Source organism: Hoplias malabaricus, chromosome 5, assembly GCF_029633855.1.
Source record: "Hoplias malabaricus isolate fHopMal1 chromosome 5, fHopMal1.hap1, whole genome shotgun sequence".
Lineage (NCBI taxonomy): Eukaryota > Metazoa > Chordata > Actinopteri > Characiformes > Erythrinidae > Hoplias > Hoplias malabaricus.
Window position 1 is genome coordinate 29,510,061 of NC_089804.1, and position 576,716 is coordinate 30,086,776.

The 576,716-nt window shown below is 38.0% G+C and overlaps 14 protein-coding genes and 1 long non-coding RNA gene across 33 annotated transcripts in view; 7 read left to right on the forward strand and 8 right to left on the reverse strand.

Moving 5' to 3' along the window:
• Positions 1 to 3,463: 3,463 nt before the first annotated feature.
• On the forward strand, positions 3,464 to 22,296 carry acad9 (acyl-CoA dehydrogenase family, member 9). Its single transcript, XM_066672792.1, has 18 exons — positions 3,464 to 3,671; positions 7,972 to 8,065; positions 8,709 to 8,810; positions 9,855 to 9,961; positions 10,958 to 11,058; positions 11,142 to 11,220; positions 11,584 to 11,758; positions 12,074 to 12,147; positions 13,186 to 13,261; positions 13,373 to 13,443; positions 13,806 to 13,925; positions 14,139 to 14,267; positions 14,646 to 14,725; positions 14,812 to 14,938; positions 15,994 to 16,071; positions 18,174 to 18,302; positions 20,689 to 20,761; positions 21,239 to 22,296. The coding sequence occupies exons 1-18, from the start codon at positions 3,519 to 3,521 to the stop codon at positions 21,337 to 21,339; spliced, it is 1,869 nt and encodes a 622-aa protein (XP_066528889.1). The 5' UTR covers positions 3,464 to 3,518; the 3' UTR covers positions 21,340 to 22,296.
• A 10,265-nt stretch (positions 22,297 to 32,561) lies between these two features.
• LOC136697357 (uncharacterized) lies at positions 32,562 to 44,160 on the forward strand. Of its 2 annotated transcripts, none has more exons than XR_010802692.1 (4): positions 32,562 to 32,727; positions 33,396 to 39,795; positions 39,924 to 39,990; positions 42,084 to 44,160. It is a non-coding gene; the product is annotated as an uncharacterized lncRNA (long non-coding RNA). The 2 variants fall into 2 exon arrangements; XR_010802691.1 differs by lacking the exon at positions 32,562 to 32,727 and adding an exon at positions 33,125 to 33,224.
• Positions 44,161 to 46,939: 2,779 nt separating this feature from the next.
• Positions 46,940 to 63,507, reverse strand: cfap92 (cilia and flagella associated protein 92 (putative)). The gene is made up of 15 exons (XM_066672326.1): positions 63,261 to 63,507; positions 62,381 to 62,586; positions 60,536 to 60,764; positions 58,795 to 58,929; positions 58,219 to 58,327; positions 57,009 to 57,142; positions 56,642 to 56,779; positions 53,911 to 54,095; positions 52,417 to 53,300; positions 51,339 to 51,533; positions 49,902 to 50,181; positions 49,636 to 49,800; positions 48,253 to 48,465; positions 47,761 to 47,914; positions 46,940 to 47,378 (listed from the first exon to the last, which is right to left on the reverse strand). Exons 1-15 carry the CDS (start codon positions 63,505 to 63,507, stop codon positions 47,152 to 47,154), a joined length of 3,501 nt encoding a protein of 1,166 aa, XP_066528423.1. The 3' UTR covers positions 46,940 to 47,151.
• A 1,775-nt stretch (positions 63,508 to 65,282) lies between these two features.
• On the forward strand, positions 65,283 to 102,229 carry efcc1 (EF-hand and coiled-coil domain containing 1). 2 transcript variants are annotated; one of them, XM_066672561.1, is made up of 9 exons: positions 65,283 to 66,077; positions 69,475 to 69,884; positions 92,361 to 92,500; positions 93,180 to 93,227; positions 93,922 to 94,057; positions 97,437 to 97,602; positions 99,011 to 99,169; positions 100,609 to 100,678; positions 101,182 to 102,229. In XM_066672561.1, exons 1-9 carry the CDS (start codon positions 65,427 to 65,429, stop codon positions 101,316 to 101,318), a joined length of 1,917 nt encoding a protein of 638 aa, XP_066528658.1. In that variant the 5' UTR covers positions 65,283 to 65,426; the 3' UTR covers positions 101,319 to 102,229. The 2 variants fall into 2 exon arrangements, with proteins under 2 accessions (XP_066528658.1, XP_066528659.1); XM_066672562.1 differs by lacking the exon at positions 93,180 to 93,227.
• Positions 102,230 to 107,359: 5,130 nt separating this feature from the next.
• map1lc3a (microtubule-associated protein 1 light chain 3 alpha) lies at positions 107,360 to 115,743 on the reverse strand. Its single transcript, XM_066672691.1, has 4 exons — positions 115,607 to 115,743; positions 113,378 to 113,433; positions 113,116 to 113,222; positions 107,360 to 109,962 (listed from the first exon to the last, which is right to left on the reverse strand). Exons 1-4 carry the CDS (start codon positions 115,644 to 115,646, stop codon positions 109,800 to 109,802), a joined length of 366 nt encoding a protein of 121 aa, XP_066528788.1. The 5' UTR covers positions 115,647 to 115,743; the 3' UTR covers positions 107,360 to 109,799.
• Positions 115,744 to 117,912: 2,169 nt separating this feature from the next.
• On the reverse strand, positions 117,913 to 125,283 carry dynlrb1 (dynein, light chain, roadblock-type 1). The gene is made up of 4 exons (XM_066671582.1): positions 125,149 to 125,283; positions 124,234 to 124,305; positions 123,285 to 123,452; positions 117,913 to 118,304 (listed from the first exon to the last, which is right to left on the reverse strand). Exons 1-4 carry the CDS (start codon positions 125,153 to 125,155, stop codon positions 118,261 to 118,263), a joined length of 291 nt encoding a protein of 96 aa, XP_066527679.1. The 5' UTR covers positions 125,156 to 125,283; the 3' UTR covers positions 117,913 to 118,260.
• A 28,848-nt stretch (positions 125,284 to 154,131) lies between these two features.
• st3gal8 (ST3 beta-galactoside alpha-2,3-sialyltransferase 8) lies at positions 154,132 to 176,823 on the forward strand. Of its 5 annotated transcripts, XM_066671330.1 has the most exons (9): positions 154,225 to 154,250; positions 154,436 to 154,664; positions 156,219 to 156,387; positions 162,298 to 163,049; positions 166,603 to 166,793; positions 167,864 to 168,043; positions 170,330 to 170,375; positions 172,957 to 173,076; positions 174,020 to 176,823. In XM_066671330.1, the coding sequence occupies exons 4-9, from the start codon at positions 162,726 to 162,728 to the stop codon at positions 174,221 to 174,223; spliced, it is 1,065 nt and encodes a 354-aa protein (XP_066527427.1). In that variant the 5' UTR covers positions 154,225 to 154,250; positions 154,436 to 154,664; positions 156,219 to 156,387; positions 162,298 to 162,725; the 3' UTR covers positions 174,224 to 176,823. The 5 variants fall into 5 exon arrangements, with proteins under 5 accessions (XP_066527429.1, XP_066527431.1, XP_066527427.1 ...); XM_066671332.1 differs by lacking the exons at positions 154,436 to 154,664; positions 156,219 to 156,387 and having other exon boundaries at positions 154,132 to 154,246; XM_066671334.1 differs by lacking the exons at positions 154,436 to 154,664; positions 156,219 to 156,387 and having other exon boundaries at positions 154,193 to 154,250.
• A 459-nt stretch (positions 176,824 to 177,282) lies between these two features.
• unm_sa1614 (un-named sa1614) lies at positions 177,283 to 247,310 on the reverse strand. Of its 6 annotated transcripts, none has more exons than XR_010802634.1 (29): positions 244,483 to 244,776; positions 229,585 to 229,657; positions 227,526 to 227,671; positions 226,692 to 226,766; positions 225,242 to 225,291; positions 222,391 to 222,520; positions 221,469 to 221,554; positions 220,340 to 220,415; positions 214,696 to 214,782; positions 211,764 to 211,864; positions 210,664 to 210,733; positions 205,712 to 205,799; positions 202,806 to 202,854; positions 199,324 to 199,487; positions 196,770 to 196,903; positions 196,452 to 196,543; positions 194,575 to 194,761; positions 193,807 to 193,892; positions 191,458 to 191,573; positions 190,913 to 190,980; positions 189,973 to 190,080; positions 188,947 to 189,178; positions 188,212 to 188,391; positions 187,904 to 187,967; positions 187,731 to 187,792; positions 187,099 to 187,283; positions 184,444 to 184,566; positions 177,711 to 181,365; positions 177,283 to 177,404 (listed from the first exon to the last, which is right to left on the reverse strand). XR_010802634.1 is itself a non-coding variant. In XM_066671326.1 (29 exons), the coding sequence occupies exons 1-28, from the start codon at positions 244,606 to 244,608 to the stop codon at positions 181,291 to 181,293; spliced, it is 3,033 nt and encodes a 1,010-aa protein (XP_066527423.1). In that variant the 5' UTR covers positions 244,609 to 244,776; the 3' UTR covers positions 177,398 to 177,856; positions 181,277 to 181,290. The 6 variants fall into 6 exon arrangements, 5 of the variants coding, with proteins under 5 accessions (XP_066527423.1, XP_066527425.1, XP_066527424.1 ...); XM_066671326.1 differs by having other exon boundaries at positions 177,398 to 177,856; positions 181,277 to 181,365; XM_066671328.1 differs by lacking the exon at positions 244,483 to 244,776 and adding an exon at positions 247,223 to 247,310 and having other exon boundaries at positions 177,398 to 181,365.
• A 3,016-nt stretch (positions 247,311 to 250,326) lies between these two features.
• LOC136696721 (fer-1-like protein 4) lies at positions 250,327 to 314,681 on the reverse strand. The gene is made up of 46 exons (XM_066671365.1): positions 314,603 to 314,681; positions 313,420 to 313,475; positions 308,183 to 308,271; positions 306,229 to 306,328; positions 305,307 to 305,401; positions 305,043 to 305,084; positions 304,750 to 304,911; positions 304,403 to 304,463; positions 303,682 to 303,813; positions 302,851 to 302,913; positions 302,668 to 302,752; positions 302,081 to 302,243; positions 300,338 to 300,521; positions 296,995 to 297,181; positions 295,520 to 295,792; positions 294,786 to 294,883; positions 293,522 to 293,630; positions 290,231 to 290,417; positions 289,966 to 290,086; positions 287,640 to 287,740; positions 287,453 to 287,540; positions 286,557 to 286,673; positions 284,511 to 284,663; positions 283,815 to 283,998; positions 282,844 to 282,968; positions 281,962 to 282,096; positions 278,135 to 278,308; positions 277,129 to 277,242; positions 271,246 to 271,407; positions 270,226 to 270,394; positions 268,634 to 268,746; positions 267,459 to 267,575; positions 265,413 to 265,452; positions 264,490 to 264,593; positions 263,962 to 264,096; positions 262,978 to 263,094; positions 262,395 to 262,522; positions 261,904 to 262,074; positions 259,062 to 259,216; positions 258,117 to 258,298; positions 257,337 to 257,422; positions 256,897 to 256,995; positions 256,090 to 256,331; positions 254,903 to 255,204; positions 252,358 to 252,458; positions 250,327 to 250,977 (listed from the first exon to the last, which is right to left on the reverse strand). Exons 1-46 carry the CDS (start codon positions 314,679 to 314,681, stop codon positions 250,797 to 250,799), a joined length of 6,081 nt encoding a protein of 2,026 aa, XP_066527462.1. The 3' UTR covers positions 250,327 to 250,796.
• A 2,533-nt stretch (positions 314,682 to 317,214) lies between these two features.
• On the reverse strand, positions 317,215 to 340,500 carry cpne1 (copine I). Of its 5 annotated transcripts, XM_066672507.1 has the most exons (17): positions 340,369 to 340,420; positions 338,341 to 338,424; positions 327,639 to 327,770; positions 326,987 to 327,166; positions 326,582 to 326,656; positions 325,612 to 325,683; positions 325,372 to 325,455; positions 325,180 to 325,269; positions 324,400 to 324,498; positions 324,208 to 324,294; positions 323,700 to 323,759; positions 321,810 to 321,943; positions 320,103 to 320,157; positions 319,963 to 320,014; positions 319,673 to 319,806; positions 319,156 to 319,392; positions 317,215 to 318,931 (listed from the first exon to the last, which is right to left on the reverse strand). In XM_066672507.1, the coding sequence occupies exons 3-17, from the start codon at positions 327,768 to 327,770 to the stop codon at positions 318,818 to 318,820; spliced, it is 1,605 nt and encodes a 534-aa protein (XP_066528604.1). In that variant the 5' UTR covers positions 338,341 to 338,424; positions 340,369 to 340,420; the 3' UTR covers positions 317,215 to 318,817. The 5 variants fall into 5 exon arrangements, with proteins under 5 accessions (XP_066528604.1, XP_066528602.1, XP_066528601.1 ...); XM_066672505.1 differs by lacking the exon at positions 338,341 to 338,424 and having other exon boundaries at positions 340,369 to 340,500; XM_066672504.1 differs by lacking the exons at positions 324,400 to 324,498; positions 340,369 to 340,420 and adding an exon at positions 324,564 to 324,659.
• rbm12 (RNA binding motif protein 12) lies at positions 332,070 to 339,660 on the reverse strand. The gene is made up of 3 exons (XM_066672502.1): positions 339,644 to 339,660; positions 338,341 to 338,424; positions 332,070 to 337,020 (listed from the first exon to the last, which is right to left on the reverse strand). The coding sequence occupies exon 3, from the start codon at positions 336,995 to 336,997 to the stop codon at positions 334,313 to 334,315; it is 2,685 nt and encodes an 894-aa protein (XP_066528599.1). The 5' UTR covers positions 336,998 to 337,020; positions 338,341 to 338,424; positions 339,644 to 339,660; the 3' UTR covers positions 332,070 to 334,312.
• A 3,911-nt stretch (positions 340,501 to 344,411) lies between the features above and the next one.
• utp3 (UTP3 small subunit processome component) lies at positions 344,412 to 360,748 on the forward strand. Of its 2 annotated transcripts, none has more exons than XM_066672057.1 (16): positions 344,412 to 344,572; positions 345,861 to 345,948; positions 346,070 to 346,126; positions 347,508 to 347,564; positions 349,268 to 349,397; positions 349,496 to 349,564; positions 350,435 to 350,556; positions 352,136 to 352,297; positions 353,803 to 353,874; positions 354,026 to 354,066; positions 354,159 to 354,255; positions 355,575 to 355,700; positions 357,236 to 357,366; positions 358,532 to 358,607; positions 359,510 to 359,617; positions 360,212 to 360,748. In XM_066672057.1, exons 1-16 carry the CDS (start codon positions 344,556 to 344,558, stop codon positions 360,299 to 360,301), a joined length of 1,443 nt encoding a protein of 480 aa, XP_066528154.1. In that variant the 5' UTR covers positions 344,412 to 344,555; the 3' UTR covers positions 360,302 to 360,748. The 2 variants fall into 2 exon arrangements, with proteins under 2 accessions (XP_066528154.1, XP_066528153.1); XM_066672056.1 differs by having other exon boundaries at positions 344,413 to 344,572; positions 349,268 to 349,400.
• Positions 360,749 to 360,847: 99 nt separating this feature from the next.
• ppcs (phosphopantothenoylcysteine synthetase) lies at positions 360,848 to 365,227 on the reverse strand. Of its 3 annotated transcripts, none has more exons than XM_066672107.1 (4): positions 365,090 to 365,227; positions 363,727 to 364,270; positions 362,317 to 362,420; positions 360,848 to 362,175 (listed from the first exon to the last, which is right to left on the reverse strand). In XM_066672107.1, exons 2-4 carry the CDS (start codon positions 364,259 to 364,261, stop codon positions 361,858 to 361,860), a joined length of 957 nt encoding a protein of 318 aa, XP_066528204.1. In that variant the 5' UTR covers positions 364,262 to 364,270; positions 365,090 to 365,227; the 3' UTR covers positions 360,848 to 361,857. The 3 variants fall into 3 exon arrangements, with proteins under 3 accessions (XP_066528204.1, XP_066528203.1, XP_066528205.1); XM_066672106.1 differs by having other exon boundaries at positions 364,947 to 365,210; XM_066672108.1 differs by lacking the exon at positions 365,090 to 365,227 and adding an exon at positions 364,386 to 364,476.
• A 14,163-nt stretch (positions 365,228 to 379,390) lies between these two features.
• Positions 379,391 to 532,746, forward strand: foxj3 (forkhead box J3). The gene is made up of 12 exons (XM_066672262.1): positions 379,391 to 379,633; positions 425,604 to 426,019; positions 472,073 to 472,147; positions 483,342 to 483,425; positions 498,984 to 499,085; positions 509,302 to 509,430; positions 514,230 to 514,404; positions 517,290 to 517,718; positions 520,814 to 520,915; positions 523,042 to 523,233; positions 526,324 to 526,425; positions 527,511 to 532,746. The coding sequence occupies exons 2-12, from the start codon at positions 425,699 to 425,701 to the stop codon at positions 527,621 to 527,623; spliced, it is 1,824 nt and encodes a 607-aa protein (XP_066528359.1). The 5' UTR covers positions 379,391 to 379,633; positions 425,604 to 425,698; the 3' UTR covers positions 527,624 to 532,746.
• A 34,424-nt stretch (positions 532,747 to 567,170) lies between these two features.
• prdm2b (PR domain containing 2, with ZNF domain b) overlaps positions 567,171 to 576,716 on the forward strand; it is a 38,518-nt gene continuing 28,972 nt past the window's right edge. Inside the window, exons 1-2 of the mRNA XM_066671961.1 lie at positions 567,171 to 567,266; positions 576,170 to 576,290. Of these exons, the coding sequence (XP_066528058.1) occupies positions 576,176 to 576,290 (115 nt within the window). The 5' untranslated portion in view covers positions 567,171 to 567,266; positions 576,170 to 576,175. The remainder of the gene's footprint in view (positions 567,267 to 576,169; positions 576,291 to 576,716) is intronic.

The following is a 576,716-nucleotide window of genomic DNA, read 5'->3' on the forward strand; positions in this document are numbered from 1 at the left end:
ACAACTCCTGAGTTTTGGGGTCTTTGGTTCAGTTCAGTTCAGTTCAACTCTGCTCACTGTGAGGATTCTCCCTGTGTTTGCATTGGTTTCCTCTGGGTGCTCCTGTTTCCTCTCACTGTCCAAAAACACTGGAAGATCAATTGTTAATGTGAATGTGTGAGTGGGTGATGCCCTTTTAAAAGACAACTATTTAATTAGCGGGGGTGGGGATGGGTTCCTCCTCATGGGCTAACCTACAGATAAAATCAAATCAAATCAAATTTTTTTATATAGCGCCATTTACAACCGATGTTGTCACAAAGCAGCTTCGCATAGTTTCAGAACAGAACATTTAAATCAAAGCCCAATGTGAGTAAGCCGAAGGCGACAGCGGCAAGGAAAAAACTCCCTCGAGGCTGGAGGAAGAAACCTTGGAAGGAACCAAGACTCACAAAGGGGATCCATCCTCCTCTGATCAAACTATAAGTTGCAGAGTTATTCACCTTTACAACACTCTCCTGAAACCAATTGGAGGGTTCAATGGCGGATTGTGGTTTTCCTATCCACCTCCAAAATTTACATAGTGCAGTTTCTGCAGTGCTGAACCCAGAAAAACAAATACAGGGACAATATTCTCCCTATTACAGCTGAGTGAAGAATGATTTTGAAGCTGAAATTGTAAGGTAAAAATACTACATAGTGTTCCTTTGTGTCCTGTTCAGGGTGTATTCCTGCCTTGCACCCAATGATTCCAGGTAGGCTCTGGACCCACCGCGGCCCTGAACTGGAAAAGCGGTTACAGATAATGAATTAATTAATTAATTAACATTTAGGAATGTGTTCTCCCCATGTGCACATGGGTTTCCTCCAGGTGCTCCAGTTTCCTTCCACGGTCCAAAAACACATGTTGGTAGGTGGATTGGCCACTGAAAAGTATCCATAGATGTGAGTGAATGTGTGTGTGTTGCCCTGTGAAGGACTGACGCCCCATCCAGTGTGTGTTCCTGCTTTGCGCTAAGTGATTCCCGGGTGGGCCCTGGACCCACCGCGACCCTGACCTAGACAAGTGTTTAAAAACCATGGATGAATGAATATTTTAGGAAACTTCTCTGTATAGAACGTTTACAGATATTAGCTATAGAATCAGCATGGTCTCCAAATGTGGTACAAATACCACAAGCTGTACGTGATGTTACGACCCAGTCTAGGGTTGAGCCGTAACAGAGTTGTGTGCTGGGATTAATGTATGGGAAAGGAAAAACTGGAACAGAGATGTGAATGTGGACAAAATGGACACAAACGGAAATACAGAATGAATAATGAATAGTATATATATTGTATACGTAGGGTGACCAGATCTGAGATGGTGAGGGGGGGGTGATGAGCTCTCGCCCCTCGCTGCCGTTGTATGCTTAGCTGAACCTACGTGTGCTTTTAGGTCCTTTACAGCTTTATTTGCTACACAAAACATGGGAATATCTTTTTTAATTCATCCGAGAACTTACATTTACGTTTCGGCATAGCTGCTCGAGATGAGGGTAGGTACAAGAGCTTTGCCTGACGTGAACAAGGACTACTGACGTGCAGACTGACCAATTAAATGTTTACAGAGAAGGTTTTAGGCTACTTCAACACGCCCCCTTCTCACTCAAGCGAACCAATCGGAGTGGGGGAGGGCGGGACTAGTTTGTGAACGAAATGCTTCTCGAAATTCTGTGTAAGCTCTAGAAAAACAAAATCCCGGACGTTTGTGACATTTTTTTAAGTCTAAAAATATGCCATGTCCGGGTAAAAGAGGACGTCTGGTCACCCTATGTATACGTGAAATTTACAATGACACAAACACCAGTGAACTTCAGGATGGACTTATGCCGACAAAAATAACAAACGCCCCACCTAACTGGCACACAGACAACTCTAACTTACCTAAATGGATAATAAAAGGAAAGAAAATACAAAATCTAACCTCACTCCCTAGGTTACCGGCTCACTGCAGCTTTCCCCTGAGGAGCGGAACTGCGGTTAAGCCAGCCGTTATTGTTATTGTTATTGTTATTTTGAATGTCATTTACTCAAAAAGTATACTGTAAAATCACTTCATATTTCATAGACACGTAGTATAGTAAACACAGATCTGATATCTGTTGGTTGTATGGACTACTTATTCAAAATTACAATTTTATAAAACATCAAACTTGAGTTAACATTAAAAACAATGGACAATTATAGGGATTTTGAATGTCATTTACATAAAAACTATACAGTAAAATCACTTCATACTTCATAGATACATAGTGTAGTAAACCCTGAACTGATATCTGTTGATTGTTTGGACTACTTACTAGAAATGGCCAATATATAAACCGGTTAAATGCTGTTACTTTCTTTAAAATGAAGGGCATAAGCTCAGGTCTTCACGCGCATTCAGTATTACCGGTTTGTCACTAGTATACGCGCACTGAATTCTGACGTGCGGCTAGTTTAACCGTGTTTTCTCAAACGGCGGCTGGCTTAACCGCAGTGGAGCGGACGCCATCGCCGCTCCACTGGGAAACTAAAGTGTGGCTGTGGAACTACGCACTCTAGAGTTTATAGCTCTTTTACTGCGACAGTTACCAAATGTTGTCTAAAAGAGCTCACTATACAGGACTTCGTCACTGAAGTCAATGTTTTACACTGAATATTGCATATAACGCGAGTGTTCAGCGGTAGTTCTCATTGTCAACACAGAGAGATGTCCGCCTTCATTGCTATGCTGTCTGTCGTTAGACCACGCCCCTCTCCGCCGATGCCCCGCCTCCCATGCGAGAAAAGGGTCAGAAGTCTGAAACCGAAAAACAAGGATCTGAAACTGAAAAAAAGATCTGAAAGTGAAAATAAGATCTGTGACCGAAAAAAAGATGGAAAAAAAAATACTATTTGAATCTGAAAATATAAAATCTGAAATTGAAAAATATAAGACTTTGATATTAAAATATCAAAATATACATAAAGGTGAACATTGAAAATAAATTATTTATTAAAATAAAATAAAATAATTAAATCAAAATTCTATTTACATTGAAAATAATCACGTTTTTAAACTTTGAATGCACTGTTGTGCAAGATTTGAACTGTCAGTTGAAGATTTTTTTTTTTTTCAAATGAACAAAACATTTGACCCTGATATAGCTCAGCCCTTTTACTAAAATGGTAGGTGGTACGTGCCTTTGTATGCCTATTGTATACAGTTTTTTTCTAATTTTCGGCCGTGTGTCTGTGTGTGTGTTTGTAATACGTCTCGTATTTGTTACTTTGAGGTTTTGGTGTAAAGATTTGAGAACAGCTAGAAAATCACTGGGTAATGTTCAGGAGAATGTGAGCGCTGTATGTGGGGGATTTTTGTCTCAGTGCTGCACTCTAGTGGCTGTGATTGCGAACTGCAGTCAGATCAGATTTGTGTTGTCATATGAGTGCGACAAAAACGGGTGAAGGGTGAGGGTTCTGTTGAAAGGTGACGCGGGATCCTGCTCTGCTCCAGCCACAGGATTTTCAGCAAAATGTCAGTGTTGTTGAGGTCTGCGAAGCTCGGGAAATGTCTGCTGTGTTGTGCAGCGCGACGCTCTGCTCCTCTCCAGACTCAGCGCTGTGTGAGCGTCACTGCGAGGAGTTTAGCTTACGCTAAAGATCTGTTTCTGGGCCAAGTCAATAAGGTAAACTCTGCTCAACTCTGTTCTTACAACCAGAGGTGGACTGTAGCTATTGACATTTAATCGAGTGCGTATTTCTGCTGGTTTTCAACTTGTAGTCAAGTTATTTTCTATATATCCACACTCACTACAGACGTTATTTCACCGACTCAACAGCACTTTCTCTAACCATCTCTGGTGTTACATAAGAAGTTTAGGAACTACTGGGTTATGCGTTTATATTGATACTTTATCATGTATATCGTAAATTTATGTATATTGCGTTTTCGAGCCAATTCACTCTCATTCTTGAAACACTTGCAACTCTAATTCAAGTTTGAGTTCATTTAAACTCTTTAGTTTCGGAAGTGTTAAGTTTTTGTATTAGTGTTTCTCTGTTTCCTAGAATTAGCGATTATATTATATATATATATTATATATTATAAATAGCGATTCGTTCATTCATTCATTGTCTGTAACCGCTTATCCAGCTCAGAGTGGAGGTGGGTCCGGAGCCTACCTGGAATCATTGGGCGCAAGGCAGGAACACACCCTGGAGGGGGCGCCAATCCTTCACAGGGCAACACACACACACCTATGGACACTTTTTAGTAGCCAATAGTAGAGCAGTGTTAATTTTCACAGCTGATTTTGATTTAGTCTTAGTCTTTTTTTTTTTACTACAATGTGCGTATATATATTAGGGCTGCAAAACTAATCGATTAAATCGATTAAAATCGAGTGTTAAATAGTTTGCAACTAATTTAATAATCGATTAGTTGGGTCTAAGTTATTATACACTTGGGTACAGTTGCTATACATGACGAACTCTGGAAGAAGGGTTTGAAAAATGGCGGAGGCGGTCACAGCAGAGAGAAAAATGTACGACCCAAGTCATCAAAAGTATGGGAACACTTTACATTAACGCCTTCAAGGAACAGCGTTAGGTGCAAAATGTGAACAGCTGATTTCACATGGCACAGCAGCACATCATCACTGCATGAGCATCTGAAAATGAAGCCTGTTGGAGCTATGTGTGAAAGAGATTAAGTATAGTAAGTTCATTCTACTTTTTCTCTCACTCAATGTTACTAGAGCCTGCTAGAGTAGTTAAACAACATTTCTTTTTCTTAGTATATTGATTTTACACTCGAGTTTAGCGAACAAGCCTTAGCATCCCCCCAATTTTTGTCTTCCACCTTAAACGTGTCAGCTCGACCAGCAGTTCCCAAACAAACTGTACTTTTAGTCGAGCTAGCGTTAGCGACGTTAGGTTGTGTGTTCCTTATACAATTACAACATTATTTCTCTAAAATCTTAAATATCTTAACAATATCTGATCATATGTGTTAGTTGAATTTCCCTTTTATTCTCAGCACATGGCAGCATCACCCAATATCCAGTAATGTAATTTCAAGTTGCCTGCATTGTTGTCTGCATTTTAGATCAGTAGTTATTAACTTAAAAAAGATGTATGTTCATATCTACACTTTCTCTCTCACCTCAGATAAAAACAGCACAGCATTGCTGACTATGTTTTGAAGATCTGCAGTAACAGACAGGAAACCAAATTTGGCTTGTCTTCCTTTTTATCCAATTAATAATCGATTAATCGGAAAAATAATCGACAGATTAATCGATTATCAAAATAATCATTAGTTGCAGCCCTAATATATATATATATATATATATATTATGAAAACACTATTTAAAAGATTCTACTCTAGTAAAAGATACTCTGGACTATTCTTCTCTGGAAGCTGCTTTGGGGGGATTGTAAGCAGCTTCTTTCATCTCTGCAGGTATTTGGACAGGCGTCACAAAATCAGTTTCTGGGTCAAGGTAGTAGAGGAGGAGGATCAGTAAGAAAAAGCAGTAACTTTCACCGCCAGGTGCTCGAAAAGTTGATTCTTTGAGAGTCCTTGACTCTTCACTATTCCACTGTTCTCTTTGCTCTGATGGCAAATAGATGAGCATTTAATTTCCTTGCAAATTTCTGTTGCAAAACATAAACATCAGGGCATTTATCAGTCTTTCACATTTTTGTTTAGTTTTAAGTTGCTGATGAAAAAGCACAATGTTTAAAGGAACCGATAGTCAAAAGGGGACCCCTCCTCATCAGGATGACACCAAAGAGCAGTATGAATAATGTATTAAGGACTAGTTACAGTAGTCTGCACTACAGTAAAGGATGTGTTAAGAGCTGTGTTAAGAATGTAGGTAAGGTTAGAGCTAATACTCATCAGTCAGTCAGTGGACCTGCAGGTGAAACCATCTCGAATACGCAGACAGTTCCATGTGGTCAGGAATCCCCGATCTTAAGCCTTGTTCTGAAGCTTGGCGGGTGGTTTAGGTGATGTCTTGAAGTCAAAGCTTTTTAAGCAGATGGGGTACCCTTAGCTGTATGGTCTTTACCCAGCATCATCTCTAATAATTTGTTTGTTGTAGCTCCTGCAAGCATCATTAGAACAGTTTGACTGAAAAGGGAGCACCAGAAAGGTATCACAGACATGAGGGTTTCCTGAGATATCACCTTGGGTGCTTTGTATGAAAGGGCTCTTGTAGTAGATGTAATCATTTTAATCAAAAACAGGCATCCAGTACCTTGTGATCCAAATAGGCGTGATGGTTCATAGCACAAAATGAGTTCACTCAAGTACTGAATAAGGTGTTTAAAGCTTTTGTAATCTGTTCTGGATTAGATCGGACACTCGTGCTGATATTCTTTGACAGTATTCTGAGCTACAATGTAGTTGTCATTCCACTCTTCAATCTTGTTAAAGCACCAAAATATTCCAGAGAGGTCTCCACACTCATGTGTGATTATTTAATTCAGCAACATCAAAGGTCAAAATTAAATCTTGAGTGTGTTTGCAGTAACTTTTTTAAAATTATTTTTATTTTGTCTTTGCGCAAAATGTGCCTCTGAAATTAACCCATACATGGTAACAACACACACAATAGTCAACTAGGGACAGTGAACAAACAAACACTCACAGTAGTGCACTAGGGGCAGCGAACACACAAACACTCACAGTAGTGCACTAGGGGCAGTGAACAAACAAACACTCACAGTAGTGCACTAGGGGCAGCGAACACACAAACACTCACAGTAGTGCACTAGGGGCAGCGAACACAAACACTCACAGTAGTGCACTAGGGGCAGCGAACACACAAACACTTACAGTAGTGCATTAGGGGCAGCGAAAACACAAACTCACAGTAGTGCACTAGGGGCAGCAAACTCACAAACACGCACAGTAGTGCAATAGGAGCAGTGAACTCACAAACACTCACAGTAGTGCACTAGGGGCAGCGAACTTACAAACACCCACAGTAGTGCACTAGGAGCAGCGAACTCACAAACACTCACAGTAGTGCACTAGGAGCAGCGAACTCACAAACACGCACAGTAGTGCAATAGGAGCAGTGAACTCACAAACACTCACAGTAGTGCACTAGGGGCAGCGAACACACAAACACTCACAGTAGTGCACTAGGGGCAGCGAACACACAAACACTCACAGTAGTGCACTAGGGGCAGCGAACACACAAACACTTACAGTAGTGCATTAGGGGCAGCGAAAACACAAACTCACAGTAGTGCACTAGGGGCAACGAACTCACAAACATGCACAGTAGTGCAATAGGAGCAGTGAACTCACAAACACTCACAGTAGTGCACTAGGGGCAGCGAACTTACAAACACTCACAGTAGTGCACTAGGGGCATCGAACACAGAAACATTCATAGTAGTGCACTAGGGGCAGCGAACACACAAACACTCACAGTAGTGCACTAGGGGCAGCGAACACACAAACACTCACAGTAGTGCACTAGGGGCAGCGAAAACACAAACACTTACAGTAGTGCACTAGAAGCAGCAATATCACAAACACTCACAGTAGTGCACTAGGAGCAGCGAACACAGAAACACTCACAGTAGTGCACTAGGGGCAGCGAACACACAAACACTCACAGTAGAGCACTAGGGGAAGTGTTAAAGGAAGAGAATGCTGTTGTTCACTCCCTCCACCCTCAATTTGTCCTTATCGGTCTTTCTTTTCCTTTCTTTTCTTTTCTTTCTTACTTGTGTTAAATATAGAACTGATGTGTAGTAGTAAATATAGCAGTGTTTCACATGTTACCGCAAACATTGGCTTAATTGTATTGGAGCTGAGAGAATGGACAGTGAATGTAGAAACAAGGATGTGGTCATAATATTTTGGCTGATCTGCGTATCTGTTCTGTTTTTTTACATATATACACAGATATTATGTTTATTATATAAATGTTTTACTTCAATACTTCACTTTTTCTGTAGAATGAGGTCTTTCCGTACCCAGAAATTAGTAAAGAAGAGTTAGAAGAGATCAATCAATTTGTTCCCCCAGTGGAGAAGTTTTTCAATGAAGACGGTGAGTGAAATGCCAGTGCTGATACTGATCCTTTTCTGACACCATTTCATCATTGTGTTTTATTCCAGGGTTTCTCAGATATTAATCTTAGACGTCCACTTATTTTCACAGAGTCATCCAAGCTGTTTCCACACTTGCCTTCTCTTTTAATTCTACAAAGCAGTTTTAACAATGCTGTTGGCCTATATAAGCCTATAACAATGCTGTTTGTGATATAAGCCTATGTTTGCCACGTTACAATATTACTAGTGATGGCATATAGCTAAATTTAGATGCTAGCAGTGGGTCGATACTGCCAGAAAATGCTGGATTATATAGGATGAAAAAATAATAATGAATCCACTTCTTTCCTAAAACAAATTTAGCCTGAGACTGCACACACTGAAACAGTATAATGTTATATGTTGTTAGATGTGTATTTCTTCCATTGGGGTATTCAACTGCTTGAGTGTTTGATGGCCTATTTTTAGAGTATCTCAAGTGCAGAGCTTAGCTACATTTAACACCTTCTGTAATAGTATTTTAAAGAAAAATGATTAAGTATTTGTATTAACTAATTAGATTTATTAGAATAATTTTTAAATACATTTTAAAAGGGAAAAGCGATGTCATGTCATTTCTAAATATTGCGTAATATTCCTAGTTGATTCAAAGAAAATTGATGAAGAAGCGCGTATCCCCCCTGAAACTCTGGATGGACTTAAGGCACTTGGGTTGTTTGGGATCCAAATACCTGAGGAGTATGGTAAGACCAGACTAAAAATATTAGGATAATGACACTATTCTACTCTTCCTATTAGGGGAATTGTAGAGAAGTCTGCTACGCCCTTGCTTGTGCAGTTCTGTGTTAGAGTTGTAAACTAAGGGCAGCTGTGAAGGAGTAATCAGAAGTAGAAGAAAGGACTAGTCAGTCGTTGTGGATAAGGAGAGCACTAGTTGGGGAAATGCACTGTAAATATGGAATTGCTGTGGTGTGTGGTTTATTTTTAGGTACATGAAAGACAACCTTTCTTGCCATGAATGTGGCAGATATGGTGTTAAATACAAACTAACTAACTAACATGAAGGTCAGTGCAGGTCAGTAGGATGCTGTGTTATTGTGATTGCTTATGATGTATCACACAAAGCTCATATGGGACTGGTGGCACTGAGCATGCGTTAACGGTGCCAGTGGGGCTTAGGGACAGGAAGTCTAGTGTGGATTTACTTTTGTTGTTAGTGCATGCAGTATTTTGTTTGTAAATTCCACTTTGAACTGTTGATACTGAGCATGCACTAACGGTGTCAGTGGAGCTAAGGACAGCTTTAGTGACCAGGGAGGCCAAGGTGGCTCTACATATGGGGCTGTAAAGTTAGCTAGAATTTAAATGTTCAGTGATAGATGATAACAGGGATGTGTTGGTTGCAGGTAGGAAGAGAGTGAGCTGGGCCATATGTGAAGCCCAATAAATTGGCATAGGATAATTGATCTTGCCCTGTGTATAATTACATTTCTGAATGAAGTCAGATATGATCTCATACCTCCAAATGCAGTGGGCAAAGAGTAAAATGCACATTATGACAACAATTCCCAGTAAATATATTCATAAGTAGTGTCCGTGATTGACCCTATGGGGTTCACTGTTAGCTAACAAACTTTCGTTCGGAAAACGCCTCTGTTTATCAAAGTAGCTATAAATAAAATCAAATAAAATTTATTATGATCCATTTGTTGAATACCCTTTAGCTTTAGATCCTCTGAAGTTATTAGCAAAAGTTGTAAGATCTAAAGTTGTGATGATGTCTGTAGGTGGCCTTGGTCTGTCAAACACAATGTATGCCAGATTGGGAGAGATTACATCCAAGGATGGAGCCATTGCTGTTACACTTGCAGCACATCAAGCCATTGGTTTGAAGGTAAGAATTAGATTTTTAACTTTGTAATGAAGTAGGATAATATATCTTGTCTGTAAAAGGTTTAAAGTGATTATTGTATTTTGCCTTTGACACAATACCAGGTTTTGCACTTGATGCACTTGATCTGATCAAAAGGGGACAACGAGATTTACAGGGGTTTATATCTGGCATTTGCTTGTATCTTATGCAAAAGACCTTTCAGTCTCTCACAGTATCAGAAGGAGGTTTTAGTAAATACAGTGCATCTCTGTGATATGTTTGACCGTGAGTACACCTGTGTCTGACACTGTCAAATTGTAATCAGATCACTCAAGATCCATGTTAATTCCATTTGTAAACAGGGTGCAAATCCAATAAATTATCCAAGATGTATCAGACATTTACTGTTATTTTTTCATAGTTTTGAATAGAGGCTATGAGGCTTAGTAGCTTAAGCTCAATTTATACTTCTCCGTTGAACCTACCTAGCCTACAACATAACCTGACACGCCCTTCTCCAGAAATATAACAACACGGCACTTGGACGCGGACCGCAGACTGTGATTCATTGGTAGTCAGACAGACATTTTTGAAGTTGAAATGATGTAGTACAAGAACGTGAACTCTTCTCCTCTTCACAAAGAGATGCAGACAGCAGTTAATTCACGGTGAGAGATTTCCTCAGACATGATGTGGACATCAGGGAAAAACTTGAAGAAAGGCGATACCATGCAGGAGAAACATGGCAGTGTATTTGTTTCTTTTCTGGAACCTCTGCTCTGTCCCAAATGACACCCTACTCCCTAAATAGTGCATTTTAAAGATTTATAAAATAATTGTACTACACCACTACATTGTGTACTACATAGTGGATACATTCAGCCCTAGAGGTGTGAGGGTGTAACGGCAGAGTGTTGCAGACACCAACACAGAAGAATAACGGCGTAGGCTCTTTGTCGAATCAGTGCAGAAGTATAAATCAGCCTTTACCTTTTCTTTGCAATTTATTTGCTTTAGGGTATCCTGATGGCTGGAACCGAGGAACAGAAAGCTAAGTATTTGCCCCGACTGGCATCAGGAGAACATATAGCAGCTTTCTGTCTGACCGAGCCTGGGAGGTAGCTGACCATTACTATTAATTTTGTACATACTGGGGATTCTTGAAGATTGTGAGTGGTATAACATGTCTTTGTTGTTTTAGTGGAAGTGATGCCGCATCTATTCAAACCCGAGCTAAGCTGACAGACGATGGAAAACATTTCTTGCTGAATGGATCTAAGGTGGGTGTCATATTATTTTTAATAATTTGTAGTGATGAGTAAAGCGAACAATTGATTTGCTGGCCATTTTATTAGAAATTCCTCCCTTTGTAGCAGGCTTGCTGGAGAACAGTCTGAGACTGTAGTTTATTTATTGTTTGTAATGTTCATATATTAAATACTGATAAACAGATGCTCCACAGTTTGTAATTCTACACTATAATGGATGAATAGTGCAGATAGTTTGTTCTCATAAAGTAAAAAATGAAATACAAGATGAAATGAGCTGAGAAATAATAGAGAAATAGAATGATTACAAATGTAAACTCAGTTGGAAAGCTTCAGTGTTTATTCTTTCATTATCATTTTTGTTTTGCTTAAAAGATATGGATTTCCAATGGTGGATTGGCAGATATCATGACAGTGTTTGCCAGAACAGATGTGGTAGACAAGGATGGGCAGAAGAAAGACAAAATTACAGCCTTCATTGTGGAAAAAGCATTTGGTGGCGTGACCTCTGGCAAACCAGAAGACAAACTGGGCATCAGAGGCTCCAACAGTGAGTTTTACACATCATGATTTTTAGTTTACTACAGCATTTAAACACAGCAATGGTCCTTTACACTGTGTGTCAATTTAATGACAAATTGACCAATAGAAATGCTCCAAAATTACTTGGAATTAATTATTATTGACATTGACATCCATTGAAAGTTGAGAAACTTTTTTCCTTCTCCTGTAAAATTCTTATTTTGGAGTTACACCTTTTTGTTTGGACAATACATTATATTCTGATTCACTTGACTGACTTTTCTACTGATACTGTATTTTGACAGCTACCTTATTTTTGCTTTTATTTTCTGTGTTATTTTAGCCTGTGAAGTGACATTTGAAGACACAAAGGTGCCAATAGAGAATATGATTGGTGAAGTTGGTGGTGGATTTAAGGTATATCCGTTAAAGAGCATCTGTTTTACTAATTGAACCAGTTAACTTTTCATGTTTTAAAGTAGGGATATTAAAAATGATGTTCAGTTCATTCTAGGTAGTTTTTCTTTTTGTCAAAATATAGCATTATAAATTTGATCAATTATTTTTCTTCTGGCGTCTGTAAAGTTGTCAGGTTTACAGCACTATTCTGAAATCAAGGAGGAGAAGGTTTCCTACCTTCTACTGCAGAACATAGAGTAACAATGACAGAGGAACAATTCTTCCTATTACAGCTATAATATTAAGGTAAATACTAGTGTTACTTTAACAGATAGTTCACCAAATTTGGCAGTTTTTTAGCTTATGTTCTTAGATAGCTATGTTTATAGTTAAAATAGCATGGCTGGAGAAAGACATCACTGCCCCTACTTATGTTCAAATATCAGTGTGGCTGCAGATTTTTATTAAATCAGATATCTTGAAATCTAATTCAGCTTGTTATTATTTGTCCAGTGTACACAACAGTTGATTAGTTTGAGATTGTCTGCATTTTTGCTCTGGTGGAGTTTGGGGTTTAGGTGCCTTGCTCATAAGGACTTAAGCCATGAATTAATTTTCTCTTGCCGGTCCCGGGATTTGAACCGGCGACCCTCCGACCTCAAGCTCGCTTCTCTAACCTCACAGCTGCCCCCAAGAAGCGAGCCAGCTAGTAGTCGAACCTACAGTCTGATCTGTAGTCAGATGCATTATCTGTTGCGCAACTGTCCATTCCAACATGTATGTTTATCGTGAAAGGCAGGTTGATATTATGCAAAAACGTCTCCAACAGATTATTCCTAAAAATACAAACATTCATAAATATTTTTTGCCATTAATAACAATGCAATTGTCAGTGTCTGGGCAAACAAATATTGTATTGCAGATATTGATTAGATTAATTGGTATACTTGCTCAACTTTGCAACAGTTGGGATGAAAGAAAACATTTTTGGAACAAGCCTTACAAGCTAAAATAAATTGTGTTCATGTATGTGTGTGAATCTGTGTGTCTTTGCAGATTGCAGTGAACATCCTGAATAGTGGAAGGTTCAGTATGGGAAGTGCAATGTCTGGCATGATCAAGACACTGATTGGTATGTGGACAGGGAAAAGAAAATAAATAGTTCTTATATAAAGAAACTAGCTCTCAAAAACAGCTGTTGTACGATCTGGTTCTTGGGAATAATATTTATTTTGTTTTTCAGAGATGACTGCAGAATATGCAGGCACAAGGAAACAATTTAATAAGAAACTTTCTGAATTTGGAATGATTCAGGTAAACATTTATGCCATCAATGTGGGCAAAGAAGAAGAGATTCATTATTATGCAAGGACTGGGCATAGTTATGCACTTTTTTAATGAAAATTTCACTTGAAATTTTATGATAATTTCAATCAATTTTACAAATAAAAAAATGCGTGATGTTTTTTGTCTTTATTTTTCTCCAATTTTTTATATTACTCTGAATTGTACCATAAATAAATAAATAAATAAATAAATATTTATCAACATATAAACAGTAACGTATTATGATGTATCCTAAAAAAATTGTTTTAAAATGAATTGTAAAGTATGCGATATATTCCCAGTGTATAATATTAGTTAATATTAAATATTGTTTTATTGTTTTGGTCTAGGATAAGTTTGCCCTCATGGCTCTGAATGTCTTTGTGATGGAGAGCATGGCGTATCTGACTGCGGGGATGATGGATCGACCTGGAATTCCTGACTGCTCTATAGAGGCAGCTATGGTGAAGGTAGCATCACTTTGGCATGTGTTAATTCTTAAACTATAATTGTTTCATTATAATTATATACTAATACCAGAGTATAATTGTATAATTGTTAAAGGAGAAAAATGTGATTCCATTTGTTATTCGGTGTGAATAAACAGAAAGAATGACCTTTTAATCTCTGTGTTTGTGTCTGTCTCTGTCTTTGTCTCTTTCTGTGTGTCTCTCTCTCTGTAGGTGTTCAGCTCTGAGGCTGGCTGGGTGTGTGTGAGTGAGGCACTACAGGTGTTGGGAGGAGTAGGATACACCAAAAATTACCCATTCGAGCGCTACCTCAGAGACTGCAGGATCATGCAGATATTTGAGGTACTTTTCTTTGTTATATTATGATAGCTGACATATGATCTGATCTTGTGTTTTTAATTTATCATTTCATTAATTAATCTGTTTGTTCATTTTAGTTTTAGCTCAACATTAAAATACCTCCTGACTTATTTTTTTGGTGAACATTTGTGAATTGGAACAATAAATATCTTGTTAAGATTCTTTTTCTGTTAAAACTAAGAATGATTATTCCTTTCCTGATGCAAATAGATGAAAAGAAATACACATTTGTGTGTCAATTTAATTTTATTACGAAGGTTTAATTTTAGCTTTGCAACTGTTGAACCATTTGACCAGTAGAGGGCGTAACACACATCAGAAATGTGGTTATTTAGATTTGTGGTGATTTTCTGCTTTTAGGGAACAAATGAGATCCTGAAGATGTACATTGCTCTCACAGGAATGCAATATGCTGGCAAAATACTAACAGGAAAAATAAAGTATGTATAAACTGCAAATAAAGGTGTTTTTTTTACGGTTAAAGAATGCTGTGAGATAAATGAGTTTGTGCTGTTTTCCGCTTTAGAGAGATGAAGAAGGGAAATGCCGGTGTGGTGTTTGAAATGTTGGGGAAGAGGATGAAGGGCTCTCTGGGGATGAACACTGACCTTGGCTTGACCGGCAAAGATGGAGTGGTGCACCCCAGTTTAACTGTACGGAACCTCACTTTCCCACTCCTGCTTTTACTTTATCAGCCTAAGTCAAATTTATCTTACCTTTCAGTTTTTGAAACATAATTTGATCAGAAATGAAACGTTATCTTTAGTTGATCCAACAAGGTTTGTAATTTTTATTTTTCTCCTGAGCTACAAGGGCCCACCCTGGCTGTTGTGTTAACAGCCTTTCTAAAACAACACACAGTTAAGAAATAATGTTTTGAGGATTAATGTACACATCATGTCTAGTCAGATTAATTTCATTTTGATAGTATAGGGGCCCTATATAATTTGACCAGAGGAGGATAGGTCCCACCTTGTGAGCCTTGGTTACTCCCTGAGGGAGTTTATTCTTGCCACTGTCACCTCAGACTTGTTCACCTGGGGATTTTAAATTTAATAAAATCAAATCTAATTTATTTTATTAAGAGATTAAGCTGATACTTCTTTTCCTTGCCAGAATATGAATTATGTTCAAGTTTATCTTTCAAAAAAACTTTTAAATATGTTCAGCCAGTTCAGATCGTGATTATTATTCAGTCAGTCAAATGTGATTCAGTATCTTGCTGCAATGCATAAGGCCTACATGTATTATTAGTCAGACTGTTTCTAATAGGGTTCCAGATTGCATTATGCAAATACAGTCTATGTTCAACAGAGCTCAGTTACATTTAGGAAGCTTATGACAAATCGCATAAACATAAATATATAGAAGTGTGTGTCTTATCATGCTGCTCCCAGTTCATATACCAAAAAGTGCCCCACTTTTGCTTGTAGTTTGTAGCGTGTGTATGGTTAATGTTACTGTATGATTTATGCTCTAAGGGAAACCACTGACCCTGAAATGATTACAGTCATGTACATTGTGGTAATAATCCAGTAACAGCCATGTGAGGCCTACAGTGTCTATTAAAGTGGGGCTCTGCCTTTTTCTATGAGCGACACTTCATTATAGTGACGTTTCTTTAAAGCCTGTGTGGTCTGGTTACATTGACCATCTCACATTGGAAGAAATGCTGAGGATAATAATGATGTCACTGTGTCTCCTACAGGAAAGTGCCAAAATGTTTGAGCAGAACGTGGTTCTCTTCGGCTCCACTGTGGAAAGCCTACTGTACAGATATGGAAAGGTAAACTTCTCTTAAAAGTTCTTGAAATGTAACAAATATTTATTTATGAAAACTTGCGTGTAAGAGACCGATGTCAACTTATAATAAAACTGTAATATCAGATAGCTGGCAAGCTAAGCTTAAATAAGCGAGCTAACAGGTTAAAAACCGCAACACGGGCTGTGTTCCAGCTAACTGAGGCTCAGATCACACGTTTAGAGGATAAAGTCTCATGTCTGTAAATGTTTATGTCATTTGTTTATATTTTCAGTGGTTTTTGTTGGATATCACCTGAACCCGACATTGAACTCACAGCCATGGTGGACTTCCGGGCTTGTTTTTTTTTCTGCACTGCACACAAATGCATAGGATTTTGCCATTTACTAGTCAAACACACAGAACAGGATGCTGACACAAGACACATCATAATTTTGAGATACCGTCCACAATTTATAATAATACACTATGCCGTTTTAGTGATATACCACTCAACCATAGATGGGAACGATGGGTGGATGGATAACATGACAGATGGAAAGATGAGATGGATATTCAGAGGGTTAAATGAATAGATGGAAAGATGGTCAGGTTAAAGAAGAGATTGATATATGGAGAGATGCTTAGGCTTCAAGGTGGACAGACAGGAACTGATGGAGGACTGGATAGACAGACAGGAAAATATCGATATAGCACGTAGATTTACATGTCCATTAGGTGCAAACTGATGAAAAGAAGGATTGGAATAAATAGGTGGATGGAGAAATACTTAAAGATTTATGGATGAAAGATGAACATACAGACATGTGGATGGATGAAGAGCTGGATGATATATAAAATATAGATGCATGGATGATGAACATATGAAGACTTGAGACTGAGACATGGACAGACAAAGAGGCAGACAGGTAGATTATAAGTGGAGTGGAAAGAGATTGACAAGGATTCTAGACAGACGGATGAATGGATGGATGACTTACAAGAGAAGAATAGATAGATAGGCCGATAGAAAAGAAAGGAAAACATTCCAATATTGCAAAGCAAGCTAGCACCCACTTCTGGAACAATACTTGTATTAGTATTAGCATTTGTTAGAGATTGACAGTTGAAAAAAATGAATTAGCACACCAATTTAAATATAAAATCACATGAGTATGTGGGAAGTAGCACATCCTAACCATGATTGAGAAGGGTCTATTGCAAAATAGCCATAGAGTCGTCATTTTACACCAACTAATTCAGCTAGCATTTTCAGGCCAGTGGAATTGAGCACATGTTTGTACTGTGTAGACAGTGACTGCACAGGTTGCATTAGTCGCCATGCATCTTTCAATTGAGGAAGCGATGTCTTTGGAAAAATGGAGCACAAAACACTTACGTATATTAGAAGGAGATATAACATTCTTAAATAATTACCATAGTCTCTTACATTAGTCTTTAACAACAGTGTAGGTTTAAACTGCATTCATAGAGATGGTCCTGCCAAAACCAACTGCTCTTTCTCTCTTTGCTGGGAAATAAATCCTGATTTGATCATTTCCTCTGTACATTTTTGGAATGTCTTTGGAAAAAGCATGCTGTGTATTTAATGTCCCAGAGTGTGTTGCTGCTTGCTGTAGAGAGGTGCAGGGAAATTAGCGTGGGCTTGTAGAGTGCTGGAGGGACCCAGCAAGTCCCTTCTTTCCTGTTACACTGAGGTAATGCGCAGCCTCATGTGTGAGACAGCTGTTCCCTGTCCTGTTTCTCTTTCATTCTTTCTTACTCTTTTTCTTCAAAAAAAAAAAAAATGAAGCCCATGCTATCATAATCAGGAGTTGTAATAAGCCCTGGAAAGACTTCAGATTTCCAAACATGTTTTTCCCCCTCTTCTGAAACTTTGCCACATTTCATCTCCATTTTCATGGGAAGGAAACATTTAAAATGAAATAAATCTTCTTGCCACACCACTTGCATCTGCACTCTGAATGGAATATAGCAAGTTCAAAGAGAGTCACAGAAAATGTGCATGGTTTATGAACTCTTGACCTGTTTTATGTGAAAGGGAAGTGGAAAAAAACACACTAGCTTTCACAATATTTTTTTTATTATTTTATTGTTTATTGTCTTTGTGCTATTTTGTCTTTCAGACTATTGTGGATGAGCAGCTGGTGTTGAAGAGGGTTGCTGATACAATGATAAACCTGTATGCCATGACAGCTGTCCTGTCCAGAGCCAGTCGCTCTATTAGCATCGGTCTTCGAAACCACGATCATGAAGTAAGAAAACAAACAAACCACGATTTACCCTGCTGATAATCAACCAAGGGTTTCCTTCAAATATCTAAACAGTTGACCTCACTGCACAGCTCAAACCTAGAAAATATGAATCAAGATTAACCCCAAACCAGATAATTTCAATATTAATAAATCTAAAACAAGCCTAATGTTGAGAGCTTGATTTCACTCTCAGAGCTACAGCAATTTGTCTCCTTAGTTCCCAAATGTTTACAGAGTGTTGTTCAAAGAATAGCTGGTGCATCACAGTGATAAACATGCCCCTGCACCAACTGTTTTGTAATGTTTTGCTGGCTTCCTCATCAAAATGGGCAAATATTTTTCAAAAAGCAAACTTCCTGTTTTTTAATCATTTGCAGTCATATTTTCAAAGGTAACACAAATAGAAATTTATGAAACAATCCATGGTTTCAGCAACTGGCCAATGTTCATATATAACTTTCAGAAATAGGTGTTGATATATGCCCCAAGCTTAACAAAAAGTAAAGAGTCTGTCCATTGTGTTACAGTGAGGGGCTGCAGCTTTAGCCAGGTGATAATTTTCGTAGCAATCAAAAGAATAGTTCTCAGTAAAAGTATCTTATTATTGTCTACTACCTCTTCTAGTAATACCCCCAAAACAAAATATGATGGTTCTAATGGCAGTTCTATATCAAGATATTTTCTAATTTAATTTTTTTAATTTAATGTAAGATGTGTTGTATTTATTTTCATTTTGCCCATCATCTGAACCTTTCCAGAAATGGGTTTTGTATTTCAACCCCAAAAAAACTATACCACCCTTTTCAGCCAAGGAATTTTCCTGCTTAGCTGTGGCTAACTTTATGAGGTCATAAGGTTAGCTACACTAGCTAATAACAAAAGACACAAAACCAAGAACTCTGTCATTCTTCACCACTATGAGCCTTTTGTTTAGAAACATCTAGTGGGGGAAGTCCAGAGAGAGTGGCCTTTCTGCGAAACAGATGAATAGATTAATGAATAAAGAAAGGAAGCAGGGGATGGAAGTTGAACACACAAAGGAAGGAAAGGAAGTAGACAGTAGGATGCACACTTAGTGATAGAATAAATAAAGTCTGTTTGAATTGTACATGAGATGAAGGTCTGTTTCTGTGAATACTGCTGTATGTGGAAACAGTAAGATGTTTCTTCACAAAAGAAAATCGTAATGTCCCCATATTGAGCTATTGGAGCTTCAGGAAGTGTGTTGAGTTTGGACAGATATCAGACGTGCCATATTCCCTCATGTAAGACTCTTTCAGTTTTGCTTGAGGAATATCAGGGACTTCCAAGTGGTTTGTCATGCTGTGAGTTTTCATAAAACAGATTTCAGTTTATTAGATTAGTTTGTCTGCGCTAAATTTGAAGCCTTTGTGAAATATTCATACACATCTATGACTGTACACATCAGCTGAAAATTTTCTCTATTAAAAACCGTTTATCTGAGCATGGAATAATCTTTAAACATCATGAAGGCTGACTTGGCCTGGGTTTGGCTGAAGAATTTTTCATAGCAAAAGTTCATTGTATTTTTGCAGGCTACATAAGTGGGAAACTACATTTAAAAAAGCAAATTTAAAGGTATAGTTCACGATTGTAATCAAAAAACACTTTTTATAAAATACAGAAGATGTTTCCTCACTATTTGCTGCTCTCCAGTCTGTTTTCGTGCTGGAAACCAGTATGATGTGTTTAAGAATCCCCAGTGTCAGTAAATGAGTGATAAGAAAAAACTGGCTTGGTCCACTTTTGGTCTCTCTCGCCCTGTCTCCCTCTCCGAATAGCAGAGGCATCTGGAGTTTTTTAGACAACTGAGAGAGCTCATAATGTTGAAAATCATGTGTTACAAATGTGATTCTGTGGTAATTCAAACGACTGTCAGTTTTCTCCTCAAACACATCGTTCCACCTTAAAAGAAGCTTAGCTTCTGGCTGTAAACAACCAGAAGCAACTGCGATTGCCCGAATCGTAGACATCCCCTTTTAAATTACCAGGAGTTTTAAATTGCCAGCAGACTTCAGAAGAACAATCCCTCTTCACCCCAAACAGCAAGGCAGTGGTTTACAATCATTTTTTCTTAATATTTACACAGGATTCCTGCTGAAAAACCTGGTTATTTACGTCTAGTTTTCCAGTTATGTAAGCCATCAGAAAACTAAGAAATGTATGATTAAATGTCTGTTTTCCAGGTAATTTATGGGTCCTCCCCTTTTGAAATGATAAAAAATATCCTGGCATATATTGTATAAACTAATGCAAGAGCTTAAATCTTAACATCTACTCAGACCTGTTTGGTGCACTGCTTCCTTGTTCAAATGAATGGTTTTAATTAATCTCATGGAAATCCTGTTGTTCTTTGGTGGTGTAGGTGCTGCTCGCAAACACTTTTTGCAAGGATGCATACTTCAAAAACAACTACTGGATGACTCAGCTGCAAAAAAGTAGGTACAGCACCAAAACACTAATTGGTGCCAGTCTTGGTGTTTTTATAGCGCTTGCAAAACAAAAGTATCAGCATGTGGAGTAGAGCTTTTTACTTGATTCTACAAATCATAAATCACTCAACAAACACTTGCATTCTCTGATCATACTGATCCACTTATCCTGAACCTAACCACTTTGACCACACAAATTCTGGATCAGAGAATCCTGAATATTTTTGTCACTTTTATCTGTCAAAATGCATGTGTCAGGATGGTGATGAATTATGAAGTGCAGTCTGAACATGGCTATTTGACCACATCAGTTGTGTTAGAATCTATGATGTAACTTATATTTATTTAAAATAAATAAGTGCTTTTATTTTATGCTATTTATTAAAGGTTTGTAATACATACATTGTATTTTTCCATTAAGAACTGTATTTGCACCAAACAAATGAGGTCAGATTTATAATAATGTACTTTTATTTGTTCCAGATTCCCCAGAAAACAATGATGATAGTATAAAGAAGATTGCCCATTTGGTCCTGGAAAAGCGGGCCTATACCTGCTCGCATCCTCTTGATAGAACATACTAAGCTGCCTCCTTTTGGCTGTGTGTAAATGTGTGCTGGTTCTTGCATTCTGAATGGATGTTAGGATCCAGGCCTTGTTCCATATTAGTGGGGTAAAATCTGCACAGACAGATGAAGACCTGTGCACGCATTTATCTATCCATGACAGTACACTTTAGCATCAGTTTTATAGGAAAACTCCAGAGTTTTCAACCTGACCTCTGCCCCCTATTGCACTTACAGTATGATTAGCACAGTCATTTAACACTAGACTTCCAAATTTGAAAATCAATTACTGCTTCATAGACAACTTTTAAAACAGTTTCTCTGTCTGTTCAAAGCTATATGAGGTATAATTTGAAATTAATATTTTGTCATGTTTAAAATGGAAAAAATTAATTTGTATTTATGCCTAATTTACCATCTTAAAACAAAGACAAAAATGTAAAGATATATTTGTATATTAGAGTATTTGGTTAATCATTAATGCTGCTTAAAATACCACCAAAGTGCTGCTTAATGTTTTTCAGCCCAGTCTAGTTTGGAACAACATTGTGAATCTGTCTGGTGGGCTCAGTTGAAAAACACTGCCTTTACACACAGTCACTTTTTATAGCAGTGAATTTAATTTTATAAAACAGCCTTTTTAGCTTATATGTACATGTACTTTGCGACTGTTGTTGGTTCTCATTTCTACAATGCTACTCCTAGGCTGAGAGTAGGCCAGAGCTGTCTTGGTGGTTTGAAGTGATTGCTGGAACATATGCAGTTTTTTCTCTTCATCTGTAAGAGGCAGGGCAGCTCGCTTGTACTGAAAGCAGTGAGGTCTCCAGTAGTGTCTGTAAAAAGTAGATTGTTCTTTATCATTTTAATGACCAGTCAAAATGACCATTAAATACATGTTTTGTCAGACAAAAAAAAAACATAAAACTAATTTAATAGAAAATGCCTGGACAAAAATATATTATACCTTATTTTCAACCTTTTTTGTTGCTTCTTCCTTTATTTCATCAGACTAAACACATCAAAACTCTTTCTTTTGAAAGAATGCTTGCAATTATAAATTTCGAATTGTCCATCCATAATTTTTACTACATTTTTAATCCTTCAAAGATGAGAACTTGAAGTACAGTTTTGATTGTCTCTCATGTGTTGCATCATTGTTAGGATTTACTTTATTTTTTTGTATATTTTAATATAAGTTTCTCCCACATAGTGTTTCATTTTGCCTGACCCTTAAAAAGGAATAGCACTTGTTTTGATTGGAAAGTAAAGGGATTTAAATAAACATAATCAAATGTCTGAAGTCATACTTCTTAAATATAAGATTCCTTCAAGAACCCCCTCCTTTTTAACTCACCCAAAGTTGGACATGCTTTCTTGAACCATGTGTGTATGGCTGAACTTTGTGTCCAAATAGGAACTGTGTTTCCAGAAGTGTCCAGCAGACATGAACCTTTTTTCTCTTTCAGCTCTGGATGTATCAGTTTGTCGAGCCACTTGAAACACTGACGTTGGCTAAAACACACACACACACACACACACATTGTTTTTCTAATATAGGCAGTTCAAAGAATCGGGTACATTAAAGTATTGATAATTATTAAATTACTTTTTCTCATTGTCCTTTATTGAGTGCTTCAGGTTAAAGGAAAAAATTTGGAGTTCAGACCAAATCCCCCATCTTACCACAAAAACGTCTTGTCAGCCAAGACATTTCTTTAGTTTTGCCCTAAAGTTGAGTGATGGATTACAAAATCCCACAAATCAGCTGAGCAAACTGCAGGTGTAAATCATCATATATTTGCTGCCAAGTTCTAAATGAACATGCTTATGTGGTTTTAGTGTTATGTGATGCCATGGCTATACCATTATTACTGTTTTACGCTGTATAACCATGCATTCATTCTTCGCTTTGTCAGGTAATTAAAGGTAACGTTCACGATTATTCTGAGGATGTTTCCTCACCATTTGCTGGTCTTCAGTCTGTTTGTGAGCTCAAAACCGGTCTAATGCCCAGCTGGCCACCAACGTCAAAAGAAGTTGATATGTGGTTGAATGTTGGTCGTGACGTCGGATGACCAAAATTTTACGTCAGGGTAACGTCTAATACCAATGTTAAACTGACGTAAGAAACTGACGACATATGACACTGATATTTTGTTAGTTTTAAGTCATGATATTATGTAACCACAATCCAACGTCTAATAAACGTCATATCCTCATGTCACATAGACGTAAAATACCAACATTTAGTTGTAAGGTTTGGTGACCAAATACCAACGTCTGATAAACGTCTGGATTTTAACGTCAGTTCAACCTGCCATTCTAACATCAATAGACGTTGATAATTTGTTGGTTTTAAGTAGTGATGTTATGCAACCAAAATCCAACATCTTCCAAACGTCACATCCTGATGTCTAATTTACATAAATTACCAACATTAAGCTGTAAGGTATGGTGACCAAATCCCAACGTCTGATTAACGTCTGAATTTTAACGTCAGTTCAACTTGCCATTCTAACATCAATAGATGTTGATAATTTATTGGTTTTAAGTAGTGATGTTATGTAACCAAAATCCAACATCTTCCAAACATCACATCCTGATGTCAAATTGACGTAAATTACCAACATTAAGCTGTAAGGTATGGTGACCAAATCCCAACGTCTGATAAACGTCTGAATTTTAACGTCAGTTCAACCTGCCATTCTAACATCAATAGACGTTGGTAATTTGTTGGTTTTAAGTAGTGATGTTATGCAACCAAAATCCAACATCTTCCAAACGTCACATCCTGATGTCAAATTTACATAAATTACCAACATTAAGCTGTAAGGTATGGTGAGCAAATCCCAACGTCTGATAAACGTCTGGATTTTAACGTCAGTTCAACCTGCCATTCTAACATCAGTAGATGTTGATAATTTATTGGTTTTAAGTAGTGATGTTATGTAACCAAAATCCAACATCGTCCAAACATCACATCCTGATGTCAAATTGACGTAAATTACCAACATTAAGCTGTAAGGTATGGTGACCAAATCCCAACGTCTGAATTTTAACGTCAGTTCAACTTGCCATTTTAACATCAATAGACGTTGATAATTTGTTGGTTTTAAGTAGTGATGTTATGCAACCAAAATCCAACATCTTCCAAACATCACATCCTGATGTCAAATTGACGTAAATTACCAACATTAAGCTGTAAGGTATGGTGACCAAATCCCAACGTCTGAATTTTAACGTCAGTTCAACCTGCCATTCTAACATCAATAGACGTTGATAATTTATTGGTTTTAAGTAGTGATGTTATGTAACCAAAATCCAACATCTTCCAAACGTCACATCCTGATGTCAAATTGACGTAAATTACCAACATTAAGCTGTAAGGTATGGTGACCAAATCCCAACGTCTGATAAACGTCTGAATTTTAACGTCAGTTCAACTTGCCATTCTAACATCAATAGACGTTGATAATTTGTTGGTTTTAAGTAGTGATGTTATGTAACCAAAATCCAACATCTTCCAAACATCACATCCTGATGTCAAATTGACGTAAATTACCAACATTAAGCTGTAAGGTATGGTGACCAAATCCCAACGTCTGAATTTTAACGTCAGTTCAACTTGCCATTCTAACATCAATAGACATTGATAATTTGTTGGTTTTAAGTAGTAATGTTATGTAACCAAAATCCAACATCTTCCAAACGTCACATCCTGATGTCAAATTGACGTAAATTACCAACATTAAGCTGTAAGGTATGGTGACCAAATCCCAACGTCTGATTAACGTCTGAATTTTAACGTCAGTTCAACTTGCCATTCTAACATCAATAGACGTTGATAATTTGTTGGTTTTAAGTAGTGATGTTATGTAACCAAAATCCAACATCTTCCAAACATCACATCCTGATGTCAAATTGACGTAAATTACCAACATTAAGCTGTAAGGTATGGTGACCAAATCCCAACGTCTGAATTTTAACGTCAGTTCAACTTGCCATTTTAACATCAATAGACGTTGATAATTTGTTGCTTTTAAGTAGTGATGTTATGCAACCAAAATCCAACATCTTCCAAACATCACATCCTGATGTCAAATTGACGTAAATTACCAACATTAAGCTGTAAGGTATGGTGACCAAATCCCAACGTCTGAATTTTAACGTCAGTTCAACCTGCCATTCTAACATCAATAGACGTTGATAATTTATTGGTTTTAAGTAGTGATGTTATGTAACCAAAATCCAACATCTTCCAAACGTCACATCCTGATGTCAAATTGACGTAAATTACCAACATTAAGCTGTAAGGTATGGTGACCAAATCCCAACGTCTGATAAACGTCTGAATTTTAACGTCAGTTCAACTTGCCATTCTAACATCAATAGACGTTGATAATTTGTTGGTTTTAAGTAGTGATGTTATGTAACCAAAATCCAACATCTTCCAAACATCACATCCTGATGTCAAATTGACGTAAATTACCAACATTAAGCTGTAAGGTATGGTGAGCAAATCCCAACGTCTGAATTTTAACGTCAGTTCAACCTGCCATTCTAACATCAATAGACGTTGATAATTTGTTGGTTTTAAGTAGTGATGTTATGTAACCAAAATCCAACATCTTCCAAACGTCACATCCTGATGTCAAATTGACGTAAATTACCAACATTAAGCTGTAAGGTATTGTGACCAAATCCCAACGTCTGATTAACGTCTGAATTTTAACGTCAGTTCAACTTGCCATTCTAACATCAATAGACGTTGATAATTTGTTGGTTTTAAGTAGTGATGTTATGTAACCAAAATCCAACATCGTCCAAACATCACATCCTGATGTCAAATTGACGTAAATTACCAACATTAAGCTGTAAGGTATGGTGACCAAATCCCAACGTCTGAATTTTAACGTCAGTTCAACTTGCCATTTTAACATCAATAGACGTTGATAATTTGTTGGTTTTAAGTAGTGATGTTATGCAACCAAAATCCAACATCTTCCAAACATCACATCCTGATGTCAAATTGACGTAAATTACCAACATTAAGCTGTAAGGTATGGTGACCAAATCCCAACGTCTGAATTTTAACGTCAGTTCAACCTGCCATTCTAACATCAATAGACGTTGATAATTTATTGGTTTTAAGTAGTGATGTTATGTAACCAAAATCCAACATCTTCCAAACGTCACATCCTGATGTCAAATTGACGTAAATTACCAACATTAAGCTGTAAGGTATGGTGACCAAATCCCAACGTCTGATAAACGTCTGAATTTTAACGTCAGTTCAACTTGCCATTCTAACATCAATAGACGTTGATAATTTGTTGGTTTTAAGTAGTGATGTTATGTAACCAAAATCCAACATCTTCCAAACATCACATCCTGATGTCAAATTGACGTAAATTACCAACATTAAGCTGTAAGGTATGGTGACCAAATCCCAACGTCTGAATTTTAACGTCAGTTCAACTTGCCATTCTAACATCAATAGACATTGATAATTTGTTGGTTTTAAGTAGTAATGTTATGTAACCAAAATCCAACATCTTCCAAACGTCACATCCTGATGTCAAATTGACGTAAATTACCAACATTAAGCTGTAAGGTATGGTGACCAAATCCCAACGTCTGATTAACGTCTGAATTTTAACGTCAGTTCAACTTGCCATTCTAACATCAATAGACGTTGATAATTTGTTGGTTTTAAGTAGTGATGTTATGTAACCAAAATCCAACATCTTCCAAACATCACATCCTGATGTCAAATTGACGTAAATTACCAACATTAAGCTGTAAGGTATGGTGACCAAATCCCAACGTCTGAATTTTAACGTCAGTTCAACTTGCCATTTTAACATCAATAGACGTTGATAATTTGTTGCTTTTAAGTAGTGATGTTATGCAACCAAAATCCAACATCTTCCAAACATCACATCCTGATGTCAAATTGACGTAAATTACCAACATTAAGCTGTAAGGTATGGTGACCAAATCCCAACGTCTGAATTTTAACGTCAGTTCAACCTGCCATTCTAACATCAATAGACGTTGATAATTTATTGGTTTTAAGTAGTGATGTTATGTAACCAAAATCCAACATCTTCCAAACGTCACATCCTGATGTCAAATTGACGTAAATTACCAACATTAAGCTGTAAGGTATGGTGACCAAATCCCAACGTCTGATAAACGTCTGAATTTTAACGTCAGTTCAACTTGCCATTCTAACATCAATAGACGTTGATAATTTGTTGGTTTTAAGTAGTGATGTTATGTAACCAAAATCCAACATCTTCCAAACATCACATCCTGATGTCAAATTGACGTAAATTACCAACATTAAGCTGTAAGGTATGGTGAGCAAATCCCAACGTCTGAATTTTAACGTCAGTTCAACCTGCCATTCTAACATCAATAGACGTTGATAATTTGTTGGTTTTAAGTAGTGATGTTATGTAACCAAAATCCAACATCTTCCAAACGTCACATCCTGATGTCAAATTGACGTAAATTACCAACATTAAGCTGTAAGGTATTGTGACCAAATCCCAACGTCTGATTAACGTCTGAATTTTAACGTCAGTTCAACTTGCCATTCTAACATCAATAGACGTTGATAATTTGTTGGTTTTAAGTAGTGATGTTATGTAACCAAAATCCAACATCTTCCAAACATCACATCCTGATGTCAAATTGACGTAAATTACCAACATTAAGCTGTAAGGTATGGTGACCAAATCCCAACGTCTGAATTTTAACGTCAGTTCAACTTGCCATTTTAACATCAATAGACGTTGATAATTTGTTGGTTTTAAGTAGTGATGTTATGCAACCAAAATCCAACATCTTCCAAACATCACATCCTGATGTCAAATTGACGTAAATTACCAACATTAAGCTGTAAGGTATGGTGACCAAATCCCAACGTCTGAATTTTAACGTCAGTTCAACCTGCCATTCTAACATCAATAGACGTTGATAATTTATTGGTTTTAAGTAGTGATGTTATGTAACCAAAATCCAACATCTTCCAAACGTCACATCCTGATGTCAAATTGACGTAAATTACCAACATTAAGCTGTAAGGTATGGTGACCAAATCCCAACGTCTGATAAACGTCTGAATTTTAACGTCAGTTCAACTTGCCATTCTAACATCAATAGACGTTGATAATTTGTTGGTTTTAAGTAGTGATGTTATGTAACCAAAATCCAACATCTTCCAAACATCACATCCTGATGTCAAATTGACGTAAATTACCAACATTAAGCTGTAAGGTATGGTGACCAAATCCCAACGTCTGAATTTTAACGTCAGTTCAACCTGCCATTCTAACATCAATAGACGTTGATAATTTGTTGGTTTTAAGTAGTGATGTTATGTAACCAAAATCCAACATCTTCCAAACGTCACATCCTGATGTCAAATTGACATAAATTACCAACATTAAGCTGTAAGGTATGGTGACCAAATCCCAACGTCTGAATTTTAACGTCAGTTCAACTTGCCATTCTAACATCAATAGACGTTGATAATTTGTTGGTTTTAAGTAGTGATGTTATGTAACCAAAATCCAACATCTTCCAAACATCACATCCTGATGTCAAATTGACGTAAATTACCAACATTAAGCTGTAAGGTATGGTGACCAAATCCCAACGTCTGAATTTTAACGTCAGTTCAACTTGCCATTTTAACATCAATAGACGTTGATAATTTGTTGGTTTTAAGTAGTGATGTTATGCAACCAAAATCCAACATCTTCCAAACATCACATCCTGATGTCAAATTGACGTAAATTACCAACATTAAGCTGTAAGGTATGGTGACCAAATCCCAACGTCTCATAAACGTCTGAATTTTAACGTCAGTTCAACCTGCCATTCTAACATCAATAGACGTTGATAATTTGTTGGTTTTAAGTAGTGATGTTATGCAACCAAAATCCAACATCTTCCAAACGTCACATCCTGATGTCAAATTGACGTAAATTACCAACATTAAGCTGTAAGGTATGGTGACCAAATCCCAACGTCTGATTAACGTATGAATTTTAACGTCAATTCAACTTGCCATTCTAACATCAATAGACGTTGATAATTTGTTGGTTTTAAGTAGTGATGTTATGTAACCAAAATCCAACATCTTCCAAACGTCACATCCTGATGTCAAATTGACGTAAATTACCAACATTAAGCTGTAAGGTATGGTGACCAAATCCCAACGTCTGATAAACGTCTGAATTTTAACGTCAGTTCAACCTGCCATTCTAACATCAATAGACGTTGATAATTTGTTGGTTTTAAGTAGTGATGTTATGTAACCAAAATCCAACATCTTCCAAACATCACATCCTGATGTCAAATTGACGTAAATTACCAACATTAAGCTGTAAGGTATGGTGACCAAATCCCAACGTCTGATAAACGTCTGAATTTTAACGTCAGTTCAACTTGCCATTCTAACATCAATAGACGTTGATAATTTATTGGTTTTAAGTAGTGATGTTATGTAACCAAAATCCAACATCGTCCAAACATCACATCCTGATGTCAAATTGATGTAAATTACCAACATTAAGCTGTAAGGTATGGTGACCAAATCCCAACGTCTGATAAACATCTGAATTTTAACATCAGTTCAACCTGCCATTCTAACATCAATATACGTTGATAATTTGTTGGTTTTAAGTAGTGATGTTATGTAACCAAAATCCAACATCTTCCAAACATCACATCCTGATGTCAAATTGACGTAAATTACCAACATTAAGCTGTAAGGTATGGTGACCAAATCCCAACGTCTGATAAACGTCTGGATTTTAACGTCAGTTCAACCTGCCATTCTAACATCAATAGACGTTGATAATTTGTTGGTTTTAAGTAGTGATGTTATGCAACCAAAATCCAACATCTTCCAAACGTCACATCCTGATGTCAAATTGACGTAAATTACCAACATTAAGCTGTAAGGTATGGTGACCAAATCCCAACGTCTGATAAACGTCTGGATTTTAACGTCAGTTCAACCTGCCATTCTAACATCAATAGACGTTGATAATTTGTTGGTTTTAAGTAGTGATGTTATGCAACCAAAATCCAACATCTTCCAAACGTCACATCCTGATGTCAAATTTACATAAATTACCAACGTTAAGCTGTAAGGTATGGTGACCAAATCCCAACGTCTGATTAACGTCTGAATTTTAACGTCAGTTCAACTTGCCATTCTAACATCAATAGACGTTGATAATTTATTGGTTTTAAGTAGTGATGTTATGTAACCAAAATCCAACATCGTCCAAACATCACATCCTGATGTCAAATTGACGTAAATTACCAACATTAAGCTGTAAGGTATGGTGACCAAATCCCAACGTCTGATAAATGTCTGAATTTTAACGTCAGTTCAACCTGCCATTCTAACATCAATAGACGTTGATAATTTGTTGGTTTTAAGTAGTGATGTTATGTAACCAAAATCCAACATCTTCCAAACATCACATCCTGATGTCAAATTGACATAAATTACCAACATTAAGCTGTAAGTTATGGAGACCAAATCCCAACGTTTGATAAACGTCTGAATTTTAACGTCAGTTCAACCTGCCATTCTAACATCAATAGACGTTGAAAATTTGTTGGTTTTAATTTGTGATGTTATGTAACCAAAATCCAACATCTTCCAAACGTCACATCCTGATGTCCAATTGACGTAAATTACCAACATTAAGTTGTAAGGTATGGTGACCAAATCCCAACGTCTGATAAACGTCTGAATTTTAACGTCAGTTCAACCTGCCATTCTAACATCAATAGACGTTGAAAATTTGTTGGTTTTAATTTGTGATGTTATGTAACCAAAATCCAACATTTTCCAAACGTCACATCCTGATGTCAAGTTGATATAAAAAAATGCCAACTTTAAGTTATAATATAGGGTGACCAAAACCCAACGCCTGGTAAACATTAGACTAACATCAATAGACATTGATATTTTGTTGGTTTTAGGTCGTGGGGTTTAGTACTTCAAATTTAACGTCATCTTGATGTAAAATACCTACATTTATTTGTTAGGTATTGGTAATCAAAACCCAGTGTATGATAAACATCATAATCTAAATGTCAACTCAATGTGACATTCTAACAATATTGGATATACTTAGTTGGTTTAAGATGCAACATTCGTTCATTCATTTATTAAATGTAACTGCTTATCCACTTTAGGGTTGCAGTGGGTCCGGAGCCTACCTGGAATCAGTGGGGCACTTTTCCTTCACAGTGCGACACACACTCACACACTCATTCACACACTTATACCTATGGACAGTTTTGAGTAGCCAACTGAGCTACCAACATGTGTTTTTGGACCATGGGAGTAAATTGGAACACCCGGAGAAAACCCACATGAACACAGGGAAAACACACCCAACTAATCACAGACAGTCATGCGGAGCAGGGTTCGAACCTACAGCTGCAGCACCCTAGATTTGTGTGACAGCAACACTACCTGTTGCAGTCCCAAGTTGAATTTTACAAAAAATTCCAAACATCATTCTGATACTCTACCATACTGAAATTAATTAATTAATTAATTCATTGTCTGTAACCGCTAATCCAGTGGGTCCTGAGCCTACTCAGAATCACTGGGAGCAAGGCAGGAACACACCCTGGAGGGGTCGCCAGTCCTTCGCAGGGTGACACACACTCATGCATTCACACCTATGGACACTTTTGAGTCACCAATCCACCTAACAACATGTGTTTTTGGACCTTGGAAGGAAACCTGAACACCTGGAGGAAACCCCCGTGGACACAGGAAAAACACACCAAACTACTCACAGTCACCTGCCGCTCCAGGACCCTAGAGCTGTGTGACAGCGACAGTACCTGCAGCATCATCGTGCTGCCCCAAGCTGCAATGTTAAGAAACCAAAATGCAGTGTGTTCAAAACATTATTCTGATGCCATATTGACATAACATAACAAAATTCAGTTGTGAGATACCATGACCAAAATGTAAAATTATAGAATAAGAAATCATCAAAATCATTTAAAATTAGTTTTAAGAGATCAAAAACTACTGAGATGTTCTTAAGTGGGCAATAATCTGAGCGGTCCAATGGTGGACCAGCAGTGGCCTACCATCAGTGGGTTACCAACATTTTCAAGCCATTTGACAGGTATATGCTTGCCGTCTTAAGAATACAAAACACACTATAAATAAATGCTGTAGCGAGTTTGCTACTGTATTGTAATGTATTTTTGAATACAGTATTTTACTGTGTATTGTAATGTATCTTGGGTAACAGACTGGAAGCAGCAATGAAGCTAGCTTTACAGTATTTCACTGTATTGTGAGCTGGGGAGGCTGAGGACTGCAAATGGCATCTAAAGGTGAGTAACTTATTTACACCATTTATTTATCACTTATTTTATTGTTTTGACAACGTAAATATAGCTTAGTTCCAAAATTACATTCGTAATTACATTAGTTCCAAAATACCCCCCCCCCCCCCTTGGGCAATGGTACAATTTATTTTTGTAACGTCAGTTTTAGGCCTCACTACAAAACAAAACCAGAACAGGACAAGTGAATACTTTTCGTCCAAATGCAAAAAGAGAAAGAATTGTGTTTTTTCATTTCGTTACACCGCTACCCTGAAATGGACAAGCTTAAAAGATGATGATGATAATGATGATGATTTGTGTTAATATTGTTTTATTTTATTTAAATTATTTTGTTGAGGGTGGGGCGGTTAGCGAGAACGGGCTAACGGTTCCCTGGGGGCGGGGTGACGAGAACAGAGACGGAGAGAAAGAGACTAAACGTATTCAGAGGCTGCAAGCGTCGTCGTACTTTAGGGATTTTGGAACAAAAGTAATGAGTAAATGTATGTTTTAATCATACAGCTCTAAACGTTTCCAACCACATTGTCTTGGTACTGCTTTTTAGCAAGATAGATGGTGCTAGTTATGATAGCCGCGAACATTTAACCAGATAACTCCTGTGGAATTTGCACACTTGTTTGCTCCCAAAAAATGTTAATGTTTTATCGTCGCAGATATCGTCAACTGGCGTTTCCCCCCCTCAAATTAGTCCGTTGGAGGGGATTGAAGCCGGAGACATCACCAGTTTTGTGACGGCTTACAAGCAGGAGGCTGAGGGAAAGGTAGGAGAGAAGAGGCGGGAAGAAAAGAAAGAGGGTTCTGCTCCATTGAAACAGGCTGCCGGTGAAAGGACTGGTCAGTCGTAGCATTATTTATTTATATTTAGCGTAGTAGAGAACGATAATTTGACTGTACAAACAATTGTAAACTCAAAGTCCAGTTTTGGGCTTCTTGCGGGTACTATTCGAGTTTTAGTTAGCTAGCAGAGTAATGCTTTTTAAAGAAGAGAACGGAGGGAAATATAAACATAGAGATGGACAGGGATTCTGGTCATTGATATTGGTCAGTTTGGTAAAATTAGCTACGTTCATTATAACAGAGAATTGTAAACGTAGATGTTGTAGACATTGTAAACATGTAATGTTAGCTACAGACAAACTCCATTCCAGATTATTAGCTAATATATATTTGGAGTGTCAGGTGTGAATGAGGTGCAAGATGGGGGGAGTGAAATAGATTTTACTTTGTGCTGTGTTGAGAATTATAGGCTACTGTATTTTGCTGCAGAATTTTGAGCTCCATTCTACGGAGCCCCTAAAGGGACTGGGGGAAAAAAAGACTATTGATTTTGCGTTCCCTCGCAAATACATTGCGCTCCTTTGCAAATGTTTTATGATACACAATTGTCTTTGTGGCTCAGTCAACACATCAGGACACTGCAGTTTCCAGTGAAATCCAGCCACTTGAAACAGATATATTTGTATTTATTTATCTCTACTAACACACAGTTTCGTTGCCAGTGCGACGTCTGTAAGGAATACATCTGTATACATCTGTAAGGAACTGCCTAACATCAGAAGTTGTCAGCAACAGGTTTATATATGTTATGTAGCATCCTGAAAGTTCTAGTCAGAACGCCGTATTTCCATAGTAACAGTTGTATGAGACGTAGGCTGCTTCATGAAAGAAAGAAAAAGTGTGGAAGGCTGTGTTTTTTTTTATTGTTATTGACTGGGGTAGGGGTCAAGCTAAGAATGTTAATTAAAAACCTTAACAAGCAAAGACTCTTAAAAATCCAGTCATTCAATAACAAGATGGAGGGTGTAAGGCGCAACACACAGAGATCTCAGGGCACACTGCGGGCTAATTTTTACAGAGGCTCAGCGCGCTGACTCCAGACACGGCTGTGGAGCTAGAGCCGGTCGCTACACCATGCATTTCGTTTTATCTGGAAAATGTTGTTTTTTTTTTTAAATAAAGCTGCAGTAAAAACAGGATACCCTTTTCTGACTGACCTTTACACACATTACTCCAGTACACTACCAATAGCTACACATTTATTTAGGTGTTCATTCTCCTTTCTCTCCCACTGATTGGAAACTGTTATTATTATTATTATTATTATTATTATTATTGTTACACTTATATAGCGCCTTTCTAGACACCCAAGGACGCTTTACAATCTACACTGCTCAGAACGCTCAATTCACACACACACAGGCGAGAAGCGGCAGCCAAACGCGCACAGCATACTCTCAACCAGAAACGACCGTCCACCTGGAGGACTGCATCGGGCACTAGGGTTTAACCCAGGACAGAGCGCCAATCCATATCTGGGCTCACACATACAGACATTCATTCACACACACACCAGGACAGTTATTAGAGAAGCCAATTCACCTACCCTCCATGTTTTTGGACTGTGGGAGGAAACCAGGGCCCCCGGAGGAAACCCACGCAGACACGGGGAGAACATGGAAACTCCACCCAGATGGGACTTGAACCCAAGATCCCAGCGCTGGGAGGCGAACGTGCTAACCACCAAGCCACCATGCCGCCCACAAAACTGTGTTCATTGTCTGTATCTCTATACTGTTCACGTAACCTTTGTTAATTAACAACACAGCATCAAACGTTTCAGTTGGCACTCCCCAATAACATATCCATGTTCTTTGTTGAGAAGAAATGCTATGTCTTTATATTTCAGTCCAAGATCAAAGTAAATTTCAACGAGCTGCTCCATAGTTCACCTGACACGCACAGCAAGCACATAATCAACAGCAAACACAGTACTACGGAGCCCACAAAGTATTTGCGAGGTAACGCAATTGTGTTTGCGAAGGAACGCCAAAGTCTTTTTTTCCCCAGTCCCTTTAGGGGCTCCGTAACAAAGACAATTGTGTATCATAAAACATTTGCAAAGGAGCGCAATGTATTTGCGAGGGAATGCAATAATGTTTGCAAGGGAACACAAAATCAATAGTCTTTTTTTAATTTTTCCCCCAGTCCCTTTAGGGGCTCCATACCATTCCAAATCTGATTTGAGACTCCCATTTTTGTTATTTAGTTTATATAGAGTGTACATTTTAATTGTTTATCAGAGTTTAAGAGTATTGCATTTAAAGTGTCTAAATACTAAATGTTGGCTACCAGTTCTGTGATCACAAATGTAGTGTGTTGGTTTTTGTAATGCATATGAAATGACATCTTATATCTCTGTACATTTTTCAGCATTGAGACTGTGTCTGTTCCCCGCAAAGCTTGTTATCACAAACGCCCAAAAATCAGTTTTAACAACCTAATTAGAATTAACACCAAGGCACTGCAGCGAACGCAATATTTCAGCACTTCCAGCATTAAATTAGGGCTTTTAAATATACGATCTCTAACATCCAAAGCACTCACTGTCTGTGATATCATTACTGATAACAAACTCAATGCATTATGTCTCTGTGAAACATGGGCTAAAGCCAATGAATACATTGCCCTAAATGAGTCCACTCCCCCTGGCTTCAGCTATTACAGTTGCCCACGAACATCTGGTCGTGGTGGTGGTGTAGCCACAATCTATGACCCTACCATTGACACAACACAAAAATCTAGTTATGATACTAAATCCTTTGAAGTACTTACTCTTAAAGTCACTGCATCAAAAAGGCAGCACTCATTTATGCTCATCACAATCTATCGTCCTCCTGGCCCTTATACAGAATTTCTTTGTGAATTTGCTGATTTTCTCTCAAGTGTAGTTATCGTATCAGAAAAGGCCTTAATTGTTGGTGATTTCAATATTCACTTTGAGAAGGACCATGATCCACTTAAAATTGCATTTGAATCAATTTTGGATGCACTAGGGTTCACTCAGAATGTTACTGGGCCCACTCATCAATGCAAACACACATTGGACCTAGTGTTTACACGGGGCATTGAGATAAAGAATCTATCCAATCTCTCGCTACATGAGACCATCTCTGATCACCATCTAATCACATATGAAATAGCGTTAAACTTTGATATTTGTCCACAACCACGCTATATTAGAAAGCGCACTATAACATCCTCAACAGTTAGTGATTTTATCAACAACCTTCCAGACCTTACCACCATTTCTTCTCCAACTCACCCAAATGACCTTGAGCTCATTACAAACAACCTACAACACTTATTGTGTACAAACCTAGATAGTGTTGCACCAGTCAAGACCAAACAATTTAGAGAGAAAAGGTTTGCTCCATGGTACAGTGACAGCACGCGTGCATTAAAACTGGCTGCCCGTAACCATGAACGTAAATGGAGACACACAAAACTAGAATGTTTCCGAATTGCATGGCAGCACAGCCTCACCGACTACAAACATGCCTTATCTAAAGCCAAATCACAGTACATCTCTTCCCTTATAGAAAACAACAAAGACAACCCTAGATTCCTTTTTAGCACTGTATCAAATCTAATTGGAAACAAAAAGGAAATCAACCCCATTGTTCCCTCTGATTTCTGTAGCAATGACTTTATGATGTTTTTTAATGATAAAATTGATTGCATTCGCCTCAAAATCCAAAATCAGTCCAAAGTCACATCGGCTCTCGTAGATGAACCACCCGCCAGCTCTGAGGTGCACTTAGACTACTTGAATTCTGTCGATGAAAATGACTTGCTTAGTTTAATTAGCTCATCTAAATCAACTACATGCTTACTGGATCCTGTACCAACACAATTATTTAAACAAATTTTACCTAAAGTCATTAGACCATTGCTCACAATAATAAACTCATCCCTCAACATTGGATATGTACCAAAACCTCTGAAACTAGCGGTAATCAAACCAATTATTAAAAAACCCAATCTTGACCCTCTCGTACTCGCAAACTACAGGCCAATTTCAAACCTCCCTTTTATTGCTAAGATTCTAGAAAAAGTCGTGTCACAGCAGTTGTGCTCTTATCTACAAAACAATGACATTCATGACATTTTTCAGTCTGGATTTAGACCAAATCACAGCACAGAAACGGCTCTAACAAGAGTAACTAATGACTTACTCCTTTCACATGATAAGGGCTATATATCTATTCTGGTGCTGCTTGACCTTAGTGCAGCATTTGATACCATAGATCATGTGATGCTTCTTGATAGGCTGGAAAATCTGGTAGGAATAAAAGGATCTGCCCTCTCTTGGTTCAGATCTTATTTATCCGATCGTTACCAATTTGTTTATCTGAATAATAAATCCTCTAATCATACTTTAGTTAAATATGGTGTTCCACAAGGATCAGTGCTCGGCCCTGTATTGTTCACACTCTACATGCTGCCACTGGGTCGACTAATCCGTAAGCATGGGATTCAATTCCACTGTTATGCTGATGACACACAACTGTATATATCAGCCAAACCCAATGATGTTGCTTGTCTACGTAAAATAACAGAATGTCTAACTGAAATTAAAGACTGGATGATGCAAAACTTTCTCATGTTAAATTCTGATAAAACTGAGGTCTTGTTACTAGGTAAAGATACTCAGATACATTCACTCAGAAATGCTGCTATTGATAATTCAACAGTAAAACACAATGCCATCATTAAAAACTTAGGGGTAGCCTTTGATTCGACTCTCACATTTGATACCCACATATCCAATACAGTCAAAACCGCCTTCTTCCACCTACGCAATATTGCCAAAATTCGGCATATTTTATCATTAAAAGATGCAGAGAAACTAGTGCATGCTTTTATAACTTCACGTCTAGACTACTGCAATGCGCTCCTGGCAGGGAGCTCGTGCAAAGCGTTACACAAGCTTCAGTTAGTTCAAAATGCAGCAGCCAGGGTGCTCACTAGAGCTAGAAAATTCGAACATATCACCCCAGTTCTCTCGTCCCTACACTGGCTACCTGTAAAATTTCGCATTGACTATAAAATACTCCTCTTAGCTTATAAATCTCTAAATGGTTTAGGCCCGCAGTATCTTACTGAACTTCTCATACCTTATCGCCCGTCACGTACACTTCGTTCACAGGATGCCCATCTACTCTTTGTTCCTCGCATTAAGAAAAACACAGCAGGAGGAAGAGCCTTTTCTCACAAAGCTCCTCAACTCTGGAATAGCCTTCCGGTTACTGTTCGGGGCTCAGACACACTCTCAATCTTTAAATCTAGATTAAAAACCTACCTTTTTAAACAAGCTTTTGGTTAATCACTCACCTTCAGGTTACTCCTTCTATATTGGTGTTCGGGCTGGTTTTCATATTATCACTGTTCTGTGTTAACCCTGTCATATCACCATAGCTACAGCATTCTTAGTTAGCTGTGTAGTAACCGCCAACACGCTGTCTGTCGCTGGGTTCTCTTGCCTGACCAGTGGAAGCTTTTTTCGCAGGACAAATTTCCCCGTTCTTTACCATGACCCTACTAACCTCTGTGTTTTTATTTGTTCCCTTTGTCTGGCTTTCTTTCTCCTGTCTCTCTCTCATGCTTTGAGATGTCCTGCTGCTCTCCAGGTGTTGCCCTGATCCAGCCCCTGTGTGTCCTGTACAAGATCCTGTCCTTGTCTCATCTACACTATCATGCTTGGCCATGCTGTTTTATTTCAGATTAACTCTGCACCTAATTTTAACTCACACTGAATCCCTGATCACCTCCTCCTTCATCAGACTCATACATCACTAATATCATCATCCTCACCATTTTCATTTCTGCTTCTCCATCATCACTAATATACTACATTTATATTACTATAACCCCTTCATCGGTCATTTCACTTTTACTTCTGTTCTCTGTTGTGTCTCCGGTGTCGACCCGAGGAGGATGGGTTCCCCGTATGAGTCTTGGTTCCTTCCAAGGTTTCTTCCTCGTGTGCTGAGGGAGTTTTTCCTTGCCACTGTTGCCCCTGGCTTGCTCATAGGAGGCTTGGACCCGGATCTCTGTAAAGCTGCTTTGTGACGACTTTTTGTTGTGAAAAGCGCTATATAAATAAAATTTGATTGATTGATTGATTGATTGTACTAAATGTTTTAAATGTGGAGAGTCTCGTCGTGCCATGACTTTCAGGAAGTTGGCTGCATTTAAGGCTCACATTTACAGGTATCATTAAAACAGGAAAACTGAAACTAGACCTAGGCTATATCATATAGGTTTTAATTTGACATGTCATTGAAAACTGCAATGGTAAATGTTGAAGACTTAAAATAATTTATATTCTCATCATTTAGGCAAGTGCCACAGTTGCTGATTTTGAAACCCTTAACCTGCTTGTGATTCCTCAGATATTTATTCTGGGTATGTATATATAATTGCAAGATACTCCAGAATGACAAAAGTTTAACATTTGAATTAATTACAGTGGAATTTTTGACCAATGCAAGATATTTGCTGACAGTGGAAGGACAAGTGACCTATGTTTGCTCAAGCCTCCATTAATTTCTGGAAAGGCAGCCCTATTCACCTTGTACTAAAATTTCAATTTCCAATATCGACAGGAAATTTCTTTCTTTCTCTCTCTCTACTTGTTTACTTCCTTCTCTGAATTAAACTAGCCTCTATTTAATGTTATCTTACCTGTAATTAAAAGTATTATATATAAAAACCTTGAAATATGATAACTTTACTGATGCAGAAACCCCATGTATGAAAATGGATTAAAAAATTCTAAAATTATCTGAAGGTAATTGCTTTTTAATATTTTGACCCGTTTCTGTTGGATAATTCTTTATGAAATTATTATGAAGGGCAGTTACTGTTTACTGTCATTCATTCATCTGTTGCAACCATTTAATTCTAATCAGGGTCATTGTGGGAATTATTTGATGCAGTTGAAATTTGTGCTTTTGATATGTGAAATTAAAAGTCAAATACAGGATTTTCTGATTACTATGATACATTGAAATATTGCATAGCATATCAGTATACATGACTTTTAGATCAGGTATCAAATTGAAATTGCAGTACTTTTGAAAAAAATGGTTTTGTTGAGTTCATATTAATATCTATCCTCAGTCTTCACTACAAAAAGTGTGAGCAAGCGACAACTAGGGCTGGGCGATATGACCAAAAATTCATATCTCGATATGCCTAAAAGAAATGGAGATATATGATACGAAATGACACTATGAAAGCCATAACAAAATACAATGTCAAAGTATTAGTGTTTATGTTTAGCACCAAATAGGACATGCTGCATTATCTAACTGTAATTATTAATGTAATTCACCCTTTACCTCACTCATTTGCTCTGATTACTTGCAGAAAAATAAAAATAAACATAGCACAAAAAGTAAGAAAATTTTTGTCTGGTTGATTATTTCTTTGTTGTAACAGTGCTTCTTGCCAATAAACCTTATACCATTACTGTCAGTTTCTCTTTTAAATGGTGCTACATTTGTAAGAAACATGCTTTTGTGAGATGAGCAGTAGAGCTGAGTATGTGGATTGCACCAGTGAAAAATTTGTCAAATACTCACTGCCAGTGCCAAACAGCTTATTTTGTGTGATGGTGTGATGTGGCATCTCCTTCACTTGAAAAATGAGGTTTATCGTCATTGCAAGCAATCTCAATGCAGAAAAAGATATTGAGATGAAATTCTACAACCAGTGGCAATCCCATATCTCCACAGTCTGGGACCAAACTCTAACCTCCAAAATGACAACACTTGCCCCCACAGAGCGGTGTTTATCAGAGACTACCTCCAGAATTTGGTAGTGGAGAGGATGGAATGGCCTGCTAGCTCCTGACCTCAACCCCAATGAACACTTGTGGGATCAGCTTGGGAGTGCTGTTCATGCCACAGTGACCAACACAACCACATGTGTGACCAGCAATGTGTAACCAGGATGGTGACCATCATGAAGAGAAAGTCCTGGGCTGTTTTGGCTGTTTATGGTTCTTCCACACGCTACTGAAGCTCCTATTTGTTAAAAGAATACATTGTTAAATTGCCAATATGTCTTGTTTCTTCAAACTTCAGTCAGCCAGTCACAACTCACCAAACGAGTCAATGGCAGAATAAGCTCTTTGGCATTGGCAGAGAGGATTGGGCTAATGTTTCATTGGCACAACCCACATACTCATTTCTACTGCTCATCCCACAAATGCATGTTCCTTATAAATGTGGCACCATTTCAAAGGGAAATTAACATGATTCCAACAGTATAAGATTTATTGCCAAGAAACATTGTTACAACAAAGATATAATATACCAAACAAAAATATCCTTATTTTTGTGCTATGTTTAGTTTTAAAAATGGTCTTGCCCATGATGTCATCTGATCTTCCCCTTACTGTATCCTCTTGTGTACAAAATTTTTATTGCAACTTTTTTGTACCTTTATTTCCACATGCTATGTTACTAACTGTGGAATTTTTATTTTTATAGACGCCTCATTGGTACAAATCCCCAGGGGTGGTCAACGTAGAGAGCAACCAAGAAGTCCTGGACCATGCATCCATGTGTATCCTTGCTTTAAAGAAACTGATGGACTTTGAATTAAATTTTATTTACAAACCGGATTCCAAAAAAGTTGGGACACTAAACAAATTGTGAATAAAAACTGAATGCAATGATGTGGAGATGGCAAATGTCAATATTTTATTTTTAATAGAACATAGATGACAGATCAAAAGTTTAATCTGAGTAAATGTAACAATTAAAAAAAAATATATGTTCATTCAAAATTTCACAGTGTCAACAAATCCCAACAAAGTTGGGACAAGTAGCAATAAGTGGCAAAAAGGAGGAAATAGCATATAACGAACAGCTGGAAGACCAATTAACAATAATTAGGTCAATTGACAACCTGATTGGGTATAAAAAGAGCTTCTCAGGGTGTCAGTGTCTCTCTGAAGCCAAGATGGTAAGAGGATCACCAATTCCACCATTGTTGCGCAGAAAGATGTTTGTTGTGCAGCGATACCAGAATGGTGTTACCCAGCGTAAAAAAGCAGAGATTTTTAAGTTATCATCAACCGTGCATAACATCATCAAAAGATTCAGAGAATCTGGAACAATTGCTGTGCATAAGGGTCAAGGCCATAAAACTCTACTGGATGCTTGTGATCTCCGGGCCCTTAAACATCACTGCACCTTGAACAGGAATGCCACTGTCAAGGAAATAAAAGAATGGGCTCAGAAATACTTCCAGAGAGCATTGTCAGTGAACGCCATACGCCGTTGCCAGCTGAAACTCTACAGTGCAAAGAGGAAGCCATTTCTAAGCAAGCTCCACAAGCTCAGACATTTGCACTGGGCCAGGGGTCTTTTAAAATGGAGTGTGGCAAAATGGAAGACTGTTCTGTGGTCAGATGAGTCACGATTTGAAGTTCTTTATGGAACACTGGGACGCCATGTCATCCGGACCAGAGAGGACAGGATAACCCAAGTTGTTATCAACGCTCCGTTCAGAAGCCTGCATCACTGATGGTATGGGGTTGCATGAGTGCTTGTGGCATGGACAGCTTGCGTGTCTGAAAAGGCACCATTAATGCAGAGAACTATGTTCAGGTTCAAAACATATGTTCAAAACATATGCTCAAAACATATGCTCCCATCTAGACGTCATCTCTTTCAGGGAAGACCCTGCATTTTTCAACAAGATAACGCCAGACCACATTCTGCAGCAATCACATCATCATGGCTACGTAGGAGAAGGATCCGGGTACTGAAATGGCCAGCCTGCAGTCCAGATCTTTCACCTATAGAGAGCATTTGGCGCATCATAAAGAGGAAGGTGTGACAAAGAAGGCCCAAGAGGCCTGTATTAGACATGAATGGGAGAGCATTCCTATTTCTAAACTTGAGAAACTGGTCTCCTCTGTCCCCAGACATCTTTTGAGTGTTGTAAGAAGAAGAGGGGATGCCACACAGTGGTAAAAAATGGCCTTGTCCCAACTTTTTTGGGATTTGTTGATGCCATGAAAATTTGAAACAACATATTTTTCCCTTAAAATGATACATTATCTCAGTTTAAACTTTTGATCTGTGATTTGTGTTATATTCTGAATAAAATATTAGATGTTGGCACCTCCACATCATTGCATTCAGTTTTTATTCACAATTTGTTTAGTGTCCCAACTTTTTTGGAATCCGGTTTGTATTTAAAGGGTCATGTTCAACACAAAACTGACTCTAAGTCAGTAACATGTTGGGTTCATTGATGATATTTGAAATACAACGTTTTAGCAATCCAGATTACATATTTTTTATTACATTTTTCATGATGTTTTACGGTCACTATTTGTGTTGTCTGGTAAGATCAAAAGTCATGTGATATAACGTAATGTTTTACTATAAAGATTTGGGCACCTTTCTTGTAATTCATCAAGGCAATAATGTAATTGGATATTGTGAAGTATTTTTGGTTAGGAAAAAAAAAGCAAATATCATAAGGGGCAAAAATATTAAGTTCAAGTAAAAAAATAAATGATTTGAACATGTTATATAGTACTTGAAATTTGTCCACATTTTGTATATATTCAGTTTTAATAAAGCGTGTTACTGATTTTAATTCTGAATGTAGATTTGGACTTCTTTTGTGTATGTTATGGTTATAGTACTTTTAAAGTATTCATGCTTGGCAGACTTGATTTTTTTTTATTTAATAGTAACACTATCTTAATACAAAAATATTACATGCTGGTATTGTTCAGTATATATAAAGAATTGAATGTAATTTAGAAACTGTTTGTAATTAGTGTTCCTCTGTAAAAAGGTATTGTTTCTGAAAAAAGGCAGTAAATGGCTGGCAATTCTGCTGAAAATATTACTGTACATTTAAATATTTAGAGTAAAACATTGTATTATGCAATTACAGTAGTATTCTGTAAATTTTAAATACAATCTTGTTCCTGTACAAATGCAGTAATTGGCTGGAAACTCTGTTGCCAGGTATTTATTGTAAATCCCAATATTTACAGTTAAGTTTTATTCATTTACAGTAGTATTTTGTAAAGTTGTAATACATTAATATTCCTGTAAAAATACAGTAATTGTCTGGGAGCTCAGCTGACAGTTATTTACTGTAAATCAGTTTTTGCAGTAAAGTATTGTATTATTTAATTACAGTAGTATGCTGTAAATGTGAAATACGGTAGTGTTGAGGCTCTATGTCACACCAGTGTTGGGTTTAGACGTCGACTCGATTTTTCATTAAAACTAAAACAACATTGGAGCTTGACGTCACCCAAATGTTAATTTTTGAGTAATATCTGACTTTGATTACTAACCATAATTCAATGTCTAAACTACATTAAGTCTTGATTGTCACACCAATGTTGGGATTTGACGTCAACCCGAATTTTCATTTCCAACTAAAATTCAACATCTATACAACATTGGAGCATGACATCATCCTGACGTTAAATTTTGAGTAATATCTGACTTTGATTATTAAACATACTTCAACGTCTAACCAATGTTGGTTCTTGATGTCACATCAATGTTGGGTTTAGATGTCAACCCGATTTTCATTTCCAACTAAAAATCAACATCTACACAACGTTGGAGTTTGACGTCATCCTGACGTAAATTTTTGAGTAATATCTGACTTTGATTACTAACCATATTTCAACGTCTAACCAACGTTGAGTCTTGACGTCACATCAATGTTGGGTTTAGACGTCAACCCGATTTTCATTTCCAACTAAAAATCAACATCTACACAACGTTGGAGTTTGACGTCATCCTGACGTAAATTTTTGAGTAATATCTGACTTTGATTACTAACCATATTTCAAAGTCTAACCAACGTTGAGTCTTGACGTCACATTAATGTTGGGTTTAGACGTCAACCCGATTTTCATTTCCAACTAAAGATCAACATCTACACAACGTTGGAGTTTGACGTCATCCTGACGTAAATTTTTGAGTAATATCTGACTTAGATTACTAACCATATTTCAACGTCTAACCAACGTTGAGTCTTGACGTCACATCAATGTTGGGTTTAGACGTCAACCCGATTTTCATTTCCAACTAAAGATCAACATCTACACAACGTTGGAGTTTGACGTCATCCTGACGTAAATTTTTGAGTAATATCTGACTTTGATTACTAACCATATTTCAACGTCTAACCAACGTTGAGTCTTGATGTCACATCAATGTTGGGTTTAGACGTCAACCCGATTTTCATTTCCAACTAAAAATCAACATCTACACAACGTTGGAGTTTGACGTCATCCTGACGTAAATTTTTGAGTAATATCTGACTTTGATTACTAACCATATTTCAAAGTCTAACCAATGTTGAGTCTTGACGTCACATCAATGTTGGGTTTAGACGTCAACCCGATTTTCATTTCCAACTAAAAATCAACATCTACACAACGTTGGAGTTTGACGTCATCCTGACGTAAATTTTTGAGTAATATCTGACTTTGATTACTAACCATATTTCAACGTCTAACCAATGTTGAGTCTTGACATCACATCAATGTTGGGTTTAGACGTCAACCCGATTTTCATTTCCAACTAAAAATCAACATCTACATAACGTTGGAGTTTGACGTCATCCTGACGTTAATTTTTGAGTAATATCTGACTTTGATTACTAACCATATTTCAACGTCTAACCAACGTTGAGTCTTGACATCACATCAATGTTGGGTTCAACCCGATTTTCATTTCCAACTAAAAATCAATGTCTGTCCAACGTTGAAAATTATTGTCAAGGCAACATCGGGCTATGATGTCAACCCGATTTCATTTCCAACAAAAATTCAACGTCTGTCCAACGTTGAAGCTTGTTGTCAAGGCAACGTTGGGTTTAGACGTCAACCCGATTTTCATTTCCAACTAAAACTCAACGTCTGTCCAACGTTAGAGACCAACACCTTTCTGACGTCAAATTGACGTCCTGTGCCTGCTGGGTGTATTTACAAAGCCCACGTGTCTGTAAATTGTTTAAGTAGAAAAAAAAGGGGATCTCATTCCAGTATTCTAGGCTTTCTATCTGTTAATGAGCAAAGAAACTGTATTTTTGGAGGTTTAGACCACGGGTGGACCTCTAAATGTTGAAAAGCATGGACCAAGATAAGGATATTGCTGTATTCCTGCTCCATAGGTGAGTAAAAAATAATTGTATTTATTTATTTTAGATGGATCTGACTCTAAATTCAGGAGAACACTAACTGTGTGAAAATAAACACAGACTGAAAATTAAATCTCGAGTAACAAATGACTCTGTGGTCATTCAAGGAGTGAATAAAAACGTACATACAAGTTAACCATCTGCCATGTACAGTTGTCTTTTTCTGTAAAACATACCATTCCACCTTAAAGACACAGAGATTCTGAACGTAAACAAACCAAAGACAAGGGTGTTCAGTCGAGACGTTGCTTTTAAGTAGTGACAGGTTTGGCCAATGAATTAATTTTTTTAAATATGTAGAAAATGTATCACATTTCTTAGGTAGATAATTAGGTCATTAGATTTCACTGAAGATGATCAAACCATCTTTACTCTTGTTCCTTTCTGTGGTCTCTTCAGAGAGAGCTTCATAGGCTTGTCCTTCAGCAGGTCCTGTAGTTTATCCAAACCAGCTCTTCTCATATGGCACTTGAATTCTGGGACTCGTCCGCTGCCTGCTGAGCATTTATCAGGTAAGATCTTCCTGAGCCATCTGCTGTACTGAGCACTCGCATACTGAAGCTGCTCCTGCCTCAAAGACTCTCCTGAGGAAAAAAAAAAAAAAGAAAAAACACACAGCACTGGATATATCTAGACTGAGTACTTGATTTTCCCGTCTCTTCAACTACAGGCCAGTTTTGGTGGAATACCGAGTCTTGTACTGTTGTAAGGATCCACTTTTTCTCATCTAATCTTTTAATTATTCTTTGACATTATGGAGACTCCTGCATCATTCATTTAAACCAAATATTGCCAGATTACTACATCTTATTTTTTTAAATATCCGTGTATAAATAAAACTGCTTAAGTGGTTTCTGATACTGCATGACATTCTTCACAGATAAAAGCAGTAGCAGCTTGAATTTTGCCTACTCAGTGTAAGTTTCTTACACTAGATACCCCTGTGTTAAAGTATTGTGTGTTTACCTGCTAGGTAAATAGAGATTGGAGTCTCCGGACTGAAAAAAGGTGCTGGTTTCTTGTAAAGTTTAAAGTCTTCATGGTGTTGACTCCATGGCCAACTGGATCTGTTCAGGGTTGGGCTCAGTATATTCCTGTGGAGTATGTTCTCTCTCCAGGGCTAGAAATGGAGCATAACCTTAGTGAAAAGTTGGTGAATTTAGTAGAAAACAGAGGCAGTTTTAGGCTTTAAAATGACTTCTCCTGTTTCTTAGGTATGGTAGGTAGGACTATTAGGTATGGTTTATGCTTGATGCTAACTGGAGTATGCTACAGGAGCTGGTTCATTACTTGTTAGCTGCATTAGCCGCAGAACTCCAGTGTTAATATAAAGAAGCAAACTTCAGACAGCAGTTATATCTTAGCTGTTGAATTTGCAGAAGGAAATAACTGTGAAGATGTGATTAATCAAGAAACTATTCCTAAACAATAGAAAATCCAAAAAAAATAAAAGAGCACCTTTCTGAGCTCCTCCACCCGAGCTTGGTCTGGACATTTGGAGTGTCTGTTAGACTCAATGCTGCTCTTGAACCCAGGATATATAAAGCCATTGTAGGTTCGCCAAGCAGCTCGAGCCTTGACTTTAGACTCCTTTTGCTCAGCCTCAGTATCAACAGGATCCAGAGTAAGAGAGTGGTAGTTCTGGCTGTATGTGAACCTATAATTTGGCATCTAGAAAAAATATTCAACTAGTTATTTTTAGGGGGTGGCACGGTGGTGCAGTAGGTAGTGACGCAGTCACACAGCTCCAGGGACCTGGAGGTTGTGGGTTTGATTCCCGCTCCGGGTGACTGTCTGTGAGGAGTTTGATGTGTTCTCACCCTGTCCACGTGGGTTTCCTCCGGGTGCTCCGGTTTCCTCCCATAGTCCAAAAACACACGTTGGTAGGTGGATTTGTGACTCAAAAAGTGTCCGTATGTGTGAGTGTGTGTTGCCCTGTGAAGGACTGGCGCCCCCTCCAGGGTGTATTCCTGCCTTGTGCCCAATGATTCCAGGTAGGCTCTGGACCCACCGCGACCCTGAACTGGATAAGTGGTTACAGATAATGAATGAATGAATGAAAAAGTTATTTTTTGGACCAAACATCTTTGCAGTATTCCAATTTAAAGTATTTTCATCATTAATATAATTTGGTTTAATACTAAAATCTCAGTATTCATTTATCTAATATTAAGGAAAATACAACAATTATTCTCTGACATAAGTGAATTGAAGATAAAATTCTTGGGGGTGGCCATTGTGTTTTTTATGAAAATTTTATGACTTTTGGCCTCACCTGAAACAGACAATACATAATGATTTCTAGTTCGCATTAAATTCAAAGACTCAAACATTCCATTTATATCATATAGTGGAAAATGGTCATGTTAAATTGCAGTTGCTTTTTGGTGCATAAAACCACACAAATATTAAAGAAAAATGTTAATTAATTCATTGTAAGTGTTTATCCAGTTCAGCGTTGCTGTGGGTTACCCAAAATCACTGGGTGCAAGGTGGGGACACACACTGGAGGGGGTGCCTGTTATTTGTAGGGCGACACACACTCACACCTATGGACACTTTCCTTTCCACCTATGGTCCTCAATCCACCTACCAATGTGTGTTTTTGGACTATGGGAAGAAATGGGAGCACATGGAGGAAACCCAAAGGGACACTTGGAGAACACACTCCTCAGTCAGTCACCTGAAGCAGGGCTCAAACCCACAACCCCAGGACCCAGGAGCTGTGTGACAGGGACACTACCTGCTGCACCACTGTGCCGCCCAAATAAAAATATACATTTAAAAAAAAACATATTTTTCTGTCTTATATATTGTTGTATTTCATTTAGTCTTGCTGACCTGTGCCATCTCTTTACGCATTAGCTCAAGGGCCAGAGTAGTGCTGTTCACTTTCTGAATGCTATAGTTATGGGCAGACTGACCATCTTCCACTTTAGCCACAAACAGCTTTGGTTTTGGCTTCTGTAAATCACTGCTTTGTTTGTGGACCTCCTCAATGTTGGCCTGAAACAGATGATATAGCAGCAAAATCCAGTAGTAGCCAATTCTGTTTTATTGAAACATCTGTTCTCATGCTTTTACTTTTTCAAAATGGTTTTTAATACCGGAACAAAGTCTTTTGTGTATAGCCCTTGATCTGCTTGAGACTGTTTCCACTTCAGGTAATCTTTATTGAAGTTGTCAAGAGGAGTGCGTATCCTCCTTTGGGAGACATGGTGATCTAAATTGTCCTGTAAATCTTTGGTATCCACCTTTAAACTTTCCATACTGCTACTAGAATCTATTCCAAACTCTTGCTTCAAGCTGAGAACCATCTTGGCTGATGGGAATAAGTCATACTGCACCACTTCATCAAGCCTCTTCACTTGGAATAAACGCTTTATTCTAAACCAGAAAGAATACAAACACAACACAGAATTCATCTTTAGATCCTCAGCAGATATTGAAAGTATAAATGTAAATTAATAACTCACAAACTCTCTATTACCAGAATTATCCTTCTTAATGAAAGGAGGACAATATTTTAAACAATTATCAGCCAATACTTAAGTGATGCCAATATCATTGTACATCCAGTACTATGCAGTTCTAATTAATATGTATTTCTTTATTATTAATATTATACATTAAGCTATGGAAATTCAAATAACCATTAAAAAACTTTCAATAGTCCTTTGCCTGTTTAAATTGCTCTTAAGGTTTTTTTTAACTGTGTACTATTTTTTGGGAATTTTTTGGCCAGTACTCTTCACAAGCATGAGTATAACTCACGAACGGTTTGACGAAAATACTCAAATTGGTACCTTTTTGATGGAGAGAACCTTAGGTAAATGCTGGTATGCTTCAGTGATCTGTTTGGAATATCTTTTTCTTTCTGCTATAATTCTTTATTCATAATGGCTTATACCCTCGTGTTCCTGAGAGTCTGCTCATTTGATTGATGTATAATATGTAAACATTGACTCAAATATGGCGCCATGAAAAATCAGAAATATTTGTATTGTCACAAATATTTTTTCATAACTTTCCTGACAAGGTATATTTTGACCAGAAATACATATTTATAGAGTGGGATGTAAAATGGCTAGATCAGTGAAAACCAGGGTTAATTTGGTACCTTGACTTTAGATCTGTAATACCTGACATACTGATGTATATAAACGATGAGTGTTTTTATCGCTTATCCAGTTCAGGTGGGTCTGGAGCCTACCCAGAATCATTGGGTGCCAGTCCTTCACAGAGCGACACACACACACACCTATGGAAACTTGTGTCGCCAATCCACCTACCAACATGTGTTTTTGGACTGTCGGAGGAAACCAGAGCACACGGAGGAAATAAACGGGAACACACCAAACTCCTCACAGACAGTCACCCTGAGCTGGACTTGAACCCACAACCTCCAGGTCCCTGGAGCTATGTGACAGCAATATTCCCTGTTGCGCCACCCCTATTTAAGCATGTTCTCTGATGTAATTTATAAAACATCATATAGAACTCTACGTTGAAAAGCTTTCACATTGTGAGGTGTCTAGTCGTACCGTAACAGGGCTTGGAGGCAGGTGTATGGAAGTGCATCTCTGATATACAAAAGTGGCTCTTTCAGGATGGTGTCCAGAGGCTGGCAGAGATGCACCGGACTCAGCCCCACGTCCAGAGAGTCATAAAGCCTCTTTGAGAAGCTCAGGGCAGAGTTATAAAGAACAGTGAACTGTGTTTCCCTGCCATCTTCCAGCCTGCAAAATACAACATATATAAGACTTCTCAGATTGCTGTTCCCTCACAAATTCTCCTCTGGAAAGCACTGCATCATATTGTGATAAACAAGTGTTATGAACTGGAAAACCAGTTATGAACCTAATTGGAATTACTTTCCTACGTCTTATTATATATAAGTACTGTTGATCAATTAAAGGTCCTGTTCTTCCCCTTTAATAATCAGCCCAAAGTTACACCCTTATTTACTAGCATGTCCACTTTGAAGTCTCATGAACTCTAAGGAAAGTTTTCATCTGTCAGCAATTAAATAACAAGCATTTGAAAAATAAAGAAAAAGCCAGAAACCTTTAACTAATGTCATTAATGAATGCACTTTTCTCAGATTTGTGATTATAAAAAACTCCACTGTGTTTCAGGTATTTCTTCGACTATTCAAAATAAATTAGCAAAATAACCCCCCGCCCCTATTTAGTATCAATTTGCAGTGTCCAAAAAAACAAACAAACAAAAAAAAGGTACTGTACAGGTACAATTTCATTAAGGATTCCAACAGTGATTAATGTATCTGTACATTAATCACTGTAAATTAAAAGGATATCTGTATTCTTTCATTATATAACTGTGTAAAACAAAAGTATTCCTGGAGATGAAACGGGGCTAATAAATCAATACAACCTTAAAATCAACAATTAATATACAATAAATTATGTTCCCTATCTGAAGGTACTGAGACAGCAAAAAGGTACCACTGCAGTGACAGTTTTTCTGACAGTTTATAATCTAAGAAATAATTTGTACAAAGACTAAAGAAAATGTGCAAACCAAGCCAATGTACAAACTCTCCAGTACCGTTAGGCCATATAATAAAACATTTCCTACATCCAGGTAATGGTTTCTTACTTCATAGGAACTGTTTCCCAGATTTGTCTGATGGCTTGTTCTTTCAGTCCCTCTAGAACAAAAAGGTGCAGGGATTTGTCCGTCACATAAAACCCTGTTAGAACATTTAGATTTTCATCTTCTGCATTTTTGGCGTTCATTCTGTAGCCACACAGGACTTTTTGTGCCGCTTCTTCACTGGGAGCATCCAGACAGAAGGCTGCTGAATTTACTTGTACAATCTGTGATTTCAGTTTGGTCAGAATAGAAGCATTATTGCAGTCAAATGCATACACAATACGACCAAAGGGACAGCAGCCTTTGCTTTGGTGTGGGTCAAGAGACAGTGGTCTTGCTATTTCCACCAGCACTCTGAGCTGGGAATTAGCGTCAATGTAGTCACCCACAGGCATAGGTTTCTCCTGAGAATTGTCCAGAATATCTGCTTTCCTAAGCATCTTTACTTCCCAGTCATTATTCTCAATGTCCATCCATTGCCCTCTCTGGGAACGCCTTATTGGTAGAGTGAGGTTTAAACATCTGTGTCCTCTAAGAAGATCAGAAAGATTCAGCTTGGCAATTCCATACACATTGTACAGTTCATTGCTGTGGGCAGTGCGCCTAGTAGTGACTAAACCTGCACTGGCTAACTTGTCATCATCAGGGTCTGTGCCGAAAATGGCTGGAATTGTAAATGGCTTTTCAGCTCTTCTGTCACGGTCATGTACTTCAATCTCTATCGCTGGGCCCCTGAGGACCTCCTGCAGTACTTCAGTGTTCAGCAGGCCAGTCAGGATTACATGAACATCTCTGAAATAAATATTAGGACCATGATGACGTCCTTTGGTTCTGTGCACTGGCATGCTGGGGAATTTATACTGGCAGTACACAGGTACACAATTTTTCTGCAAACAATAAAAACAACAACAGCCTTTAGAATTTTTTGCCACAACTTTGTAATTGTTTCTAACATCAAACCTAAATAATGTAAACGGTCAGTGCAGAATGTATATTAAATGATAATAAATGTGAATTATATAATAAATGATGTCTTTTGAGGTATAGCAAATTATGAACAGCAAATTGACACTAGTCTTTGAAGGGTTAAATGTCAATAAAATGATTTGATAAAAAATTACACTCAATTATATTTATTTGCAACCAATAATTTGTACTAAATCACTAATATGTAATTTAAATCACTTAACAATCAGACCATGTCAAAATAATCACTAATAAAAATTATGCAGCAGCACAAAATATACCAATATATAGTATTACAAATGACAAGAATTTGACTTGTACAGCACTAAGCATATAAATATATTTAAAGTTTACTTACATAGTTCCAGAAATAACATATGACTAGTACACTCAGTATATATTAAGTGTGACTTATTGTAATTTAAGTTACATATCAGTAATTATTTAGTACAAATTACTGGTTCCAAAATAGTACATTTTTAAATACACTCTCTGTTTGCACAAGGGAAAATTCTGCATTAAGCAGATTACCCGAAGCTCATTAAAAGGAACAGGAGATGAAGGCAGTGAAGAAGCAGACAGGATGGTGATGATCAGTGGATTGAGCTCAGCCTTTAGCTGCTCGGACATAAGTGGCTGGTCCAGAGTGATGCTGCTGAAACCTTCACACACACTTCCAGAGCGTGTCAGAAAACAGCCTGTCAGTGACCTCTCTCCTGAGACAGACATCAATACTTAATTAAAAATAAAACACACACACATTAAATCTTAGAAGTGATTAATAACAAAATGCTGAATAGTGTTATATTTATAAGTAGTAGTCATTGTAATCTCTTTTTTACTTATTATGTATTGCATTATGGCAGAGACTTATTCCACCTCCCATGAATTAGTGTTTTTATTCCCATTGTTCTAACACTCTGTAATACATGGCATAAGACTTAATGTTACGTTAAATTGCATAACACACTAAGGTTTGGAATACTACATTAGTTTCAAATACATGCAAAAAGCATAACTTGTGCAATTTAAAAAGGTCAGTCAGAAGCTATAAGGCTTAACAAAACAGTAGATGTAAAAACTGAAAATTCAAAATCATTTTTAAATAACTTTATCTTATTCAAATAACAAGAGATTTCATATTCTGAACATAAACAAACCCATGCATTAAAAACATGATTATGAAAGATCAGTCATGGCTATCTCAGTCAGTATGCCATTAATACGTCCAAGAAATTTTTGTTAGGTTGTTTTTTTTATTTATTTATTTTTTCTCATCCAGATGTTAGTTCAGTGTAGGGCTGGGCAATTAATCGAAAATGAATTAAAGTCAACATTCAGAACTTCTAATCGACATGATCTGGTCTATATCGATTATATTGATTATTTTTATTCTGTTGTGTCCCCATTGGAAGCAACCTAAATGCCAAGGCCAACCGAGCGACTCGAGCAGCTGGTACCAAAGAAAATAACAGCGTCTGGTTTGGACGTGCTGTGTTTTGACTATAATTAATATGACACTGAACAAAAAGAAGTCTAATGTAAACACTAAGAAACTAAGAACAGTTTCATCGACCAAAGCACAATCAAACACCAGTGCTCAAAAAACAAGAGAGGAATAAGCTCCCAGCAACATCAGAAAAAATATCCCAGTTTTAATACTGGAGCAGTATTAATACTGGCCTCGTGACTGAACTATGAGTGTCAAAATTACAAAAACAAAATAATCGTTCATTAATCGTAATCGTAGTAAAATGTACACTTAATTGTGATATTGATTTGCACTCATATCGCCTAGCACTAGTTGTTATTTTGTAAAATGTGAACTCTAAATAACATATTTTCTGTGTTGATCTATTATTAATATTCATTCATTCATTATCTGTAACCACTTGTCCAGATCAGGGTCCCTGGTGGGTCCGGAGCCTACCCAGAATCATTGGATGCAAGACAGGAACACACCCTGGAGGGGGCGCCACTCTTTCACAGGGCAATAAACGCATTCACTCACACAAATGGACACTTGAGTCTATTATTAATATGATTGTATAAATAATAATTGTAACTATTGTATTTTGTGACAGCCTATGTTGAAAGAAGCTGTGTGGGATTTATCTATCTCCACTTTATGTAGTGAGGCAGAAATATTTCCCAAAAATGAAAGCTTTCAGAAGCTCCCAGTGTAGCCCAGAGTGGGACACATCAAAAGAGCACATACATACAAACACACAATCTCGCCAACTCAGACTGGGGCCATTCCTCAGTCAGTTAGAAGCCTCAGAAAATTGTGCCTGCGGGGGCACAACAGCAGCTCCCAATATACTCTCACCCCCTCACACTACGTATAAACATTCCCCTGTCTGACAGGAAACACATGGGAGAGCAGAGTGGGGATGAATTCAGCTGACTGGTGTTGGTGTATGAAAGGCAGCTGTTAATTATCAAATTTGCCCAATATTGCATAGGAAACTGTGAGTATACTATATATTATACACTATACAATACTGTGCAAAAGTCAGAGACCAGCTTTTATTTATTTAATTGCCAGTCATTTTTCTGGAGACATATTTGAAGACACCATGGATATTGTACAGAAATACGTATTTAAATCTTGCATGCTTCCTCTCTGTTTCCATATAGATATTGAGAAGTCTGTCCTGATACTTGATTCCAATCAGCCACCACACCATTGGTGAGGCCAGCACTGATGTGTTTGTTGAATCATAAATTTATTCATTCATTGTCTGCCAGTCCCTCGCAGGGAAACACACAGTCACACATTCACTTAAACACACACCTATGGACACTTTTGAGTCACCAATCCACCTACAAACATGTGTTTTTGGAACATGGAAGGAAACCGGAGCACCTGGAGAAGACCCAAACAAACACGGGGAGTCAAACACAAGATGTTTGTTGAAGCATAATCACACATACCAAATCCCAAGGTGTTTAATGTAGCATCATTACTCCAGTTCAATGGGAGCTTGCTTAGTACAGTGAGAGCTAAACCACCTGAACATTTGGCTTTAGATGTGTGGTGGTCTTTGGCTTTTGACTGCTTCCAAGCATTCTATTCTACTTCCAGTGCTTTTTTTTTTTTGGTGTGGAGTGATGAGCTTAAAACCATCTCAATCTATTAATTATGAGGGGTATGCAGACATTTTGGGGCATATTTGTAGTTAATAAAAAAAAAAAAAAATTGTAATTAAATATGGCACCCTATACATATTTGATTTACAAGCAGCTGTGGAATGAGTACCTGCAAGTAGATATGTGGAACTGAGCTCCACCGATGCAACTCCATTTTTGCATATCTCTTCTGCATCTTCTGTGGTCAGTTCAGGGGATTTAAATGCAGGTTTCTTCTTACTTGTCTCCAAGCTTTTATCTTTTAAATCTGAGCAGGAAAAAGAAGGTTCAATACTTCAGGCTCTTCAGCAGACATGTGTTTAAACTACATGTGTATTATTTAATAATTATCCTATAATAAAAATATTTAATTATTAAGACATATTCAGTAATTACCACAAATATAAAATGCAAATAATGTGTGACTTATGTGATGCTATGGATCACGAAGGCTCTTTTTTAGATAAATTATTATTTATTAAAGTCCATAAACGTACACAGTGTTGAAGTGCTCGTTTGGCCTTTAGTGCAGTCATCTAATGATTGTTTGGGTGTTAACCTAAATGTTGCCATCCTTCTGTCTTGATCTATAATGGCTTCATTAAAACTCTTCAGTCCACACTGCTCTCCTCTGTATCAGAACAAATACAAAACAATTTGTATTCAGACAGATATTATGGCTTTAGTATAATACTGGCTCTTTATATATAATACACACACACACACACACACACACACTGTGCTGTGACAGATGAGCTACTGTCCCTGTTTTTACATCTACAAGGTGAATCAAGGTGGAGTTAGGAGTGTCTAAAAGTGTGGACAGTGAGTGTAAAAATGGCAGATATTTTTGCTTCTTTTAAGCATCATTTTATGTTTTTTCTTGAATTAAGAAATTATCTGCCAATGGAATAAGACACTTTCTGTTGATAAAATTATTTAAAACAAGTAGCAATAAGTTAGAAATATGTTGAATAATCTTATTATATTCTTACAACAATTTCCAAATGAGTAATACTAGATATTTAGACTAGATTTAAGCAAATTTTACTTGCTTAGATTTCATTTTTTACAGTGCATATAGAACCCTGAACACTCTAAGAACCTTTTGGATGATTAAATGATTCTTTGCTTCATGAAAGTGTTCTTCAGATTGATGGAGAACGTGCTATTGATGGTTCTACACAGCAGCTTTTAGAGAAGGGTTCTATATGGCACCAAAAACGGTTCCTCTTAAGATGTCAAGCTTGTTACAAGAGAGGGGCCATTTTTGGTTCCATATAGATTCCTTTGTTAAAAGGTTCTGTAGAGAAAAATCTATAGCACATTCTCTGTGAAGAACCCTTTGATGATGCAAAAGAACCATTTTCTTTACTAAAGAACCCACAAAGAAACATCATTTGTGTAGTGGTAAAGGTACAACAGAGGTTTTAAAGCCCAGTTGTGTTCCAGTTTACAGTTGTGTAATCTTTCATTACAGAACTATGTAAAATAAAAATTATAAGAATATAACTCCTGGAGATGAAATGGGGTATTTGAAATCAACACAACTTTAAAATATATGATTCATATAGAATAAGGTACAGTTATTTACCCTATCTAAAGGTACTGAGACACTAAAAGGTACCACCACAGTGACAGTTTTTCTGATAGTGTGGGCAGATGTTATAATTTCATTGGGTCAGTGTAGGCTATTTCATGAAGAACCTTTGGTTGAATCGTTCCTCCATTTCTTGTCTCTTTGATCCATCAGCATTCAGACCCTCAGGTGAGGGAGACTTATCATTGGCTTCCAGAGTTGACAGTTTGGCACCAACTGTAAACATTTATATTATAGAACAGATTATGAATGGCTACACTACCATATTGTATTACAATGCTTCAGTTACACACTGGCCACTTTTAAAACACTTTTCCCTTATATATAGCCCTTGTGCTTACTGCTGTTGCACAGTTTCTTTTAGTCAATGATCAGTTTCAATCACTCACGGCTCTATTCTTTTAGTCACTACCATGCCTGTGTCACTGCTGGGCTGAGAAGAGTCTGCACAGTTGTGTTGTGGTCAGAACCTAACCAATAATTAATAGGCAGAGTGTGGCTTACAAATTGTCCAGCAAATTGTGGGCTAGAGTATATTATTGGACACCTAGAAATGAACCCATAAGGTAGGAGGGCCTAAAAATGTGGTTTGGGAGTGGAAATATAAGGTAGAAGGTTCTGGTAAATTAGATGGTAAGAGTAACATGCTGTGAAAATATCTTCCTCTAGTATTATGTTAATACCTGTGACACAGTGGAGTGGAGGCCATCCATGGTCCATTAATTTGCTTTTTCTCTGGAACTTGACTGACGTTCTGGTTCTTGGGTTTTCTTTCTCATACATAGTTCTCAGCTTATGCACCAAGCTTTTAATGCCACCTAGAGAGACATGTAGTAAATGTTACTACCAGGATGTATGTATCTGAATAGTTTTTAATAAGAGATAAATTTAAAGGTATGATTTTATAGTCGATAGTTACACTTGCTTTTCTATATACCCAAAACTTATTTTAAATTATTTGGATCATTATGGGGTGGCATGGTGGTGCAGCAGGTAGTGTGGCAGTCACTCAGCTCCAGGAACCTTGAGATTGTGGGTTCAAGTCCTCTATGGATGACTATCTGTGAGGAGTTTGGTGTTAGGTAGTTTGGCTACTAAAGAGTGTCCACAGGTGTGTGGGTGTGTGTGTGTTGCCCTGTGAAGGACTAGCGCTCCCTCTAGGGTGTGATCCCACCTTGCGTCCAGTGATTCCGGGTGGGCTATGGACCCAAAGCACCCTGAACTGAAGAAGTGGTTACAGACAATGAATGAATGAATGATCATTAGGGTGTCACCTCAACCACAACCTCCCACATTGTGCAGCGTCCTGCAGGATGATGCAAAGGCAGCCAATCTACACTAGTACACTCACCACACATCAGTAACTGAGAGCTGATTGGAATGATTGGAAAAATATCCTACTGAACAATAACTTTAATTATTATCATTTTAATTGTATTATTATCAGTTTAATTTGTCGTGTGGAAACATGTACTCCATTGTAAAATGAAAAATATTTATTCATTGTCTGTAACCACTTATCCAGTTCAGGGTCATGGTGGGTCTGGAGCGTACCCAAAATCACTGGGTGCAAGGCGGGAATACACCCTGGAGGGGGCGCCAGTCCTTCACAGGGCAACACACACACACATTCACTCACGCCTACGGACACTTTTGAGTCGCCAATCCACCTACCAACGTGTGTTTTTGGACTGTGGGAGGAAACCGGAGCACCCGGAGGAAACCCACATGGACACGGGGAGAACACACCAACTCCTCACAGACAGTCACCCAGAGTGGGAATCAAACCCACAACCTCCAGGTCCCTGGAGCTGTGTGACTGCGACACTACCTGCTGCGCCACCGTGCCGCCCCTGGCTGAGATATAATCAAAGAAATTCACCCTTTCCTCCTGCATCTGAATAGAAAAAAATTAAATGAGCCATTTGCTTCCCAGCTACCATGTATTTCACTATCATCACTGTGTTACACTCTACTTTGCCCGAAATAGACTCCTGTAGGCTGAATTAACGATCATGTAAATATATTGAGGGTTGTTTAATGGCATATATTACAAATGAAAGCTTTTGTGTCTGGTTTCCTCTGACATATGGATGATTGGTATTGAAAGGAGGTCTACACATATCAAACAGTGTTTGTTTCATCGTTTGAAATTATCCTTGTCCCTGTCCTTACATATAATAATGTTATTTCTTAAGACTGCTGTCAGATTCAGGGCACTACAAATGTACTTATACAGCATAAACATGGCCAGGTTTTGTATTTTTTCCAACACATTAAAACTATTAACAAGCTGTTTATTAACATTTGGATGTAATGTTCCTAACACACTCAGGAAATCCTGTTTAGAAACTCTGACAAGATATACAATCATTCTTAGACACTTTTCTAAACATGTGTTCATATTAGGAGCTGTGAGAGAACCTGTTTGGTCTGGGGCCTCCTTGCTTCTGTCCATTGGCTTGCTCCATTGGCTGAAGGATTTGAGTCGGTCATACTTTACTTTGGGGGACACTCTGTCCTTGGTGTCCCACACCCTGAAGATTATTTTATGAAAAGGCATTTTTACCAGCAGCTCTCTGCTGAGATTTAGCTTCACAGTCTGAGACCAGGCCAGCCACACCTGATCTCCATCCAACCACTGCTTCAACACCTGCAGAGACCAGAGGTGTTTACAGCTATTATAATTATGGTATAAGACTAATAATTACCCAAAAATAAGTAACACATACCTTCAGAGTTTGAAGACACTTGGATTTCAGTAAGAAGGTACATGTTCTACCCTTTCCCACATTTTAAAACAGTTCCCGGGGGTGTTCATTAAATATCTGTGACATGTTTCTTCAAAATACCACAAGGATCAAACAACACAGCACCTGGGATGATGCTCAGATACATAATCCTAATGCACCTGCACTTGACTTATAACATATAACTTGAATTATAGTAAACTGAGACGCTGGTGCTGTCATCCCGCCTTTTGCACGCGATCACTCAGGTTTGTTGACAATGGAGTTATTTTACTACGATTTGGAACAAACATATAATTTACATTTTTAAGGACACCATAGAAACCTTATAAACTGTTTTGAACTCTTAATTATCATTATAATTTGTTCTGTCAATACCTCGGATTTTTGCACATGGTTTTACGACCTGTCCTTTAATTCCACAGTTTTGTTAAGAAATCTCTTTAGACTTAATTGTGGAATTATATGATTCAAATTCATGCCATTGTCTATCAATTATACACTGATACTAATACAACTACTGCATTCCTAGTCATTCTTTATGCTCTGGAAAACTGCTTTCCGTAAAACAGCAAATTTAGAATGTTAAACACATGGATTGCTGTTGCTGTTACCAATTTTTATTTTGCTTTTGTATAGCACTTCATAGTCAAGGACTGTAATTGTGTCCAATTGTCCATAGATAAAATCAAAAAGGTATAACTTCATGTGAAATAAATTTAAGTGCAAGTGGCTTCATTGTGTTTTAGAAAGTAATCCATGAGTGATCTTACAGAGCAGTAAGGCAATTAATTGTTATTCTAAACCTCTTTATCTTTCTGGGTCAGTGACATTATACCTCATGCATAATTCATGTATGTTGAGTGCAAAAACAAAAGCAGAACTGCATGCTGCAATGGCTTTAGTTATTGTAAGGTGCATGAAGTATGTTTACTCAGAAAGTGAAGATTCTGCTGATAATAATAGTGACCCTAAATCTTGCACTCTATGTTGAATGGAATTTAGCTGGATTTTTACATTAAAGCACATTTTTATTCAAATGGAATAAATTACTCCAAAAAATACAAAAAGTTTTATCATAGTACATTTTATATTTAAAAAAATATGAGATGGAATTTTTTCTTTTGAAAGAAAAAAATCATACTTTTTCAGAGAAGTCAAACAAAGCCAAAAATTTAGATTTAAGTACTATAGTCACATTTTTATATGAGTTATATTTATTCAGGTTTCTGCATTTATTAAATTACTTATTCATGTTCCAACCATAATTGCATTTCAGTACATAATGTTGCATTAGCAGGAGTTTGAGAAAATGCTGCCCACCATTTTTTGTGGTGTTATTTTATTCCTTGGGTAACTGAGATAACATAAGCATGTGAAATGTCTTCAATTATTATTCCCGTGTGCAAAATGTCTTTAATTATGCCTCAACATTACAGTCCATGTAGTGTAGCATTTTAAGTGGAACTTTTTGTGACTTCTTTGTAGCAACTCTCAACAAAAGTTACTTGACAATTACCTTTGTCTCATTCTCCATGTAGACCTTCGCGACAAGACCAAACATCACCAGGTCTACTTTAATTGGTTCATTGTTGTCAGGCAGTAACCTGTACTCAATGTGGTAATATCTATGAGGTTTGGGCACCTCCAGGAAACCACTGGACAAAACTTTCTTCAAATTTTTATGTCCTTTGTCCTCAGTGGTAACAAGATCATCATCCACCCCTTGAAAGAAGAAAATAACAACATTATCAGATTCTCTGGTTGCCAGACACTGGATAGGTATTGCATACTAATGAGCAAGTATTTCAGTGTTTTTTAACTGGTTTAAAGAGGAGAAATTTAAGCGCCTGTAAATTAGCCAGTTAGACGTAAACATAAGTAATACTTTATTTACAACAAAACCAAAACCAAACACAACAAAAACAAACAAACAAGGGAAGCACATAGAAAACACAAACTACAGTAGAATAAAATAAGTAAATGGACAGAAACAAACACTTACATACAAGGCCAGACAAAGAAACTCTGAAATCAAGGGACTATATACACACAGGACTTTAGACCAGGAACTCCTGGGAAGAGCAGAGCAGGACCACATAGGAGTCACAAGTGGAAACTCTGATGATAAAGGTGGGGGCTAGGGCAGAGACAAGGGAGGAAGACAGACCAGACCAGAACAAAACAAAACAGAGCCATGTGCTAAGAGCTAAGAGACACGGAAACAAGGGAAATCCACAAAAACAGAGCAGGAAAACACGAAACAGGACAAAAGCATGACAATCACAAGTACAAAGCTACAAAAAGTAAATAAGCAGTGCAATAAGTGATGCAACCCTGTATAACACCCTTAGCTGTAGCAAATGCAAATGAAATGAAAGGAGACAACTTCTCAATACCTCTGGGTAGAGCCATTGCAATGCTGACGGTGCAGGTGACTGTATAACTGTGGTGACCCACCGGCAGATTGGAGTCTGATCCCTTGTGCTCATTAATGACTGCCTCTTCACTTTCAGGAATGTGACTGGTACTAATGTCCTTATCATTCTCACCATCCTCAGTGAGCTGGCATCTGAGAAGGAAGCCATTTTCATCACCTTCACTTCTTATGAACTCTGATGAAGTGATGGGTACTGATGACTCCATCTGTTTTTCTTTGGTGATGTTAGAAAAGGGAAATATTATTGTTTTAAAGCAGCTGTATGTAAAGTTTGGTAACTACAAATCATATTACATTCATTATCTGTAACCACTTATCCAGTTCAGGGTCACAGTTGGTCCGGAGCCTACCCGGAATCACTGGGCACAAGGCAGGAACACACCCTGGAGGGGGCACCAGTCCTTCACAGGGCAACATACACTCACACATATGGACACTTTTGAGTCACCAATCCACCTACCAACATGTGTTTTTGGACCATGGGGGGAAACCGGAGGAAACCCTGGAGGGGTGCCAGTGATTCACAGGGCAGCACACACTCATATGTGGGAGGAAACCCACGCGTACACAGGGAGAACACACCAAACTCTTCACAGCAGTTCCCCTGAGCGGGACCCACAACCTCAGGACCCTGGAGCTGCGCCATCTATGCACCTAATTGATCACACACTATTAGTACTACCTGTCTAATACTGTTCTTGCTGAATGCAGAAGAATAGTATAATATAATAGTATAATAGTTCCTAGAATAGTATAAGCGCTTACTGTAGCAAACAGTGACAAAAACCAAAACATGATTTCAGCAAAAATATTGGTATCCACGAGATTTCCTCCACACACTCACATATTGAATCAAAATACTCTCCTTCACCAAAAAGTGGAAACAACAGAAATGCGAATGAAAATGTGAAAATTAAAGTATTTACCTCACACCAGTGTATTTACCTCACACACTTCTTCACTCCTTCTCCTCAGTTATTATGAACCGACCATGTTATTTAATGTGTTTAAGCTCGTGCTCAGATGCGCTGTGGGCGTTGAGCGCGTCCTCGCGTCGCCTAGGAAACCGGTCTTGCGCGTGAAGCCATGTCAACGTTCTACCAAAACACAACAGATTGGGTCAAAAAGGTGTTTGAGAGAACAAAAGGAGCGACAGTACAGTGTTGTTCTGTTTTTACATTTTATTTCTATTTTTCAAATATTATTTTAATGTATTTGACTGGTTAACATTATTCGCAACGACACTTTTAAGCTAGGAGCACTAATGAATGGCTGTACCCACATTTACATATTGTGTGTGTAGATACAATACAAAATGAAATACATGAAATTGCAGAAATAATACTTGTTCCTTTCCCACTTCATTTGTGTAGAACATCTGAAACAATTAAACTGAAATCTGGAAAACAAATATGATCAAATGCACAAACTCTTCACGTGGCTCTACGTTGCTCAAACGTAGTGAGTTAATTGCATAAAAATGTCAAAGAAAAAAAAAACAGCAGAAGAAAGATTTTAAGCTCCTCTCTCCAAAATTATTTCTCTTTTGAAGACTCCTCAACTGTATTCAGACAGTGCTTTGTGCTTTCATATGTTTTAGGGGAAATTCTTTTGTTTGGCTATTTTCTTATAACTAGCTTAAACACCTTGGTATTGTGTGAATCTTTTTTAATTACACTGATTAAGAAATAAAAATACTGATTAGAGGTGACGTCATTGAAATGTAATTTTTTTAAATGCTTGACTGCAACAAGTATGGTTAACACTTTCTGTTTGGATTAATATGTGTGAACTGAGACGTGTGTAGGAGTTACAAGCAAATGGTTAACTGCCTTCTTTTCAAAAGTTTTTTTCCCCTTCTCCAACAGTTAGAGTTTCAGTAACGCCCCCCTCACTCCAGAGCAGTAAAGTCAACTTGTGCAGGAGCAGAGGGGAACCGCAGAGACGGTGGAAACCGAGCAGAGGGAGGGAGAGAGAGGAGAACATGCTCAGAGAGGGACGGAGTGTGTGCAGATGTGTGCTTGTTGCATGTGTGTTGATGTGCATCTGCCGAAGCCATTAATTCGTTTAAACCACTTTAAATGTTGTTCATATGAAGGGGTGGGGGTAAAAGAAAAGTAAGAATATGGAAATCTCAGACGCGTGCGATCCGTACAGGCGCCCCGCGCGCAGGACACAATGGATCGTGAGCACGCTGGCGTACCACTACGGACTGGACCGCGGAGTGGAGAACGAGATCATCGTCCTCGCCACTGGTCTGGATCAGTATTTACAGGAGATTTTCCACCATTTGGACTACCAGGGCGAGGGCAAAATCCCCGCCGAGGATTTTCGGATTCTCTGTGAGGTTTTGGGGCTGGAAGCCGAGGCGGAGGAGTGCTCGGAAATCCTGGACTCACTGCCTGTGGAGTTCACTTTCCGCCAGTTCCACGCTAAACTCTGCGGCTACTTCAGCACCAAGGCCGGGCGATGCTACGAGGACGGGCGGCTGCTGGTCGGAGGAGACAGCGAACATATCGAGACTCAGATACGCCTCAGGAGCCCCCTCAGGCGGCGCGGGAAGCTGCTGAGCGCCGCGGGGTCCGCAGTTAACCCCGCAGCCTCTGTCTGTAAAACTGGGTCCTGCACCAGAGAGTGCTACGAGGAGATTGTGGCTTTGGAGGAGGCGGAGGACAGAATGGCCAAACTGGAGGAGGAAAACGCCAGCTTGAGGGAGCTGGTGGAGGACATGAGGGCTGCGTTACAAAGCAGTGATGCTAGGGCTCTAGCACTGCAGGTGAATTAGTAGTTTTAGTACTGATACTTGATTCATTCATTCATTCATTATCTGTAACCGCTTATCCAATTCAGGGTCGCGGGGGGTCCAGAGCCTACCTGGAATCATTGGGCGCAAGGCGGGAATACACCCTGGAGGGGGCGCCAGTCCTTCACAGGGCAACACAGACACACATTCACTCACACACACACCTACGGACACATTTGAGTTGCCAATCCACCTACCAACGTGTTTTTTGGACTGTGGGAGGAAACCGGAGCACTCGGAGGAAACCCACGCGGACACGGGGAGAACACACTTAACTTATATAAAATAGATTGGATTGAAGCCTAAGCACTACATAGAGTAATTAAAATGAAAGAAACATTATCAATTAAGGTGGCACGGTGGCGCAGCAGGTAGTGTCACAGTCATCGGGTTCGATTCCCGCTCCGGGTGACTGTCTGTGAGGAGTTGGTGTGTTCTCCCCGTGTCCGCGTGGGTTTCCTCTGGGTGCTCCGGTTTCCTCCCACAGTCCAAAAACACACGTTGGTAGGTGGATTGGTGACTCAAAAGTGTCCGTAGGTGTGAGTGAATGTGTGTGTGTGTCTGTGTTGCCATGTAAAGGACTGGCGTCCCCTCCAGGGTGTATTCCTGCCTTGCGCCCAATGATTCCAGGTTGGCTCTGGACCCACCGCGACCCTGAATTGGATAAGCGGTTACGGATAATGAATGAATGAACGAATTATCAAGTAAATTAATTGACGTTTGGAAAACTATTGTAGAGGGAAAGATGTAAGTGGTTGCTTTTCATAGATTAGATGTGATTCCAGGTGGTTGCTAGGATTTTGCTAAATGGTTGCTATGGTATCATATGTGGTTGCTGGGCAGTTGATACCTCTGGTGGTTGCTGGGGTGTTACTATACGGTTGCTATGGTATTGAAGCCATTTGCTAAGATGTTATGTGGTTTCTATTGCATTCCAGGTAGTTGCTAGGTGGTTGCTGGGTGTTACATGGTGTGGTATTGGAGGTGGTTGCTAAGATGTTTTTAGGTTGTTTCTGTGGTATTCCACGTGGTTTTTAATTGGTTTAATTTTTTTTCTCATGATCACTAAAATTTGATGTTGATACTATTCCAGATGGTTGCTATGGTGTTTTATATAGATGCTTACAAGTGTTTACATTTGTTTAAAGTCTAGGGTCAGTTAGAGAGGTGTTTAGAAGTGACACTTAGATAGGAATTTTCTTAATACTTTCAATATTTAAAACATCACTATACAAAACCTGTTAATCCAGTTTGTTCAAAATAACAAGCTCAAAATATGAGTATAAACTCTTCAGTCTTGTCATGTTTGGTGGTTCTAGTTAAACGTACATTAAGTTAAAGGGCACTAAAGAAATAAATCCCTAAAGTACTCCTGTAAGACTGGGTTACATTAGTACTATAAAAGACTGAAATTAAACAGAAAGATTTCTCATATCATAACTATAGACCTTTTTTGCAAGTGTTGCATTACAGTTTTCTTTTTTCTGTGCAGAGGTACTGGACTTCAGAGGATGGTTTTGAATTATTTATCTGGGCAGTACAAATACATTACTACTAAAAAAAAAAACTCATACAACAGTGGAATAAATATAAATTTGTGGTGTTACAGTAATCCATTAATAGCAAGTTTTCTCTCTAGGAAAATTCACCAGTGTGGTTCTTTTCCTTGATTCAGCTTCAACAATTCCATGGATTTATTTAACCCACCTGCAGCACACCTGATCTAGGTATTGGATGGGCAGCTCAAATACTGGGCTGTGCCTGAATTCACATACTTTATGACTTTATAAATGACTTTATAACTTATTTGACCTAAAACTTAGAATTGTATATCATCAGTTACCTTTTTAAATGTGGTCTGAGGTTCTTGATCTCATTGTGAACACTCTGTGGCCACAACAGTGCCTACTCTAGGATGGAAATACCTTAGCATGTTCTGCACCACATTATTTTTACATGAAGTGATTTGATCCAGATGGATCATCTGAGGTTCATCAGCCTTTGCTCTTTGTTGTAGATGATGCTGCGTTTTATGGTGAAGGATTTAGAAGTTAGCTTTTTCATTTGAATATCTCTGCTGAGCCCAGATGCATGAACATCGTAAGACTCCAGCTGCACTGCTGTGTCTGATCCACTCATACCAGCACAAGTAGCGATGTACCTAATTGTATCATGAGCAATAATATCACAAAGTATTTTTAAAGGCTAAAAAAATTAATATTGTGGTTATTGTGATATTCTGACTTGTTTATGTAAAGCATCATGGCAGTTATACGTAATTTGGCATACATTCTTTACGTCATTTAAGCATAGCGACAGGTAAGGTGAAAATTTTCTCTGCTTTCAAAAATTTGCTTCCAAAGAGGAGTGACATCAGTCGTATGGAGGTGGTTTGGATATAAAATATCAATATTCTAAATTATTTTTATACAGTGTCAGAATCTTGAGAAGTTACAGTTGTTTACAAAATAAGCAAATGTTTACACAATTATTTGTTGTTTCTTCTGAATGTTTGAAAATAATATTTAGCTAAATATAATTTAAATATGAAATATATTATTAATTTAATAGTTAATATTAATATAACATTTATTTTGATTAAATAATGTGTTCTTGAAATGAATACAAATACTTTTAGTGTTTTTTCCCCCACATATCATGATATTATTTTAGGGCCATAATCGCCCACCCCTAAGCACAGAACACACTAACACACCACCACCACGTAAGTGTCACTGCAGTGCTGAGAATGATCCATCAACCACATAATACCTGCCCTCTGGGGGTCCATTGAAGGACAGGGGGACAAAATGTTTGTAGACAACCCTTATAATTACTGAATTTATCTACTTTAAGGTGCATCACTTTTGGACACAGATATTCAACTATGCACTGACAACTTGTACAATCTCCACAGAAAAGCATGTGCTGTTCCATCAGTACATAAGCCTAAATGAACCATGGCCAGTGCCAAGTGTAGGCTAGAGGGGTATAAAGGTCTTTAATTTGGAGCTCTCTAGAGGATGTGTTTTTGTGTCTGTTTATCTAGTTTAAATAAATGGATAGAGTCTTATTTCAAAATGGTTGCATGAGCAGGTATCTATAGTTGTTTGAATACACTGTAAACACTGTTTGCCATATAGTGTACATTTAGTATACTTTTTTCTAAACGTAAACTGTACATTCTAATTATTGCCAGCACAGAGTTTAGTAGCTCCACTAATACATAAAACACATGTTTTTTTATAGAAACATAATAAATATTACAGCCAGTATTTAATTGATACAGATCACTAACAACATACAAAATATAGCTATATTGAAGATGCACTTGTAATGAATGCAAATCCTTCATTTCTGCATGTCTTAGGTTGGACTGTGGAAAAGCCATGCGAAACACAGGCCGGACAGTGGCTGCTTTATTGCTCATCATAAACGGGTCATTCAGAAGTCCAACTGCCAAGGAAAGCTACGGAGTGTCCAGGGTTTACTGCGTGAGATGGAGATGGCTCAGGTGGGACAGGTGGAGGAGGTGCTGTTGCTAAAGCAGAAGAAGATGGAGCAGGAGCTGAGGAGGTCCCGGGATGCCTCGCTTGTGCTGGAGGAGTGTAATCGGACCCTAAAGAAGGAGCACATGGAGATGAGGAAGAAAGTTGAGGAAGCGAGACAGGCTTTGTTGAGTGGCCTGTCCAAGGTGAAGGAGCTGGAGACCAAAGCCAGTCAGATCCCTGCACTTCAGAGACACATACAACAATTGGAGATGGAGCTTCTGTATTACAGGTATTACGACTTGAAACATTAGCTTGAATTATTTGATGAATGTTGTTTTCGCAATGGGTGGCATGGTGGTGCAGCAGTCATTGTCTCTGTCACACGGCTCTAGGGTCCTGGGGTTGTGGGTTCAATCCTCCTCCACGTGACTGTATGTGAGGAGTTGTGAGATGTGTCTGTGTGGGTTTCCTCTGGGTGCTCCAGTTTCCTCCCATGGTCCAAAAACAGGGTGGGTTGGCGACACAAGTGTCCGTAGGTGTGAGTGTGTGAGTGAATGTGAGAGAGTGTGCTGCCCTGTGAAGGACTGGCACCCCCCTCCAGGGTGTGTTCCCATCTTCCACCCAGGTATTCTGGGAAGGCTCTGGACCAGAGGCAATTGCTCTAAGACTGCAAGGGAAGCTCAGCTTCCCCCAAAATGTCAAAAAATTAGTGATCAAATATATTCTGTTGTGTGTACATGTCAGTGAATAAACATGCACTACAACGCGCTCAACTTTTGTTCAGAATCAGCTTCTTATCACTGGTAAAGATGCGTCTTTCCCGCAGCTTCACGGTCCTTTAAACAGTGAGGACGCTGAGCGTCCGCAGTGTTCAATAGCGAAGCAGCGAAGTGCAGCGAAACGAGACGAGTCATTGGATAAATGCTGGGCTTTGTCCCACCCATCGGACGCTCAGCGTCTCTGGGGATCTATGGGGAAGTGGGCTGGCCTCGGCTGGCCCGGACGCTCAGCTTCTGCATGATGATTGGATGATCTGTTTGAGGCTGAATCCCTTTTTGATGGACAGCGAAATGAGCGAGTCAGCGATCCTTTGGTGTAAAGATTCGTGGGAGCATTAAATTTTCATTCTGTTCTGTGTTGAACCAGACTTTCTTAATCCTCTTAGCGGCATTTTCATTGTTAAAAACGACTAGTGACAAAATCAAGCTTTTACTTCTGGTGGGGTTTTTTTTGTAGCTGCTTGTGTTTGGAGACTGACTTCTATCACGCTTTCTGACTTCTATCGCAGTTTCTGTCCAGCGGGTGCTGCTGAGCCCCTCCACCGTCACAAAGCACTCACAGGCAGACACACTTCACATGGGCCAAGGCCATTTAAGCAGCCTAGCTCTGCTGGCCATTGAGAGGTTACTAGTCAAGTCCCTGGAAAAGACGCCTTGTTGGTACGACAGGGTCACAGATCATTTTCTTGAAAAGGAACGGAGGGTAGAATTCACGTATAAATAAACTGACACATTTTATGATGTAGGCCGAAATTGAGCTTCCCCTCCTTGAAAGACCAGCATCCGCCACTGCTCTGGACCCACCATGACCCTCAACTGGACAAGGGGTTACAGACAATGAATGAATGAATGAATGTTCTCACAGTGTTAAATGACATCTTCAGCATATTGTGAAAATTGTCGCTACATTTAAGACACTACACACCACAAACAAATTATAATACAAACGTACAGAAGAATTATATAGAGCATATAAACAGAACTGCACATGCTGCATACACTGCATAGTTAAAAGCATCTCATTAGATATCTTATTTATTCATTGTCTGCAACCGCTTATCCAATTCAGGGTCGCGGTGTGTCCGGAGACTACCCGGATTCACTGAGTGTAAGGCCCATCTTATTTTATATTCTTAATTTTGTCTACTGTTTGATTTTAATTCTGTTCTACTCAAATTTTTTATTTCTGCAAACACCAAATTGCAAAAAGTATGATGAATATTATTTTTTTAAACAAGGCACACCTTTTTAGGTGGTTCATTTTGTCCTTTATAATGTGTTTGCAAAAAACATACACTGAACAATCACTGGATTAGAACACATACCTTGTCCATTTTGTCAGCTCCACTGACCACATAGGAGCACTTTGTAGTCCTACAATTACAGACTGTAGTCCACTGGTTTCTCTGCATACTTTTTTATCCCAATTTCACCCTGCTCTTCAATGGTCAGGACCCCCACAGAGCAGGTATTCTTTGGATGTTGGATCATTCTCAGCGTTGCAGTGACACTGACGTGGTCCTGGTGTTGATAGTGTGTGTTTTGCTGGAGATGAGAATATATGCAGAGAGACGTGTGGACTAACGTCTGAAATTGTAGAGCTACTAGAACTACAGTGTTCCTGTGTGGTCAGTGGAGCTGACAAAATGGACAATGAATATAGATACAATTTAGGTGTTCCTAATCCAGTGATCCTTCAGTGTATAGAGGTGTGAGGATGGGAGTAAAATAATGGTGGATATTTAATGTAGTCAAACAGGTACAACTACAGACAGATATGTTAGTATTGATGTGTTAATACTGAACATCAAGTAGATTTCATATTTGCTGTCATGATTACATTTATCACATTGCATTGCTGATATTATCAAAAGGTGCAGAGCTTTTTTCTTGGACTTATTTTGGACAGATTCTTGTTTTCATTACATAATTCTGTTTTGTCTGATCTAAAATGGTACATCACAATTCCACAGAGTAGAATGGCTCCCACAGAATCCTCTGGCTTTGGTCCTGAACAAGTGTGGCAGCATACATGCTATTTAAACCGCCTTGATGTGGTTCCTTCTCTGGAGTGCAGACCTTGTTTTGTTTGGGTTCATTTAGCAGGCAACGTGTGTGGCAAGTGGGCTGCCGTTTTGGTTTACTGAAACTGCACCCAGCTTCAGCTGGACGCTTCTCGTTTCTGAGGAATTTGGGTTTTATACCTAGCCTATCATTGAACCTTCAGAGTGCACGAGCATTTAATTAATGTTTACCATCTGTCAAGCTGCTTTGTCTCCTTCAGTTTCATCAATGCTTGCAGAATTTTACAACCGTACAGAGGGGTGAAATTTATGGAAATGTTTGCAAATGTAAAATATTTGTTTTGTGGAAGTGAATATATGCTTCTTTCAATCTGATTTATATACAGCATGGGGGAGAAATGTAAAAGCTGAGCACAGTTTTCATTCAATAGTTTTGACATTGAATAATATTATTTCATATAGAGTAATCATTAGAGATATATCATCCTGAATGATGCAGGTTCTAAATATTTTTTTAGAACCTGTTTTCTCTATCAGATTATGTTTCAATTAATTTAGGAACATTATGAAATATGACACTTTCCTTAAACTGGTTTCATCCAGAGGATCTTTCAATAAATTAAGTGTCCAGTGCTCTGGAAAACTCTTTTAGAAAGCCCAGATTGGAGACTGGGAGACAAAATGCAGGAATACTAAGAGAAAGCAATAAATAAATCTGCTGTAGAAAAATATTCTGAGCTCTAATTAGAGATAAAAGGCATGGCATTCAAAGTCCCTCTTAGTAGTCATTCACTTGATCAGTTTTTTAACATAGTTTAAAAACTACATTAACTACGTTTCTGCATAGTTTGGGGAAAAAAAGAAGGAATAAGTCATGTGTTATGGTATAGTGTGTTTTTGATCAGGTTTGTGATGTAGAAATGTAGAGGATGTGGCAACATAAGCAGCAGATGTTAGAGCTATTTGAATGGGATTCATTGTATAGAGGGAGGTGGGATAATGTATTTCTACAGCAGGATGTCTGTAATGTTTATAACCGATTCGCACACGAGATTTTGTGGTATATATTTCAGAGATTGGAATGACTACTCCACTCTTGTCACGTCAAGTCAAGAGTCATTATATCGTCATTTCTCAATATAACTTGTATACATTGGAGGGAAATGTTTTTTAGGCACAATGCACAACAGCTGTGTATTACACACATAAAAGGCAGATACAAGGCATTGTTCAGATGGGCATATACAGGTGTTAAAGCAGCATGTGAATACAGCAACATGTGCAAACAAGAGCGAAATACTAGGATAGTATTTCCAAAGGAGATGTGGCCTATTAGCAGCACTCAGTTTATGAACTATTCGTTTCATTTCAAAGTACCTTAAAAATGCTTGGAGTACATCAGATGTGGCAGAACATTACTTACAGCTTGAGAAATGTGTTTTTCTAAAAGTAAATATTACCTTAAAGGATGTTCCCAAAACTCCAAGTTACATCCTTAGAGGTCAGAGGCCTTAGTGACTGCTACATGTAAACATTCATCATAAACATTCTCATTCATACTTTTAGATCCATGCTATGTAAGCTGTTTAAAGTTTCTGGGACCATGCTGGGAGGCCAGCCCCGCCCCCATTCATGCTCTAAAGCCCAATAATTAATTCGGGATCACAATGGGGCCAACGCATTGGGAGAGGGTACCATTCACTCAGGAAAGGGCCGATCTAAACAGACTGAAAGTTCCCATCAATCTTCAAACGGCTCCCCTGCGAATCAGTCTTTTCTTGAATAATAGAGGAACACTCCCTGCCTGAAACCTAGCAACTGTTCCCCACTGAACCCTCACACTAGGGACTACCCTGCATACCATCAGGGCTTATTTTACAAACTGTATCATGTTATAGGCCCATATCATTAGTAGACATTACATTTATATATTATTTCTTTCGTATACAACCCTGTTTCGAAAGAAGAAAAAAAAAATAACAATGCAAAATGCAATGATATGAAAATTGTTTAAATTCTTTATTTAATTGTACACTGGCAATATAGAGAATTTTGAAACTGAGACATTTTATTTTTGTAAAATTAAGAAAACTTAAAACATGGATTAAAAAAAAGACTGGTCAAATTTAAAATAAACACCTGGTAGAACATCTCACAAATAATTACAAATAATTCCAGAGAGGGAGTGTGTTTCAGAAGTAAAGATGTGAAAGAGTGTACAATACTGTGGGCAAATAATGCACTAATTACAGAATAACATTTCTCAACAAAGAACATCTACAAGACAAACTATCATTACAAGATTTAGAAAATCCAGAGAAATCTCTGTAGGCAGAAAACATATTGGAAGTCTGAGATTTCGAGTCCTCATGTGGCACTTCAATAGAAGCAGGCACAATTCTATAGTGGAAATCTAGAGATCTGTAGTGCACAGGCTCAGGAACCCTTCTAAAAAACATTGTTTGTGAACACAATTTGTCACTGTATCCACAAAGGTAAATTAAAATGCTGCAAAGTAGAGAAGAAAACAACATTAAGAAGTACTGCCACATTCTCTGTGCTCTAAAGAATCCAATGTTTTATTTATCCAATATTTATTTAGTTGCTCCTGTTTCCTCCCACGGTTCAAAAACACACGTTGATAGGTGGATTGGCGACTCAAAAGTGTAGTTAGGTGTAAGTGATTGTGTGAGTGTGTTCCTGCCTTGCACCTAGTGATTCCAGGTAGGCTCCGGACCCACCATGATCCTGAACAGGATAAGGGTTACTGACAATGAATGAATGAATTCTGTAAATGTAAAATACTGGATGCCCTAAACACACTCCAACAAACTTGGGACAGATGCAAAATAAGAATTAAATATTTATAGAATATTCCAAATATATTGGAATTGAAACATTCCATTATAAGCAAGTGAATTGGTAACATATGAGGGTATCATGAATAGGTACAAAGGAGTCTTTCACCATTGCAAAATTTTAAGTTAGTGTCCTCACTTGCCAAATGATTAAACAGTGTAATTAAAAGGAAAGGGGATGTAACACAGTGGTAAATTTGCCTTGTTATCAACTTTTTTTGGTGTTTGTGCCAGACATCAAATTCTGAAATTTTTATAATAACTTCATTAGTGAAATCACTGAAATTAATTTATTTGTTTATTTTATTTTTTTGGGTGATTTGTCTGGTAAATGAAGGTTCAAGTGTATTAACCGATTTCAGATCAGATTTAATGACATTTTCAAAAAGACTCTCTACTTTTCTGGAAATGAGGTTTGTAAATGTTTCTAATTTAAATCCTTGTGATGACTTTGTGTTAAAAAACATAGCATAAAATGTGACATTATGTTTCATGAAACATTTCATGTGACCCTGCATAATAAAGAGTACAAGGCTTTATCTCAGACTCTCAAAATGTAGACCATAGATTTAAATGGACAGACAGAAAATATATGATAATATGATAAGTTGTGAAATACCTTTTTTTTTTTTTTACATTTTATTGGAACTGGAGTAGATGCATAGGCTGTAATCAGTGAGTTTTTTTAACCTTCTTTTTTTCTTTTTCAATTTTACTAGCTCAATGCAAAGACATTTTTCAAAACCAATTAAAATTCACAATGTACAAGCTCCGGGTTGAAGAGTAAACCTCATTATGCAAGCGCCATGAAAATCCATGAAGTGATTAAAACTACTCTGTGCTCTAACCCTGGTGTGATTACACTATCCCTAAACCCATTACACCATCCCCCACATGCACACGCTGGTCAGATATCCTTTTTGAGCTTGCATGTATTGGGGTGTTTCACGTAATTCACTCACTCAGTGAGGCTTAAAAGGTAAAAGCCAACTGTGTGGATGCATGCTAGTGTTTCCAGACGTTCCAGGTGCTGAACATGTAAAAAATTGTATAATTTAAATAATTTTAAATTGAACCTGTGTGTTTCTGTCCTTCAGTTTATTTTTTTATATTTAAGCAGAATATAACCCAATGGTCAGCAAATGAGCAAAGTTAATTTTGTGCCACAAAGCAGCACATTTCGAAAAAGTATTGAAACAACCTTATCATAGCAAATATTGAAGTATTAAATGTTTTTATGTATTTTATGTGGGATACAAATATATATTTCTGTTATTTGCCATAAAGGCGGTAAAAGGTGTAGTGGAGGAGTCAGACACATAGAGCAGTCAGTTGTCATTAAGCCATTAAATTTAAACCAGTGATGAACCCGTTTTTACACAGGGCCTGGGGTCTCCAGGGCCCCAAACAGTACAGGAGGGTAAAAGTGCAGTGCATTTCATCTTGTGGTGTTCTTGCCTTTAGAGTTTTCCATAAGAAACGGCATAACTGCATTCCTAGGTTACGTCCCTTGAGCTTAAAATGGCTAAAATAAGCAAAGGGCAGAGTTTGTGTTAGAAACCTGGTTGCAGTTTTGGTATCATAGGCATCTATTTTAAAGCCCAGAGTATTAGCTTGTTACAGAACTGGACCCCAAAATTCCCACTAGCCCCCACGCCCTAAAGAACAATGAAACCAAATGTTTCAGCAAACTGAAACAGAGAAACTAAATACCGTACCCTGCATAGCATCAAAGTTACCAGGCAGCATTAGAATGGCTCTTTGCTGCACTGAAGCCTTTCAGGAGTTTCTTTAGAATAGACAAATGATTCACTCAAATCAAATGAAAAAGAGCAGTAAAGCTGCCTTCTTTGCTTTCCTGCCACAGTAGTAATGTCAACAGCTAAATTTACAGCCCAGGACAAAATAAAGGTTGCTCTCACTATAAACTTTTACTCCTTCTGAGTTTTTTTTCTCTGTTGCTTTTTGAGTCTCCACTCCCTTCCGTGAAAATTTGCTGTTAATGACAAAGTCCTGTCTCTCACCTGAGTGGCTAAAACCAGTGTTTGATAAATCTGTTGAAGGTCCACTGGAAAACTCTGTTAAAAGCTCTTGATTGAAATGAATAGATGTGACCACGTAATCTTGCTACAGGTTTAGATCTGTTTAGGGTCTGAAATTTGCTTCTATATTTATTTTATTTTATTTATTTTTTATTTTTTGTAATGAAGCAGGGAGTGTAATTTAAATAACGAGTAATTCACAGAATGTGCTTCTATAAAGTAAGTACATATACATTGTAATTTTGTTAACCTTCTTCACCAGTCTTTTGTGGTCAGTAATACACTATATGTCAAACAGAGATATCCCTACAAAAGCTTGAAATGAAATGGGACACCCTGGAGCAGATGCACATGAGCCTAGGGTCATCATTCTCACTGCCAGGTGTTGGTTAGAGGGTTACAAACTTACCAGCATTGAGCTGTGATGCAGTGAAAGTGTGTTCTCTGGAGAATTTGCTTGACATCTATACCACTACACATAATATAGATCCCCCAACAGGAGTGCAAATGATACCTCAGGCAATGGGCTTCTTTTGGGCAGCTGTCTGTGGGAGCAGATGATAATGTCATGCACCACAGGTCAACAAATGACCCTTTCACCCTCAAATCACTGCACTTTAATCGTCTCAAGAGGTATCTCTGCTCACCATTTTTCTTCTCCCCTTTGTCCTGATCTGTGCATGCTCCATTTATTTGCTCGTCTGCCTTCACTTGCCTCTTTTTTACATGGAAATAATCAGCGGTTTTGTATTCCTGTTCATAAAAATGCTCTCTGTGTTCAGTTAGATGTGTCCTTTCTGAGTGAAGTGTTAGGATGAATCCTATTACTTCATTTAACCCCTTGCTTTTGAATGTTAACTTGCCTCTTGGAACTGAGTTACAAAGTGTAGTGGATAAAATTGTCCCATACACAATGGAACAACCCTTCAAGATCTTGTTACATCATCAGAAGGCGGTGCTCTAAATCCTGTGTGCAGCGATTGGAGAACTTCTTGATTTGAACTTAGTTAAATTTAGGGTATCATGGCTTCCAAAGCCTTCCACAATCATGTATTATTAACCACTCCCAACTCTCTGTGACATGAAGCTGTTTTGTTGATTTTCTGTGTGAACTTAACAGTAAAATCTGTTTTAAAACAACCAAAACATTATAAATCATTAGATAATGATTATTACAGTTTTTCATCATTCAGATATCTGTGATGATGTGTGGTTACTGCACCTTTGCATTTGCAAGCTGTCAAAAAACTGATCCTGAAACCAGATTTATTTTTGCATTGTTGTGTAAGACCCTCTGATGGTTGGGCCATAAGCTTAAGCACTTTCTTCAAACCCTTAGTGGAGGAGTTTTACTGGAGGTCCTGTGGAGGAGTCTCTGGGAACCGAACATGTCTGCTGACTTAATTTCCATGAAAAACAGGAGATCTAACCATGTGTATCTTAAAAAGCTGGAGGCGTTCTCTCTCGCCTCCCAAAAACTGCAGAGGGCCAGACCTGCAGGGACAATGGAGGCTGGAGGAGGAACAAAAGAAAAGGGGGGGGTGCACCATCTGGAGGAAGATGCAAACACTTAGCTGTTTGTTCACTGTCACTTCTCAGAGGAGAGATTGAAGCTTACAGAAGAAGAAAGGCTCCTTCCATCTTTCTCTGATTATAACTCTGGTCATAGAACGCTTGAATGCAACTGGTGAAAACATGTTAGTTTGTCATTTGGGCTTTACTATTTCTTCTGGTGTTGTTAACACCATAGCAACCCGATTTGCAGCTGTTCCAACTCACAGAAGATCAAAATAATCAATTGTATCCCTAAGAAGTGTAATTTCAGGTGCACTGCGGTAGGTTTTTGTAAAGCTTGTCTTTTATAAATGTTGTATTCAGACCATAATGATAGGCCCAAAAATGTACAAACCAATTGTCCTTCCCTATGTTATGTCTGGAGCCAAACCCAGGAAGACCTCACAAGGATGAATGGTGTTACATAAAGCAATGCAAGTAGGGTTTGAGCAATGTATTGAATATGATTGGATGAATTCAAAGATTTGTGATTCATTTGGACATAAAAAAATCATTTCAAACATTTTTACACAATCAAAAAAATAGATTTATGCTATTGAGTCATGTGACTTTGTCAAACGTATAGGCATTTAAATCATCAGGAATAGTATGGCTGCATCCTAATTGTGTTCTACACACTACTATAGGCACCGTGACCCTGAAATGGATTAAGCAGCAAAGAAGATGATGATGGTGATAATGACACTGCTACAGAGTACAATGTATTAATCTTAAAAGTGAGTTTGACAGGCTATTACACAAAATATTAACATACTACACCGTTTTTTACAGAATGTGATCAACTATTGCTATGACAATGCACATCATACCAAGCTGCAGCTTCAATGCTGTCTGCCATTTTTTGCAAAGGCACAACCTCCACACTGCATAGTGCACATTGTAGGTCATAAATTAATGGTTTCTGCAATAACATCGTATGCCAGATATTAAAACCATTTATAAGTAGATTGTTCACAATTGTCTAACAATAAGTGGACTGTCTGGGTGTAGTAGTAGTAGTAGTATTACATTTACAATCTGCAAAGTGCTCTATGTATGGAGTAGGGCACTATATGGAACAGAACAAAAATTATTGTACATTTCTTGTTGGACTGTGAGACAATAATGTCCATTATTACCATACTCAAAAACTGACTGGTTCCATGTATGCACTGTGGATTTTTTTTAGTATTCTCAACATTGACATTTGTAATTATACTACATACTCAAACACTAATTAGAATTAAAATTAAGTGGACAGTTTCATAATTTTGCATTTGTGTCCGATTATGGACACTGATATTCACTTGTACATACACAGCATTTATAATCTCAGAGTAGGATTAAATGAATTGGGACACTTTGAAGAAGCTTTAAAGGAACAAGATGTCACCCTCCTCAATATTAAGAGGGGCATAAAATAACCAGAAGTGGGTTTGCAAAGAAGTAGAACCTTTGTTCGTAGAGTAATGTAGAACCATTAAAATCCTTTAAGATGAGTTGGAGTATTTTGTTTCCCCAAAAAAATCATCCAACATAATTACCTGACCTTACTGATGTCCTTGTTTACATTTACATTTATGCATTTGGCAGACGCTTTTATACAAAGCGACTTACAAAAGAGGATCTAACATTCGAACTACAGCACAAATTATACAAAATACCTTACATTAAGTGCAATGTGCCAGGAAGTAATAAGTGCATTAAAGAAAGACATTCAGTGCAAAAGATACTCTCAGAAGAGCTGGGTTTTCAATGATTTCTTGAATGCAGAGAGGGTTTCTGTTGCTCTGATAGTGCTTGGAAGCTCGTTCCACCAGCGTGGTACCAGAGATGAGAATAGCCTCAACTGACCTGTACGGGGGGTTGGTCGTGTTAGTTGGGCTTGTGGCTGTGGCCTGTGGCTACTACAGCTGACTACATGGTAGAAAAAAGATTGCTAAAACCTCACTGACTTAGCCCTTTAGCTAAATGGGATAGCATTAGCATGTTTTGCACTGGTGCTATTGTTGTTTATTTATGGCTCACTGGAATAAAAATTAAGAAAGAATTCAAAATGTAGAAAAATTCTGAATTTCTAATGTATGTAAGTCCTGAGTAGTGTGAGTTACTGGTTTGGACGGTGAGGACGTCTGGACCAGCTAATATTTACAATACTGTAGTCTTTGTCAGGACTTCAAACAATGTCTCATTTTCCTCTTGGATCATTGTCACTCTTCTCTTCATTTCTACACATGAGTACACCTCAGCTTTGCTAAACACACTGCTTAAAGACCTCAGAAGTTTTTCCCTTCATCAGAAATATCGTTGATCAACACCATGTTTTAGATACAGCAAAAATGCTAGTGTAGCTTTTTGTAATTAAATGATGTTCATACTCTGCTATTGAACACTGGGTAAAACATATACCAAAACAATAAATATTAGAATAAAATGGAAATAACTACACAACAAATTTAGACTTCAAGATGGCTGCCACTGTTTTTAGAAATGTTATGTACTTGTATCTGTTTTTTGGATGACAGTGTGCCATAAAGTGTAAGAAAACACTTAAGCAAATCTATATGATGTCTTGCAAGTTTGATGATGGCTTGAGGCAAGTTTTGTGTCATTAGGTATGTAGTTAATTAGTTGCTAATTGCAGGGCTATAAGTTTCCATTACTTTAACTCTGCATTAACCCCTGGTTTTTGGTGAATTATTGCTTTCATTTCTGCCTTGAGAAACTAAACTTTTTAATGAGCTCTTCTGTGTCCTGCACTTTCAGCACATGAGGCATTCTGTTTCCATTTTCTCCCATTCCACACACCATTTTGCTTAAGTCTGTACATTCTTCCACTAGTTGCCATGTTAGCGTCTTGTTGCGACTCTCAACTGTGTGCGTGTTTCCTCTGAAATGGTGTTTACAGGGGGCCGACCTTGTAATAACAAAGAGCAAATGCAGCAGTGGGTTCTGATTAATCACCGTTTGCTTTCCGTCTCACCCCCTTCCACCAAACTCATAGGGCATTTCCCAGATTTTTACTTACAATACATGAACGCACATACTTATCACAATCTTTTTATTATTAATTTATTCATATTTTTTTCAGCACTCAACTTCAAGATCCTCTGCCTTGGTGTTAAGTTTTTTCCCACAAACTATTGCTAAAAGCTCAGCGGTTGTTTAATACCTTAAAGGTATTAAACACATCCTGTTACAGTGTTAAGTTTCCTGATTGTTGATTTATCCATAAATATTCCAGTAGTACTAGGCTGATCACGTTTTTCCCTGGACAGTCCCATTTATATAGTCCATGTCCCAGCGTCTCGACTTATTTTTCAAATAGGCAAAAATAAATTGCAGAAAGATCAACAGAAAAGAATCAGAAATTAATTTCATGCCTGCAAATATTTTGAGAGAGAGAGAGAAACCTGCACATAGTGATGAAACCACAAAAGCATTGCTAATCGCATAACACCATGTAGTTACACACTACAGCAGGTTTTGGGGAAACACCCGCTGGCAGAAACGAGAATCACAGCTTTTAAATGCAGGAGCTTGACCCTTAGGGTTAAAAGCAGGGTGGCGATAGTTTGTTACAATGATCAAGCGACTGGCACTTTGTGCTTCTTGTGTTAAATGTCATCCATTTCATCAAATTTTTCTGCTTGGTTAACATCTTTTCACAATAAAAACGTTATGTGATTGGACTGAAATACATAATATTTTTTTGTAAATGATTTTTCTGGCCCTAATTCAGTGTTTTCAGTGTCAGCAAATATATTTTAGATATAATACCACACTTGATTTTCTCATGTGACGTTATGCTTTCTAGTTACAAACAGCATGAGGCAGAAGGCTGAAAACTTCTGTTCTACAACAAACATGCTACATAGATATAAACTGATTTAGCATCTATTTAAATAACAGAGCATACGTTTTTAACATCCACATTTCATTCATTCATTCATTGTTTGTAACCGGGTCTAGGTAACTACCAGCTTTGAAAAAGTAAATTATGTTTATGCATGGAACCAACTGTGTGTAGAACATGAGCTAATGTATTTTAACAGCTGCAGCATGGTACCTTTTTATGTAGCCTACATCTCCAACCCACCCCCACTAAAGTGCCTACTGTATTATACATTATAACCCATTTATAAGCTGTATTCGAACACAATGACTAAAGTCACAGTGTGCAACATTCAACAAATGTATAAATTCATTAATTTTGACAGACCTAATATGTATTTTATGAATGTATGTATGTGTATGAATGTAGCTGTAGGGTTTCCAAGCAATTTAATATTTCCAAGCAATTCAACAATAAAGTTGTAAAGTTGTTAGTACAGTTTATGCAGTTTGGGAGTTAGTGTTAGGGTTAAGGTTAAAATTCTAATCCCAATAATATCATATATCAGTAAGACCACAGCAGAACATTTTTTCTAACTGGTTATGATATATGTTTAACTCTGCTCTTTTGTTGATATGAAACAATGTCTTCTTTCATTGATCTATATGCATGAACAGGCAGGTAGTCAAATCTTGATTTCAGTTTGGGAGCGGGACATTGGAGGCACATTTCTAAAACTGTGCAGCTCCAGCTTGTGTGAGGACTGCCTCTGTTCAAACTAATCTCTATTGTGGTAAATGTTGTAAATGTGAAGCACTAACTGGTCAAGATTGATGTTTGGACACACTATATTTGCTAAATGTCTGCTCTGGAGCATTTCTTACTGATGCTAGGAGACAGTTTACAGGTTGAAATCTTAATGTCTTCTATCATTTAATGGAAAATACCACTTCTTTTTAAAACTTTCTACCGAATTTAGACTGAGTAAACAGATGTCATTCAAAAGAGTTTGGATCTCTTTACAGTGGTGGTGATAGGAACCAGGGTTAGTTCATGTCTTTAATACAAATACAGCCATTTTATATACTGTCCAAAACCACAAGTGTCTTTTGAGATTTTTCTGTGTTTTAGGTATGGAGAAAACACTAAATTAAATTTGAAAATGAAATCATGTTTAAATGCATCTAAATAACTTGTTTCAAACTACTCATCCCACAGGATACATTTCCCCCACCACTTTTGAGGCATGGTGCCACCCCTGCCTCAAACATTTCATCTGAAATGAAGGATATTAATAACTAGTCTTTTTCTTTTGCTGAAGAAACAGCTACTGTTTCTCTGGAAAGGACATTCACCAGATGTTGGAACATTTCAGCTGATCCCAAATGGACAGAGCTTCATCACTCTTAAGAATGCAGATCCACCCCCTACAGAACAATATTGAGTTGCTATACCCCCCTCTAGCCATCTCTTGGTATTGGGCCTTGTTACTTTAGGTTCATGTATGGCTGCTCAAGAGTGTTCTATGTACTTTCAAGCTTTTATACACTTGTATATGCTGTGTATATTATTATTTACAACTAGATATTACATATAAACCAATATATTTAGTAGTAGGTGGATTACTATATTAACTGCTGTTGTAATACCTAAATCAACTGATGTTTGTGTAGGCCATTCCTTTAAAACCCTGTAATGGAGTGATGTAAAGAAACACAGAGAGTGAGAATGAGAGAGAGAAAGAGAGGTGAAACAGAGGCTACTGTCCGGGTGCAACTTCAGATCTTTGCTTTAATAAATACAGGAAGCGCCCTGGTGTCTTCACTCTTAAACCACAAGCAGCTGCACTCATCCGGCCTCAGAACATCACAAATACAGGACACTTCGTAACCCTAGAACATCAGCTATATCCAGCATTTAGTTTTGTGTTACCTAATCCTGTGGGAAGCCCCTTGACAAAGGTTTTCTACTGATGTAGTTGGCAGGAGGTAATCTATAGATAATGTATAGACTATGGTACCTACCTTCATGGTACCTACTCGACTTGACTCTGCTTGTTTTTTTTCTGTTTCTATTAGGCAGATTTTATACCTGGTCCCTGCAGCAGGTCACTTTTTTACTACCTGCTCACTTCGGTTCCAAGCGAGCTGAGTAGAGACTAAATGTGACGTGAAACCTTGCAGAGCTCTGACTGATCAGAGAGACTTGCCAATCATGACAAAATACAGACATCAGGCACAAATTAGGTGGTTACATGTTCTCCAAGCTACAGACTCACAATGAAGGCCTGTGGTCTTTTGAGGTTTAAACGTTCCCTGGAGTTGTGGCCAATGAAAGACCCCAGCAGGAGCCGGACAGTGCAACAAGGAATGGAAAAAAAACTCTCTCTCTCTCTTTCTCTCTGTAACCCCCCCCCACACTCAATCTTTGTCACTAGAAATGAATTGTGATATTAATATAATTTCAGTATCAAAAGATATTTGATTACAAATTTGGATTTTGACAGATGATTTAGACTGAATTTTGATTTTTGTATTCTGGAATAGCAGAATATTTAGGTGAAACTACATCTTTCATTTGATTTGTAACCCTACAGAAAATCTTACAAAACATATTGCTTAATTCTTTATAATGGTAATACAGATGGATGTAGTCCTGATTTATACATTTTATGAAATGTTTCATTATTAATGTAGAGAGATATGTACTAAAAATTAAATAATATATATTAGATTGGCACACAGTTTGTGCATCTATTATAATGACAGTGTTGGAAAATCAGACAATTAGGACACAAGGATACAGTATAGCACACAGTGAATAGTTTGCAGTTTGAGTTTTAATAGTGGGAGGACTTTTATTTTGTCTCTTTATGAGCACATTTAGTGCAAATGCAGCCATTCTTCCACATATTGCAGCCAGAAATTATCTGTGTATTTGGGAAGTTGCAGCAAAAATAATAATGATGTTTATAAACTGTATGATTTATTTCCAGCCATAGGCCAGTAAAGATTAATCAAGATTGCCTTCCTTGTATTGGAAGTAATATAAGAATTTTCCATATTCTCTTCTGCAGGAGTTTCATTTTTGTTCTGTTCTTCATTCTGCTTTTTCCCGAGAGCAGCTAAATCTTCCTGCGAAGGAACTGAGCCTAATGGGAAATGAAGCAAAATAATGAAAAGCATCTTGGCTTTTTCAAGGCCTTTGTAAAGTACATTCAAAGAAAAACATGTACCTCCAAAATATAACGTAAAGAAGAAGGAAACAAACTTCTTAACTTTCAATGGAAGTCATTGTAAAAGTAATTTTGGAGGATTTCTATTGGTCCATTCATCATGAATTTTTAACCTTATGCGAAGGACAGCAGCTTTGTTCAAATGATGTAGTATACATGGTTATAAGTTTTTCTTTGGACAGCGTCAATATATATTACACTTTCTTCCACAATGTAATCAATTAAAATATGTTGTAATTTGATTTTTGAATGAACCACCTTTCTAAAAAAACTGTAGTTACATAACAGTGCTTCAGATTGACTGTGGAAGTCCCTGCTGTGGGCCAAGTGGACAGATACTATTACATGCAGTACAGACGCTTCAGGAAATGTCCCCATGACTCTCATCCTTCGCTTTTCCCCTTAAAGGCAGCAGGGATAATAAATATTCCTTTATGTACCAGTGCCAATTCTTCTCTGTTTCCAGTAAGCGTTGATTATAAAACCTTCTGCTTTATTCAAATAAAGCTGCATCAGCGTCCCCATTACAGCAAAGGCACATCATCTCCAATATCAGCCCGTTCTAGAGAAGTAACAAAAGATTGCACATTATGCAGACTTCATCACACAGTTCTACTAACACTGGAAAATCATTTTAACCAGAGCAGCAAGCACTACTTTGTGTCCTTTGAGGCCCCTTCCACACCGATTCAGATATGATTAAGAATTGAGTTGTTGTTTTTTTGTCTGCGTTTTGGTCTCCCATCCACACAAATCTAAGTTTTAGGTCATTGAAAATGGAGTTTTTTTTGCAACGTAGTCAGTGTTGTTGTGTTCACAGGCAAAACTTTTCGAAAAAACCCTGACATCACATGCATGCCTGTCTCTTTAAGAAATTCAAATAGCTCTTTATTTCTTATATAGTGAATTACATATCTCTTAAAACTACAATGTATGCATTCAAAGAGCACCAGATTTCAGATTATATATAAATGATTCTGTATTAGAAATATATAATGCCCTGTTAAGATCTAGATTCAGTAATATCAAGGCATGCATAGTGTGTGATGCCCTGCAAAAGACTGGCTACCTCTCCAGGGTGTGTTCCTTCCTTGCACTCAGTGATTCTGGGTAGGCTCCAGACCCACTGCAATCCTGAACTGGATAAGCAGTTACAGACAACAAATGAATGAATTACACACAGAGAAAAATATGTATACCTAATATCTAATGTTTGAACATTGTTACCATTAAAAGTAACTTGCTATATGAAAATGTAACCACCATAAAATCCTCAATGACAAAAACAATTAAAATAATGTGTTAAGTTACTAGTAAGTACAAAACAAAAGAAAGAAATTATCTTATCCATTACTTCGTTATTGTAGGTCAAACTACATTCTTACACTTTTATCCCCAATGCTCCATACACAATCACATTTAAAGATGTTTGCATGAACAGCCAAAATATGTAATGAATACTTGGAAGACAATTGTACAATAAGTAAATGTATGGCACATATGATATTAGTTATTGTTAATGTCTGTTAATTAGTTGGGTTTTTCCATGTACAAAAAACAAAGCCCAGACCATGAATCAGTTCATGCCTGGCGTAGCAGTTTCTTTGGAAATTCGTTTCAAGCCCCTTGTTACAAGGTAGAAGGTCCCATGAAATGCAATCAAAAGGAATTAACAATGACGGGTTAGGGCTAACGGATGCCAGATGGCTGTTCTGCTGGCTCTGTGTCCCATGCATGGTGTAATTCAGACATTTCTTCTGTTCCCACTGTCTCTCCGAGTCATGGAGATAGACCCCACCAAAAACGACATTTAAATTCTCAATATGCAAAGCTATGTTAATATTATACTTTGGCATTTTATTAGCAATACGCATTGACTTGCAGAATAAAAGGTTCTTCATTGCTTAACATTTCAATATCAGCAATATTAGTGCAGCTGACTTGACGAAATTAATTTCTTTCCTATCCCCAGGTTAAGTTTGTGATGGGCAGGATAAGGATATTCACCTTATTTAATTTTTATTTCATAACCCCTTGGCCCTGACGCAGCTTTTCCATTCGGCCCCAGACTGGGCTCAGATTGCAGTGTGTTTGGAAGAGGCAAAGCTGAGCGTCGGCTGGATCTAACAGTGGAACTTCTCTCAGACAGTTGGACTCCATTCAGGTGTCTGGGAAGCTGGTTTAACTTCCCATGGTTTGTCTGATCCTACAGCTGTTATCAGACTTTCACCACTACTCTCAGTAGTGAACATCTGGCATCCTGATAGGATAAGGTGTACCTGGGAGTTTGTATCCTCTCCAACATTTTTAAATGTTCATAATTTAAATATATTTTTCAAACTTCCAAGTATTTTTTAATGTCTCAACAGCATTATTCCTTCTCGATACTCGATACAAATCATAGTCTATAAGCCTCATTTGGTTACTTTAAAAATGACTAATCCACATAGTATGGGTTGAATGCTTTGCAGCTGACAATAAAAAACTTGGTGCATATACAGCATATGTGTCCAAAAGTGTTCAGACACACCTTTTAAACCTTCTTCTGAATTCAGCTTGGCCACATATGAGCTTAAGTTCACTATACCCTATGCCAATTGTGGCCTAGAGGGTTATAAACACCTCACACACTGGACTGTGGAGCCATGTAATTTCCTTCTTTACCTTCAGCATGAATTTAAGTGGTGTTTATCATCCAGAAAAATCATCCAGCATTAGCACTTGTCCTTACTATTGTCCTCATGACTCAACTGAAAATCTTACTAAACTGAAATGGCCAGTTCGTGTTCTCCTCTAAGAGTGTTGACCTCTGTAATGTGTAGTGTTCATAGCAGTTTGAAAATATATAGTGGTAATTTGTGATTTGGTGGAAGTTCATGGTACATTTCACATTCCCAACTTGGTAGTATCATGTGATGGGAACCTAGTGAGAGCAGTCTGAAATGATTACAAACAGAACAAAATATAATATTAAGCACAGAAATAATTTATTTAATTTAGCTCAGGGTAGCATGGTGGCGCAGCAGGTAGTGTCACAGTCACACAGCTCCAGGGGCCTGGAGGATGTGGGTTCACGTCCCGCTCCAGGTGACAGGCTGTGAGGTGTTTGGTGTGTTCTCCCAGTGTCCGCGTGAGTTTCCTCCCAGTCCAAAAACATATTGGTAGGTGGATTGGCGACTCAAAAGTGTCCATAGGTGTGAGTGAATTTGTGAGTGTGTCACCATACGAAGGACTGCCTTGCGCCCAGTGATTCCGTGTAGGCTCTGGACCCACCGCAACAATGAACTGGATAAGCAGTTACTGATAATAAATGAATAATTTAGCTCATTCTTTTTAAATTGTTTTATATATAACAATTCTCATTTATTAACCAAAATGGAAAAGGCTTTTATGTATAGGCTCAAATCTCTGTAGAATGTGTCAAAAGTATGTGCATTTCATTGCATACCTTCAGGTGTAATATGTAATAAACTCTTAACAGTGCATCAAAACTGAATTAATTAACTGAAATAATATTAACAAGCTGAGGCAGCAGCTTATGAAGCTGTTTGAGACCTGCGTTGCTTGTTTTAGAGCAGAATAAACACTAAAATTTTCAGTGCTTTGACCCTTCTGCCCTAAAGCAGTTCAATCCTACATCCTGTTCACCTGCAGGTCACCAACATGCAACAGCACCTGCCTTCAGCATGAGTCTTAAGTTACCAAAGATGGAAAAAGTACAGAGAAAAGATTCTATATTTACTACTACATAGTAGAAAAGTAATTAGATTTGATGATATGTTTTGTAGATGCTTGCCTTATGTTTTTCCACTGGTTTGTTTTCTCTTTTTAATAGAATTAATTATGCATATGACATTGCCTTTTAGTTTGTATTTACCAGCACAGGGACTACAGAAAAATATTAGCTTATTAGCTAACTAATGGCACATTAACCTAACCCTTGAACCTTTACATTGACGTGGAAACTGAAATGTTGATTAATGTGTAGATAACTACGTAAAGAAATATAGTCCAGCCTCCTGTTTAATTGTGTATTTATAACTCTGATTCATAACAAAACGACTTGGCAATGTGGGTTCAAACCCTGCCAGGGCTGAGGACTTTGGTGTGTTCTCTCCATGTCTGCATGGGTTTCCTCCATCCTCCCTCACATTGGTAGGTGGAATGGCTACAGAATGTTACAGAATGAAAAATTAATGGATGAATGAATGAATGAATGATAAACCAAATTATTTGCTGAAGAACTGGAATCAAATTGAATCATTTCCAGTCATTCTATACCACAGCATGCAGTGTGTGCCTTTTTCTGTCCAGCATTCAGTCTTCTGAAAATGAATAAATGCATTGCTTGAGCACTTTCCTTTTTTCTCTCCTCTGGCAAGTCACTGTCATCTGGAAGCACTTAGAGTGCGATTCATGAAGGCCCCCTATCGGATTTCCCCTTACACAAAAGAGCAGAGCCACTGCTGTATTCAAAGTTAAAAAAAAGTTTGCACTTTATTACAGCTGCCTTCTACCTGAACATGACCTGTGTTTAAAATGTCTCATAACTCCAGTGTAAAGGACTCTTTTATTTTTTATTTTTTCATGGCATAAAATTGCACTATAACATAACCAGCTGGCTGGTTTAGGAGAGCCACATATTAATTCTAGTGTGTATTGCAATATTAAAGAATATTACATATATATAGTCCTCTTTGTCTGTAAAGGTATTGATGTTTCTTGTTGGATCTGTGTATATGGCCCAGCTATACAGTCTCTGAAGTCTGCCTTACTTTAGGCCTGGCTTCAATTACCCACAGCACACACTGCACATACTGCTATATCACAAGTGCCAATGAAATGATTACAGTGCTTATGAAAGTGAATTATTGCAGATTGGATTGAGTTACAGGGCCACTCTTTGATGTTATATAAAGGACTGGGTTGATATTGTACATTTAGAAACAGCTCATATTCCCCAGCCTCTATGCAGAGGAACACAGCCACTATCAGCTGCAGCTCAAGGGAATTCAGCCGTTTTAATGGAAAATGGTTTATTCTGTATTTTAGTTTTTTCTCTTTCAGAGTTTATCAGTTAAGGCAAAAACATGTGTTTTTTTATTGATTAATTAATTCATTAATTTATTAATTTTATGTAACCATTACTATACAGGGTTGCAGTGGGTCCAGAGCCTACGTGGAATCCTTGTGCACACTCATACAAGGCATACTTTCAACACTCTCACCAATCCATTACAGGACATCAACCCAAGGCGTCTGGAACAACGGGGTGAATGGGCATTTGACCCACCACTTTTACAATCACTGGGGTGAGATCCCACCACTTTTTGGTTACATTTAAGTGGGTCATTAGGAAAAGAAACAGTCCCTTGCACCACTCCAGAGCCGCGTCTAGCACTGATCCACAGGCACAAAACTGGCCTATAATCTGCCTCAGAGGCTTAATCAATTTAAATCTTAATTTCATTATGGGGTCTAAAGCAGCTGCCACTTCAGACCATTGCTGCTCAGACTAATCTTCATTCGGGTAAAAAGCATTAATGGTCATGATTTTCGTTAAGACACTAATCTAATGCTAAATGTCTGGTCTGGAGCATTTCTTATTGCTGCTAGGAAACCTGAATTGCTGAAGGCTTCTACCATTTTAAGGGAAATGTCACTGAATAAACAGATGTGTAATTCAAAATGGTTTGTTATAAATGATTCATTGTAGAAAGTCAGATGTCTTTACGATGGGAGTGATAGGAACCAAGGGTCATCATGCTACAACATAAATACATACAGCCATTTTATTTATTGTCCAAAACTGTCAGTGTCTTTTCAGATTTTCTTGTGGTTTAGATATGGAGAAAGAACATGATTCCATATTTCAGTAGCATACATTTTGTCCCATTACTTTTGGAGGTGTGGTGTCATCCCTGCATCCACTTACGCACTCAGTCACTCACACCCTCACACATATGGACACATTTGAACAGTTGCTTGACCTAGAGCACCTAGAGGAAACCCATGTGGACCACAGAGAGAACAGACCCAATTCAGGAGTTGAATCCAAGACCCTAGGAACCTATGATAGCAGCAACACTACCTGTAGAACCACCGTCCTGCTCTGTTTCTGATTCATTTAAAATTAGAGAATTTCTGTGGAGGTTTAAGGGCAATCTGGAAAATATAAAGCATCCAAATACTTCAAAGCATTTTAAGAGTGCATGATAAAATCTATGTCCAAAGTAATATTAAGTTAAGTAAGACTAAAATGGGACAGACTTGGGCAGCTACACCTCTCGAGACTGAATGTGAATGAAGAGAGTGTGGACACCAAAGGAGGAAAGCAGCAAGTTTTTATGTTTCCTCTAAATAGCAATAATTTGCGATTTTTGTTGTTATCAATATATCAATATCAATATCAATGCTTGTTTGTGTATTTTGATGCAGGTCGGAGGTGTCTAAAGTGTCTGTGGTGTTCAGCAGTGTGGAGGAGTTGCGGTACGGCCGGCAGAACTGGCGCTGCTGTCTAGATACACAGAGAGACCGTGACTCTCCCACGGGACGTGCAGAAAACTCTCATGAGAATGGTAAACCACGCCTAGCATAGTCACACATAAGCATAAAGTCACTATACTGTAAGCTAAGCACTGGGTAGAGGTGTATAAAGCCTTCAGCACTGAGCTATGGAGTAGTGTAACTGTGTTCTCTCGGATGGAGGTTTTAGTATTAGTATTTTTACAATTAGTATTGTTTAAAGATATTTTCTCAATTCTTAATTTACAAGAGTCTTACACTTGTCTTAGAGTTAAGTATGAGTTCAGCTAAACCTCTAAAATGATTTAAAGTTCTGAATTTTCTATCAGTTATATAACTAATTTAACAAACTGAAATTGGATTTTTTTCTAAAAAAGGAAATTGTTCATAAGGTACTGTCAATTTGTGCACAAGCAAAATAATGGCAAATTTGATTATGGTTTGTCCCCCACCCTCACTTCTAATTCTCAATAACTTAAATTTTACATTTTTATCCATTTTGCAATCAGTTGAATGGATGTAACAGAACACTGGTAATAATGCTTAATTATTTTTTAATATGTGGCTCACTGCATTTATACACTAAAATAAAATAAAAGCCTTAAGAAAACAATTCATCTATCATAAGGCAATATTTGGGAACTTAAGATTTATTTTGTAAAATTGCATTTAAGAACATTATTATCAATTTCTTAGCATTTAACTTAGGATCGTTTGTACTTTTTTCCTCAGGAAACCTTAGTGAATCCGACCCCAGAACTAATCATCCACTAAGCTCAGGTATTGATTAGTTATGTATGACAAAAGCCACCCCAACTCATCCCAACGGGCAGTCCCATTTCATTTCAGTCAAATACAGAGATTATATATGCTGTGTGTTTACAACTGAATGTCTGTGTACATAATGGATGTACCTTAAAGTAACACATAAAATGTTCACAATATTAACCTTGTAGCTCCAGTGTAAAAATAAAGAAGCAAACTTCAAATTCATCTTGGGGCAAAGTAGAAAATTGTATATGCTGTTTGTTTATCAAACCATTGCTTTAAATTGGATATTGCTGAACATTTACAAAGGGCGGCAAAGTGGCACTGCAGGTAGTGTCGCAGTCACACAGCTCCAGGGACCTGGAGGTTGTGGGTTCAAGTCCCAGTCCAGTTGACTGTCTGTGAGGAGTTTGGTGTGTTCCGGTTTCCTCCCACAATCCAAAAACTCACATTGTTAGGTGGATTGACGACTCAAAAGTATCTGTAGGTTTGAGTGTGTTGCCTTGCAAAGGACTGGCGCCCCCTCCAGGGAGTGTTCCTGCCTTGCGCACAGTGATTCCGGGTAGGCTCCGGATGCATCGCAAACCTGAAATGGATAAGTGGTTACAGACAATGAATGAATGAAAACTTACATAATGCATTATTAAATATGTGCAGAATTTAATTTGTATTTAATAATAATGTGTGTCTGTTGGTCTGTCCTCAGTTGAGGAGCAGCTATTCCGCTCTGTTGAGGGCCAGGCAGCATCAGATGAAGAGGAGGAGCGCTGGACAGGTGAGCAGCAGAGGCAGGTGGACGAGGTGAAAAGGATACTGACCAGACTGTCCTGTTGTGGAGACAGGTATAGCACAGTTTTTTCATTCTTATAAAGATAAAAAGATTTACAAATATTAAAGATTTCACAATTTTACAGTTTACTTACAGGCATTAAGCAACATGGAATGCTCTGTAGCACCTGCATATTAGCCTAAGGTCAGCAGGTGGTGCATAAAGCCCACAAGCTGACTAACTGTGTTCTGTGAAGTTGTGACAAGTTCTAGGGCGAGTGCTAGATAAGTGTGAAGCCCACCAGTATGGAGCTGTGGACAACTTGTATTTTTCTCTAAAGCAGGGGTGCACTGCTTTAGGCCTGGAGGCCCGCTCTGCAGCATGGTGTGATTCATTTTCTGCTCACACACACACCTGAATCAACTCATCTGTGTTTTATCAGGAGAATCACCAAATGTTTCTGGACACAGGCTCTCCACTCCTGGTCTAGAGTAATGGAGCATACTGAGTGACATGAATTTCGCTGACAAAACGTTCTATCAGTGCTTGACTTCACCAAAAATTGAAGATAGAACATATGTCCAGTGAGTCTTCAAGTCTTAATGAGAGCCAATAAAAAATAGGGTGTTTCTGTTGGAGTGGTCTTGTTTACTGCCCCATTGGCATTAAGGGAACACAAGGTACGATATGATATTTTGGCTCCTGGCCTCCCCCTATATTTGCAGAGTGTAGTGTACTTTTACAGCACTGTACTCAAATCAAGGGGGAGGGGTGAGGGGAGCTGGATTCCTACTATGCTCCAAAAGTAACATAGTGGAGTTTTTGCCATTCTGAGCACAAAGTACCAATGATAGAAGCTCTGTTCTCTTTATTACAGGACAGTGAAGCATAATGTAATTTAAAATACTACCTAGTTTTCCTTTAAGTAGATAGATATGTAGAAAAAAATTGATCATATTATTGTTTTCATATACTGTAATCATTTTTAAATAGGGTAACATTTCCAATATTGTGGTATACCGTATTTCAGTCATATCAGTCCTAGTTCCAGTATTTAATCTAAACATTGGCTGTTAGTCCAGCAAAAATGGGGAAAATTATATATTTACCCTTGGATGAACAGGTGTTCACAATTTTTGTGAACATATATTTACATGCTTATTTCCATTAAGGCTTGTCAATGTTTCCTGACTCAGGTTTCACAGAGGTGTGAACAGAAAACACTGCTATGCCATAACCTTAAATTGTTCCAAGTTTTTTATGAGGTGTCTTGATACCAACGGAAAAGCACACCACTGCTTATTAGAGGGGAATGTTGTACACAGGTCAGTGTATATTTTATACCCTTTGGCTTAGATTTAGGCTTACACCCAAGTGCATTTATGGGCACCCCACAGTTTCTTGAAGTTACAGTATTCCTGTAGAGAAAATTCCTAAGAAGCCTTTGTGCAGGGTTACCATGTATTTGGATGCATGTTAATACTGTAGCAGCAGACTTAGTCTTTACCCTCCTGGGAAGACTTTGATCTCAGTGGAACATTACTATGAGTGTTTGATTCAACCACAAAAGCATTAGTTAGGTCAGGTACAGAGACTACAAGATTAGTTTTGAATACCAAGCACCACTCTGAACAAACCACTGTGTCCATCAACCTATGATGCCCCCTTGTTTTATAACCCTATAGCCCACGCTTGAAACAGAGCCTGGCATCCCATTGTACTGTTTAATGCTCATGTATGGACATTGTACAAGCTCTGTATGCACAATTGAATACCAGTGTCAGGGACCAGGGTGTACTACAGCATAAGCCCTATTCAGAGGGAATTAGTTTTACATGGCGAGCTGGGGTAATGTTATTTTTACAACAGATGTCAGTAATGTTTATGGATTTGAGCTGGATAAGACGTCTTGGTGAAAATAACAGAGATGGGAGCGGCTGTGTGCCGCTGGGAGCGGCACAGTGTAGATCATACACAGAACTACTGCAGGTTTTGACTGTTACTGCTGTTCTGAGAACAGTCCTCCCACCAAAAACATCCAGCCCTCAGCAATCATATCTTCTTTCCTGCTGCTGTTAGACTTTACAATCAACACTGCTCCCAGTAAACCTGCTCTTGTAACTGCACCGACAATTTATTACAATAAGAATACAGAATGTAATTTTTTTTGGATGAGATATATAATATAATATGCAATATTTAAAACCTTCAAAATAGATGGCAAAAACTATACTAATCCTACACAGTTATTATAAATGATACTCCAGTAATAATTACTTCACCCCATCTCCATAGATAAAACGAATCCTATCTGAATAGGGGGATAGAGTAGCAGAATCCCCTAATTTCAAGATGTGTCTGAAAAACTTTGCACAGATAGTATACGATATAAAGCTGTACTTGAACAAGAGGATTACAGATTTGGATTCACACTAACAACACATGAGCAGCCAGCTTCATGGAGTCAAATACGAGTGGATCAGACACAGCAGTGCTGCTGGAATTTTTAAAGACTTTGTCCACTCACTCTCCACTCTGTTAGACACTCCTACCTTGTTGGTCCACCTTGTAGATGTTAAAATCATAGACAATATCTCATCTGTTGCTGCACAGTTTGTGTTGGTTGTCCTCTAGTCTTTCATCAATTGACATTTGGCTGGCTATCAAATGGCTGTTGGCTGGATGTTTTTGGATGGGGGGCTATTCTCAGTATTCTCAAAATTGCCATATTTGAATGATTATTACTTTCTAAATACTTGGAATAAATGAAAATAGTTGTATTTTGTATAAAGGACACTTTAAAGTAGAAAAATATGTGTTTTTTGATCCTAATATAATTTACATATGCTCCCAATTAACTCCTAAATGCCAAAAAATGTTGATGCTCACAGTTTTTTTTTTCTCCATAAATGACTCTAGAGACATCAACAGTGATCCACATATGTTGATTTATTTATAGAACTTTACCAGAAAAGGTTGTGAGTGTTCCCAATATATTTATTTTGATATTTATAAATAGAGGATCACATTTAGTTTACATTTCATAGTATTTATTTTGGGAATCGAAATTAGTTTTTTCATATTTTGTTTTGTTTCATGAATTACTTCAAATATACATTGCATGGTTTATGTTTGGGCTATGAAAAGCCATTTTGGGAATTATTAGGTTCTAAACAAGCAAAAATGGACTTATTAGGAATGTATATATTAGTCCTTTTTGAAAAATTGTGGTAATAAATATCCAAAGTGTCAAAAATGGTGTCAAACAGTGCTCAATCACCTTGAATAACACGTTAAATTAATGCTTAGGGTGCCCTACACTCTGTAATTGTAGAACTACAAGGTGCTCCTGTGTTGTCAATGGAGCTGAGTGTACAAACAACAATGTGGTCATAAAGTTAAGGCTGACAGGAGTATATACTGTGTTGCTGCAGTTTGTTTGCTCTGCTCAGGTGTGATGAGAGGGCTGTAAAGAGGCTGCTATCCCACTGTGGAGAGGCCAGAGCAGAGGAAAGTTACACTGCTGTTCTGGAGCTGCTGGACAGAGTGACCCGCCTACACAAACAGCTGGAGATCAGAGAGAACCAGGCCAGGAGAGACCAGCCGGATGCTGAACAGGTACACTACAGCCCCATGCTCACACACACACACAAACACAAACCTTCAAAAATTTTGATTGAACTGCAATATAAAATGTTCATTGTTATTTTGTATAACAACACTGAGGCCCTGTTCACACCTATTTTTAAAAACAGGTTTTTCTCTGTGTTTTGGCCTTCAGTCCACAAGAATATGGCATTTTAGGTAACTGAAAACTGAGGTTTTCAAAAACACTGAGATTTTCTTTGTTTTTGAAAACACTATTGTCACTGTTCTTGTATGGATGAGGAAAACTTTTTGAAAAAGCTGATGTAGTACAGCCTTCCTGGCTCAGGTCATACATGCAGACAGCACTAGATTTCAATTCCCTACATATGAGTAAATATAAATGATGCTGTATTAGATATATATAATGCACTGTTAAATAGGGTGACCAGACGTTCTCTTTTACCTGGACATGTCCTCTTTTTTAGACTTAAAAATTGTCCCGGCGTTTACAAACTAGTCCCGCCCTCCCCTACTCCATTTGGTTCGCTTCAGTGAAAAGGGGGCGTGGTGAAATAACCTAAAATCTTCTGGTTGCACGGTCTGACTGTAGAGCTACCGTAAAAGAAACTCCCATGTTTTGTGTAGCAAATAAAGGTGTGAAGGACCCAAAAGCAAACATAAGTTCAGCTAAGCATACAACGGCAGCGAGGGGCGAGAGCTCATCACCCCCCCCCCCCCTCTTTTTCACCATTACCGATCTGGTCACCCTACTGTTAAAATCTAGATTCAGTAATTTTGTGAGTTGTATAGTGCACTACATAGGTAGTATGGAGTGATTTGGAATTAAACCTGTTTTTTCTCTCATGCTTCCTGGTGTTTGGGTATTTCTCATTGAGCAGTACTATGGCCCCCTACTGGACTGGCATGATAATTCTACCATTTTCATAATTGTCTGGACGGGAATATTTTTCTTGTTTGTACGGGACTTGAGATGTTTAAAAACTCCAGTAGCTTCCACACATTCAAGTGGTTTATGTGTAGACAGCATCTTATGATGCTGACCACCTATTCCAAAAGATACAGAAATGTAACAAATAAGCATCAAGTGTCCTAAATTAAATTCTGATGACAAATTGACACTATGAAGGACTCTGATCTGACCTGTTGATCAGTTGTCAGGACAATTGCAGGTATTCAGAACATGTAGAGTCCTCCTTTAATGGAGTTATCAAAAAAAGTTTGGGAGAAGGACAACGCCCAAACTACTCTCTATCACCACACACCCTATAAAACAGCTCCCTCACTTTGGCATGATGAAAATATGCATCCAATCACCACCCCAATGCTCACCCGTTTGCTTGGCAGGGGGGGCCCAACTTTGATTTAACCAACAGAAGCTGCCCAGAAATTATATTTGCATTGGTGTTTATGTCTGCAGATAAAGGACTCCCTGCTACAGGAGCTCCAACAGAAGGCTGAAGAAACTGAGCTGCTCCACAGGGAGCTGCAGATGCTTGAGACTGAACGAGTACGACTCTCTCTGGTCGAGGAGAAACTCATGGATGTCCTTCAGCTCCTCCAACAGTTCAGAGAACTGGTCAGTCTTAAACCTACACTATATTGCCAAAAGTATTCATCATATTCTTCCAAATAATAGAATTCCGGTGTTCCAATCACTTCCATAACCACAGGTGTATACAACCAAGCACCTAAGCATGCAGACTGCTTTTGCAAACATTTGTGAAAAAATGAGTTCAGTGAATTCTAGCATGGTACCATGATAGGATTCGGTTGAAGTGACTGGGAACGACATCCCGATGACGATATGTTCAAGTATCAAGAGATATATTAGTATATCTCTATAAAGTATATTTACGTATCAAGAGATTTTGGACAATTTAATGCTCCCAACTTTGACTGCGCACCAGTGCACAAACAAGGTCCATAAAGACATGGATGAACGAGTTTGGTGTGGAAGAATTTGACTGGCCTGCCCTGAGCTCAAGCAGACAGAACATCTTTGGGGTGAATTAGAGCAGAGACTGCGAGCCAGGCCTCATCCAACATCAGTGTCTGAGCTTCTGGAAGAATGGTCAAAAATTCCCATAAACACACTCCTAAACCTTGTGGAAAGCCTTGAATTTGTTATAGCTGCAAAGGGCCAGCCGACATCATATTAAACCCTATGGATTAAGAAAGGGATATCACTGAAGTTCATGTGTGTGAGAAGGCAGACGAGCAAATGCTTTTGGCAAATAGTGTATATTCCATAGTTGTAGGGTTCATTGAGGACTGAAGTGTTATGCCCCATATTTGTCCCCATCAACCCTTCAAAATGATCTATGTGTTGTGATGGAAAAAGACTCTGTGCAGACTAATAAAAATCCAACTACACCACTCGTAATTTGATTTGTGAGCTACATGGTCTACTTCCATTTCCATTGTCATAAAACACATTTTCATTTCCACTATATTCATTTCCATAGTTAGGCGCACCCACAACATCCATTCCCTTAGCTACACTCCATCCACTTGCTACATCCATTTCTGTAGTTAAGCTCCATGAATTTCCATAGTTATGTTTTAGTAAGATGTAACACATTACTTGCTGAAAGTTATTACAGTGAAAGAGACTAATAAATTGGTTTGAAATATTTTATACTACCTAGTTCAGGTAAGAGGGTCCCGTTTCAAAATTTTACTTAGGGCCCCAGGGAATTCTGGACTGGCTCTGCTCATACGCCCATGACCTGTGCTGCAGAATCTGGCAGTTAAACTTTTTGGCTCATCTCTCACAAACACCAGTGCATTCAGTACTAGAGAAAGCCAAGTTTAATTTAGGTGCAAGTCTTTGACTTTCATTTAAATATACACACAATCTGACCACAGACTAAACTATTAGACACAGAGACTTCCTTTTTTACTTATATTTTGCACAATTTTGCAAAGATTTGTATATTGTTACTGTAAGTTAGACATTAGAAAGTAATTTAAGATATTTTACGCAGAGAATCACTGGTTTTAATGTACTTTCAGAACGTCTCAAGGAGGTCACTGGGGAAGATTTTACTGAGCACGCTGGAATCCTGTAGCGATCCCCAACATGGTAGGACTCTTGTCCTGTTCTACTCTCTTCACTGAAGGTTTAAAAAACTTTATATTCCTCTGCAATATTTGGACAAAATCTGGTGCAATTTGTTTTAAGCTCTATTTGACCTTGGGTAGATGAAAGAAAAATATAAATAGCGTCCTGACAGATCCAAACAATGTATTTATTTACATGAGTATTAGTTTTTTTTTAACTTGACAAGCAGTTTTATTTGCTGTGAAAAATCAGAGCCATTGGGAATAGAACAAAACGTGATATAATGCTTTGGCCTTTCATTAAAGCAGGTCTTGTTGTTATAAAAAAACCTCACAACCTGATAAGCTTTCTATTAAAATTATTACTACAAAATGACAAGGGAAGCATACTCATTTGTATTAAAAACAGTTTAAAAAGTGTCTCTAAACCTTCAATAGGCCATGTAGATCTTAACAACACAACATGCCTTAATTCAACATCAAGCACAATGCACATAATCCTCATTTGTCATTTTCCGTCCATAGGGAAGGCTCATATTCTGGAGGTGCTGAATGCTCTCTGCCATGAACTGGCAGTGTGTGAGATCCTGTCCAGCAGTTCCACACTGGAAAAAGCCCAGAGTCATCAGTCCCTCACCAACTCTCTCCTCATCTCCTGTTGAGCAATGGGGACCTCTGCTGGCCATTAAGGATTTTTATAAAGGACCATTTCAGACACTTGTTGCTCTCAGTGGAAATGGAAACGAGTAGCCACCATTTGTCACTATGCAAATAACATCATATTAACTGATCAGTTGCCTCCAGTCTGTGTGAGTCACCTTAAGTTCAGCTGAGCTCATTGTTTAAGATCAGCACTTCCATTCTAATACTGCATCAGAGCTGAGCGCTCACTCGTTCAAGTCATTTATTTATGTCTGAGTCATGTTTGATTTCTCGCTGTCTGTGATGAGACTAGGTTCATAATGTTAGATAAATAAGTCAAGCCAAAACTGAAGAAGAATGGAAACTAAAAAGTGCTGATATGTGTTTTCAACCTAATCTCCATCCCCTGCATCGGTATGGAATCCTCAACACAAGTCCCTGCATTTCCATTTATAAAGAACCAAAATATGTGATGGTGCATCATTTTCACAGAATGCAGCTTGTCTGCTCTAATAATCAAGTGCTTGGGGGTTTTTATACACCTCTGGCCCACATTTGGCATTGGGCACACTGACTTTAGACTCATGTGCAGCTGCTACAGAATGTTCCAGATGAAAATTAAGGTGGAGAATTCAGTAGTATTCCTTTAAGATCAGTGTTTTCTTTGGCACTTCTCAGCATTAGTGCTGACTTAGTCAGGTTGTAATCAATTGTGTATATTTCTGTGTTATGTTTGTCTTCTCTTTTTCTAAGAAATGATTAAGAAGGGGTTGAAAGTGAGACTTCCTGTAGCCAGACGAGTCCGGCCATGTGTTCCAATTCTCAATAAGTCAATTCTGGTTTTAACATACCCTCGCCTACTTCACCTTGCCACTTCCCTTCAGGGAATCCCCGGGTGTCATCTTAAGAGCTGTTCCATTACTGTTATAAAAATGACATTTGTGATTTTAATTGAAATCACGATTTTAACACGTTTTATAAATTTAGGAGGATGTTTCCTCACCATTTGCTGATCTCCAGTCTGTTTGGGTGCTCAAAACCTGTCTAATGTCTTTACGAATCTCCAGTGTCAGTAAATATAAAAAAAAATAATAAGTAAATATCTTGGTCCAGGGAGAGAGCCTTTCTCTCTCCCTGCTCACGGCAGAGAAACAGTATCTGGATTATTTTAGACAACAGAGAGAATTCCAAATATTGAAAAGCACAAACCGAGATGAGGATATTTGTTGGATATCTGTTTCTGCTCCATAGGTGGGTTGCAGTTTCAGATTACTTAAGGTGGAAATGTCTCCAATTTCAAGAGACAGCTAACTGCATTACTGCAAAGTGCTACAAAAAATTAAAACAGTAAATAAAAACGTACAGACAAGTCTTTCCTTGAACATACCATTCCACCTTAAAGGATGCAGAGCTTCAGAAAACAGACAGAAACAAACTAGAAAAAACAGTGTTTCCCCACAATCGTAGTCATCCCCTTTAACTGAAGTGAAGTGTGTTAAATGTGTTAAGTGTGTTTCTTTGAGGGGTGAAGGGAATGAGTCAATCCTGATGTCCACTTCAGAAGCAGAACTTGCCCAGAACTCATTGCAACGTGATGCATTTTACATAGCAACAGCAAAAACAACATTACAGTTTATAAGTGTAAACAGAAACAAAAAAAATCACAATGCTTTATATATATACAGGGGTTGGACAATGAAACTGAAACATCTGGTTTTAGACCACAATAATTTATTAGTATGACGTAGGGCCTCCTTTTGTGGCCAAAAACAGACGGCTCCTCCAAAACACCCCAAAGTGGCTCAATAATATTTAGATCTGGTGACTGTGCAGGCCATGGGAGATGTTCAAATTCACTTTCATGTTCATCAAACCAATCTTTCAGTCTTGCTGTTTGAATTGGTGCATTGTCATCCTGATACACGGCACTGCCTTCAGGATACAATGTTTGAACCATTGGATGCACATGGTCCTCCAGAATGGTCCGGTAGTCCTTGGCAGTGACGCACCCATCTAGCAAGGGCCAAGGGAATGCCATGATATGGCAGCCCAAACCATCACTGATCTACCACCATGCTTCACTCTAGGCATGCAACAGTCTGGGTGGTACGCTTCTTTGGGGCTTCTCCACACTGTAACTTTCCCGGATGTGGGAAAACAGTAAAGGACTCATCAATACATGTTTCACATTATCCACAGCCCAAGATTTGCGCTCCTTGCACCATTGATACCTATGTATGGCATTGGCAGGAGTGACCAAAGGTTTGGCTATAGCCACCACACCACATATTGCGTCCACAGTTAATCCTGTTGGATGTGTTTTGTCTTTCTTGGTGGTATGCTGACATTACCCTGGATACCGTGGCTTTTGATACATCACAAAGACTGTCTTGGTCACAGATGCGCCAGCAAGACGTGCACCAATAATTTGTTCTCTTTTGAACTCTGGTATGTCACCCATAATGTTTTGTGCATTGCAATATTTTGAGCAAAACTGTGCTCTTACCCTCTGCTAATTGAACCTTCACATTCTGCTCTTACTGGTGCAATGTGCAATTAATGAATATTGGCCACAATGACAGGTGTTTCAGTTTCATTGTCCAACCCCTGTATGTATATATATCTATATATTTGTGTTCAGCTCAATGTTCAGCTCTTGTGATCACATGCAAATCACAAAAGGAATCTGTTAAGCGAGACGCTGTCTGTTTTTGTTCTTGTGTGCTTCAATTTCTTACATGGTCAGTTGAAGTATGCAAGGGCATGTGGAAATCTGAATTGAAACTCAGCTATGATTGTTCAGTAGAAGATACGAAAGCATAAGGACAGTGCTGACCTTTCTTAAAATGCTCATATAATTGAAAATGGAAATATTCCTGCTTTTGAAATACATTTGATCTATTTGGTATGCAAGTACGTAAGGTTTAAGATAAGGATACGTTGATACTGCAGGCAGTCCTTAGCAGAGTTATTGAAGTAAATGTTCTAAACATTTGCTCAGACTACATTTTAGAATCAGTAAATATATTACACATATATCAGTCTTAAAGGCATTGTAACAATAGCAATTTTTTTACATGCTGATGTATACAGAGATGGTGGTTATTTACAAAAGAGCTATAACTGTTTTGTTGTTTTGAACTTCAGGGGGAAAGTAAATATGGGCCCTTTAAGTAATGTAGATAACTGGAAAATCCAGGTTTGTAAAATACCACAAAGTTTTTGCATTTAATGTGTGTTAGATAAAGCTAGTTTCAGTTGTTACAGAATCCATAGGTTCATGTCTCAGTGCCTGAGGTGTATGTACATTGGTGACGAGGTGTTAGGTGACCAAAATTGAAGCTGTTGTTCAGAAATCACTCAGGTAGTTTATGTTGATGCGCAGAGGTAATGTATTTACAATATTTCCCTTCTTATGGATATTACAAATTAAACAGAAAAAACACAATAGCAGCTTTGTCAAAATAAGCACACGTATGCTTTATGTCTGTATACATTTTTGTAATTTAGCCTTGAATATACATTTAGCACTTCTTATTTTCTTTTTATTTCTAGCTGCTCTGGTGTAAAATGCTCTGGTATGTCAGTTTTTCTGGGTGGGTACTGGATATTAATTTTAAAATGATACACTACCATTACATGATACATTGCCTGGCCAATATAAAACGGTTGGCCAGTAAATTCTACGAGCTGATTTTGTAGACAAAATTATTTTGTAATAAATACATTTACATTAAATAAACAATTGAAACTCAGTTTTATATGAGGCACTGAAGACCTGCATTTTGGTTTCATTAATCTTCACATAAAATGTGTTATAACATTATTCTGGTGCTAAATTAGAGGTTTGGAAACATTTTTACATTTCCCCTCCATTTTTATAGGCTCAACTGTAATTGGAAAAACAATTAAAATATATGTATTATTTTATAAAACTGGATGCAAAAGCACTGCAGACACTTCCTTCAACTTCTTTGTGTTTGTGGGTCGTCTTGCCCTAAGTAAGTGAAAATGATGCTAAATTGGTTTGAGGTCAGGTGACTGATCTGACCATTGAAAAATATTCACATACAATTCAGATCATTGATTTGTTAATTCTCTGAGAATCATTCGGCTACTAGCTTATATATAGCTTTACAAGCAGTTTCTAGAAGTTTTCTTACATTCATGAAGGCATCCCTTGATTGTAGGCTTTGACACTGATACAACCCCTGGCCTCAAGTACTCTTGCCTCGGCTATATGTTTAGAAGTTCTTACCAAGAAATAATTCTGTGGTCGTGTAGGTTAGTTGTCTTTCAGGCCCTTTGCTTTTTTTTTTTTTATCTTTGTCATGAAATAACAAGGGAACATGCCTAGCCATGAAATTTCTCAGTCAATTGTACATTGCCCAAAAAGGCTGTAATTAATAAATAGTTAATGCAGTATTTTTGTTATAACTGTTCATAAAGCAGAAAGATTTAAGCTTGAATTAAAGCTGAATGTCTACACTTAAGTTACACCTTGTTTCAAAAGTTTTGTGGTGGTGTAAAATTAAGAAAACTGTCAATGTCCAAATCTGAACCTGACTGTCTTTCAGGAGATGAATCGTACTGTGAAATGTCAATTATTAATCAAATAATAACATGTAAAATCTACTAAATTTACATGTAATAAATGACCATTCCTAGTATCAACAGATTATTTTTCCAGTTTTTCAGTTGCTAAATATGTACAACCTACTGTTTTTACCCATTGAACACTAGCTGGTTACTTCACATATGCTCGCTAAAAGCAGCTTAGACTGATAATTATTATTTATAAAGTAGAAATAAAGAGCTGTGCATGCAGGAGGAACCTTGCAAATTTGAAACAGCTTTAACAATCCACCCTGAGTAGGCATGGCTGGAATTTAGCTATATCTAACCCAGCACTTTTTAATCTATACTGATCTTAATTATTTTTGTTTCATGAAATCATTCATGATTTTTGCATGATTGAATTTAATGGAATCATCAATCAAATCAGTTAAACACAAATTCAACTGCTCTAGTTTGTCAGAACTGACACTTGCAGTAGGACATTTCATTGAATTCTAGTGTATGTAAATTAACTTGTTTTCCATATATTTCACATTCACAATTTTCTATGTAAAAATATGAAAGTTTTCCCCCTACATTACACTTATAAATTATAGTCCTTCAAGTGTTCTTTAGTAAAGAAAATTATTTTATATAGAACCCTGAACATTTGAAGAACCTTTTGTATGATTAAAGGGTTGTTTACATAGTGAAAGTGTTCTTTAGATTAACTGAAAATATGCTATAGATGGTTTTATTTAGTGCCAGTTTGAAATGGGTTCTGTTTGGCACCAAAAATGGTTGTTCTAATGCAACAAGCTTTGGTAGAGAGTGAAATGTAGAACCATTTAGCACATATTCCATGAATGTGAAGAAGGTTCTCACAATCCAAAGAACCGTTTAATCATGCAAGGGGCTCTTCAAATTTTCATGGTTCTATGTAGAATCACTTGCTTTACTAAAGAAGCTTTGAAGAACCATCATTTTTAAGAATGATGTTTTCAAAAGGTGTAGTGTCACTGCTAGACAGCTCCAGGGTCCTGGGGTTGTGGGTTTGAGCACTGGCTCAGGTTACTGTCCATGTGGGATTTGGTGTGTTCTCCCTGAGCCTCTGGGGGTTTCCTCTGGGTTCTCAGATCCAAAGAAAGGTTGGTAGGTGGATTGACTACTTGTAAGTGTCATTACGTGTGAGTGTGTGTCACCTCGCAAAGGACTGGCACCCCCTCCAGGGTCTGGACCCACTGCAACCCTAAACTTGATAAACTGTTATAGGCAATTAATGAATTAATTAATGTTTTAAACAGCCCTTGTAAGAGAGGACCATGCTAATAGGTCCAAGGGTACATCACAATCTTAGGAAGAGGTTTTCCTCTAACGTTTGTGTAATCTCAGTTTAGATTACAGATGATGCCTTTACCAATAATAAATAAATTGTCGATACTGGCCAGTGTTACCAGCCAACCAATATATCAACCAGTTTTAATTTTCTGATCTTTTTAGATGATGTTGTACAGTGTACATATTAAAGGACTCTGGTCAGCCTAATGTGGCTAGAGCTGCAAATATACATACGTTACACTCTAATCAGAATGGAGTGCTTATATGAACAAATGAACCAATGAACAAAAGAGTATTTTATGACTGTAACAAAATAAGCACCCTTAAATACTTCTGATACATTCCCACAAAAAAAAAAAAACAAAACAAGAAAAAAAGAACACAAACCGCAGACCCTGAGTTAATTATGTGATGATTTATACACACGTTTCAAACATACACATACATATTTATTTTATTTTTTCTTTCTTTTTTTTGGTTTGAAAACATCTAAAAAGATTTTTTTTTCTGTGTTAAATAAGATTGAAAATTAACAAATCTATAGCATAAATCAATATATAAAAAAAATAACATGCAAGATACTGTAGTGCATCATAAAACCTTCAATGAAGTCTTGGGACAGAAAGCAATCATGTCAGAGAGTTACAGAAAGAAAAGAAGCCAGAAATAGAATACAATTATGTGCTAGAATTATTTACGTTCTAAATTTAGAGTTTATCCTCGCAGCTGTTTTTTTTTTTTCGTTTGTGCAAAAGAAGCATATTCATTTCTATTTATTAAGAGTTACAGTAAGCCAAAAGAAACTTCACCTGCCACCTACTTAGTGCTGTAGTGTTCCTCCAGCCCATTTACAGTACACACTGCTGTTTCAATGGAATTAAGCACACACACAGGCCACATTCTTACACCAACATTTTAGGCTTGTAAATGTAACCAATCATGCTGGTGTAAATAATATGGGCTAAAATAGGTTTGCAAACCTAATGAGAACACGAGACTAAAACAGCATTAGATATATCAGCTTAACATCCACAATGTATTACCCCATTCTTAGCTTTAAAAGAAGTAGTTGACCAGGAATTAGATTTACTCAATTCCTTTTTAAGCTATATTGAGGCAACCACTAAAATGATGTCAAGTATCTGAATTTGGCTTCTTTAGCTTTGCACTGCAGATTATTAAGCTAAATATTCATGGAAAACTGACTCACCACCGAGTTTTGAAAATATGTACATTATTAAATCATTAATTTAGCTAGAGCCGTTTGATGTGAAATGCTTCACTGTGGAGACTTTAAATGAAACATTTACAAGGACAGTAACAGGAACCAGACATCTAAATCCATCTAAAAACTCCCTCTCAGAAAGCCATTACATTATAGTGTTTCAAACATTTTGACCAATGCTTGAGGCTTTGCTTTGCTTCTATAACTGTTTTTTTTAATATACATTCATGGCAGAGACATATATATACGGTGCAGATATTAAATTTATTTTTATGGATTAATCATTTATCGATTATTAGATAAATATTATTGCACCATTATTAACATTGCACATGCATGTGAGGGGACTGTTTTGGATAATAAATAAATTGGCTGTATTTTTGCTGTAGACATCATGACATCACTTCTGGTTCTTATCACCACTATTGTAATGAGTGTTTGATTCTCCCAGTCACTGAATTATGGAGACATTTTCCCATTTTGGAAAAAATGTCCTGCATATTCTTAATCTGACATGCTTATGTGGTTTCTGACACTGTTTGAAATGTGTTGGCTACAAATCCTCATTGCACCTTGATTTCTAACTATCATTTTTAATCATGTCTGTTTTGCCTACAAAAGAAACTGATACAGGAAGGGCTAACGAGGTCTACATGTATCCCATCTACATGTACTGCAGGTATCACAAGCCAAAGCTATCTATGTGTAGTGGGGTATTTTTCAATATTTTTGTCTCTGAAAATTTGGAGGTCCTTTCTCTATTTTTTAAAAGACCAGAAAACTTTGTGCACTGATCCTACTTAAGCAGCTAATAAGCGCAAATGTGACAGTGTCTACATGTTCACCTTTGAAGAAAGATTTCAAAATCTCACCCCAGCGTCAGAAACTATTACTACAAGTAAAGAAGAAAGTGAAATAATACCTACGCTACAGATTAACTTAAAAAAATAGGAATAACAGATACATTTACAGATGACAGGAAGTGTTGTTAATTATTTTACACACCTGTCCTAATAAAATTAATACAAATTTGAGAACATAAAAACAAAAAAACAAAAAGGGCTGTGAAAATTAAAAGGGTTTGAAAATTAAAAACGGCTCCTTTACATACACCCAGACTTGAAACAAGTGACTAGGGGCAATTAAAAACAGCAAAATGTCAACGGGGTCAAACTAGCAGGTACAGTAGTGCTGTCGTATGTACGCTCGTGTCAAAGAGACACAACAATGGTAGTGTTAGTTTTGAAGATGGCAGGAAGAAAGCTAGGTTTTTGAAACAGAGAGCGAGAGAGACAGAGAAAGACTCATGAAAGTTTAGCTGGAGCCTGTTTTCTCTGGCTTCTCCTGGCTCTCTTGATCATACCGGGACTAGGATCAACGCTTAGAAGCCAAAAGTCTCCTGCGAGGCATAGACCATGTAGAGGAAACCATCTTCATCACGCTCTTGCTCATAGATCTCAGAGATAGGAGTGGACACGCTGACCATGCTGTGCTGATTGACAAGCAGGAAGAAGGCTTGTGTGGGGTTCAGCTGCAGTCGACGCCTGAAGGCCAGACCCCAGAAAAAGGAAAAAAAGAAAAAAAAAACACAATTATTAATCTGTGTGGCCAAATCATGGAATGGAACTCATGCAATTTTTTTTCTACAATGCAATGAACATTTACAACATTCCAACCACAATGATCTTGATCTGAGTATTACTATAAATTGCAGTTGGTTATAATAGGATTAACTAAATTTTTGTAAAAGCTTATATGTTGACCAAATGTAAATGATGCATAGAGTTTGAAATAAATTATACATTTACTATTCACTCTTTTAAGATTATGTAGTTACATTAACTATATTTCATTTAATTTATATTTATTTTCTTTAATTTCCAAATTAAAGGGAAAATACATCCTCTACAAAGAAGCAACACAAGTAAATGAAAATTGTAATGATATATCAAGACAAAAGTAAAGCTCATTTAGTCATAGAGGCTTCTGTATCATTTTCTGTTAAATAAATTTTAGTTTTTCTGCCGATTTTGTTAGTGTCTGACTTTTACACAGTCCTACTGTCCACAGTCTTATTTTTCTGTGTACATGTTCTTGGTAGGTGTTGGTAGGGATGTCACAATTATAACTTGCACAGTTGCCAGGAATTCTTAGTATAAGCCTGGCCTGTGGGCTTTAACTGAGGTTCAAATATATTTGCACAACTCTTCACAGAATCTGTGGAGTTTTGGAAACCCAAAGATAAGAGAATATTTTACAACCACATTGCTGCCAAAAAAGCGTGTTAAAAATGGTGTATATACAGCTGAGGTTCCAAAGCGATCAGCTTTCACTTGGAGTTCATTAACAGATAACATTCCGGGGTAAAGTTGTTAGTTATAAACAATGTCTCATTTCAATGTTCCATACCAAAAAGATAATAATAAAAACCTAACTGCAAATTCAGATGCTCAACAAGTGATCCTGAGCAGTTTGGCATTGAAGAGTATATTGCACATCATCTCTTTACAGTAGTGTAAATATAACTATATATATATATATATATATATATATATATATATATATATATATACAGAAATTGTATTAACTATCCAAAATGGATAATAATCCTTCATGCCTTCTCAGTTTATAAGGGCTTTTAATAATGGTGAAAAAGGAAATCAACTGGATTTATAATTACGAGCACTTTGGCCATTTTAGACCAAAATCAACTAAAAATATCTGAAAAATAGTTTTATAAGATCAGGAAGTTCTGTATATAAGATCTGTACCTATTTCATAGATGACTGTGCGGCATTGAGGCAGCGGCTCAGAAAAATAAATAAATAAATAAATAAATAAAAGTTCATAACTCATTACTTAACAAAAATTTTACTGGGATTACTTTACTCATTACATCCTGGAAAATGTCATTTCAAACCTCATTACTTTACTTTTAAGTTACATTCTAAAACCCACACAAAAATATTAGAATAAAGTCAACAAATAAATCAGGAAAATACATAAATAAGACAATAGTTCTATCCATATATTTTTTGAAACAACATGTAGTTGTAGCAGTAACATTAAACCTGTCACTACATTTGATGTTACTATTTTCTCTGGTAAAGCCCAAATGTATTTAAGCAACAGAAAAATACAGTCCAATAAAACTTTCTTCTGTGGTCAAAAAAACATACCAATATTCATTTTTTTAAAAAAACCTTCACAAATTTAAAGTACAAAATTTTCAAGGGGCTCCTTTTTAAACTTACAAATTTAAACTTGACATGCTGTCAGCTGTGACGAGGCGTTAGTGCAGACAGAAATTACAGAGAAGACAACTTAGGACATGTCTTATTTGTCTTAGTTATTAAAATGATATTTTACAGGAATACATGAGAAACAAAAGTAGAATAGTTTTTAAGTTAGTAACAGTAATGTGATTCAAATTATTCATTTTTTTTAAAGTGTTAGCTTATTTACATAAGAACTAAAAGTATTTACAAAATATTGAACACTAGATTTAATAATCCATGGAATACTCTTAGCATTGGCTGCATTTTCCAGTGAATCAAGAATCATCATCAGACGAAGATAAATATATTCTTACATATTAATAAGCTTGCTAAACACATTCAGCAATGCTGAGCTGTGATTAGGAAACAAGCTGAGCAGCCACTCACAAAAGTTGGAGAAATGGCATCTGAGTTTAGGTCAAATGATCTGGCGGATGGTGAAATATTCTGAGAGCTAGTCCAAAGTATCCTAATCCGCTACTCATAGAAAGATCCCTGTGCCATTTTCTACTAATGTCCCTCAAGGGAGATTCAAAAAACCTGAAATTAACATGAAAAAAAAGTGACTAGGTTCCAATGATAGCAAAGCTAATTTTAGAGATGGAAAGTTGAAAAGCGTTAGCAGCAGTCCCCTGAGGACAGCAGGGTCAGCAGCAGCTCTAAATCTCTGGCACATGCTACACCCCCACCCCCCTCCATCTAAACACAAACCAGAGCAGTAAACAAACAAGCCCAGGCTACAGTGCACACAAAAAGAACCTTTTACAAATTCCTTTTTTTACTTCCTTACTTTTTAGTTGCCTGTTTTAGACATGGTTTGCCATTTCTAATTTTCTGTTGTAGGCATTATTTCATAAAACAGGACTTTAACTTTATATTGCTCTATAAAGAACACTGATACACTCCTGTTGGATCAACAAAACATGTCCAAGTTTTCTTTCCTGTAGCTTGTTGACACAAGAAAAAAATACAGTCAAAACAATGGAAAGGATAAGCAGGATGCTTAAATGTTGATTTTCAATGGCTAAACACATGTAGAAAGCTGAATATATATTAAAAGACTGACAGTTTAACTATAAACACTATCATTTAAATAAGAAACACAGAAGCAGAGCCTCAAACTGCACCAGTGACCTTCTGAAACACTGCTGAATTTCCTGTTTTGTGTCATTTAGTTTTGTTTAAAGTAAAATCATAAATTCAATATCACTCCTACTCAAATAATCAATTTCTTCTTCCTTTAACACTGTCTTCCCACGATTTCAGAGCGTTGAGACAAAAACACGTCAGACGCTATGTGACGGTTACACTAATTTAAAAATCACATCTGTTTTTATCGTGCAAAAAAAAAATTGTACTTTGCGTGAACAGACCTTAATGTTGGCTGTGTACTTTTGTTTGACCAAATCAAATTCTCACCTGATAATCTTTACCAATTCACTCATGTTGACATGATCAGGTACAAGAAACTTAGTCTTGTCCAAAACTGGAAGCTGCTTCTCTCCCTTATATCGTTCGATGATGACCTACAACCAAAAATTTCAGACAAAACACACACATGCACATAACATTACACTTCAAATCATCCAAAGCACTCCTCATTTTCCCCTGTTGTAATGTAAAATGTAAAATGTATTTAATTCTCATTAAATTATTTGTTAAAATTCAGACAGTTCCTTACCGGAATTTTATTAGGATGCTGTTCACGTATTTGCTGCACCTCCTTACAACGATCAGCTGGGGAAAAGAAATTACAAATAAATATCACCACAGTGATAGACACTAGCTTACCTAAACTAAACAAAAAGTAACTATAAAACTGACAAAACAAAACATGGTGAGACCACCAAATATATTTATGTTTTTGAATATTTACTGAAATTGTACTGATAGGTATACTGAAAAAAATAGCTGATACTTAACTGGGCAATTTATCCCCACCCACATTTTGGAACTATAATAGCTTTCACTTTTCTGGGAAGGCTTTCTGCAAGATTTTGAGGTGGGTGTGTTGGAATTTTTGCACATTCAAATGGTGGGTGGGGGATATGGTTTCCTAACCTCCTCCAGAGGTTACAAAGTGTAGTTTCTTCAGTGCTGAGCCAAGAATAGCAACAGCTTATTGCTCTCCTATTACAGGTAAGTGAAGCATCACAATGATTTTGAAGCTGTAGTTTTGAGGTACAAACACTACATAGTGCACCTTTAAATAGTAAGAAAAATTCAGTTTAATGTAATATGGGCCCTTTAATTTAAATAACAAAGTAAAAAGAAGATAAGTAAACTTCCAAGGTAATATGACCAATTGTACACTGTATGTCTATTTTTCGATTTATTTTAATTTTATTTAAATGTAAAAACTAGCATCTCATCATGACAGACCAACTGTTACAAAGAAAATTGTAAAAAAATAATAAAACTGTGGCTCAGTCAGTATTTATATACATGGATATAGAATACCAATATCTATTTAACTGACAGAAGTCTATTTATTTTTAAAATATGATGATGAGTTTGCATTACATACATTTTCCTTTGTATTATGATTATTAGGTTGGAATGGGTACAAGTCTAACAGGACCTAAACTTTGAACAGTGGTTTTTGGATCTGCTTGTGCTGCATTATATCAGTTTTTACTAGCCAGAGCCTATTTGAGCTGTCCCTGTTCCATTGTCACAGCTGGATACCCTTATGCCTGGAATTAAAATGTCCCTGATATAAGCAAATGCAGCACAAGGCACAAATCTTGCAGACTGCAAGCTACACAGATTATGCAATGGGGGTTTTACACCCCTCCCACCATACACCCGGTCCTATGTGAGGAATATGGGAGAGATCAAGTTACAACTTCATTTCTCAACACGTGAAGAAAGCCATTACAACGAGCTGCTATTGGCACTTGCACAGACTATTAAATTCATTCATGTGTCATTCTGATGAACAAAGTTTCATGGATAAGCTTCAGAAGTTTAACAGGTGAACAGAGGGGGGTTTTATATCAGAAGTAAATAAATAAATAAATGAATAAATAACACAGTCTTAATTTTGGAGTTTCCAGTCCTTTTTGGCCAATAATAGAGTTCAATCTATTATGAAATTTTGTAGTAAAGTGAAGCGTAATTAACAGCTGTATTTTACAAAAATTAAGAGAAAAAAAAATATGTCTGGTCTTGAAGTTTGCATCTGACTAGCGTCATCTTAAAGGTGCTCTAGGCAATTTCATGAGAATGTTTCTTTGTTATTGTAGCTCACCCATCTACCCAATAGTAGTCACACATCCCAAACCCTACCCACTGCATTAGTGCATTAGTCAAGGCGCCCTCCAGCAGTCAAGTGGGCAAACAACAACAACAAAGTCAGCAATTCTAGTCTCGAATGCCATTTATAAAACAGGTTGTCTCAGGCCCACAAAGCACAGGTGCTGATTCCATTATTCATATATTACAGTATTATCCATATTTTTCACTTAATCTGAACTAGTGAAAACAGTAAATAAAACTGCATAGTGCAACTTTAACTTTGTGAATGGGGAAATCTGTATTCAGATAATGAAGTTATTACAATATTTAATTTGTCTTTCGCTGAACAGACCACATTCAGATCCTCCGATAAAAACAACTCAGATGTGTGTGACGGGACTGGGGCTAAAGGGACGAGGACTAAATTACAGAGACTCCATTTTAGACAAAAACAATCATGTTACGTAAAAAATGCGAATACTATGAAACTGATAATGTTAAACCTGTTGTTGAGTAGCATTATTAAAGCCTTACCTTTAGTGTCATGAGACAGCAACTGCCCTAAGTCTGAGTAAATACTGTTAATAACTATTGTGTCGGTTAAGAGCTGTAAACAACAGCAGTGCGATACACTGTTAAACGTGATAAAGCTGTCCATATCTACACTTACCGAAAGTGCGTCGCTGTTTAAAAGGCCTGTCTGAAGGCATAACTGTAGTTTAATGTGGACAAATTGAGATGCTGTAGTTTAATTCCTCCTTGTTTTGCTTGCACTGATCCTCCGCCAGCGGCGAGAAAAACATGCGCACAACGTCACAGAGTTTTAAAGGGCGACTTACCACTGCTGCTGTTTTTGTTCAGCGCCAGGCAAAATAAAAGTTTCAGAGGTACAAGTTAAAAAAGAAATAAAAAAAAGATAAAATGGGTAACGTCGCTGTCCATAGAAAATAATTTATCCCTGAAATAGTTATTTTATAGCAGGAATAAAAAAAAAGTCCTTACTTTGTATAGAAGACAATGTAAAATGATTTCATTGGAGAATTATAGCAAGGTTTCTAAAATGTCTACATTTTCACAAAATGTGAAGGTCAACTAACGTATTCAAATGGTGTAGTAAACTAAAAATCTTTTTCTGTTTTTTAGACAGCGACGATTACTTTTTATATATTTTTTAATCATTCCCCAGATTGTGCGTACATTAAATAAAATTCTATGTATGTGGAACAAACACACTCCTCCGTATGTGTATATTTAAATAAATGTATGAAATTCATTCATTCATTCACATTCTGTAACCACTTTTATCTGTTCACGGTCAATGTGGGTCTGGAACATACCCTGACACATTGGGCGCAAGGCTGGAACACACACTGAATGGGGCACCAGGCCATCACAGAGCACCACACACACACTGACAGTGGGAGGAAACCAGAGGAAAGCCAAGCAGACACAGGAAGAACACACCAAACTCCTCACAGAGGCAGGGTTTGAACTCCCAACCCTAGAACCGTGCAACGGCGACACTGCTGCACCAACATTTTACAGGTTTATTTATTTATATGATAAAATTAACTTATCTCTGTCCTAAAAGATTAAGCAAATTACGTTTTAAAAATTAGATCACTGTCATATTACCATGTTCTATAACTAATATGAAAATTAATAAATAAATTAAGAACACTGGCCATTAACTGTAAAGTTTTCTGGCCAAACTAATTTACAAAGGAGAAAACAAACAAAACAAAAACACAACTAAATGGTGAATAATAAAAAGGTAAAACTAACAGCAAAAGAGAATGTGTAAAATAACAAATTGAATTTCACATAGTAGCAAGAGATGGTCAAACAAAAAAAAAAGTAATATAAACTAATAAAATGAGAACAATAATTTGTGCCTCAAAGCAAGACACCAAAAAACCAAAACACAAAATCCAAAACAAATAAACAAGCAAAAAAAAAAAAAAAAAAAAACACTGACAAAAATTGTTAACACATTTAAAGACGCTGTATAAGAATCTAGTGAATGACTGCTGATCTGAACTGAACAGTAAAAAGAAAACATCCATGCATGTGTATTGCCAAGGTAATGATACTGGGCTTATGGACCTCAGAGATCCCTTTTACAAAAAGGTTAGGATGCAGCCTAAATTAAGACAAAATGCAATGATAGGCAAATTATTTAAAGCCTACATTTAATTAGATGTATTTAAATAGTACAAAGACATTTTAAAAAATAGTATCTGGGAAACTATATATTTTTGAAAAATATATGCCAATCAGCACAATATAATCCATGCAGAATAGGTTGGGCCTTGTCAAGCAAGGACTTCTCAGAAAAAGACTTTGTCTAGATGATAGAATATTGCTCCAAAACCTCTATGTATCATTCAGCATTAACTTCACAGATGTGCAATCACCCAAGCCATGGACACTAACGCACCCCTGTAACATAATAGACGTTGGCTTTTGAACTGTGTGCTTATACCAAACCAGATGGCCATATAACATTATCCATAAAAAAGAAAAGAATTTCAAATTTTGATTTGAGGGACCACTGGACATTTTTCCACTTCACCTCAGTCCATCTTAGATGTAACTGGGGCCCAGAGAGGGTAGCAGCATATATGGATCCTGTTTATAGATGGTTTATTCTGTGCATGAAAAAGTTTGACAGTTTGCATTTGGAGACACAGTTAGGAACTATGTTAACAGAAAAATTGTTTTGGGAAGTGTTGCTGAGCCCATGCAGTGATTTCCACTAGAGAATGGTGTCAGTTTTTAATCAATTTCCTCCAAACTGGTATTAAACAGGTATTAACTAAAGCAAAAGGTCTATATATATATATATATATATATATATATATATATATATATATATATATATTGGTCTGACCACACTTCCTTCTGTGTGTGTGTGTGTGTGTCTGAAACAACACCTTTATACATTATGTACAAATAAACAACCTAAAAGGAGATTCATGTTGGTTTTATTTTTGTTCATGACAAACACAAGCAAATACAGAACTTCCTAAAATAAGCTGATTTTGAGGGAGCAACTCTTGCTAGCATCAAAGCTTAATAAAGAAGTAATAAATTAAAAAAGCTGGTTAAACACTTGAGAAAACAGTGGAATGATGAGGGCAAATAGAAACCGCATCTTGCACCTCCCTTTTCACAAATTACTCATGGAGATCGTATTGACCATTAGTGTCTGTGTGACAGCACTTATATATAATAACTATGTAAACAAACTTCATTTTTCTGCAAAATATAAAAAAGATTGGCCTTTAAATAAAATGCTAATGTGAAAATAACAATGACAAGTTACTCTGTGGGGTTCTGAATCACGATCAGGAAATAGTCCTTATCTGTGGAAAGAAAAGAAGAAAAAAAATATATAAGGAATGTGTAATAAGTTGGCTTTGACATATTAATCTACTAAATCAGTGTACTATTAGTGGCTTCCAAACCATTAACTACAACAGACATATATTTAATTTAAATATGAAACTGTATTATTTACTATGCCACTTGTTTCTATGGTAAATGGCCATTCATGTCTTTTCTGTAATCTCTTTATCCTGCTTAGGGTCGATGTGGGTTCAGAGCACACACAGAATCACTGGGTGCAAGGCAGGAACACACACTGTTGGCACCAGTCCATCACAGATTATAACACACTCATTGGTATGAACACATTTAAGTAGCCAATCCACCTACCATCATGTGTTTTTGGACAGTTGAAACCAGAGCACCTGGAGGAAACCCATGCAGGCACAGGGAGAACACAACACACACTCAGAACATGATCTGAGGCAGGGGTGTTGTGACACCCATGTCATTATCTTTTTTTTTTAATAATAATTTTTATTGATAATACTTCTTTCCTAGGCAATAAGAAGTGAGATATTTATTTTAATGCTATTTTCACTTGAGGGTGATTTATAGATAATGAATACACACTGATATTTCATAATAAGTCTTCACATATTTGCACTCATAATTGTCCTTTTAAAAATGATATTTGAAGCATTTTTATTGATTATGAGCTTTTTCAACCTGCCACATTTGTACATAAGGTATTTTTTCACTTGCTAATGTGTGAAGCATTAATCTCATAGAGAAGTAAATAGTTTCTTTTTAAGCAATTACAGCTAAGTTCTAAAGGCTTCTGCAGAAAAATGTGTTAATCAAATACTTAAGCATTCAAATTATTCAAGCCAGTGCCATAAATAATTTCACCCCTCTATTCTACCACTTATGCTTAAAAGAATCTTGAAGGTCTTCACTGATATTTTATTTCACGAAAAAATACAATGTATGCACTGAAAATATGTTTTCAATTCATTTGTAATTCAGGGGTTATTTTCAAGCGCAACAGCAACAGAACTAAATCTGTAAGCATCTCACAGAAGCTATAGAATATTAGCAGTATTCTAATGAGGATAAAAATATTTCTTGTAAATACATATAGCAATTAATTGCAATCCTGGGCCTGAGAAACTTTGAAATTGTAAAATGTTATCCCTGCTTTTACACTCCCATTTTCTGGCTTGTCTGGTTCTGGGGTCCTTTAGGTATGAAAGCAAGAATGTTTCTACTGAGGAGATTTCCTTTTAGCCATGGATTGATTGGCCTTTTATACAAACCGGATTCCAAAAAAGTTGGGACACTAAACAAATTGTGAATAAAAACTGAATGCAATGACGTGGAGGTGCCAACATCTAATATTTTATTCAGAATAGAACACAAATCACAGATCAAAAGTTTAAACTGAGAGAATGTATCATTTTAAGGGAAAAATATGTTGTTTCAAAATTTCATGGCGTCCCAAAAAAGTTGGGACAAGCCCATTTTTTACCACGGTGTGGCATCCCCCCTTCTTCTTACAACACTCAACAGATGTCTGGGGACAGAGGAGACCAGTTTCTCAAGTTTAAAAATAGGAATGCTCTCCCATTCATGTCTAATACAGGCCTCTAACTGTTCAATCGTCTTGGGCCTTCTTTGTCGCACCTTCCTCTTTATGATGCGCCAAATGTTCTCTATAGGTGAAAGATCTGGACTGCAGGCTGGCCATTATAGTACCCGGATCCTTCTCCTACGTAGCCATGATGTTGTGATTGCTGCAGAATGTGGTCTGGCATTATCTTGTTGAAAAATGCAGGGTCTTCCCTGAAAGAGATGACGTCTAGATCAGTGGCAGATGCTGGTCTTTCAAGGAGGGGAAGCTCAATTTCGGTCTACATCATAAAATGTGTTGGTTTATTTATACGTAAATTCTACCCTCTGTTTCATTTCAAGAAAATGATCTGTGACCCTGTCGTACCAACAAGCCGTCTTTTCCAGGGACTTGACTAGTGTCCTCTCAATGGCCAGCAGAGATAGGCTGCTTAAACGGCCCTGACCCATGTGAAGTGTGTCCACCTGTGAGTGCTTTGTGACGGTGGAGGGGCTCAGCAGCACCCGCTGGACAGAAACTGCGACAGAAGTCAGAAAGAGTGATAGAAGTCAGTCTCCAAACACAAGCAGCTACAAAAAACCCCACCAGAAATAGAAGCTTGAATTGTCGCTAGTTGTTTTTAACAAAGAAAATGCCGCTAAGACAACTTAGAAAGTCTCTGGTTCAACTCAGAATGAAAACATTATAAAGAATGAAAATGTAATGCTCTCACAGATCTTTACACCAAAGGATCGCTGATTTGCTCATTTCGCTGTCAATCAAAAAGGGATTCAGCCTCAGACAGATCATCCAATCATCATGCAGAAGCTGATCGTCCGGGCCAGCCGAGGCCAGCCCACTGCCCCATAGACCCCCAGAGACGCTGAGCGTCCGATGGGCGGGACAAAGCCCAGCATTTATCCAATGACTCGTCTCGTTTCGCTGCACTTCGCTGCTTCGCAATTGAACTCTGTGGACGCTCAGCGTCCTCACTGTTTAAAGCACCGTGAAGGGAATGATTGAGAGGAAAGCCACGTCTTTACCAGTGATAAGAAGCTGAATCTGAACAAAAGTTGAGTGCGTTGTACTGCACATTTATTCAATGACATGTACACACAACAGTATATATTTGATCACTTATTTTTTGACATTTTAGGGGAAGCTGAGCTTCCCTTGCAGTCTTAGAGCAATCGCCTCTGGTCTAGATGGAAGCATACCTTGTTCTAGAACCTGAACATAGTTCTCTGCATTAATGGTTTAATGGACTGCAGGCTGGCCATTTCAGTACCCGTATCCTTCTCCTACGTAGCCATGATGTTATGATTGCTGCAGAATGTGGTCTGACATTATCTTGTTCAAAAATTCAGGTTCAGGGTCTTCCCTGAAAGAGATGACGTCTAGGTGGGAGCATATGTTGTTCTAGAACCTGAACATAGTTCTCTGCATTAATGGTGCCTTTCCAGACATGCAAGCTGCCCATGCCACAAGCACTCATGCAACCCCATACCATCAGTGATGCAGGCTTCTGAACGGAGCGTCAAAAACAACTTGGGTTATCCTTGTCCTCTCTGGTCCGGATGACATGGCGTCCCAGTGTTCCATAAAGAACTTCAAATCGTGACTCATCTGACCACAGAACAGTTTTCCATTTTGCCACACTCCATTTTAAAAGACCCCTGGCCCAGTGCAAACGTCTGAGCTTGTGGAGCTTGCTTAGAAATGGCTTCTTCTTTACACTGTAGAGTTTCAGCTGGCAACGGCGGATGGCACGGTGGAATGTGTTCACTGACAATGCTTTCTGGAAGTATTCCTGAGCCCATTCTGTTATTTCCTTGACAGTGGCATTCCTGTTTGAGGTGCAGTGACGTTTAAGGGCCCAGAGATCACGAGCATCCAGTAGAGTTTTACGGCCTTGTCCCTTACGCACAGTAATTGTTCCAGATTCTCGGAATCTTTTGATGATGTTATGCACGGTTGATGATGATAACTTCAAAGTCTCTGCTATTTTACGCTGGGTAACACCATTCTGGTATTGCTGCACTATCTTTCTGCGCAACAATGGTGGAATTGGTGATCCTCTTACCATCTTGGCTTCAGAGAGACACTGACACTGTTCGTTATATGCTCAATTTCCTTTTTCCAGCCACTTATTGCTACTTGTCCTAACTTTTTTGGGATTTGTTGACACTGTGAAATTTTGAATCAACATATTTTTCCTTTAAAATGTTACATTTACTCAGATTAAACTTTTGATCTGTCATCTATGTTCTGTTACGAAAAAAACATTGACATTTGCCATCTCCACATCATTGCATTCAGTTTTTATTCACAATTTGTTTAGTGTCCAAAATTATTGGAATCCGGTTTGTACATTAGAACTGAGCTCAACGTGATTTTTTTATGAATTAAAATCCTGAGGCCGGTTAAGATTTTCCTTAAAGTCCAAGTTAACGTTTCTTTAAAATTAAATCAGTTGCACAAAACTTTTCCTTAAGGTTTCCTTAAAATGTTCACTTATGTATTTAAGGTTTTCTCCTTATTGTTGTCTTATCTCTTAAGGAATCCCTTAAAGGGAAAGATAAATAAACGTATCTGGAGGAGAGTGTTCCATGACCGGTAGAACCCACTGGAACCCACAGCTCATAATGATTAACATTTAATTTTAAATTATAGATTTGATCGATAATCAATCAATGAGTTGTTTAATCGTCTTGAGGTGGACCACGCTCCTTTCCGCAGCTATGCTCCTCCTGCTGCAATGCAGTTAATGATTGCTCTCCGATTTTATACTACAGGATCATTCCAGTCAGTAACAGGCGAGGTATTTAATGTCAATAAGTCAGCACTGTATTGCATCATTCACCGAGTTTCATTTACCCTCGCCCGTCTGCTTTTATTGTATTCCTCCAGAAGTATTATCTTTTCCTCCTCTGACCAATTTGGTTTTCTTGTTTTCTTATCTTCCATTTGTTCTGAAATGTTGGCGAGCTGGTACAAGAGAGGCGATAATGGGTATTACAGCAATTGCACGTAAACAATGGTTTCCATGGAAACAATAGAATTTTACTCCTGTAAAAAAATCTGTTATCTGCAGTAATCTGTTAGTGTTAAGGTCTTTAAAACATTTACATAAGGAAATCTTTTAGGGGATACTGTGCGACACCCTTTCAGCTAAGGAGAAATTAAGCCTGCTTAAGGGGGAAACGTTTTGCGCAATCGGCCCCAGTCCTTTTACTTATTAAGATAGGCAAATTGCACTTTTTAATTTCTAATTTCAATATAAAAATACATTATTGTTTTCCCAACCCTAGTAGTAGACAGTATACTAGCTAAACTATGGAGAGAGAGAGAGAGAGAGAGAGAGAGAGAGAGAGAGACTCAATACAAAACAGAAGCCTCTCTTTACCTGGAGCGATCATAATCTCATTCTTCTTTGAGCGGACCCTGAGGAAGGTGAGGTCATTCTGGGGATCAAGGTCTCTCACAGTACTCCGAGCTTTCATCATCAGCTGGTGGATGAGGCCTGCATACTGCACTGTACTCGAGTTATCCATTGTAGTTTTAATAGGAATACCTTTAGAGCCAGAGCAAGAGAAAGTGAGTTTGAGGACCAGAGAGAGAATGCTACAGACATTGTAATTCAGCTACAACCCAACACTGAACATTTTGCTAAGAAGCTAAGACCACAAACAAGAAAACACTGGTAGCTTTGTTTCAGTATTGCTCAATTTTATCACATGATACATCTGCTGCACAACAACAAGTTTTCATCAGGATTCCTGTCATCTTTCAACTATTTCTATAGCAACATTATCAATACCCAGATGTGATAAATATGTATAGCCATGTCCCTGTAAGTCACATATATCTGTTCCTTGTCAAATGCCTCTTTAGTGAAAATGTATGATTGAATTTTGCAAGGTTATCCTGCACATTTACTGCTGTAGTCTCTCACTGTCAATAATATGTGGTGTATATGTATCCCTGTCCAAATCTAAAGATAGTTTGAGTGACCACATGCCAGTGACTGACTGGAGTGTTTAGATCACAAATAGTTTTCAAGCCTCTGTGGACCCTGTTTACCCTTGTACATTTCAGAATGAATCAAACAAAATATGTTTTAATGCATAGGTGTCAGTCCATATAACTAATCCATATAAAATATGCTGCTGTTAAAATATACAATAAACAAACAAAACAATGAGGCACATCTGTGGGTCTCTGAGGTCCAGTTTGAGAACAACTGCTCTGGATGTTCACATTTTCAGTAGATGGCAGGTGTAAACAGGGCATATATTTTTCAAGATGGACACCTGACTATTAATAAACATATTTTTATATGGTGTACTAGTTACCTTCAGCATTGACAATGATAATTCCTTGAACTCCTTTCTGACTCTGGATCCTCTTCAGTGTTTCTTCGACCTCTGCCTACACACACACACAAATATATTTTACATACACGCCAAAGAGTCATAACATTAAAATACCCTTCTTATTTCTACACATTTTATGTACAAAAACAGACTGGAAATGTTGGCTGGATAATTTTGCTAAGTGGACTTTTCTCATTCCAGCAGTGACACTGCTGTGTCTGATCCTCTCATAGCAGTGCAACACACACAAACACCAACACTGTAGCACTGAGAGAGGTCCACCACCCAAAAAAATGGGCTACCGGTTTGTTGTGGTCCAGAAGGGGTCCTTACATTTAAAAAAATGGTGAAAGGGCTTTAACTACAGTTTGTATTTGAAGTGCATCAGTATGGTCAATGGTGCTGATAAAATGGTCAGTAAATGCAGAAACAAAGTGTCAGTTTATAAAAAATGCAAGCTATACATACGTACACAGAGGTTAGTTATTAATGCATATTTACAGAACATTTTACAAGTAGTTATGGTTTGAACAAAGAACACAAGACACAAATAACGATGGCAGAGATTTATAATGTGATCAAAGTGAATAATTAAACTCCGCTAAATCTGACGCTTCCCCGTGTAAACTGTCACACTAGCCTTAAATAGATTCAGATTAATTATATGTAACCTTAGTCAAAGAGACAATGTTTTGAACCTTAAACAATGTGTTGGACGGGGTTTTGGAAAAAGACACCACTGACTATCAGAAATTAGTAGTCAGTCAGCTTAGCAACACAAACCCATTACATGACAACGCCCAACAAAAATAGCTTCTAATTATGATTAGAGGTGTAGTTAATTCACCCTTATAACATTAATTCATATATTCAGGATATGTAACAAATTGTTACTTGCCATTGTCGATAAAATGTGAAGTTTATTTGCTTGCTCCTTTCAGTTTAAATTTCAGCGATAAAAGTAGCTAGCGAGCATCACTGTGTACTGTGGATATTTAGAGGCAGCGCCGCGCCGCCTGCCGGATTGGAGCAGCGTCGAAACAACAAAGAGTCCCAATTTTCGTTTTAAGCTCTAGGGCCCTTGCTGAAGTGCACACTTACGTGAGGTCGTCGAAGAGACAAGTGCCTAAGCGTGACCAAAATCACACAGAGGGGACGAAGCTGCAAAGAATAGAAATGTGACAAGACTAAATGTTCACTACTCTCTATTTAAGTGCATTGTGTGGGTTTTAAAATAGAATTTTTCCACTAGAAACGACAATCTTCTTTGTCCATTATGCGCCCAGTACACAATTATGCACACAGAGATTAATCACAAATGGATTTAATGTATTATTTATATCTGAGATTCAGAAAAAGACCCTAATATTCATTTTCAGCTTTTTCTGCCTAACACTTCTGGAGGCAAATGTCTGAATTACAGTTTCATCTTGTTTCATTTCTTTTTCTGTTTTAAAAAAAATCTATATAAATCAACATTATCATCCCAAAAATAATTCAGTGTTTTAATATATACTGATACATCTAATATACATCTAATTCAGAATATCGGAACAAATGTTCATGTCTACAATACAATTTAAAATTAATATATATATATATATATACACATTGGTTTTACGTTTTATAATTATTTATTTGAGAAAAATTCATTGAATAACGTGCTGTGAGACAGTGTTTGATATCTGGTTCCTATAATAAACAAGGTTTATCAGTCTAACTGTTAAGAATGTAAAGACCTGTACTAATCCGGTCTTAAACATGGCCAACCCCATGTAAAAAAGGGCTCTAAGGAGCATGATATTTTTTTTCCAGGGACTACAAAGCAATTGGATTTAATGGGATTTTTCCACTTTTGTAGGCCTAAATTGCACTTGATATTAAAATTGCAAAATAATAAATAATCATATTTATAAATATTGCTTCATTTTAGAATTGAAACTTACTGAATGCTCAGGAAGCATATTCTTTCCATGGAAATGCACAAGAAAATTTGTGTTTGTAGCTGTTTCACTGTGGTGGAGAATAGTCCAAACATGCTTGAATTTGAGAAGCCTTATATTGTTTCATTTTTGTTTCCCTTTCCTTTTTATTTTTGTGAATAAGCCTTTTTTTTAAATAAGCTTTTAAATGCATCCAGATTTATGGCTCAAATTTGGAAGGTATGTGGATGAGAAAAGCCCAGATACATTAACAAACCTCAGAAAACAGTGTAACGTAGATCTTTGGGAGTTAAGCCATTTTTCCTTTAAGAGGAAAAAAAAAAAATCAGTTAAGGGCAGATTTTCATTGTGGGTTTGTTTTCCAACCCTCTCCCCTTCTTGCTCAGTGCTTGTCTCCTCCTAGGCTTTTTTTTTTGTCATATTAATGATGTGTAAGTGATATTTTCTCAGGGAGGAGCAGGACACTGGGGCATTTACATTCTTTTGTGAGATTAGAGAGAAATGTGCTGCTAGAAAATAAAAAAAGTTGTAACATAATATCACTGTCAGTTTTAGTTTTTTGTACAAGCATCCTAGCATGCCAGTTGCTATATCTGTGTAAGCTGAATTCTCAAATGAACAATTAACATTTTACTAGCAAGCAACATATCTTGACCGACCGACATTTGGGAGAATGCTCATTCTGCTGATTCCTTTAATTGTAGTGAAATAAATATTTATGGATTTTTTTTTGGCCTGAGGGTTTGGGCAGCTTCAGTCTTGCTACATTCTTGTTGCAGATTTGAAGTTAATCTGGCTTGTCATACACATGCACTCATAACATTTTTCTCATTCCTCTTATAAGAAACACTGCCTCTAGCACTGCCACATTAGCAGTTAGCAATCTGTGTAAACTCTTATATCGTCAGTTTTAAATAATCTATCTTTCTATCTAAATAATTTGTATTTTTGCTTCAACCAGGTGTTATGAAATTTACTCTTTGTATCATAGAAGACTCTTTATAAACATGGAGCAAAAACTGTTACTCTGATCGGCATGAGAATAAAAGAATGAATAAATGATCTCTGGATTTAGCATATGCTTGTCTATGGGTTTCAGGGTTGGTAAGGGCTGAAAGATTGTCCACTACATTTATGTTCCAGCTAACTGGAGAAGGAGAAACAAACATGTTTAGTGTGTGTGTGTGTGTGTGTGTGTCCTGATTGTTCATTAAAGTCACCAAAAAAAATTAACACATAAAATATTAAACTGAGATCAAACACGGGCAAATAAAATGAATAAAAAAAATTATAATAAAAATAAAAAACCTGCTATCCGCTAATAACACTGGAAAATATCACTGGAAATAACACTGATAGTGTGATGAGATAACAAGATTACTCATTGCTCATTGAATCACTACTATTTAGTAGTAATCACTAGTATTTAGTAGTAATTAGTAGTAATCACTGATGACTAGTAAAGGTCTTTGTTTTATATAAATGTCGTTACCACGACGTGTTAATCTTATATTTAGTCTAAATTATAATACTTAAAAGAATAAGCTCAAATAAAAGTTACCAGTTCTTTTTAAAAATACTTGAAAGATGAAGACGACTTCTTGGAAGATCAGCAGGCTCTTTATTTTCTTAAAGCATTGGAGAGCAGTCTCAGAAGCTTCCTGCAGACTCACTTCCAATGAGACTTTAACTTCCAACCCCTATTAAAATGATACCCTCATCTTCTAGGTATGCAGTATATCATAGGAGCCCAATTAAAAAGGTATCCTTATCTTCTAAGGATGTCTTATCTTGCTGTACCAAACACTCTCATGCTACCATTTGCCTTTTTTTTCCCACAGAGTTCAGGCCTTAGTTTTAACTCAAGTAGCCCCTTAACCATTTTAATAGTCATTGCCATAAAACTAATTTGTTTAAAATAATTCTCATGTCTTTATATTATTTGTTTATTACAGTCACATGTTTTCTATATTTTTTGTTTATTGCAGTCACATGTCTGTATATTTTTGCCTCTGGGGAAATGTCCCATGCCTGATCTATGAATAAGTGAATTCTCCATCATAAAGATGAGCTGTTTTATGAAATGTATGTTGCATTATTCTGTCTTTAGACTGTTTCACTAACATTTGTAGAAAAGGAATGTGACGGGAGTACATGGGAGTGCAGCTTGAAAGAGTTACACTCCTGCATCCAAGGTATCAAGGACGTTTTTAAAGGTTACTCAAAGACTACTTTCAGTCTCATTTCTTATTAGTTGATACTTTCCATGACAAGTGTTTGAGCAACTTAAACTACCAGTCTGCTGATTATAATTTGTTTAGTATTTATTGACGGAGCGCATAGCTATTGCAGGGGGGTGTTGCAAGGCAAAAGATCACTTCTAGCAAAAGATTTACAAGTTTGTGAGAGCTAAACATGCAGCAGATGATGAGTTTTCTTAAGCCACAACTTTCAAAAACAAAAACAAAAAAATATAATGAGGCATATTTCAAAGCAAGCTCATGCCAGTCACTGAAGAGATGTTAGTTAGTCAGTCACTGAAGAGATGTTAGTTAGTTATCGTTACACTTATATAGCGCCTTTCTAGATACCCAAGGACGCTTTACAATCTACACTGCTCAGAACACTCAATCCACACACTGGCGAGAAGCGGCAGCCAAACGCGCACAGCGTACTCTCAACCAGAAACGACCGTCCACCTGGAGGACTGCATCGGGCACTAGGATTTCACCCAGGACAGAGCGCCAATCCATATCTGGGCACACACACATTCACATACACACTCATTAACTCACAAACCAGGACAGTTATTACAGAAGCCAATTCACCTACCCTCCATGTTTTTGGACTGTGGGAGGAAACCGGAGACCCCAGAGGAAACCCACGGAGACACGGGGAGAACATGGAAACTCCACCATGGGACTTGAACCCAAGATCCCAGTGCTGGGAGGCGAACGTGCTAACCACCAAGCCACCATGCCGCCGATGTGGGTTTTAAATATGAAAATGTGCAGGTTTTAGGCTTTTTCTCTCAGGAAGCTTTTTTTAAAAAAAATAAATTATTTGTGCAGGGTAGACATTAGGAGCACAATCAATTTATTTTATTTTGTCTAGACGTAGAATTTTGTATTAATAATAATAATAATAATAATAATAAATGGGCGGCACGGTGGCGCAGCAGGTAGCATCGCAGTCACACAGCTCCAAAGACCTGGAGGTTGTGGGTACGATTCCCGTTCCAGGTGACTGTCTGTGAGGAGTTGGTGTGTTCTCCCCGTGTCTGCATGGGTTTCCTCCGGGTGCTCCGGTTTCCTCCCACAGTCCAAAAACACACGTTGGTAGGTGGATTGGCGACTCAAATGTGTCCGTAGGTGTGAGTGAATGTGTGGGTGTGTCTGTGTTGCCCTGTGAAGGACTGGCGCCCCCTCCAGAGTGTATTCCCGCCTTGCGCCCAATGATTCCAGGTAGGCTCTGGACCCACCACGACCCTGAATTGGATAAGCGGTTACAGAGAATGAATGAATGAATGAATGAATGATAATAATAAATGGAATTCTTAGAGCGTTTTTCAGGAACCCAAAGACGCTGTTTACAATCAGATGAACACATAAATACAATCACATCCACAATCAAACAAAACAAGATTAACAAATAATACTACATAACACACAATGTCACAAAACAGGAACAAGTGTAAAACAACAAGGGCTAGTCAAGAAACAGAGAGATTAAATACAGCCGCAAACAGTTGTGTTTTAAGATTGGATTTGAATAGCGATAAAGATGTTGACTGTTGAATTTCTGGAGGGAGGGAGTTCCAGAGGTGAGGGGCATGTCTGGAGAAGGCTCGGTCTCCAAGACTACGCAGCTTAGAAGGGGGAATGGTGAGTAAACCAGCTGAGGAAGATCTGAGAATTCGATTAGGTGTGTATGGTTGAAGAAGGTCCGATAAGTAAGAGGAAGCTTGGTAATTGAGAGCTTTGTAGGTGAGAAGGAGGATTTTGAACTGAGTACGATCTTTAACAGGAAGCCAGTGGAGGTTATGAAGAACTGGGGTGATGTGGTGGTGGGACCGGGTGTGGGTGAGGAGACAGGCAGCAGAATTCTGGGCCATTTGGAGTTTATGTAGTAGTGAGAAGCTAATGCCAGAAAGAAGAGAGTTACAATAGTCAAGATAATTAATAAATTAAAATAAATTTTATACATTCATGCTATGTATGAATTGTATACATGGTATCAATGGGGTGGGGGTATTCTCATCTGCAAAAGGGGGACATGGGAGAAAATTTTTGGGAACCACTGTATTAGCTGTTAAGTTAACTCTCTACAGATTGTGTCTTGATGCACTGATAATGGTTTTCTGAAACTGAAAAATATGTACAGGAATACCATTAAAATAATGTTACCCCACCTGAAAACATCTTAGCAACTCATACCTATACCATATCAACCACTTAACAACCACCTAACAACACCTTAGCAACTGGCAGTTATAGAATAGCCATCACCTAGCAATACATTAGCAACATAGCAACCACCTAGCAACCATTTTACTGTTATAGAACACTGGTGTTATAGAGCAAGTAATGTAAGAAAAAAGCATTAAAAATTATGGGTTCTATCTGAGAAGTAAGCAAGAAACCCTGAGAAGAACTAAGTTTTAAAAAGAGAACACATCCTCTTCTGGGTGATATTGAAGTAAAGCAAGCAGACAAATATAATTTCACATGTGCAAAGCCACTAGTCAAAATGGCTCAGGAGGCAGCGCTACTTTCTATGCCGAAGGAAAGTAATCAGTAACCAGCAGGTATGAATGTGATTGGTAAAACAGAATGGGGTGGAGATTTTCAAATAATGCACCATAAATCAGTAAAGCTCTGCTTTTAATTTTGGCACTGTTTTGGACCAAGAAGTTGAACTTCTGGTTTGTTTGAGATGAGCAGAAGGAAGTTATCCCGAAAGTTATATATATATCAGTGGCGGATGCTGGTCTTTCAAGGAGGGGAAGCTCAATTTCGGCCTACATCATAAAATGTGTCGGTTTATTTATACGTAAATTCTACCCCCCGTTCCTTTTAAAGAAAATGATCTGTGACCCTGTCGTACCAACAAGTCGTCTTTTCCAGGGACTTGACTAGTGTCCTCTCAATGGCCAGCAGAGCTAGGCTGCTTAAATGGCCTTGGCCCATGTGAAGTGTGTCCGCCCGTGAGTGCTTTGTGACGGTGGAGGGGCTCAGCAGCACCCGCTGGACAGAAACTGCAATAGAAGTCAGAAAGAGTGATAAAAGTCAGTCTCCAAACACAAGCAGCTACAAAAAAACCCCACCAGAAATAGAAGCTCGATGTGTCGCTAGTCGTTTTTAAGAAAGAAAATGCCGCTAAGTCTCCGGTTCAACTCAGAACAGAATGAAAATGTAATGCTCCCACGGATCTTTACACCAAAGGATCGCTGATTCGCTCATTTCGCTGTCAATCAAAAAGGGATTCAGCCTCAGACAGATCATCCAATCATCATGCAGAAGCTGAGCGTCCGGGCCAGCCGAGGCCAGCCCACTGCCCCATAGACCCCCAGAGACGCTGAGCGTCCGATGGGCGGGACAAAGCCCAGCATTTATCCAATGACTCGTCTCGTTTCGCTGCACTTCGCTGCTTCGCTGTTGAACTCTAAAGGACCGTGAAGCGAGAATGATTGAGAGGAAAGCCTCGTCTTTACCCGTGATAAGAAGCTGATTCTGAACAAAAGTTGAGCGCGTTGTACTGCATATTTATTCAATGACATGTACACACAACAGTATATATTTGATCACTTATTTTTTGACATTTTAGGGGAAGCTGAGCTTCCCTTGCAGTCTTAGAGCAATCGCCACTGATATATATATATATGCTCAGTAAGCATGGTATTGGCTTGTATAATGTTATATACAGTCACAGTAAATACAAAAATATAATTATATAAAACAAATAAGAATTATAAGATTTTTTCTATAAAGTAGTTGGTGTGAGTGAGTTTGAAGAAAAATGTTTTGTTCAGATTCCCCTTGATTGAATGAATTTGTTAAATCAAAAGCATGCATTATTTAAAATCATTATTTATTAACCGCTAAAACTAGGTATTAGATGATAACCTCAAATAATACAGACTCCACAAGGAGAGATTTTGAAATAGTTAAACCAACACATTCACACACACAGAATATCCCACTTACTGGAATAATGTTATTTGGTTTTACTCTAATGTTGGGCGCTGGTCATGAAATTAGAATGTCATGAAAAAGTTGATTTATTTCAGTAATTCCATTCAAAAAGTGAAACTTGTATATTATACTCATTCATTACACACAGACTGACATATTTCAAATGTTGCTTATAATTTGATGATTATAACTGACAACTAATGAAAACCCCAAATTAAGTATCTCAGAAAATTAGAATATAACTTAAAGCCAATAAAAAAATAAAGATTTTTAGGAATTCTGGCCAACTGAAAAGTATGGACATGCAAAGTATGAGCATGTACAGCACTCAATACTTAGTTGGGGCTGCTTTTGCCTGAATTACTGCAGCAATGTGGTGTGGCATGGAGTCGATCAGTCTGTGTCACTGCTCAGGTATTATGATAGCCCAGGTTGTTCTGATAGTTCAGCTCTTCTACATTGTTGGGTCTGGTGTATATCTTCCTCTTCACAATATCCCATAGTTTTTCGATATGGTTAAGGTCAGGCGAGTTTGCTGGCCAATTAAGAACAGGGATACTATGGCCCTTAAACCAGGTACTGGTACAAACCGGATTCCAAAAAAGTTGGGACACTAAACAAATTGTGAATAAAAACTAAATGCAATGATGTGGAGATGGCAAATGTCAATATTTTATTCGTAATAGAACATAGATGACAGATCAAAAGTTTAATCTGAGTAAATGTAACATTTTAAAGGAAAAATATGTTGATTCAAAATTTCATTACATCAACAAATCCCCAAAAAGTTGGGACAAGCCCATTTTTTACCACGGTGTGGCATCCCCCCTTCTTCGTACAACACTCAACAGACGTCTAGGGACAGAGGAGACCAGTTTCTCAAGTTTAAAAATAGGAATGCTCTCCCATTCATGTCTAATACAGGCCTCTAACTGTTCAATCGTCTTGGGCCTTCTTTGTCGCACCTTCCTCTTTATGATGCGCCAAATGTTCTCTATAGGTGAAAGATCTGGACTGCAGGCTGGCCATTTCAGTACCCGGATCCTTCTCCTACGTAGCCATGATGTTGTGATTGCTGCAGAATGTGGTCTGGCATTATCTTGTTGAAAAATGCAACAAGATGACATCTAAGTGGGAGCCTATGTTGCTCTAGAACCTGAACATAGTTCTCTGCATTAATGGTGCCTTTCCATACATGCAAGCTGCCCATGCCACAAGCACTTATGCAACCCCATACCATCAGTGATGCAGGCTTCTGAACGGAGCTTTGATAACAACTTGGGTTATCCTTGTCCTCTCTGGTCCGGATGACATGGCGTCCCAGTGTTCCATAAAGAACTTCAAATCGTGACTCATCTCACCACAGAACAGTCTTCCATTTTGCCACACTCCATTTTAAAAGACCCCTGGCCCAGTGCAAACGTCTGAGCTTGTGGAGCTTCCTTCCCGCTACCCGCTACCCGCTAATACCCGTGTGATGAGATAACAAGATTACTAAGTTGTTGTTTTTTTTACTCATTTTACTGAGTGTAGGTGGAATGCCTGCCTATGCCTCTGTAATCTATAATGAAGAGCCAAAATGAGTGTGTGAAGGGAAACTTTAAAAGTGTGTGTTTCTTTTACAAACATGTGCTCATTGAATCACTACTATTTAGTAGTAATCACTAGTATTTAGTAGTAATCACTAGTTTTTAGTAGTAATTAGTAGTAATCACTGATGATTAGTAAAGGTCTTTGTTTTATATAAAGATGAGCTGTTTTATGAAATGTATGTTGCATTATTCTGTCTTTAGACTGTTTCACTAACATTTGTAGAAAAGGAATGTGACGGGAGTACATGGGAGTGCAGCTTGAAAGAGTTACACTCCTGCATCCAAGGTATCAAGGACGTTTTTTCCTGTTTTGACGAGCACGAGATGTAACTGGTTCATAACTTTGTTTCTCTATGAAACTGTTATCTTATTCTCCCTGATAGGTGGCTCAGCTATGAAAGAAGGTTTGTTTTGTTCTCTGTCTCAGAGCAGAGTATAGTAGAGGGTTGGTGCATGCTTTTAGATGCTCTCAATAAAGGTTACTCAAAGACTACTTTCAGTCTAATTTCTTATTAGTTGATACTTTCCATGACAAGTGTTTGAGCAACTTAAACTACCAGTCTGCTTTGTTTTTGTTTAGTGTCCCAACTTTTTTGGAATCTGGTAGTTTTGGCACTATGTGCAGGTGCCAAGTCCTGTTGGAAAATGAAATCTGCATCTCCATAAATTTGGTTAGCAGCAGTAAGCATGAAGTGCTCTAAAACTTTCTGGTAGACAGCTGCATTGACCTTGGACCTCAGAAAACACAGTGGACCAACACCAGCAGATGACATGGCATCCCAAACCATCACTGACTGTGGAAATTTTACACTGGACCTCAATTAACATGGATTGTGTGCCTCTCCTCTCTTTCTCCAGACTCTGGGACCTTGATTTCCAAATGAAATGCAAAATTTACTTTCATCAGAGAAAATAACTTTGGACCACTCTGTGGCAATCCAGTCCTTTTTGGAAGAAAGACGCTTTTGACACTGTCTCTTGTTCAAGAGTGGCTTGACACAAGGAATGCGACAGCTGAAACCCATGTCTTGCATATGTCTGAGCATGGTGGTTCTTGAAGCACTGACTCCAACTGCAGTCCAGTCTTTGTGAATCTCCCACATTTTTGAATGGGTTTTGTTTCACAATCCTCTCCAGTGTGCAGTTATCCCTATTGCTTGTACAATTTTTTTCTACCACATCTTTTCCTTCCCTTTGCCTTTCTAATAATGTGCTTGGACACTTGGAGCTCTGAACAGCCAGCATCTTTAGCAGTGACCTTTTGTGTCTTGCCCTGCTTGTGTAAGGTGTCAATGGTTGTCTTTTGGACAAATGTCAAGTCAGCAGTCTTCCCCATGATTGTGTAGCCTACAGAACTAGACTGAGAGCCAATTTAAAGGCCTTTGCAGGTGTTTTGAGTTAATTAGCTGAATAGAGTGTGGCAGCAGGTGTCTTCAATATTGAACCTTTTCACGATATTCTAATTTTCTGAGATACTTAATTTGGGGTTATATGTGAGATATAAACATCAAATTAAAAGAAATAAACACTTGAAATATATCAATCTGTGTGTAATGAATGAGTATAATATACATGATTTTGAATGGAATTACCATAATAAATAAACTTTTTCATGACATTCTAATTTTATGACCAGCACCTGTATTTGCCTTCTGAGAATGAAGGTTCTATCCCGACAACAACAAAGAGAAGAGTCCATCGCTGGGATGACCAAGGTCTTTCACAGTCTTTCTCCCGGTCTTGGTCCAGCACCACATGTGCTATATAGGTGTTCTGCAGGTCAATAAGCTTGTTCCAAATGATGCACTCAGCTGAATGCACCACCCTCTGGAGAGCATATCTGTCTATGAGGTGGTAGAGACTCTGACAGGCCTTTGCCAGGTAAGGCAAGGCAAGTTTACTTATAGAGCATCTTTCGTACAAAACTGTAATAAGTGCCTTACAGTACAGAAATATTAAAGCAGTGAAACAAATAAAACAGTAAAAGTAAAGTAAAAAAAAAATAAAATAAAATAAAACAGTAAAACAATAAAATGAAAAATGTTATACATAATTAAAGGAGCAATATGTAATACTGACAGCAATCCTTAAAATGCAATCCAAATTAAAAAAAACTAGACAGAGTTTTCTGCCCCTGGAAAATATGATGATGATGATGATGATGATGACATTTGTTTCTTAGACACATTTCATTTTTCTTAGTTTTGAATATAGATATATTCTTGAGATAATTAAAAGGCAGATTTTGTTATTACCTTTATTTGGCTGTTGATGTTTGGGTCTTAGTCTTATACCAAGATTTCTAACTTGGTTTTAAAGCAGATACCTCTGTTTTATCTTTGTTTATTTAAAAGAAACTCATCCAATTATTTACTGACTCTAGGCAATGACACAGGTTGTCAGTGGGACTGTAATTACCTGGTGACAGAACTAAATATCATGTCGTCTGCATAGCTATGAAAAGCTATTTAATTATTTTTACGGATTTCACGAAGTGGTACCATGTAGAGATTAAACAGTAGAGGCCACGAGTTAGCAATAATCATTTTGATTTATAGGTACTGAGCTGATGCAAAAAAACATTCTCAATTATTTCTTTCTCAAAAATTATAATTTTTCATAGGGGTTTAATCACTGAACTATTTTGTGCTTGAGGGAAGATTCCTGAAAGCAGCAACCCATTACAACGAGTTCTCTGAGGGGCAGCAGAAGCCCTTCCTTCAATAAGCTGGTAGGCAGCACAGGCATGTAGATGATTTTAGCAGCAGGACTGTTACTTGTAGCATTTAGAGACATGTTAGTGATAGCTGGAATATTCAGATTTTTATTATTAAAGAAAACTGGAAATTCATTAAATTTTTGCACAAATTGTAGTTCTGGGTTTACCTGTGGTGGTGGATTTCTTAGGCTATCAAAAATCATAAATAAGATACAGGTTTTTTGATACCTTACTGATGATCTCAGAGAAGTAGGATTGTGTGGGGTTTTTTATATATAGTTATAGTTACTATTATAGTTAAAAGTTAGAGTTACTGAGTATCCCTTTATACATTTCTTAATGAATCTTAATGAAAGTTTAGTGTGCATTCGTTTATGCTCACTGTTATTTGTTTGTTGGTTGCCCCCTCCAGAGTGTGTTCCTGCCTTGCACCCGGTGATTCCGGACCCACCACCATTCTGAACTGGATAAGCATTTACAGACAATGATGAATTAAGGTTTGTTTGTTTGTAATTTATTTTAGCTTCTGCTTGTAAGACACATTAGTTTTCATATGTGACAATACATCAGTAACATTCACAGCTTTGATGTTAAAGTTTTCAAAAGCACTAAAATATTTTATACTATGCTTTTGACACACCCTCTAAAAATAGGCACTTAATGTTCTCAGGAAGCATTTTCTTTACACAGACAGACTTAGTTTGAATAGCTGGAGGGGTTTCAATATGAAAAAGACTCAGAAATGGTCAAAGATCCCCAGATTGTTCACAGTGACAGCTAAAATTTCCAGTCTTTTGGTAATGACCAAGTCCAGTGTGTGCTCAAGGTTGTGGGTAAGTCTTTTCACGTGCTGGAACACACCAAAGACATCAAATCAAGAGTAAATTAATCAGTAAATTGTATGGAGTGTTTTGAGTGGTCATTAAATAGTGAGCTTTAATACTTAATCTGAAGTGCACATTTGAAAACAGTCCTTAGGTATTCAAAATGTGGCATGCTTGTGTTTAAATACTATTAAGCAGGGAGATTCTGTTTTTAAAAATATATATAATCCATTTGAAATGATAACAGCAATCAATCAAATTTTATTTATATAGCGCCTATTACAGCAGAAATCTTCACAAAGCATCTTTACAGATCCAGGTCTCCAAACCTCTTTTGGGCAATCCAAGGGCAACAGTCGAAAGGAAGACCTCCCTCAGCACTAGAGGAAGGACCCTGGGAATGAACCAAGACTCAGATAAGTGGGGAACTATCCTCCTCTGGTCGACACTGGTGAGCACAACAAATAACAAACAAAAGTAAAAGTGAACTCAAAGAGATAAATGTGTTATAGTAATATGAAGCTAAAATGTTAGTGATAAAGATATGAGGAAGCAGGAGGTGGTCAGTGATTCTGTGGGAGAGTAAAAGAAAGTGCAGAGTTAATTTGAGCTGAAAAAGTATCCTTGCATGGCCAAGCATTATTCTGTAGGTGAAGGCCAAAGTCTTTTACAGGATACATTGGGGCGGGGCTCGATCAGGGCAACACCAGGGAGAGCAGCAGGAACAGTGCATGAGAGGGAGATGCAAGATGCAACATGGCTGACCAAAGGAAAACTTGTGTGCAAAATTACTACTCAAAATGGTTCTGGAGGCAGCGCTGCCTTTGAGGTAGGAAAAATGTAATTGGTTACTAGCCCACAGGCAGGGATGAACATGACTGGCTAACACACACTGGGCGGTGATTTTCAAACCCTATGCCATAAACCAGTAAAGCTCTGCCTAGACCAGTGGTCGACAACCAGTTAATCCCGATCGACAGGTTGATCTTCAAGAACATGCAGGTCAGTTGCAATAAATCATATGGCTGCTTCACACTGGGTTTGTGTTTGCAAATTTTAACATTGAACTTTGCTGTTACTCTGTACCGCCTCTGCTATGTATGAGCCAACACAGCTTTTTTCAAACGGGAGATAAGCGACATAGCGAGAGTCACACTATAACCCAGTATCCTGTCGCAATGTGCTACCATAGTGTACATACAGTACATCAAGCTAAATAAAACTGTAAGTAGGACATTAGGCTAAAAGGAGTATATCAGAAAGTGCTTCAAACAGAGGTATAAGCAGGAGATTTGCACAGCCTAATCCATATGAGGGGAAAGATGAGTTAATTATGGTGAAAATAAATTATTTTACACTTTTCTTTCCCATATTTGATTCAGCATGTGCAGTTTTGCAACTCTGTAACAAAGTTTTGGAACAAAGTAAAAAACAATAATCTCAGATGTTTCACTATCACCACAGCCCACACTAAGCTTTACATTAATGAAGTAAACAGTATAATGTTATGTTATTGGAGGCAATGGGGACATACACAGATTTATTAGGTTATTTTAAGCAGCCTAAGCCTGGCATTTACGCTGGTAGACCTTTCATTTGTTCAGATTTCAAAAGGTGATCTTAAGTTTAAAAAGGTTGGTGACCTCTTTCCTAGAACCTCATGGTTTGCCTGCACTGACTGTCAGAACTGACTTTTGAAAAAATACACGTGTACTGTAATACTGTACAATAAATGTGTAATATGTTCTATTTCATAACTTGTTAGAACTGTTGCAAAAATACCAGTATTTTGTTTTGTTTGGATGAAAGATGATGTAACTCAGTGCCTCTGAAGCAGATTCTGAAGAATTACATTTGTTATAATTCCTGCAAGAAATTATCAACCAGAACTAAGTCTATAGTAACAAAAAAAGAAGGATATAGTCAAAAAGTAATTTCTGTCAGTATGTTCACGCAAACACAAGGGCATAGGTTGAGCTTTACAATCCCTGTCCAATGAGTTTTAACCAAACTTGCCTCCAGAACCAATATGAGTAGTGATAATGCACCCGAGCCTCAGATTTGACTGGCACATGGAGTGACCAAGATTTGTTCTATAGACAATCAGAACAGGAATGTGAAAAAATTTTAGCTACTTCAAGCTTATACTTGTTTATGAATTTATGGCTTTAGCTCAGACTTATCAGCATATTTCTCAGTGCCAATGCAGGAATCTGTGTTGTTTCTAGAACAGTCTGTGCTGTTTACAGTTGCAAAACATAACATGTGGGTCTATTGATGTGGCACCGGTCAAAGAATCCTGAAAAATGCACAATGAAGGGGGGTGAGCTGGTGGGTACCACATTTTTAATGTGAACAGGGGGCTAGAAGTTGTTGCGTGGGAGAATCTTGTTCCAGAACACACCATGTCCTCAAGTCCATAAGAGGCAATGTGGGTGAAAGTGGTGTGGTTTAAGGAGTGTTGGGCAGCAGCTCTGATGAATCACAACTTTTATCTGAAGGTGGGAGTCGGGGCTGCTCTGTGTATTGTTTCTCATCATCTGGAAAAGTGCCATGGGGCTAAAGGTTGTTTTGCTGATAGCCTGTGTGTAAAGGAGATTCCAGTCTGAAGCTGTCTCCTTCCATATGGATGAATAGTGGCTGTTTGAGGGATAATGGGTTGTCGACTACGATCCTGACTCCAGATCTGTTCATAAGATAGGAGTCTGGGTTAAACGGACCTCTCTAAAAGCAAGATCTATGAAGCCATGTATTCAGTCCATGCAGCCATGAAAACATTTGTGCCTCCTCCTGGAAATGGTGCACTGACATCCACCAATAAATCATAACCTTATGACAAACTCCTTTCTCTCAGCTCCACTGTTCACAGGAGCACTTTCTGGTTCTATAATTACAGACTGGAGTCCATCTGTTGCTCTGTAAACCTTGTTTGCCATGTTTCCCCCTGTTTTTCAATGGTCCATCACAGAGCAAGTATGATTTGGAAAAAAACAATAACTTGGAACTGTGCTTTTTTTATTATTATTTTTTTTTACCTTAACGCAAGTTAAGATTCATGGTTGGTCTGATGATCTGCCAGTATTTGGGTCATAGGTTCATTAATATCAGAAAGCGTAGCTCTAGAGAAACAACACATTAACACATTTACTTTTCTGACAGTGGAATCTCTCTTCACTCCTGTTGGCTTCTGGTTGATCAGTGGTTTATGTAGTGTACAGAGCTGCCCTTTGATTCATGATGCACATGCCTGCATCTGATGTCCTAATCTATATGTCTGGCATTATGGAGCTGCTGGCACTGAGTTGGATCTACTGTAGTGGTGTAAGATGCCTCCTTGTGAAAGTTATACTTGTTCCTCAGGTGAATATTTGGAGCAGCTCACTGGGAAGGAGGTTAGTTGCCCTTTTCTTTCCTGTTATTCCTTCTCTGGGCAACCATCCACGACTCAGTAATTGCTGCTTCGGGAGTGGATGCTGTCCTTGGCTTCACTCCCAGCTTTTGCCAGTATGCCAAGAGAGATCCTGTTGCATCAGTCCTCTGGGCAGATGGAATCAACAGGGAGACCAGAAACTGTTCATTCTGGACTCTCTCAGGGAGATGATTTGGCATGACCATGACAGACGCTGTGAGATGCAAACTCCAAAGCACTATCCACACTTTACACCACTGCTTCGTTGATATACAGGGGGTGGTGGTTCCTCTACTGGTTCTTACTGTAGTCCACTATCAAGCAAACTTGCCAAGGGTGGTAGAGCTGGAAGTGGCCACACAGCAGTAGGTGTTTTTGTAAAGTTGATATATCCAGTGTTTTAACAAATAGCAGCAAACAACTCATTTGTATGTCAGATATATCACATTAAACAAATATGTACCTGAAGTTGTATTCCTCGCTGAGAGGAGTCAGATGTGTTCTTCCCACACCAAATTTCCCGTTTCCTCCCATAATCCCAAAACACTATGTTTGGCTCTGCGAAATTGTCCACAGGTGTGAGCCCTTACTTCATAATGTTGTAAATGGGCAATTACAAACATACGCTTATTACACAGACTCAGTATGTTTGAATTTCAAGGTTACTAAGGTCTGCAATTAAACCTCCAGTATACAAGAGTAAATGAAAGGCACATGTTTTCATTAAATTGATGTGCCATAAGCTGGAGAAGTGCACCTATGTTTATTTGTGAGTGGTAATGACACAATGATAAAACCACAGTTAAACATTTTGAAAGCAGATGCACAGAGCAAGAAGAAAAACATATTTTTTGTTGTTGTGTATCAATATTACCACAGTTTCTTAGAGATTTCTTGTTTGGTTAAAAGTGACACTTAAATGGGACACTAAATTCGAACACACCTCCTAATCACTGAATTTAGGTTTTTCATTTAATTTCATTGTCACAGGTATAAAATCAAGTATCTAGCCATGCCGTCTGCATTTACAAACATTTTTGAAACAACGGAACGGTCTAAAGAGCTTGCTGAATTTCAACATTGTACTCTAATAAGATGCCACAATTGCAACTGGTCCGTTTGTGAAATGTCTTCCCTTCTAGATATTCCATGATCAGCTAACCAAGATTATTGAATTATCCCCATCAATAATTTGATCCCCTCCAAAAAAAAAACCCTGATCTGTCAATGTCTCATTAGCCTAGAGGTGCAGAGAGGGTTAAATCATGTTCTCTACTCTAGTCCTACCTCCCTGTAACACATTTCCAGTGTGACTGGCTGTGCCTTTCCCTCTGTCATGTGAGACTCTATAGCTATCTTTGGTTGTTAACAGCGCCAAAACTGGAAGGAAACTTTCCAGTCATAAATGAGTATTATTGTGCAAGACTCAGGTGCAATGTGGGTGACACATGGGTGTCAACATTAATGGCAATGCTAGGCTTTGGCGCACAGCATCCAGCAGGCTAAAATCGACCTGTAACTATGAACAACATGGTTCGGAAAATAACTGCACAACCAACACCCAAATATCAGTTCTCTTACACAGCCTCCTTAAATTCACATGCTTTAACCTGTTACATTGAATAAATAAGTAATTGTAATTCTTAAAATCAACAAAATGTTCTTGTCTTCTTTGTCGTTTGGTGGTAGATTATCTAGTATTGTTATTTATTATGAACAAAACTTTGTGCTCCTTTTTACATTTCTGCATTTATTTGTCCTGCCAACAAAAACAACACAATCAAATAATAAAAATTTAAAAACTTATTTTAAAGTCGTACCAAATATTTCACAACTTTTGATTGTGCAAAGTTTAGTGTAGCATTATGAAATTGTCTTGCGACATTCTTGGAACATTAATCAAATTTTTTTCCACTATATCCAGGCTGTACACTCAGTTAGTCATGCAGTAGTCACCTCAGCGTTCAGATCACATCGCAGTATCACAGTGCAATATTGTTCATTCATTCATTGTCTGTAACCGTTTATCCTGTTCAGGGTCATGGTAGGCCCGGAGCCTACCTGGAAACAATGGGTGCAAGGCAGGAACACATTTTGGAGGGGGCTTCAGTCCTTCACAGGGTGACATACACTCACACCTTCACTCACACACTCACACTTTTGGACATTTTTGAGTCACCAATCCACCTACCAACATGGGTTTTTGGACCGTGGGAAGAAACCAAACAACCAGCAGGAAACCCATGCGGACACAGGGAGAACACACAAGACTCCTCAAAGACAGTCGCCCGGAGCGGGATTTGAACCCACAACCCTAGGACCCTGGAGATGCGTGACCGAGACACTACCTGCTAACTTTACTTTACTTAAAAAGGAAATATTGTACCCTTTCCCGTAGACTAGCACAGTTCTGTTGTTTTTATGAAACATCCTTGAAATTAATTCATTTCATTCATTATCTGTAACCGCTTATTCCAGTTCAGGGTCATGGTGTGTCCAGAGCCTACCTAGAATCAATAGGTGCAAGGCAGGAATACACCCTGGAGGGAGCACCAGTCCTTCACAGGGCAAACAAACAGTCACTCACACCTACTGACACTTTTGAGTCGCCAATCCACCTACTAATGTGGGTTTTTGGACCGTGGGAGGAAACCAGAGCACCCAGAGAAACCCACGCGGACACAGCGAGAACTCACCAAACTCCTCACAGACAGTCACCTGGAGAGGGACTCAAATTCACAACCTCCAGGTCCCTGGAGCTGTGTGACTACCTGCTGCACCACCATGCCGCCTCCTCAATAGTCCTGTGGTCTTTATGAAACATCCTAGAAATGCTTTGGTCAAAATACCACAAGGATCAAATACCACAGCACCATTCTTGCCTGTTTTTTTCCCTCTTGTTTTGGCTATGTTTTTCTTAATGTCTAAGCTCTGGTGGTGCCTGCTTTACACAGTGTAGCCTCACCTTCGCTCATAGGTCTGGTGCTGTGATTGGAGCTGGGGGCAGTATAATGGGCACAGGTGGGGATTAATGTGATTGGGTAGAGATTTTCTAGACCCTCGTGGTTTGCCTGCTCTGACTGCCAGAGAATAAATGTGTAATTATAATGCTTATGTGCTTGCAGTTGTATGAAGCAACACAAAATCTAAAGAGTTCAATTTATCACGTTTTTCATTTTTTATCTGGATATTTAGAAAAAAAACTGGTTTATGTTTGGGTTTTGGCCTCCCGTTCAAACAAAAACAGCATTTTAGCATACTGAAAACTGAGGTTCTGAAAACACTCTCTAATGTTGAGAGTTTTGAAAACTCTTTTTTTAAAGTTTTCATGAGCTTATGCATGTTGCTATTCACATTAGCACAGTGTGTTCAAAATGCACCAGCAATATGGCTGGCAACTTGGCTAGTTCTGCTGTCTCTGCAATTTGTGGATTGATTACATGTTTACAGCTAAATTTAGCTTTAATCCTACATTACACTGTGCAGTGGAGTCGTCAGAATGTACTGTTGTCAGCCCTTTTCAATCCATCTCTCTGAAGGTACAGAACTTACAGTGAATGGTGATTTTGTACCAGACCTGGTTCAACTTGCAGCTGCTGGGACAGTTTTAAAAAAGATGTTCCTCAAGAGTGGTGGGAATATTTGAATCACTTTTGTTGTTAAGTGAATTGAACATTTAATTTATTATTTATTTTGCCAAAACAGACAAAAAACATAGTTAATTAAATATCTGGATATGGACAGGACAAGGCCTTAGGCAGCCCATAAAAACCTGCCTGGGTTGTTTATTTTCACAGTTTTTGGGTAAGAAGGGACTCCAGATTCACATGTTAATGTGCAAATGCACAAAAAGACACCTTAAATGGACACTACTTAATATTTTTGACCTTAAATTTACAGCTTCTAAATCACTGTAATGCTTCAAAGACCTATAACAGAGAGAACAGATCATCTGCCATTTCTGCTCTAGTACTACAGAAACTGCTATATGTAAGTTTTGGAGGATAGTAGGAAACCACAGACCCAACCTCTTCCTCTTCCCCACTGATTTAAGTACATTCATTAATTCTGTAATCGCTTATACAGTTCAGGGTCGTGGTGGGTCAGGAACCTATCCGGAATAAATGGGTGCACGGCAGGAACACACCCTGGAGGGGGCACCAGTCCTTCACAGGGCGACACAAACTCACACACTCACATCTATGGACACAGGGAGATCACACCAAACTCCTCCCAGACAATCACTACTTTTGTCATTTAAATAATATTAAATTACACATAAAATATACTGAAAATTTTAGTCATATGCTACTTTCACCACATGAAGTGTATTTCTATAAGCTGCATGATTAATCTTTAAAAACATATTAAAAATTGACTTAAATTACTAATAAAATATAAAATATTAAGCAAATGAAAAAGAGACAGTGGCATAAACGTAATAAATAAAATAAAGCAGTAGCAAAACTGAGTTGTGAACAACTGTTAACTCATTAAATACAGGTACTTGTAAAATATAGTCATAACATCAGGAAAGGACATAAACATCAATTCAGTCTGCGTTAAATACTGCAGTGTTTAATGCATGAACATTTTAAATTTGATTAATTAAAGATTTACCGGCATTCAAATACTGTTTTTTCTTTATTTTTGTCTTGAAATTACACTCGCCATCAGGAAACTCACTGCACCTTCTCCCAGCATACACTGTTTACGTATTATGTCAAGAAAGCAATACAGCCTGATAGCCAATGGCGTCAAAGGGACATGCAGTAACAGCAGCAGCACCCAGAGGCCCTAGTGCGCCCAAGTTTAATTACATTGTTAATATGGAGACAGAGAGAAACGTTAAAAATGAAAGGAATATTTTAATAGATAATTGTATTAGAAAAGTGTCCCATTACTTAATATAGTTATTTTAAATTGTATATTAATTTAAACTACATATTAGTAGTGATTTGGGACAAATTACTGCTTCCAAAATAACATTAAAATTGTGCAGTTCATATTTTACAAAAAATTACAAAATGTTCTCAAAAACTGTAATTACTTCCCACCTCTATTTAACTGCATGTGATTCAAATGAGTTCAATGCTGAGACTGAATCTTAATGTGAGAACCTCTATAAATAATAGTATGCAGTATTAGTCGTTTTAATGTTGCTGTCTCATTTGTGTTGGCTTATCAGCTACTGCCACACACACAGGCCTAACATTCTAGCTGTGGCTCTTCTCCATTCTGCTTATCTTGCTGCCCTTCACTAACCCCCTTTTTATCCCCCAAAACAAGCAAACAAAAAAATAATAATGGTCACATCGCTGTCGATCATTAACAAAAAAAGCACAAGGACAGTGCTCTCAGTGCTAATTTAAGAAACTGGTACATACCATTAGTTTGGGATCATAATTGTACTAAATTTCTTTATAAAGATGAGCAAATGTCATTGTGACACATTGGTATAAATAAATAAATAAATAAATAAATATTGTATGGACATTTTATAAAGATTGAAAACCTTGTATAATCTCCACAGAGATTAACAACATGATGCCCAGTGCCTAGTGTGGTGTGTGTTTGGCACTGGAACAGTACAATTCTGTGTCTCTAGCAGTTGAGTTGGTTAGTAATGCACTACATTTACTCCGTTACATTTATTTGAGTAACTTTTTGGATAAATTGTACTTATAAGAGTAGTTTTAATGCAACATATTTTTTACTTTTACTTGAGTATATCTGTGAAGACGAAGCGGTACTTTTACTCTGTTACACTGAGCTAATTTCTGCTCGCTACGCTCTACTTATTTTTATAGATCCACCAATGCACCATCTCTTTGTTTTATCTCATTTTGTTTTGTCGAGATTCCCAACAGGGGCTGTCACATGACTGCGTCTCACCAATCAAACGTAGCCACTAGCCAAGTTTGACTTCGTTTCACCAAACAGAGCTTGAGAGCCAGCTGCTGTTAAAGCTGAACTGTCACTGAACTTGAAAACATACACACACACACACAGAGAGAGAGAGAGAGAGAGAGAGAGAGAGAGAGAGAGAGAGTTTCTGGTTTATGTGCAGACTGCATTTTTCTTCTTAGACTGCCTTTTTCTTTTTAGTTGTTTAAGAGATATTCTCCTGCTCGTTCACTGCTGTTTTATATTTTTGTTCATTCAAGGTTATTCAGCAGTTACTCAGTACTTGAGTAGTTTTTTACTTGGTACTTTTTAGACTTACTCAAGTAATTAATTGTGTGACTACTTTTTACTTTTACTTGAGTCTTATTATTCTAAATTAACAATACTCTTACTTGAGTACAGTTTTTGGCTACTCTACCCACCTTTAGTCTCTAGGCATCAAATATAAAAATAAACATATTTTACAATAATATATAATCTGGTAAATCTGTATTCACCAGACAACGAGGCTCTTGAGCAAAGACTTGGATGAAAAATCAAGTTTAAACCTTAAGCCTATGGATGGGGTCAGGACGAAGATGTACTGAGGATCAACCCTGCTTTAAACAGTGAAAGGTCAGTGAGAGATCTCCAGACAAGGAGTCTGCACAGTGGAGGAGAGAACGTGACATAAGTGTTGTCTCCACATTATTCTCCCACACTGAGACTAGATTGGTCTTTTTATGGGGTCATTGCCCGACATCCATGTGTCCTCATGAGCATGAGCATATGGGCATATGTTTCTCTATTAGTAGGATTTTTTTAACCTTTGTTTGACATTGTTTTGCTTTTCTGTTTATATAATAAAATTAAGAAATACCATAAATAAACCTAAAACAAAAGCAAAAATGTTGTTATTTTTTAGGTTTCAGTTTTATTTCCCATTTAAAGCAAACCCATTTAATTTGATTTTAGTCAAAAAATGTACTTTTATGCACTGGTGAATATGCAGTGCTAATTTAAGAAACTGGTGTTGGAACCGGTATACAGATGCATGCCCTCATTCCCAGAGTCAGTCCATTGGAAGATCTACAAGTGTATGTCTAAATTACTGCTACTACTGATGTTTTTGGTTAAATATAACAGCAGGGCATTGGATGAACAGATAAACAAAGAAGGATATATTGTATAAACAGATGTATGAGGACCTTTATATGTATACAAACATACACATTGAGAAATTTAAACAGTGCTGCCTGATACTACCATCATGACTCACACTTTATTTTCACTGTATAGAAAACTTAAAAAACACACATATTGTGGAATAAAAGAAAATAATCTGTATTTAATTTCTCTCTTAGGTCCACATGGGGCTTTATAAGCCAAAAAGCCAAAATTAATTTTGACATGACCCTTTCCAAACATCTTTTTTTTTTTACTGTGTATTTGTTACTGATCTATAAACCATAATGGTTGCTGTTCTGTATAATGCCTTATTCAAAATAGTCTGAGCTGAACATTCCTTGGGCCACACATTTGCGTTGCAGGTAGTGTCTCTGTCACACAGCTTCAGGGTCCTAAGGTTGTGGGTTCAAGCATGGGTTTCATCTGTGTGGTCCGAAAAAACACGTTAGTAGGTGGATTGGCCACTCAAAAGTGTCCATAGGTGTGAGGGTGTATGTGAATGTGTGAGTGTGTCTCGCCCTGTGAAGGGTGTGTTCCCACCTTGCGCACAGTGATTCCAGGTAAACTTCGGACCCCCCTGAACTGAACTGGATAAGGGTTACAGACAATAAATGAATAAATTAATAAACATTGTTTGCAACTTTATTGTGAATAGACAGTGCTAATTCTGTGTGGAATTCTGTGAAAGTATTTGTGACAACATCAGTTGTAAAAAGCGCTATACAAATAAATTTGATTTGATTTGCTAGGCTATCCTGTCCTTTTGTCAGAAAAGCATTGGGATTTTAATGGTATTTAATGTACAGTTTTAGAAGGTGCACATGTATGCTTAACACAGCCATTCTTCAACAATATTATGTTATTCTGTAAAGGAAACAAAACACAAGAGCAAAGTGAAACTAGGTAAGCCTAGTTTAGCCAGACTGCCATTAGCCATATAACCTTTGTCACAGAGGTTTTTCTGGCATTTCAAAAACAGGAAACCCCAAAATGCATTCCCTTGTCATTGGAAGGTCTGGAGAAGCTTTTACATGTTTACATGTTGTTTTTATTATGTGATTGTGTTGTACAGAAAATGTGGAGGGCAGGACTAATAAATGCAGAAATGAAAAAATTTAAAAGAACAGTTACCGCCTGTGACAGTGGAATTTGTAGTTATAGATCAGTAAATTTGAAGTCACAGGGAAAACCCCTTCCACAAATACAATTTCACAAATCCTTTGGTGCAGGTGCACAAATACAATTCTACACACACAAGTACAAAATATCATATGCTCACAGTTTTGCTACAGATGCAGCGGTGAATATGGTACAAAACACATTCACACACTTGTACAAAACATGCACAAAACTTGCAAATTCGTAAACCAACATTTCAGTTGGTGCAATGTGAGTTACACACCTGTATTAATTTATTTATTATTTCATGTGTGAGTGCCTTTTTCACTCACACATGACAAAACTTCTGCACGCTATCACTTTTGCACTAAATATCTCAGTCAGTGTGGTGCAAAACTAATTTGTGCATCTGTAGAGCCAGGGCTGGGCACATTACAGACCAACCCTCCTGACCAATCAGAGGGCTCATTAGGCACATATAGAATGCTATTGGCTGAGGTCTCCTGGTTCTGTGACTGAGCGCCTCCTATGAAAAGCCTTTTCCAGAAAACAAACATGGAGGACAGAGGGTCCATGTAGAAAATGCAATGGAAAATGGTAAATTACTCTTTTTTAATTTGCCCTGTTTTATGGAAACCGTTCTTTATCAGCTGGTGCTTTTTCTCTAACTAATTAAAATATATTAACACAAAATGGAAGTGTATTCAGTGCAATATCATTGAACAGCTCAGCACACTTGAAAGAGAGTCTATCTGCCCGACCCATGCTGTCTAACAGATGTTCTTGGCTATACCATCATGCTAAATGATGAGAGGGAGAACCAGGGTTATTCTACACACCCAGAGAGTGTGATTCAATTTATGCTTTCTTGGATTCCAAGCTATGGATGACAACGTCATGTGTAGCTAATGCTTAGAGAGTTGTACATTGGAGCATGTGCCCTGCAACAGTATAACTTTGTAACACATAGATTGTTATATTGTTAATGACATGTTAGGGTAACTATTACAGGGTGTCTCAACAATAAGGGAAAAAAGTACAGAAACAGACTTATTAAAGTCTGTGTTCCAATTTAAGGCACAAGCTGTGGGGGAAGGTAGGCATCATGGCCTAAAATATTTCACTGTTTCCTCATGGCTTGTGCCTGAAATAGGATCACCATCTGATATGTAGATGTTTCCTTATTTTTAACATTCTGTATACCTATTTTATTAATATTAAAAACTCTGATAAAAATATTAAAATATTTCAATGATCCACCAGTTCAATGTAAAAAAATCTTAATTGTTAATACAAACAGGGTATAAATAGTAGACTTTGTGTTGTTGATGTGAGGTGAAAGTAAGAGGTGATAAATCAGTTAAGCATATTTCTATTTTTTTACTTTAAACTCACCAAACAAATTCCATTGAAAGAGCACAATTCTTTAACTTCCACACTCCTGCAAGTAGGAGGAAGAAGAAAGAGAACAGCTCAGTCAATGAGCTCTCCAAAGTCATGTTGCAGTTTTGTGAAGTAGTGGAACTGATATTTTACAATATGACAAAGGTATCTTTAATTTACAGTCAGCAATATATTCATACATGGCATTACAGCTAAAAATGAAAGCATTGCTCAAGTGCCTTGACAGGAAGCATTTTGACTGCCACTCTTAAAAGGAAACAGGCGACCTCCATCCGAGACCGGAAACACATGACCTCCATGCTCAGAAGAATGAATGAACTGGCTGTAAACTTTGCAAATTCATCTCTCAGAATAATGAAGAATCAATAAAGTAGACAAGAACATTTATTCAAATAGTTTTTAGTGTATGCTGAAAAATTCTATTTGTATGTAATTAATTATTTTATTGTTGTTTTTACCCCCCCTTTATGCCAACTAACATGCCAAGACTGAGACATATATGGATGTCCACATATGACTAGCTTTCCTCTCTAGCTCTTGATCCAGGAGCCAACAATCATTAAAGATTGCTGCTAAATGGGCTGGTCAGGAATCAGGCACTCCTCTGTGTGAGCATAACCATGCCAAGTGTCCATGAATGAATAGGACTGCCAAAAGGCCCTAAAGGATGTGCTGCAAGGAGAAGACTAGAAATCAATGGGCCTCTTCCCTTTTTATATTCCAATGCAATGATTTTATGGGCATGTGCTGACCAGCTGCAACGTGTCACTGCCTTGTTCACACGATGAAAGTATGGACAATTGGTGTTCTTTTTAAACCATTATAGTTATTGACCTGAGAAATAGCTATAAATAATATGAATAATTCTACAGGGTGAGTCAAAGGTCACAGGACACCCTTTTATTTCTTAGATATACTACATGACCACCTTCTCATTGGAAAAATTTGCCCTTGATCCAGTACGGCCATGTTTCGGACATCACCTAAATGATAGGCCCATCACCCATAACTTGCTGGGGTATTCAGATAAAATGGTGTCCTGCAACTTTTGACTTACCCTGTATTAAATGTTTAATTATAATTTAATTATATTTTCTGAACCTATGTGCCACTAACATTTAACAATTATACCACATGTAACTAGTATATATAAAAGTATTAATAACTTTAAATAAAACTGTATCCTTGCTTGTACTTACAGTTATTTTTAAAGTAAAAGCTTTTTTAAGCCATTTCATTGTGGCTTATAACCATGAGGTATGAATATTTGTAATGCAAAATGGTGTAAAATATATGAAAACTCATGATGGTGGTGAGTTAATTTTTTAATAATATAGAGATAATGAATAACTTCCAATAAAATTATCATAACCATAAAAAAAAGAATATTTATTACTACTGTAATGAATCAGGTAAAATACGCTCACTGAAAACATTTATATTAGTATACAAATTATTATTTTAAATATATATATGTTATATATATATATTCTCCATTTCTTCATGTTATAAACCAGCCATTATCCTGACACCAGGATTTATCATACTAATCTATGCTTATTTTGAGCATGGCAACTGCCATGTGATGAACCCACTCTATGGAATATAAACTGGCAAATTCTGCAACTAAAAAGCAATTTGATCTTTCATATCTTGTGAATTGCACTCTATGACAACAACAACAACAACAACAATAATAATAATAATACATACTCACATCCATAAACATTGTTTGCATTGTTTGGTAGTCTTTATGCTCTTTTATACTCCTATAAATAATCATTTCAGTTGAATCACAGCCTTGGCTGAACCCATGCCTGTTTTCTGGCTTGTTTTTTTTTGATTAGAGGAAGAAGCTGAACTGATTTGATAACATGACCAGCCTACTGTGCTGACCAATCACACAAAGAGCTAGCCTCTTCTATCCTCTCAATTAATGTCAGGGTAATTCATTTTGAGTAAACCCTGCACTTCAGAATGACTCTGGGTTTGTCTTCCTTTGATCTGAATGAAGACATCCATCTGCACACTTACATAAAGCAGACACAGGAAGGAAGTGTATCATTAAGAATTCTGCCATTTGGTTTAAAGCAGTCAGAGAGTCTCTACCCATAACCCCGTAAGTAGGCCTTCATAACAAAAAAGACACAACATTATGTCAAGACTGTGGAACAGGAAATGAGTGCATGTCTTGCTGTGTGTTTTACGATCTCTTCCAAGCAGCACAAAAATTTGTTTAATTGCTTACACTAGATTCTAAATATTACTGTAAAAATATAGCTTTTTCTATTACAATTTCGTAGGTATCACACAGCAAATTCTCCAGTGTTAAATCAACACTATCAGTGTTAACTTAACACTGAGAGTGTTAAATGATTTCACTAACAGTGTTAATTTAACAGTTGATTTAACACGGGTGAATATGCTGTGCAGTTCTTAACAGGACTGGATTTCAGCCCATGACTGACAATTAATTCTATAATTAACATTGTTTTAAAACAATAATTTACTAGTTTTGAATTTGTAAATTAATTTTTTACAAATAATTTAATTCATGTATATTCATTTGTTAAAATAAGTATATCTATTGGCAAAATGTGAGGCAAAATTAGAATCCAGCTTTTGGTCTTGGTCAATGGTCTTTTGGATTGATATCACATCACAAAAGATTTCTATTATCTACTTTTAAATATATGAATGTCCCATTCCTGGTGACTGTGAGGTGTCTGGTGTGTTCTCCCTGTGTCCAGGTGCTTCGGTTTCCTCCCATAGTCCACAAACACACACTGGTAGGTGGATGGGCATGTTCCTAGGTTTGAGTGTGTCACCCTGCTGCCTTGCGCCCTGTGATTCTGGATAGGCTCCAGACCCACCGCGACCCTGAACATGTTAAGCAGTTACAGACGTAAACACTATCAAAGTAGTGCAATAAAAAATCGATGAATAAAAATTATTCATATATATATATATATATATATATAAAGGAAGATTAACACATAAGATTAACTGTCTGTGAGGAGTGTGGTGTGTTCTCTCTGTGTCCGCGTGGGTTTCCTCCAGGTGACTGTGACTGTTAGCGTGGCCTTTTCCTGTCGACCTCCACCATTCCTACCATTCTCTGGTTACTGGTAAGGTTTTCTTGCGGGTTTTTTTCCCCCCTCAATTATTCGTCAACCATGTTTGAATATTTTCATGTATGTAAGCACGCCTATGTTCCACTGATTGTGGGAACGTTAAAATGGACTTAAATTCACTTCTGGGAGCATTAGGCCTTGTCCAACTCTAACCCTTCACTGTCCCTAAACCTAAATCTAACACTACTTTACCCCAAGCTTAAAATATTTTAAATAATATTAAATGTAATGATTTACTAGGTGGGGACTAGCTTGTGATATCTTTGCAAGGCCCTAAAATGAAAGTACGTACAGATTTTGTCCCCACAAATTCTGAAACCTAGTATACACACACACACACACACACAGAGCACACACACACACAGAGAGAGAGAGAGAGAGAGAGAGAGAGAGAGAGAGAGAGAGAGAGAGAGACGAACACGCGCAAATACGCACGCGCAGGCGCTGGATACTCAGTCTTTAGGGCTCGACATCATTTCTTTCCGCTGCAGAAGGGGAGAGAGAAGAGAGAGAGAGAGAGAGAAAGAGAGAGAGAGAGAGAGAGAGAGAGGCAACACGGAGGAGAGGAGATCGCAGAGTGGTGAGTAAGTAAACTAAACTAACCCTAAACTATTTTCTTAAAATTAACTAACCACGCGTTTCTCAAAATGGACAGAAACGTTGTAGAAAGCGTCTTTTTTTCAGTGGGCGATGCTGAAACTGAAACTGAGCGCAGGGTTGAGCTTTGTTGAAGCTTTTTCCTAAACTCTTTTTGTCTTCACTACCTTAGGTTGTGACTAAACACATTGGTGTCCATTCGGGTCCTTAAAAGACACGTTAATATCCAGCAAAGTGACGCCACGAGACGGAAACAACTACAGCACATTTCGGTGTCTGGAGAAAGCATTACATTATTCAGCACACGTTTCTGAGGAAAAAGTTAACGGACATTTGCTTATTCATGCCCGCATAGCGTTAATACTGATAAGCCAAAGCCCGGAGGAAAAGAGAGACAAAAGGTAAACGCTTGAAGAAAGTCAATATAACGTTTATTAGTAACTTTTTCTGTGTTTATAAAGTCATATCTCAGGCTGGTTGGGAAAAGCTGAGTGTTAGCTATTTTGTTAGTTCTTCGTGACAAAATATCGATTTCTCAAACTAGCGATATGTCCTGGCTTTGCTATTTGCCTTCACTCTAGTTCGGAGAGTGTGCTGGTGAATTAAACTGCATTAAGCTGACATTACAGTCCGAACATGAGTTTCCCAGAGGGGGAAAAGAAAATTAGCCTATTATAAGAACCATGGTATATGCATTTTAATTTTTAATATTATCAATACAGGTTTTAGCAAGAGAGCACTAAAGTAAAATAAGCCAGATAATAAATTATACCGAGCTTTCTGAAACGGGCAAATTAAGAGATTTGGGATAAGTGCATGAACATATTTCCTGACAAGAATTTCACAATGCACCAGCAGCCGGGTTTCTGACCTCCTCTATGTATTATTCACTTGTTTCAAAACAGACACAAGTACAGGCAACATTAAGACTTATAGGTAATCGCTTATGTTTTGCATCATTTAGATTTGTCTCTTCTGTTTAAGGGATTTTTTAACTTTGTTTATTCGTTTAGTTTTTGCCAAACTATCTCTTTAAATGCATTTGTTCTGGGAACTCCTCATGTATGTCCAGTGAACTTTAGCGTGGTAGACATTGTTACCAGGATAGTAGAGCACAGAAAGCCAGCTGTTTTAAATTCCTCAAGATATCTAAGCTCAAGGGTGGTTTTAAACAGGCTATGGGCTCATGTTCAGTCAGATATAGTGAGGGAAGGATTGGGGGGCACAGCATGACGTGTTTTCCTGCTTTTATTGGGGGTTTGGGCTGTGTTTGAGTTTATGCCAAGAAACATGAGCCATTACACAAGCCCACCCAGTCCCCTTCTGAGAGCAGCCAGGCAGATAACAGTTCTCTCCACTTTAAATTCGTACTTTAGCTTAGTGCTGACATGGTGATACCATTTAACACTCCCCAGGACAAACCTTTAACCTTTCCAAAAGCATTTGAGTGGCTGTGATCCAAGACAAATCTTTAAAAGGGCAGTTTTAACTGGTGGTTTTGTTTATCAAGAGAGTTGATTCATAATATAGGGTGCAAATAGACGGTAGATTGATTTTAATAAGGACAGAGTTCAGGGACACATTGTTCAGTGGACAAACTGGTTCACAATGTAAAAAATCATTCTCTGAATTGAATTTAAACTGCCTCTGAGGGTGGATTAATGTGGTTAGAGAAGTCCAGCAGTTGCAGTTATATCCTGGAGAGGGATTTTGCTTTTAATTTTGACATTTGTTAGCTCTGAATATAGATAAATAATTATGTTGGAAGTGAGTATGCTAACTTTTCAGTAAGAACAAACAAAATCTGTATTAACTTTGTTTTTGGAGACTGAATATGATCAATTTTCTTATTAGTAACTTTGAGAATAACAGAACCACTCATTTAAATAATTATTCTTTGCTGTTTGGTATAATGAATTTTTACTTAGCTTGCACAAAACCATTTTGTTATTTAGGTTTTGTATTTCAGTTGGGCTTGTCAACAAAGCCAGGTGAATGGACGCTCTGACAAAAGAATTTTAAAAGTTCTCTTTAAATGACGTCATTGAGGAACCATGGAAATGCAGAAGTAAAGATTGGAAGTTGTGGCATTGGTGCTTAATTCCCATGAACTCTAAATCAGAGGTAAATTACCCTCAGTAAAGTTTTAGCTTTATTACAGTAAGTAGGTTCCAGAGCATGTTGAACCAATGAGTTTAACCTGATTCCTGTGTTGCTTAGAATGTATTGCTTATTTTACTTATATATTTTGATTTAATATTAATACCTAAAATTTGCAGATGTGGTAGATTTTTTAATATCTGTGATTAACATCTTTTTATTTAACTCAGGTTTGGATAATAAAGTTATGTTTAAACTTGAAGGCCACATAATACACCACTTTTTCACAAGTTAACTAAGTTGTGGTTTTAATGGTACATCTGTATACCACATTATACCACAAACCAAACAACACAGTGCCATTTTTACCCTGTCTGAACAGCCAATTTCCGAACAACTGGCAGAGTGACTGTTTTTTGTTTTGTTTTTTTTGGAAATGAACGTTTGTTCTCCCAAAACTGAGTGAATACCAGTGAGTATGGTTGCAGATATGTGCTGGTTTAGTCATTTTGTTTCATATTTGACAACAAATAAGACGTCTAATAGATAAATAAATACAGATTTACAAACTTATTGCTCAAGTCCCCCTTAAATGGTGCAGTTGCCCTGTGTTCTGTTCCATATTAAATGGCACTGTAATTATATTTGAATGTTTTTTTCGCCCACCTTAGATTGTGAGGACTTACTGAGTTTCTTTCCATTTTACATGATGCTCTGCAAAATTCTCTGCCGCTTTCCACCTTAAATGGCTACATTCAAACACATTTTCATTTTTGCTGTTTGAGCTATACATGCCTCTTAAAAGGGAACTCAATTTTGTCTATGTAGCAAATGTGATTCCACAAAAACAAAAGTAGACGTTTATACAATGAAGTGATTACTTAACTTTAAACAAATTATTAATAACTTAATGTCACATTATGACATTAATATCTTTATATAAGGCAAAAAACATTCTTCAGAGCGTGTTAATTTAGGTCTGATTTTGTTTGAACAATTTTATTTTCAGCTCATTTGATTTCAGTGTTTTTACACAGCACTCTTTTTTTCTTTGGGTCTGCTGTGACCCTTAAATGGATCAATGCATCAAGTGGATCAGAAGAGGAGATGAGATCAGTTGTACCTGTTTTAATGGCTTTTAAGCTTCTCTTCGCACACTTATATAAACATGGGTTAAGGACTGTGCAAGAAGGTTCCCAGATGAAGGGGTGAGACAACGCTAAAGTCATTTCTCTTCACATCAAGGAGAGCAAAATCAGAACAACTGAGCTTATCCCATGTTTTCTGACTTAAGCAAGCCACAACAAACTCACTGGTTGTGTTTGTGTGTTTGTAAGCACTCAATATCCCTAAATTAATTTGCAAATGCACTGTAATAATATTTCATCATTATTCTATGTGCACATTAAGGCACAATGCTTATGACAAACAATAAATCACATTGAAAGAGTAGAATTGCTGATTGTTCAAAAAGATCAAATATTACGGCATATATTTACAACAATTAAAACGTGTCATTATGTTTGTGGTTCTAATAATAATTGTGAAATTCTTGATATTTATGTAGTTTGACTAAATACATCTCACCCATTATGAGGACCAGATAAATCTAGGATGGAATGCAGCAAAAGTTGACATAGATGTAGCCCATTCATTATATTCAAACAGAAATTCCAGGTTTATGTCTTTAGAGAAGATAAAAAATATGATTGAATATAGTTTAATTTTAATGGGGAAATTCCGAGAAAAACCAAAATGGTTGTACCTAGGGCTTGAATTTGTTAAATTTCACAACTTGGGGTAAGATATCTATCTCTTGGTCAGAAAAGGCTGGGAACAGTATGCTTTTGCTGAGAAAAGGTCACACCTCAATGTGCAATCAAATCTGAATAGATTGCCTAGCGATGGTGAGCCTGTGGTTTCTGCAATAGAAAAGTAAAAGACTCCTCTATTCACTGGCCCCATTTTGTCATATTGGTATGCTAATGAACTTGCTCAGATTGGTGTATCCTGGATGATGTAGAAAAGCAAAAGAAAGACTGTGGTAACTACTCCAGTACTTGACTAAACATACTTTTAGGGTTTTAGAGGGGTTCTGGGGAACAGAGTTGTGCTTTTTCAGTGGAAAAGGCTAAAACAGCCTTCTCTCCTTTCCTTGTAAAATAAGTTTAAAAAAAAAAGGTAGCATGTCACATTACTTTTGGAGGGGTTTTCAACATCAGAATCACTTCATTCCTTATATAAGAAATTTTCCTATTGATCTTTTATTCAAAATATTAACAGAAATGTAGGCCAACTTTGTGACTAATTAAATGGTTAGCCACGACTTTCTGTTTTATTGGGGTGTAATTAAATATGAGCTGTCACACAGGCCAATCAAAGCAGTAATTTTGAAGTTCAAGAATCTTCTCACAGAGAAGTGGGTGGTGCATATCTTTAGAACTGTAGATGTTTATACACCACCTATGTAACCACACATGTTTGGTAGGGTTTCAGACAATACTGTGACTTATGGGGCAACAGAGCTAAGGGCTTTTTGGCAACAAACACCAGGGGTTGGTTTAATGTAGACCAAAATATAAGCACTCAGATATATCCCTTCCTCTCTGTGGTAGATCTGTAATGTAAGGCCCTGGACAACTTTTTTTCTGGATACATTGTAACATTGAAATCTATCAATTGAGCCGGTTTTGTAATGTAAATTATATGTGCCAGAATTTGTGGAGAGCCATGTATATACTATGTATACTACATGTATATGATAATATATAGAAGCAGATCCTCTGCTGTGTTTCCAGAACTTCTTTACTATTCAGTTTATGCAGCTTTGCTGTAATCAAAAATACTAGAGGGAAGTATTCCTAGAGGGAAACGCAGTTGCAGGATGAGCTTCCTGTTAGCAGTCAGTGACGCTTATGTGGTTGTGGAATGCAAGGGTTTGTTGTTCTGGTATGTGTGGATCAGGCACAGCAGTGCTGTTGGATTTTTTATACATTATACCCACTCACTGGCTAAAGTATTAAACACATCTACATTGTTTGTCCATCTTGTTGATGCAAAGTCAGAGACAGTAGCTCATCTGTTGCTGTACACATTGAGTTAGTCATCCTCTAGACTTTTTGTGGTCTGATGTTTTTGGTTTGTGAATTATTCTCAGTCCAGCAGTGACAGAGGTTTTTAAAAGCTCCAGCAGGTGTGCTGTAGCTGATCCATGAGTATCAACACAACACACACACCACCACCACCACTATATCAGTATTACCTCAATGCTAATGATCCACCAGCCAAATAATACGTATTGTCTTAATATAATATTATACTTAATATAATAAACAATTACCTCTGGTTGTATTTTGGGTGTCCCGACCATTAAAAAAGAGTAAAAGGGGTAAACAGATATCCCAACAACATATTACACTCTGTAATTGTTGAACTACAAATTACCTATATGGTAATTGCAGCTGGTAATTAAATGTAGTGAATGTAGAAACGAGGTCATATTAAATTTTTTGCAGATTTTTTTACAGTCTCTTTAAATAAAGTGATAATGTGTCAAAACTTGAAAAACAGTTTTTATTACAGTTTTCTTTTATGTTAGATGTCACTCGTAAAATGTTTATTAAACTAATGATTTCCTCAACTAAAGAAGCACATGTTAGACATCAAACATGTCTAGGTCAAAGCAAGCAAGTTAAAACTTTGTATTAAATGTGTCAAACATAAGTACACCCTCCATACTGGAAACATTTTAACTTTGTGTTTTTGAAAGACTGAGTCACTGTGATTCATACTCAACTTATAAACTTGTGTAAACCCTTTTTTTCCATTATCATCTTGAACCTTCAGCTTTTAGGCAGAAACATGAAAGTATAGCTTAAAAATAAACATTTTTTATGAGTAGTCTGCCCACTGCTAAGATCTCAAGCTACACATTATGAACTGTTTGGCTTTCTAGCTCATCTCCCTCCATCTACTTTAGCCCTGTTATTTAAGGTTCCTGCTTTTTTTCCTGAATAGTGATAGGAAGTGCCAGCCTGCCACTTTGCTGACTTGGTATGTTTTGCTGCTGTTGGCCGGAGATGCAGTGTTTGGTCTGTTAGCAGACAGCCGTCTGGCAACCAGCGTCTCTCCCCACCAATCAGCTGAGCATCAGCTGATCCCACAAAATCCCCCTCCTCCCTACATCTCGCTAGTAACTATAGCTACATCAGTACAGAAACATTAGTACATATGAGCTTGATTTGTTAAATGCAGTTTTCCCATTAAAATATATCTAACAAGTAATTACAGTATTTTATTTGTAAAATAGAATTTCTTTTTGATTATGTAAAACATGGTAAACATTATTCCTTCACTATTTGCCACTCTCCCTCTCTGTCACAAATGCAGTACTGTAGTTAATTTCCATTTACTGAAAAAGGACTTTCTCCTTTTTCATTTTTACATGTGGAAGAAATTCTACTCAAATTGGGAAAGTGGTCTTAGTTTGAATCAAAAAGGAAAGACAGTACTTTCACCCAGCCCTACTTGATAGACAAAGCGTTACATAGTCTAACCCAGCACAGCGGCTTTCTAAATTTAAGTGATGTGTCCCCAGCTGTCTACTAAAGAGGGCAGGGCACTTATATTCTAAGTCAGCCAGATGATAGCCCTGAGGGACTGCTTATTGATTCAAGCTCAGCGTGGGTGCTCCGGAAGTAGCTGTGTTTTACACACATCAATTCATGCTTTCAGCAGGCCTGAACAAAATCATCCCAGGCATTTTTTATATGATGCATCTAGTTCTAGATTGATGGAACCACAATAAGTGGCATCAGTTTTATTAGTCTTTTTTGGCTAATTTAAACACCATTGTATTGCTTAACAGGTAGTGTTGCTGTCACACAGCTTCAGGGTCCTGGGGTTGTGGGTTCGAGTCCCACTCCGGGTGACCATCTGTCAGGAGTTTGATGTGTTCTCCCCGTGACCGTGTTTCCTCCATGGTGGATTGGCGACTCAAACTTCCATAACTTGTCCATAACTGTGAGTGTGTGTTTCCTTGTGAAGGACTGGCATCCCCTCCAGGGTGTGTTACTGCCTTTCGCCCAGTAATTCCAGGTAGGCTTTGGACCCACCGCAACCCTGAACTGGATAAGTGCTTATAGTCAGTGAATGAATGAATGACTTTCAATTAGGTGTTTTTAATTTCCTTTATACGTGTGTTTAGGGGATTGCAATTTCGGTGGATTTTAATGTTGATTTTAATGTTGATAGTGATAGTTGATAGATTGTGCCATGGTTTCCAACTACCATCATATGACAATTGTTTGAGAGCCAACTAATTGTCCAATAGGAAAGCTAGGACTGTTCCAAACAAAGCTCAGATTTGTTACGGCACAGGGTGGTTTCTGTGTTGGTGCATTGGCATTTAAACTGTCCTCTCTGTTTAACTATGGCCACATATATTTTAGGTTGAAAGGGAATATCTGAGTAAAGCTGATTTCAGACTGAATGCAGTTATACAGCCACTGTGTTTTGAAACTCATTGTTTTCAATTGGATGTGTAATGTAGATTTTTGCAAGCTGAGTCTGCCATGGAATCAAACTTGATATTTGATCTTAACCAGTCATAGCTTCTCTATTGTTCCCTGTGAGTTTGCCATCAATCTTTTTGCATACCATATATATTAGTTGTATGTATTTTTTTTAAAACAAACCTGCAAATTTCTGTGCATTTGTAAATATTGTTTACAAAGATCTTTTTGACCCATTCTGACTAAAACTTATCACTGCAGAATCACTGGTATTATCTAATCATGTTCTGTAGGATAGTTAATAATCTTCTTGCCAAAGGTTTGTTGTCCTGTCACAGTCTTCAAACTCAATGCAGACTAGATGTATGAAAATATGCACATTATTAATATAGGCTGCAATGGTGTGTTCTGTGTGTTTCAGGAAAAAGGAACCAACAGTTTGACTAACTAGAAGATGGAGATTAGGCTACAGTCATCTTCACTAGAAGAAGGGTATCAAAAATAGAAGCCCTCAACTGGCTAAATAGGAAAAACCTTCAGTCCAATGTTGTGAAAATATACCAAATAGCCTCTCTGCTTCTGTATCAAGGGCAAGTTATCATATTTGTCCAGCAAAAGTTATCTTGAGATACGTTTCAATGCATATAAACAACAATTTGAAGGAGTATTCCTCTCACTTTAAACATCAAACACCACTTTGTTTTTGGATATTTTCAGCACAGAAGAAAAATAGATGATTGGACTAAACTACTGTATCCATTATGTCATAGACACATAAGTGGCCTAGCACTCCTAGTATTGAGGAATTTAGCTTTTTTACCACTTACATTGCAGAAATCTGCCTTGGCCATGCTGCTAAAGAAGAAACTGTGCATTGTTGCCTTGTTTTGTGGTATCCTGTTTTTTATGTTTGCCACACACGCGATTCAGAAAAACAATATCTTGTCCATTTCTGTGGAGGCCCCATACACTACTGCTGGACTTGTTACAAAGAATCATACAGTCTCACAGCTCGTGGTCAAGTCAGTGCTGCAAGGCTCTTGTGGCTGCCCCACATGTGTTGCAGACCGGGGCATCTCAGAGTGGTTTGACCAACGATATGACCATAAACAGCAACCCTACCTCACGAAAGATGGAAATGAAATTGATCGTCTTGCTTTAAAGTGGTGGCTGGTAAGTGTTTGATGCAAATGCTGCATGTCAGCACATCTGTATTGTCTGTTACAAATTGAATATGTTCAAATACCTGTGTGATATGCTAGTGTGTGGTATACTTTATGATTAGGAAATCAAAAGTTTGCCTAGACTCACTTGAACATGCAAAAGATTAAAAAGATTCACAAAGTGAGGAACTGTCAGAGCCATCTAAGCCTTACAGAATTGCAAATAATTTTTAGTAATGATTTAGTCTAATTTCTTAGTTCATTATAACTTAATTGAATTTAGATACAACACATATGATGATAAGAATTGCAGTTGAATTCTTTTATAATTTATAAACATTTTATGTTGGACACAAGTATTAAAACCTGTGATATCTAGGTGGCCTATCCAGTGATTAGGCTTTAAGGAGCTTTACATAATGTCTTATGTTATATCATCTTCCAACAAGTATTCATCCTATAAAATTGTCATTGACAAAGTGTGGAACAAATTTTGGGCAGAACAGGCAGTGATGCTGCTACAAATCTCTGTGTTGAGCTCTGGATTGTGTGAGGATTTTTTCCCCAAATTTCCTTTTATTTTATTTGATTTAATTTTGGGTTTTTTTACAGGTTTGTATATTTAATATATATTTAAGTTTTCTTTAAGAACTAAAAAGTAGCAAACTAACATGTTTGTTTTTAGTGAACGTGCTGTTATAAAAAAGGTTTGTATTTGTATTAACCAAAATTATGTTAGCCAAACATTGTCTATAACAGGTGTTCTAACATCAAATACTTCTACCAGAGGTCCTTGTACATGCACACATTAAGATTCTGATAAGCTTTTAATGTTGATTCAGTATTTATTCAAGTATAAAACATATTTTATTTACCTTATTGTTATTTTCTAGAGTTGTGAAAGTGTGCCTGGTGAATCAAAATTGCAATACAGGAGGTCCTCGGGTTACATCAGTCCAGAGTTACGATGTTTCGTGGTTACGACACATCTCCCATTTACTGTATAAAGCCTTGTTTCGACTTAAGTGGTTTTGCGTCGTAAACAAATACATAAACTTTGTATTTGGTGTGCGTGGCGGAAGAATACACGGTTACGCGGCTCAGGACCAAGGTGTTTTTTGATAATTACTGTGTTAGGATAGGTGTTAGGATAGGATAAGTGCTTACAGTATGTTATTTAGGAACAGATCAACATCGTAAATCAAGGACCCACTGTACATAATTCTGATAGAGGGTTTAGCCTACATATAATTTTTTATAGCTCTACATATATTTTTAATATTGTAAGATTTCATGTGTTCATTTAAGTACTTATGTAATTATGCAATCATGTAATTTGCAACAATTGTAATACCAACATCCGCTACCTTGTGCCTAGTGCACGTTGCTGCACTAATGCAGAAAATCCAAAATTTTGGCGAACCCAAGCAAAGCGGACTGTATGAGCAGTGAGTATAGCGCGCTGTTTTGACTGTCCTCAATGCTCCCAATAAATAAACACTCCCAAGTGCAGAACCTCCCAGCTGTTAAAGTATAACAGAAACTGTCTTAACAAAGATGCACAACACATGTGCATATCACACAACAAATATCAAGAGCTTGTTGCAGCTCAAGTTACTAATTTATAGAAAGATAAATACTTGATCCCAGAGGGAAATTGGTGATGTAATGTGGGGAAAAGGCTAAATAAAAATGGGCCGTTTCAGAAATATAGTACAATTTCAGTACAATATATATATATATATATCTATATATATGTACACACACACACACATACACAGAGTTTGGTGTGTTCTCACTGTGTCTATGTGGATTTCCTTTGCCTGCTCCAGTTTCCTCCCACGGTCCAAAAACCTGAAATACCTGAAAAAATAAATTGCCATTTTGATTGAAGATATTTAACATGTATTGTTACAGATCAGTTCTAATTGAAACTATATATATTTTCTGCAAATAGAAAAGTTAACTATACAGTGAATCCTTGACTTACAAGTGAATCATTCATTCATTCATTTTCTGTAACCGCTTATCCAATTCAGGGTCACGGTGGGTCCAGAGCCTACCTGGAATCATTGGGCGCAAGGCAGGAATACACCCTGGAGGGGGCACCAGTCCTTCACAGGGCAACACAGACACACACACACACACACTCACATCTACAGACACTTTGGAGTCGCCAATCCACCTATCAACATGTGTTTTTGGACTGTGGGAGGAAACCGGAGTACCCGGAGGAAACCCACGGGGGGAACACACCTCACAGACAGTCACCCGGAGCAGGAATCGAACCCACAACCTCCAGGCCCTCCAGCCCACTACCTGCTGCTCCACTGTGCTGCCCACAAGTGAATCAACTTACAAATTTTCTGAGATACAAGCCGTTGCTCCGTAAAATATTTGCTTTATAATACGAGCCGAGATCTGAGTTGCGAGCGAGCTTACACCACCCGCCATTAGGTAGCCCAGAGAGCGTTCAGTTCACTTGGTTATCTTGCCGTGCAAGCATCTCTGTCATATCACTGTTTTTTTATAGCATTGTAGCATTAAGTGTGTAGCGAGTAAATGAAGCGATAGAGCATGAAAAGAAAAATTCCCCCAACCTCTTCCGCCAATCTCCACCAGCATCTTTGTTTGATCATCATGGTAAATACACTTAATAGAACCAGTTTATATTTTACATTCTCTTTTAGTGTGTATTATTTTTTTCTATACATTGTTATTTATAAAGTACATTTTCTTATTTAAAAACAAGTAACAAATTGGTGTGGTTCTCTGGGGGGCTGGAATGTATTAATAGCATTTCATTTCATTTTAATGGGGAAATGTAATTTGATATACGAGTAAATTGAGGTACAAGCTCCGTCACCGAACAAATTCAAGTTGTAAGTCAACGTATTACTCTATTTGGTTTCTCATACGGCATTGATTTTTGTTCCTTTGAGCACAGTATATTTTTTGTTTTTTTCATGCATCCTGCAAGCATCAGGGAAGCTGCTGATATCACTTTGCCACACTGACCCAGAGCACAGAGTCGTCCAAATCTGTTAGAACCATCATTTGTTTAACAAATATCTTTACAATCCACTGAGGAGAGCTTCCAGATTTTGAGATTACTTAACCAGAAACCTACACAGAGGAAGGTCCTGTTCGAATAAGCTAGTCTCCAGCCCAACCGTGTTTTTCAGTAAGGTTTAATTTAACATAATTAAAGGCTTTCTAGCTACAGACAGTGGCAGAGGCTGAACTCTTGGCTTGGCACTGACTCAGGTGCTGTGGTTTCCTGTCTACAATGGCATACATATACATACGCATCAGGCTACCTTGCTGGGCTTTTATTGAGAAAGTTTAAATGCTGTAATAAAATAAGTTTGTTAGTCTGGGTAGGTCATAATTGAGGGATAGTCAAGCACACAGCCAAATGAAAGACAAGCTTTATTTCAGTGCTTTCAAAATTAGAGGCTTCTCAGGATGCTTATTTCAAAGAACTTGAGCAAGAGTTCCTGGAAGAATGAAAGATTTTGGATTGTCTGGAGTTCTAACGATACTTGTTAATACCCATGCAGGGTCTTCAGCGGTCTGTTGATGGGACGCTTGAAGAAGTAATGAAGAAAATGTTCACTGTGATTTCTCCTCCCCCCGTGGAAGAATTGCATCAGCCGAAACTCTGTCGGACATGTGCTGTGGTCGGAAACTCTGGAAATCTGCTCCAGTCCAAGTATGGAGCTGTGATAGACTCCCATTCCATGGTCTTTCGGTATGTTCCACTGTGCCAGGTCACCATTTATGAGTTCAGACTTTTTAAATCATCCTACCCATGCTCTGTCAACAAATGCTGTTACTGCTGACAAAATTATTACAAATTCCATCCAAAATTATGACAAATTGAAATTAAACACATACAACCTAGTTTTCATCAAAACATAAATCAGAAATTAATTATAAATGAAGTTATTTTATTTTGCATGAGCATCATGATTTTATTTAAATCAAGGTTTTTAGGGATAAATATGATGAATTGCCATTTTGACAAATAGCCATTTTAGCATTGTTGGCTACAACTGGGAGTTTTAACATGGTAAAATTACTCCAAAAGGATTTACCAGCAATATTTTGCAACAAAAGTTGCAAAATCTGGTGAATCTTCAGTTCTGGCTATCACTGAGGTGTTTGTGATTAAAGCCCTGAATAAACCAGTCACTACAATCAAGCTATCCTAACAGTGCCTATTTAACACCAAGTCTTTAATTATTTGGAAATTTTTGCATTCATTTTTGACATAAAATTGAACAAAGCCACAATGGGCTCTATTTTCAATTAGGCTGAATGGAATTCTGGCTTATCCTACCCCACAACAGCAGCTGTGAATGACATTGGTGGGCAAAGCATGAACAGTATATCCATTTTGAAAGAAAAAAAAGTATATAAACGGTGTTCTTATTGTCAAATTCCAGACATTAGACATTCTCCAAGTGCTTTACTAGATTTGTCATATAAGCCAGCAAGACTTATTCACTGCTGTATGTGTAGAGGAGAAAGATAAATTGCACAACTGTAGTTGTAAGAAGGCATTGCCTAACCTAATTTGATTTCAGGTTATGCTTGTCTGTTGCAGGAACATTGTTGATGGCATCTATATTCAGTTTATCACTAGCTTTACATTCATAAAGCAGATAAGTGAATTTTCTTAGGAATAAGTTGCTAAATTATGTATCACTTTATGAAACTACAGTATAAGTTTATAATTCAGTGTAGGATGGGTAAGATGACTCTAATGTAGTCAAGAAAGTACAGCAGCTGACATATGTTTAATGGATTTGCCAACAGGATGAATAAAGCCACAACTCTAGGATTCGAGCAATATGTGGGGAATAAAACCACTCACCACTTCATGTACCCAGAGAGTGCAGTGGATCTGAACCCTGGTGTCCATCTTGTCCTGCTGCCCTTTAAACTCAAGGACCTTCAGTGGGTGACCAGCGCACTTTCTACAGGAGAAATTAAAACGTATGTTCCACATCCAGCAAAACTGTAATGGTGTGTGGCTTATCAGGATTCAGTTTAAGCTAGTCAAGTCAACCACCACGGGTTTGAAAGATAGGATTCAGGTGTTAAGTAAAAGGATAGCTTTTATAAAATAAGAAAGAAAAAAAGAGAGAGAAACAAAGATCATTGGAAAACCAAAAAAACTAACCATATTGGTTTAGGCAGGAAATAGGTCACCCAAGGAAAGGCTGGCATCACAAAAATGGTAAAACAAAGAAATTAATTACTTTCACAAAAGGAAGAAGGTAAGTGCCTTTCCTTGGATCAGAACTTAAATAATAAACAGCACAAAAAGTAAGGAAATTTGTGTTTGGTAGATTATTTCTTTGTTGTAACAATGCTTCTTGGCAATACATCTTATACCGTTGGAAAGCCTGTTATTGTCCCTTTTAAATGGTGCCAAATTTATAAGGAGCATGCATTTGTGGGATAAGCAGTAGAGCTTAGTATGTGAGATGAGCTCATGAAAAATTTGCCAGATCCTCTCTGCTGATGCCAAACAGCTTATTCTGCCATTGACTCATTTGGTGTTTGGTGAATTGGATGATTTATGTTTGAAGAAACAAGACATATTGTCAATTTAACAATTTATTCATTTAACAGACAGGAGCCTCAGTAGCGTGTGGACAAACCATACACAGCCACAACAGCCTGGCACCTCCTCCTCATGCTGGTCACACACTGCTGTGGGAAGGCATCCCATTCTTCAACCAGCATTTGTTGCAAGTCAGTCAACTTGGTTGTGTTGGTCACTCTGGCACGAACAGCACTCCCAAGCTGATCCCACAAGTGTTCAATGGGATTGAGGTCAGGACTGCTGACAGGTCATTCCATCCTCTCCACTCCTAAATTCTGGAGGTAGTCTCTGATAAATCGTGCTCTGTGGGGGTGAGTGTTGTCATATTGGAGGATAGAGTTCGGTCCCAGACTGTGAAGATATGGGATTGCCACTGGTTGCAAAATTTCATCTCGATGTCTTTCTGCATTGAGATTCCCTCCAGTGATAACAAGCCTCGTTTTCCAGTGAGGGAGATGATGCCCAACACCATCACACAAAGTAAGCTGTTTGTCATTGGCAGAGAGGATCTGGCAAATTTTTCATGGGCGCAACCCACATACTCAGCTCGTCCTTACAAATGTGGCCGTGTTTAAATGGGAAATTAATAGGCTTTCCAACAGTATAAGATTTATTGCCAAGAAGCATTCTTAAAACAAAGAAATAATCTACCAAACATAAATTCCCTTACTTTTTTGTTTCATGGTAATATATATTCTATATATAGAAATCTATTGGGATGAGAAAAAGAAGAGAAACATGGGGAGTGCAAATGCTCTCCAATGCTCTCCAATATTAACGGCTGTATCGTATGACCCACAGTTGAGACAAAGACGCAACTTGTTTCTCCATCTGAGCTCTTATAAACGTTTATAAACCTCTTTATAAACCCGGGAAATGCATGCCATCTCCCTCTGCTGGCTGGAGACACCCCAGTTATGTGCTCATCCCATACAAAAACAAAAAACCCACAAGCGTGTCCATATTTCATTTACATAACAAGTTCTGAAATTACTGAGGGCTGTGTGAAAACAACCTCTGAAACAGTCACACCCTTAAAGTTTTTAATTTCTCCCTTGAGTTTTCACCTCCCAGCCCCCTCTTTACTACAGTACCAGTTAATATTTGTTCCCTCTCAGCTGAATTTTTTAAATGATTTTAGACAGATGCAAATTTATGTCTATGTAGAAACTGATTTCCAGAACAGGAAATGTTAAAATGTGTTTCTATTCTGTTTTGTGCCTAGCACATGTGTATCTTTAGGCCTGTTGGAAAATTATCTCAGGTGACTTCTCATTGACAGAAGACAAATATTTTCTGTTGTTCTAAAATATGGATAATAGAAGAACCACCTGTTCATGAGAATGTGTGTCTAAATTACTGACTAACTACAGTATGCTTTATTTTACTTTTGTGTGTAAAACAGAAAGATAGTGTAGATTAAAGGTGTTGCATAGTAGTTTCCCTATGTTGTTTAATAAAATCCTTATTTGCCTGACATCATTCTCCATTTTGTGTAAAATTGCCAATTCACTGAAATCCACTTGTTTGAATAATTATGGTTCATTTTATTTGCTTTTTTCGAAATGTTAATTTTTCATCTAAGTTGTTTTGAGAGTTTTTGCCAAGTGGTCAGTAAATGAGTAAAATGTGTTTTGTTCATAGATATGTTTTTTTTCTCCCAACCTCAGGACATATGTGAGGGTGAAAGAACGTGTTCAAGCAGATAAAGATAAGGTGAGTGACAGAAACCAGATAAATCAGTGATTTGTAAACATTTTTAATGTTTTCAGATTTAGCCAAAGCCTGTTACCACATTACAGTCTCTGAATAACATTAAGTGTGATACTAGTTACGTGCAACATTTCCCTTTGATTCACACTGAAAAATAATATTATGGCCAAAAATAGGTGCATACTTTTTATCTTTCTATCAAAAATTGAGGGTTTACCTTACTGGAAAGAATAATAACAATTAAATAAAGTAGATTCTAAACTTTTAAAATCAACACAGCTGAATTACCACTAGGGTTGCAAAGGGGAGGAACATTTCTGATACATTTCCAGTAAATTACTTTCCACAGGAACTTTAGGTTGGCAACTTCATTGTTTTTTTTTTGTTTTTTTTTTTTAAATATTCATTCATTTTGAATTTGATGCCTGCAACACATTCCAAAAAAGTTGGGATGGGCATGTTTACCACTGTGTTACATCACCTTTCCTTTTAACAACACTCAATAAGCATTTGGGAACTGAGGACACTTGTTGAAGCTTTGTAGGTAGAATTTTTTCCCATATTCTTGCTTGATGTACAATTTCAGTTGCTCAACAGTCCGGGGTCTCCGTTATCGTATTTTGCGCTATACATTTTCAACGGGAGACAGGTCTGGACTGCAGGCAGGCCAGTATAGTACCCACACTCTTTTACTATGAAGCCACGCTGTTGTAACACATGCAGAATGTAGCATGGCATTGTCTTGCTGAAATAAGCAGCGAAGTCCCTGAAAAAGCATATGTTGCTCCAAAACCTGCATGTACCTTTCAGCTGGGGGCGTTTCTTGGTGTTGTTGATATATGGCTTTCGCTTTGCATGGTAGAGTTTAACTTGCACTTGTAGATGGAGTGACAAACTGTGTTCACTGACAAGGGTTTTCTAAAGTGTTCCTGAGCCCATGTGGTAATATCCGTTACAGAACGATGTTGTACGCTGAGAAATGTTCTTAAACTGTGGGACGATTTGCTCATGCAGTTGTTCACAAAGTGTTGAATCTTGCCCCATTCTTGCTTGTGAACGACTAAGACCTTCAGGGGTACTCCCTTCATTCCTTACCCAATCATAACACTCACCTGTTTCCAATTATCCTGTTCACCTGTGGAATGTTCCAAACAGGTGTTTTTGAGCATTCCTCAACTTTCCCTGTCTTTTGTTGCCCCTGTCCCAACTCTTTTTTTCAGCATGTTCCATGCCTCAAATTCAAAATGAGTGAATATTTGCAAAAAAAACAATAAAGATTGAACATTAAATATCTTGTGTTTGTAGCGTATTTAATTAAATATAGGTTGAAAAGGATTTGCAAATCATTGTGTTCTGTTTTTATTTATGTTTTACACCACGTCCCAACTTCACTAGAATTGGGGTTGTAATAGTTGCTTATATGTTTCAATGTTATTACTGTCAATAAATATATGAACCCCGTCAGTACTTACCTGACTTCAGGTAGTCCTTTGGTCCAAATGTGGGCTTTCAGTAGTGGTGAGTGTCAGGTTTCTAGAAATCATCTAGGCATATATTGTACATGTGATGGAGATATGAACAGTGCATGCAGCGGGTGTGGTCTCAGTAGCCAGTGTGCCTGGAGCAGCTTTTCTATTCAGCTGTTTTGGTGTCATGCTTCAGTGTGTTTTTACAAACAATATGTTTGTTACCTTTAGCTTTGAATATTCCTATTATATTCCCATTAATTGTAGTCAGATACCACAAATTGAATCATTAATTACCACAAAATAATAATTTATTTTCCCTAAATTTAACATATCAGTGATTTTTCCCCTTGTATGTTTCTATATGCCTGGATTTGTGTAACATTTTACCTGTAATTATTTGTTACATTACCTTTACAAAGTTATTGTGTCTGAAACGAACCCACTACTTACCTTGTAACTAATATAAATAAGGGGATCTGTTGGAGCTACATTTGCAAATCAGAATAACATTAAAAACCAGTAAATCTATACTTTTATATTCGCATATTGAAATTTGTTACCTGCATTATGGCTGCAATCAATGCATTAATAACCGTTTACACAAAATGTATTCTGTCAACGCCTAATGGTAACCTATACATCATTGGTTATCTTTTTAATATGCTGTATCAAAAATATTATGTTCCATAGTTGGAATATACAAGCCATTCATACACCAGCAAAAAGAACTAAAATTATTTATCACAGCGCCTGTTTCCATGTTTGAAACAAGCTGCACTGTAACTTATTTTCTTCTTTAAATCATCTGTGTCTGATGCTGTTAATTTACTAATATAAATAAAATTCCATTGTGTTGATCTTACATTGATTCTTTTATTTACATTGAAATATACATTTATAAATGTCAGAAGGAACAATGCAATTAATCACATTTAAGAAAATTGCGATTAATTTTTTAGTCGATGAACAGCACTGTTTTATTTATTTTGCTTGTCTTCCTTTGTGTCGTGTCCTGAATGTCTGCTGTCATTATTTTTGTCTTGCTTGTATTATTTTTCATCACTTTTTTACCTTGTGTACTGCCTGATTTATTGTGTGTTTATGTTTGTTTGCAGGTGATTGTGGTGAATCCAAGTTTTTTTAAGTACACTCATGATCACTGGACCGAGCACCATGGAAGATACCCATCCACCGGCATGCTGGCCATTGTGTTCGCTCTCCACCTCTGTGACGAGGTACAACTACATACATATTCATGATGGAAGATGGCTGCTATTTGTATTTTTAGCTAGAACATATATTTTATAGGTAACACGACAAATAGACACCAAATGTGTTAAACTATTTTAAAGGATTGATTACACCGATCACACATATCATTAAAGCCACCTGCTTGTTTCTAGTCTTTTCCATTTTATGAGCTCCAATTACCATAGATGCACACTGTATATCTACAGTTACAGATTGAATAACAGACTGTTGCCTTGCATGCTTTGTTAGTCCCCCTTTACCTGTTCCTCAGCAGCTATATTACAGTTACATGAGTTTCTATTCCAGTGTATTTTATGGACAGCAGTGGATTCTGGCGTTGCCCTACACAAAGTCAGAATCCACTGGCTTCCCTGAACCTTTCACAGTGTTAAGTACAATAGATGATATAGACTTAATTTCTTGCAAACCATCAAATGAACTGCTGGGCATTTTGCTCATGAAGTTTGTGGCAAAGTGGTGAGGCACAAACCTGGTTGATGCTACTTTTGTACCATTTATTTTCACCTGCTAATAGTCAAAGGTTTTAAAATAGTTCACCCCATCCCAACATTTTGGAAATTAAAAGGATCCAAGTTCTACATTTTTTATTTAAAAAATAAAATCAAGTTGGACAATGAAGACATTGGAAAAATTTATTTTTATTTTTCAGTTAAATAAAGATTCAAGATAAATGACAAATCACAGATTCTTATTTTTTATTGCGTTAAGTAACTTATTTTTATATTTTTTAAAATTGATTTGGAAAAAAAAAGCTATATGGAAAGTGAAACTTATTGATTGGAAAATGTAAACTTAGATACAGGCCTACTTTCACATTAAATTATTCTCCATTTAAACAGATTACATAAATTTTATTTTGTTGGAAATGTTCACATAATCTTCATGTTACTGTGGTTTACTCTCCAGGTGTCTGTTTTCGGCTATGGTGCAGATTCACAGGGAAACTGGCACCATTACTGGGAAGAAAACAAGTATGCTGGGGCATTCAGAAAAACAGGTGTTCACAATGCTGACTTTGAGAGAGAAATCATCCATAAATTGTATACAGAAGGCAAAATTAAACTTTATCCCAAGGTGGAAAAGCAGGCCAATCTGAAGCTGAAGATTTGAATCAAGGCCATGGGACCACACAACGTGTCGGAGCAGAATAGATGCCAAAGAGGAAAAAAGACACATACACACACCTGTGATCCACCCTCTTAAATGACCACTGTGAGCAATGCTGAACCAAACCCACTGACAGCAAGCTGTGCTTCAGACCAAATAAAACTTTTTAAATTTTTTTCGATTCTTATAAATGAGCATTTATGTTGGTCGTCACGTGTTTGACACCGAACCACAGGCTGGAGTAAATCCAGTGAGAACAAAACTCTCCTTGAAGATGCAGAGGGCAAAAAAAAAAGAAGAAGCTGTATATGGAAGGAATTTAAAAGACATTTGTCAGTGAAAAATCAAGTTTACACATTTATACTCCACATTTCATATTACCCCAAATGTAGTCTATCAGCTGAGAGCTGTCTGGTGCCTTAAGTTTGTTATGTTGTTTGCACTGATGATTATCTTTGATATCAACATTTTAAAGTCATCAGTTAAACCCCTAAAAACTCCTACAAATAAAAGACATATTCAGAAGGTATTTTCAAACTACCTAATGCCTTATAAGTGGCTTAGATATACTTGTAACTTCCCTTTCATTCAGTACGTGCAGATCTGTGAAATGCCATTATTCCCTGCTTCTATGTTCACCCACCCCTTTGCTGCTTGCCTGCAGCTCAAAAGCTGAAAGCCAGGCAAGTTGACAGGATTGGTTTCTTAGATTTATGACGTATAATACCCTGGCTGGAACCAGCCTTTTTGAGTCTTTGCAACAATACTGTTTCAAACAAAAATGCTCAGCAATGGCATTGACTGTTTTTTTGTGCAAAATGTCTTCTAGTGTACATTTTCAAATGATTGTACACACAAAAGCCAATGATTTGCGGAGTTTAAAATTTTTCCATTATGTTAAATTTTAGTAGAATATAACATCAAAATATGGTGTCCAAAACTTAGCACGGCTATATTTACCTGGCAAGAAATGGAAGCTTACACGTCACTATGAGGTCATTAGCATTCTCAAATTGTGTGCCTAAATCATCAGATTTGCTACTGTCTTGTAATCTCAGACGAATTCCAGTGGTTTGAAGTGGATTTTACATGTAGACCTGAAATTTGCACAGTGCTAGTTTGTAAAGCTTGTATGGTCCTTAGTTGAATTAACCTTTCAGTGTCAGACAAAAGAAAATGTGTAAATTTGATTTTTGCTGGACTACTTTTATTTATATGTTATGCTGCACCCACTAGCCTTAGTGTAGACTGTTTCTGTCAACTTCAAAGAGGAAATTAATGATACATGCCTTCATCACTGGCGAAGATGTCACAGCTCACTTCTCTTTTAAGTCAAACAAGCACTTTTAACTACAACTGAAAACAGACTGCAAATGCAATTTGTGCAACTATTATTAACAGCTGTCTTCAAGAAGCATGACTGTTTTAGTTTGTTTTTTGTGGTATGGATCATTGAAGCTTTCAATATCTGTCTTCAAAATGTGATGTTATTTTACTCACATCATATTTTTTATGTTATTTTAAATTATATATATATAAGATCATGTTTCCATTGTTTTACTAAGACCCCATCCGTCCTTATAGGTTTGGAATCTGTGCCTTTGTGTGGTTGCACTGATTACAAATTTCATTATTTGATATTTGTTCCAGTTGCCTTAAACACATTTCTGATTCAACCTGTTAACTGCAGAAATAATGTTTTTTGGATAATTATAAATAATGATGGTGTAGTCAGTGACAGTGTAGTTTTGTAGTTTTTGGTTTGTTTTTTATATCCGGAATTCTTGTTGCAGGACTGTGAAAATGCTGAAACTTGACTTTTAATTTTATTGCTCATGGTACATGTGTTATGTCTGTGGTTAACTTTGGAATTTTATGTTTTGAATGTATTATGCTTTTCTCCCACATGGCCCTGTGTCAGCTAATTATTATTTGTATTACTGTGGTCTAATGTACTCAATGAGGTCATGTTGAGGTATAGATTCACATATATCTGAACAATATAGACATCCCAACAAGATTGAGGAAAATATTTTTTTATACACACTTTAATAAGTGTTTAATACCAAACTCATTCATAAGTCATGAAAATAGAGCAGGGGACATAAACGTTTGCTTTCTATTAATTTCCTATTCAAAAAGTAGAACCAAATAAAAAAAAAAACAATACAATAAAAAAATAAAAAGTCACATTTGAAGTGATCAGGAATCATAAATACAATTTTAAAAGGAAGAAGCTAAAAACAAGTACATAGCAATGCTATTACATTTTTTGAAGATGCACTACATATTGCATAATAAAAAAAAAATCTACTTCATCATCACAGACTAAACAAAACAGTGAAGAGAAACAACATTAATACAATGTATTTATATTACAAGCATCAGAAACAAGCAACCATTCCCCTACCTACAATAAGGTTTCTGAATGTGCAAGTTGGTAGAAAAATAAAGAAATAACTCACAGGTTAATTTTAGGGAATTATTTACAGGATGATCGGATATGAGAATATTTCAAGTATTACTTTCAAAGTGGAGATTTGTTCTAAATACGCTGCATTCAGCACAGGTTATGTGATTACACACAGTGTATTGTCCAGATCCTGACTTGCCTTGGCCCTGATGACTAAGCATTTAAGTTGATTTCCATCTTTCAATGCACTTTAAATAGAAAAACAAAAATGTTCCATGTGTTCAAAATGTCTAACCTGAATGTGACAATGTGCCATCTCAGTGCCAAGTTTTGCCTTGAATAAAGCCTTGTATATAATAACTATCACCTGTACAGGGTCTCATTTAAACAGAAAACAAGACAGCAAAAAAGGAATAATTTGCTTTTATAACTGATTTTGCGTACTCTTCTTTTGATGGCCCTAATTTTCATCCTGCAACAAACTTAAAGACACAAGTCCACACATTTACTGTAGTCACAGCTTGATACACACAAAATTAGACTTATAGGTCATTAACATTGAAGTTCGGTTTCCTTAATTATGCTATTAAGGCAACTCAAATGACAGTGATGCCATCTTATATCCTCACACTATTGAGTGTAAATTACACCTATGGATTATCTCTTGTCAGTCACTACCATGATACTGGCCAATTACATTAAAGAGGCTGATATTACAAAAGGTCCCAGATGAGTTCTCCTGTGGGAGTGTTTGCGAAACATGTTCATAACCTAAGAAAGGTAAATTAATTTGGTTTAAATTTTGCAGGTCAATCATTAACTTTACAAGATTTACAAATGATAGATGTAGCACTTAGCATTTTGTCCCTATTACAGCCCTAATGTACACCCTAATGTAAAATACAAAGATTCCTAGTTCGACTTGTATATATGGCTCTATGAGTCACTGACTTTAATTTGTAGAGAACCTTACATTATGTAGAAGTCCTTTAATAATTCCTAAATAGGTTCTTCAGTTAGGCACAGAAGAAAAATTATCAACTGAAAAGTCCTTTTTGTCAGGGGTGCCAGTCTTACCTGCAAAAGGCTGGTGTGGTGGATCAGGAACACAACTGAGCTGCCTCCCTAAGCTGAAATGAGCTGCATTCCTCAAGTTACTTCACTAAAAGACCTTTCCTGTGATGCCACCAAGCAGCTTGTTTACACCGTTTCATTGAAGAGACCTGTCAGCTGTTAAGGAAGTGTCTTCAGAGGATAAACTTATAGGAAAAAATGAGCTTCTATAATATGAAACTGTAAAAAGAAAATTACCACTCATTTGTCAAAATTATGTTAGGAAAAATAGATATCTAATAATTAAATATGGGGCCCCTGAGTTGCATTACAATCTAAAGATTGGCCTCAAACCCCTTTACCAATAAATCAGAGATACAGAGATAATATATATATTAATTGTTTTTCAAAGCCCCTTTCACACATGCATGGTAAACCAGAAATTTTCTAGACTTGGAGGATCTACATGTGTGAACAGAGAAGTCCCTATTATTTGTTCCGGATATTACCTGGACTTTTTCCTGGCAGCCCCATAGTACAAAGTCCAGGTAATGTGTGTGGTCTATGATTGTGTGCGTCTATGATTCTGGGGAAATGCTTTGTTAACGTTCAGAATCTGCACATCATTTAAAGTGGAGTGGTATGTCTGAGGAAAAAATAATGTTTGTATCTGTATGAACTTGTTTGTAATTCAGTCTGTGTTTACTTTCATACGGTTAACAGTCTTCCTAATTTAGAGTCTGTTCCATCTACAGCAAATAATCAATATTACATACCTATGGAGCAGAAAGAGTAATATCCTCATCTCCTCATGCTTTTCAAAGTTTGGAACTCTCTTCATTGTCTAAACAACTCCAGATACTGTTTCTTTGCTGTGAGCAGAGAGAGATACCCTAGCATTCCGGGAAGAGACCCTGTTTTTTGTTGTTTTGTTGACATCGGGGTTTCGTAAAAACACAATAGAACCGTTTTGAGAATGCAAAGAAACTGCAAAGCAGCAAATTGTGAGAAAACATCTTCAGATTTCTACAAAAGGTGTTTTTTTTTTTATTAAAATGAATATTGCCTTTAATGTTCTGAAGAATTGTGCCTAAAGCATGCAGAACATTAGCTGGGAGAACATGTTTGATGCTAAAAATTTTTGCCTGTACCTCACATGTGTAAAAGGACAACTCTGAAATATGTGTGGATATAGCTCTAATGTGTTGAGGCGTGACACTGTTAGCAGCAGCTTGTAATGAAGCGGTGGCTGACTTCACACATCTCAGAGGAAGCCTGTATTAGCCTTCACACTCCCAGCTTGGTAGAATCATGTGATTGGGGGAGTGCTAACTAAGATATTTTCTGTTCCATCTACCAGCTGCTAAAACTATTTACAAAGACAGTTGATATTGGGACCCATTGTAGCCCTGTAGCTCAATGCTGCTTACTGGCCTCTTGTTCACACTCTTGTTTGATTTATTTTTTATTTTATTTTATTTTTTTTGGTGTGTGTGTGTGTGTGTTGTACCTTTTGTATTGCTCTATGTCTGTTTGTCTTTTGATGTTTTTGTTCTGCATCATAATATTGTAAGTGCTTTGGGTTATTGAAAAGCGCTTTATAAATAAAATATATTATTATTATTATCATCATAAAAAATTAAACCACCTTGGCTAATACCCATCAGCCAAGCTGGTCCTTTTTGGACAAGATTTGAGACCCCTGTTTTATGACACAGCTCTAAAGAATGTTTTTGGATAAATAATTTTCCTCCAGAATCCGAGGGACCTAAACAACTTCTGTCACAGACACTGTTGTATTGCACTGTAAAGATGCCAGTACATTGTCCTGTGATGCTGATTCATGAATCATAATGTGACCATAATTCCAAATTCACCAGTGTTAAATGAACAGTATTAGTGTTATATTTTAAAGGCAACATCGAACTGTTGTTCTCTGGTTTGTTTACATTGAGAAGCGTCTTTTAAGCTGGAACGGTGTGATTGAGGAGAAAAATGACTTGTTTGTACGTGGCTGAAGTGTAACTTGTCTGTAAATATATATTCACTGTTTGAGTTACCACAGAAACTCATTTGTATCTTGAGTTGTTTAGTTTTGTAGCTTTTGTTCCATGTTTACTTTCATGCAGTTAGCGCTCTCCTGAATTTAGAGTCTGATACACCTTAATTAATCTAAAAGAGCAAAAATATCCTCAATATCCTCATCCTCTGTTCGTGCTTTATCAGAGTTTGGAGTTCTCTCCGTTGCCTAAACAACTCTAGATGGTGTTTTTATGCCATGAGCAGAGAGGGAGAGCATACAAGACCTAGACCCTTTGTTTTTTAGCCATTTGGGGTGTGTTCAGATTTGTCAGTTTGTTCTGGTGCGGCTCGTTTCAAGTGTGGACGCAATATGAATCAAAAGCTTTGAAATGAACCAAACACACGAAATGAAGTCCCAATATATAACAATTATTGTGCCGCAAGGGAACGTGTATTAAAAACAAACAATGAAAAGAGGACAGACTCCTAATGTCTTCTCTCTGTGAAAGAGACCTTCTCTGGTTCCTGCAGTGGAGGAATTTCTGGCGCTGCTTTGACTCCTTTATCCATTTTACCAGCTCTCACTGAGTTTCCAGTCTGGTAAACTACCTCCAGGTAAACACACAACCCTGATGATATGTGCATTAAGCCCAGCTGACGACTCTGATGACTCTCCAAAATAAAAATCTGTGTGCCTTGTCACTTTTTATTTTTACTTGCTTTGGTTCGATTGTAAACCAGGACTGAAATGTAACAATGTTTCTCTTTTTTGGTCTGGACCAAGGGAACCCAACCATTACTGTGTGTGAACACCAAAAGCCGGAAGTCATTCAATTTCAGTGAGAGTCAGCAACACTGGGCGACAATGAGCGACAGGATGTTTTGTTGTTTATTACAACTGAAAGTGTAATTAATATTTGCTTTGAATATTTAAGTAGAGCTAGTTTTGTGGTGAATTACATTATGCCCAAATTACAGCTGAGATTTGAGTTAGCTAAAAATAATGTTCACTGATTGTTACAAAAACAATATAAACACAGCTGTAGGTTTGCAATTTTAAAGGTTTTTTTTTTATTATAAAATGAGGTTTGTGACAAAAAAAGTCATGTCAGGGTTGTGATCCTTCTTTGAATAAATAAAGCCTGCTCTTACACTGATTTCTGTTGCTGTAAAAACGTGGATTGCTGGTGATGCAATTCAATCCAGTGCTGCCCGTCTGCGTATTTCTGGACACACCCACCAGCGACATATTTCCCGCTGCATGGGCGACGCCAAGCGATGTTATCACTTTTGTTGTGCACGCACAGTTTGTCTGAACACACCCTTTCTAACACCCTAAACACATTACAACAGTTTCCAGCATGTAAACAGACTGGAGAGCAGCAAATGGTGAGGAAACATCATCTGAATTTTATAAGAAGTGTTTTATAATTAAAACCGTAAACTTGGCCTTTAATTTAATTCTCTTTAACACGCTCACTGTTCATTTTTAACACCGATAGTGCTGATTAAGCACTCCTACTACTTCCAATGTCTCCCTCTGTCTCCTTCTACTTCCACTTGGATACTACTTCATCCATCTTCACTGGGACAGTACTGAGACGAAAGAGGCAGGAAACAGGCCTGTCTTGTCCGGCTGTCCTTCGATGTAGCCGTGCTGAAGGAAATGACATTGGTGTTGATAAAAAGCCCTCACAGGAACACCATACAGTTCAATTTTAAAGAGGAAGCAGGTAATAAAAACATGGCCTGAGGAAAATAATCCTAGAAAAGCCTCTACTCAAAACAGAAGGAATACCTTGATTTCATAATATCCTTGGCTCAACATTTCACATTATAATGTGCCCTCCTCTCTGTTCTCCCACTCATTCTTTCCTCTAGCTCACATTTTTGCTTTCCTCCTCAACTGTCAAACACACAGACACAGACACATGCACACACACTTCCTTTTTTCTTCGTCTCTCAATTTTTTTTTCTCATGTCTCACTCTGTGACCTTTGTCTCCCTTCCTGTTAAAGGAGCAATTTGTAATATAGTTATTCTACAAAAAACATACTGAGATGAAGCACTGGCATCGCTGACAGTAGTGCTGCAGACAGTATGTCCTTCTCTGAAAAGTGTCATTTCTGGAGAGGAACTCTAAATCTGTTTTGGCCTGTGATCACCCACTGTCCAATCTCCAGTCCTGGCTCCACACCCCAGGTTGCCAGGTATAAAACATAATAACAGCCAAACACAGCGGCAATCATGGAATAGAGCGAGTGAACAGAGATAACGTTAGATTCTTCCAGACCTAAAAACCTCAGCATCCTGCTAAGAATCTGTACGACTAGAGATGGAGTAAAATTAAAAGAAATACTTGTGATTTGTGTTTGAAAGATGAACACAACTTAGAGCCCAGTAAAACTTTCACAGGAGCACATTACAGCACGTCATTTCCAAAAACTTTAGAAGTAGAGAGGCATATGTACACTCTCAGAAAAAGGGAATATACAGGTAAATATTTGTCACTAAAAGTACAAATTTGTAAATGTGCCTTTAAAGGTACAACAGAGGTGTTAAAGTCCAGTTGTGTCCCCTAAAATTTCATTACATTCTCTTCTCCAGGAGGAGAGGTCAAGGTTCGTAAGATTCTTCATAGAACTGTGTGGAAAAAAAAAATACTCCTGGAGATGAAATGGGGTATATGAAATCAACACAAATTTAAAATTTTTAAATATTATTGCAAATGGAACTATTATGTTCCCAAACTAAAGGTACTGTATATGTATCCTTGAGGGTACCGTCACAGTGACAGTTTTTAGTAGTGTATAGATTAAAGGTGTAAACACTTACAAAGGTTTATGATATCAAAGTGTACACAGTATTTTTTTTTTTAACTTTTATGTTTGTGTGTGTGTGTGTGTGTGTGTGTGTGTGTGTGTGTGTGTGTGTGTGTGTGTGTGTGTGTGTGTGTGTGTGTGTGTGTGTGTGTGTGTGTGTGTGTGTGTGTGTGTGTGTGGACTTTAACTCTGTGAAAGTAAGGAATCGGAGCAGTTTCAAATAACATCTGCAGCCTTCCATAATCACTTATGTCAGAACATAAAATTCAAAAACGAAGCTGAGAACTTTCCCACTTCAGGTGGAAAAAAAGGTTTGAATACAAACACTGAGAATAAGAAGCAAATGTCTGAATCTTAAAATTATATTTAAGGTGGCAGAAAAACTAATTAGGAAGCTAACCTCAGCTTTGCCTAGGAAAACATTTAATGTAGAAATGGAAAGTCACATATGAAGCTAGTAAACGGCAGAGGCTTATTCACATTTTGCCTTTCACGAGCATGGGTCGAAGTTTTAGTGAAATTATGATCATTTGTCAGTCTAAACAGGTTGATTATGGGATATATTTTTAACTATGAAGGTCCAGAGTTACTGAACATGTCTTGTGTACGTTCATGTAGGTCCAGTTTTCTTCAACCTGGCAACCCAACTGAGGACGGGAGGAAGTGAGGACAGGGGCGACAACTCTCTCCAGTGTTTTGAATGTGGACTGCTGAACCCACTTTAAACACTTGCTGTCAGCATTACAGATTGCTCCTTTAACTCTATTTCTCATTTTCTCAGTAGATCTTGTACTCTAACTGAACTCTTACTTTGCTTTCTCTCAGAATTCTCAAGACACGTGAACTCTCTCACTCAATTTTCTCCTTCCACTCATCTCTCACAAACACTCATCCATTTTTTCCCTCAACTCAACAACAGGGTGAGATAATACATCTGTAAAAACAACATGACTCTATTAGACACCAACAAGAACTTCACTGTTAAACATAAAACAAGCTTCTACAAGAATAAAGAGCTGAGTGTCACTTGAAGTTGGCAGGAAATAGAAAAAAAATTGACCAAGGCTTAAATTATTATCATATAATTTACAAGCCATAAAAATACGCCTGGGCATCATATCCTCGGCACTTTCTCTAAAGCATGATTATCATTATCCAGGCAAAACAAAAAGTTGCCAAGTTGCCCAGCTGCATCACTGGAGTCTATTACAGTCTTCGATTTAACCCTTAGAAAGTCTTGTTAATTATCTGAGGTAAATACTATATCAGCAATGCTAGCTAGAATGCTGCTATATTTGATAGATGTCTGGTGCAGCACTCCAGAATTTTCTATGCAGAAACAGTACAGAAGTCTGAATGTAAAATCGAAACCAATAAACAACTGTAAAAAGCAGCATTTTAAGAATTCAAACCCTGACCTTGTAAAGAGACCTATAGCCTCATGTGGCAGCAAGGCAGGTGTATGCTGTTGAATATTTTTCACATTAAATATGGTGCTTAAATTTAGACAACATAAAGTTTACTTAAGCAATATACAAATAATAAAGACTTTTGTAGATGGTATTATCACAAGAAACGCAGGGTAAACAGAAACCGCTTTTGCTTTGACGATGAGACTTCCAAAGTGAAATAAGCTTTGCAGAAAGGCTGTCACTCCTTGCACGTTGTGCTGCCTCTGAAGAGAAGTCAGCTCAAAAGAGTATTTCATTACTGGGCCTTGTTCAGGCAGCACAAACAGTACATTCAAGAAATGTTTGGTTTCAAATATGTTTTTCATAAGACTGAATTTCCTGTGGCTTCGAGGTTTACTGAATGATTAGTCTGATCACAACCCAGACATCAGCCATTTTAACAGAAATAAGTGTGAATCATTAGATTTATGTAAGTGAATGAAGCCATAATGTGTTACTCACCCACCAATCAGCATCTTCTTCTGCCAAAACTACTAGTACCTCTCCCTCACTGAACGTGAGCTCGTCATGGTGATCTGCCACACAGTCGTACATCGCCTTAACCCGCTTCAGCTTTGGCTTCATCTGTAAATCAAATACACACACAAACCTCAGGACACACCTCTCATTTCCATTGCCACTTTTGTATTTGGTTTTCGCTGTAAGAAAGCACACGCTAAAAGAAGCACGTCTGTACACGCTCACTTACGTTCCTGGAGATGGATCATACTACATTCTTGCATAGTTAGCTGAAAGTTATTAGAACAGATGTTATGTGAATTTGAGAGTTCCCTCATTATTCTGCACCACATTCCAGTATTTATGATTCACAGAAATGTGCAAGAAAACACGACGGCCCTTCATTTATTTTATTTCTAGTGTGTTTGGCAATAAATGTAAAATGATTTACAGTGTCAAATGTTACAGCTTTGGAAAAATATCAGAATATATAACATCAGCAATGTCATATAACAACCATTTTCAATATTTAGTTTGTTCATACTGATACTGATTTTTTTTTTTTTTTTTTTTGCAGACTTGCTTTCAAAAGTTCCAAAACAATTCAACATTCAAAAACATTTTTCTATACCTCCAAAGTTCAGTATTAGAGGTTGCATTTTCTTCTTCTCACAATTCAAGTAATCCTAAACACACTCAGAGACATTTAGGTCTTGTCTCTTGAGGTGTCAGTCAATTTTACTTTAAAGTCAGCTTCACTGTTTTATCAGCAAGTCCTGTTCTTTTTTTTTTCCTTGTACTAAATTTTTTCAGATATGAGAAAGAGGGATTTTCTGCTGTCTCTCAGAGACGAAAGTTTAAATGTTGTGTTTCTGATGGGGGCAGTTATGGTGCGCTGTTAATTAGGAGTGCCATGTTCTCTAGAGCTTTTAAAGCTTTTAAAGCTTTTAATTTTTTTAAACTCCAGTTTTGGAAACTATTGTTGACCTTTGACTTTTCACTAAATAATGACAGTCCATTAACTTACATTTCAGAAATATCTCTTGAAAAACTGTCATCTCTTCAAAAATATCTCCTGTATCAAACGGCAAAAAATGAGCATGACCTCTTGATTTTGCCATAATATAGTTTCATCTCATGTTTCATATTATCCTTTTTAGTTTTATTATTCTAATTGGCTTTCTTTTTTAACTCAATTTACATGATGTTGCTTGTGATATATTTATAACTTAATAAAGTATGCCTCCAGACTATTTAGACTATATTACCAGTTCTGGAGCTTTGTGTGCGCTATTCTGCTACTTTTCTTGATGTTTAAAAAATAAGGACAATGATGTTTTGGTGTTTCTTGGGGGTTTTCTTGTATTCACTGAGACCCTGAGCAACTGTGTGCAGACATTCATTCATCGTCTGTAGATGCTTATCTAATTCAGAATAACAATATGTCCCAAGCCTACCCAGAATCACTTTGCAAGGCAGGAGCCCACACAGTACAAGGCTGTGTGCACACATTTACAAGAGAATTCGAATCACCAGGGACTTATAATTGAAAACCCTGTCTCTCCAAACTTGGAATTTTCAAAAATGGAATAAAATGTTCATCCATTCATTCATTGTCTGTAACCACATTTAGTTCATGGTCACGGTGGGTCCGGAGCCTACATGGAATTATTGGGCACAATGCAGGAACACACCCTTGAGGGGGCGCCAGTCCTTCGCAGGGTGACACACACTCACATATTCACTCACATGGACACCTTTGAGTCGCCAATCCAGCTACAAAGGTGTATTTTTGGACTGTGGGAGGAAATCAGAGCACCCACAGGAAACCCACATGAACACGAGGAGAACACACCAAACTCCTCACTGACTGGAGCAGGGCTCTAGGGTTAAAGAGTCACTTTATTTTAATGACTGGTGAGCACTTGCTCTTGTTTGAGATTGAATGTGACTCTTAATTCTGAATTACACTTAAGAAATAAAGAATAAAATTTTGAGCACAACCACATCCCCAGTGATGATTATGTGCATATGTTTTGACAGTGGAAAGGACAGTTAGTATTCTGACAGTTATCACAATGCAAATTGAACAATGCTTCTGCCTCACAGACCTGGAGCAGGGCTCGAACCCACAACCCCAGGACCCTAGAGCTGTGTGACAGAGAAACTACCTGTTGTGCAAAAATTAGTATCCTCATTTCCCAAATGATTAAAAGTGTAATTAAAAGTAACAGTAATGTAATACGGTGGTAAACATGCCTCTGTGACATTTTTTGAGTGTGTTGTAGGCATCAAATTCTAAATGGTTACATTAACAATTTACAATCAAAATGGTCAATCAAAATACTGCACATTTTTATCAATTATTATTCTGAGTTAAATAAAGGGTAAAACTAAGTGCTTGTGACACTTGCACTTTTAAATAAATGTTGGGAGGAAACAAAAGTTTGACATTTTATTAAATCCACTTTCACAGCTTTGTTTTTATTGACATCTCTAACACCAAAGTGCTTTGTAGTGCATGAATGAAACACATTCATCTTTATCGAATGTGTCCCATAATTGGGTTGTCTATGTTTTTGTTAAATTTATGAATGTCTATAAAGAGTACTTGACTTGGCTTAAAGTGAAGTAAAATACTCTGACCCAGGTTCTCACCAGAGTGCGTCTGGGAAGTGGATGTGGGCCGCTAGGAAAGGAAGCTGTTGAACTGCCATTAGAATCCAGGCTGAATGATTGGGGGGAGGTAGGTGTCAGCACATGGGTGTGACGGCCTGAACTGCTGGTCTGTGGCGTCTGATACAGGAAGTGACTACTACTACTTTCCACATCTGCTCGAAAACCTGCAGAAACAGAGGAACTGCATCGTCACATCCTTCCTATGTTTGTGCTCACATTCAGTGTTTAGACTTTCACTTGTGACGGCCAAACTTTTTGCAACTTCAACCCTTAACTGACCTACTTGACAGAATTGAAAAACTTACTACAGACTCTTTTATTCAGTGTTTCATTAAGTTGAACTAAAGCATCCATAAACAATGTTTATGGACACACACACACACACAGAGATATTGGTCATGGTGATATTACATTAACACATTAACATGGTCAGCTGCTAAAACACCTCTCATTCCATGTATTATGATCACTAGTGTCACTATATATAAGGGGTGACTACAGTATTTCTGGCCATATGATATTTCAGCTACACTCACAATCAAAGAAACAAAGAACAGAAAAGAACACAAAAAGCATAAAAACAATAAGGATTGTAATATTAGGGATCTTACCTTGCTCAGGGAGCTCAGACAGAGAGTTGAGGGCAGTCATTGTGTACTTGGGAGACCCTGAGCTGAAAAAATCTTATTATTAGCCGTAACATTCTTAAAGACGGATTTACCAAAACATTAAGTGCATGCCACATTCTCCCACTAGAGGTCAGAAAAGACTTCAAGGGACTTACACACACTTTTGAACGGATGAATCGAGACAGCCAAAGGCTCGTGGACTTGCTGGGACTCCGTAATCTACACATTTAGACATTAGCTGTGTTAGAAACACTAAAATACAAAGAACACAGACACAGTACCACTGATGCTCACAGTCAGTCACAGTGGGGACAAAACCCCTTATCTCCAAAAGTGTACAGTTTACAAAAGAACAAAAATATACTTACATTTGAATGGATGCTAATAGAACAGAACTGTTTTCAAAGTAACTTCAACCATTTCTACTTGTCATGTAGGTGTGTATGTGTTTGTGTGCGTATACCCGCATATACTGGACGTGATCCTCCATGTGGGCTGAGAGGAATCTGTGGAGATGGTTCTGAATACGTTCGTTTATGGCGGATCACCAGAGGAGGAGGAGGAGTTCTCTTCTTACTGAAACTGGCCTCTGTCCAGCCATCCGGTGGACTGACAGGAGGTGGAGGAGGAGGAACATTTGGAGCTGAGGAGGAGAGGAGAGGAGAGAGAAGAGAAAAAAGAGAGGAGAGGAAAGAGGAGAGGAGAGGGGAGAAAGAAGAGAGGAGAGAGGAAAGGAGAGGGGAGGAGAGAAAGGAGAGAGGAGAGGAAAGAAGAGAGGGGAGGCGAGAAAGAAGAGAGGAGGGGAGGAGAGAAAGGAGAGAGGAGAGGAGAGGAGAGAAAGGAGAGATGAAAAGGAGAGAAAGGAGAGAGGAGAGGAGAGGATTTTATCACCATTTTTATCTATGTTTATTTTAGTTAAGAAAAAAACTTCTCGTGTAAAGTGACTATTTTGTAGCCACATTTTCTTTGGCAATAACATGTAGCATAATAAAATCACATGTAATAGAAAAGCAGTCAAAATAAAGAAATAATAATAATTTAAAAAGAAATAAAATAATAACAAAAACAAAGACCATCTGGTTAAATTAAAACATACAATATTTTAATTTTTTTTTAATCTGTTGTTAGAGCTGCAGATATTCTACAAGACCTCCTGGCAATTTAAGACAAACAGATGGTGTTAGGAGTTGTGTCTTACCCCGGACTCTAGGGGGCAGTGGAGGAGCAGGTGATGATGGTGGTGGAGGTGGTGGACTGTCCAGGCTTCGTGTTTGAGGGCTGGGGCTACAGTACGCTTCTCGTTTGTGTTCCCCTCGTCCCAGAGTAAGCCGCCGGCCCACACCGAATAAACCCCCTGACCCTCTGTCCTGAGAGCCGCTGTGATACAAACTGAAAGGCCGACTTGACCGCTCCTTTTTCACCGGACCTGACTGTGCATACAACCATACAGATTACAGAAACAAATCAGCACATAATGTAGTAAAGTGAAATAAGAATTCCATATCAGACACACACACACACACACATTATATATATATATATATATATATATATATATATATATATATATATATATATATATATATATATATATATATATATATTCAAACAGATATACTATATTCATCCATATATTTAATATTTAATACTTAATTTAATATCCAGATATTGTTTTATTACATTACAGAGCTGTTTAAGCATAGCATGAAGAGTAAATACTCACTTTTTGTACATGCATGGCAGGAATGAAATCTTATTATTATAAGCATTTTATTTATATATTTAGGCTATAAAAGTCCTTTCATGACAATTGACATACCTATTTAGACATATGTAAGGCTTATTTTAACAAATTATGTGGCAGTACATGTACATTGGCACGGAAATTGACAATTCATACTAGTGGGAATAAGACTTATTAAATATTTATGTACAAACTGCATTTCCATAAAAGCTGGGACACTGAGATTTTGTAAATAAATACAGAATTAAAGATATGACAATATCTAAAAAAATGACAATCATTTAACCCTATGTTTATTTGAAAATTGTACACAGAAAAAAAGCTAGCAACTTGTTCCAACAAAAATTGGAAAACAGACAAAAAAAGACTAAAAGAATACAACTTTGGGCATTTTCCAATCAGGTTTTTCTTTGGGAATTTTGGGAATGTAAAATCTAAATTTTCAGCATATTATAAGTTTATGGGTGTGACGTTACTAACCTTGTCTTCCAGGTCATCATCACTCTCATATAAATCATCCTGCCGTAGCCTCCACTCATATTCCACATGGATGTGCATGTTGAACTGATTGTTCTGAGACTGCTGGATCTGAACAGTCCAGAAAATAATTAATAACACTTCATAACAGCTAAAAGATGATAGCCTTTGTTTTAGGAGACAGGCATCGCTGGTCAAGTGAGGATAATACACTGGTCTACAGTGTCAAAAAAATATTAGATGCACCTGATAAAATTTGCAATTAATTAATTAATTAATTCATTCATTCATTCATTCATTATCTGTAACCGCTTATCCAGTTCAGGGTCGCGGTGGGTCCAGAGCCTACCTGGAATCATTGGGCGCAAGGCGGGAATACACCCTGGAGGGGGCGCCAGTCCTTCACATGGCGACACAGACACTCACACATTCACTCACAGACACACTCACACCTACGGACACTTTCGAGTCGCCAATCCACCTACCAACATGTGTTTTTGGACTGTGGGAGGAAACCGGAGCACCCAGAGGAAACCCACGCAGACACGGGGAGAACACACCAACTCCTCACAGACAGTCACCCGGAGCGGGAATCGAACCCACAACCTCCAGGCCCCTGGACTGACTGCGACACTACCTGCTGTGCCACCATGCCACCTCAAAATTTGCAATTCATTAATTTAAACATTTTAATTAGTCTTATGCCTAAAGGTTGTTTTCTTCTGAAATTATGATTGTCGGAATATCGTAATTATCTTAATTACAGTGCCTGCCTTGCAATGTGTGTATTTGAACTAATCAGCTGCATTGTGTGGTAGAATGGGTCTGAATAACTATATGCCATTAAATGTGAATATTTCTAAATTGTGGGAAAAAAAGCGAATTATAGCAAAACATATTACCATACGTCATAACAAAAAAAAATGAGTTATGTGCGGCTTACCAGCTCTTCACAGTGAGTGTGCTTCAGTCTTCGGGCAATGTCCAGACCGGTCTCTCCATTTTCATTCTCTATGAAGTCAGAATCATCACCATCAGTCTGAGCTAACAGCTTAACTGGATGTAGTGCTGTGCAATATGTGTAAAATACTAAATAAATAAATAAGTGCTCAACAATATTTAAAAAAGGGACTCTGCTGAGGCATTGCTCCCGTTTCAATACTGTAAATCTCATATTAACATTCAAATTATATTTTTCTTTAGAATTCTAAATGAAATACTCAATTGTCCTGAATTCAAGACATTAATCATAGCTAATAAAACACAATATTTGCATTCATGTACTAAATGTATATGTAATAAACTTACAGTTAACAGTTAAGGAATGAACAATTAATAATAGGCAGCAAGAAACTAAGCAACAAGCAGCAGTTTTACACCAAGTGGCTACAGAATAAACACAAATTTTTCTATATCACCCAAAAGACAAGTGTGAAATGTAATGTAGTTTATTGAATTAATAGTTGATATGAAGGTGTTTTTACTCACTGATATGTGTGTTGGCCTTGGCCCTCAGCAGGAGCTTAAGGCACTCTGTTTTATTGTGTAGGCAGGAGTAATGCAATGCAGTGTTGCCTCGCATTGTCTGTGCATCCAGATTATTACTGAAACAAACATAGTAAAGTCATTACTAAATCAAAAATTCTAAACATTCATTGTCTGTAAGTGCTTATGCAGTTCAGGGTGGTGGTGAGTCGGAAGCCTAGTCGGACTCACAGGGAACAATATGGGAACAAACCCTGGAGGGTGTGCCAGTCCTTCACAGGGAGACACACACTCAGACATTCATTCACACACCCACACCTATGGACAATTTTGAGTCGCCAATCCACCTACCAACGTGTGTTTTTGGACCATGGGAGGAAACGGAGCACCTGGAGGAAACCCACGCAGACACAGGGAGAACACACCAAACTCCTCACAGTCACCCACCCACGGTGGGGCTTGAACTCACAACCCCAGGACCCTGGAGCTGTGTGACAGAGACACTACCTGCAGCTCCACTGTGCTGCTCGATTTTAAACATACCATTTTAAAATGACTGATTCTCTGTGTAATTTTAATTGTTTAGGCAATATTAGTGATGTTAGCTAAAAAGGATACCTATGTTCATACACATTATACTCTGAACGAATGTACATGGACAACTCCTCCCTGTTGTCATTCATCTTTCCCTCCTAGCAGCAAGAAATTATGAGGAACAGCAAGATGAACTGACATAAAAATCTAGTCAAAGTCAAAAATCAGGAATTCCAATCTGCGTGATACTGCCACAGATGGAATTTGGATACACAACAGCAACCAAATGTGAATGAGCATGGGAAAAACTGCCATTTGTGGTGCAATTCCTAACCAAGAGTGAATGAGTATGTATGTGAGTACATATGTAAGTAAGTGAGTTCCAAGTCAGGTCCATGTAGTGCTTCACATCTAAAAAGATATGCCTAAATTGTGTGTATAGTTTATTTTGAATTTTCCTTGCCCTGACCTTAAACTATTAATCGTTCATTAACTTGTCATTAACACTTACAGACACATAAATATCATAATTAGTTTCAAAACAAATACCTATTCTCAATTACCCATTATTTCTCTCTAGCCTTAAAGACATTTGCAAAGAGTATTGAGAAGGAATGTAGGAGACTGATTCATACAGGAATTATAGGAGTATCCTTCAAAAGCAAGGACTGTTTTATTTTTTCTTCTGATTTTGTTCAGGTTTTCCCTTGTTTCTCATTTCTTATTTCATTTTTCCCTCTTTTCCTTTATATTTTCTCTCTTTTGTCCTGTTTTCTCTGCATTTTTCCTTTTTCTTTCCAGTCATTTGTATTGTTGTTATCTTCTGCCATTCTATTTCCAGTTATCTGTTTTTCATTTTGCTTCCCATTTCTATTTGTCATTCTCATTCTCTCTTTTTTCTTTTCCCCCCACTTGCTGTTCTGTCAGAAGCTGTTCTGTCCGGGTTCAGACAGAAGTTCACCCATAATTGACCGTTTCAGAGGAGCATAAGCCTCCACTTTCATATCTACTGATTCTGCTACATTTCTAGATGGTCTTCCACTTCCTCTGTCAGACTCCTAATGTTTAGAAATGGCTGATTTTACTTTAATCAAAATGACTTTGTAAATAAGCACTTTCAGGAGAGACTAAATGGCAAAGCATTTGGCTCAGAGGAACATGAATTAAATATATGAGACAAGTTAAAAAATATCAGATCAACAAAGTAGGTCTGTAGCTAGGGCAATATGTTGTTTGTAATCATAATCACAACATTAGCTTTTGCAATACTGATAATGTATGTGTGTATTATGATAAATATGAAATTAATTTTTCACATGAATTTGGTTTAAATAACCAAGATAGCTGTCTAATCACTAGCATTATAAACAGGAAATTGTGAATTCAGTCCGTCAACCTTCAAAGATGAGTTTATTCTGGGAGAGCATTACTGGACCCTCTTTCTATGGGTAGGTATGACAACTCTATGTTTCCACAAATACTTAGTGTTATAACTAATTCAGGTATCTGTTAACTAATAAATGGCCAAATAGTGATCTTCTCAAAAATAAGTGTTCAGTTCGGTGTTCAGTGACATTATTTTTGAAAAAAATGTTTAAAAAATACAGGCACTGCAACACTAAAAATGTGTCAGGGGAAGCATGCAAGCTTTCACCTTCTGAACACTGTGGCATTGGGTGATGGGGAAAAATGAGCTTGAAGGTACATCTGGCCACAATTTATGCAACATATTTAAATAAAAAGTAATACAACTACTACTAAAATTACTACTACTACTAAATGCACTAATTATTTAAGCTGACAGATTAATCATCTCACCAGTTGTGTACCAGGAAGTCCACCATATGCAATGAAGTCCGGTCAGACAGTAAAACAGCAAGGTGCAGAGCTGTCTCTCTCTTTTCCTTTAAGCAGAAAAGACAAACAACTATTATTCACAGGTAAAAACAAACAGTGTGGCACTTACTCTTAAACCATGTTTCCCACTAAATAAATACAGCATTACATAAAGACAAACCTTTATATAATATATGGAAATATATTAGTTCACTGTGTAAATGCAGGAAAACAAAAACATTAATCCTTTTCTTTAAATACTTTATAAATCATGTTCAGGGTTGAGGTAGGTCCAGAAAAGGGCAGAAACACACCCTAGACAGGTTCAATCATAACAGGTTATGGAAATAGCCTTCTTATTAGGAGACGGCATGTATTCCATCCCTGTTGAAATTGGAATTATTGAATCTCTAAATTAACAAGTTATCCTGTAAATGTGCTTAAATTTGTTTAAATTCCCTTTCCATTTTTTTTGTCATAAAATACTACGAAAATACAGAGCACTGTTCATTCATTCATTCATTCCTTCACTTATTGTCTGTAAGTGCTTATCCAGTTCAGGATTGCAGTGGGTCCTGAGCCTACCCGGAATCACTGGGTGCAAGGCATTTTTTGAATTTTTGTTAATTTAAAGAACACTACTAAGTGACAAGATATGTTTAAGTGTATTGTAAAAATATCTGAGATATGATATTTTGAACATATTACCCACTATATTAGAGTGATAGAAAAATGTGTTTGTGTGTATACCTGCAGTGGACTGGGCAGTGGGAGGCTGAGGTCCAGTTTCTCAGCGTAAAGCTGTAGCAAACTAAAGATATCTCGGCTGTACACAGCTTCCTGTAGACGCCGCCGCAGTGTGTCTGTAGAACCACCACTACGCTTAGCAAACTGACACTCCAGATATTTTGCCAAAATGAAATCTTTACGTACCACCCTGCATACAAACAAAAACATGCACACAGGAGTGTACAATTCTGATTCAGTTTACAACTCCTTTATACCAGTCCACTACATTATGCAACCTTTGGATTTCATGATAGTTTGGTTTGATTTTGGTGCAGTTACAGTTATTTAGATATGTATGAAAGCCCCGAAGGGCACAATGAAAATAAATGTTTAAAGTATGTTCCTGAGACTAAGTTCCAAATTTTATGTTATACACACTAAAACACTTCCAAAAATATATTTCTAGTATCACTTATACAAAATTAGCCAAACATCCTTTTTCCTACTATTGGGGTGATCCAGTAGGATAAAACAAATTGGAATGTCTAAAACTTAGCATGTTATACCAGTTTTGACCAACAGGTAGACTTTTTGTCGGTTACCCCTCACGAATTTATTAAAAAAGGAGAAAAAAATTCTGAGGAACTAGGTGCTAAAAATTAGCATGAAGTTCCAGTTTTAACCACAAGGGAGCAGCCCAACTTAGATTTTTCATGGCACTCAGGCAAATTGTCCATCATAAAGCCACCTGAGAGACAAATTGTTCAGCTTTTCATAATTATTCATAATTTATATATTTACAATTAAGAAAAGCAAAGCAAATTGTCCCACCTCTGGCTGTATAACTATGTTTGTGGTGCTAAAAATATTACATTTTTAAATACTTATTTATTTCTCATTGTGCCCTTCAGGGCTTCTATAGTGATGAAAAACACAGCAATTAAAAACATTATATTAATACTACAGCCAAAAATATGTACTTAACCAGTTTTCCCCATTTGCGGCAGTGAAAGCTTCTACTGTTCTGGGAAATTATTTACACTAGATTTTGGAACACTTGTGAATTTGATGACAAAGATTACCAAAGTCAGATACTGGTGCTGACTAATAAGTTCTGAATTACAAACCTCACTCCAAATCCACCATGTTCAGTGCCCAAAGGGTTGATGAATATGAAATCTCCTAGCTTCGGGCGGGGGAAAGTGGGACAGTTCTCTTTGATTAGATGAAGTGACAGTGATCCAGACGTAACAGCTAAGTAATTTTGTCATTGCTGCATGCAATCAAATCAACAATGATCCAGCATCTAATATAAAGAACTCCTTGAAGTGTAGAAACTGTTACTGCTGTATAAAGACTACATATTCCCTATTAATACATTCTATATTAGAAGAAACTTTGGATGGGCTGGACTCTAAATGTTCCTAAAACTGATTTAATCAAATGAACACCTCAGTAATACAGCAAAATGTGAAATAAATAAATAAATAAATAAATAATACAAAATACTGATCACTAATGCACTACAAACTTATTTAAAGGGGCCATACACTGAAAAACTGAATTGTCTTCTAAACTATACAAAGTATACTACACTACTGAAAAACTCAGGTGTTGAACCTTATTAAAATCAAAACCCAGTTTAGGCCAGCAGTTGAGAATATAGAATGATTTAGTCTTTAATCTCATTTGATTTTAATTCTGATTCTAGTCTGACTCTTATCTGATTTGACACATTCTAATTCTATTTTGACTCTTTTTACTGGGGCAGTGAGAATGCTGGCCTGTAATGGCTTTGGTGTATTATATTTGAGAGATGGATCCTGTGAGATTCAAACAGCTGAAAGAGATTTCTTTTGTGCTGTTGGAGGAGCAATTCCAGTCTGTCCATCACTCACATGTCACTTTCTGCAGATGGCTTCAGAGATGGACAAGGGAGGATGGCCTCAACTATTTCATTAAACCCCGAGTTCCCTACATTCCTTGCCAACTAGAGAGAAAAAAATGAGAAAAAAGACATGAATAGAAATTATAAATCTCTCTAAAAGAATAGTTTAATAGTTACAATAAAAGTTAAACCATCTGAAGCCATCTATATTAACCAAAAAAGGAAACCAGACATGACATTATTCATATAAAGGTAAAGTAATTACACCAGTTAAATTTGTGTTGTATTTTTACATTCAATTTTTTATATTTTTCTATGGTCAGTTTACCAGCAGTTCAGAAGTGCCCAGCTTGTCCAGAGAGAGGGACTGTATGCGTGAGTGATGGACACCCATTTCCCGATGGATCCCTGAACACTCGATACATGTCAGTATGCCCAGATTAGTGGAGATCCATGTAGGATCTGGAAACAACAAAAATAGTGAGTGTGTACTGTCATGGTTGCAAGATTTTATGAACAGCTTGTATCTCCTAGGTATTTTTATAATCCACTCAACATGTGTGGAGAGCACTAAATGCCTATTATTGCTCTATTACACACCTGTGATAATGGACATGTCCATTCTACACATTCATAGAGACTGAAGCTGTGTTTTATTAGACCATGACTGTCCGCAATATCTTTTGGGATCAAGCTTACAGTCCTCCAATAACAGGACCCAAGCTTCTAAATGTGCTACTCATGAGCCCCAGAAGTATTTAAATTATATTGAAATATAGTAGTCTCCTCTCTGCCAAATAGCTGATGACTGGTGAGCATACAGACATGGATTGGCTGCCATCGCATCAAACAAGTGAATGCTGCATATTGTTGGTTGGTAAGGCAACTCTCTAATGCTCCAAAGAATGTAAAGCAGATTGGATCATCACTTTGGATGACAGAAAGACACAAAAAAATTATGCCATTTTGTTAAACACTGTGCGTTTGAGCCAATTTCCTTGTGAGGGCTGATAATAGAATATTTGGTGTTCAATGTTTGTCCAAAATAAATAAGGGGTTGTAGATTATTTGTTATTTGGGAGTACTGTGCCTTCAAGACAGCTTCAGGCTTGGGCTTGTTCAGAGCTTGGTTGAAGGTGGGTGGGGATCCTTTGTGTGAGAAGCTACATCATTTTCTTACCGTATTGAATAGTAAATAGGGAAGAACTTAATTTTGGAATTACTTCAGTGAGAGAGATCCTCCACATTCCTTTTGTTTTATCTCACACGGAGTACATTGGAAGTTATTCCTTTGAAGAAGCGCATACTACACATACTACGACACCCTAGAACAGAGGTCCCCAAACTTTTTCATTGTAGGGTCAGTCAGCTTTCTGGGAAGGGGGGGGGGGGGGGGGGGGAGTTGTGGTGGAGGGGGATGGACGACTGCAGCCAGAGAAGAAAACATGTAGAGAAATAAAAAAATATATATATACACCATGTCATGAAGTTAAAACAGTGGGCCGTAGTTTGAAGACCCCTGCCCTGGAAATATTCTTTGTCCCCAAAATAGTTTTCCTGTCTCAAGATCTTGTAGAATGTAATTTAATGTAATTAAAGAAAGTTAACATGAATTCCTAAGCCCTGGCACCAGCATTCCTGGCTGCCTGCTGTCTCGTCAGCCTTAATTAAAATTTCAATTTATCACATTGTATAAAGACAGGCAGCGTGAAAACTGTGATGAAGAGGCCAATCTGCAGTCAGTTAGCTCATGACTATTTACAGTTTCCTGCTGATATGTGTCATTGGAGGTTAAGCAATACAAAACAGCCAGTATTCTTCCGTAGCAGCACAGCCACAGAACATTTCAATTACCAACAATAGGCTTATCTAGTAAGATAATGTAGAATGTGAATACCATACATATGAAATATTCACATATTCTTTGTGTTTTGCATATTGTCAGTATCCAAAGAAAAATATTTACCTCAATTTTTTGTCAATTTTATTTTACCACATGATTTGAATACAGCAGCTGTCTTTCACATTGTGTGCAAATTTCATGATGAACGAACCAATAGAAGTGCTGCAAAAGTACTTGGAATTAAATCTTTTTACACTGGCTTAACCAGAGCTCCAAGACATCATATTTTTTATTTTTTTAAACCTTTGCTATGGTCACAACCACATTGTCACAGCCAAAAATAATCCTTGCTTTGACAGAGAAAACTTTTTTGGACAGAACAATAGCATTAATGTATCACATGAGAATGGGATAAACCATTCCATAATTGCAAAACACATTCATCAAGAAATGCCAGCTTATAATGAGATGTTTTATGCCCCATTGGGGTTCTGTTTTAAATCACAGTGTCTAACATTTTGCTTAGTTATAACTGACAGCTATCCTTTGAGGGGGCGGACATGAGGGATGCCCCTGATGTGCAAAATGCTAGTTACAGCAAGATGTGCAAAAATAACTTCTAAAAAAACTCAATGTTCGCCAGTGAAAGATGTTTGGATTAAATAAATAACAGGCTCATATTCTACTCCTAATTCAAACAATTGCATGCTCTGCACAGTTTTCACTGATCCACACACATTACAAAGTCAACAAGGGGCTTATTTATAAAGAACTGAATCCAGGCGCTTGTTAATAATGTGTTGAACCAGTTTGTTTGATGAGATGAGGCACAAGAAATCCACAGTCAAATATATTACTGCATTTGTGTTTGAATTCATAAGCGTTTGCCCCTTGAGTTTGTATGGCTTCACTGAGGTTGGTTGATTACGTCATAAAAAAGTGTGTGTGTGTGGGGGGGGTGCTCTTTTCGCAAATTGCATATGATTCAGTTAAACAATTCAGTGATTCAAATGAGCCACTATTCAACTGTTTCTCTTACCTGGAGCTCCACAGTCACAGCAGACATTATTTCCGGGCATGCGGAGAATGTCCTCAGTGATGGAGCGTGTTAAATCCTCCACACTGCTCTCACCCCCCGTCTTCCTCTCATCCAGAGCCACATTCAGAGCCTCCTGTTTACTGTTAGTCAGCACCGAGATCCAACTGGAACACACACACATACGCACAACACTATAAGGTTAAAAAGCTTGTAGACAGCTACTCATTTACTGTTTTAGAAATGAAGGGTATTAATAGGGATTTTCCTCCCGTTTGCTTCTATAATTGCCTCTACTATGTTGTATGATTAGCTCTGGATCACAAAACAACTCCAACTCTTCCCAAAGCGCTTGCTTGGCATTGAGCATGGTGACCTTGGGCCCATTTTATTTTGCCTCTATAAAGCAAAATAAAAAAGCAATTTTGTCTCTATATAGAGCCTCTTTCATTGATACTCTGGGCTCTATGACATATACATAGTGTTTCTTCATAAAACACTATGTAAGTATTTTATGAAGATAGGGGAACAAGCACCCCCCCCCCCCTCCCAAACCCCCACCCCTCGATTTCAGTACAATGTTATAAAAGTGAATTGCAGTATGCAACTGCATCCAACAGCTGTTTTTCTATTACTTTTGAAAGAAGCAGCTTGGCTATCAGAAGCCCTTTCATTCCTGGTTCTCAGCCCTTGGCATTTAGACACAGACAAACAGACAGAAGCACTTCAAACACAACACAGAGAAAAATCATCTGAGGAAGGGATATCACATATTCAAAGCCTTCCTTTACTGTGAGAGCAAGATGCACACTCCACAAAACTCAGAAAGGGTACATTGTGAAATAATTGAGTGGGGGTTGAGTGTAGGCCAAATACACATAACACTTCTCAGTTTAAACACTCCAGAGAGGCTTTACATTAACCTTGTCAACACATTAATTTACTGAACGTTATAGAAATGTTTCTTGTCTGAAGTTTAATTCTTTTGTTGGGCACAGGAGCTTCAAGACCAATGCAGCTCAAACATGTAAAATTATGCCCAGCAATTAGCATACTGCACACAATGTCATATTCCATATTCCATAACCTACAAAGAGTTGTTAAATAAACTTACTTTGTCTTAAATAAGGTAGTATGTGGATGTTATATTCTTAACATGATATAGTTTTTATTGTGTTACAATATAGAAAGGTCAACATAACCTTATGACCACCTCATAGTAGTTGCTTCTACACTCAGTGTCCACACCGGAGCACTCTGTACTTCTACAATTACAGACGATAATCCATCTGTTGTTTTTTATACTTTATTTGCCAGCTTTCACCCTGTTGTTTAAATGATCAGGACCCTCATAGGACCCTCTCAGAGCAGGTATGATTTGGGCGGTGGATCATTCTGAGCACTGCAGTGACACTGACGTGGTAGTGGTGTGTTAGTGTGTGTTGTGCTGGTACGAGTGGATCAGACACAGCAGTGCTGCAGGAGCTTTTAAACACTGTGTCCATTCTCTGCCAACTCTGTTAGACACTCCTACCTCATTGGTCCACCTTGTAGATGTAAAGTCAGAGAGAGTAGTTCATCTGTCCCTGCACATTTTGCGTTGATTGTCCTCTAGTCCTTCATTAGTAGACACAGGGTGCCACCCACCGGACGCTGTGCTGTGGATGTTTTTGGTTGTGGTTTTATTATCAGTCCAGCCGTGACACTGAGGTCTTTATCATACCTGCACTGTGGTGGACCATTGAAGAACAGTGTGAAATGGGGCAGAGGAACAGATGGACTCCTGTCTGTAACTGTAGATGTACAGAGTGATCCTGTGTGAACAGTTCAGCTGAGAGAATGGACAATGAATTTAGAAACAAGGAGGTGGTCATAATGGTATGGTTGACCAGCGTATACTTTGCTGAACGATGACTGAATGCATGTTTCATTACAAAGAGAGCGAAATTTGTTTTGTTCCATTATTTTTAGTGCAGTACATCATATGGAATAATGACAATAATGTTTACTCAGTCTGAATTTATAAAATATATACAATATTATGATCACATGCTTACTAGTTTTTATATATTTGATGACATTACATTGTTTATATTTTACAGGAGTATGTCACACATAATAAATCAAAAGTAACCATCTTACAGCTTGAATTTGGTCTACATTTTGTCCTGTTTTAAAGACAGCAGTGTCAGTAGCTAATGCTACACAGTTATAAGGAGTGGTGGACAATGTACAGAAAACATATACAGACACTCAGTGTAAAGTATTATGCCAGTAAAAGTCCTTGCTTAAGGTCTCCACTTGAGCAAAATTACAAAAGTATTTACTTTCAAATGTACTTGTAAGTAAAAGTACCATGACGTATGGTACTAATGTCCTATTATGATTTTAGTAACAACTCATGTTTAACACAGTGTGGGTGAAAAGGCCCTAGTGTCACTTGTGATTCCCAAGTCTTTTAATAGATTGTAATTAATTAGTCTGACACCAACGCACAAGTATAAACTGTCACAATGGCATAGGACACTTGTGCAGGATACAGCATAGGCTCTGCATTGAGTCAACACAGAAGCATAAATGTTCTCTGCACCAGAACAGTTTTTTATTCATTTAAGAACACTAAATATATTTTGGGGTTTATTTTATTTAACTTTTACAGCACTGTACTGAAATTGGTAGGGAGGTGGAGAGAAGGGGTGGTTTCCTACCCTCCTCCAAATGTTACATAGTGCAGTAGCAACAACAGAGGCTCTATTGGAGGCTCACAATGATTTTGAAGTAGTATTTTTAAGTTAAATATATTACATAGCATTCTTCTAAACTCTCTGTTTTGTCTACATAGCTGCAGGGTATAGTTTGAGCTATTTCTGTTTCTTAAACAGGCTACGCTTTTGTTTTTCTGACTTTTTGCTTGATACTCATTTTTGCCTTTTGGGCTTGTTTATCTCTCTGTACTGATTTATTTAAATTTTTTTGAATATTTCTTCTGGTTTTGACCTAACTTCTTGTATTGTGTTTAATAAACCTCCAACAGACTCTCACCATCGGTGAGTGATTCGTGACATCTACGGGTCCATAAACCGTGTATATGAATGAATAGTAGTTACTGATGGCTCAAATACAGCCAAATACTAAACGGTACAAATCATTTTGTTAATTTCTAATGGTTCAAAGAACTGAAAGAGATTACTTACAGTCCCAATTTCGCATAACAGTTGATAAAAAAGTAAGCCTTTGGTATTATTGGTTTTAAGCAGAGAAGCATTTTAATTTTTAATAGTTTTTGCATGGCAACTGTGTTCGATCGTCTCCTAGCAGCGGTGCCGCAGTGTGTTGCATGGAGAGCTGTGTGGAGTGGTGAGATTTATTCAGGGCAAAACTGTGTCTGCACTGAGCTTAATGGTATAAAACAAACGAAGCATATTCACTCCCAGTAGTAGTGAAATTACTTAAAAAATGAAGAAAAAAAAAAAAAAAAGGCTCACGCCACACAGTCAGGCTCGTCCTCAGCCAGAAAGTGATAAGTGCGGTTATCTGTGAAGAAGAAAACACAGCAGAAAGAAAACACTCATTAAACACTGGTGAGCATAGTCATACATAATTAATAAACATTAGTTGCTGAAACAGGTTTTTCTGTACTAAGAGTAAGCAAACATGTCACACCCAGAAAGATCATATTATATTTTTTATGGCTTCCCTGGTCTAAGATTAATACCTGAGATTACACAGTTGGAATAATACCACAATACAAAATTGCAATATTTTAATTCTTCCTTCAAACAATAGTTGTACATTTACACTGTTTGTACCTTTAGTGAACAATAAATTACTGGTGCCATACCTTTTTTCTGACAGTGTAGCAGCTACATTTCTGGTAAGGCTTTACACTAGATGTTGGAACATTGCGGTGTATTTAATTACATTCAACAGCAAAAGCATTATGTAGGTCATGTATTGTAGGTCATGTTGGTCCATTATTTTGGAAGTCACCCCAACATGTGAATGAAGCTCTATCACTACAAAGAGTTTAACAGTTTGACATAATGCAGCCACATCATAACATGTTTGCTCCGCGTTTCTCACATGAACAGCTGATACCATTTTTATTATTTTTATTTCTTTATTTACTGAGAGCTGAAAGTAAGAGGTGGAATAAGGATCTTTTCAAAGGGTCAGGTATTATAATCATAATACCTGATGCCATTGTTAAAAGAAGTCCCTCAGTAACAAGCCACTGGGAAATTACTGCTAAATCAACCTCATTTTAGAAGATCAAATTACAAAAAAAAAAAAAAAAAAGAAAAAGAAAAATCCCATGCTATTATATTTACTCAAACATTAGTAAATTATGTGGAATTCAGTAGTAGACAAAAAAGTAGAATGAAAAAACCTTGATATGACCCAGGAATACCCAAAATATATGACTTTGTAATCAGCCACAATGTTGGACAAGGGGTGAGGAGGAGGATGTAGGTGCAAGTGATTATTTCTTTACAAAATAAAAACAAAAGCAACATACAGGCTGAAAATAAACATGAACAGGTAACAGAATACACAATCTTAACAAGCCTTTCCAAATAGGACAAAAACAAACATAAATCAACAATAGACAGATCTGTAAAAGCACAAACACTCATGCACACCAACAGGCAAAGGAACACTGAAACCAAAGGACTGTATATACACTGGAGCACTTGGGTCCATAACAAGAGGGCAGGACCACAAAAGAGACACAGGTGGGAACACAAGGCGAGGCAAAGGCAGGACTAAGGCTGAGACAAGAACAAAACAAAACAGAGCCATGTGCTATATAACACAGAAAAGACACAAAGACAGACCAGAAACAAAACACAAAACACAGAAAAAGTGTGGCATCCAGTCCTCCTGTAATGTATATGTATATAGGAAAGAGGTGCATGTTGTGTTTTTTTTCATGCACATGGTAATTTAGGCTCATATGCCTATGTTTTGTTCATAACACGGGCAGAAGGAGCCTGGTTTCTACCTGAAACCAAAGACACACCTGGCTCATTATCTCTTCTTGCACTTTTGTTTCCGTATTGTTCACTATTTATTGTGGATATTCGTAGTTACTGAGTCCAAATACACCCACTCTGTTGTGTGGCAATAAAGAATCACACATCTATTAATGGCGGCCTTTTTTCAGAACCAGTCTGACTGTTATATAACTAGAGCAGAACGTTAGTGCCTGAGGGCAATGCAAGCACCATTACACCGTTACATTCAGCCCAACAAAACTGCAGTCTGCATAATTTGGCCTTACAAATATCACATTTCAGGAACGTCTGATGTACACTATTCCTTTCCATTTAGCCCTGTAATGACACTGCTTATACATGGTCCTGAGTCCACAATAAAAAGCATTATGATATATCTTGTAGATTCTTGCATAAAAACATACTCGTAATAGATTAATAAAGTAATAGATTTAAAAAGTGCTAGATTAATTTAACACCTAATTAAGCAGAAACCATGTATTAGCAAATTATTAAAGCACCATTTTTAGCATATGTTTTGTGCCATCTCTTCTGTATAACTGCAGGCTGAAGTCCACCTGCATTTGTGTTGTATGTGAATTATGACTTTTTTTTTAAACTGCATTTCAATAGCTTTTATATTTTTACTCATTTTATGACTCACTGCCAATTAGACTGTCTCCTCCAACACACATAATACACAGTTCTACAAAGACCCTTTTTCAACCGTTGCAAATACAACATCATTGGACAGCTCAACATTCTGGATCTGTTCAAAAACCTAGTGAGCTGTCTAACTAGAGAGCATTTTTCGTCATTGTGTGCGCAACACATAGGCTGTCCCAATTCTTAGATACCTCATTATGCTGCCCTACTGAGATACCTTAATCTGGCCAATAGGTAGCATCACTCTGTTCCTTAGGCACAAAGGCAATCCCATGATGCAACACAAGCATGCCTCCTGTCTATTTCACTGTTCTCCCAGAGCAAAAATAATGAAAATGGTGATAAAAACAGGAAGAGCAGAATCCTTCACTTTGAAACACAGAAGCGACGCTAGCCGCGGAGGGAAGTAAACACTGGTTGCATGCTACGGGCAGGAACAAGCCGTGACATAATCGCTCTCTAACAACAGCGTCTCAATAATCCGCCTCATGAGGACAGACAACTGATAGAACGCTGCCGACTTAAACAGCTGTCCATGGAGTCAGTGCCTACTTCAGTGCATCTCAATGGGTTTTGGGACAGACTTAGGAGGAAAATATTAACTCACTGTCATTTTAGCTCACAAATGTCCACACTGTCTAGCATGACTAGGTAATAGGAAAAAGGCAGGGCCATCATGACATTCCAGTTTGTCACAATTCATTATTGTAATTCTAGTGATAACTTACGTGAGATGAGGTCAAAGCATTTTTTGTCTTCCACACTGGGTTTGACCTGGCAGGTGAGGAGGTTCAGTTTAGCTGGCGGTTTATTAGGCTAAGAGAAAAGAGAGAGGGTATGTCATGTATTGGAAGAGACAATGAGGCAGAAACATGTGCAGAAGTTGCTAACAGTTTAACAAATACAAATTATATGCAGGTATAAACTATAAACAAAACCTTACAGACAACAAAGACTTAAATACATTAACTCAGATACTAACATGAACTCAAATACAGACACATTAACAAATATAGGAAAACAAGCACAGGGCTTATGAGGGCTAAAAAGTGATGTCACTGTGCTCACATGTGCAGGGCATGGATAAGAACACAGACAAGGGCTGATTCTCAGTACCAAGAACACAAAGTACACTGTAAAATCTAATTAGTTAACCTTACTTAAAAAAAGCATGCAAACCGATTGCCTTAAAAAAACTAAGTAAATTGGAATAGGGACTGTATCTTGTATTAACAAATGCTTATTTAGTATAGTTTACTTACACTTTGGCTTAATTAACTTAAAAAAACTGTATATACTACTTAATAATATGTTTCATATGTTCTTCAGATTTAGTATAGCCTACTCAGAATTACTATTTCAAACAGCTAAATAACTTCAATTAAAATGTACTATGTGTATATTCAAAATAACTCATTAATCAAAGTTGGGCTAACTACAGTGACATTTTCTGCAACTTAGAATTTGTCAGTTGTGTTTACTTGAACAGCAATCTGAATTACTTATTAAAACCATGCAAACCAATTGCCTTAAAAAGACCAAATAAGTATTACTTGTGTAACTTAAGTACTTTACACATCCATAAAACATGAATGAAAAGCAGATTCCGTACACTTTAAAATAAGCCCATTTACACAATAAATCAAGGTACTGAGATTTTAAAGTTCAATTATACGTGTTTTTATTTATTTTTGTTTTTTTTAGAATAAGAACAAAGGCTTAAAATAGGATTGGCATTGTTTTACAAGATGACAAGATGTGTACATACATGCCAGCAATTCAATAAATAAAATAAAACTACAAAATTAACATATACAGACATAAACATAAAGTTCTGGTAAACCCAGGGCTGTTTATTTGAAAGGAGAGCCTTAACTTAGTTTAAACATTAGAAACGACATTAGAAAAAAAAAAGAATCCACTTAAGTGAGCTGTCCTAGACTCACACTTGATTAGCCATTTAACTCAAGAGGAGATTTTTAAGAGTTTGCAGCTTAGGTGGAAGTTTGTCCTCTCCCAAGCCAAGCATCACTCTTTGAATGAAATTGAACGTGTTTTTCATGGCTTTAGGGTAATTTAAGTGCAAAGCATATGCCAACCCAAACAAGAGGCACATGGCTTGAGGCAGATTCTGTAAATTGTCCATTACAATATATCCCTCAACAATGATGGCAGTAGACACTGAGTCAAGGTGGAGATGATTTGGAGAGGGAGGCATATATTCACTGATGACAGTCAGCACCCCAGCAGACACTTGTGCCCAGGCCTCATCACTGTCAGAATCCTGTATAAAAAAAACAAACAAAAAATAACATTACATCAGGGAAATGTTGATAGGCATAGCCATTTCTCAAAATATACACTGCCCTGCCTATACAGCCTTCCAGCCTTTCCCATGAAGTTGTCATAAGCAACAAAAAAACAAATGTGGAAAGTATACCTGGTCATTTGTTTATTAAAGAAATTGATCCAATATATATTTAACATAAAGTGGCAACTGTATTTGAGCATTTATTTTCAGTGGTATGACCCCCTTGTGCAAATCTGATGGTAGTTTAGGTGAAATTTTTGTCCGGAAATTCTAAAAGGTTCAATCTTACCTTCAGTGTGATATGGCCAACTTCAAACCAGCTTTTCAGTGAATAGCTCACCAACAACTGCCACATCCACTTCTGAGAAGGACAGAAAATGTTTTGGTTAAAACACACCACTTGTAGTGTTGTAATTTGTAGATTAGTAGAAATTAGTAGAAACATTCCTTGATATGTGCATGTTTTAAAAGTGCTAGTGAAAAATAAATGTTTTGATATGAATGTATATATTTTTAAAATATCTATTCAAGGTCATAAAAAAAATTTAAAGTAGCATTTCACTTGTTTCACCAGTACACAAAAGTAACAGTTCAGGGAAAAAAGCAACATAAAAGTTCAAAATTAAACTTTTTATTTACATTTCAGATGCTAATTACGACCTTGCGACGCAGGTCGTAGATTACAGGAGAACTTTGGAAGTGCGGCTAACCAGTTTTAAGGTGGAACCCCCGTACAGTGAATATTCGGGACGAATACACGTTGCGTTGTGAATAACTCTGAATACGTTGTGAAAAAACATTGCACCTCCCCATGGAAAACTCATTGAGCTTAAGCCTTACAGGTCTTCTCAGTCTATTTCCCTTGGCATATCTATAAGACCTGCTGTTGAAACTAAATTTAATACTGAAACTAAAATGTTTTTCATAGCTAAACGTACTCTAATCAGTGGCGGAGGGCGGCGGGTAAACAAGTTATAGGCGCCTAACGTTTAGTGAATGTACTATCACTAAGTCGCATATGTGACAGCTTAAATTGTTTCGCTTTATAATGTACAATATTCAATAATTTCCTAAAATATAGTAGATCTTATGTGAATAAGCGGATGCTGGAATCTAGTCTGTAAAGAATTAAAACAGTTAAAAAAATGACCAACTTCACACAGTCTGGGGGAAGTTTTCCTTTAAATTTGGCTAAATGTATTCTCCGACTTGACTCCAGCATCTTCTTATTCACAGGCAATCTACTATACTTAACTTTAAAATGTGTATTTTTCGTTTTATATTCTACAGTGCGACGATATGATAGCTAAACCCGTTTATGCTAGCTAACACATCCACGACTAGCTAGATAGAGCTATGAGAGTATTCAGAAATAAAGTCACACAATTTTATTTCGTTAAATAAATGAAAATAAAATACATTTAAATTCGTTGCTTGCTTGACAACTTACCTTACTTCAAAAGACAAAAGCAGGCTCCACCGAAGTCATCCACCGGTCATTAAACCAGTTCTTGGCGGGAGACGTTGAGTCCTGCGCATGCTCACATCGCAGACTTTATTACTACTTGATTGTTTTAAGCTGTCTGCACTCAAGACAATAAGTTAATTGTTTTTTTGTCTCTACAATTAACGGTAACTTACAAAGACTAAAATAAAAACTACAGAAAGTGCATTATCTTCATAACCAAGTAAAGTTAACTAATTAATTTAAGTCATCACAGTGTATGGACTTGTGTGCTATAGAAGCAAATTCCAGTGCCCGGCTGCATAAAACAATTTAAGTGAAAATGTACCTTAAGATTTCCTTTAAACATCCCTTAAAGTAAAAGTGTGTTGCAGAAAAGCACACCTTAAGTAGTACCTAAGGACTTATATCCTCTAGGCCATCTGAGTGATGAACAGTTAATAAGAGAGTACAGATTTAAATAATTTATCATTATTAATCCTAATAATAAAAAACTAGAAGTTTTATATAAACTCTTGTTTTATTTAGACTTCTTCATTAAATAAATGGCCACTTCAAATAATCCTTAAAACCTACCAATAAATCTTGACTGCCACATTAAAAATAATAATAATAAAAAAAAGAAATCCTTTATTTCTAGACATATTTTTTGCTTTTTCCTGCAGTCACTGTTGGATTGAATTTGCGCTTTAAAATTTCCTTTCATTTATTGTATTCTTTGAAGAGAATACACTTTTCCTCTTCAGTCCAGTTTGATTTTGGTTTCTTGTTTTTTCCATTATTAGCCATTTTGGTTATTAAAAAAATATATCTGCAAAGGCAACTCTCAGACAACGGTGTTCAATTAATGTTGGTGTATTTGTTTATACGTTATTGTCATGGAAACAGTGCAACTTTACTGCAACAAAACCTCAGTCACTGCAGTAAATCCCTTACTGTTCTCCCATAATTAAGTAAAACGTCTGAGGGGTTTTATGCTACACAATTAAGTGTTTCCTCTGGCTAAGAGAAAACCTTCACTTAAGATTTATATTTTTAAGGGAAAAATCTAAGGTGTTTTATGCACCCTGTCACTGACCCCAAAATGTTTCAGGTCATTTACAATGGCAAGACATGAAGCATGAACACAGAGCTCTGCATAAACATGGACAGGTCCTGATAGGACACATCACATAAATAAATTTTTATTACATGCTAAATATTTAAATCACACTTATTGCCGGCAAGTGGAGAAATTCAGTTCAAATTGCAGATTCCTAAATATTCAACATCTCATTTGCATTTTGATTTAAAGTTGAGATGAATAATCAAAATGAGCGCACTAAAACCTGAGGATTTTACACATTTTATGCGAGAATGAAAACCATAATTTTCATTATAATTATGGGTACACTACACTTATAAAATTTTATAAATTAAAACAATGTTTAATACATAGTTATTAATTACGTTAATGAGATCTTATTTGTCTAGTAGTGAAAGTTACAAAACTTGAAAATGTCGAGATTAAGCATAAGCTCAGACTTGAGAATGTAGTCATTCCTCATGTTAAGGTGCACCATATTATCATCAATATAAAACAAAAAATACTATCTGTGTTATAAATGACTATTTATGAGTTTTAATGCATTTACAAACTAATTATTAGCATTAATAAATAGAGTGTAAACCATTAATAAACCTTTATAAGTGTAGTTTTATTCTAAAACGGTACCTAATAAGGAAATTAAGCAATTACATCTTAGTGGCAGAATACAAACTCTATGAGTTGTACTATGAGATAACAGAAGTTGATAATGATTGGTTAATTATAGCTTAACAGAATAAACAATGCTAACTCAATGGACTGCAGAGTTACACATAAATAAAGTAGCCATTAAAAATAGTGTCATTTGGGTTCTTACAGTTCCATGAGCAATGGTGAGATAGCAGTTATGAACACTGCACTTCCTCTTCTGCCACATCTTTCTTAACCTGTTATAAAAATAAACATCAGTACATTCTAATGACTGTAACATTAATAGGATTTAACACAAACTATACAGTTCAATTATAGTAGCTACTGTACACCCTGCTTGGGTGGCATGGTGGCGCAACAGTGTCAGTCACACAGCTCCAGGGTCCTGGGGTTGTGGCTGATTGCCTAGCATCAAGCTGAGAGATAGAGTTGGTGCAAGGCCCATCCTTGGACCCCAGCCTTGAGCAGCATTACTGCGACTCAAATTTGCAATCTCCTGATGATAAGGACAAAACTAAATATGACCCAACATATTAATTTTGATGAAAATATTTTTATGAATTGAGGCTGTGAAAGGTTTAATGTGTTCATAAATAGTAAGCCAGTTTGTTCCTGGGGAACAGAGAACAATGTTAAATTGTTGCATCACTGGAGGGCCTCTCCTACATCTCTTTTTTTTTTTTTTTAATGAAATGCATGTGTTTAACATTCAATCAAGTATGGCCCATATCCACGATAATGTAATAAAGTTTACTCTGACACTATTTATTACAATAAAAAATAAAATACTATAATGTTGCACATACTTACTATAAGAAGCAAATGAAGACACATGAAGCAAACTGACTTTATGCTTTTTGAAGGAGTCAGAATGACTATTTACAGCTGTAGGAAACTGGTTGCAGTAAGAAAACTAGTGGGACAGTTTTGAAGTTGAAAAGCATTTTAGGTTTAATGAACTCAGGCCATGTTCACTGCTAACACACTGTGTTTTTATGAACTGCAATAATCTCTCTCTCTCTCTCTCTCTCTCAATGTCTATTATTAACATTTGAATAAGCTCATTTGTATTTATATAATAAATATATATATTTTTAATATTTTATACAGTAAATTTTGTTGGTGCAATGATCCTAGTGTGAAATGTATCTCACACCATCTATTTATCTGTCTATATAAACTAAACTTTTCTTTTTAATTTGTTTTCTATTTATTGCTTACTTTCTTTTTGCTCTCTCTCTCACCCACAAAAAAAAAAAAACATACCCATCACTCTTCTTGTAGAGGTAGCCAGATTTCTCAGTACCGTATTGCTTGTTGCCTTGAAGTTGGTGCATGCTATATACGGTCTGTCTGCTTAAAGAATCCTGCAGACAACATTAATACACACACAAACACACACACACACACAAGGTCACCCTGGACTGAGAGTGTCAAGAAAACTGCATCTTAATCTTTTGTTTTTAACAATCTTAATCTTTAATCTTTTTGTTTTATGCAACCCACTTCACTTTTAAAGATAACAATGTGTGACACAGTGTAAGAACTAAAGACTATTTAAGACTACTTAAAAATTTGGCATGGTCTGAAGCAAGTGGATGTTTACTTAATAACTCAGGGAAGTTTGCATAAACATATTAGCCTTGTAGCTCCAGTGCAACACTAGCAACAATTTCTGATACTGAATATATCATGACGAATCAACTAAAGAAAATTTTGTCAATTTTACTGAACTGACACATTAACATTTGGTCATATAATTGTCTGTTAAGTGAATAAAGAAAAAAGAATATTTAGAATTACATATAGTACACTGCAAAGGCTTTAGGCCAAGGGCATTTTTCAAAATTATTCCTTTGGGCTGTTAGGAGTTTCCAATTCACAAGAAGATGTTGTTTGATATAAAAGCATAGATATATTTTGCTTTCATTATTATCCACAGCATAATAGTTTTAAATCTGAATTTGGCAAACTTGTTGTCCTTTGGTCAACAGTGTCTGGATTAGGAAACAGTAAATTTGTAGGTTATATTCTGCACAATTTTATAAAATTTTCCATTATGCTGTAAATGTTTCAGCACAAACATTTCTAATGCCTGGGCACCAGAATGTAACTGCTGCATCATTAAAGTGGAATGGAGGGTTAATTAACATAGCTCATGTACTAGAATTTATTTTGAGTGTTTGTTTACACTCAGCTTCTTAGGCCCTTAATTTCAGTTTCAGTTAAGATATTTTCTCTGAAGACAGCCACTGAACAAAAAAAAAGGTGACAGACAAGTGATTCTACTTTTAGTGATTTTTCTGAACAAATAAGAGCTCAATGGTCTGATTAACAGGTTTAAATTTCCTGTAATGGCCTAGTAAATTACAGTAAAAAGTCTTTCATAGGCAGTGGTCAAAACAGCCACATCATTTAGATTTATGCGTGCACTTTGCACTATGAAAACAGAAGTGTTGCTTCACACTCAAGCTGTGGATGAGCACACATTCGAACACAGGGGGGTGGGGGGGGGGGGGTGGGGGGGGCTGGAACATAACTGTCAAAACACTTCAAAACAAGCTTCTACACTGATCAGATATAATATTAAAGCCACCCTTTAAGTGGCAACATTTAAGCCACAGCTGCATTCACCATATAGGTACACTTTGTCATCTTATAATTACACATTTATTATTATTATTATTATTATTATTATTATTATTATTACACAATTTTATAATTACACATGTTGTATTATGCAGTGCCTCTGCATACTTTGTTAGCCATCTTTCTCCCTGTATTTCAATAGTCAGGACCCCCACAGGAAAATTAAAGAGCAGGTATTTGTTATTTATTTTCAATGCTGCACTAACACCAATGTGGAGTTTGTGTGTTAGTGTGAGGGTTACACTTATTTGAGTGGGTCAGTGGAGACCATTTTAACTTTATGGCTGATTGTTGTATACGTTTTTACTTAGGGCATGTGCCAAGGGCCTAGAATAAGCATAGACAGAGGTTACGTGTCCCCACCAATATCCAGCAATTATTGAATTAATGAATCCTCACCAATAATTTGAATCCTCAAAAAAAAAAAAAACTGTTAATGTCTCATTAACCTAGAGGCCTAGAGGTGCAGAAAGGGTTAAATCGTGTTCTCTGCTCTAGTCCTACCTAAAGTTTGTTCCTGGGAAAGCTATATATATTTTCTTTAGTGTGGTTTATTGCTCATCAAGGAACATGCATAAGCCTTACCTGATTCAGATAACACACTCAACAACATATCATTTTATAATATGATACAACTAAAGACCCAGACTTTATACCTCTAGCATCTTAGTAAAAGTTCTTGGTCAAATCTGAGTGAGCACACGTGTGAACAGAGTCACTAATGTCCCAGAGTATCTCCTGCATGTGCTGCACAGACACTGCCCCATGCCTAGAGCATGCAGAACTCTCCTGTTGTGAGAACATCTGTCACAGAAAATCTCCTGCTGTGCACTGCATATGTAAAAGAACAACACTGGGAATTCTCTGGACCTGATACGCTGGAGTTTCTCTATAGATTCTCCAGAGTTAATATGTGAAATGAACTTTTGTGCATAATAGCTATTTAGCATGACAACCTAGGAGGCAAAATAATAAAATAAGCAAAAAGACAGATATTAATTGGTATTTTTTTCTTTAAAAATAAAAGCATAAAACTGATAGCACTACTAACAACAATAATGGCAGCAAAAAGGCAAACAAACACTGTAAAACAGCAACCAAATAATGCAGACATTGTAAAATCAGACCTATATTATTGCATGCAGCCACAGATAAGGACTCAAGGAGCACAAACAATATACTGCATGCACATCCAATAAATGTCAACTTACTCTCCTAGACTGGTTGCATTAAAAAAAGACATTAGGTTAATTAAAAATAAATTCTAGATTATATACACTATTTCCAGAAGACACTCCTCCTAACTGGTGAAAACAGCTACTTCAAGGTGGGCTCATTGCTGATACAGGGATTGAATTTTATGCCTGCTTTAACCTGAACACCATGAACCAATCAGATGTCACCATACACAAACTACCCAAAAGCATCCTGATACAAGTTGGCACTAAGCAGGTTTGCTTGATATATTTTACTACAGTATGAAAGTCTTGTGATCTTGAAGATGAAGGCCCAACATCACCCCAAAACTCTTTTCAAAAAAGATGATTACCTCTTTAAGCTCAGGCTGTAGGGCTGGTTTCAGCTGATCTCTCAAAGAACACAGCTGCCTTTTCTCTTCATCCTGCCTGTGCTTAATCTACACACAAATAAACACATACATACACACACACACACACAGAGTGCACACAAACATTCTGGTAAACATGCTAGATATTAATGACCTGTAAAAACTTACAAATTTTTATTAGCAAATTTGCCTTTTTTGTTAATCTTTTGGCTATATCTAACTTTAACAATAACTGAGGAGCAAGTTGGTTTTCCTTGCAAACTATTATTAAAAGCACATCTTGCCAGCCAACATAGAAACATGCTCACTTGTAGTTAAAAAAACTGAAAAGAAAACAGCACCGTTCATATGTCGCTGGCCCCACTTATCCAAAAAGTTGCTAAGTTCAAGTATTTCATATTCATAAGCATTAAAAAAGCAGGAATCTTGCACTCTTAAAACCCGGTGCCACAAATGATTCTATGACACAGAAGAACAAATTCTGGTTTCTTTAAAAACATGATGTAATGCTTCAAGAGTGCACAAATCTTCAAAATATTAACGTTTAATGTTACATTGTAATTAATGTACAATATTCTCTAAACAAATATTGAAACATTTTTAAAGAATCAAAAGCAATTATTATTCAGTATTTAACACGTGGATCTATTTTCTTTTTATTTTGGCTTTTAATTTAACTGTTTCTTTTTTCTGTAAAGCACTTAGAATTGCTTCTGTATGAAATGTGCTCTATAAATAAACTTGCCTTGCCTTTTCTAACAGCTTCCATTATTTTCAGGAGACTTGCTTTCACTTTCTCAAATTTTCCACACTTCCCAGGTGAGTTAGACATTGGTTGCAATACATGTTTAATTATGTATTAATTACATGTTTCACAATTTAAGTAATCAAAATCACAGGCAGCCCATTCATTCTCCTAGCACTTAAAGATGAAAGGTTTGTTTTTCTAATTGTGATAGATTTGGGGTGAATCCCATTTCACCCCTTAGCCCTACTTAGGGTAGGGCCAAGGGGTAGTGCAATATAACCCTTAATACTGAGGTCAGGGGCACACTTCAAGCAAGAGCTATGAATGCCTTGTGAATCACCGGCAAACAAACAAACATCAGTATATTCTCCTTTATAAATTATGCTTCTTGTTGTATTAAATTAATTTAATATAATTTCAATGTATTACTACTGCAGCATTTAAGGTGGGACTGTATGTTTCAAACAAAAACCCAAATAAGCTTTGTGTCACAGAGAGTTAGGAGTGGGTGATAATATAGGATTGTTGAACACTTCTGAAGGCATATGATACAATAAACTGAACTATATTTAAAGTCCAGCAGCAATTCTTTGATATCACTACACACTAGCAGCAGAGTACAATGGAAAGGCTGCTCTTTTTTATATTCTGTTGATGTATCAGGCACTTGAAAGTTCGTCCCATTGTGTAGGGGATGATTTAACCTCTACAACTTGTAATTCAGTTCCAAGGGTCAAGTAATCGAGTAATTTCGAACTGTAATTTGGAAACTCCTGATTATTCCTCCATTTAATATCACAAAACTTTATTTCATTGCCTAGAAATTAAATAAATAAATAAAGTTATCTGGGTTTTCTACTGCACTGCAGGTGTCTCTTATTACAGAGTATCTATATTTCTTTGTGCAAATGCCAGCTGGGATCATGCATTACCTTTAATTGTGTCTGATTCTTAACATTAATGCTGCCTGAAACAAACAACAAGCTCAAATGTGGCATCCTCCTTCAGCCTCGTTTGTAGCTTGCTGTGAAAAACAGAGCATTGATTTTTTTCCCTAGTAGTGTCTGAGAGAGTGAGAGAGTGAGAGTGGGAGTGGAACCCGCTAAACTTGACACTTCGTGATATGAACGACAAAAGAATCTCAGACAAAAAGTCGTGTTGGCCTCAGCTACATCTTGGAAATCAGTACAGAAGAAAAGCATTGAGTCAGTGAGACTGTGTAACCTTGACCATGTTTTATATATCTCCACTGTCATAGAAAACCCATTGTCCTTAAAAAATAAACTTTACAACTGGAAAAAGGTTTGAAGTTATAATTCTTTTTAAATGTATTTATTTAAAATTCATTATACAATGTATGGCCAAATATTAGTGGTCACCTTGTTTATTAAACATTCTAAAATTTGGCTGTATATAAGCTTCCTTCCATGGATATCAATAGTCTGTTATATTGTGTCTTTAGTGAGCCTTTCAGATTTCTAAGACACTTTGAAAATAAAGAGATAATACCTGTGGAAGGAAGCTAAACGTGTAGTTTTTCCACGGTATGGAAGTTGTGTTTGTATTTCGCCATCTAGCAGTGACAGAATGCAACTAGTGCAGCATTTAGGGTGAAACAGAAAATCCGAATTTGAGCAACTGAATTTTTTTAAGCTTGATTTTTTTTTATCTGAATTTATTAACCTTGAATAATAACAGTGAAAACGTGTTCTTGAAAATTCACGAGTACAGTTCAAGAGCAATTATATTCAGAGGCATAATTGCGAAGCAAAATATTCAGAGGTGGAAATCTGAAGACTTAAATTCAAAAGCAACAAAATTCAGATGCATAATTTCAATACAAAAAAAAATTCAGTGCTACAAATTCAAAGGTGGTAATATTTCAAAGTCTGATGAGACAGATTTGCTTCAATATAAGAGTGCAAACACAAAGTTAAACAGAGCAAAACAAACTCAATGATTCTAAAGAAATCAGTGTACTGATTAAATATGGAGAAAAACAAAAGGTAGAAGAAAGATATCTAAGTGAAAATAGAGTGAAAAACAGAGCTCGACACTCCATGGCTCTTATGCTGAAAGCTGTGGCTCATTTTCAATAAAAGGAACTAGTGCATTCAACCAGAATGCACAACCAGACATTCTAAACAGGGTTGTTTTGACAAGGTAATTAATATGCTGTGTTGTTTCATCCTTGTGGTATTTTGACCAAGTCATGTCACAGATATTTAATTTAACTGTGTTCACTTGTGAAAAAGGGTATACTACATCCCCTTTAGGCTCATGATTATGCAATACAGAACACTTTAAAGGGTGTCTACTTACTTTATATAGTATTCACTGTACTTGGCAAATATACATGATTCTCACAGCTTTCATCACATGAAGCATGCAGGGTTTATTTTGTGATAAAATCCACTATGTCATATAAAGTGAAGAAGTTCACTGTGATCTTTAAGCTTCATGACACTGTATTAAGCCAGTAGAATAGCTGGATAATTTTTAGCCATGGATCGGTGACTGACCTGAAGCCATCTATCCACTAATGCACATGAATAAATGTGAAGTAGTCTGTCAAACCATCAAGTTGATTATTTTCACTTCAACTTTTTTTTTTCTAGTGAACAATGCAGGGAGAGTTTCTACTCAATGCCTTACACACTGTCCCCATTATTTAAGTTGTATTGTTTTTTCTATGACCCTCTTTCTCCATGTGCCCTTTCCTGTCTCTTTTGTGAATCCTTGTGAAATGAAAACCCAGTTTTATAAAATGGTGGGGATGGGACATGGAGGGAGTTAAATGACTGGATCTACAGGCTCAATTTGAGCTTCATTGCTAGTGGCAGCTGCAAGATGAGACGTGCTCAGAGTACTGATTACTGCCACACACGCACACACACGCACCTGATGCTGTTTATATGAATGGAGGTGCCATGTACAATGCAGCTGATGCTCATCCATTGTATCATGTGACAGATGAGGTGCATGTTATTGCTTTGAATTATTTATGGTATGCTTCATATAAATTTAAAGCTTTGTTTCAAATTTTATAAATACACAAAGGGAAAACAGCAATAAACAGGAGCAAGTTAATGTCATAATGTCAGTGTTATCAGTAAGCTGTATTTGGTCATCCACATAAAAACATTTTTTAAAATATAAAGGGAAAAGTCTGGGAGGGATTTTCAATAAATATTAGTTTTCAATTACATAAAGCAACATTTTCATATTTGCGACAAAGACCGTACCCAAAATATTAGATAACTATAAACTGATTCGTATGTAGATAAGGCAGTAAAATACTGCTAAAATGCAGCTAATGATGTGGAACAGCATTTGGTTACAATTAATGTTAGAGAGTGAGGCTGTGTCCCAAACAACACTGTGGTACTGTGGATCGAGTGGTCTGGAGAGCGTCTAGTTGGTGGAAAGAGGTACTACAAAGTCAGGAATAGCGTTTCTCCGACAGTGAGTGATTTATTTTGAGGACCAGAACACCACAGAAACAAACATGCAAAAATAAAGGACAAATGCTATTTACAAAATATATATACACTAATTACATTCTTACAGGAAGGAAAGCTAATTGTAGTGGATCTGGCTACCACTAGTTACACTGGACTAATATTTCACCCAAGTAAGTTCCAGTTATGTGGAAACCAAGCAAACAAAGTGCTTACCTTCCTCCCTCCTTTTAGGTTTCCCACCCCTTTATATACCCCATTAGCCCCGCCTTGGACTAGACCAAAATGAATATATAGCACTTGTTGTGTACTCCTAAGAACATTAAAATATAAACACATTTAAGTTTCAAGATAACTGGTTAGATCTTGATGCATGCATACTATCCCAGATGTTATAAGTAAATATAGTCATAATTATTAACCATGTTGTTCCCATTTACCGGTTCACTGGATCCCCCTGCACCAGCTATTTACCCTACTCCACTTAGGACTATAAAAGCTGGGTGACCCGAGTGCTGCCACTCCTAAAAGGACACGGGTAAGTACCCGTTTTCTATATTGTTGAAATTGTTCTTTTCAAGTCTTTTCAAAGGAAGTGTATTTGGTATGTTGTTTTAGAGAGATGGTGATGTGTTGTACATCATCACAAACACACTATGGAACTTTACATACTACACTACAGAAAGCACTGCTAAGGTTGGTATATATATATATATATTCATTCTATTCAGTGCAGCAATATGCAGTTTGGGACACAGTCAGAGAATGACATTAACTTGTTTCATATTTTTTCACAACCTGAACACAGCTAATATTAACGTTGACTAACTCTCAGATCCTCCTCTGTTCCACTACAGTTATATACAAGCCACTTTCATAACTATAATTAGCCGTCATTGTTATCTGTTATGTTCTCATTACTGACCTCAAGCCCAGAGCTGGTAAAAACTTTATAAACCAGACACTGATGGTGAATAGGAGGCCAGTGAAGCCGATGTTTGGAGCAGCTTTATAATTGAACAGGCGCCTTAACGAAGGCTGAAAGAAGACCCACCTTGTCTGATTTGCTGCCAAAACATGTTAATCTCGGTGGTGCATTTTCAAAATAAGTTTGCAAAAAAAATTAAAAATTCCTTGCACCCCACCTGCAATAATGTCCCACACTTTCAGAAACGCTAGCGTAAGGTCTGTGTTGTTGTTTATTAACACTGGATATAAGCTGTCAGCACCTGAGCTTAAAGATGGTCAGGAATTACCATTCATAACAAAAATATAAATGTAAATGTCTTATCGCCCTTGCTCCTACTGGTTTGCCTCTGATAGCTGGTCCTGTGTACAGTGGCTAATTCTGATTTGAGCCCCTGCTGCAGGTGCTTGACTGTAGAGAGATTTTCACCAGTGTAAAGAAAACACTCACAGTGCTGAGTCCTCCGGTTAGAGCATCAATGTACTGCTTCAGCTTCTCAGTGGCAGCCAGGCACTCCTGAAAGAAACTAAAAAAAAAGAAACTATTTAAAGCAGTACATAACCCAAAAGCAAAAAAAATTACACAATGACCATCAGTCAAGATGGGTTTACTTCTTTGGTTTTGGACTGGAGCTATGAGTCTTGTTTTACTGTTTGTACAAAGAATTTATCACTGTTTATTGTCAAATCTCAAGTAATTCTCCACTACAGATTTAATACCACCCCAAACATACAACTTTCCACTGTGTACTCACAACACAGTAAAATATCACAAGCAGATATTCCCAGATCTACACGTTACAATGTTGACAAAAAAAAACAAATCCTTATGCCCCCTTTCACAAGGTTCTTTAATGGTTAGGATCCCCTAAGGACTCCCACAGAGCAGGTATGATTCAGGGAGTGGATCATTCTCAGCGCTGCAGTGACACTGATGCCAGTGGTGGTGTGTTATTGTGTGTTGCACTGGTACAAGTGAATCAGACACAGCTATGCTGCTGGGTTTTTAAACACTATGTCAACTCACTGTCCACTCTGTTAGACACTCCTACCATGTTGGTCCACCTTGTATATGTAAAGCTAGAGACAGTTCATCAGTAGGTCTAGTCCTTTTTCAGTGGACACAAGACACCACCACCACCAGAATGCTGTTGGCTGGATGTTTTTGGTTGGTGGTCAGCAGTAGCCCTGATGTTTCTGATCCACTCATAACAGAGCAGGACACACTAACACACCACCAACATGTCAGTGTCACTGCAGCGCTGAGAATGATCCACCACCCAAATCATACCTGCTGTCTTGTGGTCCAGTGGTGGTTCTGCCCATTGAAGAACAGGGTGAAATGGGGATAAAAAAGTATGCAGAGAAACAGGTGCACTACAATCTGTAATTGTAGAACTACAAAGTGCTTCTGTGTGGTAGGTGGAGCTGATAAAATGGAAAACAGGAAGATACAAGGTAGGTGTTCCTAATCCAGTGATCGTTCAGTGTAAATATATGCACATTAAGTATTTTGACAAAGGGGAACCACTTTTTTCACACAGTTTTATGTATATGAGGCATATAATATATTTCCTTACTTGCATTGAGTGTGGTAGTGCTTGATGAGATTCTGCAGCAGGTCCACGCCTTTCTTGGTTTTAATTTCATTCACTTTGATGAGGTACTGTTTAAGAAACAGAGGCTCAACCATGCATTTCAAGGTGGACAGAGAGACACTCCAGGTTAAAAAAAATTAGAATAAGAACATTCAGGGAAATTGAAATATAGGGAAATCCGTTATGCCTTTGTCAGTTAAATGAAACTTAGCTTCAAGAAAATGAACAGATTCCTATTGTTATTGAATTCTCAATAACAATGAAATGTTCCAACTTTTCTGCAAATGGGGTTTGCATGAATTGAATGAAAGACTTACTAGAAAAACTAGGCATTGCATGGTAACTGTGTTAACTTCAGGAGAGATGCAGAAATTGTTTATCCAGCACTGTGATGCCCATCAGAAAAAAAGTAGTGTGTTAGTGGGTGATGCACTGCTATGACCACATCAGACATAGCAGGCTGCTGGAGGTTTTAAACACCCCAGTGTCACTGCCAGAGTGTAAATAGTCCACCAGCCAATAATAACCAGACAAAAGAACAGTGTTCCTGTGACAACTGATGAAGAAATAGAAAATGATTGACACAAACTGGACAGCAACAACTGAGCTACTGTCTCTGACTTTGCATCTACAAGGTGAATCAACAAATAGATGTGTCTAACACACTGGGTTTGGAATGGACAAAGTAACTCCACCATCACTGCTGTGACTGATCCACTTGTACCAGTACAACAATTGGCAGTGTTACAGTAACGTAGCACCAGATTCATTACAGTCCACTTGTAGAATTAGAAGTGCCCTATAAATGCACAGGTGTGACAAGTGCAGCCAGTACAATGAGTGTAGAAATGCAACAACTAATTCATTTTATATAAATGTGTATGTTATGGCACTAATATCTCACCTCACACATCTGGAGCTGGAACATCCTGCGTTCTTTCTCCAGTTCTTCTGCGATCTCTCCTCCACTCACTTCCGTTCTCACCATGCCGTACTGCTTTGCCAACTCCCGCTTTTCCTTTTCAATCTTGGTGCTTCAGAAAGAGAGAACATAGCTAAACCAAGAATGGATTTAAAGGTGTAAATGACATTTATTGCCTTGTTGGAGCTCGAACTGTTTTGTCTGGATTCCTAGCCACAGTTTAATTCTTTACTAAATGATCTGAAATTTCCGATCATTTAGTTCATGTCCATGTCCTCACACTCATCTTGCCTTGATCATTGTTCTAGCTTATAGTGGTTTTCCTGCTTCTGTTAATGCATCATTTGAATTAGTTTAGGTCAGGATTAGTTTCAGCTATTGTGTCACGCTCTTGCCCTGTCTCATGCTGTCATCTGTTCTATGTCAGCTTTCTCTGCCCTGTGCTCTTTTAGCACATGGCTCTGTTTGTTTTGTTGTTGTCTCCACCCCAGCCCTGCGTTAGTCCCACCTCAGTCTCTGCCCTCTTGTTATCCTTCCCAGGTGTTCCTTGTCTGTGGTCTATGTTCCTGTGTATATATACCCCTTTGTTTTCAGTGCTCGGTTGTCTAGTCTTGTGTGTAGATGTGCGTTTCCTTGTCTTTGTGTTTACCCAGGTCTACACCAGTTCACGACCCTTTCCTGTCTGTCCTTGTCCTAGTTTGTTCCAGTTCAGTTTAATCTAATTTGATTTCTGTCCTAGTTTGCTGGTGTTATTGTTTTGTTAATAAAAGATTCCCTTGCGTGTACATCTACCCCATCGTCCTCCCTCCAACCGTGACATATGGACATATGTAGTTATAATCCTGTCTGAATAGACAATTTCAGTCATTTTTCCAGGGTGTGCGCTCTTGTTTCAGGAAAGATTAGAGTCTTTTACTTAATGTAAATTGACAAGTAAAAGTTGTAGTATTACTCCTGTGCAAATTGACACATAGTGCAGTATTCCATCACATGCTGTTATAAAATAGTTTTTGTGGGTTTTCTCAAGAATGGAGGTGCTGGAAGAAAAATTTAGTGAACAGGTGTCCCACTACCTGGTTTTTAATAGCAGTATGGATTAGTAAACGTTTTTGCCATGTTCTTACCCATTATCTGTTATGAAGGACTAGACGATAAGGTTGCAGAGGGAAGGATATTTTTGGTATAAAACCTTCAGTAGTGCTGCTGTGTATAATATTCCCTAAGTGATGCCAATGCATAAATCGAGTAGCTGCTCCCATCTGTTATTTTCACTAAGATTCCTTATATGGTGACAAATTATTATAAACATCACTGACATCCTGTAGTACAATGACATTTCCCTAGCTCCACACATCAAAATAATTCCATCTGTATAGGGCTTCAGTTATTAGAGTTTTGGGTAATATTTTGCTGTTAGAATTTGTTAGCCTAGCCTAGCTTAACTATAGTGTGTTAGTCATGTGTTTCCTGTTTAAGTTTTTTTTTTCTTTTCTTCAAATAAATTTCCAACAAAACTCTCCGGTCTGAACACTATTCCAGCACCATTAGTGTCATGTAATATTTCTTTGAGGTTGGCTTTTGTAAAATGTATCTTGGGGATATAATAAAAGTATATACATAATAAAGCTATAAAGTATACACATAATAAAAGTATAATAATTTCAAACAAATATGAATTGAGAGGCAAGTCACAATCATAAAACTTGGTTTTGTTGAAAACTCAAACTCAAAGAGAGAGAGAGAGAGAGAGAGAGAGAGAGACCTTTTGTTAAATTGTTGTTACGTCTCTTAATTTCAGTTTCAAACATTTCTTCATCTTTTCCAGTTTTATGGGAAGTGAGCAAGCTGATCATAAGACTAGATACTACACTCTTATAAGCTAAAGAGGGACGTCTGTGCAGACAGAATTTACAAAAACTGCACAAGTTTCTTCTGAAATTAATAGTGTGAGCTCCTAGCATCTAACAGCATCTAATGTGACTTACATTTCATCTTGCAACACTGCTGTGAGGTATTGATTGTATGGCCACAAAAGTATTAGTAAGGTTGAATTATTTGTTGAGCTCCATCATTCCAGAGAACACAGATCCACTGCTCCATATCACATAGCTGGGGGGGGGTGACCTTTCTAGCCTATTTTTAATACTGGGCATGATGATCTAATTGTAAGGCCCAATGGAACATTTCTGTGAATATCTAATAGTATTCAGCCACATAAACATTAGTGTGATAATGTACTAATATTAGACAATAAGCTCTGGATAGCAAAATTCACTCCAACTCATCCCCAAGGCACTGGATACAGCTCTATCACTCCAGACAATACAATTACAATATTCTTTTCCCAAATGTTTAGGGACTTCATATACTTCTGGCCCATGTTTGGCATTGAGTATGGTGCTAAGTCACTACAGAATGTCCCAGGATTACACAAGCTGTGCATTTACAAATAAACACCTGTGTCCAGAGAGAGCACCTTAATTTGGCCAAATTCAAGTATTAATAAGAATGTCAACAAACCTCTGGACATACAGTGTATCTCCACAGGGTACAATTTGTATACTGTCCTGATTTATTTCCAAATGACTGAGCCTGTAAAACAACTGCTGTGTAACAAATGAATAAGTTATATTCTCTGTTTGTGTTCCTTAGGGTAAGAAAACTGCTCCTACTTCTCTGTCACTTTGGCAAATTTCTTACCAATGCCCTTATCTAATGGATAAAAATACTATCCCTGGGTTCACATATATCTTCCTGTGACACACTCAGAATTTTTTTTAACTGAAACAACACATTAAGCTTCAAATTAACCAGCGGAAATACAAGCACTCACAATTTATTCTCATAATCCCTCCACGCTTTATCAAATGGCTTCTTCAGGTCCTGCAGGGAAAAAGAAGCAAAGGAGATTCTTCTCATTTAATGCTGACAAATATACACATACAATAACAGTAAGAAATTATCTATCATAATTACCTTTACTTTTTTACCACATTGTTTACTAATTTAAACTCACAATATGATTTTTATCTCTAGGAGGGCTGCAGGGTATGGAAATACAAATACTGTGATAAAACTGCTCGACACATGCTCGTCCTATATAATTTTTCTGAAATGAAGAGTATTAATAGGGTGTTTTACTGTAAATTATAAACCATTTTTGTACATTCAGCCATGAAAATATAATTAATGTCAGTACTGGACAATTAGTACTAGACAATGAGTGTGTGATCAAAATAGCTACTCAAACACTACCCAAATACAGCCAAATGCATGGGGGCTCACCCTATTCCAGGGAGGGTGCAATAAGGCCAATAAATGATGCATGTTTGTACACTGCTAGTACAGTGTGTCAGAGAAGGGGCCTCAAAAATATAAATCTACAATATACAGTACTGTGCAAAAGTTTTAGGTTTTTAGTACAAAGTCTTATAGATATTTATTTTCTGAATTCTGCATTATTGAATCAGTATAAAAACATTTTAGATATACGTTACCAATAATAATAATAATTTTACAAAAAGCAAATTGTATGTCTGTAAAAAAGCAACTTATTTAACGAGGTTAATTAAAAAAAAAAACAAAAAAAAACAATGAATGGTCCTGAGCTTTGCAAGAACAAAGAAGTGGGACAATGCAATTTCTTAAAAGAACTGTGGCAGATTCTCCAAGGCACTCAGTAAAACTACCGTCTAAATTCTTTATAAAACTTTATAAACTGTACCTAGGACTAATATTTAAAAAGAAGAAAATACGCAAATTGTCATCCGATATAATACTTTTTTTCTTGCGTTTATTAATGTTTACTGCACATGACTTTTTTTTCAAGTAATAAAGAATTCTATTATTTCCTTAAATCATCTTTATTTTCCAACATTGTTTTGTATGTGCCTAAAACTTTTGCACAGACTGTATATACCTAAAAAAAAGGGGGTGAGGGGACACTGCAGAGAAAAAAAAAGGGGAACCACAAGTGTAGGCTGACTTTAATTTCATTGTCTATAAGTCTATAAGTCTATAAGGGTCGCTGTGGGTCCGGAGCCTACCCGGTATCATTGGACACAAGGCAGGAACGCACCCAGGAAGGTGTCACAGGGCAACACATACGCACACACACATTCACTCACCCACACAGACACAGGTAGAACACACCAAACCTAAGGCTTACTAACTCTATGGATTCACTGACCTTTACACATAACCAAAAAGCACAATTACACACGTGATATTACGGAGATACAACAAACACATCCAATGCACACGTCTACAGTTTTTTAACTTACACCTTTAACATCTTTCAAATCCCCTTTGACCAAAGAGTCCAAGAAGAAGTTGATGTTGTGCAGCATGCTCTTTAACTGCAGGAAGGAAGATGGCGAAATGTAAGGCTTTGTTATGACACACCTAACATCACACCAAAAGGACTATTTATTTCATTTAGAGCTCCCTGTTAACCGTCACCAAAATTACAAAGACATAGGTCAGTCTTGTCATTTGTAATTCAATAAAACAAGAAGACAAATTCAGTGGTAAGTGCAGATGATAAAATCTCAGCCCATGTGACATTTGCATCTGAATGTGACATTAGTTTCTAACAACTAACAGTTAAGGAGTAATTTGCATAATTGAACCTGTATTCCTAATGCAGTCCATCAGATATATTTGGTGTATTTTAAGTTTATTTTACTAGAAGTTTAACAGTTCAGGTGTAAACCTAAAGACACAAACCTCAGACATCAAGCATGCACTGGATTTTCTATTAAACAGACCTATGCAAATTTAGCATACCCCTGGTAAAATGACATATTTTGAAGACTTGTTTAGTGATGTCTGCTGTAGTTTAATGTACTCTTTTCTATTTATTTGCTGTTGAACTAATTCAAAAGTTTTAAAAAATGTATAATATGCCATAAGACTTGTTTTATATATTCCACATCTTAAATTGAGCTAATAAATATTAATTCATAACAGTCATTATGAAACAGTCATTTATGAATAAAATCAAATATTTGATCACACAAACTTATGAATACAAATGAATTTAGTGAGAGAAAAAATATTTTCAGTGAACTAATCCTTTAAAGCTGATCTCCAGTCTCCATCCCTCAGTAACTCACCAGGTTCTTCATTGGTGTCAGCAGTTCTTTGGAGAACTCAGCAAACTTATTAAAGGCAGAGGCCACTTCCTGTTCACCATTATTCAGGAAATTCACGGCCAGCTTCTCCATGGAGTTGATGTACATCTCCAGATGTGATATGTGATCTGAAGGGATGAGTAAAACAGTGTTTGCTGTAAAACCAAGGCACACTCACAAATGACATTTATTCAGACATGCCATCTGTTAAAGCATTTTTCAGACTATCCATCTACTGCATCTTTAAGGTACCCTTCCATACAGCAGACTAGAATTTAATTGCCAGCAATGCTTTGCTAAACAAATACTAAATAATACTAAATGCTAAATAAAGTCCTTGGGCAAGACCCCTAACACCATGATAGCCGGCGACTATAAGAAAATCAAACTTTGTAAGTTGCCATGGATAGGACTGTCTGCAAAACTCCAAAAATGTATAACAACTACACACTTAAAATTGATGGTTCTACAAGGGTTCTTCAGAAAAGAAAATGGGCCTACATAGAACCCAGAAGACTAGAAGAACCTTTTGCATGATTAAAGGGTTATTTGTGTAATGAAGGGGTTTTTGGTGCCATATAGAACTCTTTTCTAAAAGGTGCTATATGGAACCATCCATAGCACATTCTCTATCAATCTGAAGAGCAGCTTCACAATGCAAAAAACCCTTTATTCGGGCAAAACATTCTTCAAGTGTTTTGGGTTATATATAGAACCATTTCTTTACTAAAGAGCCCTTGTAGAACCATCTTTAAAAGTGTGAATATTAATCAAAGGTATTCCTTTGGTTGGGAGACTGGCAGCATTACATGTTTGACACGGACCATTCTTTATTTGTATCCTTGCGTGAGTTGAGTAGGGTCAAGAAACTGTCAATCATGGCTACAGAAGCGCTGGGTGTGCTGCTGGCAGTTTTGTGCTCCAGAAAGAAAAAGAAGAAAAACACTATTGTGGATCTGTTCCTGTGTGTTTTTGAAGAGGAGAGAATACACTGTCTGTTCTGCAAAGAGAACTTGAGGTAAGGTGTTAACATATCAAGTACATTTCCTCAGTTTCGTTTTTCCACCTGACAGCTGCAGCAGCAGTCTCCCTCTTTCTCTTCTGTGTTTACATGTGCGCGCCAGACAGCACTCTGTCCTCCCTATAATGTGCTAGACAATGGACATTTGTCGGATACGACAAAATCATGCCAAAGTGAGGCTAAATTTGTGTAGATCCCAGCATAAGCAAAGATACAAACATTACAGATAAAGATTACACTGAAACATACTGAAGAACCTCCTTTAAAAGTAAAATGTACTTTTCCATTCAGATCACTGCTGCAGTTTTGAAATCTTCATTGTTTATATATTTGATTCCGTGTTGAAAAAAGATCTGCCGCATGTCCTAACATGCAGTGTCCTGGTCTCTCACACAGAAAGACTGATAAGCATTAAAGTGTTACAAATCCAGTCTTTCAGGATCTTGGTGTGATCTTTGAATAATGACTGCTGAAAGAATAATAAGCTGAAGCTCTGCCAGACAGCTGGGGCAACTAGTGGTTGGTAGTGGTGATGGATAACACCATTGCCCTCCACACAATATAGTAGGCATTGAAACTGTATGTTGCTCTGCATAAGAGTATCTCCAAAATGCAATTTAATAAAAATGAATAAATGTAAATATACATGAGTATGGTAAGACATGTGGCCTGTTCTGCAGCCTAGAAAATTTCAAGCTGAAATAAAAGCCAAACATGGAGCTACCAAGCATTGACCAAGAGGCTGAAAACGTACAAAACACATACATTTCTTTTTTGTAATTAACTATTTTAAAATCTAAATACATTCTAGAGGCACTCTATTCTGTATAAATAAATATTTATGCACTGTCTCCAGTTGTAAAGCAGTAGATCTGTATCTGTGAAGGCTGGAAAATATGCCTGGTCTGTTTTCATAATGGCTCCAGTCTCTCTGAGGCTCTTATCTTTTTTTGAGCAGCTATCTGATGCCAGGCACAAACAGATCCATTTTAAGACATTATGCTGCTGGGGAGATGTTACCTTGACCTGAGGCATGCTTAGCCTTGGCAGCTTTCTTCATTTTCTGTAACACTGTCCGGTCACAATCCAAGGCCTACAAAACAAAGGCAATTGGATATGTTTAATTACAGCTGCAGCAATTATCAGGGTTCTTAGTCTTGGACCACATAATATTTAGGTGTAATTTTTCCATCCACATTCTGCAACTGCTTTATCCTGATCAGGATCACAGTGGGTTGGAATCACTGGGCACAAGGCAGGTATAAACACTGGACAAGGCACCGCTCCATAATAGGGCATCACACACTCATGCAACCATTCACACAATCCCACCTATGGACATTTTTGAATAGCCACTTGACCACCTAGCACCCAGAAGAAACCCTCACATACACAGGGAGAACACGCACGCCAAACTCCTCACAGTGACCATTACAGACCTAACGTAAAATCAACTGAATACAAGTAATTTACACAGAATGCAAATTGTGTACATGCAGCATATATAATCTTAATAGAAAAGCATGAAATGAAAGGGGACACTCTAAAGAAGCTGCAAAAGAGTCAGTAATCACCATCCTTAATGCCATTCTTGGGTTTGATGCATATAAAAAGCCCCAGAGTTGGGCTGTGGGGCAGTGGATCTGCTTCCCTCTGGAGTAATTGAGCCCCATGTAATACCTTTTTGATGAACTGAAGTGGTGCTTGTGATCCAGAACTAATCATCCAAAAACATTACCTGCCCTCGCTAATTTATATCAATTATAAATTAGCTGAAGTATATCAAATCTTAGGCAGGAATGTAAGGCAGGAATGTAAATGTTCAGTATATATATATATATATATTTACAGATTGTAACTTTGTTGTCAAGGTTTAAGCAAGAATGGCATATTTTACTATTAAAAAGCAATGAAGTTTAGATAAAAAAAAAACCCTTAGGGTGTAGTTACTCTTTAAGTAACAAACCTTACTTCCTTTATCTGTTAAATCTGGAACATCCCTTTACAAAGACATTTCCTGTTTCAGCAATTGAAATACATTTCAAAATACTCTTCCCAAGTGTCATGCTATGTGTAAATATCCTGTGGAAACAGATTTGCTGAACTTCCTACACTTGAGGCCAGCAAACAACTTAAAAATAACTGGAAAAAAATCAGCATTGTGCTTAAATGAACTGAAGGTAATCATAGAATAACAGTATCAAATGTCTGTACAATATATTGATGATACGCAAAGGAATGAGAACATAAGAAAAGTTCAGGGGAAATTGCTGCACTCTTAAAGGCAACATTTCAGTTAAAAACACTTTTTGTAAAATTTTGTGGATGTTTCTTCACCTTTTGCTGCTCCCATGTTTGTTTGCATGCTCAAAACAGGTATAATGTGTTTACAAGTCCCAGTGTCCATAAATGGGGGAAAATAATAATAATAAAAAAAAACAAAAAAAATGTCTCTGTCCAGCTAGGTATAGTCTGTCTACTCAAAGAAGAAAAACGGCTTTTTGAAGATTTTTTTGGACTACTAAGAGCCCACTAAACTTGAAAAGTATAAACCGAGATGAGGATATCGCTCTGTTCCTGCTCCATTCATTAATTTATTCATTAATTATCTGTAACCACTTATCCAATTCAGGGTTGCGGTGGGTCCAGAGCCTACCTGGAGTCATTGGGCGCAAGGCAGGAATACACCCTGGAGGGGGTGCCAGTCCTTCACAGGGCAACACAGACACATTCACTCACACCTACGGACACTTTTGAGTCGCCAATCCACCTACCAACATGTGTTTTTGGACTGTGGGAGGAAACCGGAGCACCCGGAGGAAACCCACGCGGACACGGGGAGAACACGCCAACTCCTCACAGACAGTCACCCGGAGCGGGAATTGAACCCACAACCTCCAGGCCCCTACCTGCTGCGCCACCGTGCCGCCAGTTCCTGCTCCATATGTGAGTAATATTGACTAATTTTTGCTGTAGATGTAATTAACTCTAAATTCAGAAGAGTGCTAACAGCATGAAAGTAAACAAAGACAAACAAAACTAAACAACTGGAATTACAAATGAGTTTCTCTTCATACCCCGAATGATGACTGGTGCCACCTTGAAACTAAATCCTGTTTCTCATTTTCCCTCAGGGCTCTGGGAACCTCCAGCCTTCCCCTTTCTGTCAAAACATTTACTCACAACCCAAATGTTATTAGCTTTTCCTCCCATAGTCAAATTGGACTATGTTGAATAGACAAGATATTGTCAATTTTAAGGACATGTACCTCAGTGGCAGTATTTCAAAGAGGGGAAGCTCATTTTCGGCTTACATCATTTACATTTACATTTATGCATTTGGCAGACGCTTTTATCCAAAGCGACTTACAAAAGAGGATCTAACATTCGAACTACAGCACAAATTATACAAAATACCTTACATTAAGTGCAGTATGCCAGGAAGTAATAAGTGCATTAAAGAAAGAAATTCAGTGCAAAAGATACTCTCGGAAGAGTTGGGTTTTCAATGATTTCTTGAATGCAGAGAGGGTTTCTGTTGCTCTGATAGTGCTTGGAAGCTCGTTCCACCAGCGTGGTACCAGAGATGAGAATAGCCTCAACTGACCTGTACGGGGGGTTGGTCGTGTTAGTTGGCGCTCCTTTGAGGAACGGAGAGGGCGGGCGCTAACGTATGGTTTTAAGAGTCTATTGAGGTAGATGGGAGCAGAACCAGTGAATACTCTGAAGGCCATCATTAGTGATTTGAATTTGATGCGACCAGCTAAGGGTAGCCAATGCAGCTCAACTAATAGGGGCGTGACATGTGCTCTTTTTGGTTGGTTGAAGACCAGGCGTGCTGGTCTTCAACATCATAAACTTTGGCAATTTATTTATACATAAATTCTGCCCTCCATTCCTTTTCGATTGATTGAACTAACTAACGAAACTATATTAAACTCGAACAAGGAAATGTTGAAATTATGTTAAACTGAAACAAGAAAATATTATGATTGTGTTTTATTTACACAATGAACAATGGAAATTGTCAAGTAATTTCACCAAGCAAATACCAAATCATGGGTTTCAGTTTGTCTTTCAAATTCACTTGCAAAATCTGCGATGGGACTGAAGCTCCCAGTGATTAAGTGACGGTGTAGATCTCAAAATAGCTGTCAATCAAAATGGGATTCAGCCTTTCGACTGATCGTCCAATAATCTTGCAGAAGTTCTGCGTTCAGACCCGCCCACAGCTCCATTCATCCCTAGACACATTTAGTGTCAGGGGGCGGGATAAAATCGTGGCATTTATCCAATGACCGGCGAGTTTCGAAGCAATAATAAAAACATTCCATGTTAAAGTTAAGTACCGTTAAAGTGAGTAGACTTTCAGCTTCAAAGGGCAAATGCATTGATGCTATGGGAACATATGAGAATTTAACAAAATCGAGTCAGTCCATTTGTAGCTGATTCTGAACAAACTTGTCTTTGAGATGAATGTCAATATAGTCAATGAAATGTTAACACAACTGTACATATTTGACCATTAAATTTTTGACATTTTAAGGGAAGCTGAGCTTCCCTTGCAGTTTTCGAGAAATCGCCACTGATGTACGTCAACTCGGTATTTGCAAGCTTTAAAAATTTATCAGCAAAATTCAACCTTTGTCTGTCTGATCTGTCATTGTACAACATAGAACAAAATGTGTCTTTGGCATTTAACCCATTTGTAGCAGTGAACACACACACACACACACACACTAGTGCACTAGGGGCTGTGAACACACACCCCCACAGCAAGGGAGCAATTGTGGGCTCAGTGCCTTGCTCAAGGGCCCCTAAGCTGTGGATTGAGGGGGCAGTAGAAGGCTCTTCCTTCATTCCCACCGCCCCCAATTTTCCCGCCGCTCATGGGAATCAAACCAACGACCTTTCAGTCCTAAGGCCTTTTCTCCAACCATTAGGCCAAGGAAGGGTAAAGCTATGAATTATATCATTATGGATTATACCATAATTATAAAACGTGGCCAGAATGCAGGAACAAAAGTTAGATATTAAATGTAAAAAAGTTTAAAGAGGAAACAAATATTTATTAAAACAGTCATAACAGAGTGAGTGAATGCACTATATGGTAAAATATATGTTGATACCTGCCCATCTATAATTTATTCAGAAATTTAGGGCATTAACCTACACTTTGCCACTCCTTGCTGAAGTAACAGATTTTACTCAGATTTTACTCTTTGACTAAATTTCAGAGGATTTCTGTGAGAATTTACTTGCATTCAGCCACAAGAATAATAATTAAGTCAAATACTGAAGATGAACAATCAGTTTTGGGTCACACACACCACCCCAGCTCATCCCAAATGTACTGACTGGTGCTACATCACTCCATTGTTTCAAGCTCAAAAACATATAGTGCAGCTGTTCTAGAACATGGTTTCTCCATTCCATGCTTTTCTTTAAAGACAATACAAGCTTTGCATGCACAACAGAACAACTACAAACTTTTAGACATACATTGTACGAATTCTGCTTTGCTGTAACACAAAACGAAAAATGCAGCTATCATGAAATACCACCCTATGACTCAGAGATAGCAGTTATGATAGTCTGCCCCTAAGCTTTATCTCTAACCTTAATAGGAAATAGAATTTCCTCTGGATTTCCGGTTCAACTATCTGCCCCCTGCCATCCATGAGCTCATTATATACTAATGGTCTTGAGGATGTAAGACACGTCAAGCACAGAAAAGCCTGACCCTCCAGTGATTAAATGTGCTTTGTATTAAACTGTAGACTACAGCTATTATTCTATCGATTCGGATCAGATTCAATTCTGCACTTCTGACATTCCTTGGTTGGTTGTAAAACCCTGAAATGACAAAAACTGCATGTGAAACCAATATTTACCATCAAATTAAAAGGATATGAAACAAATCTCTTCATTATGCACCTTTAGCATGTATGGCATGTGTATGTAAGGCATGGGACATAAACCTCTTGTGAATATTAATATTTTTAAACAAATTTTAAAATTGTAGTGACAGCAGCACCCTGTTATGAACTTCAGTCAGTTAGAGTAATGTATACAGAAATTCTGTTTAAATATGTCATTGTATTATGATATATACTGATATTGAATTATTGCCGGGTCCTAGTATATCATTATATTGTCAGATTACAACAAAATCAGGTAAATAATAAAAACAATTCACTTAAACCTTGTAATTTAACTGTGAAACAAAAAAATCATTAGAATTTGGGCTGAACAATTTGGGGAAAATATTTATTTGCAATTTTTCTGACCAATATTGTGAGTGCAATTTAAATAGCACTCTTCTATAAATTAAGATCCAGTACCCTATTTATAACCAAGAATATCTTGCTTTAAAAGCATTGCTAAATGTATAGTGCTGGACTGTCTTTCTGTTGTGGCTGTTGTCATGTTCATAGCACAGTGTTCCTCTCTGCCACTGTATATGAGCTAAATATCCCTGTATAAAATATGATAAATCAATGTTTTTGATAGTGCAAGCTAGAATTAAAATTCTTACCCTTTGAAAATTGCAGTCTCCGTGTCATGATTTCCAAATAAAAACAAATAATATTTCAGCCCAACTGAAATCATGATTTTATTTAAATCATTCTATACTCCTAAATAGGACAAACAAACTTTTGGATACACTACATGACAAAGTTTTTGGAGACCATCTCGTCCAATTTTTGTCTGAAATAAAGTTTATTCTCCTTTGTAGCAATAAGAGGGAGGGCTTTACACTAGTTGCTGAAATATTTTTGTGAATATATGATGGCATTCTTTCACAAAACTATTAGAAAGCTATGTTTGTAAGATGATTGACAGTTTGTAGCCGTCTAGAAGGCTTTGTATATGTTATATACATTCACATCAATGTAACAGAGCATCACTCATTCAGTAACTACAACAACATGGTAAACTGTCGTGTCTCTTAATAGTTTATTATTCCGTTAGAGAACAGGACTAGTGTTACTGAGGGAGCTCTGATTCCAGCCAATCACTGAAGGCCAAGGACGCTACAGTTATTACTGTAAAACTACCCAAATAAACAGATTTTAATCAGATTAAACTAACCCTGATCTAAGGTCGTTCTTCACTAAACATTTTCATATTGTGCCCTTTGTAGGTTCAGTGCTCAGATTCAATGCTGTGACACTAGTATGAGGTTCAATAAAAGGGATGAAATCTTATAAAATTCCCACTAAAACCCAGTGAGTCACAGTAATACAGATGTTCTGGCCAGCTCCATCAGCCCAGCCCCCACGCAGAGGTCCCAAAATAACATAACACTCAGGTCTGGTGTAAAGAGCCCTAAAACTAATGCAGTTTCGTCACATAAAAAAAAACCCTACAGCCTTGCACTGAACACATTCAATCTACACATTACAACCATCCAAAAGCAAAATCATCATGATGAAAAAATTTCAAAGAGTAGGAATTGGTGCATCTTTCTTTTTTCTTTCATTCTACTACAGTAAAAACCCATGGCTGTGTATTAACCAAGCTCTGCCAGACAGTTTGTTCCACCTCTAAATATCACAGCCCAATCACCTGCCTCTTTTCTAGGCAATTTCAAGATGGTGGAAAATTGCCCAGACTCCTCTCATAAACTCTCATGTTAAGACTCTTTTTCGAGCTGCAGAGCCTTCAGTGCATTCTCAGTGAGTTCAGGGAGGGCTCAACCCAGTGTACTTTCATCACATACAAGGTGAGGCGTGTTCCAAATGGCCCCTACTCTATTCCCTACATTGCTTGCCATGTAGTGAAGTATATAGTGAATCAGGCACTGATTAATTTTGGGCACAACCCTGTATGGATATCCAGAGAAGCCAGAGCTATGTAGAGAGAGCAACTAGCGATCTGGTCAGTACGATTTCCATAACTTCACAAAACTCTTTATTCTGGAACTTCTGCACCTAACATAAAATATCTGAAGAGGGAAGAGTGAAAAATGTATATAATTTTATCGTATAGAATTACTAAGTATAAGTATACTTATAGAAGTAGTGATAAAGCTTCACAATACTGTAAAGGCGTCTCAATGCCACAATTTAGTTGTTTATGACCACAGTTGACTTAAACACTACTTGACTAACTCTGTAAAATAAAATATAATCAGTAAAATAGGATCATCCAGTAATTAATGGATTTTTAAAATGTACATAATGACCTTTATTTCTGCTGTCTAGCCACTAACAAACTCTGAGAACTACAATTCCCAGAATGCACCTGCAGAACTCAACCAACCAACCAAACTACTCAGAGATCTCATTGGATTACTAACTCTGCATCTGTTCTCTGGTGTATTTAACCCTTTCTGTTTGTTTGCCCTAAAGTGCATATTGAGCATTTATATTTCCTGACATTCTGTGATTTTCTTTTTCTCCATGTCTTGTTTTTGCCTTTTGCATTGATTTTTCTGCCTGTGTTTGTCACTGTTTTGACCATATATCTGGATTATTCCATGGATAATAGAATAGGTACACCATAGCAACCACTTGAGATACCATAGCAACTACCTAACAACCACTTTCAACCATTAACAAGTTATTTGTTGTTGTGGTTTGTTTGGGGGTTAAGTTTTTTTTTGCTGTGTAAGCACTGGTATCTAGTTGCATTTATTGTACTATATTTTGTCAATGGGAAAACTTAAATTATGAATAATATTCTATGCATTTCTTCAATTCAGTGCATGAGGGATTTTTCTGATCTTTTTCATTTATGACAATTAAACATACATTTTTCAGTTTTAAACATTGCACAAGCTGATCACACGAAATACAAAATATGGGCAAGAGGCTGCAGCATCACACTATGAGAGGGAAATGGACTTAAATTGTTTGCTTTTTTCTCTTTCCGGTCGAATGTCGAAATCAACTTCCTTTAAAAATCCTGGTTTCTATGGAAACGGTGTTTGGAAAGCCAAGGATCCTTCCATCTATTAAAGCACAGACGAGTAAAATGTCAGCATGAATAAATTACCACCAGTGAGTATTTGTCATTGTCACTCCAAATGATCCAAAAGCAGACATTTGAAGTCACTGTTATTTTCTAACAGTGCACATCATTACTGAGTTCGAGAATTTGTCCCTACTATTGTCCACACACAAAAGTTGTTGCAGTTTTAGATAAGGGCGTGATGATTTAGGCCCGATTGATGATTGAGGGATTGATGGGATATTAGCTTAAATTTGTAAGCTGCACTATGTGGCCAAAAGTGATCCAGCTCATCTGATTTTTTGCTGTCATCAAGGGACATGTAATAAGTAGTTTGTTACAACTTGGATGCAGTAAATGGTTCTACTCGACTAGAAAGCCTTTAGACAAGTCACTGGAAATGTTCTATGAGCATTTGACAGAATTCTGTCACAAGAATGAATTCATGTACTGATGCTGGATGAATCCTTCTAAATTACCACTCCAACTCATCCCAAAATTATAAGTCAGAGATCCATCACACATGCAGCTAAATAGGTCAACAGCCCTAAGTTGGAGGCATTATACCCCTTTGTATTGAGCAGGTTACCTCAGCCTCTTAAGTAGCTGCTCTAGTGTCCCGTTTCATTTCATGCTTTTCTGCAGAGATTTTAAAAATGTAACATCTTTGTCCACGGTGCATGCACCTCAAAGCAGCTGAACTGACAAAGTGCAAAAGTATAGGATCAAATATTGGGACATAACTAAAGAAAAAACTTGAAATATATAACGTTAAATTCTGCCTAAAACACATCAAGGCAAACAGAGTAGTTTTTTCTCTGGTTCAGGTTTTTGTAAATGGGATGTTATTTCTGCCTGAATCGAACATTCCCCTGACAGTGCAAAGCAAAGAGCTCAGAGAGAATTCCACACTCAGCATCGCTAAACCCGAGCAGCTTTTGTTCATGGAGCCAACCACTGTGTCTGGCTTTTATTGTGGCTTTTGTATGCATGCATTCAATGCAATTACATGCACATACTCACAGCATATGAACTGTACAAGAAAGGCAGCAAATGTAAACTAGGCTGCATTCTTTCGTCTTCTTAACACTACAGATGTACCATCATTTTTACTGAAACACTTAATTATTTTTAAAAACCCTTTTTCCTGCAGATCAAATATTCAATTTAAACCTGTTTGCAGGTTGTACATATTAGTCAGACTGTTCCTCATACTTTCTTATCCCCATTTGACCCTGCTCAAGACCCCCACAGAGCAAGCATGATTTGGGTGGATGTTCCACCACATCAGTGTGACTGCTGCACTGAGAATGATCCACTACTCAAATCATGCTCTGTCGGGGTTCTATGGAACTCCTGACCATTGAAGAGCAGGGTGAAATGGGGCTAAGAATGTATGCAGAGAGGTAAGGTTATATTAGTCCTGTTTCAAATGCAAGTCAGTAAATACTGTGGTGTAATTTGTTAAACATTAGTGTGTGTGAGTGAGTGAGTTTCGTGAGGTTCTTTGATTCTAAAATATTGAATATCAGCAACAGACCACAACTGCTTCATCTGTGCCTTCCCTAATTTAGGCTAATGTTTTTTTTTTTTTTGTGCTTGTGAACCACAGATAAATAGCTCTACTGTGGAACTCAAAGAGAGAAGTGTACAATCCCCCATTTGTTTGTTAAAGGCTGCGCTCACTCATGTGATCACACACAGAGATGCAAAACTGAATCAGTGTGCAGGATCCAGATATTACACTGTGTGTTTCATCAGAGGCATGTTAAAATCAGTACAGTTAAGACCACCCAGATGCTAATTTATAGCTTCTCTCCACAATATAAAGACTAATTTCAACATCATATGGACATTAGCTGTACAATCATCCAGTAATTCTTGGATTTTTAAAATGTACATAATGTTTTTGCACGTAGAGGGAAAGACTTCCATAGAAATACTAATTTTGAGTCAGATTTTTTTTTCAGCTCCAGCTTTTAGAGCAGCCTTTATTTTTCAGAGGAGAACAGAGCTGGGGGTTGAGTAGATACACTCTTGTCCACTGGAGCATTTACATTTACACACCAAAAACATCACTCTTATACAGACCGAAGTGCAAACTCGAGCACTGCAATTGAATAAGGAATATAAATTCCTAAATATACTCACTAAAGACTATTATCAGTCATATTTTTTATACATATTTTCTTTGTTTAATTGCAGTCTGCAAATTAATACTGTGGTACTTCAAAGGGATGTTCATGGGGTTTTTTTTAAATGCTTTTTGAAATTCAGAGTATTTTTCACTCATCATTTCCTGCACTCCAGTCTGTTTGCGTGCTGGAAAATGACCCAATGTTTCTACAAAGCCCAAACGTCAGTAAATGGTTAAAAAAGAAAGGGTCTCTGTCCGATATTCTATACTTACACTCTCTCTCTTTTTACGGAACAGAAGCTACATCCAGGTGTTTAGACAGACCTCCAAACTTGGAAAAGCATGAAAAAAGATGAAGATATTGCTTTATTCCTTCTGGTAGGTGACACTGAATGGTTGAGTTTACTTAAGGTAGAACTGACACCAAATTCAGGAGACCGCAAACTGCATGAAAGTAAACACAGAACGAAAACTGTAATGTTTGAGTAACTAATGACTTTCGGTGTTCATTCAAACAGTGAGTAAAAACTTACAGACAAGTTACACTTCATCCACATACATAATGTTCCACCTTTACACCTGAACGTAAACATATGAGCAGTTCTTCAGAACCGTTGACATTCCCTTTAATCATCCATTTTAGAGAAGCTTACAAATGTAAAAATGTTCACAGCGGTAATGATGGGAACCAGACATCTGAGATATTTAATGCCTCTAAAACTTCTCACACATGCATTACTTAATATGGTTCAAAAACATTGATTTCTGAGAGAAGACTTGTCCTAAAACCTATATTTTATATGGAATCATGGCAGAAACATACATGTACTCTGTTATAAAGCATAGCAGAACAAAGAAAATGCATTGGAATATCCATCCATTTATCCATCATTCCATCCCTCTATCCATTGTGTGTCTCTGATCATACAAGGCCATCAAACTCCAATACAACAAACAAACAGAATCACACACATAACCAACCAACCAGTTTTACCTTTCTGTAAAATAGCATAAAGCATATGAGAATTTCACCACTTTAGTCAGTAAATTTTATAGAATAGTATAAAATGTGCTGATCCTTCATTGGGTGATTGCAGGGACCCTGTGTTAGTGCAGAGGTGGCAGTTATATGCTTTATTGGATTTGAGCCTTTAAAGAGAAGTCAGTAGGTCACAGAGTGGACACAAATTAAATAAGCTAGTGTACACACTCTTTTCTGTTATAGTAATCACCACTACAGTAATGATCAATGGTGTCATTTCTAGAGTCTCTGTGGACCCTAAGGACCAATCAATGAATTCAATAAACACAAATTCAAAGTTAAAGGCTTAAGGCGGTATTCACATTACATTACATTATTATAATATCACTGTAAAACCTCATATAAACATAAAATTATTAGTTATGATTATGTTTCTTGAGGATATACATGTATGTTACATTGTATAATGTACTGTTTCATTATGTTGCAGTTCAGTTATTTTTGTATCGGTAAATTTAACATACACTGAAAACAACCGAATAGATTTATTTTTGACCAAACATGAGGTTAATTTAATTAATGTTATTATAAAATAATTTATATCATCACCTTTAAATCACTGCATCACAATGCATCACTGCTTTTAAACTGCTATGTACTGCTATATATCACTGCTATATATAAACCAGTCATATCAAGTATCTCCACTGAAGCGAATGAATGGCTGAGTCAGTCCAGTTTCACCGCAAAAACAAGCCATGGCAAAAAGTCTTCGCTGCATATGTTGGATTTGTGGATTATCCACAATAGGATTCCAATTATCCACCCCACTTCCACTTCGGTACCTCCCCTAATCCTAAATTGTCTCAGTTTTCTTTCTACACCATGAATTATCAGCCAGTGAGTGATAAATTCACACGTCACCCTTTTTGATATTCAATGTAGGTGTAAAAAATGTTTCTTCTTTATATTTCTATTCAAAGGCACTATAAGTACATAATACATAAAGGTGATAAATAGGACAAACCTGAATGTTTCACTGGTTACATCACTGAGTCACATGGGCCTACACATGGTGCTATATATATATAAGGGCATAGGGAGCCTCAGATTAATCCACAGTCACTGTGTTTTGCCCCATTTCTCTGTGAAAGCCTGGATACACCAGTAGTGAACCACTTTTTTCCTTTTTAACCCTTTCAAACCAATGGCAAACAATTGATATACTTTATCATCTTTAACTGATTAATGTCTGAGCCCAGAAGTGTTAGGTCATGTGTAAGTCCACACTACCAAGTGCTACCATGTTTTCTATGACTATTTAAAAGAAGTGTTATGCTGTCTTTATTGTTTCAACTAGGTATCAGGTTGATATAGGATTTAAACCCAAGACTATATACTTAAGTCTAAAACCACAAAGAATACAAACTTGCAAAACTACTGATAATGAAACATACTGTATATTATGAGGTGCCAAACAAATAAACACCAATGTTTCAAGGCCTTTCCAAACAACAAGGTTTCCTTTGGTTGCTACAAGGCAGTGCTAATCTAATGAGTTGTCGTTAGCTGCTCTGGAGGTAGAATGGATAGAAAAAAGGGTCGCTTCTAAAGTGAGCATGCTCTTTGTACCTTTAAAACCCTAAGGCTGTGGATGCTAAGCTCAGTGGACACTGCGGGGGGTGGGGGGGGATCAGTCCTGTCACCGGACGCCTAAACAATCAGCCATATAATGTGGTACACCCTTCAATTTGCACCCATTTCTGTGGGCCAGGTCATCACCATGGTTACACCACACTCCAGCACGTCTGCTCTTATTAGAAGAAGTCACAGTTCCTATTGTAATGGACGTGACCTCGGATGCTTCTTGCAATCTGGCACAGGAATGACACAATTTCAGGGGGGTGGGGTCTGTTTTGAAGGAATCAGTTTATGCTGCATAGAGTAGGTCTTCCACATGGGAGTAGCCTTGCTTAAAGTAAGCTTATACTTAATTCCATTTACTTTGTATGTCAGATGTCAGAGCTGGGTATGGTGTCACATCCAAGCTGACCATGGACCAGTTAAACATTCAGAAAACCCTATGCCCTAGGCTAGATAGAATCACTAATAAACTGTAGGATAATACTGCTTTTCCACATTGTTTATGCGCGGGCAGACATCTTGAATTCAGGTCTCAGGGTTGTTCCCTACTTTCTGAGGAGAAACCTCGAAACTCTGACTTATATGGGGAGCAGTGGCCTAATGTTTGTAGAAGAGGGCTTAGGACTGAAAGGTCATTGGTTTGATTCCCACCACGGGCAGGAAAATTGGGGGAGGTGGGAGTGAAGAAACAGCACTGTCCTCCACCCTCAATCCACAGCTGAGGTGCCCTTGAGCAAGGCACCAAACCCACAACTGCTCCCCAGTGATGGCTGCCCACCACTCTGGGTGTGTGTTCACTGCCACAGATGGGTTAAATGCAGAAGACACATTTCGTTGTACGCTGCACAATGATAAGTAATTGCACATTACATGATACATTTATGTGGCTAGGTGTCACGACAAAGCTGTTCATAATGTGAAAAAAGATCGCTGGAGGAAAAAGAAGATTTAAATTTAAATGATTTGAAGGTTTTTATTAAATCATATTTGGCATTAGGTGAAAACTGCTGGAGTATTCCTTTAAGAATTTACAATGAGAAACGGTCCTGGAAAGCAGAACCTCCACTGGTGCTCATTATGTAGCCCACACATCATGGGTAATAACAGGAACATGTGTTCTATTCTAATATGCTGATGTAGCATTAACATATAAATTAATAAATAAAAGGGATGTGTTTAAATGGGAACTAGGAGTAGAATCTGATTTCTCATATTTTTTCATGTAAGTATCTGCCAATGTCTATAGAAATACAACACAATTTATAAAAACAAAGAAATACAACTAAATCCTCCTGCATGAACACTGTGGAGAAAGTTGCCAATTAAAGATAATAAATAAATAAGTAAAATAAAATGTTATCACACAGTACAATACATAAATAAATAAAATGTACATACTGTATAATCACATATCAGTTTTAAAATATCAGGTAAATCTAAACCTCAATTCTCCTACATTTTTTAAGCAAATATCTTTCCATACCAGTTTATTTCATACATCATGCTGCTTCCCCCAAAAAATATTCATTTAAAAGTGAATTTTATTCATATAATATTCAAGATGATGAGGGCAAAATAATAAACTGCACAAAATTCAACCCTTTGAAACTGTCCAATTTGCAAGGGTGAGGTCACAGCATAAAACCACAATTCTGAAACCTCTGCATCCTCCAGCAGTGGTTCATTCCGCTTCTCTCCATCACTGGAGCACCAGTCAATTTCCCCATTCTAATCCTCAATGATGCCACACCGCTGACAACAAAGGCACTGCGAGACTACTCCCGACCTAAACCCATTATTCTGCCTCAGCCACATGATTCTGAACGTGATTTAAGTGATACTTTCACATGAAAAATCCTCAAAAGTAATCCAAATTTCAATCGTTTTCACAGACATTCCCAGTCCAGTGGACAAAGAACCTGCTTCAACCTACACAACGGCAGTAAGAGCAGCACTTGCGGTGTATGAGGAGAAGCTGGAGAGGGAAGATTTGAAAGCTTTGAGATTGTATGCTTTGGGGGGGAAATCATAACGAAAGCAATCAGTGGAGAAGTAAAGGAGACAAAGACGTAAAAATAGACCTGGTTATAGGATACAGCACAGTGAAGCAGTACTAGAGTAGAAAAACATGAAGCTTTAACGCTTCTCTGCTTGTCAAAAGCCTTCCTTATTCAAAGAAAACATGAATTTTTGATACCTCCTCGATGTTGTTGACGGAATTCCGGCAGCTGCTCATTTTCGTGATGAATGATGAGGTTGTAGGAGAGCTGTAGTCCTCCAGAGTCTCCGCAATAAACTCCTCTACTGAGATGAGCTCGGGCATTTTGGCGAACAAAAACACAGAAGCGAATTTCTGAACTTTGAAAGAGTGTCTCACACTGAATCCATTGGACAAGGTTTGTATCAGAAATAGCGGTTTCCTTTTTTACACCACGTTGTCAAAAACAACTATACCCAGAAGTACAAACTGCCTAAGTGTTAAGACCCATACTCTCAGCACCGCGAGGAAACTGATGCTGTTTCAGGAGCGACTGGTTTATTCCACCCGTTTTCGGGAGGGCCACGCCTACCTGCACCCTGATTGGCTAACAGCGTTCTTGCCTGAACGCCGATTGCCTATAACTGTCACGCCTTCTAGTGCGCTTATTGGTCAGTAGTATTCCACTCTATGCCCTGATTGGATAGACGGATCTCATTGGCGCTTTATGATTGGTCAGCAGTATGTTATCTCTGTATTTTGATAGAACATAAGGACCTACCTGATTTGAAATAAAAAAAATACACACACACACACACACATATATATATATATGTATATATATATATATATATATATATATATATATATATATATATATATATATAAGCCTAAGCCTATTCGTGAAATTTAAAAAGGAACCTTTGATCAAAAATAGAGGAGAGTATTCTTTGAAGTTTGAAGTTTTGAGCTAATAAGTTTGTAAATGTAATTTTAATGTTTACAGATTTTAGTATGAAGTGTAGAGGCACTGTGAAGATCTGAGTGTGCAGGATATCACCGGTTTCTCACTCTATAATAGTACAGTAAGAGTAGTGGGATTTTAGACATAACTTTGTCTCCAGCAGTTTTAAGGACATCTTTTACAGGTTTTGTTATGGGACAGAGCATTTTCTTTAATGAATATTGCTTGCTGATTGAGAGATATTTGCAGGGGAGGTGTACAAGAGGCCCAACTCCTGCTGAAAAATAACACTCCCACACCATGCTTATGCCTCCAAACTTAATTCTTCGTATTTTTTTGGTCAATATTTTTGTAGTACTCTCTTGGAAACACTAAAAGGGTCTTCTGTCTTCTGTGAACAAACAGATCTTCAATGAATTCAGTCACCTTGGAGTATCTCCTGATCTTGCTTCCCGAGACATTTATGTTTTTAGGATAACTTTAAACTGGGATGAACAGTAACTTTGAGATTTAGTAATTTGATTTAGTGATTGAAGATTAAAATGTTATTTTGGACCGTTCTCAAAGTAATTAAAATGTAAAAATATCCAAAAGGTCCAAAATACACCCCCCTCTTCGTTAGGGGGTGCTCTGCTCGTTCCGGGAGCTTTGCAAAAACCAGTCAAGTGAAGTTCAAAGCAAATCAAAGTATTTATTTAACAATATTGGATCCAAGAGAACTAATACATGAAAAACATCCTAATGCCCTTCCACGCAAAGTTCTTACCTCTCCCTTACCTCTGACTCCAGTTTTATACCCCAAATGACGTATAGCCTGGTGGTGAGGCGTTTCTGGCTGATTAACATATATTAATATGCATAATAAGACATGTTAGTACTCAACTTTCTCGCGTGCAAGTTTCACATGCACCGTGACCCCAAAGACATTCATCATGCCCTTCTGACACTGTAGGATTTATTCCCATGCCTCCTTTGGCTACAATAAAAATTTTGTGATCTGGGTAATGGACTTCAGGCTAACAAAATGCCCCTAAAGTTCAACCCCCCCTTTTGGCTAACACTTGTAATTTATGTGTGTTTTCTAAAAGCTTGGTAAAAGCCTTAGTGCAGATCTGTTCAATGTTAGAGGTCTAAGAATTTAGAAAGGTGTAAATACTGAGTCAACATGCCAGTTAGTGTGCAGGATCTAAACTGTTTAAATGCATGTGTAAATACTGGTTAGTCATTCATATGAGTGCATATAAAATACAAGTTCTCATACAATGTATATGTAATTATACTTTCTAATTTTAACTAAACATTTAAGAATATTTGTCCACTAACACAAAGTAATAAAATTGTTTTCTACAACATGATGTGATTGTCTTAACAAGTTAATACCCATTAAATGCTAAGAAGAGGTTTTTTTTAGGTAATCTGAACAGGGATAGCAAATAGGCATTAGGTGAAAACTGCAGGAGTTTTCCTTTAAGAATTTATAATGAGAAACGATTCTGATCACTGGTGCTCATTATGTAGCCCACACATCATGGGTAATAACAGGAACATGTTCTATTCTAATATGCTGATATAGCATTAAAAAAAAAACAGGGATGTCCGATTTCTCATATTTTTTCATGTAAGTATCTGCCAATGTCAATAGAGATACAACAGAGCTTAAATCCTCTGAACACTGTGGAGCACTGAACACTGTGGAGTTCCTAAAAATATCCTTATATATGTTAGAATACATTTAAACTGGGATTTTGAGCTCTTACTCTACACTTATTCTGAAATTGATGCCTGCAGCACATTTTAACAAGGTAATACTAGGCAATTGGATACAGAATGTTTTTGATTAAATATGCAGTTGTACTTAGGTATAAAGGAAGTCTTCAGAAAAGGACTAGTTTTTATGAGCAAAGATGTATTAAAGCTTGATAATTTGCCAAAAAAGACACTTAATAATCAATTCAGTTCAGTGTTGCAGTGTGCCCAAAGCATACTGTAACGTACCTGGTTTTGTGTTCTGCTTTTGTATTGTTTTTTGATTGTACTCCCCTCGTCAAGTGACTGTTTCCCCTATATTGTGTCTGCTTTCTGCTTGTTCCCCGGTCATGTGATATTCTTCCCTCGTGCTTGTAGTGTCACATGTCTTAATTAGTTCCCAGGTGTTTCTTGTTTGAGTTGTCTTTTTATAGCCCATGTCTGTGGGTCTATGTATGTTGTCAGTCTACTCCTTGTGATTTGTGTTTCTTAAGTGTTTAGTATTCCAAGTTTTGTCCTTTAGATCTTTGTTTAATCTCTTTGCTCTGTTTAGTTCTTGTTTCGTTTGTTAGCCCCCATGCCTAGCCTTAAGTCTCCCCTTTTTAGCCTTGTTGCATCGTGTTTATCCCTCTCTGTCTCATCCAGTGTGTTTGGTCCCATTGTTCTATGTTTTAGGTTTATGATCTTGTGTTCTCTCTGTGGCTTATGTTTCCTTTCTTTGTTTTGTTTCTGTTTTTTTTTTCCTCTTGTACTTATGTTGGTTCTAGTGTTTTAGTTGTTTTGTTTTATTAAATCTTCTCCCAAACGTACCTCCCATCTCTGTTCTTTGTCCTTCTACCCAACCCCTCTGTGACACATACAAAGACTCATGTTGCAAGACAGGAACACCCCCTGAGCACAACACCAAGCCAGCTCAGGGAATGATAGCTGAAAGGGGCATATATTATGAAAAAAAAGACTTTTTGAACAAATTAACACTAATTTTTCAGATCTGAAGCTCATACCCAACCACAAACTAAATAGAAATCAACAAATCCGTTCATATATATATATATATATATATTAGTGATGTATCTTATGAAGATCTCAGGAACCTCAGAGTTCTCCCACTTTCTCAGGAGTCTCTCCAGTCAGTGGAAACGCATTTATGTGTTATGGTTGAGGGAGGATCAAGAGGCAGAACACTAACACACACTCTGAAAATAAACAAGGACAGAAACATTAATTAGAACTAAACTGAATAGGAAACAGCCATGAACTGGTGCAGATATATGAAAACTACTAGATCACAGAAAAACATCTACACACAATACCAGACAAAGGAGTACTAGGAACATGGGGGTATATACACATGGAAACACCTGGAAGACATAACGAGGGGGCAGGATAACAAAGGAGACTTAGGTGAGAACATTAATCACAAGATGAGGGATAAGATGGAGACGGGAGGAGACTAGGAACAAAACAAAAGGGAGCCATGTGATCCTTAGCAGTGTAATGTTCAAAAACATCCATGGCCATGTCACTTGCACATCTACAGTCCTGGCCAAACATATAACTACAATTTCTCTTCTTCTCTTCAAAAAATGCAAAAATGCTAAATGCTAAATATGACTACAATTGGAATTTATTTGCGTTTCACATTTATTTCTTTTATTTACATTGAAACAATGGAAAGAAAAAAAAACAACTGAGAAAAATGTCTAGTTTAATGTAAAAAAAAAACTCTTGCAAAGAACTGGGCCAAAGGAGTGTGTGGATAGAAGTAAGGGTGCTGAGATGGCCCCTTAATTTCCCTTATTTTCACTATCCCCTCAAACTAAATTATCATTAGTGTACAGTTTATCTAGTGACATTTGTAATCTATTAATTGCACGAATAGTAGAAATATTAATAAATTACAATGCATTTAATGAGTGTAGAACATCTGGTATGATTATATATCTGGATGTGTGCCAAGAAAAAAACTGGTTGAAAAGGTGATCATTCATGCTGAATGGGCATTACATGTCAAGATGCATTCTGCTGTGGGGGCATTAAGAGTATGTTGGATGCCTCTAAAGAGAGTGACTTATTTGCTGACTGTATGGTGAGAGAGAAGGGCAGAGCCGTGGTATAACGATTCATTAATAAAGCCTGGAAGTCACCTGTCCCACCTGTCAGCTTTCATTACTATTTCATTCAGTCACTTCAGGCATGTGGTTGTGTTCTGCCTCTTCAGAGAGTCATGTGATTTCAGATCCTCACACTGTGTGTATGCTGAGGATTGGGAATGGCAACACAACTCAGCTTTCCAAAACCTGTGCAGATACTTTTTCTTGAAAATTGAAAACCGTTGAGATTTCACAGCAACTGCCAATAAATATAATCATCAAAAATTACACTACATGGCCAAACATATAGAAATGTTTGCTGTAGCAAAAGCTTCTACTCGGACAAAATTTTTCACTATATATTAGAACATTTCAGTGAGGTTTTGACTGCAGTGAGACAAAATTTGTGATTTACATTATGTTTCCAAAATCTCTACATGGCCTCATTAATATTTCTATCACTGAATACAATCAAACCCTCACAGCAATGTTCTAATATAGATGGATAAATGCTACTACTGTGACAAAGGGAAACAAATTATTTATTAATACCTTTAATGGTAATGTGTACTATTTTGAGGAATTGCTGTTCTCTCTGGTTTGTTTATGTTCATGTGTTAATGAACCAAAATGTTTGCAATCGTTTATTGAGGAGCACAGTTTTTTGATAATTATAATTAATTTACATTTTTTTTTGTGTTGCAGTGTCAGGTGTCAGTTTCAAATATGATAAGGTAAATCATCCATATTGTCTTATATTTTGTAAATGTTGATTTACAAATGCTCTCCGTTTTTAAAGGCATTTCACATAAAACATTTCTAGGTGTTTCAAGTCCTTTTTTAATTCAGTGTTTGAATATTTCACTGTGTATCACTTTATATTTGCACATAACTCTTGATTCTTGAGTCCACACTGATCTTTCCTGGCATATCCATTTCATGTCCACACTTACATCTGCATACCACAGCAGTCCTACTGATCTCATATGAATTGTGCTAGGTCATGTATGTCATACGCAGAGCAGAAAATTACAGGCAAGTAATTTGCTGTATTATTGAAAATGTTCAGTCGTTCAGCGAAATTGGCCACATTTAGTCACAACATTACCATTTTTCTTTCTCTGAACTCAGAATGACCTCAGACTATCAGCCATTTTAGTAATGCATTAGACGGTGCACAAATGACAAAAATGAAAATCTTTGGGGATATTTTATTTACAAAAAAATCACTGACATTAAATCTTCTCTTTGCAAGATAAAAATTTATTAAGAAGAAATGATTTATATAACACACATAAACCAATTAAATGGCTTTCATTCTTAAGAACAAAGCTGAATGAAGTGTGGAGACATTACAGATATTACAGGAACAAATGCCTTAATGCGTGATAGTGTTTTGTCTGTGTCTATGCTAAAAAAATTGAAAATTTATTACAAATAATCCTGTTGGTTAATTTCTATATTTCACACAATGCAAAGCTATTTACAGTTTTTATGTTTATTGTTTACACAACTTGCTTCTGATTTCATGAAAAATATGAAAATATTAGTCATAGGGACACAATCTGAATTTAAAATCATACTATTAATATGAAACAATAGCAGCATAATCAATAACCTAACAAGAGCAATGAGGATCCAAATACAGTGCATAGGACACAGTTACGTTAAGCAGCGTTCTATTGCTAGTCTGGCCCTTTGACTTCCCCAGCAACGATGCTGTCATTAATTTAGCCATTGACAATAAGCTGACTGATGTGTGTGGGTAAAGTGTACAAAATGAGGAAAAGGAATAGTACCAGAATAGCCAGAATAACCAATGCAATGATGTATTTCTTGTATTTCTTCCAGATAAAGAACACAAATGTCTTCAGTGGGTTCACAAACCAGTTGAAGGATGTCTTAGGACGACTGTAAGAGACAATGAAAAGCAAAATGTAGTTTATCATCATCATCATCATCATCATCATCATCATCATCAACAATACTCATGAGCAACATAAATATTTATATAAAAGTCACATTAACTAGTGAATGGAGAACACACTGTATATCCAATGGTTTTTAAAAAACTTCAATAGAAGGCTTTCAACTAAATTCTAAAACTCTGCTGTGGGGCATCAATCATTGATGTTTAAATACATTACATTTTCTCAGCGTTCCCTCTTTTATTAGCTTTATGTAGTAAAAGGTTGCAGTCACAAAGCTCCAGGGACCTGAAGGTTGTGGGTTCAAGTCCCGCTCCCGGTGACTGTCTGTGAGGAGTTTGGGGTGTTCTCCCCGTGTTTCTCCCCCGGTTTACTCCCAGGGTATAAAAACAAATGTTGGTAGGTGGATTGGTGACACAAGTGTCCAGGGTTGTGATTGTGTGTGTGTGTGTGTGTGTGTGTGTGTGTATGTGTGTGTGTGTTGCCTTGTGAAGGACTGGCACCCCCTCCAGAGTTTGTTCCTGCCTTGCCCCCAATGATTCTGGATAGGGTCCAGACCCAGTGTAGAAGTCCAAAAAGAAGTTCTTCCCAATTAAAGGTGATCTCTGTCCCAAATATATTCACTATTTCTGTGTAAATTGCATTCCAAAAAATATTTATTTTTGGACAAGACCAAAACAAATGGAAGTAAGTGGCTTCCTGGGAGCCACAAGACCTCCAACAGCTGGAAATTATAATAATAATTATTATTATTGCTATTTTTATAATAAAGCAAGTTTAATTTTTTGAGTACATTTAATATATTTAGCAGCTCAAACTGCTTTATGAACAGGAACTAACGTATAACAGTACATGGAGATGGAACCATACAGAGATCAAACAAATAGAATACACTTGGGGTTATCTGCCATCCCCTTATTTAACAAAACTGCACTTCCCATGCACTTGAGTCCCATGCACTTGTTGCTGGTCTTCTTTACATCTCAAAGTTCAGAATGATCTCTAGAGGGGGCAGAACTTTCAGTATGATGGCCCCAGAACTATAGAACACTACTTCAATTGCTCAGTCTCTTCTTTTACATCTCAACTGAAACGCACCTTTTTTCCCTACATTTTCATCAACTCCCTACTTGTAAACAACTTGTTTTGTTTTGGTTAGCTTTTGTTTCCCAGTATTCCCCTTGTACTCATGTAAAATCAAATATTCATTCATTCAAAGTTACAAACAAAAGGTACTGCTTAATAAAAATGTAGATGAAAGATATTTGTTAAAAGTATGTGCCAAACTTGACTTTTTAATAGGACTTGGTCATAAAGAATAATTAAATTCTCTGTAGGTAAATGAGATGCTATGTTCTCTTACTTGGGTTTGTCCAGTGGTTCTGGCTCTTTGCGCGCTTTTCCCACAGGATTCTTCTCTGCATCTTCAGCTGTCACCAGCTGGAACTCTGCCTCCACTTTCCCCTGAAAGATACAAAAATGTCAAAAACAAGAGCAATAGTCAGAATAGTCAGAGGACGGATGAAATAATTTTGTCGCTGGGTCGAAGCCCAATATTACAGTAATGTTTAATAAAGAATGGATTCTGAAAAATCTGTGAATGACTCAAGGCAAGTAAAAACAGGTATGTAATTAGAGTTTAAATGTTCAGTTAAATATAAGCAAAGTATGAGAGCGTAAGTACATTCCAGTCAACAGCTTAGTTTTTTGGCATTTTTTGGATATTCATATCCCAACTGAGGTTAGTTTTGTGTAATTGTTTCATAATAATTTGGTAAATTATAAAATATATTATATAAATATATACATTAAAGTTTACAAATATTCAACATGAAAGAGTTATAAAATAATAATACTAGTGCTAATAATAATACTAATAATAATACATTGCATTTATACAGTGCTTTTCAAGAATCCAAAGACATTTACAAGTTACAGGTAACAGACAGACAACTTAACAAATGCAACATAAAAAAAAATAATAACAAAAAGCAAACATTTATGGCACTGGGAGATTGAATGCAAGGGAGAATAGGTTAGTTTTAAGCCAGGACCTAAAAGAAGACGTGAGGCAGGGGACTCTGGAGAAAGCCTGGTCTTCTAGGCTGCCAAGATTAGAAGAGGGAATGGATAGTTGGCCGGTGTTGGAAGATCTAAGGGTGCAGGGAGGGTCTACAGGGCTGAAGAAGGTCTGAGAGATAGGAAGGGGCAAGTTTATTTAAGGCTTTGTATGTGAGCAACATGATTTGAAACTGGATATTTTATTTAACAGGGAGCCAGTTAAGATTATAAAGGACAGATGTAATGTGTTGATGTGTGCGGGTGTTGGTAAGAATGTGGGCTGCTGAGTTTTGGACCATCTGGAGCTTATGGAGGGAATGAAGGTGATTACAGTAATCAAGACAGTTTGAGATGAATGTATGGATGAGGTTTTCAGCAGCAGACACTGAGTGGGATGATCTGGTTTTTGCTATATTTCATTAATGGAAGGATGAGGCTTTAAAAATGAGTTAACATGTAGATCAAGTTTAAGGGTGGAGTCAAGTATAACCCCCAGGTTTTGAATTGTAATAGATGGAGATACAATGGCATCACCAATGGAGAGATTGAAATGACTGACTTTGTTGAGAGAAGTCTTTGAACTGAAAAGAATAAGTTCAGTTTTATTATTGTTTAACTTTATTGGGTTGTTATTCATCCAGTTTCTGATTTCCAAAAGACATGATTCTAAACTATGGAGAGTTGGGTTAGTATGGTCTCGGCCTAAAGATAACTTTGGGTGTCGTCTGCGTAGCAATGAAAGTCTAGGTTAAAACGACAGATGATTTGGCCTAGTGGGACAATGTAAAAACTAAACAACAAGGGTCCCAGCACAGAGCCTTAAGGGACACCTTGTGTAACAGTGGATGTGACAGAGCGATAACAAGAGAGAGTGACATACTGTTTGCGGTCTGATAGATAGGACTTGAGCCAGTAAAGTGCAGTGGCAACAATGCCCAGCTTGAACTGTCTTGCAGGGAGGATAGAGTGGCTTACTGTATCAAAGTTACCAGCAACTCATAGACTACTTTAACCAGGGCAGTTTCTGTGCTGTGAAATGGATTTAAACCAGACTGAAGTGGATCCAAAGGGTTATTTGATTCAAGAAAGGTTTAATGTTGGTTAACCACTACTATTTTGAGAACTTTTGAAAGAAATGGGTGGTTAGAGATAGGGCTAAAGTTGTTTAAGTTATTCTGATCAAGACCAGGTTTTTTAAGGATTGGCATTACTGTTGAAACTTTGTAGATTGAGATTGAGATTTAGAAATAATTTCAAGAATGTGTGAATCAGTAACCAGCTTGAAAGCAGAGAAGAAAACAGGGGGGTCTGGAGGGAGAAGTGCTGAGTAACATGGAGAGAAAGGAAAGGTTGTGGGAGTGGTATGTGAGTCATTCATTTTAGTTATTTTCTGGACTGGGGGCCTTGTCGTTGCGGAAGGGCTTGTGTGGTCTAATGATGTATATATACATAAACACACTCTCTCACACACACACACACACACACGCACACATACACACACACAAACACACAAGATCACATTTGAATCAAAACTACAGCTGACAATATAAGAATGACTAAAATTCCATAACAAAATGATAGCTGTCCTTACAAAGTTTTCTGGACATATAAAGTTTCATTTTAACAACAAAAATATTCACATATAAATTTTGCTGCTGTCATACCAAAACCACTCAATCACCTTTTTTGAAACACTATCCATGACAATCAAATCTATAGCATCTTGCTATATTAACAGACAGTAGCAGTGGACAAAGTTGTGGTGGCTGAGCTGCCAGGATCAAAGTGAGAGAAGTACAGAAATAAAACTAGATCAAAGAGCAAAAGTGTGATGGGTTCTTCAGTACCATTAAGAGGAAAGTGTTCCCACTGCTGTCCACAAATTGCAGATCCTCTGGCTTCATCTTGCTTCTTTTGCTCTGCTTCTTTTTCCTCTTCTTATTGTTTTTCTTCTCCATCTCTGCTTCTCTCTCCTCTCTCTCAATATCCTCTTGACTCTTTAGCTTGATGAGGGGCCACCAGCCCTTCATTCTTTTGCTGCGGAAGATGGAAAAGCGAGGACTGGCCTTGTCTTTGGCCATTTTCACGCTGCACTGTTCTGAGGACTTTGCCGCCCGCACCATGTCACACAGACGTAGCTCAATGGAACCTAAAGAAACAGAGAGGAAAGGAAGTCAGAACTTGGTTCTATGTGTACTGAACTGGACATAAAATGTGCTGTGTTGGTTGATCCTTGTGTTATTTTGACAAAGAATACCACATTTTTTCAGTAAGGCCTAGGGAACTGTGTTAGCATTGAAAATTGAGAAAATATGTTAAAAAAGATGTTTGTCACAGAAGGGAGCACAGTAATATAGGTTTTTTGGTGTTTTGTCCACCTTCCTGGTTCATTCTCCACCCTCCACATTTAAATAATATGATATTAGCCCCAGTTTCATCTGGATTACCCAGGGGGAATATGGACCTTCAGTTTTATTGTTATATACATAAATATAGATTTGAGCCTATAGAAGTTAAATGGAAAGAAAATATAATTCATTCATTCTCTGTAACCGCTTATCCAATTCAGGGTCGCTGTGGGTCCAGAGCCTACCTGGAATCATTGGGCGCGAGGCGGGGAATACACCCTGGAGGGGGCGCCAGTCCCTCACAGGGCAACACAGACACACACACACATTCACACCTAAGGACACTTTGGAGTCACCAATCAACCTACCAACGTGTGTTTTTGGACTGTGGGAGGAAACCGGAGCACCTGGAGGAAACCCACGCAGACACGGGGAGAACACACCAACTCCTCACAAACAGTCACCCGGAGCGGGAATCGAATTCATAATATTATAATTCATATAATTCATTATGTACGTAATTATGTAGTTACTGTATGCAACTATATAGGTGTGTGATTAGATTTCTATAGTACAACATCAATGACACGACTATAAATAAGGGTTTGTTTGTCTTTGATTTTTTTTTTTTTTTAGATTTACTTATTTTGACCAAAAATGTTTTGCTTCAGGTAAACACAGCTCACCCAGGAAATCATTGGATCCAATTCGGTCATAATCCCAGACCTGCAGCACAAGAACAGCAGGCTGGCGGAATTCTGACTCCTCCAGAGAGAAGATAGACTCCTTTTTCTTGTACACTACCTCCTTTTCCGTGGGCAAGTAATCAAAGCGGAAGACAAAGCGCCAGTTGAAATTGCCTTCTCCAGTCAGCGAATTAAAATGCACATCGGTCTCCTGCTTCTCACCATCCAGGCCCTTAATCCAGCTAGTGGAAGCACATGTGAGTAGTCACACACACACACACAAACAAACAAACAAATAAATAAATGAATAAATATGTGTGTGTGGAAAAAAAGTCAGTCAGACATGAAGATCAGTCATTCTACTGCTCATTTCTACTAAAGCATGTCATAACAATATGAAGAACATCTGCTTTCCTTTTCTGAACGTAGATGCTAACGTAGGAACGTAAGCTTGTTAACTCAAATAAGAATAAATCATCAAAGTCACAGTACCAACAAATAATCAGTAAAACTATCTCAGAAATGTATTCATAACCATTTCATGTAATAACTTCAGGTCTGCAATGCCTTGTTTATGCATTAACCTCCATCATCTCCACTCTAAAAAATCCTAACTGAGCAAACACTCGGAATTTTTTTGTCTATATTTAAAAGTGGAATTCTGCAGAAATGTTTTGATAAATCAAGTGATAATTTTTTCTTTTACACTGTGATATCAATGAAGGTATTTTGTGTGATGATAAATCTATTATCTCCTTAAAGCCAGAGTAGCACACAGCTTCAGTGTTAATTTGTTTTTTGACTAACCCTTTAACATAGATGTCACTAGACGGCTCTCCTGTGAAGGGGTTCACATCATCCAGAACAACATCATCAGTATTCCAGATTATCACCCTCAATTCATAGCTAAAGAGGGAGAGAGCAAGAGGGAGAGAGCAAGAGGGAGAGAGAGAGAGAGAGAGAGAGAGAGAGAGAGAGAGAGACAGTGAGAGAACAGACAGCAAAAAGAAAATAAGCAATATATAGAAAACAAATTCAAAAGAAAAGTTTAGATAGATAGATAGTGTGAGACACAGTTCACACAAGGATCATTGCACCAACAAAATGTACTGTATAAAATATTACAACAATATATATTTATTATATAAATTATAAAAATGAGCTATTATTCAAATGTTAATAATACACATTTGAAAGAGAAACAACAGTTTTGAGTGTGTGTGATAATGAATGTGCAGCTCTAGTACCTTATGGGCAGTCTGGGTTTGATATTTACTGGTGGAGGAGGTGGAACATCCACTGGAAACATATCAATCCACATATGAACATAACCCTGTCACACAAAAACAAACACCTGTAGTAAACAATATTACCTTTGTACTGCACATGGAGATTACAGTAATAATCAGCAAAAGCCATATATGTTTTCCCAAATATAGTCAGTCCATAAAAGACAAGACTACTGTCAAACTTTGCATATTTAATTTTGCACTGGAGCTACAAGATTAATGTAAATAACGCGTAACATGTTGCTACGGTTTTAGCTACAAATTGCTACATTGCTTAGTGTAAAAATGAAACAATGTAAAAGTAACAAGGCAAACATCAAAGAAAGCCTAACATAGATTGTCTGATTAACAACACTGTATCTGATTATTTACATTGCACTTTTACACTTTTAAAGAAGTGGTTGGATGAAAAATCCAATCAGTCATTTTCTCCAAAAATTTTTCTTCATGGTATGAAACAGTTATTGCACTGACACCTGGATGTATAAGCGATTCTGTTTTATATGTGAACATCCCCATGTAGAAGACTCATTCTATTGAGCACATTCTTTCAGGGAATACAAAGAAATTTACTTCTTAGTCTCATGTGAGTTGCATTTTATTGTTTAAAATAATTTGGTAAATAAAATAAATGGTAAATATGAATTGAAAACTCTTTTAATTATCGGTTGATCAGACCCATACCTGGCCCTGATTTGTGCATTATGATCTATTGTACAGTGAGTGTTATATACATACCTGTGGCAAGCCTGGTTTTTCTGGGTTTAGAAGTGATCTGACCTCTACATGTTCAGGTACAAGCGGACATGCTCCCACTGTGAACTCCCTCATCTCTCCCCAGCGCTGAAGCACGCTCAGAGCCCTATGTTCATCCAGCTCTGCATAATCCTCCTCTGTTTTTTTATTCTTCTTTAGTAGCTCTGAGGACAGATTGCAGTTCACAATCAGAAAAGGAACTAAATCAGAAGTGGGTAATAATGCTTCCATTTACTCAAGTACATGTATTAAGGTACAATTTGCATGGATATGTATTTTCTTAAGTATATTTAAATGATGTAATCCTTTTAATACTACAGTTTAAATTGTGGGGTAAAGTAATACATTTCTATAGACTTTCTACAGAAAGACAATACATTTGCAAATCATATTCTTAAAGTGATTATTTATGATATTTTTTATACACACTTGGGATAAAGACACTAATTTCTTTTTATTACCTGAATGAACCAATTTTTGCTTCACAGAATGGGCCCCCAAAAAGGGCAGCCATGTTTAAAACAAGTTTAATTCAGAAGGTGTTTGATAAATCCTGACCACTAGGTCATTTGGGAAGATGGCTTATTGCTCTTTTAACTTCAGTATATTATTGATGACATTATCTGTTTTACTATGCTTTTGGTCACACTTCTGATATGGTTGAACTTGTTGGGTGTATGCATTGTAAGTGGAATCATAAAGTTATTAATATATATATGTAGACATTTCTTTTTTGGTTAAAAAATATCTATTGACAAATCATTTTTACAGATACAGCGAGAGCTTATTATTTGATACATTTACTTAAACGAATGAAAAATATTAACCATTCTTACAACAATTTCAAAAAGAGTAATATTGGAAATATCAAATATATCTAAGCTGATCATTTCACTTCACGTTATATTTTGAAGACAAGCCACGGACCTTCTGGAAAAGCTTCATTGGGGATTTTGAAGATTTTGTTCAGAACCTTGACCTCTGTCTCTCTGTAATCTGGGGATGGGATGCCGTTTTTTCGGCAGAGTTCAGCCAGGATGGTAGAGGGTTTCTTGGCATCTCTCCATTTATTATAGCCATCCCTGCCATCACAAGACACATGGTTCAGCAGCTCAGTCTCATTTACTTCATATATTACACCAAGAGAAAATAAAGAAAGTCTACAGCAGCTGCAAATAAATGTTCCTTGGAAAAAGAGATTAACATATTGAGAGTTAAGATTGCAGTGATAAATGAAGTACGGTTCAGTTTAAATATGTTTTTTTCAACCAAAGAAAATGCTCTGTAAGTCACATATAAATTATTTAAGGGAAAACTTTAGGTTTCCAGAAAAATATTATGAAAACGTAATTTGTTTGTTTTTGTTGCATCTGTTTTAGCTATGATACAGGCTATGATATTTTATTTTTATGGTCACAGAGCAAGTGCATACGTAAGGCATAAGACTAAAATGCAGGCATGTGTAGGTTTGGTAGAAATGTTGTTTGCAATTTTTGTGACAGACAACAGAAATTAATATTTCCAGAGCGTCACAATTACAGAAAGTGTTTGGGTTAGATGCAATACAGGATGAATAGGAATAAGAAGAGTTACCTTCACAATATTCAATAGGATCAAGTAGTCTTTTTCTTTAAACGATGAGCAAAAGCCAGGGACAGAGTGCAGTGAAAATGGATAATTTAAATTCTTTTATTTTTGTTTTAATTTTTACTCATCTTTGACCCTAAAGTACAGATTAGTACAATTAGTTTTAGACATGAGTGCACAGAATGAGCTTTGTTGGAATAGATATACAGTACTATGTTCAGAATGCAGCCCTGAGCCATTTACTTCAGCAATTTAAGGAATGTTTCTTTAGAACAAATAATTATACATTTCTGCCATGAAAGCAGACAGAAATACTAATAGACCAAAACCACAGTCGTTTACTCCAACATACAGTAACACCACAAAGAAATTCAGAGACATTCTGAGTTGCTGTCTTTGTGTTACTTTGTAGCACGTATCCAAAGATCATAAGGTACAATGAAACAAACTGAAAATAGCACATTTTGGATGCTATAAGCTGCTAATTAGTCTGATTTACTGTCCACTGTGATGTGTTAATGTCTGAAAAAAGGAAGACTTATAATTTTTGAAGTAGTCAAATACTACTTTTTGCATTAATGTGTTATTTATATCTTAACCTTGATGCAACTAATAAATATTAATTTTATACACATTTAATTTTCACAAGAGAAATATATTTTTAATATAAAAAGAGATAAATAATTTTAATTAGTGAATAACTGATATATTGTGTTTCCCTCATGTTTGCGATAACACAAGGTAATTGTTAAGATTTTTTTCCATAAATTCTGACCAGGCATGTGTGAACTAAATAATTAGCCAAATGCAACATTACGCAGCTTTATGATTTTAGTGCTACAAAATGTCCTGTATGTCCAAAAGTATGTTAAAATAGGGACACACATATATTCAACTGCACAACTGACATTGACCAAGCCATTGACCAAAATAATGTTTCACTCTGGAAATGCTATATGTTAGAATAATAACACCATGCTAAATGCCAAGCACAGGTTACATGAGTATAAACTGCTGCACTGTGAAGCAGTGGAATTGCAGTCTCTTGTGTGATGGTGCACAGTGCTTTTGGGGTGAGTTGAAGTGGTGATCCAGAACTAATCATCTAACACTAGCAGCTGTCCTCATTGTGCACTTGCACCTCATTGTGGTTGAACTATGGCTCTTGTGGCTGTGGCACCCAGGAGGGGGCACCACACAGGGCCTTCACAGGGCAACACACACACTCACACGTGTGGACACTTTTGAGTTGCCAATCCACCTACAACATGTGTTTTTGGACCGTGGAAGGAAACCAGAGCACCCAGAGAAAACCCACGCTGAGAACACACCAAACTCCTCACAGACAGTCACACGGAGCAGGACTCGAACTCTGTGTGACTGCGATACTACCTGGTGCACCACCGTGCCACCCCTTTTTCCAAACAATTTTTAATTATCATTTTATTGTATTTTAAAACATATTTTAACACTGTATAAGACTAAATATTTTTAACTTCATACATTTCATTTTGGGCGGCACGGTGGCGCAGCAGGTAGTGTAGCAGTCACACAGCTCCAGGGACCTGGAGGTTGTGGGTTCGATTCCCGCTCCGGGTGACTGTCTGTTGGTGTGTTCTCCCCGTGTCCGCGTGGGTTTCCTCCGGGTGCTCCGGTTTCCTCCCACAGTCCAAAAACACACGTTGCAGGTGGATTGGCGACTCAAAAGTGTCCGTAGGTGTAAGTGTGTGTGTGTCTGTGTCTGTGTTGCCCTGTGAAGGACTGGCGCCCCCTCCAGAGTGTATTCCTGCTTGCGCCCAATGATTCCAGGTAGGCTCTGGACCCACCGCGACCCTGAATTGGATAAGCGGTTACAGATAATGAATGAATGAATGAATGAATGAATGAACATTTCATTTTTATTGATTACAATTATGAGAGGAACCTAGAGAAAAAAAAACATAAAATAATTCACTAATATTAACATTATACTTTAATCCCCTAAACTCATTCTATGTGGGTCCATATTTTAATTCCATTATTATTATTAATTCAATATATTATTATATATTATGTAATCATTATTATTATGTTATTCCATTGTTATTATGGTCTATATGTCTATAAATCTTATTTGAAAAAAAAGGGAGTCAGATATGATAATGCTGATGGTAATGGTTAGTTGTTGATGAAGGTCACTCACTTGTCGTAATACGAAGCAAGTCCACAGAGGGCCCGATGGCGGCTGTAGAATCTGTTCTCAAGGTCAATACGGGTTTCTCCTATCACATCATCTAATCCCACCAGGTCATGATCAAACACAGAGAGGCTGAGCTCCGTCTCCAACGGAAAAGACACGGTCAGCTCAAAAACTCTGCAAAAAAACAGTAGAAACCCTTCAAAATGTACTAGAATTGGTTCTAAATTAGTTGTAAAAATAAAAGCAGAAAAGCATTTTACATTACTTTCATAAAAAGGCAGGTGACAAAGCATCTTTTGATTACATTTCATTACCCTTTGTGACATATTTAGATCTGAACACAAACATATGAATATACATCTTTTTTATGGCAGTGAATTATGTCTTTTAGTATGAATTATGATAAAAAAGCAACAAACAAATAATAAATGTACAGAAAGCATCATGGCAATATAAATAAATATTAAGATAAATAAATATTGATTACTACTCACTCTCCAAACACAGGGTTGAGCTGTTTGGGAATGTAGCGCTCTTTACAGTCTACCTGCTGCTGTCCCACCTTCACCACCACATATGGGTCAGCTTTCCCATTGGGGTCAGCCGGAGCTAGGTTTGTGGCCTTCAGAAACATGAACAGAATTAATATTTTCCCCAATTTTTAAATGCTAATAAACCTTGAGATTTCCCAAAGTGGTGATTTTATTTTATGATTTCTTCCTCCTTTTCAGGATTTCTTCTTTTTCAGTATACAAATGTTTGAACAGGACCTGTATATTAGTGCCTAAGCTATTTAAATGATCCAGTTTATTGTTAACATCTTTTTAATGGCAGGTTATTGAAGATCACATGCACAAACTACAAACAGATGTGCTCGCTAAATTTAGCATGTAACATAACAGATACTTAGTAAAAACAAAAGGCTCTAGTACTAAATATATTTTTGGATACTTTTACTATATTTTAAAGATTTTATGCTTACATTCTGTTACATTCTTAGTCTCAGCACTATCAAGACAAAATCCTCATAACTGCCCATGTTCCTGTACCTTACAGTAAAGTTATTCAGATTTTTACCTTCACCACATACACTCGGACAAGCACTTTTAAAGGGGCATTTTTGGGGATTCCTTTAGTGATCTGGAATTCTATATCCTCCTCTTCAGGTGAAATGGGGAAAATCAGAAATGACCCCTGCAAAAAAAGTAAAGCAGTATATATGAGATTACCGTTCCATACGAGCAAATGTGTGTAAGTAAATATGCCCAAACTGGTATAATACAGAGAAGAGATACAGCCCACAATTCCCCATACTTTGCAGTACACCTTGCTCAGTTGGGGCAGTCTTACAGCAAACACCTAAAATTACCTACAGATCAGTTGGTGGAAGATGCTTCTTTATACATCCTAACCTGCAACAGCATTTCAAAGAAAATCAGTTTTTTAGGGGTGTTTCTGGTAAATATCTGGTAATGTATCTCCATTTTTGTGGATATTTAGATTACTACATCATTTTAACATAGCATTTCATGATTAATGTACCAATAGAAATGCTCCAAAATACCTGGAAAAAGGCCTTTTTACATGGTCTCCTATTGAAAGTTAGCCAAGTTTTTTTTTATCCTTCGCCTGTAAAGCTATTATTTATGGAGAAACATTCTTCATTGGACAGCGATGATATGCTTATTGGCTCTTTGCCTTTTCTCTTGCTGTTTGTAATTATGCTTTCATTTTGTTTAGGTCAGAGATCACCAGTCATTTCCACAAAGAGTATGACTGCAGTTGGAATTATATTTAAGCAGAAGTACACTCTACTCTTAGCTGGTCTCAGTCTTAATTGGAATGAAAACCTGCAGGTACGCAGCTCGTTATGAATAAGGTTGGGTGACTCCTAGTATAGACTATAGCTATTGCATCTTTTCAATATTTCACTTACATTACTGTGAAGAGATTTAGAATTTTGTAACTAAAATTACTACCTCTGTAACATGAATAATAACGTCTCTCTGGATTTAATCATGAATGCCTGATTTATTAAATAATTGATGGTTGATGGTTTACCTTGTATTTGCCCATGTTCCTATCATTTTCATCTTCATCTTCATCGTCGAAATTCGACTTGCCTTTGCAGATTGGGAACGTGTGCAACCAGTCCATGAACTGACTGAACTCATTTTCTAGCTCTGATTTGTAAAGCTGAAGTAAAGAAATAAGACAAAGAAAAATAAATATGTTATTCTGGATAATAAAGACATGCATTCATTCATTCACTCATAACGGTATATCCGGTTCAGGGTCGCAGTGAGCCTGGAGCCTACTCAGAATCCATGGTTGCAATGCTGCAACACACCCTGGAGGGGGCACCAGCCCATCACAGGGCAATAATTTAAAAAATAATTTAAGAAACAAACCAAAAAAATATTCTTAAACATGCACGAAATGCTATATTCTTATGTATCTTACAAACAAATTTCATGCATAAGTCTTTAGATAAACATGTCTTTACAATTACAAAACCATATATGACACCGGCAGGTTCCAACTTTACTCTGGTCCTTAAACATAAACACATCAAAGGTTTTAGCAAACCTTTAATGTAGCAATCTTCTTTCTCTTTGGTTTTGGAGGTTCTATTTCAATTATCACAGCATCTTCCTCTTCTTCTATAGTAGCAATGTTAAAGTTGCCTCCCTCTGGAGAATCAAGCATAAAATCTACAATTAACATTATTTAGAACATACATAAAGTAATAGAGGTGAAAAAAAATTCCAGAAAACTCATAACTTGTCTGTAATACGGTTCATAACTGTAATGAACATTGTTTACTTGCCCTTACAGTACTTAAACTACTATGTTTTTTAGCTAGTTCCTGATGTCAAATAATGTTGGCCTTGCTCTAAAAGAGCGCCAATAAGCAACTAACAACATAATGCAGACATGTAAATGTAGCCATGGTGAAAACACCAGCCAACATTTGGCCAGCTTTAGTGATCAACAAAAATGGACTAAAAATTCTAAATGTTTGTGTGTATGCCTGCTGCGTGTCCTCAAACAACCTAAAATAAGAGTTTTCATGACCTCTTAATGTGTCTAATGAGGTTACAGATGCTATCATAATGGACAACACACAACCACAGCAAATCAGCTATTGGTTTTGTTTAATCAGCTGCTGGCTACATTACCACCTTAATTATATCTATTATTTCCTTCTAAATATATTGCCTTGTATTTATTGATGTCTTCTATAGGAGAAGATTATAAAAATTAGTGTACTTTAAAAGTAAATTGATTTACAATTAATGATTTGTGACATTATCATTTACTAAATAATGGATAATGGAGACCCTGCAATCAACACACATACACACACACACACACAAGTGTAATAGTCAAGAAGAGTACTATGCTTTCCTTTATTGAGATCCCATCATTTCAGTTTTAACTATGTCTTGATAAAGCAGTATTTATACCAGGTTTATCTTGGAAATGCTCATTCAGTTTTAGTACACTACCTCCATCTTGTGCATCATCCATGTCATCATCTTTGTCCTCCTGAAATAGAAGAAAGGTATCCAGTGATTCTCTAAAAACACCAAGTATCTAAAAGCAAATCTATAGTATATATTTTTACTTGTGTGATTTCTGATTCTTAGAAATACACAAAACATATTTCAGCTTTAAAGGGGCTGCTAATAATTTTAGCTATGAGGCCTATATCTATTTTCATAGCATGTCATACATTGTCAGAAACCACATAAGCAAGAGTATTCATTCATTATCTGTAACCGCTTATCTGGACGGTGGGTCCAGAGCCTCGCTGGAATCATTAGGCGCAAGGCAGGAATACACCCTGGAGGGGGCGCCAGTCCTTCACAGGGCAACACACACCCTCACACATTCAATCACACCTAAGGACACTTTAGAGTTGCCAATCCACCTACCAACACACTAGAACACACCAACTCCTCTGAGACAGTCACCCGGAGTGGGATTAGAACCCACAACCTCCAGGTCCCTGGAGCTATGTGACTGCAACATGACCTCTGCTGCACCACCGTGGCACCCTGTGTTACGAATTGACTGATACTAATTGCTGGAATATAATCATAATGTTTATTAGCTACATTTGCATTGCAACTAAAGAAACTAATTTTAGAAACCAAAAATTAAACACAAAAACCATATGTCCTGTCTACATACGGCAAATGGAGAAACACTAAAATTTTCATTCTAAATGACAATTACATAAAGTTGTTAATGTAGTTATACATTGTCCAGTCATAACATTATGACCACCTCCTTGTGCTCCATTCAGGAGCACACCACCATTACAGAGTGTAGTCCATCTGTTGCTCTGAATTCTTTTTTAGGCCCCTTTCACCCTGTTCTTCAATACTCAGGACCTCCACAGAGCAGTTATGTTGTGCTGGTTGATCATACTCAGCGCTGCAGTGACACTGACATGGTGGTGGTGTGTCATTGTGTGTTGTGCTGGTAAGAGTGGATCAGACACAGCAGTGCTGTTAAAGTTTTTAAACCCCTCAGTAGCACTGCTGGACTGAGAATGGTTGGTGTCCACCAACCAATAACATCCAGCCGATAGCATCCCGTGTCTACCAATGAAGGACTAGAGGAGGACCAACACACACTGCAGCGACAAATGAGCTACTGTCTCTACAAGTGGACCAACGAGGTAGGAGTATCTAACAGAATGGAGAGGGACTGGACACAGGGTTTAAAAACTCCAGCAACACTGCTGTGTCTGATCCATGCATACCAACACAACACACACTAACACACCACCACCACATCTCTGTCACTGCAGTGCTAAGAATGTTCCACAGCCCAAATCATACCTGCTCTGTGGTGGTCTTGACCATTGAAGAACAGGGTCAAATGGGCATAAGAAAGTATGTAGAGTAACCAGTGGATTACAATCTGTAACTGTAGAACTACAAAGGGCTTCTGTGTGGTCAGTGGAGCTGAGAGAATGGACAAGTGTAGAAACAAGGTGTGGCACAGTAGTGCAGCGGGTTGTGTCTCTGTCACACAGCTCCAGGGTCCTGGAGGTTGTGGGTTTGAGTCCCGTTCCTGTTGACTGACTGTGAGGTGTGTGGTGTGTTCTCCCCGTGTCCGCATGGGTTTCCTCCAGGTGCTCCGGTTTCCTCCCACGGTCCAAAAACACACGTTGGTAGGTGGATTGGCGACTCAAAAGTGTCCATGAGTGTGTGAGTGTGTGACGGACTCCCTGTAAAGGACTGGCACACCCTTCAGGGTGTGTTCCTGCCTTGCGCCTAGTGATTCCGGGTAGGCTCGGGACTCACCTCCACTCTGAACTAGATAAGCACTTACAGACAATGAATGAATGTAGAAACAAAGAGGTGGTCATAATATGATGACTGGACAGTGTATGGTTGTGTTCACGTTCAAAGTGGTATTGTACTTTGTATTAAATACACCACTAATATTTCACAAATATTACAAAATAGAAAATAATAACTAGACATAAAATGCATATATATCACTGGTAATGTATCTATGATAAATTCCTCTCTCACCTGCTTTTCGATTTCTGCCAGTGATGCATAATATTTTGACCACCAGTCAAGCTCCTCTTTTTCTGGCTCCTCCTCTTCAAGCTCCTCCTCCTTTTTGATGACAGCTTTGAGTGGAGCCTGGAATGTTAACCTCAAACTATTAATATCTTTAAACAAGATTAAAACCCATGGATTAACACAAACAACACAAAGCATTCTGTTGAAAAACATAAAACATGTCTAGGCCGATTGACAACATCTGGAGCATGGTGGGAACTTTGTAAATTATTATTAATATTATTAATTAATTAATTCATTCATTCATTCATTCATTCATTGTCTGTGACCGCTTATTCATTTCAGGGTTGAAGTGGGTCCGGAGCCTACCTGGGGAAACAACACATTCACATTGTACAACAGTACACAATAACATCTAAGAATACAGAAGACCCTGATGGCCCTGAAGAACAGACACACACACAAAATGACTCCTATGGGGTGGGGTTACTGCTAATGTGCTTGATGCCAAATTCATCAGAGCCCAGCTGAAGTACAGAGTGTACTCACAGCTTTAACCTACAATGAAGGGTCCAAACAGCTCTTCACACATTTAATGGCTTGAGACCAGTGAGAGGGGGCTGAAACATGTGGAAACTACTTATTAGAAGCTATTTAATGCCCCAAAGAAACCAACTAACCAGACCATTGGTTCCCAATGGCTGTCATACAAGTGTACAGCAATCTAAACAATGATTTGACATGGAGCAAACATTTTTATCTCCAATGAAAAAGCTTGTGTAGAGGATGTACATAATGTACATGCCAATAAAAATACTAAATCAACACACTTGTTGTCAAAAGATTTAACTCTTTGAAAGATTAAAATAGACATACCTTTGTCTCATTACATTTCTGTTTACATTACATTACATTTATTGTTAAGGGACTAGGTAGCTGTTTCACATCTTAATTATATTCCAGGAAACTAGGAAAACATAGATGATGTTTTCCTAGTTTTAGAAGTTGCTAAATACTCAGGTGGGCTTAAGAAATGAAGCACAAATGAGAACATCCATCAGTGCCATTTGGTCCATAAAAATTCCTGGGTGTAGCAAAAATTGTGTCATGTTTCATTATAAACATTTCTTTTTATTTATCTCAGAAACACTTTTACAGAATCTGTTGGTAAAACTCACAGTGACCAGATTAAGAGGATTTATGGGTATTTTGGTGTCCTTTAGCGGAAGTCCTCCCAGGTCCATGCTCATCACAGTTGTCATAGGGGTGGTCTGCGTTGGTGGCCTTTTTTCTGAAATTAGTATAAAGATTCGGTTATGTGCATCGATTGTCAAGAGTTTAGAGGCACTTTTACATTCTTTTGAATTATGTTTAGTTGTCACTGCTACTATCTGTTAAAAGTTATTTGTTATTCTTCTGGGTTTATCCCAAAGACAAAGCTTCAGGTTCATCAAGGTGTGTTTCTTTGTCTGAAGAATACCTTTAGGAAAGTGGTAGCACTCTAAAATATGACTTCACTTAAAAATGGTTTATAAATGGTTTATAATGTGTTTATTAATGTTATTAATCAGGTTGTAAACACATTAAAACATTAATTATTATTTATAACACATAGCTAGAAAGGGTAACAGTGACCTCTCATTTGCCAAATAGAGAATCCACATCCATCTACACTGTTAAACCTCAGATCATGCCAAATACTGACCTTACTTTGTCTTCTCAGTCAACATTAACTCTGCTAGCTTCAGCACATATGTGTTAATAAGTTTATCCATTTAACCACCAAATGTCTTTTTTAGACATTGATGATAATGTGGTGTACCTTAACAGATGAAATGACTAAATTCACATTCCCAAGGCATTCTGAGCTTATTCTTTACCTCAGCATTTTCAGTAAATTCTCTGACACTTTCAGTACAAGCCAAAAAAGTGATCAATGTTGCACTTAGTCTCTGCGTTAAAAATGATTGTTAATGAGACTTAAGGTATTTATAACCTACTTAATATCCATGTAATACATTAAATATATATTTACAACATTTAGAAACCTTTATAAGTCTTACTTTAAAGTGGTACTGTGAAATTCTTTATTTTCCAAACTACTGTTAAAAGCACATATTAAACATTTCTTTGTTACAATGGTGGTTTAAACAGCTGAAAGGACTGAGTGCTGATAAATGCTGATACCACTACAATGGTGGGAAAAATGTGTTTTTTGCCAAGGTAAGGTTTTTTACTATTTTATCTCTTGCAGATTATGCTAAGAATTATGTAAAATAATGTGTATTAATTTCATTTTAATTAAAGCTACACTTTGTCATCTTTGACATTTTGGGATTTGGAGACCTCTCTGGTGGAAAAGGGGTAGTTTCATGCAACATGTGGAAGAGCATTATGTAACCTGTGCATCAGATCCTTCCCCGAGCAGAATAACTTGATGATTGTGAGCAATTTGGAATAGTTTTCTAAACAGAAAAAGTTTTCAAAATCGTTAAAACTTTGTGAAAGATGTCTATGGTCATTATATCTTCATCAATATAATAATACTTCTCAGACTATTCGCCTGTATCTCCAGTTAAAATCTATACCATCCCACTCCACAGGTCTGAATTTGGGTTTCACAGCAGCATGTAGACCATATTTCAATGTGTTTCTTTCTTTCTGATTGAGTTATACAAGTGAATTGAGAATTAAGTTTTTCATTTTAACTATAAAATCAAACTGAAATGCATGTGCTTGCTCAAAGGTAGGTTTCAGTAAACGCTCATACCCTCAGGCTCCTCGTTTTCATCATCCTTCCACTCGTCCAGCTCTTCAGGAGCAAAGTGCATTAGGCTCTGGACAACGTGAGTGCCAACCAGTACCATCCGACCAAAGGCCCGCTGCTCCATCACAAAGATGGTGAGAGGAGGGTGCAAGTACACCAGTTCAGGAAGCTCCTGATTACACACAGACACACACACACACACACGCATATACCAATTGCTTCCTTTTCAGCGACATGCTCACAGCTATCTCCAGTCCATATCCAGGGATACATAAGGTCACATGGTTTCATTTCTTCATAGCTAAGGAGTGGTGCTGAATGCTTGCTGGGATAAACAATAGCCTTTCTAGAATTTATATATTAATGTCCCTGCTTCCTCATGTATCGCTGTAGCCCAATTCATTATATGAATGTATAATCAATATTCATTATTTGATATTACATTTAATAAACCAGTTGTGTGATAAAACCAATCCTTGGTTATTTGTTTGTGTGCACCTTTCTTGCACAGAATTATTACTTCTAGTTCAGATTCAATTTCGGAGCCAAGAACCTACGGCGTCAATGAGCATAATTCATTAATACTAATTAATTCTAGCTAATCCTGCTCTTTATATGTAAAGTCATCTAACATGATGACCTACATGTCCAAGTTAAAATTGGACAGGTAAAGACTACATACTATTTAATGACTCCCAAACATAGAGCTTAACAAAATGAATTAAATAATTAATTATTAATCAAATAATAATTAATTATCATTGACTCTGATATGTAGTATTTATGCCACTGCAATGTGCTCATAACCATTTCCACTACAGTATTCTTTGGAGTAATGTAGAACCATGAATTTGAGATGAGTTGGAATGGTGTTTGTGATCCAGAATATTTCATTCAGCACCAGTACATCCTTATAGAAATATTTAAAAATTTTGTGCAAAGCTTTCCTGGAATAGTAGAAGCTGTAACCAGGGATGAAAAATGACATAATCCTGAGTTATCCCAGTAATCCCAGAATCTCACCACATCGAAGTGTTTGACAATCTCGCTGAAGTTCGGGTTCTGTTTGTAGTTCTCAATCTCCTCTGACTCAATCATCTGCCCCGCACACTCCATCCGCACCCGAGGCTTCTCCACCTCAAAAAGGTTCACCCTCTTCAAGTCCCGCAAACCCCAGTACAGCACCTGCAGCATGGGGCTCAGGTTAAAGCACTCAACACTGAGGGAAAACACTCAGGAGAGAAGGGCAAGTGTGCAGGCACTTTAACTCTCAGGAGAGATTTTAAAGGAGATATATTTTTATGTGTACAACATGCAAGGAATTCTCGGCTACATTTTCATCATTTAAAAAGCCTTATGTACATGCCTTATATGACAACTGACATAAACCAACACAGACATCTATAATGGATTTTTCCAAAAGGTGCCAGTTGCCACAACACTGTCAGAATAACTGTCACTGTGGTGGTACTTTCATGGGTACATATTCAGTACCTTAAATTAGGGAACTTAACTGTACCTTATTCTATATTTATTGTGGATAAAATTGTGTTGATTTCATATGCTCTGTTTCATATCTAGGACTTATATTTTGTTGTTTAATTTTACACAGTTCTGCAATGAAAACTAAAATATGAAAAAATACATATTCACCACTCATTGAGAAGAGAAAGCAACTAAATTTTAGGGAGCATAACTGGACTTTAAAACATTATAGGTTCATTTACACACTTTGTACATTTAGTGACAATAATGTACCTTTTTATTCTGAGAGTGAACGCCTGCTTTATTTAATATCACCCCAGAAATTATTGTTATGACAACTGGTTCTTGTTAATGTATGTTTAGGTACGTTTTCTTGAAATGCTTAAACTGGTGCCTTGTATATGGAGGTATATTTGGTTTAAAACCCCTGAGCACCTGTGACAGTGAGATTTGTAGCTGTAGAAAATACTCACACACGTGTATCAGTAAATTTGAAGTCACAGAGAAAATCACTTCAGGAGTTGCAAACCTGTACATTGTTTTCCTCTCCCACTAGTACAGCTTAACAGTTACACCTTCACAAACTCTTCACTGCAGGTACACAAGTACAAAAATATCATTCGCTCATAGTTTTGCTCTATTTGTAGCAGTATATATGGTGCATAACACATTCGTACACTTGTATAAAACTTGCACATTCGCAAATTACCATGTGAATCTGTGCAGTGCGAGTTACACACCTGTAGAAAGTCTCCTCAGAAATATATATATTTTCTCTTGCACAAACACAAGCCAGCGGCTGCACTTGCTCAAATCTGCGGTTATGCAAATGCTGTCTTCTTCGCTCACACGTGACTACTTCTGCGCACTCTCACATTTGCACTAAATATATCAGATGGAGCGTGGTGCAGAACTAATCTGGGCATCTGTAGAACTGGGAGGCGGGCATTGTTCAGAGATTAACCCTTCTGACCAATCAGAGGAGTTTGTTTGTGCGCAAAAAAGTTTTTGCACCAAATATACCTCCATACCTGTAGTCTAGTAAATGATGACCTAGGTTTATTAAACCTTGAGAAATATCAGTACATGTTTTGATATATTTCTTCTTTATTCTTTCTGTAATGTAAACTGGTGTTTTGTAATGTCAAATAAAAAATAAAATGGCACACAAACATCATTTTTCATTTTCCTATATATTTTGACCCTTCCTGGATCAGGGCCTTGTCGTGGCGGAAGGGCTTGTGTGGTCTCATGACCTCCAGGGCTATGTCGTCGGGAGCTGTTAGCTCCCAGTAGGGTCTCCCATGGCGAACAGGTCTGGAGTGAAGATCCAGACAAACATGATCCAAAAGCATTCCTATGAGTACACACATTAAAATTCAGTGTACCCTGCCCGGGAAAGGGTTACCGGGACCTACCCCTGGAGCCAGGCCTGGGGGTAGTGTCCGACGGCGAGCACCTGGTGGCTGGGCAGCCCACATAACCCGGCCGGGCTCAGCCCGAAATGGCAACGTGGGAGGATCATGTAGGCTCACCACCCGCAAGATTCAGAGTAGGGGTGCGGTGCAATGCCCATCGGGCACAGAGCGGGGGCAAGGGGGCCCCTGGCGTCGTGGAACTTGTCAGCGGAAACTGGTTCTTGGTACGTGGAACATAACCTCACTGGGGGGGAAAGAGCCAGAGCTGGTGCGTGAGGTTGAGAGATACCAGCTAGATATAGTTGGGCTCACCTCTACACACAGTGTAGGCTCTGGAACCAAACTCCTCGATAGGGGTTGGTCTCTCTCTTACTCAGGAGTTGCACAGGGTGAGAGGCGCCGGGCGGGTGTGGGGATACTCACAAGTCCCCGGCTGGCGCCTGTACAGCTGGAGTTTGTCCCAGTAAACGAGAGGGTCGCCTCAATGCGGCTCCAGCTTGCAGAGAGGAAAACTTTGACTGTTGTGTGTGCGTATGCACCGAACAGCAGCTCAGAGTATTCGGCCTTCTTGGAGGCAGTGACTGGAGTTCTAGAGGGGATTCCATGCACTGACTCTGCTGTTTTGCTGGGGGACTTTAATGCTCACATTGGCAATGACTGGGAAACCTGGAGAGGAGTGATTGGGAGGAATGGACTGCCTGATCTAAACCCGAGTGGTGTGATGTTGTTGGACTTCTGTGCTAGCCATGGTTTGTCCATAACAAACACCATGTTCGAACATAAGTTTGCTCATAAGTGTACTTGGTACCAGAGCACTCTGGGCCAAAGGTCAATGATCGACTTTGTGGTTGTGTCTTCTGACCTGAGGCCGTATGTTTTGGACACTCGGGTAAAGAGAGGGACTGAGCTGTCAACCGATCACCATCTGGTGGTGAGTTGGATCCAATGGCGGGGAAAGCTGCCGGACAGACCTGGTAAACCCAAACGTATTGTGAGGGTGTGCTGGGAAAAGCTGGCAGATGACTCTGTCCGGATGGATTTCAACTCTCACCTCCGAGAGAACTTCTCACATGTTCCGGAGGAGGTAGGGGAATGGAGTCTGAATGGACACTGTTCTGGACCTCCATCGTGGAAGCGGCTGCATGTAGCTGTGGTCAAAAGCTTGTCGGTGCCTGTTATGGCGGCATCCCAAGAACCCGTTGGTGGACACCAGGGGTGAGGGAAGCTGTCAAGCGGAAGAAGGAGGCTTTTCGAGATTGGCTAGCTCGGGGAACTTCCGATTCTGCGGATGGGTACCGGCAGGCGAAAAAGGCTGCAGCTGTGGCAGTTGCAGAAGCAAAATCCAGAGCATGGGAGGAGTTTGGAGAGGCCATGGAGAATGACTTCCGGGCGGCCTCAAAGAGGTTCTGGAAAACACTCCGACAGCTCAGGAGGGGGAGGGGGGACACTGTCCAAGCTGTGCTCAGCAAGGATGGTGAAACTCTGAACTCGACTGAGCGTATTGTTGGGCGTTGGAAGGAGCACTTTGAGGAACTCCTTAACCCGAGAGACATGCCTCCTGTACAGGAGGTAGGGCCAGAAGTGTCTGGGGGGTCAGATTCCATTTCCTTGGCTGAAGTCACTGAGGTGGTGAAAAAGCTTCGCAGTGGCAAAGATCCAGGAGTGGATGAGATTCGCCCAGAGTTACTGAAGGCACTCAATACTGTGGGGCTGTCTTGGATGACACGCCTATACAATATCGCATGGACCTCGGGAACGGTGCCTTTGGATTGGCAAACCGGGGTGGTGGTTCCTATTTTCAAAAAAGGGGACCGGAGAAAGTGTGCCAATTATCGTGGCATTACACTTCTCAGCCTCCCGGGGAAAGTCTATGCCAAGGTGCTGGAAAGGAGAATCCATCCGATAGTCAAACCTAGGATATTGGAGGAACAATGCGGATTTCGTCCTGGCCGTGGAACTATGGACCAACTCTTTACTTTTGCACAGATGATTGAGGGGGCGTGGGAATTTGCTACTCCACTCTACACATGCTTTGTGGATTTGGAGAAGGCATATGACCGTGTTCCCCGAGAGATTCTGTGGGAGGTGCTCCAGGAGTATGGGGTGCCAGGGTCGCTCCGAAGAGCCGTACAGTCCTTGTACTCTCAGAGTTTGAGTTGTGTTCGCATCCTTGGTAGTAAGTCAGGCTTGTTCAGTGTGGGCATTGGACTCCGTCAGGGCTGTGCCTTATCTCCACTCCTGTTCCTGATATTCATGGACAGGGTGGCTCGGCATAGCCTGGAGCAGGAGGGCTTCCGTCGGGGATCTCGGGAGGTGGCATCTCTGCTTTTTGCGGACGATGTTGTTCTTCTGGCTTCTTCGCACGGAGGCCTCCAGCGTTCACTTGAGCAGTTTGCAGCCGAGTGTGAAGCGGTCGGTATGCGGATCAGCACCTCCAAGTCTGAGGCCATGGTTATCTCCCGGAAACAGATGGCATGCTCCCTTCAGGTAAGGGGTGAGAACCTGCCCCAAGTGAAGGAGTTTAAGTATCTCGGGTTCTTGTTCACGAGTGATGGGAAGAGGGATGGTGAGATTGACCGTAGGATAGGTGCAGCGTCTGCAGTAATGCGGTCACTGTACTGCACCGTTGTGGTGAAGAGAGAGCTGAGCCATAAAGCAAAGCTCTCAATTTACCACTCTCACCTATGGTCATGAGCTCTGGGTAATGACCGAAAGAACAAGATCGCGGATACAAGCGGCCGAAATGAGCTTTCTCCGACGGGTCGCTGGGCGTACTCTCCGTGATCGGGTGAGGAGCTCAGTGACTAGGGAGGAGCTCGGAGTAGAGTCGCTGCTCCTTCGCATTGAGAGAAGTCAGTTGAGGTGGTTTGGGCATTTGATCAGGATGCCTCCTGGACGCCTCCCACTGGAGGTATACCAGGCACGTCCAACTGGAAGGAGGCCCCGGGGTAGACCCAGGACACGCTGGAGGGATTATATCTCCCGGCTGTCCTGGGAACGCCTTGGGATCCCCCAGGAGGAATTGGTGGATGTTGCGAGGGACAGAGACGTCTGGGCTTCTTTGCTCGCCCTGTTGCCACCGCGACCCTGAAGTGGAGAAGCGGAGAAGAAGATGATGATGATGATGATGATATATATTTTGATATTTGAAGTCTTATATTTTTCAATTGCAGATTTTATTTTCAGATTCAGATCTTATTTTTTATGTTTCATATATGTTTGGGTCACAGATCTTATTTTCACTTTCAGATCCTTTTTTTTCACTTTCGGATCCTTGTTTTTCAGTTTCAGAGTTTTGGCCCTGATCTAGAATGGGAGGCAGGACAACAGCCGAAAGGGGCGTGGTCTAATGTCTGACAGCATAGCAATGAAGGCGGAGGGCCTTCCTCACTGTTGACTATGAGAAATATCACTGAACACTCATATTATATCAAATATTCAGTGTAAAACATTGATTTTTGTGACAAAGTCCTTTATAGTGAGCTCTTTTAGACAACAATTCATCACTAATCGCAGTAAAAGAGCGATAAACTCTGTCCACAACCACACTTTAGTTTCAGGACAAGCTGCAGCGAGCCAGTAATGAATCTGAATAAGCTCCTTATTCCCCAGGTTATTAGTCTGATGTTCAGTTCCACCTTAAATTGTGCTTTAAATTAATACGTTTATAACCCTTGATTTTGGGACAATGCTGTGAAAGTGAATTACACTCTGCCACAGTCGGGGGGAGCCCAGGTGCAAAAAAAAAATCCAAAACTTTCATCTGCTAAAATTGTATTAGTTGAAATTGCACAAATCATTTTTAAAAATATTAGTTTCACTTCTCTTCCCTGATGTATATTTCTGCTGTCTTGTTCTGGGTATAGTGTAATTATGAGTGGTGCTAAGAGACATTCAACAGTGATACACAGTGTATCAGATGCTTCTTGTTTACTATAATCTTCAACAAGATCCTCAACAAAACGACCCAAGTGCACATTTCTTTATGTTGTTGTTACTGTACCTCTATCCTGAATTTCCTCAGCACAGGTCGCACTCCCTCAGGGATGATGTAACGCTCATCCTCTGCATCCATGTAGTCTGGCTCTCTGGGGTCCACATCCAGTGGCAGGGTGGGCTGGAGATATATGTACATACATATATTGCAGCAAAAAGTGCTGAACCATACATATGTCCCCAAATGTCACAGCTATATCCCTCACTGATAGAAAACATTCAGCTAACCCAGAGAACCACTTACGTTTCTAAGGTCAAGCACTAACAGCATGCACCACACCATTCCTTAAACTTTTCTCATGCTTTTTTATAAACTTGTGATTTATTGATCCAGCTTCAGCAATATTACTATGAACACAGAAACACTTATTTTTCAGCTTACCACACATTTGTAACAGCCTCTGTGTACAAGGTTGCCAAGGCATTCATGATCACACTATTTTTATGACCCAGCACAGGGTTTAAACCCTAAACCTATGGGACAAGAGGGCAGTAGCTTTCATGTTATGCTACAAGTGGCTTGTGAATCCATGGCACATCTTGAGTCTCTTGAAATGGGGAAGTTATATGGAATCAAGCCCCAGGCTTGCAAGTATTTCAAAACCTTTAATTTTTATCATTAAAACAAAAAGAATATATATTTAACATTTGGTTTTAGATTGACATTGGGAAAAATGTTTTATATTTGATTACAATTGGAAAATCCATAATAAAGCTATAGAAACAATTACTTACAATAGTACTGCACTAACTGATTTAGGTACTCCAGCCAAAAAGGTGCTATAATTATTTTATTTTGAGACTACATGCATTATTCAGTAACAGTTTTGAGAAAAACTGGTTAAAAAATCTGGATAAAAGATATTAGTTTAAAATGGTGTATTTTCATAAACTACACAAAAACTATCAACTATAATAATAATAAAAAAAATCTGAACAATAGCAATAGGGTTCTGTAGAAAACAGTAAACTAAAATCTATTTACACTAGCACTCAAAATAAGATTCTCTGACCTCCCCAATCCCTGTGTAGTCCAGCTCGATTAGCTCAAAGGCAGCCAGCAACTCTCCTGCTTTGCTCTTCCCTTTGCTGATGTCAAAGAACTTCAACATGGGCTTCTTATAGGGTTCCTCCACAAACTTCAGCTCCGGCTGCGCAAATGCTCTGCCCAAAGACTGGGGGCTTCCCTTTTATTAATATTCAGAGCACAACAGTTAAAAGCATGTACAGTTTTTTATCTCAAATAAAGCTTAGCAGCCAAGACATGTATGAGCTAAAATTAGTTCTTAAATTTGGCACTAAAGCCATGAAACTAAAGTAGTTAACAAGTAGTGTTAGTTTATATCTGTCCAACTAGCATTTAAGCTAAATTATCAATCACCTTAAACATTTCTTATACAAACTTGTTTGATGTGTGTCCTGACAATGTAAAACAAAGTTATCTATAAAAATAACCAAAAGTTAAGACAAAATTGAGACTGGATATGTTTGTAGCTGTGAGCTGAGAGTCTGTACATGTTTATAGATAACAAACAGACATAGCTAGGGTGACTTTGATTTTCAAAAAAGAGGACACTTGAGGCAGGATGGTGGCATGGGGAAGACAGACGCATCACCCACATACCTATATGGCCAAATACCTTATTGTTTTATATTCAACAACTAATAACATTTAATAACAAATAAATAAACTATAAAAATGAATAAGAAATATAAAAAAATGAATAAGAAGTAAAAAAATAAATAATATATTATTTATTATTTTATTTTTAGTACTTTAAGTACTTTTACTTTTACTTTTTATTTCTAATTTTTTCATTTTTAAATTCTACTCCGTTGTACTGCACTTTTGATCAGCTTTGGCTATTATTAATGTGCTTATAAATAAACTGAATTGAATTTGTTTAGCTTGCAAGTTTCTGACAGTTAATGATCATGGAAAATCTGTTATTTTCTACAAACCGGATTCCAAAAAAGTTGGGACACTAAACAAATTGTGAATAAAAACTGAATGCAATGACGTGGAGGTGCCGACATCTAATATTTTATTCAGAATACAACACAAATCACAGATCAAAAGTTTAAACTGAGAGAATGTATCATTTTAAGGGAAAAATATGTTGTTTCAAATTTCATGGCGTCAACAAATCCCAAAAAAGTTGGGACAAGGCCATTTTTTACCACTGTGTGGCATCCCCCCTTCTTCTTACAACACTCAAGAGACGTCTGGGGACAGAGGAGACCAGTTTCTCAAGTTTAGAAATAGAAATGCTCTCCCATTCATGTCTAATACAGGCCTCTAACTGTTCAATTGCCTTGGGCCTTCTTTGTCGCACCTTCCTCTTTATGATGTGCCAAATGTTCTCTATAGGTGAAAGATGTGGAATGCAGGCTGGCCATTTCAGTACCCGGATCCTTCTCCTACATTGCCATGATGTTGTGATTGCTGCAGAATGTGGTCTGGCATTATCTTGTTGAAAAATGCAGAGTCTTCCCTGAAAGAGATGACGTCTAGATGGGAGCATATGTTGCTTGCGCTAGAACCTGAACATAGTTCTCTGCATTAATGGTGCCTTTCCAGACATGCAAGCTGCCCATGCCACAAGCACTCATGCAACCCCATACCATCAGTGATGCAGGCTTCTGAACGGAGCGTTGATAACAACTTGTTTTATCCTTGCCCTCTCTGGTCTGGATGATATGGCGTCCCGGTGTTCCATAAAGAACTTTAAATCATGACTCATCTGACCACAGAACAGTTTTCCATTTTGCCACACTTCATTTTAAAAGACCCCTGGCCCAGTGCAAACGTATGAGCTTGTAGAGCTTGCTTAGAAATGGCTTTCTCTTTGCACTGTAGAGTTTCAGCTGGTAACGGCGGATGGCACGGTGGATTGTGTTTACTGACAATGCTTTCTGGAAGTATCCCTGAGCCCATTCTGTTATTTTCTTGACATAGCATTCCTGTTTGAGGTGCAGTGACGTTTAAGGGCCCGGAGATCACGAGCATCCAGTAGAGTTTTACAGCCTTGACCTTTATGCACAGCAATTGTTCCAGATTCTCTGAATCTTTTGATGATGTTATGCACGATTGATGATGATAACTTAAAAGTCTTGCCTATTTTATGCTGGGTAACACCATTCTGGTATTGCTGCACTATCTTTCTGCGCAACAATGATGGAATTGGTGATCCTCTTACAATCTTAGCTTCAGAGAGACACAGATACTCTGAGAAGCTCTTTTATACCCAATCATGTTGTCAATTGACCTAATTAGTGTTAATTGGTCTTCCAGCTGTTCGTTATATGCTCAATTTACATTTTCCAGCCATTTATTGCTACTTGTCCCAACTTTTTTGGGATTTGTTGACACTGTGAAATTTTGAATCAACACATTTTTCCTTTAAAATGTTACATTTTCTCAGATTAAACTTTTGATCTGTCATCTATGTTCTATTACGAATAAAATATTGACATTTGCCATCTCCACATCATTGCATTCAGTTTTTATTCACAATTGGTTTAGTGTCCCAGCTTTTTTGGAATCCGGTTTGTATTCACCAAACTACAAAATTGTTAAAATGACATTCAATTGACTTGTTTACACAAGAAAACTCATGGTCATGAGAGGAACAAACAAGATTATAATTCAATGTTGACAGTATTAACGTTTTCAAAAGCAAGTACCTTTACATTTATCAACCAGAGGTAAACTGATAAAGGAACTAGACATTAACATATACATTGTTACGCTTCTACACAGTGGTCTGACTTAAGAAACTGTGCAGTATATAATGTAGCAAAGTACAGTCACAGTCTCATTTGATATATTGAGTAACCGCTCGCTCTCTGGTTCTGGCTTTATTAAGGCTGGAAATTTCACCTGTTTTCATGTAATGTTAAAGTTAATCAATTTTACAAGATGATTTGGTCAGAAAGTCATCAACAGTCAGATGAGTTTTATAAAATATATTTCAGGAAATTAAAGGCTCCTGGGTCATAGAAATCCTCCACACATGAAGAAGAAATTATGATAAATGATCTTAATAACCTGCTATACATTTATATTTGAGACTCTAGTAAAAAAACTGTAATGTTGAGCCCAGCTCAGCTGTACGTTGTGACGAATGATGCTTAAGCAGTAGTGTTGTTCACAGGTGAAGGGCTGAGAAGCAACTTATCCCAGTTTTGCTCTCAAGTCTTCGACCCATTGAGTAACTGAATTCATGTCCCCCTTTTCCTCAACTTTCAAAATACATCTTCAAAGTGCACACTTCAAGGAAGGACTTAGGGCTTAGTGCAAGAGTTAGAATGGGGGAAATACTGCACATTTTTGGCTATTTAGAAGTTCTGACTGGACATATTTTTAATATCCCATATAGAGGACATATGTGGGGAAAAAAGGTCACGCTAGACATAGCCATAATGCCAATGCTTAACAAGGGTAAAAAAAGGCACAAGTGAATGGGCAGTAGTTGGGCTCGCTGTGTAGGGAGATACAGAGGCACTACATATCTCCTTACACAGAAGGTCCAAACACATACAAATATACACATGAACAATAACACTCCACCCACACAACACACAACAACAACAGCAAAAAACAACATAGAGCCTCCAGCCCTGCCCAGAACCCAGTGGCACTACAGTGTCAAAATCTAAAGGCTGATGATTTCTTCCCTAATATACATTTTTAATTCAGCCATCTTTCTGATTTTATTTATCATGCAGTGGCTGTCGGTAGGCCATGCTTTTATAACACATTCACCATTAAATGGAGACAAACTGCAGCACTGGTGTAGTGTTGGTGAATTGGATATGTGACTACAGCAGAACTCACTAGTTTATTATAGTCGTAGATGTTGATGATGACCACAGGTGGGTCATTCCTAAAGTCATCCTTACTGCCCTCCATGAGGATCTGATCATACAGCAACAGTTCACACCAAGTGGGGGACAGAGTCTCCTCCATCACCTACAACAGACACATGGAAAAACATTCACTGATGATCATATTATTAAAAACTCCCTGTTCACACACTCACCTTCCATCTTATGATCCAGTTAATCGCAATTACAACTCCCATGTCTCAGTCCATAAAAACTACTCCATATCTCAGATCCAATTTCAGTGAGCTAATGCTAATATTTTTTTTTATCTTTTTTATTTTTTCCATTTTCTCTGTGATGACTTCTTGACAATTACACCGCTTTCCAGGCTCACAGTGTAGGTTTTGTCCTTCTCAGAATAGAATAATACAGGTAAACATAATGGTTTTTTAGATGTGAAGCAAGAACAGAGCTCCTGTTCTTAAAGATAAGTTTGAAGTAGTGATTTTGTCAGATTTGACGGTCTACTAGATTTTGCATGATTGTTTGAAAACCCTCATTTTTCCTTATCTCATATCCAATCTCTGAATTATCACAGGAAAAATGAATACCATTATGCTTAATGAGATTCTGAATTATATCAATGGTGGTCTCTCACATGAAAATCCATGGAAGAGTATACCATTAATATAAAAAGCAGTGTTTCTTCCTCTTCTTCTTATGTTCTTCTTCTTCTCCTTCATCTTATTATTATTATTAGCAGTATTAGTAGTATTAAAAAGCTACTTCAATACACATCTTGTTTATTTCTGTAATTTACTAAAAGCTCATTAATAAGGAGCTGCCCTAGAGGATTACATGTGTGTCTGTCTGAGTTGAGTACAGTGCTAACCTTTGAAACTTGGCACTGAGTGGAGAACACAACTTTCATGAAAGGGTCTGAGAGGCCATTATCATCAGCAGCGATGATGCCTCGTGCCTGGTAGATATGAGCACGCAGCTGGAAATATTGACTGTCTGCAGGAATAGTAAACACAGCACATTTAAACATAATCGGCATGACAATCTGAAGTTTTATTACATTATAGCTTTACATAAGTCATTAGAAAGTCATTAAACTGTAAACTGTTCAATAATTCAATTTAGGGATTTTAATTCTGTAAATGTTCAGCATTCAGAAACTACAGTGAAACTAACATGTACATTACACAGTTAGAAGGGAATATATATATCCATGCACTGACCAAGCAAGAGGTTTGATAAATAAACATGCTACAAAAATGACCAATAGCAGTCTTGGGTGTTTATCAGACTATCTAGCCCTAGATTGCATTACGTTAATTTATTTATTTGTTTGTTTGGTGTGTGCATGTTAACGGTAAGAATGATAGATCAAGTCATGTTAATGCTCTTTTAGTTGTTCTGGTACTATTAGTGTTTGTTGGTGTAATTTGATTATGTTTCCAATATGAATAGTTCTGAATAATTACAGCAAATTGAAACTGTATTACGGTATCAATAGTTTCCCCTTGTTACAATAACAGCTTCTACTCACAGCGGACTCAAAAGTGTCCGTAGGTGTGAGTGTGTGAGTGAATGTGTGTGTCGCCCTGTGAAGGACTGGCACCCCCTCCAGGGTGTGTTGCCACCTTGTGCTCAGTGATTCTGGATACCCACCATGACCCTGAATTGGATAGGCGCTTATAGACAATGAATGAATGAATGAGGAATGTTACTTACAAACATTTGGCTATACAGTGTACCTTTATAGGAACCAACCAATTGGTTGGACACTACTGCCATCACTTTGCCAACATTTCCTAAAATCACATACATAAAAATCCATGTATTTGGCATACTCACCCTCCACTGCGAGTTTGGTGGGGGGCATATTAGGGGGCAAGGATGTACCAAATGTTGCTGCCTCATATATAGGCCTGAACTCCGCAGGGAGGCTCGTGACACAGTTCTTCGAATACTTGGTGATACCAAGCCACATGTAGATTTCCAGTTTTGCAAAGATCTCTCCCAGCGGTCCTCCAGGAGTCTAGAAAATTTTTAAACCCATTTTTAGAAAACTGTACCCATGAAACTGCTGTCTTTGGTAGCCCAGGGAACTGCATCATATGTGTACAAAATTTTAGGGTTTAATTCCAGGTGATATAATATTACTGCCTGCATTTATTCCACTCCTCCACCACTTTACAACCCTCTTTTGCCATTTTGCATTGAACATGGGGTTCCACTCTATCGGTTAATGCTGAAAATGCACAAAGACCTGTGTATGCAATGGCTAAACTAGTTTAAGCTTAAGCTTTTGTTGTGGGTTCCATAATCAGATAACACGTTTAGTAAATTTTAACAAAATATGGATTTCGCTTTATAAAGAAAATAAACACATATAAGCCAGTCATATATATATATATATATATATATATATATATATATATATATATATATATATATATATATATATATATGACTGGCTTATATGTGTTTATTTTCTTTATAAAAGAAATCCATGGAGATGGTACAAGAGCAGAACATCCCTAGAAGTACCTTCATATAGATGGTGCTGATCTTGCCGCAGTCTTTGCCCTTCTCTTCTTCCACCAGGGAGAATAGGATGGAGTATGAAGGAATTCGAGCATAAGCCACTCGCCTCCCTCCACTCATCATCCAAAGGAACACATCTGGCAATGTGCTCTGGGGCTGTAGAACCACAAACATTTTGTTTAAGACCTTGCCAGGATATCAAGTATTGCATATGTAGTATATACTATGTATCTGTAATAATCCTATATTCCACATAACAAGAGCAAAAAGAAACTAGGCGAGCCTAGTTTAGCTGGACTGCCACTAGCCATATAGCCATTGTCAAAGAGGTTTTTCTTGCATTACAAAATACATACCCTGGTCATTGGAAGGTCTGGCGAAGCTTTGGTGGTGCATATCAATGTCTTTGTTTACAATAATAACAAATAATAAACTATAAAAATTGTTTATTCTGTCAGTTGCTTACAGTGTATGTATTATTATGGAAAGCCTTTTATTTTCTGTTCATACCAAGCTACAAAACGGAAGCACCGTGTTGAGATGACATTAAAGCAACTCATTTACCAGAAACCAACAAGATAACATTTTAACATGTAAGTTTTTGAACATTTCTAAAACCAAGCACCTTAACATTTAATCAACCAAGTAATCTATACTTAATAAAGGGACAGGACATCGCTGGAAACTAGTTATTTATTACTGACCTACATTTCTATACGGGTCTGACTGAAAAAACTGTGCTGTAACAAATTCACAGGAAAGTACACCCATCAGCCATAACATTATGACCACCTGATTGTTTCTACACTCACTGCCCATTCTCTGAGTTCCACTGACCACACAGAAGCACTCACTTTGCAGTTTTGTAATTAGAGTTTACAGTCCCTTTGTTGCTCGGTATACTTTACTTTCCTCCTTTCACCTTGTTCTTCAGTGGTCAAGACCCCCACAGAGTAGGTATGATTTGTATCATTTGTATCATTCTCAGCACTGCGGCGACACTGACATGGTGGTGGTATGTTAGTGTGTGTTGGTACAAGTGTTGGTTAGTTTGTGCACTGGTACAAGTGGATCAGACACAGCAGTGCTGCCTGAGTTTTTAAACACTGTGTCCATTCACTGTCCACCCTTTGAGACACTCCTACCTCGTTGCTCCACCTTGTAGATGTAAAGTCAGACACAGTAGCTCATCTGTCACTCCACAGTGTGTGTTGGTCATCCTTTAGTCCTTTATCAGTGGACACAGGATGTTGTCGGTTGGATGTTTTTGGTTGGTGGACTATTCAGTCCAGCAGTGACACTGAGGGGTTTAAAAACTCCAGCAGCCCTGCTGTCCACTCGTACCAACACAACACACACTAAAACACCACCACCAATGTCAGTATCACTGCAGCGCTGAGAATGATCCACCGCCCACATAATACCTGCTCTGGTGGGGTCATGAGCATTAAAGAACAGGGTGAAAGGGGACAAACAATATACAGATCAACAGATGGACTACAGTCTTTTACTGTAGAACTGCAAAGTGCTCCCCTGTGGTCAGTAGAGCAGAGAGAATGGACAGTGAGTGTAGAAACAACTAGGTGGTCATAATGTTATAGTCTATCAGAGTACATGCAATAGTAGTAAGTCTTGTCTGTATTATACAAATATAAAAACACATAAAAATATATATTTATTAATTAGGAGTTTTTAAGCTTTTGTATGTGAGAATAAGTTAATAAAGTCAACAAATTTTAATTTACATTGTTTACAATTTTTCATAATGTTTGGTTTAATGTCCTCCCAATATATTGAATTCAGAAAATAAATAATAACTGTTAAGGAATCAATACTTATTTACACCTGGAAAATATCATTTTACCAGGGATATCTGAATGTCTGCATTAAATAGTACATAAGACCATACATACATAGTTGTATATTGTAACAAAACATTTATTATACTGTACTGATACAAGCATAAACTAGCCATGACTTCTACCCTGAATTTTTGAGGTGCAGATAAACACACATTCAGTCATATAACAGAAAATTCATTGCTTTTACCTCTTTAGCAAGAAAATGTATTCTCTTTAGCATGCGTCTAGCATCTGCCAACTTCTCCTTGACCGTTCGCCTGGTCACTCTCCTGCGCACCCTCAGAGCCTGCTTGGCTAGAATAATCTACACACAGGCGAATCACAACCACATGACATTAAGACAGTAACACATGTTGAAGGAGAAAATGTCCAATTGTGCATAAAGGATTGGATACTCCTGGTCAAATTACATGTTTTGTGGAATATAAGTAATCGCATCCTCTACCAAGATACGGTTGGATTTTATTTGCGGTTTCAGCACACAGTTTATTATACATATCATATAGAAAGTGCCATAACATTTTCATAGATTATTTTCATATTGTTATTTTAGAATATAGTAGAGGTGCATTTTGGTTCTTTTCACTACCATCTCCACCTTATCAATGCCATAGTCCTTAAAAACAATTTCAAAGAAAATTTATATTATTCAATTATTTCTAAATAGTTCAGAAAAACCAATCAATTGGGACAAAATTATTGGGCAGCATCAATATTTAATTATTTAAAGCATTATTTAAGTAATGGCCCTATCACCGGGAAATGGAACTCCATAAGAGCACTATTAACTTTGTCCTATCGGAGTGGGTAGGATGGCCCTACTATACCCCACATGAGTTACGTTATGCTAGAAATTTGCTGTTTGCTGCCATAAGAGATCTAGACACTAAGAATTCTCCACAAAGCACATTCATTAGTCCAGCTTCACAGTGTTAGCAGTTGTTTGAATGTGTCATGTACTTTTCCTACCCTCTCAACTTTGTAGCATAGTCTGACTACAGGAGTCCTAACTAAAAAAAACAACAACAATGTAATTTGACCAGGGGTGCCTAATGTTTTGCACACTGTTTATTTTTATCTCACTATGTTTCTCTTGATGAAGGTGGTGCGGCATTTGTCCAGATTGTTTGGCCGAGCTTGCCGTTTTCTGTCCAGACTTGCACTGTACTGTCTGCAGTCAAAAAAACATGTTATCTGTAGAATACATTTCTGCAGTAAATGATAATAAAGTATTCAGGGCAGTGACTGAATGTTTCTGAATGAAGCATACTTGCATGTGGTAACAAATTCCAGCATCACCTCCATCAGGCGCTCCTTAGCAGGACTTTTGGGTCTTTTTAGTAGCATCTCCACCTCATCAATGCCATAGTCCTGCAAAAAACAACAACAAATGTATTGGGACAATATTACTGAGCAGCATCAATATTTTATTCTACACTATAAATCAAAGTATACCGTATAATTCAAGTTTCTGTTCGTCTGCCTTCACATGCAAATGAACTCGAGTGATATCCCATTGTTAATCCATAGTGTTCAGCTCTTCTTGGAAGGCTTTCCATATTGTTTAGGAGTGTGTTCATGGGAATTTTGACCATACTTCCAGAAGCACATTTGTGCACTTTACACTCAGCCAGATCCAGTCTCAGTGTGATTTATCACTCCACAGAACATGTCTGCACTGCTCTAGTGTAACTGGACTGGGCTAAGAACACTGACGCCCTTTACAAGAAGGGCCAAAGTCGTCTCTATTTTCTGAGGCGTCTGAGGTCCTTCAACATCTGCAGAACTATGCTGAGGATTTTTTATGAGTCAGTTGTGGCCAGTGCCATCCTATATGCTGTTGCATGTTGGGGCAGCGGGTTGAGGGTGGCAGATGCCAACAGACTTAATAAATTGATCCGTAGAGCCAGTGAGGTTGTGGGTGTAGAGCTGGACTCGCTGACGGCAGTGTCTGAGAGGAGGGTGCTGTCTAAACTGCAGGCTATCATGGATAATGGCTCCCACCCTCTTTATCACATGGTAATGAGACACAGGAGCACGTTCAGTGCAAGACTCATTCAGACAAAATGCACTACAGAGCGCCACAGGAGGTCATTCCTACCAGTGGCTACCAGACTTTATAACTCCACACTTAAAGCACGACACCTTTCACATGTACAGTAATTACAATAGAACAATTTTTTTAATTATGAGTGTAACAACTCAAATGTGCAATACTCATACTGCTGTATACAGTATATCCGTATTTATTATTATAGATGTGTACATATTGTAAAAAATTCCTTTTGTGTTAAATTTTTATTAGAGTGTTTATTCTTTTACAACTGGCTGCTACTGTAATAATTGCAATTTCCCCCTGGGATCAATAAAGTATTTCTGATTTCTGATTTCTGTCCAGTGGAGGTGTGCTTTATACCACTGCATCCAATGTTTTTCATTGAGCATGGTGAGCTAAGGCTTGGATGCAGCTACTTGGCTGTGAAATCCTTTTCCATGAAGCTCTCTATGCACGGTTCTTGAGCAAATCTGAAGACTTGTAAATGACTCTGCAGAAAGTTGGTGACCACTGCTCACTATATGCCTCAGCATCTGCTCAGTTATTTTATGTGGCCTACCACTTTGTGGCTGAGTTGCTGTTGTTCCCAATCACTTTTTACTATACTATTGACAATAGCTGTGAGGAGTTGGTGTGTTCTCCCAGTGTCCGCGTGGGTTTCCTCCGGGTGCTCCGGTTTCCTCCCACAGTCCAAAAACACACGTTGGTAGGTGGATTGGCAACTCAAAAGTGTCCGTGTGTGTGTGTGTCTGCGTTGCCCTGTGAAGGACTGGAGCCCCCTTCAGGGTGTATTCCTGCCTTGCGCCCAATGATTCCAGGTAGGCTCTGGACCCACTGTGACCCTGAACTGGATAAGCGGTTAAAGATAATGAATGAATGAATGAATGAATGAATGAATGAATATTGACAATAGACTGTGGAATATTTAGTAGCAAGGAAATTTCATGAATGCACAGGTGCAATCCTATCATGATACAATGCTGGTATCCACTTATTGTTTTACAAACAATACAAGCCTAAATAAGCTTTTAAAAAGTACATAAAATCTCTATCTATTACCTCATATTGTTTCTGTATTGTTTTTTAATGCTCTGAAATGAAGCTGTGCCTCAAACTCTGTAACACACAACTCCTGTATGCATCTGCAATGAGCTTATTACCTAGAATCAGCCATTATTGAGAGTCTGCTTCTTTGAGTTGCACTGGTGGAAAATTTACTTTATTAACTACAAACTAACTTTATTTATTTGTCTGTACAGTAATTCTATTGCTTCTTTCTCTTTGTCAATTTCCCATGGGTGTTTAATAAAAAAGGTCCATCAGAGCTCACAGCTCACTGCTGTGTGTGAAAACGAAGTAAAAACACACATGGAATTTCTTATTATGGAGCGCACAATGCCTAGTCATATGAAATATATATTCATAAATATATTTTACATAGTAATTGTTAATTATAAATTTGTAAATATACAAACTGATAAATTTGTAATATTCTAGAAATGATTCTGTAAAACTTAGATTAGAATATAGATAAACTTGCCAGTCTGTCAGCCATCTTGGAGAGCCAGTTGCTGTTCTGGTAACGGAAAGTGTGATCCTCAAAGTAGTTCCACACATAGATGCAGGGTTTCTCTCGGAGGAGAGGAATACAGCGGAAAGAACTGCAAGAGTGGATGTTTGTAAGATAATTTCCCCTCCGAATTATCTAAATAATTTAAAGGTGAATTCTAACACCAAAAAAAGCTGACTCTGCATGTTAACTTGATAATAATCAAAATTTGGAGGCTGGCAATGTGCTTTTTTACCTATCATATTCTGTGGGCTGAGCTTTCCTGGGTGCTGTAACAGATTTGTCCTGAGGTCCAGTGACAGATTCCTCTCTCTCTAGCTCATCCTCTGAGTCCAACAGTGCCTGTCTCTCATCAGTGAGGTCCTCGCGACTGCCACTCTTCTTCGACTTCACCACCACATCAGCAGTTTTACCATAGTTACCTATAAAATATAACAGCGTGGAACCAGAGCAAATATTACAACAAGTAATAGATAAAATTTTATATTGAGCAAACTGGATAAATAAAAGGCGGCACGGTGGCACAGCAGGTAGTGTCGCAGTCACACAGCTCCAGGAACCTGGAGGTTGTGGGTTCGATTCCCACTCCGGGTGACTGTCTGTGAGGAGTTGGTGTGTTCTCCCCGTGTCCGCGTGGGTTTCCTCCGGGTGCTCCGGTTTCCTCCCACAGTCCAAAAACACACGTTGCAGGTGGATTGACGACTCGAAAGTGTCCGTAGGTGTGAGTGAATGTGTGTGTGTCTTTGTTGCCCTGTGAAGGACTGGCGTCCCCTCCAGGGTGTATTCCCGCCTTGCACCCGATGATTCCAGGTAGGCTCTGGACCCCCCGAGACCCTAAATTGGATAAGCGGTTACAGATAATGGATGGATGGATGGATGGATAAATAAAAGCAATATACAAACTTCTACAGTTTAAAGACATATAGCAATGGTTGATTTCCAGGCTCGGCTTCCTGGAAAGAAATCTAGCATAATCCTGGATTTTGTCCATAATTTTTCCCTAGAAACCTACCTTAAATGAGATGTGTAAAATCTTATAGGAAATTTTGGTGGAATGTAAATACGAAAAACTGCAAACTGAAGATGAGATCCTTATTAGTTCTAGAGCTTTTGTTCTAATAATCATGAATTAAAGGCAAATGTTTATTAGTGTCCACATACCTAAGCTTTAGCGAAACAGAAAAGATTGTGGACAAACATCTGTAGTTTTTATTCTTATTCACACTTATTATGTCAACAATCTTATGTAGTGGAGTATGGACCGGACAATGAGATAACGAGATCAAAATGAAGAAATGAAAAGTTTTGAATTAAAACTTTTCCATTCTGAAGAGGACCTTTCGTCTGCGACCAAGGCACAAACCGCAGGGGTGCAAAGACCCTGCGGCCCCCACACACACGCACACACCTAATCTACATCAAAGACACTTCCCAGGACACATGGCCCCGACCCCCTTTCTCTCTTCAGGAACTAAAAAAGATAACCAGTTTATGATGCTTGTGAGAAACAGGAACCTCAAACAAGGAGGGGAGTTTTACTGCCCCCTTTTTATGACGTGGCGCCTAAGGGTCTCGTCATTATCGCTTGCAGGGATCAACAAATGGTTAGCAGGGGTGAACTCGGTTTGACCTCTCACAGCGACCCCAAATAGACACTGGTGAAACTACGCCTCACTCGGGGTCGCCTAAACAATAACGGAAATGAAATCAAATTCTGATTAATGTGTATAAACAATATGTATTAATGTCACTTTCTGTGTCCTCAGATGAACATCCACCTTCTAATGAAATGATGTGTATTACTGTTGTCAACCATGAAAAGAAGTTCTGTCTCTGATTAGAAAAGTGAATTAACATTAGAATTAATACTTCTAACTTATCATTGTAACTGGGACGTAAACACAACGTACCCAGGATGAAATCTTATGTAAATGTTTGATATTAATAATCCAGGATACTCATTGTTATATGTTACTAAAATGTATAAGAAATTTCGATACGCGAAATTTCCACTCTTTTTGTGAATCGCTGATTCAAACTCCCCCTCCTCTCTCTCTCTCTCTCTCTCTCGTGAGAGTCACGTGAGCCTTGAACTCGCACCCAATCAGAAAAAGGACACATCCCATTAGGGCGTGACCGTGCTGGCTTTGAAAAACAGTTCAGCTCGGCACACAGATAAGCAGAGAACATCGACACATCAAGGAGCGAGTTGAGATCAAGTTGAGTCGGGATGCAAGGAGAGAGAACAGCATAGTTCGCAACAGAAAGAAGTTCGCCCATGCAGCTCAGAAGATCGGAAGCTCAACTCAGCTCAAACCGCAACTCAGAAGATCAGTAGCTTAATCTCGTTTCCGCTCTGAACGCCTGCACGCGTTCTCTTTGTTCATCCCTTTAAGCTCCAAACCTCTCCAAAGCGAGACGCTTTCTCCTTCACGCCGACAAAAGAAACCAAGAAGAATCTTAAAGACTTCACCAAAGCTCACAAGAGACGTCTTGAATTAGCTAGAGTATGAAGCCTTACTAATATGTCGAGTTATTCGAATATCTTCTTTTCTTTTAATCGTGTTTATGTTTTATCGGCCAATCTAAGTTTGATCTCACGAGTAATCAAAGCAGGTGAAACTTATTCGTGGCCAGAATAAGATATCACCCTTTTAGATTAGTTGAAGGTATATATAGATATATTAGCGTTATAAGCTGACTTCTGAGGGCATTACTTCTGGAGAACCAAGCAACAAGACGAGCTAACACTCTGAAGAAGCCACTCCACTCCGGTGAGAAACCAGCCACGCCTGCAATTCTCCGAAAAGGGGAACTCTCGATCGACGCCGCTCCGCCTGAGGCCGAGAGCTTCTAACTCAACCTGGAGGGAATCTCCTTCACAAGCGGGAATGTCTTTCACGACGCGGGAACGACGAGAAACAACCCCAGAACACGGAGGTTAAAACAGCAGGACGCGACGGCTCGGTGAAACGGCAAACGAGTAAGCTAGCTCAATTCTCCCATTTTTACAGGAGCTGATGCTTGATTAAGTCCCTTTATAATTTACAATTAATTAAACCTCAGTTAGCAACACTTTAGTCACAAGCCAGAGAGCCTAGCTTATCTTTAAAGTCGAATCGGCTTCCCCTGCGTTGATGCCGTGAGATTACAAGAATATGCTATGTTAATTAAATACCTTCTCTCCTTTTATTAATAAAACTCTCATTATTTGAAATTACAGTGTGGACAGTTTGTTCATTAAAATTCCTGAAAATCCTGAAGAACTCACTTAGCTTGAATATTATTCATTCTCAAACTAATTAGTAACGTTTTAATTGTTTAAGCCAATTATAAACTTTAATTGCTATCATTAGTCAAATAATCAGTAATTATAAGAGTTTGAATAAGGTCAACGCTATAAACACAAATATAAATATATATATTAAATATATATTCACAGAGGTATCACGGTGTATGACCAACATACGCTACACTTATGTATTTATTATACATATGTTTTAGACATTGGAAATTAATCTCATACCTATTGAGAGCTCAAAGGTGACATTCTTGGAGCCAATGGAGGGATCTATCATAGTCACTTCAAAAATTGAAGCAAACAGCAGGAACTCTTCTTTCTCACCAGTGAAATTCTGCAAAACAGTACCATCAGTACTTGATAGGAAAAATATATGTGAATAAAGAGATTATAATGAAAAATAAGGCACATGTTACACTGATTTTACCATTAGTGCATACATAGAAACAGAATAGGGGATTAAAAAGCTAAAATCAGTAGCAAAAAAAAAAAGGCTGGGTTATAGGATTGCGACACAGTGGGGACAGGAAACAAAATCTCTCTTTTTATCTGAGGGCTCATTTGTAAGTGGTGCATATGCACAAAAATGTGTCTGAAATGTGCATGTGTGATATCGCTACCATTTAGTCTAAATCCTGTTGCAGCAAAAGGGGAAAACTAATGTAACTGCACTAATTTATGGCTTAACATGTCCCACAGATTCTCAAGATATTGATCCCAATCCAACTCCAGATTTTTTGGCCTAGCTGTGTGATACATAACTGTATAATGCTTTTTTATCATTTGTACAGTTTCCGCATAACAACTGAATGATCATTAAATCATTTCCCATAGGAATGAATATGGGGCATGGATTTTATATCACCATAATTCCAATACACTAGCACTCAACCAACCAAATGGGTTACCACAACAACCATTGGGGCGAAATCTAGCAACCATCTGAGACCATAGCATCCACCTAAAAGCACCCTAGCAACCACCTTGTATACAATAGCAACTACCTAGAAAATGTATTAAATTAATTTAATAACTTAATTAATTAAAGGGAATGTCTATGATTGCGGGGAAATGTTGTTCTTTCTGGTTTGTTCAGTATGATGCAGTATGAGTTCTGCATCTTTTAAGGTGGAATGGTGGGTTCGAGGAAAAAAAAGACTCTTGTTTATATGTGGCTGAATAGTAACTTGTCTGTAAGTTTTTATTCACCGTTTGAATTACCACAGAAACTCATTTTTAACTCGAGGTGTTTAGCTTTGCAGCACTTTGCAGTAACATATTTAACACACTTTGAAAACAACCTGAAATGCCATAACAACCAGTTAGTGTCCATAAACTTTAGACCATGTAATATATCTGTGTTTACGCCAAAGCCTTAGTGTTAATTTATTAAACTTGCACTCGAACCCTTAGCCTAAACAAAATGTAAATATTAATGATATAAAATTATTAATCACATGCTTTATTTTATGACAGCTGTGGTTCTGACCTCTGGAAGTGGGTGGATCTCTTCCACTTCCACAGTTACAGCTTCAGGAACCTCAGTGGCTTCAGGTTCATGAGAAGGGCCACTGCGGCCTTGAGCACCTGAGAAACATCAATATTACATATCAGCAGGGTTCACATGTACTTACAAAATGTTTAAAACATAGGCAAAAAAATATAATTATATTTGCAATTACATCCTAGATGGAATCTGGCTTGGATTTACACTTCTATCAAAAACCTTAAAGTGCTGAAACATAGGCGTATTAATTACTTACACTTATTAATTACATATTAATACACATATGTATTGTATAATTAAGTTCTTAGCTTTCAAACAAAATATTCAGTGCTATTAATAGTTTCATTGGCTCCCAAAATGGGGGGCATGCACAAATGAATAAGGCTGAATATGTTTGAGCACTGCTAGTATAGTGTGTCCTAGAAAGGGGCTGAATACAATCAAATCCTCACAGTAGTGTTCCTACAGATTTTATTTATTTGAAGCATTATGTGGCAAAGTTTAGATAAACTCCCTCTTGATTTAAAACAGGTAAAAATTATCAGACATATAATTTATGAGGAAATTATTCATAATTTATTATTAATTATTATTTTTACTCATACTTTCACAAAAGTTGGATCATCCATGCATCATTTATAAAATGCACTATTATTTTTATAAGCATTTAGTAAATACTTTCAAAAACTAATCTCTAAGATTCCTCCATCATTTACCATCATCTTTCTTATTCTCCTTGGATTTCTTGCTCTTGCGTTTCAATGTCAGTTTGCGGAGTGGACTCTTGAGATTAGCGCTGGATTTGCTCTCCACAACAGCGGTAGCAGGAGAAGAATAAATCTCCACAGAGAGAGACAGCAGCACTCTGCCTCTGTAGAATATCCCATCACCCAAGCCTTCATTCAGGTCCTGGTGGATGTCCCTTAGAGTGGAGTTTTGAGGAGAACCATATAAATTCACCCAGGATGGCCCAAATGTGGGCTTAAACCCTAAAACACCAGCAAAGACAAAAGGCATGTGATCAAATTCAAGGTAGTTCAGGATAGAGCTGTCAACTCTTGCAAGAAATGTTCAGGGGAAGAACAAAAATTTAGAATTAGAAATGAACCTCAGCTTCATATAAACCTCAGTAAAGCTTCCTTATAAAGCAGGGTTAAGGATGCCAGGCAAGTGAGGCTTTTTTTGTCACAGATCATAACGACCCATTAGCAAGCACACTTCAAATCTCTGCTAATTCACTGATATCTCTCTGCTTCCACTAACTATCTTCCTGTGTTGTGTGGGATCAGCTCTGTGAGCCACACCCCAACAAACATTACTTAGGTAACCATTCACTGGAGCTGGCCCTTCTTTACGATATTATGACTTTAATACATAAAGATGTCTGAAGTGTTCCAACAAACTCCCGTCAAATCTGATTTGACAACTGAAGCAGTGTGAAAACGGCAAGTGAAGAATTTATTGGGCGCCACATTCGTTATTATTCAGAGAAAAGAGCTGCAAAAGCAAGTGATAGATTTGTTCTGTTCTTGGGGATAATATTATATCCAAAAGGACAAGTGAGTTTGGGTTTAGACAATTTAAAGTTGGGGATTTCCGTGTTAGAATATTATGTTTTAGAATATTCCATTTTTAAAAATTACAACTGTCATTTGTAATACTAAACAACACTAAAACTTATTTGTACACCTAATAATACAGTATTAAAAGGTATTAAAGCATTATGTTCCAATTCGCTGCTGTTGCAACTTTTATTTTGCTTTGAAGTCTGTAGACTCTTTGTTGAAATAATTCTGTGATGATTTTTAGGCACAGGATTTTCAGCCACAATAGCACTAGTGAGGTCAGGTACTGACGTTAAATGATTAGTTCTGAATCACAAACATCACTACAACTCATCTAAAAAAGTATTGAGTGATGTTCATTCACTCCAAGGAAAGCCTTTCCATTTCTCCTCAGCTCAGTTTTGGAGGGTTTTATATTCCTCTAGTCCATATGACCTTAGGCTCATATGCAGATGCTTTACTGTATTTTACTTCCTGTTTATCCTACATGCTGGGTACGAACAACTGGATATATGAACTTTTCAGTGTTTGCACGTTGAAGTAGCTGAAATTATTAAATAAAAGCCATTTCTTCAAACTTTTGTACTTCATTTGTATCTTCACATTACATTTGCAGCACAGATTACCATTTCTGTTGGGGTTAGAGATTTGCTGGAGGTCCAGGAAATGAGTGGCCACAACCACATCACTGATATTGGAATCGTCAAATATCTGGAGTTTGATTCTTCGAGCGAGAGGGGGAAATTGCTCTATGAATGAGATCTGCTCATTCCACTCTGGAGCATTGGTGTTGGTTTCCACTGAAGTTTCTCCCTGGGGGAAAATTAATTAATTAATTAATTAAATTAAAAACATGTGCAGTGATATTTAATTTGTGCAGGGTACAAACTGATACTTGTGGCTTATACGTGTTAATGTCCCCATCCTGTAACTTATTAAATCACCAAAACTCATCTTTGTATGTCTTTATCAGAACGACATATTTAGATGCGGTTTCCAAGTAAATATTCCCTACAGCCTTAAAGGTGGCTTTTATTTCACTCCGCACCTTCACCTTCAGTCAATACGTGCAGATCTAAGAATATGTAACTGTTATTTAAATTAACTCATAGCAATGAAAGAGCAAGAGATCAACCAATTCTATGAATAACACAGACAATTTTTCTGGGCCAGATCTTACATGATAACAGCGATAATGCGTGATGCAGTCAGATGAATTCAAGTTTCAGCTTGTTTTCATGAAAAACAGACATCAAGTTCTCTGTGCCAAAGACACAAGAGACCATCTGAACTGTTACTAGCTAATGGTGCAAAGCCAATATCTCTCATAGTACAGGTGTGATTTTCATATATTAGAACATACAAATGTGGTGGTAAAAATCCCAAGAGAATGAACAAATCACATATTCTAGATTTGCTGCATGTTACAAAATGTCCAGACGTTTTGGGAAGTTGGGTTGCATTATCATTTTTATCTGGGGCAGAATCACATCTCATTTTTGTCTGATGCTATTCTCCTAAGGTTTTTTAAGAGAACCACCATTAATTATGAAAATGTCCTCTGGGAAATAGTGAATCAAGTGTATGGAGTCCAAAGTTTTCCTTGTTTGACTGAGGGTGGAGGGTTAGTTCCATGACTTGGTGTTAGATAAGGTCTTAACTCATTCTTTTCCATGAGCTCATGAGGAAAGACATAGACAGAAGATCAAATATGTGCACCACAACCCATTTAACAAACAGTTCATATACGTGCACCACAAACTATTCAGCAAACAAAAAATGGGTGTGGGTGTGTGGGTGTGTATGTGTGCTTACAATAAGGATAGTAATCTGCCAGTGGCCCCAATGTGTGTACGTGTGTGCATGTGTGTGAAAAGATGAAAACTATTATCCTGGCTAAACTTTATATTCAAGAAGAGGATGTCAATGATTGAAAGCCTTCATATTCTGAGCATTGAACAGTGTAAACACAGCACTCCTTCGTGGTCAAACCACAGGGAACAAACACACACACAAACAGGCTAAATAAATGTCATATTATTCAGAAGACTCATTGCGCTTTTTCTAAAAAAACACATTGCAGTCTATCACTTAAGCAACAGGCTGGGAGCTACACTGTACACTGTATGTTAACAAGTTACTTCAGGTTGCACCCACTGAGAGCACAGTTGTTCAGAATAAAATAGCATGCTCTAGAGCAAGAGTTGACCAGACGGGTATAGAGCTCCCCAGCTCCGGGCTGTGGAGCAGTGGATCTGCACTGTTCAGTACATTTGGGATGTGCTGGAGTGGTTTTGTGATCCTGCACTAATCATTTCAGTGTCTGAATAAACTAAGGTTCTTTGAAGCCAAATGTTTCCACGTCTAGTGTAAAGAGGCTGCTACTACAGCGAAGAGGAAGGAACTTCATAATAATAGCATTTATCCCAGAAATAAAGTTGAATTAGATTAATCACCTGGTGAGAGGAATCTCTAATTAGGAGGAACAAGTTGACAGAATTTAAATGAACAATTTCAAGAGGCAAAATTCAACTCGCCAGAGGTGGTTATTGACCGGGTTAGGACCGATGACTTTCTGACTGAGCAAACCTATAGGTGGTTCCCATACCACCTCTGGCAAGTGGAAAGTTGAGATTGCACATTTAGGTTCTGCAGGGTGTGCGGAGTCCCCTTGTTTAATTGCAAGGCCACTTTTTCCTCCAAACTACGGCTCCCCCTCACCAAAGGAATGCCAGTCTACATGTTATGGAATTCCTCAGAATTTAGCTGAATCTGTGGCAGAGCTAGCAGACAAGTGGACCCACCACTTAAATAACAATGCAAAAATGATTTTGGGTCTCAAGGTTCCTGCCATAGTCCAAAATCATGGTATGTCCTGGTGTGAGTGAATGAGTGTGTATGTGAATAAATGTATTTATGTGTGTATGCCCAGATATGAACTGGAAAGCCTAGTGCCCAATGTAATCCTCCAGGTGGATGGTTGTTCCTAGTTGACAGTAAGTTGTGCATGTTTGGCTGCCTCTTTTCGCGAGCAAGTGTGTGGATTGAGTGTTGAATGGAATGGGGTTTTGTGCGGTGTTGATTTTAAAGCATCCTTCGGTTTATAGAAAGGTGCTATACAAGTGTAACGATGAAAGAAAAAATATGCCTGATTGACTATAACGGGGATAAAAGAGGAGCTGTATAAATTAATTACTTTGCCAATCTATCACTTAAACTTTGTGTATGTGCTTTTCTGAGTACACAACATATCGTTTACCGCTTAAAGCCAGGGTCACACTATAGGATTTTAAAAATAACTGATGCTAACATCATCCTAACTGTTATTGGAGATGTGAGACACCCCTCCTATAAAGTCGTTTTTTACAGATTTTTCAGTACTCGATCGTTGTTAGTCCTCAGAATCCCCACACTACATGATCTGCCCTGAATGAACAATCACACACTTTCCTATCACACACCCACAGACAGCACCACTCCCCAAAACCTTGCGAGAATTTCAATGCTATATCCTGAGAGCAGCCAAGAGTTTTTTAAACACTCAGGCTGTGTACGAAACAGACAGCAGCAGGTACCTTGCGCTCTTGTTGCCTCACAAGGCAGCATTTTGAAATGAAAATGTTTGTAACTGGATCACAGTATTCAATATTGCCTGGGCACCTATACACTAGCACCTTCCTCCCTCAGAATACTGCCTCGGTAACAGCAATCTGCTCATTTCAGACACAGCCTGGATTTAAACAAACACGGTGGATGGAGAAGATCTAAGATAGGATTTTACACTTCCCACACTACTACTACAATTTACAATCCCCCTAAAATCGGGGACCTCTTGCGATAGTCGTGAGGACTAAATCGGACTCAAAATCTGCTCGATTATCCCGTAGTGTGAGCCAGACTGAACGTATCAAAGTCTAGCCGCTCAGGAATATCTAAAAGAGATAAAAGTGTGGACACAAATGAACACACCTGCTGGCCAGCAAATGTGACCTGGACGTAAGGGTCAATGAAAACCTTCTTATCTCCTATCATCTTGGAGAAACTGCCCAGAAATCCAGCGTTCATGCTGGGCAGGTCTTCAGCCCTGTAGATCTTTAGTAGGAATTTAGCCCATGGCCGTTCTGCCGGCATTCGTTTCGGGAGCAGCAGATTCCTATTTGGAGCAAAAAATCAAGCATCAGAACATAAAGTTTGCATACATATGCATACATTTGCATAAATCACACACCTTGTAAAATACAACGGCACATACCATTCCTTGCACACTGTATTTATAACGTATCTTATCCTAATACTCTAACAGCATATGTCCAAAGGTTTTAGACACCTGCTTATCCAGGCTTTCTTCCAAAAAGTTTGTTTGTTCCACCTTTGAAACTGAAACAGCCTCTAATGTCCTACAAAGGCTTTACGCTATATAGCCGAACATAGCAGCGAGAGTTTGATTGCATTCTGCCACATAAATATTATTGAAGTCAAGTAGTGATGTCCTGGATCAGTCGGAAAACCCAAAGCTAAGCATGGGCTAGGGGAGTATACAGCCACCTAGCATTGGCTATAGGGCAGAGAACTGTGTTGTCTGTAGTGATTGTGTACAATACAACATTTGTCATGAGTAGGAGTGACTTTTATGAGGCAGAAGTCATCAAAGAGCAGTACCAGACCTCTGTCAAATCCTATAGATATGCAGCAAAAGTAAGGCAAACTCGCTAGAAAAGCCATAAGTTTCAATAAAAACTGAATGAGCAGGCATCTACAATATTTTGGAAACATGGTGTTCTTATTACACTCTGACCAGCCATAGCATTATGACCACCTCCTAGCTATACTCATTGTCCTTTCTCTCAGCTCCACTGACCACACAGGAGCACCTTTGAGTTCTACAATTACAGACTGTAATCCATCTGTTTCTCTGAATACATTGTTTCCCCCTTTTCCCCTGTTCTTCAATGGTCGGGATCCCCTCAGAGCAGGTATGATGTGGGAGGTGGATCATTCTCAGCGCTGCAGTGACACTGCCGTGGTGGTATTGTGTTAATGTGTGTTGTGCTGGTAAGAACACTGCTGGAGTTTTTAATGCCCTCAGTGTCACTGCTGGACTGAGAATAGTCCATCGACCAAAATCGTCCAGCCAACAACGTCCTGTGTCCACTGATGAAGGACTAGAGGATGACCAAAACACACTGAACACACTTTAGAGCGACAGATGACCTACTGTCTCTGACTTGAGATCTACAAAGTGGACCAATGATGTAGGAGTGTCTCAGAGTGGACAGTGAGTGGACACAGGGTTTAAAAACACCAGCAGCCCTGCTGTGTCTGATCTTGTACCAACACAACACACACTAACACACCTCTACCATGTCAGTGTCATTTCAGCGCTGAGAATGATCCAACACCCACATCATACCTGCTCTGTGGGGGTCCTGACCACTGAAGAACAGAGGGAAGGGGGAAAATAAAGTATACAGAGCAACAGATGGACTATAGTTTGTAATTATAAAACTGCAGAGTGCTCCTGTGTGGTGAGTGGAACTAGACAGTGAGTGTAGAAACAAGGAGATGATGGTAATGTTATGATTGATACTCTCTGTTATATATTTGTGATTTCTGCTGTCATCAACACCATATTACAGTATATTGTAATTAAGGTGCTAAAAAGGTCCCTCCTTGGTTTAAAAAGATTAATCATGCATGACAAAGTCTTCTCACTTTTCAATGTCATCGCTTTGACTGGAGACTGTTGGCAGGCTTGCAATGGCCAAAGAGTCACCCTTCATCATCACACTCAGTGTACACTTCACATAGCCTTTAATCCCTGAGCGGGTGTCCTTAGGGTCTGTGAGTGGAGCCCATTTCTCATAGAAGCGGTGATCTACAGAGAAAAGATTGTAGGAACTTGCTTAATGGTTCTAATAATTGCAGGACTCTATGGAGCCCTGTAATTAGCCTAAAGCACAAGCAGTGATGAGCTAATCACCATCATTAAAGCTGCAGCACGCCATTATCATCTTTGTACAAATGTGACACATTTCATTGTAAATGGGACGAGACTGACATGGATAAAAGCCTCTATATTTGTCCAAAGACTTTTAGCAACACGTAGAACAGGCTTGTAACTCACACACTCATTCACTCACTCACTCACATTTAACAACAAGCTTTATAAGAGGTACTTTTTAGTGCTTTACATCAGTGACACTGTTTCCTTGTATTAAGGATGCACAATGTGTGTGCACTCAGCATTAACAAAGTTAAATGTGTGTTTTGTTTTAAATCTGTTCACACAGTCATGGTACCTGGCTGCTGGTAAACTGTGCTGATGTCTATCTTGAAGTTGCCAATGCGTGTCATTAGAAATGCCAGAGTTCTTTTGTGAACCACCTGAAAGTTCAAACATATGTTCCAAGTGAGCAGAGGCCTTCTCTCTGAGTTAGCTCAAATGCATCTTCTTACACTTTCACTTGTATGTAAAGACTTACAGAGATCTCAATAACTTTATCAAAAAGGACATCCTGCGTCTCTTGAAACTCAAACAAGAAGTTCTGAAAGACAAAGGAAGAATTAAAACATTATGTCAATCTGTGTTAAAAAATGTGCATAAAATAACCCAAACAGTCTCCTGTCCAGGGATTGATTTTCCTTCATCCCCAGTCAAAAAAAAAACAGACATAACACATGAACACTAGAAAAGTGTCATCCTCCCTTTTCACATTTTCTTCACTTCTTCAATTTCTTTCACATCACTTTCTTTTGATTAATATGCTACACTTAAAATCATGGAATTATAGATGTGGTACCAGAAGATACCAGCAGATATACACTCCAAAAGGCCCTGGTGTATTGGGTTTCCTTCTTGTTAAAATAACATAATTTCAACGCATTTTGGATTTTTTTCAGTTGGTCAATTTACCAAAATGGTTTTATAGTGTAAACGGCAGGTGGCATTGTCAAATGCAGCAACAACTGCAAATGTATTTATTTATTATTTTATTGTATTTTATTTTATTCTATTATTATTTTTATTAGTTGTTAATCATTTTAATGTATTTAATGGACAGATGTTTAATGTAAATAATAATAATAATAATAATAATAATAATAATAATAATAAAGTATAGCTACCACTCATTCAGAAGGTCACATTTTACATTCCTTATTTTACATTATACAACATACCTACTTTTCCTACTTTATTTTAACTGGAATCAATACAGTCTTGAATATAATCTAAAAACTAAGACTATACCTGAGATCATTTCTATTTTATTTTATTATTAATAATCTTTTTCCAGTTTAATCACTCCTCTTACCTCATTGTAGAATGGACAGTTGGTGGATTTCTGAGTGGCTGTGTGTTTCTTCTCTTTTCCCACAATGATATAAACAGCTGGGTTAATGTTCACACCCACCAGCTTCTGAGCCTCTATCACATTAACATTTATCTAAAATCAAATCATCAATCAGAGAGAACGTATTTGTACAGCGCCTTTTACAACTGATGTCAGTTTGTACATAAATCCAGTAATGAAACTAAAAGACCTAAAACAGGACCACTTTACCAACTGCATTTTTTTTGGCATTTTCATCCACATTATGAGTAAAAGATTCATAGATACAACGTTGGGTAAACTCCCAGTATGCTTTGCTGTTGCCTACTCCTCTCACCTCAGAGCTTTAGAATTTTGATTTAGACCAAGAAACATCTTGGAAAAGCATCAAATAAGCTTCAGTTTTTATGCTAATACATGCTTTATGTAATGAACTTCTATATAATCTCTGTCAGAATATAGGTATTTCTACATTTTTACAAGTGAAGGCAAAAACCTCCATAAATGATTTGTATCATTTAAGTTCTAATGTATTAATTAATATTATAAAACAAGGTAATTAATTTAACAAATGGAAAGTTGTCCAAATATTTGCACATTTTTAGAATTGCAATTGTTTTAATGAGAAGCAGTTCTGCAGAAGTGTTATGACAGCTCATTGTAGTGGGGCTTCATTGAAGTTGTTGGGACTTTAAGGTCTCACCTGAAAACTCTTCACTTTGGGGGCTGCTGCAAGTTCATGCTTTGATAAAGCTCTGAATCGACTAAATAAACACATAACAAATGTAAGGTTATTCTTTCGATTCATGTCCAGATCTTAATTAACATTAATGGTTGAATTATGAGAACCACAGCTCTAGACATAACTGCCGAAATCATTGGACACAAGGCAGGAACAATAGAAATGCTCCAAAATCATTTAAAGAGTTTTTTTGTGAGGTTTCAACATAAGACAGAATTATTATTTATTTGCACTACTCTTTTAGTCATTTATCAAATAATATATTTATCAAAGTCATTTATCAAATAATATGGTAATGGGAAGCTCACTTCAGGATGGGGGTGGAAGTCATACTGGCATTTTCCAAGTCTGCCAAATCAAAATCATCATCATAATCATCCTCATCTTCATCTCCATCTTCATTATCTATCCTCATCAGACTGCGGCCAAGCATCCTGGCATCTCTGTCCAACTGCTGTGGACGCAAATTTCTAAAGATAAAACATAAAATCACATTATTATGGGATCATTTAAAACATTCTTAAAACATTCTGATATTGGTGTCTCTAAAACTCTAAAACATAGTTTGTATGAGAATAACTGTTAGAATGTATGTACATACCCAGGTTCAAAAAAACCTGTGTTCTTAATAACAAGACCTGATCTGTAGATGTAAACAAAAAAGAAAGCAAATGAAATTTCAATGGAGCCAAAACAAACGCTTTCTTTTTAATAATGTAGTTTAATAGAATTTTAGACTGATGAATGCATGAATGTTTGGATATATGGATGAATGGATGGTCAGATGCATGCTTTTATATATGAATAGATGGAATGGTTAAGGATAAATTGAAAAAAATATGAATATCACAGTTATGTCACTTACTCATCACTTTCCTCTACTTTAGTGAAATCGTCACTGCTCCATTCTCCAGCTGCACCTTGTACAGGATGATACCTCACATCCAGCTCCACATAAATCTAAACCCAGCAATCAATCACCACATGTGGTAATACATGTAAAGTATACATAAAAAAACTTGGTAAAAGGTTAAATAAATACAGATAAATTAGGCAACTGTGAACACTTTAGATAAACTGTAAATGGTATATTATTATTTATGAGGACCATCATGCACATGTTTATTTCAACACTGTGAATACTGTGGTAAATTCATTGTTAAGTTTTACTTGGAAACTGATGTAAATATTTGGGGAAAAAAACTTTTTTACATCACGTTTTACTGCATTCTTGATCAGATTTTGATATTTACACTCTTGAAAATAAAGATGCCACAAAAGATTCTTTGAGTGATGCCAAAGAAGAACCACTTTTGGTTCCATTTTTGCTAATTCATTTAAAAAAGATTTTTAAACTTTTAAAAAAGATTCTTCATACTCACACATCTCTTAAATATGTTTTTTATGGAACCAAAATTGTTTTTTTCTATGGCATCACTCAAAGAATCATTTGTAGCACTATTTTTAGGAGTGTATTTACCAAACTTGCAAATGCTTGTATTTAGCGTCCAATGTATACGCATATAAATAAAAGTTAAAAATCTCATTTAAAATGGTTGTCCTGATATCTACTAAGAGATGTTTGTGCATTAGATGGCTTTATGTTATTTGTTTAAGTGCCTAAATGTCTGTAAACAGCTGTATATGGACATTTATCAAATTTTCATATAACACTGGTCTCCTGGCCTGTCCCCTGGCCCTCATATGTATGATGTAGATGATCGTAGCTTTGAGGATTAATGAAAGTTTCGTTCTAGTTAATGGGGGTAATAGCTTCAATGACTCACATCAGTCAGGCTGTAGTTGCTGTCAGTGAGTGGCTCTCTCAGAACCAGCCTCCCCGCAGTCACAACATGCTGCAGACTAATCACCAGCTTTCCTAACAGCCTGATAAAGCATGCACACACACACACACACACACACACAAAGCTGCAGATTACCCAGCAAATCTCCACAATGCTATTTCACAAGATTGAAAATAATGTTTAAAAATAATTGTGATTATACTGTTGTATAAACAATATATACAGCATTAGAATATAAACAAATACAATATGGTTTATATAAAATGTTGGTATTAAAATATGTCATTATACTACATCAAACACTGGGAGATTTTCTGGAGTGTTTGTTCCTCTACAGCCAAGATGGGCTTCACCTGAGCCATATGGTGTTCATAGGTTTCTCTAGGAGCACAGCGGAGGTCCTACACTGGGACTGACTGGTTCCACCCTACCATACCATTCAGGTAAGTACACAAAACAGTGAGAAGGAAAATGATTTTAAGGACACATTAAAAGGATATAAATTTATTTGGCCATGCCCTGCTTGTACAGAGGTAATCCTTAATGCCCATTCTTAATAATACAAATAAACCTGACAGTACTATGCTCTCTCAGTTCTGTGAAATAAACACCAATGAAGAAAATACAACAGCCTCTCTTAATAACTGAATAATCTCTATTACTAGTATAACTTGTAAAAGTAGCTCATCTGATCTAAAATTTGGTTTAATTAAAAGCAATCATTTTGAATGACATTATAAGTGATCAGAAATGCGATGTCCTCTGTCTCACTAAAACTTGGATCAGACCAGATGAATATTTGAATAAATTAATAAACTTCTTCTCTCTTGAGTGCCTTTGTGACCTAATTTTGTATTACGAACCACCACAGTTGCTTAGTTTAAAGGGAGCTGGCTTCTCATCACCTCCCAGAATTCCAAAATCTTCAGCAGGAAAAGAATCTTTTCTTATAAAGACTCCCAGCTCTGGAGTAATCTTACAGATAACATTCAGGACTCAAGTCTAATGTACCTTTTTAGTTTATCTTTTGATAATTAATGTTTCCCTTTAGAGGTTTTAGACTTAGGAGTTCATGGTCATAGGGAAGTGTGCTAAAATGGTTTTCCTCTGGCTCTCCATATTCATCTCACTAACAAGTTGCTAACACTCCATATTGTGCATACAGCTAAAAAAAAACTAACGCCATCTATTTATTCTTTTCCACGTAACTGACTGTCCATCTGTGCTGCCTGATGCTGAGGGAAGACTGACCTTCCGGGTCTCCTACTATTCACCGCAGGCTTGATGCTCCCATTCGTCTACTGCTACCTGCCTCAGATAAGACGGCCACCAACCATTGCCAACACAAAAGTTCCCATTATCAATCACCTCATTATATATTCCAACTATTAATATTACTTTTTAGCACTCTTACAATCAGCACTATGCTTGTAAGATTACATCTGAACATCAGCAGGTGAACAACAGGCCTATGTGTTGGAACTCTTACTCTGTATCTATAACTTCTCAATAGTTTTGATCAGAGAAGAATGTGTCCCACTTGTGAGTCTTACTTACTCCCAAGGATTCTTCCTCCAGTTTGAAAGGAGTTATTCTTGCCATGGTTGCCTTTGGCTGCTCACCTGGACTTCTGTTTTGTTTTACATGTTTTTGTTCTATTGTCTACCACTAAACTTATGTAAAGCTGCTAGGTCAATATAAGTTATAAAAAGCACTACACACATACATTTGATTTAATATATTGTTTCATATACAGTATGTAAAAGTCTATGTAACTCTGGTCTGATTACACATTTTAATGATTTTTTTCTCATTAAAAATAATGAACAGACTTGTACAGAAAATAAACTGTACATTGTAATTTGCACGTACAGTTTATTTATTGAATTCCACATACTGTAACAAGAAATAAAACATAAAATGCTTAAAGACTGACCTGTTACTGAACATCTTGCTGCAGTTGTACACGCTAATGGATAGAACTTCATCCTTCATGATCTTCCCATAGTGTGGCCATCTGAAATTCTGCTCACACAGAGGAAACACATATGTCACACACACACACACACACACATTCACATTACTTATTTCATTAAAGAGCTGGAAAGATTTGCAAAGAATCCAACTTTGGAATTGTTGAATTTATATCACATAACTGAAAATCAGGTGTATTAGCTGACATTAGCTAAGTGCTAATTTGTGCCACATTCTTTAAAAAAACAAAAATAAAATTTGCACAACACAGACATGTTTTACATCAGCATATAAATTGTAACGGTTCAACATACATAATCTGCCTTAGCATTTCTACAAGGTGGGTTCTACTTTTCCCATATTAATTGCGATTTTAATTATTATTATTATTTTTTGTTTTTATTTAAAGTTGCTGGGATCATGGGATTGCCTTCGAACCCTGAGGAAGGGTTTGATGCTGCCTTAACCTTTGGCTAAATAAATATATCTTTGTAGGCAGCATAATGAGATGTCTAAGGGTGTGTCTGCAACTGCGCCGTATTCACTAGATAGTACACTATTTTTGGGTTCTGCCCTTTTGTACGACTGTCCAAAAACCTAGTGCAAAATATTCAGTACACTCAAACAATCCCACAATGTACCACAATAAGTACTGTACAACCAATGTACCCTAGCCCATGTTTGGCAGGTTTTTCTGAGGAAAGCTACAGAGCAGCATTTACGATGTCTCCAGATACCTGTTACCGTCACACAATAATGAGCAAGCTCAAACAATGAAGCTTCTGAAATCACTCTCTACCCTCCTGAATTCAGTCCCCTATAATAGTATACTCCATAGTCAGCAATGTATGGAATAGGGAGTAGGGAGCCATTTTGGACACACCATATGAAATGGGACAGCCTATGGTATCACCTAAAATGCTCTCTAGTTAGACAGCTCACTGGGTTTGAGACAGACCCAAAGTATCTGTGCAGACATTTCACATAAAAATCAACCATTTTTCAGACGTTAAATTAGGCCAAAACTTAAAAAATAATTCCTGTCTAAATTCTCTCATAACTTGAAATTCATTCATTATCTGTAACCACTTATCCAGTTCAGGGTCACGTTGGGTCCAGAGCCTACCTGGAATCATTGGGCACAAGGCGGGAATACACACTGGAGAGGGCGCCAGTCCTTCACAGGGCAACACAGACACATTCACACCTACGGACACTTTTGAGTCGCCAATCCACCTACGTGTGTTTTTGGACTGTGGGAGGAACCCAGAGCACCCGGAGGAAACCCACGCAGACACAGGGAGAACACACCAACTCCTCACAGACAGTCACTCGGAGCGGGAATCGAACCTACAACCTCCAGGTCCCTGGAGCGGGGTGACTGCGACACTACCTGCTGCGCCACCGTGCCGCCCTAACTTGAAATTTTGAGATTGTGTCCGAAAATAGTGCTCAATAGATAGTGCTCAAAAAATAAAGGTTTTGAGTATACTCAATTTCAGCAGATACAGCCACTAAATCATCACTGTCCAAAGAAGAACACGTATCTCCAAAATAGTAACTTTAAAGAAGAAGGAAAAACCTTCAGAACTTTTAATATGAGTCAATGTAAACTGATTTGATTCCAAGTAATTTTGAAGCATTCCTATTGGTCCGTTCATCAAGAAATTTTCATAGTGTGAAGGACAGCTGCTGTGTTCAAATGATGTAGTAAACTAAACATCAACAACAATGGAGATACATGTTTTTCTTTGGAGAGTGACAAATTAATAAATACTATAAACTCAAAAACAGGTCAATCACCACCATCATCTTCTTTGAAAAAACTTCCTGGTCACAGCATATCCAGGCCTTATCCTCAATAATACCTCAGTGTTTGTTAACATGAGTTAAAGGTTAACTGCAGCCTGGGTCAGCAGTGTAAATGCTGTAATTGCAAGCATGTTTCTGTGAATGTGAGCTAAAATGGCTGAGGAATGACTAAGCTCAGAGGGAGCGGTTTGTGAACAGAAACCACATCTCCTCCCTGCCAGAAGCCAAACATTGAAACCATTAAAATGCTGCACAAAGGAAGGGAAATAGCCTGCCAAGTTACACTGGAGCTGGGGCCAGCACTGATTTCAGATGGCCTTTCTACTCAAAGCATTATTGTATTACAAGTGTTACTGTGGTATATATAAAATCTCAAACATCTGTTTTGAGTGTCTAGTTTCCTATACTGCTACTTCTCCTTCTACCCATAAGTAAGATTTTTCAGAAATTACATGCTGTTATTCAGCATTAGGTTGAAGACGCAGCCATCCTCTCAGACATGTGGAGCCAGCCAATGATTCATTTCAAACTACTAGTTTGACCACTCAACATACTTGGAGGAGTACACAGGGTGCGCTATCCTATGCGGAGAGCAAGGTTAAACATGCTGCCCTAAAAGCCCCCAAGTATATATATCTCTGAAGGGCGGAGGCCAGTAAGTGGGAGGTTAGGGTTAGGGATAGATTTAGTGTTAAGTTGTACCTCCCACATGGAGCTGCATATGGCCTTCAGAGATGCCCCGCTCTATACCCCTGACCTTAGACATATATTGAATCAATTTTCAGATTTACTGTAAGACCTCCCATTGATAGGGCCTATGCTTAGACAGTTCTACTAATCAGGATTTTCACTTCTTACTTCTGAAACACATGCACTATAATGTTTTGTATACATTTAATGTAACATGCTAAATCTGACATGGAAGGTGGACTGAGATGCATTTGAGCCATATGTTGTAGCACTGTAAACACACCTGTCTCTCCCAGATGCATTCAACGCCTAAAACTCCTCCCAGTATAACCAAGATTTTTCGCCATGCCGTAGTTACTGGGAAAGTGATTAAAGTCTATATTTTTGAATAGCAAATAGCAAATACTCTTTTATTTTCTCTATTAAAACATTCTCTATGAGATTATTAAAACCTGGCAACCCCTTTTCCTCTTACTCTAATTTTTTAAATGAATGTGTACATACACTGATCAAACATTACATTATGACCACCTCTTTTTTGAACACTCATTGTCCATTTTATCAGCTCCACAGACCACACAGGAGCACACTGTGGTTTGACAATTATGGACTGTAGTTCATCTGACCCTCTGCACTGCTCTTCAATGGCCAGGTCCCCAATAAGACCATCACAGAGCAGGTATGATTTGGGTGGTGGATCATTCTCAGTGATACCAACGTGTTGGTGGTGTGTTAGTGTGCGTTGTGCTGGGAGGAGTGGATAAAACACAGCAGGGCTGCTGGAGGTTTTAAAAGCCTCAATGTCACTTCTGGACTGAGAATATTCAATCAACCAAAATCATCCAGCCGACAACGTCCTGTGTCCACTGATGGACTAGAAGATGACCAACAAACACTGGGCAGCGACAGATGAGCTACTGTCTCTAACCTGACATCTACAAGGTGGACCAACAAGGTAGAGGTGTCTCACAGTGTACAGTGAGTGGACACAGGGTTTAAAAACTCTTGTAGCACTGCTGTGTCTGATCCACTTGTACATACACAACACACACTAACACACTCAGTGTCACTGCAGCGCTGAGAGTGATCCACCACCCACTACCTGCTCTGTGTTGGTCCTGTGAGGATCCTAACCATTGAACCACTGATGACCAGGCTGAAAATGGGCAAACAAAGTATGCAGAGCAACAGGTAGACTACAATCTGTAACTGTAGAATTACAAAGTCATCCTCTGTGGTCAGTGAGCCGAGAGCCGTTTGCTATTTTGTATAAGAATCAAGCTTGTTTCTATAGAACATAGAAGGTAGAATAGAATTAGCAGTGGACCCAAATGATAATTGAATCCACTAATTGAAATAACTAAATTTATTGAGGAAAAATATTTACATTTTATTTGAGTAACACTAACAGCCAGTTAAATATAGTCTTAAAATATACTGACATTTTCAAAACACACAGGTTATTAATCACTTACTTTAGCTAAAGGAAACGTTAAAAAATCATGCTGGGTCAATACTGCAATTTCATCCTGTTGAGGAGAGTCTCCACAACTGAAAGAGTGGGAGTAGCTAAAGACCAGAAAAACTGGTACGTAAACAAACCCTGACGTAAACAAGGACTACTGATGTGCAGACTGACCAATTAAATGTTTACAGAGAAGGTTATCGACCAATAACGGTAGCTCTACAGTCAGACCGTCCAATCAGAAGATTTTAGGTTACTTCACCACGCCCCTTTCTCACTCAAGCGAACCAAACGGAGTAGGGGAGTGCGGGACTAGTTTGTGAACAAAAAACTAAAATCCCGGACGTTTGTGAAATTCCGGCCGGACATTTTTTAAGTCTAAAAAAGAGGACATGTCCAGGTAAAAGAGGACGTGTGGTCACCCTATATGAACCAAGTAATCTATACTTGATAAAGGAACAGGACCTCGCTGGGAACTAGTTATTTATTACTGAATTAAGGGTCCTACTGATAAAACGGTGATGTCACTAATTCACAGCCTCGTTTATTTTGAGTAACACCTTGCTCTGGTGTTCTGGCTTTAATAATGCAGAGATTTTGCCCGTTTTCATATAATGTTAAACAAAAAGCTGTGCAGATGCAATTTACTCTCAGAGTCAGTATGCTAACGGTGAGATGCGTCCATGTATTCATGTCATCAAAGTAACACTTTAATTGAAGATTAGGGCTTATATCAAAAATGGGACGGGATGGGAAGCTTGCAGGCAGCAAAATCCAGGACATTTTTTTAACGATTTTTAATTCCACGCATTTTTTAGGTCCCAAAAAGGTCCGGGAAAAAGTACGTTTGGTCATCGCCGAACGGTTCCAAATTTAGTTCAAGAATCGGAATGTGAAATATGGCTGAACTGGTAGTGACGCCACCTTAAGTTTTCTCTGTGAGGTACGGCTGAGCTAACGGTTCCTACTCACGCATGCGCGTTCAAACATTAGGTGTCAGCCAGTCAGTCAGTAAGCCGGCCGTTTAGGCGGTCTGGCAAATATATCAACACTCAAAACAATTTACTCTATAAAAACCACGCATCACTGTAGACAACACCCTCTTACATACTTTATAAGCAACGAGAAGCTGTTACAGCCATGCGGAGTTACAGAGTTATCAAAACTGCATTGAGCTTGAACAATCTGAAAAGCCACAGCCTTGAAAATGACACAGTACTATTTCCTCTTACCTCGTTGAAGATGGCGATGTTTTCACACTGAAGTATCTTGGTTTTATGTGTAAAATCTGGGAAATGAACAGATTTTTAAAAAAATCAGTTCAGAGTAAAGAGCAAAGGTATTGGGTGCATCTGAAAGTATGGATGGAAATAATCAATATTAAAGAATAAAAAAGCACAAAACAAGCTTGGTGGCACACTTGTAAAGAGTGTTTTTTTTTTTTAGTCATGTTAAGACAAAACACTTCAATTCTAATTAGGTTCAAAAACAAATACACAGACTTCTGGCAAACATGGCTAAAGTGTGTTTGCTTTATGTCTAGTACTGTAAAGTCCACATCACTGTTATTATGTACATGTACTTTAACATTTAAAATATTTATTACATTTTTCAAAATACTAGCTCCTATGTAACTATGTCATTTTGTAACATTTTCCTTCAACCTTATAAATGAACACACACACACACACACACACCAAGGTTATTTATGTATGCATTGTTTATCACTATTGTCAGTACAAGGGATCTTACCTCCAGTATAAAATTACATAAAATTATCAATTTAAAATATATTTTTTCAAATTTGAATAGTTAATGTAATCATTTGTTTTCCTGCCACGGTCCAAAAACACACGTTGGTAGGTGGTGAATGAATGTGTGAGTGTGTGTCGCCCTGTGAAGGATTGGCACCCCTTCCAGTGTGCTCCTGCCTTGCACCCAGCGATTCCAGATAGGCTCAGGACCCACTGCGACCCTCAATTGGATAAGCGCTTACAATGAATAAATCACAGGGTGACACACACTCACACATTCACTCACACAATCACACCTATGGACACCTATGGAGTCGCCAATCCACCTACCAACATGTTTTTGACCATGGGAGGAAACCTGAGCACCAGGAAGAAACCCACACGGATATGGGGAGAATACACCAAACTCCTGATAGACTGTCACTCGGAACAGGGCTCGAATCCACAACCCCAGGATCCTGGAGCTGTATGACAGAGACACTTGCTGCTCTACTGTGAATGTGTTCATGTAGCTTAAATTTTTTACTTAAATACTTTGTTTGGTAACAATAATGAACATTTTTAAACAATATAAAATGCTGCTGATATTTCTAAATGATGCATATTAATTTACATAAGTTTTCTCCTGAAAGTGACAATATACATGTCTTTATATTCTTACCTCTAAAAGACAATTCCACCTTTCTGTCATACCTCCCAGGCAGGTTATATATCCTCTTCAAAAGGACAGTGATGGACATGTTTCAGTGTTTGGTATCTCTAATTTTCCTCAATCTTGAATCTCCTTCTTAAGTGTCCTTTGGGTAAACATGTTGCTTCCAAAAATCCAGTGTACATTTGACCATTGAGAATGTGAGTTTTGAAAAGTTAAAGTGGTCCAGTTTTTCAGTCTTAAAGCAGTACAGGCATGTCTCCTAATGGAGCTCCTTCAGGGAGCAGCTCAGTTTTAGTTTCCCGTGTTTGCACAGGGTAATGAACTAGGTAGGAAGTGCTATGAAAATCAATATAAGACTGAATCTGATCTTTCCGGAATGAACCAGAGTATTCCTTTAGAAAGAGAAAGAAAGAGAAAATGGCACAGATACCTCAGTCACGTAATGAATTTTCATTCATTCATTATCAGTAACTGCTTATCCAGTTCAGGGTCGCGGTGGGTCCAGAGCCTACCTGGAATCATTGGGCGCAAGGCGGGAATACACCCTGGAGAGGGCGCCAGTCCTTCACAGGGCAACACAGAAACACACACACATTCACTCACACAGACAATTTTGAGTCGCCTACCAACGTGTGTTTTTGGACTGTGGGAGGAAACCGGAGCACCTGGAGGAAACCCACGCGGACACGGGGAGAACACACCAACTCCTCACAGACAGTCACCCGGAGCGAGAATCGAACCCACAACCTCCAGGTTCCTGGAGCTGTGTGACACTTCCTGCTGCGCCCTTAATGAATTTATTAAATTAAATTTAACAGTACTATAATAATACTACATTGAGTCTAAATAATGTTCTGAACCACAGACATCTCTAATCACCAGACAAGGATAATCTTCACTCTGTAACACTGAAGCCATGATTTCTCACTTCTGTATAAATGGAGACTAGTCCAAAGGCATATTTTGAACATTTTAATGTCATCGAAAATTCAGACCACTTTAACTTCTTTTAACTCTGTTGTGAGATTTTTAGTTGTAATTGTGTGAATTTGTTTCTGTAAAACAACATCACAGCCACTGCCCCAGAGACAACCCTTTAAGACAGTCAAAAAAAAAAAAAAAAGTGTCACAATCACAAATCTCCAGGGACCTGAAAGTTGTGGGTTCGAGTCCTGCTGAGTCCTGGGTGACTCTCTGTGAGGAGTTTGGTGTTTTCTCCCCGTGTCCATGTGGGTTTCCTCTGGGTGCTAAAACACGTTGGTAGGTGGATTGGTGACTCAAAAGTGTCCATATATGTGTGTTGCCCTGTGAATGACTGGCGCACCCTCCAGGGTGTATTCCTACCTTGTGCCCAATGATTCCAGGTAGGCTCTGGACCCACTGCAACGTTGAACTGGGTAAGCGGTTACAAATTAAGATCCCCTTACCATCTGTATAAATTGGGTTTAATAATTTGGGTTGTCAAATCCTGTTATGTCCAAGGCTGTTTATATTAGGTGACCCTCGGTCTTAAATATTCATGACAAATACTTAAAGACTTGGATTCAAACCAGCTTGATGATTGGGAGGCAAAATATATGAAAGGGTTGGAGAACAGTGGGATCACCATCATTTCAGGATTGAGCTTCAGAGCTGAGTAAATTAGCAGCATATGAGAAGTAGTCATATGGGATGATGGAGCAATTAGGGGGGTTTAACAAAAGAGGTTATTACGATGTTATTTAATTATATATTATGTTATTCATGAGCTGTTATTCAGAATAATTGAAAAGCATGTACAATAGCATATATGGTATATCAGACCTTTAACGTTTTATCAAGGAACAATGAGGAAACTTCCAAAAACAAAAAAAAAAACACACAACACAGCCCTGGGGGGTGAGATTCATAGGTCCCCACCAATATCTCGAGCAAATCTATGCCCTTGGTTCCAACAGTGCGTGGAGTGAGTTTAGCTGTAAAATCAGGACTAAGTAAGTGTAGCATATTTTGATGGAAACAGGGTACAGACAAGTTATGAAATTATGCATAGAACCAGAAAGATGTAGTGTGTGTGTGTGTGTGTTGCTCATAAAGTGAAAACATTTGTTGTCATTAAGGTGAAACACAGAACATAAAGCATCTGGAAACAAAAAAGGTAGGCCAAAGTTTTTCAACAATTGAATTTTTATTTTTATCTGTAAAAATAATGGGCATTTGGCCAAGTGCCTAAGAACATTTGTCAAGATGAGACTGTAGCATGTTGGCATTAACATACAATAACAAAAACATTGGAACTGAGTTTAGAAATCTTCTAATTCAGATGTGCTACTAGTGGAAATATTCTCCTTGTGGTGGTCCTGTAAGGTTTTCTATGGTCATTTTTTTTTACATGATGTGAATTACCTCTAAATGTCATAGGTGCAAACAGATGCATATTTGGCAAAATTAGTATATTAATTTTATTTGGCAAATATATTTTATTTTGCTAATCTAGTAAGATGTATTATTTCTGGTAGACATTAAGCTAATTACACATACACACTAATTAGACGTATTTTAACAGCTTATTTTAACATATTGCTCTGCTAATTTTATATATATATATATATATATATATATATATATATATATATATATATATATATATATATATGTTGATATATGTCTTGATATACAGGTGGGCTGATGAGGCACTTATAAATATGGGACATATACAAGCCTAGAACCTGAGTATTTCTGCACTGTTTGGAGTGATTTGTGTAAATATTTCCACAGTTTGAGTATTTTTTTTTAAAAAGTCAAACTGGGGTGCAATTACCTTTTAAAGAAAGATGTCACATGGGCCACAAGTCTATATGAGAGACCAATTTAACAACAAAAAAGGAATGATTCACTAATCAACACAAATACACGATTATCTTCAAATTACACTGCAGTGCATTTGCACCAAAACTGAGTCTTTAATATCTTGCTAAAATCTTAAAAAAGGAAACCACATTTCAGAAGCAATTATGAAATATTATGCTGTAAAAAAGTGCATTGTTATAAGGCATTTCATGATTTTTTTTTAAAGCTTAATCTATTAAGTGTTTAGCAGTTTTTTTAAATTGTCAGCATATTCTTTACACCATGTCAAAAATAAACCAACAAGCACACTAAAGTGAGTTAAATGTGATCATTTAACATTACTTTTTCATTCCTGATTGTTTTATTTCTTGGTAATTTTGTGCAATTATGATACATTATTGCTACCCTTAGAATTACTAGTGTGCTCCAAACAACAGCATTTAACATGAATATCAGAAACTGTTTAGTGCCTAAGAACCCCATTAAAATGACCATTAATATGAGCATACTCCAAAAAGAATCAGCTAACTCTGTAAAAAATGCCAAATTCACAATCATAATTATCACATATCTGTGCTGCATGACAGAGCAAAACACAGCAGAAGGCTTAATATTATTTTAAACAGCATCACTTCATAAACAGATGGCCGAGGAGAAATAAACATATGTAATGGGCTGACACAGAAAGTCCTATTCAGACTCTTGATGAATTTAGATTGTTAATTGTGTTTAATGTCTTGTACAATAGAAAGGCATGTGTGTAAAAATGTTTTTTTTAAAAGTCCTCAAAAAAGATGAAAGTGTGCAATTTAGGGCAGTGTATCTCAACCCTCATCCAAGAGGCACCCTGCCCTGCACATTTATCGCTGTCCCTTCTCCCAGCGCACCTGATTCAACTGATCCCTTAACTAAGAATTGATTTCAGAGTTAGATCAGTGGATATGTTAAAGAACAGAAACAACTAAAATGTGCAGGTTAGGTCAGGTTGCCTCCAGACCAGGGCTGAGAAACACTGATTCAAGGAACTGTACCTGCACACAACTAATCAATAACCACACCTACAGAATGCCCAACCCCCTACCAAAAAAAAATTCGACATTCCACTGCATATTAACTGTAAGGTAGAAAAAGATCAAGACAGGAAGCCAATCACCAAAGATATTTTAAAATGTGTTGTAAAGCCCATTTCATGGTTATAATGCCTGAGAAAAGTAGTGCGCTCACAGTGCAAGAGCATTAGGGGCCAAAAATAAACTGCTAAATCTATATCAATAGTCTGCTAAAAGGCAAACTAACAATGGCATGCATAATTGGCATCAATTGCATAAAACAAAAGCAGTCTTAACATAATGGTATTCCCTATGAGCAGCCCTTCAGTGATCGTTCCTGTTTCTACTTCATGGGAGCAGGAGGATTGACTGGGCCAAGGTTTCTCATCTTGAAATATGACACCAGCTGGTTGGGTACCTCAGCTAGCACAGTCTGGGCCAGAGTTTCTCTAGGAGCCTGAGGAGAGAATCAAAAACCAGAAAGTATGATTTATTAAATGAAAGAGATCAAAGCGCACACAGAAGAATTAGTCATTTTCAATTGTTGCCACCATTAATTGTTAAAACTATATTTTAAAACTGATTATAACATTTGTTCTATACTGAGGTAGAGAACCCCATGATGATATACTAGCAAACTTTTGTCATTGTTTCACTTGTGTTTGAAATGGAGACACGTACATTGACATAATCTTTGAAAGGCACAAACTGAACGATGTCTCTGGCTGCTGCTTCTCCAGTAGGAGACTTTAGCACACCATTATCACCATCCAGAACTTCCATGGCCTTGAAATCAGCTTCTCCAACGCCCACTATGATGATGGAGATGGGCAGCTTGGAGCAGTTCACTATGGACTGCTTTGTCTGATCCAGATCAGTGATCTCGCCGTCAGTTATAATCAACAGCACAAAATATTGCTGAAGTAGGAATGCAGGAGAAAAGGGGAAAAGTAAAATAAAACATGAGATTGAGTACAGAGGATAAACAATTTAAAACAGTAACAGAATTTCTAAAAACTATATCTAAACAACATTTACTAGTTAAAGAAATTGGTTAGGAAATTGTGTTGAACCAGGCCACACACATTTATAGATAAAATAGATTATATAACGTCAGGGGGAAAAAATGCAATTTTTTACTTTGTTCATCTGAAAGTTAACAAAACACATACAATAATCTGTGCTGTTTTTGACTCACTGAAGCATTCGGCTGTTGGGCAGCTGTAGCAGCAATGCGAGCTACGTGGTTGATGATGGGGGAGAAGTTAGTGGGGCCGTAGAGACGGACCTGTGGCAGAACCATGCGATACGCCTGCACTATTCCATCGATACCTGCAGGAAAACGACAGCAGAGATGGTGCCAGTTATCACAGTTTCATTTACCACATTTACAAAGCAAATTTGGAATGAGAGTCGTTATCTGAACTCCTCCTTGTCTTACTTAATGTATTACCAGTGTTATCTGCTGGGTAATCACTACAAACTAACCTTGGCAGTAGGGGCTAGTAGGGTTGAAGTTCAGAGGAAACTCATGTGACACCTGTGGGATAAAATGTCAATTTAGAGAAGCTCAATTTGTGTTAAAGTTTAAAATAATGTATTCAGCCCAATGAAAATGTAAAGAAAACCTTGAAATCTGGAGGCACTTGAGCACCAAAACCAAAAGCAGGAAATAGTTTGTCCCTATAAGGAGAAAGTGAGAAGTAAGCCCATTATAAAATGTCCATACTGCCATCTACTGACGCTTAGTGGTAAGTGTTAAATCATTCTTTGTGTCACTAAAACCCATCCTCTTCAGAACTGTAACCTGAGAGGATAACCCATAAACCAACAATTTTAATACACAGTTGCAGTTTAATGGTAGCCCATATGCATTATGCAATCTCAAATGTTCAATGTAAAATGGATCAGAAACAAACATCCGGCCAAAAGTCTTCCAGTAAGCACTGATAAAGAATTAGAAGATGAGCAACACAAACTGTACATCAAGTTTGACCTACAGTGTATATCAATTAAGTTCAAGTGTCTAAAAGTAGACAGTGACAAGGCACACTGTGAAAAAATAAATAAATAAAGAACCTTCAGGGTCTGATCCAATCGTACCAACACATCTGATCCATCCCCTGACCCTATGTATCCTGGTCTTGGCCATGCCTGGATTCTGTTTTATCTCAAATGAACTCTGCATCTACTTTTACCTCCCACAGAATCACTGACCACCTCCTCCTTCCTCAGACTCATATATCGCTAATATTCTACATTCACTTTATTATAACCCATTTATCTGTCATCATTTCACTTTTACTTCTTTTCTGTTATTCTGTTGTGCTCTGGTGTCGACCCAAGGAGGATGGGTTCCCAGTATGAGTCTTGGTTCCTTTCAAGGTTTCTTTCTCATGTGTTAAGGGAGTTTTTCCTTGCAACCGTTGCCCCTAGCTTGCTCATAGGAGGCTTGGACCTCTCAGATCTCTGTAAAGCTGCTTTGTGACAACTTTCGGTTGTGAAAAGTGCTATATAAATATAATTTGATTGATAGTGTTTTTTTTTTTTTAATTATGAAGATGCACATAAAAACCCTTAAATGGATAAAAGATGGATAAAAATCTATAGGTGGAAAAATTAGAATAAGCGCAAAAGGGCGGTGGAAAGGGATTTTTTGAATAAAGAATGATGTGTCAGCTGGTTTATACACACTGAGCATGTGGCACAGCACCCCTCACCTCAAGAGCCCCGCAACCACAGGCTTTTAGCAGACTCCCCTGACTCTCCCTCCTCTTCTCTCCTCTGCAATTTATCACTCTGTTTTCACACCAGCATCCAAGCTTCTCATTTTAGAGCACGTGTGGAATATTGTAAACACAGCACTGAGCAAAAGTCAGAGACCACTTCTCTTTTTTTTTTTACTTTCTCAAAACATTAAGAACAAGAACCACACACAGAAACCACACAGACCCCAGCAAATAAATATTACATCAAGCATATGATCTGTGTGTATATACACTCTCCCTTTCGATGCTGTCCCTGCCGTACAAAAAGTGCAAATATATATAAACATATGCAAACATTTTGGATGGAAACCCAACTAGTGTCCCTACGGTGCTGAGAAAGATCCACCACCCAATGATACCAGCTCTGTGGGGGTCATAGCCGTTGAACAGGGTGAAAGGAGGCAAACATCTAAGCAAAGGATCAGATGGACTACAATCTGTAACTGTAGAACTACAAAGTGCTTCTTTATGGTCAATGGAGCTGTGAGAATGGACAGTGAGTGCAGAAACAAGGTGGTGGTCAGGGTAAAGCTGCCATGTATAAGGGGTTAAAAGCACTTCACTTACGTATCGTAGTCCTGGATCACCTGACCCACAGACCAGAGGGCAGTAAGGTACTGGTTCACCCCATTGGGACTGAGGTAATGCAGAGATTCAGTAGAACGAGGATCCCCATTTGAGCCAGTGAAATCTATCCCCACCTGTAACCATAAACCCATTCAGACATCAGATCTGTATTTGTTCAACATTAACGTAACCTAATAAACAGAGGTATAACTACACCAGCTGCCAGACAATAATTTACTGTTCAAAATGTAAGTAGTAAAATGAAGTAATCTGAGTGAAAGTGACTGTCAATCGTAATTATAAAAATATTACAAAAATTCCATACAAAAGAAAATTGGGACACTTTCTACAAACTTCATCAAAACTGAAATCTGTCACGATATTCACTCAAAAATGTATTGAAGGACAAAGAAAATTTCTTCTGTGTCAGTGAGCACTTCTCTTTTGCAGAGATAATCCATCCACCTCACAGATGCTGATTAGACAGTATTAATGCACAGGGGTGCCATAGGCTGGCCACAATAAAATGTGAAGTTGTATCACACAGCACAATGCCACAAATATCTCAAGTTCTGAGGGAGCGTGTAATTTGCATGCTGACTGCAGGAATGTCCACCAGATCTGTAGCCCATGAATTCACTGAATGCATTCAATGGATACAAAGCCAAACTTTTCTCATGAAGTTAAGATGGTTCAGTTCTGGAACTACTTTGTAGAAACAGAAAATAATATTTCTGAGAATGTACCAGTGACCTGTGGTGTCCAAGATTTGATTCTTGGTCCACTCTTATTTAATTTAAACACGCTTCAACAAGACTATGGGCTGTCGTATCGCAGTGATGCCGATGAGACTTGGCCCTGTGCCCAAATTACTCTGGTCCTGACTCATTGTATAAGTGCCTTGAACTCATCACTAACTAGATGAGACAACTTTCTGCAGCTGAATAAATATAAAACAGAGAACATTCTATTTGGGAACAGCAGCGAGACAGATTGGCTGTGTATCTGGACTGAAGAGCCTTCAAATCTATAGAACTGGCTCAAATCCTTGGTGTATTAATGGACTCATATCAGTTTTAGTGCGATGTTGAAGCAGTTACTATCTCAGCATTTTTCTATCTTAAAAATATCAATAAAATTAGAAATTTCTGACCAAATCAGACCTGGAGAAACTTATCCATGCTATTATTTCTAGAAGTATTGATTACAGTAACAGTCTTTTACAAAAAAAGACTTACAAAAAGACCATTAAACAGCTTCAGTTGTTTAAATCAAGACTGAAAATATTCATGCTTGAGCAGCTACAGCTTGGTTTAAAATAATCCTCACTTTTTATTCTGGAATGGCATGTTCTTTATTAATATTTATTTTGTTATATCATTTTAAACATATGCTTCCTTTAAAATGCTTTATGTTTTTTTTTTTATTTATTTATTTTTATTCTTGCTCTTAATTGGCCTTGTATGAGATGCGCGCTATAAATTAACTTGCCTTGCCTGACGTGATGAACAGCAGAATATTATTACTTGCAAATACTAAGCACTATTTATAACTTTTATATTCAACTTCTGATTGTCTAATGCTTCAGCTTTTTATTCTTATTTTGCTGTCCCTACTTTTCTAGTGTGTTTTGCAGGCATTAAATTGAACATTTGTTTATATTTATAAAATACAAATCAGATTGGTTGGTATAAAATGAAAATCTTTTATGCAATTTTGTCTATTAAATAAGGTTAATAGAATTTGGGGTGGAAATAAAACAGATTAATGTTTTTATTACATTTTACAAAAATGTTTTTTTTTTTTTTTTTTTTTTGGAAATGGGTTTGTATAATTGTATGTATCAAATAAAGTTACATTTAAAACACTGATTGTATTCATTCACCTTACCGTAAAATTTATCTGGCAACCTCCCATCACATAATCCAGGAATGTGTACTGTGCCTCTATCTGCAAATAAACAGTAAATGAAAACAGAATTTAAGGAAAAGTAAACTTTGAAAAGACATAATTTTATGCATTCAACATAAATTTAGGAGATAAAAAACAGGTTTACGCAAATTATGAGATTGCTGTTCTGGACAGAGGTAAGTGCAGCTCCCAGTCAATATTTTACAGATGATTAAGTTTTGTTTGTGCTTTTTCATGTTCATTTTCATGTCTTAGCAAGGCCTTCTCAGGTCTGAAATTTTACCTGTGAAGGCTAGCACAGAAAATATTTTCAGCCAATACTGCAACATCAGGAAACTGCACAAAGTCAGCTGGCTACCACTGCATTAAGTATATTCCAGAAAAAGAGCAAGGCCAATTGAGCTCCTTGGGATGTAAGACACGAATGACTGTTGCACTCTCAATCCTCTTGTGTCAAAGCAAAAACTAACTGACCCCTCCCACACACCTTGCAATATTTAATGCGGACCACGCCAGAATTCTTATAGCTCTTTTTCTTCTTCTGCTTCTCTGGATGAATACATTCAAACTCCACCTACAAAACATTAACAATACATATAGCTTTCAAATTCCATAGACAGCAGTACATGATTGTCTCAGAAGATTAAATAAAGCAAGCTGTTCGTAAAGACAGTCTCACCGCAGAACCACTGTCTGCTTTCAGAAGCTCGGACACATTAGTTTGAAAAACACCAATCAGATCATGTGAGCCATCATTATCATAGTCATAGCAGTGAACCTATGTGGAGGAAGTCAGAGAGAACATATTAGTGGAAGGTAAAGAATGTCTGCTTCATTGCTCACCCCTTGGTCCTTTGCCTCCAGCAGTTTGCCTGTAGGACAAGTGAACTCTCCTATCAAGTCAGAGCTGGTGTCTTCATCCTTATCATAACAAGCCACCTAGCAGTAAAACACAGCATCCACTACTGCATTTAACACATTTTAAATATTATCCAGTCTGAGCAAAATAAATGAGAAAGCATGTAAGAGACATGTATGTATAGACCTTCAGTATATACCTGGCTAATATGCTTAATAGGCTTCAATTACACAATAAGCTTCAATAAATTAATGAAACCATATTCTTAGAAAACAAACAAACAATAAATATCCATTAAAAAGGAACACCAAGTAAGATTTAGGTTTTTTGCTCCTGGGGCTCCCCCTACTGTAATTCACTTTTACAGCATTGCACTGATTTCAGTGAGGAAGAGAATGGAGGGGTGGTGGTTACATAGTGCTGTTTCTGCAGTGCTAAGCCCAGAGTAGCAACAACAGAGTTTCTCTTCTCTGTTACAGCTAAGTGGAGCATCACAATGATTTTAAAGCTGTAATTTTAATGTACAAATATCGCATAGTGCTTCTTTTATGAATGCTAAACACGTACAGCATCAAAATTTCCTGCAGCACTCCTACATACCTTAACAGGTTTGTTCAGGTCACCATTGCAGAATGATTGCAGAGAAACTGTGAACTTTTTCCAAGATGGATTCAAATTATTCTTAATCACCTAAATCCCATGAAAGACACAGATGTCAATGATGGCAACCAAAGCTACAATTGTACACACTGAGAAAGGTATAAACTAAAGTTATAAAAGTGAAATAAGCACCTCTGTCCTGTGGACTAGCAACCACTTGCCATCATCATCTTGCTTGAAGAACTCTAAGAAAGGATCAGATTTACCAAACAAGTCCTGTCCGAGTGGAATGAGAGAGATATAGACAGAATTACAAATATGAATAATAGTTTGGCTAAAGTGAAAATTCAGTTGTAACACTTTCCATTGGGCCACAACATTAACATGCTGCTCAACGTGATAGTCCATAAGAGTTGATGAGCATCTTTTTACCTTCTTATCCAAGTTTCTGGCTTCCACCTCCAGCACAATGCCTCTGTTGTCCTTTACTTCCTCTGCCACAACCTTTTTTAGAGGACATAAACAAAAGCAATTTATAAAAAAGGTTTACAAACTGCATATATAAGTTCACTTTACATTAATAATATATAATATACAGCTAATCAGGACAATCAATAACTTGTCACTACTACAGCTGCACTTAAAATGCCAGCAGTATGATTTAATGCCAATTTGAAACAGTTTCTAAATGTTTCTATGTACACTGATGCAGGAATGCACACTAACAATGCAAAAACAACTGTTTAATAACTCATTTGAAAACCTCAATCCAGCTAGAAGGATGGATTCACCCAGTTAACATCATCAGAAACTTGTCTTAGACTTATTTTGACATGGGAAACATTGCATAAAATCATAAAATGCAAAAAGGTAAAATCTGCCATTGGTATCAGACACAATACATATATATTTGCAATCCTTATGAGGCCAGATATTTCAACGCATATTCAAAACGATGCTACACATCTTCACTACTGAAGTTGCCAACAGACACAGCACACAAGACTATGGGGCAAGAAGACAAGAAAATGACAATGAACGCTTATAAGTCAAGGCAAGGCAATACGATGCATTTGCCTATAGGTTTGGCATCTATAGGCAAACACCAGCACTCTTGACTGAAGACATTTGTGTAAGAAATTTTGCAGCTTCATCAGGTTCTTCTTTAAAGAGGAACCTTAACTGCCCTATGCAAGATAAGGATGCCACACTAAAACATGCAAATACCACAAGAGAATTACCATGGTGTGCTTACGGACTGTGGCACCTGCAAAAAAGTAATCATAAATGGAGTAAAAACTAAGCTGATCAGACTCAAACTTATCAGAATATCACACTAAAGAAAAGTTTTGTACCATTGTTTTGCATAGCAATAAAGTGACTAAAGTATTTTGACACATACCGTTATTGTGCCTTTTCCAGCTGGTTTACCTTTCTTCAGCTGAAGGGGATTCGTAACCTTCTTACTTGATACAATCTACGACAAACAGAAAAAACAAAAAAAATAATGTAAGGATTTTCTAATCATCATCATCATCCTTTGGCTGCTCCCAGGCATCGACACAGTGGATCAACTGATCCACAGTATCGAATTGGCAGAGTTTATTGCTGAAAGCCCATACTGACACAACCCTCCCTGTTTATCCAGGCTTTGGGACCGGCATTAAAAAGGTTGGGTGGCATCACATCATCATGCAAGTTTACATTGTTTTCAATTATTTAAAAAAAAGAACAAATAAATTTAAAAAGTACAAGGAATAGTTAAAATAGAACCAATAACTCCTATGTCATGTTTAACTTTTCGTACCTGGCCAAGAGTGCACTCAAAACCTCCTAAGTAGTCATCATCCTTCAGGTCAACTGACTTGTTGTCAATGTCATAGATGCATAGCTGTAGTTTCTGCACCTTCTCAAAATAGTAGTCAATGCTCAGTTTCTTAGAAAACTCAGGGTCCTGACAGTTTTTTATTCTCTCCGTACGGTCCACCTGCAGGAAACCACAGCATAAAACATTTACCTCCAAGTACATAAACAGATAAGAATGATGATGCAACAAGCAGACTTAATTTTATTCTTTAACAATATTTGAAAAACGAGAAGGCAAGTAAATCTCTATTTAAATTAAATATGTTTTCTTTAACATGTATTAGAGATCAGTTAAAATGACAAAAATCCTGCACATGCGTTACACATTTCTCTATAATAAATTATATAATCATCAATTCTAAACATACATAACAAACCGGTTCATCCACTAGGATAATAATGATAGAGTATTAAATCTGTTTGTTCTGCTATGTCTGCCTTAATTTCTAAAAGGTTTATCCATATGCTTCTGCTTGGTTTAGCTTAGGGAGCAGGCATTGCACTGGCAATTATGTAAAAGGATTTTGTCAGAACGATGTATCTCTATTTATGTAGAATAAAACATTTAGTAGACAAGCATTTGGGTTTCTTACCTCCACCCACTTGTCATCGCCCCCACTCTGCAGAAGGACACACAGGGGGTCTGATTTAGAGCCCACATCTTTATCCAGGAGGTTTTTGCAGGAAATTGAAAGCTCGACCTTGGTCACACACTGGGTCGCCATCTGAAAAAGAAGGAGGTACTGAGTGAGTTTGAGTTACTGAAACAACTTCTTAAAAAAAGGAAGAGGAGGGTGCAATGTCGGTTTGAATAACTGAAAATATGTTATAGGAAGAGAAAATATCACAATGGATACAAGTTCTGAAATTATTAAATAAGAAAATGAAATGAAGCGTCCCTGTAAAATGTAGCTCTAAATAAAAGCAACACAAAGTAAAATTTTACAACCGCCCAAACCTTATAATCCACATTACCACACCCTTCTATTTAAGCTCTCCGTGATTAGTGATACTTAACAGCAATGCTAACGTTTTAAAACGTCAAGTCACAGAACTACGGCTAATTTAAGCATTCGTTTTGCAAAGCCTCTGTGTTACAAGCTGTGTATCTGCTCTCTAACTGCAGCAGTGTTTAATTAGAGAAGCAAGACTCTGAGAAAGGAAGGACATTTTCCGTTGTAAACCGAAACACGGAGCTCTAGCATTCCTGTACCCTAATAGCATCTCCGTGCTAAAGACACACGTCAAAACCCTTGAAATGCACAAAAAGGTACACAAATAAATTAGTTTAAACCGAACCTTAACGTTTTACAGCAGCCAACAAACTCCTTCATAAAACGAGGAAACACCGGAGACAAACCCTGTACGAGTAAAATCGGGGTGGTGCAGAGGCAACGACTAGCCTTATTGGTCAAAGCGCGAGAATACGATGATACTATTGGACAATCCGCCTGTCAATCAAAACCCGACCGCTCGCCTTCTGCGCAAACTCGCATGCTGCACTAATGCGGAGCAACCACATTCCACACGCGAATATTCACAGCCACACAGAGCTTAATCATGATTAAAACAGAACAAAAGCAGAAAACGCAGGCAATGCAGATGCTCCAGATCGCGCTAAACATATGAGAACATCACGCTCCAAATGAAATGCGTGGAAACGTGTTTTGGCTTTGAGCTCAAAGAATATGAAATTCGTCAGGAACAAGTTCCTGAACAAGGCAATTGTATTAAGTAGGATTTCCAAAACAAACCATGCTCAGAACCCCGTAGTTAAACCATACATTCAGAACAGTTCACTGAATAGAATCAGATCATAATATTCATAGTAATCTTTAAAAAGCACATCTGATGGTTTAAGAAACTCCTGAAAACACATCTCTGTTAACAAGATATATTTGTTACTTCCAAGATAAAATCCATCGAATGCATTACAAGTGGCTTGGAAATCGCTAATCTACATCTTTGCATTCATGTGCACTGATCTATCTCCACCTCCACCCACCCTCTGCTTTTTGCCTGCAGCTCGAAAGTTCCACTCCTCAGGTTGAAAGGATTGGTTCCTTAGGTTTATGGCATAAGAAATCTTGGCTGTCCGAATCTGCCCATCTGTCATTGGTATACCAGTTTTAAAGAGAAAATGCTCAGCTGTGTCACTGACTACTTATTTTGTGCACAATACATCTCATAGCCCATTAAAATAAATAAATACATAAAAAACCCACACCTTAAGGACATGCAAACAAGGGCAAAAACATTTCCTGAGGGGTTTCTAAGCACACACAGTCAAATCACACAATTATAATGACAACACCGACCACTGACAGACAGTGCAAGCAAGCCACAAATCCTGCTAAAAAGGGTTTGGAAGTTTGGAATCAGTTTGCAAACTAATATACATGTATAAAGTGGTAAGTGTTTCCAGATGTATAGATTTCAATCAGTAGGAAAATTGCATATTTAGATGTGCATAAAATTAATGATAATACAAAACCTAGAAGCTATTAACAGAATAATTTAATACATTTAACATCCAAATAGTCTGATATTTAAAACATTATCAAGTTTTGTGGCAGATAACTTACTGTAAATAATTCATATATAAATATTATCATTAATAAACATTGTTGTTCCCAAAGAAAATGCTTTAAGATATTTAATATATATTGTACAATAATCTATAAACATACCTTCTGGAATCTATGTGATAGCACTTCAGTCTATAAATTTATTATTAAATAAATCAGCCACTAACATGACGAGTCATTCCAAACAGTTAAGTGGCAGCATACATGTCAATCATCCTAGCTACCTCATATCTGTGCCTCCAAACACAGCCGTTCATTATAAGTTAGCACCATTATCATAAACAAAGCAAAGAATAAATTACTTCCGGTGTAAAGCATTTGAACCTTCAGCTTTACTTGTTACATAACCAGGCCTAAATATAATACAACCATGTATCATCAAATTTGATCCCAATGCACTGGTGCCAACTCTATAGACATTCATTCACTGTCTGTAGCTGCTTATCCAATTCAGGATGGTGATGGGTTCAGAGCCTACCCGGAATCACTGTGCACAAGGCCAGAACACACCCTTGATGGGGGCGCAAATCCTTCGCAGGGAGAGACACTCTTACACCAATGGACACAACTCTAAACAGCTAGTAATAAATACATTATACAACAGCTTAGCAAATAATTCTGTGTTTATTCCAGTTGGTGGTAATGACTATTTGGTAAATTGATCTTTAAAGCTATATTGACCAAACCGACATTTTAAAAATTACTGAAGTAAAGCATGGTCACATGAATAACTTTGCTACAGCCATAATCAAGTATTTCTGGACACGTAGTGCATTTTTTATAAGCAATATCTAAAATATACCCGAATGAAAAAAAGTGATGGCCAATGCAGATATTTCATGTACAGTTTCAACACAAACCGGCAAGTCTGAAATAAGAATAAAACCCAGGCATATTTTAGCTTTCTATAAATGTAAATTTGAATTAAACCGGACATCAAATTCTAGAATAAAATCAATCAATGTAAAGAACAATATGCACATACTAGCAAGGTAATAACAGTAGCTTTAAATCTTGAAACAAGTAAGGATTCAAAAAAGAGGTTTTCAGATATCTGTATGAATAACCCATGAAGACAGCATAAACGTTTTATTCACTGGCATTTCACTGAGCTTACACAAATTCAAATATGTATCAGCATTTATTAATACTCAGAGCACTGCAGCCATGTTGAAAAGTTTCCCATCTGGCTTTCAAGTACTGAAATGCAGCCAAAATTTGCAGTGAAAAGCACAAAGCAGTAAACAAGGTTTTAAAAGCAGCTCAAGACTAAAAATCACGTATGAAGGCAAGCCTACAGAGATTCCAACATCTGGTCTGAATTACAGCACCAGCTTAGTATCACAGTGTGACTAGACATATTTTCCCTACAAATGTGTTGCTCGATAACACATTGAATAAATTAAAAAATAAAAAAGGTACATGAGTAACAATCTGGCAGCCAATAAATCAATTAATTAAGAAAACCTAGGTATGGCACATTTAAATTTTCTTGCAGATAAAAGAACTATTTGTAAGTCAGTGGACCCAAAACTTACCTTGAGCATAGGGCTGGACGATAATGCCAAAATTTATATCACAGTATATTTCTTAATTCTGGTTGATATAATTCAGATAGCGATATAAACACACTCAAATATAAAAGCAGCTACAAAGGGTCCTTTGAGTGATGCCATAGAACTAATTTTAGTTCCATAAAGAACCATGTTTATTTAAGAGACATGTGAATGTGAAGAACCTCTTAAAATGTTTAACAGTCATTAGTCAAATTTTACCCATTTAAACATATTAGCAAAAAAAGGTTCTGTGTGGTTCTTCTATGGCATCGTCTAAATAACCTTTTGTAGCACCTTTATTTTTAGGAGTGCAGTATAAAATCCACTGAAAAATGTCCAAAAACAATCAAGGAACATGACATCGCCAACAAACATAAACCTATTGGATTTGTCAGTGCTGAACTCACGACAGCGCCATGTAATGACCATCAGTCAGAGAGAGACGCTGTAAATAACGTATATTGATATACTGAAAATTTGTTTAAAAATCATTATTGAAACATTTTATGTACACTGATATTGAATTATTGTCCAGCCCTACTTGAGCATCAACATTTTAACATGAATCAAGCAACTCTTAGTCTCACAGTAGATAAAAGGCAAAAGAATAAATCACTCAACAATCCTTTAAGGAAAACCCACATTTTAAATTTCAAGCTTTAAAACCATCTCATTTTCACAAACCATCTCAGATGAAGGGAGCTGTTTTTAGGCGTTATTTCAACACGCAATAGGCAGCAAAACAAAACAAAAAGAAAATTAAGGATAGTTTACTAATACAACTTATGGAAGGTCTTTTCACAACAAAATTCAAATGTATCATGCTGATTATGTGGGAAATCTGAATAACATTACAATATATTTGTTAGACTGTTTGAGGTTTGAAAAACAGTAACAGACACAAAATTCTTTTGTAAATTAAAATCTATTGCCCACCCGAAGGACACCCTCCAGGGTGTGTTCCTGACTTGCGCCCAATGATTCCGGGTAGGCTCCGAACCCATTCCTACTCTGAACTGGATAAGTGGTTACAGACAATGAATGAATGAATATTGCCCATCCCATCATAATCAAAGATATAGTTTTGATTGGTTGCAGCATTAAACAGTCTATTCAAATCAATAACCTAACATCAACTTCCCGGTCTAATCTCACTCAGGTGGCTTCAAGTGAAACATTCAACAGAAGAATCAGGTGCTCATTCATTGTCAAAATCATTTTCCTTCTCAAATTCAGCTTTATGTAACACTGTCACATTCTCTAAATAAGAAACTGTGACAAATGAGTTATTACTGCAACCAAGAATGGCCCAGAATACCAAGACAATCTCAGAAAATTGTGTCTTTATTGTATGCAATCCACAGCAAAAGTCCATGATCAAATATACAGCATAGTATGTAGAGCAAGAAATGACAAAAGGCAACAAATGTAATTTTTTTTCCAAGCTGTCAGCCAATATTGAACTTAATATATATATATTTTTTAAAGTATGCAATGCAGTCTCAAGATGGTCTACAAGAAACTTCACCAAAAAAATACATTAATAAAATGCTGAAGTTTCTCTCTCTCTCCCCCCAAAAAAGTACCACACACTTCCTAAATCTAGATCCCATACACCTGCTTGTGGTATCTTTGGTTGTAACATGCACTACTTATTGACAAATTTCTATTTGCTGTGGAATGCAGAACCATTCCTAAAAGCAAATCCAAATTTCACACTCTTTATGCCTGACGTAGCTGACACTACTCAACCAACTACAATTATATTCTGAAGAAATAATTCATAATAATGTATAAGAAATAAGCAATAACCACCAACACATTTGCTAATTAAAAGATCGACTCCACTAAGCACGGGTATTATGTTAGGTTAGGTAGCATCATGTTGCAAGCAAAGCTGCACATAGAACCAGCATATGGCAGAAGAAGAAAATCCAAGAATGAAATATTAAAACAAGTTTAACAGCTGTTTTTACACAATTGAAATAAAGTTCAGCACAGAGTAAACCAACTTTATTAATCCTTTTTTGGGACTGAAAAAGAAATTTAGTCAGGATAAAATACAATACCTTGCAGAATCATCATTTGGGGAATGTCATTTTATTGACAAAATAGTTGAGCTGAAAAAAAAAATACATGTACATAACAGCAAATAAACTGAACATCAAAAACAAAGTGAAATGTTTAGAGCTGACATCTAAAAAAAAATAAAAAAAATAAAATAAAAAAATGAAAAAAAGCAACGTTTCTGTACATTTCTATCATAGCAAAAACACTAATAGAGCACAATGAGGATAGAGTGATCAAGAGAAGAATGTAAAAAAAACTATCATATACAAATCAAACTGCCGCATTAATTAACTGACAGTCCTGCTGATCTATTTACAGTGCATAAAACGCACTGGCTTAGCTTCATTTCTCATTCATAGGTATGCTTCATAATTCCACACTGATGTCACACTGGCAGCAAACCATACAATGACAAAACACGGAAATGCATTAATAGCCAAAGAAGAGGGAAAGAAGAAAAAACAAACAAACAAACAAAAAAACTGAGCCTTTAGAAATAATTCAGATATTTGGGCACACACACCATGCATGGCAGCACTGGGTGTATACCCCATTTGAGAATGCAGAAAGCACACCATTTAGATTAAAGAAAACGAAGTGCAAAATCCTTACAGAATATCAACAGAGAAGGTAACATTGGGATATGACATGTTTGCCAGTATGGAAACTCCAGCATAACAATCAGCCTATGTTTGCACACACGTATCGACTTGTACTTAGCAAAAGTATCCTTAGGTATTTTAAATACATACTACATCATCTTAGATCACATTATTGGACTTTAGTTTTGAGCATGTTGAGGTTGGCGAGAGGAGGGGGGATCCCAAAAAAAAAAAAAAAAAAATTATATATATCTCCATGCCATGTAAAAATATTCCCTAATGAATCTATTTTACAGGCAGGTCTAGCATCCATTTGTACAAAAGACATAAAAAATGACTATCACTTTAAGCTCTGCAAATAAACAAGTGTATGCCTTTTTTTGTCAATAAAAATATAATAATAATAATAATAATAATACCAGCAAGAACAAAGATAATGAGGAGCAGATTTTCATCCCATAGTTATCTTTACTTTTCTTGCACCAATTGGCCTATCATTCAGGTCCATAACAGCGGCCATTGCTTCATCGTGTGAATCAAACGCAACCATTGCTTCCCCTGTAGGCAGTCCTTTTTCACTAAATTGCAAGCATACTGAACCAGGCAATACCTTATATCCATAAAAGAAATCTAGGATTTCATCAACAGTAACTGTGAAAGGCATATTTTGGATTTTGACAATAATTGGCCTAGGGTTTCCTGGACCACTACTCGATGATCCTCTAAGATTTTCAGAGGATGGCCCAAAAGCAGGCTGAGAACCCCCTGAACGCCCCTGGCTCCCACCACGGCTTTGACCTGTGCCCTTTCTTGATGATGATCCATTATCAAAAGGTGAAATGCACCTCAGGCTCTCAGGTGCTGCAACAAAGCCAGGGGGTGCACTGCTGCTGCTAGGCCGAAATACAGGAGCCTCTAGAATAGGCCCAGGTAAATGTCCTCCAACCATAGGGGGAGGAATAGGAAGTGAAACATCACCCAAAGCTGTACCAAGTGGTGGCAGAGGCGGTGGACCAGCTAGTCCATTACCCGGGGCAGCAAATGGGTTGACGAATGGAGGACCATTACCTAGGCTTCCAACAGCATTTCGGAGAAAACTGAACTCCTCTCCAGTCATTCCAGGAAAAGCATGTGGTGCTTGAACTTGGATCTGGGCTTGGGCTTGAGCCTGGGCCTGGGCATGGGCATGGGCATGGGCATGCGCATGGGCAAGGGAATTTGCTTGAGCTTTTTGCCCTCTTTTGGTCTGTGGTGGAGGGTTTCTCTCAACTTCCTTCATTTGCTCAAATGTGACCAAGTGGACAAAGGCATCCCTGCCATTTAACTTCTGCCTGTGTAATCGCTCTGCTTTTAAGGCATCCTCTTCTGACTTAAACTGTACCACAGCTTGACCAAGACCATTACCATTTCCATCAACTAGTACTTTGAGACTGTCATCATACAACTGAATTCCATCTAGGAACAGCCGTACATCTTTTTTTGACACATTATAGGGAATATTTGTAATGTGTGCACAAGTCCTGGCACCTCTTCCTCCCTCTGAGGAGTTACCTTTTGGATCACCCTGGGATCCCTGCAATCTTTTGCGAATTGAATCTATCTTTTCAAACATGTTTTTTTTAGAGATGGGGTGCACCTGAATGAATCGACTGCCCATGTATTGCATGTGGCACCCTAGAGCAGTTTTGTAATCCATTTCATTTCGAAATTCAACAAAGCCCTCTCCGGTTGCTCTACCATTGGGGCCATATGCAATGTAAATGCTATCTTCCACAATGTCCAAATTTTTGAAAAACTCAAATATTTGTTTGTTTTCTGCTTCATATGGAAGTCCCTTCAAATACACACAGAATTCTTGTTTGTGAGGAGAACGAGACCTTGCACGTTCTCGACCTGAAGGGGAACTTGAACTGATGCTTCCACGGTGATGCCGATTATGTTCAGATTCATTACCCCCTTTCCCCAGCCCCATGATTGATCCATGACTATCTCGCCACTGCCTCTCTGTAGCAGGAGATATTTCCACATATCTTTGGCCAATCATTGCATTGTTTCGTTTAAGCGCCTCAAAGGAATCCTGAGGTGTAAAAAACTTAACCAAAGCCCTACCATTACTTCTGCCCATGTTGTCTCGAAGTATCCTAACCGCCTCAACATCTAATCCATGAAAAAAGTCTCTCACTTCAATTTCAGCGGCATTGAAAGGAAGGCCTTGAAGTTGTAGGTACAAGTCATCTGGGTTTCCCACTGCTGATTTCAAATGAGCCTGGAGACTGAGGGGATTAAGAGGATTCAATGGGTTAAGGAACATTGGATTTGGATTTCCAAGAGACAGAGGGGGGCCTGAGTGAGCTAGGCCACCAGTCACAGGACCAACTGGTGGTGGAACACCTGGATTAAAAGGAGGAATAGCAGATATGTGTGGCATGTGTGTCATGGGAGGTACTGGAGGCACTGAAGTGAGAGGGTTAACAGCTGGTACGGGGGGTAAAGAGGACACAGGAGGTGGAACAGGCATGGGTGGCATAGGTGGCAAGTTTGGCATACTTGGCAAAGGGGGTATCGGAGGAGGTACAGAAGTCAAAGTGGACATGGCAGTAGTCATGGTGGCCCCTACACTAAGACTCGGACTGCTGAAATTATTGAAGTTAGCAGGCATGTTTCCAATGCTTGTTGAGGCAAAAGTTGAGGCATTTTTGTTGTTTACAGGCTCATTCATTGAGACAGCTGTGGTGGCTGTAGTGGAAGTGGTACTGCTAAAACTTTGTGCAGTGGTTGACAAGCTACCCCTACCACTTCCCCCAGTAGTGCTAGGAGGCCCCGACCTGTTGCCGTTGCCTGGAGCCCCTTCTGCACTACCAGTTTCAAAACGCCTGCGACTCAACTCAATCATGTTCTGCATCTCGGTTTTGCTACTGAGCAACAATGAAACTTTGGAACATTTGATAGACCCCCCTGTTCGCATCATTCCAAGTCTTGCATCTTCATCAGTAGCAAATACGATAAAAGCTTCACCATGTTCACCCCCTACAATATGCACACCACCATCCGGGATGGTCAGTCCAGAGAAGAAATGACGAATATCCATGGTGCCCGCCACAATGGGGAGACCCTGCAAACGGATGACCACAGCCATGCTGAGGTGCTTTTAACACACACCTGTAGATGAAAGAAGGCAATGACTGTCAGGCTGGGACAAGAAAAGGTTAAAAAGGACAGTCACACACAGAAGCTATACTAACCACAAGAGAGCAATAGGGTGAGAAGGTTTGACATGATTGTAAACAAAGCATCTGAGCATTCACATAAAAACTTCAGCAGAACAAATGCATTTATCTCGTGATAAGCAAAACCATTCACAAACTACATTTTCAGAACTCGTTATGTAGACTGGCTTGTTTCTGCAGCAAAAACAATAATGCTCACACAGAGCTTCTACAATCAGTAATGCTTGGTAGTTAAACAAAACTTTCCAAATGTGATAAAGACATCCTGCACTTTTTCTTCCTTGAAAACAGCATTTCAATTTTAAAAACTCACCTGAAAGCTATGACTATGTACCTAAACTCAAACCAACTACATCCCATAACCCCTTAGAAATTTACAAAACAGGTGAACAACATTTATGGCAGTAATTACCACATTTAATACAATGATTAGTGAGGTATTTATTCTGGTACAGCAAGGCAACATGATGCCACATGTCCCATTGACTTACTACAGCTTCATTATTGTACTATGTCACTGCATTGAGCATAATTGAACCGGTGCATGAAACTCAGTAAAGGCGGTGAGCAGAAATTAATAAAAATACATTTGATCAGTGCAATGTGCCAACACAATCATTACAGCCATCCTACATCTCATTGTAAGAAACCATTTATGAAATGCTCCAGCATGAGAGCAACAACCTTAAGAAGTCAAGCTATAACTGTAATATTCATTGGTGATAAATTACAAGGACCCTGGACAAAGAAATCATTCATGAAGGACACTGCCAAAGATAATGAGCTGCTGGTTTATGTAATGTTAAATTAATGTTGATATAACAATTGTTTTAAAAATTGTGATGCAATGCCTGTTGCCATGCCAAACCAAGGCAACTGCCCCTTAACAGCATTAATGAAGTACATTTTAGCCAAGCTGATCAAGTGTAACTGCTACTCAGCACCTGCCATTCACAACTGTCTACGTAGTTCATGGCAACGAGCTGAATATTTTAAATTTGAATTGATTTACTTGAAATCTGAAGGAAAAATATAATTACAGTGTGAACATTTCACTAAATACCTGTCATAATATATTAAAAGGACCAGGCATGTGGGTCCCATCATATTGTGCAAAAATGTGTTTCAGTATACAATAAATCCTTAGGTTTTATCCTAGACACCAGAAACCATGAGTTGAGATGTAGGAAAACAAGACAGATCTGAGCCTATAAAAGATTAATCCCAAACTAAAATCTACACAAATGCTTACCTGTATAATTAGTGGCGCTTCGTTACTAGTTGTGGATGAAACCCAAGCCAATCTTGACAGCAAGCATTTAAAATCAACTCTTGACTGTAATAAAAGAATAAATGGAAGCAAAAATATCAATGTAAACAGCAAGGTAACCAGGAATGCCCAGTATGCATCTTGTAATATGCCATTCAGCACCAGCACATTTCAACTTTTATTATGACATGGTCAGATTCAGCAATCATTCGGATCATCAGTCGTTTCACACCAGAGGATTGGCTAACTGCAAACCCAGCACGTTTGTTTGAGGAGGGAGAAAAAAAAAAACAACAACAACAACAACATGTTTTATAATCGCACTGAACCCAGCATAAACAATCATGTATGACAGCAAACAATGTGTAATAATTTTTCCAATCATAGAGATACCAACAAAATCAGTTGGAATTAAGCAATTTCAGAAACAACAAATTATTTTTAAAAATGTGTTGTCAATTTTGTTCAGATGTAGAAGAAATAAAAATATGAGACAATCAGCAGCAGGATGCGGTTTTCTTTATATTTTTTAAATATGATTTTGTATGCCACTACAGTCCAATGCAACATTTGTTCATCCTGTTAGAATTACAGGCACATTTTGGTGAACAATTTCTTTTTAAATGCTAGGTTTAAATAAAGAACCTGTATAATATTTGGCCAAGTTTATATTTTATGTTTTATTGACAAATAGCCTATGTTATACTACACCCCCCTCCCCCTTTCCCCTAAAAAAAAAACTTCATTTGACATGTGATTTCTGCAAATGTGTATTATTTTCCTATATATCATACAAAATATATCTTTAGAAGAAGCTCTTAAAACCTTGGCATAAGTCTGTAAATAAACAATCACACTTCTAAAATATGTCCATGTGTCTAAACCAGGCAGCTTAACATGATAAATATTTTTTTCAGTGTTCTTCCATTCACCAGTTATTATTAATATTTAGGTATTTCCCCAGGAATTCTGTTTCAAACCTGTACAGTTTTCTCCCCACCAGGGAAAAATCTACACTCACACTCAACAAACCTGACACATTTCAAAACACATTGCCATCACCTACTAAATCTGTAGTAACTAAATTACTCAAACATTAGTAAAGTACTCCTAAATATTAGAAAATACTACTGAATCAGTGACACCCCCAATTCCAGGGACATTTAGAAAACCTTTGAAGCAACTCTGAGCAGAGCAGAGCAGACTGACACAGCGTCTGCTTATTAACCTACAACTGTCTAAAACTGATCATTTCAAATCAAATCAAATTATCAAACAAACCAACCTTCTGACTTTGTGATTAAACTTGGAATGGAACAATATGCAAAACACTAGATTCCCATTTCAGCACTAATCAATAACAAACAAAAGAGTTGTCCATAAAGCAACAAAAAGAAAGCGTAAAAGTGCAGATTAATTATTTTATCAGAAAAACAAATGCAATGGCCACAGAAAGAAAGCAGGTCGAATCGGGCACTGGGAGAGAGCAGTGTGATTTCAGGGAGAGAACCGAGGCGTCCAGAACAGTAAAAAAACAGACAGAAAAGGGGAGCAGAACATTTGGAGGGGCAAGTAAACACAATAATACCAAATACAACCCAACAGCATCGTCAAACGTGGCTCATAGAAATGCTTCCAATGAGCAAAGCTTTAAACAATAAGCCTGAATGAGGAGCGGCCATTCAGATGTACCCAGGTTCACACTGCAGCTAAACACAAGAGACAAAATGGCGCAGTGGCACCACCGCAGCTCAGCAAGAGCTACGTCTATCCGCAACACATACATTACAACAAATAAGCACTTCACACGAAATACCGTCGTATATATGTACTCTTCAGAATTCATAATCACCAGTGGACCCATCTGACAAGAAATGCAATGAGTTTATGCCTATAACCCTCTGTCTAACAGCGGACATGTCTAGATTCATTCCATTCTCCAAATGGCGTCAACGGCCAACTACTTAAAAAAAAACTCTGCGTCAATTACTGCACTCTGCGTGTCCTTACCGAAAATATCTGCCTTAACACAGTTTTAGTTTTTGTTTTGCTAGAAAGAGCAGAGGCGTTCTGTGTCTCCTCTGTGTTGTCTGCCTTTCCCCACCTCCTGCGGGATCATTTCTGTGTGATGAAGCAGTAATGGCGCTCTATTATTCACATATAGTAAAACAGTGAGAGTATAGGCGCCCTCTGGCGGCTGTCCTGTATGGGTGTATGTAACGAAGTAGCCGAGGCGTTAATAGGAGGAAATACTGTCAATCATTTCTTGCTTCAGCCAATTATAACTGTCCGGAGACTAAAGGGGCGTGGCATCACACTTCTCGTTCATTCACTCAATAGTTACCCCCTCACCAGAACTGAATAGATAGTTGGCTGTGCCTGAAACGAGCGGAATGCTGTCTACTGAGGCATGAAGTCGTGTCTGAAATAAAGGTGACTATATAGTTTGAAAGTGCTTCGAAGCCCGCCTCTGGTCAAAATGAAATGATTTTTTTTCCAAGAAAAAAGAAGTCCTAATGCTTAAACAAATCTACACCTTCGCTTTCATTGGGTACAGATTGATCTATTCTATTATATATATATTTATTCCTTGTCCTCTGTTTACAACTACACCTCCACTGCTTGCCTACAGGATTGAATCCTTGGGTTTATTACATAAGAAGCCTTGGCCGTCCGAATTTGCCCTTTTAAGAATATTGATGGTGCCGTTTCAAAATGGGAATGTCCATGACTGCTTATTTTGTACGTTAGACATTTTAATATTTTAAAAATTACATTAAAAACATGGCCCTATTAACAAGATTAAAACTTGATATCCACTGGAGGGTGTCTTAAAAGTACTTGGAGTAGGACTATTTGAAATTTGTTTTAACTAGGTTTCTAGCTAATACTGATAGATACCTTTGACAAACCTGTATTAAAGACCAAGTGAATATTGTGTTACGAGCAAAATGCTGTCTATAGAGGTATAGAGAAGTCATGTCTGAATTGAATTGTATAATACCCTGTCTTCTTTCTGCTCCTAGCAGGATAGCAAAGCATCAAGACCACTGCCTTCTCTTTCAGACATAACACACGGCTCTGCCACTTACAGAAATCCGCTCTGTGAAGCGTGTCTGGAGCCATGCATCCAATCAGTCCTCATGCTCTGGGGGCGTGTTTCCAGGTTAGCGTTAAGGTCAAATCACTGTTGTAGAATCACCAAAATATAGCTAAAGTAAATTAGCACAGTAGATGGCAAAAGCATGAAATGCAACTCCAAGTGGATGAAATTACTCATGAGTTTCAGACCTGTGCATTTCCGTGCTTTAATCTAAGTAACAATAACGTCTACCAGTGACATTAATAGGGTCATAATAACCCTTTTCCATAAGTTAACACATCTCCCTGTGGTCTTATTGAAATATCTGTGACATGCTTTGATCAAAATACCACAAAGTTCAAACAACACAGCTTAGCTCTCCCTATGTAAACAGGCCAGTTTAGAATGACCAGGACTTATTACTTTAAATAAAAATGAGCAACAGCTCACATTTTTTCAGCAGGTGAAAGCCAATAAATTTTTACCTTAAATTTTTTAATTTTAAGGAAAAAATGAACACAGTTTACATTAAAGGAGCAATCTGCAAAAACAGACACCAAGGGATTAAAACTATACTATAATACAGTTTCAAAAGAGTGGAGAGAGCTGTCTGCTTCCTGCTCCTCCTCCCCAGATGTGAATCTTGAACAGGTTGCCAGTTTGAGGAAAACTGAATGAACAAGCAAGAGATGAGTTTAAGACATTTGGATGGTAATAGCTAAGAAGAATGTGCCATAATCGACACACATACACAGAAAAATGCACATCGTTTCACTAAACATTTACCTACACAAGAAGAAGACAAAAAAGTGAAAAAGTGGCCTCCACTTCCCTGCATTTACAATACTTTACTGTCCCAATGCACCGCAAATATTTAGACTACACACAACTGGTGTTACTTATCGATTTCCCCTTCCACCATAAATGTTGTTAAGGAGGCAGAACTTGGCTTCTTATTCATAATTTGCATAGTCAACCATTTCGTTCCACCTTACGTGTCCATTTATGTGTCTTATCTGTGTTATTGGCCAACTAGCTTGCTAGCTATTGACCATTTTTATTTTCAATTTCCAATTTCCATTATTCCACTTTATCCATTTAAATCACACAAACCAATTGTATAAAAAATGTCAATAAACATTTGCTTAAGTGAAACACAAAAATGGAAAGAGCCACCACCCTTTTCCCCGCCTTTACAAGACTGTACTATCTAAACCACTTTAAAATTTTAGATTAGACAAGGCTGGTGTTATTTTCCCTTCAACAATAAATGTCATTTTAGGAGGCAGAAGCTTGCTTCTTATTCAAATGCTCCTTTTCAAGCATTTAGTTCCACCTTAAATGGGTCTGTTAAAGAGTTTTATTTATGTTAGTCTACAGGTTATTATTGAATATTCATTTCCACCTTAAACAGTTCTATGAAGTTTTACAAACAAAACAAATTTGGAAACACATCTTATTTCTCATTTTATCCCATTTTAAAACACACGACCAAGCGCATGTCACTAAAACATTTACCTACTAGTCAAACGCTTTGTATTTGCGGTGTACTACCTTTCTCCGTTCCACCTTAAATAGGTGAATTTGCGTGTCTTTTCAAACACAATTCTTACTCCTTTATTTGTTTAAAACACACACACCACAGAGAAATACACATAAATCTGTCTCAATTTCTTTAAACAAACAAACAATGTTATTTACACCTTTCAATCATATTGTTATTCACATTCTACATATAAAACACACAAAACACAGTCCTAACACCAATCATACATTGCTATGCCTCACTTTCTTTATATAAAACACAACCTATGGTGCTTACTTCTTTTGATCTATACACAGGCATCGGTACTTCTATATTTTTTTCAGAAATTATTTGCTGTTATCTATTCAGTAGAAAATTAGCCAGCTCTGGCTTTACTGTGTAGTGTTGCTGCTTCTAAACTGCCTCTACCTTTCAAACAATGGCAATGTGGCTTTTTGGGTTCGGTAAAATGTAACATTAACTCTGTTCACTTGGTCATTTCATGGTAGCAAGACACTATGTTTGTAAACCAGGCAGTGAGGTGGGTTTGGACATAATGTGTTTGGACAGAGGGTAGGATCACAGGCAGGACCTCGAGGGGCAGGATCACAGGAGCTCCACTATGGACTGGGCACTTCTCAAAGAAAATATACTTCTTTAGCAATGCTATAACAGACAGCAGTCTTTTAGCTTTGACTGTTTCCACCATAGACATTTTATGACAAAGTAAATATCTTACAGATTGCTCCTTTAAAACATCTGTCTATACACTTTAATTCATTTCTGAATATTGTTTTTATATACATAAAAACTGCCAGATTTATATATGTCTCAAATGATTATTAATACTCACCATAATCCTTCACACAGTTAGACTGTAAAATATACGTCTTTAGGTTGTTTAGATATTTAAACAATAAAGCAGAATATCCTAATATGTTTATGGAAAAAATTATTAGGTGTAATCAAGTATAAAATGACTTCAATCTACAAATGTGAATCTTGTTTAAATGGTTGGAAATTAATGGACTACTTTTAGATCTCACATGGTAATTATGAGATGTCATAAATATCAGCCACTAAACATAATTATGAGATGACATAGTGTTTCATAATTATGACTTAGTGTCTCACAATTAGGACTTAGTATTTTATATTAATGACTTAGACTTTCATAATTATGACAATTGCGTCCCATAATTATGAGATAACCAATGGCCTTTTTTTTCTTCAGAAAAAATGGGCTTCCACACATATGTAATAAGTTTATTTTTACCCATTGAACATTGCGAACAGTTTTCACTGAAGATTTTTTTGTGAAACGCAATTTCTTCACGGCTAGATAATGGGAGACAGGCCACGGGGATGGAGCCACGATGAGTGAGCAGGCCACAGTGAGAGAGTCTCCGGACAGCGCCTCTTAGGGACTTTTATTTTGAAGTTTGAATTCTTCGTAGGACTCAGCAACGTGTTGGAGAAACTCGTGGGAGCGCAGTGTTGTGTTTTCACTGAGTTTTTGTTTTATTGAAGATAAAACATCAGTTTGGTTTACTGAGGTGTCTGTGTCTGTATTAAGAAGCGGGGAGCAGAATGGTTAGAGCAAGAAGGTGCGTACGATTTATGGAAATTGAAAACTATTTGGATGTTTTAAGTGCAATGATAATGATTCAGAAAAATAATCTGATTGATTCAGCTTCAGAATAATCAACTCCCTGTTTCTGTTTAATCACATATATAGCTGTTAAATCTAGTAAATATGTCTGCTATGATAATTATCCAGCAGCACTCAGAACAACCCCGTTATGTTCGCAAACCTATTGAAAACAATAATAGTTTCTGGGCCGCAGTTCATTTTCAGTGAGTTAGGTTTCATTTTTTCGTGCCAGCTTCATTAAACAGTATTTTAAAGAGACAGTTCACCCAACCTTTATAAAACCTTTAGTCGTCGCGTCTGTTGTAAACACTTCACCAATTTCAGCATAACTCTAAAGTGGAGTTTCTTTGATTAATAAGTAGAAAAACGTTCTGATGAGGGAGCTTGTTTGAAAGTGCTTAGAAAACCCTCTCTAGTCAAAATGAAATGTTTTTTCCTAATGTTTAAATAAATCCATACCTTCACTTTCATTGGGTACACCTTGATCTATTATCATTTATTCCCTGTCCTCTATTTCCACATACACCGCCACTACCTTGGGTTTGTGACATAAGAAACATTGGCTGTCTGAATTTGCCTTTTTAAGAAAATTGCGGGTACACTGCTGTTTCAAATTGGGAATGTCCATGATTTTGTATGTTACACATATTTTTAGCCCTATTAACAACAAAAAGAAATAATAAAAAAAACATGGGCCTGTTAAGATTATAAACTTGATTTCCACTGGAGGGTGACTTAAAGGTACTTGAAGTAGAACAATTAGATATTTGATTTAGCTAGATTGGTAGCTAATTTATATATACCTTTGATTTGCACAACAACACAATGTATGAGACAACCCCTGGCATATCTTTGGGATTGTTTTGGGACTGTTTGGGGTTATTTGGATATGTTTGAGGTTAGTGTGTTTCTGGGTGGGTGGTTTGTAGCATGGGGTGTTTGTGACACTGAAGGATTGAAAAAGGCTCATGTATTAGATTGTGTGTCTTTAACACTGTTTAGGAAAAGAATAGCATAATACTATTGAGGGACTAGGGATACAATATCTCAGGCAATCATCTCAAAACCTAGACTCCCCTCAAAACTCTCTTGATATATTTATTCATGCCTGAAAACTAAAGGAAAGAGGAGGATTTCATCAGTGTTGCCTAATATATTTATCTGTTTTGAACTGGCTTAATGCAACTTCTGTGTCCAACTTACACAAACAGTGAGTTTTTCAGTCGATTTTCTTTCCACAGAGCTGTTCGTAGACCACGAGTGAAGAGGGTTGAAGATCATGATAGTGATGATCCTGCCTGCTACAAAGATGAAGAAGTCCCAGATAAGGTCCTTAACTCCTACTACTTTTTTTTCAGCTTGGCTGGAATATACATCAGATGTGCTGAATAGCTGTTTCATTTCCTAGAGCATTTTGACTTTACTTTTTTTGTTTGCATATTTTCATTAGACATCATCAAAGTATGTGGAGGACAAAAATGATGAATTCCACAATGAAAAAATGAAGGTGAGTTGGTACTCTATAATGTACTGTGACTAGTTTTGGTCAGTAATTACAATGTTCATTCATTCATTCATTGTCTGTAAAGACTTATCCTGTTCAGGGTTGTTGTGGGTCCGGAACCTATCCGAATTATTGGGCGCAAGGCAGGAACACACCCTGGAGGGGGCATTTTGTTTTGTTGTTGTTGTTTTTTTTTTTTATCTTTCATGGTTAATGTAACATTTTGGTATTGGTATCATGTTGATATTGACAGAAAATACTGGGCTGGATATTGGAGAGACAATGAGTCCCATCCGTTTTGTAAAAACTGTGGCATAAAAAGTGTGCGTATATTAATTAATTCATTCATTGTCTGTAAGCACTTATCCAGTTCAGGATTGATTTGGGTCCAGGGCCTACCCAGCATCACTGGGCGCAAGGCAGGAACACACCCTGGAGGGGGCGCCAGTCCTTTGCGACACACACTGACACATTCACGCACACACACACACTTATGGATACTTTTGAGTCGCCAATCCACAGACCAACTTGTGTTTTTGGATCATAAGAGGAAATCAGAGCACTCAGAGGCAATACACATGAACACGCATCAAACACATCAGGTGCTTGGAGCTGTGTGACAGCGGCACTACCTTCTGCACCACCATGCCACCCCAAGTGTGCATACAATTGCCTGCATGTTTCTGTTCAGTATAAATAAAATTGTAGAAATTTTAAAAAGTCATAGTATTTAAGGGTTTTGTATTTCAACAGGTTACATGCTCTTGTTTACCTAAAAAGTAATTACTTGAGACATATTTCAGAAAAATTCCATTTTGGAAACAGAAGTGGTAAATTATTACAAAATAGTTATGGTTGCTGCACCGTCTAACATAAAAAGATGTCTGGATCTTCAAATGTGTAGGCAGTCCATCATACATTCCCTAAAAATATATAAAACCACCATAGTATAACTGCACAAAGATTAGTACTAGAGCATGGGTAAACTACTAACTATAAACTGAAACCCATTTGTAGAACATTCATCAGCACATTTGCTGATCATATAAAACTAAAACTAACATAAACTTGTTTGGATCCGATGGGGTCCAGTATGTTTTGCATGGACCTGGCCAGGAATGCCACAGTGGCTGTAGTACCAAATGAGAAACGTGAGAAGCAGTGTGTTACTATGGTAAAGAATGATTTGAACAGATTTTGGGGAGATTACTTTTATGGATGGCATGGATGGTAGTGTGTAAATTGGCAAATTAAAGGATGATCCCCTCTCGCAAGTTTCATCATGTACATGTATGTTTTCAAGTATAATATTATTTGCCATTTCACTCAATATTAACTGGGTATTTTTATATCTAATCTTCTCTTGTCTGTTTCACTTTTGTAGAAACTTTTGGCTAATGTTGTACAGAGGGGAAGAGACCAGGAAGATGATGCATATGAGGTAATTATAACAGTGTAAAGATTACACTGTTTCTGTGCTGTAGTTTTGATAATATTGTTATTTATAAGGTTTTGTAGTTACATTTTGGTGCTTAAATACATTTACGTACAATGTTGAAAATTAGTCAAGCCGAAGCACAACTTGAACAAACGTTTTATTTTGGTCTCAGATGTCAAACAATTGGTTATTTGTCAGAGGTGTGCTCCTGATCGATAAGAATGCAAATCTGCAATTTCAAGGGTACATGTTAGGAATTGTCAGAAAATTAGCAGTAGTAAATAGTAAACTAAGACCTGAGAATGTAAATTTAGTCATTTCATATGTTCAGGGGAACCACATTATATCTGTGATTAATTGATTAAACTTGGTTATTATAGGGTTGACCTTATTAACCAATATGTGCTGGAACTGACTGTGTTAATGTTGACCGAAGGAGGAGACATCATTAGTTCACTATTTGGGGAAATCTAAGGTTTAACTGCAGACTGATGTTGGTTCACTGTTTGGCAAATAGGTTACTGTTATCCTTTCTATCTGTGTGTTATAACTGATTATTAATGACTTTTAATGTGTTTATAACCTAGAGGACAACCATTAATAGACCATTTGTAAACTTTAATAAGTTTAGTTCTTATTCTAAAGTGGTACCTTTAAAGGGACAGGTCTGAACAGGGCTGTGGACATAGACTTGTCATTATGGACCCCAGGGAACCATGTTAATTCATGGAAAATAGTTCTTTAAGATAAAGTGATGTAATTGTATGTAGTTATACCCTGGAAAACTAAAGTAATTGTAGGTTACCTGTAATTATATTCACAATCATTAAAAATCACTAGGGTCATATGAACTGACATTGATTCTAAAGTTGATATTTATTCACTTTTTGGACAATGTGTTTGGATGAATAATATCTTTTGATTAATTTTGAAAACAGGGATGATTATAGATTTAAAAAAAAAAAAAAAAAGGAAAAAGTACAATTTAACACAAGGGCATTAATGGAAGAATGCTTCATTCACAGAAATTATGTGTTCAACCCAGCTGTTGTGAGACTCGACAAGCATTACAGTGTGTTAGCGATATTTGTTTAGAGCCATTACATTTTGAGCGGCAATTTAAAAAAGTTGGGCTGTGTGCATGTTTACACTTGGCATTAACGTCTGATCACTGGGGGTCTCCAGAATGGCACATTCATGTTGTTGGTGATTACAGGTTGGATACCCAATTAATCAACTTCATGCTAAAAAATATAGTTGTCTGTTACTTAACAGAAACTGGACAGTTAGCATTTCTCTTTTAAGCATACTTAGCTGGTGTGGTTAGCAGCTTAAACTGTCACTGGGAGCAGGTGCTAGTCTCACCCTCACCCTGAGTTTGGTACTATTGTGTGTAGCTGGGACAGTGTGAGCTAACGGCCATTAGTTGGGAAGAATATTGTGTAAAAATCAGCAGTCTCCTATGAATGAAACAAATAGACATTAATTAATGTAAATTCACCCTTTTAGACACATGAGTGTAAACTTTTAAAAGATTCCCAATACTGAGCTGAAATGTAGAGTTGTAAATATTATACACTTAAAGGCTTGGAAGTTTTTATTCTGTGAGGACTAGTGTAAAGCTTGTCCAACATCATTTGTGAGTAATATATTAGTAGATTTAGTCATATTTAATGGTGTAAAGTGATGAATTATGTTCCTTTCAGGAAGAAGTGATGCCTCTGTCACTGCAAGATTCTGATGATGATGAGGAGGAGGAGGAAGATGAGGAGGGTGGCAGTGATGAAGATCATGAAGATTCTGACATGGAGAGTGACTTGGAGGGGAGAAAGGATGGTGGTAATTCAGTGTCATTTATAATGATTGTGTATTTTATTCTGGTTTTTAATCAGTCTTTTATTTTTTTTTATTTAATTGTATTATTAATTAAACAGATCTGCCAAATGACATGGCCTGGGGAAGTAAGAAGAAAATATTCTATGATTCTGACTACACTACCACAAGTATGTATTCTGCATATTACGATGCTTTTATTATCTATTATAAAAGGTTTTCTGCTCTTGGTTTTATTCGTAATAAAGTCACCCCAATATTTTCTCACGATTAATTGATGTTTTTTTAAAAAGGCCACAAAATGGAAACTAATATCAAATGCTTTGTCTTTCATTGACTACAAACTGTTACTGGGAAACGAGCAAATAAATGGCACATCATGTTTCAAGCTTGTGAACACTTTTCTAATGACACACTTGTTCTTTTAAAGTGTACCCATTGCTGACACAGGCCTTCAGCTGTGTTTGCACATATTTACATGAGCACAAGTTTGCCATGCTCACTGTCAGTTGTCAGCCACAGCATTGGGCTGTGGAGCAATAGCACTGCATTCTCTGGAGAGATCTCACTAATCTGACCTCACTGATGCTCATGTGGCTGAGCGCAATCACACCCTGACAGCAAGCATTACCAGAAATGTAAAGACTGTTATTGGGGGACAAACTCCCTCTTGAAACCCTTTATTTCAGAAGGAATTTAGAATGAATAGCTGTGTAAACACTATGAACATACATATGGGTTCAAAAATACATATACATATTCATCAGGCTATTTCTTACAATAACAAAAGTGCAGTACATTAGGAAAATATTTAAATTTATTATCTTTTTATTTAAATGTATTATCATCATGCAAACTGCCAGCTAATCACTGATGATTTGTCCAGATATTAAGTTTGCGTTAAACAAATCATTTGGAGTAGTTTAGTATTCATGAAGTTCTTTCATTATACAAAGCTAATGATTGATTTGGTCTTATACTCTAATGAGGCTAAATGAGAAAATAAAACACTGATTAATTTGATTCTTATTTGCTTACAGAGGGAAAGTCACTGGAGGTTATTGAGGCAGAGGATAAGGAAGAGGAGGAGGAAGCCAAGAACATTCAGAGACGATTAGCAGCCAACCTGAGTGAGGAAGACTATGATCTGAACTTGCTTCAGGTACATTGCAGACTAAATACATACCAAAGACTATCTTTTCATACCAGCACAATACACACTAATACACCAATGTCACTGATATTTTAGTAATGATAAGTTCCCTGCGATAGTCACACTGAGGCCAGGGAAGGTTTTGGAGAGTCGTTTATAAAATGGATTAAAGTTTACACCGCACCTAAGGCCAGGTGTTATTATTTTAGGATTAGGATTATTTTAGGATTTTATTATTATCAAATAAAATCAAGTCAGATTTATTGTCACAACACAAGTGTAAAGTGAGTGAAAATCTTGGGTGCATAGTCCCGTATAGTGAAATAAGTAAAAGGGGAAAAAAATTATATATGTATAGATAGAGAGAGAGAAGTTCAAAATAAACTAAGTACTGTTTATACACGGCTTATGTTAATAATAACAGAAGGATGCCCCCTCTCCCTGTATTTATTCTCAATTTTTATATAAGCATTAGCTGCCACCCTCCACCAAAACTGAGACATTAAAGTTCTTTAGACACCATTTTATTCTTCCTCTGAAATCCCACCTCTACAGAGCATGAGATTATTCAATCTAATTATTCTATTAACTGGGCCAAATCAATAATCCTGCAACTGAAAATGAAGGAATAAAACACTCCAGATCAGAATACCCGTCTCCCTAAACATGCAGCACATGAGTTACTTGGGCATGAAAACAACAGTAGGTTGTTACTGAGGCTCCTAATTCTCAATGTTATCTCCTTGCTAACCAGCTAAAATACGTTTTATTGTATTCAATACACTCATGGGTGTGATAGAGTGAAGGAAAAAACTACAACATCAAGGCCAGAGGCCCACCAGGACCAGCATTGAGAACCACTGAGTTAGATCAACATTGGAGAGATTTATAGAACATCCTCCAATAATAAAATCCAAATCCAAATCACACCTAGTGTTTTTTATCTCAGCATTTAAATGCCACCCGTTTTTTGCAAATTCTATGATGGATATGCTATAATAGCTGGGTGGAAACTACACACAATGATCACTCATGAAACATACATTCATATGGGACAACCCTGCTTTCTCATTTGCCAAAAAAATCCAAATGGATTGAAAAGAGAGTAACCTCTCAAACTTCACAAGAACAATAATTGTGTATCAGTCTCACATCTAACTCAAATATATAGTATAGGGAGGGAACTTTAGCTTGCTTCAAAATCATTGTGATGCTTCACTGATCTCTCAGGCTCAGCATAACAGAATCTGCACTATGCAATTTTTAGGGGATGGTGGGAAACAAATCACCTCCCCCTTCCCCTTAATTTCAGGACAGTGCTGTAAAAGTGCAACACACACTGCAACTTTAGGGGTTGCCCAGGAGCAAACAGACCAGATCTTACCTTGTGTTTCTTTAAACCAATCAACTGATCAAAAATAGAGTACTTGCAAGCTATAATATGTCAGCAGTTGTGTTTCTGATTTGAACAGTTGACTTAAAGGTTTACAAAAGGAAAATATATTAACAGTAAATATTTGAGATACAGATATGGTTTTCTTTGATTAGGCTGAATACTTATCATAGTGTTTCATGTGTGGATCACCAGGAGTTTGCAGCAGAGGCTGAAGTGGAGAACACAGAAAAGACGGGAGAGAAAGAGCAGAGGATTGAAAAAGACCTGGACACAATGTCACAGAAGGAAAAGCTTAAACTGCTGAAGAAGGAATCCCCAGAGTTACTAGAGCTCATTCATGACTTCAAGGCTAAGGTATAATTTTTTTCATGTCTTCATTTAAGAAGTAATCTCAGTGCCCACTATGTTGGAAACCCATTTCTGGTCTTAACACACACTGTACACATGCAGCTCCACCTACAATATCTTATTGGTCCAGTGTAATTATAATCTTACATACCCATTACAGCAACCCAGACCAGTTGCTGTGTCAGTTATCAGTTGTTCTTTGTTCTGTACATTGGTGGTCAGTTTTGGTCAGCTCTGTTCCAGCTTTGCTGTGGCTGAATCTACTTGTTAAATCAAGATGTATTGACCTTGTGAAATGTCATGTCCTTGTCCAAACTGCTGCTCAGTATGTCCAAATTCTTAATTTTGCAGCTAGATTTTTTTTGAGACTTCTAGTGAGTTATTAAATAAAAAAAAAAAAGAAAAAGAAAAAATAGGCAACACCAGTGAATTTCAGTACAAACCTTAGCTATTTTTTATAGAAGAGAATTGATGGTAACAATTCCTTAGAACACTGGGATTAACCGTTAGCGGGAGAGACTCCTGAACCAAGTTCACATATTTGGTTGAGACATTCAGTTTTATTCAAACAGTAAACACCTGTTTTATGAACGTATGACACAAGACCGAAGTTGGGACTAGACCCGGAAACAGCGAAACGTCACACGTGGCCTCACACTTAACAATTGGATTCAGCACCAAAGCTACAGTTAAACAGATACAGTTGGGTAAGAGTAGTGGTTATTCCACTGTTTACAGCACGTTCAGATCATTGTAACATAACACGGTCTCAAAAAACACACAAACACACCATGTTCTTGTTTTATATCTTATTAATTTAATTATTTATTTATATACTTACCTACTTACTTACCATTTTGTAATTGACAGCACCCAGTTCCACTGCACATCCATCCATCCATTATCTGTAACCGCTTATCCAATTTAAGGTCGCGGGGGGTCCAGAGCCTACCTGGAATCATCGGGCGCAAGGCGGGAATACACCCTGGAGGGGACGCCAGTCCTTCACAGGGCAACACAGACACACACACATTCACACCTACGGACACTTTCGAATCGCCAATCCACCTGCAACGTGTGTTTTTGGACTGTGGGAGGAAACCGGAGCACCCGGAAGAAACCCACGCGGACACGGGGAGAACACACCAACTCCTCACAGACAGTCACCCGGAGCGGGAATCGAACCCACAACCTCCAGGCCCCTGGAGCTGTGTGACTGCGACACTACCTGCTGCGCCACCGTGCCGCCCAGATGTCACCACGGTATGCACTGAAGAACCTACATTTATTTGGTTCCAGCTGGGAGCACAATTTTCTGCTTTGTGAATCAAAAATGGTTCCAAATTACGCCAATGGGAATCAAACTGATTCTGTGAAAAGGGTTAAGTATGACCTGGAATCCTGTGTTAAACATGGGTGAAGAGTAAGGCCTGCAAACTTTTGCAGCTGTAGTATGTCTTTTGGATCATTTTCAAACTTCCATTGTTCTGTATGTTGTTTGTGTTCTTCAGCTGGTCGAACTTAGAGATGAGATCCAGCCGCTCGTACAGATGGTAAAAAACGGACAGATTCCAGCAGGAAAGGTGCGAAACTCTCAACAGAAGTTCAGTTAAGGCTGTGTACATTAAAGGGATTTATCCTCAGTCTAATGGCATTATCTTTCACACTATAGTTGAACTCTGTAAATTTCAGCCTTATGTTTCTGCGCTCTTGAAATATCCATTTCTTCCCCAGGGGGCAAATTACCTCCTAACCAAGCAGCAGCTATATCTCAAGTAAGAGTCTCTGTAGGATTGTGTGTATATGTACCCTACTTAATTAAAAGCTTTGTGTAGAGCTTTAATTTCTTTTCCCTCTTTGTTCCCAGTTATTGCACAAATATAAGTTTTTACTTGGTTTTAAAAGCCAGGAGAATTCCAGCACACAATCATCCAGTAATTGAGAGACTGGTGACCTACAGAAATGTAAGTAGAGTTTCTGTTTTTTCTTTTTTGTATTTTTTATATTAAATTTGTACTTGTACATACTCACAAAAATATTGGATAACACAGCCGTTGTGATAATGAATTAATTTAATTCTTTGTTACACTCATGACACACGTTCAGTTAAACACAGGGAGCTTGCATAATCTAATTAAATAGAAAAGCACATAGCTAAGAGCAGTCACACAGCTCCTGGAGGTTGTGGGTTCGATTCCCGCTCCGGGTGACTGTCTGTGAGGAGTTGGTGTGTTCTCCCCGTGTCCGTGTGGGTTTCCTCCGGGTGCTCCGGTTTCCTCCCACAGTCCAAAAACACACGTTGCAGGTGGATTGGTGACTCGAAAGTGTCCGTAGGTGTGAGTGTGTGACTGAATGTGTCTGTGTTGCCCTGTGAAGGACTGGCGCCCCCTCCAGGGTGTATTCCCGCCTTGCGCCCAATGATTCCAGGTAGGCTCTGGACTCCCCGCGACCCTAAATTGGATAAGCGGTTACAGATAATGGATGGATGGATGGATAGCCAAGAGCAGCCATATGCGTCCAAGCATTAGCTAGAGGGGCATTAAGACCCCAACATTTTGCTGTGTTGCAGCTGAACTGCATTCTTTAAAAGATCAGTACCATTTGGAGGGGTTGGAGTGGCCTTTGTAGTCCAGATCTAATCGTCCATCATCAGTACCTGACCTGAATGCTTTTACTAATGGCTGAATGCAATCAGAACCTCATAAATGTTTCTAGTATCTAACACAAAGCCTTCCTAGAGGGTTGGCCTGTCGTGTGAAGATTGTGGGTTTGATTATGGTGATACCTGAATCATCCAAGTGTTCCTCCAAGTTTGTTGTGATTTATGACACTGTGTTAGCAGTGAGCTAGTTAAAAAAAATAAATAGGAAAATAGAAAAACTGGCTTCACATTCATCAGAGGAAGCATGTGTTAATCTGCATGCCAGCATTCTGTAATAAGAGGAGACCTAGCAAGTGAGGTGGAAATGACTACAGTCATGAAGAAAATTGACTAAGCAAAGAAGTATACAACTACTTTTCTGAGGGATATGTGTCTCGACAATAACACTACAAAACTACAATAAATCAAAATGAAACACTACAGTAAAAAAGACTATTTCTCATAAAGAAATTAATGTGTTAGTTAAAAGAATACTGTTTTAAAAATACAGTTTTAGCTTTTTTGTAGTGCTGACATATTTTAAATGAGAAAATCTACAAATATTTGACTAGTGTTATGCATGAATTAGACCATTTAAATATTCATCCAAACGAAGTTTTCCTATGTTGTTTGTGGTTATAGTTAATAAATGAATTGGGAGCCGTTGATGTAAAACTTGCACCACAATTGCAACAACTGCTTTCTGGAAATGAGCAAGAGAGAGCAGTTACAAGGTCGGTCAGCAGCAACCAAACCAACAAGACGAAGGTTAGAAATGTACCTTTTCTCTAATAAACACATTATATTATTAAGCTATTATCTTAATCTTAAAGCTGCACTATGTTTGTGTGAAGAATTGGTGAACTTTCTGGTGATTGCCAAATGTGTGCAAATGTGTTATTGCCTGATTTGTGTGCAGAACATTATGAAACCTGTGCGCCACTATCCTCACGCAGTTTTAAGTGATGATTGAGACCATGTTTATGTTGAAGGATTAAACAAAGAAAACTCTGTTAGGGAGATGTCTTTTATGTATGGAAGCCCATTTCTGCAAGTTGATGGAAAAATAGGCCATATGATATCTCATAATTACTAAATACCAATTATAATTATGAGAGAATATGTCAAAATTATGTGGTACTAAGTCATAATTGAGATAGTAAATCTTCTCATAATTGACATACTCTCATAATTAATGAATGTGCATCTCAATTATGACATGATGTATGGCTATAGAGTGGCGGTAATGGGTTTCCATATTTACATAACAGAATTAATTGGTGACAAATGTTCAGATTCTTTTTAAGTATCACACTGAAAAATACATTAAAAGCTAATTTTGGAACTTTTTTCCCCAAACACACCACCTTTAATTTCTACGGAGCCCTTAAAGTCTTGGTGGAAAAATACTATTTAGGGATTGATTGAGGGAACAGATTAAGTTTCTAAATAATATTCTTCCACCATGAGACTTTAGGGGCTCCATACATTTGCTCATCCATTCCATGTTCTGCAAACTTTAAGGTGGAATGTTAAGGTATAATGGAAAAATTGAGTAAAAGCTAAAGTTTAGAAAAGCTAAACGCTAAAGCATATTTAATATAATACAAAAGATTTGAGCTAGAAACTTCAGCTTTGTAGAGCTGTTAATTTCAAATGATAACAAACATTTAAAAAGGAATGTAACATTCAGTAGTTTATTTTCTAGTACACTGTGAGATTGTTTGATTGGCTTGTGGTCAAACAAGCTTCTTTGCCCTGCAAGCAATTTCTGTTAATAGCACTTCATATACAGCCATAACTCTCTTTCTATTTACTAAACTTTCTTGCTGTACAGATCAGAACTGTGAGCCACGCTCCTAATAATGCAACTTGGGTAACCAGCCCGTAGCTGGACCATATTCTTTCAGTCTGTGCATGTGACATTAATATGTAAAAACATATGATTTATTTTGGGGAAAAACATCTCTGAATGTTGAAATGAATATTTCATAATTTTAGCGGAAACTTTTTCGATCCGACTCAGTAATACAAATTCAACAAACAACATAGTGCAGCTTTAGATTGTATTTTTAACTTTTTTTTTTTTTTTTTTTTTTCAAGTTTTTGCTAGCCCTCCTTTCTAGAATAAATATAAGAAGTCTTCAGGTTGACTTTGAATTTAATAAAAACATTTATGAGAAGTTATAAAATATAACCAATGGTTGTTGGATAATAACCAAAATATCCCACAAATTTAAAATCTATGTAATGGAGCAAGCCCATATTAAGAGCTGATCTGTGTGTGGGGGTTGTTACTGCAGGTACCAGAGACAGCTGGTGTGGAGGAGGCAGAAGAGTCAGACTCTGATGAAGAAGCAGCTCTACTTTTCTATAAAGGCATTGAGGAGAGGCTGAAGCGAAAAAGAAAAAACAAGGAACTGCCAGAGGACAGGTTTGTATTTTTGTGTTAATTTACCTCAGACTTAACTCAAGCTTGAAACATTTATAGATATTTACATTTATGGCATTTGGCAGATAATTTAATTGAGTGACTTTCAGTTTTAATACAGTTACAAAAGTAGGCAAATGCACACTTAGGATTCTTATGGCTTTTTTCTGCTGCATGGTACCTACACTACTTAACTCTACTCAACTTTACTCATACTGTGATGTCTGCTTTGTTTTACACTACAACTCCTTCCAAATGTAGCTTGTGAATTTGGTAAACACTTTCATTAACAGGAACAGAAGGCTTTGGAAACTACAATAATGGTGGTGGTATCATTACTTACACAGAACTTTGTGTACTCATCATAAATATGCCTGTTGTTTTTTTTTTGGGGGGGGGGGGGGGGCGTGGACAGTACACAGCTTAGCTATGCATCAGTTGAGACAGATCATTATAGTTTAGTTTCTTTTAGTTCCATGTTGCATCATCCAGTTCTCACAGAATTCTTTTGTCAGCCACACAAAACTGAGGAAGTTTTGTGCCTCTTCAAAAGCCCACAGCATAATTTTACCAACTGCCACTGTGAGTCAGATAAAAACCAATGTATTCTCTGGATATCTGTATTGCTAGCAGATTTTAAAAGGGCAAGAATGTGCAGGAGGTCTGGATTGCATGGCGTAAAGTGACAATTTTTTGGCAAATCAGCATTCTGCAAGAGTTATGGATAAAATTTTAGTCCTTGCTCTAGCCAGTTTAGGTAAGTATTTTTACCTAATAGAAAAGCAAAAAAGCTGAGTAAAACCAAGTAGTGTAGTGGTTGTTTGTTTGTTTACCAAATGAGATGTCCTTCACTCAGTCACCAATTTCATCATTGTTCCTGGGCTTAAAAGATCTGCCGTAAATACTTTTATCAACACTTACATTTTACAGTGTCCTAGCATAGTCCATATATGGAAACAGCTGTTTTTAATTATATTTTGTCTCACAAAAAAAAAGAAAACCATCACATTTACTTATTTACACCTAATTAGGTTACTCATTTTTTGTGTTAAATTACACGTGTAAGTAAATTACACGAATATAACCATTTACCTGAGGTATACCTCAGAAGGGAAAAGAGTAGATAAGGGAGATGAGATCTAATTGATTTGAATGCATGCCTCTGTAGGTTAATGATGGATGGAGAGGACTTGGAGGAGGAGCAAGAGATGGACGAAGGTGCTAAACGAGGCATTACTTACCAGGTACTCTGCAACAGTCAGCAGATATTTGTTTGTACATTTTACAATCTTTTACATTCCATCGGTCAATGTGAGATTTATTTTTGGGTACCAGAGGTAATTTCTCTGTTAACAGATGCTTTTAAAGCTACCCTGGTTAAGCCTGTACTATAACAGAATAGCAAATATCTGTCTTAGACCTTCCTTTTTTAGGAAGTTGTTTTCAAACAAACAAATGCATATCTATTATCCAATTAATTATTTGGGAAATTTAAGTCAGGCGTTCAGTCTAAATGTAGAGCCTAGTCAGAGCTGTTGTAAATGATCCATGTTGTAAATGACCTCAGGCTTAATGCTGACCCACATATTTAATAAATAGGACGTTTCTAGTTTCATTAACCATTCATGAAGAAATGGTCAAATTTCATGTTGAGTCCCACAAGGTACAATTTTAGGCCCTTTTCTTTGTACATTTTACTTTTACGTAATATCATCAGGAAGAATGCTTATATCATTCCTGTAACTCCAGTAACCGCGGGAGCTTTTATGATATATATTATCATTCTTTAGGTTTTAGTTCTTTTATACCCCAGATAATAGCTTTTGTTCCATTGCAAGATCTGAGATTGGTAGATTCTGGAAATCTGCAAAAACCTTCTGTTAACTATGAGAAACCTGGAGGGCACCACTGTGTGATTCTACACTGTGCAACTCCAGTTATTTAAATTAGAGCTTCAATCCCAGTGCATACTTTTAAATCTGCTTATTTAATCTAGTTTTTAATGAAATGCTGCTATTTATACAGAACTTTTTTTTTTTTGGACATGGACTGTACTTTTTCATGTCAGTTTGTGTAGCTTGTTTTTAATCAGTGAAGACAGTAGTTTTTCCATATGTTAATATATTTCTTTTCTTACCGTTAAAAGATGGCCAAGAATAAAGGACTCACTCCAAAGAGGAAGAAGATTGACCGTAATCCACGCGTCAAACACAGAGAGAAGTTCAGACGGGCTATTATTCGCAGGAAGGGACAGGTATGATTTGCAGCAGACTGAAGAACAATTCTCATGACTTTAAGGATAATAGGCTACTTTCAGATAATTTTCTTTATTCAGGGTGCCTGCAGACGTCCAAAAAATTGATCTTAAAAAAATGTTAAGACTTTTTTCATTTTATAAACATAAGTGGTAAAAATGGCTTGCTCTTTTAAGCTCAAATTTATTTGTAACTCACCTATATTGATCTTTAGTGTATGTGTTGCACAAACTCTGAGGTGTGATGATCCAATCTGTGGCAGTGAAAACTACCAAACTGGCATTCGTTTTACTTTTGCACACATTCATTACCATCTTTTAACTACATCGTTTGGTACCTGAAGTTAATGGCATAAAACATCTGGCCTTTATTTATTATTTCATCCTCACCCTGGGACAGCTGGAAGATAATGTCTGTGATACAGACTGTTCAGCAAATTCATTCATGTTGCTAAAGATCATTAATGTTTAGTATGTTTACACTAAATAACTCAAGTCCGTGAATATTGTGTTAAAATTATCATTAAGACTTGTAACGTGGAAGTAGAGGTGGTATTTGTCTATATTTTAATGGTGAGAATGTGTTTGTTTCAGGTTCCTGTAGTACGGCGTGAAGAAACAAGATACAGTGGAGAACTGTCTGGAATTCGTGCTGGAATTAAAAAGAGTATTAAACTTAAGTGACCAGTTTAGTTACAGCAACCATCCATAGTGCAAAAGGGTTTTTTTCTGTTATTGTTGTTAAAGGGAGCATTTCCTGCACAGTTACATAATTTGGAAATAAATAAATTCAGTGAGTCGCTTGATGTGAAATGCTCCTTTCTATATTCAAACAGGTGGATAGGAACCAGTCTTCAGAGGTGTTTAATGTGTGAGAAGTGTATGCACAATGTAGTATAAAAAACTAACACTACTGATGTAAATTTTAGAAAATTTATATAAATCTGTTGGTTTGGGTTGTAAATGTCCATATTTTCTTTGCATTGTAAGCTTCGCTAACTCTCGTTCCTATCATCACCACTGTAAAGAAAGCTGATTTGGAAAGTTGTTCTGTAACTTTGCCAAAAGTTCCTCAAACTACCTTGTTTATATCATGGTTAATTAGGTATGCAAATTAATAAAAAAACTCACTGGAAGTCCCCATTTTTGTTAATGTGATCTCTTCATGTACTGTTTGTAAAAGACGACAGCAAGTTTATATCAATTAAACCATAACATGATCTATGAAATTATTTATTTGTGCAGGGAAAATAGAGAAGTACAACACAATTACCTTCATGAATATTCCAAGATTCCTCAATTTTTTCCCCCCTGGCAACAAAGTGCATCTAATATCATGTAGACATAAAACTGGTGACACAAAAATTCTATTCTGCACAAAATGTTGGAATTACATTTTTAGTGCCATAAAAGCCCCAGTCAACTCGCTAGCTCTCTGATATTGTGCAGAAACCGATTTTACCTGTAATTTAGTATTCTTCTATTTTTGAACAATACTCTGGTTTTTAGTTTCAGTTTTAATAGGTCTCTCAATATGCAAACTGTTAGAAGACTGGGTTTTATGAGTAGTAATAACTGATCAAGGGCAATACTAGTTAGTTTTGTAGCACTTTAGTCTGTTTACTGTCATGCAGTTATCCGCTTCCCAAGTCTGGAGACATTTCCACATTAAGTGATGCAAAACAGCAAAAATAAATCAATATTTCCCACCTTTGGAGCAGGAATTGAGCAACATCCTCATCTTGATTCATGCTTTTCAATGTTTGGAGTCTCTTTGTTGTCTAAAAAATCTTCAGATGACTTTTCGTTATAGTGAGCAGAGAGCGAGAAAGCCTAGCATACCAGACTGAGAAACATTGTTTTTGTAGCCATTTACTAACACGGTTTTCATAAACACGTTAGACCAGTTTCAGGCACACAGATCGACGGGAGAGCTGGCAACTTATAAGGAAACATTCTCACAATTTTATATAGTGTTTTTTGATTAAAATCATGAATGTCACCTTTAAAAACTGACACAGATAAGGCAAAGGTAAGAGGTTTTAGGCATGCAGTTTGGTAAGGCTGGCTTCCATTACTCGTTAGCTTCATTAGCACTGCAGCACTAGTGCTAAAATGAAAAAAGACATTCAGACAACAAACAAGTGTTTAGCTGAAACTACATTAGATGAAAAGGGGAAAACGTAAGATTTTTGGTCAGAACAACATATATTTTACATGAACTGAACAACAATGGCATCTCATTGGCTCATAAACTGGGTGTGTGCAACTGACAGCTTGCTGACAATTTTGTCTTCTATTTCTACTTCCTTCTGAACTTCCTCATCTGTAAGAATCAACTCATGTTGGGAGTTTTTAGTCACAATGACTACATAACCACGCCGTGTGTCCAGGACATTAGCCACCACTGCTTGGTGACTATATGTGTCCAGAGCTCGACGAGCACGCTCCAGGAGGATGGATGGATCGGTTTCCAATTTGAATGAAATCACAAAAGCTTGCGGAGCCCAGTCCTTTACTAGTGGTCTTAGCATTTTGGGGACCATCTTCATGGTGATCTGTGTAAGAAAAAAAAACCAGACAAATACTCTGTGTAGAACCTGCATCACAATGATTTTGAATCTATACATTTAATGTAAAAATGTTACATAGTGTTGATTAAACTAGTCACAATGATTAATATTTAGGTGTCCACATACCTGCAGAGGTCCATTTGAAGATTGGATTTTGTGCTCTGGCATTTCAGATGCTGGGATATAGAAGTCAGAAACAGCAGCAGCCAAATAAAACATAGCTTTTGACCCTGGAATACACAAATATGCCTTAAAATCATTACCATCACCATGTTGAATAAAATTTTTTAAATGATATTTAGTTTCTCATAGCCCTTTTTAAATGTGCTATAACTGTTCTGATGATACATTTGATCTATCCTAACTTGTTTACCAATTTTGAATATCATGAACATACTGTGCAACAATAAAGTTATATTTTTGCCTCTCCTTGCACATGGATACACAGAGAGCTCAGTGATTGATTTGTATTTACTTCACAATTATAATTTTCAGGTGTGCAAGTTTTAGTATAACCAACCATGTATTAGTATAACCAAGTTTTAAGCTATGAATTCAACCCAAGAACACACAGCATCTGAACTACCTGTAGAGATGTTAGAACAATCACCAAACACCTATGTTTTCTGATATCCCAACTAAAATGTACTGCTAGTCTGGCACAAGAGGTTCAGTATGAATATCTCAAGCAAGTAAAGGTGGATATTCTGGTGTCCTTGGTCCAAAAAAACAGAGGCAGATCTTAATTTAAAATAGTCACAATTTAAAATCTAAATCTCAGCTGAAGTATTGGTCAGACAAACTAGCAATTGGATGTTTCCCACAATTGCTCAACCCTGGGTGTATAAGTTATAATAATAAAAATATATTTGATACATTTAGTGCTTTTCAAGATACTCAGTCACTTTGCATACATAAAAATCTGGGAAAAACTGTGCACAAGAAAATTTAAGGCTATAAAATGAAGTTCAAATAAGAGAAAAAAAATACATACAACACTAGATCAAACAATAAACAAGAATCTGCCAATCTGAAAGCCTAAGCTTTGAAAATGAACAACATTTGCTCATATATTAAAGACAGATCTGAAAAGATGAGTTTTGAGGAGGGATTTAAAAACGGCAGAGAATGCTGTTGCAGTAATCAATTCTGGATGTGATAAAAGCATAGATCAAAATTTCAGCAACAGAAAATGAGACTGGTGGACGTATGCATGATGTGTATTTTTAGATTAAAAAAATGGCAGCTCTGATGATTTGATTTCCATGATGTTTGAAAGAGAGACTATCATCAGAAATGATGCTGAGGTTACGGATGTGTGAGGAAGGAGAGTGGATTTACTGATAGTGAGACAAAAGTTTTGAATGGTTTTGTGATTGATTTTTGAGACCAATGATAATCATGTCTGATTTATCACAGTTTAATTTGATACAATTAGTTTGCATCCATGATTTAATTTAAGTAATGCTATTATGAGTTACTGTGATAGAGTAGTAAACTCTTTCAGACAGTTACAAATAGATTTTATTGGTTTACCTATTGAGCTGAGTGCCTGTGCTGCAGCTTTAAGAAGGTGTAGATACTCTGATAAAGTGTTGAACTCCACTGGTAGCAATAATCCTGCTTCTTTTACTGCCTGGTACCTCTTCAACACCTTCAAAATATTAGGAAGCTCCTTCTGATCCACCAGCACACGACAAGGCTCCTCTTCACCAGACTCAAATTTCAGACTGTCTAGCAGGTTGACCCCTGTGTAGAGGCGTGTGTAAGGGTATAGAGAACGATGTCTGTGTAGAAAGATCACAGCATAACCAGAGTCAAGGAAATACTCTGCAGAAGAAGCCCCCCTGCGACCGCTGCTGAAGTTGTCGAGAAAGCGAACTGTTCTGGACTCCAGAGGAACCTTGGTGCCGCCTGAAGTGATCAACACAACTCTGCGGTTAGCAGCTGCGTGGTGTTCAGCAAACTCTGCCATCTGTTTCTTTACCTCTTCCACATGAGAGGGCACAGCAAACTCTTCAGACAGGCTCTCATCTGCTGCAGCAGAAACTGGAACATTAGACTGGGCCATGGTGTACACCTGACAGAATGAATATAACATAGGATGAATAAAATTATATTATAAAACACTATCCACTTATGTGGACATTCACAATACAATATAAATGTCCCACAGATGGATTAATACCACCTACTCCAGTCTTAGCTGAAAAATATTAACACAGCTAATCTGAAAAGTTACAATGAAATGCTGAGGTTTTTCTCTTGTTCTCTCCTGAAAGGGCGGAGCTTAGGAGAACATTTTCAGAAACTGAGGATCCTTCATTAAATACAGTCTTAATATTTGCTTTAGGAATTAAGTTTTTTCAATTGACAATGCTTTTTAGGTACAGTATTGCTCCATTTTACTGTACATGTTAATTATTAGTTAGTTATTTAATCTCTCAAATTGCATTGGTTTTAGTTACATTCTTATCATAATCTTAAAGAACCAAGCTGTGCAGTAGTTGAGATAATGTCTGCCATATTTAAAGGGGAAGACATTAAGTCTAAGCCAATTTTAATCCACTTTAGGGGATATTTATTTTTCTGGAAATAACCATAAACCTGTATTTTTTTTAGTACAGAGAGGGGGGTTTTAACAGTTTATTTTAGAGAAACATCCAAAAATTAGAAGAACAGGGTCTAATAAATTCAGTTCCATTTTCGTGATGCTGAATTTGCTACATTTTTATTTATTTTGGCGCCTGTTTTACCTCTGCTTGAGCCCTTATTTCTATTCCGCTCTGTGGTTAAATGCAGTTTAATCACTTCTGCGCACGAGTGGCTGAAATGACAGATATGCGACAGTACACAGTGGTTTTAACGCGCCGTACGTATAAGATATATTTAACCTTACTGTATGCAATGCCGAGTTAACAGAGCAGCACAAAGCAATGATAAATATATCCAAATAAAACAGAAAATCCCAATGTACTTCACTCCCCTAAAGTGACCGGACTTATACTCTCTCTCCTCAGTGCGCATGCGCGAGATCTACTGACCCGTCTGGGTAACATACAGCTTCAAATTAAAAGTTTTCAGAATAATTAACTGCCCCCTTCCCTCCAGTCATTGACTAAATCTATTTCTGTTACTCGAATTTACATATTTTGAAGTCATTTCCAGAAATCCCTAATATCTTTAAAGTGGATTAGATGTGGTCTTTTTTAAAACGGTCACTGTACATTAATTCTGTTATAATGGACTACAGCTGATTATACTGAACAGTGTCATGGAGGTGATTCAGGTAGTGTCTCTGCTACAAAACTTCAGGGACCTGAGTATTATTTTTATTGAAAATAATTTAGCTTCTCAATAAGCATGGCCTTTGTATAAAATTATGTATAATTAAAATATACAAAACTATAGAGTAAATGATATTCTCCTCAACTGTGGATTTGTTATGGTTTTGTTAAATCAGCAGCACACTTGATTCAACATAATGAAGTATTTAAAACTAGGTATTTAATGATAACTTTAAATAATACTTGACTGTCATGAGGAGAGGGTTGCAGTGCTAAAACAACACATTTACACACAGAATCTCAATGTTGTTTGCTTGATTTGAGCAAATAAACTCTTACTGCTCAGATATATATGTTTTAAAATCTCACTTTCTCAAATGCCTAAAACTATACCATGAGTATAAAAAAAATAAAAATAATGAGTATCTCAGTAAGAAGAAATGTTCTAATAATTGTGAATTTAGATCTCATATTATTAACTGACTCTCCCATAATTATAAGGAAAAATCTTATTCCGTTAAGTTCTAATATTTATGTGTGGCAGGCTTTCATAATTGTAGCTTATTTAACTATTGCATTTTCTAAGAAAAACACAATAAAAAGTAAACGAAAACGTTGTTCCTGTTAAAAATTACAGGAGGCGCTATTGCCCCAGCAAATAGTAAGTGACTCTATTTCCAGTTCTTATATTCCTTATATTTCATTCAAATACGACACTGGTAATAAAGATATCTCAGCTCTTCCTTGTGGAGCAAATATTGGAAGCCCAGCTGGACGCTAGCACGTTTTGTCCACTGGTTAAATGTAGGGTCCATATGTAGATGACCTCCAGGGTCAGTGATGAAACTAAGATGGGGCTCTGTATAGAGAGAGTTGCTGGGCCGCTCACATTCATATAATATAGGTAGCCCTCCTGTATCCCACTTGTAGGCCATGTACTAACTCACCCAGAGCCCATATTCATGGGCTAGCTGAACCCAACTAGACTATGTTAAAACCACATTGGCTCCTCCAAACTTGGATGGTTTGCTCTTCGATGCTGTGCTCACAATCCTTTTGGTTTGAGGATGGTGGAGTGGACGGATGACGATGTCTGAGGATACTCTAATGTCTGTGTTCCTTCTGGTTTCCCTCCTTCCAGTCAGTCTGTTACAGTCAGATATGCTGGTGTCACTAATACAATTAATTAAATGGAAAACTAACGAGAATATTCAAATACGCTTTTCTACTGCAATCAACCAAATTAACTATATCTCCTTACTGTTTTCTGAGAATAAATGGCCCATTGTTGGAAGATTGTTTGCTGGGTTCTCCGGCGGTCCACATCAGACCAGCTGCTCTCCTCCATCTACTGCTGCCAGCCTCGGACTCCCGCCATTACCCACCATCATCAATTACACTGAAGTAGAAATGGACTCGGTTTTAGCAAAACTCAGACGGATGCTTCCAGCACTGTTATTGTGGGCCCAGATTGATGCCACTATCATGTATTACTATTATTATTGTTATTATTATTAAGGTTCAAGCACTGAACCTTGTTGTATTTGCTGAACCCTATTGTATTTGTTATGGTTTTTCTTCTTATTATTCTTTTTCTCCTGTAAAAGTCGTTGTGTGGAAGAGACTGTAGGTCATACAGACACCCCACTTGGAGGGTAGATGTAGTTTGTGTACATCTCAAAGGACAACAAAAATTACACTGATTGGCTTAATGGTGGCGATATAGCGAAGCAAATCCATATCTTTATTATTGTTTTCATTATTTTTATCATTATTATTGTGTGTGTGTATGTGTGCGTGTGTGTGTGTGTGTGTCGTCCTGTGAAGGACTGGTGCCTCCTCCAGGGTGTGTTCCTGCCTTGCACCCAGTGATTCTGGGTAGGCTCCAGACCCACTGTGTCCCTGAACTGGATAAGCAGTTACAGACAATGAATGAATTAATGAATGAATAATTGATAAGGCTGTGTATATCATATAATAAATTGCATTGATTCATATATAGAAACTGAAAGGATATTATTGTATTCTACATTTAATGTAGTGTAGGGGTGGGCGATATGGCCCTGAAATAATATCACAATGTTTAAGGGTATTTTGGCGATAACTATATTCTTGGTTAAAAAACAAACTATTGTGACAAAATTAATGTTATATTAATATGATTTATATTCAATTAAATACATTTAATATATAATGTTAAAGGCTTCTTTCATTTCAAACATAATACCATGGTTTATTGTACATCTGATATTTTATAACCAAACCAGTGTGTTTTTGGACTGTGGGAGGTAACCGGAGCACCTGGAGGAAACCCACGCGGACACTGGCAGAACACACCAAACTCCTCACAGATCACCAATATCACGATATTGAGTTTTTTTTTTTACCATTTTATAAATGATGACGATATCACAGCCCTAATGTAATGAATACCATATGAAGCAGCACAGTGGTGGAACAGGTACAGTTGCTGTCATATAGTTACAGGTTCCTGGGGTTGAAATTTCAGACCCTATCTAGGGTCACTGTCTGTGAAGATTTTTGTGTGTTCTCCCTGTGTCCCTCTGAGTTTCCTCCAAGTGCTGTTGATTCCGCCCACAGTCCAAAAACACCTTTTGGAGTTGAGTGTGTGAGTGATAGGTGAATAGGTAAATAACGTCAATGCTTATTCCAGGATTGCACTTCTGAAACACTTTGTTTAATTTTTAATACAATTTTATTTGCCACACGGTGGCGCAGCAGGTAGTGACGCAGTCACACAGCTCCAGGGACCTGGAGGTTGTGGGTTTGATTACCGCTCCAGGTGACTGTCAGTGAGGAGTTGGTGTGTTCTCCCCGTGTCCGCGTGGGTTTCCTCCGGGTGCTCCGCTTTCCTCCCACAGTCCAAAAACACACGTTGGTAGGTTGATTGGCGACTCAAAAGTGTCCGTAGGTATGAGTGTGTGTGTTGCCCTATGAAGGACTGGATGGATATGATTTATATTCTTATAAAGGCACAGCAATATAAAGAATGTTTATTTGTAAGGTATATAGAAGAATTGGAAAATTATACTGTCAAAATGAAAAAAAAACTGAATAAGAAAAATACTGAACATTGGCCCTTTAAGATACTCAGATACTAGGATAGCAGATATGGAACATGGCAAGGGAGAAGTTGTAGAATTGTAAGGCAATTTATTATTGATTGAATCGAACCCTTCTCTCCAGTCAAGCAGCCACAGTTAAGGCCATGTCCTCCTCAGCTATTTTGGAAATAAAGTAACTCTCCAGGCAAAATAAAAAGTGCAACTATTGCGACACCTTTTGTATTTCTACTCACTCGCTGCAGTGGTGACACAGAAGTCCTGAGAGTCAGATCTTCCAGTTTAAAGACTAGGAATTCCCCAGAAACTACAACTCCTACTGAGTGCATATTCATAACAGGTCTGTGTTTATTAACATCCTCATTACAGTAGTTGCTATGGCAGTAAGAGAAAGGGGTTCTCCATGGCTGTTACTGATGTATTTGCTTAATGGATCCTATTTTCATAATACATACTGCTGTGCACTACTGGGTATTACATATTATGACAAATAACACATTAATGTTCACAATATTGACAAATGTTTGTAGACTCAGTCAATTTTTCTTCTCAAATGAAATATATTCAATGTATTTTAGTTTCACTTTGCTGCAGTAACAGGCTATAAACCTGGTTTTTGAACTTCTTATGTGAGGATTTGATAACCTACAGCCAGGATAATTTAATCAAATTTAACTTTATTACCTTTTAACTTTATTTAATGTTGGAGGATGAGATCTGGATCACAAATTCCACTCCTACTGTTCCACAGACAAATTCTAGGGGCTTTATACCCCTCTAGCTCACTTGTGCTATTAAGCATTTTTATCTTAAACTCATGTGCAGCAGCTTCAGAGTTCTGTTTCATTTTGTTCTGTTTTTTCCTCCCTAAAAACATTTTGTAGTTTCTGTTTATTTGTTTGTGTTGTTTATATTGTTAGCCCCATTATTATATGAATATTTAAACACTATGTTACTCCCCTTAAATAAAAATGTTTTGTTGGGGGTGGGGATGGGTGATTTGTTAATTTGTTAATTGTTAATAATTAGGTGAATAAAAGATATAAAAGGAGCATTTACCAAAAGTTCAGTGTTTGTAAATACTTTGCTGCTCATTGCTTGATGCCAAAATTTTGAGAGAATCAGTTTGAATAGAAAATTGTTCAAGGCACAATTGCAAAGTTGTTAGGCACTTCACCGTCTAGAGCTCATGATATCATGAAAAGATTCAAAGGGTAAGGGGTGGCATCTCAGTACGGAAAGACCAAGGGCGAAAACTACAACTGAATACGTGACCATCGAGCACTCACCCTCATGCTACAATGATGGACACAGCCACATAGGTTCGAGAGTACTTTGAAAAATCATTGTCACTTAACACAGTCTGCTGCTGCTTCTAAAAATGCAACCTGAAACTGTATTATGCAATAAAAGTAAATAAGCCTCTATTACAATTTTTTTTGAGTGTGCTGCAAGTTCCAAATTTGCCAAATTATTCCAAATTATACTTAACAAATATAATTAAAATTGTCAATGAAATAACAGAATTTTTTTTTTGGTCTATCAAAACTTGGTTTAAACTTCCTCCAACTCACAAGTGCACTCTAAATTTTCTTACTGTTTCATTCCACATTGTAAAATGACTAAGCTGAGGTCTTCAAAGTTTCAGTTCCACCTTAAATGCTGCCGCAATATTCACACAATCACAAAAACACTGGCATATTTGAGGTTTGTTCACCTTAAACAGTGAAGAAGTTACAGTTGCCTGGTCAAAACTACTGCATAATTTAAGGTGACACAAAGCTGCAAGCTGGAGAAAAAACAGCTACGTTTGCTTCTTTTTTTTTTTTTTCATTCCACCTCAATTACTGCAGCTATCACAAAATGGCTCACAAATTTCAGGTACGGGGGCCCCTTAAAAAGTTTTTTGCTTAGGGCCCCAGGAAAGTCTGGACTGACTCTGAATATAAATAGTCACCAAAAAAGCCTGCGAGCTACACCACCTCAGCTCACGTCCTGTTTAAAGCCAACCATCACTCGCTCAAACTACAGTGCAGATTACGAACGAGATAAACAAAGGCAGATAGTTAGCTGAGGGCGTTACAAAAAAGCAGCTATTCTGGCTACATAACTACGACAATTAAATTTTACAAACAAACACACAAAATGATAAATTGATGTTAAATGATATAATTACCTGTCTAGTATAAAAACAGCTACCTCTGCATCACTTGCCATATATATATAGATGCGTATGCGAGGGTGTGTATTTTGGGTTGTAGATTGCGTAAGTAGATTGTCACTAAAGCCATTCAATTATTTTCTTTAGTCCAAAAGAAATGTTTGGATGAGATACTTACAGTTTTTACTATATTTTTTGGCTTATATACACAACAAATCTCTTTCTTTATCTCATCAGATCTTTAAACTTACTGGCTGCTATCAGGGTGTCAAGAGTATTTTGAGAAATATAACAATTTTCTTTTTAAGACAAATCACCTACCCTAGTTTTAATTCACTCTCAAGTGAATTAACAAATATACATTAACTAAATTCTAATTTTAGAGTGTTTTAGAAATTTCTGTAATGGGGTAAGTACTGAAAATGCCTTTCTATTGCACTAATGTGCAAGCTTTGTGGACATTAATTACCGTTATTAAATACATATAAATCTTGGACAATTTAAATGTGCTGGCATGAAACAGTATTTTGAGTTTAAGGACAGTAAAGGGCAATTGAACCAGTATGTTGTGTTTAAGGGCAGTTAATCTGCCTGACATCTGAATTACTTATATGCATCATCCTAGCAACCAGAAACTTCAGTAACTTGTAAAAACTCCAGGGGTTTCTTGCAGAAACCTAAACACAACGCGCTGACAAACAGCTGTTACCCTATAAACCCTAATGTTCAAAGTAATTAACTGGATTGAGTGATTCTAACATAAGATGTATTCAAAGGATTAACTCAATAAAACAATTCAATTATTTTCAACAGTTTCTTATTTTTGAGTTTGTGAAACTGCAAAGTTTTGATTTAGCAGAGTCCTGGTGATTTACCAGAGACCAGTACAGCACTTTTCACCCGAGATGACGGATAGTCTGAGGTTCACTGCTTTTAGTGAATTTGGACAGGTTCATGAGTTTATTTCAGTGCAAGGGACGGAAGCACAACAGGTAGAATCACTGTCACATAGCTCCAGAGTCTTGGGGTCGTGGGTTTGAGACTTGTCCGAGTCACTGCCCTGAGTAGTTTAGTGTGCAGTGCAAAAACACATGTTGGTAGAGGGACTAGCCATGCAAGAGTGTCCATAGATGTGAGGGTGTGGTGCCCTGTGATGGAATGGTACCTTAGTTATAGACAATGGATGAATTTATGGTTAAATTAGTTAATAGTGTTGAGTACCAGAAAAGCACATTTTTCGAGTTGTATTAAGCATTAAATGAAGTTGTAGACACTTGAAATAAACATGAATGCATACTTCTGACATTTGCTGAGTTCAGAATTACAGTGTATCTATAATCTAGTGATTATTTTAAAGATAATCTAAAGATAAACTCAGAAGTGGTGTTTCTAAAAATGTATGCAGTTAACAGTATCATGGCCCCCATTTTTTTCAATGAATGTTGTCAGTTTGGCATTCACCAATCCTCCTGTCTGTATTTGAATCTTCTTTCTCACCTTTGGCACACTTTTCTGTTTGCTGCAGGAGTTTCATGCTTAATGACAGTATTGGGATTTCCCCTCTTCACCTACTCACAAAACATACTTGCCAAATTGGTGGCAACATTTTCTTGCATATTAGACTCTTATCTTATTTAATTTAATGTTTCATAAGCGTCCTGTGTGAGCAGAGTTTCAGACGTCTAATCTGTTAGTTCTAGTTCGTGTTAGTGTTGTAGCGCGGAATGGTTCACAATAACTGGGCTCCGTTGTTCGGCTGAAGCTTGGAGCCCCGCAACGGAGGGAAGCCAGCCGCGCTCGATTACCCGGATGAAAGCTGTTCATGAAATAGCAATGGTGAGTTCGATCCAGGTTAACAAACCGATTCTTTTGAACTGTTTGATTCAATGTATCGAATGTCTGTTGTTCAAACACAATTCTGTCGATAGAGAAGAAATACGCCAGTTCTCAGAGATTATATTACAACGTTACAATAAGATATTTTCAGGTTTTATTAAATAAAAATGATGTGATGATATAATGGGTTAGTTGTTGTTCCTGAATAATTGTCTGAAATGTTTGAGGCAGTGGAGGAGGAGAAGAAAAAGAAGAAGAAGAAGAAGAAGAAGGAACACCTTTAGGATCCCCTTGGGGAAATTACTTCTCTGCAGTTGACCCATTGTGGTAGTGAACACATAAACACACACTACTGAGCAATTCTTCACACACACTAGGGGCAGTAAACACATACACAGCTGGAATGGGGCTGTGACCACCTTGGCGCCCGGGAGCAGTTTGGGGGTTGGGTGCCTTGCTCAAGGACACTTCAGCCATGAAGGAATTTTCTCTTGCCCGTCCTGTGAAATGAACCAGCGACCCTCCTACCTCAGGCTCACTTCTCTAAGCTCAAGGCCATTGCTGCCCTCGGTTTGTAATATTACAAAATATTTTACATTTCTGGTGAAATCTCCTGACTTAATCAATACACATTAATAACAGTAATAAAAATATTATAGGGCAGCATTGCTGCACTGAAGTTAGTTCAGAATTTTAAGGTCACTCAGGTCACTCACTGTTTGTGAGGAGTTTGATGTGTTTTCATCCTGTCTGCATGGGTTTCCACCCAGTAGGAGGATTTTCTGTGTAAACTTGTCATCAGGTGTCAGTGTGTGACTGGATGAATGGTGGTGGCCTAAAGGTTAGAGAAGTGGGCTTGGGACAAAAAGGTCACCAGTTCCATCCCTGGCAGAAAAACTGGGGGTGGGGAAAGTGAAGAAACAGCATTGTCTCCTCCATCAATATCCACAGCTGGGAGAAGAGCCTTGTCTGAGTGCCCAAGCAAAATGTTGATCTGAAATATGTGAGCCAAAATGTGAACATTTTTTCACAGTTGCACCTGACTCTCCACTAGTATCCTCCCTCCTTTTTTTGGCTAATTCTGGAACAGCTCCAGCACTTAAGGTGGAGGCACAATTACATTGCACTGCTGTAAAAATGGCAACAAAAAGCTGTTTATGCCTTGTGATGGACTGATATACTGTCCAGGGTGGATTTCTGCATTGTATCACATGGATTCTAAGTAGGCTTTGAACCCACTGCCACCCTGATCACCATGGTCTACGTTGTAATAGAAAAAAAAAAGTCTTAATTCATATGAAGAAAAAATTAGACCATTCATTAATTTTTCCCCACAGCTCAGAAACACATATTGGTATCTGGACTGACTATTCGAAAGAGTCCACAGTTTTGAGTGTATGAGTGAATGTGAGAAAGTGTGATGCCCTGTGATGGACTGGCACCCCGCCCAGGGTGTGCTTCCTGTGCACAGAGATTCTGGGCCCACATAGACCCTGAACTCGATAAAGTGGTTACATAAAATGAATGAATAAATGTCCACCTTAAGTGGTAGAGTGAACATTACATTAAACTCTCCCTGTTAAGATGATTTTAACATTAAGACATTTTTGGGAAACTGGGCCCAGGTTTGTTTTCATTTAACTGCTTTGGATACAGTTGTAACCAGGAAAATATTTCCAGTTTTTTTTAAACACAAATAGTATTGATTTCAGCTACTTTAAGATGTATCTATTGTGGAAAAATGTTCAGTTGTGCACAGCTTCAGTGTCTGCAGAACAGAATTAAAATTAGATGCTCTGGGGCAGTGGCCCACAATCTTTGGGTCACCATTTTCAATGCCAAGTGTGGGCTAGAAAAGTATACATTTCCCAAGCATTAGGCAGTGGAACAAGAGGACTGCAGGCTTTGAAGTGATGCAGCTCCAACCAATACACTTTGGATTAGATGGAATTGTGTATGTGACTTACATCTGTTCACCTAAAATCAGTACCTGACATCACTAATGTTTTTGTGGCTTTATGCAATCACATTCGTAAAGCAATTTTCCAATAGTCTACGGTAATCTTTTCCCAGAAATCATGAAGCTGAGAATGAAGCAAAGCCATTATTTCATCATTTAATATGCTGAAGAAATGTCAGATGTGCAGGTGTATACAAACCTTCCATTTATGGTTCATATCTGGTTATCAGTTTAAAATATGACTACTCTTAAAAGGTTTATAAATGGTTTTAAACCGGCTTATTACATGGATATTAATAACTTGTAATAGGGTTGAACAATAGTTAAATATCAGTATATATCGCAATATAAAATCTTTGAATAACATTATGATTTTTAAACACATTTTTATATTTCAGTATACATTTACAGCATCAGTCACTGACTGACAGTCATTAGAGTGCACTGCCGTCAGTTCAGCACCCAGTTTCACATTTTGTTTAAAAGTATTAATATTGACAAAGCCGTGATGGCATAGTTCTTGTTTGTTCTTGGAAGTTTTTCAGTGGATTTAGTACGGTTCATATAGATATCTGAATTATAACGTATTGACCAAATTTAAGAAGTATATTGTTATATAAATTCTGGCCATATTGTCCAGCCCTAGGTTGTAAACCCCTTAAAGATCATTAATAATAATTTTGGAACAGAGGTATAAAGGGTGATGCTGACCTCTTTTTTGTCTAATACTGAAAGTGTCAGAACTTACTGAAAATGTCACAGTGAAGAATAAGCTCAGACCTGAGGATGTGAATTTAGTCATTTCATATGGTAAGGTAAACCACATTATAATTAAATTATAAAATTACAACTTGTTGGTCGTTAAGTTGGTAAATGGTTAAAATTATTAGCAAGTATGTGATGTCATCTGATAGGATAAGATGTAAAATATCCTATGCCAATCCATTAGAGCTTCACATAGGGCCCACCACCTTCTCTTCCTTCTTGCATCCACAAAATTTCTGTTGCTTGAATCCTACTCCTACTTTCTCTGTTTTGGCCTTTTATGATCCAATCAGCAGCCAGCAATCCTTAACAGCTATGGTTACTCATTAAGCCCACCCAACTCCAAGCCAGCTTTACAGTCCTACCTTTCCCTTTACCATCAATACATAAATCCACACTGGCCTCCCTGGTGACTAAGGCTGTAACTAGCCCCACTGGCACCGTTAATGCATGCTCAGTGCCAGCATTTGCATGTGAAGTTTACGTGCTATATCACCAACAACCACAATAGCACCTCTGCAATGCATTTCCCCAAGTAATCTGTGCTTTCCTCATCCACAACCACTGACTAGACCTTTTAGCTGTTTCTAATAACTCCTTCACAGCTGCCCTTAATTTGCGGTCCCTGATGCCAAACTGCACATGCAGGGATGTGGCAGACTTGGCTTCAAATCCTCTAACACCTATCTCCACTGGTTTTACATGTGCCTGCCACCCGCGTTCCCTCACCTCAACCGCCAAGTCTGCATACTTCAGCTTCTTCCTTTCGAACCCTTCATCTACTGCCACCTAAAATGGAACTGTCAACTCTATGAAATAAACTATCAATTTACTTTCAATTTAGAGCACCATGTCTGGCCACAGTGTAGTTAACACAATACATTCTGGGGGCTACAGATTTTTACCTACATCCACCAGCAATTTCCAATCTCGTGCTTCACCCCATCTACCAATATTTGTACCCTGTGCACATTCTCAGAAACATTCCCCCTCACACACAAGCCTAACAATTTTATTACAAAAGCCAGCCATCAATGCATTAACCTCTAGGTGTTTACAGTCCAACAAACATGCTAAAAACTTTAGCACCTCCGGGTGACTGTCTGTGAGGAGTTGGTGTGTTCTCCCCGTGTCTGCGTGGGTTTCCTCCGGGTGCTCCGGTTTCCTCCCACAGTCCAAAAACACATGTTGGTAGGTGGATTGGCGACTTGAAAGTGTCCGTAGGTTTGAGTGTGTGAGTGAATGTGTGTGTGTGTGTCTGTGTTGCCCTGTGAAGGACTGGCACCCCCTTCAGGGTGTGTTCCCGCCTTGCGCCCAATGATTCCAGGTAGGCTCTGGACCAATTGGATAAGCAGTTACAGATAATAAATGAATGAAATAATTTTAGCACCTGGTAATGTCTCCATGTATACCGACCCTATGACAAACTAACCTTACAAGCTTCAGCGCGCCAACCCCTGTACAACTAGGGTTTTCACACCCACTGTCCAAGATTTTGTGGTGCTTGGAAGGGCCTCCATCGCCTACAACTGGCCTTGTTTTGCCTGTGACGCTGCTGCTGCACACCATGCCTCTTCTTCCTGCTCGCAAATAAATCTTGTCATCATTTACCTTCTCTCTGGTGATGTGGCCTTACTAAAAGCTTTCCACGAATCACCTGACCCAAGGCTTGCTCTTCCACATTGTACTTGGTCAATCACATCCCTTAGCTCTAATGAGATCCTGGCTACCTGCACGGCCATTTTCGGATTCCACTTCCTTCCTGCTTTTGTGACTATCGCTACTGCTTTTACCACTGCATCCTTTGATCCTGACAAAATCATCTTGAGACTCACCTCTGCACATTTACATTCCTCAACTAAACTTATGAGTGGTAACTCCAGTACCCCTCTCCCATACCACACCACACTACTTAAACACTGTGGCACCCCTAGCCACTTCCTTATGGCCTTGTTCATAACCTTTTCCATCCTCTCTAATTTTCTGATTGAAACATCATAAACTGTCAATGGCCACCAAATATGCAGACACCACAATTTCAACTTCCCTGGCAAACATGATCTATCAATGCAATTAACAGCCTTCACCAGTTCAGATTTTAGTCCCACAACTTGCTCAGTATCATTTACTGGTACACTATACCATCTACCTAGACTCTTCACTGGTCTCTCCAGTACCATAGGGATAATTTTTCCACCCATCAAAATATTTTCCTGTACAGCATAACTAATAATCATTACTATACAGATTTTAAGCCATGGATAAACATTTATGTGTAGCCTTATTCTAAAATAACACTGAGTATTTTAATATAATATATTGCTCATAAGGGTGGCACAGTGGTGCTGCAGGTTGTGTCTCTGTCACGCAGCTCCGGGGTTCTGGGGTTGTGGGTTCGAGCCCCTCTACAGGTGACTGTCTGTGAGCGTTAGTTGTGTTCTCCCTGTGTCTGCGCGGGTTTCCTCCGGGTGCTGCGGTTTCCACCCACGATCCAAAAACACACACTGGTAGGAGGTGGATTAGCGACTCAAATGTGTTCATAGGTGTGAGTGAATGCATCCCTCTAGGGTGTGTACCCGCCTTGCGCCCAATGATTCTGCCTAAGCTACGGACCCACTGTGACCCTGGAATGGATAAGTGCTTACAGACAATGAATCAGTGAAAATTGCCCATAGCTGGGTTTGATCTTGTAGCAAAATTTGACCTGAAAAATATCTGATAATAACATGGTGTCACACTCACGTCCCGTCTGGTCCGTTTTCTTAGCACATGGCTTTGTTTTGTTTACTTTCATGCCCCGCCTTTGTTCCGCCTCCTAATCTTTTCCCTTGTTATCCGTTTCAGGTGTTTCTTGTTTGTTGTGTTATTTAAGTCCCCTTCCCTCACTTCCTGTTGTCGTTCATTGTACCTTGTTTCGTTCGAGTTGTTCCTTAAGGTGTTTTCTTCGTAGTGTTCTTTGTAGTCGCCTTTGTCTCTCTTGTTCGTTTCTCTTGCTCGTTTCACGCTCGTTTCATGCCCCAGTCCTGTTGTGTTTGTTTCGTTGAGTTTTGTTAAATAAAGTCTGTGTTCTTAGCGTTTGCGTCCGCCCTCCGTTAGTCCGCACCCCTCATCCCTTATCTACCCTTACACATGGTAGTTTTTGAAAGAATGATAAAGTGATGAGATTCCTGTAGTCTGTTCTGAAAAAAAAAGTTTGTTCTGTAAAATAACTATTCACTTTTGGCTAAATAGTGTAGAGGAAGCAGTTATAATAATTTGTTGAAGCCTTAAAACCTTTAGTATTAAAACCATTAACATCAATCATCCATAGCAATGCAACCATCTGCTTAATATTTTGTAAGACCCCCTTGTGCTGCAAAACAGCTCTGAGTTGTTGGGCCATGGACACTGAAGATGTCTTTTGGAATTTGGAACTACAGAAGTTTTGTACATTGCAAGGTGGGGCCCTTCTTATATCAACCCCCCCCCCCCATCCCATATATCCCGTCAGACTGAGTTTTAAGGATTTTGAAGGCCACGTCCACACCTTAAAACCTTGTCATGTAACTCAACAGTTTCTAAACAATTTTAGTGATGTGGCAGGATGTAGAATTACTCTGCTGAATTAGGCCTCTGCTATTGAGGAATATTGTTGTTATGAATGGGGTGTACTTTTCTGCAACGGTGTTAAGAAATATGGTACATACCAATGTGATTTCCACATGAATGCCAGGACCCAAGGGTTCACACAGTGCCTACTTCCCGTAGTGCACCCTAGTACCATCTTTCCTGATGATCATGTGTTATGTGGTAATTCCCTGTCCTTGTACTTCTCATCCATTTTTTACCCTCCTATGTTTTGTGGAGATGGTCTTTGGGTTAAAGGCTTTTGCTGAGCCTTCATGAAAGTTCTTCAAGAACTGCATTCTGCCTAAAACCGATATGTTGTCCTCGAAATCAACTCCAGACGACACTTCTGGTGGTCTGTGCCTTCAGATCTTTTCTAGATTCTACCAACCACGGAATTCGAGACTCATGAATCGGTTCGGTTCATTTGTTGAGACGAACCGATTCAACGGAGTCGGTTCACGTGTGAGTGAGGCCTGGCTGTTTGCGCTGTGGAGGCGGAGAGAGTTGCAGCGGCGCTGAGACACGGCGGAGTCGAGACGTCTCCACCGCAGCAACGACACACACTCACACACACACGCATACGCACTCTCAAAGCGGCGGCGCTTCTGGAGGGAGACCCGGAGCTTGGTTTTATTTATTTCACCACGAAGGAAGGGGAGGGGACGCGGTAAAGCGCCGGGCTGCCTCGCTCCGAGCCGAGCCGAGTCGAGTCGCAGCTGAAAGAGGAGAGGGCAAACCCCCGGTAAGTGAAAGCGGAGCGGAGCGCCTGCTAACGCGGCTAGGCTAACGCCGCGGAACGAAGTTGAGACCGAGGCCGGGGGAAGGCGCGAGTTTTTCGGCGTGGGCGGGGAAGTTGTGCCGCGGGTTCGGCTGGAGGTCAGGGGCGGGGGTTTTCTATTTTTCTTCGCTTTCACGGGGGCTTGGTTCGCTGAGGTGAGAGCTGTCTGGGGCGGGAGACGGAGCTCAGACAGCGGAGGGCAGAAGTTGTGTTGAAAAGCCGCCAGCTGTCAGAGAAAAGCCGCGGCGTTAGCTTAGCTTAGCGCTTAGCTTAGCTCCTGCTGTAGAGTGAGCAGAGCTCAGCCACGTCCTGAACACAGTCCAACTCTGAGCCCAACACAGCGCTTTAAACTTCTGCATATCACACGGGGAAAGAGGCACGGGATGCCCGTGACGCTGTAGTTTTGTAGTTTGTGGAGCCACTGCTTGCAAACTGGACATTATTCTCCCGCCAAGCGACTGCAGCTGAGGAGTTCAGGCCAGCTGTTTCTGAAATCACCTTTAACTTAGTAGTGCTGTCACGAAGCATTGACTCTTAAAAGACTAGTTTAGGTAATCCACACATCTGACTGATCTGTCTTAGAGTCATATGCACACGTAGGGACTCCCCGATCCACTCACATGTTCTGGTTTATTTTCTAAGTGAAAAAAGTTGACGCATCCTTTAAACGAATCACCCTTGTGTGTGACACGTTTCTGCAGAATTTACTGAAGATTTTCCTGCAGAGTTTGTATTCATGTTCTTAAACTTAGCCAAAGTTATCAAATAGATAACACGTATCTAACTTTTGCACAGGCCCAGGTGGTGGTGTTCTTGCCAATATGTTACATTCAGGTAATCATCACACATTGTTTAAAGTATAATGAAAAGATTTGAGTTCTCTCTTCTCTCATTCTGTACTAATTTTCACTTGGAAAATCAACAAAACATGCAACGTTAGTATGATCCAGTGTGTCTAAACTTTTGCATATGACTGTCTGCAGAAATCAGGACAAGCCTTTACTACAACCAAGAAAGCACAGAAACCCTTCAAACTCCAAAAGTATTGGTTGTATTCCAGAAATCTTAACATGAAGCACAGACAAACAGCTGTTATCTATAACCCACTGTAGGGTTCCAGCTGAGAGGGGGTTCTGCACTCCCCATAAGAGAGAGACACATTTATGCTCTCACCTGATAAGACTTTTTTATTGCAGTCAACATCAGATTCAAGAGCAAGCACCTCAAATCATTAATACGCAGTGAATTTTTAGAGTTATTGCAAGAACGCCAGAACACAGTCTGAATTTACAATGCCTTTTGGCATTTGAGGAATGCTGTTTATTACAAGGAGTACATAATGATGCTTCTTGCACGGTCCTGAGAAGTTTGGAGCCTTGTGTTGTGAAAAGAGTGTCCTTTAGTATCATTAAGTTAAAGGTGAAGTGATACCCTGTTTGCTGCACCTGTTGTTTGTAAAGTGTGACAAAAGTTGTTTATTAACGTTTATGCCAGAGATGTTAAAGGTCACATCATATTTGGAGCCTGCACTTGAAGACCCCCACTAAGACCTCAGCTGTAATTCAAACTCTTCTGACTAGTTTAATGGCTTGATAAAAGAGACAAAATGGAAGGTTGTGGATTTTACTTTGTGTTTTGCATTTGTGTGTCTGTGCAAGTAACTCACTCGAGTAGAAAAGAGAAACATGGAGACTAAGTCAATATTATGAACTGAGATAAATCTCCCCATTTTGTCAGTAACAGATTTCTCTGATGCCTGTAATGAGTTATTTTCATATATGATAATGTTGTGTTATGCAAAGTATATTTCTGATTTGAATCTTTTTAGCATATAGTTATTTGTGCCATGGCCCCTATGCGTATGTTAAATACTTTTCGTGGACTGACTCTGCCGTCCGTATATTTTGGGACCGTATCTGCCCCATTGGTGCATACGAAACATGTGTTTAGTTCTTTTGACTAATCTTAGTTTTGCTGCACTTATCTGTTGCTTTATTTCCCCTTGCTGAGACATTGCTTACTTCCAGCATAGACTGTCTGCTCAAAACTGCCCACTGCCTGTCATGAAAAATAAAATGGACAGTGATAGGATTTCCTCTTGTACGCTCACAGAATGTACTTGCACTCTGAATATTTTGTATTTTTTGGCTGTTTTGTATAAGACTTTATTAAAATATTATTTAACATTCTCAAAGGCACATCACATCATAAGCAAATATTTGGTTCCAAGTCTTTAATGTAGGAGTTACGTATAAGAGCTGATTCCCCTGTGTGTGTATCAATACAGTAGTGTCTGTAAAAGATTCAAGTTAGCACCAGACCTGTTTGTCTTCAGGTTGTACGCTCTCAGAAAACACAAAATGATTGAACTGTCATTTACATGTCAGAACACGCCTGGTAGTTCCTCTGTTGAAACCGCTGACGTTTTGTATGGAGATCTAGGTGCATTAGGAAATGAGTGCTTGGTTTTAAGGAGTAATTTGAAACTTCAGTTTTTAAAGGATTATTTTTAAGCATCATATAAAACATTAGCCTTTTTTTTAGTTTATTTGAATGTGTACAAATGACAAGAGTTGAATGCTTTTTAATGTCTGTATATTGTTACTGTTCACTACTATCATCACATTTTATAACAAAGATTCAGAGATTTAAATAACGTTTTGATTCTAGGGAATATTAAGACTTGTTTTTTTTTTTAACTTTTGGAAGTTTATTTCTAATTTAATGTTAATGATGTGCTCAATAATACATTTAAATGCTTATTTCATGTGGATCGTATATCCTTTATGACACTTTTCAGAGTGTTCTCCGTAGTCTTGTTTGTTAAAGGGCAATTGTTTACATTTATTAAGAGTCTTGGCCTCTTTTCTACTTGTGTTAATTTTGTCATTGTCAATGCTAGGATTAGCATGTGGATGCATTTTATTAATTCTTTTTCTCCTCATCATTGCTAGGCTTCATCCTGTAGCTGTATTGTGTGTTAAATGGTACAGAATGGAAGCTGTAAGGCATTTGTTGTGGTATGCACTAATCATTCCCATGTCAGGATGTTGTGAAGGTTTTTGTCACAGCATCGTGTACAGTCTGGCATCCCTTGTGCCCAAAGGGATCACACTTAGCATCCTGCCGCTTAGCTGCTAAAACTTACCTGGAAACTGCTGGCATTTTGCATTCCTCCCACTTTACTCCATCTTCACTAAACGATGCCATAGGCTAGACACCAGATGGGCTGGCATCTTATAGCTAGATCCTCTTTAGCCTCTTCCTTTGATGCTTCATCATCGTGTTTTTTGGCTCTCTCTGCATATTGTGCTTAATGTGATGAGGTTTTGTCAGATGGTGTACAGTGAGCGCACTATTTTCTAAGGTTTCAGCACAAAACCTTTTGTTTATTTTTTTAAATGTTGTTTTTTTGCTAAGTTGATTAATGAGAGCTTGTCCTACCTTTAGAAAGTGAAACCTTTCTCCAGCTGTGCTGCCCAGTACTTGCACAAAAACATGTTTGCTTGGATTTACATTGTATTAAACAAATTCTCTCTTTTCCTTTCATCGTTTTGTGTGGTTCCAACAAGTGGTCTCTTAGACTGCATGTTCTTTCAAAGAGTTCACTCTTCTTTTGTCAGATTTACTTTACTTTTACATACTTTTTGAAGTAAGTTCTCTATGCCATTAAAAACAAGATGGATCAAAATCTACACAAAGAAACACAAAGATTATTCCATGAGGGAATTAAGTTTTTCCACTTGCTATTAATGTGTATCAGCAGCCAATACAATTAGCTAGATTTAACCCAGAGCTTAAATGGACTAGACCATTTTCCACAGTGCAGGGTACTTTAATATGAGAGTGGATGAAGGCAAGAGGGCTGTATGATACAGCCAAAATGTATATCACGATATCACGATAATTCCAATCTATACGATATAATTCAGATATTGGTATAAATAACACTAAGCCACAGAAAAACCCCCAAGAACAAAAGAAACATGACATCACCAGCAAACATAAACTTCTTGGATTTGTGTTTAAAAATTGTATAATTTTTATTGAAACATTTTATATTGCAATATATATTGGGATCGTATTGTTGTCCAACCCTAGATCAACAATACTGTCAAAAATACCCTGTTGCTGAATGTTAGCTTACTGAGACCTTACTCAGCTTGTTGTGGATATTTTAAGTGCTTAAACAATTGACCGATGACATAAGGGTTAATTGCATGTAGTGCAGGCAGTAGGTAAAATGGTTAATAAAACCACTATCCAATGTTTTTATTAGCATTTTTTTATTTGCCTGAAAAGTGCCTTGCTTCTGTGTGCAAATATATGGTGACAGATATGGCATAGTTTTCCCATTTTTAAACAGCTTTACTTTCCATATTGTGCAGATATATTTGAATTTCAAACACAATTAACAGCAACTTCAAGTACATTGCAGCATAACAGTAGGCTTATGTATTGTGTTTCTTCAAATTATTTTATGGATGACTGTGGAAATAGGACTTGTGATTAAACAAGGTGCTGACAGCTTTCTGGAGTTAATTACAGCTTGATTTTGATTTATTGTTGTAAAGTATTAACTCTATTGCATTTTCTGTTTTTTCATTTTAATACATTTACAATAACGCATTAAGTAATCCCCTGAGTGTTTGATAATTTACATTTTAAAAAATAGTAAATAATAATAAAAATAGTCAACATTGAAGGGTTACTTACCAGTCTTTCATTCAACACCACAGATTTCAAATAACAGATTAGAGCAGGGCTGCTCAAACCTGGTCCTGGAGATCTCATGTCCAACACACTCAGCTCTAATATTCAAATGCCCCTGATGGCCTTCATTACCTGGATGAGGTGTGTTTGATTAGAGTTAGATCTCAAAGACCAGGATTGGGCAGCCCTAAATTAGAAAGTGTAAACAAATGTTAAATGAAACAGAATATTAATATATGCTCTGCTACACAGGTGTTTCCATCAGGCTTTCGTACACACTGTATAAGTATGTACGAAAGTCATGTATAATGCAAGTTGATCATTGCTAATTCACACTTTGAGAAAATAACTTTTAATGTATGTTTTTAGAATGAAATTATTATTAGCAGAGTCTTAATATGTCACAACAGTATTTGACATGTATTTTTATAATTACACATGACTTTTTAAACAACAACAAGAGGTTTACAGATTTTCTTCTGCATGCCAGATAATCGGCATGAATTAATGGCAGTGTGTATAGATTTTGTGGACTGACGTGGAAGACTAAAAGACAGCCTTTCCTCACCTTTCGCATACCAATAGCTTATTTGTGATTCAGCAGTGGCCGTCTGCCCGGCCCTGTCTCACTCGGAGGCTTTTTAATTTTTCCCCTTGTTGAAGTGATTATTCAAATGGCCGTCCGTGAGATGGAGTTATCAGACCCCTGTTGGTAAATGGGCTCCAGGCTAACTAAATGCACTGCTTCCCCTTGCTCAGATCTCACCCATCAGGTAGCCACTAGTCGTCGAACGATATTCTTTATTCAGAGCTGAGTTTAATTATTAGCAATCGAGGATGCTTAAAACAATATTTTGCAAAGAGATTAACAATATGGTAAAAGTATAAAATCATAATTCTAGGGAACACTGGTCTTCTTCACATTCATTAGAATGTAATTAGGTGTAGTCCTTTTTAGCTAGGTGTAGTGCAGAGCAGCATGGAAAATTTTGAACAAAATATATTTTCACCTTGCTTTTAGTTTTTAATTTATTATTTATTTTTTTAGATTTGCAGGATTTTAAATATTCTGTGACTCATCAAATTGTGATGGTTCATTATTATATGAGATTTTAGCCATACTCCCAACAGCGCAGTCGAATTACGCTACTAAACACATTTAACTGCATTTTTAATTAGTTTAAGTAACAATAAGCCACACTTGTGTTCATTAAGCTACTGTTGAAAGACTTTTGAATGTCTTAATTTGATTACAGTGTTGAGAGTTGTTGGGGCTTCAGTAGAGCTTGATTTTTGCACTATTTTTATTAAAAAAATGATGCAAATTATTCATTGCAATTAACAGTGAGCGGGCTCTACAGAAATGGCCGTGTCTGGTTTGGTTTATTTTTTGTAGTTAATTAATTCATGTTGTAAGCTAAACTTATTGTGCATATTCGCATAATGACCATTGCAAAATAGCCATGTTTAGGGGGAGGGAGAAATGGAATAAATATTTATTTGTTTTTATATGAGCAATATCAAGTAGTTTAAATGCAACATATCATGCTACAACTTATTGATGTTTGATACAAAAGGAAAACATTTTCCATGCCGATTCTGCAAGTTTATCTGATACATAATATACTTTAATTTCTGGGTTTTTGAATATACAGAGTTTGTTGCTAGTGAGTGACTTGCAGCGAACTGAGGCTAAAACACATATTTATAGGATAAAACCTCTAAAGCCTGTGGGCACAAAGCAGAGTGAAGTGTTTTCTGAGTATTTTGTCTGTTTACATGTTTCTACCTCTCTCTTCTAACTAGGGATGGGTGGTATCTACATTTTTTGTACCTTCATACCATCTCAAAATATTATCGTGGTATACGGTATTACCATGGGGAGGTGGTACGCTGTCAGGCTGCATTGTCTGTGAGCACAAAGCGAAGTGAAGTGGAGTCGAGGATGTGATTAGGGTCACCAATCCTCCGTTTTTGGACAATAAAAGCTGTGTTGTGTTTTGGGCTGAAAAGGCCAAAATAAAATAAGAAAACAAAACACCTAAATATTGCAAAAAATAATTTTACACTTGGATGAGGTAGGAAAGTTAGAATATTGCTAAAGCGCAAACATGCAAAAGGGTAAAACAGGGTTTCTTGAATAAATTAAGTTATTTCAGCTGTTTTATACTTACAACACAGCGCATGCCAGAGCTCCAGGCTGATCCCGCGACCACTGGATTTTAATGGACTCCCCCTGTTTCTCCCTCCTCTTCTCTCCTCTCTGCACTTTACCACTCTGTTTTTACAAGAGCACCCGAGATTCTTATTTGTGCATGTGTTGAATATGGTAGACATACAGCAGCACTGCGCAATAGTCAGAGACCACACAGCATTTTACTTTCCACCCAAAATGTTAAGAACAATCTCTATACCATAGAAATAACACAGATGCCCCCCCAAAAAATATTAAATCCTGCATTTTGTTATAATTTGTGTTTTTTGTGTCCCTGATAACGGGGCCCTACGACATCTGAAGTCTGTTCGCAAAAGTGCATTGGATGGAAACACGATTCATTTTGCATTTGTCTTTTCTGCCGACATTTCTTTATTATGCAAAATATAAGCAAAAGTTTTGGATAGAAACCCACCTTGTGATGACAAGAAAGCTGATTGACTTTTAGAATAAAAATCATGTTAGATAATTTCATGTAAGAATGAAAATTATAGTTACAAAATCTTTTGCTTACTTTTGTGTTAAAGAAAATTATGCAGCAGCTTGGATGCAGGCAGTTTCTTAATGCGAGATATTCAGTGTCAAGCAGATACACTGGGCTTGAAGTGTGTACTGTGTAAAAGTGCAGAAAGTGTGGAAAATATAAGTATCAGATTGGGCAGAGATATTGAATGCATGCTTAGATAAACATTGTGACGTAATATCACAATAACAGTGTTTGTGGATTTCTAGTTTACTATATTATTTGAACACAGCAGCTGTCCTTTCATGATGAATGGACCAATAGAAATGTTTCAAAGTTACTCTGAAAAAAATCTTTTTACACTGGCTTCCACTGAAAAGTTAAGAAGGTTACAGGTACTATTTTGGCATATTTAATTGGACAGCAACAATATGGTCATTTTGCTCAGCTTTTCAATCAAAAGTTAGAGATGCATAAGGCATTATTTTGCTTTTGGTCCAATTGCAATAATGAGCACAGTATTGAAAAATAATAATCTCACACAAGTAATCTTTTCCCATTTTCTTTAGTGGTTGCCTATTTTAGTAGTGTTTTAATAGAAAAGAGAATGCTATTCAAATTTGTTTCATCATCAAAATCAACTCCAGTATTGAAATACAAATATTATAGTAGATAGTGTTAAGAGTTGTTTTGTGCAACACTAATGGTAAATGCAGTATGTAAGAGGAATGCATAAAGCAGTTTAGCATGTTCTGTATTAAACCCAATATTATGTAGTGTTGACGTGAAGAAGACTAGAGTAGTTCAGTCTCTATTATCTTGGTGGTGTATCTCTAGCATGCAGATGAGCTATGAACCCATTCCTCTCCTGGAAATGCTTTCCTGATTCTAATTTGAATCTTGTTTGAAGTCATATTGTGTGAGCCTACTTTCTGTGTTAAAAAAAGTCTCTTTATGTGAAAGATCAGAGGGGATAATTGCACTTAAGTGAAACTCATTTAAAACTGGCCTGAGCAATTACAGTAACTGCACTTCTGTGTATTTTTGGGCTTTGCAGCTACAAGACAGCCGTCAGATCAGTGACAGTCCAGTAAGAGTCAACAGAAGATTGACATGGCCAGAGTCTGATCAGAAATAACTCTTCATGAAGGACATGTATTGTTTTGTGATGCATTTTTTGCTAATCTCAAATAACATGTAAAGTATTATTTTAGTAATTATTAAAAATAAATTATTCTCATGGTGCTGTAGGTGAAACAGAGCCAACACAGTTTCTTCAGGCAGAACCCCCTGGGCTTTTGGGGAGCTGTTTTATTATTAATGTTATTCAGGAGCCAAATTTTGAGTTTTGCTCAGCTGGGTGCTTTAATCTATTTTTGCTGTAAATTAATGAATTTTTAAAGAGCCCCTCGCTAGATATGGGTGAATGTGGGAATGCAGCATTGGTTCAGAGTTTTTTACCATCCTCACCACCCTCCCCCTGGGAAGGAGAGCACTATACTTTCATTTTTTATTAATGCTGAAATACACTGCCATAAATCCACCAGTCTCTCGATGTGCTAAGAACTTTGTCAGATGTTGGACTGTACCAGAGCTTCTCAAACTTCTCTTAACACCGAATGACCCCATGCTGATATCGAACCCGAACTACTTCTTTAATGATGACGTTCTTGAGTCCCTGTTTTTGTAATTTGGAGGGTGTGGGATTCATTAGAGACCCTACAATATGATATTATCCTGATATTTAGAAACAATATGATTTTGTTGCCGTTATTTACTGATCTCATATGCAGTGATTAGCTTTACGTTTATTCCTCATGTTTCACTGCAGTGTAACACCTGACTTATATCAATTCACCGATGTTACACTCATGACTGTATATGCAGCATGCCCTCATATGGCAGTTGTGGTTTAATGCTGACATCCAGTTTTTATCCTGTGCATATCTGCCAATACTGTAACATTTTTGAATAGTAGAAACTGTGACTTCAGCAATTAGCATAACAGAGAGAGGCAACATTTGCTTGAGGAGGAGTGAAAATACAGAATGAAGAACAAAATGAATATATTTTTACATAGCAAAACATCATGAAATTAAACATGATTTATATGGAGCATATTTGGATATCAGTTTGTATGTAATTAAAGTAAACTTGGATATCAAACATGAAGCAGCCAGTAGCTGAAGCATGGGCTTACAAACTACCTTTAATTTGATTAGAATACTACCAAGCATTTTCACACTTGAGTAGACTGATTCCACGTTGTTATATTGGTATGAAATGCATAATGAATTGCGGTATTTGTAATGAATATGTTTTTGTTGTATTGCTGTACTATATTAAGATAATAAATCATATTGATTTATGCCCAAATGGTGGATCTGAAATTTTGAATACAGAGCATCTTCGCCCTTTGTCCTTATTTCTGCCACTGCTGCACTCAAATGCCATGTCTCATTAGTTAGCCTAGCCTTGTAATCTAACACTGAAGTTGCAGTTGCTCTTTGTGTGGTTTTTGGTGTGTTGTGTGAGCTGCTGCTCACTTTCATTAGCTGGACAGTGTTCCCACTTTGACTCGGCAAGTGACATGTTTTACCACAGCCGTTCCCAGAAAGCTTTGGGGATACACCTTATTGTACTGTCAATGCTTTCAAAATGACTGCTGGAAATTTTTGACTTCTCACTTTATGTAGGCTTGAAAGAAGTAACCTGCTAAAATCATCAAAGCACATGTGACAAGGAGGCATAGGTTTTCCACTTTGATGCACAGTGAAAAAGTGTATTTTTTTTCAGTCACATTATTATTTTAGTAGTTATGACCACATTTGTCAATATACTATCTAATAATCAATATTCAATCTAAACTTTTCTTGTATATTATTGTTCCCTCAGAAGTCTAATGGTGCTTTTCCACTGCATGAGTCCTGCTCTGCACTGCTTGACTCGGCTCAGCTTGATTAAAGCTTGAAGCTTTGCATTGTTTACTCATCTTATATTCGTGTGTTGTTTTTGTTTTTTTGGACTGAACATGGCTCCACGCCCCAGTTTTCAAAGATCGGTTTTTCGCTGGAAAAATTTATCGGCGATCAGCTGCAGACTGAGTAACTGATTCCAAGAGCTTGAGCTTGGAGATTTGTCTAGTGCGGATTCATTCATTCATTTGAACCACTTGTCCAGTTCAGGGCCGCGGTGGGTCCGGAGCCTACCCAGAATCGCTGGGTGCAAGGCAGGAACCTACCCTGGAGGGGGCACCAGTCCTTCGCAAGGCGACACACTCACACACACACACGCACACCTAGGGACAACTTATGTCATAATGTTATGAGCTGCCAACGCACCCTTAGATAAGTGTTCTTGTCCTCCAGGTGGAGGGCGTTGCTAGTGCTGTTGCATCTTCAGTGGAACAGTTCGCCTGGTATGCAAACTGGTGAGGATCCAAAGTTCTTGAGAGGTATTCCTTAACGTGAGTGAGGATGAGTCTTTCAAAGCATTTCACCACGATGGGTGTGAGTGCTATGGGGGCGATAGTGTAGCTGAATGAGAGTGCAATTATTATAGCAGCAAAGGGATAAAAACTACCACTGCCCTTGATTTCAAGTGAAACATTGCCATATAGTGTGAAATAAATATAGCTACTAACCAATCACAGTTCCATTTGCTAGCTAGAAGTCACATAAATCACGTGATCGAGCTGGAAAGTGAAGGCCAGCACAGGCTTCCTCTGAAAATGTAAAATCTACCACATTTCCTTGGAACTCACATGAACGCACGAACAACAGTTCAACACGTTTGAAGAAGAACACTAACTGCCCAGTTCTGTTAGCGAATTCAAGTTTAATATTGAATATTGGCTAGCACTGTCCTGACTGTCTGAGAAATGGGAGGGTACACTTGACAATGATACGATTTTGTACACGCCAAAAATGCATATGTAGATAAATATATTTTTTGTTCTTTATACTCCTACAGCAGCAGATAGCAATAGACTCTACCATTCAGTGCAGACATGCTGGCTGTGTGCAGCGAAAGGATTTTGCTAAGCTTACACAGCTTAAGTAATGATAATCAAGCTCTCCTAATACCATTTGATATCCATTTTAATTACTTTAGCTTACTGCACACGCAGCTGTAGTTGAAAATACACCTCTAAAGAGATGCAGCTCTAATAACCCGCTAAAGATGGTCAATTATCTGCACCCTGTGCAGAGCAATTTCTGTCCTGTTCCCTCTGTGCTCTTAGAGTTTTTGGTAAGTGTCTCAGTGGTTTTTGTTTTAGCTTATGAAAGTCAAAGCAGAGAAAGGTTAATACAAACCTCTGATTAAATACACTTAATTGGTTTAGAGCTGGGAGGTTATTCAGGACAAAGAAGGCAAGCAGAAGTGTAACTTGGTGAAACAGATATTAATTAATGCATTATAAAGCTTACATTTAATGTTTAGTAATTCATTTTTTACTGTACATTTTAAAGGTTTTACAAACATAGAGTCATTATAAATACTGTGCTCTTTAACCTAGTGCTAATGAAAGTGAGGCACTTAATGTCCTTTTACCTTTATGTTGAATTACATTTTCAAGGCTGTTACTATTGTACTTCTTTAACCTAGTTCTCACTTGATTTAAAGGAAATGTAGAGCAGTAAAAACAACTTAATAAGGCATCTTGACTTTTGCTTTGCTTTAACGGTCTAAATATACATCTGCTGCAGGAAGAGATCTCCATTTAGCACTTTAATATGCATGGTGTAGTGAGGCATTATTTGTTTAGCTTAACACTTTAAGACTTTGTTTTAGACCAGATTTGGGAATGCTGGGCTGGTGCTGATCTTCTCCCTGTCAAGTACATATACAGTACTGAGTGGCAAGGTTGTCTAAGCATTGGCCCAGCATTTGAAGGCTGCGGGTTCAGTCTGGATGATGAGCTTACTGTCTTTGGGTGGCCTCAGTGTACCCTCCCATTTCTCAAACAGTCAGGACAGTGCTAGCCAATATTCAGTATTAAACTTTAAAATTAAAATTCGCTAACAGAACTGGGCAGTTAGTGTTCTTCTCCAAGCGTGTTGAACTGTCTATGTTGTGTTTGTGTGAGTTCCAAGGAAATGTGGTTGCGAATTTTACGTTTTCAGAGGAAGCCTGTGCTGGCCTTCACTTATTTATAAGTGATATATTTATTTCACACTATATGGCAATGTTTCCTTTGAAATCAAGGGCAGTGGTAGTTTTTTTGTCCCTTTGCTGCTATAACAATTGCACTCTCATTCAGCTACGCTATCGCTCCCATAGCACTCACACCCATCGTGGTGAAATGCTTTGAAAGACTCATCCTCACTCACGTTAAGGAATACCTCTCAAGAACTTTGGATCCTCACCAGTTTGCATACCAGGCGAACCGTTCCACTGAAGATGCAACAGCACTGGCAACGCCCTCCACCTGGAGGAGAAGAACCCTTATCTAAGGGTGCTGTTCAAAGTTGTCCCTACGTGTGTTTGTGAGTGAATGTAAGTGTGTCACCTTGCGAAGGACTGGTGCCCCCTCAAGGGTTGTTTCCTGCCTGGCACTTAGCTATTCTGGGTAGGCTCTGGACCCACCGCGACCCTGAACCTATCAAGTGGTTCAAATGAATGAATGAATCTCCAGTAGACAAATCTCCAAGCTCAAGCCCTTGGAATCAGTCACTCAGTCTGCAGCTGGACTCTAGATTTTTTCACGGACAGGCCTCAGTCTGTTAGGATGAGCAGCTACGCTTTTCCCCACCCTCACCCTCAGCACAGGCTATCCAGAAGGTTGTGTTCTACCACCAATGCGCTACACCATCACCCATGATTGCATCGCCAAGCACTACTCCACCACCATCATTAAGTTTGCTGACAATACGACAATAGTGGGCCTCAACAACAATGAGGAAGCATACAGAGAGGAGGTGAAACATCTCACAGAATGGTGCACAGACAACAGTCTTGCCCTCAATGTGGCCAAAACCAAAGAGATTATCCCCAACTTCAGAAAAGGGGGCAGAGTTCACACAGTGCTGATCATCGACCACGATGGAAAGAGAGGGCACCTTTAAATTACATGGAGTTCACATATCTGAGGATCTCGCCTGGGCACTGAACACATCACACCTCGTTAAAAAGGCCCAACCATTAATTATTTACCTAAGGATGCTGAAGAGACCCAACGTACCACGCCAACTCCTCTGCAGCGTCTACAGGTCTACAGTGGAGAGCATCCTGACCAATTGCATTACAGTTTCGTATGGCAGCTCCACTGCTGCAGAACAGAAGGATGTGCCAAAGGTGGGCAAAAAATGCACAGTTCATCACAGTAGCAGTCCTCCTATCTGTACAGGACATCTATGACAAAAGATGCCTGAAGAGAGTCAGCAATATCACCACGGACTCTACACTTCGTAGCCACCACTGTTTTACCGATGTTTTACCCGCTGCCATCTTGCAGGAGATATCAGAACATCTGAGCCAGAACCACCTGGTTCAAGAACAGCTTCTACTCTCATGCTGTTAAACTGGTCATGCCAACAGCACTCGCCAGACCATGAACACTACACAGACCATGCATACTGCATTTTATATTCTTTACATTCTCTGACCATGAACACTACATGAACCATGCACACTGCACTTTACGTTTTCTCTGAGTTGCCATCTGTTCCAATTATTATTACTATTGCTTGACTTCTTTCCAAGACTCAAGTCTACCGAACTCTACCTCATGTTGCAATATTATGCACATATGTACAGACACTTAGGCACTACTTCCCCTCAAATCTATTGTAAGTACTTACTGTTACTTTGTGTTACTGTCCATAGCCTATTGTATTGTCTATTTATTGTCTTTGTATACTGCACACTTGTTGTCTTCTGCAATGTGTCAGGTTCTACATTTACACACAGGAAAGGTAGCCTAATGCATTTCGTTATACTGTGCACCCCTGTACTCGTATAATGACAATAATGTTGAATAGAATTGAATACAACATCCTCCACTATTCTAGGAAGACTCAGCACTAAATGCAAAACACTGCTGCAATAAGTTGCATAAACATTAGTATCATCAGATAGTTGATGGTTGGCTCTGGATCACATCTGCCACTTCAGTTCATCGCAGAATAAGAGAATCGTTCCTTATCATGGCAAAGAATGCAGCACTACTGCTCCACAGCTAAATGCTGGTGGGCTGTATATGCTGATGGTATTTGCTGTGGAGCTGTGTGCATAGTTGAGCACCTGTATCAGCAAAATAGAAGAAATCACTCATTACTGTCTAACAATTTAGGAAAGAAGTAATGCCAACATGGTGTCCTGAGAATGATTAATAAACAACATATTGTCCAGCCCTAGCCTTCATTGTACAACAGGTCTAAAGAAATCTCAAATTTTTTTTTATTTTCATTTTTTTCCAACCCAGTAAATTGTTCTAAACATTTTTCTCAAGAGCTATGATTCTGCAAGTGTGATTCAGAAAACCCCAGAATGCAGCCAAGGAAACCCTCAGAGGAGCTGCCGCTCTACAAAGACAAAATTGACACTCTGAGTGATGACTCCCCTTACCCATAAACCCTTCCATCCCCCACAGCATGTCTCACTTTTTTTCTTTCACTCTTTCTCTCCTTTTCTCACTTTTGGACTGTTACAGTGCTGCATTCACAGTCTGCTCTTCACTTAACAAACAAGCGCTCTGTAGAGATTTCTGAAGAATGCCTCATGTTACTCAAATGAGTCATATTTCCTTTGGACAGAGTGCGCTCCCTGTGTGCCAAGTGAGGGAGGGGCTGACTCATCCTGCCTTGACTGTGCTGCTGTGGAGAGTTGGTCACTTCCACTTCAAGGGATGGTCCTGCCCAAAATGAGATTTAGCTCAAAAGTAGGCAGTCAACCAAGACTTGCGTTTTCACTGAAATTGGCTACTTTTTGGAATTAGGGATATGAGGTAAATGTAGCTGAAAAACAGAGGAAGCCACCAATTAGCATTGTACAAAATATGTGGCTAAATAATCACACCCCTGTCCCAAACTACAGCAAAATTTGTAATAATATTGTATTTACGTTTGCAAGATGCTAACTATGGCACATTTGAGATTCCATTGCTTTTTTAGCATTAGAAGTAGTACTAGCGTCAGACTAAACTTCAGTCACCAAACTGGTTTTGATTGATCAAGCATGTTTAGGTAAAATGGGGTTAATACAATTTTTGTCCAATCAGTGCTTTCAGTATCAAGGCTTGCTGCCTTGGAGATAGGACGTGAGAAACATTGGAACTTTATTTTGGCATTTCCCTCAATGGTTGATGCTGGGCTGGACCGGCTGAGTCATCTCCTCGTAAATAGATCGGCTGGAATCCTAGCCCTTGTGTTGACCCTGCCAGCGGCGAGTTTTGGACTGCTAGGCCGGTATCCTGGAGAAAACTGCACCTGGCGTCTGAAGGCATTTAGACCACAAACTGTAAAAATTAATGCTGGGTGTTATATTGTCTGTACTGGTGCTTTGGCATAGGTGTCACACTGTGATAATGATTTACAGCTTTAGCAGTGTAGTTGAAGAATGAATGTTATATCAACTTTAAAATCCAATTCCATAAATTTAAGTTTTTGGAGTTAACTGACAACTGTAATATGTCGTTTGAAATGTGGCTTATGTTGTACTAATAAACAAATTTACCACACAGTGCAAGGTTTTTAAGACGTTGTTTTAGAAGCACTGGTTTGTTAACTCAATTAATGATATCTTAATGCTTGAAAAATATCTTGAATTTTATTGGTACTGCCAATCACTAGTCAAAGTAGTCCATGGACTTGGTCAGGGCTTAGTTTGGGGTGCAGACAACTCTAGATTATAATTCCATTTCTTCCTTTTTCTCAGAGAACACATTATGTCTCCATGTCTGTCTTTGCAGCAATAAGTAATTCATGTTCAAGAAGAGGTGCTTCGTTTGAAAATATTATAGACTAAACAGTAATGGATTGAAATGGTTAAGATGTGACTTCTTTGCCATCGAGCTGTAGTGAAGAAATTTTGTGCCTTCATTTTACCTGTGCTATTTGGTTGCTTGCCAGCAATGGTGAGTCACCGGAGACAGACTGACCTACTTTTAAAGTCTTCTAGGAGTGCCAGAAAGAGTTTTATTTGCTGAATGATACAGTGGATAAATAGGAGTCCAGACCCGCTTTGGATTGCTCATTGGCCACATTACGGCAAATATCTCCTTAGGAATTCTTCTGATAGAGAAAATCAATTAAAATAATCTTTCTTAGGCATGATTCAGCAAAAAAAGAAGTTAGTGTCCAACTGATGCATACCATTGTTTGAAGAAGCTAAAGGAGCTAAAACTTATGTAACTTTATAACTTAGATTTTAATATTAGTCAGTATAATTTGACACATTTTTTTATCTGCAAGTAAAAATTATTTTCGTAGCACAATTAAAAGCAACCAAAGTTACATCAAAGTGCTTTACACAGCCAAGAAAATAATTAAGAACAAAGACAGACTCATGTGAAAGACATTAAGAAGGCATTGCTTGAAACACCAGAATCAGTCGATTTCAAAAGCCAAAAAATATAGATGTAGTTTCTAGTTTTGACTTAAACCAACCCCAATATAGATGGGTCATGACAGATGTCAATAGGGAGTTCATTCCAGAGCATTGGAGCAGCCACTGAGAACACCGTCATCCTTTAGCTTTTTTTAGATCTCAATGTCTTTGCCAGTTTATATAGCGGTTCAGGTATATAATTGTGAGTCATCCTGATATTTTTAAGTCAGCTATGTCAGTTATATTTTGACAGGATGAATGCAGCATAACTGGATTTTTTAAAAGTGGACTAGCTTCCATATAGAGAGAGTTTTGTCTCAGATATTTCACTTGAATACAGGGAGGTTAAAATAAGTAAGGGGATTTTCTAGTATCATATCTTGCTATTTGTTTGAATAATGAGAGCTGCAGTGGGGAGGTATTGGGGGGAAAAGCCACTACTGATTGTGGTTAACTTTTTTGGATAAGTGATAGAAACCATCTAACGTAACATCTGCTGTCATTTCAGTCAGAATTAGTAGTGCTTCTCTCAGAACGTGAACCAAATGCTTCTCAACTTGAACGCAAATAGCTGTATTTTGTCATTTGTTTTCTTGCACCAAAGCAGAGACAAATTAAAGCTCAATGCGACTTCTTGAACTGCTCTTTTCCCCTTTACAAGGCTTTGCGGCTTTGATATGTCAGTTTGCTCTGAACCCTGCCGCTTCATCTGACATGAGTGCTCCTGAACAGTCCAATCCCACAGAAACCCCCTGGTACGCCCGCTCCAGGGTGTGTGTTTAGTTATTTAGTCTGCTGTCTCTAAAATATGGTTTGATGCCTCCAGTTCTCTGTCTTGATTCACCCTCCTCATTAACATGCAAAAGAGAAAGTTACTCATAAAAGCTTGCATTCAGTAGGGGGTATTCGACTGGGGAGTTTAATGGCCAAAGAGAGTGACCACACACACAAATACACCCCCTGGCAGCTCTGTAGTTCGATTTTTTTTTTCTTCCCTGGTGGGTTGGTTTATGATCAGTTGGGGGAGAAAAAAAAAAGATGTTCCACAGAGGAGCAAATTACAAGCTATTTTTTGAACAATACAGCTAATCTTCTATCGATGTTTGCATCATACACATCTGCAGTTTTAGTCACTGGGTTTAAATCTTTGCCCCTCTCCCTCCCCTGACCTTATCACTGCATGTAATTCATGCAGTGAGAACTGTAGATTATTATTTTGAGTTTATTATTATTAAGTTTGTTAGTAGGTATTTTGTTAGGCACAGTACTAGATATTCATATTTTGTTTCAAGATTGTATTAAGCTAGCTATTTTAATTAATATATTTAATACTATCAAAGTAACGTCTACAGTCTGTAACCAACATATCCTTCTGATTTTTACGTTACAATATTTAAAGTGCTTGTTTTGCCCTGATAAATAATTAGCTAACTTAGCATGCTTTCCCCACTGATTACTAATATAACTGATTCAAAATTCAACATATAAATACTTGTTATTGCATGGTGGTGCAAAAGCTAGTGTCTCTCACACAGCTCCAGGGTCCTGGGGTTGTGGGTTTGAGTCCTGCTCCGTGTGACTGACTGTGAGGTGTTTGGTGTGTTCTCCCTGTGTCTGCATGGGTTTCCTCTGGGTGCTCCGGTTTCCTCCCAAGGTCCAAAAACATATATTGGTAGGTTGATTGGTGACTCAAATGTGTCCATAGGAGTAAGTGTGTGAGTGAATGTGTATGTGTGTTGCCCTGTGAAGTCCAGGGTGTTTTCTCACAATGCCCCCAGTGATTCTGGGTAAACTCCAGACCCACTGCAACCCTGAACTGGATAAGGGTTACAGACAATGAAATTAAATTTGTTTTTCCAGACAGATATTTGTCAGTTATTAATGTTTGTTTAGGGGCATCTGCAAATCTCACATTAGCTAGTTAACATGACTGATCTTATTAAAAACATTGAGATAATGAGATTAGCAATGAAAATATCTGAAAATATCAGAAAATATCTGTGCATGGTATTAGATTTCAGGTACATTAATGTTAGTGAATCTTTAGAAAATGTGTATTATTCTTGGTGCCAACAGTAAGAAAAATACATAGCATTTAGGTATCTTTGCTTTTTTGAAGTGGCTGACGTGCTACAAGCGTCCAGTGCTGCAAGCTTGGAAAGCTATCAGTGCTAATATAAGGCTCCCAGTGGACGATAATGGCAGGTCAGCAGTTTGCACCAGCGATCCTCTGTTCTGAATGAGTCATGCTGCCTGCCACATGACGTGTGACTTCTGCCAAGTGAGTCACTCGAAACAAGAGCAGATCAGAGAGCAAGGCCTAGAAGGAACCAAATGTTAGGGGCAAGAAATCTACAGGATTTCTTCTGAGCACTAATCTTGCTGAAATGTTTCTGCACTGCTTAATAATAATAAAGTTATTTTGTCCATTTTTCATTTCTGTTTTTGAAAGAATGTGCAAAAGAAATAGTGTTGTAATCTGGGATATTTTATTGCATGCATGCAAACAATCTTTAATTTCCTCTCTGGAACCTTGCTTGAATGGTTTCTAGTTGTAAAGGATTAAAAGTGTACAGAAACATAACTCTGTTTGGACCCCATGATTTAGTATGAGTACAGTACAGTGGGACAAAAATATAAAATAAAATAAAACTAACCTAGTTTTATTTCATTTGAACACAGTTGTTCAAGTTACTTTGTAAACTGTTACATCTATATTCCTCCCAAGATACAGCCTGTATTTTGTTAATTAACTTCAATGTGTAAATATTATAATGTTCAATGTTTTCACACATACACAAAAATGCTGACACATCATCCTCATCCAATCCACCACAATCTTATGACGTTAAAAGATGTTAAAAGCTAGAATATCAGTGATATAGTTGTTTATTTTCAGACACAAATCCAAACGGTAAGAAAAATGAGATAAAGAATAAAGAGAGATAAAAATGAGCACATGAATCACTCGCTAAATGCTGCAGTGTGACAGAGGAGAAAGAGGAGGCGTGGGAAACAAACAAGACTACCATTACCCTAGCAGTGGTAGACTACTATAGCTTGCACAGTACCCTGCAAATGAAACAGCCTCCGGGTGACACATGCATTTATAATAATAATACATTGTATTCCCTATTGCCCCTTTCATACATGTATGGTAATCCAGAAGTGTTCCGGAGTTTTCCTGAAGGAGCTGTGTGTGTGAACGTGACACCTGCAACATTTGTCCCGGACATTACCCGGACTTTATCCTCCTCGCGCCGTGGTAAAGACTACGGGTGAAGTCACAGATGGCGCATGAGAACAGAGCCGGAAATTTTCCAGAGTTTCTCCTACACATGCTGCCCATGCTCCGCCCCCACTCCTAAAGCACGTGTTTAATTTCCTGCTGCCTGAGCACGTCTCCCGCTGTGCGCTACATGTGTGAACGACCACTTGGGGACATCTCCAAACCCGATACACCGGCAGTTTCTTTAGAGATTCTCCAGAGATCATGTGTGAAAGAGGCATCGGTGACTGTGTACACTGAACTCCTGACACACCCGAATACACCGTTGATTTTAAGTTAAAATTCCATCCTGTGATTAAACAGCTACATTTTTTATATGCTCATAGTCTTTTTTGTGTAGTGTGTCTATGAATACCACATTGATGATGTTTCCTCAAATTTACTTTTGCATACTCTAGGGCTTCACAATATGTTTTTTCAGCATTGTCATCGCAATGTGCCGATACACAGTACTCACATCACAGGATGTGCAATGCCATATGGATAATTTCAGTCAAAATCTGTGAAATCTGCAGGGTTTTAGAAGCCATGACAGTTTTTGTTTAATGTGAACGTATAAATGGAAACATGAATTAAAAAAAAAAATAATTTTTAGCGTGTATAAAAAAAAAACAGCATTGCTCGAGCAGGTGTTGCATCTGTCTGCATTTCTTTAATTTTTTCATCTTATTGGAAACTGGAAAGACCGAATGTGCAGGCTCTCTTCTACAGCGTGAACAGCAGAAGGTGTAGGGGTAGTGGAGAATACACTGAAAAATACTGAAAGGAGCATAAAGAGATGGGCACACTCAGTACCTGCCTGTGTGTGTAAATACTTTTGAAGCACTGCAGTGCTCGATGGCCATGACCTCATTTGGTTTTTCATTTAAATAATTGTATATAGCTTCTTTTACAGTTTTTTTTTTGCTGCTTGAAACAAAAATAACATTTGCACAGTTCTCATTTTCCATGACCTATGTACCAGAACATATTATTGCTGCCTAATATAATTTATTTTACTCCAATCTCAGATACACTTTGTTGCTAGATGTTGTCAGTGACATTTATTAATCTCGCAATCTATATCGCAGAATAAAAATTGCAATGTCACCCCCCCCCAGTATCATGCATCCCTGGTCTACATTTTCTATTTCCTGTACATTTCTGGTTCTCAGTTATTTCTGCCACTTTGCCTGTTGCCTCTGCAGTGCACCATATCAGCTTTTTTCCTTTCTTCATTTCTGTGTATGCACATATTTCTCTGGATTTCATAAGCTCATGGATAACATTGCTGGCATTAAACCAAAGAACAAATTTGCAACATCTTATAATTTTTTGTAATTTAATTCTGATAAATCATTTTTGTTTACCGTTTCACATATTTAGATTGTAACCATGTGATGCCAATGCATAAAATCGGTCAGCTGGGATGTTGTTATATTTTTCTGTTGTTGCAGGAAACTTATAGGATAGTTCATTGCTGCCATGACAGCCATTCATTTTCTGTAACAGCTTTAATTCTGTTCATTGTCGAGGTGGGTCTGGAGCCTACCCAGAATCACAGGAAATTCTAATTATTGGTGGTGTAATGTGGGAAAATGCTCCTGATTCCTTTATTAATTCAATATCAGTATCAGCAAGCATGAAAATGTACATATTTGCACTCGTGTTCAGTTGGGGGAAAAATGGTATATATATATATATATATATATATATATATGTATATATATATATATATATATATATATATATATAAAATTTAATTGTTTCTCTGAATTTTAAGGACGCGCCATTTAAATTAATCAGTTTCTAGTATTGTCTGGTAGTGCATGCTCATATAGAGTATAGGCAGAATATACAGTATAGGGAAATGCAATATCTGTGCTAATACCTGTCCAAAAATGTCATAAATGTATAGGTATGTCATAAAGGTATCTCTAAAACAATTAACAAATGATATATCATTCCACCTTATACTCAGTCACTGAGGCAGGGAATGTATTATTAACCTCTGCTGTTTTTGTTTGCCCTTGTCTACCACCTCTTTTCTTTTGGTTATTTTGTAATAACGTCACTGATGAGAGGGTAAGAAACCAGAAAAACAAGACAAATGATGATGATCCCAAAAACTGGTTTCTGTGGCGGCAATGGAGATTTATAATCTGAAAACTTGTCAGCTGCAAGGAAAGGCTATTTTGATTGATCTTAGGTTGTCTTTACTCCCTTTAATATGGCAAAAACCCAAGTTCTACCCAAGTTTATATATATTCTCTATACATTAAATACATCACAATAAATTTAAAAAAAAAGGTAGAAACATAAACTTTGGTTCTTTCTATTGAATCAGTTCAATATCTGAAAATCTGTTCTTTCTCAAAGGAAGGAAGGTTTACAGATAATTGTGATTTGCTGAGAGATTTGCCAATCGTAATTTTGCAAACAGGGTTGGAGGTTGGATTATCATGTAGTGTTGCTGGGTTTGGATTATGGGTTTAAACCCTGTCTTGGGTCATGGTCTATGAGGAGTTTGGTGTGTTTTTTCCATGTATGTGCGGGTTTCCTCTGGGTGTTCCAGTTTCCTCCCACAGTCCAAAAACACATGCTGGTGGATTGGCTAATCAAAGCATGTCCATATGTGTGAGTGACCAAGTGACCGAGTGACCTGCAGACTCTGTGACCCTAGGATGGACTGGCAGCCTGTCCACGGTGTGTTGAGCTCAATGATCAGGATAGGCTCTGGACCCACCATGTTATTGAACAGGGTGAAGTGGATGCAAAAAATAAGTGAATGATATATGTATGTATGTATGTATGTATATGTATGTATGCGTGTGTGTGTATACATAATGACATAAATTATATACTTGCATACACAAATTACCTATATTAAATTTTATATAATTATAAATTTCATCGCTTATATAAATAGGACATCGCTTAGGAAATACCCTTTTTGGAGCCTTAATGAGTTATGTTACTTGCTCTGCTGAGATAAACATCTCATACCTTTTGGATCCATAAGTTGTGTGTGTGGAGTCTGGTCTGATTTCATCCATTTAATGGTGATGCACTTTAAAGCTGCAGTGAGTAATATTCCTAAGAGGTATTTCTCAGATGCCCCCTCTACACCGTCAGGTATTACTCCAATATTGCCATCATGGTGTCTTGTGGGATGTTCTGCTGAAATACTTCATTAACAGCATTGAATATGTCTTTCCAAAATAGTTTTGGGCATAGCCAGGATATGGGAGTATGGTTTATAATTTGTTCTCCACAGTTTCACCAGCATGAATTGGTATGTGTTGGGTACATCATTGACACAATCTCTGCCGTTCATAAGTACTTTCTTATTGGCAAGCAGTGAATGGAAATATTATGACTGACAGGAGAAGATTTGACTAGTTATGTGATTGAGTTGGTTTCCCATACAAGAATTGAGCCTAGTCCTGGACTATTCAGCATTTTCAATTGTGATCTCTCAGAGGAGAATATAGTCCAGGACTAGGTGTAATCTCTGTCTGGGAAACCACCCCAATATAATCTTCCTGGAACTCATGTGACTGGCAAAAAGTGTTAAAATAAAACACATGCAAAAACAAAGAAACAAGCAAGATTGGTATTACAAAAATATTTGTATTGGGAATACACCAAGGTGGAGTAGGACTGGACGATATGGCCAAAGTGTATAATCATGATATATTTCTTAATTTAGGTTGATACAATATAATTCTGATATTGATTTGAACAGTATAAAATTGTCTGAAAAACTTCCAAAAACAAACAAGAAACATGACATCACCGTCAAACATAAACCTCTTGGCTTTGTCAGTATATATATTTTTAAACAAAATTTTTAATTCAGTGCACTGAAAGGACGACCTGGGTGCCCTGTAATGACCGTCAGTCAGTAACAGATTCTGTAAAAATATATATTAAAATGTGTGAAATATATATATTAAAATGTGTTTAAAAATCATATATTTATTGAAACATGTTATATTGCGATTATTTATTGAAATTGAATTACTGTCCAGACCTAAACTGGAGTTAATAAAATTCTGACATTTATGTGTGATATAGGCCAGCATCAGTTAAACAGTCTTCTAGAATATAATAAATACCTCATCAGTGATCATTTAGAAATAGCAGTTTTAAACACGGCCACTGCTAAATTGCGAGTACTGATGTGTTGCTTGAATGAGTCCTGTTATGATTAAATATCAAACAGATTGTCATAGTCACACACATTTAGCGTCATTTTTAGCGTATTTTTAAATTCACTTGTAGTTTTTGGTGTGCCACTTGTGTGTTTTTTACGGCCTGGGTTACAGCTGTATGGAATCTAAAAGTCTGAACCTGATTTCCAATGCCCATTTAGTGCACATTTAGTTTTACTTCAGTTGCAGTAATACATATAACTGTACAACAATGATTTATTTAATCAATTAATTTACTAGTGATCTTTCGTTTACTTGATTTTGTTAAACTCTTATGCCCTCTACTGTTTCCTTTCTCTCTGCCCTGTTGCGGTACAGCCATTGCTCAAACTTCCTTTTGTGCAACTATTTATTTTTAAATGGTGCAGTGAAGCATTGGAAGCCAGTGCCTCTCTGCCTCTCCTATAGTTGAACTGAAGAAGGTTTTGTTGCCAGTAACTTTTACTTTTTCTGGTGGCCCGTATGAAATGGTGAGACTGTGATAAGGACAGTTCTCGTTATCCCATGATTTTAAAAATAAAGAGATTAGGCCTTTGATGTGTATGATGATCGTCAACAGCGATAAGAAAAATGTTTGATAGAAAGCTTGTCATTTTCACTTAAATGCATCAAATGAAAACTCTCAGGAAACATATAAGGAATATGGTACATTTGGTTTTATGAACACACCTCATACGTCCTCTCCTGGTTTTTAAACAGCCAATCAGATCCCTTGATACTGGTGAGTGACATGCAAACAGCCAATCATTTAATATTTGAATCTTGGACCTGACAACAGCAGAACCAGTGCGAGGGGGAAAATGAGTGCAGATCCTGTGGAAATCAGGAAAGTCAGCTCACTCTATTTCTTTTTTCTTTTTTTTTGTTTTCTTTCATTCTTTTTCTTTATTTCTTTTGTTTTTTCTTTTTCTTTCTTTCTTTAATTTTCTTGCTTTTTTCTTTATTTCTTTCATTCTTTCTTTTTCTTTTTCTGTCTTTCTTTCATTATTTCTGTCTATTTATTTTTTTTAAATCCTAGCAGAGATCAGAGCACTGTAGTGTTTAAACTGTGTGGGATAAGCCTTCCTAAAATAACTGAGAATACAGCAGTGTTGAAACCATAGAGAGTGAACTAGGTATTCTATGAGTTCCATCCATCCATCCATCCATTATCTGTAACCGCTTATCCAATTTAGGGTCGGGGGGGGTCCAGAGCCTACCTGGAATCATTGGGCGCAAGGCGGGAATACACCCTGGAGGGGACGCCAGTCCTTCACAGGGCAACACAGACACACACACACACACACATGCACTCACACCTACGGACACTTTCAAGTCGCCAATCCACCTGCAACGTGTGTTTTTGGACTGTGGGAGGAAACCGGAGCACCCGGAGGAAACCCACGCGGACACGGGGAGAACACACCAACTCCTCACAGACAGTCACCCGGAGCAGGAATTGAACCCACAACCTCCAGGCCCCTGGAGCTGTGTGACTGCGACACTACCTGCTGAGCCACCGTGCCACCCTATTCTATGAGTTATTTTTCATAATTTTTGTGTACTAGGAAGTTGCTGTTCTTATTGTGGTTGATTACGTCTTGATGTTAGGTCATTCCTCTTCAAAGATGACAGTACAGTTTACATTTAATCTATTTTTTGTTTTTTTAAATTCATGTTCATTACATCTAGGTTGTTAGCTTGATCTACCTCAAAGTTGACTTTGATTTCAATGCTTACAACATACAATACACTAACAACAGTCACCATGATCCACTTCATTTACCAAGTCCAGAGGTTCCTTTATTGTTTATTTAGTGCAACTTTTTATTACTATCTATTTATTATTATTTTTTAAGTCCGTTTACTTCAAGTTGATTTAACCTGTTTTATTTAATTGATATGAGTGTTAAGGTGAGACTATTCCTTTACCCTTGTTTATTTATTCTGTAAACTAATTTATTTGTGGTGGGTAGAAAAAAAGGCGCAAATTTAAAGTGTTAATTCAGCCATTAAAAATTATTAGAAATAATTGATATGGACTTAAATGAAATATTTTATCCTTATGTCTTTCAGCAGTTGAAAGACTTTGGTTTGAACATAACAATATGGACATTGTAGATGTAATAGATGTGCTTTAGTTTTAAGGAAATTACTCCACAATCATAATCCTTGTTGACAAATAGTTAGGGGCCTTTAAGAAGCAATGCTCTTTTTCTTGAGGCCTGTGTCATCAGATGAAATCATTCTGATAGAGTCAGACACTGGGAGTTCTGTTTCATCTCTGCTTGCGCCGTTATGTAGCAGACATGCAAATCCAAGGTAACGAGCACAGTCTGTTTCGTGTGGGGGGCCAAGGATGCGTTGAGGAATTTTAAGTGGAGAAGAAAGAAAGGTGCGCTCTAGACACTATAGAGTTCTATAAAGAGAGGGAAGAAAAGGAGGAAGCAGTGCTGATAGACACAGACTGTGGTGGGGAATCCATGCACACTCAAATCAAGTATTAATTAGCTGACTGGATTTCTGCTCTGTGCTTTTTTTTTTCTTTTGGCGATATGGTGCTCAAGGGGAAAGCTGCTAATAGTCTTGAGTAATTGCATATCTTTAAACTAGAATGAGCTGAGCCTGCAGTGGAGGTGTTCAAGTTGCACAGTGATGTTTGAAGCTGTAGTCTGGTTGGTTTAGTGACTTAATGTCGACTGTGTCATTATAATGTACACTGTGGCCTTTCATGTGATTAGTGGGCAATTATGGTGCTCATTTGAGATTATTGCATCTTGGTCTTTACTGGATAGCACAGACTAATTCGTAGGGGGTTGTGTGTAATTTTCTACCTTTTCAGAAGCACATTTTATTTTTTGGACAAGTTATCTATGACTTTAATTACACTGCCATGTCATATGTCTGTTAGCTCAAAGGAAAAACTTGTGAACTTGAAGTGTTTCTTATGTGCTGACTAAATGACATTCCAGATTAATGAAAGATGCATCAGGCTGCATTCACAGTATATAATGCTTGGAGGATTTAAGACACCGTTTGATGAGCTGCTTATATTTATTCACTGTAGATCACCACTTTAAGCAGCTTTTACTTTTGTTTCTATCTCTCTCTTGTTTTTTTTAATACCCTTTTCACAACTTAATTTTATGCCGCAAATATGTTAGGGGGTTTGACATCAATGTCATGTGAAGTAATAAGAGGAAATGAGTCAATGCAACTGCATCCTGCCTCTACAATATCCTGTTGATATAAGGTGACATTAGTGAGGGATGTGGCTTAATTTTGGCTGCCAGACCACTTTTTACAAGCTTAGTTTCAGGACATATTTACTTGATATTCTTTTTTTTATTCTTATGCATTTGTGTTATCTTGCATTAATAAATTTTGGAGAGTTGAATAAAAAATCCCATTTATGTTTAACTTGTAAGTTTTGTTGAAATTTCGTTTTTGTAATTGATTGTCATTTTAATTGTCATTGATAAAGTAACACTCATGGTGTTTTAAATGTAGTTTTGAAAATGTCAAATGCATAATGTCAGAAATGTCTAAAAAATTCATAAATATCTAAGATGTGTTTTTGATAAATGGTAACAGAGTGGTATTGTGGGGCAATAGGCACTGAGTGCACTCAGGTTGTCATTGTCGCTATTATTATTGTTATTCAAGAATCTAGGTTGTTAGCTTGATCTACCTCAAAGTTGACTTTGATTTCAATGCTGATGAATTCAGTGTATATTATTGCACATTTAGATATTTGTTTTGTTCCTTAGCTGTTTTTTTTATGTAAATAGACAAGCCTAAACTAGTTTTAGAGACCAGATAGATAAACATTGATTAACACTTTATGGCTTGGGTAATACATATATCAAATACAAATATACTAAATCACTAATAGTTGTTGTCTTTTTCTTCCTTGGAGTGGAAAATATTTGTTTACTTGTTTATTTTATTTTATATATCAGCCAATCTCTTTAAAGAACTTAGATTTTGATAAAATAAATTTGGATTTAACCCAGTGCTTATATATATTCAAAGCTCCTGGTTACACTGAGTTTCCTCAGCCGAACTGCTACATTCAGTTCCTTCCACAATATTGCTCTCGGATTAAGGACCACTACTCGCTATTTCCTACATGTACACAGTGCACTTTTTGGCACACACCCCCTGAAGCAGATACTGGTGCATGTGCGCCGCTAGTTGCTTGAATATGAATTTGCGGCAGATTATAAACAGACTAGGTATTTCACTCTACATGACTGTATTTGTCGATTTTTACAGAAACTGGAAAAATGTCACACACTACACAACTGGGGATGATAACACTACACGACCCCAAACTCCCCAACCAAACGCAAACTCGTGTTTCCTGGAAGACATAGATGAATATGGATGTACAAGTCGAAGAGGTTATTGTTTGCGCTGCTGTTTGTATAGATACACAAAGAAAAAATCAACATGTAAAAATGTCATGGATGTGAAGACTCATTCAGTCAGGAGCTAGAGGTTAGTAGAAAAGCACATGGTTGCGGCTACGTTCTACCTTAAATGGTTCAGAAATATTAGCGATAGCCATAGTGCGCGCCAAAGTGTTGCGTCATTAAAGGTGGAATGTAAAGTTGGAATAAAGGCTATAATGGCTTGTTGTGGCTCACTATGTTCTTATACAAGTAATATTTGTTATTTTAGGGACATGTGCATCCAGCACTATGTAATGTATTGTAGTTTTTCATAGTTTTACCGTTTAATCCGTCCTCTAATGTAGAGCCCCACTGCACACGCCTGTGTTTACTTTTTGTTCTGTTCCCATTGGCTGTTGAAGGGACTCATTCAGCCTTTAGTTGGTGGAGAGTGTACACTATGTGACTATGTCCAAAAAAATCCAACATTTAATATGCTGCGACTAGTCTGAAACACGAATTTTGCAAATCGAAATAGGTCTAAAAGTCGTGTAGTGTAACCCCATCTTAAAGCATGCCAAAGAACACAGACTTCATTCAGGTAACCACAAAGAAGCACACTAAGACAGGTCAGCAGCAGTCCTTAGATTGTGCATTTCACAGTCGTTACAAATATTCAATTTTGTAAATGTGCAGTTAATAAACAAGTAAATGTTGTTCATTCAAGCTTGTTATGTCTTTTTAGCGAAACAGAACACTGCTTTAACAGAATAAAATCTGTAAGTATAGCAATATATATATTTGGATTTATAGGCACCTGTCTAGTAGTTAAGATAGAGTTGGTATCGGTACTTCGTATCAGCAGATACTTGAACATAAAATATTTTTATGGGTATTGATGCATCCCTATTCTTCTTTAACCATTAACTTAATTTGGAGAATGACATATGTTTAGGGCTGTTGTCTTGCTGCATGACACACATTCTCTTGAGATTCAATCCACAAGCAGATGTCTTGGTATTGTCTTTTAGAATTCACTGGTATGATTAAGAATTCATATCTCTATCGTTCATGTCAAGCCTTCCTGGTCCAGATGCAGCAAAACAGGCCCAGACCATGATACTGTCACCACCATCTTTTATAGATGGGATAAGTCTGTTTTGCTGGAGTTTTGCATTCTTTTATTCTCCAGGAATTTCACCTACTATTAAAAATGTCAGGCACACGCTAGATGATTGGGAATAACACACTACCCCAAGCTCCCAAATTAAACACACGATTCCTAGGAGACTGATAAATATGCACTATGTAATGTCTTGTAGTTTTTCATAGTTTTACCGTTCAAGCCATCCTCCACTGTAGCGCTTCACTGCACACTCCTGCGTTTATATTCTGTACTCTGTTCTTATTGGCTGTTGAAAGGACTTGTTCACTTGGTGAAGAGTTTACACTATGTGACTGTTCTATGTTGTGTTGAGAAATTTAGACATGTTGTGTTATGCGGCTACTGGTCTGAAACGCAGTTTGGAGGCAAAAATTCAGAGCCCCTCGCACACTACACGATTTTCCCCCAAGTGACACCTACAGCTGCACCAGAGTCTACAGACTACAGCCAGCCTGTTCAGACTCTGCCCGACTGGAAATTGGGATTAAAATTGGGCTAAAAGTCATGTAGTGTAACCCCAGCTTTTGTTTTCTTTAAGACACTGAAGGCTACTATGTGCCTTGCTCCTGGAGTGACTTGATACTTGGACTTGCTCCACTTCTGGGGTTTTATATCCATTTCTTGACACTCTTCCATATGTACACAGTTTGACTGTGGACAGGCGCAACCTTTTCCAATTTTGTTTGCACCTGCAACATTTTTCGGAGGTCATCAGAAATCTCCTTTGCTCATGCAACAATACATTTCCACAAATGTAAAGATCAGACTTTGATGGATCTCTTTTCTGTAAATACAACTGGACACCTATTCACACCTGCTTGTCATCCAAATGAATGAAAACCCCTGACTCTAATTTTACCTTCAAATGAACTGTGACTCTCAGACGTTTACAATCCCAGACACACACATGATCATTTCCTGAATAAATAAGCAAGTGTAATTTTTGTCACACGTTTAGTTCAGTTGTCTTTATTAACTTAGATGTTTCAGGACTGATTTATGAAGAAAGTTAGACAGTTACATTAACAGATTTTTCCCCTTTTACTATTTACATTTTTTTTTGTATACTATAAAGTGTATTTTTAATCTAGTGAAGTGCCCCACATTAGCAGATAACACTGTTAAATCGTAAAGTAAATTATTCCAAGAATGGTAACCCCCTTTAAAAGATGTTTTCCCGTTAAAATGACTGTTGAGTTCAAATTTTTGCTTTGAGGGAAAATGCAGAAAAACACATTCTTAACTGAACATTTTTAGGCCGTAAGTTACAATTTTTTTTATAAATTTAATGTGTCCTCCTTTTGCTTTTTGCAGACTTCTTTTCAGATTAAGTAAAATTTCAAGCATATTTATACTCAAAGTCTTAGAGGTTAGTTGTATTTATCCCACATTTATTCATCAGTCAAAAAAACATTATAACATCTCATAATAGAATTAAAAATATAAAATGGTGATCTCAGATGTGTGCACATGTACATATTTTAATCATGTTTGAATTAAGTAAAATCAGCGTATTTTTGTGCAAGAACCTTGTGTAATGTACCGTCTTATACTGATGTTTCAACAAGAAGAAATTTTACAGGTATTTATTGAATTTTCATTAATATAGTTTGCACTGTTTTGATAAACTACAAATCAACACCAAAACCAATACCTGTATAAAGTACTCTAAATATCAGCTTGTCCTACCTCACCTCAGCCGCCTTGAACACCTCCAAACTGAACATAAGCACCCAGAAAAGGACTTTTCCTTTCTGGGGCCATCACCTCTGCAGATTGTCTCACGTTTCTGCCTGGCTGAGTCGTCACATTAGAGTTTCTCTTTCAGTCCACCAGCACTGACATTACCTCTGTCTTCACTGGAGCCTGAGTTGGCCCTCTAACCTAAGTGTAACATGATTTTATGTGGAGTCCTGTAGTCAGCAAGGTACATACCCAGGGGACATGCACTCATTCCTCTGGAGCACTATAGATCATTTGACAGCCAAATGAGGGGAAACGTTATCAGGTCTGCATCAGCCACAGTTGATGCCTGGTCATGTCTGTGATTGTTATTAATCTCTATTAATGTTTTGTGATAGTCACTCATAAATGTCTTTCTAAAAATGGCCTTCTACCCAGCTGTCATGTGTCTGTTTGTTTCTTTTATGTCTGTTGAGCATGTTTACAAAAATAATAATGTAAATTGGTGAAAAAATGTTTATATGATCAATTTTTTTAAATAATTTATTGAGAGACACTAATACCCATTTACCCATTAATACTTTTTCACACCAAGTCAAATTTTTACGGGTGAAAAAAAGATCACATGTCAAGTTTTGAAAACAAACACACGTATATTAACAGTGTCTTTCACACCGAACAGACATTGACGCTGAGTCAGATTCTGATTTTCCTGTTCTATTTTCTGTGTTTTAAAGATGCGTTAAAATCAGACAACTAAACAGAGCATTATTTTTATGGTTAAAGGCCAAACAAATCAGCAGCAAAGCATAAAAATTATCAACATGCTGAGTACTAAACTGTGGAGGTTAAAAATATATAATCTCATTTAATTAAAGGAGCATCACGCAGAAGCAGAGCCTCAGTGGCCTTCCCCCAGTGACTCCCCCAATGACCTTCGAAAACATCCCCCATTTCGTTCTGGAGACTGGGGCGGATTCAGTGTGGCGTTTAGTTGCAGTGTAAAATAAAATGATAAATTCATCAACGCTCCGACTCAAGGAATCCATTTATTCTTCCTCTTCAAGTGTCTTCCCATGATTTCAGAGCACTGAGGCAAAAAACACGTCAGATTTGGTTTGAAGGTTCCACTAAGTTAAAAATTGCATGTTTTTTTTTTGTTTGTGAAAAAATTGTACTTGGTGTGAAAAGACCTTTAATGCATCAGTGCAAAACAAACCTGTATAAATGTTACTCCTTCAAGGTCAGTGTTATTTTTGTCCATAAGAAAAGTCGAGGTTTTCCAGCTTCTGTGTCTGAACTTGAAAAAGATTCTGTTTGTAACTACAACAACCAAAGCTATTTGTTACTAATGGACTGAATGATGTTGATGGATTAAGGTTCTATGAATCCTCATTTCCGTCAAGCTTCTTCATATTTAGTGCTTTAACAATGTGGCTGCTAACTCTTCCTTTAAATGCGCCAAGACAAGGCCCCACTTCACTGCACCAAAACAGACTTTTGTGAACTGTGTAAACAGCTTATCCTAGATGAATGATGAGAGAGCCCCAGTCATTGACAGCATGCTGTTTTGGCAGTCTTTAGATTCGTCATTAAAATTCACATAAGCTACCTTACCTTAAAAAAATTGCAAGGTGTATTTTTAGCTCTTGTATAATTTCAGCTCAGTTAAATCAATGCTTGTGTTGCCTACTTGATGTTTGACCTTCAGCCCTTACTGATAAATCATGATCATGTCCCGCAATTACTATATATGTAAAAAATCTTGAAGAATGTCAGAGGAATTTATGGCTAGGCGTGACCAAATTGTAATTGTGACTTGTAAACCCTGGTCAAATTCCTCTGTTGACGTCCAGATCTACTTCAGTTAACCTAATATTGTTTATGACAATCAATCACATGGATACTTCCTTAGTCAGTGCATATGTTAATATTTTAATTATTATATAATTTTACTTTTTTTCTAGTAATCAGCTTGGTGGTTTGTCTGGGGCAGAGGGATAAATCTTATATACATTTATAAATATTTATAAAGGTTCTGTGTTTGTGCTGTGCTGTGACACAGATGAACACTCCCACTGATTACACCTACATTTACCCACTCTTTCCTCTTTCTACAGGAACTTTCATTACAGAATAAAGATGTTAAAGGTTTAGGCTAAAACTGGCTCTCTATTTTAAAGCTATATTTCCTGCTGTAGAGAAGAGGTACTCAGATGGAGTTGAGGGATCATCAGGGATACATAAGTAGGACCTCGCTTGACACATCCCGAGTCAAGATTGGACTCATTTTGAGTCGATTATCCATGAGACCAATGAACAGTGTAAACAAATACAGTGCTTTATAACAAGAGACATCAGTCAAATAGCTTTAAAGATATTTACGCTCTTATAAAAGAGCACAGGTGTCCAAGGTTCACTCGGATCCAGTTGCTTTAACCAGTAATCACAGTTGTGTCATTGTTTTGACCATGAAGCTTCAATTACTTATGTTCTTTTACACTTGTAAAATATACTGAGGTTCATATTGCTATTGGATGGTCTTTTGTGATTAAACACGCCCTTTTTTCTGTAGATTCTGCTAATAATTGCAGTGTTTAAGGTCTAGTGTTAGTCTTTAGACATTAAAGAAGCAGCTCACGGGGCCAAGGTGGTCGCAGTCTCCTGCTTCGGCTGTGTGTGTTCGCTGCCCCTACTGTGTGTGAAGAATTACTCACTAGTGTGTGTTTGTGTGTTCTCCACCACGGATGGGTCAAATTCAGAGAAGACGTTTTCACCAAGGGGATCAATAAAGGTTCTCCTTTTTCGTTTTAGACTGCTTTGTCTTTGTCTTTTTCTTCTCCTTCACCTCTTCTTCTTTTTCTTCTTCTCCTCCCCTTCCTCCTTCTCCTTCTTTTCCTTTTCCTTGTCCTCCTCCTCCTTCTTCTTCTTCTTCTTCTTCTTCTTTGTCCTTCTGCTTCTCCTCCTTTTAATTGTCACCAGTAGCCCATATTTGTAACAAAAGCACTAGTCAGAACCTCTCTGTTTATACCTTCTGCGTTAGGACTACCACGTCAAACGAGCTGTACATGCCCAGAGTGACAGTCCCACTGAGTTTTTTCTGTGTTCATGGTAGTGTTATTTTAGTAATGTATTTTTTTATGATTCTGTTGCTTAGTTATTGCAGTTATACTTAAAATGTTAATGTTTTTCCTATTTGTTTAAGTTGGTCAAGACAGATTTGTTTGACACCTTGCTATAGATAATCTTGGGTCACTCGTAATGATAACTAAATAACTTTTACTTTTAACTTGTATTTTCATTCAAGTGACATGACATTAGTCACCATTTACACAGGGCCTTCTCTGTGCTTTGCCTTTGTGAAAGAGTGGCCATAAGCCGGAATATCAACAAACGATGAAACTATTGACCCATGATTTAATCCTCTAATCTCCTGCATGCTGTGGTGTTGTGCAACCATAGATTCTGATATATTGTCATTCTGGGAAGAGGCCGTGGCTTTATGATGATGGTTTCGAGGTTGCTTTTTGAGTCAGTCTTTCAGACAGACTTGGTGGTTCACCTTTTGATTGAAAATGTGCCGTCAGTGTTTTCTCGTAATACTTAAAGAAACAGTTTGCTGAAAAAGCAAATTTATACATCTTTTCCTTTTACCTCAGTTAAGTTATTTGGCTGTGCCCAAGTCTCATATCTAACAGGTAAAGGAAGCTTCTCACAACTAGTTTAAAATACAAAGCTGTGCATATTTAATTGCAAATATTTAAGACCACACCAATTGAAACTTAATTTTCTTCTTTACTTTGTCCATGTTTATAAATAAGTGTCTCACAGTGTGGGTAACCACCTAAGTAATCATTCTCTTAACAACTTGATGTGGTTCGAGGTCAATGTGACAGTGATGTAAGCAGGCAGGTGATAAAATTTGTGGCATGAAAGCTTTTCATTATTCAATAGTGCAAAACTGAATCAGAAAACCTCAGACAAATTTGTGTAAATTCATTTTTTGCCAGCTTTTCATTTCAAACACACAAATTGAAATAGTATATCCAACCCATTCCATTGTAGACACCCTCTGTCTGCCCACATACTCGGACTGTGTAAATCATACTGTGTCGACAGTGTAATTATGAAATTAATTCACGTTTTGAAAAGAACTTTTTTGCTTTGCTTTTGGCGCATAGAACACAAAGGTTTTCTTCAGGCAAAATGTCACCCAAGGTCTTTAACCTGTAAGAGCCGATGGTGAGAGGTGTGTCACAAACCCTTTATAAGATGCTGAAAGTTCCCTACACAGCTTTTTCCTTCACTTTAAATCATGATATCCCTAAGTGACATTTACGGAACATCTTGGACAGTTTGTGTGTGTTTGAGACTGCATTTACAGAACGATGGTGTGCTTGGTGAATAGAGGCTATAGAAATGCTTATTTTAAAAGCTAATTTTTGTCTCTAAAAGATGTGTTCCAACATTTAACCATTCAAATGCTTTGGTAACCTGTGTTAAATTTGATTGTTGTGATATTTTAGTGACATTGGGGTTTTAACCCAAAAGTATTTACAGAACACGGCAAGAAATGTGAAAAAATGTGTGTTCCACATTGTTTCTTTGGTTTGTTTTAAATTTCTCATAATTTGGCTTTATAGGTAACTGAGCCTGGGCTTTCATGGGTTAAAGCACCCATCTTTACTCACTGTTTTATTCAGTGATCACTGGTAGTCAAGGTGTTTGGATACTTTGTTTCCTGAGGGATTAGAGTGGAATGAGCATCTAATATCCAATTGATGACATTTTCCTCAGTGATGATTTTTGTATTTTGTGGAGTATAGTAGCCTGAGCAGCCCTGTATAGAATGTAATGCTAGCATTGATTATTATAAAGTATATTAAGTTTGTAGATATGGCTTGTATTATACTAAAAATACTAAGATTAATCAGTAATCTGTCAGAGTTAGAGTTATTCAGTATTATCTTACTGTATTTTGGATGTATGAAGTCATGGATACACCTGCTGAATCTGCCTTATTCCGTGTTTTTTAGGCAATAGTATGAACCTATATGAAAAGGCAAAGTTTCAGAGTGCTAAAGAGCAGCTTGTGTGTTTTAGCGTGCATTGCTGTATTCTGTATTAGATTTAGCATGTGAATTTGCACATAACAGAAGGATAGTATATTACCGTGTAAAAGGTAAATGGCAGGCAACTGCACAGTGTGGGGGGTATTGCAGTAAAAAAAGCTCATATGTGACTAAACGAGTCAAAGAGCAGGATTTTAATAGTTTAATGATGAAGCAGCATACAGCTCTGCCAGGCAATAAACTCTTTAATATGTTGTTAATTATTTCTGAGAGATTGGATATTGATTAAAAAGCAAAAAGCTTTTAATTATAAACCAAGTGTTAATGCCATTCCAAGTGTAGACAGTTTTAGGCCTACGTGAGAAGAACCTGAAAATACTCAACTGAAGTCCCTACAATTTCTGCTGCTGTTGCGTTTTATTCATATGATGATTATTATGTTTGTAGTTATTTCATATTTATCCTGCTGAATAGTCATGCTTATATTTTAAATTCAAAATGTAAAATTATTTTAATAATTGTTTAGGTGAAAAGATACTTGTCAAATTGATCTTTTGTAGTTGTTTGAGGGCTAGACACTTGAGTTATTTGTGTTTTTCTTTATTTATGCAGGTGATATCCTTGCATCAGATTTTTTGGGCATATTTATTTAAAAAAACAAACAGCCCCATTCTCTTTGTCCTGGAAATGTAGTAACTTTTGCACAGATTTATGTTTATATTTAAATCAGTGCTTTTCACCTGAGACCTCTGTGTCTATCCCCTTCATCCAGCAAATTTTATTATTGGTTAATATATATATATATTTTTTTTTTTTTTCTCCAAGAATGCAACCTGAATTATTTGATTCCTGCGTGTCTGCAGGAGTAACAGTGCCATTGAATTCAGTCTGGGTGTGCTGTGCTCTACTGCAGCATTGAGGCTTTTGCCTCTCTTGCTTATTGCTGCAGAGCAGTGAGGAGCAGAGCGTTTAATTGTTGCCCAGGAAAGGATCGGGGGAATTTTGATGAGAAAAGGACTTTCAAGAATGTGCGGGACAAACGATTCTTTTCGCCGGGGCCTTAAGTGGTTTATTTGTGATTCAGCAGCAGGCTGTGGCGAGTGGCTGCCAGGCTGGCACTTGGTCTGCCCATCTCAGGGGGGAATATGTGTTAATGTGGAAGCCTCAGGCGAACGGAGGCAGTGTAATTGGGTTCGCATGGTTGGTGTCAGGGTTAGCACTGCTGCTACGTACACAAAGGGCACCTCCCAGCCAAGCTGCTGGGGACACGGACACAATCCCCATACTGATCGCTGTGGTAATTCACTGGAAGGGCTTATTGAATTACTGGAAGGCTGAGCGTCGTCGTTTTTGCTGCTGTCGCTGCCACCATCGTGGTAAGGGCTTTTAGACTACACAATGAGCCCAAGGCCTTGTGTTTGTCAGCATGCGTAGCTCTTTGCCGCCCGACTATGAAAGGCACGGCGAGTGGTGGCAGACTGCTGAGAAAATCTCTCTAATATCCCCAAATGGCATAATTACTCTTGCATAAATTCAAATGCCTTCCTCCCTTTTCAGTAATTATTTGAGTGTATCTGCATTGGAGGTTACAATGCCTGTTGTCTCTGCTTTTAACCCCATGTGACATCCTGCAGCTGATTAGCCTGCAAGGATAATTTTTTTCAGCTCTCTCAGTGGGCAGTAGCGCTGTATTTGCAGCTGGAGCTCCAGTCTGCTATGCACTTCAGACATGAAAGACAAAAATGATCAATTGGACCATCTTTCATTCTTCGTTCCTTGCATTCCAAATACAGCGAGCCCTTTTGTTGAGAATATATAACCATGTTTACGTTATTTATACATTTTCAAATACTGTCCAGATTTACATATTATTAAGTTGCATAAAATTTTAAATAAAATATTGTTTAAAGCGCAGCTACTATTTTTGAAAAATTTAGTGTAATAATAATAAAAACAATATAATAATAATAATAATAAAGACTTGTAAAACAGCATTCCAACAAAAATCTCACCGTCAGAAGAGAACACAAAGCTATGGACCTGTAAGATTGTGCCGCGCTCAAGATGCTGTTGCTGATTTGAAAAAAGAAAGAAAAAAAAGTAAGTAGACAATAAAGAGGGAAATGAGACTGAATTATGGAGGAATACAAATTAATCATTTCTGATATTTTGTTAATTAATAATTTGGAAAGGCAGAAACAAAATCCTCTGATTGGAAAAGTAATAAATGCAAAGTGTGGACACGTAATTACTGACAGTTGTCTAATTTACTTTATAGATTTATCTATATTAATCAAAATGGGATCTATGATTCTGTGCAGTACTGTTTTTTTATATATATATATGCATTAAATAACAAGTCGCTATTTATTGTTTATTTTGCTTAATTGCTTTCTTTGGTCTTCCTTTTATTCCCCCCACCAAAATCCTGTGACTTTTCACGTGAACCCACCGTTAGCGCAGTGCCATATTTTATGATTATCAGCTTCCTAGAATGTGTACAACTCTTTGTCTCCCCACAGCCTCAGTGGCACTTTGCTGTGATTGGCAGATTAATTATGGAGTACATGCATGCAGTCCCTGCAGACGGCCAAGGTGGGAATCGGCCCTTGTGGAAGGCAATGATCGTGTGTGTGTGTGTGTGTGTGTGTGTGTGTGTGTGTGTGTGTGTGTGTGTGTGTGTGTGTGTGTGTCTGTGTCTGTGTCTGTCTGTCTGTCTTATGTGCTCTGAGGACACACCACCCAGGCTGCCAAGCCTTATTACTGCAACACAGCTCCTCCAACAGTTGACATGAAATCCCCAACATATCTGATATGCCGGTCTGGGCACACTGTGAAGCAGCACGGCCCTTTACAGAAGAAGCCCAGGCACTCACAGGCCTGGAATCAGGTTCTCGGTTCCTCTGTCAGATGGTGCCTAGCCCTGGCCTGCTGCAGGCAGTAATAAGCTGAGCAGTGTGCTCAGCTAGCATGGGGAAACGAAGCAGTAATTGACACATCCTAAAATCGCAAGTAACGACTGGGTTATTAATGTTCTCATCCTAAGGGTGGTTTCAGCGGAACCATTAAGCCTTTAATGGAGAGAGAAGACTGGCATTAAAAGCCTTTGCCGTTTACCTACTTCTGAAGATGAGCTGGGTCGCAGAGCGACCAATGACACATGAATACAGGGGCTCAGAATCTCTGGAACACAACAGCCAGTTGTTGTTATTTTTGTATTTCTTGTGTTTTGTTTTAAAAATAACTCCGTAAGCCTTATGCCTCGGGGCTGGAAAAAGTGAGGAATCTCCCTTTGACTTAAGGGCAGGTAAGAGGCTTTCCCACCCCGCCCTGTTTTTCCCGTCCTATGATCACTAAGACAACACAGGGCCTCTCTCCACACACACACAGTAAAAGCGTTGTTGATATGGAAGGTATGGCCCAAGTTTCGGTTACGAGAGGAGATGCCAAGGGCTTGTTACTAGGTTACATCACTGTTGTTGTTGTTGTGAGTTGGATTGCCAGATCTTCAGGCAGTGTGGAGGGATTCACAAAGTGCAGTTCCCCTTCTGCATAAGCCAAGTTACCATCGTCCAACAGGGCTCTCTCCACCACACCGGTCTGCTTACTAATGCATGCTCTTTCTACACACAGGCACACACGCTTACACGTGTTCCCTCATAATGTCAATATTTATCATGCAGTGTTTTGCTCATGCTACAAGGGGTTGGTTATGAAGCAGTATTGTCAGCTTGCTGCGCAAAATGATCATCCTGATTCTCTTACATTATACTTTGCTTAAATTTGAAAAATGGAAAGAAAGAAACTGCTTTGAGCATTAACTTGTGCTAATATATTTTGTTTTGTTGGGTCGACTGCTCATTTTCTAGACAGGACCTTGCCACAAGCATTCATCTAAAAAATAAAAGAAGAAGAAAAGGGGAAAAAGTGTGGCAAATCTATGTTTTTGTAAATAAGACTAATGCATGTTTTGCTGAAGACATTTTGGGAGGATTTTTGCCATTCCTCTGAAGATAAGGCTTAGAAATTGGCCACATATTCTTCATCTCTCTATTTTTCTGACACAAATATGACACAAAATGTGTCTTGGTTTTAAACTGTATTCCATTTGCTTCTTTTTTTTCTCAGTAATGGCTTCTTAACAGCTTCACATTCTTTTAGACCCAATAGCAAGGATTTTTGAATCGTCTTAGATTGGACAGATGAATGATAACACCTGTTGATTTTCCCAGATCTGAATCAAAGTGGAGCTTTATGAGATCTATTTTAAGTGTAGAAAACAGTTCATCTATTCCTTTTCAGGGTTTCAATTATTTTTTCTTCTTTCCATTTCATAAAGCAGGTGGATTGTTTTAAATCTACTGTCCTTTAAAATCCCTCATGAAAAAAATAAAACATTTTATTAATGCAAGTTTTTTGGCTGGTCGTTAAAGAACTTTTACACGGTGATGTATGTAAAGCATGATATTGATCCCAAGATAAATCGGAACATAATCAAAACAACAATGCTTTATTACACCATTGAAAAGACATGAATTCCCAGTGAATGCCACATAATGCATGAATGACCTGTATTTTAAAATAACTTGGAATAAGAATGAATTAATAAATAAGAACTCATATATTCATCCTCCATTTTGAAGTAGCTCTGGCTTGTCTGTATTATATCAGTAGGCTGTTACATACCTGATAGCACCTTCCTTTAGGCTTCAGTTCTATTCTGCCTGTGATGATTAACACAGGGCATGGCAGGTACAGTACATCATAAGCTAACTATGCCACAGTGACTCAACTTTTCTTTTATCTGATAATGGTGTGTGCTTAGCAGTGGGTTCCTCTAACTTGGAGAGTGGCAAGATAGGAAAGCATTGGGACATTATACTGAAATTTTCTAATGCTTCATTGTAATTGCTTCCTGTATGGGATTTATACAGTTTAATCTCAATATTTCTTTGCCTGTAAACACTCACAATAACATTAAACCTAATGGTATCTCAATCCCTAAATTTTTCTGATTGTTTGACAGCAATTTGAGCATCAGTAGATGAGCTGCACTTTTGATTCCTTAGTTTATACCACTCCATCTTTGGTTAATACAAAAGAAAACTTATAAAAATGTCACCGCAACACTGCTCTTTTCCAGAGCAAGCAAAGCTGCTAAATCAAAGCATTTCCATGTGTTTGCTATATGTAATCTGTTCCCAAGGGTTTGCTGGCTTTAGCGGGATGAACTGGCTGACCTCCATGTTTGAGTGGAATGCCTGCCAGGCCTCTTGCTGTCCCATGCCAGACAGTTCTTGCCCCCCAGTGCCCTGCTCTGTGAATCGGGCCTCCCCCCAGGCTCTGCCCAGATATCTAGGCCTGAGCTCTGGCAGGCAGGGGCCTGTTAGGGGCACCAGCGCTAATGAGTAGAGATGATAGTGGTGTGTTAATGCCTGGCTGTGCAGAGGTGCACTAATTAAGATACCAGTGTTGCTTCAGACCCCCCCACACATGGGGTCAAATGGTAGAAGACCATGTTGGGAGGGGGTGGTTGGTTGCCTCTCAGTAGTTTGACAGATTTCCTTATGAGAGAGGATCATCACACATTCAGCACAGCTCAGGTTTTAAACAACCTCCAATAGACTTGTCTGTGTGATTTCAGGAAATTATACTGGTTAATGGCAGCTGCTAGAGTTTATAGCTGTGCCCCATACACTCTCAGAAAAAAGGTACAGTAGAGGTACGTTATTACGCTAAAGGTACAAACAGTGTAAATGTACCCTTAAAGGTACAACAGTGGTTTTAGAGTCCAGTTTTATTCCCTTAAGTTACATTGCGTTCTCTTCTCCAGAAGGAGCGGTGAATATTTGTAATCTTTCATTATAGAACAGTGTGAAATAAGAGAACGTAATATAAGTCCTGGAGATGAAATGAGGCGTATGAAATCAACACAATTTTAAAATCAACAGTTATAATAGAATAAAGTACAATTATGTTCCCTATTTAAAGGTGCGAATATGTACCCTTGATTGTACCACCACAGCGAAAATTTTTCTTAGTGTCATTTTGTAAATTTATATTTTTGAAATATCACAGTTTCTTAATTTCAATGGTGAGCTCTATGTGTAAATTATTTACTGTTCATAATAAGTCAAAGATTTTTACTGGGCCATGTTGTTGGGGTTGGTTTCATTGTTAAAATACTTACATTCAACAATGATATTTTGATAAAGTCACATATTCTTCAGCAAATAGACCAAGCCAGACTAATCATTTCTGTAAAATATTTTTTAATATCTGCTTTGTTTTAAAAGAGTTCTGTCCACTTGGCGGATATCTTGACAAAATCTAAAGCAATTATTTTACAGTCATCTGTGACCAAGCCCCACTTCTAGAAATGGTAAAACCTCAGATAATAGTTTTGTTAAGACTTAGCCCAAAAAAAGTCCAGACAGTCCCTGATCATTAGAGGTGTAAGTCTGCAAGGCAGTTGTCTATGCCACTCAGATTATAACCAATTGTTGATAAAGTCTAAGCATACGTGATATCTGGTATCTGAGATCAGTATACTTTGCAAGAACAATCTTTAAAAATGAAAATGAAATGTGCATTTATTTGTCAGTGTACAACGTATAAAGAAATGTGTCTTTTGCATTTAACCCTTCTGTGGCATTGAACACACACACAGAGTGCATTAGGGGTTGTGAGCGGTGGGCGGGCAGCCATCCCTGGCACCCGAGGAACAATTGTGGGTTCTGTGCTTTGCTCCAGGGCACCTCAGATGTGAATTGAGGGTGGAGGACAGTGCTGTTCCTTCACTCCCACTGCCCCCAATTTTTCTGCTGGTTGTGGGAATTGGACCAACAACCTTTAAGTCCTAAGCCCTCTTCTCTAAACATTAGGCCACGGCTGCCCACAACAGTGAACTACTGTGCAAAAACGTTGCTTTACAAATACATGAAAAGCTTTAAAATATAAATCTCTACAAATAATCCTTAACAGTTTTCTATAATAGTCATCTAGGTGGATTTAGTCTTAAATTGAGCGTGGATGAAAGGGAATGGAGGGACAGAGTCTAGTACACTGAATACACAACAGGCTCGAAGTGTGAATGCATAATTTGTTTTGAACCTGTTTGATGTTTGTTTAAACCGAGTGGTATCGTATGATATATTTTAGTTAGTATGCAGTGTTGGGGGTCTGAAAAAATTGTCATTTATTTGTTGAGGTTTTTAAAATTAAAATGGTTTCAGTTATTATTGAAAAAGTGATACCATCCTGAAGTAGGCCCCCTTTGCAAATTGTAATGTAATTGATATGTAGGTGTATCCGCAGTTTTTTGTCTTGGCTTCAGAAGCTTTAGGGCTGTCGGAGGCTATTTTGAATCAAACCAATGTTATGATTCAGACATTTCCAAAGATAATAAGAATCAGTCTGTAGTGAATTTGAGTTCAGGGCCTTGTTTGTGCTTCTCTATACCTGTCTTGCCAGTCACTCCTGGCTGCTGTGCTGGGACTGTTGGTTACAGTTGGTTATTGACCTGATCTATTTGTCCACATGCATCCAAGGAGTCATATGATACATGCATTGTGTTTGATTTAGCTTAAATTTCCAAACATATAAATGTCACCTTTTTCTCCAGCTGGAGAGACAGTGAGTTAGAAATTGTAGGTTTTTAGCCTTATAAGAAAAGCTGTAGAGGCCTGTGGCCCTCATCTTTTCCATGACAAATCTTTTAAATTAGAGGGGGTTATGACTAACCTTTTATGAAAATTACAGTGTGTTTGTAAAGGTGGAGAAAAAAAGGAAACAATGTATGATGTGTGTCATAGCAATCTCATTTATCAGATTTCAGTGGTTTACCTCACTCTCACATTCACTATCCTCAGTTGTGGGGAAATTTCAATAAGGATGTCCCCTGAGGATTTAGAGGTATTTTCACACAAGGATTGTCAGAATATTACACGGGATATTCCTTCTCTGCTGGATTTCTTTTCCTCTAGTCATGTTGTTGTCTCCATGATGAGGGTTTCTAGCGAGTGCATTTTGATCACACTGTCTGACTGTGCACCTAGCTATGCCTTTGACGGGCCCCCCGCTCAAGCTGCTATTTTGAGAGTGTATAGGGCATGGTGCCCAAAACACAAGGTTGTTTGTGGGTGTAGGTTGCAGCCACAGGCTGAAACGAGCACTGGTGGATGGCGTGCTCGGCACAATGACAATTCTGTGCCTTGTTTACTGCCCAGTCAGGGGTGGATTGGTGGAATGGAAGAAAAGAAGAGTGAGAAAGGAAAAGAGAGGAAAGCAGAGGGTTATTACCCTCAAGAGAATCGGAATTCCTCATGAGCCATTCCTCCATTTGGCTGGCAGTTGTGAAAACAATTCCCCAGCATTTACTCAGTTTGCAGCTCAGATTACAGCCGTGTGAGTCAGCGTGCTGGAGTGTGCAGACCAGAGGTAGGCCAGACGGCCTTGCTTCTTTTGCCTTAGTGTGTGTGTGTGTGTGTCCGTCCAGATCATGGCTTTCCTCATCCATAGCACCGCCTGCTAGTGTGCTAATTAAAATGACACAGTGAATGCAGCCAGCATGACTTTTAAAGAATGTTTGCCAATAACTCAAAGAACCCACACATCGTGCTTACGCCAACGTGAGGTTGATCAGTCAAAATAAATGTGAAATGTGCTGGACTGTACTTATGAGGATAATGTACATTTATAATGTATGTTTGTTTACACACGGATTCATGTGCTGACAGCAGTTATTTTGTGATACGTTCCTTTTCATGTGTTAAAACATGCTATATGAGTATAAGGAAAGAATTTGAGCATTACATTTAAGTGCAGTTTGATAAAATATTGCCAAAAAATAAGTCATGTTTCATTTCAGTTTCAGTAAAAGCATGAATAAAACGACAAATAAAGAAATAGCATTTATGAAATACAAAATTTTTTTACAACAACATTTATAGCTACTGCTCTACTGTACTACCACTAAAATCATTTTGAGTTTCTATGTAAATTGCAGTAAACTTTGTTAAAATATATCATTTCTTTCTTTTTTTTGTTAAAGATAACACAATGATATTTATTTATTTATTTGTTATTTTTTTTTGTTTTGTCGAACTGTTATTTTAACCAGACGTTTAGCTGTGCTTATGTAGATGGATCTCCTTCTTGTTCTCGCTCTTGTACAGCTAAAGTTACACCCGCATTCTGTATGTTTTCTTACAGATTTGACTCCCAGTTTTTGAGGCACTTGGGCTCAGACACAGACTCCTCTACTGATCTCCACTCCCCCACCCCATCATCCCCACCAAACTGCTGCCATGACCTCAGAGCTGGAGAGCAGTTTAACCTCCATGGACTGGCTGCCGCAGCTGACCATGCGGGCGGCAATCCAGAAAGCAGATGCCCAGAATGCCCACGGTCCTGGTATGGCCAAGAAGAGCGCCCTTTTGGATCCCAATACCACACTGGACCAAGAGGAGGTCCAGCAACACAAGGATGGAAAACCTCCTTACAGCTATGCCAGCCTCATCACCTTTGCCATCAACAGCTCGCCAAAGAAGAAAATGACTCTGAGCGAAATCTACCAATGGATCTGTGACAATTTCCCCTACTACAGGGAGGCGGGCAGTGGCTGGAAGGTAAGACTGAGGCTGATTATGATTTTGTGATCAACACTGATAATTAATGCCTTGTTTGTGGTTTGGATTTGTGTTTTTCAATTTGTTTTAGATGTGACTTTGCAGTGATGTATTTCCATCAGAGAGGGTTCAGTTTTTCATGCTTCAGATCAGCTTTTTACATTAGATGGAATACGAAGGCCTAATTCATTTCCATTATTTACCAGATCAAGCAACTTGATAGTGTTATTGTTAGTATTTCTGCTTGGATCTACATAGTCTTTCAAGCTAACAATATAAATGCAGGGTTCACTGGTTCCTGACCCTTGGATCAGTCATGAGCCCAAAAAAATGTGTCTAGAAGAATAATGATATTTATTAAATACCTGCAGGCACATAAACATCAAATCAACATGTACACACACGCCCCCTTGTGCAGACCTTGTGTTACGCTGAAACCCAGATCGTTTATTTAGCCCAGCTGCTGCTGTTCAAACTTTAAGTGTGAATCCCATTCCTTATGTTTACCCCTGCCCTCTAGCCCTTGCTTTTGAGTGTCATCCTTGGAGCTACAGGGTGTAAATTTTAAACAGTGTTAAAATGTACCTCTGTGAAACAAAACGACCATTGAAATGTCGAATACCTCATCAGAACACAATTAAAAAAGAGCAGTGCTTTATTCCCAAGCCGAAGTAACACTGCTGGACTGAGATGAAACTGAATTCAGTTTCTTATTTCCCTGTTATTTTTCTAACCTTCCAGTTCCACCTTAAATATTGCAGCACTGTTTTAATGATTCACAATTTAAGGTGAAACTGGAAATGAACTGGCTACCTACTGAGACATCAGCATACTTCTAGTGATGTTTCCAATATAAAGGACATTATGATATGATAATACAGTTGTTATTATATCTTTTAAAGGGGAAAATACAGACCTTTTTGAGTTTATTTCCAAACGAGGACAAAGACCACCCCCCAACACTAAGCAAAATGGAGAAAAGGGATTGACCGTAATTCTGAAGGTTGTTAACTGTGGTGTGGCGAAATAAACAGGCCAATGTCAGATATGTTTAGTCCAAGCGTTCTGAGGTGCCCAGTGATGATGTGTGTGAGGCATTTCACAAAGAATCTGCTACTGGCTTCACACTCCCACTTTGTTATCATTTTGTGATACAGTAAGACCTTTTCTGAACATTACTAGTATGAGGAGTGACTGACCAATTCTAATAATTATTTTATCCAGTTTATTTGCTGATACAATATTAGCTGTCGATTATATTGTGCACCCCTAAATGCAGCCCATCCTGCTTTCTGCCTGTCAGACCCATTTGCTTGCATGCAGGCAAGTGACATTCCCCTCCACTTAAATTCAATCAGTGTACCAAATCAGCCCTGAATTCAGCCAGGAGGAGACAGCCAAGGTTAATGTGCAAAATTATTCTCATTTCTTATGCTGTCAAGTTGTTTTGCCGAGAATTATTTTGCAAATTTAAAAGTCGAAAAATTATTCACACGCATCACTTTCGTTTTTTGGGAAGGAAAATGCTCTGATGTGGTTAGGAGCATTAATATTTGACATGTCTCTTGTGTCTTTCAAAAAAAGGAAAAAAAAGAAGAAGAAAATAGCCTGTTTTTCAGACAGAAATGTGAGTGTGGAGTGTGTTGATATTCAGGGAGGCAGCAGACCTAGCCGAACAAGCCGTAGACAAAATCTCCTATTCATGGATTGTATTATTCATGCCAGATGCCTTGATACAAGTCCATTATGTGCAAGAGAGCCATTGCTGTGTCATCATCTCAAGGAGCATATGATATACAGAGATGAAGCCAAGCTGATTGCCTTTTAAAGAGCGGAGATGGAAATTGATATTAGAATGAGCTTTCCAATCAGCTGACATTTATTGCCAATAGAATTGGTACCATGGCTTTATTGCAGTCAAGGGAAGATGTATGCGCTTCATATCCGTCAGAGACACGGTGTGTGCGTGTGTGAGCATGTTTTCACCCCTGCCTCTTTTTTTTCTTCTTTTTTTCCGTGAAGCAGATGTTTACATCCATCTATACAAGGCTCTACATGCTTATAGAGGTTCAAAGATCAACCACATTATTTATTTATTTATTTATTTTTTTTGATGATTTATTTTAATTTATTTTTTGCCTCATTAGATAAACACTGAATCAAAGCCTTAAATTATATACTTTATCATTCTACTTGTCAGTACAACATGCAGTTTTTAAGACACTTTTCCACTACCTTTAAAGAAGCTATACATAAAATTCCTAAAGCTGTTCTTAACCCCTAAGAGCCCAGACTCAGTTCACTATAAATTCAAATTATGAGAAATATGAAACCGATCATAGAAACAACATGGAATACACTTGTTTATATTTGTGTTATCTCAGTGTAACAAAAACATCACAGCAACAATTTAATTTCAATAATTTGTTGTTGAAATGTGGGCAGATGTGGGCACACCTTTTTAGAAACAGAAGTATACTTTTAATATAAGCATTTCTATGTTCTCTATGTACTCATCAATCACATCGTCATTCTGTAAACGAGGTCACGCATTCACACACACACACACACACACACACACACACCGTCATGTGATCCAGGACGTTCTGTAAATGTCAGGGACCTTTCCAGACCCTATAAATTTTTGTTACACACATGTCACCATGGGCTCTAATGGGTTAATGTAGAACTGTGTGCTTTTTCAGTTGGATTAATTGTACAATAACTTGGAGTTTGGTGTGTTCTCTCCGTGTCCGCGTGAGTTTCCTATGGGTGCTTCTGTTTCCTCCCACAGTCCAAAAAGACATTAGTAGGTGGATAGGCGACTCAAAGATATGTGAGTGACTGTGTGTGTGTCGCCCTGTGAAGGACTGGCGCCCCCTCCAGGGTGTGTTCCCGCCTTGCACCCAGTGATTCCGGGTAGGCTCCGGACCCACTGTGATCCTGAACTGGAGAAGCGGTTACAGAGAATGAATGAATGAATGAATGAATATATTATAATGTGGAAATCTTTTTTTTGTGTATTTTTCCTGTTCTCTCTCATAAAGTCATGTTGTTAGAAATGCAGTCAGGCTGCTATTGAAAAAGGCCAGTAATTTTCAGAGGTGTGTGTTTGGGGTCAGTGAGATATTAATGCTTCCTGAGATTCCGCTGCCAGATTGAAACATTGGGTTACTCATTTGCTCCTCTTTCATACTTTCATTCTCTTTGCCATGAACATATGTTTGCGTGCTCTTTCAGTAGCACCTGGAAATGCTTGTGAGTTAAATTTCTTTCTGCCGCTTTAATGCCTTTTGTGACATCCGCCTGTTCTTTTTGTCCCCAGCCTGCATTGTGAACTGACACTACAAATGGATTTCAGCATTTTATATTCACAGAAAAAAGCGCTGTATAAGGCTACTGCCCTAACTTGCTCGAGCAGCTTTCACTGGGAACTTTTCTCCATTTTGCCATAGTGTAACCTCAGCCAGGAAAGCACATGTTATTTCTGACTAGTGTTGCATAGAAGGAAATTCTGCTGCTTTACGTTAATTTCTACTATTCATGGACTCTTTCTTGATATCATGTATTGTAAGTGTGTATTTGGCTTGTGGTTAAATACTGTTATGTTATGAAATGTCACAAAGTATGATCTATCCTTTTGAGTGATTTTTTTTTTGTTTGTTTTGTTTTAAATGTATTTTTTCTGCATTTTTTATATTGAATGTTTGTTGGGTGGGACAATGCTTTATATGATAAAGAGTTTATAAAAAAAAACACTAGTAACTGATAACAGGTTGTTTCTGATGTCATGGTGATACCATTTAAAGTGCAGATTGGGCGGCAGTTCTAGATTTTTGGAGCATTTATGTAGTTTTAAACTTTAAAACGTATATTAACTGATTATTCTGTGGAATATATTTAAGATTAAAATGCATTTTTATATATTTGAAACTAAATGGTCAGTCTCATCAGTTGTGTTCTTCAAGAAAGGAATTCTATAGAAGTAAATTAATAATTTATCAGCAGCAATATAATAATATTCCGAGTTTTTTGCATGTAATTCTGTATGTAGAAGCAGCTGTGGTATTTACCCGAAGGTGGCTGCTGAAATCAAAGGCAAAAAGACGTGCCGGTTGGTCTCTCTGAAGGTTCCCCCTTTTAGATGCACAGTGTGAGGCAGACAGAGCCGCTATGGTGTCTGTGTGTGCAATGTGAGGAAGAGAGGGAGGGAAAAGAGTATGTTCACACCGAAACAAGGCTGTATTGTATGGAAATGGTGCAGTAGGATTGGTGTAAAAAGAAGCGTATAAGTATTGCATGGGCTTTTGTAACAAAAGAAGAGCGTAGATCTCACCTGCTCTAGTCAGAACCCCTTAAATTCAGTAGGAAGCCTTTGTATTGGTGCTATATTTCTGTTTTTGCACATATGTATCGTGTGAGTGTTTGGGGTGAATGTAGGTCGGGGTGCAGTCACCGCTCCACCGTTCCCCTGGAGATGTCGGCAGCAAGAATTTATGACCCAGTGCACGCACGCGTCTGTTCTCTATGATAATGCAGGCTGTGCTGGAGAGAGATGAGCTATCCGGGCTAATCCGGACGCCACGGCAACTCATTTAATCATCTCAATAGAACTCCATTAGTTGCCGCTTTTAAGAAATATCAATAAGTGCTGTCAATAAGAAAAGATAATTCATCAAGGTCAAAAATTATTAATGCAGTATTAGCGGGGAGCGGGGATATGCTTCGTGAGCATCCATGAGCATGCAATTAGATTCCTTGGATAGAGCTTTATTACATCCTCTTAAGAGCTTCAGAGCAATTTTTGATGAATTTTAGAAACCACAGAATTTTTCTGTTGCTTTTGTAGAGACCATGAACAAGGTTTTCACCATCAGAGGGCTAGAAAATATCTACAAGGATCTATTTTTAAGTAGTTGCAAATGACCAATCAATGATTATGCCACATGCATTTTGTATTTTTCTGTTCGGTTAAAGCACAAGGTGCCACATTCATTTTTTTAAATAATTAATTCCATTTATTTGCTTATTTATTTTATGCAATAATAGTTTAGAGCTGTGCAATGAATCCAAATTGACATTCAGAACTTCTTGTTGACATCATCTTGTCTATATCGATTATATCTATTTTTCTTTTACTTCTGTTAATTATTTTTGCTAATGCTGTTAATGTCCTTTAATGTTTGTTCATGTACTGCCCCCTTAAGTCTACACTATGGCTCATGTAGTCACATGATCCTGCCCCATGAAAGCGAAATGAAGGAGAACCTAAACACAGAGGCAGACTCTGGTACTCTAAACTCTTGTTACAGTTCGTACCTAAGAAAAATGCAGTCTCTCTCTTTTGGACTTGTTTTGACTTCAATGAAGATGGCATTGAACATAAGAAGTCAAATGTAAACTCTGACAACAAACAGTTTCAGAGACAAAAGTCAATCCCACCATTCTATTCAACATGTGAAGCACTATCAGACACCAAATATGAACAGTACATGGCTCAAAAAATGAAAAAGACAACCTCTGAGCAACATTATAATAAATATATCCCAGCTTTAATATTTGAGCATATTTACAGTACAACTCATCAGGGAGTAAAAAACACCAACAAAATAATCATTCATTAATCGTAATCGAGGTAAAATATTCAGTTAATCGTTTTGTTCTGTAAAAAATTATTTTGTTCTAGGGATAAAACTATTTTGAATTTACACTTTTATTTACCACTCTTTAGCATAAATGCCATTATAGGATGAAATTGGACCATTTAGGCTCATTGTTATTAAGTGTTGGGCTAAGTGTATTATAGTGGCTTCATGTTTCTGGAAAAAATCTATGGGACCTATTTTCCTATACTAGGGCTGGACGATATGGCCAACGTTTATATCACGATATATATATATTAATTTTTTTCAGTACGATATAATTCCAATATCGATATGAACAGTATAAAATCCACTGAAAAATTTCCAAGAACAAACAAGAAACATGACATCATCATCAAACCTAAACTTCTTGGCTTTTTCAATATGAATATTTTTAAGTTAAATTTTAAATTGAGTGCGCTGAACTGATTATGGTGCCCTTTAATGACAGATTAATAAATATTGAAAATACATTAAAAAAAATCACGGTTGTTCTTTTATATTGTTTATATATATTATATGTTATATATATATTTATATATATATATATATATATATATATATATAATTTTTTTTTTTTTTTAATTATTGTCCAGCGGTAGCCTATACACTTTCAAGTACAATTCAGAAATGTTTTTTATTATTATTATTGTTTAGTTGAGATTTTAAATTAGCAAAAATATACAAATTATTTAAAGTTACACCATGTAAATATATGCATGCATATTTGTCTTTCAACACCTAAGTGGCAATGCAACAAGTCTAAACGTGAGTTTAAAGGTTTTAAATGTATGGATGTTAGCGGATTATCACAGACCCGGGCCATGTGAAAGCTCTTGTTATCCTGAGAGATTTAAAATCTCTGTTTACAAAACACATTCATAATCCCACTGCGGTGCATGCTGTAATCTGATCAGGCACTCTGCAGACGTGAAGCTTCAGCAGATGTGTATGTGCGTATGCTTGGGGCTGCTCATGACTGCAGTTGTGAAACACTTTAAAGCAGCTGTCTGTTTGTATGTGGGTAATGTGAAAATATAGTATCATTGTGATGAAACAGTACTAGGGATGCATGATGATGCCAGATTGTTATTGGCAGACAGTTCCTAAAATGATCATACTTGGACAGATGTTCAGATCTGGTCAGTATTTTAGACTGCTTTGATTAGTTGACATCAGGAATATGTAAGTTCGACCTGCAGTGATCCCATATTGATCTGTGGCTGGAAGGCCTAAAAAACATAATTAGCCTTGCTCTCTTGTTGGCTAGGACAACCCTGGCTCTTGTGTGTAAGGCAGGCAGCAGTCAGCGCAGTGCAAGCCTGCACATAAGCTCTGCACATAACAGAATTGAGCAATTAGCATTCTCCTGTAAGCGTGTTGAACTGTGTAAGGTTGAATTAATGGCATTTTGAAAAGATACCTCAACCATTTTCATGACTTGGAGAATACATGTGCTATCATAGGGTAAAATATTATTTTAGTTCAGAAATTTGATACTACAATAGTACATTGTAAATTTATTTTACTGCCTTTGAAACGCTAAGCAAATAAATACTCTTTCTTTATAATACAAAAACACAAAAGCCCAACCCCCTTGACATACCAAATGTCCGTCATTTAATTACTTCAGAGTACATTTTCTTTGGAAATAATTAGAACTTATGAAACGATTAATTCCAGTCCTATGGTATGCAGGGGATTTTAAATGTCACAATGCAATTTTTTGCGCAAATTAATCATAAATTTCCAAATTTATTTCCATTTGGGCAAAATAAAAAACAGTCAGTCAATTCATTCTAGACATAGTCCTGATATCACATTAGGTCTCATTTCATAGTTTATCCAGTTTTTTTTTTAATTCACCCATTCTTAGAATAACTGAAAATGTGATCTTTTTTGTTTTTTTTTTTCTATCCAAACATCTATAGTTGGACCTTCTGGTTGTAGCCTCTTCCTAGTCAGTGCCTTATGAATATAACCCAAGTAGAGTACCTTACTATTCATAGGAATTTCCATTCTAAATATATTTTGTGGGGCTTCCATTATATCCTCCCAAAATTTTTTAATATTTAGACATTCCCAGATGTGATAATGGTTTGCATTTTGGCACCCATATTTCCTCCAGCATACCGGGGCAGCAGTGGCTATATGGGCTGTCTGCTGAAGTGTAATAAAAAATCTGATTTTTTTCCATTTTATAGACTGTTCTACTGAAATCTATATATTTCCGTTCATTCTTCATCTGAAATTACCATTGTTCCTACCCTTTTCTTCCATTTTTCTTTTATATATTCTGTTGAGTGTGTATTCATACTCATAAAGGCTTTATAAATCTTAGAAATAACGTTATAACATGTATCAACTTCAGATTTATTTTTTTTTTAATTAATAATTCAGCTAATTCAATCGGTATATTCACACAAACCTTTTTTACTTTCTGGTCAAAGTAATTTCTGATTTGAAGATATCTATAAAAGTCTTGTTTCTCAACAAAACATTCTTTTAGCGTTTAGAAAAACATAATTTCTCCTTTCTCTACTATGGCACAGATGGCTGTTATTCCCTTTTTCGACCATAATTTAAATCTTTTATCTAATCTATTTGGGAAAATTCTGAACATATGCTCCCCATTTCAACATTTTAACATGATCTGTCAAACTATACTCTTTTATTATAGTTTTCCACACATTCAATGTGGATTTCACCCATGGATTATTCATTTCATGTATGTATCTTTGTAAATCTACATCTGCCAATATAGGTTGTATATGAATATTATGTTTTGTAAAGTTCTCTAATGAGTTCCACTGTGCCTGATATTGTGAATTACACCAGCATACTACCACTCTAATTTGTGCTGCCTGATAATAAGGGCGGCACGGTGGCTTAGTGGTTAGCATGTTCGCCTCCCAGAGCTAGGATCTTGAGTTCAAGTCCAATCTGGGTGGAGTTTCCATGTTCTACCCGTGTCTACGTGGGTTTCCTCCGGGGTCTCCGGTTTCCTCCCACAGTCCAAAAACATGGAGGGTAGGCTGAATAGGCTTCTGTCCAGTAACTGTCTAGTAACTGTATGTGAATGAATGTCTGTATGTATGAGTGAATGTGTGTGTGGCGCTCTGTCCTGGGTGAAATCCTAGTGCCCGATGCAGTCCTCCAGGTGGATGGTCGTTCCTGGTCGTTTGGCTGCCGCTTCTCGCCAGTGTGTGTGGATTGAGTGTTCTGAGCAGTGTGGATTGTAAAGCGTCCTTGGGTATCAAGAAAGGCGCTATATAAGTGTAACGATAGATAGATAGATAGATAGATAAGTTCTCAATGATGGTAAGGCCCAAGCCCCCATTTTCATTGGTGAAACATAATGTTTTAAAACTTACTCTAGGCTTTTTCCCCGGGCAAATAAATTTTGTCCCATTCTATAAAATATTTAATTGAAAAAAAAATATAATAATTATAAAATCTTCTCAAATTTTTATCTGGAGAGGCTCATAATTATCTTCCCATAATTAAAATGTATATTTTCATTCTGGAAATCTGAACAATTTCACTGTTTAATAATTTGATATCAGACTGTTTTTTTTTCTGTAGATTTTAAACATTTCAGATTTACTAATGTTAAATGAAATCAATTTATATATATTTATATATTTACATTTATATAACATCATTTTTATGTTACACTTCTGGCAGACTCACTACGTGTGTGTGTGTGTGTGTGTGTGTGTGTGTGTGTTTTCTACATTTAACTCCCTCCGCCCCCAAATACCTATAATACTATTATGATAATTGCTGGCTGAATTTTTGGGTCATAGCTACGCACACCCCATCCTCAGCAGCATGGATTTTTCCAGCATGTATTTTTCCGCTGCCTGTCTGAAAATGTGCCAAAACATCGCGAAAGGAATTCCCAGCAACTTCTCCTTCAAAAGTGCAGGGATGCCAAAGAAAATCCTGAGCGATTCTCAACCAGTTTAGAAATGCTTGAAATGTTTGTTCTTGGGCCTGATCACTCAAGGTGGTTGTTGCTACTGGCTTCACCCCCACAACTGCCCCCCCCCCCCCCCCCACCCTTTCCCTTTAACACCTGCATGCAGCAAAACGTAGAAAACAAGAAGGAGAATGCATGAGTGCTTTATTGCCTAACAAACATTGCTGCGGTTGATGTTGACCTTTCAAATGGATAAACGTGGTTACCCAGCTTGAATCTGCCGCCATTTAGAAACCCGTGTGCACCGCTGGCTTCTGTAGGGGCCTTGGACCTAGCTTTTTGATCTCATTATGAAATGCAAATAGCCAGCAACCTAAACAGATCAAAGGTTGCTTCCACCATTGGGCAACCAGCAGAGGAATAGGCGCCTGAGGCGTTTCACTATTTTTCTATTAAATGATTTGGGTAGCTGCTGCACCCCTCCTGGGCATTATTTACTTTGGAGATAGTGTTCCTGCTCGTAAGTAACTGAACAAGTCAAGCCGCTGCCTCCTGCAGCCGTTATTTAAATGTGCCGGCTGCGGCAGTGGCTCAGGTAAGAGCGCTTTGCTTCCGCTATCTCTTGGCCCAAGCTTAAGTGTTGCCTGGGTTTTTGGAGTCCTGATGTGAAATCGCTTCAGTTCCTCATCTCTTCCTGATTCCTCCATCCGCTCCTCCAGCCTGGATCATCATTATGCCGTTAAGCAAGCATTTAGAATTTAAAAGTCTCTGATATTGAATAATTCAATAGGTGAGATACAGTGCATATTTGGAGGAAGTCTGTTTTTGGCCACTTCACACCCGATACAGTCATGCAAAATCTGCTGCAGGATTATTAGCTTCTGTGGTTTGTTTGAATATTTTTAGCACCACAGTCTCTCTCAGCCCTGCTCTCCCAGATTGCTTTTAATTGTGGCAGTAGAAGTGGCCGTGTTGGTGGTGGGAGTGGTGGTGATTCATGCCGAGCCGGTTTGATCCTGCTGTGAGATGCAGCTCCTGTGTCAGGAAGCTCCCGCCCACCAGCCTCACCTTGCCCCTTCCCACTCGCGCCCCTGCGTCCGCTCAGAGTGGGTGGGCAGCAAACCGAATGCTGCCGAGCGCCAGGTAGACCTGGCACAGACACAGAGCTTTCTCTGCAAAGTGGAAAAAAAAAAGCTGACATGGGTGAGGCTAAAACAGGCTGATGTTGCGGTTCAGCATCCTCTGCAGTGTTGTTTTGTTTGACTGTGACATTGATTCCCTACTGTCACCACTAAGGACCTTCATCAAGGTCTGCATTGGTCTGAAACAGGCTCTGATTTATTATTTTGTACACCTCACAATAAAGGAAAACGAACATTTTTGGAAAGTACAAAGTGCAGAAGGATATTTATATCAGCCATTTTCAAATCCCATGTTTAAAAACAATGAAAACATGGACTGTTGTGCAGTTGTAACGTGAACTCATATAGATAGATATATCATACGTTCTGTGGGCTGGGGGAAATGCTGAGTATGTATGAGACTGCAGCATCTTGAATAGTTGGAATGTTTAAATTTAATTATTACTGAGTCAGACAACAATTCTAAACTTTGTGTCCTTGTGTTCTGTTGCCTCCATTGTTAATTAACATTTACTTAATTAGCATTTATTCATGATGCATTTACTGTTTTATTGTGCTTTATTAAACAACAAAATCCATATCACACCCTATGTTTTCTGTAGTATATTGCTGTCTGTCAGAATCATCACAGTGCATGTTTTAAAAATATCATTTTAACGTCTGTTTTGCCAACTAATTAACATAATTTATTTTGTTGACTGTATCAAAACATCAGTATTGTTAGGTAGTGTTTGACTAATGCTTTTTGTCTCTTCTCCAAAATCTAGCATACATAAGAATTAAAGTACGAAAAAATGAACAGAGGCCTGTTTTCCACACAATTGCTGAGCATCAATCATTTGTCTTCCATTGACTGATTCCACCTCATCTTCCATGGTAATGAGGTCTGTTGAACAGAGTCAATACTTGCTACAAGGATTTGAAGCACAAAGTTTCATTATTCTGTCACTGGTGTAAAACAGCACCTAGAAATGTGTTTACACCTGGGCACCCTCCTTCATCAGTCACATCGTTAGTTTAAAATGATAAAGTCATTCGAACCTGATGCCCATTCTCAGGTAGTTGGTAGGGGGGGATGAGAAATAGAATTATAGGAGAATTATTTTCTGGCCTCACATTGGTAATGCCTATTACTAGGGCTGTCGACTGATTACAAAATAAACTAATTAATCCCACAGTTAACTGTGATTAATAGTGAATAATTGCATTTTAATTATTCTTAAAACTGAATTATTTAATAATGGTTATAAATGTAAATAAAAGAGTCTGTAAGGTCAACACAATGGATTTATATTTATATTAGTGGTCTCAATTGAATTAAATATGTTTAAAAAGAGTGTTCTGTGACTAACGATGATTAATCACAAGTTAAAATGCTGGTACTTCCTTGTACATTTTGGGAGGGAGATAACTATCTGTGGTGTGGTGTGGTATGCACGACAAACCAGCTAGATGATTTTTTTAAAATTTATTTATTTTTTTAACTTAATTATAATATCTCAGTATAGTTTTAATTGTATTTTAATTGGAATCACTTAATGCCCTGAGTAAAAGTTTCAGGAAAAGTTTTAGCAAAATGATGAAGCTCAGAAACAGAATATTTATATATATGTCTGTATGTATGTAAAATTAATGTTAAAATTAGTACTAAACTGTAATGTGACAGTTTTTTTGAAAAGGCATTTTCAGTGACTCCTAATGTTGAAACGCGAATGCGGGAATAGGAACTGTTAGTTCAGCCATATTTCACAGAGACAACTTAAGGTGGTGCTACCACACTGTCTGTTGTTAGTGCAGCCATATTTCACATTCCAGTTCGTGAACTGAATTTGGCACTGTTCTGCGCATTTCCACCAATATGAACTGGTTCGCCAACCAGAAAAATTTGTTCCCAGGTGGAACCAAAGAACAGTAGTTTGTTCAGCGTGAACCGTGGCTGAATAATAGGACATAAGACATGAACACTCTGTTTGTGTGTGTTTCGAGGGGGCACATTAAGGTGTAAATATTTCCTGAGTACTTGTGTGTGTTTTAAAACGTTAACTTTAACAGAGCTACCTAGTAGGTAACTGTGTGTGTGTGTGTGTGTGTGTGTGTGTGTGTGTGTATATATGTAGCTTTAGCGAAAGAGAAACATAAAACTGCAGATTGTCCCCCAGGACTGTGTTGCAGGTCTCTGAATTTCTCTTACTGTGGACTGGTTTTGAAGCAGTGTGAAGGTTGCAGGGAGAGGAGGACTTTGAGCTGCTGACGTTAATGAATGTTTATGAGTGCTGACGTTTATGAATGGATTTTAATAAATCCGGAGAGAGGTGGAGAAGTGCAGAAAATGTATATGGCTTTTCCAGAGCGCTGCTGGCTTGTGTATGGCCTGAGATCATCACCTCCAGTAAGCCGTGAGCTTTTGTTTTACATCTGTCAAACCTGCGGCGTTGGAAATGTAGAGAGTAAGGGGGAGGTCACCCTTTCAGCATAGTTAAAATTATGAACTGCAAGGAATGTGAGGAACATTCTTATAAAAACTGGAAATATCATTAGCTACTCCTCAAGTTCTTCTGTGCAGCAGAATAGTAAAAAAAAAAACAAAAGAACTGAAATAAAATGGGCTACTGCCTTGCTGCTTTGACGGACCCTGGAATTGAGTTGTGTGATGTCTTGTAGATAAGATTTGATTTTCATACTGCAATCTGTCGTTTTTGTTTACATTGACCCCTTAACGCCTCTCTTTTTTGTCCCTTTACCCCCCCCCCCTCTTGCTGTCAGGAAATTGCTTTCTTTTATTTAAGATATTTGTTTTTTGTTCACAGCACGTTCGTTTCCTTTGCACATGTTTTAGAATACAATTTATTTTGGAATTCTTCAGCAGTAGGGCATGAATTCCATTAAGCTAAGCAAGTCAGCAGCTCTGCTCATTTGAGGAGGACGCCCATCTCTTCATTAATTGAGGCTGGGAGAGGCCTGAGCGTGGCCTGCCTCTCGACGCTGCCGTGATTTAGCCCCGAGAGAGAGAGGCGGTGAGCCATGATGAATTTCTGCATGCTATAAATAGATCCTGGTCCTTGGATTCTGCCTTTAACTCTGAATCTGCCCTGTTAAATCCTCTAAGCTGGGCTGGCCTGTCTGTAGCTGCCATTAGAACTGTGTAGATAGATATAGGGAGGAAAAGAACAAAAACAAATGTTTTGTGTGCTGCTTGTGAGGAAGAACGCACACTCAGACACGTATATTTTTCTGCTCTGCTGACCATATGGATATATTTTGGAGTTCCGCAATTACAGAATGACTGCAGGCCACCTGTTGTTCTGCATACATCGTTTACCTGCTTTCACCCTGTTCTTCGATGGTCAGGACCCTCACAGAGCAGTTATGATTTGGGTAGTGGATCATTGTGCATGTGATCGATCTATGTATCTATCTAGCCTCCTCTTCACCTTGTATTTCAGGACTCCAACCAAACCCCCCTTTGATTTCTTTTTCTTTTTTTTTTTTTTTTTTTTTATGTCTTACGTTATTCAGTGCAAGGTTTGAAACCCTTGATGTTAGATTCTGTATTTTTACATTTATTAAATCTGATATTTTGTTGTTCTTAAATGACCTATGCTCAGTGTGTATAACAGTCATCTGGAGGTAATTCCTAAAGCCTGATCCACTATTTAGGACACAGGGGTTTTTACAGCTCCTTGGGAGAGTGAAATGAAGAGGCTGGACTTCACACCATGTCTTTTGGTGCTATAGGGCAGATATATAATATCCTTAAGTCATGAAAAGTTTTTTTTTTTTTAACTTGGAATTAGTTTGACAGCTATTGACAGACATTTGTTTTGTTCATTTCCCCATCCTTTCCAAGTGGATTATGTTGTATGATATCTTTGCAGAAGATCTCCTGAAAATGTGTGACTTTTAGTTAATCTACATTGGTCTTTGATATGCACAGTGTTTTACATCAAATGCTTGACAGATAGACAGATGTAATGTAGATTAATGGATGAACATGTGGATGTATGTATGTATGTATCTTTTTTCTTTTTTTTTATAGCATATTTAGTGTTTCATTGTATGTTCAAAAAGGACGTTTTTTTTTTTTTTTGCTTTCTTTTTTGTTCCTGGGAACACTTTAAATCCACACAGCACAGACACAGTAAATACAACTCATAACAATAAGTATGTTCAAACGACTGCAATGTTTAATCAATTTTTAGGCCTCTCTGACATGGTTTTAGCAGACAGGAGCTGTAGACTGAGTGGCACCGCGTGTGTGCGTGTGTGTGTGTGTGTGTGTGTGTGTGTGTGTGTGTGTGTGTGTGTGTGTGTGTGTGTGTGTGTAGTGTCACTGAGGGTATGGCACACTGCCCAGGGGCTCCACGCGGAGTTCCCACACCAGAAACGTCGCTGATATGCCATGCTTTTCCCTCTCTGGGTTTTGGGTGACTCAGGTTTGTCTGCGCTTGTGGCAGGATTTTGTAGCCTAATGAGTTGGCAGCATTTTTTTTCCTTTTTTTTTCTTGGACGTAGCAGCTTGCCGAATATTTGTAGAGTCAAACACTCAGGAGCTTGGAGACACTGAGAGAAATTATATGATCCTTCTGCTTGAAAGGCTCGTGGATTTTTTGCCCACACTGAAACCTCTCATTTCTTTAATCGCCTGGCTGTGGCGTCGCATGCTGCACATTTTTGGGGTCGTCTTTAGTTTGCCTCAGAAACATACGGATCTGCAGTTTAAGAGTATGCTCTGGGATTGAAATCTGAGAGCATGAGGCTCTGTGTCCTTACAGAGGTCACCTGTCCGAGAAGGCTTGTGATGGATGGTGGAGCAGTATAATATGGACAAAGTACCATACTGCATATACATTGTAACCTGTTCCAGTTGGTATTCTCTTTGCAATTTATTATTAAAACATTGGTGGACTGCTGATGTGTCATAGATATGGGCTGGCTTGCAGAGTTTTTAATATTTTGAAGTGATAGTTAGTAATAAATCTGGTTTTCGCCATTTCCTCCTTTATAACTAATGCTGTCATTCAAACAAAGCAGAATTAGCTTCTTTAAGCTCTGGAGACAACTTTTAAAGTTGGGGCAGATTAAAAACAGACTGGGTAATTCACAATACACCACTGTGTTTTGTCGATTTTTATGAAGACTGGAAAAATGTCAGGCACACATTACACAGCTGAAGATAATACACTACACGACCCCAAACTCTCAAACTGAATACGCAACTCACGTTTCCTAGGAGAGACAGATAAATACGCTTGCACAACTTGCTGCGGTTAATTTTTGTGTTGCTATGCACCACAGTGCTGTGTCATTTAAGATGGAATGCAAAATTAGAATAAGGTTTATATATAGGCTGTAACGCCATGTTCTGTGGTTCACTGTTATTTCTCTTATATGTAATACTGGTTATTTGGGGACAAGTGCACCCAGCACTATGTAATGTCTTTTCTTGTATTTTTTTCATATATTTACCGTTTAATTGGTCCTGCACACACCTGTGTTTACCTTCTGGGCTCTGTTCTCATTGGTGACTATGTCCAAAGTCAGATTGAAAAAATCAAACGTTTGATATGCTGTGACTGGTCTGAAATGCGATTTGGAGGAAAAAATCATCAGAGCCCCTCACATCCTCTTGACTATCCCCCCCGGGTGACTCCTGCGACTGCACCAGGGTCTGCAGACTCTGCCCACCAGGGAATCAGGGTTCAAATCAGGGTAAAAGTCACATAGTGTAACCCCAGCTTTAGCTAGCCGGCTAATGCAGCTAACAAATAATGAAAGCTTAACTCACCAGTTAACATCATAAATCCTGGTAGTCGAATTTTTCACACTTTCACCTCGAACCACATGAGGGGACTTTTTAAATAAATGTATGTCACATTGTTTAAACAGAGCTGCCATCCATGTTGGTCTCATTCCTTGCGAATACAGCGAATCACAACCTCGCTGTTCCCAAAATCACTCTGGCTAAAATGAGGGTCGTTGGAGTTATTGATATGACACATGAATTCTTTGAGTATGATTGGCCCATTTATCAATGTCAAAATGTTTTGAATGCTGTTCGCCCCCCCACTTCTGCTGGTAAATTACTGACACACAAAAAACAGAATGTGATGGTAATAATATGCAGTAGTAGCTTACATAAGCAGAACTGCCTTCGTTCTTCCTCAAGGTGACGTGGCTTTCTTAAGCAATGAGGATTGTGTGGGGTCACTCTGACAAGCTGGCAGTGGTGAGTTTGAGAGGTCTAGACACAGGAGCGAGAGGGAGAGTGAGGGAGAGAGACATTGCTGTTGGCTGCTGGCCCTCTAGCTTCCGTCCTCCTTATCAGGGCCAGCTGGCCGCAAGGCCACAGCCTCTAACCGCCAGCTAATTGCCTCTGAATTAGACAATTAATGTGGCCTTGTAGAGGGCTGAAGTGTGTGTGTGGAGGGACGAAGTGGAGCAGAAGGGTGTCTGGCCTCTCCTCACCTCTGCTATGTATTATTTATGGGTCATTGTGCTTGACAGTTCTGCATTAACTTTGCTAATGGACTGTATAGAAGGCTTTGACTCCCTTTTAAATCAGGGCTAACCCGAATACAAATCTCCAAGCTCAGGAATTTCTTTTTTGTTTTTCCCTCACTATTTTTCATTCTTCTTCTTTTTATATCAGTTTTTGGAGAATAGTGGTGGCCTTTTAGTAATATAATTTAATATCATACATTTTTAGCATATCATTCTGTTGCAGCATTCAATGACATTTACATGTGCATAAATATGCTTGTGATTTGAGTTGACATTTGTGTTGCACAGTATTCTTTACTCTCAGAATTACACCCAGCTGCACTGAACAATCACTCAACGAGGACCTACCTTATATCTACACCCATTGTACTTTGTAATTCTACAATTACAGACTGTAGTTCACCTGTTTTTCTGCATGCTTTCTTATCCCCATCTCACCCTCTTCTTCAATGGTCAGGACCCTCTCAGAGCACATATGATTTGGGTAGTGGGTCATTCTCAGAGCTGCAGTGACACTGACATGGTGGTGATGTGTTAGTGTGTGTTCTGCTGGTATGAGTGGGTCAGACACAGCAGTGCTGCTAGAGTTTTTAAAGGCCTCAGAGTCACTGCTGCTCTGAGAATAGTCCACCAACCAAAAACATCCAGCTGACATTGTCCTGTGTCCACTGATGAAGGATTAGAGTACGACCGATACAAACTGCAAAGTAAGACCACTGAGGTAGGAGTATCAGAGTGGACACAAGGTTTAAAAACTCCAGCAGCACTGCTGTGTTTGATCCACCAGTACCAGCACAACAAACCGTGACACACCAGCACCACGTCAGTGTCACTGCAGAGCTGAGAATGAATCATACCTGCTGTGTGGGTGTCCTCACCATTGAAGAACAAGGGAAAGGGGGATAAGAAATTAAATGGACAAAGTGTAGAAACGAGATGGCTTTAACCAAGGCTATTTTGAATTACTGATAATCCCTTCACTACGAGAAGACAACGCAATCTTCCTCTGAAAGAATGGCTTGCGGTCAGGTAAATGCTTCAGAGAAAAGGACACATACAAGATTTAGGAAAGCCTGAGCTTGAACACTAAAACTCAACATCTCAGAGATTAATGTTCACTGTGTACTTTAAGAACTGAAAATCTATTATCCAGAAGTTTTCTGTAAGCAGAAGTTTTCTTCCGCATTTACGTAGTCATGCCTTTGTCATATAGTCACGCATTTTTAGTGCTCCTAATGAGCAAGCATCCTTTTTCATTCATACCCAAAGAGAGGCAGGGATTTTTCATAATACTGTATTGACTGTTTTCCTTAACTGACAGTAATAGAAAAGAAGGATTTATTATTTTCAGTGTTTAAATGTGTACAGTGACAAAGAGAAATTATATTCTCCATGAATAAACTTTCTCGCTTGCTTCACGTCTGGCTTCCATTTCACTGTCATTTGGAATCATCTCAAACAATGCAGTTTGCTATGTTTTAATTCAAAACAACTGTTAAAACAGTTTTTATGCACTGAGGGACTACTTGCAAATAAATGTGAATGAAGGGGATTGCCAAATATAGGGCTTGACAATCATTCAATATCAACGTATATCGTAATATAAAATGTTTCACTAACAATGATACGATTGCTGGACCACCTACGGGGCCAGCCTATACACATTTTCTCTTACTAACTGACTGACTCCTAACGCGCATGCGTGAGTAGGAAATTTATTTCACCTTCTGCTGTTAGTTATGGTAGCCATAACACAGCCATCTGACAGCAAGAACTTAAGGTGGTGTTACTACACCATTTGTTGTTCTTCAGCCATATTTCACATTGATCTTTTCCACCAACGAGGAACAGGAATGGTTTCAGTTTGTGAACTAAATTTGGAACCGTTCTTTTCCGACATACACAGGTTCACGAACCAGAACTTTTTTTTTCTAGCTGGAACCAAAGAAAGTTAGGTTCTTCAGTGAGAACCGTGGCTTTGTCCATGGGTATGTCAAGCTTCAGTGACTCAAGAAAGAATTCAGAGCATCAAATACAGCATCATCGCCCAGTGGAGCTGGACAGGGTCATTTACAAAGGTTCATATAAATAAATAATAGGAAATAAGTCAAAAAATAATTGATTTATTTCAAGAACACAGCCGGTGTTATATATTATGTAGACTTTTTGCTCATTTTTTTTCATTTCTGCCTTTATTAGTGCTGCCCTCCATATTTTCTGTACAACACAATCACATAATAAAAACAGCATATAAACAAAGATAAACAACTCAGTTTTATAAATCAACAAACAAGGTACTAGGGTATTTTGGGGTATATTTTGGGCTTTTCTGTTTTTGAAATGCCAGAAACACTTGTGTGACAATGGTTCTATGGCTAATGTCGGTCTGGCAAAACTAGGGTTTTTATACACATTTCAATATTTCGATACACATTATTTTACAATATCATTCACTGACTGGCGCAGAGTGGGCAGGTTCTGAGCAGACTGTAGATATTCTGGCTGCTTTGTGTGGACTGGAGCTGAATTGTCACCTCTGCACCCCTCATTAGCTCCATTGGCTGTAATAGTGGTTATTGACTGGATGGGGCTTTAAGCACCTGTAAGATTAATGGAAGCCCTCCCAGCTGCATGGCACGAGTGCCGCGTCGGCTGGCGCTGCTGAGGAGCCTCTTCTGTATGTGCTTCATCAGCCACTCGTTCATAGTGGCTGTTCCAAAACTCTGTTTTTGTAGTGACCCTTTGTATTTATGCCTGCTCCCCGACTGGTAGCTGTTAAAAGTACCAGTTCAAGAGCAAAGGTCTTTTTGGAGCATTTGTGTTAATATTAATGTTAATGGCTTTGTCGTAATGCAGCCTTTAAATCAGCATTGAGCTGCTGGCACATGTCTATAAAAATAATGAACATTTACAGATATTAAATATGGTTATATTGATACAGCCTGTTGTCTCTTGATGTGGTTTTAGATTCAGACGCATATTATACGACCAATGTTATTTTTTATGGATCATGTGACCAGTAGCACATCTTTAGTTCATCCTGATTGGTCAGGATACAGAGAGCACGTGTAAGAAATTGTCTGATTCATTAGATAGGTTAACTGAATTTTACATTCTTCTAAACCATAAAATCACAAGTGCCAGTATTGCCATTGTGATACATTTGTATAGCTTCTCTATATTAAAGGGTAGCCAGAACTGAAAAAGGATGGGATATTGATATATAATAGAATATTTTTAAATGAGAAACAACTTTTTATTTTATTTCTGCTCAAAATGACTAAATAGCCTGCTATGATTTTTAAAATTCAATTTGTATAAAATGATGTGGTCAAAAACAAAACTGAATAGTGAAACTTAACATAATTTTTTAAATATCTTCATGAATATTCTTTTAAAATAAGTATCTTGTAAGTAATGTCCATTTGAAATAAAGAAAGGAAGGGTGAGTTCTAACACACAGTACTGTAGAAAAGCGGTGCGTGTTTTGGGATCTCTGAGATGCTTCCTTTTTTGCCAGTGTGTTTGGCATTGCCAGACCAATTAAAATACGCACTGCCACACTGTGTGTGTGTGTGTGTGTGTGTGTGTGTGTGTGTGTGCTCACTTCTGACTGGTGCGTAATTAGCCTCTTTATGACATGGTGCGGTAAATGTGGAGGCCTTATTTCAGCGTTTTATTTGTCCAGTGTGGTTATCAAGAGTAATTGAATGCCATTTTGACGGCAACTGTCACAACAGTTAAGTCCTTGCTTTTTTATATTTTGTTCATTTTTTTTTCCACTGTGTCAGCAGGCATTTTGATTTTATGTTTGTAGCTGTAGTCCTTAGCTCAGTGTCATCACATTGATTGTAAGCAAGGTGACTCAATTTAATTTTCACCGCTGTTACTTTACTGTGCACCAGATATTTGTGAATAAATGGAAACATTAATGACTGGAATGATATGAATGATTCTCTGTAATAAAGTTACTATATATATATATATATATATATATATATATATATATATTTTTTTTTTTTTTTTTATCTGGCATAATATTTTTAAACATTTCAAAATTTGAATTTATTTGAAGAGTGTCATTTTACATTAATATCTTTGTTTTGCTGGTTTTGTGAATGTAATATAATATAATACCAGTGTGCAACCAAATTGAACACATCAATGCGTGTGTAGACAAGACACCCTTGTTGCCCTGTTTTATGATGATACATGATTTAATACAGTTAAGACAGTGTCTCACCATTAAGTGAGGTTTGTCTAAGCACAGCAGTATTGTAGTTGATGGTTTAAGCATTTGAGAAGTGCAATATTGTTGGTCAAAATGAAATGAATAAACAAATTATCATCCACTTTATTCACTCTCTAATGTCCACTCATTCTTAATATAATGATACAGACATTTACCATTTTTTTTCCTCAACTTTTTACCAATGTTATTTCGGTGGATTGTATTCAGTGAGACTAACTTTGGCTTACATGATGTCAGTCAAAATTAGACATATTGTTATGTATCTTGATAAAGACAATGCCTTCCAGTGCCTACATCCTCCAAGCACTGCTGGGTTTGGATTAGTTTATCAGGGATATGTTTGTAATAAAATATTTTACGTCTACTCTGTGATAGAACTGCAGCCCCATGACCTTCTCGCCAGTGTCTCGCTGACATTTTCTCCCCTATGTGTGGCTCATGCCCAGCAGGAGACTGGTTTCTTTTGGCTGGCAATGGCACTTCAGCATAGTGTTAGGCGAAGTGTGACTGCATACAAGATGGATCCTGAGTGCAATATCATGGGGGTACACTGTTGGCCCCTTTCACAAATGCACAGTCACCCAGAAATGTTTCATAATGTATGTGGAGAAGCTGTACGTGTGACTGAAAACAACAGTAACATTTGTACCGGACATTACACTGACTTTATCCTGCTTGTCACTAACACAAAGTCCGGGCAATGTCTGAGTGAGAGCATGTGTGAATAGAGCAGGGAGTGTTTTGGAGAATTTTGCTGTATCTCCTGCATGTGCTTCACAGGTGTTGCCCCATGCCTAAACACACCAAACATTTCCAGCTGCGAGAACACACCTGACACAGAACATCTCCCACTGTGTACTACATGAGAGAAAGGACAACTCCAGAGGTTTTCAGTTTTTTCAGAGTGCATATGTGAAAACGGCTTGTGTGTGTTGTAGATCTCATACACTACAGTTTTGTTGCTGGCCTCAGGGTGTTTATTGTGCTCCGCTACTGCAGCTGCGTTGCTTATGCCACTGTAAATCATTCTGTGTCACCTATGTCTGTGTGGGTTTCCTCCAAGTGCTCCAGTTTCCGCCCATCTCCCAAAAATGTGTGTGTGTGTGTGTGTGTGTGTGTGTGTGTGTGTGGTGTGTGGGGTGCCCTGTGATGGCCTGGTGGTCCAGGTTGTATTTCTGCCTTGCGTCCAGTGATTTCTAGGAGGCTCTGGACACACTACAGCCCTGAACTAAATGGATAAATAAATGCTAAATGTTAAATGCTTATTCTGTGGCATATATATTGGAGACTAACATTTTTTTTCCACACAAACACTATTCAAATCCTGAAGGTTCCATGGGCTCCTATTATGAACTCTGAGCTTTAGTTCCTTCCATAGATTTTCAGTTGGATTCTGGGCAGGTGATTGGCTGGGCCATCCTATCAGCTTTTTTCCCCTTTCTGTAAAGCCAATTGAGAGTTTCCTTGGCTGTGTGTTTGGGATCATTGTCTTGCTGAAATGACAACCCTCTTTTCATCTTCATCATCCTGGTAGATAGCAGCAGATTTTTATCAAGAATGCCTCAGTACATTTGTTCATTCATCTTTCCTTCATTTATATGAAAGGCACCAGTGCTGTATGCTGAAAAAGCCCTACACCATGATGTTTTCACCTCCAAACTTCACTGCTGGTATGGTGTTTTTGGGGTGATATGCAGTGCCTACTGACTTCCAAACATGGTGTGTATTATGGCATCCAAAGAGTTCAGTTTTGATCCCATCTGACCAGACTATATTCTCCCAGTATTTTACAGGCTAGTCTAAATGTTAATTCATTCATTATCTGTAACCGGTTATCCAGTTCAGGGTCACATTGGGTCCTGAGCCTACCCAGAATCATTGGGCACAAGCGGGAACACACCCTGGAGGGGGCGCCAGTCCTTCGCAGGGTGACATACACCTATGGACATTTTTGAGTCGCCAATCCACCTACCAACGTGTGGGAGGAAACCGGAGCACACAGAGGAAACCCACGTGGACATGGGGGGAACACACCAAACTCCTCACAAACAGTCACTCGGAGCGGGACTTAAACCCACAACCTCCAGGTCCCTGGAGCTGCATGACTGCGACACTACCTGCTGCGCCACCTGTTGCCCTAGTCTAAATGTTGTTGAATAAGTTTTTAACGCTTTTCATTGTGCTTTTTCTTCAGCAATGGGAGTTGAGTGAATTTCTTACTGTTTTCCTTGAAACAATTGTACCTGCTGATTAAAGGCCTCTCTGTAACTCTCCACAAGTGGTCCTTGGCTCTTGTACAACTCTTCTGATAATTCTTTTTACTCCACTGTCTGAAATCTTGCAGGGAGCACCTGGTAGTGGCCAGTTTATGGTGAAATGGTCTTTTTTCCACTTCCAGATTATGGCCCCAACAGTGCTCACTGGGACCTTTAGTAATTTAGAAAATTTTCTGTAAATAATGCCATCAGTATATTTTGCAACAATAAGGTTGCAGACGACTTGAGAAAGTTCACTGGTTTTACCCATCATGAAATGTGTGGTACTTTGGTAATGAGACGATTTTTTACAGGCCATCAGTTGAACCAGCTAATATTAACTTGAAATAAGTGGCAGTATTGCTTTCTTATTACTCATAGATTTCAGCTAGTGTCATGACTTTCCATGGTTTTTTTGCACCCCTCTTTCTTCATGTGTTCAATATTTTTCCCTGTGTCATTTCTCATTATTACACGTAACTTAAATTATGGACCTATGGAATTTCATGTCAGTAGTACATTTAGAAATATATTTACTTAGAAAATTGGTGATGTGTTCAATATTTATTTCACCTGCTGTAATTATGGAAAGGTCAGCACTGTGGTGCTGCAAGTAGTATCTCTGTGACACAGCTCCAGCGTCCTGGAGCCCCACTCTCCCTGTGTCTACGTGGGTTTCCTCCAGGTGCTCCAGTTTACTGCCACGGTCCAAAAACACACGTTGGTAGGTGGATTGGCGACTCAAAATTGTCCCTGGGTTTGAGTGAGTTGTGTGTTGCCCTACGAAGGGCTGGTGCCCCCTCCAGTGTGTTCCCATGTTGCACTCAGTGGCTCCAGGTAGGCTCCGGACCCACCTCCACCCTGAACTGGATAAATGCTTACAGACAATGAAAGAATGAATATTTATGACAACTTCCTCCTGCTAGTTAGGTCTCTCACTAGCAGATGATGATCCAAAGCTGAGAATTTGAGGGTTGGTATGTACGTCCTTCCAAAACACAGGAAGTCAGTCAGCACATCTTTTGGAAAAAAAAAAAAATACTGAGTGATGTAGGGAGAGGCCATCCTACCCACTTAGAGCATGAGGACAATTACACTTTCAGACTCTCAGACTCCTGGTCACAATGCGAACAGGAGCATTCCAACCTAAATTAAAGTTTACTTGCAGTGGGAAATTTTTTATTTATTTAAAATTGTAAGTTTTTTGTGGTTAGCCAAATATTCATTCATTTATACATTGCAAATAATACAAAAGCAAAACCTATTTTTCTTTTATAGCAACAATTTTGAATCTTTAGGTGTCATTTATTCTAAATATGCTTCCAACTATTTTTGGTGCCATATGAAATTTGTCTTTTAACCCTTTAACCCAACATGCTTGATTTATTAGACTGTATATTCTCAAATTTATTATTGATTTTTGGTCAGTTTTGATCTGTTGATTATTCTGTATTACCAGTTCTGTGTATTGAATCTCTGTGATCTGTACACTAAATATATATGTGTGTGTGTGTATGCCTAGCTTTTTATTAAGCACTCTCTTTGACAGCATTTGGAGGCAGTGCTGAATAAGGCTCTAAAGTGCCATTGTAAGTGTTTGCTTCAGGCCGCTGCTCCGAGTTGTTGATAATTAAGCAAAGGGACTGACAAACGGCTCTCATCAGATCGCTCGACTGGAACTGAGAGCAGGCGAAGGCTTTCAGGGAGGATAAACTGCGACATGTCTCTTCAACTCCAGTCTTTTTTCATAACCTTCCACACACAGTCCTCTTTCAGCCACACACAGTGAGGCTGTACGTTACTGCCACGTCGCCTGCTCCTTCTCCCTGAGTGAGGTGTCCCAAATTTTACTGCCCTGTGCGGCATTATTCCAATTGTTTTGCAACTTTAGACCCTGCCGACAGAGCATGGAATAACTGTAGTTGCACCAGTATTTAGGATTTATTTGAAAATGTTATAAGAATAATAGTGCTGTTTGTTATATAATATATATATATATATATATATATATATATTTCTGTGGAGTTTTAATTTGAAGGTGTTGCTCATAAGCCTAATTAGTTGGGGATATTTTTGTTGGTCATAACCACATTCCATTTTAATGAAGATGGGGCCAACTGTGTGTGATAACATGGCAACTATGCGACGTAGTGTATTAAAGAAATTTCTTACCATATATTTGCTTACACCGTTGAGCGTGTGATTGTGTTCAGGCTTCATTTTGTGACTTTTGTGGTTATATTTAGGCCACAGTATTGTTACTGTCTCACCACAGTTGGCTTCAGCCATGCCAATTCATGCTCGATTTAGCGGTCTGAGCCCTTTTAGCACGTTTTGTTTCGGATGTCGGTAATAGAGGATTGCAGAGACCGAATTAAGCCGAAACAATCTACTTAATGGTCTTTTTCTGGACAGTAACCACCATAGAGGGTTGGCTGTTGTTAGTGAAATGTTTGAGCTCGTCTGTCCCTGGCCATGTTTCTTCCAATACAGTTTTCTGCTTCAGGGGTTCTTTAGGTTGGAAAACGCCCTTTTCACATTCAAACACTTGCCATGTAGGAGTGCAGTGGAGGATTTTGATTAAAAACTGCTTCAAACGAGTGTCCTGTATCTTTTATAATTCTGTTGACCTGTCATTCACTATTATATGTAGCAAATTTCTTCCCTTGGGCCTTTCAGAGCTTTGGGTAAATGCTTGTGCTGTTTAAAAGGGAGCACTCTAAATGCAGAGATGAGGTGAATGCTGCTGGCCTTGAACAAAATCCCAAAAAATGATCCATGAGGTTTAGAAAACTTCAGAGTTGGTTCACTGTATGAAATGGTATGGGTCTGAGGTTATCCACAGTGTTAGAGCACCTTCCATAACAAAGACGGCTTATCTGTGGATGAAAATCTGAATGAGTAACCCTCACTTTTTTTTTTTTTTATTAAAATTTTTTTTATGTTGGCTCAGAAACCTCCGTAACGTGTTTATGGGATGATTTTGAACATTTTCATTTAAAAGGTTTCACACACCCCCCACCTCAAAGGGCATGGGTCGTCATTTTGTGTGTACATTTGTGTATGCTTGTGACTGTGCACATGAGACAGCACACTAAATTTTATACATTTTTATTTAAAACGTTTTTGTATTCTTTTGTCTGTAATTGCCAGGGACAACACTATTTCTTTGTCAATAAAAGAACTGGAGCATTGTTGAAAATTTGATCAAAATGACAAATCATATACGCTGTTTTAAATGGCTTCATGGGTAAAAAATGAATATTTGTCTATCTTCTATAGATCATTTTTTTGTTTGTAAAGAGGTTTGACATGGTTTGTGGGCAGAGCTTAATTGGTGGCAGAAAGTCACAATGAAGCATAACGGTGTCAAATGTTGGAAAATGGGAATATGGGTAATCTGGAGGCTTTCTCCAGTTATTTTAATATCTTACGAGTAAAAGAGAGGTTGTCCTATGCTAATAAGCTAGGGTTAGGATTAGGTTTCCTGACCTGTACTCACTGTCGCGTAAGTAGGTCAAGAAACTAACTAAATGGCCAAATTTACAGTGGCTGGACATCTTCGTATAGCTTGTGGAAAAATCTCTCAATGCCTACAATGTCCAGGACATTGAATACCAAAATTTGGCGGCTGCTCGTTTTACGAACCAATGTACTGCCTTTGGTATTTACCATTATGAAATAGCTGAGAATGCCAGCTTTGTGGTTGCTGCGTTCACTAATTTGTTACTATTAAGTACATCATTGATTTTGATGCATGATAAACAGTGGTGAAAAACATTGTCTGATATGAAATGTGCACTGCAGAGGAGAGTATTTGAGATGTTTCATCAGTCCAGTCTGTCCATTTAATAGCCTGTAACCATAAACGTCTGCCTTTTGCCTCAAAGGGAGTCTTCGACGATGGGATTCTATAAAAATGAATATAATTTGCTTTTCCATTCTTATTCTGCCATCCAACAGCACAACACAACATATTTTGTGTATCTCGCCCATTTCACTGCACTTGTTTATGCTGTTTTACTGCCACCACAATGCGCACGCAGGTGCCAGTGACGTAATCGTGACGTCCATTCCAAATTGGTCTGTATTTTTTATTTATTTTTTTTGCAATTATTTTTTTTTTTGTATTTAAATTACATCATGCATTTTAATAATGTATACATGCTGTTATGTTTTCTTAAAATCGGTCAGTAGAGTGTTTGGAAATTACAACCCGTTCTTTTGAAAATACAGTTAAGGCTCATTTTCAATATAGTTGTTACACATTCATTCATTATCTGTAAGGGCCTATCCAGTTCAGGGTCGCGGTGGGTCCAGAGCCTACCTGGAATCATTGGGCGCAAGGCGGGAATACACGCTGGGGGGGCACCAGTCCTTCACAGGGCAACACACTCACATATTCACTCACACACTTTTGAGTCACCAATCCACCTACCAACATGCATTTATGAACCGTGGGAGGACACTGGAGCATCTGGAGAAATTTGTTACATATTTTGGCAAAATTATTTGTCACTCTGGCTGTCTATTGTTCTGCAGTTTAAGCTTTTAGCACAGCGTTTGTCTGTTACGTGCTCTGTATAATAAATCATGTGCACCACATGGCAAAGAATTGTCTAAGAACATGAGAAAATGATTGCAAACCCATGGCAAGAAATCCCAAAACAAATGGCTTAAAAAAAAACAACTAGAAAAGCATTAACTGGCTAAGTATGTCACCTGGCCTGAATCATGCCTCTTCCACATTAACTCCAGAGTACCTCTAGTATCGGGTCCGGAGATGTCCCGGAGCGGTCATTCACACATGCAACACACAGCGGGAGATTTTCTGCTGAGCCTGTGAAACATGTGCAGGAGAAACTCCGCTCGGTTCTCACATGAGTGTGTGTTGTGCTGGTACGAGTAGATCAGACACAGCAGTGCTGCTAGAGTTTTTAAAGCTCTCAGTGTCACTGCTGGACTGAATTGTCCACCAATCAAAAACATCCAACAACAGCATCCTGTGTCCACTGATGGACTAGAGGACGACCAACACACTGTGCAGCAGCACCAACAAGGTGGACCAGCAAGGTAGGAGTGTCTAACAGATTGGTTTTAAAACTTCAGCAGCACTGCTGAGTCTCATCCACCACCCAAATCGTAGCTGCTCTGTGGTGGTCCTGTGTGGGTCTTGACGATTGAAGAACAGGGTGAAAGGGAGTGAACAATGTATGCAGTGCAACAGATAGACTATAGTCTGCAATTGTAGAACTACAAAGTGTAGAAAGGCTGGTGGCATCTCTTGCTTCCTAGTAGCTCCAACCTGAAAAATGGAAACCGCTCAAGCTCCGCTGATGAAAAATTTACATGGTTTGTCACACATGTAAAGTTTGAGTGTAAAAGCCGCAGTGGAAAATAAATGCAGTCAATTAATTATCAATGTATAAGGCTTAAATATACTAAGTTCAATATCAAAAGACTAAAAATATGTTCTGTTTGAGCTGAAAATATACACCAGGAATGCAGCATATTGTAAAACTTAATACCAGAACTATGCTTCTCTGTTTTTCGTACCACATCATTTCTGTTCAGTGCACATTATTAGCAGCCTAAATTAAACATGCTTGAACATGGTTACATGAAAGATGGGTTTAATTTAAACACCAAATTAGTCAGTTCCCTAACGTGTCGTCTCTTTTTATGGAGCATTCTTGAGCATTTAATTACTCTAATGCTTCAGATAATGTAACTGGCTGTTATACACTATAATACTGGCTATTGCATCAGATGCAGTTTGACCGTTCTCACTTCTGAGATTTTCTCATTCCCTGCAATCAGGCATTTATATTCGTTATGGTTTTCACCTTGGCATACGTTTTGCTGCAGAAAGTGTAGTCTTTATGAGTGAGTGAATATCAGAGAAGTAAAATCTTGCATGCCAACACGTTGCTACTAGACGGCAAGAGAAAAGATCAAATGCCTTTGAAGCCCTGTTGGAAAAAAAATTGATAGTTGAAAAAAGAGGGACAAAAAATCGTTGCTCTGGACGTCTAAGGTTTTTCAATTGTGGGCTCTTTTTCAGTCTTGAGTTAAATCTGGTGAAGTTTTACTCAGTGTTTCATGTTCATTCTTTGCCAAAATGGGTTCTATGTGATATGTTCTGATTTGTGAAAGCAACAAAAGTTTTCTTGGTGCTTCATAGAAATAATAAGAATAGAATGTAAAATAACTGTAGATGCACTGATGTACAATTTTTGGGGCAGATAAGATAACCAATAATTAGCACCTTGGTGTAAAAGATACCAATATTAATAACTGATCATTTTATTTTTGCAAATTCACAGATTAAATTTGCAGTTTAAATCTAAACAAATTCTTTTTATTGTGGTTTGACATGGGACAACCTTTTTCTTAAATATTTGTACAATTTCTGTACTTTTAAATTTAATCTTTAAGTTTATTAGGTGTAGTAAATTCCACATGGTTCCACATTAATTGTTTCTATAGGGGCACTAATTAATGCAGCAGTGTGGTTTTTGGGGAGAGTGAGAGCAAGAGAGTGAGGGACAGAATGTGTTCGAGTGAATGTGTTATCATTTTTCAATGTGTTTCAGTAATAAATTCGGAATGACTCAATATCAGTTTTCAGGTTTTTTATATAAGTAGGGCTGCTGCACTGTGGTAGTGGAAGGTATTTTTCTGTTGTTTAACCTGTGTGTGTGTGTGTGCGTGTACCCTGCTATCTGAGAGGCACTAACAATTCACATTAGTTTTTACACTCAAATCAACAATAAAACCGAAATCCTTTGTGGTGAAGGATCGCTTAAATCCCAGAGCCTGTTCTCTTGTGAAAAATATCCACACAACATAGCGGTTAGTTACAGGCGTGAGTGTATATGCACACACAAAATTGTGCCAAGCTATCTGTGTAATATTGCCTAAAAGTAATCCACATATCTGCAAATAATCTACCGGCTGCTGATATATCGTTCATCACTAAATAATAATTTAATATAATAGGATTTGTAATTACATTATAACTTTGCAGAAGCAATCTAGCATTATTTGAACAACATGCAGAAACGTATATTCTTTGTTTTTATGATTGTATATATTTCAATTTCCTTTGCCAAGCAACTCTTGAAGACCTCTGTTTTCTCAGTGTGTGATTTATAGATGGGCATGTATGAGGTTATACCGTGTGTGTTCATAGGTGCAAATTTGAAGCTATGAATCCCATTTTTACAGCCAGGTATCGTATCTCTCTGAACCAAACATGTACAGAGTGACAATTTACTCCTGAAGCAACCACAGGGGACCTCCATGTGTGTAATGTTACTTATCTCCAGTTTCTCTCAATCCCTGGCCCCTCACCTCTTAGGCCAAGGGTGATGGATTCTTCATGCTGTCTAAGTGGATTACCAAACAGCTACAGCCAGTCACACTATGTACTTAAACACTTTCACTCTCTGTCTGTTCAACTCTATGTTAAACATGTAGTCCCTGCAAATGTTTGGATGCACTGTGTGATTTTAGCTGGACATTTTTGCCATTTAAATATCTACATTTTTATAAAGGTAGTATTAAAAAGTTAAAACAAATTTTTATGGTTATAAACAATACCAGAGTATCACTTTCGATACGATACCTGCCTAAATATCTCAATACAGACACTGAAATGATACCATGGCAAAACCTTAAAACATCAGGAGTAGTAATGGGCTTTCTCTACAAGCTGAGGGTGGTAGGCAAAATCAATGGAATCTGATTAAGTGTGACGCCACACGTGATGTTTCGCTGTTTCTGTGTCCTTTGGCTGTGTCATTATACATTCATAAGATATGTTTAACCGTTTGAATAAAGCTGAAGCCTCAATCAACTGTGTGTGATCTCAGTTCAGGATTTCACAAAAAGGAATAAATTCAACATAAAAGGAAGCAAACGTATGTCTTTGGCAGCACTTTTTGCACATTCGTAGCTTATTCTGATCTGTGTGAGCTGCCGTGCGGACTGACTGTGCTGCTCCGTCTCAGGGAGAAGAGGAGCCACAATGAGGGAGCCGTGTCTCCCGCTGCTCCATCTCTGGAAGCTGTATAGAGAGTGCTTTGTTTCTCACAGTTCTGTCTCTGGAGTAGGGGAGCAGCGTCGAGGGAGCAGTGTCATCTCTGGGCACAGAATAACCACAAAGAGAGAAATGTCTCCCACTAATGATCAGTCCTGGTGTTCTAACGAGTTGTACTACCGGCGATTGTCTTCTAATAAAAGTAGCTAAGGTTTGTAGAGAAAGTCACTGGTGCTAATCAGGTTTTTTATTTTTATTTTTTATTTATTTTTTTTTTTTTTTAAGTAACTCACTACAAGGTCTAACATGTTGCTAAATCTAGGCAAAATCATTAAGGGAGGGAAAGTAGGCAAAGCGCTGTGGTGCACGTTCTTAAAACACCAGTACTATTTATATGGGGTATTGTACCGTTTATATACCGTGCAACACTGTTTTGAACCAAATTTATTGCATGCAGCACGCATAATTTAATCCATATAATATCAGTGGGTTGTTTCTGTCTTTCTTTTTGTTTATTTATTTTTTTGAATAATCTTTTTAATAATATTTAATATCAGCATATTGTCACACTCCAGTGAAAAACATGTATCTCCACTTTTGTCAATTTTTAGTTGAACACAAGTCTATAACCACTTGGTGGATCCAGAGCCAACCTGGAATCACTTGGTGCAAGATAAGTGCAGTGGCTCTTTTATTTTTGTTGTAGAAAATAGTCACTCTAATCTGTGTCACACTGTATGTAAAGCTTTGAAAGAAGCCGCTGAGGTTTTATTAGACTTTTGCTTATTCACAGCAAATAGAAGAGTGAAAGTATGTATTGACAATGTACAATTATTTTAAAGGTAATGTCTATGATTGTTTGGAAATGCTGTTCTCTTGTTTACTTTCAGAAGCGCCACATCTTTAAATGTTTTTCATATTCTTCCTTCCAGTCTTTAATGCTTCTCCTCTGAAAGGATGTGTTATTTTTTGCTATCCATCATATGTATTCTTAATAAGAATAAGATTTTCTTTATTTAATTTATACTTAATTTATACTAGCTGCTTCCTTACAAGAAAAAACGATATGGTAAATATTGGGTCCAGAAAGGAAATATGGGTTTAACATGGTCTGTCTCCCGCTCTTCTGACATGGAAATGTTAAGCCAGGCATTTTCTCCACACCCATTTACAAACTGTGTGAACTGACGTGCTAAATTCCCAGACCTCTGAGAAGAAGCTGTCCTCACTATTTGGAAGAGCCTGGGCCAGTTGCAGATAGAGTTGAGAGCATGTAAATACCCATTTGTCTTAGTAGAGGGGAAGAGAATGCTGTAGTGTGATTGGCCTGAGGGAGAGAGAGGCTTTGCTGTGTTAGGTGGGGCTGGTTTGGGAGTTTTGAATGACACTGAGAGTAGGAGGAATGTTGGAAATTGCACAGTTCTCCGACAGAAAACCAACAGACACGCTCACTCACACACCAGAGATGTTGTAAGAACCGTTACTTGATAATGATAATAAAAGACAGTTATTTATTTATTTATTTATAATTAACATATAATAACATTTGCTCTGCAAATGAAATTCAGTGCAGGTTTTTTGTTTTTTGTCCCCCCTATATTTAAATGTAAATACTCTTATAATTTTTTCTTTAGGTATAATTTAGCTTTAGATTTAATTATATTCTTAATTATTTATGAATATAATTAAGGTGGAATGGTGGCACAGCAGGAAGTGTTGCAGTCACATGGCTCCAGGGACCAGGTGACTGTCTGTGAAGTGTTTGGTGTGTTCTCTTTGTGTCCGCGTGGGTTTCCTCCAGGTGCTCCAGTTTCCAGAAATGTGTCCATAGGTGTGAGTGAATGTGTTAGTGTGTGTCACCCTGTGAAGGACTGGTGCCCCCTCAAGGGTTTGTCCCCACCTTGTTGCCCAGTGATTCCAGGTAGGCTCTGGACCCACCGTGACCCTGAACTGGATAAGCAGTTACAGACAATTAATGAATGAATTAATGTAATTAATAAATAATTATTTTTAATATAATATCCACATTGTTAGTTTCTAGTTTTTATTTCTGCTACCTCTCTTTTTATTGTCGTGTGTCTTGCTCTACCTCTGCTGTTATAACACTGTAAATTTCCCCAGTGTGGGACATTAAAGGATTATCTTGTTTTATCTTATTATAATAAGTTATTGATTAGTATTGAGACGAATGATTAAATATAGTTTGTAGACCCCGACATACCCAGAATTTCCTCCAAATTCACTGCTGTCAATGGGGAGTTTGTTACCCTTGTTGTGCAGAAACTGCATCTACTCTTATGGGAAGAGATTTCACATAAGCAATTGAGCCATTTCTGTGAGGATTTGATTGTGGCCAGCCAAATAAATTCACCAAGGACATTCCAACTCAATCCCAAAAGTATTGCACGGTGCTCTATCACACTAGTAAACACGTTTCCTTTGCTATAGTGCAAAGCTTGGGGCTATATATCCCACTAGCTGAGGCTTAGCAGTGGGCACGATGACCTAAGGCTGCTCCAGAGCATCCCTTTCTGTTCTTCAGTGCTTTTCTTGAGATTATACAAGCTGCACAGTCAGATGTCAGGAGTGGGTGCACCTTAAAAGGGACATATTATGAAAAACTCACTTTTTCAGTGCTTGTACACATACATTTATTTATCTGCAGTGTGTTGCAAATGGTCCTTTATGGAACCAAAAGTGGTTCTTCTATGACATTGCTCAAATAAACTTTTGTAGTAGTTTTCTATTTAAGATAAAGGTATATTTCTAAAATTATAGGCTGTTGCTCTGCATACTTGCATCTTGGACTTAATCTGCACAATAAAAGCAGTTTTGTCAGGCATGTAATAGATCTCATAAGAGATGTCAGCAGAGACTTTCTGTCGTCAGAAAGCTAAGGGCACTTCATGTAGCATCTTCATTAATTCTGCTCATCTACAATACCATAATTGGACCCATTATGCTGTACTGCTCAGTGTGTTTTCTTACCATGTTAAAAACATCAAATTATAACAAGATATCACGCATTACACATATTGCCTCAATAATTATAGGGCTCTATAGTTCTCGCTACACACAAACTGTTAAATTTGAACAACAAGGCTATCTGAAGAGGGGCCACCATAATAGTACAAGACCCTGATCACCCACTGCACACTAGTTTTACCTTACTCCCATCAGGTCCGAGATACAGAACACCAGTGTGTGAAAAAGCCCGCTTTGCAAAAAGTTTTTTTTTACCCTTAGCCATATCAGCCCTTAACAAGCAACCTCGCTGAAACAGATGCTCTACAGCCTGTTCTCAGCTAAATAACATATGTTAGCCTCTGCTTTTTTCATGTCTGCCTGTGCTTGATTTCTTGATTTTTTGATTTCTAATCAATGTATGTATGTATGTAACTTTCTAATGTGCTATATGCCCTAGTAAAGTGTATGAATGGCACAGACTGTGAGAACAAATTTCCTCTTTGAGGACAATAAAGAATTTGTCTCTCTATCCCTCTATCTATCTACGTTGTTAAACCACTTTTATCATTGACATGACCACTAAAGGGCAGGTATTATTTGGGTAGTGGATTATTCTCAGTACCGCAGTGACACTGACATGGTCGTGCCAATTTAGTGTTCTGCTGCACTGGCACAAGTGGATCAGGCACCGTTTTTAAACACCTTAGTGTCCCGCTTAACTGAGAATAATCTGCCAGACAGAAATATCCTTCCATTGTCAGAATCCTGTGACAGTATCACTAATGAAGGACTACCGTCTCTTTTTTTTATGGGACCTTAGGTCACTTTGTTCTCTAGTGAAACACTTCCTCAACAGTTTTAAATTCTTAAAATTGTATCTTGTCAAAAAGGTTGCGTAGACAGCACAATAATAACATGTTGAAATGGTTCAGTTTTTAATTATTTTTCAATTCAGCAACTTGTGTGGAGTATCTGGGTTTTAAACATGAACTGTTTTGTTGTTCCTGTACAGTATATTGAATAATATATATGGCAGAAGATATATACTATTTATCGAAGTGTAAAGCTGCTGTTCCCTGCTGTTATGTAGGCTCAGTTTATACTGTTTGGAGGCAGCAGTAGACTGTGTTGGGTGAGAGAGGTGAACGTTAGCCTTAAGCACACAGCACTGACTCCCCGCTGGCTATTCAGCTCTGAGAGGTGGGCACAGGAAGAAAAAAAAAACAGCATTTTCACCCTCGCTGAGTTGGCACAGCTAAAATAGATACTCAGCCCTGGAGGGGGGTGGGGAAACTTTAATGAGTACCATGGAGTCTAATTGTTACTTGAGCTGATTGGGCAAGTATATCAAAGTGCACATGTTCAGTAGAGGTTTAACTCTGACCTCAGAGTAATTGATTTAGTGCATCATGAAATGTTAAGCTCTGCAGAGTAAGCTTAAGAATAAAACCACACAAATTCTTGGATTGCACAATTGACTTCATCCTATAGATCAATTCATTGAAATTAACCAGTTTGCTTTTTTCCTCCCTAAACACCCCTCATAATCAGTTTTGACAGTACCTTTCCCTGAGTGTGTGAACAAGCTCCAGTGGCCAGGTCTGCGCTCACACAAAATGGATGTCTCTTTAATATTATAGCTTCGTTTGAAGTGGGTGCATAAGAATGTATATTGCATTTATATACGCGTCTCTCCCACTCTATCAGTGTTAATTTGACAAGACTTTTTGATTTTGGTGAGTGTAGTAAGTGGCACTTAAAAAGGTTATTGCTTCATCTCACTCACAAAGCGTTTTCTCCCTGAAATTCCTCTTTGTCATGCAGCTGCAGCACTGTTTGTCATGCTCAAGGCCTCCGGACAATTAGCCACATACTTTAATAGCATTATAAAATTATAATAGCAACTCCACTTTGAAACTGACAGTGGCCCTTTTTTATGTTTCTTGGGCAAATAATAGTTGTTTATATTTTTTTAAATTTGTTATATTTCTCAAATATACTAGAGAAATATACTACTAGAGGATTTCGATATTTCTGTCAGTTAATATATATTTATGGGATAGAAAATGTTTCATTAATTGAATAACACTATTTCATTATTAATTTACAGCATTTCACATTGACCGATATTCATTATAGGGAACTGCTGTCAGTTCAGTGATTCCGCTAGAAAATTTTTTGTGGCGACAACGGCTCACATTCTCCTTCCTCACTAACAACTGTTTATGAAAAGGACGTTGCACGTTCAGTGTGCATCTGACATTAAAAAAAGTGTGTGAGAGCGAGAGAGAGAGAGGTGAGTGAATTGTGTGTATTTGTGTTTATCACTAGAAGCGCTTAGAGTCGGTCATGACATATTAAAAGCCCTCTGCATAATATTCTGAAGCATTGATCTCAGTAATTTATAAATATAACAATTCTCCCAATGAAACGTGGAAAATGTGTGAGTTTTTTGTTTTTTTGTTTGTTTGTTTTTTGTTTTCTTTGCAAAATAAAGTCTTGATAAACTAAAAATACACATGCTGGAGAATTATGATTCTGCTGTACGAATCAAATAGATAAGTGAAAAAAAACTGTGTTTAAATATAAATGCAAATGAGAAATTTTCTCATTATTTATGGTGGATTTATTAATAATTTGATATATTTTTAGGAGGAGGTTTTGTATAGTTGGCTAAATGATTTTGTCACTTATGTAATCGTTGGCCCTGTCATCACTGAGATTGTGAACCCTGATGAAGCCTGAAACCCCTGTTGCCAGGAATCTAAGAGAACAGAGTTGAACTCTCACTCTGTGTGGGTAGGACTGCTTGCACAATATCCCCCCTCACTGAGCACTATGCCAGCCACTGTTAGCTAAAATTCTAGAATTGGGCATTTGGTTCTGTTTCCCAAATGTTGAACTGTCCCACAGTTCAACATTTAAGCAGTTTAAGTTTAAGTTTAAGCAGCTGTTTTAAAAGAGTTACTGGTGTGTCTATTGCCTATTGCCCCTTTCCCACACGCGTGGTAATCCAGAAATGTCCGGAGTTTACCCAGAGGAGCTGTGTGTGTGAGAGAGACCACCCGTAATATTCGTCCTGGACATAACCAGAATTTATCCTACTTGCGCCCTGGTAAAGACTTGCCCTGAGTGAAGTCCAAGTCAGCGCATGTGAGAATGGAGCAGGAAATGTTCTGGAGTTTCTCCTGCATGCGCTGCACAGGCTCCACCCCCACGCCTAAAGCAAGTGCTTCATCTCCCGCTGTGAGAGCACGTCTCACACAGACAATCTCTCGCTGTGCGCTGCATGTGTGAACGACCACTCCGGGACATCTCCGGACCCGACATTCCGGAGCTTCTCTAGAGATTCTCCAGAGTTTGTGTGAAAGAAGCTTATGAAGAAGTGATTTGGCTTCTGTTTTTCACTCCATAATTAATGAAGATGACAGTAGTTATGGAGTAATAAGCTTCAAAATTATTAACTGGATAACAAGTTGTAAAATGAATAAGTCACTCATAAGTGAAGGGTTAAAAGGGTTAAATGTCTCTAAGCCCCCCTTGTGTTCCTCAGTGCAGATGTCAGGCCTGATTTGGTGTAGCCTCAGCTTTGGCGGCCCAGCCTGTCCCTTCGGCTCATGCTGAGGAGGTCAGCCTGACCCACTTTCCTCTGCAAACCCTTCTGGTGGGCGGAGTGGTGGGGGCGGCTGTCAGCCGGTTTAAGGGAAGTTTCAGATGGACGTGGTGGCCTCAGCGGTGCGGAGGAGGTAGGATCCACTGCTGTGAGAGAATGGGGGACTGGGGGACCCCTACTGTGGCACGCAGGTACACACTGGTCCATCAGCGAGGGAGCCGTCAGGAGCACACCCCGCAGAGCAGAGTGTCTGAATCATTTAATGCAGAAACCGCATGTTCCTCTCTAGTCTTTAAGCCATAGCTCTGTGAAAAATCACATTTACACTCCTTCACCTTTTAGTCCAACTGCAGTTGCTCAGCCAAGACAAGTTTGGTGACTGTTTATGTTTGCTGCTTTTACGCTGGAACCACAAGATAATCACGTAATCTATGCTTATGCCCGATTGATTATCATTATACATGTGCATAATTGGGTATTATCACACTTACCTCAAACGGTGTCAATTAAAGTACTCTAAAACAGCTGCAGTTATTTGGTATTTTTTTGACTTATGAGTAATGACTCATGCGCATTAGTTTCTCACTAGTAATGTATACGTTAATTGTTTTTTTGTTTTGTTTTTTGTGTTTTTTGTGCCAATGTATTTTCAGGTGATATTTCTGAGTAGATATAGCTGTCACCATCAGATAAACAGTAGTTAAAATTCACAGGTGTTCATCCTTCTATTGTTAGAAGGCCATTCAAGTAGCTTTGCTATTTGAAGTTGTGTTGCTTTTAAATTGTTACTCAAACAGAAAAGAGACAAAAATAATTTGTCAGAAAATAATTATTTTCTTTTAACAAAGAAGATCCTGGTGTTCTCAGAACAATAGGTTGACCACCTCAGAGACTTCAGTATCATTGAATATGTTCTTGGGATTGCTGAGAACCTGAAAATACAGCTGTTTTCTGAGGCTGTTAAGGAGGTCTGGAAAAATTCCTGCTGATTTATTCCACAAACTGAAAGCAGGTCTCCAGCTAGGATTGCATGCTGTAATGAAGGTAAAGAGTAGACTCACTAAATGCTGCACACATACGAAAAGAAACAAATGAAGTTGGCTTTTGTGTATTTTTCTTAAGTTTTTATCCTCTGAAATTGAATTACTTGTACTTAATGGCCAGTTTGACTGCAAATTAAATGTAAAAATTAAATCTCTGACATTTGCCCAGTACGATATAGCAATCACAAATCTACGTATAGGAGATACAATCCCTCAAATCATAAAGTATGAAGTGGTAGGTGTCTTTCAAATCTACCGCAGTTGTTGCACAATGTTGAACTACTGTAATCTGTACAGTAGCGTAATGTGTTCGTCAGCGTTAGACATACGTCAATGTATTTGACACCTTGGAGATATTTTTCCATTCACACATGACATGCCAATTTCCCCCACTTTTAAAGAGCCTTTTGCTTCACTTGCACAACTCTGTGACCTTTCAAATTAAGTGGAAGTAGCTGTCACCCACACTGCACAGCCAAGAGCCTACAGTTGATTTCCCCTCCCCCTTGCTACGGATGACCTTCAGGTGCTTAAGTTTCACACCAGTAATGCGTACTCTTAGACAGGAACCACTGTTGGACAGAAAGAAGCATGTAGCCTCACGGAGGAACTGTCATAGAGAGACGCTTACGATGGTAGCTCATTAAAAAAATAAACCTAAATGATGTTCCGGGCTGCACTGAAAGACTATCAATGTTTCAGGTAGAGAGCTGCTTTCTAAAAAGAAGTGCAAATATTGAATGCGTGTATATGTGGGTCTGAAAGCTTTACTGGCCTAACCCACAAACCAGGCAGGTCTAAACTGAGATTGGGGGCAGTTAGTTTTAAGTGCTTTCGGGTGTAGCTCACCATCGGTTTCTCATGTCTCCGGGCTAAGCTGCTAACACTACTATCACTATAGTGAGAATTATCCATTCACTGCTAATGGTTTCTAATGCTTCTAAATTGTTAGGCCTCCGCAAGCCTGTGTAGACACATCTATGAGGCAGGCTTTTTGCTCCTTCCAGTTTTGTGTGCATCTTTTTACTTTCTAAGTGACCTTAATATTATTTGTATTAATCCCACTAGTATACATTGGTATGGAAATGTTTTAATACTGCTGGTTAAATGACATTTTGTTGATTTTCAGAGTGAAAATAAGATGAATAAACCTGTAAATAAAAAACATGTCCTCTACAAAGGCGACTTAAATATGGGAGTTTTTATAGCTAATCTTACTGTATAATTTCTGTTTTATTTTGCACATATCACATTTTGCTGTGAATAGAACTGTGTTCTGCACAGATGTATAGTTTTGTCAACTTTCAGCCAACAAAGCTTGAGTTTGATTCAAGACTGAACTTTTGAATATGATTATTTAGCATTTCTTAATCATAATATAGGCTTCAAAATGCCTCCAAAAATTCTAATACTCTGATTTTAGTAAGCCTGTCACTGTCGTGAAATATTACCTGATTACAATAATATTATTGTCTTTTTTTAAACATGTTTACAGTTATCAAAGTCAAATGCCTAAAGAAGCATGTTGGCTGATTAGCACTTTTTTTTTAGCTATCCATTTAATTCTTGAGAGACCTCAAATAAACAAACTTCACACGCTGCTTCCCTCTTGCTTGTTGCTTTTTGAGGTTTTTGGTACTTTGTTTTTTTTTCTGTTTTAATGGCATTTTCGATTGTCATTTGCACTCAGTTTGCTGTTATGATAACAGTTTCTGAAACACTCGTAAGCCTCTTTCATACATGAACTCTGGAGATGTCCTAGAGTGATTGTTCACACATGCAGTCCAGAGTCGGAGATTTTATGTGTGAGATGCGTGCTCGCAGCAGGAATTGAAACTCGTTTTTTAGGCGTGTGGGCTGAGCCTGTGCAGCATGTGCAGGAGAAACTACGGAACATTTTCCGCTCCGTACTCACATGCTCTCACCTCACCTGGCGTCTTTACAAGGGCGCAAGGAGCATAAAGTCCAGGTAATGTCCAGGACGACGGCTCCTCCAGGTAAACTCAGAAACATTTCTGGATTACCACGCAGGTGTGAAAGAGGCAATAGAAACACACCTTTGTGATGGATGTTTATATAAATCAATTAATTTGTGTCATTCCTACACCGTTAAATTTTGTTGGTCAGATAATGCTAGTAAAAATGTTACATCAAATGTTTATCAGCATGGATTTTACTGCATTGCCAAGCATTTCAAATATGTAGTATCTCAGTTTAAATTGCTATATGGTACTCTTTGTTCTTATCCTACAGCCCCAAATCATACACTTTCATACAGACAGACACTCCTGGTCTGCTCCCTTGATGGAGAGTTTGTAGTTTACGGGCTGGACTGATTAGGGACTGTTCATCTGCAGAAACCCTGCTGAGAGAGATTGGAGGGTGGGTAGGAGAGAAGAGGGAGGGAAAGAAGTAAAAGCAAAAGGGAGAGGGGGAGCGGGAATGAGCACAGGGAGAGGAGTGAGAGAGTTAGGAAGAAGGAACATGAAAAAGAGAAGAGACTCCTCTTTCTCTCAGTCCTGGAGTCTCTTCTGTATGATGGGTGTCCACTCTGTCACATACGTCATCCATCTGTGAGCTGATTTGTTTTGTCAAACGCTACCATTATAGTACATTTTAAATTTCAAGATATGTGCTAGCGCCAAACAATATTTGATCAGGTTCCAAACAAATGTGACTTCCCAGAGATAGGGTGACCATTTGACTTGGAAGGGCCACAACAGCACACTGAGACCAGTAATCAACATTAAAGGAGTGTTATTAAATCAATTTCCAATGATTTTGTTATAGTTAGAACTGAAGTGGTATATGCACATGGGCTGTATTCAAACACAATTGACATCACATCCTTCACAGGAGGTTAGGAGGAAGGAGCTATTTTCAATGTATATATGCTGTGTTTTTCATTTTTGATATTCAGTCCAGCTGCTCTGAATCCACAGTACATCATTGTATCTTGCTACTGTGTGCCAGTAATAAGGATTTTCCATTTCTCATACATTTTTGAGAGACGTCCCATTTTCCCTATAGGTACTGAAGTCAAAATTTACCAATGCAGTAAACAGTAAAAACCAAGCCATCAGTCTCTACATCAACAGTCTAGACATCAGTCTAGGCTACATTATAAATTGGTTAACAGGTAGGTAAACTCCCATAATGCCTGCTTAGAAGGGATGAGTCATAGTGTTTGACAGACCTGATCATTGCTATTGCTTATGTGGCAAAAGACAGCTCTCTTGTAACAGAGGAGTGTAACTGTTGCATTCTGGATAGTGACATCATTTCGTGCTTTTTAAAATAAATTCAATCTCGAGCTGTATTTCTAAACCAAGGCTGTAATTTGGGAATGTGAATGAGTGAGTGAATTTAATAAGAACCTGATTTTAAAAGCTAATATTTTTTTATACTAATATTTATTATTCAAATAATAGTGAGGTCAGAGGTTTATTTACCAGTGCCGACATACAAAATAAAGAGGTTGGGTTCTTGTGTAGAAATGATCTTTTGTGAGTGCTATGGTGAATGCTCTGACCTTGTCTTAGTGCACACTGCTTTCCAGATTTTAACTATAAAGCGTCTTCGTTTCAGTGGGCAGAATATTGACACTTTCTATTTAGCTTTAGGCCTTTCGAGTCTAGCTGTTGTTAGGGGAGAACAAAACAGTGATATGTTATCATTATTGTGATAAACTACATTCACACACTTTCCTGTGGATCACTGATATTGCCAGTACTCCTACTACACAGGATAACTGAAAGGAAAATGCAGATTATAAAGTTTGTGTAAGCAACTAGTGTAGTATGTATAGTAATTAACTGCATTAAAACAAGTAGCTATAAAAATATCAACACTTTCTGCCATTAATTTTTTTATTTTATACATTCCTAAAAATGATTCCTTCTAAAGCCCAATTTATACTTCTGTGTCAAAGCTATGCAGTAGGCAATGACTCAACGCAAACCCTATGCTGCAGCCTGTTGCGCACCTGTCCAGTAATGTAACTATGCCTTGCGCCAATGCAGACTGCAGACTGTGATTTGTCTGTAGTCGGGACGGACATTGTTTAAGTTGATCTGAAGAAGTCCAGGAACATGAACTCCTCTCCTCCACACACAGGGATACTGACAGCAGAACATTAATGGCAAGAGATTTCCTCAGACATGGTGTGTGTATCAGGGATGAATAAAAAGTGTGTACAAAGGAAAAATATGGATGTATCTGGGAAAGAAATGACTCAAAGAGCAACAGGACCACATGGGGAAAAATGTGCCGTCTTTGTATTTGTTTCTTTCCTGGCACCTCATGTAAACTACGCTCTGTCCAAAACAATGCTCTACTTGCTAAATAGTGCACTTTGAACATATATAAAAGTAATTCTACTACATCCCTACATTGTGTACTACATAGTGTAGAGGAAGATATTTGAGACTCAGCCCTAGTGGTGTGGTGATGTAATTGCAGAGTGATGCAGACACCAACGCAGAAGTATAAATGCTCACAACGGCATGAGCTGTGTCGAGTCAATGCAGAAGTATACATCGGCTTTTAAGTGTTTTATTTTGATTAATAAGAAATATACTGTTGTTTTCCATTGTCCATGAACCCAAGACACAATACATATATATAAGTGATACATATGTGAGCTCTTCATGTATACTAATGCTATCTTTTTAATCACCAACTCACCTGTCTTTTTCTCATTAAGGATGTCTGCAGATTTTCTACTAGATGACAGATATGGTTGAGGCAGCAGCAAGTTTTACGGACGGTCATGATTGTGCCGTTTGCTCGTTATTCATTGCACGCATCTTGCCACAGCTGCTTTATTTGCCCTTTGACCAAGCTCATTCCATACCATTCCAGTTCTGAGAGGATTCCATGGCTTTTTATTGCACCCATCTGTCAATACAATTTTGCAAAAATGATTTGAAAACCTGTGCATTTATTGCATATCTGTAAGCCAAGAACCTGGCTGAGCTCCAGTTGGAGCTCGTGTGGAGGGAATATTAAGACACAATCTTGTGTTCAAGCCACTTTCCTGCTGATTCAAAGGTGATGCATTACCTTTGGGTCGTTAAGGAATCACATTATAAAGAGTTAAAAAATTATCTGCATAATTCATCACGTTCCCTAAAGACCCATGATGATTCATTAATTACCATGCAGTGGCTTTGGATTTATGGGGTTGGGCTTCATTTCTCCTCCTCTTGCTCTACAGATTTTCATGCACAGAATCTTTTCTGTTGTTTGTTCATTCCTCATTTCTCCTCCCTGTTAAAACAATATATTTTTAGATGCAAAACACCTTACTGTCTTTCTCAGTAAATTAGTGATATATATATTTTTTAATAAAATGGTTCAAGTTCAGTCTGTTTTGTGATTGGGTTCTGTTTTCTGTTGGACAGGCTTTAAACCAACTTTGACTAGATATATTTGCTCGTCCTGACTCCATTAACTCAAAAGCTTTTGGGACTTGTATCAGGACCAAAAACACTTACTACATTGGAACATTTAGCCACGTTCACATTACCAGGCTAAAGTGACAAACGTTTTTTTTTTTTTTTTTTTTGCCTTAATGTGACTCACATCTGATCTTTTTAGGGCTGTGTGGACATGTCGAATCAGAGTCACTTCCACATGTGGTCCAAGATCAGATGCATATGTGATTGTTTTCCATGTGACCAGCAACACAGCAAAACAACGATCGATGATAGGCTTGAGCTGCGTCCCATATAATAAACTTTATTTATATAGCCCTTCTCCTACATTAGAAATGCAGCTCAAAGTGCTTTGCAGTACAGAATTAAAATAGAAAGTAAAAGCAAAAAGATAAGTGGGATTTAAAAATGTCCACTGAGCCTGTGTCTCTAATATTGCTATTGCAAATAGTGATAAACTGCTTATATAGTGTACTTCATGGATTATTAACAGCTACTACACAGGTGCTTAAAACAACTACACACAGATAGGGCACTGGAAGATGTGAAGCCTATGTCCGATTATAAACGGTTTTGTAATTCGACATATGCTCTACATGACCACAGAAACTGTTATTTTATTATCTACAGTGTGCTCTACAAAGCGTGTAGTGAGACATTTGGGATTCTCCTGGCACTGCAGTAAAAGCAAGCTACCCTTCTCGTTCCAATGATGTACAGTTGACATATTCTCATTCTAATAATGTACAGTAGATACATTAATTCATTAGAGATAGGTACAGGCCACTTACATTTATGAATGTAAACCGTCAATACAGCCAAATCCGAATCGATGAATGAGGCTTTTATGTGAACGAAACCTTTAAAAGTTGTGGGTTTTCTTAGGAATTTCAGTCCTTCAAAAGTCCAACAGTGTAGCCATTTATGAGACAGAATATCAAGATAAATCTCTTGAATATACTGCTCACTGTTGTGCCACCGCAGAGATGATTTTATACAGGCCTGTGTATATAATGCAGATTTGTTTTTTTTCTTTTTTTCACCCCCGTGCTTTTCACACTCACTCTGCCCTTTCAGTGCTCCACCAGTGTATATTATTGGACTATTGCCTGTATGGAAATGAGCTGTAATCTGGTGCTATATTGTGGTGTGCTGTGACTCATGTAGTGTGGACTGTCATTAACCTATTAAACTTATCCCTCTGTCTCTCTCTCTCTCTCTCCTCCCACAGAACTCAATACGGCACAATCTCTCGTTGAACAAGTGTTTTCTCAAAGTGCCTCGCTCTAAAGATGACCCGGGAAAGGTGAGCCCACCTCTTTTCTTATTTCTTTGGCTTCGTTTCTGATCCTTTTTTATTTTGCTTTCCTTTACTTTCCCTTTTCTCTCCTGCTCTGGCACTTTTTGTGTAAGTTTTATTTTCCAAATCAAGTTTCTGCGTTTTACATAATGTCGGAATGATGCATGGTGTTCATATAGTTGCACATTTCTCTGCCGAGACCAGACTGCAGATTCAGGCATTTGAGAAATACCTGTATGTTCTGTTGGGGATAGAGCAGGTAGACGGGGAGATGGAGAGAGAGAGATGCAGTAATGTTGTGAAAGTGCTCTCTGGATGTCTCTAAGGGTCGTGCAGAAAGCACTTCAGCCAAGCACTTAGCAAAGCAGAGAGAAGTGCAGCACCTGCCGCTCCTTCAGCAGCGGACCAACATGCAGGATATGGCCAGGGCACAATGGACCATCCTTCTAATACAGTTTGTGCCATGGCTATGATCGGCTGTGAATGCAGTGAAAGAAGCTGAGACTTGTGACCTTTTCTTTTTACAAGAAAACCTCCTCTGTCTTAAAGACATATTTTAATGATAATTCAAATTAACAACATTTTTAGTTTGTTACATTTGGATAGAAGACCTGCAGTTCCGCTTTAAAATCGCTACAACTGCTTTTTAGCTGCCGAATATTTCTGTTTTTATTGATGACGTGCTATATAGTTTCAGAGACCACATTAGCCAGTCTGTTTGAAATTACTTAATAACTTGGAAAATTTTGACACTTATCTGCATTAACCTCATAGATCCAGATTAAATCTAAATACACACAGCACATGCCAAACGTCTAAATTGATTGGTTAAATTATGTGTGAGTTTATAATCACCTACTAGTCTAGCTGCACTTCCAGTGTGGGTTTACGTATTTGTATATAAATACAGAGGTAATGTGCAAATATTTGTCATTTAAACCATCAATGACAGTGAACACACACACACACTAGTGCACTAGGGGCTGTAAACACACAACCAGAGTGGCGGGCAGCCATCCCCCGCGCTCAGGGAGCGTTTGGGGGTTCAGTATCTTGCTCAAGGGCACTTCAGCCTTGGATGTTCCCACTGATTCTGGGGATTGAACCAGCAACCTTATGGTACCAAGCCCAGTCTGGCCCCCTAGACAAGAGAACAAATAAAAAAATTAGTAAATAAAAATATCAGAGCCAGAGGAGGTGTCATTTCCTGTAACTGCTTATCCAGTTCAGTGTCTCGGTGGGTCCGGAGCCTACCCAGAATCATTGGGCGCAAGGCAGGTATTCATTCTGTAGGGGGCACCAGTCCTTCACCGGATGACACACACTCACACACACACACACACACACACACACATATGGACAATTAAGAGTAGCCAATCCACCCTCCATTGTGTGTTATTGGAACATGGAAGGAAACCCACGCGGACACAGGGTGAACACACCAAACTCCTCACAGGATTTGAACCCACAGCTGTGTGACTGCAACACGACCTGCTGCACCACTGTGCTGCCCCCATGTCATAACACACTAAATATTTTCACAATCATAATATATGAAAACATTGAGAATATGGTAGCAACTCTTCAGAAGATGAAGATTTTTTTAATGCTTTTTATCATTCATTCATTCATTCATTCATTCATTTATTTATTTATTTATTTATTTATTTAAGTTAAATAAATTATGTTTCAAAACCCTGAACGATCTGCCAAATCTACCAAGGTCCTACTTCTAATACAGTTTAAGTGACCATTGTCTGTTGTGGGCTCATTCACTGTAACAAGCAATAGAAAAAAGTCAGATATTTTGGCAAAACTGTATTAATGTCAGCCCCTGAAAAAAAAACAGTATTAGGTGGAACTGAGAAATGAACAAGTCCTCCATTTATTTATAATTGTCCAAATTTCAGGAAACGTTCTGTTAATTTATTTTTTAAAAATTTTATAATTTAGCATGCGTTACACATGAAATATAAGGGTTATCTCACAGACTGCTACAGAATTTGCCCTCATCTCATACAGTGTTGAAAGCAATAAGTCAATAAAACTATAATGATCATGTTGTTAGAAATAGTGCTGTCCTGGTCATGAAATTTTAATTGAAAATTAATCATCACCGTGGAGCCTGCCACACAGCTCCAGAAGCCTGGGTTTGTGGGTAAAAATCCCCATTGCCTCAGTTGTCTGTCTTTAAGGGAGTTTGAATTGTTTTCCCAGTGTCTGCATGGGTGTCCTCCGGGCATTCCAGTTTCCTCCCAGTATCCAGGCTGGTGGTTGGGCTGTGAGCAGTTGCGCGTAGTTGTGTGTGTGCGAGTGAATACGTGAGTGTGTCGTGCCCTGTGAATGACCATCTCCCTGTCCAGGGTGTGTTTCTGCCTTGTGCCGAATATTTCCTTGAAGGCTAAAGACTCACTGTGACAACAAACAGGCTGAAGTGGTTACAGAACTTGAATAAATTATTTTAATTGAGGACTATATTCTACATCACAGTGTAACAGTTTATTGAGCTATTTTTAATTTAATTAGTGAAAATATTAATACTTTAAATTTATAATCATACACACACACACACACACACACCAGCAGCACTGCTGTGTCTGATCCACTTATACCAGCACAACACACACTATCACCCCATCACCATGACGTCAGTGTCATTGCAGCACTGAGAATGACCCACAGGACCTTTGTGGGGGTCCTGACCATTGAAGGACGATGTATGCAAAGTAACAGATGTATTACTGTCTCTAATTGTAGACCTACAGAGCACTCCTGTATGGTCAGTGGAGCTATAGACTTTAGAGCAAGACGTTACTCTAGTATATTTTCAGGGCTGTAATTTTTTGTGTGATGCAATGCGGTGTTAAACAGGGAAGTGAGAAGTTGGTGCAATGGGAAAGTGCATTTTTTCACTCCAGGGTTTGGGGAAATTCTACCGCTTACTTCCTCTTCCCATCATGATTATTACATGCATTGTGAAGTCCAGGAAAATGAGTGTACCTTTCACGTAAGCCTGCAAATAGATGAAGTTTGTTGCTTTTGTGTACATTCATATTGTTTCTTGTTGGTTTTGGATTTATTTTTTATTTTTATTAATTTTTTATTCATATTGAGGAACTTACAAAACATGATAAACAATGAATACTATCATACTATCAATCACAATCATAAGTCATTTTAAAACAAAATTTTTACATTTTAACACACTATAACCTCAAAAATAACACATATGCATAAAATCACAAAGAAAAATATTGTAATCATTATTTAAAATAACAAATCCTGTAAAATAAATAAATAAGCAAACATACCACCCGCGACACTGAAATGGATTAAACGAGAAAGATGATTATGATAAATTAATAGGGTTTTGCATTGTTAGGTGGAGTATGACGGTCAGTTGTCAGGTTGGGAGTGGTGGCCTGCACAGTTTGGTGATTTATTTTTGGACAATCACTTGATTCAACACAGGGCTTAAGTTTGAGTAGGAGTGTAAATTCTGCTGTACACTAGCCCTCCAGGGCAGCAGTTTGCCACTGTGGGTTGGGCCATATCTGTTTAGAAGCCCTTTACCATCTGTAGTAGTATTAACACCTGTCTCTTTTGAGAAGTGTACTGTGTGTGTTTGTGCGCCACAACCCCATATACAGCAAGCTGTGATACAGAGTACTTTATAATAACATTCTCTCAGAAACAGCATTAACTTTTTCAGCCATTCATGATTAAGTGGCTTTTTAAAGTGATTGGACCAAATGGGCTTCCCTTCACTCCACTTTGTGTCAATGAGCGTTGTGTGTGCAACAACCTTTTGCTGGTGTTCTTTAGAGTTGTGCTACCATGTCGAAATGTGCTACCGTGCCATATTTAGCCTCCTAAATAAAACAGTGTGTAGGGTATTTGATATGCTAAAGTATCCTGTCAGAAAATGCTCCCAACAGAAGTATAAGCAGGAGAAAAGCTTGGCTTTAATCCACATATCAAGAAAGAGATAAGGTAATTAAAGGTGATAAAAGTGACAAATTGTTTTATACTTTTTTTTTTTTTTACATTTGATTTACCTTGTGCAGTTTTGAAACAGTCCAGTGAATAATAACAGTAAGCTAAGTTTGTTTAATGCACCTGAGGAAAGCTGATTTATTAGAAACACACAAAACAATTAAAAACTCTGGGTCTGAGCTTGTGCATCAACAAATTGTCAGGACACAGTTTCACCTATTGTCCTTGCTAGGACCACTTTTGGTACATACTAACCATTACTTTTTGGGAACACCCCACAGGACCTGCTGTTTTGGAGAGACTCTTAATGTTCTGGAGAGGCTCCTAACTTAATATTGCGTAGGTCCCTCTTGCACTGCTAAAACTGGTCTAACCCTTTGGATTCGTGATTTTACAATTTCTTGACTCCACAACACCTCTGAAGGTGTCCTGACACTTGTGCATCCTTCAAGTTCTTTAAGTTTTGAGGTAGGTCCTCAGTGGATTGGCTGTATGTTCCCAGCATATCCCGCAGATGCTTGAGTTCTGGGGAATTTGGAGGCCCAAGGGTTCCTAACAGAACATTGCCTAGAGCTAATCCACTGGCTTGTTTTTTTTTCCTCACAACACATCCTGACGCTTTTCTTCATACTCACCTGACCAGCCACCTGATGTAAAAGAAAATATTATTCTTCAGACTGGGCCACACAACTCCACTGCTCCATGGTCCAGTTTTGATCATCACATTCTAAATATAGGTTCTTAAAGCTGTGGGTCAGCATGGGCTTTGTGACCAGTCTGCTGCTACTCAGCCTCATACTAAGCAGCCTTAATAAGGATAATAAGTTTGGGCAATAGAGTTCAATCAACCTTTATTTCTATTCCCCGTTAGCACTGCTAATGAAAGCAGCCTGATCATGCAGCACACTACCAGGCTGTTACAGTAAATGAATGTGTGAGAACATACGAATGTGAGACAGAAAACAACTATGACATGTTTAAATCCTGTGCTTGTGTGCGTTAGTTAAATACTGGAATCTGATACCACAGATTAGGCTGCTGTTCTTGGTAACCAGCAGTTTAGTTTTCCTACTGTTACAAGCCTTTTAATGGGTTAAAGGGGACGTCTAATATTGTGGGGAAACACTGTTCTGTCTGGTTTGTTACTTTCATAACCACATTGCGCTTAATAAACACATTAGACCTGTTTCCAGCACAAACCGACTGGAGAGCAGCAACTGGGGAGAAAACATCCTAAGAATTTTTAAAAAGTGTCTTTTTGAATAAAATCGTGAACTACGCCTTTAAGTGCAGTATGTTTACAGTTCAGAAGTACCCTGTGGCAGCAGTAATGTTAAGTGCTGTTTGCTCATCGTGAATTCACATTGTGTTGTTGTGCTTTGGGAATGAACAAATCTCTGTGCCTCAGGTCACACAGAGCACTGGAGTGTTTCCGTTCCTTGTTGCTTTGTCCGGCTCTTGGATTTGGTATGCAACCGATCCAAGGAGCGTTTGAAGCTCTTCCAAAAACACGGCATAATTTTATAAGTTGCTGTTGTGAGTTGAATAAAATAAAATGTGGTCTGTTCTATAGCTTCGAGATTTTAAAGCTAAAGTCTGCGTTTCATCATGTAGACAAGTCTCTCTGGTCAGTCAGTGCTCTGCAGTGTTGACACGTCACATTTAATCCCTACTCAACTCCTTTGGAATTGTAAAAATTACCTAGGTAAAAAAGTTCTAGGGACCAGATTTGGCTAGTGGAAAATCTTTTTCAGAGCCAGGCTCTGAAAGTTGAGTAGGGTCCATGCAGTGGAAAAGCGCCATTGGTGTGTTCTCTGTGCATTTTTTAGAAGAATGTCTAACAGTGCTACAAAATTTTATGTTGTGATAAATATTGAGATTTTATTGTGATAAAATGTTTGGTCCGATACATTTCTAGCGGAGCCAGCGTTAACCTTTTCACGTGCTAGGGTCGCTCTTCTGTGGCATTGAACTTGAGGGGCTGAACCTCTTGCTCCCCATGCCTCTGGTGCTCATGAAACTGTCACCAGTTCAGGTGTTGACCTTCCTTGGATCACTTTTTATAGGTACTGAAGGTGCTGGAAATTGCTGGAGATTCCCCATCACAATTTGGCCGTTGTCAGGGTCCCTCAGATCCTTGTGCTTTCCCCTATTTTGTTTCCAACTTTAAGAACGGACTATTCACTTGCTACCTAATATTTCCCTCCTCTTGACAGGTGCCATCGGTGGTTTTAATGATGTGGCTGATTGGTGTATACAGAAACAAACCCCCTCTCTCTCTCTCTCTCTCATGCATGCACACGCTCACACTCAGACACAGACAGAGAGGCATAAAGAGTGGTACTGAGGCATGTCAGAGGATGGGGACTGAATGCTAATTTCATGTTTTGCTGTAATCCTCTGATATTGACACTCTTGGGAGCTGCTCCACTAAATACAAAATAATCTATTGCTATATGGATTCGATGCCGAATGCGCGGCCAACAAGCTTGCATCCCTAATGTTCAATTTGGAATTTGCCTCTCTCCCCACCCCCCGAAGAAAAACTTCAAAGCCGCGCGGGGCTCTCTTGATATGTTCCATCAATATTGTAATACAGCAGGAATATGGGGCCTGCTGCTAGCTCGAGATAGTAACAGGAGCATGTCTTTCAGAGAGATGGCAGAAAAGATGATAAAAACCCACTAGTATTCATGCAGCATGCAAGTACGTAAGACCCTCTTAGCATTGCGTTTGCTCCATCAACATAAAATTTGGACAGATGCAATCATATTTGCTCCGTAGTGTCCTCATTTCAGAAACATGAGTTTTGAGTGGTTGGATGTATACAGCCAGGGTTGTCACGATTACTCGATTAAACTTAGTTAAAATCACCTTTAAGTGAATTAACAGTGATTATTGTTTGATGTTTTTTTCCCCCTTTTACAGTTATAAACTGAGCCTGAAGGACAGACCCATTTTCATATATTTGTCTACCGCACTTACACCTTTCATCAGTGGTTTTAGAAGTCTTTATATCAGACATGCACTGTACTTCCATATCTGCTAATACTTATATATAAACATGTAGAAAACCTAGAAACTGTGAAATGTACCAAGATTAGCATTGCAGATAAATACTTAGTGTACAATAGGGCTGGACGATATGGCCAAAATTATATATCACAATATACTTCTTAATTTTGGTCAATACGATATAATTTCGATATTGATATGAACAGTATAAAATCCATTGAAACACTTCCAAAAACTGAGTTGGCATTTGTCAACTCAGTATGCACTGAGTTTCATTATATAATACAACATCAACAAGTTATGATATTCCCTTGAATGAGGGAAAAATCTTAATATATTTTTAGACATTTAATATGTGCCATTACTTTTGCATTTATTTGCATCAGTCTCTCTAAGGATGCTAATGTAGTAGTAATTTAGGTATGTGACAGGGAGGCTTATTGTAGACAAACTGAGTTTATTCTGTCTATTCTGGTGTTAAATGATGTTTAACCTTGTTTCAGATAACTCTGTAATCACATTCTTAGCCACATTTATTATGACTTGTTCATCTCGTGTATCTGTGAATAATGTAAGTGCTCTTTTCATGAGTTTCATGTTTTTTTGTTTTTTTGTTTTTTTGTTTTTTTAACCCAGCCTGATCTCTGGGGATGGAGTTAAAGTAGGCAGAAACTTCCATCCCAAGGGCTTTCACTTTAAATTTTTCAGCTAATTAAAAGAAACACTACCCAGCCTCGCCTCCGTTTCCTCTGCCAGAGTGGCAGAGTCTCATTTAGACAGTATGGTGAAAATATAACTGATTGCCATCATTCTCTCTCACCTTGAGCTCTCCTTCAGAAACTTTGCGGTGATTATGCTTCTGTGCTTTTAGGAGAACAATAACGCTGTGGAGAGATTTTTCTTTTTCCATACGGCCGGCGACTGCAGAGCGTCTCTGCAGAGGTGATGCTTAAAGAGGGATTAGGAATGAATGATGAGGTTGTGTCTTAATGTCAGTTAAATGATTTGATGTTGAGGAGCTGTACTAATCTAATCTGTATAGTAGCTCTCTACTCACTGCCTGTGGCATTAATCATTGTTGGCTGGATTGTTCATGCATTATTTCATTAGAAAATTTCCCGATTTTGAAAGATATTCTGTCATAAGTTTGGGGCTTGTGACTTTGTATTATTTATAACTGCTACCTTTGGATCGCACGCTACTTTCCAGACACGTTTTTCTTTTCATTAGTTGCAGTGATTTAATGGCATTTTCATCAGGAACGCCTCAATAGCGATTAAGTTCGCTGAATGTTTAATTAATGTGCTTTGGTTCAGTGATACTTTGCCCTGCTGTTTCTGACATTGGGTGACCGCTGCACAGCGATCATCATTTGACCATAAATGTTTTCACATTTGGATGGTTAATTGTATAGTTTGCTGTTTTGATAGTTGTTTATTATGGTCCGTCCTCTCTTCAGGCGGTTTCCACTGCCCATGGAGCACATAGAGGACATTTTAAGGCTAGGTGTGATGATGCTTCTGGGCTCAGAGAAAGGTTGAATTGTTTTTTGGCTGTCATTTAACCTAGATAGCGAACTGAATGATCACTGGATGAGGAACACCTGCCTTGTATATACACTGGTGTGTTAGTCTGTTGTGCTGGTACAGATGGATCAGGCACAGCAGTGCGGCTTGAGTTTACGCTGGGGTAAAATTCTCTATGATAGTTTTTGTTTCGTGTAGTTAGGCCAAGTAGAATATATCATAATTTAAGTTTCATTTAAAAGAACATGCTTACACGTGAAGAAAAGTGCACATAATTCGAAGGGGACTGGCAATGCATTTTTTAATATATCTTCACCATTATTTTGTCTTATAAAGAAACAGGGAAAAATGTCTGGAATCTGCTTTCTCTGATCTACAGGCTGAACGCAGTATGGTGTAGTGGAGGGGCAAATTTCCTCAGGGAGAGCGAGAGATAGAAAGTAGGAGGGGAAGGCGAGGGAAAGAGAGACAGAGAAAGCACTACGGAGATAAAAACAGATACTGAGCATTTAGATTTTATATTTTGCTTTTGTTGGTGAAAATGAAGTGAAATTTGAACTCGGAATAATACTGGAGCTTTTTTACATGTTAAAAATGAAGATTTGAGATCTGCTAGGCACGTACAATGCAGTGTCACAGTGATGGCGACGTAAAGTAAATGTATTAAAGCTGAGGATGTTCTGAATATAATGATACCAAAAAAATCCATCCAACGGCATCCTGTGTCCACCTACCAGTGCAACACACACTAACACACCACCACCACCACGTCAGTGTCAAAGCAGCGCTGATAATAATTCAACGCCTAAATCATACCTGCTCTGTGGGGGTCCTGAGCGTTGAAGAGGAACCATCCAGAGAAACAGCTGGACTGCAGTCTGTAATTGTAGAAATACAAATTGCTCTGTGTGGTCAGTGAAGCTGAAAAAATGGACAGTGAATGTAGATACAAGGTAGGTGTTCTTAAACCAATGTTCGTACAGTGTATATTGCAATGGTGAGCAAGGGTTAAAATGTCAATGAGCCCTTTATATTGAGGAACCATAAGGCACTGCATGAAACGTAACCAGGCCTACTGGGGGCAGGGCTGCTCGATATGCAGAAAATGACTTACTGTAGTTGAATTACTACATATCGCAGGTGCAACCTGTAATGCATTAAACACACAACGGCGAGGGCAGCAAGTTGTGTTGCTCTCACACAGCTCCGGGGCCCTGAGATTGTGGGTTTAAATTCAGCCTCTGGTCACTGTTTGTGAGGAGTTAGGTGCGTTCTCTTTGTGTCTGCGTGGATTTCTTCTGGGTGCTCACGTTTCCTCCCACGGTCCTCAAACACTCATTGGTAAGTGGATTGGCGACTCAAAAGTGTCAGTACATGCAAGTGTATGAGTGATTGAGCAAGTGTGTGATACCCTGTGTTGGATTGGCACCCCTGTCCTGGGTGTATTCTGTTTTTGTGCCCAGTCATTCCGGGTAGGCTCTGGTCCCACTACAATCCTGAACTGGATAAAAGCGGTTACAGAAAATAAATAAACGCAATGTTGAATCTTTCAACTGTCTCCGAATTTTAAAAGAACATCTGCGAACATCAGGAGGCATATGGCATCAGGATTCAGTGATTTATTAGGAGCTCATTTGCTTATTATATTCAAACTGGAACTGGAACAGCATGTGAACATTTAATTTTGCAGCTCAAATTAAAGTGTGAACATTCTCAAATGATTTAATTTTTTCCCTCAAAAGCTATACTTTATTTTATATTTCTCTATTGATTGTTATTAAACATGTATCCTTTTTGTTATTCTCCCAGTTTTACAAAAGTTGTGCACAAGTAAATTTAAAGGTCTTGATCTCACCTTCTCCCAACAATTGAGATCTTATCGCACATAATATGAAATATTTAAAAACAAAACCCAAGCCTAGGGGTGAGATTTCCTTTTTGACCAACTTTTTTTTTTTTTTTAGCCGTTGTTGCCTTTGGCTTCGCAGAGTGAAGAGCAGCACTATTGAAAAATAAATTAAATGGGAAGAATGCAAAGATAAATTATTCAGCCAGGGTCTTGTGTGTTTGGATACCTGCAGCCCCGAACCTGAGGTGTGCTATTCTCTGCCTGATTATCTGAGAGCAAAAACCTGAGCAGAAAACCCAACACCTCTGTGTCCAGCCCAGAGCAGGGGCAATCAATAAAGCAGGGGCTGAGGAAGAGGGGGCTTCAGGTGGGGCTTAGCATTTTACCTGCCTCAACCAAGGCTCTGGAGAAGGGCAAAGAGAGAGAAGGAGGAGGTAAGGGAAAAAAATAAATAAAAAACCTGCCGTCTCCATGAATGTCTTCCTGACATGATGGGCTTACAAATGAGCTCTCTAAAACTTTGATGAGCTGAAAGCTGTACATGATGGACAGTGCTTGAGTAGAAAAAGGCGAAATAATATTAATGAAAGTTTGGCTTCTTTTCATTGCCAAAATTGAATCAAATATGTTGCTACACCTCTCTCTGATGGATATCTGGCCTGGTTAAAACAGTATTGCATGATGTTTCCCCACTGTTTAAAAAAAATAAAATGTGTGGGAGCAATGCTCTCGATATGGACACTATTTGAGTTGTGGCTTGGGTTCTTTGTTACATGTTCAGGGTTTAATGCAGGGTTTTTGTATTGTTTTACAGGGTTCGTACTGGGCGATTGACACAAATCCAAAAGAGGACACATTGCCCACACGACCCAAGAAGAGGCCACGGTCTGGAGAGCGGGTGAGTGTGTGTGTATGTATGTATGTATGTATGTATGTATGTATGTGTGTGTGTGTATATATATATATATATATATATATATATAGTTGATGTAAATGTGTGATCTCGGAGACCCCCTGGTGGTCAGTTTCAAATGTACACACATTCTTTGGCCAAACACAGCTCATTAGCTGGAGTCTGGGAGTGATCAAAGCCCTGAACACAGTCAGAGTCTCGCATGGTTCGTTCCAGCTGAACGTCACTGATGCTCCTGTATTGCTCACACGATGTAATGCTTCAGAACTGCAAACACTGCTTCAGCACTACGTTTCCTACACCATTTTCACTTTTCATTTCCAGTGATCCTAGAGGAGCAGCAGGGGTGGTCACACTGACCACATCAGCATTACTTAGTGGGAGACATTTAATAGCAATAACAAGACAACATACCCCAGTCACCTGTCATCAGCAGGTTTTGTTATTCACTTGTGTGAGTTTGATTGGAACTGCACTAATCTTACTGATTGATATCTGGCATCAGCGAGATATGTGTTTGTTTAAATCTCTGCTCTAACTGATATTATGTTACAGGACGTACCTAATACTAATACTAATCTGTTCCAACTAGGGCTGGGCAATAATTCAATATCAATATATATTGCAATATAAAATGTTTTGATATCAATGATGTGATTTTTAAAAACATTTTCAATATACATTATTTACAGCATCAGTCACAGACTGACGGTCATTACATGGTGCACTCAATTTTAATATCGTTAAAAAATATTAATATTGACAAAGTCAATTGTTATAAAAAAGCATAGCATAATGAAGCTAATATTCATGCTCTCTCTGTCTTGTTGTGATTTGTAGTAATTGTAATTCAGATTTAATGACTTCATCACTCGTTCTCACTCTTCATGAAATATTTTATTGAGATTTTGGCTTGTTCGGGTCAGGGAGACTAGAATCAGTGTGAATTGTACACGGATGTGACGAATTGTGACTTGATTTTTATATAACGGCCTCTCTCAGTGTGGCTTCAGCTTATCTTGTAGAAGAGGGTCCAGCTTATTAATAAACTATGCCCCAGGCAGCTATTACATACATTGCGTTCTGCAGTCTTTTTTTTTTTGTTTTTTTTGTTTTTTTTTTATTAAGCAAACATCAATTAATGCAGAGTTTCTGCACTGGTTATTTTCAGCTGGAGCCTCCATTATTTATGAGCGGTGCTGGCTGAAACGAGCGGCTCAGAGCGGCTCCCAGGTTGACCTGCCTTGGAGGCATCTTGCATCATTTTGTCCACCTCTGTGTAGTGGATCAGAAGTGATTTGGAATGGAAGTGGGGTCGGAGCTCCTGTTCCACTGAATGTGAACGAGCTGAAAAGCTGAATCTTGCGTAGTTTTGTCAGAGCAGAATTCAGACATGTGGCTTTGTTTGGAATTTATTGCTAGGGCTGCAAGCATGCTGCTTTTTTTCTGTAATCGATTAATGTGTTGATTATTGTTCATTTAACTGAGTAATGCCTTCTTTGGCCATTAATCAATGTGCAGCCTGTGCAACATGTGTTTTCTGCTTTTATGGTGAGTTGAAATAAGAGAAACCATGTCAGTACTGTGTTGTATAGGTTATATTCAGTCACATGATTCAGATGACGTGTGAAATACAAATGGAATGAAGGATGTGACCGAATGGAGCGGACTGACGCGAGAAGCATGTGTTGTGTTACTTCAGGCGAGATTATGAGAGAAATCTACAAACTATTGGTGTCAATTGATTAGAAAGTTAATCACAACAACATTCTGATTAATCATGATTAATCGAAAGTTAAAATGCTGGTATTTCCTTTTTTGGGAGGTGGGAGGGGGTGAGAGAGAGAAACAAATCTATAGTGTTTTATGTATGACAAACTAGTCGGAGGACAACACCCTTTATTACTTTATTTACTTTATAAATATATTTCAGAGTAGTTTTCATGATATTTGAAATAGAATGTCTTAATTTGGTGAGGAAATGTTACAAAACAGGGACCGAAGACACAAGCATTCAGACAATTAAACATCTCCACATTCAGCTTCAACAAATTTATGAGAGATAAATGTGTGGATTAAGCAAGGCACGACAAAAATAATGAGCAGAACTTCTCACAGCAGCAGCTGTCTGTGCACATGCACACATACTAGAGAGGGAGAGAGATTAGGAGTGAGAGTTGGTTAATTTAATGCATATTTCAGAATAAAAATAATGTAATCTACCTACTGAACTTAGCAGGAGTGATACTGCATTTACATCTCCTAATAAGCCACTAACACGTCACTAGAATCCGTAAAACGAATGAACTATGGGAGGAAGTTGTGGCTAAATTAAAAAAAAAATAAAAAAATAAAAAAAACATGTAAGACACGTTAAATGTGTCTGAGGACTTTTAATTGAGGTGTAATATTAGCTGATATCGAGGCACTTTTCCAAACCATTTTACTTAAGAACACCAATGAAAGCATGAAAAATTCATCAAAAGTATTGAGACATACAACTTGCCTCGGTACCAAGGTGCTCCTCGATGACTGTTCTGTGGTTCTCTTATTGTCCAGTGGATTTATTGAGCAACAAATGCATTCGCCTATCGACAATAAAGTTATGGTTGTTGGACACTCATAACAACTGAGCAAAATACAATACTCACTCCTAGGGATGGGCAGTATCCACATTTCCTTCATACCATAATACCGTCTCAAAATATTATCTCTTGTATACAGTATTTCCGTGGGGAGGGGGTGGTCTATCAGGCTGCACTGAGACTTATCTCAGTTTAGTTTAATATTAGCTAAACAGTGCACACCGACACGTGGTGACGATAAAAACCCGTTTCAAGTTTCAGCAACTGGTGTTATAGGAACAGAAAAGTTCGAAAATAAGCAAAATAAGACATTGTACACTGTTTAGAAGCACAGGTGGCACTAAAAGGGCACTTGTGGTTTAGCACATCACAGCAGATTTTTCAGCAAATTGAGGCTCAAAACACACATATTTAGAAGATTAAGCCATATACCTGTGAGCACACAAGTCGAGTGAAGAATTTTCTGAGAATTATTCCTGGTTACAGCTTAATTCCTTTCTTTTTTAACCCAAATTCAGCACTAAATTTACAACTGCGGTAGGCTACTGGGTTTTCTCCACCACGTTTTCAGACAATGACATCAGCAGTCATTGAGCTCCCACAGCGCTCCCTTCCTGTGGGTCTCTTAAATGCACATGAATATTTTAGCAGACTTTTAAAGACAGAACCGAAATTCGACATGCCATAAATACTGACCTCATTTTTAAATACCATGGTATACGGTATTATCGTTTTACCGCCCAACCCTACTCACTCTTCAAAGATCACCCAATAAAGTCAGCTTTCTAATTCCAAATTAAATCACGCAGCAGATACATGGTATCCATTGCATCATTTAAGGTGGAACAGGATACTAGCTCATTAAAAGCTGACATCAGTCTCATTCAGTTATGGAAAGCGAGTATTGTGTTTTACACAGTTGTGTTGGTGCTGTTGCCTGGTGAGAGATTTAAAGCATCTACAAGAAACACGACTAAATCTAAACAAGAATAGGAAGTTGCCTTCAGTCTTGTCCTGAACGCACGCGGCCACTCGTAAGCCATTTTTTTCTTGCAGAACAAGCTCCTTGTGATTTTGAGTAACTGTAAACAACGCAAACTACAGGCTTTATTAGAGCGTCTCATAGAGCTCTCATGGTTTGTAAAAGAGCTTAATTTAAGGTTTGTAGTTTTTAAGGGAGGAATATTTAATCAGATTTGATGACAGGTTTTAATATCACTATCAGAACAAAAACATGTTGTGTCATCTATAGTGTGTATGTATCGTCCTCAGTCGGGCTGTTAAGATGCAGAGCTATGGGCTTCAGTAAGAGGATCAGTCACTCTGCCCTCAGGCCAGAGACATGCGCACACACACACAGGCAATCTTCATTCACTCAAATCAAAAACCTCCAATTAGACCCTCTTTCTCTCTCTGTCTCCAAGAACACTGCAGGAAAGATGAGAGGGAAATGGACTGTGTGCATTTACGTTTGTGTTTGCGTATGCAGTGCACATATGCACCCTATTAGTGTTTTAACATCAACACACATACACACTTTTTTTTTTTGGGTTCCTCTCCCGCTGTCTCTCTTAAGAAATTCTGAGACGTTAAAAATGTGACTTAGTGAAATCTCATTTATGTTTATCATGAATTAAAAATCGCATTGTTGCCAGGCAATCCTCTTATAATAAGCAGTTTTTGGAGACAGGCATGCTGGAGTTATCTTCCTCAGCGAGAGCACAGAGCACTTCTCGTCTGCTCTTCATCTCTTCGCAGAATGGTTCCAATTTTGACCTAAATAAAGGTGTTGCTCTCTTGTTATTCATAAGTGCTTGCTGCATTTTATTTATTAATTTATTTATTTCCAAGTACATGCACACTTGCCTTGACTTTAATTCACAAAGGTAATATTAAATCCCCCTTCAACGTGTAGTAATCAAACCTGCTGCAGATTGTTCTGCATTTCTTTGACCTGTATGGCTCTGTTCTTCAGTCAACAGACCTAAACCTCTTCGGCTGGATATGTGTAATTTTAACGGAATTGTTTGACAAACTCGCATCGTTTTCCCTTTACCTCTGATGATGCTATTTGTTGCTTAAGCTGGCTTCTTTGATTTGACAGCGGAGACTAGTGTAGAGATTTTAGATAAATGTAATTTAAATAATAATAACAATACATTTATATTTATATAGTACTCAAAGACACTAACAGTCTTCAGAACAAACATACAGAAAAGACAGACATGAGGACAGAAAGCATAATTCACAATTGATGTAAAGGTAATGGATGTTTATTAGGGGTTCGAGCACGAAGTGCTTGAAACCCTATTGTGTTTGTTCTGATTTTAATTTGTTATTAGGGGTCCAAGCACTGCAAGTGCTGGAGCCCTATTGTTTTTGTTCCGTGTTTTCCGCTTTTTTTGTTTTTTTTTGTTTTTCTTTTTTTTCTCCGATGAAACGCGATGGGCAGCCCAAACCGTAGGTCCTACAGACTTGTCACATGGTCAACTGTTAGTAAACCCTCCCGCTACTCAGGCGCAAAGAATCAACCCAATCAGCCTGATGGTGGCGCTATAGCGACGCGGAACGCGTCGCTCCCTATATCTCCTACCCCATGTGGCGTAGAGACGAAATTCTTTTTTTCCCTGATTCCTCAGGTCAGACCCTACAAAAAAGCCTCAAGAACCCATAAGCTCCGCCTACTTAGATTTTGAGCTAATTTGCATAATATGCAAAATTGCACAAATTTTTGAGCGCGAACTAGTCTCTGGAAATGTACCCAATATGGACATATGTGGTATCAGCAGAATCCTAAGAACCTGAACTTTAATAATTATCCAAAAAAAGTTGGAATTTGATCTCTGCTCGGCTTCCAGACTCCGCCCAAATACAGGGGTTGAGTTCGCGTTCCAAAAATCACACAAATACAGCTATAACTCACAAACGCTTTCTCCGAATGTTATGATACTTCACATGCTTGATCCCTATAAGGGCTGGAAGCCATAAGTACTTAGCTGTGCAACTGCAAGCCTAGGGGGCGCTATAACAGCAAAAAAATTGTTACGCTTCACAGGATTGTCCGATTGACATGCTGATTGGTATGCATGTAGTGTGTGATGATCTGACTTAGATTCTATGACAATGATGTCATATTCGAAAAAACATGGCCACCATCGACCAGTCAAATTTCAGCAGCTGTTTCATGACCTTAACAAGGTCCTATCATCATGACACTTGCATAGTATATCCATGGCAAAACTTCCTAAACACATAACAATTTTCATAACAATAGCCACTAGGGGGCGCAATTCAATTTTTCAACATGCAAATATGGAATATCTCAGCGAAATATAAACATATTGACAAGCAGTTTGCTTTATTTCATACTCTGCAAATTGCCTTACAACTTTGCAATTACAACTATTGTCAAAAAATGCATAGTTTATCCACAATAGTCAGGTATGTGAAAATGGAGCTTTTCGCACTCCTCCCTGGAAATTTGTCTTATCAATAAACAACTGGTATTTTTGAAGTCTGTATAGACTGTAGGTAAATAATTATCAAAAAAATCTAGAACTTTTGACACGCTTTTGTGGCAGTTATTTAACAAATATGCATGGGCGGGGCTCGATGCACTCTTTGAGCTATAACTACAACAAACTTCACCCAAATCAAACACAGCTTGGTACACATATGTACGTCATTACTCTGAAGTAGTGTGCCAAATGTGACAACATTGCACAGAAAGGGGGCGCTACAATTAGACAGCAACTGGTTGCACAGGTTATTAATTGATTACACCACCACCTAGAGATGCAGTACCAGCAAGATGAGATAGATTTATTCTGAACATCATGGGAAAGGACCTTGTGCATTTTCATAACATATGCCTAAAGCATTTTTGAGTTACAGCTGCTTTTTATGTGATGTTTCAACGGCAAGCTGCACATCTCTATTTAAGCAGAGGCTGCAATCACACAGTAATGAAAGTTCCACATTTTTTTGATAATTACTAAAGTTCAGGTTCTTACGATTCTCATGATACCACATATGTCTATATTGGGTTTTGATCCAAGGACTAGTTCTTGATCAAATATATGTCCGTTATATCTCATTTATACCCACACCTGCAGACTCACTACACCCTCAGCCCCTCCCTCTCCTTCTCACACACAAACTGTCACCTCTCCCCCTCCCCTCCCCCCTGCCAGTCAGAGAGGGCCAGAGGACAGAGACAATTGAAGGCATATCTAAACAAATCAACAATAACATCATGACTGGTTCCTTATTTTTGTTTTAGTGTCCAAGTTTTCAGCTCCACTGGCCGAAGGAGCACTTTACAGAAAGTAAAGCAGGGGTGCACCTCTTGCTCTGCATACTTTCATTGCTCCCTTTCACATGTTCTTCAATGGTCAGGACACCTATAAAGCAGATATGCTGAAAATGTATGATCTACTGTCTCTGCTTTTTTTATCTATAATCTGGACCAACAGGGTATGTGTGTGTAACTGTGTAGACAGTGAGTGGACACAGGTTTTAAAATTATCCAGTAGCACTGCTCTTTCTGATCCACTCATAAGAGCACTACACACACTGCCATATCACCACAACGTCACTATCACTGCAGTGCTGAGAATTATCCACCACCCAAATCATATCTGCTTTGTGGGGTCCTGAACATTGGGTCAGAATCCAGGGTGAAATTCCAGATTCAGTTCTGTGCTCTGGGCTGTCTCTGTAACCCAAGCCCCATGTTCACCTGTCTGCAGACCAGAAATTCACCCACTTATCTACTACCCCTTCTTCTTACAATCCAGAGCACCAAGGATCACATTTTAAAGCACTACAAAATCTATCTTAAAGTGTGGCTCCTGTATCAGGAAATGTCATATGCTATGCTCTTGCTCTGCAAAGACTGCTCACTTTCAGCCTGCTCTTCAATGGTCAGGACACCCATACCGCAGGTATGACTCAAGTGTTGGAGTTGTAAATCCCTCAGCATCACTGCTGGACAGAGAATAGTCCACAACCAAACCCTGCCAGCATAGATTGTCTTCTGTCCACTGATAACGGACTCGAGTACAAGCCACTCCACATCATATCTGCTGTTTGGGGGTCCTGAACATTAGGGTGAGAAACCAGAGTGCAACTCCAGAGTGACTTCTGTGCTCTATACTGTGTCTGTCATCCGCTACTCATCCATCTCATGCTACACTTCCAAAGAGATGCCAGAACAGCATGGAACACCTTACAAACACTACACAAACTTCCCCAAAAGCCCCTACTATCTCAGGAAAGCTCATATGAATAAAACACCTTACAAACACTACACAAACTTCCCCAAAAGCCCCTACTATCTCAGGACAGCTCATATGAATAAAACATCTTACAAACACTACACAAACTTCTCCAAAAGCCCCTACTATCTCAGGACAGCTCATATGAATAAAACACCTTACAAACACTACACAAACTTCCCCAAAAGCCCCTACTATCTCAGGACAGCTCATATGAATAAAACACCTTACAAACACTACACAAACTTCCCCAAAAGCCCCTACTATCTCAGGACAGCTCATATGAATAAAACATCTTACAAACACTACACAAACTTCCCCAAAAGCCCCTACTATCTCAGGACAGCTCATATGCTAGCACATTGTTCTCCTACCAGCGAATACCAGCTTGGACCCCGGGAATTGTCGCTTGCGGCTATATTTATTATTCTTTTTCTTTTTCTGCCATAAAACGAATCGCACAGCCCAAACCGTAAGGCCTAGAGACTTGAGACTTGGTCAATAGGTAGTAGTCGGTCTCGCTACTCAGGCGCAAAATATCAGCCCAATTGGCCTCAAGGGGGCGCTACAGCGAAGGAAAACGCTTTCATTAAAAGATCTTCCACCCCGTGTGGCGTAGAGACGAAATCTTTTTTTTTCCTTGATTCCTTGGGTCCTGCCAAATCAAAAAGGTACATACAACCACTAAGCTCCGCCTACTTAGATTTTTTGCTATTTTGCATAATTTGCAAAACCTACTTTTGTGTACTCCTCCGTGGATTTTTGTCCAATTTTCTTGAGCTTGGTGTCAAAATGTTCGCCGGAGCCTGTAGCTTAATAATTATCAAAAAAACTTTGAAATTTCGATTTAAGATGGCCGCCATATGCAAATGAACCTTTTCGGCGTATTTTATGTTTTACTTAAAAATCTATAACAAATTCATGCTTTACTCAAGTGTGTTTACATTTCATATTCAACTTCCAGAAATGATTCTGAGGTAGCTTGTCAAAGGAGAAGCCAATATTAATATAGGGGGCGCTGTAAATGCTTCAAGTTTATATCTCAGCATCCGTAAGGTGGATCGGACCGCCGCTTGGCATGCTGCTTCTATGGGCAAGGCTGTAGAGGGAAAATTAAGGACAACTCGATTAGAGCAAAATTGTGATTGTCATCGACCAATCAGCTGTCATCAGCTGTTTGACAACCTTAACAAGGTCCAATCATCATGGGATTTAACTGGTATGTCCCTGGTAGGCCTTCCTAAGAGCAGAAAAATTGTCATAACGATAGCCACTAGGGGGCGCTATATCAAGAAAATATTATATATCTCTGTGAAAATTAAGCATATTGACACGCAGTTTGCTTCTTTTTATACCCTGCAGAGGGCCTAACAACTTTGTAATTGCAAGTGTTGTCAAAAAATGCTTTGCTTTTTCTCAGTTTCCAAATGTTCAAAATTGAACCTTTTCGAACAAGTCCGTGGAATTTTGCGATATTCCCAAACAGTTGACCTTGTTGGAATCTGCAGAGTCTGAAGGTAAATAATTATCAAAAAAAGTTCAACATTTGGACAAACTTTTGTTGTAATAAAACAATTAATTGAATTGTGTGGAGCTTTAAACATTCTTTTAGCTATAACTCAAACAAATTAAGTCCAATCAAGACCAAACGTGACAGACGTATGTATGGTCCTACCCTGAAGACGTATGTACAATATGATCAAAATTTATCAAAAGGGGGCGATACAATTGGACAAAAACTGATTAAATTGGCTTTTTTATGTTATAGCGCCATCTAGGAATGCAGTTTCACACCAACTTAATTATGACATCTGCTCCTCAGTCTGATCAAGCATGTTGAAGTTTTAAAATTTTTGGGGAAAGTGTTTTTGAGTTATAGGTGTATATTAGTGTACACATATAGCTTATATTTGACTTGTGGAATACATGCTAGATCTCTCTTATTGTGAGGGGCCTGTAAGCTACATAGTATTAAAAGTGCAACAATTCTTTCTTTCATTCATTCATTCATTATCTGTAACCGCTTATCCAGTTCAGGGTCGCGGTGGGTCCAGAGCCTACCTGGAATCATTGGGCGCAAGGCAACAATTTTTGATCAGTATTAAAGTTTGGATCCTTTGGATTCAGCTAATACCACATATGTCCATGTTAGGTAAATATCCACATAGGAGTACACACTCAAATGTTTCTATATGTGCATTCATGGCAGAGCTAAATATATGTGAAAGTAGTTATTTCTCACCAGCAGATGGCAGTCTAAAACTATACGTTGTGCTGTTGAACTACAGTGGCTCTGTAGTGCCACTATGAATGCTATGTGGAGCAAAGACCATAAGGCCCAGAAACACCTCCCTTGGCAGCAACATCCAGCAGGTGTGAAATGACTCAGCCAAGGAAAATGACACTCTTTGGCCAGATGGTGGCGCTATAGCAAAGGGAAAAGCATTGCGGTCTATATCTCCTACACCATAAGGCCTATAGATTAAATCTTTAATCTATAACCTTTTTTTCCCCTTATTCCTTGGCTTTAGACAAACTAATTTGCTATTGGATCATTTAGCTCAGCCCACTTAGATGTTGAGCTAATTTGCATAATTTGCAAAATATACTTTTGTCAATAAGTCTTTGAATTTTTGACCAATTCCCTTGAGCTTGGTGCCAAAACATTCACATGAGTCTGACCCACTTAATTATAGAACGATTGTTGACATTTTGATTCAAGATGGCTGCCATATGCAAATGAACCTCTTCAGCTTATCACAGGTTTTACTTGAACATCTCTAACTCCTTCATACTTTACTCAAATGGGTTCAAATTTCAGATTCTACTTATAGAAATGCTTTTAAAGGTAGCATGTCAGCGATGTAGGCCTATTGCTTCCAAACAGGCCTGTTAAGCGAGAACCCCGTTAATTGCCGCTTGCGGCTATATTTTAACTTAAAACAGGGAATCAAAACCTTAATCACCACTGCCATTTCTAAAAAAAAGAAAAAAAGCAGAGATGCTGTGCAAAATATAAATAACAAAATAATTCAATGATATGCAAATGGTTTAAAACCTATATTTACTTGAAAGCTCTGCAAAAAATATAATTTCAGATGTTGAAACTATGATATGTTGTGTATTTTTTATATATCGTATATGCCCATTTTAAAATTTGCATAATGCTACAAAAATAACATTTGGTTAATTGGCAATAGGTCATTGACATGGCTGTCTTTAAAAGCAGCATCTTACACTCTCAGAAAAAAGGTATGGTAGAGGTACAATATTGGTCAATAAAGGTACAAACTAAAGGTACTGAAAAAAACCTTTAAAGGTAAAACAGTATTTAAAAGTCCAATTTATTTTCCTTAAAAGTGCATTACATTCTTTTCTCCGGAAGGAGAAATACATGTCTGTAATCTTTCATTATAAAACTGAAAGCATAATAAAAGTCCTGAAGATGAAATGGGGTGTATGAAATCAACACCATTTTAAAATTTACAATTATAATAAAATAAGGTACAATTATATTCCCTAATTAAAGGTACAAATATGTATCCTTGAGGATACCACCACAGAGACAGCAAAATGTACTACCACAGCGACAAAATTTCTTACAGAGTACAGAGGCTAAATCTTTCAGCTCTAGTGAATAGGAAGGTGTTCATCATTCTGTGGAAAGCTGCATGGACAAAGTGTGAAGCAATTCAAGAATCATGTACATTTCTCAAGGTAAAATAACAGAGAACATGGAGGTTTATTCATCTACAGCAGTTTTTCTCAAAGTGTGGGGGGTGCATAGGTATTGCAGATGGGGCGCAAGGAATCATAAGAAATTAGCATTTTTATGCCTGTTTTTATTAATACCTTTGTGTTTTGCCAATAAAACTTACTCAATAAAAAGCACCCACTCACAATGGATTCATTAATAGCCCTTAAACATGTTAAAAGACCATTAGATAGGAGACCAGAAAAATGTAGCCTGCCTGGAACCATAGTGCGAATGATAATAATTGATGTCTGCATGTTAATTGCGGCAGAACAATATAAACAGTACAACAGGGCAGTAGACATGTGTATAACATTTATGACTTGAGAGTGGCAGTATCAAGCATGCGACTCCATTTTGAAAAGATGTGTAGTGCAAAACAGGCTCATTGCAGTCAGTGATGCTGTGATAAGGCATTCACCTGGCCATTGGCGTAGTAACCACGGGGGATGAGGAGGACGTGTCCCCCACAAAATATATATAAATATGCTCTTCCCCCAAACTTTTATTTTGAAAATGCACCACCGAGATTAACACGTTTTGGCAGTGAGTCAGACAAGGTGGGTCTTCTTTCAGCTTTTAAGCTACCTGTTTAAGTATAAAGTTGCTGCAATCATAAGCTTCACTGGCCTCCTATTCACGTCAGTGTCTTAGTTTTTACCAGCTCTGAGTCTGAGGTCAGTAACGAGAGCACAGCAGATAACAATGATGGCTAATTACAGTTATGAAAGTGGCTTGTATATAACTGTTAGGGTAACAGAGGAGGATCTAAGAGTTTGATAACGTTAATATTAGCTGTGTTCAGGTTGTGAGAAAGCATTTTAAACATGCAGCAAATTAACATTAGTCTCTGGCCATGTTCCAGACTGCATACTGCTGCACTGAATAGCATGAAAATATATATACCACCCTTAGCATTGTTTTTTAGTAGCGTAGTATGTTTCATAGTATGTTTTTTTTTTTTTTGTGACACAGCCTCACTCTGTAACGTTAATGTTAATAAAATGCTTTTCCACATCATTATAAATGCAGTATGTTACTGCCTTATTTACATAGGAATCAGCTTATAGCTATCTAATATTTTGGGTATGGGGTGGGCTTTGACTCAGCAAATATTTCTTCACTGGACCTGAACATGTTTAAGATAGACTGAGCTGAAGTGATGCCACATCCTCCAGGCTCAGAAAGAGAGGAACCACCCAGCATTTATTATGATTATTATTTATTATTGGTAAAAAATCCTGTAATCAAGCAGGAATGTCTCGTTGTCTCGTCTGTTCCCAAACATTTACAGGGTGTTTAAAAAGGAGGTGATGCAACACGTGCCCCAATTAAAATTTAATGTGTTGCTGGCATAATATTCAAAATGTGCATATATTAAAATAATAATAATAATAATATTAATAAAAAACTCACTCTTTTTTATATTTGAAATATTGATTTTATTGACATTTTGCACAGCATACCAACATATCTAGATATCCTAAATAGTCTGATTGAGTTTGAGTAATTAATTAACTGTGTTTCTTGCTCTGTCTTCAGTAGAGGGAGCAAACCTTTGATTCCGCAGTGACAATGTAAAATTCACCAGTGATCGAAGTTCATGAGGGTTTTGCTCCCTCAGTGTAGGTAGGATGGCCTTCACCCTCTCCCTATCAACTCAGCTTAATTCTTGCCCTCCAAGCTCATTGAGTTGTCTAGTTGAGTTGCATTAACTACAGGGAAGGCTGACTTCATGTCTCAGAAATAGCATGTGCTAGCCTTTGCCCTCACAGCTTTGTATCATGAGTGAAGAGTCCTAGCAAGTGGGTTGAATTGGCAATAGCTAAATGACTACCAGCTGTTTTTAGTAGCACATATATTTTGGTTTATTATACAAAGGGCTTTGAGTATTCAACATGAACCTTTCCTTTAAGTAATCTCAGATCACAAACAGACGAGGTTTCTCACACTTTATGACATATTTTTTTCAAAAATGGACAGAAGTACATAATACAGAAAACTATGGATGCACCGACACCACTTTTGCCCTACCGATACCAATATTTCAAGTTCAAGTATCTGCCTATATCAAGTACCGATACCAACTCTATCAATCTTAAATACTATATAGTTGCCTATAAATCTAGATATTTATATTGTTATAGTTACAGATTTTATTATATTAAAGCAGTGTATTGCTAATAAGATATAATAAGCTTGAATGCACATTAAAAATGTAAAATGAGGATATTTGTCATAGTGTGAAATGCACTTTAAGGACGGCTGCTGACCTGTTAGTGTGCTTCTTTGTGGTTGCTTGAATGAAGTCAGTGTCTTTGGTATGCCTTAAGCTGGTGTTACACTACATGACTTTTAGCCTGATTCTAAACATTTTTGCCTCTAAATCGCGTTTCAGACCAGTGGCAGCAAATTGTTGATATTTTTTTATTTTTTTATTTTTATTTTTTATTTTTTTTCAACATTGTATGTAGTCACATAGTGTAAACTCTCCACCAACTTAAGGCTGAACAAGTCCTTTCAACGGCCAATGAGAATGGAGAACAGAAAGTAAACACAGGCACGTGCAGTGGAGCTCTACAGTGGAAGACGGAGTAAACGGTAAAACTATGAGAAACTAAAACATATACATAATGCTGGATGCACATGTCCCCAAATAACAAGTATTACCTGTAGGTAATACTTTTTTTTTGTATCTATACAAACAGTAGCACAAACAATAACTGCAGAGACTTGAACGTCTGTATTTATTTGGGTCTCCTAGGACACGTGAGTTGTGTGTTTGTTTGGGGTCGTGTAGTGTGTTAAAATCGACAACATCGTGTATTGTGAATTTCGAGCTGCATCTACTTGCGTGCATGCACATCAGTATCTGCTTCATGGGGTGTGTCCCGAAAAGAGCCCTGTGTACTACATGAAGTGAATAGTGAGTAGTGGGCCATTTCAAACACACCTATGGTATCAGTGCTCTCTGTAGCTGATACAAAACTGTGTTTACGTGCCAGTATTGGTGCAAATATCGATACTGTATCAGTATTGGTGCAACACTACAGAAAACTAAGCTTGAACCATAACACAATCATATCTTCTGGCTTCATGTGGGCCCTTCTGGGATCAACTATGTGAATTTTGTAACATTTGGGAAAAGCTTTCATGTGTTATAGCTGTATATGTCTCTTTTTTGGAATGCAAGCTCCACCCCTGTCTTTAGGCAGAGTCTGGAACCACGCAGTGATTAAATCCCAACATATTTTTTATGATTATTAAAGTTCCGGTTCTTAGGATTCCGCTCATATCACATATGTCCATATTGGGTAAATATCCAGGGACTAAATTGGATAAGCGGTTACAGATAATGGATGGATGGATGGATAGTTTGCGCAAAAAAATCTCTGTGATTTTGCATATTAAGCGAATAAAGTTAAAGTGGGTGAAGCTTATAGGTTCTTAGGGCTTTTTTGTAGGGTGTGACCTGAGGAATCTGGGGGAAAAAAGAATTTTGTTTCTATGTCACACTGTGTCACAATCAGTGTCACAAACAGGTGAACACAAACTACCTCCAAGTCTGGTGTCTGTACATCCTACAGTCTCTTCCGCACAAGTTTTACTGGAGAAAAATCATAATAATAAATTAGAAGAAGAAGAAGCACTGCATGCTTGAACTCTAATAAAAGCAGTAGTAGGCAGCCATCTTGCCTTAATATTGCCTGTATCTTTTGTCATATTGGAAAGATATAAACCTTTATTGCTTGTTAGTGTTTTGTATTGCCTCTATATTAGGTGTTAAATTCCTGTGCTAAACCAAATAAACTAACTTTGGAACCCAACTGAATGATTACATTTGGGGGAAAGGGCAAATATGTATAATTTCCTGTTTTCCCCAGTGAGCTGTTGTTTTAATGGTAATTTATTGGTTTCTCTGCAGGCTTCCACACCCTACAGCCTGGAATCAGACTCTCTGGGAATGGACTGCATCATCTCTGGAAGTACCTCTCCGACTGTGGCCATCAACACTGTGACTAACAAGGTAGTTCTCAGTCTGTTTCTTCTATAAAGTAGAACCATACTTGGGTCCAGTCCTCCTCTCTGAGAGGAATTTGCAAACAGTGCTTAATGGACTGAATACAGTTTTGTGATTATATCAAGGATACTTTCTTGTCAATATAAATTTACACACATTCTTGTTAATATAAATATACACACATCCATACATACTATACACCTATTCCTACACATGCAACATATACATACTAGAATCCATACACACATTATGTCACTTCACTGTGTGATTATGGTGATTTGCACATTGGAAAATGCACTTGGGACCTTTAATAAAACTTTATACTAATACAGATTTTTTTGTGAGATGATGCACGTCTCCTAAATGCATAGTTTTTCACCTCGACTGTCTTTTCAAGGAAAGTGAGACAGGGCTTTAAAACTTAAAGAAGCTTGTATAATTTCCTCCCACAGTGGAGCAAACTTCAGTATGTGAAAGAATAACCCCCTGTGAACTGGATTGACTGGCATAGTATTTGTATTTACAAGCACATATAACAAATGCACTACACAATGTTCTAGTGAAGAACCGCAGCTGAGGTTTCCTCCCTGACTCAATATAATCTCAATACTTTTTTCTACCTGCTCTTTTCTGCTTTTTCTCTCCAATATCAGAATACAAATTAACCATCAAATGTTTGTGCAACCATATTCTAAGGCCACTGAAACCCTTCATAAATACGATCTGTATGCCGTCCACTCTGCTTTCAGTTTCCATACACACCACGGTGCACTTTGTAAATATTCAGCTTTTATTTGAGTGTTTATATAAATATATTGTATGTGAAGTATGAAAGTCAGTACTGTAGTGTTAGCACTGAATGCGAAGTTCACGAATGCAGGTTCTTATAACTGTCTAAGCCCCCGTACCTGTAAAATACTCCCAGGTGGAGCACTTAAAGGGGCATCGCTCTCTAACCTGTCCACAGTGGCTCCACTGCGGAGAAAAGCACAAAGAGGCAGGGAATGCACCACTCTGAAATTTAAATAGGCTTTTTAACCTTAAGACCTCCACTCTTGGCCTGTTGCAAGCCACGCTCTCTGGAGTGCTTTACAGAGCCTAGAAGCATCAGCTATTAATTTACTCCAGGCATTTAACCAACAGGATTTCATATTAACCATGGATTTTTGAGGGAAGACCAAAGTGTTCCCCCCCACCCTCTCCCCCCTTTCTGCCTCTCCCTCCACCCTAAATATATGTGGACTCTCAAAAACATATTGAGGAGTGTGGCATGATTTTTGTACATACGTTGGTTGGCTAACAGCAGCTGAGGTTTATTTTCTGCAGCTCCAGCTGCAATACCCTTTTGAATACATCTCAGATTAAGTTGTTAAACCACAAGCAAACATTCTTCTTTGTCAGTTTTCTGTGAATGGAGACTTGATTTGTAGAAACTCAGCAATATGGGTTATTTTAGTGTTATGTCTGTTTAAGAAGAATTTCAAACTTGCCTGCATTTTGTTTCTCACACTATAGCTAATATTAAAGGTGAGCAATACAGCAAAAATGTAAGTTACTTAGAGACGTATTCCCCATAAACTTTAATGATATATGATGTTTAGATTTTCTGTTTGTAAGCCAGCCAAATAGCAGAACAGTAGACTCACATTTAAAATGTAGGACATAGTTTAATCCCGTGTGATGCCTTCAGAGGCCAGCAGCCCTAGAAATCACAGCTGGCTTCACTCTCTGGGTGGGTTGGGAAAGCCTTCTGTCTCCCCTCTTCAGAAGCACAATCCTAGTCAAAGCTGGAATAAATAGTGTGGAGACTTAGCATTTTTCTCCGAGCATGTTGAGCTGTACAGTATCTATACAGTAATAGCAATGATAGTTGCTTTCACATGACTTCTAGGAACCATGTGCTTGTTAAAACACTCCCAGGTTGGGGGAATATTGTGTGATTGGGTGAATCCTAGCTAACAGGTAGATCTGATGACAACTAAAATTAAGAGAAAACTGGATAGAGTTAAAACAACAACAAAAACAAAAAATAATTGTTGGCTCTGGTCTTGGATCCAAGTCAGAATACAATTGGCAACAATTTTCCGGAGAGCGCTGGTTCTTGAACTGGTTCTACTCTGGCTTATAAGAACCTTAGTGTTGTTCAGCAAACCAGCCCGCACTTATGCCAGTTTTAATGGAACTGGGGAAACATCGCAGAACACGTCATCAACAGAGGGCATTGCACAGTGGCAGTAAACACAAGTGAGAAGATTGCTCCTTGCTCCTGTACAATTAGACACACCCGCAGATGCGGTTTGTGCTGAAAAACCTATTCTGGTTCCCGCTTCAAACAAACTTTTCAAGTTCCTGAACCTATTTTTGTTGGTTGAAATCCACCAAAAAGGTTAAAAATTTGATTGGCAAACCGAGTGCTATGAGTGACAGCTTGAGTGAATTATATTTTACAGTCAACAACCGTTGCTGGTTTGACGTTGTCTACAAATCTGTTCCTTTATCTAAGCACCTCATTAGATATAAGTTGTGCTGGTGTTAATATTGTCAGTTCCTGGACCCATCCCTTCTCTCAGCACAGTGCTAGACAACATGGCTCTTTGTTAGCTGTTGTAACAGAATTTGTAGTTAGTGTTCCACAACAGCATGTTCAGCTGACTAATGATGTGCTGTAGCGGATGCAGTTGCTGGTTACATGCGCCTTGGAGGAAACATGCTCTTCACCTTCCAAGTTTGGTATCTGTGTGAAAATCATGCTTCTAATTAGGGATGCACCGATTTGAATTTTTTGGGGCTGATACGATAACCGATAATTAGCACCTTGGAGTAGTCAATACTGATATTAATGGCTGATAATTTTATCTTTTTGTATTTAAAGAAAGTTCACATTGGTTTAAGGCAAAAAGCAGCTCAGAGTGTGGGAGAAAGAGTATGTTTGAGCGAGTGTGTGTAATTATTCTTCACCGTGTTTTCAGTAATAAATTCAATCACTTAATTACTCAATATCTATTTTAAAGAGTTTAATATATGAAGGGCTCCAGCACTGTGGTGGCTGAGGGTAACTTTCTGTTCTTTTTCCAGCTCTGTGTGTGCGTGTTCTAAGTGTCGCTGATATTTTAAATAAGTTTTCACATTTTTCATAGCAATGGATTAATTTAATCCCATAGACTCTTCTCTGCAGAAACTGTGAAAAACGTCCATACGGCAGACATAGTTGTGATTTAACAGATGTCAAAATAAAATCCACATATTGGCTACTGATATATCATTCGTCATTATTTCCAATAAAGTAATTTATTGAGGAATGGTGACTCAAAAGTGTCCGTAGGTGTGAGTGAATGTGTGAGTGTGTATGTTGCCCTGTGAAGGACTGGCGCCTCCTCCAAGGTGTATTCCTGCCTTGCGCCCAGTGATTCCAGGTAGGCTCTGAAGTGTATAAACGGTTACAGATAATGAATGAATGAATGAATGAATAAATAATTTATCGAGTGTTTTCAAAGCACACACTTTTCATGATATAGTATGAAAACAGCATTATTATATTTCACTTGTCAGACTGAAACTACTGTTTTTAAACCTTTTTATTTTCTCTTAGCTTTAGTTTTGAGTCTGCATTTCCACGTATGTCGAGTTTCACAAAAAGCCCACGGTCTAATCCCTAAGAGTCTATCTATGAGTCTATGTGTGCAGTAGCTATGTAACATAGCCATTAGTGTGACACAGTGTGATTCAGAATAGTTGATGTATAAGCGTAATAAAAATATAAGCCTACATTATAAAGTGTTAAGCTATTATTTTTCACCTCAGGTCTATTTCAGATTCAGTGTTCTCCAGTCTTCCCTTCTTTTTCTCCCTTCTGCTCTAAATGATGATGGAACAAAAGTGAAGCGTGCAGGATACAAAGTGGAAAACAACAGATCTGAGTGCCGTTTTCTCCTTGGAGAGGTTGTTTCTCAGTGATAGTGCAGTAAACACAGCAGGCCACGCCTCTCTCCCTGAACTGTGCCAAGCCACAGGAATTCCCTCTTTCTCTGGCTTTCCTGCCTGCTGCTGCAGGCCAATAAGATCTGGGCTCACTGCAGCTCAGTACGGCCACCTTCGGTCATTCTGCTCACAGTCAGGCACCACCTGCCTGCTCCTCTACATTTAGTTTTTCTGTGTTCCATTCATACATATATAAATGTAATTCAATAGGAAACTAATTACCAATTACATTAATTACTAAAATAAATTAACCTGAACTGGTTAAGTTGTTACAGACAATGAATGAATGAATGTATTGTATCTTTTTGCTCTTCAAATGATTTATGAGTACCAACACTAGTAATGTCTTCTGACCAGATTAACTCCTGCTAAAGGTTTTAGGGTAGTTTTATATCTAACTCTTGGTAGGGCTGGTATTTATAGACTAACTATCACTGTATCATTTTTAAATATAGGCATTTAACTTTAAACAAATCTGTAAACGGCTGTAAAATTCGAAGCACTGAAACACATTTACTTTGTTCAGATTAATCACAGTTTAACACACTATGTCAGAAGAATTTCAACTAAATATTTACTCTGAAGTAATAAGAGAAGGGATGTGACAAATGGTTGTCTGTGCTGCTTAAATAAAGTAATCATACTTTTCAAGATAGATAAGCAGAAAAATACATTTCCTGACAATGGAACTTTAAGAAAACGAATGAATTGACACTGAAAAAACTGCTGTCGTGTTTTGTTTTGTTTTTCTCCCTCCTTCCTCTACTGCACACACCCATTGGTTTCACCATCATCTTTAAATCCCAGACAGGGGGAATCTTCTCTACAGTGTGTGCCATTGTCTAATGCACCTGGGTGGATTTCTCTTTGATTTCATAATCCACGTCTCATGCTGCAGATTAGTCTTTCTGTGTAAAAGACACCACTGGCTTTTGACTTTAATTCATGGCTAAATATAGGCCTAGCAATCCTGTTCCACCAGCAAACATCCCAGGAGAATTTGTAGTGGATTTGTTCGCCCCTTCCTTTCTTGCCCTGTGTCTCTTATTTTGGTCTGTGCACACGCCGTGCCTTGCTGGAGCATGTAGGCGTCTGCTTTTGGAGTGTCAAGCTAACCACAGCACAAGGAGCTTTCTTAAAAGCTCACGCTTTATGGGTACAGGGAGTAAAAATAGATTGTGGTCAGCCATGAAAGGCTTAGGGCTAAAAGCTTCTTTTGTGGCTTAATTACACATAACATCAGTACTTGTGCAACCTACCTAGGTTTGATTGTAATTTCTTTTTTTTTTTTCATTGTTATGTCATTTTCTGCGTGATTGAATTTGTTGATGTGTCCATGCCCTTGGTCTTCGCAGGCTCTGTGGGTTAGTGGCTCTATGACGTTGGAGCCCAGCCCACACTGAGCTGGAAAAAGGTTGTAGTATGCAAATCAGGCCATGATATCCACCCCCTCTATCCGATGAAGCCTGGATCTATTATGCTTCTCCTTTTGATGTGAGATGAATAATAGGATTGGGAGGCATTCATTCTGCCTGAGTGATAATTCTCTGTAAGAGACAATGACGTGCCTATTATTATTTTTTTTCTTTTTCCTTGTTCTCTACACTCTCCTTTCCTTGTTCTCTCTCTCTCTCTCTGCATGCCTTTCTCCATGCTGTATGATTTCCTGAGTCAAGAAAGCCTAAAAAGCCATGCCCTTAGCTGCTTTTACGAACAGAAATGTAACGGAAACAGCTGCACGCTAGCATGTTAGTGATGGTGCAGTGCTAACAGTGATCCAGTTTTTTGACTGTGCCTGCTCCCTCTTCAAAAAAAAAAAAAAAGTAGCAGCAGCATTGTGTTGTACACAGTGCCCAGTTTGTCTCTGAGTCTTGCTAAGTGGTTTTAGCACCAGACTGGGGCTGCCAAGACTTGTAGCCTTGTGACGTGAGCACAGCTAGCATTGTTGCAATTCCATTCATCTTTCTCTACCACAGGAAGCTCAATGTAGGGCTATTCTCTCAGGATCTCATTATGTTCATTTACATACCATCCTTCCACTGCCTTATTTACTCCCCCTCTCCAACCAGTACATATTTGCAGTAAAACATTTCAAATGCTAATTGGGATTGCTTTTTGAAGTGGAGAGGATTTTTTTTACTGCAGAACCCACTGTATATACTGAATTGTTCTTTTGGATGGAAAGGTCATTGTCTCAGTTGCACTGAGGACCTTTTGTGAGCTGTCCCAAACCAATTTACGCTGGCCAAGCTGATGGTTCTGACACAGCCAGCACTGTGACCTTTACTGAAGGAGAGCTTTACCCCATTTCACCGTCTCAGATGACCACAATGTGTACCGCACTCTTAGCTATGGACCCTCAGTACCTCAGAAACTCCATTCATGCGGCTACATGGACTGACTGATGTATATCAAGTGCTAAACTTTCAGAATAAGTCTGAGAGCAGAAAAAAATAATGACCAGTGTTAGGCACATTTTCATTCCTGGAATTTTTCAGTAAAAAAATGTAGGACATAGTAAAAAAAAAAAAAAAAAAAATATATATATATATATATATATATATATATATATATATATATATATATATTAATTATTTATTTTTTTAATATGTGTTTTTGAGAAATAAAGGCCGATTTTGAACTGCCGTTCAACTATTTCTCTGCTTTCTTTTGTATTTTTTAGAACCACCACAGGACCAATTAAAACAATTTTAAAAATCAGTATTGTGATCATAGTGATATTCTGGCTTGTTTACGTGATGACGTCATGCAGTTACCCATTATACGGCATACGTTCTTTACATGAGCCATTTAGGCACAGAGAAGTACAACAGAAATCTGCTCTGGTGGAAGGATTAGCTAAAGAAGGAAATAAATAAAAGTGGTTTGTCATATCGCCAAGAATATCGCTATCACCAAAATACCTTGAAATATTATGATGTTATTTTAGCCCACCCCTATCACAGGTACGAGTGGATCATACATTAGTGTCCCTGCTGGACTAAGAGCAGTCCTCCAAAAAAAAAATCCAGCCAACCACATCCTGTGGGCAGCATCCTGTGACCATTGAGGAAACACATTATGACTACCACAACCTGTGCCAGTAGATGAGCTGCTCTCTGATTTGCATTTACATGGTGGAGCTACTTGTACCTGCACAACACACACTAACACCCCTGTGACTGTTGAAGTGACATAACTGTCATAAAGTATGTGTTACTTGTGTAATTGTCCATATGTTGTCACTGTTCCTGTGCTACAGTGGGAACACAAACAAGAAGTTGAGGAAATCTGTAGTTCTACTTCAGCTAAGTTCTGAAACACTTAAGTTCCTAAAATGGCTCCTGAATCTTGGTGAAAACAAAAGTGCTGTTTTATTACATCAGTACCTATGTAAAGAATGGGCAACTACATAATAATGCATTGCATTCTGGGTAGGTCATGCCTTATTCTCTATTAAACCCAAACCTAAAGATAGTTGAGTAGGCTCGCTTTGAATATCAACTTATATTAGACACTGGATTTGAACCAGGATTTATCTGCTTTTAGACGTAGACTGTAAGCTGATTTAACACTTCACCATTCGATAAACTAATCCTGTAACTATTTTATTTGAATTAAAATAGACTACAATTCACACCTGTAAAAATAGACCTATGCAGATATAGCAAGATTATAAATCCATATCGAGAGTTTAGGCTGATGTAAAACAGGAATAAAATAGTTTTCTCATGTCATGACATTTGCATTTGTGAATTCGGTAGGCTAAATTCACACTTTTTGTAGTATGCTTTTCTTATGTATTTGACTTATTTACTGTGTTATATTAAATTTGCTTTTATTTTGACTTTGACATGTCAGTCATTTGAAGGTTATACTGCCACTTCATTTATGTTTTGTATTTGAAGTTTAGTTACTGTTACGGTGAGCTCTTTACATTTACTTCAGTGTAACAGTAATCAATATTGTTCCATGATGTATTATGGCAGCATGTTGTATGCAAGATATGAATACTGCTTTTAATGCAGCATATACATTTCATTTTCAGTTCACCAAATGTAAGTCATGGTTTATGGTTTTATGAGGTTTATAACACTGAGGTAAATATTTATCAATGCACAGCACACAGCTACAATCTTTTGAAGGAAAATCATGTCCTCACCTTCACATGTTTGATGTTTGTTTGTCTGATGGCTGTTACAATGTCTCTTTGTTAAATTGGCGACAGAGTTTCATTGGTTTACTTCCAACCTAGAATAAATTCATATACTACATCTGCAGTACGCATGTGGCAGTTGTCAAAGCAAGCATTGACCATATCACCCCATTTTTACATCGGGTAATATAAACACCACCACGGAGTCTGCCTCACTACTCCACTGCAGCTACTGTGTCCTAAAATCCCACAATGACTTGCTTTGCTCACATCTCCTGACATCACGGTCCTACTCTGTGTACCAATATGCACTCTCAGAGCACTTTATTACACATACAAATGCAAATTGTAATAGTGCAGTGTGTAAAATTATGCAGATATCGGCCAGTGGGTTAAAATAATGTTCATCTCAAATGTCAAAATGGGGAATTTGACCGTGACATGATTTTTGGTGCCTGAGCAGCTCATTTGAGTATTTAGGTAACTGCTGATCTCCTGGGATTTTCACACACACAACAGTGTCTCTAGAGTTTGCTCAGAATGGTGCAAAAAACAAAATAAAACAAAACAAATAAACATCCGGTGAGCAGCAGTTCTGCAAACAGAAATGACTTGTTGATGAGAGTGGACAAGGAAGAATGACATTTTGAGCTGAGAGAAAGGCTAGTACAGTACATTTGTGGTGAACTTAAAAATCATATCAGAATATGCAGAACAAATATAGACAAATTATATTAGAACAAATATTGAGGTGTATGGGCTACAACAGCAGGTGTCAAGGTTAGTTGTGCTTCTGTCAGCCAAAAGATTGTCAGTCTCATGAATGACTGCTGTTTTGAGAGAAAAGAAAAGCCCTACCCAGTACTAAGTGTCTTATTCCTAGTAAAGTTCTCAGTGTGTGTAGGTATTAATAAGATAAGATACTAATAAGGTAAGCTTACAATAAATGACCCAGCATTACAGTATTGACCTCATGTAATAACAGATACTGTCTACACACAGCTAGGAGGAAATTCATATTCCGCTGATATTCATGTCTAATCTGTTCAGTAATTAACATGACTGGACACACTGACTGATGGCTGTGTACTTTAAGTCACTGTTAGTTTTTCACATCATTGTTTCTTTCTAAAACAAATAAGAGAAACTATAAGTGTAGACTTTGGGTCATCTCTGCATTCTACATTCAGGCAGCCCTCACACACCCCCACCCACACGCACCAACACATGTGATGTAACAGCCGGCAGTGTTGTGACAAGCGGAGAGGATTCCACTCTGCTGACCTCAGAAACCGCCAGACAGTTTCTGTTTGTTTGGCTCTTTTTCCCACTCCACCCTTGTTATCTGTGCTGTATGCCTAGATCTTGTTGAGTCTTCACATTATCTCTGGCATCTCACTTAAGGAATATCGGTTATCATTAATGGGTAATGGGTCTTTGTAGAAACACAAGACTGGTTGTATTCAGAAACGCTCTGTAGGTACAGTTAGGGCTGGACAATAATTCAATATCAATTATATGTCACAATATAAAATGTTTCAATAGCAAAAATATGATTTTTAAACCATATTCAACATTTCCATACACATTAATTACAGCATCTGTCACTGACTGATGTTCATTACAGGGTGCTGCCGTCAGTTCCAGGCACTCAGATTATAAAGTTAGTTTGAAAATATTAATTTTGACAAAGCCAAGAGGTTTATGTTTGATTGTGATGTTTCTTGTTTGTTTTGCTAGTTTTTTGACGGTTTTATACTGTTCATATCGATAACGAATATATTTCGTATCAACTAAAATTAAGAAATATATCATGGTATTAAAAACCATGTTGGTTTCCTCTGGGTGCTCCGGTTTCCTCCCACAGTCCAAAAACACACGTTGGTGTGTGTGTGTGTCGCCATGCGAAGGTCTGGCGCCCCCTTCAGGGTGTGTTCCCACAGTGCGCCCAGTGGTTCTGGGTAGGCTTTGCACTCACTGCAACACGGAACAGGATAAAGCCCTTACAGACAATGAATGAATCAATGATATAAAATATTTAAATAAAATGTATTATTGTTGTTAATAATATGTCAATTGCCTTTTCAGATGACGTTGTACAACCCCGACCAGGATGGTAGTGACAGCCCGAGAAGCAGCCTTAACAACAGCCTGTCTGACCAGAGCCTGGCCTCAGTCAATCTGAACAGTGTTGGGAGTGTGCACAGTTACACGCCGGTAAACTTCAGCTCAAATCTTTATGCAGCTGCAACATTAAGACACTGAAAAAAATGGTGTTAAGCAAAACAGAAAACAAGATAAGACTGAAATGAATGATGTTTGCTTTTGCAATGATTTACAGAAAATAGTAGCATATTTGATTGTTTTAACATGTTTTAATATTAATGGGTCAGACTGGCATGCAGTAGTGTGCATGCACATATTACCTGAAACATTTCCTTTAGAGAGAGTTATGAATGATGGTTTACAATAAAACAATTAGATTCAAATGCAGACTTTTCAAATATGGCTGTGTCTTTTACTTGGTAGAAGCGAGCAGTACATTGCAAGTCAAAGAAGGCAAACATTTGTAGTGGTGATGACGCACCGAAAACTATAGTCCATTTGTATCAACTCCACTTACTAAATAGTTGCACTTTGTAGTTGTTCAAGTGCAGACTGTAGTCTGTCTTGATCAGTTTGTACCTCCAAACTGCTAACCTCCTTAGACCCAGGCAGGGCACCTTTTTCAACTCAGCTCTGCTTTCTAGCATTAGTATTCCAGAATTTACACCAATAGCTAAAGCAGAAGTTGCAGGACTCTCAGCAGTTGGTTGAGAGTTTTTTTTTTTTTTGCAGATTCCTTTAGTGGAGTTATTGAGAGTGTGTGCTATCCTCCTAGCGAACTCCCAGAACACACATAACACACTGCAGAAAGCTCAGAGGCCCATGCATAGGGGCAGCGTGACGCTGGAGTTAAGGGAATGAAAGGCAGTGAGCATGCTGCTGGAGCTTGGCTAAAGAGAGCCGCCGCCTCTGAAGTTCTCCCACTAGAGACGCCCCCTGCTTTGTTGTGGTTCCCCCGAAGCCCTACGCTTCAGGCTCCAGCATTGATCCACTACAGACACTGATGAATTCACTACTACAGCAGGCCAGACAATGCTCTCTTTTTCTATCTCCTTTTCTCTCTCAATTTCGATCGAACTCATTCAGTCCGTTACTTGCTGAATTCTGTCTGATTCCGAAACCAGCATAAACTGATCTGTCATGCTGCAACAATTAGTGAAGAAGGGTTTTGATTTTTAGGCTTTGACTGTTGAAAGATTTTAAAGGTGTAATTTGTTTAAAATTGTCATTAAACTTACACTCTCTAATGTTCATATTAATTTGCAGCAATTCTCAGAGGTTGCAGTGCACTTCTGGCAGGTTAGGGGGCAGTGTGGATTCTGTAGTGTCCCAGTGCCATGAAAGAGATTAGTTGTCGCAGAAAAGGGAGAGGAATAGAAGTCATAACAGTTAGATTAATCATTAAGTGACTGTATAATTAAGTCACTGTATATATCTAAAATTATTACTTTATAGGGGAGAGACCTGAGTCGTTAAGATTATTAACTGAATGTTAATGTACATATTATGAAGTTATGATTCAACAGTTACAGATTGTTAGCTGTAGGCCTCGCTGCGCTAATGCATCATGTTTGGTCTGAACGTAGAAATGAATAAAGAAGTGATACTGTTGTTGCCACCATTTCAGCAGAGTATATCTGTCCATGTCCTTTTGAATATATTTACATGTAACCAATTTACATTGACTCTGCTTTGTGGTCCAGGCATGTAAAATCCAAGCCAATATATTTGCACAGGCAGCTGAGTGGCTGGAAATGGATCAGCTTTACCTACCACAGAGCTTTAAAATAACTAATAACATTTTTGATTTCAGATATCAGATGTTTGTTGAACTAAGGGCATATATAGATCAGCATACATTTATTTTGTACTTAATACTTCAAATCTTCTTTTAATACTTCAATACTTAATCCTACAGGCCACATGTTTTTGTCTGACAAAAAGGATTGACTCAAGTAAAAAAAAAAAAAAACAAACAAAAAAATAACTATAGAGAAGTAAAAGATTAAGTTTTATTACATGTTAATACATCTTATTACAGTCCACATGCAGTTTTTGCTTAAAGTTTACCTAGAAGTGCTTAAAGAAAATGACCAAAATTAAATGAAAGTGCAGAGTAAATATATCATGGTTTTAGACTTGCCCATTTTAACATAGACAACAAGCTGAAATACTTATGGTTATTTTGTTGCTTGTGCTTTAAACATATTTGCTTATGAGAAAAGGAGATATGACCCAGTGGTAAATATGTCTCTGTCCCAGCTTTGAGTGTGTTGCAGGCAGTAATTTATAATTTTTTTATTTTTAACAAATTGAATTTAGTTAATAGATGAAAGGGAATTAAAATATTTGTGTGTGTATGTATGTTTTTAGAAAGTGGGGTTTGTGTACTTCATTCAGTTTAATTTTACAGAGTCAATGAACATTTCAGTAAGTTATATTTTACCACCTTCGTCAGTTTTCTGTTGTTCTTGGGCAGCTTCAGAGAAGACAACAGCACTGACCATGGCACACAAAATGAGATATTACAAAATATTTTGGATGAATTTGACAAAGTTTTAATTATACATAAGTTTTCAATGTTAGTACATCAGATATAAAATCATAATTTATTTTAAGTATATTATATTTTATTTCATCTGCATAAGAGTAGAGTCTGTATCAATAAATGAATCAATCAAAATCTAAATCAGAAAGCCCCAGGTGAGCAGCCGAAGGTGACAGTAGTAGGAAAAACTCCTTCAAAGCTGGATGAAGAAACCATGGGAGGTGGTGATCAAACTACTGATAAAAAATGGACAGTGTCAGCAGTTATGTCTGTCATTATGCTAGTGTGTAGTTAGTAAAGTACTGATGTAAGAGTGATGAAGTAATGGGGGATTAAGGCAATTAAAAAAAAAAAATATATATATATATATATATATATATATATATATATATATATATAAGTGAGTGTCCTCAATCTGGGGCCACAATAACAGTGCTGGAAGCATCAGTCTACTTCAGTGTAATTGCGGGGGAGTGGTGGGTAATGGCGGGGGTCCGAGGCTGGCAGCTTTAGATGGAGGAGAGCAGCTGGTCTGATGTGGACCGCAGGAGAACCCAGCAGACAATCTTCCATCAATGGGCTGTCATTTTCTCTGAAAACAGTAAAGAGATGGAGTTAGTTTGGTTGAGTGCATTAGAAAAGCGTATGTGAATATTTTCATTCGTGTAGTGACTCCAGCAGATCTGACTGTAACAGATTGACTGGAAGGAACACAGACATTAGAGCATTCTGAGACAATGACATCCGTAAAATGACAGAATCTGTAATAGAGCTTATAAAACAACCTGAAGCTGAAAAGAATAAAAACAATTGTAGTTTGTTTTTGTTTGTAGCAGTCAGATTGAAGAGCACTGGTTAACCATGAGATGATTATATTTTTGGGATTGATAGTTGCTCTTGCATTGATTTTACTCATAAACAGGTTGCCGCTCATCTGTGCATTGGCTTCTGTTTAAAACTTGAATACAAAATAGGCATAGCTTTAGTGATTTTCCCCAGGAAATTGTCTTTTCTAATCTAATTAATCCCAGTTTGATTCTATTTAGTTCTTCTCACTTTTAAAGTTTTGCCATTTACCTTTTGAACTAATGCAGATGCAAATAAGGTGAGATCTTTCCGCCTTTTGTGAACATTTTCGTAACCATGTTACCATAACCTGTAAAATTTCTTGGGGGTCCTGGTGTTTTGGGTTGGAGCCCTGCCTCAGGTCACTATCTGTGAGGAGTTTGGTGTGTTATCCCTTTGTCTGTCAGGTGTTCCAGACATTTGTCTGTGTAAGAGTTTCCATAGAAGTGTTCTCCCCTGTGATGGACTAGCACCCCATCCAGGGAGTGTTCCTGCTTTGTGCCCAGAGATATAGTGATTCCTGGTAGGCTCCGGACCCACTGCAACCCTGAAGTTTTCAAATATGGGCATTGTGACCCCTTTGGTGAAGTATCTATGCACCAGATAGAAATGAGGTTGAAGAATGCTCTAATAGAGATGGCTCAAGCAGAGCAGTAGAGGCGGCAGTATGGCTTCCTGCAGGTTTTATTTGTGCTGGAGTGAGCAAGCGTCTCCAGCGTCGTTTGTTGAGGTTTGTGATGTTGAGTGCTGTAGTCAGGACTGTCATCTCCTATCTCGACTCCAGTCGGCCAGCCACAGCCATTGAGTGGGCAGCACTGGAGTTAAAAGTGTCATGGTAGATTTCGGTCATTGTTGCTAATCTTTTGTCCTTTCCTTGTGCTCCCCTCTTTTCCTGATGTAAAGTGTCCTTGGGAAAGCTGTTATAACATTATAACATTGTAGATGATTGGTGTATTTTATACATATAAAGTGCTCCTGTGCTGTCAGTGGGGCTGGGAGAATGGACAGTGAGTGTAGAAACTAGGAGGTGGTCATAATCGTAATATTTAAATATATAGTAGTTCTACAAAAACATATTGTAGTCCATCTGTTGCTCTGCATTCCTTTAGTCCTCCTCAGTGATCACAGGAAGCTGCCCACAGCATGCTGTTGGCTTGTTTTTGGTTGATGGACTATTCTAAGTCCATTTGTGATAACAGAGGTTTAAAAACTCCTTCAGCACTGCTGTGCCTGATACACTTGTACCATTACAATACATCACCACCATGTCAGTGTCACTGCAGCGCTGAGAATGATCTACCACCCAAACCATACCTGCTCTGTGGGGGGGCCTGACCATTGAAGAACCGTGTGAAAGGGGACAAACAAGGTTTACAAGGCAACAGATGGACTCCAGTCTGTAATTGTAGAACTACTGAGTGCGCCTGTGGTCAGTGGAGGTGAGAGAATGGGCAGTGAGTGTACAAACAAGGAAGTTTAACTCATTTTATTTTATTTCCTGTTTTTGCTTCTGCAGGTGACAAGTCATCCAGAGCCTGTGTCCCAGTCACTGAGTCTGCAGCAACCCCCTCAGCCCCAGTACAGCATCCCAGAGCGGGATAAGCAGCTCCTGTTCTCCGACTTCGAAGATCTTAGTGCCTCATTCCGCAGCCTTTACAAGTCTGTCTTCGAGCAGTCCTTTAGCCAACAGGGTAAACATGTGCTTCTGAGAGATGCTTCAGTAACTTACCAACCAGTAATGTTAAATGTTTGAGGTTGGTTATTTAGAAAATGATTCAGGGGTTAATAAAAGTCCCTGCTAAGTTTTCCCTGTTATATAATGCCATATGATTTCATCCAAGTCAATGTACACCCAAACATCAAAACCTTTTCAAGTAGCAGTTGTTTCTTGTGGCAAATTAACACATTAGGGGTTTATTTTGTTAACTCTAATGCATGCACACAAATTGACAGATAGAAATGGACACATCATTGTAATGCAATACATTTTTAATAAATACAGCCAAAGCAATAAAAGCATGTGTTTAGGATGTTACAAATAATCATGAATTCAGGCTTTCTGAATTCATAAAAAAGATGACTATCTGCATTTTTTTCTCTATTTTGTGTCCTAAAATGAAGGATTCTCATGTTTTAGTTTAAAGTTATTTTAGGAACATGCATTTTCTAGATTAAAAAACAAATAAGCATATATTACCGAATTGCATTGAAATCCATTTGATAGAAGAGTTTTTCCTCTTTCAAGCTGCAGCTCATAATACAACAGTAACAGACTGCAGTTCTGGCATTAGTTTGGCTGCACAGCAGGGCTTTCCAGTTAAAACCTTTTGTTTGTAATCTGATTGACTGACGTACAAAAAGCCCTTGACAGGCGCTGGTTTGTGCGGAGTAAAGTCTCCCCGAAACCTTGCTCACCTAACCTACATTTCTCGTGAATTCAGTGCGTTCCACGTTAATGTTTTCTGAGTGGTGCCTCTCCTTTAATCTATCATCTATGTTTCGTTAGTTGAAAGTTGTTACTTTTTTTTCACATGCATAAAAGTGAAATCTCTTAGTCAGACAAGCTTGGGCAATTAAAACGCGCAAAATAAGCTGGCGAGAGGATTTCACACCCCGTTGTTGGAGACACTGAGCTAATTCACTGGCTTTGATAATAGGTGATGAGCTCGCATTATTATTCAGGGGGGCTGCTGGCTAATTGCTTTCTGTACTCTCCCAGCTTGGACAATGGGCTTTCTCTAACGATAAGAGATGCCCCTCCGTCACCCTGCCGATGAGTGTTCTCTGGCGATTGCGGCAGCTCAGGCCCCGGAGCCAGCTCTAAAAGCACTCCACTGAAATAGGTTTAGTGTGCCAGCAGTGTGATGGACAGCAGCCTCTTAAGACCAGCAGGCTGGCGTGTGCACTTTTGGGCTTGACCGATATGAAATATGCCACCGATACAAATACAGTGCAACAGGCCTTCAATAAAATTTCTGTAAGGTGTTTGAGGATTAAGAATGGTCTTGACTTGAAATGTATTACCAATATTAAGAAGCACAACATGTCAATTATTAATAATATTACTTGAAATAATGAAAATATTTTATGTGACATTTAAACAAGTTGTCAGGGCTTTCTTTGAAATTCAGGTGATGCTCAGTGGTCATCTATTATCAACCTTAAGTTAAGACCATATTGTTGTCTCCTTGCTCTCACTGAACCTGTAACACCTTTCTGTTAGTGGCAAAGATCAGGAGAGTCACTGCCTCAATGTTTGCTCAGATTGACATACAGGGGCAGGGAGTTTGTTCTAATTCTTATACCAGACATGGCTTTTGATGACAGAAAGAAGCATTTTAGTTAAATATCTCATTTTTTCACCCCTTGTTCAGTTTATAAGTTTAGTGAACACAATAGGAATGTTTATCCCTTTAAAACATTTAACCCAGCCGAATTATGAGAAATATAAAACAGACCAAAGGAATAACATGGAACACATTTTTTTCATATTTCTTGCCATATTCTGTTATTATTTGGGGGTTAAAACTGGAACAAACATCACAAAAACAATGTTGTAACCATAGGGTCAGAGTGGGGCGTACGTAACACATGAAAGTTTACTAAAGCATTAGAATTTTTAAAAAGGTTGGTAAACACTTTTAGAATCAAAAATCTACTTTTAATATAAGCATTTCTATGATCTCTATGTCCTCATCGAGCACATCATCATTCTGTAAATGCGGTAACACGTTCACCCATTAACACATTGCCATGTGACTACATCCAGGACATTCATTAAATGTCACTTAGGCACATTTGTTGTGGCTTCTGGTAGAAAAAGGGTGGGGCTGGGCCATAAGTGAAGCTCTAATGGACCGGCATAGGATATTTACCCCTTCATCCTGTGTGTTGTTACAATAATGACTGACCACAGGTTAAAGCAAGTATATAATGATTCAGATTTGCATTGTGCAATGAACATTGTCTGCATGCGTACACACAAACACGCACATGTATATACCACCTCCTTGTTTCTACACTCATTGCCCATAGTTCTGAAATTACAGATTGGAGTCCATCTCTTGTTTTGTCTATTCATTGGTCCACCATGTAGGTGTTGAAGTCAGAGACAGTAGCTCATCTGTTGCTGCACAGTTTGTGTTGGTCGTACTCTAGTCCTTCATCAGTGGACAAAGGACGCTGTTGGATGAACCTTTTTAGTTGGTGGACTATTCACAGTCCATCAGTGACACCGAGGGGTTTAAAAAGTTCCAGCAGCCCTTCTGTATCTGATCCACTTGTACCAGCACATCACACACTAACACACCACCATCATGTCAGTGTCACTGCAATGCTGAGAATGATCCACCACCCAAATCATACCTCCTCTGTGTATTGATGAACAGGGGTAAAGGGAGCAAACAAAGTATGCAGAGCAACAAATACACAGTGTAGAATGAACCATGAATGTAGAAACAAGGTGGTGGTGAAACTAAGGTGGTGGTCATGTTTAAAGCAAGCCAGGGTTTCCCAAATAACATGCCTGTTAAATGCAGTATGATGTGTTAATGCGTATGTTTGTATTTTTTTGCAGGTTTGATGGGCATGCCCTCAGAGTCCTCCCAGCAGACACACACCTGCTCCTACCAGCACTCCCCCAGCAGCACCATCAGCTCACACCCCCACACCAACCAGAATAGCATCACCAACTCGCATCCCAACAGTATCCCTACCAGCGGCAGCCAGGTGCCACTATCCCATCCCCACAACTCTCCCCACGGACAGCACCTGCCCCAGCACGGCCCGCACTCCCAGCACCCTCATGCCCAACACAGCCAACACCCACACACACCGCACACACCACATGGCCAGCATGGCCAACACGGGCAGCACCAGCCCCATAGCCAACACACCCAACATACTCAGCACACTTCGCACTCTCAGCACTCCCAGCAGCAGCAACAGCACCAGAACCTCTCTCACCAGCCCCATCCAACTCAGCAACAGATGCCCTGCAGCACTGGTAAGAATCAAACTCTCTACACTGACACATCTTAATCCTGTACACTTTCTTACTGATCTTTTGTCTAGCTCTTCAATATTGGTTAGGTTCTGAGCATCAGTGTCAGTGGTTACAAAGTAATCTCTTACAGTAATGCATTTATTTGTCACACAGTATTACTGTAACTTAATAGAGAACTCTCAAGAATCTCTCAAGAAAACACAAAATTTTGTGTGAATCTAAAGCACCCAAAACACCGTAAACTTCATCATTTATAGAAGTATCTGATATGATTCCAATTAGGGGTGGGTGATATGGCCCAAAATTAATATCACGATATTAACGATATTCTTGGCCATTTGACAAAACACTGAAAAATAAATGTATTAATTTCAAGAACACACTATTGAAACAAAATAAATGTTATAATATATTAATTATATTAAATTAAATATATGTAATATATATATATTTTTGTTAAGTGGTATTATTCATTCCCTGGAGCAGTGTGACTGCGACATTACCTGCTGTGCTACCGTGCCGCCCAGTTTTATTTATTAAACATTTTTATTTTACTACAAATGTAACAGTTTCAAACATTCAGAAGTGACAAAAAATATGAAAATATTTGTCTATTTTGTAAACAACAGTAACTTAAATAACAATACAAACAGAGTAGTCATTGTGCTAAATCATTACGTAAACAAGTCAGAATATCACTATATATATATATATATATATATATATATTTTTTTTTTATTTTTTTTTTTTTTTTTTTGTTAAAAGTGATGATGACATTATTGCAAACGATACGATACTGCACAGCCCTAATTCCAATAGCTGATATAATGCTGAATGTAAATGGTCTCCGTGCTGTAGAGAGTGCTGCAACCTCACAGAAACGGACAAGACTAAATTTTCACTCAACTTTCTACTGGCTGTTTTCTCGATTTTCTAACCACATCATCCATCATTTTAATCAGAGAAACTGGCTACGTGGTCACAGTAAAGGCAACAAGGCTGGCAGGCCTTTTAAATGATATTTAATTATGATTGCCTGTTTATTTCTATTCAGCTGAATAAGGTATGGGGCATTCTACTTGTACTTTTTTTAAGGTAATGATGAGTTTGGGTTTTTAGAGAATAATAAAGAAAACAAGTTATGAGATTACATTTTTCTAGGAAGTAATTTTTAAAACGATAATTTTTGAGAAAAGTGATTAGCTGCTACAGTGAATTACTGAGCAAGTACCCCAACACTGCTGGCTACAGTACACGTCATAGCTGAATATTTTATTTTGCGGGGGGTGGTTTAAATACTTATCACCCAGAAAATATCTTTTCCATAAATGGACGGAGTAGAAGAGAACAGTTAAATTGTGCTGTGACAAATGTGCTACAGTCTGTACTTGTACAAAGTGCATATTTTGGGTGCTGCTTCCAACCTAGGTATGTATAATTATAAGTATGACACAGTGATAATAGACCTCTAGGAGAATCTCAAAAGACTCCATAACCTAAGGAACAGGATCCTCAACATAGCTTGATCTGGTTAAATACCTAACATCTCTGTTATTTTTTCATCCTGTCTTCATCCTCTTGCTCAGTGCTTTTTATTTCTTCTGGTCTCCTTTCTTTCTGTCTCCATTCCTCCACGTGGGCAACTCCCTGACAGGCTGATTTATTCAGGTTTCTTTTAATAGTCATTTGTTTTAGATTAAAAGAATGCATGGCAGCTTAGGGGCTGTGGACAGTAAATCACCATCTGATTTATGTTCTTTGCTTTAATGAGAACAAAGCAAATATAGCAAATAATTCACTCACATACTATATGGAGGGTCCTTTAGCAGAGGGGTCTGGCTCCCCCTACTGGTCAAAAACAGCTTCTCATTTTCTGCAAAACCCTTACATGGATAGTTATGTTTTCCCAAATCTGTTTCTGATGCATCCATTTTGTAATGTGGATAACCACAGAAAACATTGTACTAGGTTTTCTTCTATTTAGAAAGCAAAAGATAACATTCATATTCAAAACACACTATGGACTTATTGGCTGGGGCTGAATTAAACATGTGACCTTACATATTCTACAGCTGGCAAAAGGCAACCCATACACATTAAGAATGTTCTACTTACTTTCAGTAAGCTTCATGGTATTCAAATTTCACAAGTTCTTAAAAATTCGTCTACCTCTTAGTTCCATCGTATATAGTTCCAAAAAATTCACAGATATCTTGAATTGAAGAATTAACTAATAATAATTTATTCTAGAAATAATTTTCATTAATATTAACCGATGGAATGCAGAGACTGCACATTGACTTGTCTATTCACAATAACAATAACAATAATAAGAAAAAGTGGTACCACTTTAACATAAGAATATACATTTATAAAGGAATGGCTTAAAAATCTGTTTATTATGTAGTTATTAATTAGGTTGTAAATGCCTTAAAAGTCATCAATTATCACTTGTAACACAGATAGAAAGGGCATCAGTGACCTCTTCTATGTGTTGTACTGAATGTGTCAGAGAACTTACTGAAAATGTCAAGGTAAAGAATAAGCTGAGAATGTGAATTTAGTCATTTCATATATTAAAGTAACCACCACATTATCATTAATGTATTAAAAGACACTGTTAGTAAATTTATTAAACCTGGTGGTTAAATGGTTAAACTTATTAAGAAATGTGAGGAATCTGACTTGTTTAATGTCAACTGATTGGGAAGACAAAGTGAGGTCCGTATTCTGCGAGATCTGAGATTTAACTGTAAAAAAAAAACAGGTCACTGTTGCCCTTTTTGTCGTGTGTTATAACTGTTTAATGACTTTTAATGCATCAACAGCATGTTTAATAACCATTAATAAAGAGATTACAATTATTTATAAACCTTAGAAATAAGTGTAGTCTTATTTTAAAGTGATACCAAATTGTTTTCTGTTTTTTTTCCAAAGTACAAGGAAATGTGCTGAAATAGTTGACTGTACACTACAGATCCATCAGACAGAGATTAGGTCGAAAAACAGTTGGAACATTCCTTTAGGATGCATCAATCAGTCAAATTTATGCTTTTTAAGTGGAAATGCATATCTTCCTCTTCCTTGTTCTGCAGGCTTGCCCAGTGACTGGTACCCAAACCTGGATGCACTGAAAGAAAGTTGTCGCATTGCCAGCAGCTACAACTGGTCCGACGTGGACCTCTCACCTTTTCAAGGTGGTGTTATTAATTGTTATTTATTACTGAAGTTTTCCAGGACTTCTAAATATTACTACAGTTACTACTACTATTATTATTATTATCACTATCTTTATTGCTTTCATTATCTATTATTAATACTATGATTATATAGTACACATGAGCATAACAGCAGACCTATGTGATGGTACAGTGACCTTTTTGTCAATAATTTGTACGTAGTTTAACCAGAGGAGGATAGGTCCCCCGTGTGAGCCTTGGTTCCTCCTAAGGTTTCTTCTTCCTTTTTTTCTTGCCACTGTCACCCCTGGCTTGTTCACCTGGGAGTTTTACATTTCATGTTAAAACTTCGTCTTTACTGCAATTCTGTGAACTGCTTTGCGAAAACATCAGTTGTAAAAAGCGCTATACAAATAAATTTGATTTGAATCCCACCGCATATATATACAGCCACAAGAGAACTTAGACTTTTGTTTGTTTTTATAGTACGTGGTACAGTGTCAGATATCAGAAGAACCTTGTCTGTCTTATCATGGTAGAATTAGACAATCACAGTCATACAGAATTCATACACCTCACAAAGCAAGCAGTCTATAGACAACTTGAATAAACAGCCAGAGGTGTGGTATGTATGTTAGAATATAATACTGCTTTCTTATTTGCTGAACAAATGATATTCATGTAGTTTGGACCAGAGTGTGATTACTAGAAGATTATTTTGTGTTTATCATTATGGCTTTTATTACATTGTAAAGGATTAAAGTGACAGATTTTGACTGACATACCTTTTCTTGCATAACTGAACAATTGCCAATCAGCAGCTGGGTTGAAGGAGCTGTTTGATTAAGAAAAAAAGAGTTACCTTTTTTTAAAATTGAATTACTCCACACTGTTGCGCTCAGTGGGTCACAGGGTTTATCCAATTATGTTATAAAATTGCAAGGTAGGGTTTAATTAGATATCACAGGGAAAGGTTACTTATGAAATTAAATCATTTTAACAAGGATAAAAGACATGTTCAGCCAGAGATCATTCCATGTTATATCTACATGTGGAACTTTAATCCTGTGAGTTATTTTAATGCCTTGTAGAATGAAAATTAGAATGGCCAAATTGTGTTTGAGTTATTACAAGGGTGGGCAATATGGCAATGTTATCAACTTACAAAAAATCTCGAATCACTTTATACTTTTCTGAGCTAAGTATAAGCTTTGTCTGAAAGCTTTAAGCTGAAGCTTTAAACATGATTTTATGAGGATACACAATGGCTGTATCATAATTGTATGACTTTTTTTGTCAATAGACCAACCTTGCACATGATCAGCCATAGGGGCACATTACCTTTCTTTTAATTACTCTTTTTAATCATTTTGAAATTGAAGATTCTAATTGTTGCCGTTTTAACAGCTTTTGCCCATTCTTTCTGTGTACAAGACTGGAGCTGCTCAACACTCTGGTGTCGCAGTTATCTGGTTGTCCTCCTTATGATGCACCATACATTTTGAGTCTGAGACAGATCTGCACTGCAGACAGGACAGTCAAGCACACACAGTCTGTGTCTCCAAAGTCATGCTGTTGTAACTCATTCCCAATGAGGCCTGGCATTGTCCAGCTGAAACAGACATGGAGTTCCTGGGAAAAGATGTTACATTTATGGCAGCATACATCTCTCCAAAATACCAATATAAGCCTTTGCTTCAATGTCTTCTCTACATATATCCAAATCACAAATGCCACGGGCAATGATGCACACCCATGCAATCACAGATGCGGGATTTTGCATTTATCATGTGTAACAGTGGATGGATATTTTCATCTGTGGCATGTAGTATCTGATGCCCGTTTTCTTTCTTTCAGTCCATCTCAGACGACTTTGGGCCTAGAGAGCTTGCTGGCATTTCTGTGCAAAATTAATGTATGACTTCCTCTTTGCATAATACTGTTTTGAAGTCTTAAAATATTCGTCCAGTTGATCACATTCAAATGATCCCCAACAAATAGGGCTCTAACAGAACTTTCAAAGCAGGTCTTTTTAACAAATTTTGCTTGGATCCATCAGATTGCAGTGTGCTTGTGTATTTTCTTTTTTGGCCTAAATATGTGAATTAGTTTTGGAATAAACAACATTGTTTATTGTTCTGTAGGTTTGAGAGAGAGTATGCGGCAGGCAGAGCTGAATAACTGGTCTCTGGAGCCAACCCAAATCGCAGACCTTTGCTCCTCCATCAATCAGTTCTTTGCCCGCACGGGTGTCATCCAACCACAGGGGGCAGTGCAGTCACCCGTATGTCATGGCTCCATGCACTCCAACAAACCCAGCCAGCACATCAATACAGGTGATCACAGATTACACAGTTACTTCAGCTGGGTGTCCGAAATAGCTCTGTCTTCTCTATTCCATATATTACTACTATAAAGGACCCTGTTATAGCGTCTGAGTTCAGAAAAGTAGTGAACAATTTCAGACACAAACATGTGCAGGTTTTTACCAAACAGCGTAGTGCATTATGGTTATCCATTAGTGTACATCTATGCAGGGCATTGTGGGATTGTGTGAATACACTGAAAATTGTCCACTATGTTTCTGGAACTCCAAAATGGTGCACTATATAGTGAATAGGGCGCAGTCTCTGACACACCATAGTTCTCCTGAAAAGGATAATTTTGTGTTTATATCAAATTTACACATTTTCTGTTTAACCACACACTTGATAAGGCAAGATTAGTGGCTTTTAGGAGTGGGTGATATGGTCCTAAAATAAAAATATGATATTTCAGGATATTTTTGCGATTATCAATATTTTTAACAATATGACGAAACGCTGAAAAAAATACATTTATTAATTTTAAGAACAGACTATTGCAAAAAAAGTATATTAATATTTTTGATATTTAATTTTAATATATAAAATCATAATATTAACGTTTTTTTCTTTTAACATAACACCGTGTTTTATTGTACATCTGATACAGTGCCTGGCCAAGAAAAGGACACACACTCTAATATTTCACTGGATTGCCTTTAGCGTTGATTATGGCACGCATTTGCTGTGGCATCGTTTCCACAAGCTTCTGCAATATCACAACTTTTATTTCTGTCCAGAGTTTAATTAACTTTCCCCAAGATCTTGTATTGATGATGGGAGATTTGGACCACTGTGCAAAGTCTTCTCCAGCATATCCCAAAGATTCTCAATGGGATTCAGGACTGGATTCTGTAGTGGCCAATCCATGTGTGAAAATGAGCTCCCTGAACCACTCTTTCACAATCTGAGCCAGATGAATCCTGGCGTTGTCATCTTGGAATATGCCTGTGTCATCAGGGGAGAAAAATAATCCATTGATGGAATAACCTGATCGTTTTGTATATTCAATAAGTCAGCTGACGTCATTCTTTGGGCACATAATGTTGCTGAACCTAGACTTGACCAACAGCAGCAACCCCAGATCATAGCACTGCCCCCACAGACTTGTACAGTAGGCACTAGGCATGATGGGTGCATCACTTCAGCCGCCTCTCTTCTTACCCCGATGTGCCCATCACTCTGGAACAGGGTAAATCTGGACTCATCAGATCACATGACTTTCTTCAATTGCTCCAGAGTCCAATCTTTATGCTTCAAATTGAAGCTGTTTTTGTCGGTTAGCCTCATTGATTAGTGGTTTTCTTAAGGCTACACAGCTGTTTAGTTCCAATCCTTTGAGTTTCCTTTGTCTTGTGCATGTGGAAATGCTCTTACTTTCAATATCTCTGAGTTTCTACGATTTGATTTCGCCAAACGAATTCACTGATCACCATCATTCAAGATTTATTCTTACCACATTCCTTCCTCAAAAATGATGTTTGCCCACTGTCCTTCCACTTTGTAATAATGTGTTGGACAGTTCTTAACCAGATTTGAGTAGTTTTAGCAATCTCCTTCGATCTCTGCTTGATGTATGCCAATAATTTGACCCTTCTGAAACAGATAAACATCTCTTTCACGACCACAGGATGTGTTTTTCAACATGGTTGTTAAACAAATGAGAAGCTACTCACCCCATCAGTTAGGGTTAACTTGCCAGCTGAAACATAATTACCCATTCAGTAATTATCCAATGGGGGGCTCTTGCCTATTTGCTTAGTTAAATCCAGGTGGTGACCTTTTTTTTGGCCAGGCAGTGTATTTCGTATCCACACCACTTCCACACAGCTGAAGTAAAATTCCTCTGCCTCAGAGCCACTTTCCACCATATTTCACTGTCTAAATGACTCATGTAAAGAAAATATGATGTATTAGGGGTAACTGCATGACATCATTATGTAAACAAGTCAGAATATCACTATTATCACAATATATATTTTCTTTTATTGTTTCAAATATTATGACGATCAGAGGTGGGTGGTAACTCACTACATTTACTTTGGATAAATTGTACTTGTAAGAGTAGTATTAATGCAGCATACTTTTTACTTTTACTTGAGTATATTTGTGCAGAACAAGTGGTACTTTTACTCCGTTACATTGAGCTACATTCTGCTCGCGACTTATTTTTATCAATCCATCCAATGCACAAGCTATTTGTTTTGTTGTGTCAAGGCTTCTAACAGAGGGTATCACATGTCTGCGTCTCACCAATCAAATGTAGCCACTAGTGACGTTTGACTCAGTTTCACCAATCAAACAGAGCTTGCAAACACACACACACACACACACAAAGAGTTTATGGGTTATGTGCAGACTGCCTTGTTCTTCTTGTTGTTTTTCTTTGTAATCTCTGCCTATTGAGCCCATTGTTTTGTTAGTGGACATGTAAATGCACAGAAATACACACACACACAGTTTATGGGTTTCATAAACTTAAGCAGAAAAAGACTCCCTTTTTCTTATTGTTTTTATTCTTTGTAACCTCTACATTTTGAGCCCATTGTTATTAAGTCATTTTTTATTTAATTTTTGTTACTATGTAAATATTTAATTTATAATTTTACGTGTAAATTTATAATTTACAAAATACTTGAATGTTTTTTTTTTTACTTAGTACTTTTTACTCTTGCTCAAGTAATTAATTGGGTGACTACTTTTTACTTTTACATGAGCCACATTATTCTAAAGTAACAATACTCAAGTAAATATTTTTGGCTACTCTACCCACCACAATATTATCATGAATGATATGATACTGCACAGCCCTAAATGCTTGCTACTTTACTATTAAATTGGAACTGAGGCTGATGTATACAACAGGTAATAGGAGCTTAAGGCCAGTCTTTCAGCACTGTTTAAACTTTATTGTGAATCTCATAGAGACTTGTAAATGTATATACAATATACTAATATTTAATTTTACAAAGTGAGTAGAAATAATAACTACAGCAAGAGGGTTTTTATAATTCAAAAGATTTCTTATGCTTCTAGTTACTCATTAAGTCAAGTGTTTTTCAGGAAATATGTATATGGACTCGAGACAGAGCATGTCCTCCATGATGGGTCCTCCAGGATATCCACACATGCCTCCAATGAGCAGCGCAGGCAACGCCATGACAGGTTACTGTCCCTCTCACACTCCTCCAACCTTTACTTTTAAAGAATTCAAGTTCTAAAAATCATGTAATTATTCAGTGTGTATAAAGAGTTGGACATGGAAATACGCGGAACGATCACTTTTGTGATCAAAGTCATTGTCCATTTTATCAGCCCCTCTGACCACACAGGAGCACTTTATGGTTCTACCGTTACAGACTGTAGTCCGTCTGTTACTCTGCATACTTTGTCTCCATTTTACCCTGTCCTTCAATGATCAGGACCACAGAGCAGGTATGATGTGGGAAGTGGATCATCCTCAGCGCTGCATTGACACTGACGTGGTGGTGTGTTAGTGTGTGTTGTGCTGGTATGAGTGGATCAGACAGCAGGGCTGCTCTATTTTTTAAAGCCCTCAGTGTAACTGCTGGACTGAGAATAATCCACCAACCAAAAATGTCCTGTGTCCACTAAGGAAAGACTAGAGGACGACCAACACAAACTGTGCAGTGACAGATGAGCTACTGTCTCTGACTTTACTGTCTCTATGTGGTGCACAGACGATGTAGGAGTGTATAACAGAGTGGACAGTTAGTGGACACAGGGTTTAAAAACTTGAGCAGCACTGCTGTGTCTGGTCTAGTACAACACGCACTGACACACCACCAACATGACAGTGTCACTGCAGCACTGAGAATGATCCACCACCAAATCATACCTGCTCTGTGAGGATTCTGAGGGGGTCCTGACCACTGAAGGACAGGGTGAAATGGGGATAAGTATGTGTGCAGAGTAACAGGTGGAATACTGTCTGTATTTGTAGAACAACAAAGTGCTCTCATGTGGGCAGAGGAGCTGATAAAATGGATAATGTGTGTAGATATAAGGTAATAAATATGAAAATATTCTAGTTTCATTTGCACATAGATAAGAACATGAGTGCAGTGGTAGCCTTTTGGAGGACGAATCAGTCGTGTGAAAAGTATTGATTCATTGATTTAAAGGCAAGGAACGTTCCCCACATTCTTTAGCACTAGGTGGATGTCAGACAGATATTGAACTGATGATTCTGGACGTACACATTGATGCGTGTGTGTATGTGTCTTTAGGCCATCATGCGCAGATGAACCAGCAGCACATGATGCCTACAGGAAACTTCCAAATGCGGCGCATGCCTGCTGACGACATACAAGATGACTTTGACTGGGACTCCATTGTCTAGCGTCCATCCCTGAGGAAAAGAGTGGTGCAGGAAACCGAGAGAGACGCATGGAAGAAGAGAGGAGTGTGTATGTGCAAGAGGGAGAGAGAGAGAGGGAGAGAGAGGGCTAGACACAAGCTGTCTGCACGCCCCAAGGCAGGAGGCAGATTGGAACAGAGCGCTTCAAAAAAAAGTGCAGGTGTCGTTTTTAATGAGCTGAAAGAGAGACTCCTGTTGTCATGGTGTTTTTAGGAAATGAAAAAAAATAATAATAAAAAATAGAAAAAAAAAGTTACTTTGAAGACAATCACATTTACTAGGACATGTTTAAGTGATTGCTTTTGTACTTGTCTGAAAGACAAGTAAGCTCATTTTCATGTTAAATGTAAAACCCCCTTTTCTGTGGCAAACCTCCCTTTTCTGTGTCTAACAAACTGCCTTTCAGCAAATCTACTCTTAGGCCAAACTTTTCCCTGCCCTTTAACTGTTGTGTGAATTATTTTTTTATTTTACTTTATTTTATTTTATTATTATAATTTTTTTTTTTTTACCAGAGTGATATGTATTGGCTTGTTCTCTCTTCTTTTGGCTCTCATTCGTCATGTCATTGTTCCCTCTGAAAATGCAGGCCACTTTTCAGACAGGAGGCAGGCTTTTCAGGTAAAGTCATCTGTGACATGGTCATTTGATGCAGTCATGTGACTCTGCCCAGCTCACTCCCTCTGCTGGCCCTGTATATCTCTTAGAATTCTGGTGCTCCACACACACCACCTGAGCCTTTACTGTGTAAAGGGCTGCTTTCTTGGACACAGATTAAGCCTAGCCTTGAAATAAACTGCAGTGGTGTTTCATCATTAATACCCTTTGATTACGTTGGCTTAGGATTAATCTAGGTCTTTGGAACCAGCCAAAGGTGTATGCGTCCTCACGCACCTGAATCAGATCTCTGTGCTAGCAAACACTTAATTCGTTAATTGTTTTAATGATGAACATGGCTCATAAGACATTTGTAAATTTAACCGCATTACCTGCAGTATTTGTACTTGTGTATCTTTGCCGTCTGCAATGTATCATACTCCTTGTCCCTAACGGTTTTCTAAAACTGTATGAAATGGTGCATCAGGAAGTGACAGTAGATTTTTATTTTTTTTTTTTAATTAATGTTCATTCTTTTAGTTTCATCATCCATTTTCCACTGTCTACATGTGCAGCCCTCAATTGGTTATATTAAGTCTTTCATTACAGTCTCTCTGTGTCCTGATGGCACTGTGCTGCTGTAGCTAGCCTTGTTTAAAACCTGCCTTTCAAACTACTCATGGTTTCATGCGTTGTTTAGAATCAATGGCTTTTCTGAGGGTTGATGAGAAAGATATTTAATAGAGCCCAGTTGTACTTGCATGAAGGGGGAGCAGCAAATGGCCTGCTGAGAAGCTCTGTGCAGTCAGGTTTAGGGAATGGATAGAAGTTGCCAAAAGGCACATTTGCTTAATGGACTGTGCTATAAGAATCTATATTTTATATCCCTGGACCAGACAACATGAAACTTTTTGCCGTTCCTGTTCTCCAACAAGGCCTTTGTGTACAGAGATTAGAGCAGTGCTTGTGGAGTGAGAAGACCGGGAGGCAGGCTGTAATGTTGTGGAAAGATCATCATTAGGATAGTATTGCTTTAAACGTGTGCATTGGGAAAACATTTAGATTTACACTTATTTACAAATGCATTTGATTGCTGTATCTGAAAGAACCATTGACTACAGTCCCAAAAGAGCATTCTTAATGCAGCATCAATTTAACAATGACTTTACTGTGGCTAAATCCACAGTAATACCCGTAATTGCAAAGTACATTCAGCCTCTTTTCTCACTACCAACAATGCCACTTCTTTGCTGTATTAATTTATAGTGGGCCATAAAAATTAAATATATCAGGATTAGGTTAATGGATAAAGTTCTCCACCTCGGATCTTCAGTGCTGCTCTGTGTAGCCCGGGTTATTCAGATGTCAGTGCAGTTGAAGCAGTCATGTTACTGGTCGAAAATTCTCATCTCAACAGATTTGAAGATCAAGTTTAATTCATCTGAGGCTTAAAGGGGGAGTTCACCTTATTTCACGAGTGTCATCATCAGTTATCATCATCAAATTAAAAAAAAAGATCATTTTCAAAGACGTTAAATGGTGAAAAAACAAACACATACTTTTCTTCACAATGGTTAAATATATCTCTGCCATGATGTAGCAACACATGCAAGAACGTACATTTGGGAAATGCCCCTGACACAAATATGTGATTCAAGTACGCAAAGGCTTGTAAAACACCTTAGACACTTTAGCCTCCTCAAATGCCTTTTCATAAACAAGAAAGTCAGTATGAGGAACATTTTATCTGCATCTGAGGGATATCTGTGTGTGTGCAGTGTACGCTATATGGGTTCTGTAGTTGGAGTTGTGTGGTAATGGGAGGTGACTTTATTTTAATTAATTTTAACAAAGTATTCAAAGCAGTTGATAGAAACATAAGGCTTGAATGTGAAGAAAAGTGAATTCCAACTTTAAGTGCAAAAACAAAAAAAAAAACATGAACTATGGATAAGATTCATTCCCAAATCAAAGTTTTTAAATGGTATATTTATTTTGAGCATTTTTCAGTTTAACGGCCGTGTGTTTGTGCAATATTATTCATTTGTTGACGATAATCACAATCATTTCCATCAGTGAGCACAAAACTAATTGACCATGATCTATTTTAAAATTAAAGCTCCTAGATTGGATCTGTGGGCACATCATGGGTATCAGGGTATAGGTCAGAGGGACGGATGGTTAGCACACTTTGTCAAAATGGTGATGTTTTTTACATGACACTTTTTTTAATCCTGTCCGATAAAGCCATAGATTTAGGACTCGTGATATTGGCCCTTGCTGAAGGTGACTACTTCACTGTTATTAAATTAAATAAACCTCCTTGTTATTGAAAGTGTAATTGCACATTGTCATGAGTTGTCATGACTATGGCCTATTGACAATCATATTTTTATAATACAGTATTACAGAATCTGCAGATTAAGTATTGATGCTTCAGCTCCACTTTCATTATGTTGCACTTCTTATCGCCCGTAATGTAATAGATTAAAAGTCTTATGACTTCAATTGGCAAACAGTTGTGGTGGTTTAAGAAATAGGAACAAGGGCTTGAAGGCTGTGGAAATTGTGCTATGATACTAATTACTACTGAGAGTTATTGGTGTAAATTTGTTCAAAAATATTCCAATCAAATGTGCTATACTTTACGACCTGTCGGCCTGTACTTTAAATAAGCATCAGGGTTTACTACACACTTGGACAGCTTCTTCCTGCTGAATAACTGAAGTAGTGAGTGTCTGAGTAGCACACACACGCAGTATGGGCTTCTATGACATCACAGTTAGCGTCCCTGAGTGTATTCTGGGTATCAGGACTTCCGTTATCGTTAGAACCTCAACGATACCCAAAAGAGAGGGTAATTGACTGCTTAAGTTGGATGTATAATTGGCCCTGATCTCCTTGATAGGTTAAGCAAAAAGAAATAAAATAATTTCGCTCATAGTTTTACATTTGTATCATATTGTCCACTTTTAATATCCTCCACAGATGATAATAAGCCTTGCTGACTTTGGCTGTTAGTAAGTTTGGAATATATATATTTACAGCCAATCTCTGCTTATAACAGGTCATCAATTCTTACATAGAACTGATGGATCATTTTTCTTCCAATAAATTAAATCTGTTTACAGTTAGACGTATAGGGTCAAGGTTTTAAAGTGAAACTCATTCTTCTGTCCAGTTTTTTTTTTTTTTTTTAGAATCGGACCCCAATCAAACCCTCATCTATAAGGAAGAGTTTACTCCATTTTTTTCTCCACCTCTGAAGTTCAGAGACAACGTATTACGCTTGTTGAGTGTGTTCCTTTGCATCTCTTGTTTGTGTTTTATAGAATCCTGTAACTCAGTTTTTCTTCTTCACATCTTGCCTTTTTGTGACCCATAAAGCCTCCTCTAGAAAGCGCTTTAAGCTGCTTGCTTGTCATTTGTGCACTTTGAAAAGAAGCAGAACATAGAAGCACAACTGCAAACGATGTACATGTCAGGATTTGCTGTAAGCAAATGCCTGGCGGCATTGACCTTTGCCCTCTAAACACATTCAGTCGAGACCACGTTGGGAAATATGTCCATGTATGCTGCCCTCCAAAAGACTGTTCTTTGGAAGTTGGAAAAAAAATGCGCTATAGGTACTGGGAACCAATGCATTAAAATGAATATAAAAGTATAGTGATAAATTTAAAGGCAATAGGTTTACTCAGAAGTGAAGAGAATCCAGGCTGAGGGAGTATGTGAATACAGACAATGTATTAGTTCTCATTAAAATAAAAATAATAATTAAAAAAAAACTTGTGTGAATGTTGTGTGAGTGTTGTGATTGTTTAGAGACAATTCCATTTTAGTAACCAAGTGGAGATGCACCTGCCAGAGAGATTACTATTAAAGGGGCCTGAGTGAGAAGCCTTGTTACATTTAAGGGAGAAAACTGCCAACAAGTTCTGGTATTTGAGGCCTATTTTATTCATTGTTGGTGTGGTGTTGTGCTTACTGTAAATATATGTCTTTTCAATTGTCCTTTTTTCCTCTGGGGTGGTGGGGAGATCAAGGAAAGGGCTTTGGGTTCACGTATGAAAGAAGAGGGAGAAGCATACAGAGTATTTTGTTATTGTCCAATCCAAGGGTGAAACAGTATGTATATATCTATATTGTATATATGTGATGAAAATGCGTTGGCTTTTTTGTGTGACACTACCTTTTACCTGTATTATGGTTCAACATTAAATGTGTTAATGTTTATATTATATTTTAATCTTTATTTTCAGTTTGCTTTGTCTGTGTCGTTTCTTGTATTTGCTGTTTTGTTTTTCCCCTCTTTTTTTTTTTTTGTTTTGTTTTTGTTTATTGCACGGTTTATTACTTTTGCTGTCCAACGAAATGACACAGCTACTCTTTGTATCGGTTTAGTGCTGTAACATAACTCTGAAGTGTCATTAGGATCGTCAGTACCACCCCCCACCCATCTCCCCCATATGCATGAATGGCACTTAAAGAAATAAAATATGTTAACTTCACTGTGGAATTGTTTGTTTGTGAGATTATTTTATCTACATCACATGGTGGACGTTTCCGATAAGAAGTGGAGGCCTTTTCTTGTTGTTTTGCAATTTCATCTTCAAATATTACTAAACCTGCAGAAAGAAACGGTAACGGACGAGTGAGTGCTATTGAAAGCCTCAGCAACTACTGACACAGCCAGCCATTACTGTGTCATGCTGTTGATGGTTGATGAGGTGCTGCTCTGTTATGGTATGCAACTGGGACCTAAATAGTCTAGAATAATCTCAGATCAAAATCGATTAAACCCCACCATCAAATAAAATTTTATTGTATTAATGTAAAAATCCCCCAGGTGAGCAGGCCAGTGCAACAGTGGCAAGGAAAAACTCCCTCAGATCTGAGGAAGGAACCAAGGCTCGCGGGGGGGGGGGGGGTTGTCCTCCTCTGATCAATATACCTACTAATTATTGACAAAATTAAAAGGACCCAATACACGTCATAGGTCTGCTGCTACACTCATATGTACTGATATACTTATTAGGGATGCAGCGATTTTAAATTTTTTGGGCTGATACAATAACCGATAATTAGCACCTTGGAGTAGCCAATACCGCAAATTCACATTGGACTAAAGCAAAACATTTTCTTTTTATTACAGGTTGTCATAGGACAATCCTTTTCTTCAGTTTTTGTACATTTCTGTACTTTTTAATTTTATGTTTTAAGTAGCTATATTAGTAGTTGTAGTTCATTTATATTTTTATTAAAGATTCCGCATGAATGGTGTCTAGAGGAGCGCTGAATGAGCGAGTGTTTGTAATGGTTTATCATCATGTTTCAGTAATAAATTCAGACACTGAATGACACTATCTATTTTCATGTGTTTTATATAAGAAGGGCTCATGCACTGTGGTGGTTCTGTTTATCTTTCTGTCATTTAACCTGTGTGTGTTTACACTGCTGTCTGTCTTTACGTGTATTGAACGTCGCTGATGTTTTAAATTAGTTTTCACGACGGAGAAATTTAATCCCAGAAATCTGTTGTAATATCAGCTAAAATTTCAATATCGGACCAATAACAATAGCAAAAAAAATCCACATATATGCAAATAATATAATAGGGCGGCACGGTGGTGCAGCAGGTATTGTCGCAGTCACACAGCTCCAGGGACCTGGAGGTTGTGGGTTCGATTCCTGCTCCGGGTGACTGTTTGTGAGGAGTTTCGCGTGTCTGTGAGACTGTCTGTGTGGGTTTCCTCCGGGTGCTCCATTTTCCTCCCACAGTCCAAAAACACACGTTGGTAGGTGGATTGGTGACTCAAATGTGTCCGTAGGTGTGTGTGTGAGTGAATGTGTGTGTGTTGCCCTGTGAAGGACTGGCGACCCCTCCAGGGTGTATTCCTGCCTTGTGCCCAATGATTCCAGGTAGGCTCTGGACCCACCGCGACCCTGAACTGGATAAGCAGTTACAGAGAATGAATGAATGAAAATAATATAATATATATGGGTGCTTTATTTCTTTTAATTTGATGATTATAACTGACAACTAATGAAAACCCCAAATTCAGTATCTCAGAAAATTTGAATATTGTGAAAAGGTTCAATATTGAAGACACCTGGTGCCATACTCTAATCAGCTAATTAACTCAAAACACCTGCAAAGGCCTTTAAATGGTCTCTCAGTATAGTTCTGTAGGCTACACAATCATGGGGAAGACTGCTGACTTGACAGTTGTCCGAAAGACAACCATTGACACCTTACACAAGCAGGGCAAGACACAAAATTTCATTGTAAAGAGGCTGGCTGTTCAGAGCTCTGTGTCCATGCACATTAATAGAGAGGCGAAGGGAAGGAAAAGATGTGGTAGAAAAGTGTGTACAAGCAATAGGGATGACCGCACCCTGGAGAGGATTGTGAAACTGACGTATGCCACATAGAGACAATGTCAGAAGCGTCTCTCCAAAAAAAAATGGACTGCTGCTGAGTTGCCCAAAGTTATGTTCTCTGATGAAAGTAAATTTTGCATTTCCTTTGGAAATCAATGTCCCAGAGTCTGGAAGAAGAGAGGAGAGGCACAGAATCCACGTTGCTTGAGGTCCAGTGTAAAGTTTCCACAGTCAGTGATGGTTTGGGGTGCCACGTCATCTGCTGGTGTTGGTCCACTGTGGTCAAGGTGGACCAACAGGTTAACCTAAAGGTCAACGGAACCGTCTACCAGAAAGTTTTAAAGCACTTCATGCTTCCTGCTGCTGACCAACTTTATGAAGACGCAGATTACATTTTCCAACAGGACTTGGCACCTGAACACGCTGCCAAAGCTACCAGTACCTGGTTTAAGGACCATGGTATCCCTGTTCTTAATTGGCCAGCAAACTCGCCTGACCTTAACCGCATAGAAAATCTATGGGGTATGGTGAAGAGGAAGATGCAATATGCCAGACCCATCAATGCAAAAGAGCTGAAGGCCACTATCAGAGCAACCTGGGCTCTCATATAACACCTGAGCAGTGCCACAGACTGATCGACTCCATGCCAGGCCTCATTGCTGCAGTAATTCAAGCAAAAGGAACCCCAACTAAGTATTGAGTGCTGTACATGCTCATGCTTTTCATGTTCAAATTTTTAGTTGCCAGCATTTCTAAAAGTCTTTTTTTTTAATTGGTCATAAGTAATATTCTAATTTTCTGAGATACTGAATTTGGGTTTTTCATTAGTTGTCAGTTATAATAATCAAATAAAAAAAAAATAAACACTTGAAATATGTCAGTCTGTGTGTAATGAATGAGTATAATATACAAGTTTCTCTTTTTGAATGGAATTACTGAAATGAATTAACTTTTTCATGATATTCTAATTTTATGACCAGCACTTGTATTGTGCATCACTAATACTTATGGTATTATAATGTAAGCAATGATGATGATATTATTATTTTTATTATTATAGTTAATATTAGGCATGGAGCAGGAGAGCTCGACAGTCAGTTATCCATCAGTGTCCAGCTGGGCGGTCGTTTACTCAGAAAAAGGTAGAGAAATAGAATTAGTTTTTGATCTGTTTGGGTGTATGTAAAGGAGGAATGTGAACATTTCCAGAGCGTGGCTAATGATTCTAGCAGATCTGTCTATAACAGCTTTAACTAAAGGAGAGAACCAGAAGGTCACACAGACACGGGAGCATCCTGGAACTTTGGCATCCCTCCAATCCACTATCCAGAAACCTGAGTGATCTCGTGTGAATGGCATGACAACAGCACCAGCGTCTCAGTTTAATATGTCCACGGACCCCCTGAATCTGCGACTGTTATCTAAGGGGGAACATTAACCACCAAAAGCTAAACTGAACAAATTAGTTTTCTGCCTAGATTTAAAGATTGTGATTGTGTCCCGAACTTTTTTTGGAAGATCATTTCAAAGTTGGGGAGCTTTATAAGAAAAATCTCTTTCCCCAGCTGAGTCCTTCTGAATTCTGGGAACTATTAAAAAGCCAGTACTCTGTGATCTGAGTAATCGTGGAAGCTCATAATAGGAAATAATATATTGAAAGTATTCAGGAGCGAGCCCATGTAGGGCTTTATACATCAGTAACATCATTTTTTAATCGATACAGAATTTTACAGGCAGCCAATGAAGTGATGATAGAACTGGGCTGATATGCTCAAATGTTTTAGTTTTAGTGAGGACCCTGTCTGCAGCATTTTGAACTAGTTAAAGTTTACTTAAATTCCTGCTAGTGCATCCTGACACTAGTGCGTTACAATAGTCAAGCCTTGAAGCAATAAAGGCATGTACTAGTGTTTCTTTCGTCAAGCAGGGATAAGGCATTTCTAATCTTGGTGATGTTGATAAGATGTAAAAAAAAAGCTGTCCTAGTGATACTGTCTATGTGCTTGATCAAATGATAAATCCGGGTCAATTATGATGCCAAGATATTTTGCTGCTGAACCAGGTATAACTGGAAAGTCAGTGACATTTAAGATTATATCTGATAATTTGTTTCTTGCCATTTTTGGACTCTGAAGCAGGACCTCTGTTTTGTTACTGTTAGAAGGAGAAAGTTATGCAACATCCAGCCTTTCACATCCTTTACACAGTCCTCTATTTTCTTTAATCTGTGTTTGTCATCAGGCTTGACTGATATGTACAATTGCATGTCATTAATGTTATGGTTTCTGTAACTGACAGTAACGTGTATAATGTAAACAAGGAATTCCAAATCTTACATTAAATTAATTGGAAGATAAATCTTTAACTTTACAAACTGATAACGTTTTCGTTAAGTAAAATTTGAACCATGATAGGGCTGTCCCAAACATGTTTTCTAACCTTTTTAAGAGAACATTGTGGTCTATTGTATTGAAAGCTGGGCTGAGGTCAAGTAGCACCAATCAGGGATACGTAGCCTTGGTCTGAGGCAAGAAGAAGGTCAAGAAGGTTTGTTATCTTGACTAGAGCTGTCTCGGTGCTATGATAAATTATTTCAATAATTTTGGTATCCTAAGTAAGAAATACAATGATTCTGGCAAAAGTCAAAGGAGTGTGTTCTGGAACTTAATCCAGTGCAGTTTTTCTTTTTGGTTGTGTTATTTTTGGTCATTGCAGTCAAATGACTGGTGCTTGGAGCATGTAGTTACTAGACTCATCCTAGAGTCTTTCTCTTCATCCTCCACTTCAGGAGTTAGAGACAATACATCTGTAAAGCCCTAAAACAGGTATTACATGTTGCAAAGCTTTAGGCTCATTGTTTTACTCCCAAAAATGTAAAAAGTAAATAAAACTATTGCAATTATAGCAATAATTAAATGGAAAGTGTAGCTGTTGCTAAGCTAGCGAAGTAGCCGTTGGAGTGATGCTGAAGTTACTTATTCACAGCTCTCGATTCTTCTGGTTCCTCATTCACTTCATGTCCAACTATGTCGATAATAGCAATAGTTTATTATAAAACCTCTATTAAGTTTTGTAATTTGGTCTGACGCAACATGAGTAAGCTTATCAAAGACCTTTGCTGCACTCCAGTCTGTTTGCTCAAAACCAGTCTAATGTATTCACGAAGCCCTAGTGTCTGTAGATGCTTTAAAAGAAAAGTAAAAAAGAAAAAAATGTCTCATTTCAGTATGCTTGGTTTTCAATCTCTCTTTCTGCTCACGCCAAAGAATAGGCATCCAGAGTTGTTTTGATAAGAGGGAGATAGACCTACTATTATTGAAAAGCATGAACCGAGATATGTCCTTCATCAGTGGACACAGGACACTGTCTGTATGTTTTTGGTTGGTGGACAATTCTCAGTTCAGTTTTAACTTTGAAGGTTAAAAATTCTAGCAGCACCGCTGTCTGATCCACTCGTTCCTGCACAACACACATTAACACACCATCACCACATCAGTGTCACTGCAGCGCTGAGAATGATCCACCACCCTAATCATACCAGCACTGTGGCGGTCCTGACCATTGACGAACAGGGTGAAATGGGGACAAATAAATTATGCAGAGACACAATATGTAATGGGGAACTACAAAGTGCTCCTGTATGGTCAGTGGAGCTGATTAAATAAAGTGTGGATACAAGGTAGGTGTTCCTAATCAAGTGATCATTCAGTGTACATATACAAGCAAGCATGAATGTGATTTTCAGTTGACCACATACTTTAGCCATATAGTGTTTCCTGAAGTGTGGAAATGATAAAAGAAAATTAGATACAGAGACAGTTTACAAAATCCCATGCATCTCAGATTGGTATCACAAATCATTTCTGTGCCAAAGCCTTAAAAGCTCTGTAGGAGCTCTTACACTAGGCCCTCAGACAACGACTTCCAGAAAGATTTTTGTTGACAGTTATATTTTGTAGCTAAAATAGTCCACAGTGGGGTGGGTGGGCCTTAACAGCATGTTTCACTCACCAGTCACATACAGCACCAGATAAAAAAAGGGTCACATTTCTCTCAGACTTCACTTAAGTTCCTGAGGAGCAACCATTGACCTCAGACCAAAACCTTCTGAAAACATACCCCTGGCTTTTTTTTTTTTTTTTTTGCAGAGTTCAACACCACACAGACTAGTCCTGTTGAGGAACAGCATAGTGGGAGAGGAGTATTAAACCTCACTCACTGAGGGAAAAGTGTGCAGTCAGCAGTGGAAACACATTTGGACTTCAAAGTCACAGAGTACTTACAGAAGAAGGTTTTGGTCACTATAATGGAAGTTCACATTCTGTGGCATTCAGTTCTGCAGCTCCAAAAATTTTGTAATTTTCTCTAATGGTAATGTAAACCCCCCCCCCTCTCTCTCTCTCTCTCTCAGCTCCCTAGCTGAGCTCTGCTTTGTGAATTTGTTTAAGGAAAGGACCAGGGAGCTCAGAAATGTGATGAATCAGCTGGTGGCTCTGTCTTATTTGGCAGACTTTGGCAGTGGCTTCATCATCATCATAAAAGAACACAATACCTTGTTAAATACAATGTGTTAAAACAAGCTAAATTTTCAATCTCTGATTTACATTTACATCCAATCACTAGTCAATTCCACTTACAATGTACATTCTCACAAAAAGGACACATAATAAAAAACAAAACCATAATGCTATAATCAAAAATGTAATATCCTTGCCCGCATTTAAAACAAACCTACCAATAGCACAAAAACAACTATTAATTTAGACCAGCAGACTAACATCTCCTACATTGCTAATCTGTACTAAATACTGCTTGGTGTTTGATATTTTTAAGGATTAAATGAGGATAATCACGGAGGTTAAAATTGGTGTGGCTCACCTTCATGAAATAATACAATACTGTGGCTTTCTAGAAATGAACAGTTAGAGCGCAAGGCAACCTCACCTTCTAACAAAAAACATTTCATATTACACCAAAATTAATAGAATTAAACCAAAATAAATAAAACATAGTATGTGTGGAAGGACTGGCGCCCCCTCCAGGTTGTGTTCCCACCTTGCGCCCAGCTATTCTGGGTAGGCTCCAGACCCACCGCAACCCTGAATTGGATAAGCGGTTTGAGACAATGAATTAATCAATGAATTGTATGCTTGTCACAAGATGGAATAGGTACTTCACTGTACTAAGTGCTTATTTTCTCTAGCCCTAGTGGTTTGCCAAATCCTGTATCCTCTCTTTATCTTTCCTTGAGCTGTTTTGTTGTCCACTACACACAACTGCCTGTTGTGGCTGCAGTTACATCCCTTTCCATTTCTGTTTAGTTCCCATCACCAACACTGCTTCACTGTGGGGTGTTTACATCATCCCCTGACCTGAGATGCTGTGACTCTTCGTTACCCTCGCAGTCTGCTTCACCTTGCACTCTACTATCACTCAACAGGTCACGTGTGTCTGCTTGAGTAACATCATCCCCCAATTCTCTATTGTGTAGTGTTTTCTCATTTGTGGCAGGAAGAAACATGCACTGAGTTAAAAGATTTTCATGAAGAACCCTTTCGCGTCTGTAGTGGATATGATGAATGTGTATTAATTTCTAATAAGAAATTGTGACTTTCTGAAGATGTGATTTGATATACCCAAACTTTAGCTCGTTTCAAGCTTGTAACCTCGTTAACCAAGATCGTAAGGTGAGATAAACCTCCAGAGCAGGCCCGTAAAACTCCCTCCAAAGACCCTTTTTATGATTTAAGGACCCCCAGGGTCAAGAAAAGAATGCAGAGAGACACAGAGACTCAATCTTGATTGAAACTCACAATGCCCCCTTACACCTTTAAAGACTGTTAACTCTAAAAAGACTCAAACATCCCAAAGTTCTTACATGGAAACAAGTTGTATATGGGCGCAACTGTTTGAAATTAATCCCGTTTTGACAATCAAAATAGGTGGAATTAATTTACATGTGTTTAAAGTCATTTTTGTTTATATGAATTTATGTAGAACCAAGGTAGTCACATACTATGTGTTTAGTTGGTTAAAACTTTTTGGTCTGAAAGCCTCGTGAGAAAATGAACGCCCGCGGTTGCAACCTACAAGGCGTGTCGGAAGGCACCATCAGCGGCTTGCTCCCTGTCGATCTCCGGATACGTAAGGTCACATGGTCTCATGTCTCTCATGGCTCATGGGTTGGTACTGAAAGTTTGCTGGGATAAACTATAGCCTTTCTTAGAACTTAGGACAATAATTATCATAGAGAAATTCCCTCATATATTAATCTCCCTGTTCCCTCATATATCGCTGTAATCCATTTTATTATATGAATGTCTAATCAATATTCATTATTTGATATTATTATTAATAAACCAGTTGTGTGATAAAACCAATCCTTGGTTATTTGTTTGTGTGTGCACCTTTCTTGTATGGAATTATAACTTCTAGTTCCATTTCAGAGTCAAGAACCCACGGCGGATCAATGAGCATAATTCATTAATAATAGTTCATTCTATCTAATTCTGCTGTATAATATGTGATGACCTACTTGTCTAAGCTAAAATTATGACAGGTAAAGACACTACATATTAGTTAATGGCTCCCAAACATGGACTTTAGCAAAATGAATTAAATAATTAATTATTAATAAAATAATAATGAATTATCATTGACTCCGCTATGTAGTGCAAATGCCACCGCAACGTGTGCATACTACTTCCACTACACGTCCATCCTCCTCAGAACGGATTATGTACACTGAAGTCCCAGCCTGCTTTTTCACCATCAGGTATGGATGAGGTTCCCAACGTCCCAATGGTCACCCAGCTTTTGCCTGGACTCAGTATGACACATTTTAACCAGAACCCTGTCCCCAGGCTGAAAGTTTCTTGCTCTCACCTTCTGAGCTTAGTGTCGCTTCTGTTGTTTTTTAGCCTTCCTGGATAAGTTGTTGGCCTGCTCATATGCCCAAGTGAGATCTCTCTGAGATCTCTGACAGTCTGTGTACTCTGTGTACTTTTGATTCTTTGCAGGGTTTGCCTGACAGAACTGGAAGAAATGATCAGTAACCACCAGTATGTTCTCTACTCCACCTCTGGATTTCTCAAGAGAAAAAAAATCTATACAGATCAACTCCAAAGGGGCACTGGTATGGATACTGTTCAGCGGAGCCCTCTAAACAGACACAAGAGTTTTCCTGAGGCAGCACCTCTTACATTGCTTACACCACTCCTTAGTATCCTTGAACATCCGTGGCCAATAGAATTGCTCTCTAATTAATACAAATATCCAGTCAACACCAAAATGTTCAAAGTCATTATGCAGAGCAGTCTTTGCCATCTCCCTCGGCTTTTCAGGCAAAACTAGCTGGTCCAAAACTTTCCCTCCGCCTGCTTTAATTCAGCGATACAGGATTTCATCTTTTACCACTAACCTCCTCCAGTCCTTCAGGAGGAAGTGCTGCCCTTGTTCCAGATGTTTACTCCCAGCTTGCTTGATTCTTGCTCTTTGCTGTGTAACACATTTCTGATCACTGCATCAGTTTTTGGATTGCTCTCACTTCCTGTTTGGTCATTGCTGGCAAAATATCTGTGCCTGCCTGTCAGGCCGTGGTCCTGTCATGTCTGTTTTCCCGTGTGTTTATTTTGGTTCATGTCTCCGCCCTAGTCCCGCCTTTGTTCCTCCTCCTCATCAGTGTCCCCATCTGTGTCTTATTTGTAATCCTGCCCCCTCGTTATCGGTCTCGGGTGTCCTTGTGTGTATATAAGTCCCTTTGTCTCTGTGTATGTTTGTTGGACGTTCCACCTTTGTTTTTGCTCTGTGACTTATTCCCTTGAAGTCAATGTTTCTCTCTTGTCTCATGGCTGTATGTGTCTTTACTCAATTTAGGTTTACTCTGTTTAGCTCTTCATGTCCAGGTTTATTCTGTTTAGTTCTGTGTTCTAGTTTAATCTGTTTAGCTTTCTGTGTTCAGGTTAGTCTGTTTAGCTTTCTCTCTGGGTTTGTCTGTTCTCCCTCTATCTAGGTTTAGTCTGTTTCTCTCTCTGTCTGTCTAAGCCTCTCTGTCCAGGTCATCCTGTCCAAGTCTCTTTGTTAAAGTATTCTTTCTAGTTATCTTAGTCTTTCTCTGTATTGTTATCCTGTGTTGTAAATAAAAAGTCACTGTGTTTTAGCAAGTGCATCCGCCCCTGTCAGTTGGCTCAGTCCTGACACTGCCCCAACAAAAAAATTGAGCAGCCATCACAGGTTGGTCAGACTCTTCCACAAAACACAACTCAGGTTCACCCAGACATCCAGCAGTATCCACTCCCATAGCCTTAGAACTTTCTACAGAAACCACTGCCTCATTTCTTGGCAGTACCTTCTGGGGACACATGTTCAGTGCTGCCTGTATCTCCTTGTGGGGCATTCTTGATAATACATCAGCATTAGAATTAGCATCAAGCTTCACTGTGTATACTTTAGGGGATTGTTGTCTGTCAGCACTGTAAACTGATTACCATGCATGTGATCATAGAATTTGTATGTGACTGCCAACTTCAAGGCCAGAAACTCTGATTTATGGGGTAGTGGGTTTCCGCTGAAGTGAGGGTTCTACTCCCATATGCTATTACTCTCTCAACACCTTCCTGGGCTTATGCTAAAACCACCCCCAGACCATCTCCTGACACATAAATATTAAGAACGAAAGGTGAAATTTACTCAGGGCAACCTAAAACAGGAGCAGAGACAAGCTTCTCTTTCAAGGTTTGAAAAGACTTTACTTCATAAAGGCCCATAGGAATGTGTTTGTCGTGTTCTGCAACTTCAACTTTGCACCACAAGAAAGTAGAGCAATGGCCCAGCCCACCAAACCTGAAGAGCAGCAGTCATATCTCATTCTTCAGCTCCATCAAGTAAAATGTACACTGAGAAAGATAGACATTTTCAAGGCAGTGGGGCCGGATAAGGTGTCAGGTAGGACATTAAAGTCATGCACGGACCAATTTCCAGGTGTATTTCTAGACATTTTTAATATCCCCTTGTAGCAGCCTGTAGTCCCCATCTGCCTTAAATCATCTGTTATTGTACCTGTGCCTAAGAAGACTTAGGACTTTTATGATTGTTATTCTTGCTTTTAATTGAACCATTTTTTTCTGTAAAGCACTTTGAATTGCTTTTGTATGAATTGTGCTCTATAAATAAACTTGCCTTGCCTTGCCTTGCCTATGTGGTTAAATGTAATGTTGAGAAAATGGAGGCTGATGCTCAACACACCATAATGGGGCACCTGCTGGCCTGCTTCTCCCTCTATTGGCACATCGGAAGGTTTCAAACTCCACAAATAAAGCTGTGGGTGTGTCTTCCAAAACTTTTCTGTAATTGTTGTGACTTGAGATCCCAAATTGATGAGAGCATGGCACTTCATTCGCCATCATTTCTATTGCATTACTAGGACCCACAAGTGGTGGAAAGTCACAGTTTATGGTGCTAATGGCATAAACATCAAGGGGACTTTCCTGAAAACCCATGGTGGCTGCGACGACCACAGGTTCTATGCATTAACGACTGGTTTGCCTCCCCTTCACTCAGTGCATGGCCCTGTTCTTGTGCTGGCCAAATCGCCATGCAGTAACATGCATCATGACCAGGTTTCCCACACCGATGACATATGGAATCCAACTTACTCCTAGTTCAGGGTGACTGGAAATGCTCCTTTAATAAGTCGTGGAGTTAGTTAACTTGGCCCTTAACTGAAATACTCTATTTAATGGTTAACTTCCTGGCTTAAAGCCACCCAAATTATACCTGCTCTGTGGTGGTCTTCTGGGGTTCCTGAGTGAGGAGGTAACAAAGCATGCAGAGGAACAGATGAACTTCAGATTGCAATTGTAGGACTACAAAGTGCTCCTGTGGACAGTGGAGCTGAGAGAATGGACAGTTAGTGTAGAAACAAGGAGGAGCTCATAATGTCTGATCGCTGTATATTCATTCATATACATTGACAAAATCACATATGCATACACAGGCACACAATCACACACAGTTACACACATTCACAGCCACAGTTACAGACACACACTCACAGATTCACGCACGCATACATACACACACGCTTTGAGCTCTTTTCAAGCACTATGAATTTCCTTCAGGAAATGCAAATCTAGTTATTATTATTATCCTTCTCCCATTTTCTGTGATTTTCTGTGTGTTGTGCTGGTAGGAGAGGATCAGACACAGCAGAGCTGCTGGAGTTTTTCAAGCTCTCACTGGTTCAGACTTTATTTTCTTTTTCTCTTTCACTCTCTCTTTGATTCTGTATGGTGTTGTATACCCACATTGAGCACTCATTCCAGAAAGGCCCTTTGGATGAGTCCATATCATTGACTTTAACACCAGCATATGTCTCAGAGTGAGTTTAGAATCAAGTGTGATTCAACTACATCAGATATTTCTCAATGTCTTTGATCTGTTTATTAAAAAATGCGTATTAGTTGATTCAATATAGCTTTTCACCTGCTGATGCTCCAGAAGTAGATGTTTTATATTGTATTTAAGGTTGTGAATGTTAGGTTTTCATTTCTGGCATGCTATGTGCAAGCATTTGTAAATAAGTCAAGAAAGATCCTTGTTTTTTGTTTTGGGAAAACCTGAATGTGCAAAAAAATTACAAATTTTAGAAACATGTTTATTTACTGCGTATTTTGTAAAATATATATAATAAATTACAATACAATACAAGTACATAATACTTTTAATGTATATAGAGCCATTCTCAAACTCCAGGCCACTTTCAATAGAATTAAAAATATAAAATGATAATAAAATGGTTATGTAATAACAATAAAGACAAAGGAAGGACAGAAGAGTAGTCAAGGTAATAAAGAAAGAAAATAGTTTCTTTTTAAGTTTTAGATTTTAAGATTAGATTTAAAAGAGGACAACGGGGGAAAAAGACACAAAAGAGTGCAGCAAGGTATCCCACAGTTTTGGGGCTGAAACGCTACGTTTTGGTAGTAGCAGTGGGGCCGGATAAAGTGTCAGGTAGGACATTAAAGTCATGTGCGGACCAATTTCCAGGTGTATTTCTATACATTTTTAATATCCCCTTGTAGCAGCCTGTAGTCCCCATCTGCCTTAAATCATCTGTTATTGTACCTGTGCCTAAGAAGTCAGCAGTAATATGCATTAATGATTACCGACCATTGTAATGACAACTGTCATTGCAAAATGCTTTGAGAGACTTATCCTGAAACATAGTGGGGACAGTATTCCACTCAATTTAGGCAAATTAAAGGTGTTATTACTGGTCTATAAATGTCTAAATGGGGTAGGACCTGCATATTTATCATATCTGCAACAGAGATATGAGCCGAGCAGAGATCTCAGATCTTTAGGAACTAGTCAGTTAGTCCTGCCTCAGATGAAAACTAAACATGGAGAAGCAGCATTTTGCTACTATGCCGCTCTTAAATGGAACCAGACACAAAAGAGTGCAGCAAGGTATCCCACAGTTTTGGGGCCGAAACGCTACGTTTTGGACTGTGGGAGTAAACCAGAGCACCTGGAGGAAACCCACACAGACACTGGGAGAACAGCCCAAACTCCTCACAGACAGTCACCTGGAGTGGGGCTCAAGCCCACAACAGCAGGACCATGGAGCTGTGTGACTGAGACACTACCTGCAGCACCACCATTCCACCCAAATATAAAACAGAAATAACAAAATAATATAGTAATATTGTACTATAGTATAGTATTATAAATAAAGTAGTATAATGACATATATGAGATATATTTGAGCACAATGTGAGATTACAGAAACCTCTTAAAACTCATCCCATAAGAGTCCATGATGACGTATATGTCACAAACATTTTATTAAGTCTAGAAAGTTCCCTACACAGCTTTATCCTTTACTTTATATCATGTTGTCCCTAAGTGACATTTACTGAACATTCTTGATAAAGTCACATGACAGAAGTGTATGAACCCAGTAGGCCCCTCAAATAACTCGTACATGTGAAACATGTATAATCTTGTAATGAATTAGCTGATGACCTAAATGTTTTGATGACATGAACACATTATCCCAGACTGCGTCACAAAACTGATACCCAAGTATGAGAGATCTTTCTCCCAAACAGCTACAGTCTCCAGAGCATAACACTTAGCTAATATAAATCTGCTGTAAAGTGATGACACAAGTCATCCACTAATGGATGTTTCTTAAACTGGCCATACCAGGGGACTCTGTAAGCTTGTAAAGACGGTTGAATTCTCAAATGCATGAAGTGGGATGTACCAGGGAGACAAAAATATCTTTCAAATTTTGGAAGGAACATATGCCATCTTTATCATATAAATCATCAAGAATAGGGATATTTCTATTACTCCAAAGAGGGAATGTGAATGGTTTACATCCAGTCAATTAATAATTATTATGCCAAAGAAGAGAAGACTCTGAAAAATAATATGAAATATCAAAATATCTGTGCACTTGTTTCCAGATAATCAATGTATTATTTATTATAGGTCCTAAAGTGAGCAAATCAGATCTTCACTTAAGACCTAAAAAAGGGTACATCCTGAAGTCTATATGGTGCAACCATCGGTTCTTTTATATAGCATGCCAAGATGTTAATGCAAAAGAATCTAACCATGTCCTTAGATACCTCAGCTGAATTGACCAATAGTACAACTGTAAAGGGCGCGGGGTGCGGACTGACGGAGGGCGGACGCAAACGCTGAGAACACAGACTTTATTTACAAGAACAAACACAAACGAACTATAACAGGAAGCGAGCATGAAACGGGCGTGAGATGAAACAAGAGGAACGAGCAGGAGAAACGAACACGAGAGACGAGCAAGAGACACGAAGAACACGGCGAACATACAAAGAGCAATCTAAAGAACTATGAACACGAAACAAGTAACAATGTACACCGCGAACGAAACATGGAACAAGGTACAAGAAACTAGGAACAATGAACGACAACAGGAAGTGAGGGAAGGGGACTTAAATAACACAACAAACGAGAAACAGCTGAAACGGATAACAAGGGAAAAGACGAGGAGGCGGAACAAAGGCGGGGCATGAACATAAACAAAACAAAGCCATGTGCGGAGGAAGGAAAACAGACTAAACGGGACGTGAGTGTGACAACAACTTAAAATTTGAAAAGCCAATACACTCACAAGTGTATTTTTGGATGTTTATTTTTCTAAATAAAAACACAGCAAGCTAAATCTAATTCTTTAAAAAATGTGGCTGGTGGGGAGAGTGGTATCATAGATAACAAAAAGTTAACCCATGGGAGGATATTAATTTTTATTACTGATCTTCTTCCATGTAAGGTAAGGCGTAAAGGAGACCATTGTATCAAATCCTTTCTAATTTTTCAATAAGAAAAGCATAATTATTTTCACTATCAAAAGTAATACTAGGATGTACCTTTAAACCTAAATATTTAATTGAATATTTATATTCAGAGGCCCATATCTGAGTCTGGATTTCAGGAGGAAGAGGATGTGCTTCAGCAAGAGCATCTAATGGCATCAATACAGACTTTGACTGGTTAATTTTGTATTCTGAAAACGTGCGGAATTGGTTAAACAAATAAATGATATTAGGAAAAGTGCTGGATATGTCTAATACATAAAGCAAAATAGCCTTTAATAGATATAGGTTTGATTAACGTGATTTGCCTCACAGCCTGAGCCAATGGCCCTACAGCAAGAGCAAATAAGGAAGGTAATTATAATCATTGACAAGAAAAGATGTAAAAAATCCTATGCCAATCCATTAGAGCTTCACATAGGGCCAACCCCAACCTCTTCCTACCAGCAGCCACACAATTTCTATTGTTCCAATCCTACAGCTACACCCTAAGGTTGCTGTGGCCGTTTAAGATCCGATCAGCAACCAGCTACCCTTAACATCTACAAATAATCATTGAGCTCATCACATGAGTTCCCAAACCACTCACTGCATCACTAGCACTTCACAGGGGTCATTAGGTAGGCACCTCCCCTCATCAGTGTTTCACTGAATTATGCCCACAACACCTCCAGAAGGCTGTACAGTGAAGTCTGGCATCCCAGACTCACCCACTCCAAGCTATCTATACAGTCCTACTGTACCCTTAAGCATTAACAACTGTAAACACTGGCCTCCCTGGTGACTAGGGTTTTACCTAGCCTCACTGGCACCGTTAATGCATGCTCAGTGCCACCAGTTACATGTGATCTTTACATGCTACATCACCAAAACCACAACAACACCTCTACAGTGCATTTACACAACTAGTCTGTGTTCTCCTTATTCACAACCACTGACTTTCCGACCACTGATGCCGAACTGCACAAGCAGAAATGTGGCAGGCTTGGCTTCAATTTCCCTAACATCTATCTCCACCAGTCTTACATGTGCTTGCCACCCGCGCTCACTCACCTCAGCCGCCAAGTCTGCATACTTCAGCTTGTTCCTTTCGAATGATTCATCTACTGCATCCTTAAATGGAACTGTTATCGCTACGAAATAAACTATTCGATTAGTTTATTAGAGTTATTTTAGTAGAGTACAGCACCATGTCTGGCCTTAGTGTAGTTAACTCAGTTTTTTTCTTAAGTCCACCAGCAATTTCCATTTGCTCTCAAATACATTTCCCCTCACACACAAACCTAATCACTTTATTACTACAACCACTCATCAATGCTTTTACCTCTAAGCGTTTGCTGTCCAACTAACATGCTAACATCTCCCAGTGAAGCCACAGGCCTTGTTAGGAGTTAAAGGACGTCCCTGTCTCATGCCTCGTTCTTGGAAATGCAGACATTTGCCTCTTTAATTCCATCCCTGTCTTATCTTTGAGCTGCTTGTAATAAGTCTGTGTGTTTGCCCAGCATCAATAGCGAAACAGTCAATATGGAAATCTCAGACTCAATTTCAGACTCAAGATTGGTATAAAAGTTACCCATGCTATTACAAATAGTCTTAATGTCCATTCAAAGCTCTGACAAGGTCGGTTTAGGCTGTCCACAGAGGAGTTGAGAAATTGTAGATGGTGGACCTGCGTCTCTTGCTCTTCCACTAGCTTTAGCTACCCCCTAGTCTTTTAGAAGGGGTTGGATCTCTGCACAGCGACTGACGAGCAGAAATAGTGAGTCAAATGGCATCAGAGCCAGCCAGTTCGCTCGTCAGTTTGGTTAATGACTTCCACTTCACCAGCGGCTCTCCACCAGTTTTATTAGTGATCTCAACTGCACTGAAAAAAATTTACGCTGCCATCTTTGCCAGATCCCAACCGGAAGTCCCATATCCTGCATATTGAGGTAGCCTTGTAGCTATAGCAACATTTTATGTAGTTATCAATGGAATTTTAAATCAAATTACCCTTTCAATTGCATTTCAATATACAACAGGATTTATAAATATTATAAATAACAAATACTCTAAATAAATTGTCCTTTTAAAAAATGACAAATAAAACAATGATTTTGAAAAAAAGACAGCGGTGTCTGGAGCGCTGCCCTGTGTGTATCACTCATTGAAGTCACAGCGCTCATCATAATGCACAGATCTGATTGGCTGAGTAGCCTCACATGTGATATGCAGAAATGCATGTGATTTAAAACAAACACTCAGGTAAAAATAAAACACCTCTTAATATTTGATCATATTAATATTTGTTTCCTCTCCAGGGTGTATTCCCGCCTTGCGCCCGATGATTCCAGGTAGGCTCTGGACCCCCCGCGACCCTAAATTGCATAAGCGGTTACAGATAATGGATGAATGGATGGAATATTTGTTTCTCTTCTTAACCCATAAGAGCCCAGACTTGGTTCACCATAAAGCAGGGGTCATGAATAGGTGGCCTATTCCAGTTACCCAGACGCAAGTCTGGGCTCTTATGGGTTAAGAAGAGAAACAAGTGAGATTTCTGGGCTCTTTTTGTCAGGAGAAATACACAAGGACCTGATAATGTGTCCTTCATTTATCTGAACCTACATAGATATAAAAGAGATAACATTTTGTTCTTTCCATCCATCCATTATCTGTAACCGCTTATCCAATTCGGGATCACGGTGGGTCCAGAGCCTACCTGGAATCATTGGGCGCAAGGCAGGAATACACCCTGGAGGGGGCGCCAAACCTTCACAGAGCAACACACACACCTATGGTCAATTTTGAGTCACAAATCAACCAACCAACGTGTGTTTTTGGACTGTGGGAGGAAACTGGAGCACCCGGAGGAAACCTACGGGGACACGGGGAAAACACACCAACTCCTTCACAGACAGTCACCCGGAGCGGGAATCGAATCCACAACCTCTATATCCCTGGAGCTGTGTGACTGCAACACTACTTGCTGCGCCACCGTGCCACCCCCATTTTGTTCTTTATATATTATATATCATCTATATTACTGATTTTAAATCTTTCCTGTCTGTGTTTCTGTTTCTAGTGGCTGTTAAAAATTAGTGCTCTGTAGGTAGGTCTGCAGGAAACCACAAATCTCTTGTGCATATTGCATGGCTAACAGCGTATGTATGTAGCCACATGGACTGTGTGTTGAGGCAAGAAGAGGATGTCCCTAGAGGGACAAGCCATTTGTGGTACATGTGTGTGTAGTGTGTTTGTAACTGAGAATGGCAGATGTTTCCATGTGTAAACCCAGTGGACTGCAGAGAGGAAAAAGGTGATGCTCACAAAGTAGCACAGCTAGCATAACCAGAGGAGGCCTAGCCTGCATTAGCACAGGCATGGTTCAGGGCCTACAAAAGTGTCTGGTGCCTGCCATTTTAAAGGAGCAATTAGTAATTTGTATTAAGTAAAAACAGAAAATAATATTTATGAATCAGATTTTTATTAGTATTAATATTGTGTTATGTAAAGTGCAACTCATGGGAAATTAAGTATCCAATTGCTTTTAATTTCCTGAAAGAACAGTTTATGAGGATGGTCATAAAATAGGTATTGCACAGGCATAAATTAGGTATTGTACAGGTACAAAATAAGTATTGTACAGTACATCAAGTGCATCCTGACCCCAAGCTATCAGTATCACTCAATTGTACTCAATTAAGCAATAATACAGAAGAGGGAGTTGTCATGAGGGGTGATGATTTATTAAGTCTAGAACTTCACATTATAGCATGAACCTCAAGTGTATTTTTGCAGTTATACTACGTTATGTCCATTTATTGTCTGGATTAGGATAAAGAGGACAGAAAAAACGTTTATCAACATTCTGCCAGGTAAAGTAGTTTAATTCTATCAAGCACCCCATGTTGTCTTGTAAGCATTGGCATTGTTGCTGTATTATGTGTGTATGTGGTAAAGTATGTGCATTATTATGCAATACTGGCACCACTACTCTGTGTCCAAAATAGCTCCCTATTCACTAGTCCATATTTTACTGTACATTTAGTAAACATGTACTTCTACCATATCTTTTTTCTGAGTGTATCCACACAAAGCTCAGAGCTAATTCCAGCGTGTGGCTGTTGTAATGAGTATACAACAGACAGAAATGCTTTCTCAGTGGATGCTGATCTTTAAGATAAATATTAAAACATTTATTCAACAAATCAGCTATTATTACTTTATTATAAATTATGTATTTGTGTATGTTACTAAATCTGATGGAAAAAGTCAGCAAATACTTTGAGAGCTGAAAATAAGTTGGATAGCAGCTGTTTCATAACACGAAAAATCATTGGACGAAATGGCTGAGTACTTTTTCAAAGAACATATCAGGAATATATTTAGTGTTTTTTGAAAAGTAACTCTTTGAAACTGAGTACCCTTGTCAAAAAAAGAAAGTATACTTATGTTATTTTGGACCCACTAATTTGTACTAAAACACTATTAATATGTAATTTAAATTATATTAAGTCACACTTAATATATACTGAGTGTACTAGTCATGTTATTTTTGTCACTCTAGCACAAAATATACCAATATACAGTATTACACATTACTTCAATGATAAGGATTTGACTTATACAATATTAAGCATATAAATATATTTAGAGTTAACAAATAGTACGCTCAGTATATATTAAGTGTATCTTAATGTAATTTAAGTTAAATATTAGTAAAGATTTAGTACAAATTATTGATTCCAAAATGGAAATTATTTTTCCACAAGGGTATATATTACAAGGAAGCCACTGTAAAAACTTTTAGCTGAAGTGATGTTACATATTCTCTTCCTGGAATAAGAAGCAAATTTTCTCTTCTTTTAATTAATTGAAGATTATTTTCTTTTTTAAGAGTGCGGCTCTGTGAGAAATTGATGTAGATTGCAGTTTTATTAAACTAGAGTTTGATTACTGAGAAACATATCCTCATGTCATGACAAACAAAGGCCTGAATGCCTGAATAAAAAATAAACACATCTGATAGCAAACAGAATATATTTCCTTTGCAAATCAATCAGTTAATTTCCTTAGATTGTAAAAAACCCACCCAAAAACTGCATAAATTCCAGGAACTTAAAAGAGACTATTATAATCAAATGCCTATTGATTTAGAAATTACAGTCTGCATTAATGCACACATCCTGCAGCTGGTGAGTCTAAATTTAGCAATGCTCAGCAGTGGAGTGTTTTCTCAGAATGCTTAATAACTGTGCATTCGCTCTTGTGTCTGAATGAAATAAAAAGGATGATGTGCTACACAAAGCAGATTCAGGTCTAACAGCAACACTGCCCTCCAGTGCCCACTGTTTCTAATCACACTATGTTTAAATGAGTAATGGTGTTTTTTTGGGAGGGGATGCAATATGTTTAGTATACATAATATAATAGGAACTTTTTTTCTACACTACTATTGTTTTTTCCCTATTAGTTATTCCTATTATCTTGCTCTCTTCTAATTTGACTTATACATTAATTCATTGTCTGTAACACTTATCCAGTTCAGGTGTGTGGTGGTTCACACACTCACAACTAGGGACATTTGGAGTGACCAATCCACCTACCAACATGTGTTTTTGGAGGTCATGTGAGTGGGAAGACATTTGAGCACCTGGAGGAAATGCATGCTTACATGGGGAGAACAAACTTTAATTGTTGGTCAAATTTATTGAACTATATTAATCACTTATTTGTTGGTTCTAAATGGGAATGCAGATTTTTTTTAAAGAATAACGTAGTTCAGGTTCAGTTCCTGTCAAGGAAAATGAAAATGAAAATTAATTTTAAAAACTTAAATAGTAATCAATATTTATAGCTTTTAGTCTGAACATCTTTTCACTGTGAAAAGCAGCCAGCCCAGACTTTTCTGGGGCCCTAAGCAAAATGTTGCTAAAAAGCCCTCCTACCTGAACTGAGCCAATTTTTAACAGTTGCACCTGACTTTCCACTAGTATTCTCCCTCTGCATTTTTTTTCAGTGAGTAACGTTTCAAGAAAAAAAATAAAGAAAAAACATTATTTGAATGGCTGTTACAATCTTAAATTAACCAAAGTGAAAAGCCACTAGTTGAAATAGCATTATGCTAGCAGAAGAAACCTGATTATTGATTAATGTAAAGTACTAAGTATTTAGGGGTGACTGAATTGGTGTTTATGTAATTTCCTGATGTTATGCCTGTATATTTTACAGATACCTCTATATAATAATTATTTTATTGGTAGCAGGTAGTGTTGCAGTCACACAGCTCTAGGGGCCTGGAGGTTGTGGGTTCGATTGCTGCTCCGGGTGACTGTCTGTGGTGTGTTTGCGTGGGTTTGCTCCGGTTTCCTTTATTATTTGTAAAAGGCAGCAGCTCCTTGTGGCTTTGCTTAATCTGTACTTCATAATAGAAATTTGCTGATAAAGCTTAGCCCCTCTAATCATTAATCTCTAGTGACGGCCCAGTTGTAGACTATTTTTTATTAACAATCCAAACTCGAGAAAAACAGTTACACGTTTACCTGACTGCTCTTCCCGCAGCTCAAGTCTTTTTTTCCTCTTTTCATATCCTGAAGGAGCGTGGCACGGTGGCGCAGCAGGTAGTGTCGCAGTCACACAGCTCCAGGGGCCTGGAGCTTGTGGGTTCGACTCCCACTCCGGGTGTGAGGAGTTGGTGTGTCCTTCCTGTATCCGCGTGAGTTTCCTCCGGGTGCTCCAGTTTCCTCCCACAGTCCAAAAACACACGTTGGTAGGTGGATTGGCAACTCAAAGTCCATAGGTGTGTGTCTGTGTTGCCCTGTGAAGGACTGGCGCCCCCTCCAGGGTGTATTCCCGCCTTGCGCCCAATGATTCCAGGAAGGCTCTGGACCCACCGCGACCCTGAACTGGATAAGTGGTTACAGATAATGAATGAATATCCTGAAGGATAGTGTTCCTTAATCTTCTGATGATACACTAACTCTAACTTGAAGCTAGGTTAAAGTTAAACTGACGCCAGTTAAAATTACAAACACAAGGCGTTTCTTTAATTACAGGCATTTATTTGCACATGCTGTGAGAACTATATAAATAAAATAGACAAATAATAAAATTGATCAAAAATACAGAAAACATTCTGGTATGAAATAAATATTAAAATATAGCACTCACACATAAGTACTTCTTATATCCATTTAACCTTAGATACTATATTCCTTTAACTGATAATTAGCTTAAACATTTACTGAAATGTAGGTAGGCTATACCGTGCTGTTATGAATGCTAGCATGCTAGCTGTTAGCTAGCACGCTAATATAAAACAGTAATAACATAAAACATACATATTAACTTGCCTACCTGCAGGCTCTGAAAAACATCTATAAACAGCATTTAAACACAATAAAATATATAATTTTCTTCCACTCAACACAAAAACACAGTTTGTTCTCACTAAAAGTGATCTGATTGATCATGGAACAATTTTATTTTGGTTCTGCTATGACACTAAACATGACCTACTCCAACAAACATGACCCTAAATCATCTTTATCAACTGTAAATAATTATTTACTACAAATAAATTATACTTATATTTAACACAACAACAATAGAAAAAATTTAATTGTATAATTGACTGTGTTGGCAGCTACACTTGCACCAAATCATTTGTGATTTTTCTAATAAACTTGCAAATTATCCAAAAGATTCATATATGTGCAATGGAAACCCTACAACTATTAAGGCAGAGAGACAGCAAGGCTTCATTAGTTAACTTCAAGAAGGTTAACTGTTTTGTGTATAGCCTTTCTAGGTATGTTGATTTGGCAAGGCGCTTTCCGTGGTCATCTTTGTCACACACCCATCATCACCAGGGTACACCTTGGTACTCATGGAACTCATGCCGAACATTTCCATGGAGGGCAATGAAAGCGCGAAGAGCATGAATAAAAGCATCCATTGTCATATCCTCTAACAGTTCTATGTACACAGCATGAGAACACAAACAGGTAAATAGCAGTCCATAGCACTTCTCTTTTCTTTCTTCCTTGATATAGAATGGGCCAAAACAGTCCATTCCACAATATGTGAAGCGAGGCGTTGTCTCCATGCGTTCTCTGGGTAGGTCTGCCCTTTTTGGTTCTTCTGCCCATGTTCTGAACTTTCTGCATTTGACACATCTGTAGCTGTGGGAAGATACATCATGACTGTATCCAAGTATCCAGTATCCATATATCCAAGTATCCAGATGCCATTTCATCATAGCTCATTCATTGACCTGCCACGCCACTGATGCTGTACTTGTTGATGATGTTTAATCATTAACTTTGTTATGTGTCTGATCCTTGGCAAGACTGCTGGATGCTTTACGTGTAGATGAAAAGAAGTATGCTCTAATCAACCTCCAACTCTAAGGATCCATTGCTTGTCTAAGAAAGGATTCAATCTTTGTGGTCTTACCCTTGATTGTTATCTCTTTCTTATATTGAAGGCTTTGAAATTCCTCAGTTCTGCATCCTTTCTCTCTTCCAAGACTAGTGGCTTAATTGGTTCTTGATGCAAAACCCTTAAGCTCCTTGATACGTCATCTGAGTTGAGCAATAACTTTGACTCACCTTGTCCAACTGGAAAACTTTGGAAAGAAGTTCACAAGTGAAGGATCTTGCAAACTTCAGAGTCTTCATCTGTATTGTCTACTACCTTGATATCTCCACTGGGTAGCTCATCACACCAGAGAAAGTCTGGACCAGTTAACTAATTGGAAGCAATAAGCTCTTTCACCTTCAGACCCATTGAGGTGTGGTCAGAAGTCATGTATCTCCATTGACTTGGACTTGTCTGGATGCACTGATTGGATTCTCAGGTATGTATATGCTCCCATACCCTGTGATACTTGCATCTGAAAAATGATGGAGTTCATATCTTTGGACTTCTTCGAAGCTTGATGGGAGATAGCATCGCTGAATCTTGACCTCTTGACCTTAAGTTCTGTAAGTCCAATAGCCAGGACTCCCATAGTGACTGAAGATCATCAGATAGTGGATCATCCCATCTCAAATTGTCTCTGCACATTTGCTGAAGTATTTGTTTCTCAGCTAAAAATGTAAGGTGCTAGAAGTGGATCATGGACATAGGCTACTGATGACAAATCTCATTTAAAGAACGGGTGTTCACTCACAACTACTCTGAATCTAAACTGATCTGAAGCGATAAATCATTTAACTAGTTAACTAGTGCGCTCTCCATTTGTGGTTACACCTTGATTTATTGCTTTTTCAGCACATTCCATTTTAGGATTTGATGCAAGTGCTCCTTGGGTACTGGAGATAAACTTGTGAAATCCTAGCTTGCCAGCGCTGCCTTGCTTCACTGACTAATTGTATGTCCTTACCCTCTGTTAATACATTTGTCAGGCCATCATCCCCATAAATATTTCTTTTAAAGAAGTAGATTGTTGCTTCACTAAAGAGTCCTCGTCCTTGAGCAGCAATGTGTTTGAAATCATAGTTCACACCAGCAGGTTATGAGCCTGCCCCAAACAAGTGCACTCTCAATCGATAGACTGCAGTTTGGGATTCAATGTCTCCATTGTCCCACCATATGAATATTAAATAGTCTTTATCTTCTGCTCTTACATGGAATTGATGGAACATACATTCAATAACGAACATTATTGCTATTGGACCCTTGTGAAATCTGCAGAGAACACCCACTAGGGTGTTTGTCATCTCTGGTCCTGTAAGCAGATGGTCATTCAATAACATTCCTTGAAACTTTGCAGTGCAATTCAACACTCCTGTTTTACCTGGCTTCTGTAGGTGATACACCCCATGGTGAGATATGTACCAGGCAGGGCTCTTATTAATGTATTCTACTTGGATCGTCATAGTATTTCTACAAATGTTTGTTTCATTCATGAATGCTGTGTAATTTTTATGGCATTGCTTGTCCCTTTAGATTCTCTTTTTTAAACACGTAAGACGGTGATTTGCAAATCGCTTATTGTTTGGTAGACTTGGTCTGTCTTCCTTAAATGATTAAGGTATGTCACAATGACCGTCAGCTTTGATCTTAATTACATCCTCCATTATTGCTATTAAGCTCAGATCCTTTTGAGAAAGGTTAGCATCTTCTACTGTTCTCTCGCTGAAGTCTATTCAAGCACCTTTACCAGATCTCATGGAGTGACTAACTCCTTGACTTGTGTTTGATATATGTATCGAACATCACTTGTTAGACCAGAGTGTGCCTAAGCATTTGGTGTTACTTGTCTCACAAAAATCCAATGACTGCTTCCAATCGCATCGCCATAGTCCACAAAGAAATTGTCTCAGCCAACTACACTCCAGCCAAGAACTGTTCTGTGTACAAATGGCTCATTATCCTTGCCTGACACGACTTCTCTGGGTAACAGGATTTGAGAAAATGTATAAATTATGAGCAGACCAACATCACAATCATTTAATGAAGCAATCTCTTCAGCAAGGTCATCTAAGTGAGGCAATGTCCTTACTTTCTTTGATGTAGGAATATGACTTGGCAGGAATAAATTCTCTTGAATACATTATTGGAAGAGCAGGTTTCTTGGATGAATAAAAACCTCTGACCTGCAGCTCAGTTAACTTCAGAATTAGAATAACTGTCGCTGGATGACAATGTGGAGACCTTCAACTGCACAGGCTCCTTTTCTGTTTCTGCCTTTTCTTGTAAAATGAATGTGGTGTAACTTTGGTTGTCAAGAAGTGCATAAACAAGAACTTCATTTTCTAGGTGACGTATTACAACCATACATGAACAACTGTAAATGTAAAGGTGGTGGTTATGTATTCCACCCCTCTGTTAGATGTTTCTTCATTTGATGTTTTATTAATCTGAAACTTCATTCATTATTTGATGGTTTATTCTCCTTGAAGTATTCCCCAATTTTCCTTAGTTTATTGACCTGTTCTTTCTTTCTGCCCTCTTTGGTGTGGTATACATGTAAACATGTTGGATTTTTCCCTTTACATAAATCACAGACAGTCCTCCTTTCACAATTCTTTGAATAGTGTCCTGGTTTCAAACATCCAAAACAATTTTCTCGTATGCCCAAACACAACTCTGTCTGCAATCGATTGGTCAATGAACTTTCCACATGTATGAATGCCATGGTTTGACTTCTCACAAAAGAGGCACCCTTTAGAGTCTTGGTTTTCTTCAGTGATGCTTGCCAGCACCTTTGCACCAGCACTGTATGTTTGGTGTCTTAATTCTTTCACCATCACAAGACTTCAGAGCATGCAGAAATGTCACCGGATTACAAGCTATTTTTGTTTCCTTTGTGACAAACTCAACAAACCGGCCGAAGCAAGGAAACGCCTTGGTTGCTTGTTCAATCTCAACAAAATTTCTGTTAGATCTGGCAGTTAACAAATCCCTAAACTTAGTAAGTGTCCTGAAATCCTTAGCAATCACGAAGGATCTTCCATATCTTTCATCCAGGATGTCCCAAGTTTCATGGTAGGCTGAATCTATACCTAACAAGAAGTAACTCTCAAGAGCTTTCTTTGTAGATCCAGCAACAAACTTGTGCAGGTAGTAAACCTTTTCATTTACTGAAATGCTCTTCCAGTCTATCAGAATCTGAAAGGAAATTTTCCAGTCTTTAAATTGAATAGGTCTCCAGTGAATACAGAAGGCTCCGGTATTGGGGGAGAGCTTTCACAGATGGACTCTGCTATTGCTTTAGTAAGTGCTGTAAAACTGTCCTCTTGCTGATTACCAGTAACAGGTTGCACTCTTGTAGCAGGTTGCACATGTGGCGTACTGAGGTGGTGCCGCGTGATGCACTAAACATTTTTTGGCTTAGGAATAGGTGTCTCCCACCTAAGCTTGCACTCATGGAGCATTTCTGTTACCTCTTCATCTTAGCTCACTTCTTTTTCGTAGACTGCAAGGACATGCAAACATGTCCTTGCAGCATTCAACTTATTTATGGTCTCAACGCACTCTTTCTGCCAGCGCTTCTCTTCCAATGCATTTTGTCTTGCAGCATTTTATGCTTCTTGTACTGTAAGTCTCTCTCTGTTCCCAGCTTCAAGGTTCTCAAGCTTTTCCTTTTCATGTTTCATTTCTAGCAAGACCTTCAGAGTGGTCAGAGATGCAGCAAGTTCTGCTGCAGCTCCTTGTTTCTTTGCAGAGGCTGGACCTTGAACCTTGAGAGATTTAACCCTCTGGATTTGGCACTACCGCAAGAGGGATAAGTCAGAACTTGCACCAAAACACTTACACAACTTAGCAAATTTTTGTAATAGAAACATAATAATCATACCCCCAGAAGGATCTATAATCTGGAGATTATAAGGAAAATTATTTTCACCTGGTTGTTGTAGAAAGATAAGTAATAAGAGGCATGTCTCCTTTTGAGACTCAGACCATCACCCTTAATGGCCCACTTATTCATATTCATATGATAATAGCATGATAATACAGCCACTCTTATTGGAGGATTACGACATGTGAAAACGCTCATTTTAGTCATGTAAACAAATGCACAGGGCTGTGTTTTCAAACTGAGTGTGGAGCTCCAATAAGGCGCAGTCACACACTTCAAATGCCTGAGGAGGAGTGGCTTAATTTTATGATGAGTAAGTATTGAGTAAGTATTTGACTAGTTTTTCTATAGAATGTTTAATTAGCATCAATTCTACACTAGTTCAGTAAAGTCTAGCAAAGTATTTCGTGAAGCTGATGGTAAATGTTTTGTAAATGTGCAGAGGCACAGAGCTCAGCCGATAGAAGGAAAAACAGTAAAGTTTGGGTTCTCTCTGCTGCTTTCAAACAGTCATTCGAAGCTCATATTTATGGCTTTGTTGCTTCAAAGCAGTCTGTGTCTTTTCTAAATAACTAAAATAGCAAATAGCAAAATAGTTGTTCTCACTGATGGGGTGGGGGTTAATGTGCCATTATCTTTGACAGTGGGGAGGGGATTTCTCACCTGTGCTTCACACCTATCTCATGAATAGTCAATGTATGAGCCACAGGTATTGAGAAAACAATGTCACATCAGATTCATAGCAATATAGAAGAAAAACTATTTAAAACATCAGAAAGCTGTAAACACCAGTCTGTAGAGGACACCCTTGTCTACAAAGTTCAGAGCTCTAAAGAAAACCTCATAAATGTTCACAATGTGTTTTTTTTTACTATATATCAGCACCTTTGAAAGGTTTTTGTGAAGTCCATGTCTAGAGTTAATTTAAATTAAAAAAAGCAGATGAATGGCATACATACTTCTCTCACATTATTGCTGCTGGGTTTGTGCTAAATATTACAGTAGCGGTATTAACATGGAAAGGCATCGGCATCTTACGTTCGTGTGACACTGGCACATGCCAGTAACATCGGCACCTTACGTACGGGTGACAGTGGCATCTATTTTTTTTTTTTTTGGTGACAGTGGCATGTGCCAGTGGCATCGATTTTTATTTATTTTTTTGACAGTGGCATATGCCTCTGTTTTGCGCAAATGAGCTCTAAAGAAAACCTCATAAATGTTCACAATGTGTTTTTTTTACTATATATCAGCACCTTTGAAAGGTTTTTGTGAAGTCCATGTCTAGAGTTAATTTAAATTAAAAAAAGCAGATGAATGGCATACATACTTCTCTCACATTATTGCTGCTGGGTTTGTGCTAAATATTACAGTAGCGGTATTAACATGGAAAGGCATCGGCACCTTACGTACGGGTGACAGTGGCATCTATTTTTTTTTTTTTTTTGGTGACAGTGGCATGTGCCAATGGCATCTATTTTTTTTTGTGACAGTGGCATGTGCCAATGGCATTGATTTTTTTTTTGGTGACAGTGGCATGTGTCAATGGCATCTATTTTTTTTTTTTTGTGACAGTGGCATGTGCCAGTGGTATTGATTTTTTTTTTTTTAGTGAAAGTGTCATGTGCCAATGGCATCTATTTTTTTTGTGACAGTGGCATGTGCCAATGGCATTGATTTTTTTTTTTTTTGTGTGACAGTGGCATGTGCCAGTGGCATCGATTTTTATTTATTTTTTTTGACGGTGGCATATGCCTCTGTTTTGCGCAAATGCCGATGACATTGACATCCGTTTTATGACACTGGCATATACTCCACTTCATTGTTGAACATCTGCCAGTAGACTAAGTTTAGCTAGCATTTGGATGTTTAAACTAGCTATATATTTAACTAGCACACGTATGCTACTAGCATGTAAACGGACCAAACATGTGACATGCTACAAACATAGCATCCCTTATTCGCACACAGTCCACTGTCACTGTGTTCATGGACAATTGAACTAAAAGTTCTTCACAGTTAGGGGTATACGACGCTCCTCAAAACCACCACTTTTAAGACGTCGACATACCACAATGCTGCCGTGCGATAACATGAGAGGCAATAATATATATATATATATATATATATATATATATATATATAAATGTGTGTGTGTGTGTGTGTGTGTGTGTGTGTGTGTGTGTGTGTATGTATATGTATGTGTGTGTGTGTATATAGAGTGAAAATCTAATATGACAGTGTATTAAATGAAACATTACTTTTTAAAATGTTCGAATTTAAATTCAGGTAGCAACCCTGCTAGGCCTAATCAGAAAATTGAACACTGGCATCATCTAGGGGCCAAAGGTCTTTCTCAAGAAGAACGAGAAAACAATATGGGGACATTGCATGGTAGGTGTGTTGTACTATTACGTATTAAATGAGTACAAATAGTGGTGTAGCTACCATTATTATTTATATTATTTTATACAGGTAATGTTAAATGTCGCGTAGTATCATGTTCACTGGTTATCAGTAATATATGGGAAATACATTTTATACTGCTAATATACAATAGAATGCTGTATAGGAATGCTATTAAAAGTGGCAGATGACTATACTATAAGGTTTAGTGTGCCTGCGTTCTGGTGCTGCAAGTCTCTGACATGTTAACATTGATACCTTAATTCTATCCTGTATTTATTTTGCTTTTTAGGACACACATTTAAAACACTTGATGGTCTGTTTCATGACATCCAGGCTCACAGTACTTGTCCATTCTGTAGAAAGTGTGATGAGTGCACCCAGGACCACATCTCTAAAAAACATCTCAAGTATTCTGTTTTTTTTTAAAGATGCTAGCAGTAGTAAACAGTCTGTTTCTAATCTGAATTTCTATGTTAATAATGGTATATTTATTTTGATAAATGCTGAGGAAATACTAATGGCCAAAATGTTCCTTTGTGATCAGTATGATTGTCTTATTATTGAGATTAAAAACTTAAAAAATGATGTGCTGTTTATGATATGTTGTTTTTGTAGACTTTTGATGACTTGTACAGCTAAACTAAATGTTCAGTAGTAATTACATAATGTTGAATTCTTTTTTCTGTCAGATCTTTTCACAGTGCCATGTTTTTGTGGACAAGTTAAAGACTTAAAAAGAAGTCATTAAATAAACACATGGGCTTTATTGTAAAGGAGAAATTTAGGGGAAATCTGGATTATATGTCAGTAGAATTGGATGTCAGCACATATTATGAGCCTTCATCAGAAAGTCATACATTGTCTTGGTTGAAACGTCAGCTTTCAAGAATCTGACATGCAGTGTTGTACAAGGCTATTAGAGCTTCACGTGCCATAAAGACATTTTAATTAATCTAGTAGTCCAGTAGTAATGCTGCTTGGCAGCATTGTGGTATGTGGACATCTTGAAAGTGGTGAGTTTGAGGAGTGTCGTATACCCCTTACTGGGAAGAACTTGTAGTTCACTTGTCCATGAACACAGTGACATGACTATGTTTGTAGCATGTCACTTGTTTGGTCCGTTTACATGCTAGTAGCACATGTGTGCTACCCAGTAAACAATTAGCTGTTGATTTGACTTTGAAATAACGTAATGACTGCCATCAACGTTCTCTTAAGGTTGAAAATGAACGTTGAAAAGACGACCAAACACAGACATTGAAAAAACGACTATTAGACGTATTTTGGACGTCCATTGACGTTATTAATTGGTCCCGAAATAAATTACTTGTATAAAACGCGTTTTGGACGTCCACTGACGTTATCGATTGGTCACCACTTAACTAACTTATTAAGATGGATTTTGGACGTCCATTGACGTTTAAAATATGTGTTTGATGGACAGACTACTTTTAAACCTATTTTGAACGTCCAGGGACGTTCCTTGTTTACTGAGTAGTTAAATATATAGCTAGTTTAAACATCCAAATGCTAGCTAAACTTACTGGCAGATGTTCAACAATGAAGTGGAGTATATGCCAGTGTCATAAAACGGATGTCAATGTCATCGGCATTTGCGCAAAACAGTGCGCATGGCATATGCCACCGTCAAAAAAAAAAAAAAACTGATGCCACTGTCACTAAAAAAAAAAAAAAAAAAAATAGATGCCACTGTCACCTGCACGTAAGGTGACGATGTCACTGGCATGTGCCAGCGTCACGCGAACGTAAGATGCCGATGCCTTTCCATGTTAATACTGCCTCTCAAATATTAGCATGTGTAGCATTTTGGAAACAAACAGCCTCACAAGTGTTTACACTGTGTTTACTCTCTCCATCAGGGTTAATGCATTGACGTGTCTTCATAAGCTTGTTTTACATATGTTGAAGCACTACAAATCTTAATCACAGGGTCTTGTAAGATTGGATGTTTTCTTAGCCTCCTTAGCAAAAGCTTTCCATTTGGTATAAGAAATTGTGAAGCAATGCTGAAGCCTTTTAGATTTAACCTCTTGGAGCTCTTGACCCTTTTTGGCCAGCTTTTGGGGTCTCTGACTCCTTCTTCAGCAGCATGAGTCTCTTTATTTACCCCAGTCTCCCATGGTGTGTCTGAAAATTCTTCATCAAGACCTTTAGACTTCTGCTGTAAATCTACTGCATCATTGTTTCTGATATGTTTCAATCCTTCACAGGGCAACACACACACTCACACCTACGGACACTTTTGAGACGCCAATCCACCTACAAATGTGTGTTTTTGGACTGTGGGAGGAAACCGGAGCACTCTGAGGAAACCCACGCAGACACATCAACTCCTCACTCATCACCTGGCACGGGAATCGAACCCTCCAGGTCCCTGGAGCTGTGTGACTGCGACACTACCTGCTGTGCCACTTCCTTTTTTTTTTAGCTGTTTGAAACTTAAATATAACTAGTTTCATTAATGAGTTTAATGAACGGTCTTTGGTTAGTCTATTGTATGATTTGCAATTGTAAAGCTAGTTGCAATTATAAATAGCCTTTTTAAACTAGCACTAGCGTGCTAATGTTCATCAGTAATAACATAAAACATACATATAAACTTGCCACCGCGACCCTGAAGTGGAGAAGCGGAAAAGAAAATGTATGTATGTATAAACTTGCCTACCTCACAGACCGCATTAACTTAAAGGAAATAAAGAAAACTGCAGGCTTTGAAAACATATTTAAACACAAAAAATTATATAATTTTCTTCCACTATACTCTTCCTCTCGTGGTAATTCACAGAGTGTTCCCACTAAAAGTGATCTGACTGATAGGGGCTGGTCTCTGTCCTATTCAGCAGATGAATGTGGTGGGAGATGCCTCAATGAGTTCGGCTCCAAGAGAGGAAATCTTTGACTATTGTGTGTGCATCTCAATGTCTTGTTCAAGAGTGATGGGAAGAAGGGTCAAGACTGTAGGTTAGGTGCATGGATTCTAGTAATTTCCTTACCTATGGTCCTGAGTGTTGGATAATGACAGAAAGAACGAAATTGTGGACACCACAGGTTGCTGGGCATATAATCTGTGACTTCCAAGATTAAATCTACTGCTCCTTCTTGTTGAGAAGAACCCATTGAGGTGGTTCAGTATATGAAAAGGATATCTCCTGGATGCCTCCTGCCAGGCGTATACCAGGCACGGCCATCTGGGATGAGGCCACGAGTTAGACCTAGGTCATGCTGGATGAACTATATTTCCCGGCTGGCTTGGGAATACCTGGGGCCATCATAACATGCCAGTGGAAGCTGTAGGGGGCAGAGATGCATGGGCTTCTTTGCTTGCCTAGGAAGGCCTGTCACAATAGCAGTTTTGTGATTGATATATTATCTTATAAATAATTGCAAAAACCATATTACTGTAATTTTAAGACCATTTTGTCCCCCTGATATCATGGTAAAATAAGAACATAATAATTATATTATATATTTTGAGCAGGTATTTATCATTCTTCCCTACTATTTGAGGTACTATGCCAAAATAAAGAATCACCCATAAAAGGCTAAATGTTCATTCCATGCAATCCAAGGTGCGATACTGAAGTCATCCATCCATCCATCCATTATCTGTAACCGCTTATCCAATTTAGGGTCGCGGGGGGGTCCAGAGCCTACCTGGAATCATTGGGCGCAAGGCGGGAATACACCCTGGAGGGGACGCCAGTCCTTCACAGGGCAACACAGACACACACACACATTCACGGACACTTTCGAGTCGCCAATCCACCTGCAACGTGTGTTTTTGGACTGTGGGAGGAAACCGGAGCACCCGGAGGAAACCCACGCGGACACGGGGAGAACACACCAACTCCTCACAGACAGTCACCCAGAGCGGGAATCGAACCCACAACCTCCAGGCCCCTGGACCTGTGTGACTGCGACACTACCTGCTGCGATACTGAAGTCAGCAAAGATTAATTTCCAAATATTGTTTGAAAAGTTGATACTGTAATTATTGTGACAGATATTATGGTGTTCATGATGTAACACTACCGTTAGGAGATTGTGGGGTGTTTACAGCTATTATTTATGAAGGACTGGGTGTAACATTTTTTGCATCCTTATGTTTATGCAATTCTTCTATTAGGAATCCCCTTAAAATGAACATTAATTTAAAAAAAAAACTGCTTGTTTGCCTGAGGCTTTCTTTTGCTGTAGGGATAAATAGGTGGGTTTATAATACAGGGACAAAAAAACTGCAATGTTAAATTGCTGTGTGCAGTCCAGAGTCCAGTTGTAAATGTGTTCAAAAACATCTCTCTCTCTCTCTCTCTCTCTCTCTCTCTCTCTCTCTCTCTCTCTCTCTCTCTCTCTCTCTCTCTCTCTCTCTCTCTCTCTCTCTCTCTCTCTCTCTCTCTCTCTCTCTCTCTCTCTCTCTCTCTCTCTCTCTCTCTCTCTCTCTCTCTCTCTCTCTCTGCTCTACTGGGACGCTCCTAGCTCAGCTCTCCATCCGCCATTTTCAACAAATTCCCCCCAAAAAATCCACCTTCCCTCGCCACAGCCGGCGAAACAACAGGTAAGTGGGAGTGTAGAACAGAGAAAAGCACGGGGAGCTCGGCGGGGACCGTGGCTGATATATTTGATGGCTGCATGCAGAAACCCTTCAGTTGTCGCTTACAAATCGGAGCACAGAATTGCACTCAGCAGCGCAGGACAACAGTAAAAACGCGTTTCCCTGCCAGTTTACAGCGATGTGGGCTAAACCTGAGAGGAAAAACCCTTCCAGCAAAAATAAAACTTTTCTCCCTCTCAAAACCTCACACGCCGCGAGCCTCTAACAATATATATATAGCCAGTGCTTTTGACAACCTCTTATTTTAAGTTTGTTCTCATGTTCTCAAATGTGTTTTTTTTACCTTTAGAAACATTTGTTTCAGAACCACTAACGCGCCTGGCGTTTACGAGGAAAAACTAATTCATTTTGGCTTTATTTTGGGAGGGGTTTGGAACGGATTACAGTCTTCCTGAACACAAGTATGCATTTGTGTTATCTTATTGTCCTCACAGTTCACTAATTATGTCATATCGAAGTAGATGTTTGTAAGGAATAGGAAACTAGGTGCTTATAAAAAGCTGTTGGCCTTTTTCTTTGTCCAGTTCGACTATACTTGGTGTGAAATGGAAACGAGATGCAAAGCAAAATCAAACTATAACGTGTTGTCTGTTATAAGTTTTATTATATATATTTTAATGAATCATCAGTGTGTTTTCTCATACTGAGGCAGATTTGGAGCAGTTTTTATGTGAATTGTAAAGTTCTGGATGCTTTGTGGTTTTGAGGGATGTCCATAAGGCAGGTCCATTTATCCATATGTCCATATCCTGTTAAGGTATAAGGACACTAGAATCACAGAAAATGAAAGGGGTTTGGCTGTAGATTTAGCCCAGTTCAGGATAATTCACATTTTGGTATTTTGACAAAGACAGATAAAAGTAATCAAAATGTTACACACCTTACATGTGAGATGGGTGAGTGAGTGCCAGATGATGATCAGCAAGCTTTCTGGATGTCAGTGTTCTGCCCCATTTATTTATTTAGTTAGTTAGTTAGTTCTGCAGTGTTTATGTTTTCATACATTTTAATTTATGTAGTTTTTATTGTTCATATTTTCTGCAATTAATATTATATTTCTATGTATAATTTTAAATGTTGTTCACCAGCTTTTTTCTACTTAAACCAAACAAATTCTTTCCACCTAGAAATGTTAACAACTGGTCACCTGTACTGTACAGTACTGTCCTCAAATGTATTGATCACTATGCGCGATGTGTAGGACCCTGCAAATTTAAGTCTCCCCTTTGCATCAAGTTAGTACAACGGAATTTTAGGGCCAACGGCATTGAAAAATATATAAATAAATAAAGATTCAGAAAATAAAGTCAGAATTCTGATAATAATCTCAAATAATTCTGAAAATAACGTCAAAATATTTCAGAGAATAATGTTGGTTCTGAGAAAAAAAGGTCAGTATAATTCAGAGAAATCAGAATATTTAGAGAAACACTGTTTTGGTTTATTATTTATTGTAATATGTAGACAGAAAGACTCTCAGTCTGTGTGCCATAGCAGTCAGTGAAGTGAACATAATTATTTGACTGTGATGCATACAGCTTTAGATTTTTTGTATGAGTCCATGAGCTGTAACTCGATGGAGCCTCATGGGCATGCCAGAGTGGCCCTAAAACTCTGTCTAAGGCAGGGAGATGAATTAAAACTATCCTTCAGGATATGAAAAAAAGGACTCCACGAAGCTGAGATGTGGGAACAGCAATCAGGTAAACTTGTGACTGTTGTTCTCAAGGTTGGATTGTTAGCTAAAAAATAATCTAGGGCAGCTGCTCTCCATAGCCTTAAAAGCCTTGCAGCGCCACAGTATCATGTACCAAACTTTGAAACAGAAAAGTGAACAAGTGTTTTTATACCGTCTAATACTGCCTGGACTGGCTATGCTTATAGCCGCTACTAACAAGGCAATATAATGAATCACATCAAAAAGTTAATAAAAGTTACATTTAGTAATTTATAAACCCTGCCATCTGCTAATCCCTACAGTAACTTGGTTGTCATTCTGTAAATGTGTGCATTTGGGGATTTATTGATGAGGTGCGTTTTCATTAATTGAGAAAGTAGCCTAGGTTTTTGTGTAGTTTCCATTGATTGTGCCCCACCAGATTTTCCACTGTTCGTGTGTCTGCGTGCGTTCCTGTGCGAGAGAGAACCAGCAGCCAGAAGCAGCTGTCTTTGACTTCCAGACTTGCGTAACAGCATCCCATCAGGGCTCCTTCTATGTCATGCTGTCTGCACAATTTTCTCTTATTCCCTTTAAAAGCCATAGAGTGCAGCTGACAGTTTTGCTGCTCTTCAGCAGACTTGTCGTTTCATCTATTAGAAGGAAAATACCTTTTTTGGCAGCTAAAGAAATGCTACTATGTCTGCAGTATGTACTTGATTTTCACAGATAAATAGAGGAGAGTAAAGTATTGACTTGAAACATTGATAATAAAGGCTAGTAAAGAGGGGATAACGTGTCTTCTGTTAGGTTCTTGCATGCATGTTTTAAGTGGTTTTCTAAGTACAGAGAAATTATCGGTAGTAGTTTGCTATATGGTACCAATGTAGCAGGTGGTGATTAGGCTGAAAGCATGCTGGAATATTCCTTTCATAATATAATGCTGGCATGTTTCTACTTCAAAACAATGGGTTCCTTATACCATGTAAGGCTAGGCTAATTGGTGTGGGTTAGATTAGGGAGCTCAAGGCTATTTTGAAGGCTAAAGTGACCCTTGTTGGCTTTGACTGAAAACTGAGATTAATCTATATAATCTAATTAATTTTCAAGGCTGAGGTATAAAAATGATGTAACTGGCACAATATTTTCTTGTTTAAAAACAGGGTTATATCTTTAACAATATCTTTAACCTCTCCCACACCTCCATCTTTAGCTTATATACGTTGATCAGCTCAAATTTTGCTTCTTTAACATAGTGCTTTAGCTACTAATATGGCTTACTGCAATGATCAGCTCTCCTGGGAAGCTTTATTAATTTGTATAATTCTATATTTTTATAGTTGTATATCAAATATGTGGCTTGTAATAGACTTGGTAACATACAAACTGATCAATCAAAAAATGAAAGCCCCTAAAAGTTGACTTGAAAAATACTTTCTCATTATAGTGACACCTGTCAAGAGATGGATTATTTTAGGCAGCAAGTGAACAGTCAGTTCCTGAATTTGATGTTGGGAGCAGGAAAAATAAACACGGTTAAGGATTTGAGTGACTTTGGCCATTGCCAATTTGTGATGGCCTTTTCCCAAAGAAGAACCTATATAACAAAATTGCAATGCACAGCATTCTGTCTGTCGGACATCAGTTCTGGGCGAGAGCACACTAGCGTACCTCAGTTTGGCCGTTGCTTCTCCCCAATTCTCAAAGCAAAACAAACACCCCCTTCCCATTTGTGTTCATTCAGAAGCCCCGCCCTCAAAAGCCATGTGAGCGTTGCGAAGCCTGAAGATTTATTTTATTTATTTTTTTAATTTTTAAGGTGGAACAGTATGTTTGAGGAAGAAACGGATGAAGCTTAACATGCCTGTAACTTTTAATTCATTCATTCATTCATTCATTCATTCATTCATTGTTGGTAACCGCTTATCCAGTTCAGGGTGGTGGGTCCAGAGTGCCTCCAGATGTAATTTCCTGGCTGTGCCAGAGACAGCTACATAAAGAGAATGCCTGAGCCAGTTAGGACCAAGACACTTTGCATCCTATTTACTGAGCCTGTGCTGAGTACAAAGACTAGACCTTTTTCCACAAACAGGCCTAAAAGCTATGAAATGGTGAGAAAAAAATTTCTGAAATAAATAAAGTGTGTATTTGATTAAAATGTTGAACATCACCAACAACTACAAGTGAAAATATGTAAGTGTGGAAGGTTTGCCCTTGTGCTGCTGTATGCTTTTACTTCTGACATGGGGAGCCTGTTCTCTTAGTTTTGCTGCTAATGGCTGGGCCTGCTGACCAGGGGAGTCTGTCTTTATCACTGATGTTTGGTGGCCCTCTGCCACTTCTTTTGGCTGGGACTGTTGATCAAGGGAGCCTTTTATTTTTGCTGGTGACAGCCTGCTAATATTGCTGCTATTCGCTTCTGCAAGCGTCCTGCTACTGGCTGTTGATGTTGACCTAGTGACTCCATCTACAGTTGAGTGCTTGCTAACACTGCTGCTTCTAGCTGCTAATATTGAGTGATGGAACTCCATCTTCATTGCTGTGAGAGTGTTGCGGTGACTGTGGATTTGGGTGAGCCTGTATAATTAATGTTCAGTGCTTTTTCACAGGCTGGCTACCAATTTTTACCACTGCTGAATGTGTTGTTTTGTGTATTGCTGTGTTTTTTTGCTTGGGGCGACATGGTGGCACTGCAGGTAATTTCTGTGTCACACAACTCCAGGGTCTTGGGGGTTGTGGGTTTGAGCCTCGCTCTGGGTGACTGTCTTTGAGGAGTTTGGTGTGTTCTCTCTATGTTTGCCTGGGTTTCCTCTGCGTGTTCCAGTTTCCTCCCATGGTCAAAAACACATGTGGGTAGGTGCATTGGTGACTCAGAAGTGACCATAGGTGTGTGTCGTCCTGTGAAGGACTGGTGCCCCCTCCAGGGTATGTAAGCCTTGTGTCCATCCGAGTAGGCTCCGGAACCACAGTCACCCTGAATCGGATAAGCGCCTAAAGACAACAAATGAATAAAAGTGTTTTACTTGTCTTTTGGTGTTCTTTATGTATAACCTTTGGTAACGTTTGGGTTATTGAAAATAACTATATAAATGTAATCTATTGTTTTCAATATAGTTTGTTATTCTTATTATTATGCTTATAACCAGCATTATTCTGTTAAGAATCTCTACTGTGGGATAGGACTAAATGGGTTAGCCATGGCCCCCTCACACATCAGTGAGCCCTGGGTGCCCATGACCATGATTGTTCACTCATTAAACTCTTGTGGACAATTTGTTGGTTATTACTCACTGCATTCTGAGAACACCCCCACAGGACCTGCTGTTTTTAAGATGCCCTGACCAAAAGAATATGACTTTCACAATTTGGCCTTTGTGAAATTCACTGTTGCTTCTGACTCATTATAACCCATTGCTACTATAGCCTGATATATTCCGCCGTCTTACAGGTGTTAATGTTATTTACAGTTAAAATTTTTATCCTGTGGCTTATCAGTGTGTTTCATGGTTTAGAAATTTTACAGTGAATTACTAATTCTGTAAAAACACTGGTGCATTGCTGCCACTGTTTTCAGTTTCTAACATCTCACAGAGACATGTTGCTCAGGCAGCTGCTCATACTCAAAGGTGGTGACCTATCTAGATCTGCAGAATATATTCCTTTTCTTAATGCCCAGTCATGCACATTTGAGATGCCCTGAACAGCATGTAATGACTTATCACAGATGTAATTGTGCATTGTGACGTTTCAAAACATCATTCAATTTCTTATGTTAAAATTAATATTCTGGTGTTTGCAGGAATTTAAATATATTTATATATATATTATGGCTGTGCAGTATCATATCGTTCTTGATAATATCGTCATAATTTTTAAAACGATAAAAAAATCAGTATTGTGATAATAGTGATATTCTGGCTAGTTTAGGTAATGACGTCATGCAGTTACCCGTAGTATGGCATTCTTAACATGAGTTGTTTAGTGAAGTACGGTGAAAAAAAAGGGGGGGGGTGGGGGCTGACTTAAGTTGTGTGGAGGTGGTGTAATTACAAAATATCGGAAGTACAGTTAACCAAAGATTTATGTAATAAATGAAAGAAGCCTGTAAAAACAGAAGGAGGAAATCCAACTACAGTAATATGTTTCACCTCCTCAAGCAGAAACACCTGGTTGAGTACGAGAAAAATCAAAAATACAGTTAGAAGACTTCAACAATGAGCTGTTTTATATACATATATATATATATATATATATATATATATATATATATATATATATATATATATATATATATATATTTTAGTCTATTACTGGCAAGTATGAAAGATCCTACACCTTGTCAACATTTTTCCTCAAACTTTTTTTTAGAAAAAAGTTAAAAAAAAAAGGAAATTGAGGTGTTTGGCTATTCTCTGAAGACTTATTGACCATGATAGTTGTTTTTTGTGTATGTGTCTGTAGGAGTCAATTGGCAGACAGATGGGATTTATCTTAGTATACGGTGTGACTCTGGGGTAATGATAGGATGTGTGTAATGACTGTAATACCCTTGGTAATAACTGTTGTGAAAAGGAGTGTCCCTGCAGTAATGAGCAGCATCTGCTGTCTGTCTGGGTAAATCCACTTCTTCTTTGGTCAGCACTGCTAAGCTCATTGCCCTTAGAGAAAAAAACACACGGAGAAAGTCTCTCAATTAAGTGGAAAATGTATGCCAAACTCCAAGAGGATGCCAGTTTCCTCCTCTTTTGGTCCATCTTCATTTTTCCTTACTGTTTCTTGGAGAAATTTCTATGTCTAATGCAAGGTGAAATGTCTTGTTCAAATAAGGGGCTGGAATATTCATTATGATTTAGGTGTTATATTATGAGTGCATAAAAGAGTAGAATATAGAGATATTGAATTTAATGGATGATTATCCCAAACTTTTCATTCTCTTTCCATTATCTGGTAAAGATATGTGGTATGCGATTTTTCGCTTCTTTTGTTTTGCACTATAGCTACAAGGCAGCTAACAAGTACAGTCAGGATTTCCCGCAGTGCTTTACAGTTAGGGTGGCTGCCCTCTATTGTCAAGGTGACTACCCTAACAGTACAGAACTGCACATACCACTTGACAATGTTATCCACCCCCCACCACCACATTTCGTTTTGTGTAATCCGTTCAGTTTCTTATCAAGGCTTCCGATGTGCTTGCATGTTGCTTTTTCCTATGTCCAGTGATCAGTGATTAATCAATCCGTTGTAGAAAAGACTCAAAAATAAGAGATCCTTCAAAGTTCCGAAGAACTTCTGTGACTCGTTTAATGCGTTATTCCTCAGTTTTCAGTCACAAACATGTGTTCTGAAATATAATCCAATGTTTAAAGCGAGCTGTGTGTCGTCTGAGTTTCCTCACGGCTGTGTGTGCACGAGGTCAGTGTGCGCAGCGCATGCTTGTAAACAATATTTTGAATCATTGATTTGAATTTGCACTCGATTCATAAACCAATTCACTCAATGAGTCGACTCTACACTCAACCCGTGTAGTTCCTCAAAGCGTCCAAACAGCACACGTAATAATTCACGAAATATCAGTGTATTTTGACAGTGGACACAGAATGATGATTCTGGACAGTAGCGCGCATGGGGTTGGTTACAAGGTTGTTACCCTCTTGTTGTCCCCCCGTAACAAACAAGAACCAGTGAATCACACACCACCCCAACCCCGGTCAACAAAGGTACCACCTTGACTAACCGATTTTCTGCGGGAAACCCTGAGTACAGAAAATTATATCCAGTTATAGAACTGAAAGAATATCTCGAAGAATGTAGTGGGTGCACAGGGTACTTGCTTTTCAGTGCTTGGAGTCTCTCTGTTGTCTAAAAACCTCCAGATGCTGGTTTTCTGCCGTGAGCACAGAGGGAGAAAGCCTAGCATACCAGGCTGTGACCCATTTACAGACACTGGGGCTTTGTAAACAAATTAGACCGGTTTCCAGCACACAACGACTGGAGAGCAGCACTTGGGGAGGAAACATCCTCAGAGTTTTATATAAAGTGTATTTTGATTAACATTTTGAATATCTCTTTTAAAGGGGGGATTATGTCAATATATTTTCCATCAGTTACTTTTTTTTTAAACCTAGACCTGAATGAGAGATTATAATCCTATAACAATAACTTCACTCTTTTACGGAACCTGTGAAGTAAAACCTGTTTAGCTAAGCTATATATACAGGGGTTGGACAATGAAACTGAAATACCTGGTTTTAGACTACAATAATTTATTAGTATGGTGTAGGGCCACCTTTTGCGGCCAATACAGCGTCAATTTGTCTTGGGAATGACATATACAAGTCCTGCGCAGTGGTCAGAGGGATTTTAAGCCATTCTTCTTGCCGCATAGTGGCCAGGTCACTACGTGATGCTGGTGGAGGAAAATGTTTCCTGACTGGGTGGTATGCTTCTTTGGGGCTTCTCCACACCGTAACTCTCCCGGATGTGGGGAAAACAGTAAAGGTGGACTCATCAGAGAACAATACATGTTTCACATTGTCCACAGCCCAAGATTTGTGCTCCTTGCACCATTGAAACCGACGTTTGGCATTGGCATGAGTGACCAAAGGTTTGGCTATAGCAGCCCGGCTGTGTATATTGATACTGTGGAGCTCCCGACGGACAGTTCTAGTGGAAACAGGAGAGTTGAGGTGCACATTTAATTCTGCTGTGATTTGGGCAGCCGTGCTTTTATGTTTTTTGGATACAATGCGGTTTAGCACTCGAACATCCCTTTCAGACAGCTTTCTCTTGCGTCCACAGTTAATCCTTTTGGATGTGTTTTGTCCTTCTTGGTGGTATGCTGACATTACCCTGGATACCGTGGCTCTTGATGCATCACAAAGACTGCGCCAGCAAAACATGCACCAACAATTTGTCCTCTTTTGAACTCTGGTATATCACCCATAATGTTGTGGGCATTGCAATATTTTGAGCAAAACTGTGCTCTTACCCTGCTAATTGAACCTTCACACTCTGCTCTTATTACACTCTGGTGCAATGTGCAATTAATAAAGATTAGCCAACAGGCTGGTCCAATTTAGCCATGAAAGCCATGTGTTTCAGTTTCAGTGCCCTGTATGTATGTATGTTGTGTTTTTTTTTTGTTTTGTTTTTTGTAGCTAAGTGGTATTTTATTTTTTTTTTATTCAAGGTGGCAATGGCTCTAACGGGAGGGGTGTGCGAAACTTTGGATGATATTCCGGCCCACATCTGGAAAGGGCTCCCAGAGAGTATGAGCCTGTGCCCATCTGCTGTCAATACAAATCGTATAGGTGAGTCAGGAGCATGTTTTTTTGTTTCTGGTTTGCAGTAACTTGCAACATTTATTTAGGAGATAGACCGCATGACATGAGAATAATGCCAAAGCCTATTTTGTGTCCTTTTGTTGTGATGTCAGGACTCATCAGCACATAAACCTTCAAACCTCTTTCGGCCCAAAAGAGTTTCTGTATGTACTTGAAACGGTAGCTTGGAAAATAATTCATTATTTAGGAGAAAACTGCACTTCACACCAGGGAAGACACTGAGAAACAAGAAAGCTGAAAGATAAGAAAGATAATTAAACACAAAGGATGAACAGCTAGTGGTTTTATGCTAGCAAAACCTCTCTAGAGATTTTCTTTTACTCCACTGAAAGGTTAAGGTAGAAATCAAACATGACTTAGAATTTCAGAGGAAAGACTTTTTCATACCTCTTG

Coding starts and splice junctions, on each gene's coding strand:
- acad9 (XM_066672792.1), top strand. CDS start 3,519: ATGTCAGTGTTGTTGAGGTCTGCGAAGCTCGGGAAATGTCTGCTGTGT. Junction 11,059..11,141: donor TGTCTGACCGAGCCTGGGAG/GTAGCTGACCAT, acceptor TTGTTGTTTTAG/TGGAAGTGATGCCGCATCTA. Junction 18,303..20,688: donor TTCGAAACCACGATCATGAA/GTAAGAAAACAA, acceptor TTGGTGGTGTAG/GTGCTGCTCGCAAACACTTT.
- cfap92 (XM_066672326.1), bottom strand. CDS start 63,507: ATGGAGTCATCAGTACCCATCACTTCATCAGAGTTCATAAGAAGTGAA. Junction 50,182..51,338: donor TGCCTCCAAGCCCTGTTACG/GTACGACTAGAC, acceptor TTTCTGGTTTAG/AATAAAGCGTTTATTCCAAG. Junction 48,466..49,635: donor TGCGTAAAGAGATGGCACAG/GTCAGCAAGACT, acceptor TATTTTTTCTAG/ATGCCAAATTATAGGTTCAC.
- efcc1 (XM_066672561.1), top strand. CDS start 65,427: ATGGAAATCTCAGACGCGTGCGATCCGTACAGGCGCCCCGCGCGCAGG. Junction 66,078..69,474: donor CTAGGGCTCTAGCACTGCAG/GTGAATTAGTAG, acceptor TGCATGTCTTAG/GTTGGACTGTGGAAAAGCCA. Junction 92,501..93,179: donor AGAAAACTCTCATGAGAATG/GTAAACCACGCC, acceptor TTTTTTCCTCAG/GAAACCTTAGTGAATCCGAC.
- map1lc3a (XM_066672691.1), bottom strand. CDS start 115,646: ATGCCTTCAGACAGGCCTTTTAAACAGCGACGCACTTTCG. Junction 113,434..115,606: donor TAAACAGCGACGCACTTTCG/GTAAGTGTAGAT, acceptor TCTTTTCCCCAG/CTGATCGTTGTAAGGAGGTG. Junction 109,963..113,115: donor GAATTGGTAAAGATTATCAG/GTGAGAATTTGA, acceptor TCTGGCCTTCAG/GCGTCGACTGCAGCTGAACC.
- dynlrb1 (XM_066671582.1), bottom strand. Junction 123,453..124,233: donor TATCATTGTCAATGCTGAAG/GTAACTAGTACA, acceptor CTGGCTCTAAAG/GTATTCCTATTAAAACTACA. Junction 118,305..123,284: donor TGAGATTATGATCGCTCCAG/GTAAAGAGAGGC, acceptor TTCTTTCCACAG/ATAAGGACTATTTCCTGATC.
- st3gal8 (XM_066671332.1), top strand. CDS start 162,726: ATGCTGCTAAAGAAGAAACTGTGCATTGTTGCCTTGTTTTGTGGTATC. Junction 163,050..166,602: donor TTGCTTTAAAGTGGTGGCTG/GTAAGTGTTTGA, acceptor ATACCCATGCAG/GGTCTTCAGCGGTCTGTTGA. Junction 166,794..167,863: donor TCCCATTCCATGGTCTTTCG/GTATGTTCCACT, acceptor ATTTGCCAACAG/GATGAATAAAGCCACAACTC.
- unm_sa1614 (XM_066671326.1), bottom strand. CDS start 244,608: ATGCCCGAGCTCATCTCAGTAGAGGAGTTTATTGCGGAGACTCTGGAG. Junction 222,521..225,241: donor AGGGATTATGAGAATAAATT/GTGAGTGCTTGT, acceptor CTCTTTCTGAAG/CACCAAGATTGAAAAGGAAA. Junction 194,762..196,451: donor CCATCTGCAGAAAGTGACAT/GTGAGTGATGGA, acceptor GTTTGTATGCAG/GGTGGTACGTAAAGATTTCA.
- LOC136696721 (XM_066671365.1), bottom strand. CDS start 314,681: ATGTCCATCACTGTCCTTTTGAAGAGGATATATAACCTGCCTGGGAGG. Junction 294,884..295,519: donor GGAGAATAAGAAAGATGATG/GTAAATGATGGA, acceptor GATGTTTCTCAG/GTGCTCAAGGCCGCAGTGGC. Junction 282,969..283,814: donor CACCAAACTCGCAGTGGAGG/GTGAGTATGCCA, acceptor CTATTCCTGCAG/ACAGTCAATATTTCCAGCTG.
- cpne1 (XM_066672505.1), bottom strand. CDS start 327,770: ATGGCGACCCAGTGTGTGACCAAGGTCGAGCTTTCAATTTCCTGCAAA. Junction 323,760..324,207: donor TCCGCATTAAATATTGCAAG/GTGTGTGGGAGG, acceptor GTTTATTTGCAG/ATAGAGGCACAGTACACATT. Junction 320,015..320,102: donor AAGTGCCTCCAGATTTCAAG/GTTTTCTTTACA, acceptor TTTATCCCACAG/GTGTCACATGAGTTTCCTCT.
- rbm12 (XM_066672502.1), bottom strand. CDS start 336,997: ATGGCTGTGGTCATCCGTTTGCAGGGTCTCCCCATTGTGGCGGGCACC.
- utp3 (XM_066672056.1), top strand. Junction 350,557..352,135: donor ATGATCTGAACTTGCTTCAG/GTACATTGCAGA, acceptor GTGGATCACCAG/GAGTTTGCAGCAGAGGCTGA. Junction 357,367..358,531: donor AAGGAACTGCCAGAGGACAG/GTTTGTATTTTT, acceptor ATGCCTCTGTAG/GTTAATGATGGATGGAGAGG.
- ppcs (XM_066672107.1), bottom strand. CDS start 364,261: ATGGCCCAGTCTAATGTTCCAGTTTCTGCTGCAGCAGATGAGAGCCTG. Junction 362,421..363,726: donor ACAGGCACTCAGCTCAATAG/GTAAACCAATAA, acceptor TGTGTATTCCAG/GGTCAAAAGCTATGTTTTAT. Junction 362,176..362,316: donor CTTCAAATGGACCTCTGCAG/GTATGTGGACAC, acceptor TTTCTTACACAG/ATCACCATGAAGATGGTCCC.
- foxj3 (XM_066672262.1), top strand. CDS start 425,699: ATGACCTCAGAGCTGGAGAGCAGTTTAACCTCCATGGACTGGCTGCCG. Junction 509,431..514,229: donor GTGTGCACAGTTACACGCCG/GTAAACTTCAGC, acceptor TTGCTTCTGCAG/GTGACAAGTCATCCAGAGCC. Junction 520,916..523,041: donor GGACCTCTCACCTTTTCAAG/GTGGTGTTATTA, acceptor ATTGTTCTGTAG/GTTTGAGAGAGAGTATGCGG.